General features: G+C 45.0%; 36 protein-coding genes and 5 non-coding genes across 47 annotated transcripts; 29 read left to right on the top strand and 12 right to left on the bottom strand.

Moving 5' to 3' along the window:
- Positions 1 to 2,730: 2,730 nt before the first annotated feature.
- On the top strand, positions 2,731 to 4,224 carry LOC131294252 (angiopoietin-related protein 7-like). The gene has a single exon (XM_058322296.1). It carries the CDS (start codon positions 2,731 to 2,733, stop codon positions 4,222 to 4,224), a length of 1,494 nt encoding a protein of 497 aa, XP_058178279.1.
- Positions 4,225 to 5,130: 906 nt separating this feature from the next.
- LOC131294250 (fibroleukin-like) lies at positions 5,131 to 6,552 on the top strand. Its single transcript, XM_058322295.1, has one exon. The coding sequence runs from the start codon at positions 5,131 to 5,133 to the stop codon at positions 6,550 to 6,552; it is 1,422 nt and encodes a 473-aa protein (XP_058178278.1).
- Positions 6,553 to 8,214: 1,662 nt separating this feature from the next.
- Positions 8,215 to 9,708, top strand: LOC131294249 (angiopoietin-related protein 7-like). The gene has a single exon (XM_058322294.1). The coding sequence runs from the start codon at positions 8,215 to 8,217 to the stop codon at positions 9,706 to 9,708; it is 1,494 nt and encodes a 497-aa protein (XP_058178277.1).
- A 906-nt stretch (positions 9,709 to 10,614) lies between these two features.
- LOC131294248 (fibroleukin-like) lies at positions 10,615 to 12,036 on the top strand. The gene has a single exon (XM_058322293.1). It carries the CDS (start codon positions 10,615 to 10,617, stop codon positions 12,034 to 12,036), a length of 1,422 nt encoding a protein of 473 aa, XP_058178276.1.
- A 1,662-nt stretch (positions 12,037 to 13,698) lies between these two features.
- Positions 13,699 to 15,105, top strand: LOC131294247 (angiopoietin-related protein 2-like). Its single transcript, XM_058322292.1, has one exon. It carries the CDS (start codon positions 13,699 to 13,701, stop codon positions 15,103 to 15,105), a length of 1,407 nt encoding a protein of 468 aa, XP_058178275.1.
- A 9,621-nt stretch (positions 15,106 to 24,726) lies between these two features.
- On the top strand, positions 24,727 to 34,232 carry LOC131289435 (guanine nucleotide-binding protein G(q) subunit alpha). 4 transcript variants are annotated; one of them, XM_058318696.1, is made up of 9 exons: positions 24,727 to 25,197; positions 28,669 to 28,853; positions 29,019 to 29,173; positions 29,629 to 29,757; positions 30,805 to 30,933; positions 31,776 to 31,905; positions 31,988 to 32,141; positions 32,794 to 32,901; positions 33,251 to 33,439. In XM_058318696.1, exons 1-9 carry the CDS (start codon positions 25,080 to 25,082, stop codon positions 33,331 to 33,333), a joined length of 1,191 nt encoding a protein of 396 aa, XP_058174679.1. In that variant the 5' UTR covers positions 24,727 to 25,079; the 3' UTR covers positions 33,334 to 33,439. The 4 variants fall into 4 exon arrangements, with proteins under 4 accessions (XP_058174679.1, XP_058174696.1, XP_058174688.1 ...); XM_058318713.1 differs by lacking the exons at positions 29,629 to 29,757; positions 33,251 to 33,439 and adding an exon at positions 33,844 to 34,232; XM_058318705.1 differs by lacking the exons at positions 30,805 to 30,933; positions 33,251 to 33,439 and adding an exon at positions 33,844 to 34,232.
- Positions 34,233 to 42,652: 8,420 nt separating this feature from the next.
- Positions 42,653 to 43,683, bottom strand: LOC131294972 (ribulose-phosphate 3-epimerase). The gene is made up of 2 exons (XM_058323030.1): positions 43,398 to 43,683; positions 42,653 to 43,326 (listed from the first exon to the last, which is right to left on the bottom strand). Exons 1-2 carry the CDS (start codon positions 43,584 to 43,586, stop codon positions 42,832 to 42,834), a joined length of 684 nt encoding a protein of 227 aa, XP_058179013.1. The 5' UTR covers positions 43,587 to 43,683; the 3' UTR covers positions 42,653 to 42,831.
- A 338-nt stretch (positions 43,684 to 44,021) lies between these two features.
- Positions 44,022 to 44,821, top strand: LOC131280968 (LDLR chaperone boca). The gene is given in 3 exon segments (XM_058310217.1): positions 44,022 to 44,233; positions 44,306 to 44,417; positions 44,420 to 44,821. Coding segments are annotated over 3 exon segments (543 nt in total). The 5' UTR covers positions 44,022 to 44,077; the 3' UTR covers positions 44,695 to 44,821.
- A 369-nt stretch (positions 44,822 to 45,190) lies between these two features.
- LOC131283041 (intermembrane lipid transfer protein Vps13) lies at positions 45,191 to 63,819 on the top strand. The gene is made up of 24 exons (XM_058312600.1): positions 45,191 to 45,963; positions 47,819 to 49,063; positions 49,173 to 49,431; positions 49,503 to 49,754; positions 49,836 to 50,608; positions 50,678 to 51,051; positions 51,151 to 51,469; positions 52,421 to 52,533; positions 52,605 to 53,381; positions 53,463 to 53,583; positions 54,433 to 54,486; positions 54,694 to 54,879; positions 54,958 to 56,534; positions 56,568 to 57,152; positions 57,476 to 57,808; positions 57,881 to 58,008; positions 58,099 to 58,186; positions 59,030 to 59,080; positions 59,708 to 59,773; positions 60,597 to 62,138; positions 62,208 to 62,740; positions 62,817 to 63,239; positions 63,325 to 63,463; positions 63,548 to 63,819. The coding sequence occupies exons 1-24, from the start codon at positions 45,864 to 45,866 to the stop codon at positions 63,761 to 63,763; spliced, it is 10,254 nt and encodes a 3,417-aa protein (XP_058168583.1). The 5' UTR covers positions 45,191 to 45,863; the 3' UTR covers positions 63,764 to 63,819.
- A 718-nt stretch (positions 63,820 to 64,537) lies between these two features.
- Trnam-cau (transfer RNA methionine (anticodon CAU)) lies at positions 64,538 to 64,609 on the bottom strand. Its single transcript has one exon. It is a non-coding gene; the product is annotated as a tRNA-Met (tRNA).
- Positions 64,610 to 65,364: 755 nt separating this feature from the next.
- On the bottom strand, positions 65,365 to 65,436 carry Trnam-cau (transfer RNA methionine (anticodon CAU)). Its single transcript has one exon. It is a non-coding gene; the product is annotated as a tRNA-Met (tRNA).
- A 51,476-nt stretch (positions 65,437 to 116,912) lies between these two features.
- LOC131282116 (terminal nucleotidyltransferase 5C) lies at positions 116,913 to 165,071 on the top strand. Of its 2 annotated transcripts, XM_058311514.1 has the most exons (3): positions 116,913 to 117,632; positions 162,554 to 162,820; positions 162,911 to 165,071. In XM_058311514.1, exons 1-3 carry the CDS (start codon positions 117,597 to 117,599, stop codon positions 164,480 to 164,482), a joined length of 1,875 nt encoding a protein of 624 aa, XP_058167497.1. In that variant the 5' UTR covers positions 116,913 to 117,596; the 3' UTR covers positions 164,483 to 165,071. The 2 variants fall into 2 exon arrangements, with proteins under 2 accessions (XP_058167497.1, XP_058167496.1); XM_058311513.1 differs by having other exon boundaries at positions 162,554 to 165,071.
- A 9,962-nt stretch (positions 165,072 to 175,033) lies between these two features.
- Trnam-cau (transfer RNA methionine (anticodon CAU)) lies at positions 175,034 to 175,106 on the bottom strand. The gene has a single exon. It is a non-coding gene; the product is annotated as a tRNA-Met (tRNA).
- A 450-nt stretch (positions 175,107 to 175,556) lies between these two features.
- Positions 175,557 to 175,628, top strand: Trnae-cuc (transfer RNA glutamic acid (anticodon CUC)). The gene has a single exon. It is a non-coding gene; the product is annotated as a tRNA-Glu (tRNA).
- Positions 175,629 to 176,398: 770 nt separating this feature from the next.
- On the top strand, positions 176,399 to 176,470 carry Trnae-cuc (transfer RNA glutamic acid (anticodon CUC)). Its single transcript has one exon. It is a non-coding gene; the product is annotated as a tRNA-Glu (tRNA).
- A 17,097-nt stretch (positions 176,471 to 193,567) lies between these two features.
- Positions 193,568 to 217,756, top strand: LOC131282652 (protein GDAP2 homolog). The gene is made up of 13 exons (XM_058312174.1): positions 193,568 to 193,868; positions 195,947 to 196,025; positions 196,409 to 196,647; positions 197,386 to 197,528; positions 197,662 to 197,794; positions 197,889 to 197,998; positions 198,068 to 198,307; positions 200,652 to 200,776; positions 202,055 to 202,152; positions 216,729 to 216,882; positions 217,041 to 217,180; positions 217,306 to 217,504; positions 217,578 to 217,756. Exons 2-13 carry the CDS (start codon positions 195,951 to 195,953, stop codon positions 217,632 to 217,634), a joined length of 1,713 nt encoding a protein of 570 aa, XP_058168157.1. The 5' UTR covers positions 193,568 to 193,868; positions 195,947 to 195,950; the 3' UTR covers positions 217,635 to 217,756.
- A 3,853-nt stretch (positions 217,757 to 221,609) lies between these two features.
- LOC131294246 (uncharacterized) lies at positions 221,610 to 231,766 on the top strand. The gene is made up of 10 exons (XM_058322291.1): positions 221,610 to 221,672; positions 221,817 to 221,900; positions 222,756 to 222,828; positions 224,162 to 224,577; positions 224,647 to 224,832; positions 224,908 to 228,745; positions 228,821 to 229,027; positions 229,828 to 230,971; positions 231,051 to 231,430; positions 231,507 to 231,766. The coding sequence occupies exons 1-10, from the start codon at positions 221,610 to 221,612 to the stop codon at positions 231,755 to 231,757; spliced, it is 6,642 nt and encodes a 2,213-aa protein (XP_058178274.1). The 3' UTR covers positions 231,758 to 231,766.
- Positions 231,767 to 232,238: 472 nt separating this feature from the next.
- On the top strand, positions 232,239 to 233,741 carry LOC131294245 (E3 ubiquitin-protein ligase MARCHF3-like). Its single transcript, XM_058322290.1, has 6 exons — positions 232,239 to 232,432; positions 232,511 to 232,645; positions 233,156 to 233,219; positions 233,297 to 233,446; positions 233,531 to 233,592; positions 233,669 to 233,741. Exons 1-6 carry the CDS (start codon positions 232,239 to 232,241, stop codon positions 233,739 to 233,741), a joined length of 678 nt encoding a protein of 225 aa, XP_058178273.1.
- A 1,752-nt stretch (positions 233,742 to 235,493) lies between these two features.
- Positions 235,494 to 236,109, top strand: LOC131291189 (ADP-ribosylation factor-like protein 2). The gene is made up of 2 exons (XM_058320384.1): positions 235,494 to 235,558; positions 235,616 to 236,109. The coding sequence occupies exons 1-2, from the start codon at positions 235,494 to 235,496 to the stop codon at positions 236,103 to 236,105; spliced, it is 555 nt and encodes a 184-aa protein (XP_058176367.1). The 3' UTR covers positions 236,106 to 236,109.
- Positions 236,110 to 236,178: 69 nt separating this feature from the next.
- On the bottom strand, positions 236,179 to 236,525 carry LOC131294244 (uncharacterized). Its single transcript, XM_058322289.1, has 2 exons — positions 236,392 to 236,525; positions 236,179 to 236,281 (listed from the first exon to the last, which is right to left on the bottom strand). Exons 1-2 carry the CDS (start codon positions 236,523 to 236,525, stop codon positions 236,179 to 236,181), a joined length of 237 nt encoding a protein of 78 aa, XP_058178272.1.
- Positions 236,526 to 237,425: 900 nt separating this feature from the next.
- LOC131294243 (uncharacterized) lies at positions 237,426 to 241,257 on the bottom strand. The gene is made up of 5 exons (XM_058322287.1): positions 241,018 to 241,257; positions 240,796 to 240,948; positions 240,331 to 240,731; positions 237,610 to 240,262; positions 237,426 to 237,494 (listed from the first exon to the last, which is right to left on the bottom strand). Exons 1-5 carry the CDS (start codon positions 241,186 to 241,188, stop codon positions 237,426 to 237,428), a joined length of 3,447 nt encoding a protein of 1,148 aa, XP_058178270.1. The 5' UTR covers positions 241,189 to 241,257.
- Positions 241,258 to 244,202: 2,945 nt separating this feature from the next.
- Positions 244,203 to 245,580, bottom strand: LOC131294854 (ubiquitin-like domain-containing CTD phosphatase 1). The gene is made up of 4 exons (XM_058322906.1): positions 245,371 to 245,580; positions 245,202 to 245,269; positions 244,872 to 245,124; positions 244,203 to 244,810 (listed from the first exon to the last, which is right to left on the bottom strand). The coding sequence occupies exons 1-4, from the start codon at positions 245,531 to 245,533 to the stop codon at positions 244,323 to 244,325; spliced, it is 972 nt and encodes a 323-aa protein (XP_058178889.1). The 5' UTR covers positions 245,534 to 245,580; the 3' UTR covers positions 244,203 to 244,322.
- A 214-nt stretch (positions 245,581 to 245,794) lies between these two features.
- LOC131294242 (uncharacterized) lies at positions 245,795 to 249,008 on the top strand. Its single transcript, XM_058322286.1, has 4 exons — positions 245,795 to 245,869; positions 245,948 to 246,865; positions 246,942 to 247,035; positions 248,917 to 249,008. The coding sequence occupies exons 1-4, from the start codon at positions 245,795 to 245,797 to the stop codon at positions 249,006 to 249,008; spliced, it is 1,179 nt and encodes a 392-aa protein (XP_058178269.1).
- Positions 249,009 to 250,728: 1,720 nt separating this feature from the next.
- On the top strand, positions 250,729 to 251,432 carry LOC131281103 (DNA repair protein Rad60). The gene is made up of 2 exons (XM_058310357.1): positions 250,729 to 251,009; positions 251,083 to 251,432. The coding sequence occupies exons 1-2, from the start codon at positions 250,811 to 250,813 to the stop codon at positions 251,373 to 251,375; spliced, it is 492 nt and encodes a 163-aa protein (XP_058166340.1). The 5' UTR covers positions 250,729 to 250,810; the 3' UTR covers positions 251,376 to 251,432.
- A 4,007-nt stretch (positions 251,433 to 255,439) lies between these two features.
- Positions 255,440 to 267,091, top strand: LOC131281248 (chaoptin). Its single transcript, XM_058310521.1, has 4 exons — positions 255,440 to 255,567; positions 255,902 to 256,046; positions 262,798 to 263,601; positions 263,933 to 267,091. The coding sequence occupies exons 1-4, from the start codon at positions 255,440 to 255,442 to the stop codon at positions 267,089 to 267,091; spliced, it is 4,236 nt and encodes a 1,411-aa protein (XP_058166504.1).
- A 1,057-nt stretch (positions 267,092 to 268,148) lies between these two features.
- On the bottom strand, positions 268,149 to 270,879 carry LOC131289483 (DENN domain-containing protein 2D-like). The gene is made up of 2 exons (XM_058318757.1): positions 268,999 to 270,879; positions 268,149 to 268,920 (listed from the first exon to the last, which is right to left on the bottom strand). Exons 1-2 carry the CDS (start codon positions 270,772 to 270,774, stop codon positions 268,618 to 268,620), a joined length of 2,079 nt encoding a protein of 692 aa, XP_058174740.1. The 5' UTR covers positions 270,775 to 270,879; the 3' UTR covers positions 268,149 to 268,617.
- Positions 270,880 to 271,284: 405 nt separating this feature from the next.
- LOC131282358 (threonylcarbamoyladenosine tRNA methylthiotransferase) lies at positions 271,285 to 273,729 on the top strand. The gene is made up of 3 exons (XM_058311796.1): positions 271,285 to 272,127; positions 272,190 to 272,839; positions 272,905 to 273,729. The coding sequence occupies exons 1-3, from the start codon at positions 271,344 to 271,346 to the stop codon at positions 273,121 to 273,123; spliced, it is 1,653 nt and encodes a 550-aa protein (XP_058167779.1). The 5' UTR covers positions 271,285 to 271,343; the 3' UTR covers positions 273,124 to 273,729.
- LOC131282359 (translation initiation factor eIF-2B subunit gamma) lies at positions 273,147 to 274,996 on the bottom strand. Its single transcript, XM_058311797.1, has 6 exons — positions 274,786 to 274,996; positions 274,564 to 274,711; positions 273,996 to 274,494; positions 273,765 to 273,926; positions 273,470 to 273,696; positions 273,147 to 273,401 (listed from the first exon to the last, which is right to left on the bottom strand). The coding sequence occupies exons 1-6, from the start codon at positions 274,940 to 274,942 to the stop codon at positions 273,242 to 273,244; spliced, it is 1,353 nt and encodes a 450-aa protein (XP_058167780.1). The 5' UTR covers positions 274,943 to 274,996; the 3' UTR covers positions 273,147 to 273,241.
- Positions 274,997 to 275,368: 372 nt separating this feature from the next.
- Positions 275,369 to 277,882, top strand: LOC131287738 (uridine-cytidine kinase-like 1). The gene is made up of 7 exons (XM_058316857.1): positions 275,369 to 275,468; positions 275,680 to 276,002; positions 276,089 to 276,366; positions 276,499 to 276,822; positions 276,901 to 277,296; positions 277,365 to 277,446; positions 277,513 to 277,882. Exons 1-7 carry the CDS (start codon positions 275,419 to 275,421, stop codon positions 277,755 to 277,757), a joined length of 1,698 nt encoding a protein of 565 aa, XP_058172840.1. The 5' UTR covers positions 275,369 to 275,418; the 3' UTR covers positions 277,758 to 277,882.
- Positions 277,883 to 280,113: 2,231 nt separating this feature from the next.
- Positions 280,114 to 284,646, top strand: LOC131283381 (calcium/calmodulin-dependent protein kinase type 1). Its single transcript, XM_058312767.1, has 2 exons — positions 280,114 to 280,268; positions 282,122 to 284,646. The coding sequence occupies exon 2, from the start codon at positions 282,897 to 282,899 to the stop codon at positions 284,112 to 284,114; it is 1,218 nt and encodes a 405-aa protein (XP_058168750.1). The 5' UTR covers positions 280,114 to 280,268; positions 282,122 to 282,896; the 3' UTR covers positions 284,115 to 284,646.
- A 9,107-nt stretch (positions 284,647 to 293,753) lies between these two features.
- On the bottom strand, positions 293,754 to 300,386 carry LOC131282461 (heterogeneous nuclear ribonucleoprotein U-like protein 1). Its single transcript, XM_058311936.1, has 10 exons — positions 299,905 to 300,386; positions 298,527 to 299,339; positions 297,609 to 298,447; positions 297,422 to 297,544; positions 297,231 to 297,359; positions 296,991 to 297,162; positions 296,433 to 296,916; positions 296,258 to 296,349; positions 295,549 to 295,652; positions 293,754 to 294,114 (listed from the first exon to the last, which is right to left on the bottom strand). The coding sequence occupies exons 1-10, from the start codon at positions 300,299 to 300,301 to the stop codon at positions 293,962 to 293,964; spliced, it is 3,306 nt and encodes a 1,101-aa protein (XP_058167919.1). The 5' UTR covers positions 300,302 to 300,386; the 3' UTR covers positions 293,754 to 293,961.
- A 294-nt stretch (positions 300,387 to 300,680) lies between these two features.
- On the top strand, positions 300,681 to 303,099 carry LOC131283332 (lysine--tRNA ligase-like). Of its 3 annotated transcripts, none has more exons than XM_058312774.1 (2): positions 300,681 to 301,033; positions 301,141 to 303,099. In XM_058312774.1, exons 1-2 carry the CDS (start codon positions 300,906 to 300,908, stop codon positions 302,855 to 302,857), a joined length of 1,845 nt encoding a protein of 614 aa, XP_058168757.1. In that variant the 5' UTR covers positions 300,681 to 300,905; the 3' UTR covers positions 302,858 to 303,099. The 3 variants fall into 3 exon arrangements, with proteins under 3 accessions (XP_058168757.1, XP_058168749.1, XP_058168765.1); XM_058312766.1 differs by having other exon boundaries at positions 300,681 to 301,042; XM_058312782.1 differs by having other exon boundaries at positions 300,692 to 300,732.
- A 405-nt stretch (positions 303,100 to 303,504) lies between these two features.
- LOC131287657 (zinc finger CCCH domain-containing protein 3) lies at positions 303,505 to 306,012 on the top strand. The gene is made up of 3 exons (XM_058316732.1): positions 303,505 to 304,361; positions 304,436 to 305,198; positions 305,308 to 306,012. The coding sequence occupies exons 1-3, from the start codon at positions 303,616 to 303,618 to the stop codon at positions 305,872 to 305,874; spliced, it is 2,076 nt and encodes a 691-aa protein (XP_058172715.1). The 5' UTR covers positions 303,505 to 303,615; the 3' UTR covers positions 305,875 to 306,012.
- A 326-nt stretch (positions 306,013 to 306,338) lies between these two features.
- On the top strand, positions 306,339 to 308,293 carry LOC131288009 (LETM1 domain-containing protein 1). The gene is made up of 4 exons (XM_058317109.1): positions 306,339 to 306,582; positions 306,652 to 307,026; positions 307,095 to 307,389; positions 307,459 to 308,293. The coding sequence occupies exons 1-4, from the start codon at positions 306,437 to 306,439 to the stop codon at positions 307,780 to 307,782; spliced, it is 1,140 nt and encodes a 379-aa protein (XP_058173092.1). The 5' UTR covers positions 306,339 to 306,436; the 3' UTR covers positions 307,783 to 308,293.
- A 9,898-nt stretch (positions 308,294 to 318,191) lies between these two features.
- Positions 318,192 to 360,197, top strand: LOC131281520 (uncharacterized). Its single transcript, XM_058310854.1, has 5 exons — positions 318,192 to 318,383; positions 341,492 to 341,653; positions 346,065 to 346,272; positions 358,360 to 358,555; positions 359,987 to 360,197. The coding sequence occupies exons 1-5, from the start codon at positions 318,192 to 318,194 to the stop codon at positions 360,195 to 360,197; spliced, it is 969 nt and encodes a 322-aa protein (XP_058166837.1).
- A 12-nt stretch (positions 360,198 to 360,209) lies between these two features.
- LOC131294241 (dachshund homolog 1-like) lies at positions 360,210 to 360,743 on the top strand. The gene is made up of 2 exons (XM_058322285.1): positions 360,210 to 360,563; positions 360,630 to 360,743. The coding sequence occupies exons 1-2, from the start codon at positions 360,210 to 360,212 to the stop codon at positions 360,741 to 360,743; spliced, it is 468 nt and encodes a 155-aa protein (XP_058178268.1).
- A 4,145-nt stretch (positions 360,744 to 364,888) lies between these two features.
- Positions 364,889 to 366,623, bottom strand: LOC131281058 (TBC1 domain family member 13). The gene is made up of 6 exons (XM_058310310.1): positions 366,602 to 366,623; positions 366,450 to 366,523; positions 366,263 to 366,388; positions 365,908 to 366,194; positions 365,182 to 365,705; positions 364,889 to 365,104 (listed from the first exon to the last, which is right to left on the bottom strand). Exons 1-6 carry the CDS (start codon positions 366,619 to 366,621, stop codon positions 364,990 to 364,992), a joined length of 1,146 nt encoding a protein of 381 aa, XP_058166293.1. The 5' UTR covers positions 366,622 to 366,623; the 3' UTR covers positions 364,889 to 364,989.
- Positions 366,624 to 368,556: 1,933 nt separating this feature from the next.
- Positions 368,557 to 378,620, top strand: LOC131294239 (neurofilament heavy polypeptide-like). Its single transcript, XM_058322284.1, has 4 exons — positions 368,557 to 368,590; positions 374,174 to 374,883; positions 375,165 to 376,819; positions 378,602 to 378,620. Exons 1-4 carry the CDS (start codon positions 368,557 to 368,559, stop codon positions 378,618 to 378,620), a joined length of 2,418 nt encoding a protein of 805 aa, XP_058178267.1.
- A 2,351-nt stretch (positions 378,621 to 380,971) lies between these two features.
- On the top strand, positions 380,972 to 389,471 carry LOC131283349 (microtubule-associated protein futsch-like). Its single transcript, XM_058312764.1, has 5 exons — positions 380,972 to 383,751; positions 383,937 to 386,304; positions 386,535 to 386,758; positions 386,998 to 387,231; positions 387,302 to 389,471. Exons 1-5 carry the CDS (start codon positions 380,972 to 380,974, stop codon positions 389,469 to 389,471), a joined length of 7,776 nt encoding a protein of 2,591 aa, XP_058168747.1.
- Positions 389,472 to 392,871: 3,400 nt separating this feature from the next.
- On the bottom strand, positions 392,872 to 403,139 carry LOC131294238 (semaphorin-1A). The gene is made up of 6 exons (XM_058322283.1): positions 402,866 to 403,139; positions 397,113 to 397,856; positions 395,998 to 397,041; positions 394,882 to 395,050; positions 394,538 to 394,787; positions 392,872 to 393,530 (listed from the first exon to the last, which is right to left on the bottom strand). Exons 1-6 carry the CDS (start codon positions 403,137 to 403,139, stop codon positions 393,501 to 393,503), a joined length of 2,511 nt encoding a protein of 836 aa, XP_058178266.1. The 3' UTR covers positions 392,872 to 393,500.
- An 80,975-nt stretch (positions 403,140 to 484,114) lies between these two features.
- LOC131290934 (pseudouridylate synthase 7 homolog) lies at positions 484,115 to 486,352 on the top strand. The gene is made up of 3 exons (XM_058320126.1): positions 484,115 to 484,302; positions 484,369 to 486,023; positions 486,093 to 486,352. The coding sequence occupies exons 1-3, from the start codon at positions 484,115 to 484,117 to the stop codon at positions 486,341 to 486,343; spliced, it is 2,094 nt and encodes a 697-aa protein (XP_058176109.1). The 3' UTR covers positions 486,344 to 486,352.
- The last annotated feature ends 16,366 nt before the right edge of the window (positions 486,353 to 502,718 follow it).

Raw genomic sequence — 502,718 nt, 5'->3', positions numbered from 1 at the left:
GTAAACATCTAGCGACACCTGGATTGTTGTCTTCCCGGCCCGGAGGAGGGTGTCATACTACATTAATATTTAACATTACACTAAAAGGCGCCCCGCACTGGGTTTTAACGCAAGCCTTTAACACCGTACGCGCAAGTCATCATCTAATTATCATGGAACGTGTAGGCAAATCGATCGATTGCATGCCGAAATGCAAACTAATGAATAACGTGTGCCTTTTCATTGCAAAAACTAGGAATGGAAGATACAAAATAATGATTCGCGAATCGAAAACTGGGCAACTAACGAGCGGTTATTTTGTGTAGTAGTACTCTGTTATCATCTCGTTATTTTATGTTATTAAATCGTTGTTTTTCGTTACTTTCTCCCAATCCTTTATGTATGCCTCCGGAACCCTGAACCCCCCTTTTTGAAGTGCATCTGCTAACAGAGTTATTTTTAGTTCACTGTCAAATCATATTTCACGAGAAACAAATATACCAGCTATATGAATACAGTCGATTTGTTCTTCGTATGTGGATACTGTGTCACATTTTGGCCTTTTTTCAGGATTTGTCTATTAATGGTAGCGAAGGGATAGGGACGCATTTCCATCGAAAGAAATAGATTCTAATGTTTGGTGAACGATACTGTTGGTCATGGATATGAATGGATAGTTGCTGAGCAATAAAGCTCATTTATGTACATGTTCACATCCATCGTGATCTGATTGTGCCAACGATAGGGATTGCCAAAACTATTGTTTTTTTTTTCTCAAGAACTTATAGAGGCCGACAGATACGGAAGATGTTTGGTAATGTTTTAGTAGAACACGATTGCATTCGAATTACTCCGATTATTCACAAATCACCCAAACGGTAGAATAATAGGAAATGTGTCAATATATATCCCGAATCATCCCGATTTAAGAACGCAATAACGATATTGTAGCAACGCCATTCGGATATGTGCATATTTTAATACAAAAGAAGTAGAAATTGCAAAATGAGAGGAAATTTTAATTGTAAATGATTGTTTTATATTAATAAAATTACATATTTCCAAAGTTTTCAATGTATATCGTTCAGGTGTTTCTTCTTGTACCCACGAGTAGACGGGTTTTCTTATTATTGAACAAATTATTTATTATACTTTTAAGTACATCGTAGCTGCTGGTGTTTTTCTTGGCTTTTTAAATTCTATGAAGATTAAATATTGCTTATCTTTACATTATGCTGATGACTGACAATTTATCCAAAATTTGATAACTCTTATCTATAAACATACTTGAATACACAAACTAACTAAACAAACGGTAATTTCATGCATTTTGCAAATTCGCCCGCGGTTGCATCCGGAGGATCGGAACTACAAGACAAGTTCGAACCTAGGTCTACCATCACTACTAGTGACTGACAGCGCGGGGTTTTGTAGCGGTTAATCAAGATTACTAAACACTAGACAGGTTGCGACAAATAGAACATTTTTACCGGTTGGAGATAAAAAAATGAAAGAAAAATTTGACAAACAAGTTGGAATGGTTTGTTTACGGTCGGGTTGGAATAACGAAGATTTTTTTTCAAAAATGCTATTTTCAATCAAAGAAGGCTTTAACCAGATTATTAAAGTTAGCGGAGGGACAGATTCACAGTTCCACGAGAGCAGGTATTAAGAGAACTCGAAATCTATTGAATATTATCTTTGAGTTGATTTAAATTTGTTGGTTCATACTAATAATTTCATCTTCTACAAAAAATGTTCCGTTTGTTACGGTAGTAACAACAAAAACCATGTCTTAGTCTTAGAATGACTGTGAATGTTGTGAATGACTAGAATGTTAATGTATAGTGCTCAGTGCCGTATCACCGACGAATACAGATATTTTCCCATTTTTCTAAACTCCGCCAATAGCTCCGTTGCTTCATTTTACATTTATTTTTCTGCACGTCTTTAAATGGGGCATTAGCGTACGACCTTTCTCGCGCAGCTTTGTGCTATCATTAATCTGAAGGTTGATCGACTCTTTTTTTTTTGCCCTCGATAATTTCCTTTACGAATGATCTGGCTATCCATGTCGCGGGAAGAGGCCACATGTAACTTATCTAGAACACCGTCTCATACAAGGTACTTCATGGGCATCAACTCACAAAGGCAGGTGTAGAGAGAGTTTACTATGGAGCATGTCCGTCATGAGGCCGAACTTACCATCGTTCAACATTGCAAACGCGATGAGTTCCTGATTTTTCCTATCGTAGTTTGCAATTGAGTACCGGTGTGCCTGTAGCCGGGCTAAATCCTCGATCAACTTCGTAAACGGTTTTTACTGGGGACGTACAAATGAATGAAGTTCATATCATTCTTCAAGATCAACTTAATGTACACATTGGGTCCTTCCTCCGATTCTACGATTTAGAGCAATGTTTCTCACATCTTACGCTTATTACAACCTGTACGGCCATGGTCCAAGCAAACCAAAAGAAGATTAAAAGAGTAGCATTTTCATGCCAGCCACTAAATAATCTCCATTGTTCCTGCAAACCACAACACCACCGTTATTTTGACAGACAAATTGTAAACAAGATATCCAAAATGGTTCCGAGCAAAACTGCTCTGTCGCAACCTGTCTAGTGTTTAGTAACCTTGCGGTTAATTGTGGATTGCAACAGTTCTAAGCAGAACAAAAAAGTTAACTACAATTGAGTTTACGAAGATTGAAGAGAACGAATCCCCTGGTTCGTTATTAGTTTCGTAATGGATTTGCTAATCGGTAAGCTAGACAAGCTGCAGGAAAAACTGCTGGACATCGAACGGAATCAAAGACCGAACGAAAGCTACCGGAACCTGGAGGCTGCAGAGTCTGGCAGTAAGACGAACGAAAACGACCTGCGTGCCAAGTTGGAGGAAATGGAACGAAGCAGTATGGTACGACACCACGATCTTGAAAGAAAGCTGGATAAGATGGAACGTGAAATGATGGCGAGCAAAATAGTTTACTTACAAGACAAACTGCAGGACATAGAGCAGATGCAGAAGACCAGCGAAAGCTTTCGTGCGGGGCCCGTAAAGAGTGCTGAGCCGAGCACCTATTCGAAGAAAAAGAATCTGCTGGACGGACTGGAACGCCGTATGACGGCAAAAGAGGCATTTCTGCAGAACAAGCTGGAAGAAATCGAGCTTGAGAACAAGACGAGAGATGAAAAGTTAAGATGTTTGGAAGAGAAATTACATGACATCGAGCAGAATCTCAAAAGGAGCATTAGCTATGCGCCATCCGAGGCTAGCACCAAGGCGATCGAGGATGACCTCTGCAACAAGTTGGACGACATGGAACAATGCATAACAGCAGATGAGAATGTAGTGCAGAGCAACCCAGAAGAAGTAGAGCAGTTGTCGACTGACTCAAATTTACAGAAGAGGCTGACCGAAGTGGAAAAGAGTATGAAAGCAAAGGAAGACACATTAAACGAAGCGGTACAGTTCTTTAAGGAAACGGAAAAGAAACTGACTACTCAGTTCAACAATCTGGATAAAACATTGGACGAAGAACTCGAAAACCTGCGTGATCAATGGTCGAAGGTTTCGGATCTACAAAAAGTTGTAAACAGTTTAGTTGATTCGAACAAATATTGCTTGGATATTACAATGAAACGTGGTGGAAAACACCGACTCGCATTTAACTTCAATCAGAGCGCACTGGTATACTGTGACCATACCAAATTTGGTGATGGTTGGCTTGTATTTCAACACCGATATAATGGTGAAGTGGACTTTTTCCGTGGATGGGCTGACTATCGGGAGGGTTTTGGAAACTTGGACGGTGAATTTTGGCTTGGATTGGAGCATCTTCATAAGCTCACCTCAGTTGGCAAGTATCAACTATTGGTGGAAATGGAAGACCATGCTGGAAAATACGGATATGCAAAGTACGATCAATTCAAAGTTCGAAGTGAAAATGACAGGTACAAACTGGAAGTTGGGTGTTACAGTGGGACTATAGAAGATTCAATGCAATACAGCAACGGTGGTAGTTTCTATACAAAAGATAAGCAGTCAAGTTGTTATTCGGCATATAATCCCGTCACACGACATGGGGCTTGGTGGGACAGCCCCTCTTATCAGACCTGCGTTAATCTCAACGGATCCTACCAATATCCCTCGGATAAATCGAAGGCGATGAGTTGGCATTGTCTCAATTATCGCGGTATGGCTTTTACTCGAATGATGATACGTAAGGTTAGTTTATAGAATTGTAAGGGAAAAAAGTTTGAATTTTGTAAAGAATAGAGTTGAATCTACGACAATGTAGTCTTGTTTCTATTTGGAAGTAGCAAAATAGATATCCGAGATGAAAAGCTCCTGAGCCGTTATAATGCCGTTCAGTTTGTTATCAAGTAATCAAGGATTGGTAAGTATAGATAATCGACGATTATCCAGGATTGGAAAAATCGGACTGGGTGTATAATCCATTGGCCGAGAATTGAAAATTTCACAATTTTATTGAACTTTTTTGAAACCGTTTGGCGTAAGTCCTATATGCACTGTGCGTGATTTCTTTCTTACTCCCACGCAGATTATCCATGTTTTCATCAACTGTCTTAACATGATCGTTAGTTTCGGTAGGATACTTGTGTGCAGTTTCAGAACCAACGGCTCAGTATAGCTAAAAAAAAGGTAAAATATATAATAAATACATTAAAGGCCAGTTTACCTACTAGTGATTTTCATTGCTTTTTATTGTCTATGAAATTTAAATATTACTTATCTTTGTAATATGCTGATGACTGACAGTTTAAGTTGAAGTTCGATAAATCTTATCTGTAAACTGTAGAATCAATTTAAAAATAACATCTTGAAACGAAACCCGGCAATGAAATCAAAATCGAGGATTCTCTTCACTATCCTTTGCATACTCAACGACACTAACGGTAATTTCGTGCATTTTACAAATTCAAAATCGTATCCGGCGAATCGGAACTACAAGACTGCAAGTTCTCGAACCTAGGCTACCATCACTACTAATAATTGACGACGCGGTTATAAAAGCGGTTATTCATGGAATTGAACAGTTCTAAGTAGGATAAAGAAGTTGAGTTTACAATCAGTCAACGTTGCTTGTAGAGAACGATCGCGAAGTTCACTATTGGTTTGGAAATGGATTTGCTAATCGGCAAGCTAGACATGCTTCAGCATAAACTGCTGGACATCGAACGGAATCAAAGACCGAACGAAAGCGACCACAACCTGGAGGCAGCGGAGTCTGGCAGTAAGACGAACGAAAAAGACATGCGTGCCAAGTTGGAGGAAATGGAACGAAGCACTATGGCACGACACAACGATCTGGAAAGAAAGTTGGATAAGATGGAGCGTGAAATGATGGCGAGCAAAATAGTTTACTTACAAGACAAACTGCAGGACATCGAGCAGAAGCTGAAGAGCAGCGAAAGTTTTCGTGAGGGGCACGTAAAGACCGCTGACCCGTGCACCTATTCGAAGGAGGAGAATCTGCTGGATGAACTGGAACGCCGTATGACGGCAAAAGAGACATTTCTCCAGAATAAGCTGGAAGAAATCGAGCTTGAGAACAAGGCGAGAGATGAAAAGTTGAGATGTTTGGAAGAGAAATTACATGACATCGAGCAGAATCTCAAAACGAGCATTAGCTATGCGCCATCCGAGGCTAGCACCAAGGCGATCGAGGATGACCTCTGCAACAAGTTAGACGACATGGAACATTACTTAACAGCAGATGAGGATGTCGACCTAGAAGAAATAGAGAAGTTGTCGACTGATACAAATCTACTAAAGAGGCTAGCCGAAGGGGAAAAGAGTACGAACGCCAAGAATGACACTTTAAATGAAGTGGTGCAGTTCTTTAAGGAAACGGAGAACAAACTGTATACTCAGCTTAACAGTCTGGACGAAAAACTCGAAAACCTGCGTGATAAATGGTCGAAGGTATCGGATCTATCGGAAGTTGTAAACAGTTCAGTAGATTCGAACAAATATTGCTCGGATATTGCAACGAAACGTGGTGGAAAACACCGACTCGCATTTCACCTCAATCAGCCGGCACTGGTGTACTGTGACCATACCGAATTTGGTGATGATTGGATTATATTTCAGTACCGTTGCAACGGTGAAGTGGAATTTTCCCGTGATTGGGCTGACTATCGGGAGGGTTTTGGAAACTTGGACGGTGAGTTTTGGCTTGGATTGGAGTATCTTCATAAACTCACCTCAGCTGGCAAGTATCAACTATTGGTGGAGATTAAAGATCATGCTGGAAAATACGTATATGCAAAGTACGATGCATTCAAAGTTCTAGGTGAAATGACCGAGTACGCACTGGATGTTGGGCGTTACAGCGGGACAGCAGGAAATTTTATGCTATGCAGCAATGGTCGCCCTTTCTACACTAACGATAAGCCTAACGTCTTTTATCCAAAAAATCACGGCAAATGTTATGGAGCCTGGTGGTCCACTCTTCATTATACGAACTGCGACTGTGAATCTTCTGGGATTGGGCCGGTGGCTTTTACTAGGATGATGCTACGTAAAATTCCTTCTCAGTGAATACTACGAGTACAAACTGGAAGCTGGGTGTTACAGCGGGACAGCAGGAGATTTTATGCTTAACAGTGACGGTTGCCGTTTCGACACTAAGGATAAACCTAACGTCTATTATTATCCAAATAATCCCTGCAAATGTTATGGAGCCTGGTGTCAGTTCTAGTTCGGTAGTGCATCAGAGCGGATGTTAGCAGTGCATAGTTTCCTGAAAGGGTTAGCGGAAAAGTAAGGTTACGGCACGACCGCGTGGTGACGCCGAGCTGGAGCTCAGGTCAGACAAATCCTAGCTGCCGCACATCTCGTGCCGTTTGAGACAATCAAGCGGACCACGAGTTCTTGTGTCCTGACAACGGAAGGAATTATCCCTCCCGTGGACGGCGGGTGGACATATGGCTATTATAGCCGGTCCTAAAGGACGAGCCCCTTCATAGGAGTTCGGACAGAGTTGGTACGCCTCTGATTACGTGTAAGGGAACAAATTGTTCGACTTAGCGTAGGAGGATATACCCCGACTCGCATATCGAAAGAAGAAGAAGAAGAAGAGCCTGGTGTGGTAGGCTGACCAATCACCAATATGTGAACTAAAACGGATCCTACTGTGAACCCTCATATATAGAGCCGATGGCTTTTACTATAATGATGCTACGTAAAACTGGTTAAAGAATTGAATGGTACAAGACAGAATTGTTAGTCACAAATTTCGGATTTTTCGTGCAAGACGTATCAGCAGAATAAAATTGGGTATGGCGTAAATCGCGTTATGTTTCCCTGTTTCAATTTTGGCAGTTGCATCATTTTGATCAGCGATATCACGGCTTCGAAATCCTTGTTATTCACTTCATTTGACCATAGGATACTTGAGGTCATCCAGATTGGTGGGACGGAAACAACGATACCTGTCAGTTTTCCGAGAAGATATCGACGCAAGCAGCCTTTTTTTCTCTATTTTCAAAGTGTTGTGTACCTCCTGAATGATACAGCCACGGTTAATGAATAGTATTACATTAGACCAGCGGTCTCCAAACTTTTTTTTGACGCGGGCCGCATTGGGTGGAATAACCGAAGCGTTAAGCCACATTTACCCAGGGATTATAGGGTCTCGCAGGCCGTAGTTTGGAGACCCCTGCATTAGACCATGGTTTCGACGATCCAAAATGACATCACCTATGTGTCGAGATGATGCGCGGAAACGAAACGACGCCGCTAGCCATTTTTTCGCTTTTTTACAAGGTGTTGTTTACTTTTTGTATGGAACAGCCTCGAGAAATCTGACAGTTTGTCGTTTCCGTACTCCCAATTTAAATACCCTCAAATCTTATATGTAAACTGAAGAATGAATTAACAAATAATGCCCCGATACAAAAACTGGCTATGAAATCAACATCGAGGATTCTCTTCACTATCCCTTGCAAACTTATCGACACTAACGGTAATTTCGTGCATTTTACAAATTCCAATTCGTACTCGTTCATCCAGCGGATCGGAACTACAAGACTGCAAGTTTCCGAACCTAGGTCTACCATCACTACTAGTGATTGACAGCGCGGGGTTTTGTAGCGGTTAATTGTGGATTGCAACAGTTCTAAGTAGAACAAAAAAGTTAACTACAATTGAGTTTACGAAGATTGAAGAAAACGAATCCCCTGGTTCATTATTAGTTTCGTAATGGATTTGCTAATCGGTAAGCTAGACAAGCTGCAGGAAAAACTGCTGGACATCGAACGGAATCAAAGACCGAACGAAAGCTACCGGAACCTGGAGGCTGCAGAGTCTGGCAGTAAGACGAACGAAAACGACCTGCGTGCCAAGTTGGAGGAAATGGAACGAAGCAGTATGGTACGACACCACGATCTTGAAAGAAAGCTGGATAAGATGGAACGTGAAATGATGGCGAGCAAAATAGTTTACTTACAAGACAAACTGCAGGACATAGAGCAGATGCAGAAGACCAGCGAAAGCTTTCGTGCGGGGCCCGTAAAGAGTGCTGAGCCGAGCACCTATTCGAAGAAAAAGAATCTGCTGGACGGACTGGAACGCCGTATGACGGCAAAAGAGGCATTTCTGCAGAACAAGCTGGAAGAAATCGAGCTTGAGAACAAGACGAGAGATGAAAAGTTAAGATGTTTGGAAGAGAAATTACATGACATCGAGCAGAATCTCAAAAGGAGCATTAGCTATGCGCCATCCGAGGCTAGCACCAAGGCGATCGAGGATGACCTCTGCAACAAGTTGGACGACATGGAACAATGCATAACAGCAGATGAGAATGTAGTGCAGAGCAACCCAGAAGAAGTAGAGCAGTTGTCGACTGACTCAAATTTACAGAAGAGGCTGACCGAAGTGGAAAAGAGTATGAAAGCAAAGGAAGACACATTAAACGAAGCGGTACAGTTCTTTAAGGAAACGGAAAAGAAACTGACTACTCAGTTCAACAATCTGGATAAAACATTGGACGAAGAACTCGAAAACCTGCGTGATCAATGGTCGAAGGTTTCGGATCTACAAAAAGTTGTAAACAGTTTAGTTGATTCGAACAAATATTGCTTGGATATTACAATGAAACGTGGTGGAAAACACCGACTCGCATTTAACTTCAATCAGAGCGCACTGGTATACTGTGACCATACCAAATTTGGTGATGGTTGGCTTGTATTTCAACACCGATATAATGGTGAAGTGGACTTTTTCCGTGGATGGGCTGACTATCGGGAGGGTTTTGGAAACTTGGACGGTGAATTTTGGCTTGGATTGGAGCATCTTCATAAGCTCACCTCAGTTGGCAAGTATCAACTATTGGTGGAAATGGAAGACCATGCTGGAAAATACGGATATGCAAAGTACGATCAATTCAAAGTTCGAAGTGAAAATGACAGGTACAAACTGGAAGTTGGGTGTTACAGTGGGACTATAGAAGATTCAATGCAATACAGCAACGGTGGTAGTTTCTATACAAAAGATAAGCAGTCAAGTTGTTATTCGGCATATAATCCCGTCACACGACATGGGGCTTGGTGGGACAGCCCCTCTTATCAGACCTGCGTTAATCTCAACGGATCCTACCAATATCCCTCGGATAAATCGAAGGCGATGAGTTGGCATTGTCTCAATTATCGCGGTATGGCTTTTACTCGAATGATGATACGTAAGGTTAGTTTATAGAATTGTAAGGGAAAAAAGTTTGAATTTTGTAAAGAATAGAGTTGAATCTACGACAATGTAGTCTTGTTTCTATTTGGAAGTAGCAAAATAGATATCCGAGATGAAAAGCTCCTGAGCCGTTATAATGCCGTTCAGTTGGTTATCAAGTAATCAAGGATTGGTAAGTATAGATAATCGACGATTATCCAGGATTGGAAAAATCGGACTGGGTGTATAATCCATTGGCCGAGAATTGAAAATTTCACAATTTTATTGAACTTTTTTGAAACCGTTTGGCGTAAGTCCTATATGCACTGTGCGTGATTTCTTTCTTACTCCCACGCAGATTATCCATGTTTTCATCAACTGTCTTAACATGATCGTTAGTTTCGGTAGGATACTTGTGTGCAGTTTCAGAACCAACGGCTCAGTATAGCTAAAAAAAAGGTAAAATATATAATAAATACATTAAAGGCCAGTTTACCTACTAGTGATTTTCATTGCTTTTTATTGTCTATGAAATTTAAATATTACTTATCTTTGTAATATGCTGATGACTGACAGTTTAAGTTGAAGTTCGATAAATCTTATCTGTAAACTGTAGAATCAATTTAAAAATAACATCTTGAAACGAAACCCGGCAATGAAATCAAAATCGAGGATTCTCTTCACTATCCTTTGCATACTCAACGACACTAACGGTAATTTCGTGCATTTTACAAATTCAAAATCGTATCCGGCGAATCGGAACTACAAGACTGCAAGTTCTCGAACCTAGGCTACCATCACTACTAATAATTGACGACGCGGTTATAAAAGCGGTTATTCATGGAATTGAACAGTTCTAAGTAGGATAAAGAAGTTGAGTTTACAATCAGTCAACGTTGCTTGTAGAGAACGATCGCGAAGTTCACTATTGGTTTGGAAATGGATTTGCTAATCGGCAAGCTAGACATGCTTCAGCATAAACTGCTGGACATCGAACGGAATCAAAGACCGAACGAAAGCGACCACAACCTGGAGGCAGCGGAGTCTGGCAGTAAGACGAACGAAAAAGACATGCGTGCCAAGTTGGAGGAAATGGAACGAAGCACTATGGCACGACACAACGATCTGGAAAGAAAGTTGGATAAGATGGAGCGTGAAATGATGGCGAGCAAAATAGTTTACTTACAAGACAAACTGCAGGACATCGAGCAGAAGCTGAAGAGCAGCGAAAGTTTTCGTGAGGGGCACGTAAAGACCGCTGACCCGTGCACCTATTCGAAGGAGGAGAATCTGCTGGATGAACTGGAACGCCGTATGACGGCAAAAGAGACATTTCTCCAGAATAAGCTGGAAGAAATCGAGCTTGAGAACAAGGCGAGAGATGAAAAGTTGAGATGTTTGGAAGAGAAATTACATGACATCGAGCAGAATCTCAAAACGAGCATTAGCTATGCGCCATCCGAGGCTAGCACCAAGGCGATCGAGGATGACCTCTGCAACAAGTTAGACGACATGGAACATTACTTAACAGCAGATGAGGATGTCGACCTAGAAGAAATAGAGAAGTTGTCGACTGATACAAATCTACTAAAGAGGCTAGCCGAAGGGGAAAAGAGTACGAACGCCAAGAATGACACTTTAAATGAAGTGGTGCAGTTCTTTAAGGAAACGGAGAACAAACTGTATACTCAGCTTAACAGTCTGGACGAAAAACTCGAAAACCTGCGTGATAAATGGTCGAAGGTATCGGATCTATCGGAAGTTGTAAACAGTTCAGTAGATTCGAACAAATATTGCTCGGATATTGCAACGAAACGTGGTGGAAAACACCGACTCGCATTTCACCTCAATCAGCCGGCACTGGTGTACTGTGACCATACCGAATTTGGTGATGATTGGATTATATTTCAGTACCGTTGCAACGGTGAAGTGGAATTTTCCCGTGATTGGGCTGACTATCGGGAGGGTTTTGGAAACTTGGACGGTGAGTTTTGGCTTGGATTGGAGTATCTTCATAAACTCACCTCAGCTGGCAAGTATCAACTATTGGTGGAGATTAAAGATCATGCTGGAAAATACGTATATGCAAAGTACGATGCATTCAAAGTTCTAGGTGAAATGACCGAGTACGCACTGGATGTTGGGCGTTACAGCGGGACAGCAGGAAATTTTATGCTATGCAGCAATGGTCGCCCTTTCTACACTAACGATAAGCCTAACGTCTTTTATCCAAAAAATCACGGCAAATGTTATGGAGCCTGGTGGTCCACTCTTCATTATACGAACTGCGACTGTGAATCTTCTGGGATTGGGCCGGTGGCTTTTACTAGGATGATGCTACGTAAAATTCCTTCTCAGTGAATACTACGAGTACAAACTGGAAGCTGGGTGTTACAGCGGGACAGCAGGAGATTTTATGCTTAACAGTGACGGTTGCCGTTTCGACACTAAGGATAAACCTAACGTCTATTATTATCCAAATAATCCCTGCAAATGTTATGGAGCCTGGTGTCAGTTCTAGTTCGGTAGTGCATCAGAGCGGATGTTAGCAGTGCATAGTTTCCTGAAAGGGTTAGCGGAAAAGTAAGGTTACGGCACGACCGCGTGGTGACGCCGAGCTGGAGCTCAGGTCAGACAAATCCTAGCTGCCGCACATCTCGTGCCGTTTGAGACAATCAAGCGGACCACGAGTTCTTGTGTCCTGACAACGGAAGGAATTATCCCTCCCGTGGACGGCGGGTGGACATATGGCTATTATAGCCGGTCCTAAAGGACGAGCCCCTTCATAGGAGTTCGGACAGAGTTGGTACGCCTCTGATTACGTGTAAGGGAACAAATTGTTCGACTTAGCGTAGGAGGATATACCCCGACTCGCATATCGAAAGAAGAAGAAGAAGAAGAGCCTGGTGTGGTAGGCTGACCAATCACCAATATGTGAACTAAAACGGATCCTACTGTGAACCCTCATATATAGAGCCGATGGCTTTTACTATAATGATGCTACGTAAAACTGGTTAAAGAATTGAATGGTACAAGACAGAATTGTTAGTCACAAATTTCGGATTTTTCGTGCAAGACGTATCAGCAGAATAAAATTGGGTATGGCGTAAATCGCGTTATGTTTCCCTGTTTCAATTTTGGCAGTTGCATCATTTTGATCAGCGATATCACGGCTTCGAAATCCTTGTTATTCACTTCATTTGACCATAGGATACTTGAGGTCATCCAGATTGGTGGGACGGAAACAACGATACCTGTCAGTTTTCCGAGAAGATATCGACGCAAGCAGCCTTTTTTTCTCTATTTTCAAAGTGTTGTGTACCTCCTGAATGATACAGCCACGGTTAATGAATAGTATTACATTAGACCAGCGGTCTCCAAACTTTTTTTTGACGCGGGCCGCATTGGGTGGAATAACCGAAGCGTTAAGCCACATTTACCCAGGGATTATAGGGTCTCGCAGGCCGTAGTTTGGAGACCCCTGCATTAGACCATGGTTTCGACGATCCAAAATGACATCACCTATGTGTCGAGATGATGCGCGGAAACGAAACGACGCCGCTAGCCATTTTTTCGCTTTTTTACAAGGTGTTGTTTACTTTTTGTATGGAACAGCCTCGAGAAATCTGACAGTTTGTCGTTTCCGTACTCCCAATTTAAATACCCTCAAATCTTATATGTAAACTGAAGAATGAATTAACAAATAATGCCCCGATACAAAAACTGGCTATGAAATCAACATCGAGGATTCTCTTCACTATCCCTTGCAAACTTATCGACACTAACGGTAATTTCGTGCATTTTACAAATTCCAATTCGTACTCGTTCATCCAGCGGATCGGAACTACAAGACTGCAAGTTTCCGAACCTAGGTCTACCATCACTACTAGTGATTGACAGCGCGGGGTTTTGTAGCGGTTAATTGTGGATTGCAACAGTTCTAAGTAGAACAAAAAAGTTAACTACAATTGAGTTTACGAAGATTGAAGAAAACGAATCCCCTGGTTCATTATTAGTTTCGTAATGGATTTGCTAATCGGTAAGCTAGACAAGCTGCAGGAAAAACTGCTGGACATCGAACGGAATCAAAGACCGAACGAAAGCTACCGGAACCTGGAGGCTGCAGAGTCTGGCAGTAAGACGAACGAAAACGACCTGCGTGCCAAGTTGGAGGAAATGGAACGAAGCAGTATGGTACGACACCACGATCTTGAAAGAAAGCTGGATAAGATGGAACGTGAAATGATGGCGAGCAAAATAGTTTACTTACAAGACAAACTGCAGGACATAGAGCAGATGCAGAAGACCAGCGAAAGCTTTCGTGCGGGGCCCGTAAAGAGTGCTGAGCCGAGCACCTATTCGAAGAAAAAGAATCTGCTGGACGGACTGGAACGCCGTATGACGGCAAAAGAGGCATTTCTGCAGAACAAGCTGGAAGAAATCGAGCTTGAGAACAAGACGAGAGATGAAAAGTTAAGATGTTTGGAAGAGAAATTACATGACATCGAGCAGAATCTCAAAAGGAGCATTAGCTATGCGCCATCCGAGGCTAGCACCAAGGCGATCGAGGATGACCTCTGCAACAAGTTGGACGACATGGAACAATGCATAACAGCAGATGAGAATGTAGTGCAGAGCAACCCAGAAGAAGTAGAGCAGTTGTCGACTGACTCAAATTTCCAAAAGAGGCAGAGCGAAGTGGAAAACAGTATGAAAGCAAAGGAAGACGCCTTAAAGGAAACGGAAAAGAAACTGACTGCTCAGTTCAACAGTCTGGATGAAAAATTGGAGGAAAACCTCGAAAAGCAGCGTGACCATTCTGCAGTGGTACCGAAAGTTGTAAACAGTCTAGTTGATTCGAACAAATATTGCTCGGATATTGCAACGAAACATGGTGGAAAACACCGAGTCGCATTTCAGTTCAATCAGCCTGCACTGGTATACTGTGACCATACCGAATTTGGTGATGGTTGGATTGTTTTCCAACACCGATACAACGGTCAAGTGAACTTTTTCCGTAATTGGGATGACTATCGGGATGGTTTTGGAAACTTGGACGGTGAATTTTGGCTTGGACTGCAGCATCTTCATAAGCTCACCTCTGGCGGAAAGTATCAACTATTGGTGGAGATGGAAGATCACGCTGGAAAGTACGTATATGCAAAATACGATGAATTCGCAGTTCTAAGTGAAAAAGACTGGTACAAACTGGAAGTTGGGTGTTACAGTGGGACAGCAGGAGATTTTATGCTAATCAGCAAAGGTTACCATTTTGATACTGAGGAAGAAGACCATATTTTGCTAAAAAATCCTGGCAACTGGTATGGAGGCTGGTGGAGTAAGCCAGCCGATTGTCAATATGTGAATTTCAACGGTTCAGAAATTGGGACGATGGCTTTTACTAGAATGATGCTACGTAAAACTGGTTAAAGAATTGAATGAAACGAAACAAAATGGTTTATCATAAATTTCGAATTTATCGTACAAGACATGTAGAATAAAATAGGGTATGGCGTAGATCGCATTATGTTTCCCTGTTTCAATTTTGTAGTTGAATCATTTTAGTAAGAGATATCACGGCTTCGAAACCCTTGTTACTCACTCCATTTGGCCCTAGGATAATATTGGTTTTGTAAATGTTGAATAAATTTACTAATAGTTATGCTCTAAGTGGGCTTAAGAACTCAGAAACCATAAATCTAGATCAGTTATGAACTTAGTTCCTTTGCTTGTAGAACAATTTATCAAAATCATCTCTATGCGCTTCAAAGCAGGGAGGAGAATGAGAGAAGAACTGCGAAAGTTTAGTGAAAGAGAGTGAGAGACGTGTAGCGTAGAAACAGCAGATTCAATGCAAAAGCAGCAACTAGTGGTGGGCATTTTGGTAAACGAACCTATCAAAACGATTTGGTATCAAGATCAATGGAAAAGAGGTCGCAGCATACCATATAACGAGCCAAAAACCGTGGGAAATTTTTTGAAAGTTTGTTGAAATTTTATTTACCTCTCACGATTAGCCAAGAAAGTGGATTCAACTGCAAATTTGGTGCCCGGTTGACAGAAATTGACATTGTTGCTGGTACTATGTAGTTCCAGCAAGAGTCCCAGCAATCTGCCATGGAAAAACTTGCTGGTACTACATGACAGCTGCAAAAAATTTGAATTTTTGTCAACCGGGTGTGTTTCACCTAAAAAGCAAGAAATTGAGGCTTTCGGAATATGTTCTGGAGGAAGACTACTCATGAGGTCGAGCAACACACTTAATTTCGCCAATCAGGGCAACCAAAAGAATCCGTATTCCATGACTTCACACAGCAGGGAAGTTTCTATCTGCGAGACCATGGACACTGAGATCTAGACTTTCCAGTTACCTTGATCTTGTTTTGTTACCCTTAGAACCGCCAACTCGAGTAATCTCTAAAATTTTATTTTGAAATAACTTTTCTAGTATCTTCACTGAACATTTTAAATCGATCCGACATCTCTTCATAAAAAACATGAAGTACAGAAAAATCAAATCTCCGTCACAAATTGTGTGGGCTAACCGGGGGGTAAGTTGGTTATACGGTTACGAGAGTATCTTTGGTTGTAAAGGTAAAGGTTTATAACTTTCGCTAAATATAGCGTAATTTTTTTGTGTTTCTGAAAGTAGTTTAAATGTTTATTGAATTGTTAATTGTTTTTGCTTCATTTAAGAACAAACGAAATTATTGCGATCCAAAAGGAATATATTGATTTCGGAGCTGGGTACATCGTTTATCTTCACAGGAGCGGAGCGAACCCAGTGGGTGCATCAACAGCAGAATCAGTAGTAGCCAGCAGCAGCAGAAGCAAGAAATAGCAGCAGAACAGCGCAGCAGAGAGTACGGAGCAGCGAAGAAAAAAGTCTTTTCTTTTCACGGGAAAAGAAAACGCTGTCGATTTCGGTCTGCATTCGCAAGCTCCAACCGGAGCCATAAAAAGTGCATCCGGTGCGACCAAAATCCGGAGCAGTTCGTGTTCGTGCAGTTCGTGCATTGTCAAAACGCCCTGCAGTGCAGGCAGCAAGCAGATCGACCGTCGGGGCCTGACGAACACCGCGTCATCTTAATGGCCGATTGAAGAACCGTGCGCGTATTCCCGTGGTGTGCGTCGGTGCGCTTAGTTGCGGCACAAAAAGAAGCAGAATAAAAAGGTTACCCCTCGGTCATTATTGCCATTAGGTTGCTGGTTTCGTCCGGTGTCCTCTGTCCGGTTGGTGGTCGGACGAAGTTAATTTTTCCGGTGTGGTACGTGTGCGTGTTCCGGTGTTACGATATATTTTTTTTTCCAACGCCACCCTTTCTCTTCCTTGCCTTTCGGTTGGTAGGAGGAAAAAGCAAGAGGGTTACTTTTTAGGGTAACGAATTATCCAGCGACACAAACTACGTGAAAAGCATCTCTGGTTCGCTCGCCGCCTTTGTAAATGGCATACCTCCCAATATTTGCAGCTTTTGGTTCAGCAGCGCACCGTTTCTCACGGACGGGCAGATATTCCACCCCGCGAGAAGAAGCGCTGGTGGTGGTGGTTGCCCGTTGCGCGACACCGTGAGATGAAAATTGTGTAAAAATCCAAGCAGTCGTCCCCCCTTTTCGTGGGAGAGAGCAATCGTCGTAGTAGTAGTCGCACAGCAGCAGCAGCAGCTCTTGTTTCTGCTCTGCGCGTCGGTGGTGTCAAATTAGAGCTCTCCTAAACACAAGTGCCCGTTTCAAAGGAATAGCAAAAGTACGGAAGTTAAATCAACGCAATTCGTTCTGCCGCCCGGGTTCCGTACCGTGTTATCTTGGTTTTTCGTGTGCAAATGTCGCGGATAAGCTGCGGCAGAGGTCGATGGGATCAGCTTGTCATTTCCTCCGATCTTGGTTTTCTTTTTGTACGTGAGATGAGATACGAAACGAGACGTGATGGGATGTAATGAGTCGAGAGACTGTGTGAAAGTGGTGACCGTGAGAAAAATAGTACTGTCATCGGAAGAAAAATGGTAGATTCGCACCTTTCGGCTCGACAGTACTTGATCAAGGGGATATAAAGATATAAAGTTTTAGTCCTCCAGCGAGATTCCGCAGTTAAAGAAACGTTCCACGATCATCCTTGATGCAAAGTGTATCGAGTGCACGAAAATGAGTCATTATCGATGATCGCACACTGCGCAGTGAAGTGAGAAGGTGAAGTGAGATATTCGCATTAAACAGGAGTGAGATGGTCGTGCCGGGACGATTTTGAGGAGCAAAAATTACACGATTCGAAAAAGGAGAATTTAGTGGCTACGAATAAGATTACATTCGAGCGCATTGCAATGGAATTCCCAAAATAAAACGACCATACGGAAAATTTCCTTCGATTTTGGTTAAATTGAATGTAAAAGAAACAAATAGTACCTGCGGAACGGTTTCGGTGCCAGAGCGCGAGTGCGCGGGGTTCAGCGGGTGGGAGAAACCGAATAAGATGAAAAATCTGCCTCGCCCGATATAAAATAAATCAATGATGTAAAACGCGCATATCGACCGCGTACGGCGAACAGGTCTGGATATTTAAAATGAGAGCGAGCGGACTCATCCTTGTCTCATCCGCTCATCGAGCAAGTGGTGTTTGTGTGTGAGTGTGTATGTGTGCATGGGTGAATGGTTGTTTGTGTGCCCCTGTGTCGTGTGTTTGCGATGGAAAAGGAAAATTTCATCGCAGACCGAGCCTTGTAATGTGAGAAGGGACGTCGTGCGAGCGTGTGTGTGTGTCCATCGTCCTCAGCGAAAATCCAGTCAAAGTATTTTCCAAGTCTTTTTCGGAAAGTATGAACTGGGATGAAAATGCTCAAAGGATCCTATGGTGATATCAATATAACTACAATACGACTGATGGAAATAGAACCACAATAAGACCGACGCATCAAACGCATTTAGAATCGACGTTTTGAACATGGTCTTTTACTTAATCAGCACTTTTATTTTACAATCATCAAATTGAGCCACAGCACACGATAGCGAAGGAAGAACATCGGTGACCAAAGCATCACTTTCGCAAACTTTATCCTACTGCGACTGAAACAATGGTACCTTTTGCAAACAGTTCAAATCAAGTCAAATGCCTGAATAGGTAGGTCCCTCCAGACTCTCTTCGTCAGGGGATTACATTTGGCCTACTGCGAGCAACAACTATTTTCCATGAAGCTGCACATCTATTAAGGTCACACTACTGGGTGCTATGAATAGTTTGTTGTATGATAAAACCGACCCGACCTACTATTCGGATGGTATTCATCATATCTCTCGGGGTTAAGCAGCATACAAAACTGGTCAGGATCGATCTGTCGAGATGTAGGAAGCCTTGCTAAATCTGTGAAGTTGCGAACGAGAGACAGGACAATTTGTGTTCAAAGATACATTTCTGCGTGCGATACATGTTTAAACTCTTTTCCGTTATTCGTATCTTGTTTGTTAATAGAAAATTTCTTCTTGCTTGGGCATGTACTGGCAAAACAAGAAGTTATTTTGGATACACATAATATTTCAATTAAACAACAGATGAGATCTTACACCCACAACTTTTTTTAATATCACATAATTCTTTATAGAATGGCATTCAAACTATTATCTACATACATTTTGTTCAATCGAAGTGTTTTTATGGTCGCCGATATTATATAATTGGCTGGTTATCATCTTATCAGAAATTTTCCTGCTAGTTCTTTGAAAGGAATTTAACCTGGAAGGGCTGTAATATAGAACTGTATAAACGTATGGGAAGGAAATAAAACGAATTATAAAAAATCATCAAAAAATAATCCAACAACTAACACAATTGTGACGCGGCTAGTATCTTCGTTTAGTTATACAACAGGAAATATACTGGAAACCGTATTGAAAATAAACATAAAGTGATGTGAGCATGTATCACGTCCTGCACCAAGGAAGGAATCGCTCCTGCTCGGTTAATCTTACCGCCCGTGACCGGTTTGTTATCAAAAGCTCTATGGAATCGCCAAAGACTCATCCAGAGTAAAACTTATCGCATGATAAGATATGACCATGCGAACGGTGTCACCCGCAGATCACCGCCACGATAAGATGCTGCCCTTTCAGACGATTACACCGTTGACTTTTTATTGAGGCAAGTCGGAGAATGAAGAAGCCCAAGGATTGGGACGGGGGAGCATACACTGTCCGACGGACATGGTTCATTGCTTTTACCCTAGCGTTGGATTAAGTATAAGGTACGATTGTTCGTATTCTTTCTCACTCAACTCCAACTCAATTTTCGTCACATACTAGGCGTTATACACATCCTTTAATAAAACAACCTTTGTGTGAAATATCGACACGATCTCAGTTTCATATGTGTGAACTATTATATCGTTCAAATTTTCACCGCAGTTTGGCTTGGTAATGTGTTTCCTTGACTAAGCTGCGCAAATTGGACTGAATCTCATTGATTGGTTGTGCTCTGAGGTCATCGGAGGTTTGCGGCTTGTTGGAACATTTTACACCATCGTCGCTGTGAGAAATAATTATGACCTCGGAAGTCGCTCATGCAAAATATTGTTCAAATTGCCCAGTTTGGGTCAACAACAGCGACGATTTCGATACCGTCAACTCCCAAGAAGTACCGATCGATCACACCTCCGGCCAAAAATGCATACAAAACAATGACCTTCTCGTTATGAATGGCCATCTGGACCTCGTGCCGATTGACCTGGACACACATTTGATAGTGATAGTTGATCTTAAGCTTGTAATCAACTTCTTAGGATGGCTATAAAATTTAGAATACTGATGGGGAGCCTCGCGGTAGTATCATAACTTCATTGGATTCAGAACTCAGGTAAACTTACGTACGGAAATTGGTTTTTCTTTGATTCGTGTTATCATCACAAATCCTGTCTTGCCAACGGTTGCAATTTGCAATACGCCGCCTCTTGACCCTCCTGTACTTACACTTACTTCAGGCTGCATAGGCTGCAACATAACACACAATTTGTGGTAATTAGGGTTACGAACAACAACCATAAACAACTATCTTTTAAAAATTTTAGTTTTTAATGTTTATGTTATTTTTTATAAACTTAATTCACATGAAGGACTCATTTCAGTAAGCGGATTCAATATCCACGTTCATATTTGTAGCATTTTCGTTGGTTTTTGCTTCCTTTCTTTACTTCATGCAGCCGATTAGTGGAGTGTTAAGAAATAGGTTTTAGTTTTCTTAGTTTCATCACATGATTAACTAACTTGAAAGATTATTTACAATTATTTACAAACACTCGTGTTGACTTTTTAACCCGCATTGTTGAGAGCCGGACTGATAAAGTCTCGACGGCCAGCTCGGCAGATTTTAGCATGACATTCTTTTTTTTTGAATTATTTCAAAATAGTGTTTATTTGTGGTGATTATAATCGATATAACTGTTTAAATCTGCCACCCTTAAGCATACTCCCAATTGTAACACTTACGAATGGTGGAAAAATTAATAGATTTGCAACAGTTTTACATACCGGTTTAGTTTATCGTGTCTTCTCAATGTCATGTAACAAATTAATGTGGTACCTCCCCGTTATGTCACGGTGATTGATGCGTTTCGATAAATTACCTTCCACTGGTCCCTCGGGAACAATTCGTTCGGGGGTTACGGGAACGTTGCTGAACCACCCCATCTTTAGGTCAGTGTTTTCTGCAATCCAACCTTCGCCCAACGTCGGTGCTTTTTTAAAGTTGGTTGCGCAAGGTTACGCTATCAAATCAATAAAGTGTGTGTGTGTATGTTTTAGGACACATCAGCCGTCGAATTGAAAACTCCGTTCATCGGCGCAACAAACGTCTTCGTGTACTTTTCGGTTGTAAACCAAGAGCTTTTGGTCGCGATGTGACGGTAACGTTGTGCGGAGGAGAGCGGGGAGCGCGAAGGGGTCTAATCCACTTTCGAAGGATTTCGACATTGGGACTGGCACTGGTGTGACACACACCGGTCCTGCTGGTCACGTGCAGCCCTGTCAAGAGTTGTACAAGAGTGCTGGCCAGGAAGCGCGCGTAATTAAATTAAATCATCATCATCTGGCGACCCTAGTATGTGGTCGCCGAGAGCCCTACGTCCTCCCGGTGCCTTGGTTGTGCCGTGTCGGCGCTACGTCCACACAAGCCGACCTCGTCGATATCCAGGCTAATTGTGAAGCAGGAACCAAAAACCAAAAAACAGAACAAAAAAAGAAAATCTAGTGAAAACGAGAACTCACGTGTCTGGCACACATGAAAGCATACGGCCAGAAGACTCAGCTGGGAAAAGGGGAACGCGGGGCAATATACACTGGTAGGGTAGATGCATTCATGTTTTAAGTCAAATTATTATTAACTTCAAAATATGTTACTTTTATAAACAAGTTCCATATATGGTTTGCTTTGTCAAGTTTTATAAAAATGCAAAGACTTTCTGTAAGCTTACATTGTTCAGATTTTCCCTCAATAAGTTAACGAGTTTGTTGAGCCAAATTTACAGATTCTCGTATTATTTCCCAGAAAAGAATGTGTTTTTGACATGTTTTTTAAAAGCATTTCTTTTTATTGTTTTGCTGATCTTTCAAACATTTTGCGGAATCGACTTATCCGTATGGTATCTGAATACAATACAATTGTGTATTGTAAGGAATACGTTTTTATAGTCCTTACAAATGTTTTTGAGACATCAAAATAAGACGCTGTCCAAAAATGTATGTGAATTAATATTTCATTTATTTTGGTAATCTAAACTGGTCTTTGAAATATCAGTCAAAGTCGTAGACTTTGCATTAGCACTTCTTGTGATTTACGCAGTGGATTTTATCCCCCAAACAGGGACATTTTGACCCATAATTGTTCATTGAACTTTGTTGATAAGTGTGTTCTTGATAGAAGTTAGGTAAAAAACAGTCCCGTGGACGATGGAGAATTTCGTTCACTTGTTTCGCTTTGGTGGTGCATATCACCTGACCTTCCCCTAAGGTAGTGTATCACCTCAGTTGCCGTCCCGCGTGCGAATGGGCTAGGAAGGAAGACCCACGAAGGCTCGTAAAACAATTCCTTTCGCGCGATGCTGACCTTCCTTCCCAGTGGAACATAGGACCACGGCACTTGGACAGTTCTAAAGGACAGTTTATCTAACGTGCGTTTTGTGGGTGTGTGGTGCCTTCAATCGATGCATTTCAATTTGCAGCAAAGGAGGCGATCCTATAAAAGGGCACGCCAACTCGCGACGACTTTCAGTACGCACTCGCCGCTTGGTGTCACCGCCGGATTGTGTTCGACGAAACTTAAAGTGTTCCTGTTGTTTTCCTTGGAAGGCTCCCTGGCCGAAGGTATCCTGTGTTTGTGCGTGGAACAAACGATCCACCCTGGTTGGAAAATACTATCAAATCAAATCGACTCATACCCCCATCCGTGTCATCCAAGTGATCTCTGAACGTTCGAAAAGCAAGCCAAGCTCGAGAGGAAACGTGCCATCGAACTTTATCGACTAGTAGTCAAACTTTATTTTACACCTCCTTTTTTCTCTCTTTCTCTTTCCCTCTCGTGTAGTAATCGTTGAATGTAGGCTATTGTAATATTTCTGCTGTGATTTTGCTGCAAAAATACTTAGCAATTGGAATAGAACCTGTGCGTGTGTGTGTGTGTGTGGATGTGTTTGTGTCGTCGTCGGTGTTTGGATATGTTCCCGTTCTCCTGTCGGTTAGATGTGTTCTGCCGTTAGAAGCGACCATTTGAATGTGTCCAGCCGAACATTGAACCAAGAAGCCGGACAGACCGAACCAGGCGTTCTAATTTTGGGAGTGTACGCGTGTTGAACCTGTGTATGATCCTGACTGTGCCGCTGACCCCGATTGCGACGATCCGCCAACCGCTGCCCCGATCGTCGGCAACGACGGTACGGTGCGAACCTCCATCCCCGGCACCAGCCGGCTTCCGATCCGGCGGTCAGCGCTAGGGGCAATACGCGCGCCTTGGCAGCGACGTCCTCTCCGGTGGAACTGGCCCACTCCGACCGTGGCCGGTGGCTGAACAGGAGCAGCAGCATCAGCAGCAGCAGCAGCTCGCAAGCGTCGTCCTCTTGGCCGCTCGGTGGCGCTCTGCTGGCCCAACAGCTGCGCGTCGGCGTCCGTCCTAGCCTCCTTCGTTTTTGTTTCCTTCTCTTTCCCCGTTCCGTTGGTTTGTCTGTTTTTTGACCCCTTTCGGTTGTTATTTCCGGTTCCCGGGCGTGCTATTGCTCGCCGTTGTCCTAGTGTTTCTCCGCTCGGTTTGCTTGCGTTTCCGTTCAACCCGTTTTCCTTTCTTCAGCAGTCGATTCAGTTTCTCTCTCTCTCTCAAAATTGCTTCCGATCGATTGATTAATTGATTAATATTTTTCTGTTCTACCGTTCATACCTCTGAACTCGATCTGTTCTTTCTTTTTTCTTTTTCTCTATCGATAGTTTTTTGTTGTTGGTTAAGTTCTTAAGTTGAGCTTTTGTTGTTGTTGGTTGGTTGATGGAAAACCGCCCCCCGACCGGCGCGCGACGTTCGATGGAACCAGTGTGCCAGTGTTAGAAAGACACACAAATCGCCGCGCTGATCATCCGGGATCCTGTGTGATCGATACACACACACCAACCACCTTCCACGCTGGCCGTGGCGCTGTGAGTGAGTCGAAGAGATATCATCCCTTGTGGTGTGTGTGTGTGTGTGTGTGTAGATGTGCGTCGCGTGATCCTCCTTCTGGGCAGAGGCAGCACAACGGCAGAGACTTCCATTTCATTTCCCGGCCACCCCGATTACGGTCACCGGATCGCGGTGTTGCGTGTGTCCTCTACCTGGGAAAAGGGCCGCGGGGAATTGTGATAATTGAATTAGTGCAATAGAAAGCAAAAGAAAAGTGTTCGTCGACGGGTCGGAGGAGAAACGAGAAAAGGACGAGCAATAAACAGTCAATGTCAACGTAGCACGTGGTGTGGTGTAACTCGGAAACAAAAAAAAAGCAAAGGACACACACCGGAATCGTATAGACAACCAACTAGCAGCGAATACAACAACAGGCCTGGGAATCTCCGGTGCAGCTGTGAACCGTATACCAAAGTGATCTTGTCCTGTTGCGTGTGCGCGAACGTTAGGGACACCTCGTCGTGTTCCGGTGGAAACTGCAGGTGGCGAGTAAGGGAAAAAACAAGAAAAAAAACCAACCCAACCACCGGCATTGTGCGTGTGTTTGTGTGTATGTAAGCCTGGGTTGCCGGGTCTGGGATTTGCATCCGGTTTTGGCCAGTGTGATCGGTTGCCACCACCTAGTAGTCGACGTCATCGGTGACGCCTCTAGCCGTCGACGCGGATCCGGATACGTACCAAGACTCCCAAACCCTTCCCCTTCGAACCCCCCCGCCCCCAGCACGGTCGCAGAATGGAGTGCTGCCTGTCGGAGGAAGCCAAAGAGCAGAAGCGCATCAATCAGGAGATTGAGCGGCAGCTGCGACGAGACAAACGGGATGCCAGGCGAGAGCTGAAGCTGCTACTGCTCGGTAAGTGTGCGGTGTACGAGTTTGAACGAACGAAACGCGTGAAAGCACGTTGAACCACCAGGCGCCTCCATCTGAATGCGTTCGGCGGATCCTTACGTTGAACGATTGAACCTTCACAAGTTTTCTATGCTTTCAGATGTTTATGAATGATTCCAATAACTTTTCTGCTTCTTTTTTAGTTAGTCTGTCTTGCACGACGCGAAAAGAGCGAATCGAATCCTTCAGTATACTCGTATTGCAAAGCGTTTGAAATCCGGACCGATTTCGAGCGCATTTCATGTTGGTGGACGATAGTATTGTCGGATCTTTGAAGAAGGAAAGAATCAAACCCAAAAGGCTTTTGCCTCACTTCGAAGAAATCGTTCATCATCATCATCGTCCTGTGAGAGAACGTCAGTGCGTTCTGGTGCGGGGTGACGACAGCACAAATGTTGTGACACTTTTCCAGCGTGCATCACGGTGTCCTGCCCGATAGCTTTTCCCGATTTTTCTCAACGGGTTTTCTCACTTATGTTTCTCTCTCTCTCGGCGAGCTCTGGAGGGATGCGGAGAAAATTTCCGTTTTTTTTCCACCTCCGACTGCGAACGTGAACGTGAGACTAAGCGAGATCATTGTGAGTGTGTGTATGTGTGTATAACCGAGACTCACCACTCACTTCCGTTCATTCATTGTGGGGAAGAATGTGAGGCGCATCCCTCCTCACATGGGGGGAAAGAAAAACGAAGGAAAACTCCCTACATCGAGGAGAGACATCGAAGGCACCGGGCCGTGCGGCAAGAAGGGGCAGTGGCTCCGTGGGGTATTAGAATCCACATTGCCATTGCCACACGTCGGGCGGGGTTTGGACGGAGGAAAACCCGACCAAAAGACTCGACGCCTGGAATGCGCATGTCCGCACTCGGGGTTTTACTTGAAGCGGAGCATATACATATTGCAATCTGTTGGCTCTCGATGCGGCCTTTACGCGGATATGGTGGTCTGCTGTCATTGATTCAAACAGTTTTCCCTTGGTTGACTGTGTGCGGTTGTTTGTTGGTGTGTGTGTGTGTTTGTATGTGTGCGCTGTGATCTTATTCACTCTCTGTTCAAACCCTCTCACCCCACACCACACGCAAACACTCTCCTTTCACTGCCGGAAGGTTTATTGCTCTGTTGTGCACCACTTTTCGGCAAAATGCCTCACAGTTTTAGCTTAGATGCAAAGGAAATTTTCTCCTATTTTGAAGAAATATGAATTTCCCACAAAAAAATCCCACTGTCTTTGTACACTACTGAATGCAACTTCCTCCGACCCGCTGGGGGGCAAGCATTGGAAAACAATCGTTTGCAGCTCGCTTATTGGAAAACTTTTTCCCCACGGGTGTGTGGTTCGCCTCTTGTTGTTTTTTTTTGCTCTATTGCCATCCTCAGAGGATCAACTTTCCACTGTGTGGCTGGAGTCTCTGTGCGCGCTCTTGTGTGTGTGTACCTGTGTATGCCCCGGTGTACCGAGATAGTCGAGCATGTAGAAACGGGAGGAAGGAATGCTTAATTAGTTCTACTGCCTGTACCACACCCAGCTCTCGGTAAGAGATCGTGAGCGGGAGAATGAAATAAAAATCGGAGCGAAGGGAGAGAGAAAGAGAGTGAGTGAAATTCAGGAAGGATTTTCCCGACGACGCAAGCCCCATTTGCCGCCTTTCACCCTAACCCCACCCCGGGTGGTGTTGTTTGCTGTTGTCAATATCCTGAATGACGGGTTTCATGAATGATTCTTTGACAGCGGCTTCTTTTTCCATCGCCGCCGGCAGGTGGTCATGAATGCGAGCGGCGGGGTAGGTAATAGTTGTTTCTTCGGGGGTTTCCGGATCAGTCTTATCTTGCACCGAATTGTTGGATACCTAACCCGGAAGTCCGACACTTTCTTAAATGGTGGTTCCCTTCAGGATAGATCACGTCCGATCGTTTCAATTATAAAGACTGTCACAATAAGAACAATCAGTTAAACATAAAAACGGATAAAACAACTGATATTGAAATCCGTTTGAATCGAACCAAGGAAATAAAATCACACTAGTTCAATCGTTCGGTGCAGAAAAAAAACAGCAATATAAGCGCAAACAGAACACCATCTCTCCTTCAGCTACAACCCATAAGAGAGTAAACAAATCATTAGCATATCAGCAGCAAAAATGCACGCTACGCTAATCGTTTCTCGATTTGCCCTTCTGGTCATTTCCACCTCCCCGCGGAACCCGCCGTACCAGACCCCCAACTCTCTGGCATATGTGTGCCATACCCTCCTCACCTTGATGCAAGTAACGTTGCGTTCTTCTCGCGAAAAGCCCTAGGCTAAAGTAGGCAAACTAACTTACCATTCAGCTAGCGATGATGGCCATTTTAGCGTATGAACATCTTCTTGGTGTTTTCTTTGTACTCATTTTTTTGCTCTTCTATTGCGAGTGTGTTTTGTGCTTGTGATTTCGTAAAAATCTTAACACGTATCTTGCACACACTTCCCATAGAAGATCGTGCCATTTGGTATGTCTTTTTTCTCTCTAGAATTTGAAGTGGTTCAGAAGGAGGATCATGCTTGCAGATCGTTGCAGGGTCATGCTGCTAGCGGATTTGTTAATTCACATGGACGGTTTTCAATTACTGACCTAATCGTGCTTCTATTACGAAAGCGCAGAAAATCACAAATAAATAGGAAACAAAACTACAAACAACGCAGTGCGACCCTTTTTGGCCAGTTTTGGCGATAATGCTAGTCTTCTTTCCTCAGTGTATTTAGCAGTACATAACAAATAAATCTCCGCAACAATCAAATGAAAAACGTATCCTCTTACATACTACAACAGATTTTCAATCCATACAATGTATACATTTGTTATGGAATCCTCCCCAATAATTGTAATAATAGTTTTTCCCCTCAGCGGTGATAATAATCGAATTAGTGTAAAGGAGTTCTTAAGAATACAAATACTCCAAAACTTTGAACTTGCTTCCACTGCATCCAGGATGTCGGGGAGTTCGAGTTCGCTTCGCCCTGGTTGGATTGTAGCTTCAAGCTTGATTGGTACAATGAGCGAAGCGAAGTATATTTGAAAAACAAGCAGTTCAAATTTTGTTCCCAACACTTTTAAACATATTTACTGCTTTGTACCGAAAGAGAGAACAGAATCCCGTACGAACCATAACATCGGATTATTGAATTCTCACCCAAACATGTGCAATATTTTGCATTTCACTTAATAGTGTTTTGATTCGGAATTCCTGAGCGATTTCTTGCTGATAAGATCATGATAGTAACAAATGGTATAAAGCGTAATGTGTCATAGGATCGCTCCAACGCGCCTCCTGGTGGTGATGATCAAAGCTTATCCGTTAGGGTGTCTGATAGGGAAATTGAAATATACGACGGATTGATTATTTTTTTTGAACCCACCATTGCAACGCTCTACATTTCTACTCTACTTTTCTACACACAGGTACTGGCGAATCGGGTAAATCAACATTCATCAAGCAGATGCGCATTATCCACGGTAGTGGTTACTCGGACGAGGACAAGCGGGGCTTCATCAAACTAGTATACCAAAACATTTTCATGGCAATGCAGTCGATGATACGGGCGATGGATCTGCTGAAAATTCTGTACAGTGATCCGGCGAATATCGTAAGTACATCCCAACCTCCTCACGGCCGGCGGATTCAACCAGCAGACCGAATCGAATCCGATTAACCGTGTGCTGCTGCTGCACCGCGTTGAACGGCAAGATGATGATGCAACAGCCTGTTGGCTAACAGTGTGCCTTTTTTTTTACTCTCTCTCTCATTGTAGGAACATGCCGAACTAATACGAAGCGTTGACTTCGAGACAGTGACCACATTCGAACCGCCATACGTTCAAGCAATCAAAGACTTATGGGCCGACGCGGGCATCCAGGAGTGTTACGACCGGAGGAGAGAGTATCAGCTAACAGATTCCGCCAAATAGTACGTGTTTGGTTCTACTCCACCCGTTCCGTCCATTACTACCCGTCCGCGTTTAGTTCTGTTCTGTTCTGTTCTGTTGAATTGTCGGCTCTTACTCTGGGAGCCGCTTGATTGAACATTCGCGAATTGCCCCGAATTTATGTATTCGTTCGGAGTGTTTTTAGTCACTTTTACATCGGGGGTTACAATCTGTAGACACTAAAATTGTTATGTCTTGTTTAGTTCGTCAAAAAAGACTACTTGTTTCTGATGCAAGGAGCAATTGAGGGAAGGATTTTGTGTTGTTAGTACCAATATTTAGATCATCTGTTCTTTTTGAGTTAGTTCGTTCAATGCTCTCTTTTTATTTTATGTTTCGTTCAATAATGTTCGGGCGAACAAACGACGACTGAAATTTGAAGTTGAAACATATACTGATCTCTGATTCGTCCCATCTGTCCCTTCCGTCGCCGTAGTTACCTTATGGAGATCGATCGTGTCGCGGCAACAAACTATCTTCCAACGGAGCAGGACATTCTGAGAGTGCGTGTGCCCACGACCGGCATTATCGAATACCCCTTCGATCTGGAAGAGATCCGGTTTAGGTAGAGTTACTACTAACGGACACACACCGTTGAAGCGAGGAGACCGCATGCATGCCATACGTATTGTGTCCTGTTGCATTGTTTCGTTTTTCTATTTTTGTCTAACCATATGCCTGTTATGTTCACTTTTTTTGCACTGTTCATTGTTACTATTCATTGTCATATGCATCCGTTTGGTGGAAAGCCCATTTGTGGTGGACTCAATTTGTTTTGCGAAACCAATTTTATACCTCTGTTTTTTGTTCGTTAACACCTAAACAATATTTATTCAAATTTTGTTTTGATGGTTTCTATCTATCTATTTGCCGCTTAATCTTTCATTTTACATGTTGGCTTATTGTGCCTGCGGGTAGAATGCATATGAAAAATACTAACAATTGTGTTTTTGCTAACGAATGAAATTTCCTTTGTTGTGTTGTTAATATGAAAAAAAAAAAAATGCATTCGTTGCCTGCATGTCGGATTTCACACTAAATCTAACGCTTTTTATAACCTTTTGTTTGGCATGAAGTAAACCATTGGGATGTATGTGCGCTGTAAGGAATAATGGAAACTATCATACCATCTTCAAGGGGTCAAAGAATAATTACTATTACATTATCTCACGTGCTTTAAACTGTGCTTAAGCTGAAATCAAGTCGAAAAACAAAAACTGTGGAGTGATATGGTCCATGTTGGAAATCAAATGTTTAGGATTTAGGAGCCAGTAATGGCAGGATAGAAAACAATCCAAAAGCGTTGATCAACGGTGTTCTTCCGTGTACGGATAGGTAGAGAATATTCCGTTCGGACAGATAATCTTTCCGGGTACAGAACAGATAAAAATATTGCAGAATAACGAACGAAACGTCACCTCGAAACTTTGACTATCCTCCTGCAGGGAAAACATGTGTTTGGGTAACTTGTAACGGGACAGAACTAACTCTCAGGGTCGCAAACTCTCTACACAACATCACTACATTCCGCCTCTATACACACACATACATACACGTATAATGGATATCATGGTTCGTTTCTTTTTCGACCTCCCGTTTATCTACCCTCTAGCTACTTGAGCGATATGGAGCGTATCGAAAAAGAAGATTTCCTCCCAACCGAACAAGACATTCTCAGAGCTAGGGCACCGACAACGGGCATTTTAGAGTATCCGTTCGATTTGGACAGCATCATCTTTAGGTATGGAGCTCGCAAAGGCGAGCAAAACCCCAAAAACAATTACCTTTTGTGACCCGCTAGTCACTGTTCGGTTTCGCTCGGTTCCGACAGTGTGTGTATGATCAGCTAATGTGACATTCCGTATTTGGTATAAACAAACAGGTGCAAGACCATCGACTAAACTAATTCATCATGTAAATTTTGTCCCCGCCTGTGCTTGTTGTTGTACTGCTACATCACACGGAACGATTGTTGGCAATGTGGGTTTTGATGCTCATTTCTCACCGTATGCCATCGATCCTGCGAAATATTATGTGGTATTAAAAGAAAATATATATATTACGAACGTTCTTTGGTGCTGTGTAAAGGTTCGGTTTGCTTCTACGAAAGGATTTTCCAGTAAAGCTTTCTCATCTGTCTGTTGTAAATAGTTCGTTCGCTTTCCCTAACCAATCATCCATTTACCATCCATCGGTACACTCATTCTTGGTTCATTGATATACTTTACGATCAGCAGGATCATAATTCGTACCCGAGTATACCTTAGATTGAATCATTACTTTACATCTAATCCGACGTCATCCAGAAACAGACTAACGTCTCCTTGTACAGTGCTTATTGCAGAGCAACGACCATACATTTGACCACTCATAATAGTTTGCTTTCATGGAATCGCTTCTCAAATGGTTTTCATAAATTAATCAGTAAATTTTGTTCGTGCGTGTTTACGTGTTTTGGCTTAATCTTGTATATCCGTGATTTAACAATAGGTTAATGCTGCTCCAAGTTAATGTTGTACAGTTAGAAAATGTGCTAATTTGGCTCCGTTTTTTCCCACCGCAACACACGGCTACACCCCACAGAATGGTCGACGTCGGAGGACAAAGATCTGAAAGAAGGAAATGGATCCACTGTTTCGAGAACGTCACATCGATCATCTTCTTGGTTGCACTGTCGGAGTACGATCAGATTCTGTTTGAATCTGAGAATGAGGTAAGCTTTCGTAGCTGCTACTTGTTGCATCTTAAAAAAAAACCCACCCATACTCACCGTCACATTTTACTTTCGCCAACAGAATCGAATGGAGGAATCGAAAGCTTTATTTAAGACCATTATCACGTACCCCTGGTTCCAACATTCGTCGGTGATTCTGTTCTTGAACAAAAAGGATTTGCTGGAGGAGAAGATTATGTATTCCCATTTAGTGGACTACTTCCCGGAGTACGATGGTAAGTGCGGTTCGACCGACCCGATCGCTATACTGAGGGAGATCGATGTCTAGAGTTTCTCTGGCGAACTTCTTCATTTAATAAGATTATTTAATTTTTTAACTAAATTTTCAACCACTCTTCGCATGACACGAAAAAAGGACCCAAGCTTGATGACGTTAAAGCGCGCGAGTTCATTTTGAAAGTTTATCTACGCGAAAATCCCGATCCGGACCGAATGTGCTACTCACATTTCACTTGCGCTACAGGTCAAGAAATTGTTTTAAATACAATCTTACAATGTAGAAGCTAGAGACACGATTGGGAGAAACAAAAATCGAACAGTAATTGCTAATCGCTGGTAACAATATTGCCTGATAATATCGTAGACTTGAGTGACTGTGGTAAAGTATCATGTTAAGCGTCGTCACGTACGTCCGTTGTACAATCATTACGAAACACTTAGGCGTGTGTGAAGTGCTGGGTCCAATTTGCGGGGAATATAATATTTTTCCATATTCCATTCATTTCATACATTACCGTTCGACGTGACACGTCAACTTATGTTGTGTAGGTTTTTGAAGCTATTGTATTTTCCTCCCCGTACGGTAGTACTTCGCTTATTCATCCATATTTCGTGTTGCTCGTGTCGTTTCTCACCCTTCACCTACAGGACCACAAAGAGATGCAATAGCTGCCAGAGAATTTATACTTCGCATGTTTGTAGACTTAAATCCTGACTCGGAGAAAATAATTTATTCACATTTCACGTGCGCAACAGGTAAGTGTATCCCAGTTCCTTTTGCACTCCAGTCTTTTCCTCGTCTGATCTTATACTCCCTAACGTTCAATTTAACCCGCCGCTTTCGTGAGTAGTCCCTTGGTTTCATCTTAGCAGCCTATTTCGGTTTCGATTCAGTTGAGTTCGAGTATGGATTGTGTATATTTTAGTATGTTGGTTTCTCTTTTTTTAATGTTCTGTTGGGTTTATTTACTGAATTGTTTCTGTTTCTTTCGGTTTATTTATAATGCCTACCAATGTTTATGCATAATTTGTGGATATCAACAACTACTGTTACTGTTACTGCGCGGCGTGCCGGTTAACCAATCTACTAAACGTCACCCAACAGATACGGAAAACATTAAGCTTGTGTTTTGCGCCGTTAAAGATACGATCATGCAAACTGCCTTGAAGGAATTTAACTTGGCCTAAGTAATACTACTACTAAACACGCCGGCCACGTTGTCACGACTAGCGAAATTGTCGATGGAATTTAGCGAATTATCACCGGCTTTTTCTCGACGGTTTTAGTTTAGAGTATCTTCTTCTGACATATAACACACAGACACATACACTTTATCGAGCTTATCGATGAAAAATTATGTCCTTTGCATTAAAACAAATCCTTAGCTAACCTTTAACCTTTCTATCACTATCTCTCCAACACACTCACACACATATGCCGCACTTATCGAGAAAAAAATAAAATAAATTAGCCTACTGACGCTGAATGAAAATTATTCGAATAAAGGAATCGATTTGTTGAACGTAACTTTGCTTCTGGTTTCATATGGTTTTCATTGCTTACTATGATTTTGATCTTGGATTTGATCTAGCGATCTTCTTTCTTTTCCACCTAATTCCCCTTTCCCATTTAGTAATGCTCCCACCGTCCTTGTCCAGCTATCGTAAATCGCTAACCCATTTTCGCTCTTCTCGCAGACACCGAGAACATCCGGTTCGTGTTCGCCGCCGTCAAGGACACGATACTGCAGTCCAACCTCAAGGAGTACAATCTGGTTTGAACACGGGGTTGCCGGTTGTGCTTGCCATTTTTTGACACGACTTTCGCTGTGTTTCGCTGCGGTGCCGCCGCCGCCGCCGTCACCGGGCCAGAAACAGCACAGCAACTGGTGGACCTCTTCGCTAGCGATGATCTCGTTACCGTCACAACTCGACGATGGGTGGCGCAGTGCCGTACTCCCATACTACCATCCCCATTACCACCACCACCACCAGCCACACTCCTTACCTAATGTGTCTCCCCGGCTCGGCTGTCCATTCAACACCATCCTATGCGCTGCTTCCTGATCATTGCTTTCGGCGGTACCATTTGCGCGTGGTCAGCATATGTGGCCAAACAGCACAAACTCTAGCAGCGAATAACCGAATCATCGTTACCAGCATGTGACCCCTCCCCCGGGAAAGAGATAAACAAAACAGAAATGCACGGCACCAGCAGCGGTGGCTGCAGCGAAAGGGAACAGCACGCGCAAAACAAGCAACACACACGTGCAGCAACAGAGTGTAGCGAGATAAGGTAGCGTGTAAGGAGAAGGAGGGAGTGCGCCGACGGCTTCTCGTCGTGGGTAAACCGTAACCCAGGCTTTTCCATCATCCCAGGACCATGATCATCGTCAACGTCGTCATCATAATCATTAGCAGCAGCATCACACCACGAAGTAGCAGCATTTGTCGAGACAGTTTTGGAGCACACGCATCCGCCTGGATCGATAATTTTATACTTGTGAACGCGCCGCAATTTCCATCCTTTACGTTCATCATAATACCTATATACCCTACCGCGCAGAGAACGTTTTATTTAATGAACCAGCTTCGACGTTTCGCTTCGTTGCTTATGTAAAGAGAGAAAAAAAGATTTGAGTAGCATAACTCGATCTACAAAGGAAATAGAGACAGAACAATGGGAACCTAGTGCTGGTATGCTATTAGAACGCGTGTCACTACGGACGAGGCAAATATGGCACAGGCTCAGAAGTCCCAGCAACAGAGGAAGCGAAAGATGGTTGCACATATTATACATTTTATCTGTTGAAACGCTGATTTATCCATCCCGAGCCCTCGTGTAATCGCAACGAATGTGGAGAACAAACCGCCTAATAATAATTGTAGCTGCTTTCGTTTTCAACCTTTCCCCGAACCCGAACTGCTCCATCTCGACAAGGGGGGAACAACGGGACGGCAGGGGAGGGTCGTGTAAGACACACGGAAAATTTTGTATTTGCTTTGTGTAGCGTGTATCTGTCTCCGGCAAGCCAAGTCAAGTTAGTTAGTTTACAATCTCAACCAACCTCTCTCGGTTAAGCTCCGTGTCATTTGTTTGTTTTTTTTGTCACTATCGTAGGTGTTACATAAGTATGTTTCCATTTCAATGCAATCGTTTCCTTATTTAAGTTTCACCACAAAATCCCACATCCATGTTAGTACGCCCGTGTTGGACTCTTTGAAAGCCATCTACTTGCCAATAAGTGAAGATGTATCGATGTTTTCTGTTTCCTTCCTTTAATGTATTAATCATTTTACCTTAACCCTGCGTACACGTGCACTCAAACAGATCCGTTTCTCGAACAGTTCCTGGGCAAAAAAGCAAAACCTTGTCGTTCACCTTGCGTGATTTTCGGAGTACGCCGAAACCGATGGGTTTGATATAACAAACAAATATATGTACTTGTATATTATTTGAAGAACGGTTTCATTCAGTGTATCCGTAAGGAAGTGGATTTTTGTTTGATTCTGTAAAGCATGGTTGGATTAAGTTAGTTGCAGAGGACACTACTGACGTTTCCCCGCTTCGCTTTCACTTCGATTCCGGCTCAGGAAAGCACCGATACGCTTCTGTAAGCTCGCCGTTGTACGAATTGAAACTGTGTATTCTTGTGTTTAGCAGTAGCCCTACAAAGAAGATACTTCACAAGGTATAACTCATTTTGTGGATTATTCTAGGTACGGTTGCAGGCGAAGGAAATTATATATGTATCCTTTTACTAGTTGGGTAACCAAGTATAACGAAAGGGAGAGAAAGCGAGAGAGCGAGAGAGATAGAACAAAAATTAGGGGGAAAGCAAGGGAACGAATGACAGAAAGAATGCGTGTAATGTTGTGCAGAGGATACGGGGAAAAGGCGCATTCCGACCAGTGCTTATAATCATAAACATGTCCGGGGTTGTAACATGAGCATCTGTAAAACTTACCTGCTATAAATCCATATTTATTCCCAATGTGTTACATAGAATTATACATAGTTATACTTAGTGTGTATCGTACGCGCCCAAGAATCAACGATGGTACGATTGCTTTGCAGCAGGGATAGTATCGGTCGTTTTTTTGTTGTTACCTTTATTGGCTTCTATCGGACCTACCGCTTGCCACCCAGTGCAAGTTACCAACTTCCGTCAGCACAATCGCGCACGTGATCGGTGTGGCGAGCGTTCTTGATGGAAATAAAATGCAGGAAACACCAAACGAAGTGAAGTGGGGTTTCTCTTCCGTTTTGCAACTTAAACTTTTTCCCCTCCGTCGTCGATGCATTTCCATTTCGGTTGCTTTAGTTTGTTGCATTTAGGTGTCGTATCGCGCGAAAATGGTTTTGATGTGCAAGCATACACACGTGCGCACAATAAGGTTAGCATTACTTGGACTGTGAAATAAAAAGGAAAAATTAAAAAGTAAGCAATCATTTCACCTACCAGCCGTGGAATGGTACGGGCGTAGGGACATGTAACGCAGGAGGAATTACTAGTGAATCACGCTTCGTTGTAGGACTTGGAAAAATGATTAATATAGCTGAGCAGGATGTCGGTTTCCTTCTACGCTGATCTGTGAAAGTATTGTCCAATCTCATTCATGTTTTGTTCGATGAAAATATGGTTCGATTTTGTTTTCTTTTACACGAATTTAGTTGGGAATTTATGATAAAATTTGACCCGCAATCCCGAACAGAAAATATAAAATGTAGGCAATACACGGGACACTCCTCGGTTGCACGCAAAATTCTTCTTCTTCTACTTCGATGTGATATTACACCGTAAACATGGCGCGTTTTGCGAAAATGCAACGGTCTGCTTAAGGTGGTTTTTGGCTAGAAAAACAAAAGAAATATTAAAATAACCTGCTGGCCAGATGTTCTGTGCAACCAGTCAATTGAAGCAGACCGCGGGCGCCTATCAGTGTGTCGAAGTCTACTAGTTCGCGTCAAAATTTATTTAAGTAAATGGTTATCCATGAAGTCCCGGTTGACGGAAATTAAAATTTTTTGCTGCTATCATGTAGTTCCAGCAAGAGTCCCAGCAATTTGTCATGGAAAAACTTGCTGTAACTACATGATAGCTGCAAAAAATTTGAATTTTTGTCAACCGGGGTGATTTTCACAAGCATGTTTGTTGGTTTCCCCATTCGTTTTTTTGTCAAAAACTCCAGTTGTGTTATAGTTTTTCACATTTCCGTGTATAATGGTAAATGTACAATGAACAGCTAAGTTTACTTGCGCATGGAATGAGGATGTAAAATGAACGATAGGCCGGCGGATAGGAACGAATAAAAAAGAGAATTCTTTCAGGAAAAACATCGTTCTGCTCGTCATGCTCGCCAACTAGATGGACTATTTTGAACCGAACGTTGAATGAACGCTGGCAGGTTAGAAAGACAAAGAGAAAAGGGTGATCGATCAATCGAGGAAAGTTGTTGGCAATAATCCGATTTTCGTATAACTAATCCACCTTTTTTAAATTATTTATCTTTACCCCACAAAAAAAAACCGGGGAAGAGTCATTAGTATTGCGAGTGAATGTTCCTACCGGGTTACAGTCAGTTTTAGGTGTGTGAATTACTCCTGTCCTCCTGCTAGCTTAGTCCAGACGGTGGCAAGCACTAACGTTCTTAGGTTTTATTTCTCTGCAAGTATTCTTTGTTCCACACTCGAATCAACAGCTAGCGACTTTCGGTTGTAAGAGATAACCGTTTACTGGTGGTTCGATAGCTGCAAACATTTGCCGAGCACATAATAAATAACCTCCAGACTACTTCATTAGGACCTGGAATTTACGTAAAATGCACCGGGCACCATTGGAATTGACGGAACGTCTGAACGGGAACTAATTAGGTGGTAAAATATGTTTATATTTTAATAAATATCTCCCGCCCGAGTGATACAAGCTTTTCGGTAAGCTTGGTTTAAATAGATGAAAATATGGATGAAGTCTGAATGAAACAAAACTCACAGACTCAACGGATGGGCACACGAAAGGCAGAAGGAGTTTTAAGGGCAACGTAAGTAAACGGAAATCAAATAGGCTTTAGATAGTTAGGTAAAGTAAATTTAGTTTATCTTTCCTCACATCCACACAAATGACCATGCCAATGAGAACAGTCTCCAGTTTGCTTTCTTTTTGTAAGAGGTTGCTTATTTGCAAACGTTGCTTTTGTTACTCGACCAGTTGCAATAGAGTATGCGCCTTGCATAATTGGTGTAATCCTGATCTGTGTTTTATTCGGCAAAAAGTATTCTAGTTTGAAACGTCCGCGGTACATCATACGTGGTTTTATTCTACAAAGCGTTAGTTTGGAAAAAAAACGGTCTGTTAAAATTATGGAAAGGTGCCAAGGAAAAGGAAGAACCTATAGGCTTAAGAGGGCAAAGGAAAATCTACAACAAACAAACTATTGGAAGTATAAATTCATCTGTCAGCGAGTCACTCGTGTGAAGCACGTACATTTTTGAGCAAGCCAGGGGTCACGTAAAATCGATGGTCTTTAGAAAAAAACGTAACTCCATTATGTTCCAGATGTTTTGAGGTGCCTTTTGGCCAGAACGCTGCTTTGCGTGTGATGCGCAAGGGGGCAGAAGTGTATCATATATTTACTTTTCCTTACGTAAGGAACAAGAAGGTGGTGGTTATGGGGGGAAAGTGAAAAACAAAAAAAAAACAACAACTACAAAATGCTTCGTTCTCTCCATACCTGCGTTTTAAGAATCTACCTATCTATATCCTATCTATCTAACGTTTTTTCTCTATACGACCCATTCATTATGTACTTCGTGCCATTTTCAACAAAATGTTTCATTATAACAAAAGTAAAAAAAAACGAAAAGAAACGAACGTTCTCTGCGGTTCTATACGTTTTTGTGTGCGGCATCTAGAGTCGATGCCGGGAGCGAGGAGTTTAAGCGGCCATGTAGGGGACAATTGTGTGATTATTTAAAAAAAAAGGAAACATGAAAAAGGATATACATTTTAAAGCGACCTGCCCATTTCCGGCGTGGCGGGAGAAAGGGGACAGAAAAGTTCTAGCTGGCGTAAAAATTGCATCTAAGAAGAACCAACACACAGAACAATACAAGCGGGTAAGCCGGCAGCAAAAAGAACAAAAAAAAAACAAAAACAGAAACCTGCATGAAAACACAAACGACAGAATGTGAAGTTATTAAATATAAAAGAATAAATGTTTAGTGAAAATCGGCAAATTCACAGTTGAAGATAAAAGGAGGGAAAACCTGACATAGAAATGTCACATCAATTGTGAATCGCCGGGGATTGTGGATTGCGCCAAGAGATCCTTTCGCGATCGTCTTTTAAAGACGCACGACCTGGTGCGATCGAATCCAGTGCCGCCTCTGATGTAATCATTTTTTTCCAACACCACACTCTCGTTACCGTCGGTCGTCAAGTCAATGAAATATAACGAACGCGAGGTCAAAAGCAAAAGAAATACTGCACATAAATTAAACACTTAAAGGAAAACAACACCCCGCAGCAGCGACAAGGAGCATCTTCTGAAGAAACTTACATATATCTCGAACAAAAACAAAAGAAACCAAAAGTAATATAACGTAGTAGAGCGGAAGGAGAACGCAAAACATAAGAGTAAGATAAGAGGAAAACAAGTAAATTGGAGTAGGAAAACCCCACTGAGGTGAACGTGGGACAGGAGAACTCGGATAATCCTTAGAAGTGAAAAGGAAGATGAAAAGGTATTTTTTTCGTTTTCATAATATCGGAAAAAAAGAAAACAATTCCAATCTACAAGAGAAGCACAAATTTCCTTCGTTGTGTGACCAAAGTTTTTAGACAGACAAACAAACAAAAAAAACTGGATTGCAATGTAGTGATGGTAAGCGTGCACTAACGAAACACTTCCTCGGGAACGCAAAATCGGTACCCTCCAAACAGGGTGGGGTGAGGTGCCTCCGTTGGTCCACTGTCATCCTTATTTGGAAGTACGATGCCGGTGGAACATTGGACGCCAAAACGACGACAAAAAATGAAGGGGACACAACCCGCCCGGTGGCACGAATCTACCCTTTGACCCCAGCAAGGCAGAGACTGTGACTGTGATGGTGTTTGCTCCCGTGAAAAGCACGCTACCAAGGGTTAAGCCTACGGACAACGGCAACATTCGAAAAGGGGAATGCGCTACAACGCCAGCAGATGTTGCTGCGTGGGAATCAATTCGCCCAATTGATTATCACGCGGTACGTTCGTCAGCTGATCAGACCCCTACTTGAACATCGGCGTGGCTCTTTCCGTTCGATACATTTGAAAGTGATACTAGTATACACGGCGAGCGGACAGCATTAGACACTTGAAGATCCCAACCACCTTGCTGCGGACATTGCGGTGGATTTTAATTTTTGCCCCGCGAAACCTTGATGAAAGGGAACCATTCTTATATCCCTTGTATTTTGAACCTTCTTTTAATATAAAAGCAAATATTTTCGTTTCTTTACGTCCAATTGCACGGTATAAGAGCTCGAGTTTTGTTAAAGTGATTCACATTTTTAGTATAGCGAATGTGGGGAATGTGAAATTGTTATTGATTTTATTTCACACATTTTGTTAACATTTTTTCTTATTTTACAAACAAGTGCAATTTATCGCCTCAACATAAAAGCAATACAACTACAGCAGCAATTGTTTTCGTGTTTTCATACTATGTTCCTATTGGACTTAGCAGACACAGAAGGGGGTTCAAAAATCTTGTAAAATGGTTCCCTTTCAGACGCCTGGGAGAATGTGCAAGCTACAGCTCTCCTCTTTTACAGTATTGTGTACCAGTTAAGGCTGCCGTCGGTCGGACGATAAAACGTTTGCCAAATCGTCACCAACCATCCCGACCCTAGCAATCAAGAAGGCAGGAAGTCTAACTTTACCTAGTAGTGACAAACAAATTCAGAGCGGAGGAGAGAACACCGCAAACAAGGGGGTTTATCGCGGAACAGATGATCGATCGATCCACATAGTCAATGGGAGGAAATAGATGCTGCGTAAGTAGGTTTTAAAGGTCGAAAGTAGAACGCGCACAAGCGGCAAAGAACGAAACTGGTGGATGGCCATTTCTCATTCCAAATGCCTAATGCCTAACACGAATACGATGATGGAAAAAAGAAAACTATTTAGCAAACGTGAAAATGCATCATGGCTAAAAATAGATTCTTCCGGTTCCGAAAGATAAAACACAAATCTCAAAAAGGTACTCCTTATCATATTCTAGTAAAAATAAAAAAAACGCAAACAAACACACACAGAAAACCATTTGCAGAGACGGTCAGTAAAGCGCGAACACCCATTCATAATAATCTATGGCATAAAATATACACACAAGAAAAGAAATTAAATGATACATTTATGTTTTTAATTAAATTTGAAAGGAACAGAATTACATGAGATCACCAAAAGAAAATAAAAGAAGAAGAAAAAAAATCATCGACACGGGGAAAAACAAGAATGTAGAAAGAATTGCCGCGACACCCCGACATGATAATGAGATGAAAAATCCACAACCGTACATGAGGATATACATCACACGAAAATCTCATCTCTGGATATGCCATACAACGCCGACGAGGGCGCAGATATGTAAAGAAAGCTAATCCAAGTAAGCCCCCCATTAGTGAGAGACAAGAGCGTACAAGTATGGTACAGCGTTTCTATTAGGTCATCATGCAATCAGAGTCGTCGGAACATAAGAAGATGAAGAAAAAGAAAAAGGTAAAAAATGCGCGAATGCTTTTGACAAAGATGGACGTACTCTGCAGTGCGGGGCAGCGACAACTACCTAGTGGCAAACATTTAATAAATATGTGTATCAAGTTTGTCATACCGTGGTGGTGTGGCGTAAGCTTGCGTGAATCAGTGAAGTCCTACGCATCTAGAAATCCGTAAAACTAAAACCATTAAAATTTGAAGTCGACACAGACGAGAGAAAATGGGTTGCAAGTGGCGGAAGCAAACAATGCAAACCGAACTACTTTACCGCGCCACTGCAGCGATGAACATTAGGCAAACGAAAAAAAAAAACAGAAAAGATACAAACATTACAGCGCGAGGTTGTTGCAACACCGCCAATCGATTACAACACACAGACACAGCTGACGACGAAACAATTGTGCTGCAGCGGTTTATGCAAATGATGCGCGAACGCGAAAAACCAATGTGTGTCGATAGAGAAAAACAAAAGATAGAGCAAAGGAAAGCGTCGGACGAAAGAGAGAGATTGTGAGAGCTGCAAGTGCAGAACAGAAACAGTAAATAAAAAAATAATTATAAATAATATAATAATATAATTGTGTAAACTAATGGCTGGAATTTATAAGAAACTAAATATATAATAAAAATAATAGAAAAATAATTAACGATCGGCGTTATGTTTATTGATCATCTATAGAATGTTCAGTAGAACCAATTGAAACGAAATGAGTATATTGAGTAGTCTGCATATAATGATGGAGAAAATTTTAGTTCATGTAAGTAATTTTATTTGTTAGTTGTAACCATTTTTTTCTCGTAAAAAATGTAGTCAACTTTCCAGTGAATTTTGAACTTTCGAGCATCTTTCGAGCAATTTCAAAAATTTAATTTTTTCTTGGATGAATCTGATGAGTAAAACAGATTCTTGAGCGGTTTCAAACCAGAATCAACAACATCCTTTCGAGATCGCTCCCTGGACGGAACTTCTCAGATCTCGAATAACTGCAGCCTGATCGTTAGCTTGAATTATCGCCGTTCCGGCCACGATCATATTGGCGCCAGCCTTCGCGCATTGCTCTATCGTAGCCAGCCCCACTCCTCCGTCCACCTCGATGTCCAGCGTGGGATAGTGCTCGCGTAACCATTGTACTTTTGGCATCATGTCGGCCATAAACTTTTGTCCACCGAAGCCGGGTTCCACGGTCATAACCAGCACCATGTCTGCGTCGGCTATGTACTGTTGAACCGCGTCTACTGCCGTGCCCGGTTTCAGCGCCAGCCCAACCTTCATGCCGGACTCACGCACCTTCCGGCAAATATCTGGCACGCGCTCCATGACCGGTTCGATGTGGAAAGTGTACTGCTGGACACCGGCATCGGCCATCGGTTCAATCCACTGTTGTGGGTTTTGGACCATCATGTGCGTCTCAAAGAAGGCATCCTAAAAGCGAATACGAAAACTGATAACACTCATGCCACGAGGAGTCCCACCGATGAGATTGGTTGATTTACCTTGATTTTGTTCCTCAAACACTTCACCACCGGATGGCCGAAGGTTAGATTCGGTACGAACGTACCGTCCATGACGTCCAAGTGAAGATAGTCCGCGCCATTGTCGAGCAAGCGTTGAGATTCCACGTGGAGCTGCGATAAGTCGGCATTAAGAATGGAAGGGCCAATGCGAGCACTTAGGGAGGACATTTTGTCGAGTTCGGTGCACCGGAACCAACTGTTGGGCTTTTACTGTCCTCTCTCCGCACAAAGGTCAAACGGCGTGTGTTTTCAACACATGATGGAGAATGGCTGGACCCCCTGGAGCAAACATAACGTGTTTGGAAAAAGTATTGTTCTCGTGCTAGAAATCAATGTGGTAATTGAGTATATAAAACGAAAAATAATACCAGCTGGCAAGTAGAATCTAGTTCGACAAAGATTTTCTACGGGTAGTTTTGTTTTATGGCTAAAAAGATTAAAAAATATCGTCTTATCAGAATGTTTGCCGGAAGTACAACCCTGGACACGCAATATATTTCCTGCCTCTTTCTAAACGGGCTAGCCCTGTTGGACGAAACGGGAGCACTCTATTTCTCTCTGTAGGCTTGTGGCAGTTGAGATACGTCAGCGTACTATTTTGACAACACGTCGGTCGCGTTTGTTGTGCAAGCAGTGGTCGCAAGGATTAAAACTCAAAAATGAATAAATTACTCATCTGTTTAATAATTTGTATGGTATTACAAAGTGTTGCTTTTGCCAAGAAGTTCAAAGACAAGGAGAAACCCGCATGGGCGAAGAAAGACATACGAGATTTCAACGATGCCGACATGGAGCGGCTTCTCGAGCAGTGGGAGGTTAGTTTGGAAGGACAATAACATTGATTGGTGCCGTTGTTTTAAGTGTTTTCTTTGAACCCTTGTTTGCAGGAAGATGACGAACCCCTCGAGCCGGATGAGTTGCCGGAGCATCTGAGACCCCCGCCATCGATCGATATGGCCAGTGTGGATCCTTCGAATCCCGAGGGTATACTAAAGCAGTCGAAAAAGGACGCACCCTTATGTCGTTTGTTTCGGTGAACGGAAATCCCACCCGGCAAGAGACGGAAGACATAACCAAACTATGGCAGACGAGCCTATGGAACAATCACATTCAGGCCGAACGTTACCTGATTGACGATAATAGGGCAATATTTATGTTTAAGGACGGCGCACAGGCGTGGGAAGCGAAGGACTTTTTGGTTGAACAGGAAAGATGCCTGCATGTATCGATCGAGAACAAGGAGTACATGGGCAAGCACAACAAGGACGAGCTGTAGGGCCAGTCAAGCAGTTGGAAACCGATATTAAGTTCTTCGGTTCTATGATTCTCTTTATTTTGCTTATTTCTGTAATACACCATGAACTATGTCGTCGAGAAAGACTGAAATAAACGAAGCATTCTGTTAACAAGACTTTCCAGTCATTTGGTGTACCGACGATATCTGCTAAACGTAGAATTGAGCAAAGCTGCACGGATGTTATTTCCATACAAACATTTCAAAACATTTCCTGAAAGGCGGCTTTTTTAGGCTTCCTGTTTCAATAAGTCATGCGCTGTGTTGGCGTTTTAAAATGTCAAAAACCACATGGGCGGCATGTTTGTTTACGTTAAAAATGCAATCAGCTGTTTGGCCGATGGCAATATCAACAAACATTCGTGTTGATTTCGGGCAACATCGCGTAGCAACGTTGACAGCGTCTGTCAGATAGAGAAAATTTTAGTAGTGCAAGAACGGTAGAAGTGCGCACTTGTGAATTCTAGTGTTCGGGGTAGGCACTGCGTTCAGTTTTACCACCGTGACCTCGGTACAATGTGATAAGAAAAGAAGAAAAAAGCACCTGGCAAGAAACTCTATCGTCGCCATCACGCCGTGCTGTGGCGTGTAGTGCGTGCGGCGATAAAAGTAATAACATTTTCGTGCTAGGAGAAAAACGCAACATTTACATTACAGTGCCATACGTTCGAAGGAAATGTGTTGAACATCGCCATCTATAGAATGCAGAAAAATGATGTCATCGCTTGTTGTGAGTGAGTTAACAAGCGGCTCTGGGAAAAAGGTGACAAATACTTGTTTGTGCTCTCGACAATCCCAGTGACCGTCGCAGTAGGCAAAGCTCGACGACTATTTCCTTTCCAATCACAAATCGAAACGGTCCAGTGATAACGTGGAGTCGAACGGCATGGGTGATATGGCCCAGTGATGACGGTGGAAGTTAATGTGTGCGTTGTTTTAAACATCATGGCATTGGGGAGGTCTGTTTGAAAACGATAGGCTACAATCGTACTCAGTAAGTCGTAGTGGATGAAAATAGAAAACATACCGAAAAACCGTGGCGTCTCTAGTATAATCAAAGCAAACGCAATACAGTTTGATAGTGACGACGGAACCGTCCGATCGGTGCGGTACAATCGCGCAGCAGCGGAGTCGACTGAGAAAGTGTAAAAATGGTGTTCGAAAGCATTGTCGCCGACGTGCTGAACCGATTCGTCGGCGAGTACGTCGAGAACTTGGACAAGAAGCAGCTGAAGATTGGCATTTGGGGCGGTAAGTAAATAACGCACACGTGAGGACACACACAACCACTAGGTTAGGTGCTCGGAAAGGACATTGTCCTTGAAACGAAAAACAGTCCAAAGCCCGTGTTTACATATGGCAAAAAGTTTGAACCCTGCAACGCGGCGACATGCTGCTGGTATCCTTTTGCGGCCACTTCTGGCACCGTTGATGCACGTTTGCGAAGTCTCGATCTCTGCAAACGCATGCATAGCAATGTCGTCATCTTTAGATGCTGATGATGTGATTACCATGCGGTAACGGCCGAAAGTGGGTTTGTCGAAAGTGGGGTTTTGTTTTTGTTTTATAAAAAATACGAAAAAATGGAAACACTTCGTTAAAGAAAGACTCGTTTGTGTCTCGCATAGTTTTTGTTTCAGTATCGATTTCCTTGCGGACAGAGGAAGATGATACATACACCAACTAGCTCGGTCGAATATGGGTTGGACGTGTACGGCTTCAGCGTAAATGAAAGTGATAGTTGAACCCGATGCTACTATGCACCCGTTGATTGGAAAATGCACATTCAGCTTGGGCGAAAGTCATCGTTTGTTTGGTCAAAATACATTTGCAGCCCATTAGTTTTAAAGCTCACATAAAGGCGTAAAATGCATACTTTCAACTTTCAACAACTAGATAGACATCTATTTAAGCAATTTCAGTTTAAATTGTCGCTCGTGGAAATTGTTATGGAGGTAGAGAACAAGCATTTACTAAGCCAGTGATTGATGGCCTGCTTTGCTGAAGGCCACGTTTGGTGTAAATATCGCATTTACATAAAACCACGATGACCATGTTTATTTAATGCTTATTGCGTGCTGCAGGTGCGTTGACGAAGCGATGAATGATGCGCAAACACTTTAGCTGTGGAGCGTTTAAGATACCACACCTATTTTAAAAACATTTTCAATATTTGATACATTATTTTGATTAAGAAATTCATTAGAATTTGATTTAAACCACGAGAAAATAAAGTACAATATATCATCCCAACATTCGAAATTTTAAAATTGTTTTATCAAAACAATAAATCGCTTAAGGTTTACTTCTTTCACAACATGTACGTAGAACGCCTTTTTTCCTAACTATTTTTTTCTAATTTAAATAGTGTTTTTCAAATGATACGAATGTTAGATGAATTAAAAAATTTAATCGCATCTAGCTTTGCAATATATTCATATCTTATCCACTCGTGATAAGTTTCCAAGAAGTATGGTACCTGTTCGAGCAATTTATCAATATGAAGCGGTAAGCCTCTTGCGGTCTAACTAACGTTAATACTTTGAACTTGATAAGTGTTCTCAAACTGATAAATGATTCTGAAGTGGCTAGCTAACACTACTGGTTTTATCTACTGATGGCCAAAACAGTGTTGCAATGTAAAACACATGTTTTATCAGTACAAAAGAAACAGATGATTATTACAACGAAAATCGATAACGGGGAAATAGTTTGTTGAAACCAATCTTTTTTCCCTTTTCAAAGCCCTTTTAGTTTACAAGAAACTGTTTTGTAACAACTTGCCGGTAAAATGGTAAACATTCGTTTTTTAATCATCGAAGTAAGCGCCACCCACCCATGCAGGAAACAGGCGAAGTAATAAATTCTTCCACCATGTGATTCAATCGTGTATAAATAGACGCACCGTCGTCAAATCCAAACTCCCGATGATGTGAGATATTTACATTTGAAAGTTTGAATGGGTAATGAACCTTAAATGATGGCTGGTTTTGGTGAATGGACAGGGGATTGTAGTTTGCGTTGATGAAGTCTTGGTAGTGGAATTCGTATAAAAAACATCATGCACATGTTTTGTCTTAATCTTTGCCTCCATCTGTTTTCCCAGGTGATGTTGTCCTCAACAATCTTATCTTGAAGCAAAGTGCGCTGAAAGAGCTCGACCTCCCGGTAACGACGCTTTATGGCCACCTCGGAAAGCTGGTGTTGAAAATACCGTGGAAAAATCTGTACAGCGCCCCGGTGGAAGCGATTGTAGATAAGCTGTACGTCCTGGCCGTTCCGAACACCGACGTTCGCTACAATGACGAAAAGGAGCAACGAAATGCGTTCGAGGCCAAGAAGCAGGAGTTGGTCCGTATCGAGCAGGCGAAGAAAAACGAGCAGGAGAAGGATAAACCGACCCCGGTGGCGGACAAGTCGTTTGCGGAGAAGCTGACGGCGCAGATCGTGAACAACGTGCAGATCAAAATATCCGACATCCACATCCGGTACGAGGACACCACGACCACGGGGCATCCGTTTGCGTTCGGTGTGACGCTGAGCGACCTAAGCGTGCATACGACCGATGAGAACTGGGTGCAAACGCTGGTGTCCGAGTCGGTGACGAAAATCTACAAGATGGCCCAGCTGGAGATGCTCTCGGTGTACATGAACTGCAATACGCAGCTGTTCCAGTACTCCGACCCGTCGATGTATCGTACCCTTTTCGAGGAATCGATTGCGTCGAAATCGCGCAAACCCGTCGACTATCACTACATATTCGGACCGATCAGTTCCGGGGCGTGCCTCGAGATGACACCCAATCCGGAGCTCGGCGAGGCACCATTTACCTCGCCCAAGATCAAGCTGAAGCTGTGCATGGAAACGCTGGCCATCGGCATAACGCGCGTACAGTTCCAGAATACGATGCAGCTGGTGGAGGCTTTCGGTAGGATGATGCGTGCCATGCCCTACAGGAAGTACCGTCCATACGGTATTGGCTACAAGGGCAACTTCAAGGAGTGGTGGCACTTTGCTTACACCTGCGTGCTGGAGACGGAGGTGCGCCGGCGACGCAAGAACTGGTCGTGGGAAACCATGCGACGCCATCGGCAAAACCTGCGAGACTACGAGGTGGCCTACCGGGCGCAGGTGACGGCGAAGAAGGTGACACCGGAGATGATAAGCCGCAGCGAGGAGTACGAGAAAATACTAGATCTGCACAATATCGTAGTGATTCGGCAGAAGGTGGCCCTGGAGGTGGAGAAAGAGGGTAAGCGGCAAGCCGAACAGCAGAAAGCAGCTGGATGGTTTAGCTCGTGGTGGGGTGGTGGAGCTAAAAAGGAGGATGATTCTACAGGGGCTGATATTAGTAAGTATTTTCCACCCGTTTTTAAACATTTCCATCGGTTACATTTGATTAACACTATCACTGATCACTGTACTAAATACATTTTATATGCATCCCATTTGGTCAACAGAAAAACAGTTCGAAGCAGCGATGACACCGGCCGAAAAGGCAAAATTGTTCCAAGCCATCGGATACCAGGAGAACGATATGCCTACCGAACTTCCCGAGCACTACATCGCTCAGATACTACAGTTTGAGCTCAATTCACTAGAAGTGTCGATTAAATCGGAGCTCTCGGACAAACAGACCGTTCTCGAACGAGTGATGCTGCTGGAGCTGAAGAATGTTATTTGCGGGGTAGAGCAACGTCCGTCAGCGGCAGCAATGAAGTAAGGGCTTGATGTATGCCACACCGAAGATGCTTTTTTTTAACGAGTTTTAATTTTATCTCGATCTTTAGGGCATCACTTGGCATGCAGGAGCTTACCATCTCCGGCCTCCGGCAAGGGGAGGTTCTGCCAATCATGGTAAAATCTCAACTGGAAGGCTCCAAGACGCTGCTCGACGTATCCTTCGAGACAAACCCGGAGGATAAGCTCTGTGATCAGCGCGTGGTGGTCACTTCCAGGCCTTTGGAGATCGTGTACGATGCGGAGACAATTATTCAACTGACAAAGGTGTTCCAAACTCCGCGCACGGCAACCATTTCACAGTGAGTAACGTGCAACCTTTAACAGTGCTGTAGGAATCATTGTTATGTTGTTCATGGTTAAATTTATCTCCTCAATCATAGGTTAACCGATGCTGCTGCAGAAAAATTGGTTAACATCAAGGAACGCTCGGCAACGGGATTGCAGTACGCCATCGCAAAACATCCCCGGCTGGAGCTCAACATCGATATCATGCCGAGCTATATAATCGTACCGCACGGGGGTATATTCTCCAACCGCGAATCGGTGCTGGTGCTCAGTCTCGGCAAACTGTTGGTCCAAACCGAACCGCGCCCCCTGAACCGAAAGGACGTGCAGACAATGCACGGCGAGGGTATCGCGCAGGAGGAAATCCTCTCGGAAATCATTCACCAGAGCTACGACAAGTTTGTGCTCGAAGTACGTGATGTGCAGGCGATCGTGGCCACGCTTGACGAGGATTGGCAGGGTTCGCTGCGATTGAACACTGTCACCGAGATGCACCTGCTCGAACCGACCTCGTTCCGTGTGTCGGCCCATCTGTGCGTGATCGACGATGATCCGCGGCTACCAAAGTGCAAGATATTCGGCGTGCTGCCATCGGTGAACATTTGCGTGACGGAGCAGCGCGTGCTGGAAGTGCTCTCGATCGTTTGCAGCATTCCGTTGCCGGAAAGTGAGGAGCAGCTGCAACCGGCACCGATCGCGAAGGATTCAAACGTGTTCAGCTCGAGCCTATCGCTGCTGAAGTATTTGGATGAGAAGCAGGCCAAACTGCCGAAAATCAACCGCTCACCGGAGGCGCTGAACCCGGCGGATGTTGTCGACGGTGATGTGGTGCAGTTTACCGATTTGGAGATTAAATTTGAACTCCACGGTAGGTTGCAATGGTACGTGAAAGAGTTTAGTTTTATTCTAACGATCGATTTATCCGTTCATTTCACAGAATGCTCTATAACGATATGCAAAATGAGCGGTGGTGGCACTGGTAGTAGCTCCTCGGACGTGTTTGCAACACCAACGGAAGACTTTTCCCAGTCACCCGTCGAGCAGGAGTTCCCGCACACGAAGAGCGTGGCGTTTAACATCCCGTGCCATGGGTCGGGCGTGAGCCAGCATAAAATTATCGCGTGCAAAGTGAAACACTTGGAATTGACAATGGCTCAGCGTACGTACGACCTAAAGGTAGCCTTGAAGCTGGGCGCCGTTACGCTGGATCAGTTCCGGTGGCGTAACGAGCAGGAACGAGTGCACCATGTTATTCAAACACCAAAGTACGATAACAACGACGACTACCTGTTCACTGTGAACTATAACAATGTAAGTTACTCATTTTGAAAATGGTTCGACGTTTCTTTTACGTCTTCACACAAATCATGACCCTCCCTAAATTAATGTGGCGTTGCTTTCTTCTTTCAGTGCAAAAAGAACAGTCCAGAGTTTGCCACAAAGTATGAATCGGTAGAGCAAGAAGTAGCAATTGGCTTCTCAACGCTACTGCTGCTGCTCCATGAAGACGGCCTAAACGAGCTGATCCAATTTGCCAACGATTTCCAAGTCCGCATGGAAACTATCACGAAAAAGCGCGAGTCAGACGCAGCCGTGCAGCAAGAAAAGGACCGCTTTGCCACGATTCACGAAGAGGAAAGTGCTGCCACGGCTCTCCTGAACGCGGCCCGCGAAAGACTGCCAACGATCCTGGAGGACGACAGTGTTGTGACGAGTTCCGCCAGCAAAGGTTCGTATTGGGGTTGGGCGTTATGAGTCCATATCGTTTTTTTTTAAACTGATAACTTCATGAATACTCGATCCAAGGAGTTTAAACTCACTTTCCAGTTTTATCGATTTACCACAAATTCTTTTTTCACTTTTCCGTGTGAAGTGTCCGGTGACTTTAGAAAATATAGTTTTCAAAAATCTCTTTGTCATTTTTTCTTAGACTTGAGCTCAACTTTCAGTAGCGGTTCGTAGAGTTATTTTATTTTGATTGCTTGATATGTTAAATTAATTAATATTTCTTTTATGGATAAAAACAATTTCCCTTTAACGATTCTGTTTTGTCATTATAAAGTAAACTAATTATTTCATAAACTAACGAGCATGGTATTTGGAACATCCTTGTGAAATCTGAAATCTGTGTTTCTTAATCTGAAAGCCCCTACCAGTGGGTCAATTGAAGCATGTGGGTTTCCAATTCTTTTTATTTTCTAATAAAATTTAGTTGATCGACTTGTTTTTTTGCCCTATGTTTTAGGAATATCGTAAGTGTATGCGTATTTTACGTAGTGATGTAGATAGCTTTATTTTCTGTGTTTCTTTTTTTTCTTTTCCATTTTTCTATACATTTTGGGTTTCTGTGGCCGCCGCGGAATACGATCTTCGCTGACGCCAATAACCCATTCCCGACGACGATGGTGGTGTGTGTTTGCCTGTGCGTGTGCTTGTCGTCCTTCCTGATTTTCGACGCCCAACGCCCAAATGCATGATGCCTCAACCTAATAACGTGTCCGTGTGTGTGTTTGTTTGTTTGATTGCGTGTGATTTGTGCAAATTTGTTGCTCCCTCAACTCAACTCCACACTGCCCGAAAATAATTGCACAAACATTTCACAAACGCAATGCTGGAAACTTACACAATACATTCACCCGATTGAAACAATAACGCTGGATTTGGACAATAATCACAGCAGTGTCTCGTAAACGTAAATCAATTGTAGATAGCATCAAGATCAGAGTGATGGCGAAATTGGAGGACGTTACAGTGGAGTTGCAGAATGACAAGCGATCCTTGGCGGTACTTGAGGTGAGTTCCCATAGAAAATTTATTGTGGATTCCAAATTCCGCTTGTCCTACTAATGATATTCTTTCTATAGGTGAAAAATCTCACAAGCAGCGTGATCATGAAAACTTCCTACACCGAAATTAAGCTTCGACTGCAGGATATCGTGTTGACGGATACGAATCCGGGCACTATCCACAGCAAGATACTGTCCATCATCGGTGATGACGCTCTGCACGTGCAGGTGATATTGTTCGATATCGACGCGACATCGGACTACAACTCGGACAACATGCGCATCGAGGTGGTGATGGGTTGCGCCCGGATCGTGTTTCTGAACTGGTTCGTCACCTCGGTGCTGGCGTTCCTGGACAACTTCCAGGCCGCTCAGCAGCGCATCAAGGATGCTAGTGCGGCCGCGGCCGAGGCGGCACGCAACAACGTTGTCGAGGCGTACACGCAAGCCACTCGGATGAAGCTCAACATCAAGGTGAAGGCTCCGATCATAATCATTCCGGTGGATTCGACTAGCCTGAAGGCGGTCGCGATGGACTTTGGGCACCTGAGCATCACCAACAACTTCCGCGACATCCCGACGGACCACCAGCACGGTCCGGCCGTGATCGATGAGATGAAGATCGAGCTGAAGGACATGAAGCTGGCGAAGGTGGAGGTATCGCACGCGGAGGATACGGGAGAGCCGTCGTTTTCACGGTACGGCTCGGACGACGTGAGCTACGGAGTGGTGCCGGATCAAGGGGCCGTCCTTAGCCCGACCAGCTTCACGCTGGTTATGAAGCGCAATCTCTCCTCGGGATGGTACCGGGACCATCCGGATATGGATATTTCTGGTCGTCTGAAAGCGGTTGAGGTAACGTACAATAAAAGGAGGGTTGTTTGTTTTCCATTACTGTTACTGATCTAATAAAAAACATTCTCCTCCATACCGTAGCTCAACTTTATCGCCACGGACTATAGCGTTATAATGCAGATTTTGTCCAAAAATATGACAGAAGGTCAGAATGAGTTCAAGAAACCGGTTAAAGCGGACAAATCACCCACGAGTCCACAAGGTGAGTTGCACAGTTCGTTAGTAAAGAGTTAATAAGAAGTTAATGTTTTTTTGCCATCTTCACGATTATTCTCAATCAATTGATTGAATCAATAATTCATATGCTTTAAGTTTCTATGTATTAATGATTGTACTGCTTATTCATTTCGTAGCTGTTTTTCATATTTTTTAAAATTCTGGATGTAGTAGATTATTGACATGGTTTATTGTCATTATTGAGGTCATTCCTAGATACATACGCTTTATTCGATGCAGCTTGTCACTATCTCATGTAAGACGTAAGGCATCTAGAATATGACGACGTGTGAAACGAAGCTAATAACGTCGTTTCAGTTCTTATTACATTTTTGTATGGTACTTCTACCAAAGCTGTCATTATCTTGGAATGCCCTCAATGAAATAGAAAAGTTACATCCTCGTTACATAGTTGCCAATATCTCAAACATGTAGTAAATTCATTTGTTTTTAACCAATAGGTCAGATTTACTGTTGAAAGAAGTGAAACATATTTACCAGAATTCTTAAACTGTAGAATGTTGTTTGTTTTTGGCGTATAAAAAAAAGTTCATCCAGTCTCAGTATAGTAATTGGCTTATTCATTATTTTATAGAAGTACTAATTTTCCTTTCTTTAATCATTTCTATCTTGTGTTTCTCGCTTGGAATGTTTTACTCGCTTTTGCTGCTTACATTCATATTGTCGTCCATATGTGGCGCGCAATTAACGCACTTACCGCACTGTGGTGCATCTCTGCTGCCTGCTCATCGCTGTTTGCGTGTATGTGAACAAATCTGCCAATGAATTGTTTTTCTTGGTTCCGCTTTCGTCGCCCCGTCCGTCGTAATTGTAGTGAGCTACCATAATCCCGGCACAACGACCGCTGAAATTAACCTTCCGTCCGATGGTAAGCTATGTTGTAGCGTTTATTACACATCTTCTGTGCAACAACAGTCTTGGCTGACGTTCAATTGGCTTGATGCATGTTAACTGGTATCGATTTGCCTTCGAAAGGATATTTTGTTTCGCTTCAAAATTTTCAGTAATACCAAACACGCTCCTATCTAGTTAAGCTTAGTTTTCTTGCAATAATGTCTTGAGTAATCCTCCGCAGCTAAATCCAACTGGACCGCAGTGGCGAAGAAAGCTACAGCCAAACCGTTCGGCGTTGACATGGGCCAGCTGAAGGCGACCGATAATAAAACCCAACTGGATAGGCCAGCGGAACAAGCCAAAGTGGTTGACACGTTCCTGAAGTTCAGCTTCCAAGTGGACAGTATCAATATCAAGCTATACACTGGTGAGTTGGCAAAGCTTGGTGACCCTTAAACGTATGTTGTTGTTTTCATGCGGCGTGTTCTGTCCTTTTTATTACCAGCCCCCGGCCAAGGATTGGCTGGCTTCGAGGTGTTTTACTTATCCCTCCAGGGCCGGAAGCTAACGGATGGTAGCTTAAATACGGCGATAATACTTTGCGATATTCGGCTTGACGATATACGCCCCAATCGGGAGAATATGCTTACCCGTCTGATGGAACGACGTTCCACTGATGCTTCGCTCGATGTGTCCCATTTGAAGGAGAGCGAGCAAGCTGAAGACTCACTGGCGGTTGCCCCCGTGCGCTCGATGATAAACATTACCTTCAACATGAAGGAGAACGACATGTTCGCCGATGTGAAGGTGTCCAGCTTCAATCTGATCCTGTCGGTGGACTTCCTGCTGAAGCTCCAACAATTTCTGCAACCGGAAGAGCTGGCCGAGCAGAAGGCGATGCAAGCGGTGGAAGCCGAGCAAACGGAACGGTTACGGCGTGCAAGCACCAGCGCGGCCGTCGCGAGTCAGCAGCAGCAAGAGGCGGGTCAGTTTACGGTGATCATTAAGATCGAGCAACCCGACATCATCCTGGTGGAGAAGATGGACGATATCAACTGTTATGCGTTGATCTTGAACAACGAAATCTCGTTGAACGTTCGTTTGATCGGTGAGCGGCAGATCATCAAGGGTGAACTAAAAGACCTATGCCTGTACTATGCCGAGTTCAATCCGGAGCGGCGCAACTCGACGAAACACTACGTGGTACGTCCGTGCTCGATCAGCCTCAACGGTTCCACGCCGGAGGGACTCGGTTTGCACCTGAGCATCAACTCGACGGAGATCGAATTGTCTGTCTCACCGGCCGTAATTGAGCTGATGAACAACGCGCTGCAAACGTTGACGGCCAAAGAGCAGTTGAAGTTGAGCGAAGCGGCGACCACCACCGACTACGAGCAGTTGTGGCACGTGAAGGAATTCGATCCGGAGCAGTACTGGTTTATCCAGCCGGAGCTAGCCGAGGATGCGCTTAGCCTGGAATCGATGCGTACGGTCGAGATCAAGGAGGAGAAGTGTATGATCGACATACCGTGCATTTCGCTAATCGTGGAGACGGGCCTCGGCACGAACACAATCCCGATGCTGTACATCAACACCAGTCTCGAGGGTTCGGTTACGAACTGGAGCTCGGACATGAAGATCACCAGTGCGCTGCGGCTAAGCATGTCGTACTACAACCAAGCACTCGCCCTCTGGGAGTACGTCATCGAGCCAAACGTGGTCGAGCAGGCAAATGGCGTCAGTACTAGCGTCCCATGGGAGCTGACGTTCGACATGGAGGTGGATCACCACGAGGATCGATCGCGGGAACCGACGACCCGCATACACATTGCTTCGCGCGACAGTCTAGAGATGACGGTGACAAAAACCTGCCTGGATGTGGTGCAAAACCTGGGAAAGGCGTTCTCGGAAGCCATCAAGCGGGACGGTATCGTGAAGTCGGAAATTCAGGCACCCTACCTCGTGCGCAACGACACCGGGCAAGATGTGAAGGTAAATTTCGTAACGAGCGATTTTCACATCCACCGAGCACATCTCGGCCCAGGCGTCGAGGATGATCTTATCGCGATCGAACATGCACCAGCACCAGCGTCGTCGTCGTCGACGTCGTTGCAGGACGAAACCGGGGAGCATCTGGTAAGCAGCTGCATTATCATGCCAAATGGGCAGTTGCAGCTCCAGCCCCAGCAATTGCGCTGCACTGAACGGACACCAATCCTGACCGTGGTGGACGACAAGGACAGTACCAGCAACAAGCGCCTCTTCGTGAAGGTGATTGTGGGTGACACGGACAAGGAGCTGACCCTGCCGGTGTACAAGTCGGACAAGCGCTACTTCCCGCTGTTCCGCAATGCTGGCCAGGAACCGTGGGGTATCATTTCGGAGGTGCGCATCGAGCACGGGTGTACGGTGCTGGTGTTGCGCAGTATCGTCCAGGTTTACAACCACTTCACCGTCCCGATCGACGTGTTCCAGTTCATCGACCACGAGAAGCATCACGTCGGGGAGGTGCGCGCGGGCGGTTGTTTGAACGTGCCGCTCTACTATCTGTACAACGACTCGAAGGAGCTGCACTTTTCCATGAAAGGATATCACTCGTCCGCGCAAGGTATTAGCTGGAAGGAATCTCCGAACAGTTTCGAGCTCATCAAGGCGCTGCAGTGTGATCCGATAAAAACGTTCGAACCGTTCTACATAAACGTAAGTGTTTGGTGATGGGCGAATGTTGTTCTAATTTTTGCGGTAAATTTAAACGAATTATTTCAAATGTTTGTGGCATAATATTCAGATAAATTTGACGGCGCTGAAAGGTATCAGAAAAGGGATTACTAGACGCAACGATGTCGAACTAAGCGAGCAATCGATTGGTCACCGTCATTTTATTTTGCGAAGAAGCTTATACAATAACCTTTCTAGTGCTCTCGAATTTGTCTCAATAATATGCCGCAAAGATGAGAAACAATTTGTTCAAATTTAGTGCAAGGTCACCCAGTAAACGAGCATAACCATATCTTTATTTGTAGGCCGTCCGCCAAAGGCAAGATGTGTTCTACGAGATCACCTCCAACCATACGATGATGAGCGCCTGTTACGAGATACATTTGCGGCCACCTTTCATGCTACGAAACGCGCTTCCCATTGGGTTAACGATTTCCGTTGCCGGTTGCTCGGTACGCCGCGAAATGGACACCGGGTTGGTGACGAGCAATGAAAGTCTCTCCAATGCATCGACCGTGGCCGGTGAAGACTATCTAGATTACGGAGAGAAACTACTTCGTCCCGGCGAGCTGTTGCATCTGCCGACGGTAAAAACATCCGCCCGTTCCACGACGGAAACGTCATACATTGTGGCAAGGGTGAGTAGTGACAATCAGAGTGGTCAGTAATTAAAAGTAGCTTACAACTCACAATTCCCTTCGATTCAACAGCTGATAGGATATCTAGATAAAGACTGGTCGTGCACAACGGACATTCCCGCCCAGCCGCCGGAGTTTGGAGTTTGGACGTTCAATGCTTACGATTCGGTGGAAGTGATGTCCCTACAGCTGGGTGTTAAGTAAGATTACTACATCAATTATGCACTCTTGGATCACTAGTACGAGACAGCTAATTGGCAGCTAATTATCTCTCCTTCCCTCTTTATCAGATATGAAAATCGCGTCGATGGGCTTACGTTGATCGTTTACTGCCCATTCTGGATGTTGAACAAAACCGGACTGATGCTCAGCTATCGGGTAAGAAATGTTTCCATGGCAATGCGGAATGTAGTTTATCCATTTTTCACGATGCACAGTGATCCACCATCATTTTTTTTTTAAACAGTTAAGAGTAAGCTAGGGTACATTATTATTTAAATTACATAAATTTTTTAATGATTTTATGAAGTATTGATGGCATCACTTTTGCACTTTTTGTGAGACAGATAAAACTAAATTAAATCAATTTCAAACGGGCACTAGGTTAATTTTCGTTAGTTACAAAATTCCTTTCTACTTTTCACCATTCCTTTCTCGTTCTTTCAACAGATGGTTGCTAGATTACCTTTAGAACTCTGAGACTCTATTCCTCTATTACTTTCTTTTCTATTTACTCTTTACTCTCTTGATGTCCATTGTCCATTGCACCTCTGTTATATTACTTTAAGATTTCACCCTCTTCTTGTTTCGTTATTGCTATTCACTCATTTATCCTTTTTACTCCAATCGATTCGGAACTTTTGTCAACTCGTGCGCCTGTGTGAATCTTTTTCCATTGTGTTGATTCTTGGTTAAAACGAAAATGTCCTTCTTCATGTCATCGTTTTTCTTTTCATATTTTACATGTGCGTTTACTTGTGCGTTTTGTCCCGTCGTGTGCCTCTGGGTTAAAATGTCTTGTGTTCTTCTTTCGCTCTTCGACTGTATCATCCTATACCTGGTGATTCGAAATCCACGCTGAAACACTGAAAAAAAAAATAAAACAAACAAAATAAATCATCTCCGGTCCTGCTGGATCACTTCCTTATCGAAATATTAAACGTAAAAAAAAACATTTGTATCGACGTACTTGTGTGTCGGTGCACTCGCGCGACGGAACAGAAATCCAGCAAAACGGAGAAGAAAGAACTAGCCGGTAAAACCACGTACAAGGTATCGCTATCCGCTTTAAACTATTAATTCGCTATTACGTTCCTTTTTCACGAACTTCTTCTCTCTCACCTCCAGCCTAACGGTTTCGGAAAGCTTCCTTCGCATACCAAACCCAATTATGTCCTAATGTATAATTTATGTCAAAGTTTTAACTTCGCTTTTTGGTGTCTTTTGGTGAACTGTTACCACTTTTCGTTGCCTAGTTTGAAATGGGTCGTTTTTTTTTTTGTAGTGTTCAAGGTGAAAACTCAAAAGAGGTTCAAAATGAAAACTCCTATTTAGCAATCGCGTTAGTAAACGCAATCCCAAACGTTACCATGTATAATGAAAGCGATCCATTTTCTTCCTATTTCAAACGTGTTCCAGGCTAGCGGTGTGTTTTGCTTCCATTTTGCTCGCTTAGTTTGAAGGTTTATTTTAGTTTTCATTTATTCTTTATTTATTCCACATTAGTCAATTTTTTCTCTTACAGTACAGGAATTTCGGTGTGGTTTTTTTTCTCGTATTCTTACTTTCTCACAGAAAAGGAACTTTGCTAAAGAAAAATCAACAAAACAATGTACAAACATAATTCATTATGGCCTGATTGATACACTTTTTAATTGCACTTGCCTATTCCGGTTTCAGCTCCCGTCCAAGTATATGTGTCCGCTGTTAATGAGGGTAGCAAAGCAATGTGTATCGAACAATAAAGTAGGTTTACCGTTTTACCTTCCGTTACAATGCCACACATAAGTATGCACAAAAACCGACATCGAACCTTTTCATCTGTAATAAATATTTCAATTGCATAAAGTGGTGTGAAACAAATATAGTTTGTTTCTTTTGGGCCTAAAAATTTATCATTTGCCATTGAAATCAAAAATATAGAAAAAAAACCCTAAAATACATACACACAAACGTTGGGATACTTACAAAAGTAATACAAAATTATAGCTAATAACCACTCAGTAAATTCGGTGTATATTGGTTCTATGGTTACAAGTTAGAATAAACGATTATTAAGATTAGATTGAAGTTAGCTCGAGACGTTTGCATTCTCTAAAATAGAAAATTATGGTTTAACCTGTTGAGTTTCTTTCAAAGTTTGAAACAATGTAGGGACTAAATTGGTGATGGCAAAATTATTTAATGTAACGTTGAAAACAGAAAAATATTTAACGTTTTCGGAGTGAAAATTCCATGGTTGCTTTACGACCCTATATAACGAATCCTGTTTGCATCAAAGCATGCTGTTCGCTGGTTCGCACCTTCTCGGTTTTATTTATATCTCTGTATTAGTTTAACCAATATATTCTTGTTGCTCGTTCCTCGTTGTGTTGTTTTTTTTTATGTTGTTTTAAATGTTCCACTACAACCCAATTGCAAATGGTATGCTAAGGGCTTTTTGTGTACTATGCGTTAATTGTCCCGTGCTGGAAAGGGGTTGCGGTTCTAAAGCGATACACTGTTTCTAATGCACTTTTGTTTTACTATTCTTCTTCCCCCTCTCCCTTCCCCGTCCTCGCATCATTAGGCTAATGATGAGAACACCAACATTCTCTACCATCCACCGGAGTACGAAGGTCCCATACTGTTCTCGTTCCGCGAGAAGGTGTTCTTTGGCAAGAAGAAGGCGGCCGTACGTGTCGACACCGGCGAATGGAGCGACAAGTTCTCGCTAGATGTGGCCGGCTCGAGCGGAGTGGTGCTCTGTCAGGCGAACAATATGACCTACCAGATCGGGGTGAACAACACGCTGACGCACAATTCGCTCACGAAGCAGATCGTCTTCATGCCGTACTTCGTGCTGATCAACCGGGCGAACTTTGATGTCGAGGTGCAGGAGCACTTGCGCCCGGGCGATCCGTGGACGACGGTGCGCGTCAATGACTGCGTGCCGCTGTGGCCGAAAACGGAGGAGAATCGAATGCTGAAGGTGAAAAGCTGCGATCGACCGGAGGTAACCGCTCCGTTCAAGTACACCGAGGTGCAGTGTACGCTGTTGCAGCTGCGCAATCGCTACGGGGGGATCAACGTGGACGTGCACGTGACCGAGGGTGCGATTTATATCACCTTCACCGGGTACTATCCGGGCGATGCGCCAGCGCTGCTGATGAACCACACGCAGGAACCGTTCGCGTTCCGGGAGAAGGGTGACGTCAACGGGAAGATCCTGATGCCGTCGCAGATGGCTCTGTACACCTGGATCGATCCGGCCGGTGAGCGTAAGATCGTGTGGGAAAGTGGCCCGAAAGCGCAACCGATCGAGAACGATCTGCGGAGGGATGGTATCAGCGAGTTCCAGTCACCTTCGGACAACACTATCTACTGGGTGTCGTTCCTTAATGGCACGCAGCGTGTGTTGCTGATCACGGACAATTGCAACATCGCGTACGGCGTCCACAGTGCCAGCCGGCTCGATCAGGTAACGCAGGAGGTGAAGCTGGAGGTGCATGGCGTCGGGCTTTCGTTGGTAAACAATCTGAAGCCCACCGACCTGATGTACATCGGTATCGCCAGCTCGGGCGTCATATGGGAGGAGCGCAAGCGGTCCGGTCGTTTCCGCCAGATGAAGATTCAGGAGACGCTCAATATGGAAGTCCAGTACCAGCAGTTCCTGCGCGACCAAGAGTTCGGTACGGGGGCCAACAAGCGCTACTGGCTCGAGGGCGATACACGCTACGAGATCGACTTCCTGGGTATGGTCCTACGCAAGTCGACAGAGCGTTCGATCAAGCGTACCTTCTACCCGGGACTGTGGGTGGAGATCAAGTCCTCCAGCCACCAGCTGCAGTTCCACGCGAAGGTGAACCGCATCCAGATCGACAACCAGCTGGTGGACTGCATTTTCCCGGTCGTGCTGGCACCGGTACCGCCACCGAAGAGTGTTGCCGCAACGACGGAGTTCAAACCGTTCGTGGAGATGAGCATGGTCCAGCGGATCATTCCGCACTCGAATGTGAAGCAGTTTAAGTACTTGCGCGTGCTGATGCAGGAGTTCCATGTGAAGGTAGACCTGCTGTTCGTGAACGCCATCTTCGAAATGATCAGCACCGAGATCACCGAAGCGGAAGCGGTAAGTTTGGGGCAAGTGTTCTCGAGTGGAAGTACTTTTTCTAAGAAGTCGACTCACTTCTCTTTGTAGAAACGACTCTTCGCCGAAGATCTGAAGCTGCAAACGCAACCACTACACGCACACGTTGCGATCCAGTCTCAGCAGGAGGTGAAGAACTTCTACGACAATCTGCACCTCGGTCCGCTCAAGATCCACGTCAGCTTCTCGATGGCCGGCTCGGAGTCGAAGGCACTGCCGGGCATCCTCTCGACGATCCTGCAGGGTGTCGGCGTCACGCTAACCGACATCAACGACGTCGTGTTTCGATTGGCGTTCTTCGAGCGCGAGTTCCAGTTCCTCACGCAACGGCAGCTCGTGTCGGAGTGTGTAGCGCACTACAGTGGCCAGGCGGTGAAGCAGCTGTACGTGCTGGTGCTCGGACTGGACGTGATCGGCAATCCGTACGGGCTGGTGGTCGGTTTCACCAAGGGCGTCGAGGATCTGTTCTACGAACCGTTCCAGGGTGCCATCCAAGGGCCGGGCGAGTTTGCCGAGGGGCTTGTGCTGGGTGTACGGTCCCTGTTCGGCCATACGGTTGGTGGTGCGGCCGGTGCAGTATCTAAGTAAGAACGCCCATTTGTACTCTTTGATATGCTGCTTGTGTTTACGACGTATTCAAACGACGTTCTATTATTCCAGAATTACCGGAGCAATGGGCAAGGGGCTTGCGGCCCTGACCTTCGACGATGACTTCCAGAAGAAGCGACGCGACGCGATGAACAAAAAACCCGCCAGCTTGCAGGAGGGCATCGCACGGAGCGGCAAGGGCCTAGTGATGGGCGTGTTCGACGGCGTTACGGGAGTGTTCACGAAGCCGATCAGCGGCGCCAAAGAGGAAGGTGTGGAAGGTTTCTTCAAGGGACTGGGCAAGGGAGCGGTCGGGTTGGTGGCTCGTCCGATTGCCGGCGTAACGGACTTCGCTAGCGGAAGCTTCGACGCGGTCAAGCGTGCCACGGAACTATCAGACGAAGCGATCCGGCTGAGGCCACCGCGTTACCTGCACAAGGACGGCATCGTTCGACCGTACAATCGCAAGGAAGCGGAGGGTAGTAAACTGCTGAGGTAAACGAACGTGGCTGCTTCTGCTGCAAAGATGACAAACATTTGCTTACGGTCGGGGCACTTTCGGCACTTTTGTTTTCGACAGGGAAATCGACAAGGGAAAGTTTGCGGCAACGGACGCGTACGCCTACTACGAAGTGATCATTGACAATAAGGATGTCGTCGTGCTGACGGACAGCCGGATTATCTACGCGACCAAGAGTGAAATGTTTGGTGGATGGCAGGTTGGTTTGGTTCATTGGGTGCTGTAATTTGTTCTCGCATCCACATTGGCTTAACCGATTTTCGTTTTCCCTACTTTTTTCCAGTCCGAGTGGACCCACAAGTGGACGGAAGTGCTCAGCATCTCCACGCTGAACGACGGCGTCGAGATTCTGCTGCGCAACCGAGATGGCAGAAGTTCGCTGAAGAAAATGTTCAGCTCGTCTGGATCGAGCAAGAAAGTCCTCCTGCTATCCGGGACCTCCAAGCGGGTTCGGTTGGCCGAAGAAATGCAACATCTACTGCGGAAAGTTACCGGTTAAATCGGATGCTGGGAACTCCCGCGGATCGAACGCTTTTCGCAATGGCTTCTGCTTAATACCGGGCACCTCGCTAATTAGACTGTTGACCGCCGCGAGGTTGAAATACGGCGTCATTTTTCGAAATTTGCATTCACGCGAAGTGATATTTTCACGCCTACCATCATATCCTGCTTTAGAAGTGAATGTTTTATATACAAAAACAGCGGACAACACAGCTCGGCAAGTTATTCTAACACTCTTGTTTCCGATGATCATTGTTAAATTTTGTCATATTTTAAACTAAACTAAAACTTAAAAAAACGAAGCAGCAATCTGAAGTACAAACACAAACTAAAAGCCGAAAAACTTCTCCGGGAAAGTTTTGCTTTACACACTATAGTAACATATTTGTTGCCTAACACTTTTGCGGCGCATGCAAGCCGGTGAAGTACAATGGAAGCTACTGGAACTGTACCGGTGTTTTGTAGCTTTCGGTTATTATTTTTCCTCCTCTTATACTTTTTTTTGCTACACCCGTGTTTGTGTTTTCCACTGACTATTAAAGGGAACCAAAACATATACAAATATTTTTCCTTGTAAAGAAATAAAAGAACTATTAACAATCGACTTATTCGATGAACTATAAAAAAGAAGTCCAAACACATGTTTCAATTTGTGGTTTATGCAAGTGATGTTTCACACGAAGGGAAGTGGGAATGAATAAAGACGTTTAACTTAAGAAAAAGAAAGTAAAAAACTGACGTAGTTTTGTTGTAAGAAAAAAAGTTTTTTCGATAGCAGAACGTAGTTTCGATCTACGGACCTCTGGGTTATGGGCCCAGCACGCTTCCACTGCGCCACTCTGCTTGACGGCGATGTGGGTAAATATGTTGCTATATAAACCGAAGACTACTATTGGCGTAAACGGTATCGTGCCATCATAGATTCATAACACAAAATTTCCCTAATTAATTATATGTTGGCACTAGATTGGTAGTTATTACATTTACGTTGCATTAGCAACATTATTGGAATTCGAATGCTTAGATCGGGTTAGCGGAATTTGAACCTCCGAAGCACAAGATGAGAGAGAGTAATCCCCGTCACAAATTTGCTCGTTGTTCCATTAACTTCAATATAAAGCAGTTTTTTTTTTTAATATTTTTTGTTGATTATGTTTGTGACAATGAATTTAAAAACTTTTTTTTTAACATCTATGCTTCATATTATTTACGCATATATGTTTTTTTCTATTTAAAAAAAAATATATTAATTGATTATTCGTCATATATAAAAGATGCTAGGTAAGACGTATCAGATAATAATTGAACTTTATAAATAGTTTTACAAATGGAAGTTTAACACTCATTTTGACTGGTCAGGTACTTTTTCACATTTATTTCTTAAGGTTCAATGATTCTATCACATGTTAATGCATGACTTTCACACAACCAATGGAACCTTTATTTTTATGTATTCAAAAATAAATTTTTCTTTTCAATATTCAACATAAATTGCGGTAAAGTTACAAGTGTCAAAATCGCGGTAGTTGTAGAGTTAAACAAAAATATGATTAATGACATGCTGCCATTTCAGCAGATCAAACAAAAAAAGTTTCGAGATAGCAGAACGTAGTTTCGATCTACGGACCTCTGGGTTATGGGCCCAGCACGCTTCCACTGCGCCACTCTGCTTGTCGAAGATACGGTTCTTAAAGCACAATATAAATTGAATGCACTTCAAGTCACTGACATGAGAGTGGAATACTTCATAACCGCATTCGTAGCAAAATGCTCACCTACATAATGGAGGTTGTACAATTTGTAGGGAATTTAGGATAGTTGACCGTCTATTCAAAATTTGTTTACCTGCGCATCGTTTTCGATAAAAGATTGCAGACATCCATTTCATAGGTTTGAGGAATCTGTTCCTAGGATGTAATTCAATTACAACAGATTCGGCCCCCCTATGATGGGTCATTTTTGGATTTTTCTTCAATAACCTGAAATTATCGTAAATCGTGAAAATGGTATTTTTATTTTTATTGGCTCATTTGACCATTCGCAACTGTCGAGAGAATTTAAACTGTCAATTAATGAACCTCCTGCAGACCGTTCGGGCAAAGATATGACATGATCGTGGCGTAAGTCACTTCGAGTTTGCATTGCAGTACATCGGAATGTTGGAGGTCGCAACATTGTACGTGTCTGTTATGCCAGAAATGTTGGGGAATTGAATTCACGAAAACAGAAGATGGCATAAATGCCCTAAGATAAGAAAAAAAAAAGTTTTATTTTAAGTATAATAGAGGTAACCCGAAGCCTTCGTATTTTTTGCATGATATTACGGAGTTTTATACCTTTGAAACTCTTTAATGTTGGTGTAAAAGAATTATATTTTTTAAGTTCCGAATTCGGTGACAAAGACTATTAACGTCAAAAATAATTTTCACAAAAAAAGTTTTGAACGAAGCTAGAACGAAACGAAACGTAAGGGTTAAGTTATTGTACAAATGATATGCCATGAAATATTTTAGTTCCCTACTAATCTAAGTTTATAAAGTAAGTCCTTCCGTTCTGTAATGTTTTCGCTGTTGGCCCGTAGAACGCGACATTCGCGACACAGAGAACAAAAACCAAAAGCAACCGTTATGTAATTGGAGCCCCAAGCTGCGCCAGCAACCGTCGGCAAGGACTGGCGCGCAACGATCGAGTGTCCCGGGCCGCAGCCCGATACGCGATCCTTTGCCGATTCCGGCCCAGATCTCGCGGATTCGAGCGTGAAGGTTTGGCCGTCGGTCGGCCGTTCGTGGGCTCCGACATTCCGGTTCTGCGCAGCCCCGGTCCCGGGCGGATCGGGTGGCCCGGGTGGGGTCAACAGGTGGGTCGGAGACCACCTGCGGTTAGAAGGGAGAAGGAGCTGGGTGGGGGTGCGCTGGGCGGGACCGTGATGGAAGTAAGGTATCAATTAAGGTGAGTGATTTCGTTCTTGTGATTTAATAGTCCCCAATCGTGCGAGGACTTCGGAACGCGATCGAAGGTGTTCCGATCGGGCGAACTAAACCAGTTCCAGCTGGAGCGCAGGGGGCTGGAAGGGCGGTCGGAGGACGGGCCGGACTGTTTCAGGGCTGGAGTGTTATTACAGCACCGAGCGTGGCGTTAGTTGGTGGCGTTCACTTTCGCTTTCGCTGCTCGAGGGAGCGCAACGACGGGGTTGCGGGAGAGGTTGTTGATGAGGAGGCGGCGGGTCCGGAATGGGATCGATCGAATGCCTGCCGCACTCGAAGGCGGCCCCTTTTTTGCAGCCCTCAGGTGCAATCCCCGTACGAAGATAAGAACGGAAACTGGCGCTCGACACACCGCGGCCTGTCGGTGTACGTGAAGTCGTGTGTTCAGGGACCGCGAGTCGCGGTTTGCCTGCTTAAACTTTGACGTACTGCGGTGGGATGTTCGGTAGGGTGAAAAAAACATAGAAGAACTTTGTTTCGCTACTGCAGGCAGCATGTAGAGCTAAATATAGATATTTAACAACAAATAATTTTGTACTGTTTCATCGAGTTTTAATGTAGAGTTAAACACCTTTCCGGACTTTTATCGGGGCTTTGCATTTAGGCACAGCTGAAATTTACTTTCTTTCTATTGCCTTTAAATATTTTAAACCATCAAGCAGAGGCAAATCATAGGGTAAACAAACTAAGCATCTTTTTGGGGCCCGAACTTCTTTTCATTAGTATCCAAACACGTTTTTTTTTTAATTTTTCTAATCAAATACTTGTTGACTTCTATAATTTACTTTTATTATTATGACTATTTCATTATTATGATCATTTTACTGCAAACTTTTCGTGTTACTTTTCGAGTTGATGAAAAAATCATATTTGAGAATAAATTGAAGAAGTGGGAAGCTCCTGGATTATAAAAATAAATCTTTCACACATTTTAAAACGTAGAAATACAACATTTTAAAACCTTTTAAAGTTTCATCAGCTTCAGAGACAAGGTTTTGTTTGCTTCTGAAACATCCGAAAAGCTCCCGAAAGTTCTGAAAAGCAGAAAGTGATATGAACAAAAATAAAAAAAAATTAAGGTGTATTGTCATTTTGTCTAATAACAAAAACTAATCATCATTGAAGTGGTGAAAATGTGACGTAGTGTATGTTTTTTTGGTCTCAACTTATAGCTGCTTGGGGCTCTTAGAACCCTCTCTGCCCACAAGGAAGATAAGGCTAATAGTTTAAAATAAGAGATTGACTTTATCTGATAGATTGATAAGAGAGTGAAGAGAGTGACTTGTGTTAATTTCTACATTTTTTGTTTGTTTTTGTCTGAGAAAGTTAAAGTTTAAAAATAATAAAAATTTCCGTTATTTATTCTACGGTTGATCAAAATCGTTGAATAGTTTAAGAAATAAGATGTTGACAATTCACAGTACATACTTATGAAAACTTATGTACTTATGTATGTTATCTTTAGGAACAGATCAAAAATAATATATTCGTTGAGTTTGAAAATTGAAAGATTTTCATTTTCGTTCTATAATTCATAAATTGAGATAGCAGTGACATTGACGGAAGCAATCGTAGTTGGCCGTTTTGAGCTTTCTATACAGGATCTCTTGTATGCAAAACTTTTATATGTAAACGCTGTTGATAATTTCACCTCTAAATTACACAATCCTTCTGTTCACTATTCAACGTTTCAAAAATTCTCCTTAGCCTAACGGCAAGCTGTCTGTAACACTATTTAGAACGAGTTTTAGAAACTTTTGAGTGCTTGCTATAGGAAGCGCTAGCACGGGGAGTGCAAGTTGCTAATACATTGTAAGGTTTGCATGATCTAGGACCCGGTACGATTTATTAGCATCAGTTCTACCGTCGACGACATTTGCAAACGCGCTTCAACCCATTTGTGGAAAAGGCCAGTGTAATAATGGTGATGTGCGCAACGGAATCGCCACGTTATGTTCGTGTTTCTTGGCGACTCGGCAACGCATTCATTTTCTTCCTCTGTTGACCTTTTCGCCGGCGAAATACACCCGTCATGACAACGAGCGATCCTGTTACTTAGCTCGGACTTACATTGAAGATTATATGCATTTGTTTTAAAATGCAAATCAATTTTCTAATCGGATTAAATTTATTTCAAGGGAGAGGTTAGTTTCTTGAAGGAAAAAAAAATTTAAGGGTTTTTCACAACAATCAATCCGCAGGAGAAAAAACTGTTTTGAATTATTTGAAATACTTGAACAAATGTTTCGGTTAATTGTTACCTCATATATATTATTATCTCAATGATCTAACAACAAGAATCTGTGATGTATTATGTTTTAAAATAAACTTAAAAAACTGTTTTGAATTATTTGAAATACCTGAACAAATGTTTCAGTTAATTGTTACCTCATATATATTATTATCTCAATGATCTAACAACAATAATCTGTGATGTATTATGTTTTAAAATTAATTAGTAATCTTCTTCTTCTTGGCGTAACGACCTCTTCTCTTGGTCATGCCTGCCCCCGTTAAGGACTTATTAGTAATATTATGTTTGAAAAGTGATTTGCAACATTTTGTACCTTTGTTGTACTTTTAAAAGATTGTAAACTACTCGCGGTCATTGCATCCGTTTCAACTACGTATTTCATTACTGCCAGATTCGATAAGTTCGATTGGAAAATAAAAACTGCACGCACGATTGTGCATGAACACAATTGCACATCGGTCCGGTTTTGACGGCGGAATTCACAAGATCGATTCGTTGCACTTTGGTCATTGATCGAATTGCAGTTGTCCGAATGCTTCTCGGTTCACTTCAACTGCGGTTCGTTCCGAATCCGTCGTCGGCCGTCCACCGAAAAGCCCCTGAAAGCCTTCCCCAGAGATGGGGAAAAACTCTGCGGCGCAAGAAACCAAACGGTGTGTGCAGAAACAAAACAAAACAAAACTAAAGAAAAAAAATCAAATAGTACTTTCTCAACAAGTATGCAAGATGACCTACAGCGAAACGCAGTGTGTTACGAAGTCCGAGTTCGCGCTCGTTCGTAAAAATGTATCAATTTCTAATTAATCACGGGCGGCCATGTTTGGAGCCTCCGTCCGTTCGTCCGAACTCTTTGCTCCTCCCGCCATCCGTAGCCTATATTCCTTCTTTCTCCGTTCGGCCATCTTTTGTATGTTTGCTTCACCTTTGTTTTCCCGCCTACGTTTTCCTCCTCTTTTTTCTTTTTTGGAGTACACTTTCGTTCTCTTATTTTGTCGGTAATTTCATTTCGTTTTGCACTAATGTGTGTCGGTTTGGTCGTGATGTTTCCTTTCAGCGGTGGTTTTCTTTCCTCATCACACGTTTCACGCATCTGCAAGCAACGCAGTGTACGGTGATGGCAGTTATCTTCTTTGTCGGACATTCGGGCATTTTCATGAGATTTCACTTTTGTTTGGCGTTAGGAAAATGTGCAAGAATGTCAAGGTATCCCCCAAGACGGCACACACACACGACACTTCACATCGATGTTAGTTTTTAATAAAGTGCTTGCATTTAAACAAACAAAAAGTATGTGATTAATGCTTCTTACGTTCTGCTCTTGCGTCCACCCTACCTACCAGACCTCCGCCTAACGATAGGAACTTCCTTCTTCGTGAGATAATGTTAAGTACAATCAACGGTCCAATTAATCACGGTGCAATTCGTTAAGCTTCACCGCCGTCCGGTCGCAAATGGGTGGAAAATGAAGCAGAAAAATAAGCTCCACTTAGGGAACGGCTCACCTTCCCCAACCCCTTTCATCTTCCTTATCTGCTTCCATTACCAACGACGTGTTAGCATGTGTGGAGAGAATTCGCATGCAGTTCGTCAATTCAGTGTTTTATGGGGATTTTTTTTTTATTATTGTGGCAATAATGTGCAAATCTGCTTTTACGAGGTGGAAAGGGTAACATGTTTGCTGGAGAGCATCTTTGGCGTACATTTGGCAAACCTTCATGTCGTACTGGGCAAACACTGGTTTTGTGGAAGTGTTAAGTAAAAAAACAGGTATACTCATGTCATCTTGTCAATGGAAAAGAAAAACAACCAGTTTATGAAGTATGTGAAAACTCACCTGCTTTTTGCTGACGTGAATTTTTTTATTTAGAATTCATTAGGTTTAAAATATGCAAATTAAATCAATATAAACTTTAACTGCTAGTAAATTTATCTACTTGCCCACAATTGTTCCTTAATCGACACTCTCCTTATAGTCCAACAATAATCTTATCAATTTAAATGTAATCTTCTATAATTTAAATTTCGTTCAGCAAAAACTATTCATAAATTTAATTATTTTGTATCATCCTCGTAAAAATGTCATTGTTCTTGAAGGTGGAATAGTATTTGAGAGAATAGTCATTATTTAAAAAATAAGTTGTTTTAATTTAAATTGTATCATTGTTTATTTCAACACACTAGTTCCGAAAGAGGGACACTCTGTTGTTACAACAATAATATTATTAGTTTAATGCAGTCTTTGCATGTATTAGCATCAATTGGTCTTTTTTATTAAGAAAAACAATTTTATTAAGTTATGTTTGTTTCATGTTTAACAAATTTGGTCACAATTCTTAGGTGCAAAATCTGATGAATTATCTGTACTTTCTGAAGCCTTCATTTTAAATTGAAATCAAATAAAAGCAAAAAGTTAAAAACGGGTCAAACATTTACCTAATGTATGTTAACTGTTTGAACAGTTTACTTCCACATCATTTGTCTTAAAAGCGCCTCCGGGATTTTGAAAAGAGGTTAGTGTTACAGATGCCCTTGATAATTACGTGATTTGCTTTGATTTAGAAAAAGATATTTTTTATATATTTCTAGCGAATAGAAATACTTCTTTCAAGCCGTGTATCGCTTGCAGTCGCAGTACCGTGTTTAAATCGAACAAAAGCCCAACTTTATCGAGCTGCTGTAGGTGTGAAATTCGCAAAAGAAGACCACATTGCGATGTGAACGAAGCCCCGAGAGTGCGATGCTGCTGTTGGAAAATGCTTCCGACAATCGGGTACAAGCAAGCAGGGCGGGAAAGTGCGGACCCGCGGACTCGGGGAAACTTCTGGCTTGCACAGATGCACTTTACCGGTGCTTGGCACGAGTTGCACGTGCGTGAATGGTGACGCGATCACCACCATGGTTAACCGTCCAACGTGGTCCGTGAATTTTTCGACGCATCGAAGCTTTTGAAGGATTAGGGGCGTCTCCTAAATATACAGGTTGAACATTGCCCAATGCATCGCAAATTGGTGAGCCCAAGCGCAACGGAACCACTTCTGGTAAAATTGCTGAAAGAATTCGCTTCATTTGCAACGCCGGAAGACTTAGAAGTGAGCAACCTGTGCTCTCAAACCCACACCAGGGCCGTCCAAAGGCGGGCAAGGAACGCAACGGAACCGAACATCACTGAACTGTTATAACAGTTTATTACAGCGCGGCCGCGACTTTGACACATGTTCGCTGGCAGTGGATGAAATGGAAATGTCAAGGCGTTCCGGAGCTTCCCGTTCGCCGCACTTTTACACTTTAGAACTTCGTCCGTTTAGTGTCCGAGCTTCACAGATCGGCGGCAGATGGCATTCACTTTTGTTTTGTTTTGTTTTAAAATGTTTCTGAAGATCTGTAATCGTGGCTTCTGTTTCGTATGTTCCGTAAGTTTATGCGTGTATTATCGTATCGTTGCGTTATTACCTACTGACATTCCGGTAACGTTAACGTTATTTATGAGGAAATAAATTAAATTCCGAAATCCAAACCAGCGTTCGAACAACTGCAGTGTTTTTTTCTGTTCGTTTATTTGTGAAACGTTTAGACTCTAGAGAGTAGTAAAAAAAAACCGAGACATAACAAAGCATATTTTACTGATGTGATCGCTATGTTATGCAATTTATATTCGAAATTTAGTCGGTCAAAATGAATAAATTGTGATAGCTTTTCGTGAAAGCTCAGCCAAAGCCAATCGATCGCTCATTAGAATACATCGATATTTCACAGCAATCCTAACCACAGCTGTATTGGAAGTCTCTTCCAATTTCGTCCCAATCAATGCACGAATGTCCTTAGTTAACTGATTTATTTATTTTTAGCATGCACCCATCCACCTGGATGACATTATAGAAGGTGTATCATAAATGCGGATTCGAACAGAATTTTTTTTAAAGGAAATTCAACTGAGGTTCTGCATTAAAATTGACTCCACAGAGCAAGAGAGAGCGAGAGAGGGAGAGAACTGGGGTAGGAATTCAGCAAGCAAACAACAGGTCCATACCGCAATCCGTGATGGGATCGTTAGCGTTGTCCGGATCGTTGTCGGAGGGGAGGGGGCCCGGTTTGGAGGGTGTGCATGCGGAAGAAGCCATTGGGCGTCTTGATCGTATTTTCTGGCTGGCTTATGTGCGTGGCCTTGACATTCAGGAGGGGCTCGAGTGCTTGACGAGTGGGTTAGGAAGGAAGACAATAAGAGGAAAACGAAAAAAAAAAAACAGGACAAATATATGACATTCGATAAAACCCGCTCCGGTACAGAATCGAAGCATAAGAGATGCATAAACACGGGCACACACCTGGTTGGGCGTTCGGAGTGCGTTGGTAGGAGTGCGCCGTATGACTAAGAAGAGGGAGCGATGGCGCATTTTCACCGTCGTGGAGCAGGGTTTCTTATGGTTTTTTTTTTATTCTAAACTTTAGCAACGGATGAGCCGGAAACCGGCTCTTACTGCGCTGCGTTGCGTTGTCAGAAGACGAGCAGGTAATATTTATGGGAGTCACACGGACTGATGGGGCGTGTTCTTGTACAGCACGTTCGGGGGATATCTGTTTTATTTTCGGAGAGATTATCAACTCGGATCGTCAACTAAATTGGATGACATTGAAGTTGAGTCGACTGGCTAAATTAGGAAAGTTGTTTTTCATTTTTTTATATCTTTAATTAATTAAAACCATATAATACTTCCAACATGTTAAACAGTTGGAATAAAAAAGAATCTTTGTAAGCTGCACACACAACTTCATTGAGATCCGGTTTAGAAATTTTTTTTCTGATTATTCTTATTGTTTATGCAAACATCGAAACAATTTGGATCGGGAAAGATATTCAAACATTGGAAAGAATAAATAGAAGTAAAACACCTTAAATGATTTGTTAATGCTTTCATTGCTTTCATATTTTATTTCTTATACTGCTTGATAATTTGGCTTTGTACATGCTTTTCTATTGAAATACGTGAGCTATTAAAATGTTCGCTGCCACGTCACCTATTTCCCGGGTGACAGTAATAACTTACAGAATTATACACTAATATAGTAGTGCATTTGTATAGCATACGACAATGCAAACTACAAAAATGTAGCCTCTGGGCAGTCTAGTCTTTGGTTGGAGAATGGGAATGGTTGGTTTGATAAATTTATTAACTACATTTGATGGTGATAAACATATGTACTAAAACAGCATGGAAGTCAATGCGCTAAGAATATGAATTCTACTAAAAAGGATACAGTTTTTTGAATTTCTTGTTGATGCCCAAAAAAAAATTAAAAGAAATATTTGTGATGAATATTTTTCTAAGTACATCAATCAATGAGAAGAAATACTTACTTGAGTTAGAACAGGGATTGGCACACGTTTTCCAAAAAGGGCCAGATGATTTAAGAGAAACCGAAGGCGCGGGCCGGATACTTTAAACGATGCTTTAATGTTTTCAAACCCTTTCTAATGGAGAGAGGAACTTTCTAAATCGCAAAGTTACATAAAAAGTGGGAAAAGATAAAGTATTTAAAATGTTATCGATAAACATATAACAGGAACACCTCGTTAAACAATTTTCATCTTCATTTTTGGGAAGAAAACAAACCTGGCGAATCCGATAAAAATTAGGATGGGTTTTTTGTATGAAGCACTAAAATATTCTTACGGGCCGGATAAAATCATTAGGCGGGCCGGATTTGGCCCGCGGGCCGCACTTTGCCGACCCCTGAGTTAGAATATCACAATGAGAGAACAGTAGCTGTTAAGATCTACTGAAACTTGTCATAACTACAAAATCTTCTATTTGTTTCACAATAGTTGATTCATTTCTGTTTGATCGACGCAAATAAAAAATAGTGACTTTCATACTTTGCTTCGTTAAATTTCTTCTTCCATCCCTGTTAATTGCAATTAAAGTAAATCCAACTAATCACTGATCCGATGGTGTTAAACACACCCAGGTAGGGAGAGGACTCACCGCCTACTACGGATCCTTATCTGCACGACGACGGGATTGTTTAGCCCACACCCACTCCACAGGACCTAACCAGTGAGCGTGGGCGAGTTCTTGCCAAGATCGTTGAACAACGTGGTGCTGCGCCATTAAAAACTGAACGGACAAGGATTATGACGGGAATAAACAAAGCACCCCTATAATCCCATCCCCGGGGACGAAGTGAGTGGCACGCCCGCTTTGTTACTTCCATTCACCATCGAAGGGGTTCGGTTTTTTTGTTTGTGTGTCTTCGTTGTGTGGTATCGCAAGTAGGCGAGGGAACCATCGCGGGATGGCGTCTTAAGGCTCGGACAAAAGGAACGCGAACCGTGGAATTCGCGGGCAGTAGAAGTAGTGGTAGTAGTAGTAGTAGTAGTAGTAGTAGTTGGTAGCTCGATTACCGGGCGGATTGGGTGGGGGAAGGTGTCGTTAAAGGCTTCTAACAAATACGTACAGTGAGGCGAACACATGTCTATGCAAGTGAGCGGTTGATGGTTGGATGCCTCACCCGCTCCTCGGCACCTGTTCCATTCGGCCATTCCATTGAACTGGCAAGACTGTTTTGTAACCACGACCACGATCACGCTACGCACTAAATTGATCACTTGATGGCACGTTTGCATGTGCCTGTGTGGCTCTGTGTGTGTCCTCCTTCTTGTGTGTATATTTATAAGTAATTTTTTCCATCCACTCTCCTAAGGCCACCGCGCGAATGCATTGGAGCAAACGTTGGCGGACGACCTTGCCGAAGGCAATTTTTCAACCTCATTTCGCGCTCCAACGTTGATTTAGATCCGTTCAGTTTTCTTTCTCGGTCTCGGCTTTGCGGGATTCTACCGAGCGAGCGAACGGGTGAGTTTGTTTGTTTGCCCGCACAGCATATTTTGGGGTTGTTTTGTGTTGTTTTCTTCTCGCGCTTGATCGTTGGCCAACGCCACCGAAAACGATCTGCGCTCAGCAGCGATCTTATTTTATGTCTCTACTAGGGCGCCAGGCGGCGTTTGACACGGTCGAGTGCTTTCCGTGCGGCGGTGATGTGGAAAATAATTGCTATTTTCATTCCGGCTGATCCGAGAAGCTTAAACAGAGAACAAAGCTTAACACCTGATCGCTAAAAAAGAACCGGAAGTTCGGGAGCTCAAGTTTTGTTGAGATGGGCGGATTTGATTTGTTCGTTCCTAGCTAATTGATGGCAATTCGAAGAGCTCGACATTAAACACTGTTTTTTTCCTTGTGTTTGATTTTTTATTAGAAACAACAGAGTAAAAGAAGGAGTAATAAGACTTAAATCTCCCTGCAGTAAACTAGCTGTAGAAAAAAGAGCAGAATTAGAAAGCGAAACACATCAGATAATAGTAATAATCATAAATAAGTAATAATATAAAGATAGACGGATAGATGTAAAGAGAAAAGAAGATAAAAATAATGATAAGACTATTGAACTCTTTTCATTTTGAACAATTTGTTATTATAGACTTGAACTACGTTTTCATTACTTTTGATGAGGAATTTTTATTTTTAAATAAAAAAACCCATTAAATGGATCACAGCAACTTGAAAGGAACTTAGAACATTATCTCGATCCGTGGTTATGTAACGTGGTTTTCTGCACTTGCAAACCAGTTTGCGGTCAAACGTAAGATCGGGTTGTTTATCAGGGTCAACGTTGTTGGTTGGAAAGTCCACTGTGGCGAGCGTGGGTTCCTAGTAATGGTCGACAGCATTCGGATAGCGCAAATTAAGGGCTGCGCTTTATGAACAAGATGTTTATGTACCAATGGAGTCGTTCGCTTTGAATGAAAGTTAACAAAAAAAGTTTTCAGAGTTTTATTTAAAAGATAGAGACCAAGAGGATTGTCTTGTTTCTGAATAAACAAAATGTGGTGTTAAACTGCAATACAAAATGTGAGTAAATTATACGATACTTTCGTTGCTGTTTGTGTGTGCTACCATTTAAATCTGTCTGTCTTCACATTAATTTTAAATTATTTTTTATAGCTGATTTTACGAATTGGTAATCTGATGTTAGTAAATTGGCTTAACAATCGTGTGGCCCTAATGGTAAATTGATTGCACAAAAGTGGAACAAAACATCAAATAAACATTTAACAACGACCTCAGCCGGCAGACGAATGCCACCGCAGAAACCACCAAGGTCCAGGAATATGCGGAAAAAATGCGCCTCCATTATGCTCGAACTGCTTCCAACTTCGCACGAACCAAATCTTCCATGCGGTTTTAAACAAGATTGGAGGCAAAGAAGCTCCAAGCGAAAGACGTTGTATGTCCTTCTCCGCGCCGGTGAAAGGATGAGCCAGCAGTCCTGGAGCGCCAAAGTGCCCACCGAAGGGCATCCAATATTGGACGGCGCTGAATTGCTGGCGAAAATGTCAATAGCAAATGCCGGGTGAAGTGCGAGTCTCGTTCGCAAAAATGAAGGGATGAACGGTGCACGAGAGGGCATCATTTTCAAGTGCAGTGGACTTGCAAGTGCACTTGCGGTGGATGCTAATGTAGAAGGATTATAATTTGATGATGAGGACGGGTTTTCGAATGCAAAAGCATCGTCTCATTCATTCCGATCTCCCGGTGCAGAACCCAAACATACAGACTTTTCTGTGCAGTAATTCGACGAGGTGCGAAGCAAATTTAGCAAGAAAGTGGTGTATCGCTATGACGCCAAGCTATTTGCAGCGCAAGGTTGTGTGACATTGCGTATGGTTTGCGCAGTACTGTAATTACTATTATGCATTACCCAGAAAGACGCATCCGCAGAAGTTATGTCAAGGCTGTGCTCAAGTGTGATTGTTTCTTTCTTTACGATCAAAGCCGAGGTCTTGTTGAATGTGCCTTTCATCCTTTCTTTTCTATTTCATTGCAATTTATTGTATTGTACTTGTTGTATGCCTCTCTGCTTTCTGGTTATCTTTCTCAAGATCTTGAAAGATTCGCTTTCTAGTTTTATTTCGTTTGAGCTCGTGAAACGTAATGCAACATACATTTCTTTTGTCTTTTCTTCTTTCGTCAAGTTTCCACTTGATTAAAGTTTATCGTAATTGGCATGATTAGAAAATTGGCATGATTATAGGATTGCTTCTGTAAAACAAGTATGTGTATTTAGTTGCCGGTCTGAGGTTTTCTTTCTACATGACGAAAATTTAGAGCACCTTTTGTTTTTTGTAGTCGTTTTCAGCATTTTACCAGTTTTTGTACATTTTTGTTCTATAAACCCCCTTTTTGTTTTTTAACTCTTTTTGTTTTTATGTTGTAATGTTTTTTTATTGTAATATTTTTATAAGCGTTCATTAATTTCTTTTTAACATTTCAAGACAGTTATAAGAAGAATGTTTGTTAGAAACTATATAAATCCATTTACTTACTGATTTCGTTTACCTTGGATGATTTTGTGCGTAACATATCTTATAGCGAATGGTAAATTATCTACCCGTAAAAAGCAGAAGTTTGAGAAATAAATTATTCTTCGCTTGGGGAAACGCATATTGGCACCTTTTCTCCAGTTGGTCATAGTTTGTACGAACCACCGTTTGGCACTTGGCCGCTTGCAATTGCTAATTCAAACGGTACGCCGTATCCCAAATCAATTCCACGGAAATGAATGAAAAGCGAACTGGCGTGTTAGGGGGTTTAATGCTGTTTGCTTCCCCTCGCGAGCCAAACGTTTTGTAATAGGATACTTTCACGATGCCACCTTGACGGTGACGAACCGAAGGCCTTTCGGTCGATCTGTCACTCAATCACACACACAGCCACACAAACGCACGCACTCTCGGTTGTACGTACGTCGGTTGCATACGGTATGGGGTGGCTAACATTGGGGATGCAGCGCACGCATCGGTAGGAGGGTGTTGCATCAGGCCGGTTCTCAAAGCTGAGCAGGCGGATGGGATGACGGATTTCCCGTTAGTTTTCCTGCTTTACAGTGACCATGGCGGTTAGTTTCATCCTTTCCCTGCCCTCCGCGCGTTGCCGTTTGCTCGGCTTCACTTTCGCTTTCCGCTTTTAAGCGAGCCTGTTCGGTTCTTACGGTGTCGGTTTTACTGAGAGCCGGCAGGACGTCGCTCATGGTAATGCACACCATGTGGTGCATCCCCGGTTTGACAGGGGTAGTTTTTCTGCTCACCCCCAGGTGGAGTGTCAAGTGTCGTGTTCGTGTTCGTGCCGTTCTGTGTGAACCGTGATTTATTTCGTTGTGCCCTGGAAACGCCACCTTTAGCGGGGGGTTGTTGGAGCAGGCTTCAGTTTAGACTGAAGTCAATCAAGTATTCATGCCAGGACCAGGGTCGTTTATCAACGTGCGAACCTGTGTACGCCGTACGTCGCCATGTGCAGTCGGGGATGCGCGTGAAGCTTTACGCAAATGACAAATGGTTCACTACAGAGTATCACTCATAAATGGATGCACGCAGCTGCAGATGCGCCTGGGAGTCAATGGCGGTTATGAATGGACGGATCATTATGGCGCGAAGTGCAGTTCAACGAATAGGAAAGGTAGCAACGCACGTCAACGACCAAAAAAGCAGGACCTCAATCGAAAATAGCTTTCCGTTACTTTGTCAAGTACTTTTTGGAGCTATTCACAGAAGCGGATCAATTCGTTCCGGGGCCCCAAGCGGTTGGATAAACGGGGCCCTCCAGACATTTCCGTTGCACTAAGTGTTTCTATACTTATGGCCAAAATTGGACTTATTTTTTACATCAGCTAGCAATACTTTATACATATTTTCAGGATATAATCTCCATGGTTTTTGGTAGGTATAATTCTACAAATCTTTTCGTTACTATGCATAACTTCGTCACATATCTTATAGTAAATATTAATTAAAACTATCTAAAATAAATAAATAAATTCAACAATATAATGTGATAGGTAACTTACATTTCCTTTCGCAAAATTGGCTTATTTTATGAAATCAGATATTAGATCTTCATTATCTGAAAATAATCACTCTGAATTAAGCAATCTGAACCAGTTTATAAAATTCCTTTCGTTCTGTTTCGTTTTCATCCTAAATCAGACAGACCTATTGAAAACTAATCATTTTATTATTTTTTTGCGATAAATGTCATGTTTTTCTTTTTTTTTTAAGTAAATGCAAATGTAGATTACTGTTCAGAGATGTTTTTTATGTGTGCTATGTCGCTCTCAAATTATCAAATTTTATCAATTTTGACAGCGATGACGAAAACAATTTAAAAGGGTAACAATGCAGACTTTTGCTGATGGACCGTGAATTGAGAGCATTTTAAGTCAAACGGACATTATTAAATGAGAAAGAACATTCCTGAAAACATATTCTGGCAAGGTTTAGGTGAAAATTAACAATGGTTAAGCAATATCAAAATACATCTGCACTAACTATGATCAAAGTATGTATACCACTGCGAGAATAAAAAAAATCCACTGCTAGAATAAAATAAAAGTTAATTCCAAAACGAATACAAACAGATTTTGGATAATCTTACAAAAAGCTCTAAACTGTAAATGATGAAGACATTTTGCGGTTGAATTATTTAAATGCTTGGTGATCATGACTCACCAATAAATTGCAATTCGTAATACTGATTGAAACACTTTGTCCTTAATTTAGTGATCAGTAAGTTTTGGTGGAGGATTGATGTTAAGTCTATACCATTTCGATCGGGAAAAGTGCTACAGAAGCTATCTTAAAACAGATGGAAGGGATGAAAATAACCGCCAATTAACGATCCAAAAATTACCCGGTTGGCCCCCGGGTAAAAATCGAAGGATCCAGTTACCAAGTGCTGCAAACATACTTTCGATGCAGTAACCACATCATGCCATCCCCGCAATCCAGTTTGACCTACATAATCGTCCCTTTACGCTGGCAGTGCTGAAATTTCTTTTACAAAATAAACCTTCCCATTCGCCATGCCACGCCGTAAGGCAATTGAGTCGGCGAAACTGCCAAGATAAAGACTAACTGTGTGCTGTGTGCAAAAATAAAACCGAATATGATTCAAAAACAAAGTGACAGAAACGCACTTCTTCGCATCGAACGAAGGGCTCCTTGGTCGGGGGTGCATACTGGTGGGCTGGTGGATGAGAAGGTTTGGCGTGGGAGGAGCGGGAGGAACGGAACCGACGGGCCCGTTAGCAACAGAAAAACCGCGGCGTCGATAAGCCCGCACCTCATGCGGTGGGGTCAGGCGGGTCCGCGACGCGATCAGCCCTTTTGCAGACGCCGTTCTATCTAGCAAGTCGGTTTTTATTTTGTTCGGTACGGCCTGGCCCGGCCCGAAAAACTACATTCACTTCAAGTTTGTGTTTTGGTTCTGTTTCTGGCCTCCTTCGATCGCCCTTGGCCAACCCTTTGCCGCTCTTCGGTCTCGTGGATCAGGTTGGACTGGGTTGCCAGGTTGGACAACCACTTCAAGTACCGTATAGGACGGATTGCAGTGCGCAGCTCGAGTTTTTGGTTCTAGACTGACTAACTAGGTTTGCGATCTGTAAATTTAGTTTGTCACAAATTCCATCTTCCCTTGTTGATCCATTAAATAGTATGTTTGGATTTGTTTAAGATTGCAGAATTTTTTTCATCTATGTTTGAACGCACAAACGTAAGTTAAAAATTTAAAACCATCATTATTTTCTCAATCTCTTCTCCATCGAGCATGTCGGAGCGTCAAGCTAGTTTATGATAAAAAAGCTGATGAAACAACATTGTTTTGATTACGCGTGCCAGAAAACTTTCACATACGATGGATTTTTGATTTTTTTTATCCGCTTGCTCAAATAAGTCTGTATCTTGGATAGACGACAAAAAAAAGTACTGGATCGTAGGCTTTATGAGTTTTTGTTATAACGGAAATGGGGTTGGCAGATTAAATCCATACTACTCGTAATAACAACAGAAGAGACAAAGAATTTAGCAAAAAATTATCCGTCAACGAGAAGAATAACTATTTGCTAAAAGTATGGTAAGAGTTCGTCAATTTTTAGAAATAGTATCATTAAAAATAAATTCCCGCATCAAAATATACCCGAAACCTAATTATTTGTGCGAGTAATATATGAGAAAATTTGTTCTAATAATTTTCCATTTGACCTGTACTCGGACTAGAGAGTTTGTAATTTAAACTTTAAGCCTTTTTATCCCAATAAGAGCATAACATTAAACGAGAAAGCCCGTGATAAGGCCTTATTGTAGGGAGGGAATGCTCTAAGAACAAAAAAGTCAGTTAGAGCATGTTGGCTCAAACAATACGGCAACTTCCGTTATAGCACAATAAATAAAATAAATAAATAAGCGTATAGCCTAGGACAATACTTTAAACGACATGTTGCTGAATCTGTTCTATGCAATAACACACATCTCACAAACAATTCGAAAATTAAACAGTTCAACAAAGTAATCTGAAATCGTTGTCGGTCTGAGCGTATTTTCGCGTAAACATTACTATAGTACAGTAGTAGACGAAGTAATGAATATATCATGCAGATGAATTTTGAATTTATGTTAATCTAGTGGAATTGTGTGCGCTCTTTATTCCGCAACATACGGTAGTTCGTCCACTTGCACCGGAAACGAGGGGTACGGGAACGGGTTAGGTTTGGCCGGGCATATCACCTGTCAACCGGAGAGCTTTCACCGAAACAACACACAGCTGTGTGGGAAGGGCGGTAGACAAACCGCACGAAAAAACACCCTGACCGACTGACCCTGACTTGCTCGGTGGCCTCCGGTGACGGGCGACTCCATCGTTGCATCAGGACTTTCAATACGATAATACGAATGTGCGTGCGTGTCTGTGCACCTCTCTTGCGGACAAAAAACGCACCGATTACTGCATCGCAGTTGCATTCACCGCGCACCCTGGGTCATATTGGGTGTTGCTCTCGCCCAACCGAATTCTAATGGGTTTCCCAGCTGTAAAAGACTGGACGTCTTATCAACGACTATCTCGAGCGATTTGTCGTTGCACCAGGTGTTTTCGTTATGCTTGGATTACGTTGCAAGCCACAGAAGAAGTTTTTGTTTGGTAATAGCTGATGGAAGGTTGTTTAATGACTTATAAATCGAGATGATGAGTCTAATCGAAGAAGTAAAGTTATGGAAAAAATCAACAAATAAAATACATACGAATAGCTCCGTCTGTGGCAATAATAAAATTGAGTAATAATATGTGAAACAAAGTAGTCTGTCGCAATACATGAAAGATCATCTTAAACTGCTCGTTTTTGTGGGATGTTAATTTCAAGACACAGATTAATCAACGATTTTCATGATCGTACCATAAAAGCGCAACCAACATCATATATATTGTAAAGTCACAATTAAGCATTAAGGAGAAGGTAAAACCTGAATTCGCAATATTTTGCGATTGCATTCGACTTGCAATCTTGAGTGAATAAATTGTTTCCCAAACGATATGCGAGATTACACGATGCGAAATCGAATGGCCAGAAGCTTCGCCTGTATCCAATTTCCATCGAGGTTGACATTTCCGCTGCCTCCCGTTCTCGGATTCGATCGAGCCGTTGGCAAACACGTTCGGGAGTGCTTTCAACACCAAGAATGACCCACAAGCTCCATCGACGGCCCTGCCGGAGGGTTGGATGTTGGAGAGGCCGATCGCTCCAAGAACGCTAGGCGAAAATGGCCACCATAGAGAAGCCCCAAGATGCTACCCAAGATACGGGCCAAACTGTAACGAAAAGTAAAAAAACCGACAAACCAGCCCAAACGCCCAAATAGCAGTGAAGGGTGGAGAAACCAGTTTTCTGCGTGGCTCGCGAACATATTGGGCCTGTTCTTGGGCTTTGCGGGACGCTCTGTTTTCTGCTTCTTTTATTTCGTACGCCCGCTCCCTTCTTGCTGGTGTTCCCCGATATCGCCGAGGCCGGTATAAGTTGACCTCGCGTAGCCAACGGGAGACGACGGGAGGGAAGTGCAGGGGGCGCAAAGGAAACGGAACGCCGCAGGGCACGGAAGGGTAGGTAGGAAATTCGGCGGCCAACCGTTCACTTTGCGATGACAATCCGGTTGAGGTTTCTGGGGCGTCTGATTTGGTATATTTTATTTTAATTAAGCTGCATGTTCAAGGGTGGTGCGGTTCGAAAATTAGCGTCGAAAAAGAGAAAAATATTTCACCGAAGATAGAAGCGCATATGGTTGGATTTGGAAAAAAAAAAATGGAAAAACACATTTATATTGAAAGCCCAATATATTATGTCGCCGAAAGAGAATGATCTAATTAAATACGAAGTGGTCATATTGTCGCATAATATTAAGAAAGTTATATAGAATGGAACCCATTAAGCAAAATGCTGATACACAATATTGATTGCAACGAACTCATGTTATTATATCTAAATTGCTCGAACAACGTAGTTATGTTCAACTCTGATATTAAGTTCTTTTTAATATACCATAACCATACATTAAAAGCTTAATGAATAATTTTATATCAAGGGCCTAATACTAAAACTAAGTAATTTAGTTTATTAAAAGTCTTTTGAACTGGAATTGGTGACATAAAAAAATCGCAGTTATATTTATTGTAGCTTGAACGCTCGAGCAAAGTATTTATGTCTTCTCTGGTATTAAATTTACATTTGAAATAAGTAAATAAGCAAGGGCATTAAATTTGAAATAAGTGACTCAAGCAATGAAGTCCCAAACTACAAATGACACAAACATTTCCAATGGTTACAGTAAATATATATAATTATTAACAAGAGATTTTTATTCGAAAATGGGTTTCTCAATTCCCAAATGTTTATCCCAGATGAATATTCTTTTGTTAGTAAAGAATGCTTTCTCAGTATAAGAACTACAATCTTTGGAAAAGATCTTAGGTTCATAATTCAATCAAATCTCAATGCATCATCAACTTCAACTCATCAATTTAAATATAAAGCTCTATAGAAACTGTAACTCTTTTGAAACTAATTTTCAACGCTCTGAGGATCGCATGTAAATTGCGAACGAACGAAGGTGATAGTTTAAATCACCTCGTCGACGACGGATCGCTAGCGTTGAGGACAGAAAACAACAAAAATACATGCTTAAAAGTGGTTCACATTGTCACTGTTAGGCGAGCGATTATTTTCCATGCCCTACGCCACGGTGCGCCCTGGTGGGAGGTATGGTGGTGCAGGGAGGTCGCGGTTGTCGAATGACCTGAAAAATCGAAAACAACTAATCACGCATCGGCACACATAAACCCACACACATACACACGTACGTACACGCGAGCCAGTCGTGTGAAGGTACAAAATTAATTAATTTATGGATGTGAAGAAAAAACAGACATTAAATAAAATTTGGAGCAATCGGGGCTCAAGAGGTGGATGGGTGGGGCCGGGGTGTTTTTGCCACCTTGAAGGAGCTGCCTTCGAGGCTCGGAGCGGCAGAATGGCTCACGATCGCCAGAGGGGTTGCAGCAGCGATCGCACGAAATGCACCCTCGGTGGATGCATCGGAGGACGGTGTTTTCACGTTCTGTGCGAAGCTGGCGGAAAGGAATGTGGCCACGTTTTCCGTTGGGCCACCCAGGAAACGGCCGGTCGTAAAGTTTTCACGCGTCCGCGCCCGAGGGCCGCGCTCGTCGCGTACGTTTTTCTTTCCGCGCACACTCCCCTGCGAGGAAAACCCGTGAAGGACGCGACGCTAAACACGGTTTCACACCGAATTGTCGCGCTGCCGAATTGAGGCAGGACCAAAGCAACGAAGAAGCGACGCATGAAGTTCAGTCACCCTTGCGACGATTCGACCTCAGCGAGGCGACTGCATCAGTTGAAAATCAAACGCGAAGAGAAAACGGCCGTTGGTGGGTCGTAAATTGAGGTGCTGACACATTTTGTGTGGACAACGAATTATGATGGAAAAAATTTACGGTTCCGGAAATACTCCTAATAGCACATGAACACTAAAAAATAAAACATATCGTTTTGAAAACAGAATAAAACATACCATAAGTTCAATGCGGTAACGGATAAAGAAGCAAAGAATTTTATTGTTTTTATGGTTTTATAATTGCAATTAAATTAACTACATTATTTGGTAAGGGCTGTGTTGTGTAAGGTACTGTTATTGAAAATGTCTTTGGCTGCCACAATCCTTTCGTCAAAAATAGTAAATTGTACTTGTTGCACCAAACTTTGCTGTAGGGGTACCTGGGGTAATATGCATCTCTAAGGGTAGGAAGGGCATCTCAAACTAGAAACCTGTTAGGGGACATTTGCCTTTTTGGATATAAAAATCATTAATTTTTCTATAGAGAGATATTAGATAGATTAGTATTTGGTTGATCAAAATGCACCTGTGCTGAGGAAAAATGCTCCATGGAAAAGGGGCAATACACTCCAAAATAAAGAGCAAAATGCATCCCTCGTTAAATAACCAATTTTGAATCAATTGAAAAGATAAAACAAAAATCCTTTGACTTGACCGAAAGTTAATAACATTCAAGGAATCTTTGCTTTTAGTAATCTTTATGTTGAATGGTAAAACATAGTTTTAGTTTGTTTACAAACTGATGGATTTTGCCCCGACCTCCGAGGTGCTTTATCTCTCCGTTCATAGTTGAATTCGTTTTAAATAAAAATACGAGTAAATCTGCATACTTACCGAGATTGTTAGACGCAGTTTGAAGCTCTGATTCTTAACGTTTTCATACTACATTTTATTCCATAGCGAAGTGGTCAGCAAACTCAAATCATAACATGTCCGAACAGGTGATTGTCTTGATCTGTTTTTCCACGTTTCGGTGAATATTACGTCAACCACCCGTACTTCCTTACAGTAGCGGAAAGAAGCAAAAAAGTCATTGCATATTCCTCAGATAACCCATTTTTATTATATTTCCGAGCAAAACGCATTGACTCATAAACAACCGCTACACCTTGAGGTTTTAGTTTTGCTAATTACGATGCAAAAGAAGGAAAGTGTTCATTTATTTATTTGCTTACATTCGAAGATTGCAAATCAGCTGTTTGACAAACAGGTTTGCACGCAAACAGGTAACCGTAAAGCATTTGATAATAAATGTTAATTAATGGAAATTCAGGAAATGTTTGCCATGTTTTTATCCGTTAGAACGGTATAATTTTATTTGAGAAAAAACCTGAAAAGGTAGTATAATGTAAGGCTAAGTTACAATAAAACACACATCAATCAATTTAAATTTTCAAACAAGAGATTATATACGGTATTTAAAAATACTGATTACATTATGACCTTTTTGCTCCTTTTCTGTCCCTGTGTTGAATGTTCTAATTTCTAAATCTTATTACCTAAACAAAAAAAAAACCCGGTACAAGTGGCGGTACACTGGAAAAGGTTGTTCCGAAAAGCGTTCTTTTTTATTTCGTTTACCAACTACATCGCCAGGCTGCGAATGCACTGTTGCAAACCTATCGGTCAAATTTAGTCATAATTATTTATTAAATAATAAACGATCGACACAGAAGTTGGGGGCAGCACGTGGGAGGAGGGGCCCTTTAGCGACGGATTTGGACGATCAGATGATTAGCGACACTTTCCGCGCAGAGCACGGGCCGCCGTTTGGTGTGATCGGCTAGATTATGTTGCGAAAATGCGAAACAACTCCTTTAGGTTCGGCTTTGGCGCGCACGCGGTCTCTTTGGTGGCACGAGCCCTTGCCCTGCCGTTTGCTGATCTTGGTGTCCGCCTCCAAGTTGCCTAAAGTGGATTATGTTTCTGTTGCATAAAGGCCGCACCGTTCGGCTGCACCGCTGACTTTGCCGGGCCCAGTCTTGGTCCAGGCCGTTCGTTCGTTCATTCAGCGGCCGCCGGTTTCGTTCGTTTCGTTCAGGTTCTCGGTGCCCTGGACCGTCTAATTGATTTGATTTATTGATACTTGCATCCAATCAAACGCGCGTTCGAAGAACTGAGGGCCCCCGAACATACACCATCTCACCGCGGCGGTTCGTTCAGGTAGAACCCTTATTCATGCTTTGAGCTACTCCGTAATTTACGTTCGCTGGCTTTGCCTTGTTGGCCCGACGGAGCTTGGAGTAAAGTCTACATGGCGCTTTCGGGACTCGAATCCAAGCACGAACACGCAGCGATATACAGTGTTACACCAAATGTCGCCTCACAAAGGTGGTCATTATCGTAGCTGAAGCGATGTCAACAATGTTGCAGCGAAGGAACGGATTTGCTTCGCCCGAGGCATCCGTTGCGGGAAGTGAAGGTCCGTAAGGGCACGCAGTTGGACGTTCGACAATTTCATCGGAAAGAGATCATAGCTTATTGTATTACCGATGGTATTATTCTTTTGATTTTAGCAACAGCAGCAACGAAATGAAATTTCATTTTTTAATTATGTTAATTAACTTTTCTTAATTATAGAAGAAGAAAACAAACGATTGCCTCTTTGAATGGAGTTGAGATAGGTTATTTTGACCTATTTAAAGAAGGAAAGAGAAATAATAGTGAGTCTAGGGAAAAATTGTCTAGAGTACAGCATTATAGTTAAACGAAGACAAAGAACGATGGGACTCGCGATGAGATTTGAATATAAATAATTGTTGGAGTTAATTTCCTTAACAATTTTAAAAAATATGTCGATAATTCATATGAAAGGAGTAAATATAGCATAATAAAATTCCAGCATTATATTAATCTACTCTCCAAACGAATTTCTGAAAACTACATGAACAGATTGAAAAACAAATAATTTTTGAAATTTTGTGTTTCGCCTTTTTCATAACCAAATCACCTGTTGGATGATCTTCTTGATGATGGCAGAACCTAGGTGAGCAGAAATAATTCTTCCTGTGAAGCGAACAAAACACACTTGCCCTTATTTGCGTTGGTTAATTGTTTGAAGATGTTGCTAATCTGATCGCAGCGTTTCGCAACGCACCCGCATGCTGCAAGACGTTGCATAATTATTATGTGCCGCTAATATGCACCCGATGTAAACGCTCGTAGGACGATGGAGATTGTTGCGAAAAATTAAGAAAAATAAGAAACACATAAAAACGGTGCCTATCACCGGCAAGGGGGGGGGGGGGAGGGCACGTCGGCGGTTAGTGAAGGCATCCGCGATGCACCCGGGAGATTGTTGTTGGCCGCCTTTTGTGAACCATCGTGGTACTGCTTGGGTTTTAGCGGCCCGCCGGGTGAAAGGCAGATTCACCGATCCGGACACCAAACCGCTCCGAAGACGCGTCCGCTCTCTGGCGGCTTTTGTCACGCGCCAGCTTTGTACACGGTGTTCCCGCGGAAGGGGAAAAGGTACATTCTTGAATTGGAGGGAGGCCCGGGGGAGAGTGGGGACGCACACGGACTCAGCCTAATTGGCCAAAGTGTTTGTGGTGGTTGCGGTACGCGTCGTCGTTGGTAAATTATGTTTACAAAATCAGACACCCTAATGGGTAGTGAATGGGATTTGATGCTCTGGACCTTGCGATAAACTGAATGGCAAAATCATTGGCGATAGAGAAGGTTGGCTGTTTTGGCGTTGTATGCAAAATCTCGCACGTACGTTTAAAGTGCATTCTATTTTTTTTTTGTTATTTCAACAAACATGGAAGGTGTAGGAAGCCTTTTTAGACCTCAATAGTAAATGTACAAAATTAATGTGCTAGTACGGAATAATAACTAAGAGTTTACAGGTTTATGCTTATTCTTTCTGCCGTGCATGAAATGTTTAAATAAACGTGAAAAAAGTCCCGTTAAAGTGACAGAACGACCGGGGGATTGGAAAAGGTACTTATATTACAACAATAACTGTTATCTCGAAAAATAACGAAATAGCTGTTTTTAGTAGATAGTTCAAATGGCAGCTATATTTCACATCAACCTTCAAACCTTCAAGCCTTCATCAAACCATCAAACCATCAACTAAAAAAAATACTATTCCAACCTCCTCTCTCAAAGTCTTCATTGCAACTAACTTATTTCTTGGCTGACCTATTCTATCTTATTTACTCAGCCTTCTTTGATAATATGTTTAAACTTTTCTGGCAGCGTTAACAATAACTATGAAAATGAGTGTTATGAGTATTAATCGGACGCAGAAATAGCTACAAATTAAATAAAAATAAACAACTAAATAAATGAAAACTATGTTTTGAAAGTAAGCAAAGTTAAATTGACTGCTATGGACGTCCTCAATAAAATCTCTATTCCCCAATAGCATCTCCCAATCTCAAAATTTTCGGGCTCTCAATGTGAGTTGTCAGTTGTTATAGTATTTGAATTATTGAAACCGGTTTTTAAAACTAAAAATTGGCCTAAACATCATCAGCCAATAGATAATTTTACACAGTGCAATTCAGTGCAAAGTTAAAGATTTTTAAAGCTTGAGAATGTTAAAATTATTTTAAAAGCAGTCAAGTGTTGTTGTGTGTTTTGAGGAAATGTTTCACATTTTTTAACTCATTTTTATTTGCTACTTTTTACGGTAAAAGTATGTCACAAGAGTCGAGTTTCGTCAATTTGTTGAGCTTCGTGATGCTATAAAAGTTAGTTTTAAAATAGTATCAATATATCCTCACTGGATACTATTCAAATGTTTCCGCATCATTTAGTTAGTGCCAAAACAGTAGCTGGATAGTTTTAGACTGTCAGATTTTGAATCTCGGAAGCTGTCATCAATTTGATGCGTTATTAGAAGTACTCCTGTGTTCAATCTTTATTGTGTTGACAGGAACGACGATAAAAAATTATCAATTTATTCCCTTTTTTACTGTTTTTATTTGTTATTTTCGCCATTTATTCAAACTCGATCAACTTTTTTTGGTTTCCTAAGCGAATGAGGGAAGCGTTTCCGAAGCTGCTTGTTTGATCAAGTTCCTCTGGTTGACCGCCAAACATCCGCTAAACCCTTGCTTACAACCCCCACCCCCGCGGCAAGGGTTTGCTCTGACGTAAGTGGAAACATTGAGAGCTTCCCCCGGAACTCCGGGCTCGGAAACACCGAACCGGCCAAAGCCGATTGTCGAGGCAGCACAAAGGCCTCGCTGTGTGGCTGACACAGAACGAGACGAGTAATTACTTCGCGGGCTTCCACTCGAGCCCGTTTGACGCAAAACCCCTGTTTGCCCCAAAACAAGCACGCCGGTGCACACCGAACGGAACCAGCTGCTGGAAGTGGCAGCTCGCGGGCCCAAATCCCGAAGACGTCACCGAAGCGCACGCAGGGGCACGTGATCGGGCGGTCACCACCGGGTGCTGACCTGGCTTTCCCTCCTCCCTTTAGCTTCCGTCCAGCGGCCATGTCAATTGCATTTGCAACGTTGCACATTTTTTCCCTGTTTTCGATACCATTTCGATGCCCCGTGCTAATGCTATTTTTGTAGTGCTTTGCATCCCGCTTTTTTGAGTTTCCATTAGGCGCATCCCCTTTGCTTTTACCACCGAAAAGCCACCCCGTCCGAGCGCACCGCGACCCCTTGTGGCGCCTGTTGTGGGTGGGGACGGGGGTTTTCCCCATTTGTTTTTAAAATCATTTTATCGCTCAAATACTTTTATTGATTACGCTCGACGTCAGCGACGGCACGAAAAACGTGGCGTGGCCTCCGGTGCACGCCCGTGTTATTAGGCAAATAAAAAGTGAACGCAAATCGAGCGGAAAATGGCCACATCGTAACGCCGCGAATTGAAACGTTGCAAGCGAGGCAATAATGCACCCCCACGTCCCTCGTGATCGTGCTTTCTTAGCCCCTTTCCCGCCCAGCCTCCGAGCCTCCCGTCCTAGCCCGAGCGGTGGGGGAGTTACGACCGGGGAGGGATAGTTTTGTTTTGCAATATTTTCGCTATCGGGTTATGACGGTTTCCCTTCAAACTCCCACCTCCAAACCAACCCGGCGGCGCCCGGACATTGTTGCCACCGGTTCAGGCCTTTGCGGTTGTCAGCTGGGACCTCTGCCGGTGACAGCAGGGACCGTTAGGTATGCCGCGGGTCTGCGGTTCGCATGCCACCTGATGCGTTCGCCGATATCTGTTCGCGATATCAGTCCCCGGATCGATCGATCGCCGGTCGACTGCTGATGCGTAACATCTCGACCGAACACCGGGTCGAGTTCTTATCGTCCGGATGGCGGGTTTTGCGGGAAGGTATGGCGCGGTACGGGTTCACATTCCGCGGTTTCCCGTAGGCACTCAAGGTCGAATAAAGATACATTCTCCTACTCTATCCATGTTGATATCATGTTGAATTGTGCGTTATAATAAACAACGCCAATCCTTGCAGAGAGACTGGAAGGAGGGGTTTGCTATTGTGTATTCAACAAAAAATTTAGCGTTTTAATGAAAACCTAGTCGACACTAGTGATATGCGAACTGAGCCTTGGTGAGTGAGTGAGTGAGTTTATTTCGCCTTTATGAGTGAATTGATTGAATTCATCAAGATTATTTATTTTGAAACATTTGTGATGTAACTGACTGAGAAAGATTTGACTCTCTCTCTGGATGCTTTGGCTCACAAATAATGCTCTGATGCTTTGTTCACGATGATTCCTGTAACGTAAAGAAGAATTTAATAATTGTGAGTGAACCTAATCATTCTGAGTGGATTAAAGAATCGACTCTCCAATCCAACAAACTTACTGTACTGATTCGTTATTCTTGTTGAAATGGTAATAAATATTAAAGCTTATATAATAAATAGATCGTCAACCAGATTCAACTGTAAGTTTTAAACTGACCAAATGCTTTACATTAAAAACAAGGAATAAATCTGGGAAAATAAACTGAACTATTCGTACCATTCTATGCCCAAATTTGTACTTTTTTCTTTATGGTTCCAATGAGAGTAGCCAAGGGTGTTGTAAGAAAATGAATGGATTTTATTTAGTTTCTTATTGTCCTTTTGAGTTATTTAAAAAAATAATATTTGTCTTTGTAAAACCATCGAAACAATTCTTTCTTTGCTCATACTTTAATACTTTTTGCTCAACCGTTTTTTCAATTTGCTAGTGTGGAACTTTGTTCCTTCAAGACAGTTCAGCCTAGCTCTGCACATTTTCCTGGTTTTTAGATTTGTTATGGCATTTCACAAAATGCATTCTTTCCGTTTGAGACTCCCTTGAAAACCTACATATCGCTTAAACCGCAGGGAGAAATCGCGCGGTGCATGTTAATTGACAAAATGGTTTCAATATTGACTTGCAACTTGGTATAAAAGAGTGGAACGCACCTTACCGCTCAAATTTCAGTATTATTGCAGTGTTATTGTGGCTAGTTTTTCCTTCCCTGCAAGGGAACGAGGGAACGACACGGTGCCACCGCATGCGGTTGCTTTGCGACTTGCCGCGACAGCATTCTTGCAGCAGCACCTTGCGCAAAACCTGCGGACGCCTAATGCACGCATGATTGAGCAGCGGCTGAAAATATTACTTTCGGCAGCCAGTTCGTCAGAGGTGTCTGTTAACCGTATGGCCGACGGCGGCCCGGCGAAGGCTACGAACGATTGTAATAAATCTATTAAATTTCATCAGCTGGAAAGGCTTGACTAACCGACGACCTACAAGGAGGGTGGGATGCAATGGAGGGGGTGGTGGGGGTGGGGGAGGGGACCGTTTTGGTGTTTCGGTGGCGTCGGGATGCGACGAACAGATGAAGCCCAAAGAGATCGGGCAAGAGAAAGGCCAGCTCTTCGAGGCCGAAACCGCTCGTTGGATCTCTTGTTTGAGTCGAATTTCGAGCGGAAGGCAGCGAGCTCTAGCGCGGATCGTGGAGGTCGCAGGTCAAACACATCAATAACCTGCCCGTAGAAGATGTTTTATCTATTAGCAAACTCGTGTTGGGCCGTTTTTTATTGCTAGTGATGCACAAGAGAAAATCAGAGTTGACACAAAAACGGTTATGTTGCCTGATCGATTGTTCACATAACAAGTCCATATTTGAAACTGTGTACCATTTTTATTAAAAAAAAAATAAACCGTTCTGAAATGATGGGGATAGGCTTGGCAGTATTATAGTTATTTGAAAAATCAGTATTACCGTGATAGATACAATTTATTTTGAGGAAATAATGGTTATTATGCAAAACAACTAGCTTCAAAACTGTATGCGTTCCAAAGTTTATGGAATGATAGAAACGAGAAAATGTCAAAATTTAGATCAAAAAAATTGTACTATAGTAATATACGCGTCGAGCACGGACTACGATCGAAAAATATACGTTCGAATCGAGTTGTCAAAGGTCACTCAAGTGAAAAAGCGCGGGAAAAATTTCACTCATCTCCCCTTAAATATGTTCATTTTACCTGCCATTTTGAATGTGGACGAAATGAACTCTTTGGGCAAATCCGTTCGTTCCCGTTTGTATGGGAAGAAATCCGCGAGGTTTTAAGCCGCGGATTCTCAACGAATTCGCACATTTGAGGGTTCTTATTAAAAAAAAGCGTTAATTGCTTTTCTGAGGATCCTATTTGTAATTTTTTATGAGTTTATCATCATTTTGTATAATTATTGAAATGATTACCAACGACTTCGTTTGAAAAGAAACAATCATCCACTTCACGGAAACACTTGAGCGCCTTAGGTATAAACGAAGCTAGAGGCTTCAAAGGAACCTTTGAACATGTAAGGTATAAACGCACAGAGTTCATTTTTCACCGACCGTCGAACGGATTTTATCCGATCGTAGTCCGTGCTGTACCCGATAACCTTTCGCCAATATCTAAAAATTCAAAAGTTCAGTTTTAACACGTTCCGCACGGCGTCACCCAAATATGGGTGACAGCAGTTCTAGTTCTAAAAAGTTTTTGACCCATAAATACATGAAAATGCAACATAAAAATCAATGTAATATTTTATATAATTTTTTTGGGAAGCTAAGTTTTTGCTTGGCCTTCGAAAACAATCAGTTTAACAAATATTATAAACAAAATTGTAATTTAAAAAATTGTACTAAAAAATGATCTAAAACGCTTGGCACGCAACGTGTTAAGTTTGAAATTGGGTATTTTCATATCATGGAACAAAATATTTTGAATTAGAATAAACACAACATGGAAATTAATAACGCACTTTTATAATTTAGGCGTTGATGATAAGCAAATGGATATTACTCCAATCATGTAATGTTAGAATTATCATTTTTTTTAATTGATATATAAAGCGTCAAGAATATTAGATGTTATCAAACAATTAAGCTGCCGCAAATTTGATAAAAGTTCTAGTTCCTTTAATGTTCGTTAAATCCGTTCGTAAAGATCAAAACATTAACACTAACCTGTTTGTACATTATAACATCTGCCACTGTTTCGGTGCACACTTTTCATAAATATGTATTTTTCTTTGACTGATGAATGGTTTCTATTATATCATCTGAATGAACTCCATCGTTTGAATAATCATTTTAGTGAGTATGCAAAACAAGCAAGTCGTTCACACTGTGTCTCTGTTTTTTTTTCCTTTTCGGTTTTTGATTGAGCGAAAACAAAACGAATTCATATACAGTTGGGACCGAGTTTAATCGGCACCAATCGGCCACTATCGTGGGAAAGATCGCGGCAAAGTGCTTACAGTTCGTACAACTGCCGATCATTATTAGTAGCGCATGCATCTTTGCCGAGTCGAGCGCCAATATGCTGAGCAATTGAGTCGTATCGTTTGCGGCCGATCTTTGTTTCAGATGCGTACCGGGCGCCATCCTGTGGCTTTCCAAGCGATCCACAGATCCTCTTCCAGGAGCATCCAGGGTAACGGCGGACAGTGGCGCACTTAATTATAGTAGCCCTAGGTGGTGATGATGAAAAATGATCGCTCGATCCGTATCGGCACAACCCGCGGGAGCAATAATTACGTTCGGGTGTTAATTACTGAAGGCAAAACACACCCATCCTATACCGGGTCTTGTACTCCAGCGTATGAACGAACGATGCCAGGCGATCTCAAAGGCGCGGGTTACGAAGACCGTTGAGGCTGGGAAAGGGTAGGGAAAAGATTTTTATTAATTACCAGCATAACAAATGTCTCCGATCGCCTGCCGAACAACTGCAAACACGCACGATATCTGCACGCTCACTGTAGATGCTTCGTACAACGTATCTTATGTGAAGGAAAACTTTTATTACACTGAGTCAGAGAAAAAGTTTACACGACTGGTTTTTTTTAAAATAGTTGCAAATTTTATCTTTTTTATTCATAAGAAAACTATTGATATAAAGAAGGGGCAAATAATATATTTTTTCGATATAAAAACAACATCGTGAATGCGACGTCACTGCTGGTCGAGATACTTTTCGTTACGCACTGTTATTCAGCCTTAGCGAACACTTGCCCTCCTGGGCGGAAAGCGTACACGCGGAGCTCGCATTGCCTGTTAATTCATTAGTTGTAACGACATGTCAGCCGCGGGAGCTAGGTGATCTCCCTCCGGTGCATTCCGCCGGCAGCATCTTCACCCCTGCGCCTTCCGGATCTTCCCTGATGGTGCCTTCTCTCGGTCGACCAGGCTCTGGCGAATATCAACACGAGATGGCAATGATAAGGGAAGAAACAAAAATCACCAGCTGAAGAATCGATAAGTTTTACTAATTAATCATTCGACAAGAAGCGAGGCCGGGGAGGCGGGCAACGATGTGAGCGACGGAGATAGGCTTTGATTAATTGTTCGGGTGGTAGCTCCTGCAGGGATGCGCTGGAAGATGCATGTACAGTTGCAATCTGATCCTCGGAGGTTATTAAAAATACCATTTTGCACAGATGATGCGTATCAGGGGTTTGTACAGTAGGTCTTTTGGAAACTGTAGGTATTTAAAATGCTTATTTTTTTTTTCTAGTTGAAATAAATGTTTTGAATAACTATACTTTTACTACTCTCAAACAGTTTGTTCACACATTTAAATTCTGAATCATTTATTCTTTTATCTAGTTAGGTTTTTAATAATAGCAACATTCACTTATTTATCAAACAACTGAGCCTTAAGCTCGCAAACTCTAACTGTATACTAATTTTTACAGGTAAATTACCTTTACAAATGCTACTGTAGTAGTCAGAGGGTGTTTCACAGTTAGCGATGCGTAAATATGTATATTACATTCGTTTAATATGTATATTTCGTGAATATGTTTATTAAATCGAGTTTAATATGCATAAATCAAAGTGGAGGTGTTTAAAAACATTTACACCAGTTATGCCACCCAAAATGATTACTAGATCAGTTTTCACTAAGTCAGATTTTAATACTAGAATACATTGCTTTGGAATCTTGCCCGCACGCTTTTTGGCGGTCTTTTTGACCGCGTTTTTAGCACGCTATAACTTCGTCGTTGTGAAAGATTTTTCAAATTCTTTAACTGTTACTTTTTAGTATATTTGTTGACTATCTTCTTTTTGATGTATCTTTTCATCATTCCGCTAGTTCGGTAGCTATAGTTTGTTAAAATGAGTGGTCAAATTGACCGCCAAAAGCATTCTAGGCGTGGTCAACTTGGTTTCCGGAACTGGTTGAACTGTAATATATTTTAAATAAGCTGTTAAATAAGCAGTGTTAAATAAGCTTCAATATAAACAATCTTGACAATATTATTCATTGTTTAATGTTGCTAAAGGATAGAATTTCAAAGGAAAACAAAAATTGAAAAAGCCTCAAGGAATAACGTATAAAAGTGCAGAAACCTCTCAGGACGATCAAGATCCGTTTGCATTTCCGTTAGCTTGAGCTTGAACCAATGATAGAGTCTTATGTTTACAAATTATGATATATCCAATAGTATGTGTGTCACCGTTTTCTCAAAATGTCAAGCATGCAATGTCATCTCAAACGAGATGGATGTTCGCACAACCGACGATCGACGACAGGCTCACGAATTGTTGATTATAGAAAGTTTTAAACGGAGCCAAATGCGAAACTTAGAGGACGTGTCGTGTTTGATTTTGTGGCACACTAGCATTATCACCGGCCGATTTTGTTTCCCAGTAGGTCAACATATTCACGGTTCGAGCGCGTCGTGATCGAAGCGTCGCAAACGGCATCATTCGTCTGATAATTTATTGCCTAATCAGTGTCATTGACGAATTATTTTCGCGCCTCTACTCAATTAGGAATCAATTTTCCCGACTACTGTCGGAAGATGAGGGCCAATGCTGAATCTGAACGGCACGGCTTCGTGACATTTTCCATCGGCAAACCCACGCGCTCGGGACCTGCATGACTCACATCCGTTACGGGGCGGTATTGTTATTTGGATTTGCTGCAAACCTGCTGGGATTCGTTCGCAGGGGTAACTGGCAATCGGCAGCCGATCAATGACGTATTTAGCAGATCAAACGGAAACGCCATTACGCTCTTATCGAGGACCGATAAACACCGATCCCACTCGACATGGTATCGATCGGCATTTTCGATGGCGTAGTAGCGTGCTCCACCGCGGGGGAAAGCAGAAGCCCAGGGAGGGAGTCTAACTACCCGGTGCGATGCTGACCCGTTTAATGAAAATCCTCCACAGTTTTCCGGCTCGAATAGACGCATGACGCTAGACACTCGCCTACGCGTACGCTCGCTTTCCATGGCAGACGCCACCCCGGGTTTTGGAGCCGACAGAAGGGCGTTAAATTACAGAGCACGATTTTCCGCCACGGTCAGTGACAAGCGCTTTTCTCATTTCCCACGCAGCGTTCGGCGTGTCCTGGCGGTAATAAATAGCATAACGAATATGGGCGACCAATTTTGCAGACGAATCAAATGAATACTAATTGCGTTGACGTAACGTTGGTTTACATTTTTGCGACTGTGAGGTGGAAAATGGCGTCGGGTGGAAAATTCATCGCAATTGAAATGTTGTCAAAATTAGCTTTGTAACCGCTTCACAAAACCCGTGGTACATGGGACCAACTCAAACGGAACTGTTGGAACTGATGGAATGTAAAACTGGATATGAAAATGCGCATTAATAAAAATACTTTTCAAAATCACTTATTCTCACGTTGGCGAGGGAGTTTGCGCGCTTCTTCACGACGCAAAAAAAAACCCTCGACGACCTTTGACCGAAGATATTATAGGGCCTCCAAGTGGGTGACGACGTACGCCGGGTAAGGCTTCAAACCCGGGGCACGGAGACATCCCCCTTCGTACTCGTCTGTAACTCGCGTCCCTAAATTGTATGTTCACATCTGCCCATCCGAGGCGATTCGGTTCGGGTTGAGGCTAAAAATAGCGCTCGGTGATTTTTCCTGCAACTCACAACTTTTTTGGGCTTTCCTCCTCCTTGTGGTTCTAGGCGGTGCGCAAAGTCTCGTTACTTGTGTGTCTTTCGGTTTGATTTTTTTTTCTCAACTTTCCACCCACGCACACACTGCGTCACGCTCGATGGAAATGTGGCCCCGGTGTCGGTGTGGTTGATAAGAGGAGCCGCATCCGGAACGAACAAACCCATTCGCGGCCCACGCGAACTTTGAAACACGGAACCCACAAGCGTGAACGGCGGGGCACGAGCACCCGAGGAAAGTGAGTGCCAAGGATGGCTTCATGGTGGTGTTGGAAAATGCATTCCCGAGCGGCTTTTTCAGCCAGAAAGCGATTACTTTCGCCCCACTCTGACGTCATAGTGATGCAGTCGTCTTTGGAAACGGGATCATGTGTTTAGGCGCTTCTTGTGATGTATGCAACATCTATGCCTTCCATTTTAATATGAATCTATAAGATTTCCGTTCTTCCAACCATCGAATGGGATCTCGCCCACCTAATGTACATAAATCAAGGGTGTCAAAGCCCCCAATGGAGGCGCATGGTGGATGAAAGACACGGTGAAGTGCTTCATCGTCCTCCAGCAGAATCGATTTGATGCTAACCGATGATCTTTGATTGCAATAATCTATCCACCAGCAGAACATTAAATAGTTTTCTTTAATGATGTCGCATTCGGATCCCCCTCTCTCCTCTCTCATCCGTGTCTACCCCACAAGCACCGCAGCTGGCAACGGGCACTGGACAAAAATAGCTCCGCATCGACTCCAGGCTCCACCGCATGTGTAAAAGTGGTCCGGTGTCGCGTTTCCGATGTATTTTTGTTTCCGGTGTGTCTACACAAAGCTTTTTCTTTGCTGGATGCATCGCCAGGGCGCATGAGCGGAACTTGCTGTTGCTAGCTCATTCATGAGAACTTCGCTGTCACCCATCCATTCCTCTCCCGCCCTGCTCCATCAAATCTGGTTAGTTTGCGTTATTAGATTTTAGTTTTTCGTTCATTGACTCTGGCAGAAAGGGAGAAAATGGACGCTTGAGGGATCCGGGAAATAGAGGAAAATCTTTGAAACTTCCAAATATCCCCCAGCCGTATTGGTTTGATTTCACGCCTGGTCATAATTTATGATATCCGCAACCGATAACATCACTCTTATCTTCAGCCTCCGTGTTAGCCGGCGAAACGGATCAACGTGGCAATGTTATTGTTGCCTCACCGGATGACGTCATTGGCCGGGTCGTATTTGCGGGGGAGCCACTAAAAGGGCGCGTGCATGTACGCGGAAACACACACACACGTAATACCTACGAAGCCGTGAGGATATAGATAACGCGTTGGGGAAGAGATTATTCCTGGTTCCGCCTTGAGGTTTCAGGGAAGGTTTCCGGCGGATGTGGAAGGCTGTGGTTGCCTTTTTGGCACTGGTGGTGGTGTGCAATCGTGGGTGTTGGTGTACGTGTGACATTGAAATAAATCCGCGCACGAAGGGAGCTCACCAGTTTGAGAGCTTGCTAGATTGATATGATGTAAGGGCGAGAAAGAGAGAGTCGGGTCATCCCGAGTTCCGGCACCGACCTAGGGTGGGAGAGAGACAAAGGGAGGCTTGGAGAGATTTCATTCATAAAAATATACCTTTCCCAACCAAGGATGGATGGGTTCGCGTCCTTTCAATCTGTTAGCTGTTTGTTTCCGATCTATCTTGTTGGAATATTATTGATTATTTAAATCCGGAGCCAAGTGGATGTTGCATCTTTCCGATCGCTTCGGAGGTAAGGCCCGACGGCGACTGATGGAAGGAAATTTCTAGAGGCAAGTGGAACTGTACCGAGGGGAAACTTGGAAACGTGTCCATCGACAATGGGACTCGATAGATAACGGCCCCCGCTCGGTCAGATGGGCGACGATTAGACCTCTTATCAGCTCAGACGGAAAGGTTGTTGTGCTTGGGGAAATTCAAAACACATGATTAGTCAGTACAGCTTGAAGCACGTGAAGAGCTTGTGGCTTTGGCATTAGCTGCATTAGCTGCATTGTGATGGAACCGTTGCACATGTTTTGGATCAATGCTGCTACTGCACTAAAACAGCATTTCGAGTTGCTGTAATCTAATCACATCTAATCGGTGTCAGGTGTAAACGTTAAGGCATGGTCTGAGGTCAGTTATTTTCAGCTGCCAGAGTACATGAACCTTCCCGGACAGGATGTATGCACAGAAATAAACAGTCTTCTCCAAGATTATATAAAAATCTCCACGTTTAATAAGATCGTAGATATCGTTTGCAGATTGCTAGCAAATTCCCTTGGATTTTGAGCAACTCTTGACGGAAACGTCCCCAAAATGTTTCTGTAAGTGTGACTCTACCTTCCAGTATATAAAATATCAGATTATTTTCTAGACGTCAAGAGGCATGACTTAGGCTGTGTTTGATTGAAGAGTACTTCATACCAGACGGTTAACTCTATAAATAACTTTTACTATTTGTCCCCAAAATTATGAGCACCCAAAAAAAAACACCACACGATTCCCGCGAGCACTCATTGAGAATGTGATATTGTTTAAAAGTTTCTAAAAGATGACAGCCAAGAGCATGATCCAAGTGGCTTGTTGCTGACGTTGATACGCGTGCTGTGGTGGCTTCCGCCAAGGCGTAGAAAATCCCCAAACCTCTTCTGCCAAAGACGCGCTTTCTAACACGCAATAAATGTGAACTCCGTTCAACCTTGCATCGGTCTCAAGATATGCGTCGCTGTGAGTGCGGCAGAAGCGCACGGCGTCGCAATATTACGACCTCGGTCCATCCTTGTGCTTTTGTGTATGTGTGTGCGTGTGTGGGTGCGTGTGCAGATGTTCGTTGGGGAGCAGTCTGGGTACCGCTGCTCCATATGGAGGAGCATCTTCGAGGCGCAGACTCCGAAAAGGATCTCACTCCGTGCGTGACGTCATCGATTGCGTGGGCTAACGTGTTGCTGGCATGCCGGGTGTATGCGATGCATGGGTCACCGAAACTTCTGGAGAACGGCAAACGAGCAATCTGGCCAGAGCATGTCCCATTCTGCTGCAGAAGATGTATGTACAACGGGAGCTCTAAGGCGTGTGTATCTACGTCTTATATGTATTGTATTTTTTTCTCACACAAAAATTGCTTTCTTCGCTCAAGTGTTGGATTGAATTGACATTTCCCAGAAGACTTCCCAAATCGATTGTTTACTACAAGACATCGTGAAATAATCTTTTAAATTTTACTCTTCCATACACACCACAACAAAACACTGAGGCAATAGCGTTAGTTGTCTTTGTTTTGCAGTCAAGTATTTGAATTTCATACTTGCCTACAACGTGCCCACTAGCAGCCAGTGAATGAGTCGAGGTATCGCACCGAGGGGAGCTATCGCCCATTTATTGGGATGGAAATAAATTCAAGCGATTATCTATATTTATGGTTGCGGAAGCGAGCGCACCGCCTCTGAAGCGATCGGCAGTAATGCATGCATCGAATGATCGAACGCGATCGTGTGCAGTAGTCGGTGGTCGCGCACCAACGCCCTAGCAACAGCGGCACAGTCGCATTGGCCGGCTGGATGCGTCCACCGCAGTGACAAAGAAGCTGTGCGAGACGATTGGCAGCGTAGAACCGGATCTGGCGATCTGCCGCAGTCTCCCGCCTATCAGGTACCCGAGGCTCGGGGCGACCGGCGGAAGGTGGCGTGAGGCGCGGTTTGATACGAAACCTCGCAGCTGTGAGTTCAGTGTGTTTAAGGCCTGTCTCATGCATGATGGTGCATTCGTGGTGTGATATCATTTTTGACCCTCCGCGCGGCTGTCAAGGATCGGCTATCGCCTGGATCAGTATGGTGATATGCATATGTGTGTATTTTGACACTGGGATGCAAATAAAGCGAAAAATCCTCGGAGATTTGTAGCTGAGATTTATGATTTCTTTACAGCCTTAATATGTCAACAAAAAAACAAAGGTTATGTCCTGTATAACCTTGCACGAGTTAACAAAACGACTGTTCGGTTTGGGTGTTAGAATCTGAGTGGGTTCATTAAGCAGTCGTCAATAGCAGTAATAGTGAAAAAACCCGTTAGAACGATTAAGTTGCTATTTCAGCAGAGTTGACGATTTTCAAACGGCCACCTCCGAAAATCGGATCCAAACTATGCTACAAATTACGCAGTCCATGCAAACAATTTCAGGGAAAATGTTTTGGATTGCTTCATTGGGGTCTGGAAAAATCCCTATGTCGCTTGTTGAAAAAGTACAATCTAAAATCCTTGAGCAGTGCTTTTACAAACCTACTACTGTTTAGAACTACTGTTTAGAATTTGGCAACTTGGATATGAGATCCGCACCGTTCACGGATAGACATGACCATAGCATACTAAAACCTGGAGAATTAAATCTTCCTACGTCCTTCAGACAGTTACCGGTGAACAAACCTAATCCATTTCCACAATGCGGCCCGTCTCCTCCATGGGTAAATGTGGCCTAACGCTACGGTTATTCCAACCAATGCGGCCCACGTTTAAAAAAGTTAAAAAAGGAGACCGCTGGTCTAAAGCTACCCTTCTGTCATTATCCTTCAAATCAGCAACGTTCTTCTTCTTGGCGTAACCACCTCTTGGCCATGCCTGCCCCTTAAAGGGCATACAAGACTTTTTCCCTTGGTGTACGTGAATAGTCACTCCTCTCGTACAATTCAAAAAATTTCTCCAAACTGCATGAAATCATTTCAGTTTCTTGTGCATGATTTTAATCTATTTTTCGCCTGGTTAACTCGCGTTTGATAGTTCAATCACTAGGGTTGAACTTACAGCTGCAATTGGATGGAGCTTGGCTCAGTCATTGTGTATACTAAAGTTCCGAATTGTTCAGATGTTCAATAGGTCGTAGATTTCTGATTGAGAATTGCTGCGGAAAGGGTGTCATCAGTTCTCATGTCTTTATTACTATCGATAACGATATTTTATAGTATTCTATCACTCTCTAATGAGATTGATTATGGAACAACTCCAAAGAGTTCTCTATCCTTCCTGGTCTCCCCGTAGATTGTGGTCATTCAGGTATTGAGCAATATAATATCATCGATCATACGGTTTATTGGGTCTCTAGGGTTCCCTCGAAACCTGGGTCCACCGAAGCGACGCAACCGTAACCGACTGTCCAAATGCATTAGTACCAGTGCACCTGCCCGTACGTCTTCTCCGAGGTACATCGTCCCGAGACCTTGCCCCGGCGGTGCTCCGTATCCGAAAAGAGCCCGCTCGAGGATCGACGACTATTAAGCTGGCTGGCTCCTGTCATGTATCATGGTGGCAGTCGCCGCGTTGTGTCGGCAATCGGCAGCCTCGTTTGCACACTGTCCTATAAATTAGCACCGACTCCGACGCTCCTTGTCGCAATCGACCATCAATCTAACCATCGATTATCGAAAGTCCTAGCGACGTGCAGCCGATGGCAGGCAATGCCATCGACCACTTCGATTATCATTCCGATGCATTCCCAGCGTCGTCGTCGTCGCTCGCGCGCGCGGGGGAGGTTGCCCAACATTTCGACGTCCTCCAGCGAATGTAGGTTCCGTCAGTCATGGCGCCCGACGGTTTCGATTGCATCCAGAGGATCGAACTGTCCCACGAAATCGAGCGCGTTGGGTTGACGCCGCACCTTCCGCTCGCCGCGGGGCTTTCCGTAGCTTTGGAAATCGATCTCGTTGAACTCCGTGCGGTATTCGGGTGCGCTTGTTTTGAGGTTGTCGCGAAATCGCACGGCTTCGGTAACAATCTGTCGGCACGACTGGAAATTGACAACACTGCGGTGGGCGAACATTGTAAACCAAAAGGACTTGTGTACATGTCTTATGTGGTTGAAAACCCCAACGAAACGTTTTTAGGACTTGTCGAAGATGGGAACCCCAATTAACCCCGGGTGTAGAACGAATTCTAAGAACCATTCAATATCTAACATCAATTTGACGATTGCTATGTACTAGCATCCCTTGCACAAGGTTTTTATTTTTCTGAGCCTCTTATTAGTACACAGAAACGTATATGTAATTGAAAAGGTATGAATACCTCAGGTTGGTCTGTTGATGTTTGCGGAAAGCCAAATTATTTTCCTATAATGTAAAATGAAATGAACTTTTTCAAAATCCCTACACCATTAAGAAAAGGATTTCATAACAGGCCTAGGGAGAACAAGGTTTGTGTGGAAGAGTTTGGCCTACGAAGATTTGATAGAGTCCACCAGTTTAGCCAAAAGTTTGCATGTCCTTATCCTTGTGGAGATTATCAACCGTAACCATGTTAAGTATTGTTTTCACTAAGAACTAAGCATTCGTTGAGTTCGTGGGTTTAAAACAATTATAGCAACTGCACATAACCTCTCTTCTTAGCAAAAGGATCTTTACAAGTGTAAACTCTGAATTTCTAAGAATGTGTAATAATGACAAAGTAAAATGACGACTTATTAAAATTTCTTTAAATGTAAGTGGATCAAATCAGATTGACAGAAGAGCAGATTTGATTTTCATAATTTTTAAATAGATCTCCAGTGTATCGATTGAAGGCCTAAACGAAGTTCAAAGTAACAAACTAAATAAACACCCAACCGAACTAAACATAATCGATAAATCTATATTATGGTAATATTGTGAAGGATTTCCCGTTCAATGACACGCTGTTGCACAGGAATTAGAATATATCACTATAACGGGCCTGTGTATGTTATATAACACTGTTAGGCAGCTGAAGGCAATGCTAAACAGTCTGGGAAAAAGTGAAACCCCGCCAGCCATCGCCCCTGCCGCACGTACACGTGCAGCCGCGCATGCTAATGTAATTCGAAGCGATACGATCATTAGCACCACTTAAGAATCGTTTCGTGTGCAGTAATCGGTCGACATGATACAAGATGGAAACAAGGTGATCAGCTGCCAAAGCGACGGGCTGCTGCTGCTGCTGCTGCTGCTCTAGCCGGTGCGGAATGCGCTGGAAACAGCTTTCAATTTTATCGACCTTCTTGGGCGGGTCTAGGGATTGGTTTCGACTGGGCTGGGGACAGTCGTTGTTGGGCTGCTGTGCTCCGTTTTTTATTTTTACACATTTTTGTTTGTTGTGCGCGCAACGCAACACGGCAGAACGTTTTTCAGCGACCCGTTTCAGCGCTAGATTGCGCGTGGACCCGATCGGACCGATTGGCGGCCGACTGCAACTATCACTTCGGTCCTTGAAAATAACTAACCACCCGATTATCCGCCACCCCCAGACCACCACAGAACCACCACACAACCACACACGGGGTGCCTCCTTTTTGGCGAGGAAGCTCACCTTCGCAGACGGACGTGGTTCCGATCCGTAAGACTCCAGTGGCGTGCATTCGTGGGAAGGGTGTGTGTGTGTTTTTTTTATCCTCCCCACCTCCCCCACGATAATGTTTGGGGTTTCGCCCAGCATCGTAGACAAACGGTGTACCGTAGGAAAAAGAACAAGCCCACAGACCCGCTATGTCTACAGGTTCTTTTTTTTCTCACATTGGGCCTATGCTCTGTCGTCTGTGAGGTAACGCGACCTTCACGTTTCAGAACAACCATTCTATTAGGTAAGAGAAAGAATTGGAGCGGACCTGAAGGAACTGAGCAGAACGAGCTCAAGCGGTCCTGAAGGATATTGTTTTTATAGGTTCTTGCCGCACTTGATTCTTGAAAAAGAAGAACGGTGCGTTGTAGAATTTTCGAATTCTTGTCATATCTCATATCTATGCACCATCTAAAACTTGACTGTAATTCAATACTTTGGCAAATCGAACACGAATCTTAAACCTAACGTATTGACTTGTCGTAGATTTGAGAGCCTTGAGCTATTAAAGAGTATTACGTCCAATGCTTTAACACCTTTTGGCAGGATCTCTTTAACACTTTGACTGCCAAGCGGTTTTAGAACATTTTTTTAGTACAATATTGTTTTATACAAAATAAAACATATATTTAAAATTGTTTTTCAACCAGTAACAAATAAACTAAGCTTTAATTATAATTTCTTACAACTACTACAGCATATTACTAGGAAAGGAAAGAAACTAACCGAGTTTTAACAAATGATAATTATTTTTCATGTTTACATTAAAGAAAAATCGTTATGGTTATTGGCGTCATCGATTTCTACGTTGGTGCACACACTTGTTGCTCGACTGCATACTAGCAAACAAAATTAGTTCTCGGGTCGCACTCTCGAGTTCTGCACGAACTCTCACGCTGAACGGAACGCTCATGGAAACCGTTTTCCAAAAGGACCTCCGGCAGAAACTGGCGTTGCCTCATAGAATTGGCAAAGGAAAGGACTCCACCAAATGTATGACGTGCTGCTTTTCCGGTGTTGCCTGGTCGAGCCTGGAAACGGATGGCTTTTGTGAGAGTACTGGGGAAAATGTTTTTCGCCCGGTAGGAGCCTGTAGGAAGTCGATGGTTCGTAGGGAAACCGGGTCAATGCCATTTTCCACTCTCCGATGACCTGGAAGGGAATTACATATGGCTAATTGGTGTTACCATATGTGATCCTAGCTGGGTGGCTGGTTCAAAGTATTTTACCATTAGGGCTATTTGATTGTTATCTTACGGTTTGGTGCTTGCCTTTGCTCATGTCAACCTCCTGAGCTATCAAGGAATCAAAGATCCTTCATCAGCATTTGATTAGTTTGGAAATCTAATAAGTTATCTGTTAAAAGCGTTAATGGCAACACTTTATTTAGCTCCAACCCGCCCAATTCAACGCCTTTCACGCCTTTTATCGTTACCATATGTTAGGTTTGCGGAAAGAGTTCGCACGGAAACTATGGTCAGAAAATAATGTTCGACGAAACACTGAACGTAAGCTCATCGTAGCTGACGTAGCAAGGGATTTGAAAATCGATTTCATTTTCCAGCTTTTCTCCGTTCCAATGGAAATTGGTATCCTCCTTCTTCACCGGTTCCGACACCGGGGTGTCAGTGTTCTGTCACGATTTGCTGTACCCTCTTCAAAACCGTGAGCTCCGAAAGGCCGGGAAACTTCGAGAAAAGCAGGAAGGAGGCTGCACGTTGGAGGAGACTTGGCGGAAGGTCACCGAAGGATGTTCGTCGCTCAGGTCCGATGCGGCACGGGTTTTCTTCGTTATTTTTCCCAATGTTTTGCAGGCTCACGCGAGTTCCGGGTGGCCGAACTTTTGCCGGAGCATGATTCCCAACCCATCTGGTCGGGGAGCCCTCTCGTCGACTCTCCGGCTTTCGTGAGCAATGGCAATTTTCAAATGGTCAATCCTACTCTCTTTCTCCCTCTGTTCTCTCTCTTTCAAATTATCTCGTTCCGTATATTTATTTTCTATCACCTTCTGTCGCTTGCTGGAGATCCGCTGGTTTACGTGGCGCTTGGTACGCGTTCTCGATCTTTCGCGGCCATTCTCGCGATTTGGCCAGAACTCGAGGCTCGAAACCATATGATTGGGCCGGAGTGGCCATCATAGGCGCGATTATCATCCGCTTGCTGCTGGGAACGCATCCACGCGTCCATCCTCCCGTCCATCCGATGGCCGCCGCGGACTCCAGGCTGGTTTATTTATTTCATTCTTCGGTAGAAAACTCGCGATCGCGCCGTTCGGGTCCGCGTGTCATCGCATCACTGCAAAGGGAGGGCGCTTAGGGAGCCCGTGCGTGGGTGCAGAAGGAGGGCGACGAAGGATGCGGTGGCCAAAGTAAGCGACAATGTGATACTGGCGCTGGAGTGTTTGTGTGTGTGTGGAGGGGGCGGCGTACGAAAACAACTTGTTGTATCGCGGAGTCGTGGCGGTGGACGGTTGCGAGGCACGAAATGCCATAATGTAATCTTCTCCGCGTTCCGCAACCACGACCAACGCAGCCTCCTTCTCGCCCTTCCCCCTGCCACATCACACAACCTTTTGCGGCTTTGAAAATGGTGTAAAGTGAACGGCACAAGTACACCACCAACGTACACTAGATAGGGGAAAGCAAGGCAATATGCATCGGTGGGGTGAAATGCATTTACAAAAATAGTACATGTTCATTATAGTATCCAATACATCCCATGTGGACTTAGCGGTTTTAAATTGAGATTCAACGGAATAAAAAACAGGATTAAACAAAATACGCTAGAAATCATGCAAGATTTCTTCACAATAGTTTAAGCTATAACAATGTGTTCAAATGAAACATTGCATTCAAGCAGACATTCATCAAGTTCCTAAATATGTTACTTAACGAATACTGAATAGAATTTCATTTATAATCCTATATTCTGGTTCTGGAGACAAACACGAAAACATCCTCATCAGGGGACAATATCCACCGGCTTATGTGGGGTACTGCTGTAAATGTTAAATTAAACACTGAAAATTTCCAAATTTACTCAGTATGACACCATACGTGCATAGTGAAAGATATGCAAGGTTAAATAATTTCTGCTAAGCAAATTTATATTTGAACTTAAAAGTATATTTTATTAAATTTAGTGACATATTTTACGTTGTAGTGGAATTCCAGATACGCAAAAATATTTATTTAATTATTAACGAGCATTCGCCATGCTTCACTATTCTGGCCATTTTGCCTCATAATTCAAATTACGCATGGTAAAAAGCGTCCTTAGTAATCATCATTTTAATAACAACCAGAGTTTTTTAGTGCCATTTTATTACGTTTTAGTTCCAGAAGAGAGGATAGACAATCGATATGTGACAATTTAGATTATTTTTCTTGAATGGATTGCTAGAAAGAAGAGTTGTCTCGCTTAAGGAGGGCATGTTGCCTCACATTACCTTACAGAGGAACGCGCGGGCCCTTCCCAAAGCACTCCCCTTGGCTTGGTAGCTCTCTCGCCCTGGCAGGTCTATGGTGCCGCGTGACTTCTGTGCTTCGAAGGCTTCGAAAGTGAACGTCATGGCGGAGTGCGCGACGACTTCGTTCCCTGTGCCAAGCAAAAGGGTATATCGATTGTGGCCGTCAGGCGTTGGGGAAAGAACGGGTCCGGCCGGGAATGGTTACACAAACGTACACTCCCCAAAAGACGAATCGGACATCGGATGTGCGAAGCGGATGAGGAAGACGCAGAAGCGCAGTTGTGGCCGGCTGTGTGTGCCGAATGAAATAATATCAAGAACGCGGCTCTCCTTCGTCCGGCCCGAATCCGTCTTCCTCGTACGACGCACACCACATGGATGACCCGCACACACTACACTGGACTGGATAGATGGAGAGATGCTGCGAGCGACCGGGTCGGGCGCTGTATGCGACTGTTGGCCACGCTGGACCATAAGAAGTCCAAACCGTTTTGTATATCGACACATCTTCACCAGCCTCTAGATTGCCACCGCGTGTGTGTGTGTGTGATTTTGCGTGTGGCGAACAACTGCAGTAGAAGAAAGCATCAATCTTCGCACTTTGGTGGAGGAACTTTTTCAGACATTCAATATCGCGTCGTACTAGGCTTATCATGAAGCCGAAAACGCAGAGAAGCAAACAGAAAGTACCTCATCAGGGTTGGGCACGGTTTTTGTGTAGCTGTTTCATCTCATTTCATTTATTTTGTTGATGCCTTGACTTTTCATTCGTGACTATCGAATTTTTTTAACTTACAGATATTGATCTACGATCACTAGTTATATTTGTTCAATGAGAATTATGATTGTATCAGTACATCTAAAGGTGGAAATTATTTCTGATCAAATTGATCTGATCAAGTTTTTGAGATAAATATTTCTGTACTCTTGAACGAACCAACGAGTAGTGTTTTAAATTACCTCGCCAATAACTTAAATATGTGAGTGTTTGTGACTTTGAGTACTGTTCTAAACTTTTCAGTACATGCTAAGGGCGATTTCATTTACAAATACATGTTATATACTTGAGGTCGGTGACATTTAACGGATTTCGATCAAACCTTTATTTCTTCTGTTAATATACGTTATCTTAGAGTAAAAGCATGCTTATTAAGTCAACAAACTCTATCCAACTTATGGACTTTATAAATATAGAACAAATAAAACACGTACCTAACGTCTAGTATAGTTCAAAAAAACGAGATTTTATGTTTTTTTTAACATTTTGTTATCAAAAGTTTGCATTTGGTGAATGACTATATATTTCCAGAAAATGTACCATTTATACTCACACTCCGGTAAACGATTGCAAGTAGGGTGATCAAGTTTTTTTATCATCTTTCTTGCACAAAGCAAAAACTCCCCCGAACATTGTCCACCGAAAACCCGTTATCATCTTTGCTTGGCATCACCATAATATATGCAGCATAGTCGGCGTCATGTCCGACTTTCCGCTCCGATCGGCGTTGTCCAAAAATTTAATTATGCACCGGAGGACTAGTTTTACCTTTTCCCTGTGGGTGTGTTTTTTATTCCTTTAGTTTTTATTTCGGTTTGGCGTTTGTCATCGGTGGTGGTGACTTCTTCTGCTGGCTCTGGGCCATTGACCTAGATGCGCTCCTCCTGCGAATACACGTATACATGCTGTGCTATTTTCTGCACCCGATTTCCTTTCGCCGGCTTTCCGGCGAGGAATCACAAAACAAGGAAGAATCGACAACATAAATGAACGTCTCAAAGTTTGGTTTTTGTGAAGAAAGGGTTTGCCGCAGCCGGTTGAACGTCGAAGAAGGACAGTAAAGCCTTCTTTCGGGCACAAACCTGCTTCCAAATTGGTTAAATGTTTGCTCAATCGAACGACAGGAAACGATTGGCCGAAATTGGGACCGCGCCGATGAGATCGAAACGACGAGGGTCAAGAGGAGCCATAAGAATCGAACGGTTTTATTCGAAACTGTCAAACACTTTAGTAGCTAGGTTAAGGTATCATTAAGTTTTAAAAATCACGCTAGCAGCTAGTAAGTAATCACTTACACACTTTCAAGGTTGTGCGCCGCAAGGGCCACAGCTGTTTCGGCTGTGTTTGTGCTGGACAAAACTGCAGCCGGTTACGAGTGAAAGGCGAAAATTCAAAATCGTTATCATTAACCGTTCAAGGGTTTCGAACGGAGCGACACATCCACCAGCTTTCCGCTCCCTTATCAACCTGCAGCCATGGTTTCGTTGGTTTCATGTTCATTAATTTTATTACTATCATTATCGCCCGCTGGTAGAAAAAAAAAAATTCCCTTTGCTACACAACGTCGACAAAACAAACACATTCGTAGGGGGTACCGGCAATCACAACCGCTTTAGTGCACGCCTTGGCCATACTGACAGCTGTGCGCGACGCTATCTGAAACGGTGCCATCAATTTTGACATTTGACTTTGGGATGAGTGTTTTTTTTTTACTTTACCGTTTACTCGAAGGCCCCCAAAGGAAGAGCCAGTTGTGAACCGAATAGTAACGCTCCTATCGATCGAGCCAGCGAAAGGTCAGACAAAACCGGAGGCTTTATCATACGAGAAGAAAATGGTTGTAAAAAGTTGACCGGTTTGTTTATAGATGCTTCCCCCTTTCTTTTCCGTTTTCCCCCTTCTCTAACAGCGGGTGATCCATCTATTAGAATGTAGAAGAAATCTCGGACTAAGCGGCCCCATCCCTTCAATTGCCATTGGATCGCCTGGCGGACAAGAATAACAACAACGCAAATCGCAGGCAGCATAAAGCGAACGAAACACGAAACGACGAAACGATCAACAACACACAGCGAAAAGCACTCAGAATCGTCTCACTGCGTTGCCTCGCGGGAAGAGATAATCCAGTTCCAGTGTGGTTTTCAAACCGCGCTTTCGAATCTCGGAGATCTTCTCCCCAGCATCCATCCCCCCCTACCGCAGGAAAGATGCTTCCAAGAACGCGTTTTGTTAGGCAGCATCAGCTGCAACCGGTTTCTGGTGGTAGTGTGTATGTTTTGGTGGGGGCCAACGTTGAGGGGGGCACGAGGGGACGACCGCGGTCAAACAAATCGCGCTGGGATCGATCGAATTTTACAGCGGAATAAATGGCTGTGCGATGGTTCTAGTTCTGCCAAGTTGTTTCGTTAAGTTGTTTATCATGCCGTTTGGAGGGCGCCGAAAAACAATTTTTTTTTGATAAACAACGTGAGGTCGAGAAGAAATTGGGCGATAAATGGGAGTCTTGATAGAAAGGATTGATGAGCAAAACGCCCAATGACCCATTTTATAAAGATTTTTACCATCAAAACGATATTTTGTCGCCCTTCAGTGGCACTTCACAAGTTCAGTTTAAGCTGAGTCGTCTAAAAATAAATCATAATCGATTCGTCGACTCGATTTGTTTTTCGGTTTTTGGAGCAATACCTAGATGGCGCATTATGGAACCTCAAATAAGAGTGAAACTCCCATTCGTTACACGGTTCGAAGATACAACAAAATTGAAAGTTTAGAACCTGCCTTAAGCCAGTGAACCGGATTTGGCCACCGCAGACTCGCAGTTCTGTGGCTTGTCTTTCATTCCTCCCCCAACGGTACAGCGTTAGAGCGATGGAGAGAGAAAAACCTAACAAAAAAAAAAAAAAGAAACAAGCGATAGAAAAGGTAGGGGCGTAATGGGGTAGAGCAGGATGGAGCCTTGTGGGGAGCAATAGCAAGCCCGTGGGAGGCACCGCGAGAACGCGAGAGTGTTTGATGAGCGTCTTGGATACACTGCGGCGTGGGGCTGTTGAGCTCCCCACGGTGCCGGTGCAGTGGGCGCGCGAGGTTGGAGATTCGCGCGATTTCACACGAAACGCAGCAGCCCGCGGCACTCAGCGGCACTGGAGCAGCAGGTGCGGCGACGGTGGGGCTTCGGACTTCGGCTCTAAAACCCGTGAGTGGCGTTGCTTGCTGGGCGATCGCAGCGGCGCTTGGGTCACGACGTCGGCCGCTCGTTCGCTTACCGTCAGTCAGTATTTAGTTGTTGTCGAGCGCAATTGGTTGTGTGTAGAGGGAGCCCGACAGTCGCGTTTCTATATCGACAAGTGTGAGGAGAGCTGAAGAAAAAGTGCTGAAGGAAAATCGACCATCTGAGAAAGAGTCATCCGCAGCATCCACCAGCATTCGCAGAGCAGCATATCTCGCAGCAGCAGCGTCCGCCGCAGAAGCAACCAGTGTGTATGCAAGTGGTGAAAATAGAGTGAAAGAGAAAGCAAGCCAAAGGGAGCGAAATAGCGTTCGAAGAGGTTTGAAGGCGGCTTGCGAGTAAGAGTGACCAAGATACAGAAAGGGAGAGAAGGAGTAGTACAGTGGAAAAGTGAAAATCATCAAAAAGGACATTTGGAAGTGATTTTCTCTGGTGCAGCTGAGTGGGAAATAGCAAAAAGCCCGAAAACCGCTTACCGCAGGAGCACGGAACAGCATTAAACGCACGGTACGCATCCAATTGACTGTGACTATTCCCCCAACTAGCCTTCCCCAAGCAACAAAAATTAAAGAAACGAAAAAACGAACCGAAAATCGAACGCACCAAAGTGGGCCGACGACAAGGATGAAATAATCTTCGTCAATTATGTGACCCGCATTGGGCCGTAGCATGAGCATAGAGGCAAAGAAACGCGAATTCCCCTTGGTGTGGTTGTCTGCTACGCACTTCAGTGTGATTGGGGGTGTGCAGCGTATAGCTATAACTTTTGCCATTTTTTCAATCCCGTCCCCCCAAATTTTCTCACCCAAAAGTAAATCATGTGTTTTTTTTTTTGTTTTGTTCGCATGTGGTATCTTTTCCAACGTAGTCGTGTCTTTCAAGCTGTTTCGTGATGTGGCATAACACGGAGGAGTTGAGGAGATAAGAAAAGTCATGAAGAGTGATGTCAGGAATGGTTGTGGCTAGCCAAACATTTAGCACCACTGGACCATATGTGAAAGACATTGTTTTTAGACATTGGTGGTAACTAATCCATTGGGTTCGGAATTAATGGTTGGAAAATCGTTGATCTATTTGCGTTTATCTGTTAAGATGAGATTTTAGTTCTTTTTAATTTTTTTTTCAATGATACCCTCCACCATTTTCGTTACATATGTTGGTGCTAGATGTGCTAAGGTTACCGGAAGCGGGTGGGTTTGGAAACTACGCATTTGTGATTGAAGAGAATTTCATCTTCGGTCTCAAAAAAAGCCACATTATTATATGAATTGATACTCTAAAACTCCCTTCTAAATGTTATAAATTTAGATCGGTTCAGGCACACAAATCGATGTTAGAAAAGTGGTAAGAAAATAAAGATTTATCTCCAACTACCGACAGTTTGTGGTGAGAATTAAAAGTAAAGAAACAATAGCAGCTTGCCAAAGAGGTGTAATGACCATAGACCTATGACTATGCTATAACCTGCCTACGTGCGTATGAGACCGACCGTCAATCCATCGGCACGACGCAGTACGTGACCCCGGCAAAAGGAAGAGGTCAACCTGACTGCAGATTGTACCGAACGGTGGCACTAGGCGTTACCGCAGCTCGCCCAACCAACAACCGAAAAAAAACAGAAACCATTATCGGGCTATCAGGCCGGTGCAACTGAACTCCCGAACGCGAACGGGACAGAGAAGGTAGTGTGGGTGCGTGTGGGTGCCAAAGGGGGAGATGAGAGGGAAGTGAAAAACAAGAAAAGAAAAAGAAAACACAATATCAAGAACATTTGCTGATACCGAGAAGGAAAAGCAGATTGCACCAATGTAGGAGTGACGGGAAAAGGGACTGCGAAACTGCAACTTTGACTCGAGCGTCATCCTGCAAAAACCGAACACAGGACGCGTGTGTGTAGTAGGCGTATCTGTTTGCAAGTGTTGCTTAGTAGCCGCAGCTGCAGAAGCAGTTGCATTAGTTTAGGTAGTGAGCAGCGCTGTGTGCAGAAAAAAAAGAGTGTTTCTTGTGCCCTTTTTTGTATTTCGACCGTTCGCTGGATCGATCGGCCATTGCTGGTGATTGTGCGGGGAGCCATCGCTGCAATCAGCATTTTGGGCTGCCTACTTTGTAGTTGGTAATCCATTTGCTGGCGCGGGGTCAACAGGGGTCAACGCCGCTAAGGGAATCGCAGAAAAACAGATACACGTACACCTGCATCGGCAGTGACGGTTGATTACGGTGTAAGGGAATACGGTTTTACGGCGATTGATCGATCCCAAAAAACCATTCCAGTCGAAGTGCATTAAAACACCGCTTGTTTCCATACCCTATCGCGTTCAAGATTATTGTGAGCTGTGATTGATACTTTTAGGCTTCAATACGCTTTACGATTTATGTATTTCGAAAGTTTCTTGCATAGTAGCGATAATAAAATAGCATAGGTCATAGTCAAAGTAACCTTTGGAACTAGTTGCTCAAATACGATGAACGATAAGAAAGCATTTGTCGCCTTACTTAGTTTACATCATAGTTTTCTGATAGTGTTAATTTTGGTTTCGTTACTAGTCCAATTTTATCTTGTTCACTTTTCTTGTGCCTATGATTCGACTACTTGGGTTTGTGTTATAGTTTGAATATTTTGTTGTTTCGTTCTTCGGCCAACATACTGTAGTTCCTTTAACCTTTCCTCCACAAAATTAACCATTCTTTGCGTTGCAGTTTCAGATCTCTGCCGAACGGTAAGAGAAGCATCCAGCAGCAAGCTGAACCCAGCGCCAGCTCTAACCTAATCGCTCCACCGGAAGTACTACGGTGCAGTCTGCCGAAAGCTCAACGAGTGAGACAAAAGTGTGACAAAGCGCGAGTTGCGAGTTCCTAAGTCTTGCGTTGAGGCAAGATTTATATAAAACCAAACAAGACAAAGAAAAGAAGAAGAAGAAGAAGAAGAAGAAGAAACAAAACTTCCATACCACGTGTTTAACATCCCGACAGCGTTAGGCAAGAAAGCTCGACCGAAACCGAGGGACAAAAAAAGGCGGTAGTGATTGAAAGAAAAGCAGGAAAACCGACGAATAAGTAAAACGGGAAAACTAATTTAGCCCCGGCGTGTGCCCCTGCGTGCGTGCAGTTTGCAGTATCGCGATCCGATCGAATCAGGTAGTGCAACGAAAGCAACAACTACTGCAGCAGCAACAGTGGTGATTCCTCCAGTATCGCTCCCGGGTGGTGTGAGGTTTCCCGGGCCTGTGCGGTGCAAGTACATCGGGAACGACCAGGAGGCGCCCACAAGAAAGCCCACGCTTGTTTGTGTAAAAAAAAGTAGAAGCGATACCATCACCATCACAAGCACGGTACGATAAGGCAAGGCAAGTGCTCTGTGCGTTTTCCGGTTGTGTGTGCGAACACCTTGTGCACCGAGCCGTGTACACTTAGCCCCTCGTAGTAGCCCTCCCTAGCGTGTGGTAGTAGTCGGCGGCGTCGTTGTCGTCGTCTTCTTCGTCGCGTGGTGCGTACGTACGTGTGCCATCAGGAGAGCGGCAGTAGTAGCAGCGCGGCATCCCTGCCCCATCCCGCCCCAACCCGGCGCATCTTACATTCTTCGTGTGGCGGATCGACGGAAAATTGGTTTTCATGATATCTGCTTGGATAAATCCTTATAATGAGAAGGTATGTAAGCGCCGTTACGGCACAATCTAGTTTGTAGCGATTTTCCTACTATCTAAATGGTACATGAGCTACTTATCTATGGTTTCAGAAGGGCTATGAAAACAATTGTGGATGTAGTGGCACACTTATCTAGAACATAATTCTAGACCATCTTTTATGGCATATTTCGTCACATCTGTTTTTTTTTTAAATAGTATTGTCACCGAAATATCGTAACAGTTATACTTTTGGGTGGCTCGGTTGCCTTGACAAAAATGGAAGTTATTTTACTTCCACGAGCTATTCTAATTCTATTTAATTGCAAAGCAGACGAAACGACTTCTTCAGTAATATGTGTCTAATATCAGTTTTGGCTCACTGGCGAACGTAGATAAATCAAATAAATTAGGTATAGAATAACTTTTCCAATTGAATGAGGCTTTATTAAGTCATAAAGTTCCAAGTATCTCTGTCTTCTAGAAAACATTGTACAGGATTTGTTCAAATTAATCTCTTCTAAAACAATGAAATGTTCTCCAATAGGATTGTTTGAGTTTGAGAAACAACAGTTTGGCCACAACAGTTTGCTATTCTACTAGTTCATCGAATTCCAATTCTAACTTTGGTTCATTCCAGGACGGATTAATATTCCTGGACGGATAGTATAACAACTCCTATCAATCCTGTTTAGCCCAAGTTGCTTATATTATTTTTATTCCTTAAGACCGACCCGTAAATATCGTTCCATTGTATTAAAAAACTAGACTATTACGTTATTTGTTGTCGTTTTCTCCTACATGCAAGAGATCTTTCATGTGCTTTTGAGATGAAGTTTTGACATTGAAAATGACAGCTGAAAACTTTCGCCCAATTCCACTCGGCAGTTCAATTTCCATCGCTGCGGAAAACTGTTATCAGTGGAAAAGAAAAGCGACCGTCCGTATTGATCCGTCCGTATTGATTGAGTGATAGCTCGGCGTTCGTGCGGTTTTTCGGCGAGTTTGCAACAGTTGCAAATTCCGTTTTCCCATCCGCAGCCAAACCGGCCGGACCCCGGGGTGACCGGCGAGGGGAAGAAAACGCTATATACACGTGCTCGTCCATCGTCGGTGCTGGCGTTTCGCGTTTTCCAGCCGCGAATGCGTGACCGCGTGCCCATACGCAACCGCCGACCGCCGTTTTCGTGTGCGCCGTGTTCCTGAGCGGAGCGAGAAACCGGGCGGGACGGGTAAGAAGCGGCCGACTGGACGGGCGGAAAACGCAACAGAGAAAACAAATACTGGTGCCTCTCCTGCACCGGCCCGGCACGGTATCACTCCATTCCGGCCGGCCATTGCTGAAATTCAGCCGGCTCAGTCAGCCATTAAAGATACACGGTATCCGCTGATAATAGCAGAAGGTGATAGCTTTCTCCACACGCCACCGGGGCCCCTTCTCCTAACCATTCCCATCTCCCCCGACATTCGGCGGACGTTACCTCTGTGTCTCCCGCGACGGCTGTGATTGTAGTTGGCGGCGCCCGGCTACGTGCAACAATTTTCAGCGAAAAAATCAGAAACACATATCCACCCACGAAGTCGGGGCCCGGTCGTGCCGGGATCTCGGGTTTCGTGCGCAGCGTGAAACCAATTTCACTGAAACACACAACGGAACGAAAAACGGATGTAAAATGAAACACACTACAAGCGAAACGCAGGTATTTCGAGGGGCATGCGTGCAAGTGTGTGCGTGTGTGTGTGCGGTGGCTACTCGATGATATTTGCCGCGTACCACCCCAAACCCCCCCACCCAGTGCGAGAGTGACGTGGCGAGTTGCGTAGTTTACGCGAAATTTTAAACAGCAAAAAAAAATGGCGACTAGTGCTTATCATTAGTGGGAGGGGCGTTATCATTCGGCCGGTTTGTGCGCCAGGTGGCACAAGTGGGTTGAGGTCAACTACCAGGGGTTTCTTTTGCTTTGCCACCCACCACCCACTGCTCATTTTCGCGTCAGCTCCACTCGTAATCTATTAGGCCGGTTAACAAGTGAACTAAGTGTGAAGAAGCGGTTGATAAGTTCTTACCTGACGACTTTTGGATCAGCACCGGTTCCAAAGTAACCGGATCTGGCGTTGTCATCGGTTCTGGTTAACTGCAACCTACTTCTGCGGCCAAGAACCTCGGGTTTGGTGAGGTACAAATATGCTCCATTGATAAAGGCAAACCGTAAAACCCGATGGAAAATCTAAACATATGTACGTAAGCGGGTACTTGACAATGGGGGTCACTCTTAAGGTACTCCGCGTGGTCGAAGCAAACACACTCCGGGCTTCGAGTGAGGTGAAAGCTAGCACTTCTGGGGAATGACGTCGATTCTTCGTCTCGATTCCAGATAAACAAACCAAAAAATGAAGAAATAACAAAATCTCCCAGCACCTTCTCGACAAACGCTTTTCAGGGGGAATGTGTATCAAACAAACACGTTGATGCCATGCCATAATGAAAGATTAAATAATAAACACCCAGTTTTACACCTTGAATGAAATTGTGGTTGGGGAAGAGAATAAATTTCACTGACGGTCGGTCGACGATGCAGAACGAGAAGACTGATGGCGCGCGTCCACTCATGTCTTGCCTTGGGACGCCGAGTTCGGTTCTATTATTACGCCCGTTTGGTAGTAGGGGCCCTATCACCCAGTGAAAGCTAGTCCGACACCGGTCCACCGGTTGATTTACAGTGCAGAATTGTGTCCTAGATATGTAGGTATGTCATCTGTGGAATTTTTGAAAGGAATCAATATTGACTTAAGTGGTGAATTCCTTAATAGTCCTAGGCCATTCTGTAGAAAGCGTTTTACATCCCCAGAATGACTGGTATTTAGACGGCATCTAGGCGATAACCTGATAAGTCATGTTCCTCCCATGCGAAGGGTTGTTCCCCGCAATCAAGCGATGATCTTCCGTACGGATCGATGCACTACCGCATGGTGGAGGAAGCGACACACCGCTCAGAGAGCTAGCGCAACGTGCCGTGACGTGGCGTGTATGTGCTGCATGTTCAATGGCTGGTGTTGGTGATGGCTCGAACTCGGTAGAGACATTTGTTCTAAAAAAAGAATCGTAAGACAAAAACATCACCCAATACCACCCTCGCCCTGATCGTACATACACCAGCATGGCGCAAGCCAAACACAAAGTCTAGGAGACAAAACGTAATATTCGATACAGGGAGGTGACTCCAGAGTTTTGGGCTAGTACTTTTCCACCTCGTACCCGTTATTGGAGAAAGAAACATTGCACTTAAGCTAAAGCTAAGCTAAGGAGAATGAATGCAATACTGTGAATGCGGTTACCAGCAATTGGCAACGGTCCTCATCTAGAGGACGAGATGATGCCGGCTTATGACGCTTGCCTTTCTCAGCTGATTAAAGTGGCTAGTGGCTTCCGGCCCCACAAAATCTTATGAATGAAGCTGCTTGGTTAGTTCAGCTAAATTTCTTGGAAATAAAACAAATCCATCCTGTTGTGAATACACGCAAACAGGACGTTTGTTTAAATTTGATATGTTTGTTTATTTTAAAAATGTTGTGTTTGTTTGAATTTGTTGTTGGCTCTTCCAACCCCTGAACCTATTGACCATTCTTCGAAAGCGCTTAAGGCGGTTTGGAAAACATACCTTCAGTGTATGTTCAGAGGTTCCAGCATATGCGTCCCTGATCCCAGAACCGTTTGCAGCAGCTCCCTTCTACGCACGTGGCAATGCCAGCCCGGGCGTGTAATAGTGCCCCAGTCTTGAATAACCCACCGTAACCTTGATCTTATTCGAGCAACCGCTTAATCGGTGGCGAATCGAAACACTTATGTGCGAGTGTGTGTGTATGTGTGTATCGGTCGGTATAGAAACGCCCCCCCCCCCCTCCCTCTATTTGGGATGGGAATAGAATGATTGTCGTTAATTAACATCAGTCCGCCTGGTAGCCATATTTGCATATGTGGTGTGTTGTATTCATCAGAACTGCCTGCTGATTGTTGTGTTTATTTATTTGTGTTTTTTTGTTTATTCTCCCCCGTTTTCTCGCTATGTTATTTCCTTCTGCCAGTGCGTTTCCAACGATGCAATTGTTATCGGTGATTTGATATGGTTTATTGGATGCTAGCAGGGATCCCATGAGGGAGGGAGTTTGAATGTGGTTAGGTTGAATGCTCCCACGCGGCCCTTTGGGTGGAGAGACCGGACCGTGTGCCTGATCGTGGTAGGCATTAATTAATTCTACCTCACCCGTCGTCGATGATAATGAATCGTCCGTTAAAGGGGGAGGCGACTTTGAATCGAGCGGGTGGGTGAAGTGATGAATTAAGCAAAAAACAACCCAACAAAAGAGAGCTACAAAAACATAGAATAAACACCGATCTTTTTTCGTTTATGTGTTAGGAGTTAGATAAACGTTAAGACATGCAGGTTTTTCATTGAAAATAAATACTTTTTTCCCATAATAATCAGAAAACTATTGAGGGCGTTGACTTCCACGCTGTTTGAGGACAGTTTTACAATCATTTTAGTTAAAATAGGGTTGTTAAATTGCAATAACTAAGAAGCATGCCTTTTTTTGTCTTAAACTATTACGTTTTGTTCACTTCACTTGCATTTGATATGTGTTTTCCGGCTGCACTCTTGTCAAATCAGCAAATTAAAACAAGCCAACTGGGCTGATCATTGGTGTCGTCGACGAACTCGCGTTTTACTTGTAAAACATAAAATGGGGAGACACAGGAAAAAAAAAACGCATCTAAAACAACCATGAACGGTGTGGGCAAAATTATGCAAGAAGGACTTCTGCACGCCGATCGGTAGGCAGTTAAGCATGCATATATGCAGCGCGGAATGTGGGTTTTCAACGCGGCGTTGCACGTTGCCCCGTTTCGCCCCCCTCGGTTTTCCTCCCCCGCTTCCCTCATTTCGTGCCGACGCTCCATTCTACGGCTGTACCGTCATGAAAACGCGCACGCCGCGTATGTGTGCGTGTGTGTGTATGCATGGTCAAGGAAAGTGAAATCATCGTCGGTTCCAAAATGACGAAAATGTGCCCGGAATCGATAAAAATGGCACCGAGTGCAGTGCGTGTTGCGCGCGCAGCCCGGCGCGTACGGCGTTTTTTTTCCTCCAGTTTTATTCAAATGTACAATTGAGTGACGTCGGTGGCCGAGGGAGGGGTGAGGTTGAGGCTGCACTGTTAAGCTTGCGTCAGCTCCGCACGCCAAAGAAGGCCGCCTGGCGCTGGAGAACGAATGCCAATGCTGCATACGGGGCTGCTCATTAGTCGTTAATTAAAGTGTCGAAGGTGTAGCAGCGAACGCGTACACACACACACACGGACCCTACGGCCACGATGCCATACCATTTATGATTGGCAACATCGGCCAATCGATGTTCGATGCTTTCTCCCCCGCACACCAGTGAAAGTGGTGCAGGTGCGTTCGTTATGCACCGACGCCTCTGTTGCGAGTGAACATGAATGGTAAGAATGTTTAAACCAAACACACACGGCTGGTATTGTGTAATCTCTCTTTTTAAATATTTAGATACGGATGTTAATTTATTTGTAAACGCAAAATGTTACACCATTTCAAACCCGGCTATAGATAAAATAGAAAAATAGGAACATGGCAGTTTATCAAGGGAGCTTAAAGTGTTTTATTTAGCACCAATTAGACAAGATACGGCAAACATTAGGGCTACGAAACAAAGTACGAAGTGCGAATGTGATGGATTCAATTGATTATTTTTTTAAAGAATATTTATCCTTTCTCATTTGTTGGCAAATTATATTAGTTTTGAAGTTGTAATTAAATGACATGATTAAATAATATGAAGTAACAAAATAAAACAAGTCAACAAGTTAAAAAATCAAAGAATTTTACTTCATCACAGATTGATTTTTATTTTGCTTAAAATCTCCAGTTCATATGTCGTTTATCTTCTTAGAATTTCTGTTTTGAATTCATTCCACACACACATGGTTTTACTTCATGTGTATAGTTGATGGTATTATTTTTACTTATTTATTTTTACGTTAGCGACTTCTGCAAAACTTATATTGAAGTTCATTTCTCTATAATTTTTCTGTTATAAAATTTATTTAGCTAACATTTTACGAAAAACAGTTAAAAAGCAGGCATCCCAAAGTATGCATTTTTGTCATTACTTTAGCGAACTATGACATAAGTCCTCTGCTATATTAATGTAAAGGGCTGGTGTTGATTGCTGTTGTCGTCTACGAAATGAGTGACGTGGCGGTCAACGTGTTTATCAGCTGTTCCTTCAGGGAACCAGGATTGAAAAGAATAAACAAATCGACCCAAATTAACGGACGTCTGGTTAAACTCCATGTTTAGGATGAAACTGACAGTCAAAACAGCATTGGGCATGCAATCTGTAGACAAGGAGTGCGGTTTCATGCCAGTAAATGTTTGGATTAAGTTCTAGAACACCACTTTTCCTGATTAATAACCTATTTGTGGGCAATTAATTGTTGAAAAAAGTGCACGAGCGAACATGTTTTTGCCAGAACAAACACCCCAAAAAAAGAGGCAGCAGGCACGTTCGCGAGGTCAGCGAGCAGTGATTAGACACTCCTCTAAGATGGCCCCGTATGGAGCGGTCGCTATCAGCAGCGTCGAGACGGAGCAGCGGCTTATCAGCCAGAGCCGACTTCTACCGCTCGGAGCACCTGACCGCAGCATTACCATAACCGAAAACAAGCGAAACGGTTCGATAACCGCGGGGCATCATCCGCCTCCGATAGTGGAGCGATAGTCCGCCTTTCGATGGTTTTCGTACGCTCCGGCTTATCAGTGGCAAAAACAACAAACCAAATCCCGCGACAAGCCAACGGCACGGGAGGAAGCAGCTGGGGGGGGGGGGGAAGAAAACAGAAAACAACTCGCGATGTTTCGCGGTTTCTGACCACCCTCGGCGGCCAGCCACCTTTCCGTGCGGCGTCCCCCCTTGCTTCACGTGCCGTGAGACGTCTGAAGACGTCGGCTTTTTTTCTCTCCTCCGTCTTCTCCAGCTGCTTTGTGTTGGAGCTGCTCGTACGCGTGTAATCCGTGCGATGGTGGGTGCTGATAAGCGATAAGAGGTGTCGGTGGACCACTCGGCGGTTTTACCTCTTTCTGCTGACGTTATCACATCGGACCCCTCTCGGTGGTCAGTCGGAGTACGAGCTGCATCGTGCACCAACTTTCATGGGGAAGCCGCGGATCACCGATCACACACAAAGACGCCGACCCGGGCCCACGTAGGACTTCATTTTCCCGATGAATGAATTTTATTTACCTCGCAGGGTGCTGGGTATTTTCCATCGAATTCCGGTGGCAGCGTGCGCCAATCGGGTCGCTCGTATCGTACACTCCATCTCCAAGGGCCAGGGCTCCGAGCGTCTTAACGGGCTTTATTGATAAGCACTCGAGGGCTCCCGGGATTGTGGGGCACAAAAACGGGTGATAATGAAATCCAGCCCACCTGCGGTCGAAGCAGATAGCAGCGAGCCCCGAAGGGATATTGACCTTAACTCGCCACTAGTTGGGCGGTTGGCGGCTCACGTTTGCAGGTGCACTGGTGACGAAAGGTGGGAGGGAGGGGTACAAGATTATCACTGCAAAACACTTGTTGCAAATTTATCTTCCACCGATAAGGATCGAAAGCACTTCCAACCAATTGGGTACTACGTTTAAGATGGGCTCATTTTTCCATTTGTTAGGAGTCACAACAAACACATCAACAAATGTAATACTTCTTCGTATACGTCTTAAAACCTCGTAAAAATCTACAGAACCACCATTTCCGCAGTACGAGTCGGCAGCTTTTCAATTGCTTTTGGTATTCGAGGGTCCAACTTCTTTTATATTCAATTTTTTCATTTTAGATATTTTTTAACTTGTTTACTACTAATTGTTACTTCAATTTATATGATCAAGGAGATCGCGGAACACAGTTTCTACTCTAAGTATTTAGTTCTATTACAATTTACTAATGCAAAACATGTTCTATTGATTTTGAGTAGATTAATTTCATTGTTTAATCAAATAATCTTGAGTGTTTTTCAATTGATAAACTCCTTCAATCGAACAACTGTGTGGAGCCAATGAAGGAAACAAATGATAGTTTTAAAATAGCTGGCTTTTATTTCTATCTTAGCTATCTTAAATGATAATCGAAGTAAGATCTACTGATTTAAAGTAGATTATTTTGATACTTCAATTATTTAAACTCGAGTGTTTTTTCAATTGGAAACTCCTCATTTTTTCCACTTGTGTTAACCCTTTCGGGGCGTACAATTGAATAATCTTAAGGAACCGTGCCTGCCTACGATTTTCTGGTATAACCGTCGCCCAAGTTGGCGCTTGGGTTTCCTTTTAAATTAGGCTAGAGTCTAGACCGACCAACTTTGTAAGCCTCGAGCCATAATCATAGCAAAACGAAAGCTTCAACCGTCCGTTAGATGACAATGTAAGAATTCTCACCCTATGTTCGTTCCCGAGCGAAGATTTATTTGCTCTAGACTTCCGAATTGAATGGCCATAAAAGGACAAACCTGGCAAGCGCCAGTTCCGAGTCCGCCATGCCGAGTGTTTCGGCATCGATTACCGGGACACGGACGCCACCGACGCCGCTTTCCGGCACCAAAAAAGCGGGGGTGGGGGGGGGGGGGAGGATGCAAAAAATCCGGCCGGTGTTTGTTTACATTTTTTGGCTACATTTAGCCCGTTCGTGGCCGAAAATAAACCCCCCCCCGGTGGGTATGGCGTAACCGGCGGGTTGAAATGCCGGTGCAACGCAACGCGGTAATGAGGGGGGCGCGATTGTAGACGGTGGCATTACGGGATGGCCATTCGCAACAAAGAGCGTCTTTGGCCGTTGTTACGCTCAGCCAAGTGTCGGGGGGAAAAAAACGAATGCAAATGGTGGCAACCAGTGTGGGAGAAATGAGTTTTTTGTCTATTCTGACCATGGCTGAACTAGTCCCGGGATGTGTTTCTCCTTAAGGACATTTTTAAGGCGCTCTGGGGAGTTGCATTTCGTCAAGGAAAGTTTAATGGCATTTCCTTGGAACAAGCCGGATTGTCTTGTGCCAGGACTCTACGCAATTGAGGATTATTTTTCATCATTTGCACCGGCACTTCCGCTGGCACCCACACACCCACCGTCCCAAGGATGCACCCGTTAGGCGATGGTCTGCTCCGAACGCGTAGGTGCAGTCGCGATGCAGGCATTTGTCGCCGGGTTTGTGTTATTGACGTGCCGCTGCCAAGTAGGAAAGGAATTCTGACGAAATATCCCAGCAGTCCCTTGGCTCGGATGCGAATGCATCGCGTTGAATCACCTTGCGCAAAGAGCCGGCTGAACCGTCTACGTACGTCTACCAGATCGATACGATCTCATCCGGGCCCGAGACGCGATGCCGTGCCTGCACTTGAGTTACGGGTGCGATTTCGGCTTCGCCAAGGATGGCGGTAGGAGCAAAACAAACCACCGACGAAAAATCGCAAGCGGGGTGGAAAGGATCACGATGCCGGTGAATGTTTTCCCGGCGCGTACCTTTAGTTCGCTTCCAAGCTTCGCTACTGTTGGCAGTTTAAAACAAAAACCCCAAACCAAAACCCAAGCGACAGGGTGGGATGCGGACAACGAAGGCACAACAGAGGAGGGGCAACATCGGTACAGAAGTGTGTATATATAAATATGCGCGTCGCTATTTTTAAGCATCAAACGGTGCACGACAACCCGGCGACGACGGCGGCGGTTGCCTTCGCTGTCAATGGGCGATGCATAGTTTGCTTGCTTTATTTTTCGTATTTTGCTAAGCCACCGCGCAAGAGGAGGGGGATGGGGAGCGGCACCGTTGGCACGATGGTCGGGACGACGGGACGCCTGGCAACAGCGGTTTGATAACACCGGCCCCTACCAACCAACTGTTGAATCGCGAGCAGGAAAATCGTTTTCGAACCGTTCGCTGCTTTTGAACAGTGTCGATCGTCAAAAGCCTCACGCGACTCGTAGCGAGCAGATTTGACATAATTCTTCGGATGACGACCATCCGATGCATCACCCCGACGGTGCATCAGTCCTATGACCTTCGACAAGCACGATCAAGGTACGATAGGTGTGATTAGCTGAAAGGGCGACCAGTCGAGTGAATTCCTTAAAACTTCGACAAAAGGTTTAGGTTATACACGCTAAGATATTTCTGATTAGAGTGTTAGTATTTCATTGATGTACTTATAAATTAACGAACTTTTATGTTTCATTGCGATTCTTATTTCATAACCATTTACATAATGCATTCTTGCGCTTTTATTATGCACATCACATTTTGATTTAAAATTCTTATGTTTACATTTTTGTTGATTTGATTTCTTTGGCTTCAAATTGTTTTTCAACATTTTTTTTATACCTCGTTAATGTTATAACAAACTTATGCTTATGAAAAACTAAATTCCAATCGATACAAATTTATAAAACAAATGAGATTTAATAGTTTCAGCTGAATTATGGATGTGCTCATTGATTGATGGTACAGCGTCGAAAACAATGAAGCTTTGCTACGCCCTCATTTGTTCTTTGTTTTTAGTTCTTCTGCATGTGTTTTAGGAATTTGATTCATTCATTATTCTATGCAGAAAGCAGTTTTGAATTCTCTTAAATTATCCAGTTGTTTTCAACTTATATAATTTATATTGCGGATTTAATGTCAAATTTAAATTTTATAGCTTTTCCGGTCCTTTTAGAATCGCGTTTTGTCCTTTTTTATAAAAGTTAAGAGAACTGAAATAGTTTTAAAGGGCTTTTTAAAAGTCGTTGAAAGTTAATAAGTTATTACGTGTGGTATCACCTTTAGCTAATGCAGGTGTAGGTTAACCACCTTTGCAGCTGCATGTCCGGTCGATGGAAAACCGATACCGAAAGCGGCGACAAGATGATGTTCCAATTTTCCTGATTGCTACTGGCGACTGGCCGGGAAACCGTTTCGCGTGCCACCACAAGGGTGCAAGATGATCATCCGGCCCTGCCGGCCATCGTCAAAACGTGGTTTAAAACGCCCTCTACCTCACCCCCGTTGCCGGCGTCGAGGGCCGGTCGTTCCGTTTGCCCGCAGGTCTGGTCGATTCGCCCGCGCTCCATATGTGACACCAGACATTTATAATTAAATTGGCGCCCGGCACAACAGCTACGGGGCCCGCTGCCCACCCCCCTCCGACCACGGACGCTGCTAAACGTGGCTGAAACGCGCGTGACGGATGTAAAAGGTTTTTCCGACCCCGAAACGCCGACGGCTCCAGGCTGGGCGAATGGGAAAGAGATATGGAAATTGAACCAGCTTGAAGGAAGAGAGTGGGGAGAGTGGGGGGGAGAGGGAGGGGGGGAATGTTGCGATCAATAGTGTACCAGCGTGTCACGAATGGGCCCGTTCGGGCCCTTCCATATGGATTGAGGCACCGGCTTGGCACCGATTTCTCTGGCAGCTTGCGTTTGATTTGACAACTCGAGCGAGAAGGGAACGGTTTGCTTGTGATTGCTCAATTGTGCGTGGGTTTGCAGCAGCATTTATGATGTATTATCCTTCTTTTCTTTTCTACTTAATTGACAGAGGTTGCGTTAACCTTCATCGGCTTCGATAAAAACCAATTAGCTGTTTGAAGTTATAACATTCTCTTCGGCAGCTGGATTTATCGATCGGAAGAAATGACCTGAATGAAGGCGCTAACGCTCTTCGCTGTCATTTCTGCAAGCCTTTCAACTTTGAAACCTTTCCCACCAGTAACATACAAAAAAAAAGAACACAAAAAAGACCAAATACATACGGCGCCAAGCCCGAGACAGCGCTTTACATCGTTTGCACTTGTTGCTTCGGTATCGCAACCACGGCGGCTCCATCCTGCCCAGACCAATCGTGTGTAGTGGGCCAGGAGATTTGGGTCAATAATGTTATCCCAACCGCCGAGCTGCCCCAGGATTGCATGCGCGAAAGTCATTAGAAAGCTTCGTTACGGAATTTCCATCGTGCTTTGTTGCAATGTTTTCCAACCCGGAAAATTTCGCCCATCGCAAAAGTGTTTGGTGCTTCAAGTTTTAGGCGTATATACAAAAGGGAGCGTTGTTGATTATAGCAAAGGAATCGTCCTGTAATGTAGAACCAATAGTGGGTAACATTTTCAACACGTCGAATGCTCTCTCATCCATTTTCCGGATGACAAGCAGTCCATTACACTAATGTAGTAGTAGTGATACGCTATAGAAATGTCTTAAAGTTATTCTTTGAAAAGTATTTCAGTTTTTGCTGAGTTTACGAAAATCAATGGTTGAATTTGGTTTATAACTAGTTTTTATGAAAATTGCTAAATGTACTAAACATTTGTACTAAAACAGCCTGACATTCGTCGCATTAACACACGACAATACTGACGGTTTTCGAAGTTCATGCGAAGACTAAGCTTCCCATAGAATTTGTTTTTAATGTTACCATAGCGTTTGTGTTGGCTTTTCATTTATTTATAGGGCAAACATATTTTAGAACTATTGACAGCTGGCTATAAAAAATGATAGCCATGACAGTTAACGTGTTATGGAGTTATTGTTAAGCAAATTAAAAGTTGTTAGAAATTGAACTCTAGATAATTGGAATCATTGTACAAATTTTCCTTTTTCGACCAAAGTTCCTCAAATAGTGTTTAACTTTCTCCTGCACTATGGCCATTTTCTTACTTTGTTACCTTACTTGACCTTTTCGCCTCGGATTTAGGGTATTTCACAACAAATGCACCAACGGCGAAGCTCTCCTCGAGATCGCTTCGGCGGTTCTCGCGTTTGTTCGGGACGAGCTCCACTCTCACGAAACCACTCATTGCTCGCATTTTCCGCCGCCACAGCATCGAGTGAGCGACACTCGAGGACGTCGGGAAATTTCTGTCCGCAAACGCAGCGACTCACAGTGATGATTTCGAGAAATGGGAAGCGTGCTCTTCGAGCTCACGAGCGTTTCGTTTTCCGTTTTGCTCCGAACGGTTTCTTTTGGACGATTCTGAACCCGACATTGAGAACGGCTGTGTGTGGGCGGCTGAGAAAATGGTGCACTCCGAGGAAAAACCGGATCGCAGGCGGCGGCGGCGAATGCGACCTCCAGCAAAAAGGAAAAGTGAAAACTTGTGCGCTGGGGGTTACTAATTTTCCTGGCGCTACCATATGGTACCGCGCGGTTCTGGTGTCGCTTCCGTATGGGTGCTTTGCCACTTCCGGTGAACGTTGGATGGCTCTATGTTGACAGTGAATGATGATGGGTGGCGTTGTGAATTAGAAAGCATAATATAAAACCAAAAAAATGTACATGAGCGAATTGTAAGTAACATTTCTTTTTTTTCTCCCATTTCTTTCCAGGTAAGCAAACGGTTTCTCATCTGTTAGGGATCTATAATCGGCTTGGCGATATGGGATGTAACACAAGAATTGGTAACTCGTATACAAAATTACCCTAAATTTAATGCTTCTCGAGCTGAACGCTAAGCTGCTCGTTTCCTCAACATAAATCTCTGACAAACTGTCCACGACGTTGCATCGTCAAATGGCCGTTCACAAAGGGAAGGGAGACGTGAGCCGAAAGAAACGAACATCGTACACAGATGTGTTTACCTTTTCTCAAACGGGTTCAAACGGAATGTGGTTTCGATTGAAGGATTATTTGATGGTAACGTGACTGCGCCACAATGGTGGGAGAAAGGAGGGTAGGACGGGGGGGAGAGGTTCGAGTGCCCACAACGCTTCACATCGAAGGCCGCTTGACTACTTTCACTTTTGCACCTGACGAAATCACGAAAACCACTCCGCCACCGACTCCTCCAGTTTCAGACACGGAGTTCGCTTTTCTGAGACGTTTTTCTTCGGGAGCTTGAAAGAAAGAGGTGAAGAAAACAAGAAACAAAAAGGGTAAGCGAGAGAGGAAGAGCGAGAGGGCGGAATGTTGATTGCGTTGTTGCAGCAGCTGCAGCATCGGCGGCGGCGGCGGCTATGGGGACATAACACGATCGTATTGCGCAATAACGCATCGGTCGGCGGCGGAACGGTGTTACTGTGGTGCCCCACTTGCGGTTGTTTTCTTCACTTGACCTTGACATTTCCGGTTTTCCGACGCTGGAAAAGGCTTGAGGGGGGAAGGGGAGGGTTCACGCCCACCGCACGACGCACACAGGTTTGCCCGTGCGAAAGAGGTTGTTGGCTTCCCTGTGCTCGCGTTTCATCCGACTTCTGATCGTGATGGGCGATGATGGATGTTTTCGGTCCAGAACCCCAACCCCGGCCGGATGTTAGCGAAGGCGCACAAGACTACAAGAGCGACAACCCACCATAACCACCACCATCACCACCACCAGCCCATCCCTTCAGCATGTTCGCAAACTCAGACAAAACCAACAAACCTACAGTCGATCTCGAAGCTCTGTCCCAAATCGTGAGATATGAAGTGTTGGGTTCGGGCAAACCATAGTTCACCGTGGGGCTGGGGAAGGGCCGGGTGGGTGAAGGTGTTTGTTTGCGAAAACAAGATACAAGTACCCACTCGAGAGATAAAATAAAAAAGATATACAGTTTCGGCGGTATTGCTGGACATTTGCTGGACAGAAAAATTCATCGAGACGCAGTATGTGGAGTAAACAATACCATGGTTTTCTTTAAACAGTATGAAGCTCAAAACGACGGTAAATTCATTTGCCAGCAAAAAAATAGAACAGTGAATTCTTTAACAAACAACGGAGATTCTAAATATTGAAAATACATTCAGAATAAAGAGAAGTAATATAGAAATAGAAGCCCATTATTACTTTTAGTCATTCTCCTGTATCATAGAAGTAATTAAAACACACTATTTGCAACCACAAAACGAGGATACGAGATAGGTTAGAACTTGAAAAAAGAGTCTAATAAGAAAAAACCGTAGGTGGATCTATGTTTAAACAAAACTACTTAAAGAGAAGTCAAAAGAAAAAAACAATATTAATACTTGGTGTTTGAAGTAAGAAAAACATTGAAACTAGCACTAGACGTGTAAAAACTGAATGAACGGAGCTGTTGTTTTTCTATGCTTTTCAATTCGTTTAGTCTGCAACATTTTCGTACGCAGAAAAATGCAGCATTAGTGAAGCGAACATAAGGTTTTTTCCTGATAAATGTTATTTTTATTTCACGCCGTGGAAAACGTGCTGGTTGTACACTAGTCTAATCACGCGGAACCGTTTTAAGCTTTGATTATCAAATGCTTTGTTGTATAAAAACTCGCGATACTAATTTGTTTTACAAACCATAATTAAATTCAAGATTAGAATTCTAATTAGAACCTAATAGGAAGTAGATTTATGTTAAATTCACCGGGGTTTAGTATGGCTGATAAGAGGTGTTCGAATGTGTCGAATAACATCAGACCATTCGGAGCGCGGAATCGGATAAAATCATGTAGGGTAAAGCTAGGGTTGATGTATAGCTTTCTCATTTTCTCGTCGCCATATCGCCGCCGAGAGTGGGCTGTTAAGCATATAAGACAAATAAAGCGTTCACCATGGCTTGAAACAAGTGTCACCATACACCGAAGGTAAACAGGACTCACCTGAGCAAATAAGCTCCGGTGGTGGTGTGCCTGCCCTGGAGGTACGACACCGAGGTGGGGGGCACACACCCACAGCTATAATAGTGACAGGATTTTGGATTGCTTTCCTGGCCAATGTCATCGATTTGGTTGACGTCCCTTATGTAGGGCAAATAACACAAGCGAACCGGTATCATCTCGTGCACGGAATTCCGTCAGTGTTGGTGTATTGATGAGTTTATAACGAAATGGTAGTAAAATGCTGCTGGCCCTTGTCGCAAACGGGGACATTTCCGCATTTCCCGCAGCATATTTGCTCTCCGGCAGCCCCACGTCCTAAGCCATCCCACCTACTCGGTCCGGTCCTTCGGTCCTTTATCATCGGTTGACCTTTCCGTAACCTTGGTTTCCGAGCGCTCGCTTGGAAGGACTTATAATTGAGCGCGTAACGAAGATTCCACCAGTGTCAGGCTTGCCTGTCCGATGCCTTTCAAACTCGTTGTCGGTCGGTTAAGGGAAGGACACACCGACTTCCCTCCAACCCCCGTGGAGGCAAGGATATTCGAAATGTCATCCGATTTGAACGGTGCTATAAAACTGATTGAACAACACACCGCCCTGCACCATCACCACCATCATAAATCAACCATACACAAATAGCTTCATTAGGGACGCGAGCTTCGAGGGCGGGTTTTTCACTGCCACACCACGAAACCTTCCGGCGAACCACGGGAAAAACCTGCCCTTTGCCGTGTGTGTCCGCTCGTTCGACCGACCGGTCTATTCGGTGGACGTGCACTTAAATGATTGTTTGCCCAACAGTAGGTTGGTACGATGCACGGAAATGTCGTCCTGGAGGGGGAGGGCGTAAATCTAATATTTTTCAAGAGACGAGTCGTGGGTGATTGATACGCCAATGGCATGATCGGTGACTTTGTTATCCCTTCCCCATTAGAAGAGGCGACGATTTCTGAGAACCGAACAATAACGACACGTGCGGAGAAAGTGCCCTTCGTAATTGGTGGTGTCGCATTGCAACATAGGAACATATTTTCCTCGAAACCTTTTTGTTCTGATGGAAAGCGATACCTGCTTAATATTGATCCCAAGACAGTGTCCGTCGGAGAGCAGCCCAGTCTTACGAATGGCGTCGTTCGATGTTCGGGATGGCCTAAAAAAACAGAAGGTGGGGCTGGAAATGTAGCAAGAAGGCGAACAACCGTTCTATTCATTAATTACCGCACCTTTTGCCCAGATAATGGCGCCCGATAACCGTCGTGTGCGCAGTTAGGGAAGAAAGTGAAAACAACGTGTCGCACATTAACCCTCACCGGTGCAGGGTACGGTTTGGAATTCACTCGTGAATAATTTAATTTAAATTTCGATAATTTATAGCACCATTTAACGCTTACAAACCTAAAACAATTCATTTTAATGAGGTTTCATTTCGTGACAAACTTTTTTTTGTTTGCTGTTTGTCAAATATATTTGTAAAAATATGTGAAGTCAAAAATGAGTCCCATTTTGAACGATTGCAACTCAACTCTAATTGTCAAAGGCCTTCCGAACTCTAAACATTTCACGTTGTCGTGGTAATTTGAGTTCAACAAATAATTAGCGGACAGTGACAATTGCTTTTGTTTGAAACGAGCTGAATATTATATATTTAAAAACTTATGAAAAATATCGTCCCTTTTGGAAAAAATGCTAAACTGTATTTTTCAACACAAAGTACAACGCAAAGCACGATTGACACCTAAGCCTAAATGGGTTTGCTAAGATTAAATCAAGATCAGTAAAATGCGTGGGAACATTTATGACAGTTAATTTGAACTTCGTTGCGATTTGAAAAGTTTGTGTAAAATAGAATATCAAGTATATTTTACTGACTGAACAAACAATTAAAGCGTTTGGTACATCTCCTGAAAGAAGGTTGCACCTGCGGAAGACCATCACACTTGATTTCCGACATACCATCGCGACCACCAAACTTCAAATTGCACCGAGGAGCACTTTCGACTACTCTGAATATTATTTTACGACACTATCCGTTAAGCCATGAGTCACAACTACACTACACTGTGATCCAGAATTTCCGGTAGTCTATATCGTATGAGATATTGTTGCGACAATAAGCCACATAATGCAAGAAATTTTCTAAACTCTTTTCAAACTAACTGTCAAAATAAAATAGCGAAGCAGAAAGTAGCTTTATAGCGACCTCTTTTTTACCGATCCTGGGTTAAATATTGTTGACTGGAAGTACTATAAGGGTTAATGTGCGTGCGAGCGGTACCGTACACGTAATATTTATTCAATTGATTTTGTACTATTGCATCAACATTTCGTTTTTCATCGTTACAATAATCACCATTGTGCGTATATTCTTAAGCAGTAAACAATATTTCTTAAAAAAAACATTCAAAAGATAAAATTGTTGCGCAGCGTTTTATCGTCAAACCGTCCAAACTGGAGCGGGTACATTTCGGTTTTCTTCTCGCGCCCCGTCACCGACCGACGGACAAGCCGATTGACATCGAATGCTGGGGCAATTATTACGCGGGCGCCATCGAACAAGAATTATCAATCAGCAGCGAACGCCTTCTGCTTCGAGTCAACCGCTTTTATCAATTAACTGCCAATAATTGGGAGTCATAGGGAGCGGGGGAACTTGCGTTGGGAGCGCAGGGGGTAGGGCAGCCCGTCGGGACGAGCGTGGCTGGGATGAGGAGATGGCGGCTGTGGCGCTTCCGGTCTCGTTTCGCTACCATCGAACTCGGTGTCGATTGTGCAATAGGATGCCGATGGCTCAAGGGGGAGACGGGAGGAAAGCGGCAGGTAGCAACGGCCGAGTGGAGAGCGAGGGCGTTGCATATCAGCATGCCATCAATAATGGGCGACGGTCGGTTGAGATCGTTGGCCATTGGGATGGTTTCTTTTCCATACTGATTGGGACGCGCAACGTCTTCTTCTCCCACGCGCGTGTGCGAAAAAGCTTGGGCTTGAAATGTCGCGTCGTTCGGCGAAGATACGATCTTGCGAGAGGAGGGGGAAATCAGCCAAAGACAGCACCGAAACGAAATGAAATGGCGTCATGCAGAAAATGCACCTACTTGAATTGTTTGCTAAACGAAAGGCAAATTTGCCATTTGGTCATTTTACCATCATTTTGTTATATTTAATGATTCATCAGACATGAATATTAAATTAATTTAAATTAAATCCTCTAGTCACCGATTATTAAATAAAGATAAATTTTCCCAGTTACAAAGAATCTCTTGATTTCGATTCATTCATTTTCATACAATAATCCAAACTGTTCCATTTTTTCTTTTGAACTGATTCACTCAGCAGGCCGAATTGATAAAAGTGTCATACAGGGTAGGGTTATGTAATAACAATTACCAAGTACGCATGTAAATTGACAAAGTTTTGCCCTTTTGGGAATAATACCACTCAATTTGTAAAATAAAACAAATGTAGGTTGATTAAATTACAATTATTTTCGTAAAATCTTGAAGCAGGGTGTTGTATCTTCAAAATTATACAAAATAATTGACAGTTTGATAAGAAGTGCCGAAAAAGATGACAGATGGGTTGTTATCTTATGACAAACGCAAACACTAATAAATCCCTAAAATCTTTAATGTTGATGAAAGTGAAAGATTTGTTTACATTCTTTTTATGTTATCAACACGCCTATTTGCATATTCTTTATTCGTCGACATCATATAGCGACTAAAAATTTATTTTCATTAAACAGTTATTGGAACAGTTTATCGAACAACGATTTACTACTCGATTTACTACTTGTGCTTTATACTATTTTCAATACAAATTTATTTAAATGAAACATTCTTTTACTTGTATCAAAACAACCAACTTAAATATAAGCATATAGCGTCCTAGTTAATCTTTTAAAGTTGGGTTTTCTGATGCAATCCTTGAGCTTTGAGGCATTGATGTCAATTCTTTGGTACCAAGCCGACTCCGTTGGTGAGCTTCGCATGCTCACAAACTTTTCGTGTCACCGGTAGAAACACACGTTGTCACACTTTGCACGGGCTTCCGCCAGCTACCGTGGAAACCTTTCCATCTCCGCTGATGGCTGATTCATTCCGCAAAGTTGGGCCGAACAATGGTGTAATGTTTTCTCAGCGAGCCAGAGTTGCTGGTACGGGCTCCACAGCCCAACCCATTCATCCCTCCCCCTCCCCTCCAAAGGGCAGAGCTTCCCAAGGCAAGGAAGGAACAATTCCGCCATAAATATCCCGCCCTAGCCCAAGCCCAAGCCCGTCGCTGCAGATGGCCGCCGTCTTCAAGGTGAGCTTTGACGTCGGTAGGGAAGCGGCGGTCCCTTTCGAACGCTGGGACGGATCGCTCGGAGTCATCGGAGCGTTCGGAGATCCGGCAACCCTTTCGGTGCCCGTGGTGGCTTTTTTCACCCCATCTTTGAACCTCACCCGGTGCACGAACGCCGCGAGAGCGTGCTGGTGCTGTGGTGTACGCGACACGATCACGATCGGAAGACGCCAAGGTTAGCCACTTCTGCTAAATCGCTCTAGCGGAAAGGAATGTCTGCCGATCACTTTTTCGTGCCGTACGGTGGCGTACTGTGTTCGCTTGCTTGCTTGCTTGCTTGCTTGGTGCATCCCCTACTCCCCCCCCCCCCCCCCCCCATGCCTTGCAGAACGCCCTGCACCGACCGAACGGAAAGTGTCCCACGACGACTAAGCTTCGAAACGTCAAAGCCGCGGGCCACTTTCTGGCATTTATCGTTCTTTGAGCTGAGCTGCCTTTTTTTTTTCTTTTGCTAATCACAAACCACCGAATGGTGGTCGAACCGGAAAGGTTAGGGCGCCCGCCAAAGGGAAGAGGGGCGATGTGTTTGTGACGAAGGTGCTGGATTATTACTGAACACGAACACATTTACCGTGCACGGTTTCTTTTCCAAACACGTGAGTGACGCTTTGCTTGCGTCGATGTTGCGTGCGGCTCTACAGATTCTTTGGCCGGAAATTTTTATGAATGCACACTCACACACACTCACACACATGCACACCTTCCGAACGTTCGGCGAACCTGTTTTCCACCCGTGTTTTGCCGCGTGCCACTGCGCTTCTGGAGGGATTAGAATACGAACCACCTGGCGTCTCCATCAGCCAAACACACACACACCCACACATAAACACTAACAGTACGAATGCATTGCACGCAACGTGTCATTTATGTGACACACTTTTAAATAAAAAAATAAATAAAAAAATGGTGTAGAAACATTGAAAGTTTATTATTTCAACTCGAACGTGTGCTCCAGAGTTATGTTACGGTTCGGTATTTCATTACAAAACCAGAACGAATCGCTTTACAGTAACCCCGGCTGTGGTTGGAGGGAAGAGGGGGAGGGGGGAGGGGATGAACGCATGTCTTGGTTTGTTTCATTGATTGACAAACTTTTTAGCGGACACCTTTGCCCTTTACCGCACGCAACCTGATTCGATTCGTGTGGTATTTCTTTTTTTTTTATTTAATTTTCCGCCTCAAACCGAACGTGGAACGTGCTACCCCCAGCATGTTTCGGTTTTGATTGTCAGCTCTCTGGTGTTGTAAATCTCCCCCCTCCCCCCCCTCGCCCGAAGCACCCATCAGTAACGCATTGAGTCGGTCCAGTTGTTTTATTTATATTATGGATCCGTTGCACAAACGCCGTACAGCGATTTCTAAAAGGTACGGAGTTGGTAAATAATTTCTGCCGCTGGTTGAATGGAATGGGTGGGGGAATTTAGCAAAAAAAAAATAAAACAGTTCACCACCAAAATGTAAACAAAGACCAACTAACCACCTCGTCTTTGCTCGTCGAAATCAATCGACCGTACCGAATCCGGCCCGTACACCCGACCCGGATTAGCTTTCAACGCTTCGATTTCCGCGCATCGGGTTGTCAAAAATTTGACCAAAACGTTAAAAAAATATTGGTAACCGTCGCATCGTACACAATCGGGCACTCGTTGGCGGATTGGCAAACTGGGCGCGGTTGATCTGCAATTTGCGGCACCGGAAACCGAGCCGTTGCAGCCTTATTCCATTTGAGGTGAATATAATGCAACGATGCGGCACAGGGATGTACCAAATGGGGCTGTTTGGGAAATGAAAGGTTGTGTATTTTTTTCAAGCAAGATAGGGTTTATTGCTTCATTAAAGTTTCAGAATAGACTTGGAAAAAACAATACATTATTTTTCCAGATTTTATACTTGCTATAAATCTATTTTCATATTAATTCGAATGCGACGATTGACGAAAACAGTTGTACACTTTACAATCAGTTGCATTGATTGGGAAAGTTAGTTGAATCATTAGAAACTAAATTATTTTTCTATCAATGCTTTTATGTAATCCATAATTCCTCCGTGGAGAACAAGAGTGGAACATCTTATCACATTCGATGCACCCTTGTACAAATTGATAAGACGATGGTTTATATCTACGGAAAGAACCGGAAGTAAGGCAATCAATCAATCAAATTGAACATGAAATATTTTGCAAGTTATGGCAACGGTGTAACATGTTAAAATGTTATTTGATACAGTTCAGAAAATAGCTTCTTTTCTGTAAATCAAATCAAAAATAATAAGTAAAACAGGAAACAACACGGATGAAAAAAATATGAAATATGTTTAAATCGGAAAACTAACCTCCCGGAAGGTTTCCCAACGGTACGCCACCGCTGGCTTTTGACACGCCGTGACCGATCGCCATCGCGGTCAGCTCTTTAAGCATCCAACCATTCCTCAATACCTTCTCCCTACCTCCCGGCCCTCTTGCAACTGGAAAGCAGCAATTTAGTACGTGTTTTTGATTTCGATTTTCTTTGTTTGGCGCTTTCATGGGAGGGCGCAACCGAATGGAACCACATTTGGCAATTTTTTAATCGTTTTTGGGCGCTTTTCTTGCGCAAGCTTTCAGTTTTGCCCGCGATCGATCGAAATGTGTGGCAGTAGGCAATGTCGGTGGGGTGGTATAGGGATGGTGGCCAAAGCAAAAAATGAACGGTACGAAAAACAGCAAGAAACCAAAAGCAACACCACCACGGCTTGGCGATGCGGACGCTCCAAAATAGGTGTATGTGTGCGCAGCCTGCGCGAGCAAAAACCTCCGGCGAACCAAATTGGACTACCTGTTGTTGTTATTCAATTTTTTTTCCTCTCTCTCTCCTTAAGGTTGTTACGAAAGTGTCGAAATCGTATGGAAATTGAACCAAAACACCACCTTTTTTCGCTTCACTTGCGTATTCAGTAAAATCGTAAAAAAGAAAAACTATCGGAAGGGTTACGAGGAGTGGCTCGTTGCACAGGGTCGCGGGTTTGTCTGTCGGAAAGGGGGTGCGGATGGTGGTTAGTAACACCTCCCAGCTCTTCGCGAAGAGCCACCATTAAATGTGCAAATTTGACCATTAACTCGAGCCGAACCGGTTGTTTCGATAAATGGCGCACGGGTGGGATTTATTTTAAAACCGTCGTTTTTTTTTGCCACTAACGATAGCTCATGTGGTGATGTATTTGATTTCGCAGTTCTGTGGAATTCGGGATCTATCCAAAATGCTACTTCAAATTTTGTCATTTCCTAGAACCATTAAATTACATTTCCATCCTTGAAGTTATTTAATAAATCAATACTTCAACTTTACCAGGTATCAAACACCTACATCACGGCGACATTTTAATCGGAAATCAACATTTGAATTCACAAATGACTCATTTATGTTTGCAACTGGTTTTTGACAGATGCATCAAATACATTTCAAGGCTTTTGGAAACGTAAAGTATTTTATGGCACTCTAAAACCAAAGTCAATCCGAATAAATCAAATCAAATGTTTAAATCAACTATAAATGCTTATACGCATAAACATTCACCAACACCAACATAGAGAGCTTGTGAACGTAACGTTCGGGGGGTGAATTAAATAACAATGTTTGTATAATTTTGCTCAAATAGTCAAGGGAATTTTGAAAGGTAGTCTATACATAAAATATGACAAAGAACACCACAACTGTAAAGTGAATAAACGAAAACTGTTCCACTGGTGAATAATTCAAACTGTTAAAACTATGCAATCGCTGCAATCCATCAAATTCGTTCGATAAATTTGAAAGGTTTCTATAATGCAGCGTGTCACGGACTAAAAATGCCATACAAAATGTGTACAGTTTCGATTGATATGTGATTGGCCGACACAAAGAACGTGCTTTTTGGATCTACGGTTGTAAGCACCCGAAAACTCCGTACTAAATGCATTTGTGAGGCTTTTCCGCCAATTTAGCGAACGTTTTCCGTTCGCAGGGACAAAAATGGAGCGCAGAACACTGGTGGGCAAACCGAAAACGAACCGGGTTCAACGTGCCCCGATCGATATTTGCCTTGAAAAATGGCGCATTGCCACCCGAAACGGAAGTGCGACCATTACAGGTCAGCTTGGTGGTGCGGATATGGGGGAAGTTGGGTGCGTTTCAAGTGCATGGGAGGGGGTAGGGGAGGGGCAGGGTAATTTACAGGTTGTTTTTTTTCAAGGGGCGAGTTCGAGCTACCCGTTCCCGCTTGGTCGTCGGCCGTCACTAATTGGAGCTCTTATTATCTTAATTGAAAATTGTGAAGCAACTGCGCAAGTACTCCATTTCTTTTCGGCACTTCTCTCTCTCCCCCTCCTCCTTCCCCTGTGAATGTCCTGCACCGCAATCCTTCAAAAGATGGCGAAGAATAAGTGCAATGCCGCTCGTCAACCTAGTAACAGCTGATGGGAGGCTGATGGTGATGATGATGATCTCAGCGCTCTCTTCGGGGTTGGGGGAAACAACGGTCAATCAGTGCAGTTTGCATTGTTGCTGCAGGTCAGTAGGCCTCTCTCTCTCCCTCTCTCTCTCTCACTGGCGCGGCGGGTGAATGCACCCGGCGACACGGGCCGCTCGGTAATGGAGGGCCACTTTTCGTTTCGGCCACGGAGAATGCACATTAACTCGGACTGGCCGGCCGGCGTTATGCAACGACCGCTGGCGCAAGGGGTTTGGATATTTTCAAGAAAACTTCACACAGCTTTCCACCGTCACCACGCTCTCGGCAGGCTTCGGTGTTGACGACATGGTCGCGCAAAAAAGTATCGTTAAAGCCATGATCTCCTGCACCATCTCGGGTAATGTCGCTCATTGTCCGGCACCAGCTCCAGTGCGCCAGTTTGCGTCGGAGCCAAAGCCATGTTGACATGCTTGATTACCCCTCCCCACCAACCCCCTGGTAACGGTCGTCCATTAACCGCTCCACCAATTGCCACGTGCGATTCCACTAAACGCGCATAAAATTCACACATCATCGCTATTATTCCACGCCGCATGGGGTTGGTTCGGGGGGGGGAGCTGGGAGGGGAGCAATTGGTGCCGGGAGATACGGAGCCGGGGTCCGGTTTCGGCGCAACGAGGAATGTCTCGCAAACAATCATTTTCCAGCGCAGCTTCGGGCGACATGACCATTGTGGTGCCATTTCGTTGATTGCATTCTTCGCGGATGGCATTAGGCGTTTCATCATTCGCGTTACTTGCCCTTTTCAAGTAGCGAACGATAATGTACCATAAGTTCGGTGCGTTGTTGAAAAAGTGGATCAGAAAGTGGAAAATCATTACTTTAAACGACGGCGCGAAACAAACGAGGGGCATTAAAAGAAATCATACATTTGTTAGATGCATTACATGGAAGAAGTCATTGCCGCAGTGGACATAAGCAAACACTAGAAATTACTGTTGAAGCAATATCTTGACAAACCATGCATTTGATTTAAACTTTTAAACAAATGGCAATTTGAAACAATTGGATTTAAAATGTTGTAAAATAAACATTGATAATACAAGTTTTAATTTGCCTGTTTATCGTAGCATCGTAACAAATTTCTTATTTTACACACAAAAACACTGAAGAACTTTTGGTATTTGCGGACGAGAATAATTTCCGACATGCAAATAAAAATAATGAAAAATTTGGAGCAAAACAACAAAACTTAACAAAATTCAGTTTTCAAAAAATTTTGGGGTATGTACTTCTTCTTGGCGTAACGACCTCTTGGTCATGCCTGCCCGTTAAGTAATTTTTAAGTAAACAAAATACCTAAGTAATTTTTTTATTATAAAAAAATCCATAAAAAACATCGATGTTTCAAATCAACCATAACAAAATAGAATATTAGCCAAAATATCAAATAAACTTCGAGACTTGCTCCTGATTTCATGACATGAACATTTTAAGTCTAATCTTGATGTGCTCTTCGGACAATGTACAACTCGTTATTCGAGAGTTTAGAAAAACGTGACAAGTTGTGCGGTTTTAAACAGCACTCGTTAAAAACCGGCTCCACTGCGGCATTTTCATTCATTCGTTGGAAACATAGAACAGCCAAACACTTCGCCGCCCGGGAACTGCATCTGTTGAATACGAACGCGAACGTGGCGACGACCGTGTGGGGTGTTTGCTGGCGTGGCAAAGTTGCCGCCGTTACGTAACGCCTCGACGTGCGCACAATACAGAAGCGGAGAATCAGCTGTTTTTCTCATCGGAGCACGCGGCATCATCGCCATTGTCGTTAACTGAGCGTCGTCTTCCAGCGTCGCCAAGCGTTGGCCCAAGGAATGGTGAACCACACGGCGGTCGGTGGATGTGAGGTTGAAAGACGGCGACGCTCGCCGGGAGTTTTCCCCCCCGACCCTGGGTTGCCCGGGCGCGTCACACTAGATTGGGAAAAGATCCATTAATCGAATTAATCATGATGATTTTTCAAATGCAATAAAGGGCAGAGTAAGGGACAAGTAGACGAAAGTGGCCGGGTGGTTTCGGTGGTCACGGTTTAGGGCTAGTGAGAGTGTGTGCGTGTGTGCTGAAATGGACTTGGTGCTGTGACCGCCCGCTGTTGGGCCTGGAGTCACTAATGCCACCCGGGGGTACGCCTTGGGACTCGCCCGAAGGGGCGAAGGGGCGAAGACATTCGCGGGAAGGGAACCGATTCCTCGACTCGGTTGCTAAGACGCTGCTCCCTGGCAGCCAGCTAATCTGCGGCTAATGGTGACCGTAATGTTTCGAATGGCTCAGTACGCGGTTTCGTTTTATTACGCTTCCAATCGGAGTTTCAAATGCTCTCCTCGATTGAGTTTAAGCCTATTTTTTCTTATTACATTTGTGAGGCGTGTTAACAGCAAGCTATCGCTTCTTTTTTTTAAATCTTAACATTTAATACAACTTTTCTATTTTTTGCTAAAAGTGTTTTACATACATTTTACTACTCTATTTTATTTTTTCGATTCAATTTTCTATAAAAAAAAAGTGTTAAAAAATTGGCTAATACTCGAAGAACTCATTCCAGAACTGGTGAGATTATAACAAACAATTTACAAAAAAAAAAAAATTTGCTAAATTTAGGTAACTTAATACCAAGCAAATAACCGATAGAAATAGCCAGGTAAAGTCTAAATGTAATTTAAGGTATTGGTAAGCTTTCAAAATTCACAGTTTTTTTTCGACTTGAGACTTTATAATAGAGACTTGAGGAAAACAAGCTATCTGTGAATAATTCTAGGTGAATCATCTCTTGACTCTTATAAAAAGCTATCAAATAAGTGCTGAGAACAGCAGTAAGTAAAAAAAATCTCATTCAATTACTACAGAAACGATAAACATTTAAAGGTCAATGTACGGTTCCTTTTCAGACTCCTGAGGGAACGAAAACATTAATGTAAACAGGAACATACTAATCCCAACAAACTCTAAAACTAATTGTCGGCAGCAAAGACTTATACGAGCATATTTGAAATTATTATTTAGGTAGTGAGTCATCCATTCACTCAACCGCAATCAAATTACCAATAGAAACAGTCATTAAATTATTAAACAAACGATAACCTTTCAAAAGTTATTTTACTCTTCCTTTTAAGGGACTTGAGGGAAAGAAAATCAAATAACAGTGAATAATTTACTAATTTTAAATATAATCGAGCACCAATGCGATAACATCTAAAATTATTTTCTTCCCCCGGTGACTTCACTTCAAATCGTGTGTAAATAAATTATTCACTTATTTATAAGTGGAAGCAACCATCTGTCGGGGAAAATAACATAACTCATTTCCATAAGCATCCACATGTCGGCCAATTCGCAGCTGGTGAACTTTGGGATTTTTGGCCTAGGTTTCGCCGACTGACACCGTACGGAGCTGACATTTAATCTAATGCCCACCCACGGAATCGCGTCAACCTGGTATCAGCAGCACACAAAAAAAAGCGAGGCTCACGTAATCACCAGCGCTCACGGTCAAAGGCGCTGGAAAACGGGACCGAAACAGGTTTCCGGTCCGGTATGGTGATCCGATCCGGTCCGGCGGGGCCGGCCGGCCCGTTTCACTGTCAAGTTTACCATAAGCCAAAAGCTCTCGGTGACCGGATGCGGGGCACTCCACGCCCGACCCCCCCTCCGGATCCCACAGGAACCGGTTTTTGTTTTATGCTTCGCCTGTTCCTATTCCTCATCCGGGGACTCCGGCTTTTGTAAGGAACCCGCGGCTGTGCGTACGTGGGAGGATACAATGTCCTGTGGCCGTGTGTGTGTGTACGTGCGTGGGCGAGGCTTGGCTTCAACGTCTGCAGAACCACCAACGCCAGCAGTGCGGTACTTGTTCTCCGTAGCAGTTTCTGTGCCGCGAACAGCTGGCCCGTTTCTCCGTTATTTAGTTTTACCTGCGATAAAAAGGCAAAACACTTGCGCAAGACCCGACCGACCCCCGAGAGGTGTTGGTGGTCGCGGTAATAAATTATGCGATTAATTCTCACTTTTACATCCCTCGCCCCGCCCTGGCCCTCGGGTTCAATGACCCGCGGGTGAGTAATGTGCCGGTGAGGAAGAAAATCCGCTCCGGACACACTTCCCTTCGCCCTCGGGTGGCTGAAACCAGTTTCTGAAACCGCTTGTCGCTTGGCGATCGGTTGAACGAACGGACGAACTCCCGAAAAACACCGTCCAAACAATCCAAAGTGAGCCCCCGGTGAGGCTAAAAATGGGCCCACCACCCATCCCCTGGTGCAGGCCTCGGAGCCAGGGGAAGCCCTCATCTGGAGCCTGGGACAAACGTAACCTGCCGGTTATGCAATCTCTCCCTCCCTCCGTCGATGAACGCTTGGATCAATGGCTTATGGCCCGCTGATCTTCAACAAATCGACTGCAAAATTTGTGCTGCAAGTGAGTTAGGAGCGTCCAATCGCAGATGCAACAGGGAGGGAAAGAGAAAGTAAAGGAGCAATTTTCATATCTTTGCATTAGGTAAGATCGTGTAACGAGGCTGAGCGGCCGACTCGGCCAAACTCCGAGGGCTTCGCGAGTTTAGGCTCGTTTTTCAAAGATGATTTTGGAGACGCCAGCCCGGAGGTGGATGGGAACTGATTGGATTATTTTACTACGGGACACTTAAGCAGCAGCAGGGTGGATGGAGGGAAAGGGAGAGAGAGGTTTATGGCAATTTTAAGCTGTTTTTATCCAACGTCTTTCATCAACGTCGTCCGCAACTGCGCTTAGCTTTTACTCTCGCTTATATCACATCGACGGAAGAGAATGTCTTCTGAAAGTGCATTCGACTGTGGTGTTGTTCGCTACCAACGACGACGAGCTTTAAACGAGGTAGGCGTAACCATTTTTAACACCTAGGAAAGTGTTGGTCCAACAAATGTTTAGATCATTTTAGCTTTCACAAATATTTGGTTGAATACTTCTATTAGAACTAGAGTTCTAGTGATAATGAAAGTAAATACTTGAAGTCGTTACGCCTTGACGATGACCTACTCGACGCAGTTTGACAAAACATGATACAAAAAGTAAACAAACAAAAAAATGGCTTACCGTAGCGAAAACTGGTCGACTTTAAAAACTCACGTCAAGTGTCTGGCTCAATTATTGGTCGAGCTTTTCGATATATTTTTCTTTGCGAGACGGCAACACTAAACACGGGAGTCGACGCGAGCTGTCAAAATCCTATACAAAAAGTAAACATCCAACCAAGATCCGCCGATACGTCGTTCAAATGTGGTGAAGTTCTCGACGCAGCAGGTCATGTTTTCACTGTTTTTCAATGTGTTGCTCAGCAATTGTACAGGATCTTGACAGCACGCCCCGAGCAACCAGCCTTTTTAGCGAATTGAAGGAACTGCGAGTGTCAGTTCAATATCGTTGCATTTGACAAAATGCGTTCCATACCTTTCAAACGCATTACTCCAGTGCAGTGATGCACCCTTCCCCTTTCCGCTTGTCAGTAACTACTGTCTTGTTGGACATAAGCTGATAAAGCCTTTCGTCGCGATCAGGAATGCGTCAATTCCGGCCCACGACGTCAATCCAGTGTCGCCATTTTTCTGCACTGGAACTGAAAAACATTGGATTATATGCTAGGGTTTGCGAAGTTAAACGAAAAAGCCTAATGAGAGGCCAGAAGCGCAGGTTGGAGCTCCGCTGCGAACACACAAACAAAGTTAAAAGAAACACCTTAACCAGATTACGAACGTTGGCTATCCTGCTCCTTCTGCGCTCACGTGCTGTCACACCAGGTGCCACCGGAAAAGTGGATGGCTGCGGAAAAACTCCCGAGCACTCCACTCCTACCCTGCTCGATAATTCCGCCAGCTGCCGTTGGCCACCCACTCAAAGCATTCCCTGCGGAACGTCGCTGGCAAGCAAAACGTGACCATCCGGAGGCCGCCCGATGCCGCCTATCCTCGCGGTAGTCTATCGATCAAGGAAGCGAAACCCATCGGCGTCGCGTACGAAAAGGAGAAGGCCCCATCGACATTGGGCCCGGTAGTGCGGTGTTCGATTTCCACCCGTTTCGTGCCCTATCGTTGCAACATTCCTGCGAAGGGAAATCGCTCCCAAGCCTCCCCCATCTGTGGAAGGAATGAGGAAGGCGGAGGAGGAAGGACGATAGTTACACGCTTTGGTCACGCAATTATATTAGCCCTGCGTCCGATACAGTACTCAGCAAGTGTGTAGGGCGCCTCGACAGATTGATTGAAAGACATAACCTAACTTGAAGGCTTTAGAACTACTCCACCGGTTCGTAGTCTCATTTTCACCAACACGCCTTTACTCCAAGCTGAAGCCATTCGGACTTTAGAAGCAATCTCATCTTTGCAGCAAAATGGCAAGCAAGACAAAGACAACCAACAAACTCTATAATATCATCTTCGTATGCTTTCGTTGGGATTTCCCACCAGCTTCCATTTGCATGTTGTTTGATTTCCTACAGTATCGCAGGCTTTTGTTGGTTTCTTCTTTCTTCGACTCAAATACAAAAAAAGGGGCATCAATATGACTTTGGGCTGCGATACAACTGGCAGAATTGGTAAAATAAAAACCAAAACAGGAAAACAAAAACACAGCACCTCCAAACCGAACCGTGATGCATGAATATTCTAACAGGATCGATTATATTACTCAAACAGGTTTTCGCCTCCAACCGAGGCTATCGTTTCGAGCACCTATTTGCATACGGTGTTTTGTTTTTCGAATGTTTTCTTTTTTTTTATCGCGAGATGCATCCATTTGGTTCCGGTAGGTTTAACTTGTTTGCTGGTCCGTTCTCGTCCTGTTTCTCTACGGTTGTTCCTCCTTGGCAGTTTTTTGTTTGTTTCTGTGCTTTTATCGTCTTTCATCTAACGTGGGTTGTAGCGCAGGCTACACAATGTTAGACTTTAATTAAACCTGTTCCAGATTATTGAAATTTGCTACGTTTAAATGTTTGTCCCATTTGTTTAAAATATCAAATGGAATGTAAATGCGCTGCAAATTACAATAGTAGAAAACGAAGCTAATGATTCTTGATTAAAACATGCTTGTTTGAAGGTTCATCACGACTATAATCGTGAACCATAGATGGTAAATAGTTTGAACTAAGTTTCAGTTTTATTGCTATTTTTCGGCACATTTTCAGATTGGTTTAATAAACAATTATTTCAGCAATTGATCTACTATTTTACCGTTTCGTTTATATATCCCCATATAAATTGATTCTTTTTAATGCTTCGTTTTCTAGTCCACGAGGCAATTATTTTTCTGCTACATTCAACATTCCGTTAAATTTTCACTAACGTCACTCGCTTCTAATTCCATTATCAGCGAGCTGCCGACAGAATTAACTCACTATGCAACCCGTTCACGGTTGTTTTGTAAATGTTCCGCAAAATGCAACAACCGAGTCGCACGCGCTGCCGATGCGTAAAACATAAACCATTCCGAATGCAAAGTGAGGCTTTCAAGCCAATTGGTAATTTGATTTTCCCCCATCCCATCGGAGGACATTCCGTGAAGGATGCGTGTCACAACGAAACACACACCAAAAAAAGCCACCACCTCCACCAGGTCATCCGTGAGGGTGATGGGTTAGAAAGTTTCGTACGCTGTGTGCGTGGCTGAACACTTCCAGTGCCAAGCGATTACGCTGTAATAAGCATTTGCAATTAGTTTCGCTTTTGATTTTCCGTTTTTTCCGCCATCGCTTTGCGCATTCATTTTGTATTTTTTCCTTTCCACTTTAATGTTTTCTCTTTCCCTCGCGGTAATTCACGTCAAGTTTGCACAATATGTGTGTTTGTCGATAGATTGTTTTGTGTGATGGTGTGCTTGTATGTATGCGCTGTAATGACCGTTAGATGTTATTGTTTGGCGCGCTACTAGCGTACCGTTCTTGTTGTTGTGGGTTATTGCTGGTTTTGCGGGGGGAGGGATGATGTTTTCACCCGCGGTGGAGCCACCAATGTTTGGCTGTCCATACACTTCCACGTGCATCGCTTCTAGTTCTTGCCCCCCAAAACTCTCCCTCCCTTCCGCAACGTCGCGCTGAATGTTTGTTTGTTTATTTTTTCCTCCGCTAATGTTTTACTTTTAACGCTCACGTTTTTGCTCATTCGCGCGAGTTTTGCATCGCAGGATTAGCATCGCCGGCGGAGGATCAGATAAACAGTCCGCACAGGTTTTATGCATGATAATGGAGGGGAGTTTGAGAAGGTGCCCTCGACGCCATTTGACGCACGATTCGGGGAGTTACAGGTCAGGGTGCGCAAAGGGCAGTTGGACCAGTGGGAGGGCCCAATTATCCACCCAGTTTGCAGTGACAGGTGATCATACACAAGCCTCGTCTCCGTGGCTTATCTTCCATCCCTTCGAATGTCCATGTCATACTTTGCAAGTGGAACCGGGGAAAAATAACTTTTATCGAACTTTCGTGGACGGAAATGGAATCAGCTTTCCGAAGCGGATCGAAAACTTCGAATCGAAAACTGACCGTTACGGAATGCGTTTACCTTCGCGAGCGAACAGATTGTTGGGTGATCGAAGCAAAACATAAACCACCAACCAACCAACTAAACAGCAACAGCGTTTCTCAACAACGCCTCAGTCAATCTCCTTCGCCACGGCCATATTGCCACGATGGAAAGTCGAGGGAGGGGGAGTTTTGTGCGGTGAAGCGTCATTTCGTCAAACAACTTCGACCGAAACAGCCACTTAGAGCTTCTATACCACAACGTACCGAGGGAGCTTTGGAAACGCCAAACGTACGCTCGAGAGTTGAATCAATAATTAGCTAATTGGATAATAATTGAGCGAGATCCGAAGGATGTTGGAACGGGCGGCGGGGTGTGGGGGGGGGGGGGGGGGAGGTCGTTCAACAACTGTTCAACCGCGTGGGCGTGTGTGTGTGTGTACCATGTGTACACAGAGTCACAGTGACGACTCAAAAGTTCGGTACCTGCAACTCCGCACTGTCGAAACCAATTACCTTCGCCTTCTGGAGTTTGTCTTCAGCCCTCGGGAATCGGGAGTTACCTGCTGAAATGGATGGAAAGCTACCTTGGGGAAGCTTATCAGATGCATCAGATGTTGCAGCAGCTATACATATGCACGGTGATTGACGTCTAGGTCGCACCAACAACAACGCCGCCGCTCCGAGTTCCATTCACGAAACGATCATTTATTTCCATCAGAAGAGATCAGCATCGGACGCGCCTTATTAAACGATTGATTGGGTTTTCCCGCACGCCCGGAGCCATGTGACCGTGGGCACTGAGGCCATTCAGCGAGCTCCACTACTTTGACATTGAATCGAACCACCATATACACCATCGTACTGCAGCGCTCCGTAGTTTCGCAGCAGCATCCTGCATCCATCCCGGAACTGCGCCTCGGTATGGCAGGACCGGTTAGTGTTACTGGCAGCATAACCGGACAAGAACGCAGTTCTCTTGCGTGCGGTTTTTATTGGTTCGCTGGCGATGGCATCATGGCAAACGGTGGAGAAGGGAGTTATTATGACTATTCTAAATGTTAACAGTTTTGCCGGTTTTCCAATCTGCATGCAAGCTCCGGTTCGTTCATTTGTTCGTTCGTTCTGCTGAGCGGATATCGGGCCGAGGATCAAGTTCACCAGGAACCGGGAAGCAAAATGCAATGGAACAATCATTCTGCAATCTACACTTTATTTGTGTTTTTTTTCTGTTTCACATGTTTTATCCTCTCACAACCGACGAGGGCTTACCTTTTGCAACAAATCTAAACTCGTTTTCCGAGCATGGACCATGGCTGTGGCCTTATTACTATTTCACAGCCGTGCGTAATTTGGTCTCATTATCGGATTAGCAACTTCCACCGGTTCCGTTGTAATCCACTGTGTAACAAATGCACCTATGTGTGGTTGTACATTACAAAAAATCTCCAACCTTTTGCGAATGAATTAACTCGAACTAACAACGTTAGTTATTAGGCCAACAAACCTAGGTTCCTAAAGGTTCCGTGGTCCAGCCCCTCGGTCTCGCTGGATATCGTGATGAACTCGCACTAGTTTACGTCGGATATGGTGCGTAGCGATACTGATTGAAGAGCCTGGCACAAAGCGATATCAGAGAAAATGGGGCAATTATTTTGGTTGAATATAAAAACTATGGTCCGTCAGCTTTCCCATATATATTCTTGATGATGAAGCTGTACATCACACTGTTTGTTTACCGTTAAGGCTGGGATTTTTCAGTGGCTTTGAGTAAGGTCTTTTACAGCAATTGATTTTCATGTGCAATCGGAAATTACCATCCTTTCCTTACCGGGCCCTGTTCTATGCTAAAATCCCACCAATGACGTCAAGGAGAGAACTTTGCCAACCACTGACAAAACAAACGCGCGGTGCATTGGCTTGCGCTAAACTATTTCCTGCTGCATGGTCACGCTTCTGGCCCCGTTTTGGACATTGGTTGGGTTTCAGTTCACGTGTTCTGGCACCGTTGGTGACAGTTTGTTGAAGATGTGTGCTGTGTGTGTGTGTGTGTGTGTGCGCCTCTGTACTTTCACCAGAACGACGCGCTTGCCAGGCGGGAACGTGAGTGGCCGGAAGAAGCGGTATGGAAGCGCATTTGCTTATGCCCGGCGTTGTCAATATTGATTTGCAAGGGGGAGGCGGGCATACCTGTTCGGCCGATACCAGAAGTGTCCGGTTGTGGCGATCCGTGCGTCCACGCAATTAGCGCATGCACTAGAACCTCGCGACGACAGAGGAAGTGATAATTTAATGGGAATTTTGCACCAACCCACTGCATCCACCATCCGGAATCACACTAGCACCCAGCAGTGACCTTCATCGGGTGACTCATGTAATTAAACTAACCGGCCGTGATTGAGCAGCGTGTGTGATTTTTCCGTATCAACCCTGGCGAGTGTGCGCTTTACTTCGGTCCGGTCAGAGAAACCATTTAGTGATTAGTCAGTATATTCAGAGTACCCCAAATTTATTTACAAACATGCCCATTTGGAGACGTCAAAATCCGTTTCTTCCTTCACCAAACCCCAACATCTGGCTGAAGTGCGTGCCATCTATAAATGTTTGATTCACCCCGTTCGAGAAGAAACAGAACCTTATCCTAATCTTGACGGAAATTCCCATCGATTTCCTGTCGAACTGGCCGCCCTCGCATGATGCTGATAAATATGTTTTTTTGGGCAGGTGATAAATGGCTCCGATACCCGGTATTGATTAACACCGGGCGAACATGACGTCCCATGTCGGTGTCCCGGTTCGGGTTGTGTTTTTACCTTTCTCATAATGGGGTATTTTTTTATTAAGATTACTTCTGTAAGATTGTCCCCTTCCCCCCTCGCCGTGCGGTGGAGGTATAATTATCGCCAACTAGCCTCTCATTACCTCGACATTATTAAATACGCTGTACACCCCTATGGGGCTGCGCTGTTGACAAATGGCAATCGGCAAACGATGACACCATCCAATGGAAGCTTTAACCAGCGGAGAGTAACTTAAAATAATTACAACGTGTTATCGCGACGTGGCGGGTAATGGAAGCTGAACAGACGGAACTGATTGCATTCTTGGCCGGGGAAGTAAGTGCAACTACCGCTTCGTACACCATTTCACTTTGGAAGGACTGTTTTTGCGCGATTGGCCTCCAACAGGATCCCTTATCAATCTGCCAACCTGCTGTCCACCGCGGCCGCGGGCATGTGCATGTTAGATAAACGACATTTCTTGTCCCGTGTCGTACAGTATCGCGAACTAAAAAACCGAAAAAATCAAAAACAGACCTGCGAAATATCATCGCAATCGCCCGCTCAGTGTACGGACAGCATGTTCCTTGGCCGATACCAAAAAGCCACCCCGATACCGTCCCGTGTGTTGTGTTGTGCTGTCTTGGTTCGACATCGTCATCGACTTTTTTTGGTTTGGATAGTCTGTCATCGGTGTGACAACATGATTGGAAGCCTAGGACCCGGGTGAAGAGGAACCTACAAGAAGAGGTTTGAACAGATGTAACGCGACCACTTTCCGATAGCAGATCTTGATGGTAATCACCTCAATCACACTATCGATCTTCAGTATGAAAAGGTTCAAGGTTACATTGTTTTGCTAAACTCGTTTCACTCTTTATGGCAGCATATTATGAAATTATGGATTTGATTGGAACTGGCTTGGTTTGTTATAGGTACTCGAGTGAAACGACACGGAGAGGTCTCCTTTTATATGCAATATGAATATCTTATGAGACATTCAAGAATCCCTGCCTGGGTCAATTATAGTACCACTTTGCGGAACTGAGAACTGAATTTCGACATCAGACCTACACCTCATTATCTCCACGACTCAATCTCAAACCTCTCCCTCCACTAAATCTCATCACTGGCAACACTTTCGTTGACCCATTAGGAGCGCACTTACGGTGTACAGCAATGGGTGTATGAGAAAAGCCCCTGGGGGAGAAACCAAGCAGAACCGCATTCCCAACGCGTGTACGCGGGGCTGGTGGTTCCCGAGACCCAAAGACCTTGAATGTTTGTGTGGCGTGGCCCGGTGATCTTGTTTTCCCTTGTGATTCCGTTCTGCACCACTGCAGCCGCACTGGCGTACCACCGCCGCCGGGAGGAAACGGAGAAGACATCAAGGCTGCCCGGCTTACGTTGTCAGGTCCGCCGGTCCGTGGATATGAGACGCTGGACAACTCCCCAGGCCCCTTCCCGGCTCCTCAACCGTCTAGCCAGGCGTGGCGGGCGGTGGGTTAATTTCGTTACTTCTCTGTTCCGTCCACTACACTCACACACACACTTATACACATACAACATCTCCCCATTCGCTTTTGGCCACACTTTCCATGGGAAGGCTTCTGTGCTTTCTGCGTCGGGGTGGCGGCGCCTTTTACGTCGCCTGAGGAACGCCGTACGTGTGAGCTTCCGACGAGCTCTGGCGTGACTTGCCCTTAAAGGCCGCTGGCCCTCTAGCGGCTACTGCACGAGATTTGCGCTCTCACTAATTAGGGCCTTTTTGTAGCAACGGCACGGAAATATCGAGGTCATACCGAGGAAGGCGCCCGTCGAATGATTCGTCGACGTCCATGGGCTGGGCTGTTTGGGATGTTGGGTTGCTACCGAAATCACACGAAAGACAAGCGGCTGGTACCATCTATAACGGCAGGCACGGAGTAATTCGATCTCCCTTTACCATGGATATGAGACCAGGGATTGATTACGCACGAGTGTGAGAAAGTGGTCTCGTTTACCGTAGGACTGTTGGAGACTTAAACTAGTCCCAGAATCTAAAGTTCCTACATTAGACTAGAATTTTGGAGTACAAGAAATATATGTTCCAGCGTCGTTCAAACACAAATACCTGCAATTCTGAGCCAAAGACAACATTTTGAAGTTGAGAGTAGCAAGGTATCCCAAAAGGAACTTCATAAGCTTAACACTTCACAGGTTCAGTTCAAATATTTCATATTTCCTACAATCTGAATAATAAAAAAACAGATAGTAGCGACAACACAGTGAGCACAAACGCGGGCACACAACAAACAAACAACACGGGCCCGGGCCTGCCCTTGGTCAACCTTGTCCGTCGATCATGGCGGGATTGATCGATCGCATTTACCTGCTACAATAATAATTGCATAATGTCCTCCAGCTTCCCCCCTCTATCACCGTCACCATTTCTGAGCTAACGCCACCGCAACTCGCGGAGATTGCGAATTCGACCCACCAGAGAGCCAGACTGGCTATTAATTTTCTTTCGCGCCCGTTGTCGAGTTCGAGCCGAGTCGAGGGTCCTAGTCCTGCTAGGCCTGCGCGCGAAAGCGATACGCTTCGATACGGCTCAAGGATCACACACACACACACACACACACACGTTGTAGGCCAGGTGTTCGGGCTTGCGCACTGGGACGAAATATAGGTTAGATTAGAACGCACCAACCCACACTCACACACACACACCTGCTTCGAAAAGAGGTCGGCCTTGGGGGCGGTTTTATTATATTTTTTATTATTAATTTTTCACCTGAATTCGTTCGACCCAGGTCGCCAGTCCGTGGACGCGCACGTGGTGGCATGTGGGCACGGCGTGAACATAACACTCCCCTCCCCCTTACCAACACCACCCGCTGAAACCAGAGTCCCTCTGGTGGGCTCCACTCAGGCAGGGCTTTTGCCAGCGGAACAGGTTTCCACCGTGCATTCGGTCGGAGGCTCCGGTCGCTCTGCACGTCACCCGAACCTTGACAACCTTCACGCGTTCGATTGGGTTTCTCCCACACCCACCCCGTGCTACTACTAGGTCACGCCAACATGGCGTCCAGCCGTGGCGTCTTTGGACGCACTCGCGTGCACAACCGGAAGCAACGCGGGGAAGGGAAGGGCTAAAAATAAACTGGCCACGGGACACGAAGCTACCCTATCCCGGGCCGACCCCTCGGCCAATTCCCGCCGGGGCGGGCGTTTTTGGGGGGCTCGATTCTAGTGCGGGATTATATAATCGAATCCGACTTAATAGCGCCAAACCCCCCCCATTGGTTACCGCACACACGAGCTGGGATCGATCGAACCGGATTCAATCACGACAACCCGAGAGGTTCAGAGGGCAGTTCTTTGGTCTGCGCGGTGCGGCGTTCATAACTGGTCCACCTCCCGGTGGCCTTTATTAGGGGGGGCTGGTATGGCGCGTAGGTCGTGGCTAATTACAGCACAGTCCGAGCTAGCCTTCAAATGGAATTACAAGACACGTCTCCGGCAGAAGGGTCGATTGTTTTTGTTGTGGATTTCAAACAAGCTCTACATGCCCCAACAACTATTGGGCTTCGTGGTACCAGGGTGACTGCAGACTTTAAATCTCGGAAGCTCGATGCCCCTGTTAGCATCTCTTCCTCGTTTGCGTATCGCTCTTAATCCATCTAACCTTCGCAACCGGATCTAGTTCTCGTTCGCCATCAACGGGCCCGACCTCCCCCGAGGTACCCGCGCACCCTTTTACCTGCCTCGGGGAAGTTCCTGCTTCATTCATCATCAGCGCGAGCGCTCTAAGCGTGCCACCGGTACTATGACACGCACGGCTCGACTTGACTCCACGCGGAGTTCCCATTTATTTGTTTGATGTCGTTTTTTTTTGTTTTGCCTTCCGGCGCGCTCCTGACATTGACCTAGTGTGTGCAAGATCTTGTCGCTGACGGACAGATGAGCCGCTCGCTTGGTTGAGGCAACGCAAGCCACCGCCAAAATTCAGCTCGGTCCTAATGGTTCGCGCCATCACGCAACAACAAAAAAAAACAGAAACACTCACCAAAACAACACTCGGTTGGTCACACCTTCAAGGTCTGCCAGTGCGAGCGCGCACTCATGCACGTCGCCGTGTGGCTGCGTTACACCATGGTGGTGGTGTGTGTGTGTCTGACATAAAAAGGATCAATAGACAACGGAACGGAAACGGTGTGAGGTGTCGTGCGTTGTTGATCTTGCCTTTGGGGCCCCTTGAGTGAATGGTGGTGATCAACGGTGGCCGATGTTTGAAGATCTGGCCGATCTGAATAGATGAGGCGATAGTGGTTCCCGCGAATGAATAACGTTCACCCTGAGACGCGATCACAAATTCATTCAATCTCGCGAGGGGGCCCCATTTGAAGCTGTCGCTTTAGAATCCTTGGAATATGAAAGGTATAGCCCTGTATTTTCGTGGAATCTGACGCAAACACCTGATGTGTGACGCCTTCAACTGAAATCTATAGTCTGTCGCACTAACTTTTGCGCTGTGGATTCGTTCTAAAGAGTCTTCTGGTTAACCTGGCGCTCCTTCTTGTGGCTCTGTTCAGCTTAAGCTGGAGCGTCCTGGAGGTCTGGCCGTTGCACCGTACACGCAATGCCGTCGAATATGGGTTGGAATCGAGCGAATTAAAATGCAAACGATATCACCGGTTGCACCGGGTCGAGGTGAATGAAGTGCGCACCCGCCCCCTTTTGCGGTACCGGAGAACCGGAGAAGCCGGGCTTCGACACCCGCGACCTAGGACTTGGGTTGGGCCTTAAGTATGCAGATGGTACGGTACGGACCGTAGCCACCGTCGACGCTACCATTCCAGTCAGGTCTGCTCGTTCGAGCAGGGCCTGAGGCGCTTTTGCATGAATTCCGATTGGAGTCGACCCTCAGGTTGTCGTTGAGGAGTGTGTTGAGGCTGGCATCGGGACCGGTGCAGTACTCTATAGTGCTGGTACTGCCAACCTTTTGCATTCGATATTATGTCAGCGCACTGTCAGCGATCGGGTGCACGGGTTTTTTGCTTCGAAGTTCGATGTGTGCGCTTGGTCATAGTCCGCTTGCGGTGCAGTATTACGTCCCTTGTGTTAGATTAATCGATTACGTTGTCTTTGGACTTGCTAGCAGGCTTGCAGAAAAGGTTGAGTACCTTAACGACACTCGTTTCTAACTCGCCATCGTGTGGTTATGTGCTTCAACTGAACCTGTTTCGCGTATGTGTTCGGTGCAGAAGCGACGAGGGAATTCCTTACAAGTTGCTCCACCACCACACCTTAGGCAGATCTACGGTGCGACGATCGACAAACAAATACTCCACCCTAGTGTTCCAATTTTAGACCTCGTCCCAATGCCTCTAGAACCAGCTCCAGACGTTGGTCTCCTACGTCACGCCACAACGCTCGAACAACGTCTGGGATCTTCGCCAATTCGTTAAAAAAAGGAAAAACAGGAAGGGCAAACAATCGGATCCGGTGTGTTTTGCACGACAGCAAGCAAAAACAAATGTCCAATTCGACGAAAAAGGACGCCAGCGGCTGATAAGAGCCCGATTAAAAACTGTGCAAATATTTGCCCTTCTGGAGTCTCGGCGTGTGTCCGTCCGAAAATTATTACCTTCAGTATTTTTTCTTGGAACTGCGGGCACCACCGCTCGGGATGATGTTGGTTGACATCCCCCTCGTGGTAACCCTTGTGCTGGTTAGAAGGCAATAACCGCGTCAAGATCATTTTGCGTGTGTGTACGTTGTTTTTCATCTCGCACCGAACGGTTCATTGAGGCTTGAGAATAAGGAGTTGAATTGGATGTCTGGCTCCAAACCGAGGTGTGATGTAAAATTTGCGTACGCGTTTCGTTTTTAGAACACTGGCGGCAAAACAAACATGAAACGGTGGTTAACATAGAAAGTCTCATTAGGACATCCACAAAATTCGTCATTTAATGTGCAATGAATTTTTTAAAAGAATTTCCAACTGTTCTTGAATAATGTCAAGAGAACAAAAACAAACGTATAGCAATGTGTTAAGGAGCTAATCAAAGAAACAAAACTGTCTAATTGATGAGTAATATGACGTCGGTAAACCGCCCAATCATGGTCCACTTCTTTTCGTTGCGAAACAAGTGGAAGTAGGTTGCTTCGAAATTAAAAATGACCAAGACGGGGTGCAAAACATGGGCCTTTCCTAGCTATTTTTTGCGGGAATGGGTTTTTTTGTAAATTGATTACCCATATGACCCGCGGTGTTGGTGTCGAATGGTAATCGCGTCTGTTTTAAGCCCCCGAAACGGCGTCGTCGTCTTGGGGTGAGGATGTCTGTTTTTGCAATTACAGTCTTAACCCCCCGCCCCCTCCCCCCGCAGATCCTATGTTTGACCCGGAATCTAGTGTCGGTAAGACGGCATCAAATCAAATCTCGCAAACAGTGGAGGTGAAACAAAAACCCAGGAAACAAAACTGGCAAATAAGCACCCCCACAAGGCGGGGTTGCAAATAACGAAGAGAGAGAGAGAGAGAGAGAGAGAGAGAGAGAGAGAAAAAAGGGTAAAAGGAACTTGGATAAACCTAAAAGAAAAAACCTACAACTATAAACCTAACAATGAAACAACGCGTATGCGATCACAACAATAACAGACAAAACCGGCAAGGGAGGGGGGGGGGGGAATGCGCCACGAGGTGCATCCACGTAGGGCAGCATGATGGAGATATGAGGGAGGGACAACACGGTAGAAAAACATGATCTGATGGCCACGGTGTGCTCACGAGACGCAATTATCGAGACGGGTGTGTTTTTGGGGGTGGTAGTACGGTGGAGGTGGAGGTGGTCTCGAAGAGTGGCGGAGTTGGCGGACACTGGCGGTGGAATGTAGAGGACACACACGCAGAAGAAACGGAAAGGATCGATGCAGGGAATGCGGGGCTAAGGGTTCATGCCGTGGTACGGGGCAAATGGTATGTTGTTTTGTTCTGCACCACCACACACACTGACGTTTGTCGTGCGTTTTAGGGGATTTTTGTCCCCTCCCCCCTCGCCGTCACACGAAAAGTCATACGAAAACCCAACGGGGACGGAGAGGGGCAACACGGTGCGAGACGAATACCGCGACGGCTAGTGTCGACGCGTCGACTTATGCGATCTGTGATCACTTGTGAGTTCCATCGGTGCGAGCTCGCAAGAAGCAAAAAGAACAACGCGAAACTTCAGTACGGAAAAAAAAATCGCCAACACAACCGTCCACACGAGCGCCCAAAGGTCGCGCACCGTATAGTAGTCAACCGGGTGGTAGTGTACAGAACGGGCACCCTCCCCGCAGCAGCGATACACACTACGCCACCGCGGGTCGCGAGTCGACTCTGTGCGATCCACAATATGTCTGCCGCTCGCGAGATATAGCGCTCGGCACAAATGTGACAGGCAAGTGCCGGCTGGTCCGCGATCTGTCGACTGTGTCGGCGCGATTCGACGCTGTTTACGTGGAGCTTGTGCGCGCGTGTGCGTGCGTGTGTGTGTGTGTGCGAGAGTGAATTGTATCCGTTCTCTGCACCGTGCTGTGGTCCCCGCGGGGTGTCTCCAACGAATAGTCGACATCGCGCCACGAGAGCTGCTTCAGTGTCGTGCTGAACGGCGCCGCGAGGAGAAGTGATCCGCGAGCTCTTAGTAGTCGAACGCTGTCGCGATCGGTCGCAGTCGCGAACGTCTTTAGTGTAGGTTCTTTTGTTTTTATTTGTCACGATTTTCCCTTTCGTTCGATAGAGACGACCCCCCCGATACTAGGTTCGAATTGTGCGAACACGCACCCCGCGTTTAAGCTGTCACGTGTGTGACTACTAACTACCACTACCGGGAACACTATAACCCAATTTAGTGACGTTAATCCGAGCTGGACTGTCGGAAAGCTAAGTGTGAACCTTTCGGAAGCGAGAAGCTGACTGTGAACTGCTGAAAAGTGTTTCGAAACAGTTAATCCAAAGTGAAACCAGTGAATCCATTGCACCCACTCGGTTGTGGTGCTAGTAGTGATATCGATCTCAAAAATACGGAAACATCCGCACACTCCAGCAGTATATCTGCACGTGTCTGCATCGATACCGATCGCCGTACCGGAAGTGCAGCTTGCACTTGCCGGTGAATAAAGATTGAAAAAAAACAACTCACTCACACACAGGTACTACACTTGCGATGAGCACGGTTTTAGATCAAACTAGGTTTGGGAAGCAGTGAAAATGGGGGAAAACGCGCTAAGAGGTGATGACAATTGTGCGACGTCGATTAGGCCCGCTAGAGGGGGGGCCTCTAAGCTGACTGGCGTAATTACGGCTGCGGCTTACATCGTGTGGTGCAACCCTTCAGCTGGACACGAGGTCGGAAGAGAGAGAGAGAGTGAGAGAGAGAGAGAAAGAGAGAGAGAGACTGGCGAAAAGGAAGTGAAATGGCGACGTATTAGTTTGAAGGCTAAAATTAGCGTAAGCGTGACGTAGATAAAAAGTGAATCGATAACAGTTGCGAGGGCGTCCGTGGATGGACCAGTGCCGACCGACCCGGTGGTGCTGGTGGTGTTGGTGGTGTTGGTGGTGGATAAGCAATTGAATTAGGCTCTGCGAGCCACACAGCCCGGTCGGTGTGAGCCTGCTCGTTTTTCGCTTTTCAATGTTTAAGTACCTTTTTTTCCGTACCGTCGGTGTGTAACCTTTGCATTACGCCAGCGTGGCACTGAGGCGGGTAACAGGCAGGCTGACACTTTTGCACTGCTTAGTATATATGACCAGTGTATGCGGGATTTTGCAACGTGCTGCATCTGAAAAGATGCTTACCTTCGAACGGCGATTGATATAGAACGCTGTACACCGATTGTCGCCAAATCTGTGGTATAGTTTTCTTAGTAGATCGTGTGTACTATTCTGACTCAAGGGTCTTACATCTTGAACGTTTTTGAACGCGGGGCTTATTGAGACGATTGCTTCGCTTACGTGATCATCTTAGTGATGAATGTATTCTTTCGAAGAACATAGTTTTCAATAACTATGTATATTTATTTCAAAGGCACGTTTTCGATCGTATGATTAACTGTGGGGTCCACAATTCTGGAAGATGTTGTGCGTCATAGCAGTGTTATAGTAAATTCGGGGATTTTCGATGTTCATTACAAACCTCAGACCAATCGTCACAGCACAGTTGTTAATCGAATCTTTCGACCTTTCTTTTAATCCCTTTCCCAACAGTGCGGAACTTTAAAAGTTCCCGACTCTTACTCCCACCGGATCATGGACAGCTATCATGTACAGAGCCAGCAGCAGCATAGCTATGGCAACGGAAACAACGGCCCGACCACGACGATCTACACCAGTGCCCATGGCTACCCGACCGCCACCTTCAACTACGCCACGATGAGCTACGCGCACTCGGAGGGTGGCTCCGTGTCGCCACCGCCGTCCCCGCGCTCCAACAGCTCCGTCTCGTCGGCCTACTCGTCCTCGTCCTCGACGACCGCCTCCCTGGCCGCCTCGTCCGGCTCATCCTCGTCCTCGTCCTCGTCGGCCTCGTCCTCGTCGTCGTGCATTTCGTCGGCCGGCTCGGAGAACGGCGCGTCGTACGAGAACCTGGATATCGCCGCCCAGCGCCTGGCGGTGCTGTCGTTCGAGCAGGTGATGAAGCTGAACGACGTCATGAACGAGCCGGTGTCGATACACGGCCGCGGCAACTTCCCGACGCTCGAGGTGAAGCTGAAGGATCTGGTGAACATCGTGCGCGAGAAGCTGGAAACCGAGGTGGCCGCCGGTGGCGCCGGGATGACGGTGAAGGACATCCGCCTGAACGGTGGCGCTGCTAGTCATGTGTTGGCGTCCGAGGCGCAGCCATACAACGATCTCGATCTGATCTTCGCCGTCGACTTCAGCACCAGCCGGAGCTACGATCGCGTCAAGTCGGCCGTCCTGTCCTCGCTGCTCGACCTGATGCCGGAGGGTGTGGTCAAGCGCAAGATCACGCAGTGCTCGCTGAAGGAGGCGTACGTCGGCAAGATGGTGAAGGTGAACAGCGACGGTGATCGCTGGAGTCTCATCTCGCTTGGCAACTCGCCGGGCCACAAGAACGTCGAGCTGAAGTTCGTCGACACGATGCGCCGCCAGTTCGAGTTCAGCGTCGATTCGTTCCAGATCGTGCTCGACTCGCTGCTGCTGTTCTACGACTGCGCCGAGATGCCGATGATCACCGAGAACTTCTACCCGACCGTGGTCGGCGAGTCGGTGTACGGCGACTTCCAGGAGGCGCTGTACCATCTGCAGAAGAAGCTGATCTCCACCCGGCAACCGGAGGAGATCCGGGGCGGCGGCCTGCTGAAGTACTGCAATCTGCTCGTGCGAAACTACATCCCGGTCGACACGCAGCGCATCAAGACCCTCGAGCGGTACATGTGCTCCCGGTTCTTCATCGACTTCCCCGACATCGTGCAGCAGCGCAGCAAGCTGGAGTCCTACCTGAAGAACCACTTCTTCGACGAGGGCGAGGAGCATCTCCAGTACCAGTACCTGATGCATTTATTCGACGTCGTCGAGCAGTCGACCGTGTGCCTGATGGGCCACGAGCGTCGCCAGACGCTCATGCTGATCGAGTCCCTTGCCATGGAGATCCTATACCGCGACCAGCAACAGCAACAGCAACAGCAGCAGCAGCAGCAACAGCAACACACGACCGGTCTCATCACTACGGCCCAGGTGGCCAACGGCAGTGCTACACCGACGGGGACCACGACACTGCAGCTGCAGACACAAATGTCCCATCTCTCGCTGTCCCCCCAGCAGCTCTCCCCCCAGTCGCCCTCGATGCTGGCCCATCACCACCAACATCCGCAGGCGCACTCGCCCAACACACACCACCACAACACCACTCACCATCAGTCGCAGCAGTCGCAGGCGTCGTCACAGTCACAGCAGTGTCAGCAGCAGCAGCAAGTACAATCGCAGGTGCAGCAGCAAACGCAACAGCAGCAGCAGCAGCAGCAGCAGCAATCCCAACAGCAGACGGCTACCATCACCCAAACGCAGGCCATCACCCTGACGCCGCAGCCGGGTCTGCTCTATGCCAACGGAATCTACTACGCCCCGATCATTCCCTACACCCAGTGCACCTGCAACAGCTGGATAGCGACGTGATTGGTGAGCACCCTGCCGGTGGGAGGCGCCGGTGGTACTAGTATCATCAGCATCGCAAGCCCCGACTCAACCCCGACCGGAGCCAACCCGAACTTTGCCGCCGACCCGTCGTCATCATCCCTGTCATCAACAACACCAACGCCACCGCCACCATCAACAACAACACCCTGCTGCAGCAACGCCGCAGTAGTGCAACAGTGTCCTTTCTTCTCCGTCACCAACACCACCACCACCACCACCACCACCACCACCAGTTCGACGTCATCGAGAGCCGGAGCGCCATCCGCAGTGTCTCCTGCTTCCGTCGAGTCGTTGGGAGTTGGAAAGTTCATACGACGATCTCATCCTCCCCCAGCAGCACCACCCTCTACAGCGTTACTACAGACGGTGGAACTTCTACAGGCGTCACCACCGGGCGGAGTTTCAACCGTGTGCGCCTACGCCCCGTCGGACTACTATTACTACTACACCTGTCCCGCTGAGGCTGAGTGCAACTTCGTTCCCTCGTCGATGCCGTCTTCCGAGCGATGATCGATAGCGTAAGTGTTATGCTGCGAATCAACACACATACACAAACACCCACACTAACATACGAACCGAGCCAACAACAAAAAAAAACACAAAACCCCTTGCGTTAGTATACAGCAAATATTTAGTACAAGCGTGTACTAAAACAAACAGAGAAAAAACCAACTCAACCAGTGCTCGTAGCGTTCTCGACTAATAAGGGTACAGTTAAATTGCGCGCACGAAACATAGCACAGCGGTGTGTAAACACGGTTTTAATATGCACGAAATGCGTGGCGCGTGCCAATGCATTGAGAACAGCTGATCGAGCTTCACTCGTTTAATGTTGTCGATCAAAAATCGATCAATGCATCCGCTAAAGGAAGGTATGTTTTACCGAAGAGAAACAAAAGAGACAAACAAGCATACAAACAAACAAACAAACAAACAAACAAACAAACAAACAAGATCAAGTGCAACGTCACTGTTATGCAAGCGAGAACAGGATGAGTACTAACAAGGATAAACAAAGCGTACTAACTACGAGTGCATACTAATAGCGTGGCGTTCACGATCGTAGACAGCGAACAAACTCAAGACTTGTTAAGAGAGTGGAACGGGAGAGCAAATAGGAAATTTTATTTTTCGTTGCGAAACGTGTCGAAATAAACATTTGTTGAAGTATTTGCCAAAGCGCAAGAGCATGTCTAGTATACCTTCCTGAGGTAAGAGAGTGTGCGGTGTGCAAAAACACAAACACGTCGCGTTATCACGGGAGGGGTTTTTAACCGTTCGCATTTTATTTGTAAGCACTTCAAAACGGCCCCCGTTTTGGGATTCACTCGTTTTCAAGATGTGTTGAAAGTGGAACACTTTTCCTTTTTAATTCAGACTTTCTGTTCGCTGACACGGCCTTCAAGGCCAATGTCATTTACCCATGTTTGTTGTATGTTCAATTTTCGAAACCGGATTTTCAGTTTTTGAAGATCGTTCATTTCTCTTTCGTCTTACTGCTAAACCGCTGTTCGCGGGGGCGCACGACGATCAGCTGTGATTTTTGCGACGGTGACGAAGAAAAACATGCGACAGACACATTGTCAGGCAATCAAACTCTTGGAACTTTGCATCCACTTAACGAAAACAAGCAATTTATCCCAGCAAAGGGGGGCGGCGATAAGGGAGGCACATGCTCGGGAACGTGTTCATTCGGTGTAATGGGGGAAAAAAAACGGGAAAACTAGTGGCGGTTGATTATTGGTTGTCTTTTTAAAACAAACAAACCCTCCCCCTCCAATCAACTTTTAGGCCATAGTTGTAGCAGTAGTTGACCCCTTCATGTCATGTGGAGTAAGACGGTTGGCGGCCAGAACGATCCTTAGATCCATGTGCCATTCCCTTTCTTCTAGCTCTCCTCCGTAGCAGCAAGTCGAGTAAAAATAAAAAAGACGCTATGTTGAGCGCTATAACTATCAAGCGTTGCGAAAAAAAAAGCTCACCACGTATCAAGAAGGGAATGTTCCCGAGTTCCGTCAACGCAATTGCATGTACTTAGAGAATGTTTTATCCGCCCCGATCAGAGCAAAACCGTGAAACGCTACGCGAGGTACTTGAACAAAAACGCAAACACGAAGAAATCAACTACCGAATTTTTAAACCGTTCCCGATGAATCTATTTAGCACACACAACCGTAAAGCTATCTTAAACGGAAATTAATTAAAAAAAACACACACGGAAAGGAAAACAAAACCTGTAAATAATTGTAAAACTTGTATCGAAGACTGTTGTTTAAGTAAGCACGCTAGGCAAGGCGAAGAATCAAAAAGGACACAGCACTAAGGGAGGGGGGGTGAAAAAAAGGGTGGCTCGATGAAGTAGAGGACGTTTGACAAACAAGAATGTTTGCAGTTCATGCTGCGTGAAGAGGAGGATGATTCATCGATAATGATGAAGAATGGTACATTTAAAGTTCAAACTATTATGAACCACCAGGATCTCAAAAAAATTATAAAAAAAAGAATAAACTACGGAAGAGAGAGAGAAAATGATCCACGTGCGTGGTTACCATTTCAAAGACGCTAACCGTGGATTTTGGACTTGCCGGTGGGGCAGGAAACTATTTACATACACATATATTTACCCGCTGGGGGGGCGAGCCACTCAGATCTATGCTAATGCGACGCGAACCGTCGTTCCCGATCTATATTTGACAGCAGCCCCGATCCTTTTGCCCCGAGAGGAGCGCAATTATAAAGAAAAGTAGGCGGTCGAATCGTCGGACGAAAAATTTACCAGAAGCACCGAGCACTAAGGGCGAAGCAGGCGAGCACGGAAAAGTGAAGAAATGTTAGCGAACACACGTGAATATACATACAAACTAGTAAGACAACATAACATCAGGACAAGCGAATGAAGAAAGAAAATCTAATTACTGAGACATGGCTGTGTTTATTCCTCCTCACAATTTGTTTTTAAGACACGCCACATGCCGGCGACCAATCGTCCGCTGCGGATGAGGCAAACTGAAGAAGAAAATGATATAAAGAGAGGGGGTGGGGGAATGAAGGTAAAACCTGATGCTGTCCTGTGAATGGGTCACCTGATTGGGTGGAGAAAAATGCATCCTTTAGCGGTGGGTGGCCGAAAAGGTTATCAATAGGGGAGTTAACAAACATAAAGCATCTTGTGAAACCGTAGGGAAACATGCACGTGTGTGAGTGTGTGTGTATGAAAGGGAAGAAAAAGGATTAAGAAAAACAAGATAGACTGCTGTGAAGTTGTTTGGTGATACGGCATCAGAAGGACACGACACTCACTGTTAATTCGTATGCTTTTAAACTGAATACCATTTTCCAATGTTGATCGACAGCCGATGGCAAGGGAGGCGCCGTGGTGACCCCCTCACACGGCGGCACATTGGGAGGGTATTGGGTGGGGAGGGGCGAGGGCGCAATGAGATTTCAGGCAATGTTTTGCAGGGTGAATGTTCGTATTTTATGACTTACGGGCAGCAGTGGAGCCCGCTTCGCGCAGATGCAAGTAGAATATATACGAAAGGGATTGTCCTGTGGCCTAATTTGCTAATCGTACTCGAGGAGAAAGCCGCAAAGCGAAACATGAGAAGAGCACTTGGGAAACGGAAGAAGAAATATACATTTTAATCGCTCGAGAAAGGACACGAAGAAGAGAGAAAAATAAAAAAAAACAAAACCCAGAAAAACGGTAAAAGACAACTTAACAAACGAAAATAGAGAACGCGAGTGGCGAAAGTCCAGCGAGCGGCAACACAAACGCAACTGATATTTGTGCTAAACCTCTCGGCCCCACGAGAAGTACTGGTCGACAAGTAGCAGCAGCAATTAGCAAACTCTTAAAACTTTCCCGTAGCCATCCCAAGTAACAGTTACAGAATGAGAACTACAGATTAAAAGTGATGAAGTGATCAAGCATGGTTAAGAAATCCACACAACAAAAGTAAAGCTATAAAAAAAGTCACATCATAATGTCAAACCATCCTACACGGACGGAAAGCATAAGCACTGCAAACAAAATAGAGCAAAACAAACAAGCCAACAAACCACACAAGAAAATAAAAAAAGAAAGTCCAATAAAAAACATACGTTGATTATGCAACATACGATTTAATCAATCATCTTCTACGGCGCCATAAACGATGCGCTAGTATAAATCAATGTCTTGCCAAATTAGGTAAACACGACACATTTGACGCACCGCTCAGTGTGGCCTCGGAAAACGCGGAAAATGATTTTTAATCACATTTTTCTCTGCTGGTAAGACTAGGTATTTTCGACGAAAACGGAGAGGGAAGGAAAAACCAAAAAACCAAAAAACAAATCACTGCAAAAAGCGAACCTGAATCGTCTTCTTGTCCACGTGCTTTTTCATGCGTGTGTTTATTTTTGATCGAGTTATGAAAATGAAATTCTGAACTGACAAACACACACACACACTGAATATGGCTCTGCCTGAACGTGCCGTCAATTTACCACAATTTGTTAAGTTGAAGAACCATGTTGTTTATTGCTGGTTTTTAAAACACAGTGACACGTGCGAAACACAAAACACTAATGCATACCGTTGGCCACCATCTCTCGGATCCATCTTTGTCCATCTGTGTGTCCCTTCGACCTCCAACTCTACTTCAATATTTTATGTGATGGAAAAAGGGGTTTACTAGGAGAAAACCCTTATGAAACTGGGTTGTGTTAGAAACGAACGCAAATCGTTAAAAATATTCAGAGCGGTCTAGTATGGATTACGGAGTGGTGTTGTGATAGTTCCCGACAGGAAACTATGCTGATGCTCCCTCCGAGCTTTTCGTCTTCTCGGGCGAATTTGTTTCACTTCGAATTGCGATAATCAAAACCCCAACGACCAATCGATGGTATCCCTCCAACGCGCACCAAACGCTGCGAGAACTTCAACCTAAATTACTGACTCAACAAGAAACATTTGCTTCGGAATGGCATGTTGGGTTGCCCTTTGGGCTCCATTTGCCAACATGCCGCGTTCGAATGCTTTGGTGGTGCCATGTTGTACGCAATGCAATCGAGGTCGCTTTTAAGACGACCATGTGTAAAACAAAACGGTAGAGAAAAAAAAAACAGGCGCGATGAAGAAATACTACGGCCATTAGATGGGCCAAGGGAAGGGGCTGCAGAAAATTAAAGCATGTGTCAGGCACACACACACACACGAACACACAAACACCACACATTTAGCATTCCTTTGGTTCTTTAGTTTGTAATGTCGGCCACCTTTCGAAGCAACGGCTCGGACGTTTGGATTGTTTGTAAGCAGTCCCAAAATCATCCCGCATAACGATGCGGGAACGTAAAAGAACCATACTAAGCAAAGAACGGACATGAAAAGAGCACTGATAAAGCCACACCGGCAAGCATGGCAGGAACACGAGACAAGGTGGAAAGTCTAGCGGGCAAGTTTCAGACCAGTTGAACAAAAGAAAAAGCTTGAGTAAAACACAAATACTGATCGATTCGAATTCGGATCCTACAAATTTACGTTTCTACCTACGGTGCCGATGAGGCAAACGTAGCAAGCGGGCGAAACACGTAGCAAGGAAACACACACAAAAAAACACAAAAATGAATTTAAACAAACAAACAAACAAACAACGCTCCCTTGAACGGGCAAAGACATTGATCGTGTCAGATTTCTGTCAGCAAGTTTAACCTAATGTGAAACAAAACAACATTTAAAAACGTAAAAAAAACCACAAAAAACATAATATATACATATTTACATATTGTGAAAAGCAAGAAAAAAAGTACATTCAAAAACTGTGTGAAAATGTGAAAAAAATACAAAAACTTGTGAAGTTATTACAAACTAGAACAGTTAGCTAAGTAGTAGTAACGTAAGGTGTATAGCATCCGTATTGCGATTTATAGGGCACGCGTTATGATTATATACATATATAGATTTTTTTTCTCTTTTTGTTGGATCGGATCGCGGAATCTGGTACGTTTTATGTTATTTTTGTTTTTTTTTTGTTTCCCTCGTCTCCAGTCCAGCCTTCTCCTATCTTCGATTTCTCCCCCTTCCGAGGTGGATCGATTGGGGGGCGCTAACTGAACGATAACGGCAAATGGAAAGGAAAAACACTGATAAACTGATCCCATTGGCGAAATGAGGATTAAGTAAACGATGTAAACACACAAAAACAAAGCCCAATATCCCACATACGAACCGATGAGAGAGAGAGAGAAAGAGAGATAGAGAGAGATATATAGAGAGAGAAAGATGGGGAGAGAGAGAGAGAGATAGAGAGAGAAAGAGAAAGGGGTTGCAAGGGGTGAACACACAAAAAAACATGCAAAACGTCTCTGTTTGAACTGTAAATTGTGAACGCGTGCTGTAAACGTAATATTGATGCAATATTGTATCGTATGTGTGACAGTTTCATTTCTCTTCCGATAGAGAACGACCGAATTCAGGATGCAGGATGCGAAAGGTGGATAACCGTTTGGAAAAGAGGACACTTGTGGGAAGGTGTTTGTAGGAGAGAAATATCGCTCCGACCAGATCGGTTTTGCTAGTGGTTACAAAAAAAGAAAAGATGCAAGATAAGCGATTTGTTGAATTGATTTTAGAATCTTTTTCAATGTAAGTTCCCGAGCGTACTCTACTACCCGATGCCTACTCACAAGAGCGAAATTTGTCGAACGTCTGTTTGAGACTAAGTGAAGGACACTAATAGGAAACGGTAAAAAATAAAGGACGGACGAAAAGCAAGAGCGAAGAGAAAATGTTTGAAGTAGTCAACAACACAAGTGGTTGCTGGACAGGACACCCTTGGGAAGGGGTGTTGGAAAGCGATAAAAAAAACAAGTGAACGAAAAGCGATAGGCATGAAAACGGAAGAGCATGAAGCATGTGTCATTATATAAAAATAATTTAATTTACTATTACTATTGAATAGAAATAAAGATTAGTTTTTTTTCTGAAAAATACAAATAAAAACGATAAACAAACACAATTTCGAGTGTACCTACAGTTTAATCTGCTTCTGGGTGCTGATGACAATTTTCGCAATGGATGACAAATATGAAGATGGTAGATAATGTTAGCTAATAAATTTTGGATTGTGAATAATGAATAAAATTGTGCATAATGAAAATATATTGATTTTTTTTTCAAAAATCGAAAAAGTATTTTTTCAGGCCTAAGGACATAAGAACTTTACATCAGAGCTGGAACGAAATTCGGTACAAATATGGTCTCTCGTATTGTGCACGAGCACTCCATTCTACGAAGATAATAGAGGTAATATCATTCTACAAAGATAAAGAAGTTTGGTCTTTAGTGAAGATGCACGTTACACCGGAAGTTGGTTCTTGAACGTTCCCACTCTGAGCCACAGGCAGAACAAAGCTCGCTACGCACCGACGCGTTAGAGCTGAGTGCATACTAACCCTTTGGTGCACAACGGATCCGGGATAATCGCGCTCCTTCGGTCCTCCCATAATCTATGGTTCGTGTGAAAATTATTAAGGAGTAAACATGGTACATGGTAAACCAGTTGAACATCAACTATGCAGCTATTTCTGCAACCTTTAAACCGCATGACACCTTAACAGAAGGGCAATTAGTATCTTCATTCAAACCTTATTATCGCTAAGTAACTAACAATTTGCGTATATTTGGGGAAATAAAAATGCAAATGCTACCCATTCGAGGTCTTGCAGAAAGACCTCAATCGTAATGCAACGAAACAACACGAGAACAAGGTAAGCACCGATGGTGGATTTTAAATTATTATAAAGCAATGCATTTAAAATCGACGGTAAAAAAACGTTCCACACTGAATTTCATAAAACCAAAACCTAAAACAATAATAAAGACACCCGGTAACATTTGCAGCATACCGTGACGCTTTTAAGCGACGCAATAGTTGATCGTTTTCATCGGAGACGCAAGAAAAGGTCAGAGCAGTGCTGCCAGTATGAGATCAAAACTTGTTCAAGAATTGGCTCGTCTAGAAGGAACCCAAAACAAACAAAAAAAAGAAATCTGAAAAAAATGGCAACAAATCCGGCCGGACACGCACCAGGGATTTTTGCTGGCAAACCTGTTCCCTTCTTAGTCTCCCCATATACAGACACATACACACACGCGTGCGATGGGGAGTGCGTACTTCGATGAAGTAGCGTTTTGAGTTTTTATTTGCCTCAGTGCTGCTCTCTCGCCACTTTTTAATCACCTTGAAATGGGCGACGGCATGGCAAGTATGCTGTTTTTCCTGTTTTGTTGTTTTTTTTACGAATTTTGCGGTGGCTCTTTTTGTTTTGTTTTGTTCGTTCCTGGCTCATATGTGCCACTTTGTTTTTCTTTTATTTTACTATATTTTTTTAATACTTTATTTGGCCCAATCTGCAGCATTTGCTTGGCAGTACTGTTTACGCGAACGAGATGAGAGTAGATGTTTTTGAGCATGGTTTCGTTGCCGTGGCGTCAGCGGGAATTGGCTGCATACTGTTACTTACCTTAAAGCTACAGTCGGGCAGTGATGTCGAACCTTTTCATACAGAGGTGAAAACAATAATTACTAACAAATGTTCAAAACAAGAACTTAAACGTTGAGTGGTGAATTACATTAGGCTTATCCGAAAGAATCATTCACAGCTCCCAGGATATTCCTTAATTATTATGGAGGTTGAACCTAAATTGTTGTTATGGAAGATCCAAATTTGCAATATATTAATAAAATTCATTAAATTGCAAAACCGAAGACAAACGGTTGCAACTTTCAGCGTATGTTAAGATTCAATCTTACTAGTTGCACTGGACTTAACATTTCTTTACACTATTCCTCAAAATACGACACGAAATATTCTAAGGTAAGGAAACAGTATAACTCCCTTATTTCAATTCATGTCAAATATTTAGTATGAAAAACTCCACAGTTAATAAAAAAAAAAATGTCAGAAAACTCCACAAAAACACGAGACAATAAGAAAAGAATTGATTTTCACGATAAAAGTAAATAAATTACATCGCATAGATTGTCTTCTGGAGCTGTCAAATCAACAATTTGAAGAGCAACGCAATCAAAAACTATTATTTGTCGTCCGTTCGGCATACGTGCCATCACCTTGCATTACAAACGTTTTGAAAACTTAACAACGTACGATTTTGTCCTTTTGAAATCATAGCCTCCTTTTTGTTCGGCACATTTGGCGAGATCCTGACAAAGTTCTGGTATCCATAAGTTTTCGCATACGCAATACGGCCAGGCCGTTCTTTCTGAAAAATAAATAAATAAGTCTTCGCATACGAGCTCAAATGAAAGGTAGAACCCCACTAAAGCGGCAAAGGTGGTATGCAAACCCCTGGATGGTATTTCAAGTCCTTGTTTTGTGTTACGAGGTCCAGGTTGTCCTTCCCTGAAATAGACCGACAAGCAACGGTCCGGAGTTCTCAGTTGAATTCTCGCGTTGTTTGATGTTCCTTTCGTTCACCCTTCTTCGTCAGTGATCGGGTAACATGGGCGCGGTTTTAAGGGTGGCTTAACTATTCGCCCTCGCATCCCCCCGTCCCAAACCCCCTTGCGCAAACCTTGTCTAGTCCTCTAGTTCGACGATCGGACGATCGGCACAAGAGGCAGGCGGTGTCCATCGTGCCGTCTAGAAGTGAAAGGCACAGGTCGGCTTTAGGGGTCCATTCCGGTCCGGGGCCGGGAGGCTCACCACATCGCAACATCACGCAAGCAGACAAAAGAGAACGGATCTCGCAACACTTCCTGCGCCTTCGACACCGTCCCCCTCGTCGAACCCAGGGGCTGGGTTCTTCGCGACCCTCGCAGACGGAGCCGGAGCTGGCCAGATGGGGTGTAAAATAAGGCAAGTGCAGGTCTCTCATCCGCTCTCATCGGCGGTGCAGTTGCAGTTGCAGTCACCAAGCCGTGGAGGAGTGCGCCTTCTTTGTGTGGCGCTTGCAGAATGTGGTGCACTCTTTTTGTCCTCTCCGTCGCCCTTACACGAGTCTTCTTGTAAAAGGAAGGGTTTGGCCGGGGCTCGTTTTTCCTACCGTCATCGCCAGGCGATGGTGAAATGTAGTCCAAATGCTCTGCAACGGCAACGGAACGGAAGACCTTGAGCGGCGGAAGACCGAGTTATCCGAGACGACGACGACGACGCCGGGCCAACCTTTGCAGAAAAGCGTACCCCATGCAGAACTGCTAAAGTTCACAGGAAGGCTATCGACAAAGGATCAATTGTTGACCGATCAGGACGTGAAGGCCAAAGGGGGAAACTTTTCTTAATCTTAAACAATACAAAAACGAGAAGTAAGAAAATAAACAGTGCTGTAAAAATGATGTAACAGAGTATCTCCAACGCACCTTCAGTAGACCGGAAAATGATCACCTTTTTTGTTGTAAATACTCAACGTATTTCTCATATAACGCCCAGGAATGATGGCTTCAAAACCGTAACACCGTTGGCATTGCTAATACAAACAACAGCGATCCCAGTTAAACGATCACTAAAATATGTATTTTCCCCTGCCCCGAGTGAGGATCGAACTCACGACCTTAAGATTATGAGACTTACGCGCTACCTACTGCGCTATCGAGGCTGTACCGAGCAAAGATCAATGCCTAAATTTACACTACATCACGATTTTCATTTCTTCCTACTCCATACATCCCAGCACACGTCAACGATGTGCAGCGAAGTTTAGTCTATTTCGACCCGGTTATAAATAGCCCCGTCTTTCTTTGAGCAAAACACTTCATGCACTCGCTGCAGTATGGGGAGATTGCAGCAAGAAGTATTTGTTACTCATTTGCCTGTACTGATAAGCTTTCTTTTTACTCCCTTTCTTTCTTACTAGAAATACAACTCTGTAGTGAATGTCGATTGTTTTCAAACATGTGTTTAATGAATAATCCATACAACACTGTACTTCGACTCTCCTCCCCTTCTATGTGTGATTTCGTCCGCATGTTTAGCTGTCAATACTAAGCTGGAATAAACAAACCCTACCAAGGATCCTTGACCATCAGTACTAGGATTACGATCAACATCCCGTATTGTCTAGTGGTTAGGATATCCGGCTCTCACCCGGAAGGCCCGGGTTCGATTCCCGGTACGGGAATATCAATTGACTATTTTATTGAAATAGAGCTTACTACGATTGAAAATTACGATACGATAGCAGTAAACTACTAAGACTTTAGAGATTGGATGGACCACTCTTGTGTCATTAAAATCTTTTCTGTTTCTACGCGGGATTCAATTGATTTTTGGTGTAAAAAAATATATAGGCTTCGGTTCCCATTTTAGTCCGTACTAAAATGATTTTGTTTTGTACTATAGCTGATAACTCAACATAAACATGTTCATTGTTTCCAAATGGCGTTGCTTATTCACCGTACACACATTATCAGAACTTTTGTCTGTGTTTCCATTTTTATTTTTTCTATTCTCATGTGCTTTTGTTACGAAACTTGTATGAAATCAGAATCTTGGATTATTTTCTAGTACTCCTTGTGAATTTTTATTGAAGATACTATTGTTAGTCAACTGTTTCAATTTAGCTTTGGATAAAATAGCGTTTAATTATCATTATTCCCTACATTTTAAGTTTATGAGTTTATTCTGTTTTATTATAGGCTGCATATTGCATTTTGATTACAGTTTTAAAAAAAAACACTCTATAAATTGTGTTGTAAGCAAGAACTATTATTGATAATCTGTTGATAAAATTAATAAAAAAAGTGATATCAAGGTACGATAGTGCAATTATTGTATGAACGAAGCTTCTGTCACTTATTCAGCGGAAAATACACCTAATTTTTTAAACTGTTATTCTTGCACAAACTATCAACGGGGTCCAATTAAAATAAATCACTCTGTAAATAAGTATCCCGTATTGTCTAGTGGTTAGGATATCCGGCTCTCACCCGGAAGGCCCGGGTTCGATTCCCGGTACGGGAAGACTCCCTTTTGTTTTTGATGTACATTAATTAGAGGAACAATGTGCATAATTAGCAGAATATCGTTACGTGATTAAATGCATGTAATACTTTGAACGTCCACGCTTGATTCGGCAGTACTTTGTTGGTTGTCATGTTCAATACAAGTTGTTCATAAAATTTATGAAACCAATGATTTTTGAGAACCAAGTCTAGGATTAAATTACACAAAGGTTTAATCAGAATAACTACTAAAGCTTTCTAGCCCACTTTGTTTCATTTCGCGAGAACAAACATTTCAAACAGCTGACTCTCAAAACTGTTAAGTTTTGGCAAAGAATGTGTCAAGATTGGTTGAATTATAATTATTTTGTTGATAATATTTACAGTTTCAATAGTATTCAACTGAAAGTGTATATTTTTATAGGCAAATTAATCATTTTTATTGATACAGTCCCATTAACTATTGCTGAATTTAGATTCTTCATCTTGATTGATTCTTCGATGTCTTTCAGACATGGATTTCGCTGCATGTCTCAACCCGATTATGTCCATCGGTGCACTTGTGGAGTTATGTTCGTTATTTTCAGGCGGCCATTGCAGAACTGCCGCCCAACTCAGCACCTCCAGCAAAATGGTCGCTCACCACGGAACGGTGACAGCAAGATGGTGCCTGATCCGCCCCATGACCGGCGAGGTCAACGATTCTCGCAATAGACACGGGGCCTGCTCATTGTTATGGTGGCTGTTACTTTATTTTTCTTTCCCACTTCTCGAATTCGTCACCTTCACTCATCTCATTTTGTATCTCTGCTTGCATAATTGACAGCCAACTCCGCAAAACATTCTCTTTCGCGCATCACGCTCCCTCCCGGCGGTCGCTAATTTGTCCATTGTTTCCAAGTGGTAACGACCCCAAACGGAACAACAGCGCGAAATTTTGGAGCACAGACCCCTCGGCAGTAAATCCCCGGAAAAAGGGCTACAGGATGAAACTGAAACCCCTAAGCCCCCGCCATATGGTTTTCGGTCGGCTTTATTTTTCTTTTACCATTTGGAGGTCGGAAAATGTTCAACCAAGTTCAAGTTCAATGCTTACCCAACCTCTACCTTTTGCGCCCAACTGCATTGTGCGTAAAGTGGCCGTTTGTTGACCGCCGTCACCATCCCAAAACCCACCCCGTCGACACTCAGGAAACAATGGAAATGAGTAAATTTAAATAATAAAATAACAGACCTTTACGGCAGAAATGACATCCGTACTGTCGCCCTTTCTTGCCACCGGATGATGGTGACTAGACCGTACAGCAAATGATTTGCAAGTATACTAAGCACCTGCCATAGCTCATGTGGAGCTTTTAACCGTACTCAACCCTATTTTCTGTTCAATATATTTTTCACTTCTCGCACCCCGTTGTACCTCGGTCATCAACCTGAAATTTTGAACTGTTTTATTCACTCGTGTAGGCCAAATTGTACTTCATCATTTCGAAAATCATTAAATGAACCCATTTTAGCCATGCCTAACTTCATCAGTATTTCACAAAGTCACAGTATTTACAGTCGCCTTCAATACCAGGAAGTATTCCGTTTAAAAATGATCTGGATTGGCAGTGGCGGATTAACAAACTAGGAGGCCCCACGCGGGAAATCAAACGGGGCCCCCTTTGATCAATCTTTAGGTTTTGATTTTTACAAATATTATATTTAAGTGATGCATCGCCCGCCTAGCCCTTGTAAGTTTTTTTTAATATTTTGTTCATTTATTCAAGATTGAGGTATGTATGCAGGATTTAATTACGTTATATTGTTACGTTTACTCAAAAATTTATGTGTTTTTTACAATTCGAGGAATAGTTAAGATTATCAAATTATTTTTAAAAGATTTATCGATTTACAAATAATGCAAACATAAAATTGAAACTATGGTAAAGGCAGGATGAAAATTCAGATATTAATATATTCAAATAAAAGAAACATAACTCGCTTGTAAATCCTAAAGTAAGTGTAAGTTCTAAATAATTTTTTTTCGACATTTCTTCCTGTCCATATTTATGATGTCTGTTGCATCAATATTATCTAACAATTCTCGTTCGACATAAAGTATCGCTAAACTATTCAATTTTGATTCACCTATCGAATTAAGCAAATAGTTTTTTTTCACCTTTTCAAGACAGAAAACGACCATTCTCCCGAGGAATTCGAAATTGGTATTGTTAATAGAATTTTTAGAATTACCTCAATGTTTGGAAAAATGCAGGTCATTTCTTGGCTCACACGGTATACATAATTTATATTATTTGAAGGAAGAAGCTCGTTTAATTTTTCTTGTACATTTTGGAAACCAACTACTACATTATTTTCTTTAATAAACAATAAAAATTGTTTGATTTATCCTCCCAATAATTTACATCAAATAATTTACATCGAAATTGCAGTTTTTGTTCTTTTGATAAATTCAAGTCAACAAATATTTTCAAACAGTTCAGTAGTTTGTTCGTATTTGTCTGCTCTTTGAGCTATTTGGGCAGTTACAATATCGCAAATGCTGTAGAAGGTATTGACTCTGAAATCATTCAGATTTTTGTTTGTTCCTTTTCGAATTCACTCATTCGAATCAAACAATAAGCTAGTTATTCTTGTAGCTTCCCTTTCGATTTCATCAAAATTATTTCTGAAATTATTTACAAAATGTGTGAAAGATCGAAGTAAAATTGACCATTTTTTTATTTCGCATTCTACGGATTGGTCGCATTCATTCATTGCAAAATTCTATTCCAGATTACATTGAATCCAGATGTTGAAATCTAACTTTGAAGATGCAAAATTCTATTCCAGAATTGATTGAATTGAATTCAGATGGTCATTGAATAAATTTCAAATTTAGATTTTTTTATTAACAATGATTTTGCCTCCTGAATTGCCCCCTGTTTTTCATTTTCGTCAGTAACTATGTTATTTAACGCTTCCTTGATTTGCTGAAATCCAGCTTTGAATGCTGCAATTATTTGTGTGATCCACATCGCCCTCGGGGCCCCCAGACAGGTCGGGGCCCCCCGCGGCCGCTTAGTCCGCTTACCGTTAGAGCCGCTGCTGTGGATTGGTTACTAAAATGTGTTCATGATTGTCCTCCATTCTAAATTGATATTTTATTTCTTTGAGCTGTGATGGATCTTACGATAGAGAAATGCGAGTCTAAAATGGTATGAGCCTGAAACAGCTCATTCCACAAAGATAAGAAATTCATATTTTTAATGAACCAAATTATCTACGAGTGTGCATTTCAATTATTTTGTTTCACGCATCAAAGTAAATCATACCAAAGAAAACGAATACATATTGTTTCTATCGAATTTCCTTTTAGATGGTCGGTTGGTTTATATAGTCGGATGTTTATTCTCTTTTATGCCATACTGAGTGTTACTTTTTTATCATACTATATTAATAGACCAACATAAGGTTTTCCAACGATCATCACACCACTCCATTGCATTTGTTTGTCTTTATTTTAAATCTTCCAGTACCAAACTGCAACCTTGCTATTTAATCATGTGGGTATAATTGTTTCCTGCTTTAAGCGCTACCTGTGCATTATCCAATAGAAATAGAAAAATTATCTCAAATTCATTAAAAATAATATCCAACTTATTCCTGAAATCAAAACTAATAAAAAACTATACTCATATTTAAGCCGACCAAAAATGCATTTCTCCTAATAGATTTCTTTTATTCTTTGATCGACCTCTCTAATGACTAGTCGCGTTTTAAATTACTTAGATCATCAAAAACGGTAGAAAAATTACTGGACATTTTTCAAAAGTCAACTGGCCGAGTTGATTCATGGAGTTGCATACAAGACGCCGGTTCCATGCAATTTCGATTGAATGAACTTGCGAGCTTGCAAAAGCTCGCAGGTTTCTCAAAGACGAATACACATTAAAAAGAAAACTGCATGATTCTATAAGATCACTATCAGCTCCTATTCAAACTAGATATTTGGCAAATTTTAAATTTGATCAGCAGTCTGTTATTTTTAGCTAAAAGTTATTTTGAATTCATGGTACGAATTTAAATAGCTAAACGTTTCAAACATGCGTGCTTGAGAGCTACACATCGATACATAAATGTAACCCCGAATTTGAAAGGTTCCGAAAGCTCCACTTTGCTTTCATCGTTTACTTAAAGGTTGGCTAGTGGACAGAACCGAATTCCATCTTGAACACCGGCTAGACGGAAGAGCTTATCCTCTCTGACTCTCTCGCTGGTACTCTTTGGATCTGAAGCCTGATCCATGCCAGCAACGTGGCGTGGGAGACCAACACACCATTCGGCCCAAAAGCTCCCCCTCCCTTGAAAAGGACACGCCAGAGGCCAGCGAGCATGCCCATGTGCGACCACATGCAAGCCTGCTCGCTCTCCGCAATCTCGCTCGGTTGGCTCTCCCGGGAGCGTTGGACGGCGTTTGCAGCGAGGCAGCAGATATCCTTCGGTGGAAAACAACGCAACACCGACTCCTCGAGTCGTTCAGTGGCCGTCGTGCGAAACGGAAGCCCAGCGCTAGTGAAGCAATCTCAGCAACCCCCGCAACGCAGCAGGACCGTGTGCGTGTGTGTGCGTGTGTGTGAGTGTGCATTTGTGCGTACGAGTGTAAGTGAGTGCCCCCTTTCTCCTGCCCCCTTTCCCAATCACCACGAACCGTTACGTACGGTCTGCCATTTAGCGCTTTTCGAGCCCGTTTTCGTTCGATTTTCCTATATCCCCGCCATGGAAACTCAAGCGTCGAGAGCATTCATGTTCTTTGCCTTTAGCGAATCCAATGTCTACTTTTCGGTAAAACCCTGAAAAAAACGTGCAAGCCGTGTGTTGGTGTGTGCGCGAGTCTGTGTGTAACGAATGGAATATTACGAGCTTTTCCCCTTTGGAGCTGGTGCTAGCTGCCAACATCGCTGACCATGCGTCTCCATTTCCCGCAAAAGTGATGTAAAACGGATGTGTGTGCTACCTCCGACTGGGAATCGAAATTTCCACATTCCTTTGTCAATAAACTAAACTTTTGAGAAAATTCTTCATCATGAAGAACCCCAGAAATTACTGAACCTTCCATTCAGGTCGTTTTCATCAAATTACTTTTAATTACTAACATAGCCAAATTCGTTTTGGGAAATGGGTTTTCTTTACTTCCCTCGTTCAAACAATGCCTACGTTGAATTTCACCATCAGTAGAAAAGAAAAACTGTGTGGGAAACGCCTGTGGAATATTCCAAAGCTGCCCAAAAACGGGTGTGTGTGTTTGCTAGTTTGGTGCTGAGATAAAAGGAAGAAGAAAAAAAAAACATACCAAGTGGGCTGTGGCCACAGTTTTCAGGCGAAACTCCCGAATCTCAGCCAACCGTTTCTAGGTGGAAAAACAAATGGTTCACGTAAAGTTAGCGGAAATTCACCTCACTGCGAACTGAGTGTGCCACGGTGTTTGTGACAATTGTTTTTCTACCGTGCATGTCTATGTGTGTGCGTGTGTGTGTGTGGAAGGGGAGAGGGTAATGGAGAAGGAACAAGCCTACCCGTCATGTGTCGATCGTTGACGGAGAAAAACGGCAAGAAAGTTGCTTAACAGTGTAAATTTCTTTCAAGGATTTGATCGTCAGAATTCGAAAATCGGACTTTACTCCCTCCAAGTCGAATGACAACGCGGTCTGGCTGTGTGTGTGTATGTATGTGTTTGTGTGTGTGAGAGTCTGTGTGTGTGTGCGATGTAAGAGTAGCAAAAGAGTTACATCAAGTGGCCTACATGCTAAGCAGCCCACTTTTACTATCCTGTGTGCATCTCTCTTTCTTTCTCTCACGTTCCTCCACCCCATGGCCCTCGCGAATGATCCATCAGTTTTCGCTCTTTTGTGTGACATTTATGCTCCTCGCAAAACAACATCATCATCGCCATCATCAGGATCGTTTTAGCAACACCAACCAACATTCCATCCCCTCCTCGTCGTGAGTACGCGCTTTGTTGGTTCGTTTTGTTTTTTTTTTTTTTTTTTATTGTTGAGAGGTTTTCCCACGCGGGAGTGAAAAGTGAAGACTCTTAAGGGTTTTTGGGAGAAGCCACCGGAGCCGCGGAGCTGGGAGAGTCCTGGAAGTTCGGAAAAAGTGCCTCCACGTTCGGGATAAGATGTGGAACCGCATGCTGAGGGGCACACCGAACCGGGAAACCGAACTTTCTGGGAGAGGACACGGAAAGAAATAGGCTCCGGGAGTCCCTTAAAGGCTGCTGAGTTGTAATTTCCCGGATGGAAAAAGTTCTCCACCATGGTCCATGGCCTCAATTAAAGTCTTTTCCGATAAGAGACGGACCATTAAAAGTCCAGGCAGTTTTAACACGTGCTGTACCAAAAATAATACTATCAACGGGAAGAGTCATGGATCTTTTTAACAAACGAAAAAGAGCATTAGAGAGAAGGTAGACAAAACGAGCTAATAATTCAGCTATTGCAGGTCACATTTCCTATTCATCAGCCTTTTGAAAACTAACCGTACCTTACACAGAACAAAATTTATAGAACCTAAAAGCTTTTCAGAACAGCTGTGATTTAAGAGTCGGAAATTGGAGCTAGAACAAAAACAACTCCAATGTATCTGAATTAAAGTGGATCCCTTTAATGTATCCCATATTTAAATTGGAATATAAATATCTTATCGACAACGTGCAAGATTCAGCACAAGGGATTCCCGTTTTTAGCCACTTTATGTGCCGAACGTGTGTCGTTCTTGCTGGCCAACGTTCAAAGCACACAACGAATCGATTAACTTCCCTTCCTACCGAGCAACAGATGCTTCGACTCGGCAAAAAGCCCACTCGGCCAAACGGCAGCACCCTGCTCAAGATCAAGAAAACCAGCGCGTCGTTAACTGGCAAAATCGAGCCAAGGGCCGGCCATACTCGGATGCCGCTCCGTCGAGCCTGTCCTCCAAAATTGTGCCCAAACCCAAAAATAAAGCTAATTGAGCGGCCTGCTTTGGCTCCGTTACGCAAGGCGCAGTGAAAAATCAATACCACATCATCAAAAGCAAACAACTATTTGATCTGAAGGGTACGATTGTGCGAATGAACATGAGGTCATTAGTTGGGAAACGTTTGAGGGGTGAAAACCTACGACGAGGGGAGAGGAATTGGTGTAATCGAGCTGGATCGGAATTCGTTGGACTTACCTTTTTTTTCGGAAGACGTCGCCTCCGAGGGCCATGAGCACTCTGCCGAACAATTATGAAGCCGTTCGGAAGGTAATCGATCGGAAGGCGGGTCGCTTAAAGACGCCCTGGGATAATCTTTCGCCACATTTTCGTCTCGACTTTGTTGAGTTTTTTTAGTTTAGTTTTTTTTATGTATAAGGTAAGAAGTCTTATAAGAACCGGTGCAAGTGCGAAACTTGCGAACAAAACCGCACATTAATTAACCAGTCTTATATTATTCGTAACGCTACACTTAGTGTGAAGGATTAAACAATTGTCAACATATATTCTAACCATGAATTCGATCCTCAATGTAAAAACGGAATAGCCTTACATAACAGCCTTAAAACAGTTTGTGGGAAATAATTCAGAATACCATACTTCGCATCACAACAATTACAGAAAAAGTAATTTCAAAGAAAGAATTACAATCCTAAGTTTTGCGCACAAATGAAAAATGAGAAAAGCAAATGGAATTTAAACAAAATATACTCATTAGTAAGAAAGAATATGTTCCCCAAAAATAGCTGTACCACTGGGTAGTCCCTGAAGGGTACCAGCAGTGTAATAAATAAGTTAGTTGCTGCCTTAAACCTCATCTCCCGAAGCACGTAATCGAAATTCGTCAGTGCGTCTCGAACATCCTACCGGGTACCCTTTCGGAGATGTTGGTTCTATTTCCGAATGCCATCAAAGACGTTAACGGTTAATTTGCCCACACAAGAAAAAGGGCTTACCACCCTCAAAGAGGGGCTGGGGAATAATATTCTGTTTCGGCTGAATGGCTAACATTTGGCAAATGACGTCGGTTTTGCTTTGTTCTTCTTTTTTCGGAGCCCTTTTTTCGGGTAGGAGGTATGAGTGTTGTTATGTTTGACGTAAATAAGGATCGATGAAGATTATTGCAATTTACCTCCACTTCGAGTGCGGTAATGGTTGTAGGTTTGCCCGACAACTAATTACAACCGACCACTACATTCTAAACCGGGCGTCCGAGCTGGAAATCCGGTGGAAAATTGAAATGTAAACACTAAAGACGTGTCAAAAGCTTGCCCAAGTCGCACAAAAAAAGGTCGAATAACGACGCCCCCGGACAGTGCGGGAATAATTGCTCGGAAGCGGTGGTCACCGGAAAAGCAGTGAGTCGCACGGACAACCAGTTCTGGCACAAACGGGCGGGACTTTTCCGAGTTTTCGAGACGAATGGCGACAGCATCCCCTTTACTTCGCACGCTGCCTACGCACGCTGCCAACTGTCAATAATAATGATGGGGATAGTACACGGGTGGATGGGAAAAGGGAGGACCAGGGTAAGCTGCGTGGGTGTGTGGGTGCGGAAAAAAACCCACACCCACACCATAGCGATCGCAAAGCAAGAGCGAGAGAGAGAGAGAGAGAGAGAGAGAAAGTGGAATCCAAGTTCGCTCACAACTTTTCCATTTGGAACCTTTTTTTACTGTTTTGTTTTCCAATTTACTTTCCTTCCGACGCTTTGTTTCGCGGTCTCTGTCCCCGCCATGCCAATGTGTGGTTCCTTGTGTCGTTGCCGGGAGCTTTTTTCCAGCGAAGGGAAAGCTGGTTGGTTTGTGTGCGAACGGAGTACGCCATCGGAAGGATGCGGAGGAGACACTTGCTTTGACAGCGTATGCCCCAGGAGTCGGTCGGCCTTTCGCCCTTCCCCGCTTCCATTTCATTCAACATGGTCTACATTCCTTTTTTCTGGACTTTTCCCCTTTACCAGTTGGGTTTGGGGAGGGGGAGGGATGTATTGTTGGAGGGGTGGGAATTGGAAAAACAGCCTAAAAGCAGTACCACCACGCTGCCGAACCGTTGCTCGTGAAAAGGTCACGTTCTCTTTGATCACAATTTTAGGGTCTTGTGTTTTATGTGCGTGTGTGTGTGTGTGTGTGTGTGTGTTGTAAAAGTTTGTTACAAAAATAGAAAGCACAAGGGATACTGTTGGGTTGCAGTGCTGTAAGCGAATTACTTGGATAAAATAGTATAAACCACTATTTTTGCCCATAACAAGAAAAACGAACGTTCATAAAAACGCAAGAGATATCGTTAAGTTAAAAGATGTTTAAAGTCGTGTTTGGGCTTAAAAATGAACAAAAAGGTTACGTTCAATTTAAATTACCCCTATTTAAAAGATAAAATAAAAGTTGACTTCAATAAAAGCTACATTTAGCATGTAAAACAACACAACTCAAATGTTCGAACTCGTCCCATAATCGTTATCAGGTAATGGTAAGGCAATAGTTTGGTTTTATCACTAAGCTAATAAGAAGCTTTAATAAAGTTGATCACAGTCTGTATGGCAACTGGGTAGAAAATCATGTTGTCAATAGTATGCAGCTTACTTTCGTTCTTCTTATTCTTCTTGGCGTAACGACCTCTTGGTCATGCCTGCCCGTTAAGGGCTCACGAGACTTGTTTCCGTGTTGTACGTGGATAGTCAGTCCTCTCGTATAGAGGAGGGTCCGGTCTCGGTTGGGATTCGAACCCACGCCGTCGAGGTGGTGAGCCTCGGCGCTCATGGGCCGATTTTCTAACCGGCGCTACCGCTCGGCTGTCGCGGACCCCTTACTTACTTTCGTTACGAATAGTTATTTTGTATTTATATAAACTTTATTTTTTTTTTTTCAAATATTAAATAGAGAACTAAACGATTTAGCTTAAATCGAACAGACTTCTGGTGCTCAAAGTTGTTGATAAATATTCAGAAACATCTCTTTAATTGATATGTCGATGCAATGTTAATCAGAAATGTGTTGGAACTATGTAACGTTGATACTAGCGGCTTTGAAGTTGTTCTTACTGACTTTTATCAAAATATAAATACACTACATTTCTATTAGATAAGTTTTGTAACAGAGCTAAAACAACTTTCTATCTTAAGTCAAATTTTTGTTGCTTTATCAATTAGTTCGAAATGCCACATTTATTACATTATGTGTGTATGTTAAATATGCGACGAAATAAAATGGTTCCCAAATCGGTATCCTCAGTCATTCCATTCCAACCTTGGCTTGTTGGTTGTAACGTTTGACGACGTCCTCAAATCAGCCTTTCATCAACCAGCAGCCATCATTTACGTCACCGACACAGTTTTACGCTCGTCCACTTGAAGATTGCGAGATGAATAACTGCCCGAGTGAGATATGGGTTGCAAATTGCTTCCTCGTCCTGCTCCTCCCGCTAGCCCCCCACTCCGGTGGCCTGATTTCGTCCGCGTTTCGGCCGCTGATGATTATCCTGAGGGCCGCCATTTAAAAAGGACTGCACGATGCTGGGTCCACTGGTCGTCGCCGGTTGTCGCAACGCTCCACTCCCCTAGCGTTTGAGGGAGGGCTGCAGGATGCTGGATTGCTCCAGACACTGTGGAGCCTCCGAAAAAACATACACGGACACGGAAATGCGGAAGCCTAAGGACACTGTGCCACGCTGCGGCTCGTTTCAGCAGAGTGTGTGTGTATCTGTTTGATGAAGCAGAACGACGCCAGGCGTGACCGTTTTTCTTCTCTACATTCCCCCACCCAACCGATTGGGCGGTTTAGATAGTTTTCCTAGCTTTCGTACGGGAAATTCTTCCCACTTGTAAACAATGTCATTCGGGTAATGCACCTTGCGCCATCTTTAAGCCCCCCGTTGGTGCGCGTTTCGGACGGAACATTGCTACCGGAAGGCCACCGCCATATTGGGGGGCCAACGGTTACCCAATATCTCATCCCTATCGGGCAAGCCAATCCGATCAATTCCAATTCACATTCTTCTTCCCAGCTCCCCGTAGCATGAAGCCAATTTCTGTACCAACGTTTTCGCTCGGAGATACAGCTTCGACCCGTTCGACGTACCGCTACCGACATAATTCAAGGATTTCGAGAATCCATCCAAAAGGTTAGTTGCTGGCTCGGGTCAGATAGGGCGAGATAGTCGAAAAGATTATTGTAAATTCAGATTGAAGCTTTCACAAACACACACACACACACACACATACACTAGGTGAAATGGAGTAACTTGGTACATTGTAAAATTCCACATGCTAACCACACTCGAAGCGAAAACGGAACCCGTTCTTTGTGGCCGAGTTTTATACGACATGAAAAATAATAAACAAGTTTGTAAAATTGTGTTCCATTCAATAGAAATAAATAACCAGATTGCTTTTTTTAAACATATTAGGATTTCCTCTTGAATTCAATAATTTCTCTATCAAACACACGGAGCATCGATACCAAAAAAGTTTGCCAGGACAGTTATATTTTCTTAACAAGAGCTTGAATTTGATTTTACCAATATATTTTAATAGAACATTTTCTGCTTATTTTGGTTGTAAATTTCAAAATGATAAAGATCGGTAAATTGGTTTCTACTTTTTTGGGGTTATGAATTTAGTTTTTTTTAATATGTCCTCCGGGCAGGCAGAAACCGAGTAGACAAATCTTGAATTTTATTGTAGTAGCTTACCAGCCTGTCTTTTATTTTTTAATTGTAAATGGTTAAAAACCCCTTTTTTATATAATGTCACCTCGGTTGATAAGTAATATAACTACAATAATGCACCAATACTTCTATTCCAACAAAGCTTGATATATTTATCATTATAAAATTAGAAACTCAAACCAACCGTTTTGTGCAGTTCATGAAAAAGACAAACTTTTCTTAAACAAATCAGAAAAACTTGATGGGTTAGTATTGTACCATTGAACGAAAATTGATATTCAAAATTAATTGTGCAATTGCAAAAGGGATAAAAAGCATGATTAACAAATAAATTTATCTTGATCGTAGCTTGAAGAATATAGGAAATAACATGATTAACTAGTATTATTTGTAAGATGAATCAATGTTACATTCTTTATCATATAACTAAAACCAGTTCGCGCCTTTATTCCAGTTTTCAATGGTTTTTTTGATAGAGGTGTGATTCAGGATTAGGCACCACGTTACTTGTTTTAACTAATTCAGCACATTTGGAGAAACAAACTAGTGTTTAAATGTATGTTAAACAATTTTATCAATTGCATCTAAACCCAATTCGCGAATATTAATAGTCGTTTCTGTTTGCCAACGTAACTATTTAATCTCTGCTCGTTTGCTCTAAAGTAACAGACAATGTTAACAAGCACCCTTAATCGGTCCCAAAATCCCCTGGTGCAGCACACGTTTTGCCACATGTGGTCGTTTGATAATGTTCCAACATTACACTCACAGCCGACAGCGAGACGAAGGCTACTTTCGCGCCGACGTTTTCCTGCCTTCTGTTTGGATAAACCGCTTATCATATTTTTGCATTCATTATCGCACGATGCACTCCCTCCGGTGCACTAGGTGATGGGCAGTGCACCACTTATCTCCGTGGTGTAGTAAGCCTTTTTTCACTCAGTAAAGTAGTTGCCGTACGCTCAAAACGACACGCGGTTCCCCTGTTCTTTGCTACGAGTGAATCCGGCATCGAGCGTGCAGTGCAAGGAAGGGAAATACGTCCAGTGCTTCACCATTGAACCTATTTGCATATGCATACCTTTTTTTCCTTCTAATATCATCCTTCAAAAGTCTGTATAAAAACTCTTCTGGAGTCGTCCTTGCTTGCAGCCGGGAAGGGAAACTAGCTAAACACGGCGTGAAAAGAGTGATAGCTTTCCGCAAAGCGTTGACATTCGTGAGACACCACCATGTACGCTGCACCGGAACCAACAGCGGTAAGTTTGTCGGTGCCGTGAACGCGGAAACTCAAATCGATAAGGCGAGGGAGGGCCTCGGATGCATCGCAGATTGCAGTGCCGGTAATTGCGGAGCAAATTGACAACCCTCGCCAGCCGCCCACACCACGAGCGAGTCTTGATTTTCAAGGACAAAATCGTGTGCCTTTCGAACATCCGTGGGTGGGTGGAAAAATACTTCCAGCTGTATAGCATAAATGAGGATTCGAGTTGTTCACTAAGTGCCTGGTTTACATAAATTTACAATGTTACAGTTATCGCAATGTGTCTGTTCAGCAAATATGTTTCATCAAACTTAGCGATCAAATAAGAATGGCTCGCTATCAAACTTGATGAACAATATAAGACCCTGCATAACACTATCAAAACAATGCCTCCCTTTGCAGAAGCATCCAATGCTCCTTACCGTTTCCAGCCTCCACTGTAGCACTAGTAGTGGTAGTACTCCAAGTAACGCTGGGCCACTCCGGATTCCTTTGTTTTGCCACTCCTCTGGATTCTCCTCTTGTATCGGATTTGATCGGACTGATCATGATTGGGCTATCAGAAAATGGGCTACCGCAAGTTTTTCCCCGCAGTGAAGTCCCAAACGCCGGCTCCTTGAACCGTTGACGAGAAGCCTCTTCGCAAATGACCTACTTTACATCGAACTAATCTTGACTCGTCCCGCTTTCCTTCATCTGAGATGGAGGAATTGCGGGAATTTCTTGATTCGTCGGTCCGAAAAGCGATAGGATGAAGGATAAATGAGAAGTGTACCTTCAGCGCCGGTTTACCAACAAAGCATTGACAGGTTTTTACTGGATGGGAAAAGATGTAACGGTATCTTTTGCAGTAATTTTAGAATGGAGATTGTTACATGAGGTTTTATTTTTTACTTCTCAACAATTTTGTACAACACCGACATCGTATAGTCAGTATAGCATCAATAATCGATTAAATTGGCGTTACGTAATCGGTTAGCGGTAGCAACATGTTCTAGATAAAGAGGGAATACTATGGGTAACTGTTTAAAATACCCCGCTATTCAATAATTAGGGGTAGGTGTACAAGAAAGCTCATTTTAATCCGTAGGTAATCCGTGAAACAATCATAAAGAGGTTTAAAATAATAAACCAAAGTAAAAGGAATCGACCACTTAAGCATGATTTTTCAAAGGGTTTTTCCCAAGCGTGAAAATTCTATTCAAGTTCATTTCTCTTTGTAGAATTTTACTGTGTTTTGCTTGATAGTTTAGCTCAATACTAGAACAACATTTCACGCATACGTGAATACAAAAGAACGATCGACATTTTTCTCAAACTTCACTTCACAAGGACAAAATATACCTCCTTTTTACAATAGTTTCTACTTATAAGAGTTTAAGCTCTAAAAAGCTGCAACATACCACAGCTTTTCAGAATGTTGTCTCATGCGTTTTGTTAACGACATTTGCGACGAGTAATCGCAAAATCGCTTCGGGGGAAGATTCTTCCCATGGTGAACGTTGCAGAAAATGCTAAGCATTCATCAAAACTGTTAGATGTAGCAGCGTCTTTGTGTGGTCGGTATGCTGGTATTTGATGGGCTAAAATAGCTTTAATGGGCTACGGTTTAATTAGACGCTTGCAAAACCGCACATTCCAAGTACACGGTTTTCGTCGGACCGGGAAAGGAAACGCGATCGATCCCGGCCGTGTCCTTAGTACACGCACAACAGCAGTGGTTAATGTTCTGTGAGTGCCTTTTTCCAGCGATGCCTTCCGATTTAGTGCTTTCATTAGGCACGCGAGCAGAGCCAGATTTTGCACGACGACAAATCGCTGGATTCCTCGGCTCACGCTCTGGTCCCATATCCTTCGTTAGCTGCTCGGCTAGTCCAGCAAAGATGGCAATGAACAATTTTAATATTATTATTATCGACCAAACGGACGCTGCTTGCTGAGGTCAACGCAGAGGTTACCCCCGCCAGGTACTTGAAAGGTGCCCCGAAGATGCCGGGGCCTTGAAGAACGTTAGCACAGTGGATTTTTACAAGATTTTCGGTCTGGTCGGTTCGGTCACGATGGAGAGCCAAGCTGCTTCAAAGCTGAAGAAAGCTTGATCGATTTCTTAGCCAACGAACTTTTCGGGTCAATTTCTGAGCTGTAAACTGGGACGACGTTGGGTTTCTTCTATTCATGCTTTAACTTCGATGAGCAGGGCTTTGAGTACGATGACGAAAACAACCAACTACGCATGAGATATTTTCTTAAAAGTTTGTTAGCAATTTAGTTTCTTTTATGCATAAACCTTAGGCATTTGCAACCAATGGCGAAATCCACCAGTTGATGTGCGATTTTTAGTTGGGTCTGCGCTAATAAACTGATCTTTAATTTTAGAACCGACTCTCGAATCGACGCGGCTTGTGTGATTGCCGGTTGTTGCTCTTTCGTGCCTTCCTCCGCTTGGACAAGACGAAACGTGAGCCATCACTTTCAATCAGCGAGCAGAAGACTATGAGACTGAAGTATCACGTACCTTCTGGTCAGCGCAATATGGTACACCGTGACGTCGGATATCAGTGAGTAGCATCGCGTAGCGGAAGGGTCGTAGAGCCTTGTGTCGCCTTGCGGCTTCCTTCAGCCCATCGAACACATGGCAATTTAATGGCACCTCTAATTTTAATAGCTTAGGCACCCTTTTATCAAAACACCACACCACACACTTCCATTCCCCACTTGTGTACACTGCGTTTCATATGGCTCACTTTCATTCTACAAACAGGTTGGTTTAACACAAGGTTAGAATATTTTCATCGATACTTTGATCAACAACCATCGGTCTGTAATGGATTCCCTCAAAAAGAGGACCCATGATATGAAACTGACTGGGCGTCTCCATTTTGCACAGAATCATAATTAAGCAACTTAAAACGCTTTTAAACCAAAACGGAAGTAGCTTAGGGCGCATATGCGATCACAAAGGGTTATTTTCTTGGAATTCCGTTAGAAATTCATTTTTGAAATAAGTTGATTACGCACACCATGTCACATGTGAATAAATATTACTCACATCCAGATAATTCAAACACAGATGATTAGCAGACAGCTATGGGGAACAAATAATTATTTGAGCGTTAAAAATCCGGGTTAAACAAGTCAATATATGCAAGTCAATATAACAAATCAATACATATGACTATGTTCGGGATTGATTATAAAAAGCAGTATAATTTCATGCAGAATTCATTTGAAGATTAATCAAGCAAGTTCACGCATTGTCCAATTGTTAAAAATAAGTAAACATTACAAATGTTTCCGCTTTCTTACCTAATCGGTTGGTTGTTAAAGCACCTGTAAACGATCTCTACACGTGGAAGTGTACCCCTGCAGGGCTCTGCTTCGAAATTGTCGAATGGGATCATAATATTTCATTTTATTCAAAATTGCAGCGGCATTAACATGTGTTCCAACATACCGTGAATAGGTTATAATTTCGTGATAAGTAAATTAAATATCCCCTCAGTTCAAGCGTAAAACAGGAAACACGTGCGACACTTTTTATCGCATACAACACTGTTTGTTCGAGCAGAGGTCATCGAAACGGTAAGCTTATGCCTATGACAGGTGGGAAATTATCTCGGAAATTGAAAAAGATGCTGAAATCTTACTTTGCACAAGATTGCGTGTCTTGAATAGACCATTCATTTAAGGGGTAAAGTGTCTTAATCGCTTTAAGAACTAAAAAGTTATTCACAATTTGCCATTTTCTAACCTAAGTTGTAAATCGTGGTTAACCGGTAAATATTACCGGTCCCTTGGTGCATATGAGTTGACTACCAACACAAACAACGGAGTACTGTGATTGGCTTGACGAACCGGGAACAACCGATTCACGAATCGGTTCAGCACGCCGTACGTACCGATAGGCGTTTGAATGGATATGTGTAACAATGTGAGTGTATTCGTGACGTTGATATTTTTCTAAGAAAAATGATAAATTGAAACATGTTTTCTTAAAGAATGTTATTTATCTCCAAAAAACCTTTCTTTCAAGGGGTCAAGTATGAAAATCGGTCGTAGGACCAACAAGTTATAAACGAATTGCCAATTTCAGCCCGGTCTCGTCAACCGGTTTCAATCGGTTATAGTGGCAAATGCTTACAACACATCAACCGAACGGTTCCGCCAGCAGTCTTCGATTGACTTCAGCACCGTGAAGGTGTGTCGTGCTTGAAAAGTTTACTCGCCGTGCCGTGCGCGGTCAACAGCTGTGTTTTGTGTGTAGTAATTTCGCGTTTTACGGTCCATCGTCTCCGAGGTACCGCTAAGGTGGACCGTTTTAGCGATTGTGTCGTTATTGACGCGGGCGTAGCTCGAAAAACAGGGTGACGTGTTTTGTGCATCTATCGCTGGTGAAAACCGTGTCATCGTTGTGCTATTCTTTGTGACAAAACCAGTATTGACACCGGATCAGCGAAAAGAAACTGCCGACCCGTTGGTGCTGTTTACGGTACGCGTGAGTTTAGGGGTCTAGGGTATAGCTGTGACGAGGACAAAATGTGTACATAGGTATAAAAGAACGTGGGTTTTGCAAGAACCGTTATCGCATTGCCGTGTCAAGGGTACCGAATAGATTTCCTATGGCGCCATCACGCCAGTGGGGCTTGCTTGATGGAATATGCAACGCGCTGGCGCACCTACATTAGTGCTGTAATGGATTCGTCATGATGTGCAGACGGCTTAATGTTCAACCGACCGTGCTGTGGGTCTTTGTTCATGATCCGTGTGTTCGTAGAATTGACGCAGCATACCCGTGCACTGAAGATGTCGAACACCCGAGGGGGTACAGAGGCAAAACGAACGTACACAACCGGCGGGAGGGACAGAAGTGCGGGACGCGTTCGATCAAACAGTTTGTCATGACGCAGAACCTCGCTGATGACATCGTCCATCGGCACGAAAAACAACCGGATGCAACTACAATCTCACCCACACTGATTCTTTTACCGATCGTGAAGGAAGTTCTGATTGCGTTGAATACAAATGCAATTGTTCAAACTAGACGCCTAGTGTTTATCGTTAGAAATCTGTTTACCATATTTCAACTCATGGCGCATTACTATTTGGACTACATTCATTTTTGTTTGCTTGAAAATGATCATATTTTTAATTATTTCTGCGGCTATAAATATCTTCTTTGAATTGATGTTAATATTTATAGGGACCAAAAGCCTGGACTTGCAAGGCCATCCGGTTATTAACGCTAAACAAACCTAGTTTACTGGTTCCTCTGTCTTTTTTTTTAACAATGCGAATATTTGCAAATTAGCAACCCATGAGGTGTCACTGGAACATGATTTGCGTCATCGGAACTCCGCTGCTGATCACATTCATATTGACGCACCAACATGCACATACACACACACACACGTCGCTTCCTTCCACTTGTAACTTATTAGCATGGTTTGCTGTAATCAAATATGTAGACCCCAAAAAGATCCTTTGGCTTAAAGCTCATCATCGTGCAAGAATTGTGAGTCTGCCGGGATGAGTGAGGGAGCAACACGTTGAGGAGGAGACTTCGCTGCAGAAAATGGAAACCTGTTTGGCTGGCTACAGCCCCAGCGTCCGCTTCACGGCTACATATCCCCATAACACCGCCTACGACGCCGTGCAAGTTTAGCAAATCCCACGCGGAGACTTTCAAGATTCATGCCGGTGCCGGGATTTCTACGAAGATTGCTCAAAATTCACCCTCCACAAACCATACATGACACGCAGCAGCATGTTCAACAGTCACACGTACGACGCATTCACGTTCACCTGAAGAAGGAAGCCACACCGGGGCAAGACCTGCTCTTCGTGGCATGGCGGGTTCGTGCGGACGGTGTAGAAGTGGCGGGCAATATTTCTCGCTCGATAAATATTTAATAAGACAACTTGGCCCACATCCGCGCGTTATTGTGGAAAGGAGGAAGGCAGCGGGGATGGACGAGAATCGCACGACTCGCGCATTTGCATCCAAACTCCTCCACCTTACCCCCAACTACCGGAATGCCACCGCGAACTGTTGCCACTGCGGGCTGCACCTAGGGATCGTCAAATACGCCCACGAGCTATCGGGACCAGTGGTGGTTTTGGTTCCTGTCTGCCGGCAAGCCACAAGGGCTCGGGGTTTAGGTTATTATCTATGGATGGGGCCCACGACTCCGCTTCTTGACTCTCGCTTCGTTCGGTAATGGTTCCGGATCGCTTCGGCTTGCTCTGCTTGCTTTACATTAGTATATATGCCTCCGGGATGGGAGGAACCACGTGTAATGGGCGTTCGCTTTAAGGCACAGTATTATCGAATCACGAAAATCACACCCCAATCCCCATATTTCCTGCTACTTGCGCCGAATGTCCCGCTGTATGACCGTTTTCTATTTGCTCTTTCATTTTTTTCTCATTTCATAAACTCGCCCTCTCATACGTGCCCCCCTCATCCGGTGGTGGTGGTATTCGAACACAACACAAAACAATCATTTGGGGACCATCCTTCCGCCGAACTTCGTTCTGACCTCCGCGGACCACACACGCGATGCGCAGAGCGATGAGACTAGTGTCCGATATCTACAATGAAAGCATTGAAACGTCACTAGGAGGAATCGCGAAGCATCTAACGCAAGTAAATATCATTCCCCATGTCCCTGTTGTTAACCTCTGGTACTGTTCATTCCCGCCCATCAGGGCCGTTGACTGGCGTGGCGTCATAAAGAGGGGCAAAGGGTAATGACCAAAAAGACGAGGCAGTCGAAGGCAGAGGGCTATGGTTGCTGTAGCCCTCCGCTGCCTATGAACAGTGCCCGGCAACGGCAAGCGTGACCCACGTTCCAAGCTTAAAGATATACCACCTGTATTCTACTGAGTAGGACTTCCTGCATTTCGCAGGTTTCTTCGTCCTCGTCCTTTGTTAATATTTTTGGCTTGTATTCTACTCTTTTGCTCACTCTTCCGTTTTCTTCTTCTTCTTCTTCTTCTTCTTCCACGGAATGCATTTGCTTCCCGTAGCCGCCACAACAGCAGCAGCACCGACGACTTCCGAACCATCCGCACTCACAGCAGCAGCAATTTGTCGCCTTAAGCACCCTGAAACGTTGGGGCGAACAGCCAGAAGACAGCCGCGACCACCAGTCACGTCCTCGGCCGACCGATTACAGCCAATTTGCGGCGAACTTTGAGGGAGGCCCGAAGCACCCGGTCAGCCCGTTCCCGTGCGATGCGCAGATCAACAATCGTTTCGTAATCTGGTGAGTAGTCGTAGGGTCGGAGGTCAGGACCGTACCGTATCGATTGCAACGGAACGAGAAGCATATACGGGGGAAGGAATAGGCAGGGATAGGTGCATTCGCTAGTTGCACCGGAATGGTGTCAGAGGTATAGGTTCGGTCGGTAATTCAGAAACGATTTTGACTACTCAACATCTAAACCTATGAGGAGGAGTAGGAGTGACTGAGAGACGGTGTCAATGTTACCGGTGCACGGTTGGTTTTGACAGTGGCCGTGAATTCAAAATAGACTAGGTTTTTTTCCAACAACAACAACTAAAAGACTAGTGGTTGTTCATGTTTTCGTGCTGAGCCCATATCGGGTAAATTGGAAGAACTATCCAACAAGATTGGCAGGTATCGATTTTTACCGCCCAAACCTTAGTATCTGTTGTAGTAGGCTATAACAAGTCAGCCCAATGAAATGTATGTCATAGTAGGCTAGTGCCATGTGCAAGAGGGTGCTTCCGTTTCACGCCGTTGGTCTATTTGGATACACAATAAAGAAACTCTGTACAAAAGCATCGCATCGTGTGTCCGGGGGCCAATTCTGCACTTGCTTCATCAATTGACTGGGGATAAACATTCCTAGAGACGACAAATATGGCAGAATCTATAATCATTGAGGGTAGCAACCACTTCTCTTTCCCATCTCTACCATACCAGCATCGGTACTCAACCATTAATTAATACGACATTCAATTTTCGTTCCGATTGCAGGGAGGGTGATATATCGCAGCTTAAAGTTGATGCGATTACCAACAGCACCGATGAAACGTTGACGGAAAAGAATCGTGTGTCGAAGAAAATTTTTGGTCGCGCCGGTGCCGCGCTTACCTCTGCTATTATTCACGACGTCAAAAGTAAGTATGGCTTCCCCCGGTGCCCTAGATAAAAGCCATTGGTTCAATTTAAATCCGCTTCCATTTCACGCCTGGCTCGAGTAATATAACCTTATTGCGTTTCATGTGTGACTCCCTACCGTTGTCTCCGCAGGATGTAAAACCGGTGAAGTTCGTGTTACGCCAGGGTTCTTCCTACCAGCAAAGTACATCATTCATACCGTTGGTCCGATTTACAGTGAAAAATATCGGACCGCGTCGGAAGCGACACTGCATGCTTGTTATCGGTAAGCTGTGTTTTCAAGAAATGTTGTGGCGACCGACGTTTTCCAAATGACTTGAATTTCTAACCGCAATCTTGGTTTCGCGTTTTAATTTCAGAAACGTATTGTACAAAGCAAGGGAGCTAGGATTAAGAACCGTTGCTCTATGTGATATTAGTTCGGTGCAGCGTAACTTCCCAGCCGACACCGCTGCTCATATAGCGCTGAGTAAGTATGGAAAAACGAGTGGCAAAGAAACTGTAAGACTCAACTACCTTTCCTTCTGTTTCGCCGTAGGGACAATTCGTCGTTTTTTGGAGCAATATCGTGCCGAGATTGTGATAGTTTGCCTTGAATCCAATGCACTCAGTATCTACGAGGTACTAGCGCCACTCTACTTTCCGCGCGATCAGCCCGAGGAGAGAAGTGCCCTGTGGCAGCTGCCGAAGGATATCGGAGGGCTGTATGGTGAACCGCAGCTAGCCGACCGCCAGATTAGAATCATTCACAACCCACAGCATTCCGTCATGATAGAAGGTGAGTATTTTAGGATAGGATCTTCTCCATCTTTGATCATCGAGTGTGTGTTTCTATTGCTGTGTGTTATTTACAATGTAAAAGTTTTCGAATGGATTCCATGGCGTGCAATGAATGAATAGTCACCAAGTTGCCACTACTTTAACTTAGCAACTAAAAATAGATCACCGTATAGCCAGAACTGAAGTGATGTGTCGCACACAACAAAACCAAGAAGATAGGGATGGAGGTCCCCCGTACGACTGCATCTACGTACGTTCAAGTAGTACACAAGTACAAAATACCAGCCCCGTAGTTGATCACTGGGTTGAGTAGAAAAACTGTCCCATTATTACCACCATTAGTTGAACATTCTTATCAGCTTCAATCGCACCAACACCGTTTGCCGTGAATGCTCATTTTCCTCACTGATAGCGCAAACAGGCGTTCGGCCGATAGACAGGACAGTGCACAGTGCCTCTACGCTACCGATACTTCGATATTGGATCGATGCAATACTTTGTTGTAGTCACAGCAGCGAGGAGGTTGAATCATTTACGTTCCGTTCAGCGCGCGTCCAGTGTATTTCTTGTGTGTGGTCAGTGCGGTGATAATCTGTGGAAACGATGAATCCGGAGGGCGAAGCGAAATCCAAACAAAGTAAATAACATGCACAAGTTGTCTTCCTTCTTATGGTTTAGTTCGTAAATTTGTTTCAATTTAATTTTTTTATTTTGCTGTGCAAAATTGTATGAGTTGATGGAATATTTTGTGAACAAGATCACGCTATTGCCATCATTAACATGGATGTGCTAATTCATGTCTGTTTTAGATCAACAAAGACTATGATTACCATCCGAATGATGTGCAAACAAACGTGCCTGAATGATCCGGTTCAGATAGCAGTGAACGGTCTTGTTGTCTGCCTGCCTGCCTGCCTAAGATTACCTTATTTGTTGAACCTTCTACGTGGGTGAATCAAGTTTCTCGTGGCTTCAGGTACATGCAATGTAGTTTCGATACGCCATTGGTATGGTCAAATGTGTCCCATTGTGCCTTACGACACATAATTATCATCGTAGTATGGAAGAAATAGGTCAGTCGAAGCATTGCTTTGAGTATCATTTGAATTTGTTTTATTATTTATGTGCTAAACAGAGTTAAATGTAATAATGCATTATTGAGTGCAAAATAATTACGTTCCATTTCCTACTGCTTCGGCATTCTATCCTTTACCGCAATGTGCTCTAAACAATGTTTTGGGCGGCAAACATTGAACTCAACGAATGGTGTAGGTAATCTCATTCATTACTTTAAAGTTCTAAACAATAGTTCAACCGCTGTTTTGGAATTTCTGTCTCAACTTTTTAAAGTTTTTAGTAATTTGTCTATTCTCATTAAATAACACTCGAGGTGTAAGAGTTTGTCATTAAAATGATGGGTTTAATTGATGAATATGGACCTCAGAATGGAAGACATCCGGGATGAAAACGAAACAAAATAACTTCGCGGAAGCCATTGTCCAAACCACCTGATAGAACGCCTTTTGTTATGCAATCGGCGCGACAAGCCATTCAAAAAAACTGAACGAGATTTGAGTCAATCCGTCAAATGAGAAAAAATTTCAACGAAATACAACTTATTTAACGTTTTACAATTCTATGTTTTCCGATGCTTTTTTAACTATTCTCAAAAAACGTATACAGATAACTTTGAATCGTGAAACGAATTTCTACCTCAGCTGCAAACTGCCAATCGTTTCCTACTGACAGTGACCGACCGGTTAGTTTCCTGATTGTCTCTTTTTTCATCCCCACACTTTAGATCTCATTCATTCGAGATCACTCTCTTGGATCGCGATGCTGCTCTCGGTTTCACACTTTTCGCGTGATGCTTTCAGTCATCTTCGCCGACATCCGCGGACCGTGCTCAGTTCAGTGTTTGCTCTCGCGCAGGGGCGTAAATCAGACGCATCAGAGCCTGTAGCTGGTCGGCCAACCCTGGCAGTAAGGAAGCCCCTTCCGGTGCTGGGCCGTGGTGACTGTGTATGATCGTACCGAGGTCGATTCCGTTGTTATCGTCGTAGCCTCGCCCTTGTTTCACGTTTATATAGTGCATGGGTCTACACTCCTTTGCCATCTGATGGTGGGAAAAGCAGCCTTATCTAGTTATACGACAGTGGCTTGAGAACAGTGGCAAACCAGCAGCTCCGCCGTGCTTTCACTGCAAGTTGAGAGAACGATCGTGTCGCAACATCAAGTGCCATCAAGATGATAAATAATTCATTTGAATTTTCTTGTAAATCCTTCTCCTCACTAAAGCACAACCATAAGCGTAATAAAAAATTATGTCCTTTTAATTTTAGCTGACGACGATTCCGACACCAGCCCACACGATTTGGAAATGGGATCCGACGTCGAGTACAGCAATATCAACCTGAGCCTAGCAGCTCAACTTTCCGGTGCCGCGCATTCATTCACGCAAATGCAGGTAAGAATTAATTGGTTCCATGATAAACTGCAGTCAGATGTTTAAAATTCTAAGTTTCGTTGCGCTGTCCCAAATTGCTGTAAAAATGAAATGTTTTTAATTTGATAAAAAAAAAATCTTATTCACAATAATCATTTAGTAATCTTGAGCAAATTTACATCTTCTTTGTTGCAAAGAGGGCATTTGAAAGTGCATCACGATGATTGTGTGACGTTAAAGTGCATAGGTATCGTGGCATATGTGTTTTTGCATTTTACTTGAGCTTGAGGTTCAAAAGATAAGAGGTTCTTGTTTGAAAGAAGGACAGTTAAACATTTGCTTTGCGAGTTCCTCCCGTAACGATGAAGACGTTGATCTTGCTGATGAAGCTGCGTAAAAACGGATTGTTTCATTATAGTGTACTAGAAGATGGTATTTTATTGTTGTCATATCATAATTTTTTAATTAAAAGTTCGTAACAGCTTTTTTCTTTTAAATCTAGTTTAAATTATTATTTAATGATCGTTTTGTGGTGGATATATTTATTGAATTGTGGCATTTATAGAAAATGTAAAACAGGATTTTAACCGCTATACAAAGATCTCAAACAACCAATAAGTGAATTCTAGATCAAAATTCGGCAAAGTTCTTCTTGTTCTTCTAGGGCTTACTAGACATTTTTGCTATGCGGCTTTCGTAGACCCCAATTTAAATTCTTTGAAGCAGGTCTGAAGGCTTTTTTACTAACGATTTACATGATCTTTTAAGTCTGCGCACTTCTGGTTTGCCCAAATGCTTGCATAAAACCAGTCAAAAATAACCAACGATAAATGTAAATTAATTATATGGCTTATTTAGACTTTTGTATAAGATAGAAAAAGCAATATTAATTCTGCTAATAAATTATGTAGTTCTAGAAAGTAACGTACATAATAGAAGCAAACGAAACGATACTTCGTTTCCCTTGTCAAATCCTTCCTTTGTAATACCGTTATTAACCAGGGGCAAATTGGATTTGCAGATATTTCAAAATTTTCATGTTTGAATTTAGCGTATTGTTCAACTTAGAGTAACGAACAAAACGTGGTGCAATTTACAGAACAAAAAGTAAACAAATCACCACTTTGTCACAAAACTTCTAGACCACACCAAAAAAACATGAAAGGTTCCGTTTTTGAGGAAGGATTTTTTCTGTCAATCGCAATTTGACAGTAAAATTCAATGCCAAAAAGGGTATAAGAGTGTTATTAGTGTGGTTATATTCGCACAATCTTACATGGGCTTCTTTGTTGATTCCAGGGCGACTTAGATCGACAGCGTCTTCTGGGTGATCGGCCCCGTATGGTCTACGAAAGTGTGCTAGATGACGGGCTGGAAGGATTAGAACACCAGGAAAGGTAAGTTGAAACTTAATTTCCCGTAGATCGCTCTTATGCCAAAAAGCTTTGTATACGCAGATGTATCTCCCACGCCGCTGTTTGATTGCTTTTGGTAGAAAGATGTTTAACATTTTCCAGCGTCTTGTTAAATGCCATCCAAAGTTTGCCGATCGTGGTATTTTCTGCTTCACTAGCAAAAACATTATATCGTACCACCCCCTTGTATTATCGTATGCTTGGTTGCTCGTATTGCAAAAAGTAAATCTAAATAGACTGTTATCTTGCTGGTACTCTAGCTGTGTTATCAAAAGAAGCAATCCAGTGCAAGTGATTAGCTTGCGTGCTACCATCACGACTTACCTATCCCTTAAAAGCTTTCCTCCGTATTCTCAAAGCTCTCGAAGCGTGGTAAAAGCTTTATTCTTTAGTTTTTCCATCCATATTGGCAATTTTTCTTTTGTGGAAAGCTTCACGTGCTGTGCTTCATCGTGTTGATCCTTGCGGAAGCTTCCATACTACATTTTTAATGAACCTCTTGTATTTTGATTATGCCACAAAATCTACGAGTTAATTGAGACGCGGTACTATCCACTCAGCAAGGTCATAGGGTGAATCTGTTCTTGCTCCATTAATAATAAATTGTAAGCATTGGAGCCATGTAACAGTTGAAAGTCGTACGGTGACATTTTTTCACGTGTAAAATCAGATAATTTTGGGCCAACAACCCCTTTTCATATTGAATTTCTCGCGCGAAGGATTGCTGTCTCAAGTAGTGATACGTTTGAAATCGTAACATAATTAACTTGCGAGAAAATAGTTTCTGTTGATGGTTTATGCTAATGAACTTCAATCGATGGTGACTATTTCAAACCTAATGAAGTTTTAATAAACCATACGCCTTAAAAAGTTTTCATAAAGGCAAGGCACCAACTCCTTTCGCAATGTGGTTTCTTGAAGTTTCGTGTTGTGTGAGAATCGAAAATAGAAGGTTTCTATCCACCGATGTCCTTGTTTACTAACTAGTGATTCTTACACTGGTTATGCTGTGTAAGTGCAGTCACAAACGAATCCTACCCTCGATCCTTGAGGAAAACCATTCGAAAGGATTTCCCTTTGTCTGGGTTAGTTGGACTTCAATTATGACTTGGATTTTTCCTTGCCCCCACTAGTTCATGCGTCACTGATTCCTAAAATACATCGACCAATGTTGATTTTTGTTGCACACGTCATCGAAGGTTCCATTAACACTTGTGCTATTCGGAAGTACTCCGTTATTTATAGAACCATTCAGGTGGCAGACTGTACGGTTGAATAAAGTTCCTACATGTAAGGTAGTCCTCGGTTTCTTTGTACGTGTGTAAGGCCAGCACGCTGACCAGAAAACACATTTGAAGACACAGGCTCTCGGCTGCCACCGGTTCTTTGTCCGTGAGGCTGACTAGGGACGCCTCATTGGCCACCAACGTACGCAGAACGGCTACGGCGTAGTTATTTGACCTTTTTTGTGACGGTTCATTTGAAATATTGCTCCACAGCGCAAGCAAGATAACAAATTTGCGTACCCGAAAAATGAGTGGTGTTTCATGAAGAGCGGTGATATTTCATCTCAACTGGCACCACCTCTTTATGTAAAGACAAATGGTGCAATGAAAAGAAAAGAAAAAAAAAGACACAAACAAACAATCATCTCTCCCACACTCCATTTTGCAAACAAACCCAACCTGCTACCATCCAGTCCAATCTCATTTTGATAAAATCACTGGCCCAAAGTCCCTGCAGCCCATGGTGTAATGTTCAATCCATGTTTAATCATAACACCACCGTATCATTTACACCCATCCGCAGTACCGGTGGGATATCATTCTGCAGTAGTTGCCTGATTGTCCCCGTCATAACCATAAAAGCTGCGTCACATTGCTCGCGTCGGATGTTAAAATACGCTGTTTTTTTAACTTAACGGTGACTTACTTTAAGAAAACATAGCGATAGCTGAAAGAGCTAAAACCAACGTCGTTTTATTATATACAAAGCACCTCACATTTGCAGCTTTGGTAACTTTTGTGTCTGTGCTACACCAGTTGAGTTGTTTTGTTCGATAATTTAGAGTAAAATTTAGTACTTTTCAAAGTCGAAAGCGTTTGTCTCTTCCACGTTCGTTTGCGGTAGCTTTTCTTATACTTTATAAAGATTCGTACTGGTACCCTAGAGAAACATATTTTTTTTAAAGGAACGCTCTGAAAATACTAACGCAAAATATGTTTGCTTCTATTCTATCCATTTCTCTCGACTCTGCCATACGTTCGAAACCATAAGTTCACCGTTACTGGTGGATTGCGAGTGAGTATTTGTCAACCAAAATTGTCCGCAACACAGTTTGATCAATTGAGTTGAGTGGTACAAGTTTACTTTAGAACAGTTGTTAAACATTGAATTTTCCGCTCTGACGAGTAGTTTGTCGACTTGTTAGCTCCATTCATAGCTCCATTCTTTCGATTACCTTCTTCGTAGTGATAGTCCTTTCGATTTGCGTATTTTGACATGTTTGGGAACTCGTATGTTTTTTACAGTAATAACAGCTGAATGCGCCGACTTGTGTGCGGTTTACTACACACGGTTTAGTTTATGTTTACGTTTTACATACAATTTATCCATCCATGGTTAACTCATCGGAGCATGTGCTGCTGCTTGCAACAATCAGGCGGAAAATAACACACGTTTCCTGCCCCCGTTTTCAAATGCTTTTATCTTCCTCTGAGTGCCTCACCACATAATTGAACGATTTTAAACCCCATTTTGCTTATGCTTTGTTTGTCGTGTCTTCTTCTCTCGATCTATTTGTTGTTTGTACTGTTTGTTTGTTTTTCTCTTTATACTAATTTAGCATTGAGTTGTTTCATTGAGGTTAATTTTTAACAAATCATGCCCCACCGAATACGCTTACATATAAACTTATTGGCTTACACAACATTTGCACATACTTTTTCGATCGCTTTTAATGACTTTTTATTTTAACGGCTACAGCAAAAATATGGCTTCTAAGCTAGAATGAAAAGACTACGATGAATGTTTTCCCCAACCGACTATAAGGAATCCGGCGGGGAGCCGTGATGGGGAGCGGGAAATTCATTAAATGTACAATTTTTCACCCGCTACGCAATCAATGGAACTATCTTGCTGACGTCATAGTTTCACATGACATCGTTTAATCGTGACCATGCTTCTTTGCGTCGCCCGGTGGATGAGGGAAGCGGTCTGACGATGGGGAATGAAGAGTGATTCAGGAAAGTGCGCCTAATCACTGGCCTGTACCGCACGCGCCTGGTTTTTCTTTCTGTTTGTTTTCCTGCTTTGACCATTGTGAGAAACCCTTTTCCTCCACGGCCGGTCACAGGTGAATGCACCTGAACGGAGCCCTGAGCAAGGCGAGAGGTGAATTTTCATTCAATTCCGTTCGAGACATCATACTCTCATGCTTCAATGATCTTTTCAGCTTGCGAGCTGAACGGTGGTCTCGTTATCCTCCGATGATATCATGTTTTGTGTGTGTGTATTTTCTTCATCTTGTTTCAGCTCCTTCTCTCCTTCAGGTGGCTTGACAAGATGATGCTCTCTCTCCCTGCTTACAGACCGGGATCGCTCATTTTATTTTCCTTCCGAGAAACCGCCAAGACAACACCGAACGTGAAAAAGAGAACCGCGTGTCTCGCGCGCGCGTGAAATCATCTGTTCGATGCGGGAGGAGGAGGTGGGAGAAGTAGTGACCACATGCTCGCGGCTCACACACTTACACGCGGTTCCGAGGTTGTCCGAGGCTCGGTTTGGCGCACCGTAGTCAGTCATCGAACGACACTCGGCGGGGTTCAACGGTTTTGGAAACCTTTTTTAACGAACGCGCTTTGGCTGTTTGTAGTCCGCGACTTTCAGTTTCATCATTATCATCATCCAACACCTCTCGGTCGGTGCGTTTGGTTCGGTTTTGTTGCCTTCCGTTGGTCAGAGTGCTTTAAACCACACTTGCACACACCACGAACCAGCCGAAAATAGCCAGATTAGTGCATCCGTGTTTTGCTGCATAGTTTGGGTTCGGTTTTGCGTGTGTTTTGCGACCGTAGCGTGGTGGTGTGTCGGTATCGTTGAAGGATTGCGTTATCATCCAGTCGCCGCAACCTGCTGGAACCGTGTCTGTGTCGCAAGGATACGAGTGAACTATTATATCACGGTGCGTGGAAAGTTCGCCCGTTCGATTTAGGCTGGCATCGCGTGCCTAGAACGATTACGTCGTACTTACGTCTTCCTTGCGGCGTACGGAACGCAAAAGGAGACCCCACCGTTTCCCCCGTGCTGATGTTGGGAAGAAAATTCTATTTTTAAACAAAACATTTTTCCTCCAAATCAGACTCTCTCCCTTCTCCTGTGGTGAGAAAAGCGTTGCCGAGAATCGATCAGCTTTCCCTTCCGGTGGCTCTCTTTCTCTCACAGACACTCTCTCTCTCTCTCTCTCTCACTTACCGTGTGAAGTTTTCCGCCAGAGAGCCTAACGGTTATTTTTCCGTACGACGCTTTTCCGGTGTTTGCATCGCGAACGGTGGCAGACACGGGCAACACGGCGGACCGTAACCGTAGGCCACACGGTTGCCCCATTCACGTTCGGTAATCGGTTTGGAAGAGAAGTGGATCGGTGAAATTAATTGGCATAGTTAGAAAGTGAAAAACAGTTTTCGCACAATCATCAGGCATCGGCAGAGCAGCGCCATTTCATTTGGGTTCGCTTCGGCCTCGAAATTAACGCCCCGAAGCAGCGACGCACAACCGCACATCGATCCGGATCTCCGCACTGTTTCGGTGTGCGTCTCGGTGGAGAAATTTGCCGTTGCCGTCTAACTCTTCTTCGGGTATTGATTTTAACGGAGTTGCCGGTCTTGCCCCAGTGTGCTAGTGGCTCGCGAAACGAATTTCTCAATCGCAAGGTGGAAATTGGTGTGAACGAAAGGGGCCCAAACAGACCGCCCTTGCCCCGTACAGAAGCATCGCTCGAATTACCAGTGTCAACTTCGCCTCGTTGTGTCGGCGGCAAATATAGTATCCTGCCGGTGGATGAGCGGTTAGGGTAGTGTCACGAGACAGCATAATCAACAGAGGGACCACTTTACACGGTTTTTTTTATTTCGTGTTTGCCATCACACTCATCGAAGCAGAACCGCCAGCAGCAGCCATGGCCCAAATGGTGACAATGGAATCGATCGATCTGAGCGATGCGACCATCAGCATACCGCCGGAAATCCAGGTGGACCAAATACACATCGAAACGCCGGAGGAGAGGTGAGGAATGGGCCGAAGGTGTGATGGCCGACAGAAATCAGATGGTGCTTGGTTCAATAATAAGCACAACCATCGTCCTATTCTTCGGCCATGGAAATGGAGAAAGCCGTCTGCCAAGAAGAGCGCAATACCCGGGTAGAAGAACTGACCGCGGATGTACTATGTACTCCAGTCTGGATATTTCCCGCACATGAGCGCTCTAAATATAGCCAAGGAGATACACCGATGCCGGTTTCACACATATCGGAAATGGTTCTGTTTTTAGCCCCACCAGGCCATGATGATTACAATGATGAGGAGGATGATGGTGATGGCATTGGTCCAAGTGTTTCGAACGACAATCGCTATGGGATTATTCCATTCCAATACAAGCCCCCCCCCCCCGAATGCATCCTTCCCGAGTGGATCAGATTCATTCAATCTCGGGCACACTTGGGCTTAAATGTTGAATGCCAGAATAATGAGAAATATTTTAATTTTAACGACATTTTATGAAAACCAACTTCGTTAGGCGAGCATATATAATGTTTTTTCGGTTTTATCTCAAGTGTTTCATTGATTAAACTTTGAAGATAAACCATTTGCTATGTTAAATATCTTCAAACTTGGTAAACAAGTATTGTATCTAGTACTAATCAAATTCAAGAGAGTACTTGAAAGTTGAGAATTTGCGTATATTTTTAAAATGATTGACGAATGTCGTAGCTCTTGTTGCTATAGACTAGCAATACTATACCCTCTAAAAGTCTACAGAAATTTTTGTCGCTTTTTTAAGTACATAGCTGCTGCCCTGTTCTTCAACACAGAAAGCTTTCGGTGGAAAAGAAAAATACCGCCAGTTGGTTCCTCAGCTTAACGGATGAGTCTGCGTCAGCGTCATAAAAATCAATATTTGCCCGTTCCGTTCGTTACAATTGTACTCGATTGTCTGTCCATCCCCCGCGCCCCCCCCCCCTCTCCCTACCTCCCCATCCCAAACGTCACTATTTTGTAGCCACCACCGGGCGCGGTGCAAGTAGGGGGGTGGCCAACACTTATTTACGCCTCGGCGCAATATTGCAGGAAGCAGCTATAAGTTAGTTCCTACATGCACGAGCTTTTAGCACGGCGAACGCGGACAAACATCCATTATGATATTGAATATCATCTGGCCACACAACGGTTGATGCCGCGAAGGGACGGTTTTGAAAAATACATGGGCCCTTTGCATGGGAAATCGACCAATCGGGTCGAAAAGGGAGCGAAACCACCCGGCCGCTCGCGGGACGCGGGTTGGAACCACTTTGGAAATGAAAACGGCGCGTTTACGTTGTCGTGAAAAGGAAAGTAATAAAAAACGGAACCATGGAATCGGACCGAACCGACCGCGCGGGGGTCCCGGTTGCAGTTGGAAAAAGAAAACGGGATGTTTGGGGTTTATTCAAAACGCGGGTGTAAAGTAATAAATAAACGCTCAAAGTCACCAAATGGCCATTGCATAGTCAGTGGAGAGGGAGGAATATCGGGCATTTTCTCGCACCGAGCCATTCGCTTACACGTGAAACTCGGACGCTGACGAAGCTACCATGAGGTAATTCGGTTAAAAGTTCCAATAGAGGTGGGAACAAAATTACATTAAATTTTCAAACCTCTCTCTCTTGCGCTGCATGAGTAAATTTTGTATGTACTTAACAACAAACAAACAAACAAACAAACAAACAAACAAACAAACGAACAGGTGCATCTTACATGTCTGTGTTTGGTTTGCAAAAGGAAGAGAAGATGCTTAAAAAATAATGCGATTCACAGTTTGCGAAAACAAAACGCACATCCCTGTGAGGGAAACGAGTGTTTCTAATTAGTTTACTTTTTGCTGCTGACGGTGTAAACAAGTGTACCATTTAAATGGTAATAAAAACCGATACATTTTACCCTTACGCTGTCGGGTAGGATGCGTATAAACAGATGCGCCTGCTCCGGACTGGACACTCTCGAGCAAGTTCAAACGCAACGCAACCACAGTGGCGTGGCAAACTAATGCTTTCCTAATTAGGCGACTAATGTTAAGTGCCTTGACGCGATGACAACAAATCAAGCGTGGTGCGGTGTCTTCTCAGCGCGCGAACCACCGCTTCCGTTCACCGTTCGCCTTTGCCATGTGGTGGGAGGGTTGCGCCGATAATGCTTATGTGAGCGCGTGGCCTCTGACCACGAGTCACGAGGTGTGGTTGAGTAAAAAACAAAAACAACTAACAGCCAGCTCACTGTTAATGCACGGCTGGCATATCCGACGGAACGAGGCAGATGTGGCTTGAGAGCAAATTTCTGGAACAGATTAACACTTCTCTCCGTTTTCCTATCATTTTAGTGAGCAAAAGCGACCATCATAAAACGTGCGAATTACCGGACGACAAAAGTCACCTTTCGAAATAATGTATTTTTCGTATGCTATTGCACAGTTTCATTGTTCAAAGCAGACAAACACAGCACACATAAGCAGTCGTCCAGCTGTTCGTGTTGTGTTGCGCACTGGCCACAGCAACAAGGATCGCGTCGTTTGTGTATGTTTGTAAAAGTCTGCCAAAAATGGGCACACACCAAATTGTGATCACGAGGCTGCGCGCTGGTGAGGCTCGTTAGATTGCCCATTAGGTGCTGTTCGCGCCAAGGTAGACGGTGCTAACCGTGCATCAGGAGATGGTGAGGGAAGGGAGAGGAGGGGTAGCGTCACTAGTGGCGTATCAACGCCACTTCGTTCCGCATGGAGGCCCACGGGACATAATACTGCAACGTGAGCAGAAACGTGATAGGCTTTGGCGAAATCTGCCGAATTAGAACGGGCGCTTGAGTCGCCCCACCGGACCGTGTCCCCATATGGTGGAAGAGGAGCGAAGGCTTTTACGTACGCTGCAAAGAGCAAAGTATTTTAAAGCTCCAAATCGAAAGCTATAGTTAAAAGCAACCGCGGGGGGTCCGCGACAGCCGAGCGGTAGCGCCGGTTAGAAAATCGGCCCATGAGCGCCGGGGCTCACCACCTCGACGGCGTGGGTTCGAATCCCAACCGAGACCGGACCTTCCCCTGTACGAGAGGACTGACTATCCACGTACAACAGGGAAACAAGTCTCGTAAGCCCTTAACGGACAGGCATGACCAACAAGGTCGTTACGCCAAGAAGAACAGTTAAAAGCAACGAACTTAACGCGGAACGTTCTAAATCCCGATTACTCAGTAGAATGTTGGTTAAGTATCATATAGATCGGGGCTATACAATATACACCGTTTTCGAGCCCAGGTAACCATCGTTCAACTGCTTCTGTATCACTGTTCAACAGTAAGTAAACATTTGATGTCCAACTGAAATACTGTTGCCGATCTGTGCATGATCCAAACGTAAATGAATAAAGTTCAATCGCAACGAAACATTTGATGCCTCCGATTTCAATGCACGTTTATATTGCCCGGATTCGTTTTTTGTCCTATTATCACTTTTTACAATCGTTGGAGTGGGAAATCTTATGGTAAATAATTAGCTGCGGAGTATAAAGAGCTTTTTTAATCGTTCAAGTGAGTTATTGACGAACATGGCAGACGAAAATAATGAAAAAATGCCATCCAGAAATCCACGAAAACTTACAACAACTGTAAAACGACTTCTTACGAAGATCAAGAATTTTTTACGCCGAATGCAGATTATCATAAAATTTTAATGTGCCTGAATTATAAATTATATTTATTTTTATTCTAATGGTCTTTGCAAATTAAATCAACAACACGAAGTTAAACCTTTATCATGTAAACGTATCAGCTTTATTACATCAAATGTTTCGTTGCATTTGTACTTTATTCATTTACGTTCGGATCATGCACAGATAGGCAACAGTATTTTACTTGGACGTCAAATGTTTACTTACGGTTGAACAGTGAAGCAGTTGAACGATGCTTACCTGGTCTCGAAAACGGTGTATCTAAAAATTGTTTTTATTCTATCACTAATTAAAACCGCAAGCGTACGCAATGTAATTAAAAAAAAACCCCAGGTGTTGATATATACTATGTTGTTGCTCTTTTGAGTATTTTGCTTATTATCCGAGACTACCACCGTACTGCGAGTAATCAAGAGTCCACTGTACCTGGTTTGAACACCCCTTTTCTATCCAAGGTGATTGTAACAATGTACGTGAACCATCTGCTGCAGATTTACGACTTATTTTAGCTTTAAATAACAGATAGTAATTATGTCGGAGACATACGGATATTGATCGATGGAACAACTTCGTAGGAGATTTATTCAACTCTCCTCGGACACTTTCGCCAGTCACGAGACGTTCCTTACCCGAACAACGCATGCACAAATCGATCGATGCTATCGTTCGACGTTGGCGAGCCGACCTTCCACGACCGACCAGCAGCAGCACCAGTCTCAAAGGCATCACAGCAACTCGGGTCGTGTGTAAATCAAAATGCGACGAGTGTATCGTTATTGGCCTTTCTCGCCCGAAGTGTTCCGTCACCCCGGAACCACCTCCCCGGTGGGGAGGTCGCGACTTCCGAGATGTGGAGCCCGCCATGTCCTTCGAGGGCTGGGACGAAGGACAACCGGTTGAAATTGGTTGCACAAAATCCTTCAAGGGAATGTAATGTGGCGTCCACTCTGGCGCTCGCAAAATAAAAGACACTTTTTTCAAAACGGGCTACCTGGAAATATGCAGCACTGGTGCAAGTGCAAGCGATCTGCAGTCATCGTAGAGAGTAGAGACCATCCTTATTGAATCTGCCCGCAGCATTAAGCAATACTTCATTAAACCAACCACGTTCCTCTCCCCTTCGGGAGGGGTGTATGCGGCCTAAGATGGCCTTCGCCTATCACCACCAGTTGCTGAACTCCTTATGAGTTCGCTTCTTCGCTTCAACGAAACCGTTTTTCATGGTCATTTAAGGAATGCATATGACAAGGGAGAGGGAGGAGGTGTGTCTTCAGTAAACCTTTCTGACCATGAGACCGTTTTTTCGTTTGTTTTCCTTTAATATTTTATAAGGCAGCATTTGTAGCTATATATAAATCGAGCAACAACTCCTCATCCGTGTTTAGCGTCTCCAAGTGGTTGTTTTTTTCCATTTTGGCAATATTTTTCTAGCATGCCTTTTCTAACTTTATTTGCTTTCCTTCGCTTCGAAAATAGGCACCGTTAACAAACCAGATGCCCACCTGTAATGCATAGTAGAGCGCGATTTCAGCAATGGGAACGCAAATTGCTCATTTTAGTAACTCCGTGTCTGTGTTTTTCTTATTTATTTTTGTTATTATATTCGTTAACCATTCTTTACTGAACTGACCACCATAGTTCTCCGCCTTCTAGCTACAACACTAGAAAGTAGTGGACGCATGCGAATTTTCAAAAAAAAAAAACAATCGAAGAAAACGAATGGAGAGTAGCTCCAGCATCGAACAGAAATGTTCCGCCCCACCCAACCCCACTCACCCACCCTCCGGCTCGTGATAAAACCCGGTCGCTGTAGTTCCGATGCACCAGCACTGAGACGATTTCTTCTCTCTTCTAGTACGACCACAGAAAACTATTGTCCGGAGATGATTGGCCACGTCCTAGCGACGCACGTCGGCAAACGGACCCGCATTCTGGACGGGTCCTTTACGTACGTGGAGCTGATGAAGCACTACCACTCGTCGCTGGATGAGAGCGAATGGCAGAAGGAAAATCTGTTAGTACCGAGTACTTCCCGATTGTTGCATTGCCTTAGCTTGAACATTCTGTTTGGTTCAGTTCCATTGGGGGCGTCTTAGCTCCAATGTGTTTTTGGTTTTTTTTTATTTTACATCATTATTGTGTTTTGAACACGATTTTATAGCTTCGTTTCGGAAATGTTTGATTTACTTAGTATGATTTGATTTTCTCTTAATTTATACCTTCATATACGGTGTTAATTTTTTTATTTAATTCTGAACTTCTTACCAAATAGGCTTCTCATAAAAGAAAATGTTTCCAACAAGCATAAAGAAAAAACATTAGTATTTCTCTATCCCAAAAGTGTTACAATGTTCATGTTATCAGTCCACAACATCCGTTATTTTTTCATGATCACGGGAATTCTTTTTATTTATCTGTTTTTTAACACCTCCATAATAATTGCCGCGGTAGCTTTAGCATGTTTACGTTTATTGATACGACGAAATGTCAAGCTGCCAAACTATCGGCCACACCGTGCTTAGTCATCGATACATTACGCATCACGTTTGGGGTAGGAAGAGAGGAACATGTTCTCTGATGGTAAATGATATTGTCGCACGTATTTAATTTGGATGATTCAGCTGGACTTTTAAAAGTTGAAGATTCTTTATCTTGGTGCTCAGTAATGATGCCAACGCGTAATGAAATCAAACACATTTATTGATCAAACATATTCATTCATTATACAAACAAGATTTTCTAAGCAAAACCAGCTAGCAGCAATTATCACAGATTTGCTGGAATGGAGAGAGCAAAGAAAAGATCGTTAAATGAAATGTTATGTTTTTTGCATTGATCGCAAATCTTTATCACCTTTATTTTGAATATTGTTTTTTTTTTTTATTATTTAGTCTCTTACTACTGTTAGATTATTATTATTTACGTAATTTGAAGCTTAATATCAATCAAATTTTAAATCAATGAAAACTATGTGCCACTGGTTGGCATAAATAGTTTATTTGTCGGTTCTTGTAAGATGTTTTCAATTGAATGTGCGTCATCATCGTTATTAGAAAATAATAAACTAGGTTAGACCAACAAGTAACACTTTTAAACATTTCATAGGGAAATCTCTATCTTTACCTTAGAAAACCATATTGCCTTTTGAGGGAACCTGTTTTTTATTTTTAAGCTTATGGCGTTTACTTTAAAAATATCATAAAACATGTTTTTGACTTTTTTTAAATACATATAATGCCTTCCTTTTGGGAAAAGAGGATAGCTGGATTTAGCGTGTTCAATTTTAGACCGTATGCATAAATGGAGAGATGGACGAAACCCAATCCTTTTCGTAGATTTGACTGGTACAAATTTCAGTCCTAAGTAAAGAAAAACAAGGAAAATCAGCAACAATGTTAATAAGTTTTGCTATATCGCATTTTGCATTCGACCCGGTGAATCTCCGGCCGTTCGTTCCGTTGTCCGAAACTCGGGTAATGATTTTAACCGTGCTCGTGTAGAAGGGCGCTGGGATCAAATAATCGAGTTAAACCAAACGAACCGGGCGAGAACTTCAGGGAAAAGGAGGGGGTTGTAAAAAGTACTAAACTAAATTTTCCCCCCATTTCCAACACTCAATCGGTGGGCAGAAATGAATCAGAGTCAACCTGTAAGGCTGGAGGGAACAAGGAACGTTTGGACCGGGCTTGGAGGGAAAAGGAAAACACATTCCCCAGCACATACTCACAACGCGCACACATCCGGGGGTCACTAGAAAACATGACGGGCGGCCGGATGTAGCCGGGACCCGGTAAATTATGGCCCACCGGAACGTCCGAAAGGTCGAATCGACTCTCCGCCGGATGTTCCACAATTTAGCGACCCTAGCAAGTTTCGCCATCGATCGGTTTTTCAAAGGATGGATCCTGCTCGAGCGGACGGTGCTTAAGTTCTGCTCCTCCTCCTCCTCCTCCTCCCCCCGCTACCATCCCGAGGCCATCCCGCTAGCCGGGAAAGCTCTGGCAAGAAGAGGCGGGGCGAACGAGGGCTAGCCTTTTTTCCGGTTCGTAACCTTCACCTTTGCGTATCAACAATGCACGGGAGCAGCGCCCGCCCGCGTCGTCACGTTCCTTCCTAATTATTTCACTACGTCGCCGCCACGCGCCAGTAAGTGGAGCGGCATTGGAATGTCGCCATCGTTCTCCAGCTTCTGCTATTTCGGTTCGACTCGGATTCCACATCCTTCGGTTTCACTCTATATCAACCTTTTTTTTGTTCTTGTTTTTTTTTTGTAAGTGATCTTGACAACTGCCCGGCGGGATGTGTAATCGTTTGAAAGGAAGCGAAGAATAAAACACGAACGTGGCGCCGCACACATACGCTCCAGGCGGGGCGACGCGAGAGAGTGCCTTATGAAGAATGAAAATTGCTGTGCCGCTACCCTTGGGAAGCACACAGCACTGTTTATGGAGAATTTTCATGCAATCGGCGACTGCTCAGGCGCTGCCGGCGTACAAATATGGTGATTAAATTGCACCACAACAAGGTTCCGGTTTTTTCTTTTCTTTTTTTTTGTGTCGGAGACATTTATTTTGCGGGCTTTCTTCTAGTGATTTTCCACCACCGTTCTCGTTCTCGTCGTCGGAATCATCATCGTCATCTCGGTGCGCTTTCAAGTAGGGCACAGCGCAGTTGATTAAATTAATCACAGACCAAACCCCGGTTTGGTTGGTTGGTTTTGCTTGGTCGACAACAAGAATAAATTTTTCTTCCCGAGAAATATTGTGGAACCCGATTGTGTCGGGTTGGCGCACTCGTCGCTAATTGGAATGATTCATCCCATGTTCTCCTCCTTCTCGGATTTGTTTTTGCCCTTATGATATCGTTTTGGATAATGCACCGACGCTTTAACGGTGTGGCGTAACACGACTTGTTGCCGGGGTTGTTGGTGATAATTTGATAGAACAATTGCTCTATTTACCTGTACTAATGCTTCAATAGTGTTTTTGCTCGTCCTTCTTGGCAAACTTAGTGTCGTGTATTTCGGCCGTCGTTTTTTCAGTTTTTTGGAAGGATATTTTATTTCTAGTACGAAAAAGGACAGTAATTCACTTTCAACATCGTGCACTTTTCCTTGTTACAACACTACAGCATATCGTTGAAAACAATATATCAAACTTCTGAATCGCGATATACTGATAAAATCCTTAAACAATTTTTAACATTCAAAACTACTTCTTATGTACATGAACTGGTTAGTTATTTCCTTTTAACTGGAAAAAGGAAAGTACTACGTTTTTTTAAATCAAAAATTTATTAAGTGCGTACGTCGATGAAGTTTGAGAATTTCTCTTTCTCACTCTGTTTGATGTAATAGGTGAATGGGCTTAAACAAAAAAGTTGTGAAAAAATATTAAAAAGGGAAGAACCTTCCCATGACAGTGTCATGGTGTATTCAGTCGCGGATTTTGATCTTAAATAAAAGAAACAAAATCCCTTGCTTACACTACACTACTCCTTTCTGTTAGGGTTCGGGCATGTGTCTTGTATTCTTTTTTAACCTAAGCTTAAACGTACCCCTGTTTTGTTTATTCATCCCATTCTCCCGACAGATATGAGCGGCTGCTTCGAAGGGCAAAGACGGAAGACCTGACGGAAGTGTCCGGCATCGGGTGCCTGTATCAGAGTGGCGTCGATAGGCTCGGCCGGCCGGTGGTGGTGTTCTGTGGCAAATGGTTCCCCGCACACAACATCGACCTGGAGAAGGTAGGGCGGGCTTGTTGATGGGCGTCGTCACGCAGGGAAATGGATTTTTCTTTTGCGTCCGACTTTGTGTGTGTGTGTGTGTGTGTTGTGCAATGACGTGAAAGAGGTCACCCATTAACAACGACTCACCTTTTTCACACTCTCTTTCTCTCCGTCAGGCCCTGCTTTACCTGATATACCTGCTGGATCCTATCGTCAAGGGCGACTATGTGATCGCCTATTTCCACACTCTCACCAGTTCGAACAACTACCCATCGCTACAGTGGCTGAAGGACGTTTACAGTATACTGCCCTACAAGTAAGTGAGCCTTCCAGCTGTGGTGAATTTCTACTCCACAATGAGTTGCCTTTTTCATCTCCCCCGCCCACGGGAGTGAGCCTTCCATCCAACGGGTTACGTAACGTATCGCCACCCCTTCGCAGGTACAAGAAGAACTTGAAAGCCTTCTACATCGTTCACCCCACGTTCTGGACCAAGATGATGACCTGGTGGTTCACAACGTTCATGGCGCCGGCAATCAAGACGAAGGTGCACTCGCTGCCCGGAGTGGAGCATCTGTATTCGGCGATTGCGAAGGACCAACTGGAAATTCCAGCCTACATCACCGAGTACGATATGGCGGTACGTCGTAGTGCGTCGAGTATATCTATTGCAGCGAATCCCTCTAACGTTTCCTTATTTTTTGTTTCTGCAGACGAACGGGATACATTACTTCCAACCCATCACCAACACGTCCTCACCGGCGTCCTAAGTATCGAGTGATGCATCCATCCTACCGACGAGCACTAAAACCCCCCGATTCTACTGTGGTTCCATTCTTCGCTGCAAACATCGCAAACACCCCTCCACTCCCCCGAACCAAAACACCGAGAGAGAGAGCTCTTTACGGTACCACCGCTTTTCCACCAGTGGCCACCAGATAGACTTTTCACCCGATCGAAACTCCTTAAACGATCGTCTCCAACGTCCAGATGAATTTGGCGTGTAGCAGAAAATGTACTCCTTCTGTCCTATTGCGTTACGGTTGGAAACCCTAAAAACAAAATAACTAGCGCTGTTACCAGCGGAACTGAATTGGAAATCTTTGCTTCCCCTTCTCCGTGGTTTGATGATGTGTGTGTCTCTGTGTGTGTGTGTGTTTTGTGTTTGAAGGAATTATAATGTAGTTATCGTTGAACAAATTCCTGAATGGTTGCGAATGCAACACTAGATTACACTGCGTTAAGTCTTGTTAAGTTACCGGAACCAAACTTCGTACACACAGAATGCACCGTCATGTTTAAATTATAATAATGATAAATAACGGTGGAAATGGTGAGGTGATGGTGGAATAATAAAAATCGCTGGTTTGCCGTTGGACAAGTTGTACACCAGTGGGAGGTAAATAGGTATTGGCAAGCCCCGAAGCATCGCACTGCTTTCTCCCATTCCTGAAATGCCCAAATGCATAGTATAGAGAAGCAAAAGTATCGATTAAAAAAGGGCGGCCCCGTAGCGATTGATTGCTAGCTCCCGAACCTCCCGGTTGAGAAGCCATTTTGCGAGTGAATATGGCCACAAAGAGTAGACAAGCGTAACTACAACCTTCAGTTTACGTTCGTAGGTGCCGTTGAATTGTTGTTATTGACGTCAAGCTGTGGCGTGAAGAGAAGGGCAGAGCAGCTTGTCGAGTGTTGATCGAATTTATTATCCTCATGTGTTTATCCTATCCATTTGTATCGGTAGCTTTCATTTTAATATGTTGAGGCGGAGAAGCGATTGAATACTAGCATTTTGAAGAAACAATCTGATTGGTTTACTCTCAAATTTTCTTACATTTTATTAGTAGTTGTTTTTTCTCTAACGGCCATCGGTTGTTGATGAACGTTTTTCGTTATCATACCCGCCAGTGTCTTTCGAAGAAAGTGTGCACACGCTCCTGCGAGAAGCTACTGTTTCGTTTTTTTTGCCACGTTTTTTCGTTCACCCTTTTAGTAGAGGCGTAGGGCAAGAACCACTAGTCCCACCTCCCCTCCCCCGTCCTTCATGTACACACATGCAGTGTTATACCGTTTTGCTTTGCTTACTTGCCAACGAGCGGTGCCAGCTACTAACTACTAATCTATTGTTACATAGATTTTGTCCTGGAGGCCATGTTATTTGGAACAAAAAGATTATTATATAATATTTGAGTAGAACTGTTAAAAATACGGGATTATCGTTCGCAAAAAAAGGGAAACGATTAGAGCTTTGGAATATAGATGATAAAAAGATAGATAAACAGAAAAAATGAAGAAGCGTGTGCTACACAGAAACATTAAAAGAAGCATTGCGCAAGAAATGGATGGAAAGTATTAAAAAACGAAAAGAAAAGAAAAAGATAAGTAATTTAGCAATAGATCAGTTGATACATATATATATATACATACATATATATAATCTTATGTATTGATTAGCATATATACAGATGTATGATTAACAAAAGTGAAAATATATAAAGTGCGCAAAACTTGCGAAAAGATTCAATAAATGAAGCTGTTATATCTGGATGACGAAACATGCGTTTGCAACTGGATGAGCAAACGCTTCGCAGAGAATCATAACCATGGTCGAGCTCCTCGAGCAGCGGCAAGGTCGAGGACAATTCTGTATCTAATCGTATGTGCAAGCGCAATTACATTTCGAAACAAGATGAACAAAGAAAGTGGTGAACACATATTGTTATACAGTGGAAGCAATATTAGACACATTCATTTTGTATAGCGCTGTGTTCTGTGAATTCGTCACACCGTAGATAAACTTTACTTATGCAAACGCACTTGTATAGGATATTGCCGTTTGTTTGACTGTTGAGTACTTCTTCAATCTGTAGCTGGAACGACCGTTCGAAGCGTTCGGTTGCGTACACGAAATAGTTTAAATAATTGTGATCCTCTAGCAGAGACGGTCTGCCATAAATGCCTTAACCAAATGAGTAGGACATTGATTTGCTTCTGTTTTTTTCGCCCCCCAAACATGCATTACATGGTTCTCACATGGGTCAACTGTAGAAAGGTAATATAAACAGATTTAAAACAAAACCAAAAAAAAACTGTAAGGCTTGAAAAGTTGCCTCTTGTTGAATGCAATACAACTTAAAAAACTGAATGGAAAAATCGCAAAAAAGCAATCTCCGTTTTTGAACATGGCACCATGCCCTTAATTAAGACTTGCGCACCATTCGATCATCATGAATGAAATTTCTTCGCAGCGTTGGCTTCGTCGTGTGTTCCTTTTATCATATATAGTCTCTCATAATGTATGTGCCAATGTTTCTTCTTCTTCTTCTTCTTGGTCATGATCTTCTAGGACGTTAGTAAAGGGAAGCCCGATTTGAACTGTGCATGGCAAAAAGTAATAATTTCAAAATCAACAAGCTCATACCTAGTCCCCGCTCGACGCCACCCCCTTTTCCATCATTATCAAGTGTGACACAGCGTCAGCACGATCATAACACCTTCTTCAGGGCTTGTAGAGAGAATAGTGTGTAAATGCTAGTCGGAAGAATAGTGACATAAAATGAAACGAAAAACTTTAAACAATTCAATCTGTTCTGATGGCAGAATGGCGAGATTTGGCTTACTATTAATTAGGTACAGGAAGGGTGTGGATCAAAACAAATGTTGCGAATAGTTACGAGCGAACAAAAAAAAAAAGAGAGAAAAAAGCAAAACCCTAAAGACAAATCAAACGCCAACATTATTACCAGTTAGAAAACCCGTTGGCGCTAGCAGGATGAAACATACTGAGCAAAGTGAACGAGAGAAAAGAAAAAAAAAAAGATACATTTCAACACAAATTTTAACCGCAAAGTTAAACCAAACAAACACCAATTAATTGTTTTGTAAGAAATGCAAATGCTCGAACGGGAACCGAACCGAATACAACAGAACAAGCACAGAAATTTACCGATTTCGTTTCGAACTTGTAATGCTTAATAATGTAAGCCAAGACATGAGCAGACCCGAGTCGTGGAACAAACATGTTGAACCAAAGCAGTTCTCCCTGTAGGGAGAGATGTAGATCGCAGCAACGTTTGTAAAGCAGAGCAAATGTAAGTGTAGCACACAGCCGTAGAAGCAGCCGCAGCATAGAATAGATAGTCCATGCGTTACAGGAGTTGTAAGGATTGGATTTGCCACAGAGTCTTAGAGGTTTGCCTCCCTCCAACTTGGCCACCGACGAACAAAAAAGTCTATATAAACACGTGGATGTGTAAGGTAACTTTGGAAGGACCCGCGAAGGCCCCCGTACAGGGGGCCAGTTGTACATAGGGCAAGTGTTGGTTTGCTGTTAAATGCGCGAACCACGGAAACACTAATCATGAGCGAAAAACTCCCACAACTGTTTGCAAACGTGTGCGCGGGGTTTGGTAGTGATTTTTGGTTTTTCTCCAGGGTCAGAAAGCTTTTCCTTCCGCTGCATGGCATGGCCGATTGCAAAACGATATTACAGAGAAGCATGAAAACGAAGCTCAAGTACGAAAAACGATAAACATTTAACATTAAAACCCTAGGGCAAGCAAGCAAGCAGAGCGCCGGATCGTTTAAATAGTTTAGCCGTTTGGGAAATGATTCAGATAAATTAAAATATTGGGTTGATCGGAATCGTTTGTGTCTCGTTTGAAGTACCGGAAGAAAATGTCCGAAAGTTTTTGCGCCCCTGCTGGGTAGCCAGATCTCGTTCGAGCTCGAATTCCTTAAACTGAATGAATGAGTCTGATTCTTTCCGCAAGGGATTCATGACTGAATTACAAGTCGTAACTGTAAAGGTAAGTGTAGTACATTGGTTGTATGAATCACGTTTTCGAGCACAGCGAAATTATTTATAACATACATTTTTATATCTCTAGCTATCGGAGATAATTTTGCAATAGGGGAACGAAACCGCTGATTAAATTTTCACCTTCTTTCAGATCGTGAAGAAGATGTACGAGTTCCGGGAGACGACCTACATTAACTTAAAGGTCGCATGTGACACCGTAGCACTAGTAAAATATGTAAGTAGTCATACTCTAAAGTAATTAATTTACACATTTCTTCTCACCAAAAAAGGTACAGTGATATTGAACGTCAAATATCGTCAAAAAAACGGTCCTAAACGTACTGTTTCACCCCAAGACACACGCTTATTGTACTAATAAAGACCGGCTGATAATTCCCCAATCCCTACCCTTCGAGGAGCACAACAGGAACAAGATATCGACCAAACGCATTCGCATCGTCACATCCTCTTCGCTGGTCGAGTAATGGCGATATGGCCGGGGACTACCGATCAAACGACGATTGCAGATTGTATTGCCCGTCCATCTGTTCGGTCTTTTTTCTAATACTTATTGCTATCTGATTTCAATTTATCTGATAACAAAATCAATTGACGAGATACCCTCTCGATATAGGCTATCGCACACCTAGTGTGTGGGGTGTCCATGAAGTTCCGCCTCGCTTTCGTCGGTTAGTCGCGAGTGAGCTGCTTCGCCGGATGGTCTTTGGCCCGGTAGTAACTGTGGAACGCCGGATAAAAGGCTCACCTTACGCCCACGAGCGACAGGAATACAGTGCAGGGAACGGTGGACGTGCCTGGTGTGGATTCGGTGGACAGTGCACGTGCAATGCGATCATGCAGTGAAATGATACAAAACAAATACAGTGTCCTCCAGTGGTGGCTCATCGTAGCCAGTACTGCGTGTTTAGTGTGTCCGGGGGCAAATGCTCAAGGTGAGAAACCATTTGTGGAACACAAAACATAGTTCTGTGCGGTAGTTCGGTGTGCGCTTGTTAGAAGTGACTCAAGAGTTGTAGTAAAGTGCCTCTGACACGGTCGAAATCGCGATTTCGACCGCACGATATCAAAGACTCCTCGAACTGGCCACCAGACACCGTCAGCTGGACAACAAAGGAGCGAAAGCGCCCCCCGGCCTGACGAACGTGCGAGATGTTATCGGAGCGGAAGATACAGTCATCGTCCATTTGTCGATTGGTTGTTAAAACAACCCATTAGGGCAGCGGACGCGGCGCAGTAGAAAGCGAATGCCGATTTTTTGATGGATTGAATTGCACAGCATCGACAGTCCGTCATCATCGGCATGCGCAAGAGGGCATCCAAAGCGCCAATGTCACATTCCCAAAAAAAAGGGGGAGCACCGTTTGAATCGCTCGCCCGTCAACTGTGTCAAACTCTATCTACCGGCGTTTATTATTTTCCTCCTCCGTTAGCGAATCTTGTTAAACTAATTGGAAAATTCTTTAATGTTGTTGTTTTTGGTGTGCGTTTTTAATCAGTTGTGCAATAGCCGTTTTGTCGATCTGTCTAGCACGTTTTGGAGAAGGAGAGGGGGGGGGAGACTAAGATGGACAGGAGTTCATTATCAGATTAACAGTAAACAAAAGATTGGGGTTTTTTGATTGCGTTATCTGGAGCAATATTGTTTTTGGAGATCTGGACCGCGCAATTGCGATAACTGTTAATGGCTTTCATGGAAATTCAATACTTTTTCTAATGCTTCCTTTTCTCCAACTCAACGCCAATTTGGGTATCGGTTACATTAGACAAATTAGTGTTTTTTACCATTTTGCAACCGCCTCGGAAAAGAAGAAATGTACATATGAAACAATGGCACCATATGATGCTAAAAGCTTTTCGTACCCCTTATCGCGAACAAAAACAGTTGCCATAAACCATGGTAAATGGACTGTACAAACGATATTTTGAGACAATATCTTCAACCATCACATGCTGACGCACGCCCCCGCATGAAACTGGTACAATATAAAGTTTACAGTTTAAAAGATACACCTCAAATTGTTGGTGATGTTTCATAAAAATTGATTGCAGACGTTTTAAATTTCCGTTTAAAGTTAATTTTTGTTCTAATTATCTTCTTTTTTAAATCTTCTGTCAATAAATAATGAACGAAACATGTGCACGCCTTATGATAGAAGTATTGGTTCAAATATTTCTCACGTGACAATATGAAAAACCACCAACAAAATCTGTTTTAAACTATGGTTTGGGAGTTTTTAAGGCATAGTTGATTTGTTCTAGAATTGCGCTATTCTTGAACAAGAATGTAAGATTTTGGAGATGCATGTAGAGACTTTGAGCCATTTAAATTGTTTCGCCTACTCTGAATATAATGAATTCTGAATCAACATCCCTGATCTTTCCTTTGTATATTTTTACAACAATGTTTACTTTGATTAACCGAGATATGTGAAACTCACATCCATCCTGCTTGACAACACACCAATTCAAATACAGACTGTAGTTCGCCAACGCTATCCTTCGCCGGTCAATTCGACATCGGACCGGAGATATCGACCACCGTCGGGGCCAACTACAAGCTTGCCGAGCATGACGTGACCAACGTGCGGTCCGTGAGCGTCCGCCCAACCGACACCGGCCTGCCGGTGTACATCGTGGCAAGGCTGGAGAACAACAAGCTGACGCTGACGACCAGCGACCAGTTCGCCAACTTCGAGAAGCTGGACGAAAAGCTGGTGTTTTTCAACGTGGTCGTCTTCAACTGCCAGTCCGGCACGGTGCGCGAAATGACCTACCGGCAGAATATCTTGGAGGAGAACAACTACGACCCACTGTTCAGCCGGGAGGTGTACGATATTAAAGTGCCGCTGCCGTTACCGAGAGACTTCAATCTAATCCAGTTTGTGGACGATGTAAAGCAGTCGAAATATCTTTCGTTGATAGTGAAATACATTTAAGAATATCTTGTTTTTTTCTCCTAGGGCAAAGGAATAGTAGCGAACGATTACGATATTACGAAGAACACGGTAACATTTTCCATCGATGAAAACGACTACTTTACCGTGAGTTCGTCCCGTGGATCTTCCCGCACGGAGTTCATTGGGAACCTTATAACGAAACAGACGTTAACCAAAATTCAGCCAATTTCCCTGCAAATCTATGCTGAGGTGAGTAGGAAAGGAATGGATCGACCATGTTTTCCAGTTTATTTATCGCAATATCACACACACACATACACACAGGATGAATGGAACCCACCAAGAAAATCCCAGGCGAGACTCACCATAAGCGGCGACCCAGTGATCGTATACATAACTCCCCCGGAGTTCGAACAAAGTCTGTACAAAATAAGCTACAAACTCGGGAACACATTCGAACCGATTCGCGTGAACCTAGTGGCGGGGTCGTACGACACCACGGTACAGTATCTGCTGTCCGGCGACGATAGCACATATTTCACCGTCACCCCGACGGCTGATCGTGGCAGCGCCACCCTAACCCTCCGATCTGGGACACAAGTCGATAAAACGAAAACGATTCTTAGTGTCACGGTTTCGGCGACACGCACCGGTACGGATAGTATCGGTCGGACGGCTCTGGTGGTGGATGTAGCAAGCGATCTGGCATTTGAACAGACGTTATACACAGGTAGCATCTCTACCGAGCGTGTCATTTCCCTCGATGCCGCCATCAGACTAATACCTTCCGCTGGCGTCGGTACTGTAACCGTCCAGTTGACCGGGGACGATGCAAAGTATTTTGCGGCAACGCTGACCAACAACCAGGTGTCCATCACCCGATCCGCACTGCTCACCGATGCGGTAGTGAAAGAGAAATATTTCTTCCTAGTCGGCATACAGGCGGAGAAAGCCTCCGTCGATGTTGGGGAGACACTTTTGGTGCTATCGGTTGCGAAAACGAACCTGCAGGTTCCACAGTTTGAGCAACCGGTGTACGAGGGTACCGTAACGGAAGCGGGAGTTGTGAGTGTGCCGACGGTAAAGATTTCCTCCGACAGCCTGGTTAGCGGCCTAACCTTCAGCTACACAGGTGACGTGGACCTATTCAGCATTACCGCGAGCCCCACTACCGGTACGATCAGTATCGTTCCAAATGGGATCACACCTGAAAAGCTGGCGGATAAAAGCTACCTACTGGTGACCGTTACCGGGAAGCTGGGAGACGTCGACGCAGCACACGCCGTAATCGTTATGAGGGTGGTTCGGGCAGCGATCGTGCTGCCAAAGTTCTCCAAACCCTATCTCGAGGGTCAGCTGTTGGAGAAAACGCTCGAACTGCGCGTACCGAACGTGGAGCTCGCGGTGACTTCATTTTCCACCAGCACCGAAATCAAGCTAACCGACGCACTAGGGTTTTTCGCCATCCAGGAGTTCTTTCCGCCCAATGTGTTCCAGGTGTTTCTGCGTGGAAATGTGACGAGCGAATCGTTGCGTGGAATTGATCGCATTCCGCTGACGGTGGAGGCTAAAAATCCCAACTCCGAAGCAGTCTACTGTGTCATCACCGTCGATGTTGTGCGGGTTACACCACCCGCCTTCGAACGGCTGATCTACGAAGGAGTGATCGACGATTCGAAACTACTTGTCGAGTCGATAACTGCGAAGCTCACGTCCGAAACGCTGGACGAAACGGTGCAGTACTCGTTGGACGGAACCGATGCTGCGTACTTCTTGCTCGATTCCACCACCACGGACGGTGTATCGGTAAAGCTGCGAGCTGCCTTAACGGACAGTGAGTTCGAGAGTCGTGATATGTTTCAGTTTAGCCTGAAGGCAACAAAACAACTCGCCGCCAGCGATGCGATCGTACCCGTTGTCGTCTACATTAAGCGACCACTGGTAAAAATTCCAAAGTTTGAAAAACCTCTCTACAAATCGCGGGTTAACAGCGAGCTGCAGCTGGTTCCATTCGAAACGATCGTGCTTGAGCCGGGTACGTACCTGAACACGGCAACCATTTCGATCCAAAATAGCAACTCGGACCTATTTGGGGTCACACTCCAGCAGCAGGGAGTAGTCACGATCCGACTGCTCAAGGAACTGGACCAAGCAACGGTAAATGGGCTCGATCGTTTCGAGTTTATACTGGAGTGTACTAATCCAGCCATGGCATCCGGGTTCGCCACCATCGTCATCGACATTGATCGCGCCGTAGATCCGGAGTTCACGCAGTTCTTCTACACCGGCGAGGTTCAACAGGGTGCCAAAGAGATCGTATTCGATCGCAATATAATGCTCAGGTCGGAAACGATCAGCACCGGCACTACGTATAACATACAAGGGGTGGACAGTGCACTGGTTCGCTATGTAGTATCATCGACCGATCAAACCCTTGGGTTCTTCCTTCGAGACGAAGTGACCGTCGAGCAGCTAAAGACCCGATCGGACCTTAGCTTCGCCGTGGTAGCCACCAACCCCAGGAGTAACAAGCCGGCCGTAACCTCATGCTCGGTTAAAATAAACCGCGAACCACAACCTTCCTTCACGCAATCATCGTTTCAGGGAAAAATTGTCGAAGGGCAAACACTGGTGAACTTTGGTGATGCACCGATCGCTTGGGAACCGGACACGGTAACAGCTGCGACGATCTTCACGATCGTATCCAGCTCACCGGCCGATTTTTTCGAGGTTGCAGTGACGGAAGACCTCAGAACGGCCACAGTCCGGTTGCGATCGGAAGTTCGATGGGATCAGGTTCGGTCACACCTGTACTTCAAACTCGTCCTACAGGCGGTCACACCCGGTGCACAAGCGGCTGAGTGTACGCTGTTGGTGGAGGTAGAAAACCAACCCACCATTACGCCGGCCTTTACGAAATCGATCTACCGCGGATCGCTTCAGCAGGGCACCAAGGAGGTGATCTTTTCGGCCGCGGAAACGATTACCGTCAAAGCGGACACTATGATGGAGACGTTTCAGTACGTGACCTCCTCCGAGGATGACGCAGCGCTGTTTGATGTGGCGCTGGTCGATGGAAACAAGCTGAAGGTATCGCTGAAAGAAGCCGTAGATGCGTCGAGCATCGAGGGGCGCGATCTTCTAAGCTTCAACATCAACATCAACAACCAGTACAGTGCCGTCGACACGGCGACGGTAGTGATCACCATAAAGCTGGATGATATCATCAGTCCGACCTTCGGTAAGCTGCTGTACTCGGGCGCTATCACCGAGGGCACCCAGGAGCTTCGGCTCGAAGAGACAATCCAGCTGAGTGTGGGTACATACACTGACAATACCGAAGTGGGTATCGGCGGCGCTGATGCTAAGTATTTCACCCTTACGCGCACGGGAGCCCGGATCGAGATGACGCTTGTCGGTTCCCTGGACTGGTCCGAATTGACTTCCACCGGACCCGGAGGATACCTTAGTGTGTACATCCAGGCAACCAATCCCGGTAGTGACACTGCAACCGCGTTTGTTCTGATCGACATCGAGCAAATCCAGCAGCCACAATTTGCACAGGCCGCGGTCCATGGCCACCTCGAGGGTGGATCGCTCGAGGTAATCTTCATCGATGGATCCGAGCTGAAGATTGTGTCCGGAAGTACAGAGCCAGGTTTGCAGTGGAATCTAGCAGGCGACGACTATTTACTGTTCGATGGATCGTTAAACGATGATCTGTTCAAGTTCAGATTGAAAGATACCGTCACAGCAGCACAATTAGGTTCAAGAACTTTGTTCCAGTTTAGTGTTACCCTGAAGAACCCCAACAGTGGCACCGTGGAAGCTAGTGTTATCGTAAACCGGAAGCTACCGACGCCCTTATTCACAAAGCCCGTTTACTATGGAGCGTTCGATGGAGATCTCCGCTTAAGCCTCGTCGATGTAGTAGAATTAACGGAGGGCAGCTTTACGTTCGGTACCTTAATCACTGCAGTTGAAACAAACGTGGACTTTTTAGCCGTCGAGCAAAGCGAACGACGTGTGGAGATGGCACTGACTCGCGCTCTAACGTTGGATGATTTCCGAGGGCTTCAGGTGGTGCATGTTGCACTAGAAGCCCGTATCAATGACGATGTAAAAGGCACCTGTTCGGTACTACTAACCGTTCCGGAGGGAAGTAAGTTCAAGTGGAATAGAATCAGAAACCTTTAGAGTGTCAATATTAGAGCCTGATTGTAATATTCTCCTACAGCACCGTGCGTTCCTCTGCCACCGATAGTGGATTGCACCAGTTGCTACAACTGTACAACAGGCGGTGTTGAGGACGATGTCCCCGTATTTCCATACGGAAACTTCCGGTACCAGCTTCGGCGAGATACCCGTGGCCCCATCGGGTCAGTGACGGCTACAGCAAAGGACCCATCGGCTATCGTAGAGCACCAATTGGAGATTACGGACGGTAGGTGTAACTTTCTGAGCTTGCCCGTAACTTTCTGAGGCCCTCACAAACTACACTTTTCTTGTGGGAAAGATGGCCTTTTAAATAGAATTACCTATTTTTAAATGTTAGGTATTGTGAGGCATTATGATCTCCTTAAGTGGAACACTTTTGTTTCCGGAAATCCATTCGAGAAAAATAATCAAAATCTTTACAGATCGGTCTTCTACTCTCTCTTCTACTGCCAAAAAATAATAAAACTTTTTGTCGCGTGAATGTTTAAAATTGTGGAGCAAAATGGCCAAAATAGTGGGGTCCTTCTTGTTTGGCGTATCGACCATCGTTGGTCATTTCTACCCTAAATGGGCTTACCAGACTTTTTCTCTTCGCGTACGTGGATAATCAGTCCTCTCGTACAAGGGGGGTTCCGGTCTCGGTTGGGTTTCGAACCTACGCCATCAAGAGAGCGCCTCTGAACTCGGAGGTATATTTTTTAACCGGTGCAACCACTAGGCTATCGTGAGCCTCTAGAAAATTATAGAGGAAAAATTGTATTTACTAAAATGTTCTAGCTATGTTTTCACTTTAAACTGACTCTTGAATACTCAGTTTTTATAATATGCATGTTTGAACAAGTTCTTTAAACTATTTACGGATTATTCATGGTAACCGTGGCACACATTGCTGTGGATAATCGGGGGTCTACTGTATTTCAGATGGTAAAGTAAATTCATCTACTACACGTTCAAGGCTTGGGTATTTAATAATTGTCCATACCTTTTTCAAATACATGCCTTATCTTTGTGTTGCTTGTTTTTCAGAATATCTCAAAACTTTTATTTCGATAACTCCCGAGGGAACACTGTCCTTGCTGCAGCCAATCGTACCAAACGTGTACAGCTTTCTCGTGCATGCGACGAACACCGTTGCTAGGAAACAGTCCTCAGCAAGCGTGCTCTTAAACGTTCTCAATGCGTACGAATGCACGGAGGGCGACAAACAGGTAACGGTGGATCAGTCCCTTTATGTGCAGCATCTCGACGAGGAGCGAGCACACACGACCATCTTCCCGACCCAGCTAGACACGGCCTGTACCTACGAGCTGCTGAGCGAGCATCCAACCGGCGTACTACAACCCTATTTCTACATCGACACCGAGACGAATTGGCTCGCTTCGCGAAGTTTCGATCGGGAGAATCGCGAACTATTTGGCGATATGATGGTGCCTCAATTCCGTCTCCAGTTGCAACTTCGGTGTGACACCGAGCGGCAACAAACGGCGACACGATCACTCGTTAAGCGGTCCCTCGTTGAGACGGAGTCGATCAACTATGCGCCAGACCTAACGGTCATCAGCATCATCGTGGACGATATTAACGATAACGATCCGGTGTTCGTGCAGCCACCGGATGCATCAGGTGGCACGATACATCTCGGCTACCCGGAGCCCTCGTTGGCCACCAGGTTGATGCTGGCACAGTTAACCCGAATACAGGCGACGGACGTTGACGAAGGGCTGAATGCCAAAATCCGGTACAGTTTGGTCGATTCGGCTGGACACTTTGTAGTCGATCCGGAGGAGGGCCTAGTTTACCCAACTAGCGACGCTTTGCGCGAAACAAACGAGGTGGAGATCGTGGCGATCGCGACAGATCGTGATGGTGCCAGCGATGGGCGTAGCACGAGACTTCCGATGGTCGTCCATCGGTTAGCGAGTGATCAAATTGCCATCGTCTCATACACGTTGATCGGAGGAACCACGTGGCAGGACTTGGTTGATCAAATCAACCGGCAGGATAACTTTAAGGTTCAACTATTGCACCAGGCGTACGTTCCTTCGAGTGAGCCTAGTCAAACCGAGAGGAGAAGTGCTCGACAAGCCCTGGAGTCCAGGAGGCCTTTGCGATTGGTGGTATACGCCTTTGACAATAACAACCAACCGATGGATACAGACTCTATTCGAAGGTATGGATCATCAAATCTTGAACATCTGCTATTGTTAACCTTTTTGAAATAACCACCTTTTCATTGTTTCCGATTGCAGCGGCATTCGGCGGGCAGTCCCAAGTATTGACGACACGGCAATAGTTTCTTTCGGTGAGGCCGTATGCTCCACGGATCCAAACTATTGTGCGGACGGTTTATCGGGTAGCAACGTCGGTCTGATTGCGTCCACCTCCGTACTAGGAGCGCTATTCGCAATCAGTCTGGCTATCGGCAGTGTGCTATACGTGCGCTACGTGCGTCCACTGTCGAAGAACGCAAACAGTGATCCATCCGACGTCGAACAGCTGGAAAATGATTTCGATCCCAGCCCCCCTTCGACGCCACCGGCGAAAAGGGAACAGGAACCAACCATCCTGGAGGAGGTTCAGGGACAAGATCGGAAAATATCGATCAACATTGCCGGTATAACCATGCAAGGTAACGAGCCTCGGCGCTACCAATAGGACTTCTTTTACGGGTCACTCATTACACGTTTTCCCATCCACCCATGCAGAATCCGTGGACGACCATGGCGAGCCACATCGGCTAGCGCGTACCTTGACCGACCGGCTAGAGGAAGAGGATGAGTACGGCGCATCGTCTAGTGACACTTTCGGATCAGCGATTCCTAGTTCGGAGCCGAAAAATGTGAAATTTAACGAGGTTGTCGAAAGGATAGAGGTTCAGGAACACCACAGCGACAACGAAGACAACGATGACGACGATGGTGGTGGCGATGATGCGATATATGAGGAACGATTATGAAAGGGGTTTCGGGAATGTTTCTTAAAACTTATGCAAAAATGTTTAAGTTGAAAAAGAAAACAAAAACCGGTCTTCTCAGTGAACGATAGATTTTAACAAATTGTCCTGTAACAAACTTTATTCATAAAATTATTTTTAATAAACTACTCTTGCTGGTTACTCTACTTATGGGTTCAACATGGGTAGAAAAAGACTGTAACATGACTCATTAAGAATTAACATCATAACTTGTGGAGATCGTGTACAAATCGTGCAGATAGTCATAAAGTGTCAGTACATTTGACCTCAGCCCATCAAGTAGCTGAACGCTACCTAGACTTTCGTTTCGGCATGCCCATCAAAGTAACCAAGCTCGTTGAAAAAATGCATTCATTTCAATCCCTCACATTATTTTTCCTCACAAAGCAATTTGAATAATCCCCAAAATTCAAAATCAAAATCGGATCGTAGGTAAGGTGGTAAAATAATTTGATTCCTAACGATGGATTTGAAATCATCTGAATACTCGGTTGAGGCTTGTGTTGTTGAAATGCCGGTAAATCCTACGCCAGATACAGCCGGGCAGAAATCTACGTTGGAATCTCAGGCAGAAAGCTTCACCAATTTCAACCAAACTCGACAAAACAGCGATTCGTTCATTTGTCGCATTTGCCAGGCCTCCACGGACGAGTTGAGGTGAGTATCGTTGGATACTACAGTTAGTTCAACACATTGAATTCATGCCATACTTTTCTCGCACCAAATCGACTAAAGCCTGATATCTCCCTGTCTGTGCAAGGGCTCGATGAAGTACGTACATTTGGGCTGCCTCGAACTGTGGTTAAATCGCTCGGGACTAACGCGGTGTGAACTCTGTCTTCACACGTTTCAAACGCATGAAACACTTCGGTTAGTATCTAATTCTTAGTACAGTTACGTTCACATCTACAGGCTTCGAAGTAAGGCTGGACTTAGCTTTCTCTGTAATCCTTTGTTTTATGTTCTTTCGTGTAGCTCTGGTCTTTTCAATCAGTACACATAAATTACATAATTATCCATAAGAACTATATTTACTATGACGATCACGTACACTTTAAAACACAGGTCCTTGCCTAAAACTTAACGGTAATTGACGATACATAAAACGGACGCCTCGCGCGGCTCGTCCGTGCCCGATGCTCTAGCGATCCCCAGCCGAAGGCAACTGGTCGACGGACGCTGCGCATTGACCCCGATGGATAGCAGGAACCCACATCAGCTGATAACGGCGAGTTATCAGTGAGTGGCCCAAAGCTTATCCATCGGGTCAGGTCCTATCACAACACTTTGTGCACGAAACATGAAGGATCATTGAAATCTGCAAGGTTTTTAGGTTCTGTGAGAAAATAAATTTACTCTACTACTTTTTTCGTTACGCAGATATGGATGCTGTGAGTCGTTGCTTGTGTGGTACCGAAACCAGGAGCACCGAAATTTGCTTATGGTAAATCAATGGAATGAAACATAATATGTTCCCAAACTATATATATATATGATTGTGTTCTTATCTTTGCCTTACAGTCCGATCTGGTGATTTATTCCATCTTATCGTTCGTCTGCTTGATGCTAACGCTGGTATGCTTGTTAGTACTTCGATTGCAAGAATCCGGGCATGAGCCATTTGGAGAGGAGCTTGCCAAAGCCGCTGTTATCTGTTTTCTTTCGTTGGTGGTAGGACGTCCTGTTAATCGACTGTTATTTTTTGGCCTTTTTACTATTTTTGGAACAAATTAATACTTCAACTGTTGTTTTTAGATAATCGCCTACTCGGCCAACGTCATTATTATTGCCAGAGATCATGTGCTACCCTGGTATCGGTATAGTAAAAATATTACTCCACGTGTCGCTACGCATCGATGAATGATTTTAATTTGTGCTCCTTTCTCCCAAAAGATGGTGGAAGTCGGCTAGAAATGTTCGGTTGTCGCGTTTTGAAATTGTTGACCATGGGATGGAGCTAGTATGAAAGGTTAAGTTTTTGGAGGTTCCCGAGTGAAGTCACTATTTATTTAGGGAAACCGCCGTTTTGTATGTCGCCACAAGTTCAAGTTTGATTGCTGTTTGAGGACCAAAATAAAATGAAGTTAGATCGAAGTAAAATCATTTTAGGTACTGGAGCTTAAACTTTTCACAATTTGCTCATCGTTCTCATACTTCTTTCCGAACCGGAGTTACCGGATTCATCCGGATTCGTCCGAACCGGATTCACCGGTGCACTGGATTTATCCAAACCGGATTCACCGGATTCATACAAGTGTAAATTTTAAAGTTGTTTAAATCTGATTCAGATTCATGAATCCGAATGAATCTCTGTCTTATAAGGGATTCATGAATCTTTCATCGAGAGATTGATGAATCCTGAAGACACAGCAACTGATGAAAAGTCACCAGCCAAAAATGGGTTGAGGGACCCGTTTTTTTGTTTTTTTTTGTCGCATTATCCACACCTATGAAAGAATCGGGGAGATTCGTGACAGATCCTTGAAAAATTCATGAAGATTCATTAACGTTTCGAAAGATTCATTAATCTTTGAAGATTTGAATCCGCAAAGATTCATGAATCCATCTGAATGAATCTTAGATGAAAGATTCACATGAATGAATCTCGCGAAAAGATTAATTAAGCACAACACTAGTAAATTTGTATCCTTGCAAAAATTATAGCATGACCGGGCCGCTACACGAACCGAAAACTCCAACCGAGAACTCAAAAACCGTATAAGTTTACGTCAAAATCTTCTCGGTTCGTGTAGCCGCGTTTTGTGGTACCAATTCTGTGAGCCACGCTACACGAGCCGCAAACTCAAAACTTTGCGGCGCAACGAGGTTTTTGTTTTTGATTTTTCAGTTAACTCAAAAATCTTCCTTCAAAGCAAACAAGATCTTATTTCAATTCACACAAAAAGTAAAAGATGGATAATCTGTTGAAGTGTGGCTAACTACCCTATCGCGGGTCATCGAGTTGAGTACCCAAAACTTGCAACAACGCAACAGGCGTATTGTGCGGAGGCAAGAAGATGGCAACCGTTTGCTGGACAATACTGTAGCAGAGCAAGCAAATGAAACTATAATTAACTTTCTTCGCATGAAGAAGGAAGATTTTGATGTTCTCAAGTTACATAAAAAGTGGTAGAATAAAATATTTTAATCTTTATCATTAAACTTTTTGAAACTTTTAGATTTTGGAATCAGTTGGTGGGCCGGACTTTGCGAACCCCTGATCTATAGTGAATTTATAATTGATATTCTAGCTATAAAATAACAAAATATTAACTAACCGTAACTACAAAAGAAACACGTAAATTTATCACCATATGTTCGTTTATTTTGTTTTTGAGATTTGTTATGTTTACATTTATTTCTTTTTCGTCTTCTTCTTCTGACGCATTTGAGTTTTCGGTTAGCTGCCAAAAACTTCTCGGGTGCAGTTTTCAGCTCACGGAGCTGAAAAGTTTTTGACGTAAACTTCTCGGTTGTTCCCCTCTTCTCGCCGAGAAGTTTTTGAGTTTTCGGGTCGTGTAGCGGGGCTCTGATACTGAATGGGTTGAAAAATGCTGTAGATTCGTTGAAACATGCCTGAAACCTTGTGCCAAATGTAGCTTGAACTCCACTTGATGTTATAAACGAGCAACGAACATTCTTCATAGGTTTGTCATTTTAAATGAAGTAAACAAAACATTTTGCCGGATTCAGTAGTGACTTGAAGTTGTAATTCAACATGGGTTTTCTGACCATTCTTAAGAAAATGAAACAGAAAGAAAAGGAAATGCGGATACTCTTGCTGTAAGGTCAAAGTGAAAAATTTATGAAAAACTATTTTAATCCCCCATTCTCTTACAGAGGACTCGATAATGCAGGCAAAACAACCATCCTGAAGCGATTCAACGGGGAGCCAATCGATCAGATATCTCCCACCCTCGGGTTTAATATCAAAACGCTGTACTATAACGATTACGTCCTCAATATGTGGGATGTAGGAGGCCAGAAATCACTACGATCCTACTGGCGTAACTACTTTGAGTGCACCGATGGGCTCATTTGGGTTGTCGATAGCACCGATCGGATGCGTATGGAATCATGCCGGGAGGAGCTCATGGTATTGCTGCAGGAAGAGCGACTAGCTGGTGCCACGCTTCTGGTAATGGCCAACAAGCAGGATCTACCGGGAGCGTTGACAGGAAATGAAATCAAGGACATTCTGGAGTTAGATAAGATCGAAACCCACCACTGGTCGATACAGAGCGTCAGTGCCGTAACCGGTGGTAAACTAGTGGAAGCCATCGACTGGCTGGTAGACGATATTTCCAAAAGAATTTTCACGCTAGACTAAAATGTAGCTAACCATATTTTAATCTCTATCTATAAGTTAACAATAACTTTATTGATATTCTGATTTCATAATACTACTCCGGCCTTGTTGCATTATTCCATATACGGTGCTTCGTTTTTGCGTTCTTTTTATCACTCGCGCTTAGCGGTGTCAGATGTGCCGAATCGACGATGTTCCTGCAAGAGACAATTGTTGTGCAAACAAATGTGCATTACACTCAAACTATCTTGAGACGTTGGGCTACGGCGATTCTTGTTGAACGAACGGAAAAGGTGAAAAAGCTTACTTGAAGTCTTCATAAGTTTTAGATGATAGCGCTGCTCGTAGCTTGGCATCGTTTCTCACGGTGTACAGGACATCCTCACGGATTTGTTCCAAACACCGTCTTTCGAGCTCCAATATATCATTACGGGTAATCATAGTCCACACACCACTAATGTTAGCCATGACAGAAAGTGTTAAACAGCAAAACTACATTATCGTTGCCAGTAGCAACCAACTGGGTTACTTTTGGCTATCATGGATATACATAATACTGCAGCCCATAACAATTTGTTCTTATACGACGTAAGTTGATTTATTCAAGATATATATTCACTCAATTACAATTATTTATACATCGACATGACGTGGAACATAGAAATTTAAAATAGTTGTTTTTTATTATATATGTTTGCTATATACAGATTAGATTTTTCAAATGTTAGTTCACTACTGAACTGTATTTGCCACACATCACTGCAGTGAGTTATTTGCGCAAAACACCCATACGAAATACTCTTCGACGTTTACCTCTGTCTTTCATGAAATGTTACACTTTTGCATGATCAGGTCTTAAGGTAGTGTACTTGCTACAGCTTAAATACTAACTCATTTACGATTTCAGCGTTTCTACGTTGGCATTTTCATGATCTTCAGAAGAAAACGTATTATGCGCCCCTACAACTTGTTCAACATCATTGGACGTGTACGTTTTCCCTTCCGTGGTTTGCTTTGTTGAGGTAACCATTTCAATGTCTTGCATTTCCTGTTCTGGCGCCGGTTTACCCAACTCTTCTACGGACAAAGTTGAAGTGCTTAATAGTCCCTCATTAGAGCACCCTGGTCGATCCGTATCTTTACAAACACGTTTATCCTTATTTGTGCCATCCTCTTCCTCATCCATCAAGCACCTACGGGATTCGGTTGAAGGTGTAGTATTCAACTTTCCCTCATAGGAGCAACCTTGTTGATCGATCTGATTGCAGAGTGCTTCATTCTTGTTTGTACAATCTTCTTGTTCCATCGAGCACCTAGAGGGTTCCGAGGGACTTAGAGTAGCTAACTTGCCTGCATCAGAACACGTAGTCTGTTGATACATGTCTTTAGAAAGAGTTGCTTGATGGGCTTCTTTTTCAGTGAAGAGATTAGAGGAGTCAGCGGAATTAGAAGTATTCAATTTTGGTTCATCGGAATCTACTGGCTTTTGTTCGGCTTTTTTATAAAGTGGTATTTTCGTATTCACCCCATCCTGTTTTTCCGACGACCTTTCAGAGGGTTCGATGACGGGTTCAACTGGTTCCATTACTACATCCTCTAAGCTGCATGCAGTATGTTCATCCACAACACCAGGTAGCGTTGAGTCGTGAACCTTTGAAGTTATACAATTTTCCGTTGAGTCTGGGAGCGTTGGTTCCATTGTGGTTACCTTGAGTGTTGGGTTGAGTCCTGTAGTAGAACCTACTTCAGCAGACACATCGCCACTCGTTTCCCCAGCCAAGGCTACCTGTTCTTGAACCGTTGTCACAGAGGCGATTCTCAGTTCAGTAAACACCCGCTGAGCAACGACGTTTTCCACCGTTGTGGACTTCGTACCGGATAAGGAAGATTCTAGCAGTGCAGTATCAGAGGCGGCCGAAGTGGCCTGAATTTCTTTATTCGGTTCGTTTTCTTCTGAAGCTTGCGTGGGAGTATACGCTGCCTTGTTGCCAGCAACTGGTCCATCGAAAGAATTTGAATCCGATGATTCCATTAAACGATCGTCTGGATCGATTGACGCAACCTGCGCTATAACTGGCAACGATAGCTTGTCCACATTTGGATCGGATTGTTCGCTGGGTAGTAATTCGGGTGCGTTCGCCATAGCTAAAGATTTCTGTTTCAGCAACGCAAATGGGTTTATCCTTTTACTCGACTTACGATTTGCTGAACCGGCTGAACCACTTGCGCTGCTGGAACCCACCGGCCGTTTATGGATGCCAGATCGAGCATGCTCTGCTTCGTTCACCACATTACCTGGTGTGGGCATTTGTTCATCACCGATACCATTGCTAGCTGCAGCGGGCCACATTGTCATGGCTCTCTCTTCATTGCGCTCACGTTTGATACGTATTCCGTCAAAAGCTATTTCTGGCTCATCATTGTCCTCGTCGGCATTTAGTTCATGCGAAGACCGATTCGGAATCGAGTGGTCAAGGTTGGAATGTACAGACAAGGAGTCGAGTGGCTCCTGCTTAACACAAACACCACCAAATGGTTCCTCCTGGGCTTGTGGTGCATCGTCCTTCTCGTGCTCCTGGTTGTGGTCGGGATACCCATCCGAATCAAGTCGTTCTTGTTTGATGATAACTTCTTCCGTCTCTTCGATAGGCGCAGGCCTCATGCGCATAGGGCGAATTTTGAAATGATTGGGTGCGTTTGCTTTTTTCGTAGGTTTCTTTTGCTGCTTCGATACGACTGTGCAACGCTCCGGCGGCTCGGTAGCATCTGGCGCTGGAGGTGTTTCGATAGGATCCGGTTCTTGTCCAACAACCGTTGCATTGAGTAAGCCTTTCTCTTTTTTTATCTTTATACGAAGTGCTTGATAGGAGGAGGAGCCATTCTGAGGGTTCTTTCGCACGCTCTGGCGAGGGGCGTCTACCGCTGCGTTCCGTACCGTGGCGCTATCCTCTTCGATATTTTCCTGTTTGATTGCAAGGCATGACATAGCCATTTCGTAGTCACCAGCATCTGCCTCCGATTCAGAATGATAAGCTATAGGCTCTTGTTTGACTTGCACTCTAGGCGACAAAGTTTCCGTGGCATCGCCGGTTGTTTCTTCCACCTGGGAATTACTGGGTACAGCCTCCCCTTGGTTGTCATTGGCGGAGCACGTTGTTTCGTCAATTTCTGGTCCACTATCATCCCTGTCCATATTTTCGTTAGTCTCGTTGTCATCGTATCCAGCAAAATCATCTTCTTCATTGGTGCCTTCTGCGTTGTCAACGTTACTTTCCACATCCTCATTGCCATCCATGTTCGTTGTTATGGTATTTGAGTCGTTTTGTTCGTTTACTTCCATTGGTGCGGCGAGTGCCTCCTGGGGGAGACTACTATTTTCACATACTTCGGGTTTGATATTTGCCATTGAAAGCATTACCATAGGCGGTTCAGCCCCCACAGTGGGGGTCGCGGATTTTTTCTCTGCCACAGAGGATGTTGCCAGATGCTTATTCTTTTTCTTTTTCCTCACATTCGAAATCGTAGCGATGGCCTCGTTCACCGACGTTAGCATTGAACTAATTTCGGCTAAATCTGAATTTTCATTCACCTCGGCTCCGGTGCGTAGAAGCGAGTTTATTCTATCGGCTTCCTGTTCAAAGGTTACTTTTGACCGTTTTCGACTCTCGCCTTCAGCATTCCCAGCATCCGGTGTCTGGCCAGATTGATTTCCATCGACGGAAGTATTTTCCAACTTCAACTCTGGAAGATCCAGTAATGGTGGAAACGGTAGCTCGGTGGATTCTTCTTTCATTTCCTCCAACATCCGGTTCTGCGCCACAGGACCCGGTGGACGGCCCCTTCTTCTCACTTCCTTACCCATCGCCGCTGTCGGAGAAACTAACGCACCTAGACCATCCGAAATAGGTGGTATTGGTTCTTCTTTAACCAGCAACGACGGATCCAGCGCAGGAAGACTTGCGATGCAGTAAGCCATGTAGTGACGGGTAAGCAGATTTTTTTTCAAGAAATATTTCCCACACTTGGGACAGTTGGAACGGGCTCGCAAGAAACAACCGTGCCATTCATAGAGATTCTGAGTTTTGAATACCTTGTTGCACAGCTTGCAGCGCAGGTCGGGAACAAGGGTGATTTTAGATTTTCTTCCCACCCGTGAACAAGCGTTCAGAAGTAAGTGCCTGCAAGGTGTAAATGAAGTAACATAATTTACTAGAACAATTTTAATACAGTGCTCCAAGATACTCACTTGTTTAAGGTGCCAGATTTCACAAACTTTCGCTTGCATCGGAAACAATAATATGGAGTCCGCGTCAGCTTGTGCCAAAGGTTATGGTCCTTGTACTCTGTAGCGGTATCGAATAATTCGCAGCACGTACCGCATCCATATTTCCGTATCAATGGAGTATGTTTCAGCACGAGATGTCGTTCCAAATCCGAACTAGTGTCGAACACATTGTTACAATACTGGCAAGCATGTTCTGTCTTGATCCGTTTTTCAGTGGACACACCAAGAAAGTCCTTCGTATCTACATCATCATTCTTACGGGCCCGCGTTTTTGCTCCTCTTTTCACATTTGTTTTGCTATCAGAAGACGTTACGGGTGGCTCAGATACGGTTGCCGGTACTTCTGTGGGTTCTGCTTTAATCTGCAACTAAAACAAAATGCCGTGAGCCGCATATGTATTCGAGCTGGCCCATGGTTATACTTACCAAAACACTAGTAGGCTCAACGATGGGTAAATTCAGAATGGTACGCGTTTGGATGTTGGTCGCGGCGCACATCGAGCGATATTCATAGAAATCGTTCACCTTATCGATACATAGTGTACAGATTTGCTGCGGCATTTGATCATTTTTGTAAACCTAAAAGCAGGGCAACATAAATTATACACTAGAGGAACCAGTACCAAACTGTAGTCGGATTTCGCATACCTTTAATCCTACACACTCTTCTATCTTTTTCACCAACGAAGTTTCATCGTCGTCTAAACAAATCACTTCATCTTCATCAATAATGGGTAGCTTGTCTGGATTGTCCACACCGCACAGTCGACAAATGTTCTGTATTTTTTGGTGGAGAATATTGATCGCAAACCGCTCCATTTTAGAAGACAACACAGATCCTTTGAGAATCGGAAATGAACTGCAAACGTGCCACTAAACACTGGTGATCATCTGAGTATTTTCATTGAAATTCACCTGCGAGTTAAAGGGAAATTGTATGTTTTTCAACCACTCGACGGTTCACCAAAGCTAGCTTTTCCAATCTAGTGTCGAGAATTCTTTTTAGCACCCAGTAGGTTCATGTCATTCCTCGTAGCGGAACGAGGCTTGCAATCTCTGGAAATGGTATGTGAATTTTCTTAACTTTTTCTGTGCACACTTGACCAGCCTCGTTTGTAATGCACCAACAATGCTTTCTAGTGATATAAATTCCTTTTCAAAAACCACGTTCGCGCTTCAAACGTAACACATCGTAAAGAATGATAATTATTGCATGTTGTCTTTTCTATGGCGTTTTTCACGATGGTAATGCAAGCAGACTACCAGCTTCACCATTTGGTCACGAAATACAGCACATTCGCTTTAAACTGGGTTCGGATCACAGTAGTTCCTCGTAATGACGTAAGTGGGAAAGCAAAATCCCAGCATACGTTGCAGGCATTGAACTCATTATACTGATTTTTTTGAGGGCTGGCATAAAAAAATGTATGGCAGTTTTGCGCTCTAACTGTATTGTTTTAACTCTAATGCATTTTGTCATTGTTGAGCCATACACAATCAATGATATTGCAGAGTTTGAACAGCAAGTTACACGATTGTAGCTGTCAATTTCAAAGGCCGTTTGACAGTAAGCGTCGAGTGAAAGCTGCGATCGTTTGAGACTCGACTTTGTTGTCTGGCAACACCGCACGGTGTCGAAAAATCGTATCGATTTCCAGCCGACCACATCATTTTGGAGTAATGTCAACACTTTCATTTGACAGCGGTCACATAATATTGGATGTAAACAACCGTCAAATGGATGGTAAACAAACTCCACAGGGCGCGTTATACCCTTATTAGACAAGGAATGTATCTGTCATATTTTTCCAGAAGTTATCTGCCAAACGCTATTGACAGATACATTCCTTCCTCAAAATCGGAATCAGGCATGACCGGTTCCGATTTTATTTCGACTGGCATTTATATGTCAAAGTGGCGATTTGTTTACTTTTTGCTTTGTTGTTTGCAACGGATTTTGTTCGTTACTCTAGGATGAACAATACGCTAAATTCAAACATGAAAATGATCAAATAACTGCAAAACCCATTTTGTGGAACTTTGCGTTATTACACGAGCGGTCATCATTTATATGTCAAACGCCCTGCCAGAGCCTACTTTGACAGTAAAAGGATGGAAAAATATGACAGATACATTCCTTGTCTAATAAGGGTATTACTGTACGTACGAATGTTCAAATCAGTTCCAGTTCGGCAGTGCATCAGAGCGGATGTTAGCAGTGCACAAGTTTCCTGAAAGGGTTAGCGGAAAAGTAAGGTTACGGCACGACCGCGTGGTCACCCCGAGCTGGAGCTCAGGTCAGAAAAATCCTAGCTGCCGCACATCTCGTTCTGTTTGAGTCAATCAAGCGGACCACGAGTTCTTGTGTCCTGACAACGGAAGGAATTATCCCTTCCGTGGCCGGCGGGTGGACATATGGCTATTATTAGCCGGTCCTAAAGGACGAGCCCCTTCATAGGAGTTCGGACAGAGTCGGTACGCCTCTGATTACGAGTAAGGGAACAAACGTTCGACTTAGCGTAGGAGGATATACCCCGACTCGCATAGCGAAAGAAGAAGAAGAAGAATGTTCAAATGCAGAACGAAAGAGAGGGCATAAACAGGCCAGTCACACGCGAAGGGACTGGTACAAACGCGCATGTCGTAAAGCGTTGTAAGCACCATGAATCGTACGGACGTCAAAGTGTTAATGGTCAATGAAAAACATCATTGCTAGATATGCTTAAGTTATTGTTATGAGATAACGATGCTATCTGTCATCTTTCTCGGCACATTTTGTCCCATGCAAAAAGTAAACAAGATCACAGTCCGCGTCGTTTTGTATCCGCGTTTCTCGCCGCGGTTAGTAATTTTTTTTACGATTTTTCATGTGTTGTTTTCTTTTTGCTTGGAGTTTTGACAGGTCGTGCCGAGAAAGTCGACGGTGCACGTTTTATCTCTTGGTTAACTCAAACATTATACGATATGCACATCACTATCAACATCTAAATAATGGAAGGAAAATGATCTTGGTTAGCAACAAACACTTTTCTTCGTTTAATCAATTTTGCTAATCTAACTAAATGTGTTACAACAGGAATTTTTTTTTTCAATAATCTTACTGTTGGAATCCATCACTAGTTTTGGAAGAGGACGCTTTCAAACAAGTACTTTTTTAGCATCTCAGGAGACAAAGCAGTAGAACATGATATTTCTCATGCACCCTAGAACTATTATTGTGAAATATTTGCCTGTCTTTTTGCTTATACTTGGTACAATGCGTTTACCAGCAAACGAGTGTAGGATGAACGAGTTAATGTTGTACCAGCAATGTTTGACGTCATTGACCTTTATTTATATCTCTGATGTACGATTTAATCATATGCATTCGAAGAATCGAGCCTTTGGTGGTGTAAATTTATGAACCATTCTCATGTATAGTCGTTGGTATTATTGGTTGGTAGGTCGAAATGCTTTAAAATAATATGTACTGTAGAGCAAAGTAGAGTGCAGAGAATAATTCTGAACAAGCTGGGCCGCCTCTTTTACTTATTTTTCTTTCCCGTTCCTTTTCTCCATGAACCAAGATCCGTATATTTCCTATCATTCCCCATCACTATTCCGTACGTAAACAAAAAAACTTATGTCATTTATGTGACGTTTAATTTTCGAAAAATTGTACTACTTCCGAAAATATCTATTTTTAAATATTTTAAGTAACTGTCGCATGTAATGAAAATGATATAAAAGAATATCGAGTCTCTGGAGTAATGATTCAGAGTAAACGATAAGTATCTAAAGAATAGTAATATTATGCATGCACTTACTATCTCCATTCAAACCGTTAAATAGGGTCATTTTGATTCAATTACAAGTGGAAGTTTGCATTTATTAGATCGCTATGAACCAACGCCTTTTCGGCTTGCTTATAGATTCTTATAGACTGGTAATATAACTACTATCTTGTTCATATTTTAATCAGCACTCTTCTTGGACAAATACTCTTCCCACTTTTTGTGATTCAGAGTATCAAAATCATCACAGTGTTCGGCAATGGCTCTTAGATATTTAGCCAGCTTTGGAAGCTCCTTATCCTTGTGCCGATTTACATGCGCCTCGGAGAACGGTTTAATGCGCAAGCCTGACTTCGGATTCATGAGAAAGTTTCGACGCAAATCGTCAAACATTATAGTGTTTTTCGACGAGTATTGGCTATACTTGCCCCAAATTACGCCCAATGGTTTCACCTCAATGACACCTCGCAGCGGACATAATACTGTTATCATGGCAGCATCGTCCAACATAAACACCAGCTTGTAGTCGCGGGATTCGTCGGTTACACCGAGTAGTTTCATTTTTTCCACTATCCATCTCATTGAGGTTGCAGACCATATTGCAATGTCGTAGTGCTCATAAGCGGCCGTTAAAAATTCGTGCAAATAAGGTCTCATCAGCTCAGCTCCTGTAACGTTCAGAAGTACAGGTAAGTTTATCATCGAGTTCTTCACACTTTAGTAGCTTACCATTTTCCGCAACGGAACGATGATCAAATATCGTGTAATCGATATCCAGCACGAGCAATCTTTTGCCTTCACGAGGTGGATTAAGCTCCTTGATGGTATAATCTTTAATTCGCTTATTTATCTTGGCCAGATAGACTTCCTTGTTTTCCAACGGCACATTATCTTCGTCTTCATTGTCCAGATCGTTCACGACACGGCCAATGTCCGTTGGTCTTGAAGAAGCCTCTATGATATCTGCCTCAAGGGATCCAACCTATTAAAATAAACATTTTACAAATTTCACAATGTTTTGCTCCATGTTGGCACTGAAAAACTTCCGGCGGGTCTTACCATCATTACTTTGAAGTTTGCTTTCAGCTCCAAAGCTCCAAGCCTGATATCGTCGGTGACCGGCTTTCCTGTAAGAATTGCCATTCATGCGAATATAATGTTACAGCCCATCATAACATTCACCACGAGTCAATTGCAGGTTTTTGGCATTGTGTTGCTTCCTACGTACCTTTGTGCTTCAGATTTAGCAGCTTTTGTCGCTCGGGGCGAACCTGTGTTTTTTTGCAAATCTCATGCTTGAGCACCGCAACCGTATCATGCTCGGTAAGATCTTCAATCGGATACTCTTTTCCACTCCATTTTATGATAAATGTGACTTCCTTCGTATCCATTTTTGAGCGTAGAACGTTCCAGTGAGGTGGTTGTTTCTTTTCTGTAGTTTCCTCGAACTTACTGACAGCAATGCAGCCGGTTTTGTGTGTGAATGTGTGTGTAGCTGACGGTCTTTCATGCTCGGCTTTAAAAACACGTCTTTCGAAAAGTCAAAATAAACAACAAAAAATGTTTTAAATTTAGGCCATAAACACAGTTTAGTTTATTTTTATGTACGTCCCGAAGCTATACTGTATGTTCACGCATTTTAACGAAAAAGTATGGAGCTGTTTTTGTCGAAGAATCCGCTCTTGGTACAAGTAAAGCCATTCCGTTTTGTAGGATTCTATAAACAGGTAAACTGAGATCTGATGCTTGAACTATTTACATGCGCATGTTTAGATAAAGTAGCTACCAATGTTCTTTATTTGCAGATTTTCAAGTTGGAACTCCACTTTCCACAATTTCCAAACACCGAGAACCATCGTACCAGGATATTTCGCGGAAGCTCCGAGATAAACGCTTGTTCAAATCTTTCATCGATCGTCGAAGTAGATGCTTTTGTCGTAGCACTTTTCGAATCATTGGATCAACTTTTATCCAAACATAACTCCATTGCTAACTCTCCCACGCAACAAGAATCAGTCTGTTTGTCGAACGTGGCATTGCAAATATTATCGATACAACAAGATTACGGTTTGAATGTTTCATTTGATAAGAACCTTACGCGAATAGAAATTACTGGGTTCGATGCTGCTAACACGCACTCTCTCGCCCTTCAACGCACAGTAGAGGAGCAGTTTAAAGTGATAAACTATACGCTTCCTGAACTGGCCGTTACGGAAATTTTTAAACGACAAACTACCATCCACCGCCATGTGCAAGTGTTTATGGATATGCTTGATCAACTGGAGGAATTTTACAACAACCTTAACACGATCGATGAGCTTTGCTACGTCGTACTCCCTATGCGCATCGATACAAAGACAACGTATAGGGTGTTCAAGTACAATCAGAAGGTATTTTTAAAAATATCCCTTCATCCTCTACAGCCAGAAGCTGTGGACTTAGTATTTATTGGTCCCACGAAGCAAGTTGCAGATCTTCGGGAAATATATAACGAAAAGCAAGACGAGTGGGACCCGGAGTGCAATGTCTATACAAACCTGCTGCGCATCTTCGACATTATTGCTTTTCCTATGCGACCTACCGATCAAGTAGACGATGGCACGAATAACGAAGAAAACTGTGGCATCTGCATGGGCTATCGGGATGACCAAAATCGCATTCCCATCATATCGTGTGACAATGATAAATGTTCATCTATATTTCATATAGACTGTTTGAAAGAGGTAAGAAGCTGAATGTTAGGTTTTGTTAAGGTCATAGCTTTTGTGTATAATTCTAGTTTAAATTAATTCGTTTCAGTGGTTTTCGACGCAGCGAGAAAGTAAACAGTTTTTTACCATTTCCATTGGTCACTGCCCGTACTGCAAGCATAAGATTTCATCTAGTTTTGAAGGCATGATTACTCTGTCCGCTTGAAAATAAAAAATAATAAGTTAACACAGGTTTGGCATGAATTTTATTCTCAAATACCTTTCGTTCGTTTAGTGTTGCTTTTATAACGTCTTCTCAGACTTTACTATGCGATAAACCGTGGTTGGGGTAACCTTCACTCCAAACACTTCGCTTATTTTGCTGGCCAGCTTTGTAGGTTAAGGTGCGATCCGCTACATGCCACTGTTTCACACTCTCTGCTAGCTCTGGAGTTAGTTTTTTCATACATGGTACATGTCGTTTTGTTGCATGTGAGAACCCAGTTTGCTTGTATTTTTGAATGATGCCAGACACCGTCGTGCGTTTTAAATTGAAAATTTCAGCAATTTCCTTTATCATGTATCCACTTTCGTATGCCCGCACAATTTAGGTTTTTCTTCCACGTTTTCTGCAGTAGGAAGTCGATCGCCAAGAAAAGGCTTTGTAGCTGCATCGTCACCCTCCGTGGTACACGCTTGTGCTCCTCCGTTCACACAAGCCTCACTCCTAGACAACATTGGGACTTCTGTAGGCTCTGTTTTCTTCTGAAATCAAAAACGATTTTTCATAACAGTCGAATTGCTATTGAATGCTCAAACCTTTCGTACCGCTCGCTTAGGTTTACTTTTACGATGCCATCGAGGCTTCATTACCCGGCAAATTGTGATTGGGGCAACCTTTACACCAAACACTTCGTTTACTTTGCTGGCCAGCTTCTTGTAGGTTAAGGTGCGATCCGCTGTATGCCACTGTTTAACACTCTCCGCTTGCTCTGGAGTTAGTTTTTTCGTACATGGTATACGTCTTTCTGTTGCATGAGAGATCCCTGTTCGCTTGTATTTTTGAACGATACCACCAACGGTCGAGCGCTTAAAATTGAAAATTTCAGCAATTTCCTTTATCATATAACCACTTTCGAATGCCCGCACAATTAGCTCTCTATCACCATTTGAGGTTACGAGATGAGTTCGAGCTTTAGGTTTTTCTTTCACGTTTTCTGCAGTAGAAAGTCGATCGCCAAGAAAATGCTTTGTAGCAGCATCATCATCCTCCTTGGTACACGCTTGTGCTCCTCCATTCACACAAGTTTCACTCCCAGACAACATCGGGACTTCTGTGGGCTCTGTTTTCTTCTAAAACCAAAGACGGTTTATCATGATAGTGGAATTAAAATTTAAAAATAACACGTTTCGTACCTTTCGCTCAGTCTTTTTTTTATAATGCTTTCGAGGCTCGATTATCCTGCGAACTGTTGTTGAGGTAACCTTTACACCAAACACTTCGCTTATTTTGCTGGCCAGCTTCCTTTCGGATAAAGTGCGATCCGCTATACGCCACTGTTTGACAGTCTCCGCTTGCTCTGGAGTTAGTTTTCTCAAAGATCGTGGTACTGTTGCATGGGTGATCCCAGTTTTTATGTATTTTTGAATAATACCACCAACGGTCGTGCGCTTAAAATTGAACATTTCGGCAATTTTCTTTATCATGTGCCCATTTTCATATGCACGCACAATTCGCTCTCTATCGTCATTTGAGGTGGCGCGACGAGATCGAGTATCAGGGTTTTCTTCCATGTTGTTTGCAGTGGAGAGTCGATCGCAAAAATAATCATGCGTATCTGTATCTGTATCATCCTCCGTGGTACACGCTTGTGCTCCTTCGTTCACACATTCTTCACTCCCAGACAATACCGTGACTTCGGTGGGTTCATTTTTCATCTGAAATTAAAAACGAGTTAACATGGAGCATGCTTCTGAATCGTCAAATGGTTTTTACCAAAATTCTGGCAGCGTCTTCGGGTGCTGAGTTCAGAATAGCACGCATTTGGATGTTGGTAGCTGCACACACTGCGCGATATTCGTAGAAATCATTCAGCTTGTCGATGCATTGCAAGCAGATTTCCTTTGGCATTTGATCATTTTTGCAAACCTAAAACAGTGGAGTAAAATGATTTAAAGAAATATACTACCAGAACCGGTCGTAAATAAACTGTCGAAAGATTATCCTTACCAGTATCCCTACACATTCTTCTATTTTTTTCCACAAGGGGGCAACATCTCCATACAATTCTTCGTCTTCTTCCAAGATGGGTATCTTATCTGGAGTTTCTGCACCACATAAACGGCAACTATTCAGTAATTTTTGTAGTTGATTGCTCATTGCAAGCCGTTCCACCGTAGGTAAATCGCATTTGACCCCTTGAATAACTCTGAACTATTTACTGATGTATTGAAGTTGTAAAGTAAACAAAACAATTCTGTCGTGACCTTACCTAGTTGTACTCCATATTCCTTGACGAATTGTTTACCACGCTTGAACGTTAACTGTCAACTTTACATACGCCATTCAAGCGCATTGAACAACAGAAAACATTGCAACAGCAAGTACGAACACGAAAGAACAAATTAAGCAAAAGAATGTCCGGCGGAAACGATATTTTTGGGAATCTTGATGATTTCTTAGAAAGTGAGAGTTCAGTTGATCAATGTGTAAACCTTTTTAAGTCCTATGTTTGAACATCTCCTTCCAGATTTCGATGACAACTGTCTTGAAACGAGTAAACTATCGGATGTCGAAAACGATTTTGATCGTTCCGCCAGAGAAGGGGAATCTTCTAGGGGCAAAGCAACCATGGGAGAAGCAAAAGGAAATGGTCAAAAGAAAAAGAAGGACAAGACTAAAAAAGTTCCCAAACAACGCGCAACTGTTAACAGAATGTCTGCATCTGTCCGTCCGAGTGCTGCATCTGTTCCGCCCGTTACTGTGGCTGACTCTCGAAGTGCGGCGTCTGTTCCGGCGAGTGATGCCCTAATATCATCGGCTGTGCCTGCCACATCGAATGCCATATCTACACCTTTCGTTGCTCCAAGCATACCAATTACGACAGCTCCTCCCTCTGCTCCAGCTCCTATAAATGGAACCAATGGAATAAGTTTACTAGGTATGTATTGTAATCAAGGATCGTTTATTATGTGTTTGAACGACTATGATGCTTCTACTTCTAGCTGAAATGCAAGAATTGGCGGGAATGTATGCTTATTGCTATTTAAATCCCGATCCTATGGTGGCAATGCATTTAAAAAATGACCGTAAGTATATTCTATCACAATACTGAGGTTAATTTATTATATTCATATATTTTCTTGTTTATGTGAAGGTCTTTACGCTCCAACGAAACGCAGTTACACGTCCTTGGCCAATAATTTCCATCAAAAATTACCCGTAACCTATACTGAAATAGCGAAGTTTAGGAAACGATTGGAACAAGTCCATGCAAAGCTTGCACAAATATGTAGCTTAATTCAAGTATTCATATCGATACGTGCACAAACCTCAAGACGAAGTACTCCTGCGGCCCGTCGTCGTTCCAGACGATTAGTAAATACGGTACAGAACTCGACCGTTGATTCATCGGTTGTGGTACGTATAGACTTTGTTAGATATTTAAATATTGATATTTATCTTTACGTTGTCATATTATTTTGTAGATAACACTAGATGACGATGGCCCGTTCAATGCACCAGTACCAACGTCGACAACGAGCGGACAGGACATTCCTGTTATTGATGTGGATGCGCTTCCAAATGTGGTACGTATATAATCCAATTTCCGCTTTTTCCAATCACTTCAATTTTGTGTGAGTGTTTTTTTTTCTTTTGCTTAATCCCAGATAACATTAGATTCTGAAGACGAAACCCCACCCCTAGAGTCGTTACGTGACGAGGCCGACAACTCTTTTGAGTCAGAAAACTATGAAATGAGGATAAAAATCAAGTGGGTAAATCGCATTGAGATGTTCACTCTTCGCAAGCATCAGAAATTTGGCGATTTAATCGAAAAACTAGCTACGAAAGAAAAAGCGGATACTAAATCCATTTTGCTGAACTTGAATGACCGCATCATATACGCCGACGATACACCAGACTCTATCGGCTACAAGACATTCCAATTTATTTGTAAGTCCTCGTCAAAAACACGTACACTTGTTTTGAGTACTGATATATTTTGTACTCTTTACCTCCAACCCAGCTGGACGCGTTCTACGTGATAATGCTCCCATAATGACGAAGACAGCAGCGTCTTCCAACGTGAACAGTATTTCACTGAAGGTGCAACTCGCCAACCGGAAAGCGCCGCTTCGTCTGCAAATGGATAAAAATCAAACCATGATCGTGCTGGTAATCAAATGTGCCGAAGAATTGAAATGTAAGCCCGAGGATATAAAGCTTTATTTTGACGGCGATCTGGTGGATAACGGCAGCAAACCCGAAGATCTAGAGCTGGAAGGAGATGAACTTCTAGATATACGTTTGGTGCGCTAAAGGCGGGGTTTTTGTTTTATTATATAAGGTTTGTTTACTAAACTATAATACTATTATTTTAAATCTTTTTTATTATCTCAAACTCGATGACATGTTCCACAAGTTCACAAATATCAGTTTCAGCTTCGACTGACTCAAAATAGATGTATGTAATGTTGGATGTACAGGTCCTTCATGCAATTTTGACCGAACATTTTAGGGGTTAAAGGTGAGCTACGGGCAAATTGTTTGGGTGGTTTGGGATGATTAATAACTTTCAATATTATGAAATAATAATTGATCTACATGCCTATGACTATCCATGTACGCAAAGGGAATAGTCTAGTAAGCCCTCAATGGGCTGGGAAATTACCTAAGCCGATGGTTAAGCCAAAGAAGAAGGCGATATTGTTCGTAATAATTTTAACTTGCTATTAATTAGTTGAAAATATAAATTCCAAAAAAGGGTTTTGAAGATGTTTATCACATGCGAATTCGTTGATAAAAAGCTACGTGGAATACATCCCATTGGGATATAAGCCATAATCCATCACCAATGTATTCTCACTCACTGACGTCTTTTTTTATTTAATCTTGTACAAATGATTTTTTGCTAAAATCTACCAAAAAAGCCGTTTAGACATTAAACTAGATTCTCTTGTGAGTGAAATGGTCAAACAAGGCAGCGAACATGCCTTTCCGATGTTAATTCCGCACTGATCTTACAATACTATCCAACATAGCTGACCGTGTTTCCAGCATCGTTACTCATACCTTCCTTGGTGTGCGTCTTGAGAGCGCCGGAGAGCTGTTTCGCGATCACAGCTTGATGACGGGTTCGAAGATGATCATGGCATACATCTTAAGAGAGCTTTTCCTTCGCGCTGAGCGCAACACGGTTTGACCACGATCGGCGCTTGTGCGAAGGCGTCTCGCGCGTGTGGACTCTCCGGCTGCAGCCCTAGCATCGTCGACTTCAGTTCGCTTCTTGCCGTAAATGTAACTGGCACGCAGGGAAGGATCGTTCGCGAGTGTACAGTGCGTGTTCCGTGTCCGTATGTTGTGCTGTAGATTCGGTCTAACGGCCACCATCATCTTACGGTAATTGTGATCTTCGTGTGCGCCAAGCGCGCTGTGTGTCCAGTGCGCCCACATCGGTACCACTTTTCGCGCGGACCGCCGTCATCTAACGGGTTCTGGTAGAAGGAATTCTGGGTGCCCTAGTAAAAAAGCCCTGGTGCCAGCTCCTCACCAACCTCCGGGAGGTGTACCAGTAGTTCGGTGTGCCGCGAGTTGAGCTGTTTTGTGTCCGACATTCTTCATTAATCGTGTGTTCAAATGTAAGCAAGTACAGTGATCATGAGCTTATATGGGATATTGGGGATCGAAAGAGGTGTAGAAATAGTGCAACGAAGTCAAAATACGTCCTAATTCTGAAAGTGAAATTTCAAAAATAGTTTATTAGAGTGGAGATGTCTCTCTAAAAAAGCTGCCAGCAAAAGCAAAAATCCCTTAAATTATTAGGCACGTTACAAATCAAGACGCGTACATGAAAAGAAAGCAGAGTCTTAAAGGAAGACACATTGGAATTGAGGGACGATTTGATGTTTCGTATGGTTGTGGAGGCTTCTTCGCAGACACCCTACCGAACACATCATCATCATCAACTCCGTACGCGCTTACCATTGATCTCGCATTCCAATCGAAATCCATGCCAAGATACGGCATCTCATCAGCATCATCACCATCATCATGATCATCATCGTCGTCATCGTCCGTTCGGTCCGTCGAAGCCCCTTTCGTTATCGAATTCTTCGTATAACCAGTTTACCACTTTCGAATTTTTCATGCATAGCATGCACACACCATCTCCCGGCACACAAGGGATCCGGAGACTACGCCATGGGGCGCGGATCATGTGTGTCTGTTTTTTCTTTCTTCTGCTTCATCTTATGCTTCTCTGCAGTTTTTTTTTCTTTCTCCCGTAACTTTATTTTCATTTTACTTTTGAGGTCAACACTAACACCAGGCCAGCGGTCGTAAAGGGATTTTCGAAGCCTCCGTTGGCTCTGGTTCCCGCACAGTTTTCCCCGTTTCCCGTCTCTATCGTTCGCGCGTGTGTGTGTGTGTGCGTTTTTAGGGGCCTGTGTTGCTCGCGAGAGAAGCTGCAAGGGTGATGCTGGTGCACAGGGCCCGGTTTGTTAGCTCGTTTTGTGCGGTGTCGCGGGTTTTGATCGACGCATTTCTCCCCGAAACAGGTGGTACGAGTACGAGCGAGCGCTCGCCTAATCCGCGGCCCGCGCCCTGTCGTACCGCAGCGGTGCGACGGACCGCTTCGACGAATCTCGCGAGAGAAAACGAAAGACTTCAACGGGCAGGTAGGCGACGAACCTGTCCGTGGGCTTGTGTAACGCGTCTCAAGTTTATTAGCTTTGTTGCCTTTCTTTGGCATTTTTTTTTTTATTACTGCCCTTACACCACGTCGAGCTGTTTGCGGCATGAACCGGTATGGCAGATAAAATTTACGCCCCGACGAATTTTGTGCGGGCCCCTCGGTGCCTATATGGTCACGCACAAACCCATTGGAATAATCTGTCAAAATGTTTGTTTAACCGAGAAATGGCAGGATGGTGCGACAATGGCGCAATTTTCATCGGCTGCTATGTTTGATTTGTATAATCCTTCAGTGAGCGTGCGGTTTACGTTAGCATAATTAGAGGCACCGAATACCCCCGAAAGTCGACACTCTTCACGTCTAACGCATTCCAAGGATTGTCGGGTGAGAGGGGATCTTTAAAGGAAAATTCAAACCCGCCGTCCAATTATTATAAGCGTGCAGTCGCGCGGGCGCGAGCATGAAAACGACCGCCCCGGCACGCCCATTGAATTATCAGAGCGCGTGATCATCGGAAATCTGCATCTCGATCCGCGCCGGAGCCGCGTCGGTGAAAATCGGTTTTACTTCATTTGATTTCTCTTCGCTTTACTTCGCGCTTTTGTTTTCTCCACGTTGAAGTTGAACGTTTTCTTTGCCATTGTCGATCGCGAAACCCATTCACCGCCCGCGCACTCTCGCACACAAGGCCGGCCGTCGATCGACATCTCTTAGCGTTCTGCAAAACCTCAACGGCGAATGAATTGGTGTCGGGCCGCTCTGGTCGACCTTGAATCCGATTGAATGTTGCCACATTTGTTTGCACTCTATCGGCTTTGCAAACACACGCTAATGAAACCTGCTTGCCACAGGAAACCAATCGATTTCTGCTGTTTGAGTAGGTCCCAGCAGGGTGGTTTCAAGCATCCTGGTGGCATGGCTCGAGAAATTTTTGTCGGCTCTGTTATGCGGCATTCTCAAATGTGGTGGGTTTTGTTTTGTCCGACCCTGCTCACAGCATTTAATGGAATGTGAAGTAACAAAATGATGTTCTTTATCCAAATTTGTCAAAGAATGAGCAAGTGAGATAATGATACGTTACACAATCGCCTTGTATGTTGCCTATAATACCGCTTCTTTAAGATTCAAATAAACAGACGTTTATTTACCCGAAACTCACACATAGTTTGAACTAGTTGATTTTCAATCTCTTCCTATTTTTGAAAGATTATAATTGCACTAGGACAAAACCAAAGTGGCATTATGTTTTAAAACATGAAGAGTTGTTTCATAAAACCAAGCAATATGTTTTTTTATAAATGTTTAATGCGGAAATGATGTTCTTCCTTGAATTACTCGTTTTTCCACCACGAAGATGAAATCTTGCATGCCTATCACTGAGCGATTAACCCTGTTTGTTTTATTGCACAACAACCTTTGAGTTGCTTTCACACCTACTCAAGAGGGTCGTAAATCAAAAACAAATTACTTTTAGCATTTTTTTATATACACTCCAAGGGATAAATAAAACTAATCAGATACGATCTGATGGATATACTTTTTTTCGCTCGTTTTCTGTACCTCTTCCATCGAATACACGTGAAACTTTCCACCTCAATCCGACCTGCAGTAAACCAATCGATGCCTTTCTCCCACTATTAGGTGTCTTTGACAAGGCCAGGAGCAGCAGCACCCAACCCAGCGCCTAAATATGACACCAATTACAATTGCCAATAATCCGTTCAAGACGCTGCTCCTACTCGCGTGTGCACTAAGCACCGTTTCGTGTGCGTGGCGCGCGTGCACCGACCTGGACGCGCTGCTCAAGATACCATGCCGGTAAGTGTTCCAAATTTAAGACCATCAAGCCCGGGCGACCAAAGCAAGCGAACCCCCGGCCATTCCGTCATGCCCTGGCGTGGCCCTTCCGTCCTTCATCCGACCATCGATCGATCCACCCTAGTTTGTTGGCCTAAAATTTCACACCATTTCGTTTCGTCTCGAGACGAGGGCCACCGAAGGCTGGGCATGGCGGAAAGTCATTTTTAAACTATTGGGATCAATACGGGGGTTTTCACGGCCAAATCCGTTGGAACGTTTCGTGCGCCGTTTCCTCACTTGTTTTGTTTCTTTCTTCCTTTACCACCCGGTTTTCCTCACCTCTCTCCAATAGATGCAACATCGAAACCGCCGGTAATAACAGCCAGCATGTGTACGTGAACGTAAACTGCGACCGGACGACGCTAACGGCCCCGTTTCCGAATGGCATCCCGATCATTTCGTTTTCCCAGCGCAGCAGTGGCCACCAAACGTTACCGGTAGGTGTTCGGGAGAGACTGCGGAGATGTTTTTTTTTGTTGAGGATTTCTATTTAAAAAGGGTGGTTTCACTAAATCGATCAAGAATCAAGAATGCGGCAATAATTCTTCAAGCGTGGCTGTTATTTTATACGGGATATTTTATGTGAGACGTTCTCCTAAGTTTTCCCGATCGAACAAACAGAGAAAGTCTCATAAAAAAAAGAATAATGTAGAAATACGTGTTAAACATTTTTTTGGTATTGGCACTAGAAATGCCGGATCAGTTAATGTGTTATATTATTTTTACTGGTGCGGTTCCTTTCAACTGCAATCAATTGGTACAAACTTGGTGAATGCATTAAAGTAATTTTTTTAAATTAAAGCTACAAATAGATACAATAAAATATCCTCTGCTACTGATAGTTGTGTGGCGATCTAACCAGCGTTGTCGAAACGCGACTTAAGGAAACCACACGCGCCATCTGTGGGAAAACGTGATAACCACAGCGAACACTATAAAAGCGCAATGCACATTGCCCACTCTCTCTCTCTCGTGTCCGTTCTTCGCGTTCGAAACGTTCCTCGTAACCTGTACAAATTAACAAATAAAAAAGGAGGTTTTATTCAAATCGCCAAACGTTTAACCACTAAACCTCCACACTGGTGACCCCGACGTGATCGGCGAGATCACGCACCACAGGTTAAAAAGTAGTGTTGTAAAAGTGAAGTGCAAGAACTCCGGAACGTTCTCAGTGCACAGAAGCCGCGATATCGACCACGTGAAGTTCCAGGAATCGCTCGCTACCGGCTAACACTTCGCAGAACGAACGGTTGCTACCAGCAGACTTCCACGAAGCAACGCTCGCCAACGGCTGAGGTTTCCGTAAAAAAACGACTCTACTGGCTCACCATTCTACGAACGAACCAGCGTGCTCCTCCACGAATTATCCGCTAGCTGACCAACGGAAACCACCAACGGAAACTGATTACGGATAACGGTTCTAGTTTTACACGTAAGCCAGTAAAATGTTGACACGCAGCACTATTAAGCCCAATCCGAACGCCTCGCCGCCTGCTGACCTAGACCACACTAGCGATCCCGACACAAGAGCAGAGTCGCCAACAGGAATAGGGGAACCATCATCCGTGCCACCTGCCAACCCAGAAAACGCCCACCTCGATAATTACCATGTACGCCTACCGCCCCCGGAGATGGATACTCGCGATCTACAGTCCTTCTTTTGGGTGCTCGAGCATTGGTTTGCGGCGACCGGCATTACATCACGCATGGACCAACGCCGATTCCATATTGTAATGGCCCAACTACCAGCGAAGATCCTTCCGGAAGTGCGACCGCTGTTAGAACACCCGCCAAACCAGGAGCGCTACGACTTCGTCAAAAGAACACTGATTGCTCACTTCGAAGAATCGCAACGGAGTCGTATGCATCGGCTTCTATCCAGTATGGAGCTGGGGGATAGGAAGCCCTCACAGCTGCTGACGGAGATGCAAAGGACCGCCACGAACGCCATGTCCGAAGCAATGCTCCTCGACCTCTGGATTGGTAGGTTGCCTCCAAACGTTCAAGCCGCCGTAATTGCCGCCCGTGGAGATGCAAGAGACCAGGCACGCGTGGCCGACGCGGTCATGGACTGTTTGGTTAGCTCAGCAAACCACGGAAGTCGCTACCCCGTATCTGCGGTTCACCAACACGACGATCGGCACATTGAACGTGAACTTGCGGATCTTCGTCATCAGGTCCAAAAACTTACGGCAGCCCTACAACGAGAACCTCCCCGTAAAAAGGATTCCCAATCACGCGCACGAACTCCATCGCGCGGATCGCCATCACCTGTGTCAAAGGAGTGCTACTACCATCGCCGTTTTGGAGCTGGGGCCCGGCGTTGCCAGCCGCCTTGTAGTTTCAAAAGCCCGGTGAACACCAACTCTGACACAGCAAACAGGTAGACTCCGTGGCTAACGAGAGAAACCGACTCATCGTCGTGGATCGTCGTACTCATCGACCCTACCTGATCGACACGGGCGCTGACGTTTCCGTCCTACCCCGAACATGCATACCACAAGAAACCAAGCCTTCTCTGATGCGCCTCTACGCCGCCAACGGTACCCCAATCACCGTCTATGGACAGACGCTGCACGAACTGGACCTCAGCCTGCGGCGTCCCTTCCTGTGGAACTTCGTCATTGCAGACGTTGGTTCTGCCATCCTGGGAGCGGACTTCTTGCGCCACCACGACCTCATGGTGGATCTGCGAGGGGGGTGTTTGATTGACAACAAAACGAAACTACGTGCTCCAGGAAATACAGATCAGACTAGCGTGGAAACCATCCGCACGTTTGACGTCACGTCCAGCATTTCTGACCTACTTCGTAAGTACCCGCAACTAACCTCTCCAGACCCTCTTGGTACCACACAACACACGGGAGTATCGCATCGGATTGAGACCACCGGCAAACCTGTTTCCGCTAGAGCCCGCCGACTTGCTCCGGACAAGTATGAGGCTGCTAGAGGAGAGTTTGAGGCCCTTATGCGACTCGGCATCTGTCGCCCGTCTAATAGCTGTTGGGCCAGCCCTCTCCACATGGTCCGGAAGGCGGACGGTACCTGGCGTCCCTGCGGTGATTATCGCGCACTAAACGCACAGACCGTCCCCGATCGCTATCCACTTCCGTACCTGCAAGATTTCACGATTCACCCACGAGGTAAGTCTATATTTTCAAAAATAGACTTACACAAAGCATACCATCAGATCCCGTTACACCCGGAAGATGTCCCAAAAACGGCCTTAATCACACCATTCGGCCTGTTCGAGTTTATCACAATGCCGTTTGGATTACGAAACGCTGCCCAAACATTCCAACGATTGATCCATGGTGTGATGAGAGGCCTAGACTTTTCATTCCCTTACGTGGATGATATTATAGTCGCTTCTTCATCAACCGAGGAACACGAACATCATTTGCAGCAGGTTTTTGATCGACTCCAGGAGCATCAACTAAAAATCAACCTGGCCAAGTGTGAATTTACCAAACCCGAAATAAACTTCTTGGGACATCGTGTAACAACTAAGGGGATCCTACCACTGCCTGAAAAGGTAGACGCCATCCGCGCATTTCCACGCCCGGAAACGGTCATGGGCTTGAAACGTTTTCTAGCCATGATAAATTTCTACAGACGTTTCATCCCTCACGCGTTGGAAAAACAAGGGCCACTGATAGCAATGACACCTGGAAATAAAAAGCGCGATAAGACGCCACCAGCTGGACCCCCGAAACTATCGTAGCTTTCGAAGAATGCAAGTCTCAACTGGCTGAAGCAACTCTCTTGGCGCATCCAGACCGCGACGCTGAACTTTCTCTGTGGACGGACGCCTCCGATTTTGCAGCGGGAGCAGCTTTACATCAAATGATCGACGGAGAGATGCAGCCCTTGGGCTTCTTCTCCAAGAAATTCAAGGCTGCGCAGCAAAAATATTCAACTTACGATCGTGAGTTGACCGCCATGTTCCTCGCTGTCCGCCACTTCCGTCATCTCCTAGAAGGGCGAAGTTTCCACATCGTTACCGACCACAAGCCACTAGTGTACGCGTTCCAGCAGGCGTTGGACAAGGCCTCGCCTAGGCAGGCGCGCCAACTGGATTTTCTCGCGCAGTTTACGTCCGACATACGGCATGTGAAGGGACAGGACAACGTGACGGCCGACCTCCTGTCTCGGATAGAAGGCATTCAGTCTGCGACCAGCATAGACTTTGAGGAGTTGGCCGAGGACCAGACACAAGATCCGGAGCTGGCAGACATTATCAGCGGGAAGACTCGAACGGACCTAGTCTTACAAGAAATCGCAATACCCGGCAGCACACGCAAGCTGTTCTGCGATTGTCCGACTGGTATTGTTCGACCATACGTCACCAAACGGTTCCGGCAACCTTTGCTACACTCCATACACGGTATGAGCCACCCCGGCGTAAAGGCGACAACAAGGTTGACCACGGAACGATTTGTTTGGTTAAACATCCGTCAGGACTGTGCAAAGTTCGTTCGAAACTGCCTCCAGTGCCAAGCCAGCAAGGTGCAGCGGCACACGAAGAGCCCACTACAGCGTTACACCCCACCGGAGAACCGTTTCGCCCACATCAACATGGACATCGTTGGCCCGTTCCCGGTGAGCAACGGCAACCGTTATTGCCTTACGGTCATTGACCGATTCACGCGCTGGCCAGAGGCGTTCCCGATTCCGGACATCACCGCGTCGACAGTAGCCTCAGCATTACTGAGCGGTTGGATAGCCCGTTTCGGAGTGCCAGCCTACATCACGACGGACCAAGGGAGGCAGTTCGAGTCAACATTGTTTGCTGAACTGACCAAGGCACTGGGAATCAAACATCTCAGGACCACGGCATACCATCCACAGGCGAACGGCCTCATCGAGCGGTGGCACCGGACACTGAAGGCAGCCATCTGCGCCAAAGGCAGCATACATTGGGCCGAGCACCTGCCTATCATCCTTCTGGGCCTACGGACAACGGCGAAAGAGGACCTACAGGCATCCCCGGCGGAACTAGTGTACGGGACGACGCTAAAAATCCCAGCACAGTTTTTTAATTGTCCACCACAGACGACACCCCCGGAGACATCAGACTTCGCTCGATCCTTCACAGAAGCCATGGCCCATCTACAAGCACCATCCACAGCATGGCACTCCGGTACAAACACGTTCGTGCATTCTGACCTGAAGACATGTACCCATGTTTTTATACGGAACGACACCATACGACCGGCTTTGACACCGCCATATCAAGGTCCCTATTTGGTCATCAAGCGCGGCGAAAAAACTTTCCTCGTGTCGATCAATGGTAAAACCTCCACCGTTTCCATTGACCGCCTCAAACCGTGTTACCGCCCCGCAACAACCTCAGAGGAACTGCCAGCAACAGGTACTGGAACACCAGCTACTTCATCCAGAGCCCCAGCCAACTTGGCCAACGGAACATCTCCGACGACAACCACCGGTTGCGCGAAACCAGCGGCGACGACGGACCAGTCGCAGCGCAACTTATCGCCACCTTCTACAGATTTCTCGACCGGAGTTACACGATCCCAACGTAGAGTTTTCATCCCAACGCGTTATCGGTAACTCCCATCTAGAGGGGGAGTACTGTGGCGATCTAACCAGCGTTGTCGAAACGCGACTTAACCTTCAGATCTACAACCGCCTACCCGGGTAAGTTTTGCCCTTTTATTTTGCAATCACTTCGAATTGAACAGTTATATCGACTCGAAATTCCTGGAATGCCTCAAGCAACATGTTCTCTATCATTCTGCCGAAAACCGACCTTTTATTTTTATTCTAAGTATTTTTTTACACCATTTTTCTATTTATACCCCTTAAATCTACAACCGCCTACCCGGGTAAGTCATACGTTTTGTACGAGAGTTTATATTTTTCTGTACCAAGACAAACCACCAGTAGGTGAAAGGAGGTGCCTCTCGGGTTTTTCTTTTTATATTTATATTGAAAACAATCCAAATTTATCTAAGACACACTATGAAAGACTGTTTTACTCCTCGAACTCCTCGAACAATTAGTAATCAGATAAACTCGAAGACGATGTACAAATATGCAAATTATGCTACATTTTGGACCACACAGCGGCAACGAAAGCATTCTAGGTGAACTTTTATAATTTTCTACACAAAATAATAATTTATTAATTGCAAGAAAATCATGATGCAACGGGTTGAATTAAATACAAAAGAAACTGTTATCGTTTGAAACAAAACGATCGAATTTATGTATATGAGCTAAGTTTTAAAATGTTAAGGCTTAAATATTAGTTGTAACAATGTATAATGAAGAATTTTCTCCAGATATGCCACTGAATTTACTGAGGAACATGAACATTTCCAAAACGTAAAATTTAATAGAAAAATATTTCTACATCTTTGAAATTTCAATTTATAAGCAAAAATGTTGAAGGCACCAAGAAGTTACTTCACCAGAAACTTAATAAGTATAAACAAACACAATAACTTATTGAAAATGTATGGTTTACAGAGTTGGCGATTGTAGATCCATGGGATAAAATATATTTGAATGAAAAAATTACTTACTTATCGAATTTTTAATATTATTATTTGAATGGGATGTGTTAGAAAACATTCTTAAGTATCATTACTGAAAATTTCAACTCACTACGGCATCTAGAACAAAAGATATTAGCTTTGAAGCACAGCAAAATGCAAACCCCCATACAAAACGTATGGCCTACCCGGGTAGGCGGTCGTATGTTAACGTAGGTATTTTTGGTCGTAGACCTGAAGGTTAAGGAAACCACACGCGCCATCTGTGGGAAAACGTGATAACCACAGCGAACACTATAAAAGCGCAATGCGCATTGCCCACTCTCTCTCTCTCGTGTCCGTTCTTCGCGTTCGAAACGTTCCTCGTAACCTGTACAAATTAACAAATAAAAAAGGAGGTTTTATTCAAATCGCCAAACGTTTAACCACTAAACCTCCACAGTTGTAATGTTTCATGTTATAATACTGAAGATATTTTTCAGTTTCTTTAGAAAATGTTCAAAATGATTAAAAGTTTATTTTCATCATGCATTTTTGGATTTGTTTTTTCAATGAGGAATATTTGTTTGTACATTAGAGGCATGAATGTTTTTTTCTAAGTCAATTTGTTTAAATTCCTTCACTAATGTTACATGTAATATTTACCAATAAATTGTTCATCTGGCAGGATCTGTCCATTCTGAATACGTCGGTGCGAAAGCTTGACTTTTCCAACAATGCCCTCCGGTCGTTCGGCACCAAAGCCCTATTTGCCAGCGTGGCCCAAGACTTGACGGAGCTACGGCTGGCCAACAATCTGCTCGGCGACAGCCTGAATCCCATCCTGTCCACCGATGTTCTGCAAGCGCTCGGTTCGCTCAAACTGCTCGATCTGTCCGGCAACCACATCATCGCCCTGGAGGAGAGCATCTTCGATGGTAACCGGCGGCTGGTGGAGCTGTACCTTGACCAGAACAAGATTGCCACCGTACCGGTGGCCGCCCTTAAGGAGCTGCCCGGCCTGAAGCTGCTGTCGCTACGTAGCAATCGCATCGACGCGCTTGAACCGGACGCGTTTAACTTCACCAATAAACTGGAGAGGCTGGATCTGCGCAACAACCGTATCCGGAGCATCAAATCGAAGGCGTTTGCCAGCCTGGCCAACATGAAGGAGGTCCTGCTGGCGGGCAATCAGCTCAGCCACCTAGACGAGCGGGCCCTGGTTGGCATGGACATGCTGCAAAAGCTCGATCTGTCCGACAATCTGTTGCCCGAGTTTCCGTCGGAGGCGCTCGGATCGGTCGTGTCGCTGAAGGTGCTTAACATTTCGCTCAACAACATCGCCAAGCTGGAGTTCAACCATCTGGCGCAGCTGAGAAATCTGCAAATTCTAGATATCAGCCGCAACACGATCGCCACCATTTTGCCAGGAACGTTCCGGGAGCAGTTGCTACTGAAGTATTTGGACCTGAGTTTAAATTCCTTGCGAACGGTAAGTTTCCAGCAATCCTTAACATCTTGTGAACTCGATTCGACATGCTAAACTAATATCCTAGTATTTATTTTTGATTTTTCTGTTTGAAATTTTGCTCTATACCTACGCCTTTTTATATCATCGGAACGGATTTCAGATACGAATTGGATAAATATCCAATGCTTCTGTCTCAAAGTTTTTATTTAACAGAGCATATCCGCGCTCTTACGTTGGTTAGAAATATGTAGTATGTTGGTTTTCTAATTTGGATGTTGTTGAACGAAAAATATTCAAACATAATTCGAAAAACAATCTTCTACAATAGCATTTTCTCTATTTCTATTCAAAGATTGAAGATGACGCATTCGAGGGATTGGATAACTTACAGACGCTCATTCTTCGCGACAACAACATTCTACTCATTCCAGGCAGTGCGCTCGGTCGCCTGCCGAAGTTGTCGAACTTGTACTTGGACTTCAACCGGGTGGCGGCACTCTCGTCGAGCATTCTGAAATCGATCAAGCCGGAGAACATCCGTTATCTTTCGCTTTCACGCAACGTGATCCGCGAGCTGCCAGGGGACAGCTTTGCCGCGTTCCGCAAGCTCATCTATCTCGACATCTCCGGGAACAGTCTGGGTGTGATCAGTGAGGACACGTTCAAGGGTCTCGAGGGAACACTGCTGGAGATCAAGCTGTCGTACAATCGGATCGCCTCACTGCGCAAGATAGCGCTGCCCAAGCTGCGCCGGTTGGATCTGAGCTCGAACAATATCGACGATCTAGCGATCGACTCGTTCCACAGCCTGACCAGTCTGCTGTATCTGAACGTGAGCGGAAATGAGCACATCGGACAGGTTACGCGCACTATGATCTACCCGCTGACCAAGCTGCAGGTGATCGACGTGAGCCACTGCGGACTGAAGACGCTACAGGCCGATCTGTTCCACAACAATTCCGACCTGCGCATCGCGATGCTGAACCATAACCAGCTGAAAGTGATCGAGGAGGGTACCTTCCTGAATCTGAACAACCTGTTCGAGCTGTCACTTGCAGGGAATGGACTGGAGCACCTGAAGCCCCGATCATTCGTCAATACGGTCAACCTGCGCACGCTTAACCTCCGCCAGAACGCGCTGCATGAGATGCGGGCCGATATGTTTACTACCGAAACGGCTCTAGAGGTGCTGGACGTTTCGCACAACGCCTTGAAGAGCTTCACCGTGAACACACTAAAGATTCATCCACGATTGCGCAAGATTCTCCTGGCGCACAATCGACTGGAAGTGTTCCCGCCTGAGCTGATCGCCGGCCTCGACCATCTGGAGGTTATCGATCTGTCCGGTAACCGCCTGTCCACCATCCAGCAGCTCGACTTTGGTCGGCTGGTGAACCTACGCGAACTGTATCTGCGAGAGAATGTGATCGATTCCGTGGCGGACATGGCGTTCCATAACTCCTCGCAGCTGCAAGTCCTCGATCTAGCGGCCAACAAGCTCGAGCGGCTCTCGGAACGTTCGTTCGAGGGTACGCTTCGATTGGACACGCTCGATCTCAGCGATAACAAGCTAACGTCACTCCCGGACCACGTGCTGGCAAAGAGTCGCGTACATCGTCTCGAACGGATCACGCTGGCGGGCAATAAACTTATGGGAGTACCAGTGGCCGCCTTTGGCGATCAGCACGAATCTCTGCAAACACTGGACCTGAGTCGCAACGCAATTCGCGAGGTCCCGCGAGCAAGTCACATGCTGATGATCAATGCGAAGAATGTCGACTTCTCGTACAATCCACTGTCGCCGGAAGCGATCGCGACGGTGTTGGGGCAGCCCAAAACGGTGCGCGCTCTCAATCTGGCCGGTACGGGCGTTCGTGAGCTTCCAATCCTGGAAACACCGTACCTACGGAGCCTTAACCTATCCCATAACAACATCTCCGCCGTTAGCTCGAAAGCGTTCGAGAAGGTGACGCTCCTGGAACAGCTTGATCTCTCGCACAACGCGATCGCCGATGCTGATGGACTGCGGGATATTTGGCCAAAACTGGGTCTGCTCGGGTATCTGGACCTTTCGAGCAACCCGATCCGGACGATCACCGCCACAACCTTCGAAAGACTGGATGGCCTAACGGAGCTGTACATTCGCGACTTACCCGAGATTACGCGTCTTGAGAAGAACGCCTTCAAGCCGCTGAAGGACCTTGGCGTCCTCGAGGCTTATCAGTTCGCCAAGTTGGGTTACATCGATGTGCAGGGAATAGTGAAGGAGCTTCCGGTGTTGGCTGCAGTTGACATCGAAACAAAGGACGCCAACCTCGAGTCGGACCAGCTGCAGGTGATTCACCATCCGAAACTGCACACCCTCGGTCTTCACGGGTACGCTCTGCAAAGCATCTCATCGGGGGCATTTGCCGGGTTGCGTAACAAGTATCTGACGGTGAGGCTGCACAACACCTCACTGACGGCGCTTCCTCCGGCTCTACTGCTTCCACTGCCACGTTCGGCTCACATCGACTTTAGTGTCGCCGGGTCGAAGGTAAATACGTTGACCCAACCATTCCTGGGTTCACTGGATGACCGAAAAAACACCATCAAGATCGATGGGCTAGCGACGAACCCGGTAAGGTGCGACTGCCAGGCACGTGCCTTCCGGCGCTGGATTCTAGCGGCGAAGGTAAACGATGTGCGGTGCGCCAGTCCACCAGCGGTGGCGGGCAAGCTGCTAACCGAAGTCGGCGATATTGAACTCGTGTGCGAGGGTAAGGGTTCGACGACGCGAACGACGATGGCATCATCGTCCACAGCGACCACCGGTAGCCGGACAACACCCACGATTAGCTTCTACAACTACACCTCGGAGGTGCAGATGACAAAGACGGCCGCCACCACCGAGCATGACATCATCTGGAGCATGCCGCCACTGTCCTCTTCGTCGTCGTCCTCGACGACAACGCGAACGAAAGGTTCGAAATCGAAGATCGCGTCCGCCGCGTTGCCCCCACTGAAGAAGATGCCATCGGCGAATGACGACACACTGATCATTGGCATTGTCGGTGGTGTCGTGGTGTTCATCTTCTTGCTCATCATCTGCATCTGCATCTGCCGGCTGAAGATGAACAACGATAGCTACCAGCATCATCACCATCAGCACCACCGTGGGCCACCGATGGCAATGGGTGTCCCCGGTACGCTCCAGGTGAACTATACCGGCGGCAAGAAGGGACAGCAGGCGGCGGCCGCGGCAGCAGCAGCGGCAGCCATGTACCCCACGCTCGGACCCCAGTACGCCCAGAGCTACGCCACGCTCCCGTACAAACCGAACGGGTCGCCGACGCAAGCCCGACCCAGCTACTCGACCATCGGGCGAATACCGTACCAGTACCAGAACCACTCGCTCATGTCCAGCCAGTCGGCACACCACCATCACCAGCAGTCGTCCGGTCCGGGAACGCTCACACATTCTTCTCACAATCCGTACATTGTGTACCAGGACGATAAGGTTTACCGATAGGGAGCACTAAGCTTCAAAGTGCTTGGAAACTGGCCATCAGGGAGACGAGCTGCTTCCTCGGGCTGTGTATGCCGGGGAAGTGGTCCTCCTCCTGGGTGCGTTGTCCGTTTCACTTGTAAAAGTGTGTTTGCCTGTGTTGAATGAGTGGGTTTTTTGCATGATCGTTAAGTGTGAGTGGTTTTAATTGTAACTCTACAAAACTATTATAATTGTTCATGTTTTTGCCTTGCCGCTTCTGGTGGCGTGTGAGGGCGAGTAAAGCGAAACGGTTTGAAAAGGGAAGTAGTACCTAAGGGTCGAACGTGAAACGGAATTGAAAGACTATCCTTTCTTCTCCATGCACTGTTTCAAGAGAGATATGGAACCTAAGTTTACAATATCTTTGAACAGCGTTTTGGATAAACCATACCTTCCCTGACAAATTCTTATAATGATTAGTTTTAACATGTTACTTGCCTCAGTTTCCTTTAATTCGGCGTTTGTCAATTCAGCCCGCCCCATGGCATAACTCTGCCGTAAGAAAATGCTCAAAATAATGTAATGAAGAGAAAATGACGATTCATAGTTGGTGCTACACTTAATGCATCGTGCATGGTTAGTATGTTGATCACAGACGTGTGGCATGGATGAAGGTGTCCGATTATGTAGAGAAACATTTTGGAAGAAAAGTACTTTTGTAAGTAAACCATAAATCTGCGAAATAAATAAAAATATATAGAAAGTATGCCAATCCAACGTAGTTTGAAATACAAATCCGGCCTCTAAATAGATGACAATAGACTTCCAAAGGATATGGATTAAGAAAATAACACGGTTTTGGTAAAAAAATTCATTTTTTCGAATTTCGTATTTTATTTCATTGTATTTATTTTTTAATACCCCGAATGATCCACATTTTTGCACCGAATAATCTATTTGTCCATTTAAATGATATATCCTGAAACGTGGCCTATCTTCGGTTTTTCGCGAACAATAATGCGAACAATTTGTTGGAACTGTATTTTAAAATGTGAGCCTGTTTCGCAAGTGATCTATTATAAATAGTATCAACGCAGATTTTCTGCATTATGCTAATGGACGCAAGTTTTCTGAAATTCAAAGACAGTCGGAACTCTGCTTTCAATTATTCAAAATTAAAGATTGCTTTATATTAAGCTTTTCTAATTCTCTTTTCAACCAAATTTAAAACATCAAACAAATTGTCAAATTTATATTAAACCATGTAGGGCTTAGTATTCGATTAGTTTAAAAAATAGTGTTATTGTTTTCTCGTATTTCTGTCATGCTTTTTACACCTTGGTTTATTAGTTTTGTGTATGGTTTCATTAAGATAGCACTATTGTAGCTATTAAGTAAACTTCTGCTCAGAACTTGTTGGCTCGTGGACGTCATGCACCATTTCTAAGACATTAAAAATTGCTTTCTATGGCCAAAGGCGGTTCTAAATGCTAGAATATCTCTTGTATACCAACTATGGCAGTCCTCTTTAATTTCGTCGATTGTCGAGAGCACTTTATGTTTTTGTTTTAGGATTTTTTCATTAAATTCTTCACCTTCGCCATAAAAGTTTTTCCTTTGCGTTCGATTAGTTTGGAGTTCGCGATAATCTCGTCGAAGCTAGCCGTATGCCAGTACTTGTTTTGCGATTTTTCGGTAATCTTTGAATTAAAGAGACTATAGTCAAAGCTGCCCGCTGAATGGGAAGTATTCTTTAGAAGTTTTGAGGCATGCCAGTTTTCCAGAAAATCGGCAAACATTACCGTTTCCAGGAAGCAGTTGAGAAAAAGTTTTGTTTCTTGGTTGTCGAAACCATTCAAGAATTGGGATTTCTGTAACAGAATAAATATGAATAGAAAACGTTATTAAAATTAATTTCTTATATGTAATCACAAAGAGCCAAAACTTACCTCATAAGAATAAGTGTCCAGATTGGAAAATAACTCAACAAAAAAGCGAATAAATGCGCCACCGATCAGCACACTCGCGAGCCCTTTAGAATCCTCAAACGCTTTGACGAGCCCCAGGGACACCCGGAGCGGTTTTTTCAGTTCACTCGGAAGTATGGAAAATTGCTCCTTTTTCGTAGTGCGAACCGTTCGCTTATCGAGATTCACGTAGCAGGCTTCGCCACTTTTCCACACCTGTTCCGGGACGGGCTGTAAGGTACCGGCTAACATTGGCACTGGTGCTTCTAACATCTGTTGCAGATGGTCCGGAATGATCGTTATCAGAATATGCTGCCATTGGAATGGATAGAGTATTAACAGTAGTCCCTGCACGCACGACGCCAGCAGAGATAGATGTTCGCTAAATAATATCACCATTTTCTCGAGGAGTAAGCTTTCGAACACCTCGATCAAACCATCTGGTCCGAGGCACTTGAAAATATCATACAGTTCGGTTTTCTCTAACCGCAAATCTTTGGGACGGCTTATAGTCAGCGTGAAGGGCAGGAAGGCTTTTTGTCGGAGTAGCGAGTGAGTATCGATGCAGGTTGGCAGGGTGAGCGATATTTTTTCTCCGGCCAGCGGTAGTTTTTGGTTATAGAACTGTTCCATAAGCTGTTCCGGTACCCTACCGTTCCCGTGCTGACTTTCGATGCATTGCAACAGCTTGTAAAACACTGTCGGCTCGTTGTACTTCGTCACAAAGCAGTAGGTCAATGGGATGCAAAACTCGGACGATTCCGGAAGAACGCGCCGGCAGAAACCGTACAACCGCTGGGGGTAGTCGGTGATGATTATACAGTATTCCTGATCACTCCCTCTAATTAGCGCGCCATTGTCGGGATACACAAACACTTCGATCAGTTTGTGCAGGGACTTCTGTGGCGGATATTTACTTTTTACATACGGTTTGTTCTGCATAATGTCGTACCCAACAACGATACAGTAGTTGTATAAACTTTGCGCGGCAGGAATCACAGCATTTTCGACAGTACAGAGCTTATTGTAACGCTCGATCAATCCTTTGGTATCGGGTGTCTTGTCTTGCACATCATCCGTCGCATCCCGTTTTTCTACCACTTCATAGGCACGGATCGTGCCGTACTGCTGGGTGTAGCAGTTTAGTTCCGCACACCGTGACAATCTACGAATTCGTTTGCGATGCTCTTCACTAACGGGTTGCTTCAGGGAAATCTGTTCCCGCGTAGATGACTCACGTACTAGCCCATTCTCTGGTTCTTGGAAGGCAACTTCGATGAACATATTCACGTCTTCATAATGCTCGGAATCATGCTCTCCATACAATGTGTCACGCGTTCTTTTCTCCTGGATTACGATTCTCGGTGGCTTCTCTGGCGGTGGACCCTCCGGAAGCGGTTTGTTCAGGGCTTCACGGATGCTTTCGGAATGGATAAGCTGCAGGTTGGAAGCGTTCGTCAGTGGAACATTATCGCCATTCATCGTCCCAGTCTGTGAGGTGCTTCGGCGGAAGGCTTGCGAACGTTTTATTCCTCTTCGGACGTCCAGTTCACGTGGTGGTGGAACACTGAACCGTTGATCTCCTCGTTCAAAACCCGTCCGCTTGGCAGGAGATTTATGCATGGAGTGGAGCTGCGGTGAAGTAATAACCTGTTGCTTTTGCGATGTTATGAGTGTTTCGAATTTTTCCGTAATCTTTTGCACCCTGCTATTTCCTCCATCCTGCGCGCCGATCGATTCAGCTGATTGATTAGACATACTGCGTAATACATAGCACACTTTAGTTTAGTAATGTTAGTTTCCGAATAGTTATCACGAACTTCATGATAAAATTATGCGCATTCTGAAGGAACGCTGAAAAATTGTACCGTTTTCATGACAGCATCTTCATGGAAGACTGCAGAGAAATAAAAACAACTGGGTGAAAGTGAGATGACCAGCGTCTGGTGGCTCTGCTTTTCTCACTCGCACTTTGCTTATCAGGTGCTCTCTATTTTGATTTAAATTAAAACGTATTCGAAATATCTGAATGGTGTGAAAAGCTTTTATTTTCATTTTGTCATTTTATTTTGCGTAATTATCTGGTTGAATGTTGCGCAATACACAATGAAACAATAGAAGGTTGAAACAGGTGATTTATTTGAGGGTATAGTTACCTTGTTTTATTTCATTTCTGGAATGTACAAATCTTGATACAAATGTCACAAGTTGACGTTGACAAGTTACCAAAGAATTAGAGAAATAAACACACGCGGCATACGAGCCAAGAGAAAATCAGTATCCATTAGAATAATCTCCAAAATTTATCTAATACTAGCCAAATCGTAATGGACGAAGGGTGCGAGGATTTTTTGGGAGATATCGAAGATCTTATTTCGGCCGACGATCCATCACCGAAGGAGCGTTATGCCAACAAAAAGGACATCACCATTCGAGCGAAACGCGCCAAAGTGATTCGTGCAACTCCAAAAGATGTTACCGTAGAAAAGCCGCTACTAGACAGCGTTATCCCGGAGACACAGCATATCTACATGAAAACGTGGGGATGCGCGCACAATACATCCGATACCGAGTATATGGCCGGCCAGCTGGCCCAGTATGGGTATAATCTAACGAAGGATAAGGATGCCGCAGATTTGTGGGTGCTTAACAGCTGTACCGTAAAGAATCCTTCGGAGGACACGTTTCGCAATGAAATCGAAGCGGCGCACCAGGCGGGCAAGCATGTGGTCGTGGCAGGATGCGTACCGCAAGCAGCACCGAAATCGGACTATTTGAAAGGCCTGAGCGTAGTCGGTGTCCAGCAAATCGATCGTGTAGCGGAGGTTGTGGAGGAAACGTTGAAAGGACATTCAGTACGTTTGCTACAGGCAAAGAAGGTGAATGGACGAAAGGTTGCTGGACCGAAACTGTCGCTGCCAAAGGTTCGCAAAAATCCCCTCATTGAGGTGATCCCCATCAATTCGGGATGTCTAAATGCCTGCACATATTGCAAGACAAAGTTTGCCCGTGCCGATTTGGTAAGCTATCCCGTGGAAGAGATAGTCGATCGCGCGGTTCAGGTGTTTAAAGAAGGCGTATGTGAAGTATGGCTCACTTCCGAAGACACAGGTATTTCTTGCAATCTAAAACCCTTAATACCCTATCGGTTAACCGTTCATTCAATCCTATAGGAACCTATGGACGAGACATTGGTTCGTCATTGCCAGAGTTGCTGTGGAAGCTGGTAGATGTGATTCCAGAAGGATGCATGATGCGCCTTGGTATGACCAACCCACCGTACATCCTGGAGCATCTGGAAGAGATGGCAAAGGTTCTCTCCCATCCACGAGTGTACAGTTTTTTGCACATTCCTGTGCAAAGTGGGTCCGATACGATCCTCGGTGAAATGAAGCGCGAGTACTGCGTGAAGGATTTCGAACGTGTGGTTGATTTTTTGCGCCAGAAGGTCCCCGGTATAACCATCGCGACCGATATCATATGCGGATTTCCTGGTGAAACGGAAACTGATTTTGAAGATACCGTAACACTGTGCAGAAAATACGAGTTTCCGAGTCTTTTCATTAACCAGTTTTTCCCGCGCCCCGGAACACCGGCGGCGAAAATGGAACGTGTACCGGCAAATATTGTAAAGACTCGCACCAAAAGGTTGACGGAGTTGTTCCACTCGTATGAACCGTATCAAAAGTACACACCGGACTCGAAACAAACGGTACTGGTCACCGAAGTTTCCCACGACCAAAAGCACTACGTAGGGCACAATAAGTTCTACGAGCAAGTTCTTTTACCGATGCATAAGAATTTGCTGGGAAAGCAGGTTGAGGTAGGTGGATAATTAATCTTGTTTTCTTCGTGTTTCTTAATTAACACAAAGTCCTTTTCTTGTAGGTTGCCATAACAGGATGTACCAAATTCAGTATGTTCGGTAAAATCGTGCAAGCAGAACAGGAATGGGTGAATTGTAGCAAACCGATCGCTAATAGTATCTCGACCAACCAACTATCCGTAGCTGAGGATTCGAAGTATCGCTCGATATTTGCCTTCTTCGTTTTTTCGTGCAGCTTGGCGATAATTTCCAAATACATGTTCATGTATTTCGATATCTAGTTACACGGAACACGTGAGAAGATTAAATTTTATGGTTTGTAAATAAGAAAAGAACTTATAAAAAAAGGATTTTTAACCTTTTACTTTACGGTCGTTAAACGTGTTTATAATCTAAAGTCTAATCAATTGTCATAAAACCATCGGCATTAGATAGATACACATTTTCCTTCTTTGTGTTGGCACCGACGATAAAGTGTGGACCGACCAGACAATTCTTCAGAACCGATCCACTCTTCACTACCGCCTTTTCTCCGATGATGCAATTGTCGATGATTACACTGCGGAGAAAATCAATGAAATCATATGAAACCATATGCACAGAAATAGAAAACATGAGTTGTGTTACCTCTCTTCCACCGTGACGCCATCCATTAGAACGCTATTATTGATACGAGTTTTCGGTTGGATCGAACAACCGTTCGCAACTACGTTCGTGTTGAGTGAGGTTTTTTCACTGATTGTAGTCATGTCGCCAACCGCACATTTCGAAATCTGTGTCGATTTAATCGAACTCGTTTGCGAGACCAGTTCTCGCTCGGTCAAACCAGTCAAGGCAGGAAAGCGTTCGAAGATCTGTTAACAATATTGAAGAATACATTCAAATAAAGGAACCATATTTCGATGAAGAATACCGTGTATACCTTCAAATTACAGGAAAGAAATGAACGAACGTTATTAACTCTCAGTCCAAAGGTGTTTGCGTCAGCAAAATGTGCATAGCACCGGATGGGATGGGATAATTTTTGCTTGTTGTAATTTGAAGCCTTATGGATTTTCGTATCAAGCTCAGTGTGTACCGCAAACTGTAAAGGAGAAATAGTATGCTTTGTAATGTATACTGACATTTTAGGTAGAAACAAATAAAAAAATACCTTAAAAATTTCATCCGTTTTTCCATTCACATTGAACTCGGATACTCCTTCTCCTTCCGGAATGGCGGGCGGCTGCAGCATCTGCTTCTTTATAATATGCGGTAACAGCTCTCCTTTTACCGCAGATAGTGAATCACTCACGGTGAGGTATTCTACAACCCATTTTTTCATTATGTAAATGTGGGCATCAAGAAGACTGGAGGAAATGGTCATTTCTGGATTTTCTCGAAGCAAATGACCGGGTAATTTCACCGTTTCCTCAAAATCACTTGCGGAAGCCATGAACAGCACTTTGCTGGTTGCCTGGTCATACCCGATCAGATCTTTCTCGGCTTTGTACTTCGATTTCGGTCCTGGAATAGTTACATCTTGATCCTGACCACCTTCTACAAACAAAAGCTGTATTGAAGCATCCCGTTCGCGGAACTTGGATAACAAGTGATACAGATTAGCTTCCACCACGGTGTCACAGGACAATACCACCACATCAGCCTTGAGTCTGAAAGGATATCGTGGAAAAGGGTATCAATAAGCTGGTTCAGTGGAAACGAAAAACAGGCGAACTTACTTATCAGAAACAAGCCTCAAAGAATCAGCTGTTCCGCACTCCGAGTCCGTTGGGATGCAGTAGTAATCAAGCTTAAGTTTTAACTGCAACCGATCCATTCGTTGCTGTATTTCGGACTTTTCCGACTCTTGCACTATCACTAGCACCTCTATTGAAAAGGAAATGGATATATTAAGTAACAGTCGTTAGAATTTTTCTCATCGAAACCAAACTTTTCCTTACCGTTGAAGCCATGTCGTTGAAGAAGCTGCAATGGGTACCAAATCATTGGATATGGCCCGATCGGCAGCAGACATTTGGGTCGACCTTCCAAGATTTCCGGCAGCCTGGTTCCCTTTCCTGCTGCCAGTACAACCGCTTGAAATTCCTGTTGTCCCATTGTTTGAGGAGCACACGAAAGAAATTCTAAAAGATAGAAAGTGATGATCCGCGTGTATTTTTATCCTAGGGATAGTCGCGTTTTGCAGTCGTGTTATGACAAGCCGATAATTGCAAAATGCCACAAGGTTGATAGACGCTGGTATCACACGATTGTTGTGTTCTCTAAAATACGTTAAAATACGGTTATTTGGGATAGCATTCAAGCATAAAATGATAGAAACATTGCAATAGAATAACACCCTTGTAGCTGTTTTTATGGAGAAAGGAAAAGGTGAGGTACAAACGGTTTTGAAACGAACTTCCCCTTTTATCTACAGTGTAGTAATCTTTGTCGAAAGAGCCGGTTGCACAGCTGACGAGAGCAGATTTAGAACGACCATTATAAACATACGCCACACGGCAGGTATTTTTCCTGATGTCAAATCGTGCCGTACACAGAATTGAATCTGCACGCTAGTTTGTGAAAAGAGAAATATGTCGGTCAATCAGCTTAATGCACCACCAAGTTCTGCATCATCCGACAGGTAATTTATCGATAACAAAGTGGGTCAACGATTCGCACTGGTGGCGTTATCTTGCCGGTGCTTTGTTTGTACCGAAACGGAGAAACCCGAAACAAGCGAAATACGCATTACCGTGCGTGCCGTACGTGTGTGCTTGTGCTTGATGCTGTGCTAATTGAGGATACGGTGTTAAAAACCTTCCGCGTTGCCACATTATTGTCTCTTTTCACAGTGACGCAAGTGAACCGAAGGAGTGCGAAGTCCTCGATTTCAACACTGGTGTACATTCGAGCGACAGTGGATATGATGCAGAGATCCCCCCGGACTGCTGCCCGGCCTCGCCGGCCACGGTGCCATCGAAAACGACACGTTCGAATTCGTTCGCCTCGCAGCTTCGCTCTCCGAAACCACGTCGTCAACGGACCACTTCCGTTAATCAGAATACCATCAATTCGAACGAAGCTATCATTCGCTCGAACAATCGTACGATCTATACGGCGGGTCGGCCACCCTGGTACAACTGCGCTGGTCAGCAGGTGGAACCGTTCGTAATAGGTAGCCCACGAGCAAAACCGGTTCAAAACAATTAACTAATGATAGTTGTTTTTTTTCTTCTTTCCACATTACTACCACCTGCAAAGGAATTTGTGGCGGAAGTGCATCGGGTAAAACTACCGTTGCACAGAAGATCATAGAAAGCTTGGACGTACCATGGGTTACTCTGTTGTCGATGGATTGCTTCTACAAGATACTTAACGATAAACAGCATGAACAGGCAAATCGCAATGAGTACAACTTTGATCATCCGGATGCCTTTGATTTGGAGTTGATGAAAGATGTCTTGCAAAGGCTCAAGGAAGGTCGAAAGGTTGAGGTGCCTGTGTACAATTTTGTCTCGCACTCCAGAGAACAGCATACGGTAAGCAAAAAAAAAACGCATTGTTAGGGGTTTGCAATAGTTAAAACTACACACTATTTTAATATCGAAGTACGGGAGATGCATGGGTGTTTCAGTTTATTTTATTAAATAACTAAATTTGTAATTTTGCAGAAAACCATGTACGGCGCAAATGTTATCATTTTCGAGGGCATTCTAACGTTCCATAGCAAGGAAATTCTCAAGATGCTCGATATGAAAGTTTTTGTCGATACTGACGCAGACATCCGACTGGCGCGACGCCTTAAGCGAGACATCCAGCAGCGTGGACGTGATTTGGAAGGTGTACTTAAACAATATTCGACCATGGTGAAGCCGGCATACAGTTGCTATATTGCCCCCACAATGGCACATGCTGACATTATAGTGCCACGCGGTTCTAGCAACATTGTTGCAATTCAGCTTATCGTACAGCACGTACACACACAGCTGCAGTTGGTAAGTGTGTCTTTTACTGGCAATGCCGGGACGTGCTCGTTGCAATTAAATACCCTCTATTTCATCTTTTTTTTAAAGCGTGGGTTTAAACTAAGAGAGGCGTTGGCTCATTCGTACATTGGGCAACCGATGCCGGATTCGCTGAAACTGCTCCCAACCACCCCGCAGGTCAAAGGACTTCACACGTTTATTCGCAATGCAAACACAGCACGTGATGAGTTCATATTCTATTCGAAGCGCTTGATTCGGTTGGTACTAGAGTATGCACTCAGCTTACTGCCGTTCCGAGCGGTCGAAGTCGAGACACCGCAGAACGTACCGTACAAGGGTAAACGTTTGGCTTGTCAAAAGATTTGCGGCGTATCGATCCTGCGTGCCGGAGAAACCATGGAGCAGGCTGTAAGTGATGTCTGCAAGCACATCCGCATCGGAAAGATTTTAATTCAAACGAATCAACTTACTGGAGAGCCAGAGGTAAGACCGCAACTAAAAGTAAAAGGCAACGACCAATCAATGGCCTTCATTCTTACTGTTCTTTTCAGCTGTACTACTTAAGGCTTCCAAAGGACATAAAAGATTACCGTGTTGTACTTATGGACGCCACCGTTGCTACGGGAGCGGCAGGTAGGTTTTTTGCTGTTTCCGTTATTTTCTAATAACGTTAATTCAAATCTAAATTAATCTTTGCAGCAATCATGGCCATTCGGGTGCTATTGGATCACGATGTTCCCGAGGAGAACATACTTCTGGTGTCGTTGCTAATGGCGGAAATTGGTGTCCACTCGATAGCGTACGCTTTTCCAAAAGTTCAGATCGTTACGTCCGCCCTTGATCCGGAGATCAATGAAAAGTTTTACGTCATCCCCGGCATAGGCAACTTTGGCGATCGTTACTTTGGTACTGAACCGACCGACCCGAACTTGCTGTATGAGTAACCCGGAACAGAGGGTGGTGCAGTCAGAAAGTGAGTGTTGCGAAATAGGCAATAAACTTTTCTCTTCTGCGCAATTTCTGTTATGCTTAAAACTAAATTTGACATGTTCCGATACATAGGACAACTAATATCTCTTTGAATACTTAATTTTACTTGCCTTTATTTTATCTTACTGGTTTATTAGAACAATGTAGCATTAGGTTATGTGAATTAAAATAATTAGGTTTCCATCATTATTGCTGTTTCGCAATCTTTGTTTCCAACACTATCACTGTTAAAATTCTCTACAAAGATGTTGGAGCGACGTCTTGTATAATAAAGACTTCCAGTTCCGACGGTTTGCCGAATATTGTATTGTATTTGATAATGTTGTGCACGAGCGGCAAGCGCCTCGTAAAGAAAATCATGGCGGAAGTAAGATGTATTGCTGCACGAGAAAATTTTGATTGATTGAATAAAATACCATTGAAGATAAAGATAAATAGATAATTCTCCAAATGAGAAGAAGCTGGTGGAAGGGAAAGTAAAAACTACTTTTTTAAATTTATCGTTTTCCTCGCTTCCGTTCGTGTGGAGGCTAAAACGTGTATTTAACTAGTGCATCCTTTTGACAGGATAGCGACACGAACAAACCGACAGTCTGTACAGCGATAGTGGTGGCCATATATGTAAAGATTATGAATTGATTGATTTAACGTACTAGGTTCGGATCCCTTGGATTGGAATAGAGTCCTTTCAAAAATGATTGTATTCCCGCTAGGCAATTTCGAGCAAATCGTCCTCAAAAACGTCCTCCATGACACAAACATCGAGCAGTTTTGTATGGTGAGGAGGACAAGGAGGACGATTGCTCGAAAAACGTCCTCCTTTTGTTTCGTCCCCATACAAAAATGGAGGACGTTTGTTCGCGCGGAGGACGTTTTGAGGACGATATTTCGAGCTGCCTAGCGGGTTTTACAATGCAAATGAGGCATGGTATATTATAAAAGTGTTTCTTATAAACTCTTTGACGTCCGTACAATTCACGGTGTCGCAACGCTTTACGACCAGCGCGTTTGCACTAGTTCCTCCGTATCTGACCGCCCTGTTTGATCAGTTTTTTTCAATTTTTATTAGAATTTACATACGAACAGCAACGCGCCCTGTGAAATTTGTTTACTTTCCATTTGATATTTATTTACATCCAGTAGTCTGTGGAGCGTGTTAGGAGACAGCGTTGGCAGCTCACCAAAATGATGTGATCGGATGCAAACTAATACGAAGCTATTACATTTATGCGTGTATCCGGACGTCAGAGTGTTGAAATTCGGCCTTCCTTTGTATGTTTCCAGAAACTCTTTTCGCAGTGTCACTTAGTTTGATTCTCCATGTTCATGTTCTTTCTACCAAATTAGGAAGCAACCCAACGAGCCGTTGACAACTTATTCAGCTAGGTCCGGCTTTATGTTTATTGTTCGATTAACCTCCGTATGTTGTTCTGTCTGTTGTTAATAAGTTATACTGTTTTAAGTTAGTTTTAAGTTAACATTTTCAATAGTTTTCGGTAGTTTTCGTGCGTTATCAGTTTCATAACCGGCTATAATCTCAATGGTCTTTCAATTGGTACGTGCATAACTCCTTGATAGAGTCTTATTGGATGGGTCATTGAGCTACTCAGTCACTGGGTGCTTCACAGTTCCTTTGCTCGCTAGAACGCCCCGTTTAAGCTGGGTGCAGATCGATACGCTCTACACTATGCGTTGACATTGTGCGCTGTGTGGAAGTGCTTCGACTCAAAACATTTCCGTCGCTAGTTGATAACAGGCTTCACGTTTGTCACGCTGTGATCTTCTGTCCGCGACGATTCTCGTTCTCGCCCGTTCCCCGTGCCCGTGTGGCGACGACGCTGGCTGTGTAGTCTGTGCAGCAGTGAGAAAGGAATTCCTACCCAATTTCTTCTGCCTCCCACCTCAGTGACTGCAAGGCGAAGTGCTGCGCGCTATCCAAATGAAAGTTGTCTAGCTGCTTAGTCCTACTCGGGTACCCGTTCCTTGAGCAGACATTCGTTTATTTCTTTCATTTTTTTTAACTTCGTGGAAAGCATGCAAAAGATTGTTTCGTTCCGTGTGTCCCAGATTTGCTGCTAAAGTGTCGCAGCATTATCAGATTCTCCCGCACGGTGAGCTAGCAACTTTTCACTCCTCCGCAAACCAGTAAAAGATCATAGCTGGACGAAGCAAGGCAACAAAAAAAACAACAAACAAGAATTCGCAAAATAGTGGACCCGTGTGTGCGTGTGTGCGTGTGTGTATATTTTTTTGTCGTACCCGTTCTGTCCTCCGTTCACTTGGTCCAGCGCTGTGGTGTGGTGGAAAGTGGGCAGCATAGAATATGCGAAACAAGATTACCGTGTGAGCCCAGCCAAAGAGGAGGTGCGTTTCGGTGCGGGTTGTTTTCGCCCGCCCGCGAAGGAACCGAGTCGGTTCCCAATCGTGTACGCGAGTACGTGGAAACATTCGACGGGCACTACTAGGTACGTCCGCAGTCGTATTTCCTTTTGGGGGAAGAGAAGAGAAAAGAAGTCCGGGGGATCAGTGCAACAGTGTCGTTGGTGCGATGGAGGGTGATAAAATTAATGAATTTTTATTGGACAATGTTCCAACACGGGCGGAAGATTTCAAGATATATCGGCAATGGGTTGATACAACATATTTATGCTCACATACACATCTATGCTCCACGTACTGCCAGAGGAGTGTTTATTTGGTGTGGGCACACGTGCATATGTCCGTCCGTCCGTCCGTCCGTCCGTCCGTCCGTTCGTCCATCGGTCTCGGATTGCCGTCTGCGCGCACATATTAAAACCCCGGAGCTGTTGAAGCTGTGAAAGTAGAGAATGCGGAATTTTTTAAAAACAAATTATCGATTATCGTCTACGACCTGCAAAGCCGTTCCGCCCTACCTTCCTTCCTTTCTTGCTTGGGGAGTAGATTGTAGAACGCACGAAACACGAATAAGAAAAAGAAACACAAAACAGCCACACAGGTATTCTTCGATGCTGGAAAGGTCTTGGATTGTCTCGCGTGAAAGTACGGTTTGTAGGGGTTGGGAGTGGAAGACGGGAAAATTTGACCTTATGGCAAATTGAAAGTTATAGTACGGATTGTTTCTGTTGGAGGTAGCTTTTTCTTTCGCGAAACTTTGGCTTGCCAACCGACGAGACGACGGAAGCAATACACTGTGACATTGCGTACCGAATCGGGACCAGCTGCTGGTTCCATTGGAAGGGGGGAGCCACCAGAGGGGTGGGGAGATCTAAACGCCAGGGGATTCCGCTGAACATTCATACACGCGCTTGACCCTTTGAAGTCCATTTCAGCGTCGATAGCGTTCGCGTTTCCAACATGACGTCCTCTCTCCCCCCACCACTCTGTTGTGCCCCGCGAATGACGTCAGAGCACATTCGGTTCATCAAGCGAGCAGCAAACTAATTCCCCACGCGAAGTAGCCTCCAAACCCCAAAATTAATTGTTTTTATTTTTTATTTTCTTACCCCCCTATGCCTTGACACAGGGATGCTGCTTGTGAAACCTTCCAATTGCACTGATCACGTACCGTGTAGCGCAAACGGCGTGAGCCTGTGTGTGCGTTAGTAGTGTACGCGCCGGCCTCGACCACCAACCGTGACAATATGGTTGCGAAATGGATGGAGTAGTACGGGGGAGGGAGCAGTGGAGAAGGGAGAGCGTAGTAGCAACCGTTGTCATCCGTCTAGTAGTCAGTCTGTTGGTCATGGCACACTTTGAACTCGTCTTCCATGAGACGGCTCCACCGAGAGACACGACAAGAAACTTCCAACAGCCAGATACGGAACAGTAGGCACGTGCTTTTACTTGCCGTAACATCCAAACCCAGTCGGGTGGCGCCATCTGAATGTCTGAAACATGGCAAGAAAAATACAAATAAACGCACACACACACACATTGCTTCCTAGGGAACAACTTTTCCGGGAAAGTAAAAGTCACGCTTATCACGCGGAAACATGTGTTCGGCGCCGGGAAAACATTACCACACGCTTCCATCACCAACACGGGATGGGCGCAGTCCCCGGGTGATTAAGTGGTACCCTTTTGGGTATATTTATAAAACGAAACGAAGAAGCCCACAGTAATGCCCTTCAACCTGTTGAATTTATTGTTTCATTCGATTTATTTGCGGCGCTCACCCCGCGTGACGTGAAATCGATCCCGGATTTGACGAGGCAGGCTGAGGGGTTTCGTTTCATTTCATGTCGGTTTTCGCTTCAGAACTGTTCTCTTCCTTCACCAGCGTAATCAGGTCATTTTTCTGATACGGATTTTTCATTTTTTTTCTTCTCTATTACAGAATCCTGCTGGACGGACGGGGCATAATCAGCAGTAGTGACATGTCGTTGTTATTGTTGTGCCTGTTGCGTTAGAGTTTCCCTTTCTCGCTTTCTCACTCTCTGTCTGTGCAGTGTGTCTCGCCCAGTGTCCCACTCTTCCTGTTGTGTGTGCTTTGGTGCGCGCGTGTTTATTGCTGTCCTGTAGCTCCGGCGCACACGTAAAACGGTAGTATACGTTCCAGCTACCCGAGATAAGACCACTAAGCAAGGCTCATATTTTCATAAACAATATATATGCTGACCGTGTAAGACATCATAGCAGGCTAAGGGGAGGAGGAAGGCTACATGATTGCCAGTGAAGAGTAAAAGAGTTCCAATTCTTTTGATTCGTTTCTTTGGTTTGTCCTTTATCGTTGCTGAAACCGAGCTGTGTGGCAACGGCTCTGCGTTCTGTGAAGCCTGGACACGGTGTATCGCTACCTCGATGCGGCCATCATAAACCGTGTGTACTGCCTGCAAAACCGGTCGGAGTTAGTAGAGTAGCGATAGTAGTGTTGTAGTACTGGTAGGAACAATCGGACCACGGTACAACGCCCAACCGAGCGGTCCCAGTGGCGTTTTGAAGGACAGTTTGTGGCATAAAATATCCCTAGGAGCGGTGAAAAGCGTACGGACGATAGGGCGGGCGAGAGGATTGCAAAGAAACGGTGCCAAAGCATCAAAGGATAGGCATAATTTAGTTGCCTTGAGAGAAGAAGGGTGTAGTACTCGTAAGGACACGAATTGGGCGCCAGTATGCCTCTGTTCGGCAAAAAGGATTCCGGCAAAAAGGTGCGCAAGGACGTGAAGGATGGGTGTGAAAAGCTGCCGAGCATCGACGACAAGTACGTCATCAAGGAGCTGCTCGGGACGGGCGCATTCTCGGAGGTGCGGCTGTGCGAGCACAAGGAGTCCGGTCAACAGTACGCGGTGAAGATCATCGACAAGAAGGCGCTCAAGGGCAAAGAAGATTCGCTCGAGAACGAGATACGCGTGCTGAAGCGCTTCAGTGCCGTACGGAGCGATGGGAGCGGTGTGCACAGCACCGGGCCGCCCCTCGTTGGTGGGCCCCGCTTCGCCCATCCGAACATCGTGCAGCTGCTCGAAACATTCGAGGACAAATCGAAGGTCTACCTTATCATGGAGCTGGTGACTGGCGGTGAGCTGTTCGATCGGATCGTCGAGAAGGGCTCGTACACGGAGCGGGATGCATCGAACCTGATCCGGCAGGTGCTGGAGGCGGTCGACTATATGCACGAGCAGGGCGTCGTGCACCGGGACCTCAAGCCGGAGAATCTGCTCTACTACAGCCCGGCGGAGGACAGCAAGATCATGATCAGCGACTTCGGCCTATCGAAGATGGAGGACTCGGGCTTCATGGCGACGGCGTGCGGTACACCCGGGTACGTCGCACCGGAGGTGCTCGCCCAGAAGCCGTACGGCAAGGCGGTGGACGTGTGGAGTATAGGTGTCATCTCGTACATCCTGCTGTGCGGCTACCCGCCGTTCTACGACGAGAACGACGCCAACCTGTTCGCCCAGATACTGAAGGGCGAGTTCGAGTTTGACTCGCCGTACTGGGACGAGATCAGCGACTCGGCCAAGGATTTCATCCGGCAGCTGATGTGCGTGAACGTGGAGCGACGGTTTAGCTGCAAGCAGGCACTGGCGCATCCGTGGATTTCGGGCAACGCGGCCAGCAGCAAGAACATTCATGGTACCGTTTCCGAGCAGCTTAAGAAGAATTTCGCCAAATCGCGCTGGAAACAGGCCTACCATGCGGCCACCGTCATACGTCAGATGCAACGAATGGCCCTCAGCAGCGGGGGCAGCGGCACTGGGGGTAGTGCATATGGGCGTAGTGCGTCGCGGATAAGCAACGCACCCTCCGCCGACGGTGGAACGGGCACCAACGCCGAGCACGAACATCAGCAACCAGGGCAAACAGATACTACTGCCTCTAGCAGTAAATAAAAACAGAAAAAGACGCATGCAACTAGCCCCCATATCCCATTGGCCCACAACAAAAGTTCAACGTGGGGAGAGGAATGGGAGTGTATGAGCGTACCGAGCGAGCGCCGGTCGGTTCCGTTTATGCTAATTTTATGGCACATTCTGACGAAGCAGCAGTTCCTCCTACTGTATTGGTTTGTAACTAACTTTATATTTTGTTAGATGTTTGCAGTACTCCTAACTTTATTTTTACCTCTCGGAATGTTTTACAGTGCCCCTATGCACTGACTGGTACGTAACCACTGACACATTGTAGCCTACGGTGGTACTTCAATCGTCAACCTATGCTTTGCTTGGAAAAGGAAATAATGTCGGATAATACGCCCTCGAAATGCACTATTGTGTTCGACACAACTTGAGCAGTCCGTGTTCTTCTGTTTGTGAGAGTGGAAAACAAAAACGCTTCCGCTCAAACGACTCTTGGAGTCTTTGCAGACCACCGACCCCTCCCGGGACTGTAGCAGTTCCGTTCTGCGATGGCAAGGGCAAAGTTTTGTACCACCGGTTGAAAACACACTGAATGAGCGATAAATCCATCTGTTTTAACTTTTAACCCCGAGGCGTGTTGAACTTAAAACAACTAAACCAAACGCACTCCGAGCGTCTGATTTTGTGCCGAAAACAAAAACAAAAAGCAAACACAACACACATTAATCAATCGTGCATTTAGGTGTTAATTTTTAAGGGCGCCTTATACTCTCTCGGCAGCTCAAGGTTTGCTGCAGCAGCTAGTTTTGCTTGCCAATTTGAGCGGTTTTGATGTTAATCGGTTAGGTTTCGTTACCATGACAACAACAACAACCACACAAACATGCTCCTGATCAACACCAGATTTACATGCTTCATTATCGTTAGGTTTACAGCAGGCGGGTCTAATTGTTACGATGGTGCGTTCAGCCGGCATTGTGGCCAGACCCTGAAGCACATGACTTGGATGGAACATTTAGCAACAAAACGGGGCAGCTACTATTCGTTCCTTTGTCCATATCAGTGGCATTCGGGAAGAGTTTTGAGCTAAGTCTTCTAGAGCTCCCTCGGTATAGTTTACGTTTGTGAGTCCGTGACTGGACATTTATGAATCATTGATATTTGCGGGAACAGACGGAAATTTCACATTCACTACTCTAACTAGAGTTAATTTAGATTGTACTTTTATCATTTATTTGTTCCGATGTTTCTCGACTTTTTCTCACTCTCTCTCTCTCTCGTATATAGATTGTTAATCTCAAAAGAGTTATTACGATTACTTAACGATTGTTGACAGGTCAGGAAAGTTATGTTTAATGCTAGCGTAATTCCATCGGGTTGGTCGGGTGGTTGAAGATTAATCTTAAATATTTGAAGGCTGCGTAGTGCATCTGAAAAGCTTTTAAAACGATGTTTTATTGCGTGTGTAAAAGCTCGTCGATTTTACTAGTACATCGTGTTGTGCGCGCAACGCACAATTTACGTACGAGAAACAAGAAGAACATGAATTCCCTCCGGCACGTGGCGCAACTTACCATTTTTGAGGTGTTGGACAAACTGAACACTTAATAATAACGCATCCATATCACTGACATGACGTAACGTTTAAATCTCTCTGTACTCTGTTACTTTTGCGTAATTTACTTAACTACCTGTGTTATTTAACCTGGTTAACGTTTTTTTTTAAACTTTATTTCTCTTTTTACAAGAAAACAAACATCCTTTCTCCCTTATCCAACGTTATGCTTATCAGGCGACGTCACATCAAACGAGTTTGTTAGAAACAAGTTAGAAAGACTCATTTGTGAAGCGATGAGTCCACGTTGTGAATCAACGGCTAGAATAAATATTGTTAATGTAGCTTTTGGTGATTCCTACGTGATAAACAAACACAAACCAATATGAAGGCGCAACACAACAAAACAAACTAATGTAGACAAACTCCCAAGCAAAAGGCGTATCCTTTCGCGGCCGCAGAAAAAAAGAACCCCCGAAGGAGCAATATTTTAAACAAAATAAAAATTTAAACCAGAAAACCCGACAAGCATCACCCGCGCCCGTCATCTTGATGTACGTTAACTAATATTTTTAAAGACAGCCAGAGTCAGCAAGCTATACTGCTTATCCGCGCCCAGCTAATAGTTATGCGGTGGTGTAAGGGACGAAGCAAGTACGAGAAACAATCGTTCATCGTCTGAGGCAAAACTGTACAACAACATCATTAGAATATGGAGGTAAATTTCTTATGGTAGAAAAATAAACCTGTTCAATAGACAGCGCTATGCATATAGGAACGTAAAATAAACTAAAACTACTGTCATTTGATATTGAAAAGATGCGGTGATTGATTGTGTAAGCTCGAAGAACAGCAGCACGGCTTAGGCAAAGCATAAAACGCTGATCCGCATTTAAGTGGGAAAACAGAGAGCTGCGTTAAAAAATGGAAAACTAAAGCAAATAATACAACCTTATCATAACCAAGCGATAGAAAGGAGTGCCCGGACGGAAAATGTACAGTGAAAGGGCCAATGCGGTACGGGAAAAGTATGGGCCACCGAGTGTAGTAAAGCGGTGTCGATTGTGCGAAAGGATGCAAAGAAGTAAAGGAAGCTTTTCGTGTATAGTTTTTACTTTCCTCACGCGGCCCACGTTGGCGTGCCACAGGGCGTAGAGTAGTAAAGCACAGAAGACAACAGCACTTGAAACGAAAGGTGGTACTGGGCATCCAGCGGTTACTAACATTCCAGTTGCGATACGTTTGCCAATACTAATACGTAACGCCATCCAGCATAATTCTGTTCGTTTTGTTTGCATTCCCTGTCTTATTCTTCCTTTTCGATATCCTTTCACATCACTCAACTAGACCATAGCTAGGGAAAAGCGGAAAAGGGTTCCGCTCTAGCAGCGTTCATCCTTTAGTAGCTAAGCAATGCGAACGATAGAGCAAAATGGTATAGCAGATGAAAAAACAAGTAACAAAACGTTTTGTGTTGCTGCACGCATTCAGTTCCTACAGCATAAGCACTATGCTTTCCGTTTTCCATGGCCACACACACGGTGTCATGATGTTGTTGTTGGTAATATTATCTATGCTGTTGCAGTCGATGTTGTTTCATCCGTGGGTTCGTCCACCAAACATCTAATATTAAACAAAACAAAAACGTAACAACACGATCACACATATGCACACACAGACAAAATATCAGACATTGGTTTAAAATGCGGAAATGGGAAGAGAAACACGTGAGGCTGCGGTACTAGAAAAAGTAGAAACAATGAACGAGAGCTAGGAAAAGGAGAGAACAAAAACAAAACAAGAAAACGTAAGAAAATTACGCGGTACAAAAAAAACGAAGTAGCAAAAAAACACGGTAATAGACGTGTAAAGAGAAGTAAAACAAACATAAGCAAATTTGAATCTCTACTACAAAATCTCGATGGTGTTCTCGGTCGATATCAACGGTGGGTTTTTTTTGCAGCATTGTGTCATATTTTAGAGCCGTTTCTCTTGCCAGATTCGGTATTTGTTATGTGTTGTACATGCACAGAAGGTATGTCCATGTTTGTGCGCGTGTGTGTGTGTGTGTGTGTGTGTATGTGTGCATGCAAGTGTGTGCGTGTGTGTGTGTGTGTGAACGTGACAAAGTTGTACTATTAAACGATCCGTCACTTTACGTCATCCATCGTCCAAACGCGAGTAATTGTTGATTTGTTTGAAGTTGAAAAAAAAACAATAAAGGAACATAGCAAAAACACAACAAAAATAACAAACAAAAAATAATCATTTAAACAAAAAGATACACATTGTAAAGATCGAAAGTTGGAAAGAAAATCGCAACGGCGCAAGCTGTATATTTAAAGATGAAAAAGGCGAAAGACGATAGCGAAACTTACCAGCGTGTCCGTAACAAAGTTGGATAAAAAAGGGCGACAGAAATAGTGGATCTAAGCATTTTTAATACCATAAACCAACCACCGTCGAAATAAACAGGAACGTCGATCAGAAAGTGGTCGCAAGTAAAGCGGAAGAATTTGTTTTTCACTTGTACGTTTTAACAAGCAGATATATTGGTAAAGTCTGGCCAGTCCGCCGAATGAATGCTGGGAATGGTGGTTAATTTTGTGTATTGGAAAAATATTAAAAAAAAAACCAGGAAATATCTCTTTTGCACACATGAACGGAAAGGCAATTTGAAGCGAAATGCATAGCAGACGAACAAGAAGGAAGCACACAAACAAAGCGGTGTAATAGGGAAACAAGAGTAAATAAGTTCATTGGAAAAAAAAACAAAAACAAGAAATAGCTGTTTGAAAACATGAAATTGCATGATATATGACATGTAAGCGGAGCGATCAAGCGATAGAACGTTCAACTAATACAATAATTTTATTATGTGGTCTATGAATGTGATCTATATTATAAAAAAGTAAGAAAAAAGAAAAAGTAACAGCAACTTAGTGCTAGATAAGTAGGTGTTAATATTAAGAGCGATAATTAAAAGAAGGGTAAAACAGATATGCGGTATGCAACAAGTACTTGTAAACACAACACAGCGGATACTTAAATGTTGTTCCTCTGCTTCTAATGGAGGGCTGCTATTACTTGGAGATAAAAAAAAAATGCTAGGAAAAATAGAATACGAGAATGGGAGAGCCTGACAGTGGTTGGCAAAACTATCTAACGCGTGCAGAAGGCAGAGAAGGTTTACAGTTTGTGGAAGCATTATACAAAAGGGCGAACTTATCGTTTAGGCCACTCTATCATTCATCATTTGACTGGGTTTACAATTTTCAGACGCTCAGCAACATGTCATGGTTAAAACAAACGGCGAAAACGGGGTAACCTATAGTAAAAGCTACAAAACATATACATATATATATACATATTAACGAAAAATTTAAGCTGACTACAAGCAACAAAAAAAAAATCAACAACAAAACATATTAAAATAATCTGGTTATACGAGATGCTGCTTGCTGAATGGCATTTAATAATCTCAATAAATTCGTTCATTGTGTAACTGAAACCAAGAAATTTGAGTTTTCTTTCTTCGACGTTGTATGCTGCATTTCAATTTCTGATTGTACGTGTTATATATTTCTTGTTTCATTTAATTTGTTCGTTCTCGAAACAAAAATATGTTTTAGCTGATATGTTTTGGCTCTTTCTACATTGCGGAGCGGATTTTTCTCCATTTGTGGATTGAAATATTTGTGTATGAATCAATTTCCCATACTATCTACTAACCCATCTCTAACGATCGCATTATCCTTCTCGCCACGATAAACCAACCCGTTTGGAAATGGAAAATGTCGCTATGTGGGGAAATTTTACAGCACATCAAGAATCATTTCAAAATCCTGCAACACATCATTGATATACAATATGTATTACATACATCAGATTCCATCAGTAAAAACGCGCAAGTATGGCTGAACTTTATAACTCGTACCAACATAGTTCCCGTAGGTGCTGAAAAAGTTTTCACAAAATATTGTCCACCGTCAGTGTTAAAGCATTGACTGGCTTTGTCCGTAAAGCAAACGGAAAGACCGGTTTATTTCGAACTCCGGCCAAAATATTCCCGCCAATGTTTAGATATGTGGCATCGTTTGTATTTGGTGGGAGAAGGTGTTAACAAACATTATATGTGAAAATTGGCAACTTTTAGTTAGCGAATTAAGCATGTACAGGTAGGTACAAAACGCCCATCCGAAAAGAGGGCATCCGACTACCGCCGAGGAAACGGTTAACGCCGAAAACGTTAAATAAAAGCCATCATAATTCGTTTTGCATGGTGAACGGCCAGCGCGTGAAAGATTCGTTATTCTATTTTCGTCCAACGACCTACACATATGTGGCTTATGATAACATTTACTTGGAGGTCACTGGGAGGTGTTACTTTGGGGCTCTTTAATAAGAGAAGAAGATTTTATTGGGTTAGGTTTAGAAACATATGGTAAAGGCAAGAAGGTTAGGGAACAGATAACCGACTGATGAAAATAACCTGATAAATGAATTGTGCATATGATCTGGTCATAGTGTCTGCAAGGGTAGATGGCACGGTTTGGAAAGACTTCGCCGAAAACCGGATTGAAGAACAAAAAAAAAAAAATACTATGATTTAGTGAAAATTTATTGCGAAGAATATGCTATTCAGGATAAAATTTTAATTTGAAAAAAAAAAATTTTGTAGATATGACACAATTAACACACAAAATCAGACACTACTCCAAACTTAATCAAAGGTATAAAATAACTTCATTTTATTTATTGTATGAAATGAACATCCCAAAACTAAAGATGTGAATTAGAAAAATAATTAAACGATCGACAAATCGCGAGATCGATAAAATAATAAATGCGGTGTGATAGATGTAGCATGAGGTTATTGGGAGCTATTTTTAATGCCGGTACTTTAAAATAAACATTGGGTGCTCTTACTTACACTTGCACGGGATGTTAAAGTACACGGTGTTCAAAATAAACTACTCTGTAACATACACGCGGATGATTTCACCAGCGAAAATCTGGTAGATTGTATTTTGATAGTATGATGCACGCCAAAAGTCACGATCACCGTCGATCGTTATGGTGGGAAAGTTTGGAATATTGTTTGCACGAATATGGACCATAAAATTATTACCATAACGTCAGGGGCACCTAGAATGCAAACGTGCATCTCATCTGCAGCACAAACCACGATCAGTTAGCATCAATTTAGTCCTGAAATCACCGAAATTGAGTATTTCGTCCGTCGGACACTGCTGAGCAACTACACGAAGGTAGGTATGGACAGGTTCGTTTATTTGTACCTTAAGTTTATTTACGAATTAGCGACATTTTTGTGTACCTATGTTAAACCTGCAAAATCAATCTACTATCTCTCTACTTGCTCGCAACCGTTACACGCCGTTCACCGTCCGGTCAATCTATACGGTTATTACTTATACGCATTGTTACTTAATATTTGTTTGTCATTTTTCCTTTGAATTATGGTTACGTTACGAAAGAAATTTTTCCCTGGTAGTATTTTACACGTGCTGTGTGTTTTCGTTTTAGATTCTCCATTTAATTGTCGGCATTTTTTTTACCACGAGAGTGCTGCTTAATGTAGAGTCCTAATTTGTTCTCTTTTGGGACCAAGGTATTCTTTAGGGGATCAAAAGCTAACATACGGCTATCATTTGCTAAGAGACTATTGAAATGAATGAACATAAAAAAACCCAGAATACCTTTCACTACACAGCAGGAAACTAAAACAGGAGTGATCAAGTAGAGCGGAGCCATTTTTCAGCCACATCCATACATTAACACAACCGCTTGATACAGCACATTCGACTGGTTTTGATTTTCATAAATAGAGAAATTGATGGTCTAAAATCTGTCTCCTCAGCCAATTTTGCCCATTTAAAGTCGTTGCAATAATAAGTACGAAGATCTTGGCAAACAATAAAATCCTTCTAACCTCTAAAGGAGGTAAATGTAAAGAGTGGGAATGGAATTCATGAGTGTGAACGAGAAGTTTAAAATGAACGATGGTACGAGGAATCTTTATGCCTGCTCCAGCAGTGCTGCCCATTATCCTTGATTGTACGGACACGTGGGTCCATGCGCAAACCCTGTTCGATCCTAACGGAACTAGCATTCAGTCAGCAATAGTACGCCATTATCATTGGTTTGTATTGTGGTTCGAACCGAAATTTAGTTTTAATTTAACTCATAACACTAATACCACGTTGTCATTTTGGTGTCTAATACTTGTTCCAGATGGCTTCGCGGCGCACCGGGTCAAACAGAAAAAATAAACCCACCGATTGTTGCAGGATGATTCTTGTTCTGAGCTCGCTTCATTCCTTAACAGCTAGCAGAAAAACTATACAGTCGGTTTTGTACGTTTTATTATGAAAAAGAGAAAAGCGAAACATTCTTATTTACTAGAAACGATTCGCTCCAATACAGTGGTGGCGAAAACTGCGTAAGAAAATGTCGAACCAGCTGAAGGTGCTGATGGAATTCGAAAAGTGCTCGAAGCACGAGCGTTAGCAACTTAAGTTCAGCATACGTTTATTCCATTTACAATCGCTCTATTAACCTCAATTACAAGCTAACTAGGGATGAACAGATGTCAAATAAAGATGAAACTTAAAGAAAGATGCTACACTACACTAACCGGATCCTACAATACCCTTTCCAACGGATGCTGTGGGTAGTAGGGTGGCTGAAGTATTGTATACTTATGTTCGCTTCGCCCTGTATCATGCTTTCGGGCACAGCTTTTACTATGACGATTTGAAATAACGCACACCATGTACTTAATCAAAGAATAATCCTACCTCCAACAGAACAAGCTCAGTAGTGCTCTGCTTTTCGTGCTCTATTCAGGCTTCTTTTCCTCAGGATTGATTTGTTTTTGTTTTGTTCGTTGGTATTTTGATGGTTTGATTTCACACCAGCTTCATTCGTAGGTATATTGTATACTTTCATATATTTTATCGTGTGCTTGTGTAGAGCGAAGTGTATATGAAACGCAAAAACGCAAATGCGAAAACCAGAAACGTTGTATCCTTGGTTTACAAAAGGCGCAAAGTAACCTTTGAAAAAGACAGAATGCTGTCAAACTTCCAGTTTTGCAAAAATGTTTCGCACCTGGAATTGAGTGCGAACGTTAGTTGTTTGCGATTGTTTATAATATTTGTAAAAGATTTCGGCGAACACATTACTTCTCTGATGTTTGTTTACAGTTAAACGCGCATCCAACAACACTGATTGTGATTTCATTAGCATCGGTTCACAAATATTAAAGAGTACATGAAACGAACAAAAAAAAAATGACAACAAACTTAACATTTGCGCGTTTATTTGAACAGCTTAGCTTCCATAAAGCGCAAAGCAACCATTGCAAACGGTAAAATGCTGTCAGTTGGTCAGCCAACTGCCAAAATGTGCGCAAATTTGTTTTTCAGTCGGCGAGCGGATGGAAAATAGTTGTTTGTGGTGATGTAAAATGGTTGTTGATGAGATTTCGGTAAACAGATTACCTCTCTGCTGTGTTTTTTTTATAGTTAAACACTCAAATCAACATTGAATGCGCTTTCATTTAGATCGGCTCACGAATAGTAACGCCCACACGAAACGAAAAAAAATGACAGCAAAACTGTCATTTTCGCGTGTATTTTAAGTCTTTTGCACCTCGTGTAAACTAAGCATTTACGCTTCATGTAAACCTGGCTTTACATAACGCTTATTTTGGGGGTCGGCAAGCTTAAATCACGCATGAAGCTGTGGGTTCAAATATCGAGTCTGGCACCACCGGTGGACCACGGATCTTCGAATAGGTCACAGGAACTCCCCACTGATAGAGGTCAAATTCCACAAGGGATAAACGAAGAAGTAGAAATCGTTTTTGCGAAAACCATCTCAAACGCAGCAGCTATTTGATTATTTGTTTGTTTTCGATTGAAAGAAGATATTAATCAATGGTTGCTGGTAATTGATTTAAAATGATGTTAGGCTGTGCGATTCTTCATGCGCCATATAGAACTGTGGTATCTTCGATTGACATTAATGTGAATCTCACGCATTTACACTATTCTCCAAACAAAGAAGCACTGATTGCTGAGTCGTTTTTAACTTTTTTGACGAGTTTGCGTTTCGTGTAAACATCGCTTTTGTATTTTTACGGTGTTTTTCAAAAATTGTTTGCTTAAATGGAAAACTTACTTACAGCTACATTGATTTACACGGATTTAAATATTAATTCAGGTTCAGTTGTCATTAAAAAAAAACGCATGCAGACGATCTCTGCAAGAAAAACTCCCACACTTAAGACTTCCTAAATCAGACATTGCCGCCACCAGCGCCCGAACCCTTTGAATGATAATTGCCACCGTACGAAGACGACGACTGGTTGCCATACTGATTCCACGAGGACGCGGCAGCGGATGCATCGGCGCTGCCTCCGTTCGGGCCAAGTAAGTTATTCAGATTGGACTATCGGAGAAAAAGAGAAACGAGAAAGAGGGCGAAAATAGGAAAAAGATGAAAGAATGATTGAATGAGCGACGGAATGAGACGCGCATTTGCTGGTTATAAAATGCTATCGCGCAATCCAGAAAGTAATCGTTAAAAAATAGATTAATACGTTCGTACGTAGCTCTCTATAATTTACGTTGAAGTGAACAACACATGCCACAAGCGCACAATTTGTCAAGCCTAGACTCCCTTACGCGACGCGAAAAAGAAAATACCGTTAGTATGCAAGAATCAGGACGCTCCAAGGGAAAAAAAGGAAAGATTATTAATGATTGAATGATATTAATCGAACGTAAAACCACACTACTGCATTACCATTTAGTTTAGATAGAAAAAATAATCTAAATTATGAATTGGACAGGATTGATTTAAATGAAGAAGCACAACGTGATCCTTACCTTCCACTGTCACGGTGGACAAGAAGAAAGTTGGAGTCATGTTGGTCGGGAAGAAGTAACGAACTGTCCGTCTATGCCTATGTGCGAATGCTGACTCTCTTCATGAACAAACGGATCGAACGGAAGTAAGATGACGTTGAAGAGATGAGTAACTGACAATAATGATGGTGATGATGAAGATGACGATCATGGTGAGGTTCCAGATGTTGTTTGGATACTTTTTTTTAACGGGAATCTTTATGGTAGTGGGTGATCCGTCCCGTAGCGTGTTCTTAACTTTTTCTATATTCGCTAGTTTGCATTTGGTTCTATCTCTCGTTTTATGACTGTGTTGCCTTAATCCCTTCGATTGCACATTTGTAGTTAAATTTATGTTTCCTTTCTCTTTCAAATATTTAAGAAAAATAGAATTAGAAAGATTATGTGCTGCACTGTTCTGTGCATCGTCTAAAATCGAACTTGCAGATGCTGTAGTATTTATGATCGTAACACACTCGCTAGTAACATAAGTAACACTTTGTCATTTATCCTTTTACATCCATTCGCGCGAGGAAGAGGAAAAGAGGATTGCGCTCGGGTGATGCGTTCTTCTGCTCAGTCTGTCATTCAGAGTGCGGCCCGTGTGTTACACTATAGCTAGTGGGTCCCCGGAAAGGTAGGGGGACATGCACTTGGCATGCTAACGACTTCCTTCGGTGTCCTCTTTAATGATCCTAAATGTAACAGCGACATAGAATATGGACATTGTATTACACGCGCGGTTAGGCGACTAGCAAGAGGCGACATTTGCGGTGCGTTGATCGTGCTCGTGAGCGGTTTGGGCACACATTTTCGCAGTGTTTATCGAATTGGGGCTTAGATCCGTGAGCAAATATATCAATAAATTACGTTGCGGAATGATAGGCGAAATGTGTAACCAAACGTCAATCGATTCTCAATCGTGCAGAGGGTTTTATGCATATTTTGCGCGTCTTTGCGTCGTTCGATCACTTACCTGCCACCACATGTACCACGAGTCGTCGTTGCCGGACTTTGGATAGTTATTCCACTGTTGTGACTGGCCGCCCTGTGCATTCCACCCCGATCCGTTGTTGTATCCTGCAGGGAAAGGAATGAAAACAATATCGTATAATGGAGGCAACTGTGCTCGCTAAGCTTTATGTCGTTATTGTTTGATAATTATTTATATTGAAAACATAAAAAAAACATTTCAAATAACAATAATTTTACGTGGGAACTAAGTGACAGTACCCAACAAGAAAAACACATCAATGAACAGATAGCTTTGGAGGGATTATTGGAAAATACCGTATTTTATCGAGTATAGTGCGCACTTTTTTTCAAATAAAAGGTTTATGAAATACTATCTGCGCACTATATTCGGAAGTTACCCAAGCAGCAAGTAACCAAAACGAACTCCTCAATACTTTTGTTTTGGCTTAGGTGCGCACTATACTCGTATGCGCACTATACTCGATAAAATACGGTAGATGAAATTCTAATCAAACTTGCGCCATCTATGTGTGAGATACGGAACTTTAAAACGCGTGCGATAGAACGTATCACATACACAACAAATAAAAACACTTATCTGAGTGTTAAAACTAGTTAGCATTGTAACTATTTTTCAGCATATAATCCTAAGCCAATTTTACGTATATAATCAATAAATTTTAAAAATTATGTTATATTATGGAACTCACCTCGACGATCACGTCGACGCGGATCGTAGCGATTGTTAGCATGATCTTGCTGATGATATCCCCGATTGCCGTATCCACGATCGTTATAATATCTGCAAGCGTAGAAAGAAAGGAGAGCAATAAAATGATAAACATAAAACAATAAATCAACCAGTAAATCGTTCTCGATTCCTACCCTCCACTGTTGCGGTTCCACGAGTCGTAACGGTTGACCCCACTTCCTCCACCGTAATTACCGCCACGGTGGTGATGATCGTCCCGCCGCCCGTATCCATTACCACCTCCGCTGCGGTAGTCTCCGCCACGGTGGTGTCCATACTGCTGGTGGGAGCCGTCGTTCGACTTGTGTCCTCCGTAGCGATTATACCCGCCGGGTCCACCACCGTATCGATTCTTTCCATACTGCTGTTGCTGCTGCTGTGCTCCGCCCTGGCCGGGACGATTGTGGTTCCAACGCGACGTGTAGTTGTTGTTCGCGTTGGCGTTGTTGTTATGCTTCTGCCGATTCGACTGATTTGCACGGTTTCGTCGCGGCGGCAACAGCTTACGACCTTCTTCGTTCAGCTTTTTCAACGCCTCCTGCGCCTCTGCCTCCGGCAGCTCGGGGAACAGCAGCTCGGTGTACCAGTTTTGTACGCTTGATGGCACGAAAATGTTAGCTACAAAGATTGTTTGCGCAAGAAACGACAAAGTTATAACTAGTAATACTTTCCGATTGTATTTGCAGACTTACCCTTCATTGTGTTGAGGGTCGTGTCAGGTACTTCCTTCCCATACTTGGCTACCTTCTGCTCATACCGACGTTTGTACTCTTCGACGCTCGGAACTACTGCCACCGCACGGCGCGTCTTGAACCCACCAAATCCTTTCAATCGTCGCTTCTGCTCCGACGCAAAAACGTTCGTCTAAAATGGGATAAAAAAAATGCAATTTTATAACACCATCATAAGACTCATCTGTTCGAACATCTTACCTGATCGATGATAAAATTTCGCCGACGTTTGCAAGCAAGTTCTATCAACCTGGTCATGTTACGGGACAACTGATTGACGATCTTTTCCCACTGGGGCGTATTGGATGGTTCTCTAGGTTTGGCATCAACCTGAAACACAAACCATGCGTTTACGCGTGTTATATTGGTGAGACGTTTCGCTCAACACATACCTTCATGTTTTCCAGTAAACCATCCACACTCAGCAAGGTAAATGCATTAGCTGCATTTTCTTTGAGGTACTGAGTGACCCAATGTGTTTTGCCACTTCCCGGTAGTCCAATCATCATGATAAGCTAAAGTTGAGAATATAGAGTAAGAAACAAAAAAGGCTAAAATGGGTAGGAAACATCTACGCACCTCACAATCCTCCCTAGTCAGCGGGCTTTTCAGCCCTTCCAGGACTAGTTCGCTGTTTGCTTCAACTAAACAGTTTAGGAATTTGTATTCCGAGTCGAAGGGAACACCTTCGGTCACTGCTGGTTCTGTCATGGTGGTGTCTGCTTCCTGGCTCTCTTCTTCCGGCTTGGTTTCTTCGACCTTTTCATCTTCCTTTTTCTCCGTCGCATCTTCCACCTTATCTTCAACCTTGGTCTCTTCTTCTTTGGGGGCAGTCGTGCTGGGCTTTTCTTCTGTTTTCTTTTGTTCTGTGGACACCGGGAAACCTTCCGGAACTGTGCCAAAGTTTACTTTGAATGCAAGGTTCTTTGCATAAATGTGTGGAAACAGAGGCTTGCTGTCCAGGCTTTCCTTTGCGAACTGAAAAGCCTCTCCCTGGCGGACGCGGTTCACCGTAAACTCCATTCGGCACGGAGTTGAATCAAGGTCCAAGTACACGCCCACTACGTCGTTCTTGCCGTAAGCCACACCGTACTGCTCAAAGTTGCCACCGACCACTTTCTTCCCGGAGCTTGCGTAAGCGTATGAAAGATCAGACTCGCCGAGCTGCAATGCCCGCTCGACCGACGTCGACCATCCTATTCGGATCTCTGGGGTCGGAGTTTCGCCTTCCGGAATCAGCGGAGATCGAGTAGACGGTTGCAGTTCATCCCCTACCGATACTTCGTATAGCACTTTTCCACCGAGCACACCACGGGTTGCGCGAACTCCCGCCCATACCAATCCGAATATACCATCCGAAAGCGGTTTTGCGGACAGCAAATCCTTTTCGTCAATGGCAAGGTTCAGATCCGAATCATCTGTAAAGAAAATAAGCAGAATAGAATTCTCGTAACAGGTCTCGTAACATGTTGCTCACACGTAACCATGCCTACTTACACCAGCTCAAGGTAAATAGATTGCCGGCTTCCGGTGCCAACTGTGGTTCACTTTCTTCCGAAACAAACTCAACCATCGTATTTTGTGCCTGCTGTCCCGAAGGCTGCTTCTTTTCAGTCGTGTTGGACGATTCAACCTTCGCCTTTTCCTCCACAGTGGTTGGTGGGGTAGCTTTATTGTCAGCTTCACTTTCTACCTCCGGTTTGGGTTCTTCTTCGGTCTTGGCCGTACCTGCGTCATTGTTCGTTTCCAAATCCTGGCTAGCTGAAGCAGCTTCCTCCACGGGTGCAGCACTTTCGGCCAAATCTGTTTGTTGTGTATCTGGTTTTTCCTCAAAACTCGCATTATTTGGCTCGCTTCCCAATAGTTCCGATTCGGCGAGTGAATCGTTATCGTCAATATCCATAACCGGTCCATCGAGAAGATCAGACTGCTCTTCTTCCAACAGCGGGTCAAGTTCGGTTAAGGTTTTGGGTGGATGAGCGTCTTCCACAGGAGCAGCAACAGATGCATTCTCCTCGACGGGAACAGTCGGAGTAACCTCGGGTGTTACCTCAGCGGCCGTCAGCCGTTCCTCCGTCAAGACTGCTGCAGGCGGCTCCGGTTCCTCCTGTACCGATGCTAGGCACGGAACCTCACTCGTTAGCCGTTGCGGGGACGGGGATTTCGTCATTGAACGCGATCGACCCCGTTTACGCGCGCTACCCATTAACGATGCGTGTGGATTTTCCCCAGAATTGTTCGTGGGAGACGGCGACCGTGTCATCGATCGTCTAGTACTGCGACGTCGAACTGGAGTGTCCACTCTCTTGGCTAAAAAAGAAGTGATAAGATAAAACCAACATTAACTATTGGCAAACTTTCTATTGGATAAGGAAAATGAGAGTTTTCGAAAAGAAAATTTCGCTTAACCTTCATGCAACAATGAGTGTAGGTTCGTGCATAACATACTACAAAACAATCATTGAGTTCATTGCTCCAGCAAAAGCGTTGTTTACAACTTGTCCAACTTCGCTTCTTGGCGCGACGAAATTCGTACACGCTTGTTATCGTTGGTTGCCAACAAACATGCACACACTTTCATATCAACCGGTTCGATGACCGTCCGCGGGTCCTCAAATCGGTTAAAACCGTTTTGGTCTTCGAGGCACGCACACACGCACGAAGCATGGGACGCGCAAGCGGGAATCGTACCTACTTTTCAGGCGCTTTCTCTCTCTCTTTCTACCCTTCTTTCTACCAACTTTTTCCCTTCACAAACAAAATGGCGCGCTCTTCGCGGAACTCGTCGATTACACACCATAAAAACTACAAATTGCACCGCAATACTTGGTTTTATCGATGCACAAACGAATAAACTGATATGAATTCCACTCACTTGGCATTGAAAGATCCTCAATAGCCTGGTCTTGAGGTTGTGCCTGTAACTCAGTAGCCATTGCATTTTGCTGTTGCTGCTGCTGCTGCTGCTGCTGTTGCTGTTGGAGTAGTAAAAGCTGTTCCTGCTGCTGTTGGAAAAGCAGCTGCTGCTGCTGTTGTTGCAATTGTAGTTGCTGTTGAGCTTGCAACTGCTGTTGCTGTTGAAGCAAATATTGCTGTTGCACCTGAAGATGATGTTGATCACCCACTAGGGCGAGGTTGGAGGCGGCGTTGCTTTCGCGTTCTATTGCCTCCTTCAACCGATCGACTAGAACAGCCTTGACACCTTTCGTGTCGAGGTTTCTCGCCGCCAGCTCCGCCTTAAGCTCAGCCACCTTAAGTTTGGATATATCCATTGTTTTTTAGCAACGCACAATTGCTGGCTTGCTATTTTGAAGACACTGCCGAAAACCACCGCGCTGAAAACTGCCTGTAACTGTGTCACCAACACGCGACGCACTGAAAACTGACAACTAATCTCGATATTTCATCGAAAGCTAGCTGCACTTAAGGTATCTACAATGTAAGGTGTATTTTATTCACCTTGAGGTGGACAGAAATCAAAGATCGTCGAATCGTGCGAAACAAGTTTGAAAAAAACCATCTACCATGCGATATAAACGGAGTTGGACAGACTGTCAAAAGCATTGTCACACAAACCGACCAATCTTCGCGTGTTTCTCAACGTTCGCTGCGGAATTGTGTTACGTGCTACCGAGGAAGGCCGACGTAAATAATAGTGAATAATGGCTGATGCAATTCCGTGCGAAGAAAAGTTATCGAAAAAGTAAGGCTTTTACCAATCCGCCCAAGCGGCCTGCTCTACGAATTGCCCATCTTGGGGACGGTGTTGTGACTTCTGACACGGCGACCGGCGAATGGTGTATTTTGGTTGCGTGTCATGTGCTTTTCATGTGGACTGTGGCAGATTTGTATAAATAATAGTTCTATGCCAAAGTAATGATGTTGGCGCTCCGTACGATACAAAGAATTTCATGTATACACGCCCTAGTGCCATTTTCACCCCGGTCGCCAGTGTTTCGAACCGTATTCGCCACGTCTGACTCTGTAAGATGGAAATCGAAGCGGCAAAAAATGTATTGGTCATCTTCTCGATTGCTAGTTCTTAGAAACTACCCTTTGAATTGCGTAGTAAAGATGATACAATCGACACGTGTTTGCTTGTCTGTTTCAGTGAATTGAAGAGGCGTTTGAAGGCGGAGGCGAAGGAAAAGGAAAAACAGGAGAAGAAGGCACAACAGCCACCGCAGCCGGCCGATGCTTCCCGTAAGAAGGTTCCTGCCAAGGAAGATGAGGAGGAAATTTCTCCAAACGAGTACTTCAAGCTGCGGAGCGGTGCCGTGGCAGAGTTGAAGAAAGTGCCTGGATCGCATCCGTATCCGCACAAGTTCAACGTGACGATGTCGATTGGAGATTTCATTGAAAAGTACAACAACCTAAAGGAAGGCGAAACGTTGGCCGATGTGAACGTGAGCGTGGCGGGACGTGTACATGCGATTCGCGAATCCGGCGTCAAGCTTATATTCTTTGATCTGCGCGGCGAAGGCTTGAAGCTGCAGGTGATGGCAAATGCCAAGATGTACGAAAGCGAGCAGCTGTTTTTCGAAGATATGGCCAAGCTACGACGAGGCGATATTATCGGTGTTGCTGGTGTGCCCGGAAAGACGCAGAAAGGTGAACTGTCGGTAATGCCGAAACGGATTACCCTGCTGGCGCCTTGCTTGCATATGTTGCCGCACTTGCATTACGGGTTGAAGGACAAGGAGACCCGGTTCCGCCAGCGGTACCTCGATCTGATGTTAAACAACAATGTGAGAAGCATCTTCATAACTCGCGCAAAGATTATTAGCTACGTGCGACGGTTTTTCGATCAGCTCGGGTTCCTCGAGGTAGAAACGCCTATGATGAACATGATAGCGGGTGGTGCTACCGCTAAACCGTTTGTGACGCATCACAACGATTTGAATATGGATTTGTTTTTGCGCATTGCGCCGGAGCTGTATCTTAAGATGCTAACGGTAGGTGGGCTCGATCGCGTCTACGAGATTGGTCGTCAGTTCCGCAACGAGGGAATTGATCTGACGCACAACCCGGAGTTTACAACGTGCGAGTTCTATATGGCGTACGCGGATTACAATGACATTATTGACATCACTCAAAAGCTGCTCTCGGGCATGGTGTACGCGATCCACGGTTCGTACAAGATCAAGTACCATCCGGATGGTCCCGAGGGCAAGGAGTTTGAAATCGACTTTACGCCACCGTTCAAACGTGTCTCTATGATCAGCTCTCTGGAGGAAATTTTGAAGGTAAAATTCCCGGCGGCAGATAAGTTGCATACCCCTGAAGCTGCCAAGTTCTTGGATGCCCTGTGTGTGAAGCACGAGGTTGATTGCTCGCCACCGCGCACAGCGGCCCGTTTGCTCGATAAACTGGTCGGAGAGTTCCTGGAGGAAAACTGCATTAACCCGACATTCATTTGCGATCATCCGCAAATCATGAGCCCGCTGGCAAAGTATCATCGCAGCCTGACGGGACTTACCGAGCGTTTCGAGTTATTCGTCATGAAAAAGGAGGTTTGCAATGCGTACACCGAGTTGAACGATCCGGCCGTGCAGCGTGAGCGGTTCGAGCAGCAGGCGGCCGACAAAGCAGCCGGAGATGACGAGGCGCAGCTAGTGGATGAAAATTTCTGTACCGCGCTTGAGTACGGGCTTCCACCTACCGGCGGCTGGGGTATGGGCATCGATCGCTTAACGATGTTCCTTACGGATTCGAACAACATCAAGGAAGTACTGTTGTTCCCGGCCATGAAGCCGGACGATCCCAACCGAAATCGTCAAAATCCAGAGCAGGCTGCTGCTGCAGGCGATGAAGGAAATGCAAATTAAAAGAACGTGCTGTTGTCGCTTTTTTCACTCATTTCAATATATTCAGCCGATTTGCTTCAATAGCCGTACCATCCAAACAGTGCAGTTGTGTCTGATTTTCGACAGGACGATCGCATTTATATTTTCGCGTGTTTATGAAATCGAATACTTACTTATTTGGTAATTAAATTATTCAAACAATAGTTTTGCGTTACCATTGTATCATTCAATTGAAGTTGAATAAACACAATGATGGGCTACAATTTTTGACTACAATATGTTAATGAATGCATCGCTGTATAATAATCATTTAACGTTTGTGAACCGTTCAGATTTTTATTCTATATGGATACAAATGATTCGAATACATCAGATACATATTCTTCATGTTATGTTAGATACGGTCCTCGTTACCCAAAGTAACGTGGCGTAAATATTTCTTTTTCAGTGTTTGCAAAATGGATCAAATATTACAGAAATTCATTATCATTCTCGAGCATTATTGCTAATCAGAAATAAATTCAAATTTGAAGCGTTTGAATCAAGATTACTTAAGTGAAGCTAACCTGGTGTAAGCACAGCTTCATTGAACAACCTTATGCAACCTGAATCGACTGATGTCACTTTGACACTTAGAGACATTTTAAAATCGTGTAGAAAAAGAAGCGTGTAATTACGTAGTTGTGTGTGCATAGCTTTTATTTTTGGGTTGTACAGCTTTTAAGATAAATTTTTATTATCTGTGATAGTGTAATAGTATATTACAAGAAGAAGGCTCGATGCAGCAGCCAAATAACGTACAATCCATACCCACCGCAAAGGAAGCATCAGCAGCTACTCCAGCAACAATGGGACAGCCATCGAAAATATTTATCAATCCCAAGTTTGCAAAAGCGCATATTAATCCCATGTTTCTGGCCTCACATGGGACGCTTATGCGTGTGGATGCTGATCATCAAGTACAAAATCCGCCACAACAGGCGGCGATACATGTTAATCCTGCCTTTCTGCAGAAGCTACGGACTCAACAGGTAACAACAGCTGCTACAGTCACATCTGCGGCACCTCCGGCAATGGTTACATCAGCCAACTCATACCGAATTGCGGACCAAACTTCCGAGCCCGTGAGGAAACCTCCGCCGTTCTCTGGGTCGGTAAATCCCATCATCAAAAATACTCGAAGAAAACTTATTCGAGCAACAACTGCCAGCGGTGTGAAGGTTACTGCGATGCACAATCCAAACGATGCCAAACGAACCGTGATTGGCACGGCAAATAGCCAGCTTGCGCCGTTAGTAAAAATTGGGAAGAATAAACTCATTCGTAGCAGTGTCCCTTCAACCATCGGAATGGAGAATGTGAAGCCGAAGGTGCTACCGGAAAGGAAAAGTCTTCGTATCGATCGGAGGATCCCGTCAAGGTCACCCATGGAGAAACCTTCTTTCGTGAAGCGCTACGCCCTGTCGAGAATAAATGGCATCAATCCGATGAAGGTGGTTATTGCTGATCGAAAGTTGTTGAAATTGTATGTATTATCATCTACCGTTTTTCGCAAACCGTTATGTATGTGGTAACAAATGTTGATTTCCAATCTTACAGAAAGCGCAACAGCATGCCAGTAAAAAAAGTAGAAAAAGCTATTGCTAACAAAAGCACCGTCGCTTATGCGTCCAAAAACAAGCGACTAGTATTGGTCAATATCAACGGGGTGTTGTATCGGTCTTCTAACAACAAGCTACAGAAATCTCTCCCAGCCGTGAGCCAACCGGCGACTGCTTCTTCGTACAATCATCCGGCCAAAACCAAAGAACACTTCCTCATCATCCGTGGTACACGCTTCGCACTGGATCGGACGGGAATGAAATTACGGACCATTCGCGATGCCGCAGCGGCCCTGCATGCCCCGGAACCGCGCATGAATCGTATCGACATCGGCGGGCTAACGTACAAAGCACGCAAGGATGGAACGTTCATTCGGACTGACAATCATAAAACACGAACCCATCTCAGTACAGCCAAACAGCGAAGCATTCAGGTGCTGGCGAGCAAGTTAAAGAAGTGCAACGAACCGTGCCATATTTATCGTCGCCTGGGGAAATGCTTAGCGCACAATCGTGGCAAGTGTCCCAAGTTGCACGATCCCAAACACGTGAGCATCTGCCAGAAGTTTTTGCGCGGAGAATGCATCCTGGATGGGTGCCTTTTGTCGCACAATGTTTCCCTGGAAAAGATGCCCGTTTGTACGTTTTTCCTCGAGGGTCGCTGCATGCGTGATGTATGTCCGTACCTGCACAAAAAAGTGAGCGAGAAGGAGCGTATATGCGATGCTTTTTTGAATGGGTTTTGTGCATTGGCGGACAAGGTAATGGGTTTCATTGAAAATCTTCATAAAGTACATCTATTTCAGGCAGTTAACTAATTTTTTCTCTTATCCCGTTCGCTATTTCAACGAACGATTTTTTCGTTGTCAGTGTCCGAATCGACACATATTCCAATGTCCCGAGTTTGAGCGTAATGGAAAATGCGATCGCATAAAATGTCCCTACCCACACGGTCGGAAAGAGATGAAAAAGAAACCCGTAGCTGGGTCCAGCTCACCAGTAGCTGTGGAAACAACGGCGCATCCGGAGACCGTCACACTACCCGCATTGCCTGTGCGGTATTACCAGGACGATGGGACTTCGAGAACGTCGTCAAAGGTAAACCAGCCAGAAAAATCGGGTGAGTTGAGTGCTAGTGAAAGAATGCAGTTGAAGCGAATGCTTGGTGAAGTGGAAAAAATGAAACAACGACACGCTCACGAAGAAGTGGACCAGGTGCAGCTTGGAAGCGGAATCCAGGACGATGAGAAAAGCGTAAGTATAGAAGGTGAGCCAGATGATGATGGTGGCGATCGGAAAACAGGATGCGGTTGGCAAGCGGATGATGCAGTACCGGAGGATGAAAATGCCGGAGGCAGCGATGAGGAAGAAGATACACGGCCTCCAGTGTTGCGCCGCAAAGCACTCGGTACTCTGCCGTCGTTTATTCCTATCTGATCGCTGCCTCTGTATGTCGGGTCGTCGCATCGTTTGAAGATCGTTTGAAATTGAATGAAAAAATAATGAAAAGAGAAAAATAGCATATTGACGATGTTTAAAGAGTTTTTAGATAATAAAATAAACTGAGTTATACACTACTTGTGGCGAATTACATTTTCCTTGAAATTGTCTGCATCTGAAACATAAAAAGCTTAGCTACATCAACACCATCTTGAAACTTTAATTTGCCTCATCTTGGGTTGGTTAATATTAGAATCAACTAATTAAATGTATTAATTCACCTTTTAACCTAATAGAAAACTTATTGCACAGAATAGCTACACCGGAATGAAAAAATATTCATGCAGGATTGTATTTTTTTAAACGGTTTGTTTACAAAACTACTACACGTTGACGTTTGTCTCTTGACATTAGCCAATATGATGTAAACATTGGACGGCCTGTCGTGGTTCTTCCGTATCATCAGTCGATCAGATGCGTGTGGTCCAATAAGTGGAAAGAATATGATGTAATATAGACAAATCGCGAGTGTTTCAGTTCTTTTCCTTTCCGTGTAACCATGTCGCTGACATTGTTACGAACGCTGTGTCGTCACCAACCGCTGCTACAGCAGCGTCAGCCCGTGTCCTTCGTGAGCAGTTGCGCCGGGTTTGCGATACGATTCCAAAGTACCGGCTCCGGTGGGGGCACCTCGAAAGACGGAAGGTAAAGGTGTTAATTTTGAAAAGCCCGATTCGCTGCTGCTGCTAATGTTATCTATTTTTTTCGGCCTAGCAACGACAAACAGTCCACGAAGGAACGACTGGCGGTGAAATACAGTCGGGAAAATGTCAAGCGTAACGTACAGGGCTACGTCTTTTCACGGTTCTTCGACTACGTTAAGAACTATGATAAAGTGCTGGAGAAAAAGTTTCCCTCGGCGATGCACGTGTACCGCGTGTTTCTGGTCGGGGTGCGAGATTTCTTCAACGACATGAAAAAGCTAGTCAAGATCACCAAAATCGTCTACTCGCACGACAACGATCTTCGGTGCCTGACCCGGAAGGAAATCGAGCTGTACTACCAGATGCCACGGGACATGAAGAAAGTGGCACCGGTATTGCTCATATCGGCACTTCCTTTCGCAAACTATGTGATATTTCCTCTAGCGTAAGTATAATGATGCCCTGCCTATGTTGGCGAATTGGGAAAGTAATTTATCGATTTTGCTGTTGTAGCTATATGTATCCTCGCGTACTACTGACGTCACACTTCTGGTCGATTCAGCAGAAGGTCGAATTCGTTCAAATCGATTTACGAAACCGATTGGTATACAATAGACGCGTGTTTCGTTGCATGCAGTCGAAACTGGACGCACTGAAGAAAAATGATGATCCGTCGTACAAAAAGTTTAGGTACATCCTGGGTTTGCTCGGAAGCGGTCTTCACCCGACGGCCGAAGAAATACTGGACATTAAAGAAGTCTTCCAGCGACCACCATTTCATCTGAACAGTTTGGCCTCATCGCATCTGGTGGGTGAACACTTTGTTGATTACACTTGTTCGGTTTATCGCTAATATACCGGTTTTTCATCCCAATAGAAATATCTATGTCGGTTGCACGATGTTCGAGCGGGCATTTTACGACGGTTCCGTTTGAGCGAGCGTGCTTACATCGTGCATCACATGGACATGGCCATCAAGCGGGAGGGAGGAGTGCACAATATGCCGATAGAATCGCTTAAGCACGCCTGCTTCCTGAGGGGCCTGAATGCGACCAATCTGAGTGCTGAAAGTATGATAGAATGGTTACAGGAGTGGGTGAAAGTGTCGCTGGTCGTGAACGAGGACTCCATCAGTTTGCTGCTACATTTACCGATTTTGCTAACTTATAATCACCCCAACAATTGGATCTTGATCCACTGAGCGTTTCGAAGTATTCGATGAAATGTTTTGATGGCTTACTCGAAAGTTTAAAATCAGGCTCGAAAGCGAAAGCAGCTGTTCTAAGTTCTAATAACAAGAGCCAAATGATGTACCAAACCTTGATATCCTTGATACCTTGATAAAATATCAAAGATTTATAAAATTTACAGTGTGTTCACTATTTCCGTAGATAGGTACAGCTAGTGAGAAGGGTTTAAAACACATTTTACCACTTTTATTCGCCCGATGATTAAACGTCAATGAATACGACACACTGAACATGTAACAATTATCATATTTATCTACGGAAATATTTCACTCGCTGTGGGTGTATAAATCGTTTCTGATGGAACTGCCTCAAAAACCATACCTGTTAACATCTCCTTTGCTTCAAATAAGACTATTGTTAACGTGTTTTCATGACCTCTAGAAATGGTGTTTCGTTACACAAGGCAGCGGATATTTCCAATATATTAATGATCCAACTTATAATACTTTTCCAAATACACATATCCATGGTATGGATAGATTGCCGATATGCGCTAGGAACCTTTTTAATGCGATAAGCAGAATCCGAAAGAAAATTTAACGATGTCCAGATTTTTTTATAGATAGATAGATGATCCCACTGTGCAGATTGTAGGTAGATGTTGAGAGATGATGATGGGATACGCGGGAAAAATCTTGCCATCTCAAAAGAGGGGGCTGGGAAAGGAAGTGCCCATAACTTAGTACGAAAAGCGTTTACTATGAGAAAGAGAAAACTTTGCATGCGTGTGCGTTAGCGTGGTATGAAGAGTCCTTTCCAAATGCCATATGCGTGTGTAGTGGGAATCGTAGTAAATCTCCTAGACAATTAATCTCTAAAACAAAAACAGTTCGCTGGGATGCAGTAGTTTATTTGAACCCAGTAGTGAACCAAAGTTAAGTTTAAAGTATATTAGAATCCTTATAGGATAGAATTATAATGAAACACAACTTATTTAATTTTTAACTTATAAATGGACAAATTTCGAAGCATATCGCTTATCCTATTGGCGCTAAGAACCGTGACCAAGCTGTCATTTCTCCGCAGCAGGCATCGCTTTCTCGATGCTCTTGCGCTATCTCTCACCAGGATGAACTTTTCATTCGAGATTTTCCCAGAGCGGCAAACGAAAGGATGCGCCCCTTGCAATCCACTAGATACCCGTGATAGTACAACCAGCTTTCTGCACGCAACGAGTGGCCGTTCGGGCTCTGTTGTTTGCGAGATTAAACTCCACACCAAACGTTTCCCGTGGAGAACGAAAGGCGCGCGCGAGCGGAGGAGACTGAGAGAGAGCGAGCGAAACCCAATCGCGCCAACATCCCGTGACACATCCCGTTTGGGATATCTATTGCTCGCACGTTGCGGGTTTTTCGTGGAAAACTCGCGAGTCTCGCGGCCCTAGGTCTCGGGGCTCAGTCGCAATCGAGTGTTTGTGTCGCACGGAGTTCGTTGCGGTGAATCGTGGTGCGCGCACGTGGAACGTTTCGGGTACGCGGTTTGGTTTTTGCCAGGAGCTGCAGGCAAAAAAGTGTCAGTGGAAAAGCGGAGTTGACTGGGGAACGGGTTTGACCAGCCGTTGGTGATTGTTGCATCTACCTCCAGCTCCTATCCTTCCAGCTAGACGATACTAAGAGATGTTGTAGCGGAAAAGGACCGAATCAGCTCCAAATGTGACTTGGAAGAGGAAAAGCTTACCCATCCCTGGTCAATGTCTTTACCCTCCGCTGCGCCCGTGAGTGAGTGCAGATGTACGCGATGTGGAATCAAGTGTGAGGTGGAGCATCTCCGTACGGTAGGCTTTTTCTTCCTTCTCCCTCGCTGAAGGTACAACTAGAAATAGGCACGCGCCCGTTCTTTTCCCGCCCGAAATAGGCCCGCCATTATCATGTACCCCTGTCGCGCGCCTACAAACACGTCCTGGCTTGTGAATAACACCTGGGAAACACCGCGAGAAGGACCATTCAGTCTGCGGTATGGGGGGGGATTGTTTCTAACACTGAAAAGGCACACCTGGGAAGTGGATACCGCAATTGGCACGCATCGATGGAGAGCACCGTGTTGTTGGTGACCAACAAAAGTGATTTTAATCCCACCACGAAAGCGATTCCAAATCGGCGCTCAATGAACTAGGAAATTGCCCACTCCGACGGCATCCAGGGGACGCTGAAACACTCACACACACACACACACACACATAAACACACGAAACACTTTCATGCGCCCAGCTGATGGGATGTAGATCCTCCGCCGGATTGCCTACTGGCTACAAGGGAAATGGTTCTATTTTCATGGAAAACCGGAAGGGGCCACCGTTGCCACAACACCAACGCCCTTCTTCTAACTCCCTCTCGGGGTTTGTTTTGTTGATAGGTCACGCGATGTAGGTAATTTCTGGGTGTCGTTCCTGGCTCGGAGCGGGGGGTAAAAATAGTTTCATTCACTTTCGACCAACTGGTGGTGGTTTGGAACGTTTGGCACGGTGATGGAGTGTTGATGGCCGCTAGTACCCGAAGCGGGTGCCCGAAAAATGGTCGAATAATAGAATTACAGAGCGGAAACTAATTTAAATTGACCGGTCAGGCTGGCTTCCTGGGTGATAAAAGTGCAAACGAAGGAAAAACGGGCGCTCGCTGCAAGGATAAACAAGGATTGGGGGAAACAGGTTGAACGTCCCCTGATGGGACATTAATTCGATCAACGTATCGTCGTTTCCTGCCACGGGTGTCGGTTTCGTTGGGTTTGTTGAGTGGACGAAAATTTAATTTGGTATCGCTCACAACGCGCCTTCGTCGATGAGTGTCCCTACACCCTCAGACCCATATGTTTGCTCCCAAATCCAGATAGGAGCTAGCATTGTAAGTAATCCCGACGGCAAGGGCAAATAAAACCCCTGCGAAAGGAACGAATCAAAAGTGCATTCATTGGCAACGCTCCATGCGCGTTCCGATTGAACGATTTTGAGCCCAAATGGACACCTGCACACACACCTGGTCTCTCTCGCGCACACACACACGCGTCCAGAAGCCTCCCTCACCCCTCCTCCCCAACTCTTTCCGGGAAGCTGATGGGAAATGGTTCAATTTAGACTTTAATTAGACTCGATCGATCGGTGATGCCATGGAGAGTTCTTCATTGGTTTGGCTTTTTCTCAGGGAATCGCTTTTTATTTGAAGGCCAACCCCTGGGTGGAAAACGGAAGCAAACACAAAAACCTGCCGCCGTCATAAGGTCTGATGCCTTCGATGTCGTGGGGAGCAATTGCGAGCTCCCACCGAGTGGTACGACGATGTACATTCGATCGTAAAGTTGATCACAACCTGTACTAACCCTCCGTTCCCCGATGTCGAATCATATCGTAAAAATAGCAGCAAATTTGTTTGTTGATGGATAAAACAAAAATCAAGCTAAAAAGAGAGAGAGGGAGAGAGAGAGAGAGGAGAGACAGTTGGCCTAAAGGGAAGCAAAACGAACAAAGCCTAACGATTTTAGCTGTGCCAGTGTGTCTTTCCTTTTGCATCGGGAAACAGGATCCATCTACAATCAGCTGCGCGGGAGAGGTAAATAAGCGAACGCAACAGCTTACACTTGATTTTCCTCCTCACTTTGCACGACGTCCCCTATGTAAATATTGGTCCGGGACGGGATGGTCTAGCATCGGAAGAACCGAGTCAAGGCCAGCCAACGGCAATCTATTTACCTATTTGACGTTTGCAGTCAAGTACAGGTGCGCCTATGTGTTTTTCTGTACGTAGATGTGTGTATGTACGCGTGTGTTTGTGTGTATTTCAGGGTGGTTGGACCTGAGCCGTATCGTGTCGTTTATATTTCCGTTTGAATTTCCTGCCAGTGCATCTCGTGTGCATTTGATGCTGCGCTCGGGTGCAACATTGTGCACATTGCCTCTAGCATGAGCGTTGCGGTGTAGGCCTATTTTCCACCCCACTGGATCTAAGAGAAACTGTTCCCACATTTTACACCGGCCTCTCCAATTCGTTCGCTATTTGTTTTCCCATTCCAGCAAAAATGCCCTTGAAGCTAGTTTTTATTTTTTTAAATGAAAATCCATTGGCGTCCTGATAATGGCGTTCATTTTTTAGAAACACTGTAGGAAAATAATTCAAAACGGTTTGAACTTACTAACAATGTTGTCGCAAACCAGTTTACCAAGAAAAAAATGCTCCCAGAAAATGCCGAAAAGTGTACCAGCACCTGCTCCGTTAGCTGACATTTTCAGATTATTTCTCGCCCGTCGATTGCCGAAGGGTCAGCAAAAGTCACTCCATTAGCATCGGCACCGGTTTTGGAGATAAATTAGCGGAAGCGATCAGCCCTGGCAGTGTGTGGCCCGTTCCGGTGGTGGTAATGGTGAAGCGGAAGCGAAAATGATGCCCCGAGAATAAGCGTCACGATGAGATCGATGTTTATTTCTGCTATGGCCTTATAATTACCCAACGAAACCGCCACGGCGAGTTACTGGCAGGAAAATTAATTTTCGAACAATTGCGTTGGGTTTTAATTGTGCCAGCAATATATGGTTTTAATTGGGAAAATAGTTAACGAAGTAGGATATACAGAGAAGGAAATGGTGTGAAAGGCAGCAGCTTAACCGAGCATAGTGATGGAGTGAAGTAATATATTTCGTATCATATATTATTTTAATGATTGGTAAATTAAATTTCTTTTATCATACCCGTTAATTAACTTGCTCGGGAGCTTTCTATTTTAAGACTGTCCTACACGGAGCACAATCATATGCAAATTACGTGTTTCATTGCTATTTACCCGTAACAAACTTGTTCTGTTGCCCAAAGAAGAAAGAATTACCACCGTTAGACTATGACCTCCCCATCATATCAGCTATAAAAGGTTGTGTGCAGTAAAATCAGCCGAGCAAGTACATGATGTGAAAATATAATTAACAAAGTGAATAGTTCTATTTAATGCGTTCTGTGTACCATATAGTACTTGTAGTAAAGTACTTTTAGTAACTTAATTGGTTAAAGCTCCGGTTAAAATTATTAGATCAATTTATTGACCCTGTTTCCTTTGGTTTCCTTTGCCACTTATTCAAAAAGAATAGGAAGCTCGTCTAGATATGGTGGAGGCGCCTGGTTGTTTTGTGGTCTCTAATGGAGGCGCCTGGTGCTTCGTGGAAATGATCGAATTTGAACATTTAAACAATGATATCGAATCTTGATAACATTTTAATTGTAACAGAAATCCCTTCCAATGTCTATGCTTTATAGTTGTAAAATAATCTGTTTTCCTTATAAGACATTCCGAACAGCTCTAAAGGTCCGCTTTTAGCATTACCCAGTCGGGAACGGGAACAACATTCCTCACAAGAAAGCAGAAATCCGCAGCCAGTTGCCGTATGGGGCCGTTTGACCGTTTGCCATGCTTTTGCTGTGTCGCTTCAATGTTTATACCGTGCTTGAAATAAATGCGTCCATTTCATTGCTCGCAGGATGCGCACAACGAGAAACAAATGGCATCGCTATGTAGATGCGGTGATGCGACAACGGAAACAAAAATCCTCAGTTAAAAAAAAAAAACGGCAAATGTGTGCATGGAAAACATTCCAGGCGCACAAGCGCAATTGATGATCATCCCAGAGGAGATGGAGATAAATTTTAATGTACATTCGTCGAGTGGTTTTGCTTGGATGAATAAACACAGTGGATGCTTTGTTTTGTGAATTTAAAATGAATGCTTTTGACCCATGCTGGGGAGTGTTGGGAAAGAAAGCCAGAGACTGTAGTGGAAGTTGTAGTTTATGGTCGTTTATAAGGCTTATGGTAATATTTTCTATAGTACTACCGTTGCTTGATGCCGTGGGCTCCTCTGGTTTTCCTGATTTAAAGAAAAGCTGCGATTCCATTTTAAAATAACTCTGTCGCATTGGCGTAAAAGAATTTGTTAAAAATATGCAACCTGTTCCACAAGAAAAAGAAAACAAAGATAAACAATTCTGATGATTTTCATATTACTTTCTCTCTTTCTCTCCCTCTCTTTGTCTGTGTATACTTTCAGTGGCGCGAAAAGAAAAACTCGTTAACAATAACGCCGTGAAGTGAAGCTGAACAGAACGAAGCGTGTATATATTTGGCTGGCGGTATAAATTCAGTTGATTTTTCCTTCTCCCCAATCCTCCATGGCGCCTCGGTTCCCCTCAGAGTGGTCTTCCATGTGCGCACGGAACGTTTTCGCTTCCTTTCGGGTTTCAGTTTGAAAAGCGAGGAAAGTAAAATAAGAAAAAAAAAACCAAAATTTCATCGACAGCTTCCACCCCCTGGAGGGAAATCGAAAAATAAACCCGATCATCGACAATCCGTTCGAAGGAACGCGAACGATGGAGCAACGCGGACGGTGGCCACGGTGCGTCTCGGTCGGTCTGTCGCTTCGATCGAAATGAATCGGAAATCAAAACCAATCCTCTCCCGTTGTCATCCTCCGCCATTTCCCTCTCCCACCGAGTGTTTCCTCGTTCGTTGTTGACGCGAATCAGCGGGGCTGGGAACGGGACAGTTCGAGGGCCGTGAATTTATCTCGCGGTGTTGGCCACCCGCCAGCGAACAGATGGTCCAGTGAAACAAGCAAGTTTCAAATTTCCCTGTATTTTCCGCCCACCTCCAGGCGGTAAATGAAAATTGAAGACAAGATAAAAGCAAATATCCACTCTAAAATTACAGTTAGCCGTAACGATGGCATTAGATAGCAATAGCGAGAAGTGAGCGAGCGATGGGAGGGCGAAAGTGAGATGGACTGTGCTGACGCGTCAGGTTCCCCTTTACAGCGTAGAAATTTCCCCTTAACCGCTATGCTGTTGCTAAGGGAAACCAAATACCGTATGCGTAAAAATGTTTGCACCACCGTGTACCCCCATTTACCGTATGCGTAATAATGTTTGCACCATCGTAGTAAAATAGTTTCCGTTTTCTCTGGGCATACAAAAGGAAATGAAACGTTTTCGTGATTTTGGGGACAATTTCGAATCGAACATTGCATTTACTCTTGGGAAAGGTGGCAACGAGATGAAAATAACCAACGCAGAATAAAATTATTAATAAAACTACTTCCATAAGGTTGGGCCCTGTTACCGGGCCGTGTAACGGGGTCCTGTAAACGGGCCGTATTACCGGGCCCTGAAAACGGGCCGTGTTACCAGGCCATGTAACGGTGTCCTGTAAATTGGCCGGGTTACCTGGCTCTGTAAACGGGTCCTGTTGACGGGCCGTGTCACCGGGCCATGTAAATGGATTCTGCAACCGTGTCATGTAAACGGGTCCTGTAAATGGGTCCTGTAAACGGGCCCTGTAAATGGGTCCTGTAAACGGGCCCTGTAATCGAGTCCTGTAATTGGGTCCTGTAACCGGGACCTGTCATTGGGCAATGTAAACGGGTCCAGTAAATTAGTCGTGTTGCCGGGCCCTGTTACCGGGCCCTCTGTAAACGGGTCGTGTAACCGGGCCGTGTCACCGCGCCATGTAGCGTCCTGCAACCGTGTCCTGGAAACGGGCCGTGTTATCGTGCCATGTAAACGGGTCATGTAAACGGGTCCTGTAAACGGGTCCTATGAATGGGCAATGTAACCGGGCCCTGTAAACGGGCCCTGTTACCGGGCACTGTAACCGGGTCCTGTAACTGGGTCCTGTTACTGGGTCCTGTAACTGGGCCGTGTAACCGGGCCGTTTTACCTAGTCGCCTCTCAAATTACTGTTACACCATGCCATGAGCTTAGATAGCAATAGCATTGAAAGCGAGTGAAGGGAGCGCGAAAGTGAGATGCAGACAATTTCGACAATTTCTACCTTGAGCTTAGATAGCAATAGCGAAGATGCCGAGCGAAGCGAGCGCCAAAGTAAGATGCACAATTTCTACGCGTCGAAATTTCCCCTAAGCGTCGAAATTTCCCCTTAACCGCTGTGCTGTTGCTAAGGGAAACCAAATACCGTATGCGTGATAATGTTTGCACCACCGTGTATACCATACCGTATGCGTAATAATGTTTGCACCATCGTAGTAAAATAGTTCCCGTTTTCTCTGGGTATACAAAACGAAAAGAAACGTTTTCGTGATTTTGGGGACAATTTCGAATCGAACATTGCATCTACTCTTGGGAAAGGTGGTTCTTCAACGTGATGAAAATAACCAACGCAGAATAAAAATAACCAACGCAAAATAAAACTACATCCATAAGGTTGGGCCCAGTAAACGGGCCTTTTACCAGGCCCTGCAAACGGGCCACGTAAGCGGGTCCTGTTAACGGGTCGTGACACTGGGCTATGTAAACGGGTCCTGTAAATGGGCAATTTAACCGGGCTCTGTAAACGGGCCGTGTTACCGCCGTTTACCGAGCCCTGTAAACGGGCCGTGTTACCGGGCCATGTAAACGGGTCCTGTAAATTGTTCGTGTTACCGGGCCCTGTAACCGGAACCAGTCAACGGGCCGTGTTACCGGGCCCTGTAAACAGGCCGTGCTACCGGGCTCTGTAAACGAGCTGTGTTACTGGGCCCTGTAAAAGGGCCGTCTTACCGCCGTTTACCGGGCCCTGTAAATTGGCCGTGTTACAGGGCTCTGTAAACGGGCCGTGTTACCGGGCCCTGTAAACGGGCCGTGTTACCGGGCACTGTGACCGGGTCCAGTCAACGGGTCCTATAAACGGGTCCTGTAAACGGGCCCTGTAAACGTGCACTGTAACCTGGCCCTGTAAACAGGCCGTGTTACCGGGCCCTGTAAACGGGCCGTGTTACCAGGACCTGCCAACGGGCCCTGGAACCGGGACCTGTAACTGGGCCGTGTAACCGGGCCGTTTTACCTAGTCCACTCTAAAATTACTGTTACACCATGCCATGAGCTTAGATAGCAATAGCATTGAAAGCGAGTGAAGGGAGCGCGAAAGTGAGATGCAGACAATTTCGACAATTTCTACCTTGAGCTTAGATAGCAATAGCGAAGATGCCGAGCGAAGCGAGCGCCAAAGTAAGATGCACAATTTCTACGCGTCGAAATTTCCCCTAAGCGTCGAAATTTCCCCTTAACCGCTGTGCTGTTGCTAAGGGAAACCAAATACCGTATGCGTGATAATGTTTGCACCACCGTGTATACCATATACCGTATGCGTAATAATGTTTGCACCATCGTAGTAAAATAGTTCCCGTTTTCTCTGGGCATACAAAACGAAATGAAACGTTTTCGTGATTTTGGGGACAATTTCGAATCGAACATTGCATCTACTCTTGGGAAAGGTGGTTCTTCAACTTGATGAAAATAACCAACGCAGAATAAAAATAACCAACGCAAAATAAAACTACATCCATAAGGTTGGGCCCAGTAAACGGGCCTTTTACCGGGCCCTGCAAACGGGCCACGTAAGCGAGTCCTGTTAACGGGTCGTGACACTGGGCTATGTAAACGGGTCCTGTAAATGGGCAATTTAACCGGGCTCTGTAAACGGGCCGTGTTACCGCCGTTTACCGAGCCCTGTAAACGGGCCGTGTTACCGGGCCATGTAAACGGGTCCTGTAAATTGTTCGTGTTACCGGGCCCTGTAACCGGAACCAGTCAACGGGCCGTGTTACCGGGCCCTGTAAACAGGCCGTGCTACCGGGCTCTGTAAACGAGCTGTGTTACTGGGCCCTGTAAAAGGGCCGTCTTACCGCCGTTTACCGGGCCCTGTAAATTCGCCGTGTTACAGGGCTCTGTAAACGGGCCGTGTTACCGGGCCCTGTAAACGGGCCGTGTTACCGGGCACTGTGACCGGGTCCAGTCAACGGGTCTTATAAACGGGTCCTGTAAACGTGCACTGTAACCTGGCCCTGTAACCTGGCCCTGTAAACGGGCCGTGTTACCGGGACCTGTCAACGGGCCCTGGAACCGGGACCTGTAACTGGGCCGTGTAAACGGGTTCTGCAAGTGGGCCGTGTAACCGGGCCGTTTTACCTAGTATTGCACAAAAATCATTCAATCACGAGCGATCGTAGATTAGCGTTTTATTGTGGTGGGGAGTGTTTGCGTGTGTGTGTTTTTGTTTCGTGATTGGGGAAAAGTGTGTAAGCACTTGGCGTGAGGCCTCGGTTGTGAGTCCGGCTCGGGGACGGGCACTAGTATGAGTACGGCCATCGTTGGCTCGTCCAAAGGTGAAGGCGCGAAACAAGTGGCATCGGTGGTGGAAGTGTGCGGGTGCGACGAATCGATCGGAAAACTGCTCGGGTGACACGCCGTCGAGGTGTGCGTTTAAAATAGAAATAGTTTCCCCAGTTCCCATCGTCCACTGTCCACGAGGGGGAGTGAGTTTGTGCAAACTACGATAAACGGTGCGTGTTTCTGGCGTGTAGTTGGGAAATAAATTCACCTCCGGGGAAAACTGGACGCACGATGGCGGTGAACGTGCTGGACGAGGATCACTTCGCGATCAGCGCGATCGTGACGGTTGTGATGCAGGTCGTCTTCTTTCTGATCGCCGCCATCTTTCAGCTTGACAAGCTGACCGACTTTGCTGGGGGCGTCAACTTTATCATCATTGCCTTACTGACGTTCTTTCTCGGGCAGATCGACCGAACACTCAAGGTAGGTTCAACGGAAAAACGTATATTAAACTAAAATTATAAAAGATGTGTTGACGATGATATCATGTTTACCTTTTAGAATATTTGAAAAGCTCGGTTGGTAGAGCACAATTTTATATAAATATTGTTATTATGCAACTATTATAAATTTTGTTTCTGTGGAGCTTTACAGTAATTTTAGAAATATCCAAAAAACTGCATAAAAATCATGAAAAGAGGATCTGCCAAATCAGCATAAAAAGCAAGATTACGACATTCATTTTAAATGCACAATACGTAAACACTTCACGATTTCAAAAAAAAAAATCATTTTATGTTTACAATAGAAAAGAAAGAAGAAAATTAGTGTTTTAGTCAGCTTAAGGGCTATTAAAAATGCTCAGGTCAAACATAGCCTTGTATTATTTTGACAAAAATTGTGGGCAATTAAAACGTTAAAACGTATATTGCACGACGTTTTCTTCATATTACAATTTTTCTTCACTGAAAACGAGTTTAAGTATACAGAAAATAATGTTTTCTACTAAACCTGAACGGGGAAAATTATAAGCAAAGAACCCGATTTAGCAAATCTGGTATTGAACCACATGAATCTCCTTATACGAATATTGCTTCCAGCACAAACACTTCGATCGACTTGGGAGCCTTCGAAACGTAGCATATATTCCACTGGGACATATTTATGTGTGAACTTTTGCAACTATTGCACTCCTCTGTTCGAAAATATTGTTTGCAACGACGATGATGATATTTATTGCTCGAAAATTCCGGACTTTTATCACCGAAACCGAACGGATTCAAAGTGGGGCAGGTGTTTCGAATGTATGTCGTTGAAATGCTTTTCCACTTTTTTTTCTCCCTTCCACAGCAGTTATGCTAGACCCCAAAGGAAAGGCACAAAGATGAAGGGTACCAGAAGCGAGTGCTTCTTTCGACTTCCTGGCAAGCGGTTCGATTTTCGGTGCCTTTTCCAAACACGTATCCTGGAATGCAACCCAATGTATGCACTGGCATCCTTTTGAAGCGTAAGGCATCCGCCCGCCTGTTCGTGCAAAGCTCAACAATTTTCACCCCCAAAACGGGTCTGTCGAAGTGTGTTCAATGTACCAACCGAAAGGGAGCTTCGGAACCCAAAACCGTAAACCGTTTTAGAGGAAATAGGAACTCGAAAACGTCGCGATAGCGCCACGTGAGGAAAGCGCTGGAGCCGGGGTTAGTTTCGTTCAGTTCGTTCGTGCTCTGTTTTCCTCTTCTTATCGCTGTTGTTGGTCGTAATCCAAGTTGTAAAAACTCAATTTATACAAAGTGCATCATGCACCGCCGCCAACATGGCAATGACACGAAAATCGATATGCACTCTCTTTTGCGACGGCGGAGTTGGCGATGCACACTCTCGAAGGAATCGCCATACGAGGATCCGACAGACCGCAACGGATAATCCACCAATTTAGCACCATCAACTGCTTTGCATGCAAAGCTTTTATGAGCGCCACGAAACTCAGCAACCTCACCATCGAAGCGGTGGTATGACGTTTGGTTACACTTTTGCAAGTTGTTATTTTCTAGCTTTCTCTTTTTCGACTTGTTCGACACGGAACGTCGTGACTGGTGCTAGATATGATTGCTTTATCACTTCCGCGCAACAAGCCACCTATTTGTGGACGGCATAATGTTAGGTTGAAACGTAGCAATATAACAGCGAAATATTATAGGGTATACAGTAGCGTTCGGATTTGCCATTTATATGACTTATGCCTGGGTTCGCTAGGGAGTTTAATAACAAAGGATAGAGTCATATAGAAAATAATAAGTTTATTCAATCAATATGAAAACTATACTTAAGAGTAGGTCTATGAAAATTTAAATGGATATTATGAAATTTATATAGATTTCTGTGGATTTTTTTATATCAAAATTCAGCATACGATACGTAAAAGTTGTTTTACAAACGCGGTACTTCGTATTCGTTGTTCGGAGAACACTTGCTTTGAAGAGCTCAAAGAGGTTTGCCAAACCATTTTTCGTCAATTTTGAAGGTACTCTTGTAGCTCTATCCAAAATGAAATGTTATTCTGGGCAACTCATAGTTGTATAGGAAACATATCGCGATGGTTTCAATTATAATAATGAAATTCATCATTTATTTATTTATTTTGATCAATTGCAGCTATACTAAATGCTATGCTTGATTGCAACAAAACTTCAATAAACTAAAATGCTATATATTTGAAACTAAATCATATTATTTCTTATAGTAATGACTAGCTTATTTGCCTAAACTTAATACACCAAGCACAACTCTATAATTACAGCCAATCTCAATAGAGTGGAAATACAACTATTTCCTACCACGGGCATGTTGTCGTACTTAATGTATTTATTGCAGATGTATTCAAAATAATACAAGCCGAATATATTTTTGTAAGGGGCACAATTCGTTAGTTTCCACCAAACTAAACTCATCCATGTCACCCTGAAGATTTAATTTGATTTTTGGCAACTTACCGTCCGCTTTTCCCCACTCTACACCTCGCCCCATGCGGGTGTGGCATGCAAAAAACCCGTGAATAAATTCCCACAGCGACAGCCGTGCTTCAACTTTTCACACTTAAAACGGGGTAGTTTGAGGTTTTTCCTCCACCCATCTCGGTTCACCTTTCTTTTTTTCGAACCTACTTGCGGTTGGCTGCGGCTGTTTGAAATTCTGCAACTGCTTTCCTGCTGCTGGATGCTGTTCGCTCGGGCGTCGCTAAGATTTACTCGACACAACGAGCGAAGACAAAAATCGTTTCATCTTTTGCCCTCTTTTACTCGTTTTTGTCCTGTGTTTTACCGTTGGTTTGGTGGTTGAAATGAGAATGAACAAAATAGAAAAAAGAAAGAAATCAAATTTGCCTCCACACAAAGGTAATGAATTACCCCGACAGTAGGAGCAGAAAATATACATAAATAAAATATTCACACTGGGGAAAAAAACAACGTATTCCGAAGCGGAGAACAGGAGGTAATGGTACACTAGCGGAAGCTTGTTGATTTGCGACTCATGCCGAGTTGGGGGTAAAGTTTGTTGAGAGAAACTTACCGTCAGAATGTGGACCAAATTGGAACCCAAAAAAGGGCGAAGAAAAACTATGGCCAACGGAGGGTTTTTATACATTCGTTGGATGCAACACTGCATTCAGCATTCGCGAGCACATTTATTTTCCATCCTTCCTGTCCGGTGATGGTTACGGATGGCTTCTGGGCCGCAGTGTGCTGACTCTCCGGACTGTTGGTTCCGTTGTCCGTGGTCAACGCGCGAAACGGTTCACGGTCGTAAGGTTAGTTACAGCTGATGAACGGATAGCCGCAGTACGGTTCCGTCGGAGGATTCGCACAAACTTTGCAGCAAAATGGAAACTGCTGTTCTTGCGCCTGAACCGAGAGTAAGAGCAAACGCTTGCCACAGATCGCCAGAGTACTCAGGCGGATCCTATTTGCTTGTCTAGATGTCCTTCTAAACATGACCCGGTCGGTGGATCGTTCGCCTTCGCGAAGAACCAGAAAAAATAAAAGCCCGGGCTTGGTGTTTGCACTTTCTACCCAACGCACACCTCTTCAGTGATTCTATTTAAGCCCACCATGTGAAGGAAAACGAAGGACACGGGTAGGTTGCACCGATGAGCAGAGAAAATCTTATTTGAATGGAACCGCAACGCGCCACGCTTCTTGATGTGCGCTCCGAAAATCACCGACCAAATAAAAGCGTCTGAATAATTCATGAGATTAGAGGGGATACGGCGTGCGGCTGTGGGGAGGGGTACAATAAGTTTCGTGAGAACTTGGGCAACTCACGATACAACCGTACTAGCGTGAACTTCCGGGACCGGAAACTATTTGTTCACCGAATTCACGAGCCGTTTGGTTTTTCCCGGGTCTTTTTTCTGGTTTGCTTTTTTTTTTGTTTTTGGAGTAAACTAAGCCCGATACGGGGAAGGGAACATCGAAGCGAAAATATAACGCACCACGCTCGCCAGAACCGAAACGGGGCCTGGCTCCCGACCAACACACGAAACGCCCGCTTCAATTTAGGTCAGAGTGGGCGGGAGTTGGTGTGGAAAACTCTCCCATCTTTTTGACTTTCCCCGGCGTTCGGGGGCGGGTTGGTGTGTTTGGAGTTTCCTTGGGTGCGATTTTTGTGCCTTTGCTGCTTCCTTTCGGCTCGCCGAAGGAAACACTTCCGGTACATTTTTGATGTCTGACTGGCGTCGGAAAGGCGGGTACCGACTATATGGGTTTATGGGATGTAAGGGTGGGAAGAGGGAAAGGCAGTTCGAACAATTTCAAGGGTACTTTTTGTATTATTAAAGACCATCTACGAGAACGAAGCGAATTTCATTAGAAGACTTCTATTATTCAGAAGATTTAATTTTCTCTTGAAATTTAAAATAATGCAATGAAGTACAATTGCTAGAGAATGTGTTCACCGGCTCCGATTCACTTACTTCGATGCGGAGAGTAAATTACATTTCAGAAGAAGCAAACATACAATTCGCAGAGTGTGTAAAATTCATTTCCTACTGGCAGTAAAAAGTAACGTGAAAAATACATTCGGGAATGCCATTTGGACCATGAATGCTTTCCTTCTCCTGAGATGTAAACCCTTAAAGGGGGAAAAACGTCTGACGAATAGCTAAATGCAATAATTGAGACTCCGTAACACCAAATATGAAAAATTATAAAACGTAATTAAGTAATTAATAAAATTTATTGCAGGAATCAGTTTTGTTAATAATATTTTCACACATACCGTGAATATTTGCTCACATTCGTTGAATATTTTTTCCATTAAAATCATCTACAATATTCAAATAGAATGATGTATTTTTTCACAAAAATAAAGCAGTATCGTTAAAAACTATTATTAATAGAAACAACTCTTTTGAACATTTTTTCTTCCAATGGATCACCTTAAGGAGTTGATTTTGAATCTGTGAATATGTTTTCAATGTGGTAAAGATCTCTAGGGGTTTGTTTTCCCGTAATTGATATTTATTTCCAAATTCGAGAAGTAAACTACGCGTTAGAAAGTGTCCTTGAAAAGAAAAGGATCATCAATTTGTATACCATTCTTTCTCACCAAATTGCGTAGTTTGGCTCTCTTTTTGTTCGTCAAAAAGCGGTAGTTGGAGCCTACGACGTCTTCCGGTCTCCGAATGACTTTGTCCTCTTCTTTTTCAGCCATAAACGGCCATCGGAGGGGGTCGTTTTGTGCACCGTTTTCACGCGCTTGCCTAAACGTCTTCCCCGGCCGACGGTAATCCCATAATCAGCAACACTTTCCTCCGCCACCTCGGTGGAAAGTTGAAATTTGTGTTCCTGTCCGAGGAGGCGGCCAGCCAGCAGCAGCCGGTACCGTTTCGACAGCGCCGTTGTGTCGCAGGAGGCTGCCAGGGTGGGTTATTGTGTGCTGTTAAAATCTTCGGACGAAACGGCCGGCCATGCTAGCGGCTTCGTTCTCCCCAGCCGATTCATCTGCAATGCAGTCAAACCCCGTCCATGTGAGGGGAAACGGTGGGTGCCATGGGGGAAACGGTGGGTGCCATGGACGTGGGGGTGAGGGGGAGCGTAGCACGGAAGTTTCGGTAACAAACGTTCGGTACATGCGCCCCGGTTCGAATGCAATCAGGTACTACGAGAAAGAAAGGGTTAAAGCGCTTTAAAATCGATTAAGTCTGGTGCAAGAAACATGTGTTCGGGGGGAGTTTTGTGCGTGTTTGGGTGGAGATGGAATGGTAGAAGGACGTTGGTCGATGTTGGACTCGTTTGTAAAACACAATTTTTAATCCCGGCTTGATCAGTGCGATGAAAACCGAATTTACTGCAAAGAAAGTAACCTTATCGTGCCGATTGAAACAAAGAAGTTGTTTTTTTGTTTCCATAAGTGTCTCTCGATCTTCCTTCAGATCGAATGTTTTCACGCACAAAGCCAGCGATGCGCGAAGAAATACGCCTCGAATTTCGAAACAACTGGTTTCCCAATTTCCATCCCAACGAAAACCATATGTAAATCAACTTTGGAATCTAATATTCACAAAACTTTGACGACTACTAATCGTCGAAATTTTCACTTCGATGCATCCCGAAGCCAGGGCAAAGCTCTAGTGAACACTCGCTTTCCTCGAGGAGTTCTGCCGAGAGTTCATTAACAGTCATCAAAGTTTTCGGTGTGAGGAAAGGAGAAAAGTGGCATTGCCGTGGGTTTCTCATAGAAAGGTAGAAAACTAGAGGAAACCAACCCCCCACCCGTCCACACTGCTCCACCGAAGTCGACCAGAGCAGGAAAGCATTGACAATTTTATATCCGCCGGGTGCCAACCGTAAACACCTTCAGGGATCTCGCTCGTTTCCATCGAATTCGGATCACTATTTCGGCGTGGAATGCCATTAGAGATGGATGCCTGGGTTTCCGTCACGTCGGCACGGCGATACGTGTTCGTGGAAAATTGAGAAAATTGGAACAAGATTGCGCGGAATGTCACAAAACGGGAATGATTATTTCGACGACACGACGGGTGAAATGGAAGCGAATCATTAAGCGCAACCGATGGCTTCATTTATTAATTTTAGTATGGCGTGTGAAATCTTCTGACAAAGTTGGTCACATTTTTGTATTGGTTGAAAAACTTAGTGCTATACTTTAGGGATCTACAGGAGAAATGTATTACACACATTTTGTAGCTCATGCCATGAAGTACGTTGATTTACATATTATTTATGTTTTCCAGATTCTTGATTTCCATAGACAACAATAGGTTTTACTCAACTTAAAAATTATCTAGGTATTTATCTGAAGCATTTTTGTTTCTACGTGAAACTAAAAACTGTGACCTTGTATCTGATTTCCACCTAGGCTATTGTGTCGTGTGTTCCCTCCATCCTGGCATCATCCATCTACATTTCTAGCTTAGACAATGTCGGTAAATATAGCATCGAATAAAATCCCACACGAACGCTTGCCGGTTCTTCGAAAAGGCTGTGGCCCTTGCCCATGACCCGGAACGCCTTTTCGAGATAAGGAGGAAATAAATAGGCTTAAAAATCACCTCCGAACCATGGCGTCGGCATTTTTGGAAGCCTCGCGACGAGCAAAGCAAAGCGAGAGGAGTGAGAGGAAGAGAAAAAGAAGAGCGACGATTTTGACTTCTCGGAATGAAGCCATGAATTCCAGGGTATCGCTCGTTTTCTATCGGGCTTTAACTAGTAGCGCCAAACCGAGAAGAAATATGCCACCAACCGCCAAGAGATGAAGTTTTCAAAAAAATGGGAGAAAAAACGTCACCACCTCCGTTACGTTCGTTTCAGGGTTTGTGAGATGGGTTCTCCGTTCCATCCCCTCCCCTATTAAACATCGATATGTCAGTCACGTTCGCGTTCAACACGGGGGCTCGAAGGGCTCAGGTACTCTGGTAGATTTTGAACGTGAAAAAAGCGATCCAAGGAAGCGCGACTTCGGGAGTAAAATACGACGCTCCAAGGAAAGTTATCGCAAGTATTTTCTACTCGATTCGTCATTGGAATGCCGGGCCCTGGTGTGGAGCGGGGGAAAATGGTGGATGGGGTAGTAATAGTTGTATTTGCGCCGGCAATAGTGCAGGTGAAGGCGCTATAAATATTACAGCATCCAATAGATTGATTTTGTGCTCCCGTGGTGCTTCACGGCGTTTGCAATATTTTCACAAAGCAATGAAAAAAAAAAACACACACACAAATAAATGGGAAAACCCTCCAGAATTTTTGCGGAGACATTGTTGTTAAACGAGGGACGAAATGACCGAAGGGTAGGTGGGCCAGATGCGAGAACTTCAGAGTCCTCTTCACTCCATTCGAGAGATCATTCTAGTGTTGAAGTTTGTTGGGTTTTTCTTTTCCTTTATTCGGCTCGGACGGAGAAAACCAAACACCGGAAATAAAAATCAACTTGTTTGTTTATTTGTGTGTTGTAGCCGAAAAACTGTTCGAAACTGTCGTGTCACATCTCGGTGCCCCCAATGTTGTATCTCCCAAGGGTACCTGGGAAACATGTGGGAAATCATTGCTTACAGGCGAGTGTAATCAACAAATGGCGGCAAACGTTGGAACGTAGAAGAACGAAAATAAAAAAAAGCACTTTACGGGCGAAGGTGATATGATTGATGTGACATTTGAAACATTTGAAGGTCGTTTGCTGACTCCATCATAAAGTCGGTAAAGTAGTGGAGGGTTTAAAGTGTTTTAACGGAGGCAGAAAAAGTTCTAACACGCAACACGTCAACGGGGGAGGAAAAACGGACAACCTCTTTGACCGCAACCGTCATAAACATGCGAGTGCAGGAAACGCGACAGTTGCAACCCTTTGCCTTACCAAAGGGCAACCAGTTGACCGTTTCGAGGATCCCCGGCGCGGTTATAAATAGTGGTAAAAACATCCTGTAAATAAACTACAGTTAAACATTACGCCGAAGGCTACCGAAGACTATTGGACTTGAATGCAACTGGCCGGGCTGCTAAAAGGCTGCACTTGCTTCGTTCGTTTCCGGTTATGAACGGAGGCTTTCCGTGCTGGGCCCGAGGTTGACCTCGTGTGTGTCGCCGGTGTTCCGTACTTGTTGACCCCGTTCGAACTGAGGCACAGTGGGCCTGTCTGCGAACAACTGTTATTCTCTGTAAAAACTTATAGTAAACTAAAATCAGACGAATGCATACAATTTATCCTTTGATGCGCAGACTTTACAAGTATAGTGTCCTAGAGACGGTCGTTGTTTTCAAATCATATTATAATCATACCTCGATTATTACGGCAACGTCTGTCATATCATAATAAATAAATATTATTATTTAGAATAATGTTGCTTCCTTGGCTGAGTTGTCGAGTTGTTCCCGATTGAACGCTTTTTTTTCACCTGTAAAACATGACTTGAATAATGCACTAATTATATTTAAGTGAACTAAGATTTCCGCCGATCCTTGCTTCTCTTCAAAAATGGTAATCTTACAACTAAGCTCGATTTAGTACTTTTTCGATAATGTTTGTGACTGCTTGGACTTCTGTTTCCGTACTTTACAAGAGAATTATTTAAGGCTTTGATATTGTTTAATGTTGAACGTTGTTACGGAAGAATGTCATTTTTTCAAAGATAAATTGATATTGTTTTTGAAATGTTTCATTTAGATTTAGATTTTATTAAGTCGATGCAAACTTTTGGTAGGGAGGCTATTTAATTTGAAATAGTATCTTCAGATATATTCTATCTCACTGAAGTAAACCAGAAATCAGATAGTTTTAGTAAGCTGATGAACATTTTTGATTGAGAGGTTAACAATTGTTCTAATATACTGTTTCTCTGAAGTAAACCTAACAGAGCAGACATTCTTGAAATAGTATTAAGTTGTTACCCACACGATAACCTGCGTCGTAAATAATTTTATTTTCAATTAAATTCGAGTTTCCGAAAGTGAATGATCTTCAACAACCCGATCTAAATGCTAATGCTTAACTATAAATGTGTTTATTTGTTTGTATGATTAACGTTAGCCATTTCATGTCCTATAAATATTCCTACGATGGCTGTTTTTAAATTTTCACTATAAAGTTAACTTCATTGGGGGAAAAATATACACTTTCTCAACTAAATTAATAGAAAAGTTTTCAAAAATGCCATCAAGGAAGATAACGGTAACCTCCCAAATGCACCAACTAAGCCCCACTGTGCGCTGATGACATGTTTTTCAAAGTATCCAAGAGAGAATGGTTTTTATAAGCCCTAGCTGAAGACAACGAGCTAACGGGGTCAGTGGAAGCAGCTTATTGCACTGTCAAAGATGGAAGCTAGAAAAGTCTAGAACCATCCAGGATGCCCTTGATGCCTCCCTTGATGACTAGAATGCTTCCGGTGGAGGAGAACTTGAAATGGCCACCACATAAACTTGAATCAACCATTTTGAAACAAAAAAAGCAAAACAAGGAATATAAAATGTTCAGAGGTAAATAATAAAAAGCAGCGTTCACATTTGCACGTATGATGCATCGAGCACATCACCTCCGACATCGCCACCAGGACACCTACCATCCCAAAAACCTTGAAGAGGTGCTCGAGCCGGAATTTGAACCACTCTGCTATCGTCCCAGCTACGTTTGCCAGCAGCTCGTACCCGTGGTCTAGTATGGGAAAACTCGAACAACACAACACAATAGTTGGTATTGAATTTCTGTACTCACCTCTCCCCCGTACCACTATCCAGGGAGCATGATTTAGGTTACCGGTATTAGGGCCGTTGTTGAGACAAGAACAACACCGGTAACGAGCGCACGGCCGGTCGGTCGCTCCGTTTAGAGCTCGAGCCGAGGGCTTAAGGGATTGTGTGTGTGTGTGTGTTGCAAACACACTAGCTTCTCATCATCAATCATCGTGCCTGATCGCACCGGGCAGATTCGTACTGATGGCAACACGGGGCTGCTCATCTGGCTGGCTCATAAATGCGCAGATATAAGAGTGCTACAGTTCACCGCTCCTTAGGTAACTGCTTCGATCCGTTTTCCTTTCCATTTGCACCCCCAGGGGGGATGTGGAAAGCTTCACCTGACTTCGCAACAATCTGAAACACTTTTCGCACGGGAGCGTGGAGGACACAAGAAATCAACCACTCACGCTGTTGGATGGAGTTGAATTTCCACGTGTTTATAAGTGAATCCCTTCGTTTTGGAGGGAGACAAAAATGGCTGAAGGAAGCGAGGAGGATGATGATGATGATGATTCGCTCAAAATGCTCCAAAAACCGGAGCCGAGGCTCTGTGGCTGCTGGCGCACTTCGGCTCCTCGTGCGAGCATATGTGTGGTTTATGTGCGATGATAAATTGCACACTCAACTTTGTAGTTTTCTGCAAGCTCACCGAAGCAGCTCGATGGCTGGATCGGTGAAGAGCTGTCCAAAGACGGCAGGGAATGGACGTTAATTTGCGCCTGCTGGTAGACGAACCCTGGGAAAAGCATTGGGCTTCTATTGGATTACACAAAGGACAGAGAGATCTCTCTATTGGAAGGGAGATTGTTTGCTTTTCTTTGAAAATCGGTTGTTTGCTAATATGGGCGGAATCCTTTCGATGTTTTGTGTGTGTAAAGATGCCTCCTTCGCTTCGCTTCACCACCACGGAACTGCTGTATCACCCCGAAAAAAAAAGAAATGGGGACCACTTACTCTGTATTGTTTGTCCGAATACAGCTCGGGATAAACTTTACAGAATCGTAAAGGGTAGAAGGCGCACAGAGGCGGAAGGCAGTAACACGGTTTGGGAAATTCAACTTTCCCTATCCAGAGTAAGCTGACGTAAGGCTGCATGGTTTAAATGGTTAGCTACAGAATGTACCCTTTGCATATCGGAGTTTGCACGTAGACGGATTGCGTGTTTGCTACGCTTGCATTTCTACCTCTTCCCGTATTCCTGGTAAATACAATCAAAATCGAGTTTCATCCCAATTAAGATTGGATGATATTTGCATTCCGTTTTATGCACAGTTTATTTTTAACGAGAACTGCTTTCCGCATTAAGAATGCGACGGCTGCCGGACGGGTTCAGTTACACGACTCGATTTGGCTTCTTCCCACGTGCTACTCGCTTGACGTATGATTGGTTTAAAATTGAATAAGCGCTTCCATTACTCACTTCGTAACCGAATCCGATTACTTTCCCGTAGATCGGACAATGAGTTGTGCTGGCGTCGGAGCACTTTGCGCAAAATCAATAATCCATCTCAAATAGATTCGCAACACGAATATGATTTCAATCGGAAAATTGTTTCGTGGCTTCGAGTAGTCTTGTGTTTTTCCTGTTTTTCCGATCCATGCTTATCCATCCGCGAATGCACGGTTTCACGTTGCTGAACACAAGTTTGGTAAAAATGAAATCAAATCGAAATTTGAAATCAGTGTGTACGTAATCGATCTAGATTTCGATATTACCATTTAATTATTTAGGGCAATCACAAACATCTTAGATTTGACAATTTTAAATATTGAATGAGGGCGGAAAAAATCGTTATAATCCTATCGGATTGTTTTTCGTAAAATGTACGAAAAGCAATGCAAAACACATTTCTGGTGATTTTCAGAAAACAATAATAATGTCAAATATGTTTTATTTTTAAATCGCCCCATAATGAACACTTTAAATGACATCATGAATTATAAAAATTGTCATTTATACGTCATTGAACGGAACCTTGATGTTATATTTTTTCTTTAGTTCAACAGTGTCATTTCTGTGTTCTTTTTTTCAAAGACAAAAAAGCCCAGCAAATAGCGTTGATTTAAAAGGACAACTTATGTAATGAGTTCTTCTTCTTGGCGTAACGACCTCTTGGTCATGCCTGCCCGTTAAGGGCTTACGAGACTTGTTTCCCTATTGTACGTGGATAGTCAGTCCTCTCGTACAGGGGGGGGTCCGGTCTCGGTTGGGATTCGAACCCACGCCGTCGAGGTGGTGAGCCCCGGCGCTCATGGGCCGATTTTCTAACCGGCGCTACCGCTCGGCTGTCGCGGACCCCCAAATGAGTTCTATTCTGAGCATTATTCCTAGTACTAATATTAGGGGTATTCAATCGAAGCTTCATATTTTATTTTTGTTTAGCCCCTCAGCACTATTTCTATGTTGTTTTTTAATTACCAAAAAGGTCCAACAAGAAGTGTTGATTCCAAAGAATGGCAAAACAAAAGGCAAGAACGAGCCAATGCACCCAGTTATATCTTAGTCCGTGTTGGTTCAGTGTTTTTGTCGACTTGTAGTGTAGTTTGCATTTACGAATGAATTTCTCGTTCCGTCTGATTGTGATACCGAGAAGCAAGTTTCGTCAGCTGACGCGCAGCAACTTGTGCTGCATGCAAATGAAGATAACTTTCCCGAGGACACCGTCGGCTCAGTAAGCTTCCAGCGAAAACTACATAAACGCACAGACAGACATTCGCGCAAACTGACACACTCATACTCACACAGCGCACTAAGCCGTGGCGCAACAGATGAAACTGACAGACGGCGTGAGTGGTGACGATGTACCTCGCATACAATCGGGAAACTTCGCTTCACCCGAAAAAGGCACGCCACCGCGTGTCAATAGAAAGTTTTCCACGCGGGTTTGTGAAAATGCCCTCTCCCCCCCCCCCCCCGCCCCTACGTCTCGCCCGTCCACCCACCCGGGCGGAAGTTTGCTAAGATACCGTCATCGTGTCGTGCCGTGCGATTGTTTTCCTCGTCAAACCGTCTACCGTCGAAGTTGTTGAAAGCGGCTGCTTGGGAGGGGAGGAGTTGGAGGAGGCAGGGTTCTAGTACTGCTTCCATTTCGGACCAAGCACCAAGCGGGATGGCCAACGAAATGGCAAACCATTGGCAAACGAGATAATAATGCTCGAGGAAACAGGTGCCCGGGTTCGTTTGTTTGCTTGATGAGCAGCCAACCTGCCAGGTGAGATAGGCAGCCCATTGTGTCTTTGGGTGTGTGTGTGTGTTTGTGTATGTGCTTTTCGATTGTCCTTTTTCATGGTGGTATAATAAACTCGAACCGTGCACGTCATGGCACCGTTCGGCAAAACAATCGCGGGTGGCGGGTGACGGACGGCCATGAACGTGCGAAACGGGTGTTTTCTTCAAAAGTCCAACCAAAAGCACGCGAAACTCGGGAGCGGAAACATAGTAGGGGCGGGGGAGGGGATTGTTGACTACTAATCAGCATACACACTCACACAGCTGGTCGAGGAAGCAACATATTGCGAGAACGAAAGCAGCAGATAAGCAATTCTGACAATCCGGACAACACTCCACGACAGGAAATCGTACAAAATGGAGCTCACGCTTTGGTGTGCTGGTTCCTTTGGTCACGTAGTCGATTTTTCTTTTCCGCCAACTCTTTAGAGATCGTAAACTTTCAATCGGTCTTGCAGTTGTTTTGCTTTGGAAAGGGTACTCTTCGTAACGATGCGCGAGAGAAGATGGTAAAAAGTGTACGAAGTTGGGAAAACATAATTTTCCCACAAAAGTTAAAGGAAGGAAAGGAAGGTTCTATTATGCACGGACTGAGCGAAAATATTTCTTGATTTTGAGGTAATCTAAATCTTTAAAATGTTAATTCCACTATGCATGGACAATAAACTTATAATTGGGTAAAACTTTTGAATATCTAGATAAACAGGGTTTACCTGTTTTCTTTGTTCATTTTCCATTTTAAATGATTTAAAGTATAAAATTCTTGGTTATGGTTGGTGCGTAGAGCCTCATTTTCCCCTAAAAATATCCAATGAAGATCGTCTCTGTTCTAGCATGTCGTGGCTTTAGCACAGATCTCGTTCGTACGCCGTGGCAAACCGGTAGCTTAATTATGGAAATATATGGGCTGATTCTTTTTTTTTGTTTTCACTTAATTCAAAACGGAACGACACCGAACCAACCTGTTATGGGGTGAAAAATGAATTAAATTGTGATTAATTCTTTTTTGCTTGTTGAAGCTCGGTGGAAAAGCCTGGATACCGGATGTGGCGCACGTTGTTTTTAATTAAATTTTCCTGATGCTTATCGATGTCGGTGTCAACCAGATGTGTTGTTAGTTATTCGAAGTGGTGGGATTTTTTTTTCAATCGTTTTAAGCAGATGCTATCAACCAGTGGTGGAGGAGGGGTGGGAAAATGAACAAAGTGTACAAGGAGATAACTTTCATGTAGAACGGATCTCAGGTTTATTCTGTTTTTTGCACCAGAACAGTACACTCCGCTTACTTAGCGTAGAACAAATCCCCGAACGAGCGAGATCCAATGAGTTGTCCACAGGGTAGAACTTAATTTTTCTCGCTTCTGAATGGTCCGCACGTATTCGAGAAGGGGTATGAAGAAAATGGGGAAAGAAACCCCCCCTTCGCGGGTGCTCCCGTAAATTGTCGTCCTGGGCGTCCGAAGGTCTCCCGGAGCAAACAACATACAATGGACTCCTTGAACGGTTTCGGTGCGAACACCCTGTGGAGTGGTTTTCCGCGCAAAAAAGCCGAGCAAAGGTGGCTAAGGATTTTCCTTTGTTTAAGCTCGACCGACTTGGTGGACAGTCCCGGCGACGGTGGTTCACGATTGTTTTTCTTTTCTCACGACGCGCCACGAGACGTGCAAAGGCTTACCAGTTCGCGAGCGGAAAAAAAGGCAGCGGCCCTCGAGATACAATTTTCCACCCGAAAGTTCCCTCCCGAAAGCCCGAAACGAGCTCGCTAACGCTGACTAATGCACTCGAGTACGAAGTGAACGTGGGGACAGTTTGGAGAGCGTGCCCTGATTGCTTGTTGAATGTGATGAACCGGTTTAAAGTTTTTCAACAGCAATGCAAGGGCGAATGCCACCGCTCGGGGAGGTGGGTAGGGTGTGGCAGGTTGCTCACACGGTGGTGAACATGATTGCAATTTGAGGCAAACCTCGTTTGCGAACTTTTCCGAGTGGAAACTTCGCTCAGGACGAACGACATTCGAAGCGAACGATGTGGATTCAATTAGTTTTGATAGGTATTCGTACGCAGGTATTCTCTAGCACGGTACCGGGGGTGCAGACGACGTGTGCGCGTTCTTCGGGTCCGAAGAACGCGCAGACGAAGTGCGCGGGTTAGCGAAACTCCTCCCCGAAAAAAACTCCTGCAGCGAGAGTGAGCAGCAATATACTGCTTTCCTTTGCAACCGTACAGAAAGCAACGTAAAATCTGAGCTGCACTCCGGATTTTAGGATGTTTACGCACACAATCTTAAAAACGCCTTACATCCCTAGATGCGCAGCTTTGGGTTTTCTCTAGTGGCTTAGCCATGGAGAAATTTTAATTATTTTGGTAGCTGTTATTTCTTGTAGAGCTAACAGACCAATGAAAAACATTTTAAGAAAAGGGCATTTGAAAGCGTTATCGAAAAACATAAGCACTGTCATGAGTTCATTGCAGTAAAATAAAAATAATTGGGCTCATAACATTATGGTTGGAGGACAATACCGAGAGGTTGAGCCCTTCAGACATTCGTGCAACCAATCTTCTCAAATGCCCTTTTTTCATATCACTTTCAGAGGACTTTTTGTATGAGCCCGAAACGGCTGGCCTACATTACTGCAACTACAAGTTGGATCGCCTCAGCTTTTCATGTATATTACTTAGATGATAGTGGGTACAAAAATGAATAAATTTTGAAGTTGATATAGATACACAGATAAAAGTATTCATTAGAATACCAATCAAACAGGTTTTCCGATACAGGAATCGTATGGTCGGTAACTGTAAATCAATATAAATGTGTTTTATTCCTTAGTTCTATTGTTTTCTCGTTAAAGAACGGAATTTATAAGTTTATTACGAATGTTTGTTTTGGTTATCCTACATCGCAAGATAGCGCTATTTTTACCAATTATATCGTTCTGTATGACCTTGCGGCTGATACAAAATTGAGGCATTTTGCTCTAGCGTTAGTCTAGTTTGGTGTGAGCCGTTTCGTACTCACACAAAAAGTCCTCTGAAGGTCATGTCAAAATAGGGCAGACTTGCAACTTGAGACCCACGGGAGTACGAGAGGCCATTCAAAAGTTTGCATACACCGTCAGATAACAACAGCAACCAGCAACTTTAGCGCCAAAAAAGAAACAATTGTAATACTCATTCCTTTCCGGGTCCTCCAACAGTAACAGAAAATCTTGCCTGCAGCGGAAGTGAGAGTTCAGAAAACCCGAACATTTTCTTATCCTGTCGCTCTTCTGGTAGCCAATGGAAAAGACGAAGGTTACCGAAACCGGCCCGAAAGGTTCCGAACAATTTTTTTCACTACCACTGCTTTGATTTGTGTACGTATACGAAACACCGAACTCATTGCGTCCCCCTTTTTCATATAATCATTTTTGTTCTTCCTTCTCTCTCGAAACTGTTTCCGGGGGTGCAGACGACGTGTGCGCGTTCTTCGGGGCCGAAGAACGCGGAGACGACGTGCGCGTGTTAGCAAAACTCCTCCCCGAAAGAAACTCCTACAGCGAGAGTGAGCGGCACTATACTACTTTCCTTTGCAATCGTACAGGAAGCTACGTAAAATCTAAGCTGCACTCCGGATTTCAGGATGCTTACGCACACAATCTTAAAAACGCCTTACATCCCTAGATGCGCAGCTTTGGGTTTTCTTTAGTGGGTTGGCCATGAAGGAATTTTAATTATTTTGGTAGCTATTATCTCTTGTAGAGCCAATAGACCAATGAAAAACATTTTATGAAAAGGGCATTTGAAAGCGTTATCGAAAAACATAAGCGCTGTCATGAGTTCATTGCAATAAAATAAAAATCATTGGGCTTATGACATTATGGTTGCAGGACAATAGATCATGTGGTAACCGAGAGGTTGAGCCCTTCAGACAATCGTGTAACCAATCTTCTCAAATGCCCTGTTTTCATATCACTTTCAGAGGACTTTTTTTGAGCCCGGAACGGCTGACCTACATTACTGGAACTACAGGATGGATCGCCACAGCTTTTCATGTATATTACGTAGGTGGTAGGGAGTACCAAAATGAATAAATTTTGAAGTTGATATAGATACACAGATAAAAGTTTTCCTTAAAATTCCAATCAAACAGGTTTTCTGATACAGGAATCGTATGATAGGTAACTGTTGATCAATATAAATGTGTTTCCCTGTTTCTATTGTTTTTTCGTTAAAGAACGGAATTTAAACGTTTATAAGGAATGTTTGTTTTGGTTATCCTAAATTGCAAGATAGCGCTATTTTTACCAGTTATATGGTTCTGTATGACCTTGCGGCTGATACAAAGTTCAGGCATTTTACTCTAGCGTTGGTCTAGTTTGGTGTGACCCATTTCGTACTCATACGAAAAGTCCTCTGAAGGTCATATCAAAGTAGGGCAGACTTGCAACTTGAGACCCACAGGAGTACGAGAGGCCATTCAATAGTTTGCATACACCGTCAGATTAGAACAGCAATCAGAAAGCTTAGCGCCCAACTAGGGGCTCTAGTATTTGGTGACAAATTAAAAGAAACAATTGTAATACTCATTCCTTTCCGGGTTCTCCAACAGTAACAGAAAATTCTGCCTGCAGCGGAAGTGAGAGTTCAGAAAACCCGAACATTTTCTTATCCTGTCGCTCTTCTGCTAGGCAATGGATAACACGAAGGTTGCCGAAACCGGCCCGAAAGGTTCCGAGCAATTCTTTTCACTACCACTGCTTTGATTTGTGTACGTACACGAAACGCCGAACTCAATGCGTCTCCCTTTTTCATATAATCATTTTTTGTTCTTCCTTCTCTCTCGAAACTGTTTCATCGGCATTTTTCTCAGTACTTCGTGTTTTTTGCATGTGCCGAACATACATCGGAGGAAGATGGAAGAACAAAAATTATCATAGGATAAAGAGAGAAGTAACGATTTCGGCATTTCGTGTACGTACACAAATCAAAGCAGTGGTAGTGAAAAAAATTGCTCGGAACCTTTCGGGCCGGTTTCGGCAACCTTCGTGTTATCCATTGCCTACCAGAAGAGCGACAGGATAAGAAAATGTTCGGGTTTTCGGAGCTCCCATTCCTGCTGCAGGCAGTTTTTTCTGTTACTGTTGGGGGAGCCGGAAAGGAAAGAGTATTACAATTGTTTCTTATGATGTGTCGCTAAATTATGGGTCTCCTAGTGTATCCCTTCCTTAGAAAGTTCCTTAGAAAGATACTGTAGTCGGCCTTTCGTACACCAAGGGGTCTTAATTCGAAGTCCGACTTGGCAGTTGGTACGCGGTGTGTTGGAATCGCTGTGTTATAGCACCGCGGCTATTTTTTCTATATTTTGCTGCTATGAGTATATACGAGCGCCTGTTCTCGTTAGCTCTTTAAAATGTCCTATCTACAAAACGTCTGTTCTAAGGTCTGAAACAGTTTTGGACAAACATAATAAAATGACAAAAAATTTACATTTCTTGAACCCCTACGCAGTGTTGCTTATAATACTCAGAAGGGAGCATTGATCATAGAACCTCGGCTGCGCGAGTCATAATGGAACTGCAGTTGTCCGTCACTGAGAACATCGGTCAGAGGTTACCGGATCAAGCAGCTTCCTTCTAACAACAGTCGAAGCTCAGCGTGCAGCATTGCCAGGCTCGGCTTGAATTTGCTCACTTATGTGTAGCCCATTGGCGAAATGTGCTGTTCAGTGATGAACTCAAGGTATGACATATGTGAGGAAGCTCCGGAATAAGCTATATGACCCAAGATTCGAGCTACCCATCCTTCGGCACAGTTTGTATATCCTGATCTGGGACTGCTTCACGGGTTAGGGTGTAGGACCTTTACCTTTAGCTAAGCGGTTTTGACGAAATTTGATGAGATATGCACGATGCAGCCGTGCAAAGGGATATTCAGATGCTCAAAAATGAGCAATGGATGTCGTGTACAACTTGTGTCCGACATTGTAGTTCTTCATGAGAAAACAGCAACCAAAATGATTAAATTTCCTTCATGGTAAAACAATTAAAGAAAAACCAAAGATGCGCATCTAGGGATGTACGTTACTTGTAAAGTAGTATGCGTAAACATACCAAATTTACCTTGCTTCCTGTACGGTTGCAAAGGAAAGCAGTATATTGCTGCTCGTTCTCGCTGCAAGAGTTTTTTTTCGGATTTTGCCGAAGCTAATCCGCACACTTCGTCTGCGCGTTAGCCGCGCCCGAAGAACGCGCAGACGACGTGTGCACACCCCTTTTCATCGGCATTTTTCTCAGTACTTCGTTCTTTTTGCATGTGCCGAACATACATCGGAGGAAGATGGAAGAACAAAAATTGCCATAGGATAAAGAGAGAAGTAACGATTTCGGCATTTCGTGTACGTACACAAATCAAAGCAGTGGTAGTGAAAAAAATTGCTCGGAACCTTTCGCGCCGGTTTCGGCAACCTTCGTGTTATTCATTGCCTACCAGAAGAGCGACAGGATAAGAAAATGTTCGGGTTTTCGGAGTTCCCATTCCCGCTGCTGCCAGTTTTTTTCTGTTACTGTTGGAGGAGCAGGAAAGGAAAGAGTATTATAATTGTTTCTCATGATATGTCGCTAAATTATGGGTCTCCTAGTATGTCCCTTTCTTAGAAAGTTCGTTAAAAAGATACCGTAGTCGGCCTTTCGTACTCCAAGGGGTCTTAATTCGAAGTGCGACTTTGCAGTTGGCACGTGATCTGTTGGAACCGTTGTGTTATAGCACCGCGGCTATTATTTTGCTGCTATGAGTTTAGAAGAGCGCCTATTTTCGTTAGCTCTTTAAAATGTCCTAGCTACAAAACGTTTGTTCTTAAGACTGCAACAGTTTTAGACAAAAGATTTACATGACATAAAATTTATATTTCTTGAATCCCTACGCAGTGTTGCTTATAATACTCAGAAGACAGCATTGATCATAGAACGGAACCATATTCCTCAGCTGCGCGAGTCATAATGGAACTGCAGTTGTCCGTCACTGAGAACATCGGTCAGAGGTTACCGAATCAAGCAGCTTCCTTCTAGCAACAGTCGAAGCTCAGCGTGCAGCATTGCCAGGCTCGGCTTGAATTTGCTCACTAAGGTGTAGTCCATTAGCGAAATGTGCTGTTCAGTGATGAACTCAAGGTATGACATATGTGAGACAGCTCCGGAACAAGCTATATGACCTACGATTTGAGCTACCCGTCGGCACAGTTTGTATATCATGATCTAGGACTGCTTTACGGGTTAGAGTGTAGGACCTTTACCTTTACCTTTAGCTAAGCGGCTTTGACGAAATTTAATGAAATATGCACTATAAGCCGTGCAATGGGAAATACAGAGGCTCAAAAATGAGAAATGGATGTGGTGTACAACTTGTGTCCGACATTGTAGTTCTTCATGAGAAAACAGCAACCAAAATGATTAAATTTCCTTCATGGTCAAACAATTAAAGAAAAACCAAAGATGCGCATCTAGGGATGTACGTTACTTATAAGGTAGTATGCGTAAATATTCCAAATTTACCTTGCCTCCTGTACGGTTGCAAAGGAAAGCAGTATATTGCTGCTCACTCTCGCTGCAGTAGTTTTTTTCGCATTTTGCCGAAGCTAATCCGCACACCTCGTCTGCGCGTTAGCCGCGCCCGAAGAACGCGCAGACGACGTGTGCACACCCCTGTAGATGTGTTGAACCTGGTTAATGGGAGCGTTTTATTGGGATGTCCGACAGAGAGGGATTAGTTCATCCAACTCTTAAGTTCTTCTGTTTCAGAGATCGTTTCGCTCGTATAAAACATTTGACATTTGATTGTATTTCAATTAAACTCTTCTCACTTGGTCTATCTTAAATTATAAGTTAAGACGTAATTTAAAAAGTAATAGAGCTCGTCAAACAGGATAGTTTGTAATCATATGTAATCGTTTGTAAATAGATAAATTTTCACATGAAATTGTCTAAATATATTAAAACAAAATTGTTGCTTGACTGATACATTTCACAATGCATGAAATTTTTTTTTTAAATCAGATTATTGCCAAACCTAAAAATCGATGAGTTTCCATTAAAAAGAATAATAAAGTTTTTCTAAATCTATTCGAAAAAGGAAATCACACATATCTAGCGATGTCGGTATGAAACGAGTTACAATAAGGATACAAAGGTTGTTCAATATGATATAATGATATAATGCTGCAAGACGTTTTGGTGGCACGTGATGTTGAGAGTTCTAATATATGTGCGCTAAACCCTACCATCTAATATCTTAATCTGAAGTACTCATGGCCAAATCCCGGTGTGTCGTATCCTATAAAATATAAATTTAATAAATTTCGCTTCTCAAAGAACCCCATACCGGGGCTTAGGGCAGCAGTATCGTAGACTTCCGTTTCATTTAATGGCGTATATAAATATTCAACGTGACTCGATCCATCCGTTGGCGACGTTGTTCCCGTCCCGGTATGGTGCAAAAATCTAAAATAATCTTCGAACGAGATCAACCTTCTTCGAGCAGATTCCGAGAGACTAGAATGCACTCCAATCGAATCGTTTTAAGTAGAATTTATTGACATCACCCAACACCTTCCGCCAGCGTCGAGCGGCGCTGTCGTGTTTGGCTCGGTTTGGGTGGCTTACCATCCTCGCCGCAGACACTCCACAAGGAAAACAAACAAACACACACACACACAAACGCGCAGAAGCCCGCCACCATTTATGTCCTAAACGAGCACATCGAGTACAGCGGACTAATATTTTACCATCGATTACCATAATTGTGTACCCGATGCCTGTATGAGTGTACGACGGAAAAAGGATTTCGACTTCAGAAAAAGCAGAGCCTTAGGGAGATAGTGACAGAAGGAAAGGAAGAAAAGAGTGAGAAAGAGAAGAAACCATAAACACACGGGATGCTTTCAAGGGTGAGAAAAGTTCTTTAAACAACAAACGCTCGTCTCGGCGCGTTGCTTTCGGAAGGATGGCTGCTTCCGGTGTCTTCAGATGACTCTCCAGAGTATGCCGCCGATGGCAGAGATGAAAGAAAATAAAGAGACAACTCTCAGCTTCGCTTACCGAGACATCACACGAGCGGCAAAAATCGTATACAATATTCGATCGATCCGAAGGCCAGGCTTTTATCCGATATCATCAAACGCATTTTCTACGTGATGTTTCGGTTTCGCTTCTTATTTTCGAACCTTTGGGGTTGTCCACAAAGTCCGCTGGCGTAAAACCCGGTCGGCCACGGGCCTCCCACACCCGGATGGCTTTATTAAATGCAGCAATAGTGCCTCCACGACCAGATGGAGGCGTTTGGTTTTAACGATGGCTTCCTAATGGGACACATTAAACGGCTCATTATGCTCAGTCCGAGGGCATTCGATAAGGTTGCGTGGCGAGATATTAAATGGTTTCGGCTTAGGGAACGCAGTGGGAGGTTAGGATCTGCCCTTCCGGAACGTCCACTGGCCCCGTTTGCTGGAACTCCCCTGATTTGGCGAACGCTTCATTAAATCTTTCCAGCGAAGATGCAGGGCGAAGCGAAGAAAAAGTAATGCACCCGAAAAACCAATCGGCCACGATTTCATTTTTCCGGTTGTTTCTTTTTTTCTCTCGTTACAGGCCTACGATAGCCGGCAGCTGATGGTGACCGTGTTCGTGTGCCTGTGGGGTGCCCGCCTTTCCGGCTATCTGCTCTATCGGATCGTGAAAATCGGACGCGACAAGCAGTTCGAGGACAATCGGCGCAATGTGATCCGATTCGCCGTCTTCTGGACGTTCCAGGTGAGTGCCTCGGTCGGTGTCTTCGTACCACTAACGAATGTATGTGTGTGTGTGTGTGTGTTTTTTTTTCTCATTTTACTTCATTCTTCACCCCTCCTCGTCTCGCCGAATGGAACGCTCAACCTTCTTGTGCGTCAATGCAAGGACGAAAACTGACAGTACACGACGTTGCAGGAGGGTTTACGAATCAATGAACCGTTTTATGTGACATTCATTGTGTCGATAAGAGACGGGAGCGGTTTTCCCCACCGCCTCGTCCTTCCTTCCTCGCGTCAACCGTGCAATCGGATCCAATTTGTAAATGGTACCGTTAGTCGCTGTTTGCACATTGTACTAAGAAAGCGATAAATGCTGCCCCGACACCCCGTTGGCCGACCCCGAACGGACACGGCCATACTGCCGAAAGTCAAACACACACACACACCACCATCGGCGACTGGCGCTGAAACAGTTGGACAAGTGGAGCGGACGGGCGATTCCTAATGGACAGCAGTTGATGTTCTTTAATAGCATTACGATTGTGGCAGGACAGGGAAGTATCTGCCGAACAGTAGGTACATATTTTAAAGCGTAATGTTGCCTAGTGCCACGTTCGTGTAGCGAAATATGGTCGGCTGGACCGTTTGCACAGTGCGGCCCATCTAACGGCAATCTAATTATCCATAAAATGATCAAATTAATTCTTCGCTTTGACCGTAAAGGCCAACCAAGAGATTCGTCCAGTTCAAAGTGGCGTGTGTTTACGTGTGAGTGAGTGTGTGTTCCCAACTTCCGCTTGCTAACTGGATGGGGTCAATTAATGTTTTCATAAGTTGTCTATGCAAAAGTATGCTAATGAGGTTTGATGTTTGGCTTCCACGGTTCGATAGATCTCCTCGATGCGAGTTGAAATTAATTGAATTTTGCTTTTCGATCGATATTGGTCATGCATATTGGAAGAGTAATAATTTGATTCCAAAACGTTGTCTGAGGAACATTTCATGACCCTTAATATTTAGGGCGTACTGCACTATGTTTTAACTAGAGAAATCATTAAAGGTATCAAAAGCGAGCTGAATCAGTTTGCATTTCGAAGTTAGTCATTAATGGCCTTATCACACTGGTCACCAATGGTGGCATGGAAAAAGCACTGGATTGTCAAACGACCATCGAAAACGAATGACATTGGAATGGCTGGGGGTCCGTTGGTGAATGAGCTTACCCGTATCACCGAGCTGTCATTGTGTGGAGTTTGGTGTATCTGGCATGTTAAGCTTGATTTGAAAGTGATTCATGTTTTTTAGTTTTATTAATAATCAATGATAAGCATAATAAGATTATAAAATTTCGGTATTTTAATCTTAAACTGCCGAAAACCGCATGAACCGAAAGTGAATTATATAAACTTCCACTCCCAGGTGGCCTGCCTTATCACACTACCAAGAGGCACCATTATGTCAAACTGGATGCCAAAACCAAATTTTGACAGTTCGGTGGCTTTGCAAAGCCACCATTGGTGACCAGTGTGATAAGGACATAAAACTGTGAAGAATTCTAATACCACATCTTTATGATTGCCTTGATCTTATGATGAACTGTCAGCAACGCGCATTTATATGAATCTTCAGCGTATAAACCTAGGTTTTGCATTTATATTGACCTAGTTTTACAACAACTCGATGTTGTTAAAATGTAGAATCTAGCAGAATCATACAAACAACATATTTGGAAAATGCAACTTGACAGAGATGTTTGTTCGAACATTAAAAATAAAACGCAATTTTCCGCCATTCATCTTTGATTCAAATGAATGATGAACACGTTTTTTTGACTATGGTTTTCTATGATCTTCGTGTTCTATTTACCCTGCACAACCATTTATAATATATTTAAAAATGTAAACTCGCAAAATTATTGATCAAAACCAGACAGTTTTGTTTCACATAGGAAACATAAAACGGGTACATCCTTTTGATGTTCCTTTCTCGGGGAACGATTTTAGTGATCAAAGACTGGTTTGTTTAGAAAATTGCACCCCTAAATGAACAAATCCATCCCAAAACTTTCACCTGACGGGTAGTCGATATTGAACCGGCAAACACACTCCGTCCTCCCACGGTACCATCTCCTGTTTACCTCTCTTTCTTCCGGACACCTGCCGAGCGATAAATTATTTCGCTCTGGTCGCGATTGTTTCCATTCCCTAATTTAGCTGATTTGTAGTCTCCGGTGTTGGCAACTGTTGTTCGGGCGATCAGACAAACGTACATGCGCTGGGCCATTTCTGAGGCTGAAATATGAACCATCGGCAAAGTATTAAGTTTCATGCAAATGAACCAGAACAACCAAGCAGCAAAACATGATACTCTGAGAAACAGGATTACGGTAGGACGGGACGAGTTGCTTCATCGGAATCTAGTACTTCTCTTGCCGGCGTTTGCGCTGGAATGTTACTGATTGAAAGATAACGAGCTTCCAAGAGGAAGAAAGGTGCGAAAAGCAGCCGGCACACTGTTCGGTCACGCAAACATAACTCCCCGTGCCGCCAGTGGGAGTGAAGGGCTCAAAGTGCCAGTGCATAAATAATGTTCCACCCGCCCCCGAAAGAGCGAGTAATTACCGCTGGAAAATCCAGACCGAACGTGCGTGCATCCCCGGCGCACGTGTTCGATATAGACATAGGCACTACTATGCCTTCACGGACACACCGAGTATGGAAACAGTATGGTAAAAGTCATAACCCAAGCGAAACTTTCCTCCAAATGCACTGCAACCCCTTTTGCGTTTCCCTACCGGATGCAGTTCATGCCGGGCTGTAATTCACCGGGTTTTCACTGCCTAGGCTCGGAACGGGTCGGAAAAACGCGACCAGTCGCTGCTGGTGAGCGGAAAGTCTAATGCATTTTGCGTCGATGGGGATCCCTTATCCCTTGATGTTTTCCATTAGCGGGTACATTAAACTTTAATGAAAATAAATAGCACTGACCCGCATCGATGCCACCCACGGATAAGGGCTTTGATAGATTTCCTTCGGCTTGGAAGAGTTTTAAATGTGGCGTAATTAAACGCGTTCATGGACTTTTGCTGCAAAATTGCATTTTATGGTGCAATCAAATCATGAACAGGTGCATGAGCAAATTGTAATAAAAGCTCGAAATTATTTCGTTTCATACTAATATCGTAGTCCGGCAATTAATTTCAAATGACAAAATAACACTAAAATTTTGCTCAGACAACAACGACAACGAATTTTCACAGGATTTTGGGAGACACGTTGAACTTTTCTCGGGGACTTTTTTGTTTACCATGTTATTGAATATCATTCACAAAATTATCTGAAAAGGATCATATTTTAACATATTATTTTTATTAGTATTATGATTATGATTTTTACTTAACAATACAAAAAGTTGACGTTTTTCCACGCCAAAAATATTCATAGAATCAGCTTACCTGTTCATATTGTTATCCTTGTATTGTAGCTACTGTTGCATATATTACGGCGTATAGAATATTTTATGGAAACATGGCAGCTACCTTTTCATACCATGCAATATGTTCAAAAAATCACCTTATAAAAGACCCCAAACTTTGTCGTGCACCCAATTCGCTGGCGGCCTCGTACAACCGAGCAACAAATAAAGTAATTATCTGTGCAACGTTGAGGAGGACTTTTTTCTTCCAATTCCATCAGCTAATCGATCAAAGTGGCACGCAACGGAGAAACTTTTCCTCGATATAATAAAAAAATGCACTTATATCAGGTGTATATGTGTGTGTGTGTGTGTGTATGTGTTTCCACAAGCAGCAGGAAAGAGAGAAAAGAAAATTAACAATAACAGCGCCAGAAAACTTTCACTTCGCTTTCCGATAATGCCTCCCGCACGTGCTAGGAATAATTATGCCCTAATGTCCGTTTGGGGCTAAACACAGTGTCGTTTAAATGCAAAAAGAAACTTTTCCTCCAATCACCGGGGACCGGACTGGGGGGAAGTTTTGCACGCAAGAATCAAAACTTTGCCGACCATGTCAATTCCAACTGTAGCAAGGGAAGAGGGCGGTGAGGAAGACGCAATTCCGCTTGGTTTATGTTGGCGAAGAATGCATAAACAAAAACTGAACCAACGGGAAGTGGCAAGCGATAGGTCCGGCAAGCGGGAATGGTGGCAAAAACCGAAAGCGAAAAACAAAACTCATCCAAATTATTAGATTTTCACATTAAAGCGTAAAGTACCCGGTTTTTGTTGATGCTCCCTTCTTTTTCTTGCCATTTCTGATCGTAACGGCCGCAAAAACAGAATCCTTACTCTAATTAATAATCTCCTCCATCGTGCGTTTGGGTTTCGCTTTCATTTTGTCCATTCGTCACGCCTCCACTGCTGCCTCGTTTCTCATGTCAATGTTTTGTACCTTCCGCTTTCTTTCTCGGCAGGCCGTCTGGGTGTTCGTCGTGTCGCTGCCAGTCATCATCATCAACTCACCGCGGCACTCGTTCCCGAAGGCGCCCAAGACGATGACGACGCTCGATTCGGCCGGCACGGGCATGTTCGTCACGGGTTTGCTAGCGGAAACGTACGCCGACCTGCAGAAGTTCTCCTTCCGCCAGGACCCGATCAACCAGGGCAAGTTCTGCAACGATGGTAAGTGACGAGCAAAAGCCCTCCCCCTACCGCACATACTTTGGCCACCTCCGTTGACTCCGGTGATGAGAAGGATTTAAATTTAATCGTGCACGTGCGCACACACACTCGCTTTCCCATGGCCCAAGATCAGCGCCTTTTTTTTCTTCCTATCACTCCTTCCTTGAAACTCACCTTGAAAAGTTCAAAAGCGGACTCATCCGACCGCCTAAATCGGCCCGGTACCTTCCCCGTATCGTATCCGGCGGATCGGGAGGGACCTTCATTACCGCGCCATCAACTTGGCGACCCGAAAGTCCGGGACCCGGAGAAGATAGTGCACCGAACGAAACACTTACTTCGCCACTCGGGTGTAACCTTCGGTTTAATGTTTCCTCACGGCCTTCATTAGGCGTTCATCGCTTTCCCTTTTTCGCCCGCGGAAGGTCGGTGAGAGTTTAGTAGTCAGCCTGTGCTCGCCCTTTCCGCCTTCCTATTTCGAGCCATTAATCTTCCGTCGTTACCGTAAACTCGACTCCCGCTCCGCGCCAGCTCGAGGGTGGCCGTCATTGGAGACGCGATAGCACCAGCGGTACATGGATGAGACACTGTTTGAGACCGTTTGCGGCATTATGAGCGTGTTATGGCGTTGACAAATTTATGCTCACCATTCACCACCGCTGCTCACAGCTTTCGTGTTGGATAGACGGGGAAGGAAAAAATGCTTAAGACCGAGGAAAATGAGAGCCCCAAACCTAAAACCCGGGGTCATTAGAGATCTTCTGGTGTCGTGCACGTTGCTCACATCGACGAAGCTGTATGATGAGGAGCACTTTTCTTACATTCTTTACGCTTCCTTCCTTAACGCGACGCTGCCCTATCTGCCGGTCGTGAAGGAATGTGAAGACTCGGCTCGGGCCGGAAACCGCTCGCTGGCACGTGACCACCAACGTTGGGACGTTGGTTGTCTACATTTGACTGGATGCGCCCTATGATGTACTTTTCATTGTCCTTAACCCTTCGAAGCACAATAGAAATGTTTGAGTAAATACTAAACTAGTGGATACCTCTTTAGTTTTGTGTCGTAATTTTTGTTTTTATAGTTTCTAAATAGAGAAACATATTAGACATATGTAGTATGCGTTCTTGAGTTTGTGCGAATATTTGTGTTTTATTTTTGGTACGAGAATTCAGAGTTTTTCTTTTAGATTTTTTACATGCTTCCCTTCTTATGGATATTTAGTGAAACGTGTAAAAATATCTTGAATTTCGAGAATATCAATTTATACGATTTACTAAAGTTCTTTTCAATTTTATATAAACTTGTATTCGTATGATTGCTTTGATTGCAACCATGATTGTTTTCTTTGTTTTCATTTTCCTGATTAATTGTACTTATGCATAGTTGATACTTTCGATCTAGGAGTATTTGTTGGTCTACTATATCTTGTCTATTCAACTTGTTTTTTTTTTAATTTTTTTGAACGTTTCTTTTTTCTTAGTTCTTAGTTTCCCATTTTTTTCACTTAGTAGTACTTTTCAACAAAAATAAGCTTACGCAGACAAAAATAATTGTTCTTTGATTATTTCTGGTCGGTGGAATCGAAGTAATTTTTTTTGTTTGAAAACTTATCTTTTCATGTACTTATGAAAAATATAAAATAATATGTTTCTTACGTCGATAAGGAGTCTGTAATTTAATCAAAAACGAAAGTTATTTCGCATGCCGTGTCCATCTCTCAGCCCTCCAAGGGTTAATATACTTTTCACTCAGTTAAGCTTCGGTGACCGACCGGCTCTTTTGCATAGCCTCGAGTGCTTTTGAACTCGCGATAAAGGAACTATCGCCAATTTTTCTTGTCCAATTTTCCCACGAAATAAACCCCGAACAACCTACGCGCACCGCCATTCGAGGCGCGATGGTTAATTGGTTTTTGTGTTCTCTCTTTTGTTTTGTATTTTAATTTTTCATCACATTATTCATCGCTCGCACGAAAGATGGCACCTACCGAAAATGGTTGCTCTTGCCCTGTTCTGACGGAAAGCCGGAGTGTCCGATGTCCTTGGGGAAAGGGGGGTCCCAGGGGTGGGTACTTTATTTTATTATTGAGTCTCGTCCCCGTTCGGAGTGTTTTTTCGCTTCCATTTTGTCTGCCACTCACTTCATTGCCCGCCCAAACGGATGGGCACGAAGAGTGCGGTTACGTGCGTGAATTTTAATACCCACCGAAACCGATGGTTGGTCCCAAACGTTCGGGAGGGAAACAAAACCGCTGATGAGCGCTTGCACTTCCGAAGAAGGAGTAAAAAGAAAAAAAAACCAAACACGAACCCGCTTACGAATGCAGCGCCGCGTGCGTCCCATTACCTCGGTGATGGATAAATGTGACCAATTTGCCAAATGAGATCACTTCTGTCGAACGGGACACCCGACGCCCGCCGATTGGTAACTTTATTGGCCACCACGAAAGGGGTTTTATTTTGCAATTTAACGCGTGATATTTCATGCGAAACCGCGCTGGAACGGATCGGAAGTTGCTGGAAGAGATGCGAGCGGTTATCATGCTCTTGTCTGTGGAGTCATAAAGTGGTTGAAGTATCCCCATCAAAGGGTATTGAGTGGGGAATTTTATTTGTTTTCTTTTATTTCCATATGGTTATGAAAAGACATACTTTTTATATTGAGACGTAATTCCACAATCTGGGAAATAAGCTTTCGGTGGGAAATAAGCTACTCATGATTTTGTAGACACCATGATTTCAGCTCTCATACAGCCCCTTATACCATCATCCATTATCCGAAAGATCATACCCCTTAATCGGGGGGTGAATTTGCATCAGCTTACTTTCCGCTGCCATTCGTCAAACCAGTCTGCAGCAAGGCTTACATGCTCAGCAGAGCTGCTGGGAAATTGTTTGCGAACTACATAATAGGATGCGCCACATTGGACTTGCTCAAAGTAATACCTCGGTCTGGTTCGGCAGAAGCATACACCCACCTGTGCGTCTAGAAGGTGAACGCATAAATCCCTGGGTTTATCTTCCTTCTTTTCTTCTAAGAGCCGGCCGTTGGAGGCACCGGAATGCGGGCGTTCTCGGAACAACAAACCCATCTCTCGGTCGCTGCCCGAAAACTTCCAGCCCAAGCGGATCAGCCTCGCCGGGGACAGTCGCCGATGGGTAGCGTTGGGTGGGTGGGTGGGTGGTGGACCCCACGCAAACATCGTTCCGAAAATATTAGAACCGTAATACGTCAATGCTAAATTTACGTACGAATCGTACGTCGATTTTTCTTTTTTTTACCTTATGCGTACCCGTGAAGATACCGCTTTCTGAGGTTTTTCCAAACCCTTTTCCCCGCCCTACCGTCCGCCCCGCTCAACTTCCTCCGGTGGATCAATATTTACCATTCGCTAGCATCTCTCGCATACTAATCGGATTACCGAAACCGGAATGGGCGGTGACGAAGGTGGAGAGAGGGGGAAGAGTTTTCCATCCTCCCCCCCCCTCCCTCTCCGGTTGGTCGGAAGTGAGCGAGGTTTTCTCGAAATGATTCGTCTGCTCAGGCTGTATCAGCTGGGTTTTCTTACCGGTTCGGCTTTTGTTTCTCTCATCCGGTGATTTTGATGCCTTGAAATGTTGTCACTGCACGAACGAACGAAGTACACAATTTGGAGTCGAGAAAAATGTATATATAAACAACACATTTTTCCCAACCGAAAATGTTCAGGACAAAATGTAAATACGAGCTCGCAGTTTGTTGATCAAATTTAGATATATAATAAATGATCTTCCTGCTAGAATAACGTTTGACGTATGGAATTCCCATCGAAATGGAAAAGGAAGTTTATTCGAGTTGAAAATTGAACCTAAACTTGATTATTGATATGAAATTTGAATATTTCTTCGGCTTCATGCTATTTCTAGCGTATAGGAACAGGATGACAGCTATCGATAGATTATGAAGAAGATGGCGGGGTAGAGTATTTTCCAACACGCTTATCCCATTTTCAAAACGGAAACATCCGAGACCATCTCACCGAGATTGTGTTTCCCGAGCGCGATAAATCAACAAATCAATCCTCATCAAAGCTTATCATGGATGGATGGAAAGTGTCGCTTACCGAAGGGAGCGAGCAACGTTGACACTCAATGTACCGTAATGATAGTGAGTGAACCCCACCACATTCATTCACCATATGAATCGACAAACTACCATTCCTGCCACTAACCCATTAGCGGGAGAAACTTCAAACCCCAAAGCCGCACACCTCAAAGGGTTGACACTAACGAGCGGTGCAGATTTTAAACGATTATGCTGTCAGTCAGGGTCAAGAGAAAATCTTCCGATTCGTGCGCCCGAGACTCGGTGTCGTTTAGCGTCGATGGGAAGATACCCGATGGGATTGGCACCGATCACCCATCGAGAGGGTGGGATTTGTAAGCGAATAATTGGTCCGACGCTGTGCGCGTTATCTTGATGACCTTCTCGTGGGAAATACTCTCACATTACGCAAGCAACGCTTTAACGGCACAGTTTAATTTCTTTCATAGAGTAGAAGTGGCGCAGCTTTAAAGATTAAAAGAACAATTCAATGGCATGTGAATATGATGGATATATGCGAACACAGAAAATAAATTCTAGTTTCTTTTTTTCTGCTTCCATATCACGCAACTAATGGAAAAATTATGTACTTTAAATGAATTTAAATTTTCTCACCAAGCAACCTTCTTACTAAAAGCTTCGGTTCGGTTATGTTGCTTATTAGCTCATACCCTTTCTTGGAAGAGGAAATAGTTTATTTCCTGAGGCTAATGGATTTATTTGGAACTGAAATAGAAAACAGACGGAAATGGAATGTCATACGGAAAACCTTGGCGCCTACGACTGCATTCTTATTACGATAATGGCAACAATGTTGCATGTCTCTGTGTGGTTATAGTGGAATCAAACCTCTTTTGTCGGACGAGGGTAAATAAATGCTGAATGAAATGACTTCTACTCGGTGTCACAATAGAGTATGAAACTTAAATATGATACTAAGTTTAAAAGAATGTAATGTCGAGACTGGCAGATTGTCATATTATCACGTTCAAATTTTGCTAGAGATATTCTTTTAGCTATCATAAAATGAATGTTTTAAGATTAGGATAGACGACAAAGAGTTTTTCATCGCCACTAACATTATTAGCGATTCCATCTTGCACACAGCATTTACATCCGATACGACAACGGAAATAATGTGTTACACATGGAAATGGAAAATTTGCAACAACGACCGTACCCCCGACGGACGTGAAAATGGGAAACCTATTCCGTATGTCATGCCAATCGATCAGGCCACGAAAGCCGATAAATGGGAGAAAATTGCCACCCGGCCAGCGTTCTATGATCTCGTCCAAAAAACAACCGGGCACACCTGGCCAGCGCGCTATGTTGTCCTCGTCCGTTCGCCTAATCGGATCACGTCCTTCCGTTGTTGGCCTTGCCCGGAATCGCCAATTGCAGAGCCCATTTGAGGTGCTTATTGAGGCACGAAATTTCGTCCGGATGAATGTCCGGCACGGTGGCATCGTGCCAAGTTGTGTGGTTTATGCTGTGTGCAGCTCGCCTATTCCACGGAAAGATGGACCCGGTTCCTATCCTCTTTTGGCATTCTTTATTATTTTGTGTTCGTTTTTGTTTTCATCCATTTTCGTTGATTCCCGGAGGTTGAAGAAGGTTGAAACCATTGCAAGTTCCCTTTTTTTCCATCGTCTCCCGGAGTTCCGACGACAATGACCGACGGCGAGTGATAAATGGTTCGTTGGAGGCGGAAGCTTGGGTGGCTGGAGGAGGCTGGCAGTCTGTTTACTTTTGCCATTTGTGTCCAACGCAAACACCATCATTCAGGCCACGGCTGATGGCCATTAGATTGCAAGCGATCAAATTCCCTCCCAGCATGTTTTGATGCTTTTCAAAATGTACACATAAACTCCTTCTTCCAAGCGCCGTCCGTTCCACGTGTAGATACAAAAAGCTAGTGTGTTTCCTCCCGAAATATCGTTGCGTTGGCTTTTGTACACGTTCCCACTCCGGGGTCCGGGGGAAGGAAGTTTGCTGTAAAATTTGTCTCTGTCGAGCAGCCAAATATTGATAGTTGTCAAATGTACCTAGTTGGAGATTTTTATCCGTACGCGTGTTTGATTTACGAGTCCAGTGCCAGAAGGACTCCGAACAACACACTCGAAAAGGAGGAAGGAGAAAGATTGACGATATATTTGCTGCTCTCGTTGCTTTAGGGGTACCATTTTCCGGGGATTCTCTTCCAGCGCTCGACGATGTTGTGGCACCGTGCACCGTAGATGGAAATAAATCGTTTAAATGCACCGAGCATCCCAAGTGGCCGGCTACCACCATGTCGTATGCCAGCTGCATAGCGTTGCAAATGTTCTTCTGCCTCTGTTTTCGAGCATGGTGGAAAGATACAACATGGATGCATGGTACGTTTGTAGCATCCATTGCATTCCATTGTATCGTCTTATTGGATGAAGAGGAGATCTGAGTCTTACCTAGGGTTTCGTTAAAGATTTCTTAATAGACATTCTTCAAGAAAATATTTTGTTTACATTGTTTTACGCTTAAGAATGCAATCAAAAGTGGTATATATGTGTGCCAAGATGTATGTACCTTTTCGGGGTTCGCTTTTTATTTTTATAATGCGATCGGTGAATATAAGGAGTTTTGTTAAGCGTGGAAGCTTAATACATGTTCTCTAAATTGATCTGCAACTTATTTTCCATAAAACAAGTGATATCAATATTAGATGTAGATATTGATGTAAATGATGGATCACTTATTCATAAAAAGCAGCAACAACCCATAATGAGGGAACGTGCCACTACTAAATGGTAGTATTTAGCTCAATTTGATAGGTATGCTGTACAGTTTGATTGCCATCTCCGTTTACCTTCCCCAATGCGCTGACGTAATTAAGATCCCACGCTCTCGATTACATATCGTGTATCAAATTTGTGGCCATGCGTCATACGACACCGGTGAAAGCCATTTTATTATTGCACACACCGATGCCGTGAGGGGAGCAATCATTAGCTCGAGTAAACACACGTAAATGCTTTCATGAGCAGAGCTAGACCACAACCGAGAGCCGATGCCGCACCGTCACTATCCCACCGCTCGCCCCCCGTCCTCCGGATGAAGCTCGATGCCGTGTGCATAATTATTTCATTAATCATGTACCCCAATTGGCCTCCTTCGTCAGCTGTGCCATGTGACCGTGATAGGACGTGGAACGAGAGAAAGAAAGAGTGAGTGAGAGGGCGAATGGAGCGTATCAAACGTATCATCCGATACCAAATGGCGATAATCCAACTAAATTGGCACTTTCCCGTTGCCACTTGTGTGTCTGCACGTGTATACCGGTGTTTTGCCGTGTCGGTTGGGTTCGATGGTGTTCTCCCACCCAACGGTTCCACTTATGGAACGTTGGGTGCACGTGCTGCCTGCACGATAGTTCGACGGCAGTAGTGAAACCAATCACGGGACGCTGGTACAGAGCGGATGGCATGGAAAGACGGAATGGTGTAGCTAATACTAGGAGTGACATAGGGAATGAGCGACTACATCCGCTTGTGGGTAAACCAATTCCTCCAACAACCGGGCGTTTCCACCGAGTCGATGGGGTACTGGGCGCCTCCACCTGGTCCATCAGGTACTGGGCGCCTCCATCGGTTCCATCAGCTACTGGGCGCCTCCATCGGTTCCATCAGGTACTGGGCGCCTCCATCGGTTCCATCAGCTACTGGGCGCCTCCACCAGAATCACGACCTACTGGGCGTCTCCATTAGTAACCACAAATCCGACTGGAACGAGTAGTATTGCTACGACTTGCACGCAACACGGCGAGTTCTGGTCGTCAAGGTAGAGTCGTGGTTGTCAATCGGCTGCGTACGATTTTAACGCTAACGGTGAAAGACCAATGTCATCATCCCTAAACCGTACGAGGGTAATCCCGGGAGGCTCGAACGGGATCATCCAACGCATTCTCCATATCCCGATGAAAATACATGATGTCAAGTGTCACGAACCGATGCGCTGACTTCTCGCAACCGACAATTTCGTCGCGTGTGTCATGGTCGATCTGCATCGAATAAATCATTCACTTGCAGAAGGGGTTCCGGGTTCGGGCTTACAACGATGGTGCGGTTGGTTTCCTGTCGACGAACAATCCACACTAACCGGACGAGGGTCAGCCTGGGGGGGAGGGATTGGGTGCGGTTTTTGCGGTGCGAACAATGTCGCCACCAATTCGACCCCGGGGAGACTACAATGTTCGCAAACGAAAGGCCTACGCTGTTCCGACCTCGTTGAGGTCGACAAAAGTTCGGTCGACTCAAATATCGGCAGCTTCCTTTTGCGACCACTCGTTCACTGGGTGAAAGAAATCTGTCAAGGGCAAGGAAAAATGGCCGGCCGGACCGGCTGAAGGCCATAGACACAAAAAGACGATAGCACAACCACAAATCGAACCACACTCGAGAATGGGTAAGAAAAACAAAACAGTCTTGCTCGTCAAGGTTGGAACGGAAACGAGCTTTCCATTGTGTCGGAGAATTGTAGATTGTTGGCTTCGGGCGGTCCCCGAAGCCCCCTAAATCTGGCCGCTACTGGTTCATGCATTCTCGAACGAGGCCAAGAACTTGAACCTCCGAATGATGGTACGAAAATAAATCAAAATTCAATCTCCTTTTTCACAGCAGGCCGAACTCGCAATGGCGAGAAGGCTGGGCGCAGGGAAAACATCCCTCGGCAGGATGGAGTTTGGTTAGCTACGGATGAATTATTTTCTCGTCCGAGGTGCCGATGGATGGTTCGTATCGATTGACGGAAATAGGAGGGGGATGAGCATTGAAATATTTGGATAAAGACATGGCGAAAATGTTTGAATCGGGCACAAATTGAAAATGACTGCAGATCTTCACAAGGATCTTCTTATGCAGCTGGAAATTCATTTGGTTAAATGACTGGTTTTCTTATATTACCTTTGAAAGAGAATATTCCTCAACGGAAGCATGACGTTCTTCAGTGTTTCTATGAGCAGGGGCTGTAATACAAAAAAGCATATAATCAACATAGTTTATTTAAATCTAATTTGACCCTTTTGGAAGGATGAAAAATTGGTTAATTTACATCTCTTCTCACTGGTTGCCTTTTTAATAACAAATGCATTCATCCCTTCCAACGAGAAAGTAATTACTTGACAGTAGCGAGCATTCTGCAACAAATCGCATTCGTTTTTGTATAAAAGCTTCGCACGAACGAACCGCTCACTCCAAAGTGATTTTTAATTATTTTGCAAGTGCCTAATTTTCCACTCCACGGCCCAACCTTTGCACGCTTCGGCAACCTTTTGCTAGCGGGTTTCTGCACTTTACGTCTTGGTTACCGACCGATCCCGTGCCCGTTTCCTCCGCCTTTCTTCGTAATTTCGTCGAGTCGAGCATAATTTAATGAAAGTTGCGGACAGTGAGCAGATCCCCCAGTGGAAGCTGGAAGACGCACGCTGTTTGCGTGCGCTTGGAGACGTCTGGAGATTCCCCGGCGTACCCGACATTCTTCCGCTTTTCGTTCATTCCCACGCTTCCACCACGGGGTACCAGAAGGGTTACATGGCAAAGGATAGAAGTCACGCAAACAGATTATGAGTCCGAACCGTAAAAGGAAACGAATGCTGAAAGCAGAAATTGCACGAAATGATCTGCTCGGTGAGCATAATAACAATCCACCGCAGTGCCCACATCCGGCCGGGGTTTTGCATCTGGGAGAAGGAAAAAGGGTTTTCCCGTGGGGACAGAACCACACACGACCTACCCCCGCCGGAGCGTCGCGAGTGCGAGAAACTCGGGCTCGACACGTGGAACCTTTCTGATCCGTCCCAGGATGTCTGAACGGCACAATTCATCCACGACACACACACACAAACAAACTCAGTAACAACCGGTGGGAAAAAGTGTCACACCCGAATCGGCCGGCCGGGAAACGGCAGGCTGGCTGCGTGTCACTGACACGGGAAAATTTTATACTCTACCAAAAGGATTCTCCCTATTCGCTGGCTGGGAATGTGGGAAAATTGTAGGAAAATACACAGTGTGGTATCCCGATAGGATCCGAGCGGGGACGGCAGAGTTGTGTAATGATATCATTATGAGCCCGGCGCACGGTGCACTCGAGCATTATTCCACTTGTGGGAAACGTTTCGTCGTTGTGCTGTAGATGCGTCACCTCCAGATGGTTGGTAGGTTGATTTCGAGACCCTTTTTCGTGCCACTCCAGGCTTGTGGAAGGATTGGGCGCAACGGATCGTCAATTGAAACCGGGAAATTTGATGCCCAGTCCGTAAAGGCGCAACGATGTTTTGAAATAACACACGGTTTCAATGTTTTTAAATAATTAAGCATTGAAAACATTGCGCATTTGAATGTGAATGAAGGTATATTTTTTCTGCTTGATTAATAAAAAATGTTCCTACGTTGGACTCACAAAATAGGAAGAATTCACAGGAGCTTATTAACCCATTCACAGTTTCGGGCAAGCGGATGGAATTTGTACTGCAGTTTTTTGTCGCACGTTTTGTTTCTACTTTCGTTGCGCGTCGTTTATTTCGAGTCTACCTGCTTAGTAAACACGTTCTAACATGTTTGTTAACTTTTGGTCATAAAATGAACACTAATCGATGCAATTGAACCAAATTTTCGCTTATTTTCGGGAAATTATTGCTAATAACTATAACAAATAACACACAAGCAAACTGACCATTATTTAATCAATAAAATCCCAACAAAACTAGGAAAATTTAATTTTTTCTTCGGTTCTAGACCAAAAACTACACAAAAATGTAAAAAACAGTGTGACAATTTTTTTAGCCAAATTCTCAACATGGCAGGACTGTGGAGGGGTTAAATATGAATGTAAAAATTCAACTAATACAAACACATTGTGTCATCATTATTATGTTTTGGAAGAAAATAATTGTTTGAGAGTTTGTCTTTCATTTTGTGAGATAGATTAGTATTTTCCTTGCAGAGACTCGAAATATTAAATGCTTTGCTAGACAAGGTTGTTTTTTTCAAACGCATTAAAAAAAAACAGTGGTAAAATTTTTCCACAAGTGTGACAATCTTTCCCGATTTTTGTTTTACTCTCCTCAAATCTTGGCTTTAATTTTGTCTCGTTTTCATAATCCTAATATGCTGATAGAATAACAGGTGATTTCAGTAAAATAAGATGAAAACTCACTCGTTAAATAAACAAATGTAAATTTTGGTACGAGCATCCTAATTTATGGTTGGGTATTAATTTTATTTTATATTTTTTTAAATGCCTTTTTCATAAAAGGAATAAAATCTGTCTTTTGAATGTCATTTCAACTATTAAGAATATGCTATGAATTAGCTTCATACTTTAAAAAATTGTCACTCATCCACTCAGATAATTAAGTGCTGGAGCTCTACATGGTCAAAAAAGGAACAAACAGTCAAGATTATGGTCATAATTCCTTGCAATAAACGAAAAGGCGGTGAAGCATCATCATAAAAGGACTCTTGAGTTTTATTTTTGATGAAAATTTAACAAAGTTGAATTGCGCGTCTCCCTCCCGAGGTAACGAACGGAGCCGAAACCGAAAAGTCTCTCGAGACGAACACTTGACGCGTGAGATGATTATTAAATTGGACGCCACTTTCTCGCCTATGCCCTTGGGTTATGTTTTTCGAACCTTTTTCCTGCCTTTTTGTTCATTCGCTTCGGCGTCGGAAATCATCTGGCAGAACCGTTCGATGGAAGTTTATGTGACTGTAATCGAATGACCGGTGATTTAAATTTTGTTACTCACACCAATCAACGCCGATGAGCTGTTTAAAGTTGACCCTTTAGTGGCTGGAATTGCTTGAATTGGCTTGAATTTCTCATGAATTTCTTCTCCCGCTGCCCGGCATCGAGGTGGCCCTTTTTTCTCGTTCTTGCCAGTTTTTGCCTTGCGGTTTTTCCTTGCTGTTGCCTTTAGGGTGTAACCTTATCTTCTATCCTCCTTTCTCTCATTTTCTCCACAGGCCTTTGGCGTATGTCGCGCCATCCGAACTACTTCGGCGAGATCGTTATCTGGTGGGGCATCTTCGTTATCTCGCTGAACGTCATCGAGGGCATCGAATGGGTCGCTATCCTGTCGCCGATCTTCACGACCCTCATCATCCTCTTCCTGTCCGGCATTCCGGTTCGGGAGCGATCGGCGGACGAGAAGTACCGGGAGTAAGTTTTTCAGAGGCGAAGTTTGAAAACCCATCATATAAAACCGCACACACGCCAGTCGAAACCCGATGAACCGACACTGTAGAGACAAAAACCCACACATAGGAACTAATCGGAAATGGGGAGAAACTAGGCGGTTTTGATAAGCGGCGGATGGGGTTCGATCCCGGCCGGGTACAAGGAAACGTGCCGGCATAAATATCATGTCGGCGTCCGGACGGAACGAAAGGGAAAATGGATGGCCTTTGGCGCCCTGCTGTCTGAGGATTTAATTTAACCTTCATTTCCCGGGGGCGGGCGCTTTCCCGGGCGGCACAGTAATAGGCAACGTTAGGGCGGCCTTGGATCCGATGACAGATTGACAATGACGGGCGATTTATGTTTTTCCTGTCACAAACTTTAACCCTCGCGAAGAGGTTTTTTTTTGTTACATCAGCGCAGAGAAGGATTCGTTAGATTAAGCGACCGTTAAGTGGCACGACACGGACCAAACATAGAAAACTTAAGCACGCAATGTTCTTGGTAATATAACATGGACGATAGGATTTTATTTATTTTGACTAATGCAAAATGACACGATGCCACCAAGTCTGTGAGCTTCAAGTAGCATCGCATAAACTCGACATAGTTGATTAATTTTGCAAAAACATGGACGTAGTTTTTAACGAAATATTTTTTTTGGAAACCTCCTTCTGTCGTGCTGAACTTTGGTTCTCACATCGACCTTCATTCGAACCTGTTCACTCCGGCTAAAGAAAGCAGATAAAATAATCCAATTATCGAAATCAAAAATGGGTTGTTTTCAAGTAATAGGGTCGTTTTCCCAGCTCCATTCAAAGGAACATTCCTTCTGTGCACTGCCAAACCGACTGTTTTGGTGCTAAAATGCTTCCAGAAAGAACCAAACAGCTTCTACGGGACGTAAACAAGCGGCGAAAAGCGCGAAAAGGTAAGGTACAATGTTAATGGTTGAAGCCCACTTTTCGATACGAAGAAGAACACCAGTTTTTGGATATTTCCCAATAAGCAGGAAAGGATAAAAACAGAGAAAGAGAGCGAGAGAGTGAAAGTTCTCGTTCGCGTGCGTAGCGCCAATCGAACGTTAACTGCTTTTTTCATGCTCCTTTGATGCTTTTCATGCTGCAGCCTGGTCACGCTAATCATACACACACACACGCGCGTACAAGCACACAAAGCGCCCAGGTTTTCGGTCACGTGGGAAACAACGAACGGAACGGGTCGTTAGACGAAATGGAAAACAATCGTACCGGGGGTTGTGAACTAAATGAACGGTTTAAGATTGACCCGATTAGCGTTGTTAATTAAATGTGACCGTTTGCTAGACCGCCGACGTCATGTAGAATAGAAAATGGCGCGAAGAAAAACACGGTTTGATTTATTGAATGTTTGTTTTCGTTCTGCTCCTGCCAGCGACTTGGAGTACCGGAAGTACAAGGCGTGCACGTCCCCGCTCATTCCGATCCCGCCCGCCATCTACGCCGAGGTGCCGCGGGCTCTCAAGTTCATCCTGTGCTGCGAGTTCCCGCTGTACGACTCGCTGGACAAGCGCCGCAAGGAGGATGGCCCGTTCGCGATGACGACCTCCATCTCGGTGGCACACTCGCACTCGACCCACACCTAGCAATCGGGTGGGATGGCCGCATCCGGCCACTACTACCACACGTACGTCGGGACGGGCGGGGTCGGCGGAGGAGGAGGAGCAGGAGGACCGGGAGGTGCTGTGATGGTGACCTCGGGAGCCTCGGGAGGCGCCACGTCCAAGGATCGCAACTCGATCGGACGCGTCGCCAGCTACTCCTCGAGTCAGAAGAGTGCCGGTAGTGTGGGGGGCGGTGTGGGGGTTGGTGCCTCCGGTGGTTGCAAGGAAAAGTCCTCGCAGCAGCAACAACAACAGCAGCAACAGTACTACTACCACCGTACCGCCAGCAGTAATAGCGACTGCGAGGACTCGATCGTGCCGGAGCGGATCACGTGCATCTCCGGGGCGGCACATCCGGCGCAGCAGCACCAGCAGCATCACCACTTCCACCACCACCATCACCACACGCACCAGCAGCAGCACTATCAGCAGTATCACCATCTGCCGCAGCAGCACCTGGAGAACCTGATCGGCGACGCCGGAACCGGTTTCGTGTCCGGCTCGGCCCAGATAACGACCATCTTGTGATCGTCCCGCAGCGGGGAGGAAGTCGCTTGCAGCCCGCACGGGACCGTCGAGGCCACTTCTGCCGCTTCCGAGGCTGCCTTGTTGTAGAACGGGACGCTTCCGCTCTCGTTCGGAATGTACATACTTTTTGGTGGAGTTTTTCGCCCCGCAGGTGCTGTGGCGAATCGCTTGGTTGGTAACGAAGGCAACTTCATCGGACAATCGGTTCAACAAGAGTACGTGCCGAGGATAAAAGTGGCAAATGGTTTTAATTTTTCCTTTTTTCCTGACTGTAAGATACAACTTTTGTTTTGGTTCGTTGAATCGACGCTCGTCTTGGTTACCACATGTTACGGTTTCTACTTATGACTATGAGTTAATGTTTCTTCATTTGAATTGACGCTGATTACAGTTAGCTTAGTCTTTATTTTTCCTGTGTTTATTTAAAATTATTTTCTTTATTTGAATTAAAAATCCCTATCGAAGCACTCGAAACGAATGTTAAAAATCGCTTCTGAAGTGCATTTCATTTTATTGGTTGACCTAATTTATTACATTTTAATGTTTGAATTAGTTGGTAAGAATTATTTGAAATAAAGCCGTTTTAAATAAAACTACTTTTCCCGTTTTCGAGCGTGCTCTTGTCGAATAGGAAATGAACGTTTGTGTTGCTCACTGGACACACGCTGGTTAAGTATTGCATTAAGTAGTTTTACATTAGAAAAAAAAAACCGAGTGGCCAACAGCACGTTGCTGTACAGAAATGTTGGCAAGTAATGTTAGTTGAAAATTCAAAATTCCAACTTTTCCAGTTCCTGTTCAGCGCATAATCGGTTCCATCTAGCCGTTTGAGTCGTAGCGTGCAAAACCTGTTTCAATCTTGCTTGCTATTTATAAGTCTAGATTAAGATTTAGTACACAATTATATATAAACATACACACTACATGTTTCAAACGGAAAGCAATTTGCTTCGTTAACAAAGCAAAGCCAATCGTATATATCTTATTTTGCGAAAGAAATCCGGCAAGATTTCTACAAAATTAAATATTTGATAAAACAGAGACACGTGGGCAGGAGGACTTCCAATGCGTAAAAGACAACAACAAGCAATCAACACGGCGTCGGTGTGGCATTCTCAACACCGTACTTCCGTTTCCGCACAAGTGCTTCACTTCCGTGGACCGAACTATTGTTCCTCTGCGCTGGAAGGTTGGTTTTTCGCAGTTAATGCAAACCCATTACTGCCATTCCGACAGTTCGTTTGAAATCAGCCACAGAACACTCATTCGAAAATCAGCAAACCCCTTCCGTGTACTGATCATGTGTTATTGTTGTTTTGTTTTTTGTATATTACAACATGATTCAGTACTGCAAGCGACCTCACAATTATCGCTTATTCTTCCAATTCCATCTACCCTTTTTTCTCCGGCTTTGGTTTGAAATGCTGCTCGTTAGCCGAAACGAAACGCAACAACAAGCAGTCGAAAGCACCAAAGTTTAGAAATCCTTTTCCGAAATTGCAATCAAAATCGTGGCACGAAAACGAGTGTTCCGCGGGTCAGGACATGCTTCGGTACATTCGAGTTGGCCGCTTGAAAGAGAAATTGAAAACATCAACATAAATCAACCCTAAACGGAATTAGTGTAAATGGAAAATAATACCGCTCAGAACAACACAGAAAGTGCTTAGCGAATCAAAGTGAGATTTTGAAAATAAACAAACATATTAAAACCATTTAAATATATCTGAACCACTATCCAATGTCAGATGTTGAAGGTACCGTTAAAATAAAACTGAACACATAAGGAAGTATACATCCAACAGGGCAAGGAAGTGGAAAAGAGAGAACGAGAATTTGCAAAAACAAAATTGAGCTCGTAGCATTAGGCATTAATCACACACTTTACCGTTAATACCAAATTGAAACACAGAGAAAGAGAAAAACCAGAAAAATTATAAAGTAGTTGAAAAGTGCTACATTTTTCACCGCTCGGGACGACAATTCTCTATTTAACCCATATCTATTTAATCCTTCGAACCCGATTTTTAGAAACATGTTTAACCAAAATCGAGCATTCCACGTTCCACCGGATTGAGGAAGTGAGCAGTGTTATTTATCTAACTCTTTTTCTACTACTGTCAACTTTTATCTATCCTATCCAACACATTTCCTCAACTATTTTACTCAACCGCTACACTAACCAAATGTACTACTTCGATCCGATATCAAGCCGGGAGTAAATGACCAGCAGGTAGATAAGATTGGTATAGACAAATACGATCGAAAAACAAGTAAATTATATAACAAACAAAATCACACAGAAAAACACCCTTTTACCATGTAATCCTTATCGAATTTTGGTGGTGTTCAGAAAATAATACAAAAGTAACACTCGTAGTGATTATCAAGAGACTAGTGGCTCGCCTGTAGTGAGAGTCGTTTCGTACTCTCTTTCGCACTTTTACCCTATCAAAACCGATTGTGTAATGGCATGAAAGGAATAAAAAAAAATCAAGAATATAACAATTTACCACCTGTTCGACCTTATAATCTTTGCTCAACCTTCCCGTTCAATGTCTTTGTAAGGAGTTTTAATTTTACATCGCACAAAACACCCGGGTAGCTCGCGTAAAAAGTTAATAGAAATCAGAACAAAAGGTATACATTCACGAAGGACCTCCGCTATTCATCAATACGAAAATGTCAATTTTTATCCCACTTATCAGAAGAATAGTAAAGCAAATGTTTAACGTCGAACGAATACCAAAAAAACCGTAAAACCACTCTCAGCATATAACCGCGAAGCACAAACATCCCACCCATTAGTCTATGAATACGAAATTTATTCGTGAAGAAATGAAGCAAAAAAAACACGGTAAAGTAGCGACCAGCAAACAAGAAAAGAAGAAACACGAACACATTCATCATGAGGTTTCGAGCGATTCGAAAACGTCTCAACCATTTAACCGCAGTTCAAACGGATCAAACTCAACAACAACAAAACAAAAGTATTAAACTCGAGACAAAACAAGTTAACCAAGTTTACTAAAACTTTAAACAGTGTGTTAAGCTAGCTACAAGCCTGACCGTTCTCGTGCAAAGTAGGTAGAAATGTAGCATCTCTGGAATGTTGAATGTTATGAAGAAATTTGTGCGGGAAAAGCGATACAATCGTACAGTTTGATAGCGTAATGGTGGTTGAAAAGAAAGGATATAATTTTATCGAAGGATTGTAGCTGTCTGCAACGGAGGGAAAGAATCCAAGCGAAGTATGGGAACGTGGTGAATACAGAAGTTGATTATTGTTCAAAGAATCTACAGTGATGGAAAGTTTTACCCTTCCAACGTTCAATGGAAAAGAACGGTATAGGAAATGCTAAACAATAGGACAAACTTACTGCAGAATGGTTGGATTTAATCGATAAAATATTGAATCGTAGACAAGATCAACAAGAAAAATAATTTATAGTATCTAAGTGAGAGCATATATACAAAATAGGAGGTACGATATATTTTTAGCAAATACAGATAGGGGAAACAAGCAGCCTGTACTAATCTAATGAAATGGCTGCCGCTTAATTTAACTCTACGGAAAACATGCACATCCAAAACGAACAACAAATAGAAAACTGTAACGCGAGAGTGGAGTGTTATGGCAAGGTGAATGGTGGAAAAATAAACATTAAAAAAAGGTAAGGAAGTGAACTCATTTAAGCAAAATACTAATCAGAGAAACGACACGCAGAACAGAACAAAGATTCCAGAATAATTAAAAATTAGTGCGCAACAAAATGCATGAAAAACAAAACATTAAAAGACTTACTACTTATTAGTATAGTGTTGCAATATTATAATTATAAAAACCAAACGATTATTGAATCTTTCAAAAAGAAATATGAACGCTAGCACTAGCAGGAGCAAAGAATTATGTACCTATCCGTGCGTAGAGCACGGAACCAAAACGTAATAAAAGGTGCGCGAACAGAAAATATAAGGAAAGTATAACCTACGGCCACTGGTATCAGGACCAGCCGAAAGTAAACTATTGCTGAACGAAGAGGACAATGTGGTGTCGTCATTTTGTTTCAAGATCATCCGAAAGCGACATATTTTCCTATAGCTAGCGGGTTGTCATCATGCTCATTCTAACTTTCTCTTCCGACTTGTGGTGAATACGGAAAATTCGCCCATTTTTATTGGAGCGATTTGAGTGTATGTGTAAAAAAATCTTATCAAAAAGTAATTCGTGTACGCGTTGAAACCGTTATTCAAGGCTCGTCGCCTTCCTTAGTACGAGATTAATGTCCATGAGAGGAAAGTTCTGGAGCAGCTTGACGTTGTTCGCGAAGTCGTTTTCGAGAATCTGATCTCGAAGTAGGCTGTTAAAGAAGAAACATCGAATCGTTGAGATAGAACGAAACACAAGGTGGATGGAAAAGACTCGTCGCCTACTTACAGTATCATCGCGCAGCAAATTTTGATCAGAAAATTGTACCGCTTGTCATCAGCAAACACCGAGTCCCAGATGCGCAGCACGTCCGGTAGTGGAAATTCTTGCGATAGCAGCAACGTCAGCCAGCGGAAGCTGTAGTACTGTGGGTAGAGTTCCTGATCCCGCAGTTTCTCCCACACCTCCACGTCCTGCTCGTGCAGCAGATTCGACAGTTTCGCCATCATCCCTTTGATGCCGCCCTCGGACTCGTCGAGCGTTTTGATGAAAAAATCCCTGATTTCGCCCATCAGCGCCGTGAAGCAGAAGAAGCAGTCCGCCTCGGCGTACCGGCGATACTCGAGGTGCGGATCGGAAGCGAACACGTAATATATGGGACCGATGATTTCGTTCATGCCCTGCACATAGCCTTGGCCTGGATTAAGCTTGGCGTACAGGAACAGTACCCGTTCTACCACCTCCCAGTGTGCCTCCTGTCCGGCGTCCATTGCTTCATAGTTTTCTGTGGCGCGTTTTGTGATGAGATTTATCTAAAAGAGAAATGTCAGGCGTTAGGTAGTCGGCTTTCAAGCGTCCTGCAAACCACACCACAATCTGACCTACTTGCTTTTTGCACGATGGGATAAGGTAAGTAAGAATGCTCGGTTATGTTAGTGTTATTGCTTGCGGGAAGTATTAATTGTATTAATTTTTCGGGAGTCAAGAAATGCATCCACCATTCGCTCATCCTACCTTCGTCATACCGATGCCTTTTCTTTCGACATTTGCCGAGCTGAGTGTCGTCGGTGCGACCCGTACATGCAGCTTGCGCTCTCGTTCGTTAACGAACTCGCACGGAAATTCGGTTGCCTGCTGGAAGAAGGAAATATCCGGACACAAACGACGCACGTCCTTATCGATCTGCAGTAGCACTTCGTTGTCTTTGAAAAAGGTACTCCAGTTGCTTTCCGGTCCGTCACTCAGCGGATGATCGATACACTCGGGACCGTCCTGCTCTCCAGGGGAAATAACCATTTCCTCTGAAGTCGAAAATAGCACCGATTATGCTTCTTAAAGTAACGTGAGCCGCACGGACGACGATACTCACTAACAAACTGTTTGTACAATTCTCGCTGTTTCGCTAACTTTGTAGGCCAGCTCCCTTTCCGTGGTCCGAGATAACCCAAAAGTAGTTTCCAGGCAAGGGCACGGAATCCATTACAGTCCGGAACGCCTACGAATTAGAAGGACAGTGTTATCACATATCATACCTTCGATGGGCGTCGTTTTCTGACCATTGAAACAAAAGCTCCTAAGCGCCTTAAGGTCGATTTCTTCCTGCTCCAAGATGCTCTCTAGATCGGCCACACTGCAAAGATGCACCACGGATCAATTAGATCTAATTGATCGCACCCCCTCCAATTGAAGCCGGCAGCAGAATTCTTACCGAATTTTGTACAGAGACATTTTATCACACACCGACACTCACCGCGCACTGAGTGTGTTCTGCTTCGATGATTCAGATTGTGCCTTACGCAGTTCAAATCAACGAAGTATAAATGCACGACTGATAGTCACGGATGCGTTATCACACAAGAATGCATCGTGTAAATCATAAAAGCCACGGATGTCTATGCGCGTCGATTTGTTTACAATCTATGCAAAGCATAGATGTTCCGTTTCAACTTTGTTTTCATTTGCTTTTGACAGCTACTGTCAGCTGAGCAGTGAGATTGCTGTCAGATGAGAAGTGAGATTGCTGTCAGATGGCAAGTGAGAAAATAGTGAGGAAAACTTTCTTCTTTATCATTCAAATCGATTTATGAAAATAGTTAACATAAACATGTTTCATTGGTGAAAAAATTAGTTCCAATTTAATGTGGAGAAATTAGATCAGTTCTTCTTATAGACTTTTGTTAAATCGGCCGAGTGATTTTTTGTATTCCTGCAGACACAATTCGTAAGATTAAAGGGACACCCATAGCAATTTTGTTGATTCTTGCACTCGGATCATATTATGCCCTCATAACTTAAAACTACTCAATTTAACATGATCTCCCCGGCAAGAATCTAAAGTTCTCTATTTCCCGAACACGGATGCTGTATTGCTTTCTTATCTTTCTCTTCTGTTCTCTCCTTCTCTTGAAAATCCTCTTCCAACTTATCCACAGTACAAAAAAGTCGGATGTGAGCATACGATTTTCCTACTCGTGCAAGGAAGAAAAAATCCCTTCTACCGAAGCGGCCAGCCAAGATCGCGTCGGTGGATCGTACGGTCGTCCGATTCGGCTCACTCCGTTTCTTCAGGCGTAAAGATTTACACCTATTTCGAACGCGGTGTTCGACGGGCGGTGCGCGATCGGGATTAGTTTTCTATTCGTTTGCCTCACTCCGGCGGTTACTGTTTTGTAAACCGTTTTTTCGTACCTTTGCGTATATTTTGGTCCTCTTTAATTCGCTACTATTTTTCCTGTTTGCTTCGTCGCATCCATTCTACAGCTACCAGCAAGAACACTGCGATCGCGCGTCTATAGCGAGCGAGAGTCTCCATCGGAACGGCACAAACAACCGACAATTCGTGTATCCGTTTGGATCCCGCTCACGCATGGCACGCGCACGCACGGTCGTGAAAGCCGCAAGCGCATATCAAACCCCTCAGTTGCGATTGCGATGCCCGGCCGATCGCGTAAACGCTGGGAACTAGTTGTGTTCGGTGGAAATCGGAAAACCCGCGCTCCGGTTTGGTAAAGGAAAACTCCAAACCGCGTTATCCCCGCTGGCTTGGGGCAGTCAACGACGTTAAGTGTCCACGGCCGAATTCTTCGCCGATAAGAATTTCCTCGCGTCTGTGTGACATTGGAAAAGTGGATAACGAAAGCGATCGACCGAAAAATCCACAATCGGTGACTGTGACCAGTGATTGATCTTCCCAGCGGTGTGTCCGAACACCAGTAGCCGGAACGCAGAAGGGAAAGAAAAGCCGTGATTTTAAAAGTCGGAAAAAATGTTGAGCCGATGCGTCAGCGTGTGAGTTTCCGCTATAAATAAGTACATGATACTACGAGTGGTGCAAAAAGTGGGCAGCGTAAAGTCAAGAAGGAAAAATATATAAGTATTAAATAGAGCAAGAAAGTTCGGAAGTTGAGCGAAGGAGGAACGCGCGACACGCAGCCAACCTTCTGGCCGGTGTGCGGTGTGTCGGTGTGGCGTCGACTCCACATTGACAAAACGGTCGCCAAATATTGGCCGTATGCTGCGCAAACGTGTAAAAAGGTCAGTGTGAGAACAAGTAGAAGTGAGGTTAATTTGGGAAACCCAGATCGTGCACTGCGTCCGATGGGACACTGGCCCGAGGAGGCGTAGAAGTGTGTGTAGCTTGTAATTGTTGAAAACAAAATAAACATGGAGACCAGCAAACCTACGGACTCGAAAGGAGGTAAGTGTACAGCGATGTAAAAGACACGATCCTTGCATTGTTTGGCGATCCCCTGAGAAACAATCCTGATTATTTTCGCACGAACTCCTCAATGTCTTATGAATAAGCGAGAATCCTAGTCAAACTATTTTGGAACAACGTGCCTGTTATGGTACTTCCGCTCGATGACCTTAATCCTTTTTACCTTCTCCAACAATCCTCTACCAACATAACCAAGATTTCATCAAGCTGTGGTCTCTTCAACAACCAAGTCCCTGGCCCAATTTTTGCTAGAAGTGGCACCTGTTGTTGCTGGTAAATATGATTCTGGCCGGTGTGTTTTGGTCGCTACCTTAGTGAAATCTCTGCTCGATCGCTCCATGCCGTTGGCGATCGTATCGTGTCACATTATTAATAAGTTTGACCGGCTGCACCTCGCACCAACGACGGTTTGACATGCATACCTTACCGTTGGACCACACCGACGCGAGGTGTTCTTGCGCACATACTCGACTCCCCCCGTGCGAGCACACACACAGAATCGGAGTCGCAGTCTACAGCCAGCCTCTCAGCTGTGTGTCTTCGGCCACCACTCAAGAAGATCGTCTCAGGAGCCGGTGTCATCTCAACCGTGCACGTTACACAATTTTTCGAAGGCTATATTTATCCGGTCCAACCTGAGCCCGCTCACGGGAAAGTGAGGTTAAATCGAGCAACCAGTTTGGCCGATGAAAGGGGTCGGTTGAAGGAGGGAGCAGTTAATAGAGCAGCAACATTGCTGAACTGGTACCGAGCGATCGATTCGAAAATGTGAAATATATTCTACCAGGTGTAGGTGGACCGAAGAACTAAGGCGCAGTTGCATACGCCACTTATGCTCGCTGGTGTCTTTCTTTCCACTCCAGTGTTTCTTCTGTCGAAGAAAAACCCAGCAGCTCGAAGAATCAGCATCGAGATGGTGATTTACAATCGCTGCCTCTTGTGTTCTACACACAAATCACTGCATCCGAGCTGCGACGGGATGGGAAAAAGTAAAATAAAACGACCTAATGGCCTCGGTTCCACCATTGCGGCACATTCTGATCAGGGACATTCCTTCTAAATATAGCCCCCGTACTGATGGGAATTCGAAATAGCGGCTACAATGAGAAATTTGGAGACTTTACGATAGAATTTACGAACTACGTGGTTTCCGTTGCAGTGAAGTAACATTTCTTTCCCAACGGATTTCAAGCCTCAAGTCCGGTTTAGGTAGTTAGTAACTTGTGACAGCAGAAGGGTACGTCTGTTTCGATGCTTTCGATAGCCTTACAACTGTTTAACTCCGTTCCACTGACCGTCCGATTCCCATCACACCACCGAAAACCCTCTGAGCGTCTTTCAAAACATCATCCACCCCATGACGGGGGCAATAGAAGGTTTTTGTTTCTCCCTGTCAATAAATAATGGCTGCATCAACATATGGACCCCCAGAAACCAGAACGATCGTGTCGACGGGACATTCATTTTTCGTACTCATGAAAATAAACCAAACCCGACACATCTGGCCGAATCGATCCCGATCTCGGTCGACTGAAGACCGTGAAAAACGTGAAGCGACTCAGGCCAAAAATTTATCAACATCTCGCGCTCCCGTTGGTCGCTCCCCAAGGCTTACCCCAAATGATTGGGGCCTGGGTCTCCGACGCCGCGATGTCACGACATGTCGGAGTGATTTATGCGGAGTTCTTGGGGCGGATACCGGCGAGAATCGAGCAGCTAAACGATTCGTCCCCCGATGGTTCTGAAGGGAATATGGGACACAGTCACACCAAGATCACTTTCGAAAGACTTGCAATGACCTTGACCTTAAGGACGATTTCTTTGTTGGGTGGATGCATTCATCGTTTGGAAATAATTCGATAAGTATTCAAAGATCCGGCAGATTAATAGAGTTATTTTTGGAATATGCTCCAACTGAACAGTTTGTTTTAAGCTTTACATCTATCGATGATAGATTAAGCCAAATGTCGGAACGAAAGGGCGAATTAACATAAATTTTAAATATTTAAAGTAGTAAATAAAGAAGTGATATGCACAATAACAAAACACACTTATAGAGTAAAAAATCAATATACTAGGGGAGAAAGAAGCATTTTCAGAACAATTATTTTAGATTTTTATTATTGCTCGGGTATTTTAATATGTTACCCTTTCCAACATTCCAACAGTTACAATCGAAGATGCGCATAGCATCTGTCTTCCGTTGGGAAGACTTTTTATGGATGGGTGACGACAGGGAAGATCATTCAAACGAAGCATCGGATAAACATCGTTCCATTGTGCGCTGCCAAACAAATGGTGTACTTATGGAAATTATTGGACACAAATCTGTCGATAACTCATTGGCCAAGCCTCTTCCCCGGGGTCCCGGGAGTTGTGTCTGATGTTTATGGTTCCAGTTGGCCGATTCCAGCCCATGCTGGGTTAGCGTTGCGCTTGAACGCACGCCCCGTTTCCAAATGGAGACGCCATCATCCAATGTCAGCTGAAGGAGGATCGACTGTTCTCGCCGGAAAAACACTTTTCAGTCTCCTTGAAAACTTTCGCCGGTAAAAGTGCGTTTTCGGTGCGTGGAGTTTGATATAGATTCTAGCGGGCGAAAATCTTAACATGCGTAACGTGCTAATAACGATAGTGACGATTCGTTACCGGCCTAAAACAACGACAACGTTGTAAGGGAAGATTTTCGGATAGCATCAGTACGTTGCGAATCTGTTAAAAATAATCGAAAGCCTTCCGTAAGGGGCTCGATGTCAAAAACGCACTGTGTGCCTAAAGATACTAGTGTGCGCACAACCCACCCCGCCGGATGATGCAAATGGTGCGTTCAAGGACAGTAAGTAAACGACTGCCGATCTGTGGTTTGCGGAATCACGGAAGTCGGGACAGCGCTTTTAACGGCTACGGAAAGGAATGGCTGGTGGGAAAGGGAAGCACCACGGGAACATAAAATGGGAACCATTCTAAGAATAAAATATATACAACCGATTTGGCAACCGACCTTACTACTCTCCATCGGTTCACCGTGGAGCGGGAGGAGCATCGCGATGACGCTTGCCACTAACGGATGTAACGGGCGTTACGTAAGGCGCCACGTCATACGAACCGTTCGCTCGATCACTGTTCGGTTTCCGGAAGGGCTTAGTATATTTTGTTTCGTTCTGTTTGTGGCCCGAAGTCCCTTCCTTTTGACTCCTGCCGAAATATCGGCAATGGAAACCGATCGTCAGTCGATCGACGAGTGCCGTTCCGGTAACGTTACGTGCGGGCGCCTGATCATTTTACGACAACGATTATCGAACATTTTTTTCGAAAACAATTGCAAACAAAATTTACCACTAGGCAACACTTTTCGATTGTGCGTCACATCGATCGGACAATGTAATTAGCGCGTGTGTTCGTCAGTGGATGGATTTTTGCCGCTTCTCGCACACCGATTCACCAACCGCTACTACAACGTATCGTTTCAAGGCGTTACCTGTCCAAAAATATCAACGACACGACACGGCCGTCCGCCATGTCGTAGTGTACTACTCTGTCTGTTCCGAGTTGGTCTTTTTTTTCTCCCCGCTCGACAATATCCGTTCAAACACTGACACCCACGAACCACCACCCATTCACGCATACCGGCGAAGGTTTATCATTATGTAAATATTTAGCGCCGCAGTCGGAAAGCTGCAGCGACCGGCACCACTCAGCAGTGTTAAGAAATTGCTGATCAAAAACTCACACACGACCTCGAAATCTAAACGCCCGGTGCCACAAGGGACAGATCGTGTGTGTTATTTACTGTACGGGCAAAAAAACAGAGGTTGATTGGGTGGTGCATTTTTAGTGGAAAAGTTTTCAAGTGATTGCATCAATTGAGAACCAATTAGGAAAAACCACCGGTGGGAAATCAAACACAATTTCAACAGAAAAACCACGTGGCGCTAACGGTGGAAAGGGGAAAACCGACAGTTCGAAAGTGTCACCCGGCGAGACGCGAGAAGTGGAGATGAAATGATCGTTCTGTTCTTCGCCGTGATGGCAAAATATGGTAAAGTTTTCCGAAGTGCATGCGCATGAGCTCAGGTGTAGTGTAGTTTCCCTCCAGAGTTCGCACGGTCCAGCGCTTTCCAGCGCCCTTTTGGCTCCGGAGCGGGCACGAACTATCATCTCTCCACCGGTCATCGTAGGCGAATGCAATTTGGGAGAGTTGGTACGATTGCGTTTCTCTGTTTATATCAGAGCACCGGCGAGATGCGTACCGGATCCGGTTATTCTTTTCCATCCCAGAATGCAAGAGATTTCTGCGACTCCCAGTTTTCCCAGCCAGCTTCGCAAAGTGCATCGAGCCGCCGTCTCGCGTGGACGGAAGGCGGACGGAGTGTTTATTCCGCACCGAAATGAGCCCAAACGCCATCAAGCAGCGGATTGTACATGCATTTCGCAAATGTAAAAGCATCTCAATGTCTCGTAGTAGTTCGGTAGTGTTGTAAACAATGATGATTTCCCCGTGTGCGGCGAGTGTTATGTTTTGCTAGCTATCAATCATCGGCCTCGGGTAGTGGTTATTGGTGGGGTGTGAGGAAAACATGTTTCCCTGTCGTAGTATAGTGGCCAAACCTGCATTGCCATACATTTCCATCAGCACGACGGCCATAATGTTTTAATTTTTTTTTGTGTTTTCAACCATTTGCTGGAAATGTTTAAATCATCCCCCGACGTTCGTACGGGCTCGTTGTAAAGCGTGCGGTGTTAATTTGATTATCACTTGAATGTGCGGCTACAGGCAATAGTTTACTGGTGTTGAGTGAAATATAGGGCAAATGTAGTGCGCGGTAAAAATTTATGAGCGCGAAAAAACATACCCACGAATAATTTACCTATTCCAGGGGTCGGCAGGCACTGGCTCTCCGTGGGAGAAAATCATGCCAGCGGAGATATTTTTCTCACAAGGAGCGGAAGTTCTTTAGAATGTCGAAGAACATTAGCATGGATTTACATATTTTTTTGTGTTAAAAAAATTTATAAAAAAAAATCCTTTACATAGGCTCGGTTTGAAAGCCCATTGTTGATCAAAATTCATCCAATTATTTATTGATGAAAATAATTGAAATTAATATCAACTAAATTTTTAAAACGGGTTTGAAATTTTTAGATCAAAGATGCGCTTAGTAGAGACTACTTTTGTGTAATTTTGGTATTTTCAGTCAGAGTTTGGCTACTCCTGACCTACACCAATTTCATTCCTAATCATTCAGTTCCCCGCCTCGACGCATTTTGTAGGGCAGAATCATTATTATCGATATTTTACAACTGCCCGTTACAAAACCAAATATATGGCTCATTTCTCAGTATTTTCACTTTCATAAAACCGTAGTTATCGTGCCGCGTAGTTGTAGCGAATTGCAATTTTCTCGCCCATTCTCACCAATTCTCGCGCCCATCGTAAACGTGTTAAGCACGTTTTCAACACCTTCCCATCTGCAATGCCAATTAGCATTCATTATTCTCCATCGGTAGCCGATACACTAATGATGTGTGCTTGTTTAATTTTCTTTTCTCTTGGCCGTTTAGTGTCCCTGCGAAGCCCCGGAGAGCCGGAACAGACCGCCCTCGAGGAGCAGCGGGCGGGGATCGTGAGCGAGCTGACGGCCGTTTCGGTGGCCGTCGCCGCGGCCGCCTCCACCAAGTCGACCAGCGACCGGAACTCGTTCGCGGGCAACTTGGAGAGTACGGTCAAGGAGAAGAACATCCCCGTACAGAAGAAGCTTTCCGAGGAGGAGGCGGAGGAGGAAGAGGAGGAAGTCGACGAAGAGGAAGAGGTAGAGGAGGAGGTAGAGGAGGAGGAAGAGGTGGAGGAAGAGCAAGAGGTGGAGGAGGAATCTGTGGAAGAGAAGGGAAAAGTGGCCGACGCGCAGAAACCAAGCAAGCCGCACGAAACGTCAAAACCGCTGACAGTTGAAGCGGCTACGCTGGAGGTGGAAAAAGAATCTCCAAAATCATCCGAAGACGTCGAACAGGAGGTGCAACAGGACAGCGAAGCCGTCCCTAGCCAAACCACCGAGACAGAAGTGATCAAAGAAGAGGTAAAGGAAAATCTCGCCGCAGAAGAAACAGAGTCACCGAAGGAGTCGAAGGGGACGAACGACAGATCGGAGGACGACCGACCGAACTCGCCCAGCAACGCCAGCGAGTTCACGGTCGATTCGAAGGATCATGGCGATAAGCCTTTGGTGCCCCCGCAGACGTACCTCTGGGAGGAGGTTAAGAAGTCCAAGGAACAGGTAAGTCAAGATGTAAGGTATCGGCCAATTTGTGGGGTGTTACTTTTGCTCGAGCTGATCATCGAAATTGTTGCGCCATGCTGTTTACTGTGCCATTTCGCCTCAATGCCAAACTTAACCGCTACTCACTCGCCGATAACTCCGAACTTTTGAAAAACTTTAGACCGCAATGCTTTAGGTATCTTTGGGTATAATGGAATCATATTATCGACGGCACTAATTCTCTTCTCCCTTTCTTTGGTTGTGTTGTTCGAATCCGTTTCTATTATCTCAATATGCAGGGCGGTTATCCGTGGACTCACCTGTACAAAGGAGATCCGGAGGAAGAAACTACCGGAGGACAGGCCGAGCGTACCGACTCTCCTGCGTCGAGCCGTCGACGTAAGGTTGAAGAGCAGACCGTAGAAGACGAATCTCAGGAGACGAAGAAGGCCAAGGTTCAGAATGGCGAACAGCAGTCGGCAGCGACGGCTACCAATGGACACTGTGTCGAACCGGAGCCGGCGGCATCACCATCGGAAGCAGCCGGGACAAGCGAACCGAAGGTGGAATCACCCCGTCGAAGCAGGAAGCGTGCGGCATCGCACGAACCGGAAACTAGCGGACGGCACTCCATGAAGGACGAGATCAAGCACTTCCTCGACGAGCATCCGAAGATTCGCAGCTTTAGCAACAGTCTCACGCGCCAGGGCAAGAAGACGCGCACGTTTGTCAGTAGGTCGCTGGAGCGGGCCAAATCGATGGCGGACCGACAGTTGGATAAGGCGCGCGTGCAGATGAACACCTTGCGGCGCAAGAAGGCGGCATCGGAACCGCGTGGCCTTCCGGACCAAAAAATCCTGAACCTTAGGGAGTCGCCCCGGTTTAACAACCGAGAGATTCCGGCCTACGTCGTCCGACAGCCGAGCGATGAGGTGATTGACGCGGTCGGTGAGGAGCCGATAGCGAAGGTTACCGTGGAAACGGAAGTGGCCAAGAGTACCGTCGTTGTGCCGGATGAAATTATTGAGCTGCCGAAGGTGGTTGACGAACAAGAACAGCAACAAAAGCAACCGGCTCCGGAGGAGGTTGAAGAGCCTATGATGGTGGTGGAAGTGGTGGCACCAACGAAAGCTACCCCTCCTGAGGAGCAGGACGATCGGTATGAGGTCATTGAGCCACCGAAGGAGGAAAAGCCCGTCCCCGTCGAGGAACCTCCGATAAAGCCTGTCAAGGCCAAGCCACCTCAGAAAGCCCCGCGGAAGAAAAAGGAACACCACTACGAGGACATTGAGGATTACCTGCCGCAGGAAGCTGCCAGCCCGGAGTCCGCTTCCAACGCAGCGGATCAAGCTGCGGACACGAAACTCAAGCGCCAGGATCATATCCGCGAGGGTATCGATCCGATCCTGGGGGAAATGTTGGGTAACGAGAAGATCAAGATCTCGCTGCAGCTACAGGACGAGAACTTTGTCGACGACATGTTCGGCCGACGACGCAAGCACCTCGACGAGATCCTCCAGCAGTCGTCCGAAGATGAGCGGGATAGGGAGGTCATTCAACCTGCGATAGCCAGCAAAGGCCTGCTGGCTCCACTCTCATCCATCGACTCGACCTCGTCGGATGAGGAAGCACGCCGGACGCATCTGTCGCCGCTCGCCGAGGAGAGCGACACCGGTAGCATGGATGGCAGTGTGGCATCGCCTACACGGAAGCAGGACTCGCTGAAGGAAACGCCCGAGTTGCCGCCGGTCGCGGAGTGTAGCAAGGAGCTCGAGCTGACTCCCGCCGAGGAACATCTGCGCATGGAGCAGGGAACTTCCCAGGTGGTCGCAACCGGAGATCTGGAGAAACCGAAGGTGGAGGGCACTGAAGCTGGTGCAACGCTGCAGGAGGCAGTCCCGGTGGTCACAACAACGGAGCAACCCAAGGTTGACACTCGCTGGTCAAAAATGAGGTACGTAAAGAGTTGCTTCCGCTTGCGCCATCCTAGCCTAAAACCTAGCGTGTGCTGCTGTAGACCGCCCGAACATCCTTAATGTTTGCCTTTTCCAACTAATGTATATCGTCAGATATCCTACCCAAGCCAGTGTCCAGGGTAGTGTCTTTTTGAGAAATGTACGTCATAGTCGTAAGATGTCTCCCAGGAAGCATAGATTTCGCCTCCTCAGCGATGTCGTGCAAGCTCCTGAGCAATTAGGCGGTTTACGTCAGCGCCCATTTTCGCACCGTCTTGTTAACCATCCACCGGGACCGAGGAGCTTAGGTGCGCGTCCTATTCTCTTCCACCGTTCGGCAACAAGTTCGCTAATAATAGGTGTGCCAAAGTATCCCCAAACAGTAGACCAGAGCGGCGATGATCTATTTTCGTGGTTGAGCGAAAAACAAACACACACACACACACACGTCGCGACTCGACGATCGTCGGGGAGGGCAACGGGGTTTTCGCAAACCCCGAGGAAATCCACTTAATGGACTCGAGAGTGAGAGGACGTCGGGTACGTCGATGAAAGTTTGCCAAATACCTATGCCCCGAATTGCGGTGTTGCGCGTCCCGCTTTGGAAGCCATCCGTGCTACCATGAGCATGAATGGGAACCGGCGCATTAGAATGCAGTAGTGGGAAATTTGAGAATCATTTTGACGAACCGTTGACACTTGCCAGAGTGGGTTTTGTTTCCCTCGCTGCTGCCTTGTTCCCTTTGCCTTCTTTATCCCGGGAACGGGCCTGCCCGTCAGGCATAGTCTTTGACTGACTTTGGGCATGAGTCATTCCGGTGCAGCCGGGCATCGTTGCCAACTAACACATTTGCTCGGTTTGGCACAAAAATGAATTTGGGTGCAGTTCTCCTTCTCTTACCGAAGTTTGCGACACAACGATGGCAAACGGATGTTTGCCTGGCATTGAAGGATTAATGGTTGTCAAACGGAAGTAACGAACGGACGAGTAAGCACGCCCTCGTTTTACATGTTACAACCTCAAAGAGACGAGGCAATTTTTCTATGTGTGGTGATGATGGATCAGCACTACAGATCATTTGTTGCAGTCACTTTTTGCTTTGGTGTTTATCAGTCATTTTTTTATATTGACACGGAACAGGGATGCTCGGATTGTGCAGGGGATCTAGAGTTCATTGTTTTTGAACTCTTTGATAAGAAAATGGTAAAAGGAAATTTTCTTCCGTCAACACATTTTTATTTTTACTATTCTTGTTTGTCAACCAAAGTCTTGATTAGAAGTTAAACTATCTCTACTAATTAATTCGTCTCGACTTTGTCACGATGTATCATCTTTTTTCTGCAATAGTGTACCTGTGCGTATTTTACCTGTATTATCTGTGCCTCTTTTTACGATTAGTAAATTAGTTTGTTAAGTCACGCTAAGTCGCGCCTAGTTATACATAAAAATTAAGTTCAGGATAATGATTCCATTTATTTGCATTAGTTAGAAGCTGTTGTACAAGAAGTTTTATGTTTTTCTCAATCCCTTTGATTTCTTGCCTATTTTATTGAAAACTTCTGATAACTTATAATTTAAATGAGAGCCACAACTTCCATATCTGGTATTACGAGATTCTTACAATTTGATCTATCGTAGAACCAATAGTATATAGCTGCTTGATGTAAACATATTAATTACAACAAAAAAAAAAATTTACTATTAGTTGAATTGTTGCACAAATTTCAGAATATGTTTGTAAATTATAATTGAAACTCTTAATCTCTTATCCTTTTTTAAGATCAAACTGGCTAATCTAGTGAATTAAATCAAGGTAGTTAAATGTACTAATGAAATGGATATTACTATGAATTGTTAGTGTAAAAAAAATGTTGAAGCTATTTTTTATAAAGAAACATGAAGTCAACCTTCACCTTGCTTTTTAGCGTTCGTTCATCTTACCAACTCTTACAAGTACCAAACATTCCGAAACACTACGTCCGGTCGACGTTACTTTTCCCTTCAAGAAATTAGTGTTATTTACTACTCGACACCTGTTTTTTTTATTATTCACTGTGGTATGGATTTAAAAAATTAACAAATCATCCCCCAAAGGAGAACACAACCGTTATTCTCTGCATTTCATTGAGATATTATTTGGTTGTGGTCGTGGCCAATTTCTCACTGTCCTTTCGAGAGCTCGTTGTGAGATCGTGCAATTGTTTGCTCGTTGTTTTGCAGAACACCAGAGTTTTGGTTTTACCTTCACTATTCTCGTTCGAACACTCTCCGCACCGTGCTTTACGTAGGGGAACTCTCACTTGTTATATATTCTCATCTTGAAAACCACATCTACCGTGACCACCCGTGGTGTTGTTGTTGCCCACTGGTCCCCTCTGGTGGCCACTCGGCGCTCGATGGACAACGCCACACATCTTAAATTTAGCTGCACGTTCGCCAAACACGACGGGGGAGGGGCAGTGGGAAAAGCTAAATGGGAAAACCAACACGAACCAGCGCATGAAAGGGAAGCCGCCAAACCGACGACGACGACGACGATCGCCGTTCGGTGAGCGGGAGTTTTCTCATTCGGAATGTGCGATGGGGGTTAAAATTTGTGCCGCCTGCCAAGGCGCAAGACCCGGCCCCAGAACGGCCAGTGTCGAACGGAAAATGTTGGCGTTCACAACAACGACGGGGCCGCTGCTACGCTGCTACTGAACCCATCAACACAGCATCCGAGCACCGAATTCGAACGATCTTTTTTTGATTTCGCGCCCCGCGTTTATTAGTTTTATTGCTTTTCCCGGTCGTGTTCTTTGCACTTCCTGTTCGCTGCATCCGCTCCATCGTCTTCCGGTTACGGTTTGCCTGGTTCAAATTGTACGAGTGTTTTGTGCAACATTCTTGACGCGTACAGTGTCCAAGTTCTAAGTGAAGTTGATCGTGGTGATCATATTTACATCGGGCGATTATTTTGTTCAACTCATTGTGATCGCTCTGAAGCAAATTTACTTGCGGCAGGTGTTGACCATCAGGTCACGATCCGCTAGAAGAGTGTGTCGCATAATGTGTGCATGTCCTCCATCGTTGCATTTTTAAAACGGCATATTTCTCTCAGAAACCGTGTACATCAAGTGTTTTCCCCCCGGGTGAACGCGCTCGTAGGTGGTTGATCGGAAATTTTTCCGACCCGTTTTGGAAGGCACGAGATTGAGGGATAAATATTTCAGCACATCCTCTTGCGATCGCGAGTGCAAAGTACGCTCCCGCTTTGGATACGTTCCCCTTGGCAGCGATCCGTTTGGCCTGCTGTAAAAGACGACGACGTTTGACGTGGTGTAACCTAGTGTCCCGGTGTGAGCTCGAGGGAATACAGTGTTTTTCGTTTAATTTTTTCCGCCATTACCTACTTGAAGGCAATGGCCAAGGAATTAAAGGCAGTTACAAATAAAAAATAAACTATCCTCGTGAGGAGAAGCGCAAAGAAAAACAGCGTAACATCAACCAAATCTACCGGGGCACGGATCGTGAAAGTGACACAAAGACTGTGCGTGTGTGTGTGTGTGTGGGTTTGTGGTTGAATGTTCGTGTTTTTTTAGTAGCGCTCAGTGCGATCTGTGGTTCGGCTCCTAGAGTAGAGAGCTGCCCTCAACGATCCAAAAATAAGTCCCCAGTAGAACCCTGTCCGGTTGACAAGTCGCCCCGATTGGCGACGGGGGGATTTTCTTCAAGCTGGGCACGAAAATAGCGGTCGACCTGCGCCAGCGACACCGACCGCCAGTTGAGTTTTTAAGGTTTCCACCGCAAAGGGATCACAGAAAGGGGTTCTTTTTGTGAAAAACCCCCGTTTTATGAAGGCCCTGTTGGGACCCAAAGGGTTAAAAGAGAACCAGGAAGATTGATCTTCAAGGATCTTCACAAAGTCTGGTGAGGTGTTGTTGTTTCTGAGAGGAAAAAAAGGTCGTTAAAAATGTGGCAATGTAAAGGACAACTGAAGGGCTGATTGTTAATGTAAGGAAGTTGGATGTATCTGCTTAATCTAGCCTTCAACACGCAAGAACTGTTCCTATTCCCTGCATAAGCACGTGCAGGTACGTGAGTGAATAGTGTAACCAGTGTCACATAGTGCTAGGATAGTGAACCGGGATACCGACACCGGGCACCAAAAATGTCCCTCCAGGCACTCAATGGACAACCCGTGCAGCGGCGATCGTCGCTGCTGCAGCGTTACCAACCGAAGGCGGGTTCCCAGGATCCGCTGCATCGGTCCACCGTCGATGACACTTCCAGTCCGACCATCGCGAAGTCCACGAGCCAGCGAAGCCTGCAGAGCTCGTCGTTGCTGCAGCGCTACCAACCGAAACCGCTGGGAAGTCAGGCCGGCCAGTCCGGGAATCGGTCGGAGGCCGCCAGTTTCTACGACGCACCGAAAACGACCTCCAGCCAGCGTAGCCTCGATCAGTCGAAGCTGATGCGGCGCTACTTTAACCAGCCGAACTCGGTGGAGGACGCACCAACCGGGGAGCCGGCGAACGATCTTCGGCAGCAGGAGCAGCAACATCAGCAACAGCGCTACAGTAGCCAGAAGAGTTTGGAGAACTCCAAGCTGATGCAGCGTTACAATCCGATCAACAACTCGCAGGAGTTTACCGGACTCTCGGGGCGGGAGAGTACGCCCGTGGCCCGGTTTAACCGTGGCGGAAGTCTCGAGCCGGAGCGTGTCCAGCGATCCTCGTTGCTGTCGAAGTACACACCACGCTTCGGGAAGTCACTCGATCGCCATCAGGCGTTGGAAATGGCTGGCCATGGTATGGCGGGTTACAGTAGTCAGCAGAACCTGCGCACTCCAACCCACCGGGGGCCGCCGGAAACGTCGCAGAGTTTGGCCACGTCCCGCAGTGAGATTGCCGACTACGGGGCGGACCATTACGATCAGTACCAGAACATTCGGAGTCGATCGTCGAGCTTATCTCGGGGAGGTGTCGGTTCGGCGCGGAAGGGTATGCAGAGAGGTTCGCAGAGACATCTGCCACTCGAGCCGGAACCGAGCGAACCGGTTACGCCCGAAACGTTACCGGTCGTTACAGCGACGGCCGAGCCGGTGATGGGTAACATTGCTTCCGCCCTGCCGATGCCAATGTTGAGTGTTATACCACCGACACCAGCGGCGCTAGAAGTCGTTAAGCCTTCGTTCGCCGCTCCACAGAGTGCGGCCCCTGTTCAGCAGGTACCGCCAGCGGCTACGAAACCTGTTACCCCTTCGCCGAGTATGACGACCACCGTTGGCGTAACGCCAACACCTCCGGCTAAGCCGGCCCGCAAAGATCTGCCCCCGAAGGCGGCACCGGCCCCAACAGCGAACATCGTGAGTATAGCCATTCCCTCCATCACCGCGACACTCGCCGCACCATCTGTCAAGCAATCCGTATCATCCGAGCCACCATCCGCACCGAAAGAACCCTCACCACCATTGTTCAGCACCCGCGATCGCATGGACCATTACGGAAGCGCTTCGAATCCGGAGCCTTCCCACGAAGCCCCCACTCATCAGCGACCGACGAAAGCGTTAGCGCGGACACCGACCACGACCCTTCAGCTGCCGCTGAGCGACATGAGTAGCCGGCGCAGCATGACCGACCTACAGCGATTGGACTATGGTGACACTGCGGCGCCCGGCACGACGACCGACTTTGCCGACGTGTCCGAGTTTGCCGATCGTGCCGAATTGCAACGCATCGCGGCCCAGAAACCCCATCCGGTGAAGCACACGCTGGCGAGTGCGTTCGAGCAGCTGGCCGCCTTCACCATCCCGAACGCCATCGAGCCCCTGGACGACGAAGAACGGATCGAGGCGATGCCCCCGAACCGGAAGCTGAAGCGCCGCGACTACACCTACCATCCGTCGTTCGTGCCGAAACAACCGGTGGTGCCGTCGGAGCAAACGTTATCCACTCCGGGCGGCCCCACCGTCGACTCGCGGGTCAGCACGGGCAGCAGTGCGGCGGAAGAGAAGCGCCAGAAGGCGGCCGAAGAGAAGCGCCGGCGTGAAGAGGAACGCCACCAGAAGGAGGAGGAGAAGCGTCGAAAGGACGCGGATAAACGGGCCCACGACGAGGAGGACAAGCGCCGCAAGGACCAGGAAAAGCACGCACGGGACGAGGAAGAACGACGCCGACGGGAGGACGACCGGAAGCACAAGGACGAGGAAAAGCGGGCCCGCGAGGAGGAAAAGCGTCGACTTGAGGAGGAGAAGCGCCGGGAAAAGGAGGAGAAAAAGCGGGTGAAAGAGGAGAAGAAAAAGGCGGTGGCGGCACTGAAAGCATCCATCACCGGGGCGAAGACCGATGCGCCACCGATGGAAGAGTCTAAAGCTCCCGAGGAGGAGATGATAGACCTCGCAAGCCACCTGGACCACTACAGTGTGGCGACTACGAAGCAGACTCAGCAGCAGCAGCAGCAACAGCGAGGTCATTCGCTTGGAAGGCCACGCTCGGGCGGTACTCCTTATGGAAGTCAGGGAGCCTTGGGCTCGTCGACACTCGGCGGTCGTGCGTCGCTTTCGAACAGCCATCAGAGTTTGGACCGGAACGGATCTACCGCTTCGGTGCGGCAGTCGAAGCTTCTTCTGCAACGGTATGGACCGAAGTCGGGCTCACAGGAAGTGATCAGCAGTGGGACAGGGTCGGCAGCACCGAAGGAGTTCCACCGTAGCCAGGGTAGCCTGGACTATCGTCGGCCGATGCGACCGGGCTCGCTGCTGGATAAGTACACACCGCGACCGCTGAGTGCGTCGACCGCGACCGGAGGACAACCTCAGGCAGGCTCGAGCGCCGTTGGATCGACGAGCCAGCGCAGTCTGGAGAGTTCCTCACTACTGCAGCGCTATAAACCGAAGGGTTCCGTCCCGGCTAGAACGGCCGTCCCGGGATACGATCAGTATGACCATCGGTAAGAACTCTTGGGAAAAGGGAGACCGGGGGGAGGGTATGCAATCCTTGGGGGGTGTTTCTGGGAAGGGGAAAATGGTCTACAGCATGTACTAACTACCCGCTTGCTTTGCAACTTAGGACTAAACGTGTTGGCGGCTTGTATGGAACTGTTCTTTAAAACCCCTTTCTGATGATTCTTTACAGTGATCACGAGTACGAGCCCATTGGAGAGCCAACGGTCGATGCCAGCAAGGTAACCCCCGCCAAGGACGCACTGTTGACCGCGTCCAAGGATAAGGATGGACAGGAGCGCAAACTATCGAGCGCTTCGTTCCTGCGCGTTCCGGGCGACGAAGGCGACACGATCAGCATGGAGGAGTTGCAAAAGTCGATCGAGGATCGGTACTTTAACCTCCCGACCGACACGGAGGCTCCGGCGGGCGAAACCACCGATGCGGCGGCTGCCGCCGAGCCCGGCCAGGGTGAGAAAACGAACAAGGTGAAGGCGGCCATGGCGAGGGCGCAAAGCAGCGGCAAGCAGGCGATGGCGAAGGCCCAGGAAAGTGGCAAACAAGCCATGGCGAAGGCACAGGAAAGTGGAAAGACTCTGCAGAAGAAGCTGATGCTGCAGACCGACCGGCTCAAGACGAAGATGTCCAACATTAAGCTGAAGAAGGACAAGGATCAGCCGGCACCGCTGGCAAGTCCCGAGGTGGTCACAACGCCCGAACTCGAGAAGCTCGACTTTACGCTTGCCGTGCCGAAGGACGAACAGGAACAGGAGCAACAGGCGGAGCTGCAGGAGAGTGCCATTGTAGCCGAAGGTCAAGAGACGGCGGTGCAGGAAGCGGCTACCACCACCGAGGAAGAGCCAGCGAAGGGTGGTCGGAAGCTCGGTGACAAGCTAAAGAACATCCACATGCCGAAAATCCAGAAGCCGGACTTCAAGCGTCCCGAGTTCACGAAGATCTCCAAACCGAAGATGCCGAAGCTGAAGGCACCGGATATGCCCAAGTTCCTCACGGAGAAGCCCGACTTCAGCAAGATGAAATCTGACTTTGCCAAGATGAAGCTGACGCGCAGCAAGTCGATGAAGGAAGCCTCACCATCGGCGGCCACCAGTGCCGCCTCACCGTCGGACGTGTCGGTAGTTGGCGATGCTCCAGCGTCGGCTCCCACCAAGCTGAACTACACCGACTTCAGCACCTACCCGCGGCTTTTCGATAAGTTCAAGCGCCAAAAGTCGACACCGACCAGCGGACAGGCTAGCGTTCGGGCCGGAACGCCGCCACCACTGGAGTTCACGAAGACGACGAAGACGACACGCACGAAGGGGCCATCGTTCATATCGCGCTGGGCTTCCGATAAGTCGGAGGATACGGAGAGCAACCGGTTCCTGCAGTACACCGGCAGCGAGTTGGATGATCGCGAAACTTCCGTTGAGCGCCGGATGCGCCAGGAGCTCGAACGGGCCGAGTTCGAGGGGCCGGAGCTAGCGATTACGGAGGAACAGAAGCAACTGGAGGAGTACGATAAGGAGAACCGGGAGATTCATCTCGCCTCTGCCGCACGCCACGAGGAGTTCCTCAAGCGGAAGCCTCCGATGGAGCGTCAAGAGTCCGATCTGGCCTCGGAGGAGGAGAAACAGTTCTGGGCCAGCTCGCTTGGGCAGAAGATTCGCCAGAACATCGACATGAACAGTAACGATTTGGACTTCCTCGACGAGGAGGAACGTCTGCTGGTGGCCAAGGAGAACTTGACGATCGACGAGGAGGCGCACGAACAGGCACGGATGCTGCTGAAGCTCAGCAAGGAACGCTCGGAGAAGGAGTTTGAGCGTCGTTCGTCCACGCCCTACACCGACAAGGAGTGCCAGTCGTCGGGAAGCTCGAGTGCCCGCCGCCGCAAGGGCGTCTTGGAGGAGATCGACGACGATGAGTTCTTCCTGCGCCAGAAGGGTATCTCAAAGGATGACATTCAGATGGGCGAGTACATCAGTTCGGCCATCAAGGAAGGTCTCAGCCATCCCAAGAACGCACTGGCTGACATGGGACGGTACGACTACTACGACGAGGATCAGGACCGGGACGGCTTGAGGCGCTACTACCAGCCCAGCTTCGAGTCGGACGACATCTCGAACCGGCAGGTCGACTCGACCGACTTCTATCGCACCTTCCCACCGGATCGTCCGAGCCGGAAGGGAAAGAAATCGACTCGCGACGAAGACGACCGGGCCGTTCCGGAGGATCAGGACTACGAACCGGAGGACGAAGAGGACGATCTGGCGTACTACGACCGTCAGCGGACTGCCAAGTACGGTAGCGAGCAGCCACAGTTGCTTCAGTCGGCCACCGCCCGCTACATGGACGACGAAGATCTGGAGGACGAAGCTAGCTCCCTGCGCCGGGAAGCCATGCTGGCCGGTTCGGTCGTTCCACCGACTCCACCGACGCGCCGTCGTAAGAAGCGCTTCCGTGATGTGACACCTTCGGACGTGAACGGTACCGCACCGTTCGACACCAACACCGGAAAGTCCATCTCCAATACCTTCATCGCGGGGCCACATGTCACGGTAACCATCCTTTCGCCTGTGTTTCGCTAAGCTAACCCGTGTCTCCTCAACCAACTTCCACATTTCACGCCCAGGACAGAAACTTTTGCTGTGGGGCACGTAACAGGGTCATGTCCCCTTTTGAGAGAGGCTCTTCTAAACCGATCCTATCGTTGTACTAATTTGATTTCATTTTCTTCCTTTCCATACCATTACGCGGTTGTTCTCGGATATCCCTTATCTTCCCACAGTCTATGACCGTTAACCGCGCGGAGGTCCCACTAGCGAAGGAGGAAAGTTTTGGTACACTGCCAGCACCGACCCCGAGACGTTCACGTTCTCGGTCGCAAATTTCGAAAGCGCTCGACGACGACGATCGTGTGTCCCGTGGCGCCGAGTCGCTCATCGTGGGTATCATCGATAGAGCGCCGACCCAGAGGGAGTCGTATCGGTATGAGGTTTCCGAAAGCAACGGGTGAGTTTTTTCGTTCATCGGCATGTAGTCTATGGTCCAATAGTATTTGAAATTATGATTCTCCTAAACATGTCATTACATTAGCAAGTAAATAAAAGTGGCACTTGCGAAACATTTCACGTTGCCATGGTATTTTTTCTCAGCAAGCCTTTGACAGTTAGCGTTCCAATTATTCATGTGGATAACTTGGATGGATATACCAGAAATGCCAGATAATAAGTACTCTACATACCTCACAGATACGCCACTGTTCGCAAGGAAGCTCCACCACGTCCACCGGCACCGACCATTCGCCGCAGGAAGTCGACCCGCTCCCTGGACGCTCAGCCACAGCCAACGAGGGCTTTCAATACGCTACCGAACTACCATCACTCAGTGTCACCGGTCCGTCCGCAGCGCAACTATAGCACGATTAACCCGAACCGTCCGCCACGCAGGAAGTCCGTCACAAGTTTGACCGGTGAGCAGCAGCAGCAGCTGTAAGTATTGCAGAGTGTGCTGTTGGACGGAAACGTTATCCTTATCGATCCCTTGTGTTTTCAGAAAACCATCCCGTCTGAGCAGAGATGATGTACGCGGGCGTGATTATGAGGATGTGGCCCCACCGGTCGGACCGAAACCTCCGACGGTCCACTCGGGCGATGTCGCGAACAAGATGAAGGACAGACCACTGCCACCGCCACCGCGTCCCACAAGGAAACCTCGCCGACCGGATGGTAGCGATCACCAGGATCTGGACGGTGGTGCCGAGCGGCTGGTGCCGATGGGTGTCGAGGAGGTCGAAATTGCCATCCAAACCGACCCGGTGTCGGAGGACTTACGGCTGGACGCGGAGATAGCGGCTGTGACGGCGCGTGCCGATCGTGCACAGGATGGGGACATACTGGAGGGCGCCCTCAGTAGGTTCCGCGATGGAAATGCTAAGGCCCTCTCGGATCGCCCGAAATCGTCACGCTCCGGAAGCCGACCGGAAACGCCCGCATCGATTCTGATTGAGCGCAAGGTGTCGACACCTTCGCTGACACACGAGTCGGTCGTGGAGGCCTCGCTGACCGTGCAACCGCTGGAGGAGTTTGACGACGATCAGTACATTGCCGAGCTGGTGAAGAAGTACGTATCGGAGGAGCGGAAGCCGGAACCGACGCACAAGAGTGACACCTTCGAGCGGCGCTTCCGCAAGAGCACGAACAGTCTCACGCGGGAGGACGAGATCCGCCCGCAGGAGGTAGGAACGGCACTGCGAGCGCCAACGTTCCGCTCGAGCCGCACGTCGGTCGATGGGCGGCTGTCGGCCACCACGCCGGAACCACTGCGAAACGTTGAGATCGCACCAAACGTGATCGAGGAGATCGTCGAGCGGCTGCGAACGACCGAGCAGCATCACATCGATGAACTGCAGAAGTTGCACCAGGAGCAACTGGAGGGTCTGCGTCGGCAGCACGAAGAGCAGAAGCGTCTGCAGGAGCAGAAACTCGAAGAACAACAGAGGCAACTGCTGCAGCAGCAAAACCAGCAGCTACTCGAAACGCAGCAGCTGAAGGAACAGATCCTCCAGCAGCAGGAGCACCAGAAGATGCTGCTCGCACAGCAACAAAACCAGCAGCAGCAGCTTCTGGTAGCGCAACAGCAGCAACAACTCCTCATGGAGCAGCAGGAGAAGGAACGTGAGCTCCAACGCGAAAAGGAACGCGAGCTGCTGAAAGAGCGCGAGCAGGAGCTGGAGCGAGCTCGGGAGCGTGAGCGGGAGTTGCATCTGTCGAGGGAGCTGGAGCTGCAGAGAGCTCGCGAGGTAGAACAGCAGCGTGCCCGTGACCTCGAGCAGCAGAGGATACGCGAGATGGAGCTGCAGAGGGCTCGCGAAATGGAACATCAGCGCCTGAGGGAGCTGGAGATCCAGCGAGCGATTGAGGCGGAACAGGCACGCCAGAGGGAAATGGAACTGCAGCAGAAGGCCGCAGTGGCTGCAGCTGCTGCAGCAGCCGCCGCAACAGCAACCGCTACGAACGCCAGTGTAACGCCATCGGTAGCGGTTGTCTCCACCGAAACACACGTCGCCGCAGGAGAAGAACCAACGTCTCAGGAAGAGAAACCAGTGGAAGCCACTGAAGGTGCTGTGGCCTCGATGGACGTTGTAGATGGAACATGTATCGCTCCTCCCTCGGTAACGGTGGCGCCCTTGGCCTCGGAACAACCACCGGTGAGACCTCCTCTACCATCGATGGCACCACCTCCGCCCTTCGTGTACCATCCAGACTATCTGTCATACGGGCTGCCGTCAACGTCCGCCGCCGGCTCTGCCTACCTCACGCGACCCAATCCGTCAGACGATGATCCCAGCATGACACCGCTGGCCCCGCAACGTCGCCGCCGGCACCATCGTTCGAAGCGCGAGTCCACCTCGGAGGAGGACTTCCAGCGTGACCAGCATCGCCGCCACCGACACGGTACCCGTTCGCCCGAACCCTCCATCCCGTCGCTCGGCGGGCAGCTGATGCGGGCCTGCGGCTCATCGCTCGCCCAGACCGGCGAAGATCTGATGGCGATGCTGCGCGCCAGCAGCAAGGACGAGAACAAACGTGATCTACACATTGCCATCCTCATCCTGATCGTGATCGTGGCGGGCCTGATGGCGCTTGGCATGAGCGGGGAGAAGGCCGTTCACCATCACCACTGGGACTACTTTAGTCCACCGGGCCACGGTAGCAGTGCGTGAAGTGGCAATGTTTGTTAATCATTGGTTAATTTCGAAGAGCACACAAGAAGAATAGGAGAAAGATAGCTACTTACGACTGCTGTCAGTGGTATCACCATAGTAACCAGCCACGATGCACGCGCACATCACACCACGCACACTAGGGGTGTTTTTGTTTATACTTTTGTGTTCGGTTGTTTTTAGTAGTAGCTTAAACTACTTAAGCTTTAACTTTGTCATTCTACTACTCGGAATATATAGAGGAATGCTGCATTTGACACTGATACATCCGAAGCACACATTTACGCACCATCCATACACAACAACAAACGCACTCTGAAACAATTGTCCAAACGCACACCTCCCCCACAAGTTTAGTACTATTTCTCACGAGTCAACACGAATCAGATGATCTTACCAGGGTAGAGATCCTTCATTACTGTAGTTACGATTATTGTCCATTCGATAAAAGATCAAGTTATTTATTCAAGCACCGGTCACTTTTTTCTTCTCGCACGTCAAGTCCTTTTGCGACTAGAAGCCATTTGTTCTGCGATCGCTTAAGCCTATTTGTTTGCGTGTCGCTTTTCGTTGATATCTGCAAGTTTGTACAGCTGTTTTTTTTTATTATTTTACAATCTTTCCTCCTGAAGTCATCCGTGCCCGGTGACGCCTTTCGAAAGAGGCTCCGGAAACGGCGCTTCCGGACTACAGCTGCGATACCAAATATGACAATTTATGTTAACTTACTACTTCGAAACCCGCTTTAGATGTTGGGGATTGCCAAACAGACAGCTCTGTTTTATGCCCGCCAAATGAAACTTTACCCGTTCTTTTCCGTTTGATGTGTTAAGTTTACTATTTTCTGTTTGTTCCTTTTGTACATCCGTTTTCTGTTTCCCATTTTTTCTTTTTGTTTTGTATCGATTCGATGGGTCGCCGGGAGGTTTTCGGTGTTTGGCCATCTTGTGAAGAGGCCATTTCGCAAAACCCGCCGACTCAGCGAGCAAGCGAGAGTTTGTGTCTAGTCATAGTTAATACTGTCATTTAGTGTTACTACACAAAAAAAAAACTTATTGTTGATAAACATGGAATGGATATCGAATCGACCGGAATCGGAAATGGTTCGGAAGCAAAATATGCTTCCGGCAATGGTTCAATGCGATCCACTGACTAACGAAAGATCGTTCTGCCCGTCGTTGCAGGAAAAACTTTTCAGTTTGTGTCTGTTGTTTTGATCGTTTCATTTCGACGTACGTTTCTGTTAGCGACTTTTGAAAACAGAACTATTGAACAAATTTCGAGTGGAGTAAGGAATAATTTTAAAAGGAAATATATAGTTGCATTATGAGATCTTATTCAAGGTTAAATGAAAAAATGTTACATACGTTTTCTTTCACCGTGCATCCGAAAGTTGGAACCAAAGGGGGGGTATTTTTTATTCATTTTTTATTCAGATCATCGAATATTTACAATACGGCTCTCATCATCTGTGTGTTTGTTCCACGGGATCGTCTATGTATGTACTCTCGCTTATAAACCTTACCACTATCGCTAGGCATTAATGTATTACGTTACTTCTCCGTCGGTCACGATCGACCCTCGCGTTAAACTCTTTACTCGTCCTCCTTTTTCTCAGGCACAAACTTTTCATCATCACTGTCACTGTCGGTAGTCGTAATTTTATCGGTCCTGGAATCCTCTTGAACTTAAACTTGATAAGAATAAAATTAAAAGTGTACCATTCAATCGTAACACATGGGATTGTACACACACATTCAACATTTACAACACCGGTGGACCGCTTCGCGAAAAGCCGGGTCACAAAAATGATTAAAAATATGCTATCCTCCTCGTAGGGCTCTAAAACTATACGAAGCTGCATGCTGATAAAAATATGATTGCATCCTTATCGAGACCTCACCGTGCGTCGGATTTCTCCTTCCTTGCATCATGTCATACGCAGATAAAATCCGTACTACTTACACACTAAACAAGCTAAAGTATAACAAACAGACATGTGCTGTTGACAGCAAGGAGAGATAGAGAGAAAAAAACGTCTAGGCTCGAAAAAAATAATTAAAATACTCATTTGTATCACATTGTTTCGCCTGTTCCGACCGCTTGTTCCTGCGTTAAGCTTAACCTAGTCCGCGCTAATGCACTATTCCAGCGCGTCCGCGGCCGACGGGATATGGGCAAACCTAAAAACTATCCATCGGGGGCACTATTAAAATCGTTTTGTAGAGCTTTGCCAGTGGTTTACAGTGTGGATGCGTTTGTTCGATGGTTTCAGGTAAAAATAAAATAAAATAAGGTGGGACAGTGTAAAACCGAACGATCGATCGTGGGTAATAAAATTAAAACAACAAACAATTATCTAACCGTTACACTCTATGATATACGGGGTTGGAGATTCGGGCGGAGAGTATTGTAATTGCTTGTTCGTTACCCTTTTACCCCGCATTTCGACGGTGAGAGATTCTTGAGCAAAAGTTAAACTAAAACGGAGCTATTATAAACGGGCTTGATGCTGTGTGGAATATGTCGACAAAATTGCGCTATGCAAATCACGTACGCCACTGTGCCGATATGCGATATCTTTTTTCATTCCTTTCGATCAGCGCAAGGCATCGTAAAGAATCGTTCTAATTTACCTATACCTACTGTCAGCTTCACCTAGTGTTTTCTTAATCGATCCCAATTGTAATTGTAATAGCTACATAAACATAAACTCTATCCATTTCGCACTAACGTTAATGAATGTCATTAATGTAATGAAAAATCGAAGATCCAAGTGCGCTGCGCCTCCAATCAGACGTAATGTCTTCGATTAGAGCAGGCGACGGATGGTGGTTTGTTCAACGAAAGAGCATTGCCGCATACATACACACACTTAAAACACATACACTCTACCATTCTTGCACACATGCTGTTTTTTTTTTGTTCCTTTCTCCTATTCTCCATCACCGCACACTGACTGAGACTGACGGGGCCCGGCCTCGAATGGTTCAGTTTTGTGCAAACGGTGATGGTATATTTGTCCTAAAACCGATTTTCCATGTTTTCCATCATCCCTTAAAAACAATTGGCCTACTTTGCCTTCTTCGACGATTATCCTGTTTGATTTTTTTCCCCAACTTGTTTCAATAGCTAAACCTACGTACGAGCTCGGCTCGATTTTAGATTGGAACGCATACGATCAATTGATGGGAAGGGAGAGCTAGGCAATAAGAGACAAATTAAAATACCATAATAACTGCAACAGAGCGTTGGGAGTGTGCATTAGACGCTGCTCTTCCGATTTCTATAAATGTACAAAATAAAAACCATGCTTTACGCAGCCACGCAAAACAGGATAGGGATGTTCCCGGAGGTCGGTCCTTGTTGTTTCGACTATACTTGTTCGTTTTTTTTGTTTCGAAAGCTTCATCATTGATTCACAAGGCATTTCGGCTTTGTATAGGCGGTGAGTCTCGAAGCGCACCGCGTTTTGGAAGAGCACTTTCGGGATTGCTTTCGAGGGTTTGTTGTTTTGTTCCGTTTTGAAAGGCATCTTAGTTTCCGGACTGGGGACACCCATTAAGATTTATGTTTTCTTTTCCTTTTTTTAGTGTTTGTGCTAGGCACACAGTCTCACTCTCGTGTCGATAATATGTCGTAAACGCTTAAAATGATGTATCTCTAAACGCTCGTAGCACACGTACTCTCTTAAACGCTTATGTAATCCTCGGTTTTGTCGACCACTACACTACCGTTCCGCACACATTCTGGGACATCTCGGTAAACTCGCTCGACACTGTACACACTAAGGACTCTGGCCGGTCAGGCTGTGGTGGTGGAGAGGATTATCTTCTCAACATCGCAGGTGTTTAGGCAATGGCAAACAATGACCCGTACCGTATAACACAACACCAAACATGCACCACACACACACATACTCATCGATCATTCGAACATGAAATTGGCACACAGTGTGCCAATCGGAACTACCCAAGTCCGGATTCCCAATCTGTTGGCAGTTTGCTCGTGCCTTGCTTGTGCCACCCTCTACGGTTTAAACGTCTTCAAGTGGCGCGTCTGTTTGTGGGTGAAGGGAATGGAGAGAAAAAGAAAGAAAAAAAAAGGTTGTGGGAATTGTGTTCTGCAAACGACATCCGTTTTACATCCGATCGTTGATCAACCGTCGGCTCTCAGCAACTGAATAAGAAGTTGTTTTGCCGAGCACAGGCAAACCCTTAACCCCGTTTTTTATAGCAGAATTTACCGTGAGTTGCGAAGCCACGAGGGTCAAGAGCTTTTCCTTTCCATAAAATGAGTAGTTAGCAATTTGATCCCGACAGAAAATTGATTGTAAATAATGAAAGAACCGCTGTTAGGATACAATTCAGTACGACTAAAATAGAGAAAAGATTGATTTGTCAGTCACATGATTGCACTCGGCGCATGCACAGAAATAGATGAACCCCACAGAAATGTTATAAGATTTATAGGAAAGTTTACGAGAGGCATCTTCATGCAGAGAGGTACAGAATTCGAATAGGAGTTTGTTGATCCATTCCGTCCACCATGGCCACAACGAGACGTTTAGAAAAAGCACAAGTCCGAAAAATATGGAGTCTTGCTCCAAACGGCATTTGAAAATGAGATAAATTTTGTTTTCTGGTTTGTTTTTGTCAGTCCTAAAATAATTTTTCAAAATTATCACATTCGTAAGCCATACAAATATCATTGATCGATGAGCTTTATCTTGCTTTAACTGGTGTTGTGTGCCACGATAGGTAATCGGCGTGTACGCATGTTGTATATAGTTTTTGCTTAGCAAGTAAACCATCCGACCATTGGTTAAAACATAAACGCACCCAACATAACAGAGATAATATACCAACCACCACAAAAGCGCCAGATCCGGTAGGGTAGCGTGTACGGTAGCCTCCGGCGTCCCGATAGAAAAAGGAAGAGTAGGAACGGTGCACCGGAGGAGTGAAGGCGGAAGGTGCCCGAACGGTGATCGAAACGGCGCCAACCGATTACTGGTAGAGGTAGTGTTTAGTAGCGCATAGCGATCATATGTACGTCTTCTTCACCTTCTGCAGCGTGCCCATGCCCTTGCTGATGTCCTTCTCGAGGTTTTCCGTCGAGTTTTTGCACTCCACGCTGCGATCCTTGTAGTCGAAGTCGATGTTGTCCTTGCAGTTATTCTGATGGTGCTGCTGCAGCTGCTGCACGATCGCCTGCTGCTGCGTGTGGTACTGGTTCGTGGTGTTCATGAGCAGATTCACGTCTTTGCCACTCGTTCGGTTTTGCGACAGCATCGTGAGGCTTTTGCCGCTGTGCCTGTAAACGGTGTAAACAATTGTGTCAATTTCCATACCCATGTGTTCCATCATGCTGATCCAAACAGTAACCATCACCATCAGGTTTTACTTACCAGTTCAGTTGGTTGCGGTGCTCTCCACCAGATAGCGATTTATTGAACATTCCCCTGCGGGAAGCGGCACAACCGATCACTATTCCGAAAAACAACACGAATATACCGCCGATAGCGACCATCACCCAGTTGAACGACGCCAGATTGATCTTTTCGTTCACGAATGTATCTGCAAAGGACGCGGATGGAGAGAAGAAAATAGATCGTGTTAAAAATCAAATAAAATAAAAACCACATAAGTTAATGGGTAAATTTAAACAATTAAATTTGTATTTCATAAAAACTAAATGCCGATAAACATGCATCGACCCCAATTACGCCACCAGAGAACTGCTTATTCTACGGCGTGATCAAATTGCATCGAATGCAAGTGACACAACATTAAACAAAAAAATGGGTCACTTGAAAAAAAAAAAAACCTTCCTCGCGGGTCCACATTTTCAACGGTTTGTTCATTAGCATTTTTTGTCTGGTAGTTTACGCAAAAAAAAAAAACAAATCTAACGGTCACAAACAACACACCAGCAGCTCGACATGTAAAGGCTAAAGCGAACCCACTTGCAAGTACTGAGGTTGGGGTGTTTACTTCATTTTACTTTAAGTCGACCAAACCGAGCACACACCTCCACTCCACGAGTTGATGTAGCGGACCACGACGCCGTGCTGCCTTGCCAAAACAAACCCACGCGAACGAAAAAACTAAAAACTAAACGTAAAACCCGGTTCGGAAAAGTGAAAACACACCCGTGATACTCGGGGCAAATGTTTTTTCCATTCATAAGACACGCGACGATCGCAGCGAAGGGAAAAGGTAAGCACAGGCCACTCCTTACGGTTGACACATTTGCGTACATACGGAGGGCACAAATAATAATAAAGAAAAAACGAGTTCGCAAAACAAGACCACACAATCGGACCGTTCGTCTCGCGTTTGTGCATAATTTGGGAGTGTTTCGGTGTGTGGCAACTTTCTCTCCAAAAAAAAACAAGACGATACCACACCCTCTTGCGGCGAAGAACGGGACGCTCGAGTGATCAATCACATTCAACATCAGCGTGTTTTGACAGATTACTCTCCAAAACGAAAGTGGCTGCTGACGTAAGGAAAATACTTACCAGGCTTAGGATGATATTGGATGACCCGGTTCTGCTGGTCGTTCTCGCCCGACGACATCGAGATTTCATTATCGATGTCGTCCGGCCCGATGGACGACACCGTACCGTGGTTGTGTACGATATAGACGCTGCGCTGATCGTACGGTTTGTCCGGTTTCTCCACCACTGTCCCGGATCCCTCAACGGGCGTGTACACGTCGTTATCGTCATACGTTTTCCTCGTCGGTTCCTGTTGATCGTACTTGCGACAAATTTCTCCAATCCGCTCCCCATCCAATCGCTGGTAGAACCGATCGATCGAGGCACCCGACGCGTGCACGGCCTCGATCGTCTTGCAGTCCCGGTTCGTGTCGTCCCACGCGCAGTACGGATCCTGCAGCTCCAGGCACTTGCGGCACGCTTTGTAGCCATTGTCGTTGCACGTGTGCAGCGGGAGCGAGATGATCTTGCCACTGCTGATGACGATCAGCTTCGAGTGGCGCTTCGAGATCGTCAGCTCGTTGATCTTGGTGCCCGGTGGGAACGCCTGCGTCTCGCTGATCACCACCGTGCGCACATCGTCCGAGCTGTTCGCCGACAGGATGTTCACGAACTTGACCACCTTGCCGTCGTTCGTGCCGACGAACACCACATCGTACCGGTGGCCATCGAGCGCCTTCACCTGCGGGTCGACGGCAATCGCCGATAGACGATAGTATAGGCTGACGCGCGTGAACACGGGCCGCGAGTGGAGCGAACGGACCGAGTTGTCCATCAGGTTGTTCGTCTTGACGAAGTTGACCGACGCCTTCGGGAGCGTCCGGCTGTCGTCGACGCACTTGCCGGGCCGCGGTTCCGGTACGGCGCTCGGTGGTACCTGCAGCCAGTTCGAGTGGATATCGCGCTGCGCCTTGAACGGACCCTCGAACGCGTCCATGATGTCCTGCACGGAGAATGCGCACACGGCCGACCCGCCGATGGCATTTTCCTGCGTGGTCATGATGGCGTAGATGATCTTGTTGCGATCCCCTCCGTACAGTCCTTGTATCGTTTTCGTTGTAGCCTCTGTTGGGAAGAGAACATACCGATTCGTTAACATCTCCACACTAAAAACTACGTGCTTTTCCGATACTTACGTAGCTCGTCGAAGTAGAAGGGATATTCGCCGGGGATGGAGCAATTGAGGCGCGCCTTCAGGAATGACGTCCACCGATCCTGGAACGGGTACGGTCCACCCTTGTCGTTTTTGCAGACCCGCGCCACCCGGGAATACACCGCCTTGCCGCAGTTCATGTACTCGATCGCCACCTCCCGGTAGAAGAACATCACGTACCCGTTGTGCTCGATCGCACTGACGAACGCCGGTTGGTTCAGCTGCTTGCTGTCGAACTGCTCCGTCCGTTGCGGCTCGCGGTAGATCAGCGGATCAGCACCGGAGAAGTCGGCCACCGTCGCCGCGTACAGCTGCCCATCGGTGAACACGTACGTGCTGTTGTGCTGCGGGTTGTACGGGCAGCGGCCCTGCGCCTCTAGCTCGTTGTTGTCGTACACAAGCGTCCCGTTTCCGGGCAGCACGTTGTAGTACCGGCAGAGGGGCTTGAAGGAGTTCGTACCGCAAACCATCCGGCGGTTCGGAGCGACCGGGGCGTACACTCGGATGTAGTTCTGGCAGTCCTGCTCGTGCTTGCCCTTGAGCGTGCACAGCTCCCGGTGGGCGTCGGACGAGGGCCAACTGATACGCTGCCCCGGCACCTCCACTAACCGCTCGATGCTGATGTTGTACATCGCATTTCGGGCGCCAATGAGCAGCGTGTTTTCGTCCTGGTCCAGCAACTTAAAGTGGTCGGTGCTATTACCGAAAAAGGATGGTACGGTGGCATCTACAAAACAAAACAAAACAAAAACAAACGTCATCAGAAGTCAGCTCATAACAACAAACAAAGCCCCGGTGCTTATAATTCGGTAATTTATCGTGGTGATAAAATGAAACTGCAATACGAGCGCAGCATGCAATTTCCGGTCAATTCATCTGGCACTCCCCATACCCATGAAGGACACCCATTGTCATGATCCCAAAATCGGTCCCCTGTGGCGTCAAAAACGATTAGTCGGATTAAACCAGCCCGCCACACAAAATGTGGTTTGGTGTCAAATTTTTGCGGCACAATCCAAGGAGACCGAGGCCACATGTCACCTATTGAACCACTAAAGTAGGATAACGTACGACTGGCTAGAGATCGATTTATCGGAGAACAGTTTTAGCGAACCAAAGCCGATGAGCGAGGTGTTTTGTGGGCCATCGTCGAAATGAACTCCTCCCGAACGAAAATGGCACCCCAGCACAAAGAGGTACATTCATATAAAAGCTCCACGAACATTAATATTCATCGAATCAGGTTTTTTAATGGTGCTTCCAAAAGGCAAAGTGCCTCGCCGGAGAACAAGACGATCTTGCCCGGCCGGCCACAGAGTGATTAGTATTCCAAATCACTTCTTATGGCCATCGGGTGGTTCGTGGTTTTGCTTTGCGTACCAAAATGCTTCACTACGATGCTGAAAAACAAAAATAAAATACAACCCGTCCTATCGTCATCGGGGCAGGAGCATGTCAACCGGCGCAAGAAGCGAGATAGGAAAAAGGCAGAAAACTAACCAACGAAAACGACCCACCAACCGGCAACTTGGTAAACTTGGTGGCATGTTTGTCACACGAACGAATATCAATATGGAAATGGCTAGAAGATAGAGGCACGATATTTCGGCACTGGTGGAACGAACAGCAGCGCCGATGGATGACATTTAACAAACAAGCCGATGGAAACCACCCGAGAGGCCCTCGAAAAAGCCGGCCACAGGATGAAGATGAGATATTGCGCTCGTTGCCGGAATTTATGCGCCGTCCGGCTTCCCATCGTCTTGTCGAACAGTCTGTGTGTAACTGCCGTTGTGATGCGAATCGATTCGCTGCTAGAAACGTGGTTATATTAGGGCCACATCGTACACCGATTCGAAGGAGTTGTCCATGGACACCTCGACCCGATCTAACGCTTACATGCCGTGCCACGGTGGAGAAAGTAGAAAGGTGCGCTGCCACAGGGAACACAACCACTCGAAAGAGGCGCGACTTGGGGAGGCTTGTCCCGTATGCTAAGCAATCGAAAGCACCACACACCAGGCTAAGACACCAGGCAGGCCGGCTGGTCTCCCGTTGAGTCGTCACGTGACCCACTTTTTACGGTGGCGACATCGCCAACAAAACTCCTCGCGTTACGATTGATCTTGAAAAGGGAGGATGGCGTACTTTCCACCAACACCTTTTCGTTCAGCATATTCCCGCCCGGTAGTGGTCCCGATTACCTCTGCGATCCCGTTCCCTTTTTCATTGCTCTACTACATTATCAGAAGTCCCGGAATGCTCGGCATCCCACGAAGCGGCGCGTGTAGTTCTGGGAGTGTTTGCAGTCCAATGAGATAACCTGCTGTTCGTCTTAAAAACACCGTTCTTGAGTCCATTAGCAGGCGACCGGCAATATAGAGCAGTTACACACACCGAACACACATCCGACCGTTTGCTTGCGCTGCTAATGAGGCCGTCACGATGAAAGCAGGCAGTTTTTATTGCATTCTCAAGCGGAGTCGAGAACGATTCGGAACGACGACGTTGCTGCAGCAATAAAATTGCATCACATCTGCCATGAAGATGGGTGATGATGATGATGATAAATGGTGCTAACATATCATCATTGCACACTAGATTAGCCCCAACTCGTGGGAGATGATTTCATTGTACACATTTTTTATCCGGTCTTAGGAGGTTCCGTTTTTCGTCATGTCTCACAAACCTCAGGGAAGTGTTCGGAATAAGTGTCTTCAACTACAATGTCAGAGGTTTCGCGAATGCATGCTGTTACGCCTTACAACCTGCGGGAAGCACGGAACCTACAACGGCATAAAGTGCGCAATAAAAGCTTTATCAAACAATCGAACCTCTACACTAGTTTGTCTAGCCATTGGCACACAGCTTTTGCACATTCACCATCCGTCGTACGATCGGGTGAGAAATCGAAGCTAAGCGCCAATTTCCTGTCGCTAGATATCACACCATACTGGCCCTCCCGTCGTGCGAAATACTCCAACCGATGAGGAGACCATAGTTTGGCGGGATGTGTGTTTACTCTTCACACCTGTCACCGTGAACCCTATAACGTGCGATAAGTCAACAGCAGCGACATTTGACGGCTTTCACAGGCCGTTGAGTACATACGCAAACATTGGCTATCGTCCGGTCCTCCGATCCACCCGGTGAAGTGGTGACGATCATTCATTCGTGGTTCGTGCGAAATCCCCAGCCCGTTCCACACGACCCGGCGCCCTTCATGCACCACAGTTCTATTGCATCCAAAACGTGTGCGGCCAATCGTGGTCTGATGGGATTATGAAAGAAAGTTCAAGTGCCGATGGCGTATGTAAACAACTGCCGGTGCGCGATCGAGAGGAGTTCGTGGATTCTGGGCGCCATCTTTCAATAGTAACACACCCGTATCTCTTTTGGCGCTAGTGGCAACTGTCTAAATCGGGTGCGATTCAGCGATTGTGTCATTGTTAGAGTAGGTAGCCGGCCGGTCCATTCTCTTCAAGAACACCACTGCGAGCTGCGGTAGTAGTTGGGAGTTGCACAATGCCTCTCATCGAAACAAACACACACCCGCGTGTGCGTACTGGCTCGAGAAGGGATTTGGCCAAAGAGTGTTGGCTTGCGGGTTTGCGATCTCACATTTTACGACTCAATGGGACATAAACACTTTAGCTCGCTGATCCTTCACGCGGATGCTCTCCTATTTGGGCTACAATGTTTTCTATTTGACGTTGTTTTTTTCTGTTTTCTGGCCCTACAGCAGTAAAACGCGGCCCGAGAGGAAACTGTACACCAGCAACGTGTCAGGATAAGTGCGAGAACCAAACACTCCTACGGTCGCCACTTGTCGAACAAACAAATGAGCATAAAATCGGCGTACCAGCGGGTCGGGTTTTTGCCGGGCGAGTTTGGCGCCCGCCCGTCCTGTCGTACGGAAAAAAGGGTTAAAGCTATTCCATCGCCATCCTCTGCTTCTACGTGAGCCGGTGTCATAACATTCAACATCCAAGAGGCAAGTTTTACGCTACGCACATCATCGGATGGGGATTGCTCAACCGACGCGGGGAACACGCAAGATGAGACATTCCCGATCGACCGAGCGATGTTGTTTTGAACCGAGAAGTGCACGAACATCTCTGCGCTCCTACTTTGTATTGATGTTTTGACAGATTGTTATGGTTTTGTTTCTATAATGGATCAAACTTTAGTGTCCACCTGACTGCCTGGTCTGGTTCAGACGCCTTCCCATCCTAAGTCCAACAGTCCTACATTCGTCGAGACTAATTAAAATTCAAACGTATTCCTCCTGCTGCCTTTGTTTCTCCTTATCCCCGATCGGCGGCTCGAGCTCGTGGTGAGGAAGGGATAAATTTAAAGCGCTTTTTTATGTCATATTCCTAAAGGCCCAAACACACCCATCTATCCATCAAACATCGCTTACTCGAAAGCGCCGAGCCGGAGAACCAACCAAGTCCGACACAAGGGTAAATATTTACGAATCTTTGCCAGGGATTTGATTTCTTTTTCTCTCCTTACACCAGTCCCCAATCGAAGGTAAACAATGGAGAAGAAAGTAGTTCCATAACAGTATTCCTCCAAAACACCCGATTCCATTCGGGGGGTCAACGCCGTGAGCGCACGCAGGCGGCCATGACACATCATGGCGAAAAATCGTCGCGTTGACAGTGACTCGCGCCATCGGGGACCATCATCACGGTCGGGCGCGGGCTGTGCAGGGTCATTAACATGGACAAACAACGGTAAATCGAATATTGCATTACATTACACGCCGGTTTCATATGGTAACAGTCTGGGGCTCGGGGTGCCCAAGAGTCAATGCTTGGGACATGGTCATGGGCACCACAAGATCACCATTATCGAAAGCCGCGGCTTTTTTGTCCCACAACACGCGAGAAACCAACACACAAACACACGGAAAAAGCAATTCCCCAGCAAAAAGAGAGTTGAAAGGAAGGAAAAAAATACCGAAAACAATCGCGCTGACATGATTTGAAATTGTCACGTAAGCGAAATTATCCCGTGCACAAATTACCGTTGATATCGACGTTTAAATCACACAAAACATAACCCTGGGCCATAATTTAGGTTCCGTTTGGTTTGGAAGGGAGTATAGGAATCCTCCAGGGAAGCCCCTTCCCAGGGTGGTACACAACGTACATAAATCCCTCCCGCCCAGACTACGGCCAGTTCTCATGAAATTAAAACATTATAATAAGTATTTCCCGAAAACAAACCCCGACGACCGATGGGGATCTTTCTCCCCCATTACAAAATACTTTGAACATAAGCCCCTAAACTATCCCTCTGCCCGTAGCTTGTATTTCTTTACTCTGACCCTTCGTTCGTTGAGACGCCCCAAATGCTCGGAGAATTAAAAAAAAAAAAACCTACACCTCCTACACACGCGACTTCTTCGACGACACCGTTGACGAAGTTTTAAACTAACAGTTCCCTTTACCCTCTGCCAAACGGTAAATCGTGTCATTTAATACCATTTCTTTGGGGGGACGGCGATGTGTTATACCGCATTCGGTAATTCGCCTTGACGCCAATTAATTAAAATTATTGGAAACCTCACAAAAGACGACCCTTCAACGCCCTGTTATTGAATTGATGGCATCCAATAGACAACTCCTACGCGTGTTTTATTTTTTTGTTCCTCCTCATTAGAAAGATACTATTACCGACCAGCATGTGACGTGAGGTAATAAATTGACATCGTGTCCAACTTACCGTATAGGATGCGTATCTTGCTCTGGCCATCTGGCACCCAACTGTCAACGCGAACGATGCACTGACTGATGAGGACCGTCAACAGGGCAAACACTAGCGCCGGGCTGCCGCCGGTGCTGGTGCTGCTGCTGCTCATCAGGTGCATCGTCATCTGTTTGCTTCGGTACGCCATTCTGTTGTTTCCACTGTTTCTCGTCGGTCTGCTGCTGCTGCTGCTGGTGCTGGGCGAATCTTCTTCGCTTCTACTGCTGCACTTGTGTATCGTAGCGGACATCTAGGGACTCTAGGGTTGCACTTGTGCTGCTTCACCACTGACACACACACACGGAACGGTGGTCCTGGTACAAAAGATCGTGCTTCCTCGTCTGGGAAGACGGAGGACCCGCGTAAGGGGCTTGGTACCCGCCGACACGCCTTGCTTGGTCGGGTTGCTTTGCTTCCTGAACCGCTTGTGGCTAGCGAGTACTTCCTCCCGAGGGTGATTTCACATTCATTGCTTACGGCTTCGCTAGCCCGGGGTTGAGGTTGGCGTGTTGTGACTCCAATAACTCGAATGACTCTTTCTCTTCCACCGAGTGGTTTGTGGTTACAACACTGTCCGCATGTCTCCGATGTTGGTCGCGATCATTAATTAATAATATGCTGAGCCAAGGGGGGGGTTGGGGAAGGGAGAGGCGAATGTTACCGATGGTGCTGCAGACACTCCATCGCTCTGCCAATACACACTACTCTGATGGAAGGTAACCTGAAACGGAAAGCAACAATTTACAAAAAAAAAACAGAAACGATTAGAAGGTGGCGTTAACCTGTCAGCTCAATTTAGAGTCTGCGAGATCTTGGTACTGCTAAATGGTGGCATTTGTTCATTGTATTTTATTCACCTAAAGAATGTGTCTATGATGTCGGTCCTCTTGGACTGGGTCCACTCTTGAGGTAGTGATTTGAGGCACTCAATCGCTCGTAGACGAAGACAAACCGGCGGTAGGGCAAACCTTAACAAGCTCCACAAACAAGAAACAATTTGCCTCACAAAGGCACGCATTGTAGAGCAACTCCAAAAGGCGTGTGTGTTGGATCCATACTACACCGACTAAAACATACTGGATCTAATGGAAGTGAACAATAGCGGTGCCACCATGACAGGTCTACTTTGAGCACGCTGATTGCGATACAAATCAGCGTAACACGGAGCGCTCATGACAAATATTCCCAAGCCCGACTTCAACCCGGCAATCTCGCACAGGGTTTGTAGTTCGGCACAGGTAGAGGTCGGTTGGTGGTTCGGGTGACTCGTACGATTTGTCCCGTACATGGTAACGACCGCCATGGGGTGGGCCGGTCGGTTGCGATTTACCGATTTCTTGGAAACACTGCTCCCTCCATCCGTCAACAGCGACACCAGCGCCCTCTGACAGTAAGCCGATTAGTGTGTACGCGCGCGCGCGCTGGAATGCTGGAACGCAAGTAGCCGGTGTTGTCAGCTTTCGATCGCCAGCGATCGTAAACTACCGGCAACTACCGAACCCCGGTACAATTGAAACAGGTTTTTGGAAGGTAAAACAGGGGCACAGCATCTAGAGTAGGTCCACAATGGGTTTTGTGTAAGGAAAACCTTCAAACGTATCCAGTATGAAGTGTTGATAAAAAAGAGACCACCTGACCACAATGGTACCAGGCAGCGATCACCTAATTTACCGCCGAGAGGGTTCTGTGCGGGAACCTAAATATGGAAGACCTCAATCAAGTGACTCCATTTCACTGCTTCCTTTCGAGAGCGCACCTCAAATCAAGCGCAGAAGATGATCCATACCTATGGAGCGATCTCATGAGCGTATCATTAGACACTCTCCATTTCGGAGGAAGTGGTACTAAAATTGGTACTTCTTGTTCAATTCCTACTGCATTAGTGCGCGTCCGCCGTCCATCCGGAAGAAAACATGCTCTTGGCATTAATTACGTGCGGAAAGTCGACCTGGAACTTCTGCCGATGCATCAATTTCGCAAAAAACAAATGCTACACCACATCCGAGAGGAGAAAGTACTAAACTTAGTCCACGCCGGCCATCCACCCATCATCAGCATAATATATGCAGCCCCGTATTGTGTGCTCTCTTCCTCTCTTCCGGGTGACCCAAAGTGGGCCACATCGCGTCGGACGTGGCTTCGATGTGGGTCACCATGTCTCCGGTCTCGGTACTTCCTAGGTGTGCACCGGACGACGGATGGACGCTGTTTCTGTGTCACGTGTACCCCCCGCCCCTCGATAGACATGGAGAACTACAAAAACCACGGTCACCTTAGGTCCACAGAACTTACGCCATTGGAAGGTGTTGTAAGTATTTTTAATCGATAACCAATCACTTCTGACCTTTCGACGGACGTAAACCTTTGTGAACCGATACCGTCGCTGGTGGTGGTTCCTTTCTTCCTGACATTTGAGCGCAACGAGCTTTGACTCCGGTAGGGTTTCCTTTCGGCATTCTACTTTGTTTACAACCCGTTCGGGTTATGAATTCGATAGTCTTGACTTTGAAAGTGCCCACGCTCACGTGGAACATCCAACGGGTACACCACCCTAAAGCCCTAAAGGTATCGCCCTTTTACGAAATCCTGCGCTCGGGTGCACTTGAAAAGGAAAGAAAAACCCACCTCCCGACACATGGTACTCGTCACGTGTCGTTCGGCATGTTGACCGTGAACCATGGGCTCCAGAGGGCGTCCCTAAGAAAACCGACATACACACACACCCACAGCGTGATGCACCGTGAGGAGTTCGGGAGGCTAGACAAACAACGGCACTTGTCGCAGCCAGAGCCGCAAGAGTGTGTACAGGCATCATAAGGCACCGGCTTTTGAATGGAGCGTCGGCCCGATACCCTTAACCTCAAAACTAAACCCTTAAGTGTTCCCACTTCACACGATGGTGGCTGCATCATCGATGATATTCGATATCCGAGGCACTTAAAATAAAATGGTATGAAACCAATCCATGTGGCCTGAATGATGACATAGTGCAAGCGTAGAGTTCACACTTTTTCTGCAGACCCGTCGCCAACGCACGACCTTTGGCTTTTCATCACAAGAAGCTAAATAAGTAATTAAACACCGACCGGGTAGTGGGTCTCCGGGTTGGAGGACGAAATTAAATTATTCATGAAGAACTTTCTCCAGCACCCGAACAGGTCACACTGTTCCAGTAGCCTTCGTACAATACGTAAGCACGATCTAAACGACCATGTCCTTCTAATGACCCAAGTGGTCTGGAAAAAGGAAGTGAAAACACATTTCCTTCATGCTAGACAACATGCTGCTAACATCATCGAAGAACTAGAAGGTAAAAAAAATTGTCTCCGTTTTTTATCGTTTTACTCCGTGTTAGTTCCATGTTTTCCTTCGATGTTTTCTTTTTACTCCGGTTCCTACAACTCAAGTTCTTCCGTTTTTCCACGACACACCGAACCCCTGCGGCTCTGAAAGCGTGGTAAGCGCCGTTAAAAGGGGTGCATTTTAATTAGAATGTTTAATTTGATATTAGCATACGTTACATCCAGGATTACCCAGGGGTTCCTCGGAGGGAAAAAACGGGCCAGCTAATGTGGGCATGTGGGAACTGAATTTTCCCCCTTTAAGGAACGGAAGCGAACCCAGTATGAAGACTAGGAAAAAACTCCCAGAAACAATATCCATCTTGTTCTTCTTTGTAGTCGCATGATTATACGTAGGCCAATTGAGTGTCAGGAACCTCTAGCTTTAGTCCCCTCGCTACTTCTGGACGGTTTGGATATATGTACGTGTATTTTTTTTATTAAGCTCTATGTAAATTTGATATCGTACGAGGGAACCCCTTCGGTGTGAATCCCTTTATAACCAACCTGACAGCAGAATGACCCGCTCAATCTCTCATCCTCATCCTTACCCTACGCAAAGGATTGATGGCACGTACTAACGGGTTGTGGCACAACAAAAAACACCAACGCTACGCAAAATGGACGACGGACGTCAAGAAAAGCAAGTGCGTAATTTAAATTTATGCCCTACATGTTATGACAGCACCTCTTGCCTGCAGCAAGAGCACTTGGTGCAGCCCATTCCAACCCACTGTTTGTGGTGCATCCATCCCTTGGCCAGGCCGATTCATTGCACTGGTAATTTATCACCATGAGCAACGAAATAAAAGAGGTTAGACGCGGGACTCGCGTGCAGCACGTGCTCGCTGAATTGATATCAATATGGCGAATGGCAATATTTCGTTCCAACCTTGAACAGTTACGGCTCGTTTTAATTCCGGCTCTTTTCTAGGATGTCCCATTTGCGGTACATTGTTGCGAATTCCTTTTCTCGATCAAAAATAATTTGGAGAGGAAACATGAACGAAACATTATTGCGCATCTTTTATGTGTTGTAATGAGTAGCGTCGTTAGTTTTTCGCATAATAAAACGAATTTTAGGTAAAATAAATTGAGTACAGCAACTTAACAAGTTAACATTTTATTTTATGATTTAATTTATTGCATCTGCGCGTTTCATTGAATAGTTTATTAATTTTTGTTTCAAACAAATTGTTCCCCTGTTTCACACCAATTTGTCTTTTCACTGCGCAGTGATCTTCTGATATGAAGGTTTAATTTTATTCTTATGATTGCGTCTATTGTACGTTTTACACGTTTCATTCTTATGATGAAAAAATAAATGGTATTCAAAAAAATAGTCTTTTCTCACATCAACTAATATTTTCAATGCGCCATTTAAGCCGACCGTTGTAAATGTCAATCTTCGTGTTAGCGTCGCTTCTTATTTAAATTTCCAAACAACGCTGCACATGGAAGACGAAGCCTATCGAGTTTATTGCCTCTGAAAATAAAATGCAAACGCAGGGAATGAAGCGATGCAGCACGAACTCGAGAGCCCGTTTCCCGTACGTAACCCGTAACCGGCAGTTACAAGGAACACATTTAATGAGCACTTTTCTTCACGGTTCACCAAACCCTTTAATCATCTTGCGCGAGGTGAGAGAAATCTATTAAACAAAAGTATTCCCCGCCGACCCGGGTGGTGCGCATATGTATGTATATATATATTTTGGGATATTCGCCTACCCGACCCGGTTTGACCCGGGGGAGGGTAGCTAAAAATGGCTTTTAGAGGCTTTAAAACAACGGCCACCGTTTTACAACCTGCCACCACAACTCAGTGCATAGCTCGTTCGCCTTAATGAGAGCCTTTTCCCTGACGAGCGGCGAGCTTACACAGTCAAATAGAAGTGGATGCAGGGGACGAAGTAGATAAAAAAAATGCTCCTACTCAAAGCACGCAACATTTGACGGTTAAATTATTGTTTCTTACAAAACGCTACACACGGGAAAGAAAGAAAAAAACGCACCTCCGGCCACCAACCGGCACAAATAAACCATTTCCCAAGGTGGCGGAGGGACGGTCGCAGCTTAGCTTTCACCGTTAGATCCGCGTTTCGGTAGGGGAAAACATATCATCGTTTTATCGGTTCCCTGCCTCACATTGGCGCATCGGAGCTTTTTTGTTTGATAATTTGTTCAGTTCGGTACGTTTCGGTGAATAATATATCGTTAACGGTGGCAATGGATACCGCCGCGGCCACTCTTCGCGGCGAGCGAAAGGAGTTTCCATCATCGGAAAACCCACCCACCGCCCGTGGCATTTGTCTAATGAGCCGATGGAGAGGAAAGGAAATTTGCCCTGTAGCGTAATGTAAATGTTAGCATGTCGTTGTTTTACCTGCAAGCGGAAAAAAAACCACGAGAGAAGGTTCAATGGAACCTCAACATGCGACGGAGAAAAGCTCGTGTTTAAATATTCATTAAGTAAACGTTCGAAAGGTAAAATGTTGTTTCGGAGCGGTATTATTGCAAACGATTGCATTCAATGATTTTGCTCGGTGTTTTCTAGCTCTCTCTATCTCTCTCTCTCTCTCCGGTTCGAACATTAACTCGCACGACAATGGTCCATTTAGTGGATTGAATAAAATAAGATTATATCATAACTTTCCCAAATGACTCATTCAATCTTTGATGATCGTTTCGTGCACCTTTGGCAAGGTTTCGGAGTGACGTCATCGAAAATGGTTTACCCACATAAAAACTATGTTTAATTGAAATCTTCTTTTCCTCGAAAATTTGCGTTCCAGGAAAAAAAACATAAAATAATCCTCTTCTATTGAAATAGAAAATATATAAGCGATCGTCATCAATTCATCCCTCCAAATTCAAGGAAACTTATGATCTTCCCTACCTCAACACAAAAAAATCCTTCGCTTGTGAACTGATTTATGATGATGATGATGGCGGTGATTACGCGAAGGGCGAACGTGTCGAGAATCCGATTCACGCCCATTTAGCACCGTTTGATGGTTTCCGCCTGTTTCCGGATGGTGATTGAATTCCAAATACCCGCCTCAGAAGCAAAAAAGCACGGCAACAAATTGAGGAATCCCCGGTCTCAAAAAAAAAAATAAAATAACAACTCGGCCAGCCGGAATCTAAAACGTCATCAAGCGTCGAAAAATCCCACGACCGTCGTCAAAATCAGGCCACAGAACGGATATGCAAAAATCCCGTCCCGTCCCGCGCAACGTAATGTTTGCCGAAAAATTCGTACGCCATTTGCAACCGGCGGGTCGTGGTTTGGTCGATAACGGGAGTCGTTCGGCGTGCAAATCGGAACCATGACGGGGTCCGAAAATAGGTTCAGCCGCGTCTGGTAACCTTTACCGAATTTTTCCGAACACGGGCGGACCACCCGCGCGCGTGCTTGCAAAAGACATGCGGGGGGAGAGATCTTCCGCCAACGGAAAACCGGTGTGGGAAAAGGAAAAACACACCACCACCACACCAGCGCTCCAGCTTCCGATTACGCTTCCGAGTGAACGGAAAATGAGTGAACGGTTTTGGGGGCGAGACACTCACTCTAGACGATGACATAGTTGGCCGGGAGTCAAATATTTTTACGACCATGATTTGTGTGAGGAAACACAACGAGAGGGAGGGGAGAAGATGGTAGAGGAGAAGATGGATTCCTATCCCAACAGTTCTCATCATACTCCGTACCAAACGGTTTCCCACCGGTGGCCGAATGGAAATCCCTCATTCATACATCCATTTCCACCGAGCGCTGAGAAGCCGACATAATGCCAACATAAAAGCAGCATATTTCCATTCAAACTCCAACGATGGCGAGGGGGTAAGTGAAGGCAGAGGGAGGTGGGGATAGTAAACGGTAGTTCAACGTAGGCACAAACACCTGTCGGCGTAAGTGGAGACGACAACGAGCGTTAAAATATGATCATTTTCCGAGCGAACAAAAGCGTAAAGCGTCTGAAGGGAGACGAGACGCATCGGCATTGTGCATTCATTGTGCGCACGAGGGATGCAAGGGTGGTTGGGGAGGGTGGATTCGGTGACCAATAAACACCTCTCCCTTCGTTCTTCCCCTTGATCTCGTTTCCCTAGAAGGTCCCACGAGGTAATTATAGGCAAATTAGACAACGTGCGCTTCCCTTTGATGCGCGCTAGCCATCATCATTTCCTTGACTGTTTCTATTGTTTGTTGGTTGCGCTTCCAAGCCGATAATCCACCCCTCTTACATGCCCAAATCCGAGCATTATCTATTCCCCCCAAAGGCTGGTTTTCGACTTTTCCATAAGCGGATGTTGTTTTTCGGTACATATCGGTGGCGCCAGTTTCTTTGCCGTCCGAAACAAAAACCGACCCGCCGTTCGGGTTTCCTTTTGATGAACCCAACACGACGACATTTCGACATCCAAAGCTTGACGTTATGGTTCGGGGTTGACACGGTTTCGCGCTGGCGGTTATAAAATCATCCAATTTACGGCCCGGAGCACGTCGCCGGCCGGACAAATGTCAACTCCGCAAAGGCAAGAAGAAAACCTTCGCCACGCGTTGGAAAGGTAAAACCAAAAACACCTTTAACTTACTACCGGACAACCATTGCATTGTTTTTGTTTTTTTAACGCTTTAGGCTGGTGTCATTGCTTTACCGCACGATGTTTTGTCGGACGACATGTCCGCCAATTTTTCTGTAATTTTTTAAATTCTAAGAAGATTAAATGAATTTTATTATTTTTCTTAGATGAAAGGCACAACTCCGAGTTTATAAAGTCCAACATTGTTGACAGATAAAATCGGATGCGTCCATCCGATAAAATCAAATGATTTTGATTTTGTCGTGCGGAGAAATCGTGCGAACCTTGCAGCTGTCAAATCCCATACATTTTCGTCTGTCAAAAGATCGTGCGGTAAAGCACTGACACCAGCCTTAGACGCTTTGCATTCGCACCCACCACATTGCTTTACGGCATTCGGTGTTTTATGGCGGCTTTCCATTGACAATTTTGTCCAGATTAGCCTTTTGCTTTCAATCGGTAGGTACCTCAAATGTAGCGAAACTTGTTCCAATGTGTACTGGGCCAAGCATCTGGAAATATTTTGCATAGTACGCCGAACAAAATAAATACACAATTTCGACAAGCTGGTTGGTGAGATAGGGGGAAAAGCTTTAATAATTACAGGTGCGAGCTACTTTCAAAGCGAACTATTTACACGCTGCTTTACAACAGATGGCCGCACAAGTAAAACCAAAGCCAGACAACTTTAAAAAAAAGAAGTAAAACTTGGATTTGAATTTATTTTGAACATAAAGATGATAAATGAAAAATTTTATGAGTCTTTTAGAACTGAAGTTCATTTCAATTACACGTACAATACCAGATGCCTTAATTGCTTGATTATGACATGCGATTTGATGATAACAAATCTTTAATCGTTCAATAAACTGTTTAAAAACACCATACATGATCGCTGGATTGAACCAAGACTTATAAACACAATCTTTCCATAAAATGGGTTACTTTATACCGAATTTGCACATGTTCTTTAAGATAGTTAAACAATTAGGTTCACTCGTTAAAGTAAAAAAAAAGAATGCAATTTTTTGCCCCGCTGGTGCTTTTTTGAACACTTTCCCCTAAACTTAAGTAACTTACGCAGCGTCGATCGGATGAGAAGGGAAGGTGGGATCGAGGTACAACGAGAGAATTGATTCGAAATGGGCCTCACAGAAGGTAAACAAAACCGAAACAACATTATTTATTTACATCGGTGCTGCTCGATGTTTGGAGGCGGTGGTTGAAGGCGGACAGGGTTCTCGGGTGTGGCACCGAAGGCAACGGTCAGCATTAACCCCAAACCGATGGGAGGAGGTGCTTCAGCGGGGGAAACGCACGGTGTGTGCATTAAAATGATGGGGCTTCTTCGAGGGACGTGCCGCGAACGTCGATGTCGACAGGTGATTTACATCGAAATAAGCGTCGGCCCCGGGCCAAGAAGGGTAACCGCCATCCCTCGGGGGTCTCCTCCTCCGTGTCCCATCCCACCCTTCGTTCGATGATCGATCGAGAAAGGTTGCTCCCTCTTCCCGTCTCCCCGCGCGCTGCAGCCAACCCAATCAAACATCGTTCCATAATGCTTAGGGAAATGCGATTTAAAGCGAAAAACAAAAACGAAAATAAAGGTTCGGACAATGTCGCCCATCATAAGGAACATCATCATCGTGATCGTCATCATCATTCGCGTGGAGTCGACGCAGGTGTCGCGCACCACTTGATCGCCGGCTGTGATCTAACCTCATTTACATAATCCACCCCTTCTTGCCGGGGGTTTTGGTTCGTGTTGCGCATTCGAGCAGCATTCCCGGGTGCAGGGATTTTCGTATCCATAATTAAATAATAAAACAAACGGCTTACTAGCTTGGGCTCGGGCCCAACCTCTTCCCTGCGTGCAACACACGAACCTGGAAAACCATACGGCAAAAATGCATCATACACGCAACAGGCGATTTGAATTTTGTCACACAAATCGGACCCACAGCGGGGAGGAAAAAGAAACAACAACGACACAAGAACGCACAGGTTCATTACCGAACCGTAACTGCGCCAACTTTATGTGTGCGTCCGTTGGGGAGTGTTTTATGGCGCAGCGAAATGGAGGTTAGGCTTTTATGCCTCGGTTGTTGCGCGTCCGCACTTTGATTTTGTCCGCGGATTTTCTGCCATTTTGCCCGTTTTTTTTTTGCGTTCTTTGGGGCTGTGGTTCGCCATTTTGCACGTTTTCAAAGTCACCGCCACCCACCCAAGAACAATGGCGGCGGTGGTGACAATGTGGTTCGTGTTTGGAGGTTAGACTGTCATCCACCCATGGATTATTTCGCCTAAGCTCGAACCGGTGCACGGTACCGAAGCCACTTTGCACTTTTGCACGGGGTCAGCCTTTAAACTCTTGAGTGCACGAGAATTTTTTCATTGGAGCAATTCGAAATACCTTTTTGTCTTTATTTCTTTCCAATATTCTATCTCCTTTCCCGAGTGTCAGTGAACAATAGTATGTAAAAAACTTTTTTAAAAAAAACTGCAGTAAAAAAAAGTATTTCCAATAAAATCTCCAATAGTAATGTCGAATGAATTTAAACATGAAAAAAAGGATTTGGTTTAAGAAACAATTTCAACCAAAGAGTACAAAAATTACCCCAAATAAAACAGTTGTCAATAAAATGTATCAAACAACTGTGACACGTGTTTTTACATCAAAAACACAACATCAAAATCAGTTTTCATTTGTTTTTTCATCATATTGTCTATGTTTTGACATGCTGAATTTGTTTAACACAATTTAGTGCACTTTTTACTATTTTAAGGTTGGTTTTTTTCGGTTTTACCAAATCAGCAGCACAAAAGAGTGTAATTAGAAACAAAAAATCTATATCCATATTTTGAACGTCCGTTTTTTTGTCGCCTACGATAAATCTGTCCTTTCGAAGGTTAATTTGTCACCGCACCAGAGCAATGGCGTGTTTTTCGTTTCATTTTTCTTTTTCTGGCCTACCTGGCGTGTTTCGAGCCAATTATCTTCGCTGGAGCCAGGCGGGAAGGTGACACACTGCAGCTAACACGCACCCTCTGGAACGCCCAGCTTGAAACGCGAAAAAAAACCCACGATGGACCTTTGTTTTGCATACAACAATAACGCACCAATGCCCGACGACGCGGCCATCAACCACCGATGCCAGCGGTCATCAATGGAGTTGAGCGAAAAACGAGCACACGCCCGAAAAACAAAAAAAACCATTACAACCACCTTCATTTAGCGCGATCGCTAATGAATGGCAAAAAGGGTCGAAGGAACGGATTTTTGAAAGCTTTTCAGTAAACCACGTTCCAAGTGTGTTTGGTGTTTGTGACAGTTGTTTGTTTTGCACTCGGAAAACGTTCGATCAGGAAACGAAACAGGAAACGAGTCGCGATCGTTGGTGTTGGCGTGGTTGGGGTTTTTGTTGGTTTCGAGCACACAAAAGTGCTGTTGTTGGTAACTGTTTAACACTTTCAACCCTTTTAAGCCCGAATCTGCAAGGCACACGGCGCGAGCAACATCAGTTTTCAAACACAGTAATCCATCTCTAACGGGGGAGCCTTACAAAATGAGTTTTGCCTTTTCTTTACCACATTCTAGGGATCGGAAAAGGGGACACACCTCTTACGCAAGAAAAATAAACCTTACAGCATTGATATTAAATCGGGCCAGAACGAACGGATTTTGAGAGAGAAAAAACCTAATATTACACCGAAAATCATCAAATCATACGGGCATGGTTCGCGCTCACGGTTTGACCCACTGATCGTGGTTTGTTTAATGGATCTGGTGCCGCCTCTCGCCTCCTTTCGGTGGAGGAAAACTATCAACAACAACAACAAAAAAAAGGAAAATACAACCAAAGGTGGTACCGTTCTTCGCGCTTCCACGCAGAGTTCATTGCATTATCGAAGTGCAGCGCACATGATGAAACAAGCGCAAGAAAATCCTCCATCAACTCGAAACCGATCAAGCTTGGCGAGGTTTCGCAATATTTCCAACCCGACGATCAACATCATCATCATCATCATCATCATCATTTCCATCACGATTAACCGTAATAATCTGATAATTGGCACAGAATATCTGGCACTCTGGCGGGTAAGCAACCGAAAACCGGTAAGCCACGTTTTCGGAGTCTTAAGATTCGTTGGAGCCTACTGTTTGAGGAACGCCCGCGTAAGCGAGCGTGATTTTCCACGACCGAGAAGAAAATGCTGCCCTCCGGACGCAAGCAACATTAAACAAAGCGCGGGAAATTAAATCATATTACCAACACTTTACTTTGTCTCACCCTTTCTATCACTCACGTTTTGCGTATCAGTTTTTGGAAATGCGTGAAAGAAAGGAACACAAATTAGATCGCCGTCCATTTCCTCCCCTCCTCCACTCGAAAACGTGAACTCTCTTCCCTCCGAGGGATCAAATTGAGAGGAGGCAAATTAGGTCATTCGGTTTCGATTGGTAAATCACAGCATGCCGTCGTCATCGTCGTCCGACACTCTACACCTCGCCGTCCGTTCTCATATGAAGGGAAGAAAAACTTGCTGCATTGTGTACACTTGTGTGCATGTCTGTGTTTGTGTGTGTGCGGAACCGTCGTAACTTACCTCTCACAATCTGCCAGCAGCTCCGTGGGCCACAATCGATTTTCCACAAGGGGTTCTGTCCAAGCGCTTTTCCAGCCACCGCCGGTTGTTATGTCTGTAAAGGGAAACGAGAAGACGAATCGAACATGAAACACCAGCGGTTGAGGAGGAGCAGTGTGGTTCGGGTTTCTTTTTGCTGCTGCTGTTTACGTTCTCAGTGGCGAGTGGGAAAAAAAACACAGGAAGCAAACACAAATCCAAAGCGTCCGCAATTAAAGAGTCGCTTTATTTATTCGCTTCAACCGCTGGGAGAAGAACCGTTTTCTAAACACGAGCAGAGAACCCTCCGGGCTGGACGCAGCACCAGCAGCTGGACTAGAAGCAGCAAAAGGCAAAACACGGGAACTAAATGGAGGAAAATGAAGGTAAAGGCCCTCCCGCCGATGCACCGGTGTTGCAGCAGCGCGTAAGGCAGGTGGCACAAGGTGTCCCACGAGAAAAGGTGTAGAACCCGTAAAAGAACAGTGCTTTCGGAGGACGATCTCGGCGAGGAGGAACATCAGCCAAGCCGTAGGCAAACGATGTGCGCACGCGCCATGCATTTCCAACGACACTCCAGCCAACTTTCCGGAGCGCATATGTCAACGGCCCGGAAAAGGATGGAGGTCGTGCCTCCGGAGGGACGTCAACACGCGGGTTCTTGCGCAAACGACTTATCTTCCCGACGACGCTGGTGACGACGCCACGGTGGATGTGTGTATTTACGTTGCAGCTGCTTGCAGAACACAACACCACAAGATAATACGGGAAACCATATGTCTTTACGTTCTCCACCGACGAGCGGGAAAAAGGAAAACGAAGACGAAGGGAAACGGCGTTTGCGCAAAAATTATGATCCTCTTCATCCTCTACTCGAAAAAAGAAAAAATAAAACACTTTCCCTTCCCAAAAGCGGAACCAAAGCGACACCGAAACCAAAACATAACCTCGAAAGCGTGCAATCAAAATGCAACCCTCATGGCAGACAACAGTGACACAAGATGGATGATTATCTGGATGGGTCGCGGACACACGCCACCGTTTCCCCTTCCCCGCACACGCTGCCGGTAGTGCCGTATCGTAAATAAATAAATGAGCGCAGCGTAATTTGATACGTTTGTCGCGTGCGTATACTTAAGCGCACGTTACGCATTCGTCCTGTGTGCATCTGCATCATATGCGCAGAATACAGCCATTTCCGGGACGGAGGGCGATGCCCGTGATCGGTGGCAGAGGGCAGGGAGGAGTTTGCCAGAATTTAATTTAAGGAGGGAGCCATTTTTGTTTCCGACTCATCATCCTATTCCCCTGATACTTGTTTTGCTTTCGGCAGAAGCGATTTTTGAAAGCTGATCAATCATTTTCGATCCATCGGAGTCTGCTGCTGGTTTTTACGGGAATTCGGGTATTCAGTTACGACCTCTTAGACATCACATTGAGACTTATTGATGTCCGTTTGATACGAAGACAACTCACTGATCCAAACTAATAATAATTTCAAATTTATCTGACAGCGCAATAGAGGTATAAAATGCACCATTAATTTACTTTTAATTAACGGAACACGCAGTGAACGAGCAATGTAACGACACAAACATTAATTCGCCCCATTAACATCCCATCACTTCGGCCAAACCCTAACGGGGGAGACTTGTTTAATCGCACTCACTAACACCGCCCCCTACCCGACTCCAATCCGAGGGCGAACCGGTCTCTCTCTCTCTCTCTGCGTAACGTTCACGAATGGTTCCACGCCAAATCGCCTTTTAACCGGCCACACTTCGATTCAATTCAACGCGCACCACACAACTGTCACAACCTGATTATCGGTCGCTGGCACGGAAGTGAACGACGGATAAGTCTACGTTTTACGCGGCAGTAAAAATTATAAATATGGTCGTAAAAACCTGCGTCGCTTCTCGCCAAACCCCAAAGAGTGTTGTGGAGGAAGGATGGTTTGTAGAGTGTAATATAAAAAAAAGCCCACCATAGGGCGCAATAAAGCGCAATCTACTTCAAGAACTTCAACGTTCTGATCTCGTGAGAACACGCACAGGAGAAACTAACCAAATTCCAACCAGAACGAGCAAGAATATTAAACTGCAGCTACGGACGTTCGGTTCGGGAAGGGATTAAAACGTCATGAACTCATGAACAAAATTGTAAAGATCAGTCGTCCGTTGAGAGAGGGAACTCGGCTTCCTGAATATCTCGGACTTAAAACTTCCAAATGTCAGCCTACGCTTTGTATGCCGCAAGAAGGAGGGCGGATGGATTTTTGGTTTTCCGTTCCATTTGGATGCGAAATACTGATTGACTCATTAATGCCGCCACATATAATTCACAGCCGGCATGGGGTTCCACCGTCATACTCGTTTAATAATGCCAATCACGTTAGAAACCACAAAGCAAATATAGATGCTAGAAGCGAGATCCGGAGGTGTACAGATACACTCACACGTCTGTGCTCTACTAAATTGGCCACTTTGCGGCTCGGTAAGGGACGCACTGGACCGAAACTTAAGCCCTCCCGTGGTTGGTGATGGAATCTCTCTTCCAGTGAAGAGAAAGAAACAGCTGGTGTGACATTCCTAAGACGCACCCTTCCATGGCGTGTACGCGGAATTTGAAAGAAACACAAGCAGCTTACGCGCAAAGAGGGCCAAAATTAATTGAAGAAATTGGAGCGCGTCAAATGTGCGGAAAAACGTGTCGCGCCCAAATCACTTTCCAACTCCGTACCATCAACCCGTCACGCCTGCTCCAAAGCGACGACCTGCAGGAGAGGCGAAGTTGTTGTAGAGTCGTCACCGTAATTCAATTAATTCCGTGTAACATTGTGATTGCGGACCAGTGAAGCAGGGAAAAGCCGCAGTCCCGAATTTGGTGGACGACCGCGAATTTAACAAAGACCCTTGCTTCCCTTACCCCCTCTCTGGCGACCGTGAGTGGCGAGCCTCGACCGAACAATTGTTCTAATTTTCTTCCATTTCCTCCCAGGGACGCTTTTTTTTTCTCTCGAGCCAACGGACAACTTTACACCCTTCTGCACAATCCGGTCACCATCGGGCGTGAGTTTCGTTCCAATCGGTTTTCGGGGTCACACAGAATGCTCACGGTTACATCAAAGAAGTGTGTACCTTGCCTTCCTTAACACTGGTTGCCTGTGTTCACTCCGCGTTTGACTGTGCCCGCGCGTATCCCGGAAAGACTGTGCGTGGGATTGGACACTGTGAGCTCAATTGGATTAAGCGAGCATTAACGCATTGCCAACCTCGGGCAACGTTCGTGCGTGCCGATTTCGTTCCTTCCCCAATTATCCTATTGAAGTAGAAAGCACACTTGGCAGCGTGCGTGATGATCACTCCGTAACGCCTGTCACTTAGCCCAGAACTTCGTTGAGTTTATCATACCTCAACTCGCACCTAAGGACAACGCCGCCTTTAGGACAAAGGGTCCCTTGCGTCGCTTTGCTTCCTGTTCGTTTATCAGAAGCCACACGTAAGCGGGCTTTATTTAACACACCAAACACCAAATGTTGTCGAAGGTCGGCGACAGCGTACCTCTCTGTATCTCGGACGACAACTGCCCACTTTGGGGTACGGTTAGATAAGGTCACTTTTACTCGTCGAACGTGTTCACGAACACTGAATGATATTCTTGTCCACTGCACACGGGACTATATGCTAAGATTTGGAAACTTTAAAGACGCACTGGAAGCGGCACGATCACTTCTATTGTCAATTGTCCAACGCGTACTGACGTTCGACGTAAACAACGCCAGCTGCAAAAGCCTGTTGCGCGTGAAACCTCCTGCACTACCAGCAGCCAACCAAGTACGGGCGTGCAAAGGCGACTCGCAGGCCGCAGTAAAAACACACAAACAGGGTGGTGCACAAATTGCACCGTGCACTTGGGTTAGGAACGCACACAGCTCAGCCGTACTACTTCCACTGCACAACAAACTACAGAGGTGGGTGGGTTTCGTTAGAAACTTACTCTTTCCTACCGGCGGGAAAGAGCTGGTAGAACCTCTAAGAATTAGCTGAGTCTAAACTCTGCCACCGGCACTTGTCCACCGGAGAGACCACAGCATCCACTGGGATTGTACAGAACTCGCCTGCCAATCGCCACCACCATCGCCAGACTACATGGCGATTCGTCGGGGAGTATATGTGCGGTGGTGCTATGTGTGGGATAAAGTCCGAAGGCGATTGAATATAAATCTGCACGCCTTACGCCTTCAATCATTTTACTTATCGCACCGGAGTTGAACAGCGATGCTCTGGGGTTGGCGCGCGGTGGCGGAGGGACGATGAGTTGTTATTTCCTTCCCAACCTAACAACAATCTAAGACGCACGGATAGCTAGATCGAGGATCAATTTGACTCATTTGTCGCTGCTGTTCGAACGGTACTCAACGGTGGAACTGTGTCGTGAGTAGTTTATGTGCGTTGCCTTGAACTCCTCCGGCAGGCCAGCCATATATCCTCCGGTTGTAATTTTATACAACACAAACCTCTCATACAAGACCCTAACATCTCTCGAAGCCCGGGTGTTATCAGGGTCGCGAACAGCGATGGCTGTAAAATGCTGATTTCTACCTCAACATTGAATTGATTTGTCATACATCTTCGTTGGAGGGGCTTAACAAAATGGCCAAAAACATGTAATCTGCCAAACCGAATCTGCCTCTCCTGTCGTATAGCGATTATGACGGTAAATAACGGGGTTCCGAATAAAATATGCTAAATAATTCGCATCCTCCCCATTTCCCTGCCCAATTCGGACCGCCCTCCATTCTCCATGGGAACCCATCGTCCTCGGGAGGCGGTGGAAGACAACGCCACCATTGAAAATCCGTGCAGATTACCTCGGATTGGGAGATTTATAGAAGCTTTCAGATTCTAGCGTTTTTCCTCCTCCGTTTGCAGCGCTCATTAATCAAGCGATTTATCGGAGATTCAGCACCTGCGGTGTCTCGGTGGTGCTGGTATATCGTTTCTTATCCTCCCCTATTCATTTCCATCATTTCTCTAGCCAAACCTCGTGTTTTGCGGGTGTGTATTGCCATTAGAACCCTGGCGCGGGTCACTTTCAACCAGTTCCACAAAGCCACCGAGACTCGACGGTGCTCCAAGTCCAAGTCCCGCTGCACACTGGTACATATTTACCTATGCTAAACACTCGACATTAGAGATCGCTTGTCAACAAATTATATCTCACCTCGAAACGGCAAAGAAAAACAAAACGAAACCTCGCACCAACCTGCCCGAAGCGTAACAAGGGTAACTGGTTTCGCTTGAGTCGAGCCACGGTAGGTTTTCTCCGCCGTTGACTCTATATAATACCGCTGGATAAATGCGTCCGCGTGATTAAATCTTGGACATTAACTGCACCTCACAACTGAATCCCTTGCGGTTGTGTAGCACACGCTCCGCAAGCACTTCACCATAAATTACCACACACAGAGAATGTGTACCTTCTTCTGGCACGTAGGTACTCTTAGGTACCAGGCGAGAGCCGTCGACAAAAAGGGCACACCGGAGCACCTGCCACACACATCACCTGTCTTCTGGTTGCTGGGCACTGTTGCAAATTCTACATTCCGTGCTGTCAAGTGGTTTTTCACTATACTGCGCAACTATACAACGATCAAGTAGTAGTATGTACCCGGCCACCTTTTGCCTCTAATCAAGTGCCGCGAGATGCCGCACAATCAACCAATAAGCGATGCAATTATTCACCGATTGGCCACCCTGAACGAGCCACGGATTTCCAATGGCAGAGGAATGGAGTGAAAAATATAAAACACACACGTGCCGCCACAACAGCACTCCACTCACACCAATCGATCGGCTGCGACTGACTGAGAACGGGCCGAACGAGACATTTTGTCACCATGGCTAGCCGTTGTGTTCGCGCGGCCTTAGGTGAGACCTGCCCGGTGCTACCTCTGCCTAATCAGCACACCATGATCGATGAGGCTTACAGCGAAAACAAATGCCTGTGCTCCATCCATCCAGCGTCTCAATGGACGGTCTGAATGGACGTGATGTAACCCCTCCCGGGTCCCCAGATTGATCTACCCTGTGCCCGATTCGTATCAGTAATTAGTAGCAGCCCGCGTGTACACCACAATCTCCTACACTTCTGAACCTGAAAGTAATCGGTCCGCCGTATATTACACGCCATTGTGCCACGGGAGTGTACATTCCCACTTCCTACTAGCTTCTACTCTACGACTGGAACTAGCTAGTGACGCATCAACCGAATCAATTTGCTCCCACAGCCCACGAGGACTTATAAATCCCTGTATGCTGCCCTGATTGACATGCGCGGTTGTGCAAAATTCATCATCGAACAAACCATTCCATTTGTGGGATCCTGCGGGGATCCGACACCTTCGTCGTGCGAAGAGTTGGCGATAGCCACCGTGGCGACATGTCCCAGTGTGCCGCAGCAAACCCACGACCCAGCGACGCTGGAGACACCGTGTCTGGCCGACAAAAGCCGGACGCAGCCCAACTGCGCAAAATCTGTCAGCTCTCGATCGACAAAAGACAAAAGATCAACCTGTCGTCTAATAAAATCAGTCCCTCGCGTCATGCATACTCCCCCGAGAGCCTGCCCTTCCCTCTCTCTAGAAAGGTACCTCGCCGGGAAGGTTCTAAGTTGTTAAAGCGCTGCGGAACGGGTTGACCGGATTGCGGTTGAACTCTCCCGGGCTTGTATGAATAATTTATTGGGGACGAAACCCCGAGCCAAGGTCCGGTTTGGCCAGTTTTGGCTCCCAAGAGAACACAACACCGCCTTCAGGAGGAGTTTCATTCGCTGAAGTTTCTGATCACAGGCATGAGAAGAAGCTGAAGTACCTGGGTCACAAAAATAAAAACTCCCAGAAAACCTGATCCAACTTCTCATGCGGGCTCGGCCTGTAGGATCGAGCACACAATAGTTTGCACCGCCGAATTTATGATGGATTAATTGGGACCTCAGAGCGGCTATGATGTGGTCGTGTGGCTTAAGCAACGTTACACTCAAATACGTCACAGTTTCGCATTTTGAAGAACGGAAGTTTTTCAACCAGTTTCTCGCCTTTGAACTTCCTACATTTTGTTGGGGGGGAAACTGGCAAACTCCAACTCCAACGTGTAGTCTACACCGAGAAGGGTAATATATGGATCTGCGCGTAGAGTCTCAAACGTGCCGCAATATAGCACCGTCACCCTGAGAGCTTCAAACGAGCGAACGCACGCACTACCTCTGCGCCACCTTCAGAGAACCGTCACCCATTGCCGGAGGTGTTTTGATTGATTGATGTGGTCGCGTCATTTTGATTATTTACCGCAACCGGTTTCTTTCACTTCCCCGCCTCGAAAGATCGAAAAGTCTTTTTTGTTTCCCAAAGAACGCGACCGAACGCCGATGCTGTTGTTGTGCCAGTGTGGCATTGCTTTCGTTTTCGTCGCCATCGTCGTTTACTTTACGACATTAGCTCCCTCAGCTAACCCGCTTCAAACAACGGCACGAGAACACGACTGTCATAACACAACAAAAGCCTTCCCTTCCCCGCGCGAAACCTGCCGATTTTATTGAACTTGTGAAGAAATATATTCCTCCTAGCCCCAAAAACCAGATATCTCGTTGCAGGCATAAACCGTTCGACAACGACCGATTTCAATCAGCAATTAACCTTCGCACAGGTGACGTGACGCTGTGCTAGGAGCTGGTGTGAAAAGATCCCTCCTCCCGCTTCAGGTGGGCCTCATTATGGCCTGAGTCTCTCTATCGACATGGGTGTATATGAATACCCCAGATAGTATCAGCTTCAACGAGACGTGCGCTTCAAATCTACAACCAGCATATTTCGATTGAGGTTCGATGAGGCATCCTGCATTCAAACCTCCAAGATGTATTGGAACAGATACACCGACGGCGACGACGTGTCTGGCGCAGACTCCAACGTCAAGAATGGAAGGGTTGGACGTTCACTAAGGTACCAACGTGACCTCCATATTTGACCAATTCGACTGTACCGGACGATGCTGCCGATGCGTGCGTGAAGGGAGAAAAAAAAAAAGATGACCTCCGGTGGTTTGGAATGTGGATCCGAAGAGAGACCCTCACCCCGAACACCGCTCCAAGACAACTGGTTATCCTTTTTTTTTGTTGCTACCAGGGACACCTGTTGTTGCTTAATCTCCCCGCAATCTACTACCCTCTGCTGAAGGTCGAACTCGCACATTACGACCTATTATAAAGGGTTCCATCATCGTCCGACCAAGAGGGGGCCCTTTGGAGCCGCTCGGTAAACTTCCTGTCACCAATAAACACCCCACACTCGCTGCAAGCGTAGGTCAAGACGTTTAACATCTCATTGAGCAGAGTACGACCCGGCCACAGGAAGCGGTATTTAAAAACCAATTAACATCCGCCAACGGGTCCACACGAGGTACTCGAATGCACGGGTGGTGAATAATTTCTGTCGAGAATGCATAAATCTCCAGCATGCCAACTCACATGAGGGGTTACTGCGCAGGTTCCTACCCGACGGGTGCTAATTGTTGACTCGAAATGCGCAGGCACGATTGTTTCTAGATTAGACATCAATCACCAGCTCCGAAAAGCCTTCGCGTGCATTCCGAATGGATTCTTCCAACAGAGGACTCCTCCGCTAACCATTCGCCTTGAATAATAAAAAAACACACACACACACGCACGCACGCTCTGGCATGGGATCGATTCGAATTCCGAACTGAACTACCAGCGACTATTGATGGTAGATTTATCAGGGGACGAAACCGGAGAACCTCCAAAACATCACAAATCTGCCCAATCAACGACGTTTTGTTCCGTTGTCTAAAATCTTAAACACTGAAAAGTTGTCGATCGAGAAGTTGGACAACCGGTTCCCACCGGGGGTTTCGCGCTTTCGACCACTCTAAACCCCGATGGGAGCGCGGGTCGGGCCAGGGACGGGTTGGTTGGAGTGTCGACGTGGTGGACTAAAAGCCTAGAATTGAGCGATTTTTGCGCGGCTTTTCTATGATGATCGCTCCACTTTCCAGACCGAACATCGCACTGGACCGGTTTCGAGATATGAAAGGTATGGCGAGCCTACTGACGCTTGATACAATTCCTATAATTAAGATAAATTGTCCGGGAAGTGGATGCTGGCTAGGATTAGTTTGATGTTTCCATTTTTTTTATATACACAAGACGGTGTCCGTCCTTTGCAAAACAAGTTAAGCAACAGAACAAGCGAGAGAGAGAGAGCGAAAGAAATTGAGTCAATGGGGGTCGAACGATCCCACCTTCCCTCGATGAAGTGTCGAACACGGTTCGAACTCGGAATGTCAAACCAAAGCGGCCATCAACATCGAGCCGAGACGACCCGCCGCTGTCGACCCGATTAATGTTTGGTGATAAATATTTATGAGACATGGCATGAAGAAGCAAACAAAACATACAAAAAAAAAAGAAATAAATACGCCAAGATGATGTTTTCTCCGCAATCTTGCGCTCTTTCTCGAATAAAGTCATTCAGCGCGATTGATTACGGGGGGCACGCGCGCGCGCTCGTCCGATCGAGGAGTGGCCGGCCGGCCCGGTCGGGGAACTTCACCTCGCGAACCAACAAGCGTAACCGAGATGAGGAAGAAAACTGAAATGAGCTGCCCAGCCCTCGATAGGATGACAAACTTGCGATGATCGCGAACCAATCGCACATGATGAACATAACTTTGATTAACCCTTGAAGGTAGATGGTAATTTTATACGCGTTTTATGTATAATTTTATTTCGTTAAGGCAACTGGAACAAAGCAATACTTGCTTCAAGAGGTTGGATCACCGCAGCTTTTCATTTCTCTTTATCTTGATGTTGTTGAGTCCAAAAATAAACCTATTTTGAGGATAGAATCGTCAGTAAATGTGCGTTATATCATGGTTCAACTAATTTGTTGCTAAAGAATTGACTTCAAACGTTGATTACGAATGTCTGTTTTGGTTATTATGGATTCCAAGATGGCGTTATGATAACTTTTTAAATCGTTTTATATATAGAAGTAGGTTGAATCATACCTAGAAGTTTAAGACTTTAAGAAGTTTGTTTAAATCCATGCACAAGAAGCGAATTTATAACTAGGACTTAGCTCAGATGCTTTAGAGATTGTTATTTCAATAATGACTACGTTAGCTAGCACCGAATGATGGTGGCCAACATCGGTGGCATCAGTTATAATGTCATTTTCTTAAAACTTACTCACAGAAAACCCTAAATTGTGACTGTGCTGTATTATATTAACAAAGAAAGAACCTATATTGTTTCAAAAACTTGTTTTAAATTATGTTTTTACATCCCACACCTTCAAGGGTGTAAAAGCGTGCTTTGTTGGACCAAAGCAAGAAAAAATATACAACCCACGGATGAGGGGACATTTTTCTTTAAGGTTTTTTCCACCCTGACGGCCCTGCCATTAGATTTCTGCGACATATTTCTTCTTGCGGTACGTTAGGAACGTGCGTCTATGTGGGGACTCTGATGTTCACGATGGGTGCGGATCGTGTTATGCTTTTCCCTGCACTGCACACACACATGCCGATCCAACGCTTGAAGTGATCGTTGTGCGCAGCATTTCTGCTCTTTTTTCCGTTGTTTTCGCGCACCGAGCGTAACAACGAGCGAACCGAACGCCATCGATCAGCGCTCACTTCTCGCGCGCTGATCTGTCACTTCCGGTCCGGCGACTCTGGCAGACAGCGAGACGACGACGACGACGACGACGACGGCGACTGCTAGTACGGTGTTGTGGTTGCTCTAGCCGAGGTCACATTGTTCATTGAGAACTGGTGCCCCCTATGTTTGAGGTATGTGTGTTTTGATACATTTGCTTCCTTATCCCGCGAGCGACTGAGCGACTCATTAGAGGCGGCTTTGTAAACATTCGGAGTGGATGGGTTCTGACAGGAAAACAAATGCACTAAAAATCGTGATCCAAACCAAGGCCAACAAACAGTGATCGTGAAAACGGAATACGCAGTGCGCAACCTGAAAGGATAGGAAAACGATTCTGATACACCGTCCTTCGGTTGATCAAAACCGACATTTAATCAACTATTGCGTCCGAAATGGAATGTTTCTCACGCACAAAACCCTATCAATTTCTCGTGCATTCACTGTGTGTCATTTTCTAGGACACTGCAGTAATGGCTGCTGCCAATGCGCTCCTCAATCAAACAACCCATCGATGGCGGCACAATCTTGAAAGGGACTCGAGAGTCCCTGAACCCTTCGGCGGCGAGTGACGGGCCCCCGAGTCTAGCCTCGAGGAATCCAGGAGTAGAGTAGAGACCGGAAAAGCATATGTGAGGAGTATATTTTCGTACCGTAGGTGTTCCAAAAATACACATGCCACCCATCCGTCGCGAAATGCAACGCGCCCGATTCCAACTTCGCTCGTCCCGAAACAGCTCTGATGGATCCCGGACCCGGTGTTAAATAAATTAAAATCCTGCAGCACACATGTGTTTTTTCCCCGGCACTCATCACAGCGACCGCCGTTTTGGTTGTTGCTCGTGTGTCGAGCTGTCTGCCTGTTTGCTTACTTGCCATTTAGTTTTGTTTTTGTGTTTTGCTTCCTTGAGCATAACCGTATGGGATTCGTTTTCGGGGTTTGATAGATTGAACAAACCTCGTAAACGAAATACGGGGGAAAAAAACATCATGGGGAACAACACACCGAACACGCACAGCTTGGAACGGACGATAAACATACATTCGGAGAGCTTGGCACAACTTCCAACACGCAAAACAAACCCGATCCAACTGCGAATGCCATCAACTCCAAGTGGCGTGGACCAAAACTACGCCATTCATCCCCAATCCAGTTGACGATACCTATCAGCGTCTTTTTGGTGCCGCTTCCTAAAACACATGTGTGACACTAGAGCACACACAAGCACACTCAGGAACCGGTTGGGATAATAATATGGTCGAACCAATGTCGGAAACAATATACCCCGAGATATCTCACCCTTAAAAACTCGCAAAAGGGGAATCTGGTATTAAGTTTCCAGGCAGCTCAACTAGCCGCACGGCTAGTGTTGTCAGCGAACCCCTAGGACTCCAGCGTGTTCGGTAGCGAAGCGATGGACAGTCGGGTCGGTAGCTGTTCCCTAAATTACCTATCAGTTTACGTCGCATAAATGCACCCGTATCTTCGACCTCTGGATTTTCCCTAAGAGTTCCTAGCTTCCGAGTTGGCATCTGTGTCAAGTGGTTGTTTTCCCACATGACCATATGTGAGCAGTGCTGATTTCCTCTAGGTCAAGGGAAAGGTTGGAAGAAAGTGCATCTGCCGTTGTAGTTCGTGTCATAGCGGACACATTTCCGACAACGAAACCTTCGACGCTTATAGACACTAACCTATCTTTTCTTTCTTTACCGATGTTTCCGACATTGAAACATGTTCGCAGAAAAAAAAGGACTGATGTGTGATGTACGAAATACATTACCTAGATATTATAGCCATTTGAAATGTCCACACCACAGCCTCCATCAACGCCGGATGTTCTTATTTCCCTTCGTTGTCGACAGAGGACGAAGTAACGGGTGAAGACAACTTGCATGCAAATTGCATCCGCTTGACCGCAGATCGTTTAGCGGCGCATCGCTTTGCCATTTCGTTCGAGCTCATCCCACCACGATGACAAACACGTATACACAAACACCGACCCCTCAGGCCGACAATTACGCAAATGTCACCTTGCGGCAGCAGGAGCCCCAGAAACCTATGCGAGGATCGCACGCGCAAAAGGTCAACGCCGGAATGGAACGGAGCAGGGACACCCAGTAGCGCGGGGAAGAAGCAAAAACCCGCACAGTCCGCGGTTTTTCCGCCGGCGGAAAGCCAAGACCGGCCAAGAATTCTCGTGCAGTTTGTTGACGTTCGGCGGTGCAAAATAAAGCGATCTTGACAGCGGAAAGAAGCCAGGCGCTCATTGACGTCCCCTTATGGAGGACACGGTGCGAGCGGCGAAGGCCAGAGCAAAGTAAGGCAGTTCACACGCAAGCGGCAACTCACAATCATTTTCACCGTGGGACACACCCCAAAAGGAAAAATAATATATACATGGATAACCTCTCCGTGTGCTCGGATTGATCATGACGCTGCTCGTCGATCAAGTCACTGAAGTGGCTCAAAACAAAAATTAAAAACAAAACACACACGCACACACACACACATGCCCCGGAGGAGGGATACGCCCGGGCAAACCCGTTTGCCGAAAGGAATTTCGCGCAGCGAAGAAGTAATTAACCAATCGAGCGCCTCTGACGTCCGCGAGTGCAGAAATTAAAACCCCATCGAACCACTTCTTTCTTGCGCCAACTCAAACCAGAAGGGAAAGATCATGTGAAGAAAAACTCATGTTCGCTACCGAAAGCCGTGAAATACATCTTTGCGAAATGAATTAGCGAAGGAAGCGGGGAGTATGGATACGATGTATCGAGCTGCGCAACCAACGCGAGGCCGTAAAGGAAGAAAACAAACTCTCTCGATCGACTGCCGCCAAAGGAATAGTTGGAGCAAATTCCGCATAGTTGCCCGCCATACCGAGGGACAGGTTCACCAGGGGAAGCCCACGGAAATGGGGTCAACTAACGCGCTTAGATTATCCCTTCACCGAGCGGCGGGAAAAAAGAGGGAGTTGATCCAGCAACGGAAGACTGCAGTAAAGCTTAACGGTTTCAGCATTAGACAGCAGCTTTCCAAAAAGGATTGTCAGCTAGGTGGAAATACCCCGCCCCCCGGGAAAGGATGTGAATGATTTTCAATCGTTTAATTCAACTATCAGGTCACTGTTTACAAAGAAGTTTTGCTTCATAAATACAACCGATGCCATTAAACTTTATCTCCAGAGCAGATGGTGTTGTTTTTAAGGCTCCAGCTTCTATCTCTAACGCATCTGAATTTGTCTCTAACTCATCAGCTTTTGTCTCTTGCCGAAAGCATGAAAATAAAAAGAGTAACTGCGGTTTTTCTAGGTAATTATTTCGTACAATAATAACAATTAATCAAATTAATATGTTTGGACATTTCAAAATCCTCACAAAAGCGGTGAATTCGAGGATATAAATTAAATATTTATAGCATAATCTGATCTGACCAAGTTTATTATTTTAGTGAATAACGTCAATATACTATTTTTATAGCATATATTATTGTAGATTCCAATGTATAGAACCTCGATCTACTGCTTTTTAATATAAAAGCAACATTTAAAGTTTTAAGAAATTTGGTGGATACGTTTTATAGTACGTCGCAGACCTACTTTATGAAAACCATAACCACAATTTTAATAACCATAATTTATGGTTTACGTAAAACAACTGACCCCATCCAGGTTGAAGAAAGGAATACCCCACCGTTTCGTCATTATTCAGTTCCCACGAAAACCGTTACCATAATTGCGATCGATCCTGATTTCCTGTTTATATCTTCCGGTTTGCCCCTGTGGCCGGTGATACGTCTTTCCCCCCTCGGGAGATTCCCAAAACCGGTGCGCAAACGTGCAATTATCTGTGTAGTATTAATTTACATAAATGCGCGTAGCGTACATTACTCCAACGGCCGATAGTAGCAGCCCATTGATCAATCGCTTCGTCCGCTCCTTTCTCCAACATCCGATTCCGTAGGGGAAATTAAAGGAACCCCGTGAGGAGCAAGTAGGCAACCGCGGTGTCCAGTTCTTACTCAGACACACACACACGAGCGGAGGGAAAGTTGAAGATACATAAATTAAACGCTTATATGGGGGAGAGCTTGACATCGTGGGTCTCTCCCCCCCCCCCCCCCCCCCCCCCAGATTCCGCAGAGATTGTTTACCAACATGGGAGCGGGTGCCCTCTTTCTCTCTACATCTTCCAAACTTGTCGGTGGTCTTGCAGTGCTGGTGCTGGGTTGTTTGCAGCCATGATTGCAGCAGCCATTGGCGCAGTGTAATTGCACCTTGCACAAAAACCGACGCTGATTTCTCGTTGCATTTTTTTCATCGCTGCGCGTCGCACGAATACCGGTACTTACTCGTCCCTCCCCTGCGGTTCCTTGCATCATAGGAACCCCTGGACTGACAGGGGAAGTTATGAATTGGCCAAAAGGAAGCACCCCCTCCCCCTGGCTTGCCCTAAAGACCTGAAAGAAGCTGGTTGGTATGTTGTTCGGCGGAAAATAAGACGACAGTTTCTTGTTGCGCTTGTCGCGAGAGACTGCATCCTCCGTTTGGCCGTCCGTTGGCGCGAAGGAAGTGTTCGCTGACATACTTTCCCAGCGTCCATTCTCATCCTCTGCCAGTCCCCTTTTGTCTTTACTTTCCCTCCATTCCCGGCTCTCCATCCGGGCGCTCGTGTGAAAGTTGTTGATTGATAAAATCGAGTCCCACCATGCGAGGGCCATCCAGTGCCAATCACCAAACACTCCGTTTGTCTCCGCACGGTGTTCTCGGCCCGAGGGCATACGAGCTCACGGGCTGATAGGAGGAGATTGTAGGTATTTTTTGGCTTTCGCTCGGAACGCACGTAAACGGAAAGCAGGTTTTTATGCTGCCAAAAATGGAGCCACAAAAGGCACAAACCAGATCCCGTGCCTTCGACAACTCCATCAATCCTCCGAAAACCCCGAGAGGAGGAGAATCAATCAGAAGCATGTTACATGCGCCCAACTCCACTCATAACTACCCACCCCAGGGGGCGGGTTTATGCCTGCATCTACCAGGACATGGTCGGGTCCTCAAACGAAGGAGTTCGTATGAAATGGGCAAAACGCTGGCGCACCCTTTTACCGTTCGATGGACGCCGATTATGCAACTCTTGATCGGCTTTTTAAGCCGCATCAACTATGCCCAGGCCAACAGGTGGTTTGTTGCACGCTGCAAAGGCGCCTACATACACCTCCAGTATCTTCAAGCACTCCAAAGATATGTTAATGCCAATTTGCAACTTGTATCTACGAAAAACTAGTCTTTGGCCTGCGCCAGTGCAGAGAACTACAGCTCCATCATCCGGACGTAACGTTGGTCCGTCGGGGTTTGCTTGACTTCACCGAGAAGATTCAAACACGAATCATTACTTTGCACCTTTTTCCCGTGAACCAGTTATTTTCATTTACTGCTTCGTGTCGTTTCGGGCGGTGGATCATGTTGGTCTAACGGACTCCGGGACAGAGTAAACAGTCCACGCACCGGTTCGTCGCGACGTCGTGGGTAAACTCGACTCGCTGGGGGTTAAACACAAATTTACCACCAGGGTACCAGGGAACCCGGGACTATGAAAGCCTCCCCGTGTGGGCCGATCGGAGGGACTTTGCGATCGCATGACGTGTGAGAAGTTCTGAGCCAGACAAAAACACCGCTATACGGTTTGACGTGAACATCAAACAAGCGGACCATGCAGTAAACCTACCTACACGTTCAACAGCTATTCTAGGTCTTTTGAACAAGCAATAGGTGGACCACGTGCGGGAAAAACTCCGTCCGGCGATCGTTGCATCTTTCCTGCGTGTCCAAAGTTCGCCTGATTTGCCTTCTTTCGCCTTTATCAACATCCCATCCAATCCGTTCCAACCCATTACCATGCGTGATCGAGCGGCTTTGACAGTTTTTCCAAGCGGAAAACCTAGCTCGATTGCGTCTTCCCTTCGTCACTCCAGGTCACAACAGGAAACGGGAAGAGAGATACACCTTTTTTATCTCATTTCCATGGATTACTTGATACGACTTGATAGGTCGGGGTAAGTTGTTTGCGTACGTCGAATGAAGGAGAAGAAGAGTATAAAACGAGTGTCACATCTAGTCAGATAAATCGTGGAAAACCGGTACCACCCGGTGAGTTATCGCGCTATCCCCGCTGGGTGATGATCATTTTCCGCAACACACAGACATACACATACAAAAACCGCATGCAGCAACCGGAAAAAGGCAGCGCTACGACGGTTTCACGTAATACACGATAATTATGTAAAGTCGTTGGTTCCGTTCGAAAATCAGCGGCAGGTTCGTATGACACCGTTCCACAAACAGCTCCAAACAACCGAACCTGTTCGCGTGTGTAACGGTGCCCCGGCGGTGGGCCGACGATTGTAGGACATGAGGTTTGGCGGGAATGCTTATGCCCTTTCGGTTGTAAAGATAAACCTTCAAGCGGGTTGGCGCCATATGTAGCACAAGATAAAACCGCAGCAAAGGAACAGAACGATGTGGAGCTGTTTAACACATTGCCTTTGGGCGGATTGGTCATCTGCATATGGAGGAATCAACATCTGTTAGCATGATGGTGAAGCTCCAGAAGTGAACCACCTGAAAGCAATTTTCCAGAACGGAATAATTGGCCAGATCAATGGCAACAGAACTCGACAACACACATGGAAGTTCGAACTGATGGGCGCCGCAGGAATAACAAAAAACGACAAGCCTCACCCGACAATAAGCAGTTGGCCATCAACCGTATGACATTTTGCAATGTGTTTCGCACAAAGTTCGTCCCAATCAGCAGCGCAAACGAATGTTTGTGGTTGTTTGTAAATTTAAACAAAACTGCCAATAAATTAAACCGAGATTATTAAAGGCAACAAACCCAAGCGCAAACACTCCCGCTGGGAACGAGAAGAAGGTAAATAGCTCGCTTGAAGCTTGATCGCCATGTCATAATCTCATGTGGTGCCCTCCGCGGTGGACAAACGCAAAAGACAGGCGCATATACACACACACCGTATACAACCGCAACGACGACGTACGTAAATCTGTTTAAATTACATTCCAACAAGGTTTTATGTTTTTATTCAATGAACAAAAATGCTTCTACCAAACCAAACCGGCCCCGCTAAGATGGCGGGCAAGCAGGCTGGGAAGGGAGTAGAGGGTTGGAATAAAGCATGAAAAATGAAAAATAAAAGATATGCCACCTCGGACGCCGAAATTCCCAGCTGACATTCGCCTTGACAGATGCGATGCGCGGTCGGATGCCGAAGTTGGTGGGAAATAGAGGCAACCAAATTAGAGGCCGATGCTGTACCAGGTTTTGGTTACGGCTTGTTACTCTCGGCGGGGTTTGGCTTTTCCCGCGTACACACACACACACACACACTCACACAATAGTGGCACAACGCACGCGTAGACGCAGCATGGGGGCGCGCGGTTGCTTACTTAGCAATTAATCATGGCCAAATATGCTGGCTGGTTTCTTGGGGTTTGATGTCTGCTCCTGTGCATTTTGTGTCGCCTTGATGTCCGAGTCTCACACATAAATATTGTCCCAAGCCCGAGAGTTGTCGGTTTCAATATCGTAACGTTTGCAGAATGTACCTCCGTGCGGTATGCAAAAAAAAAGCCACACGATGTCCTTTCTCGTGGACATCTCCTTCAAGCACTCGGCGCAACTGAGTGTCCAATTTTGGAGCACGCGAAATCTTAGCCCGCAGGAACCCGCCGGTTCGAGTATTTACCAAACCACTACTAGCCTTTCAACCACCAGCATTCTTCCAAAATAAATGCTACCTGACCGCAAACAGACCTTCTCTTAAGCTTCACCATTACACGATCTGCTCGATCGTTCACTGATCGAGTAAATACTTTTGCAATATCCTCTCGTTCAACGGTGGGTTTTGTTTTCTATAATCATTCAGCAACTATTGGTGGATGTTTAAAAGCGTAGAGTGCGTAGTTTAGGAACTGCACAGAAAAAACAACCACCCTTCTCTTCAAACACCAATCGAACGAATGTAAAACACCACCAAACGTTTGTCCCTGAGAAATCCGAACCGCCATTGTTCGGACGCAACCCCAGCGAGTGACCACCGGCGGTGCACAAGATGGCCGGCACCCAACCTTTCCGTCAATCGATGTCAATAATGGCGGCACCGGTGAATGTGATGATGGCGTTGATGGCCATCGATCGACAAATCCGTAGCCGTGTGTCAAGTGCGCCTCGACGCCATTTTGGTGTTCTTCACAGAGGAACAACACCGAAGAACTTGACATATTGGGATGATCTGACGCGGACCTCCTTTTATGACAGCAGCAGCGCACCCTCTGCTTGTTGCTCCCCGGAGCTGCGGTCACGCCACCACATGGCGACGGCTTTTAATGAAGAGATCTTCGGCTATCACAAACTACCTCAAATTAAAAACCGAACCGTAGCGAAAAGCTCCACTCATAAAATAGAGTGTGAACTGTTGTTGTTCACCCCAATCCAATCAAATCCCCCCAAAAAAAACACCGTCCCAGACCGTCGAGAATAGTCATCGTCGTTAAATGAAAACCTACGCGCAAGCTCGTCCGATAGCAGCGATGCCGAAAACGAACGAACGAAACCTATCTAAAGCTTCCACTTCCGCCATCGACATACCAACCGGGAGCTGGAGGAAATAGCGAGGCAAACGGGGAACAAAAGACGCGTCTCCTACAGTTTGCGACCAAAACTCTGCATAATACACTCTTCCTCCTCCCCCCCATCCCTTCCATGGCAGGAAAAGTGCTCCCGGTTCGGGTTTTACACCCATTATAAAGCAATTATCGGGTCCACATTTACTTACACCGTCCGGCGGCTCCGGGACGACGCAAAAGATACGCTAATCTTGCGCTGGATGAAAATCTCTTCCGTCCGCGTCCCCGGGAAGCACATTCAGAAAACCGCGGGCGGGAAGAGATGAATCATGCGACTTTGAAGGAAGCGATGGACCGCTTCTTTTCCGAAATGGACCGATGGAGAAACGATCCGATTGCCACGGATTCTGTCCTCCCGCGCTTCCACCAAGTCCATGAAATCGGGCAGTTTATGATGATTTGTTAAAAGTTTCACCGAACAACTGGCGGCGGATGCCGTAGGAACCCGAGCGAGATGAGAAACGAACAGTCATTCCCGAGCCAACTCACACAAGACCGTTGGAGATTAAAATCATCCAAAATTGCCTTCCGATTTTCACCGAGGCGGGAGCGTTTTTCGAACGAACTTTGAATGAATCGTCGCCGCACGCTGTAGGCCCAAGCGATGGACAGAGTCTTATTAGCTCCTATTCTATGTTCCTATTCACCCGCGCCCTCGGTACTAATTACCGGGGCGCAATTTAGTCCCACCATTGGAACCCGCAACGTCATAATGGACGCGCGCGCGCGCGTACTGAAATTAGAATATGAAAGCTTTTTAGCTGGACGGACCCCACCATTCCAAGGCGTTTAGACCGAAGCGTTTTTTTTGTCTAGCCCGCTGAATCTCCGGCTTGCTGCCCAATGATGAGCCATGAAATTACGCAAGATTGATCTTAAAACTACTTTAACTAGCCTAGCCACCCTTCGTCGCCAGCGAACTCCATTTAGGACAATGGCTAATGGGTGCCTTTTATTACACCAGAATACACCGGACATCACTCCCAGCCGTCGACCCGGTGGTCGGTCAACTTGGTTGGTTAGATCTTGGCTTCGTTCTTGACCCATCCCGGATCTCCTCATGCCTCAAACTTGCCTGGCGAAGTTTTGGAAGTTAACGCGGGGTCGAGGAAACAATTAACGTAAACGCGAGCGTGTGCCAAAGCCAGAGCATCTTCCAAAATTTACCAACACCGCGATGACGTTCCAACTGCCTCAAATTAACCCCCAAAATGCAAATGCGAGATTCCATCACAGCTCGCAAAACAACTAGTAACAACACAATCAACGTTGTACATCTACGTCAAACCGGAACAGATAAACATTTTGCTCCGGTTGTGAAGGTTATGGGTCGGTATGTACTAAAACCTGGTCGAACGCGGGAGAAACGTACCATTATGCTTCAACAACTACAATGGTTTATTGTTGTTTTATCTGCCAGCGCTTCCTCCTGTACTTTCTTCCCAATTTCGAGTGAAGTTGGGAAGGCGTCCAGGTCGCATAACGGCCACTTACCAATTAACCGGGATCGGACTCTGGCCAACCTTCTCCCTCTCATTCACGCACGCGCCCGGAGTTCTGCTGGGTACCCGGCTATCAAGCCGGCGCTTTCAACCTCCGAAAACATCACTCAACAATCGCCAGAAATACTCTACAGCCGTTCGGCGGCCGTAAATAAGGTCATCGCTTGGTACTCCGGCCGGATAAAAACTAGAAGTCCGTTACGTTTCGTTGCTGAATGGGCCATTGGCACGCGGGAACTCACCTGTAAGTGAAGGGAGAAAAAAGAGCAGGGGGGAAAAGTTAAACACCGATAAAAGATAGGTTAATTTTAGCACGGGATAAAGGATTTAGTACCGCAAAACCACCACAGAAACTGCGCCACAATGGATGCCGGTCGAGCTCTAAGACAAATTGACCGCCGCCGTCGATTAATTAGCAATCCGATCCGAAAGAAAAATAAACCCCAAATGTCGGCATTAGAGTCGAGGATAGCAGGCGTATTTATTGAAACGTTTATCGAAACGTAGCACCTCCACTAATGATCGCTGCTCTGATTGGCTTCTACGGTAATCTTCCGTGAACCAGGAACCAGGCGGCGGTTGTATGAGATAACAACACGTAAAAGGAAACATCTATCTTCCGTTATCGAACCGAAACGGGGTTTTTCGGACCTACCTGAGAACCTACGGAATAGGTTGAAAAATTCTTAATCCTTTCCGGAGTAGCTCGCGCGGCCAAAAGTTGCTTCTTTTTAGTGTTGTTTTCTCCTTACCCCAAGCAACCAAATAGTATTACAGAGAACCGAACTGTCGAAACACGTGGCTGCCAATTTCCCCCGGTTCGACCAACCAGGACATGACACCTCGACCAACGCAACGGGATGCCACGATCGGATTGTGGGTCAAACCCAACACACACCGGCGGGGCGAAGATAATGAAGGGCGGGCGAGGGATTTGATGCGCACAACACGACGGAGGTCCCTCTGTTGCGTCGTGCGCAGATAATACGTTAATTTATTGCCCATTTTATGGCGGTATTAACGCGCTTGGGGGTCGCCGATCGCCATCCCGGTTGCTCGCCCTCCATCTGGTTGCGCTCCTAGCCGCAGAGAATGTGTGTGGACAAGCAGGCTCTACGATACGAATCGACCACCACAACAATCCTGCAGGCTGCAGCCCCCTGCAAGGAGTCCAACAACGTCCAAGTCATCCTCCGATGGCAAGTTTTTCGTGCGTATCTAACGTATCTTCATCGGAACCCCGTTTCGAGAGGACCAGCTGCCATCTTCTGCGTCGTCTTAGGGGTCAACGCATGTATGCCGGTTGTTTTAGCCAAGTCGCAACGCATCGACTATCGACCGATCACTGCCCAACACGATATTGCGCTGAATCGTCGTGTGTCTCCAGTCAAGATATAGATACGTTCAAACCTACTCCTAACGCTTGTTCCTCATCAAGCAGCAAAGATGCTTAATTTTGGATAAGAAGGAATTAGCAAAACTAGTCTTGGAAGATAGAAGAGCTGAACAAAATTAGTTCCAACTTCTCAACTATAGGCTGTTTTGAAGTTCTTTCAAAAGTATTTGCGCTCGCGCAAGTTAGAAGAATGCCATATTATTTAAAAGAACTCTATCAGTAAGTTCTACGCAAAACAAACTGTGACACTTCTGCTAGCCTCAATTCAGCTGTCGATGTCGCAATGAGCTCAAAAAAGTACCCTCCAAATTCAAAGCGTAACTCCATGAAACGAAACAAACTCGTTGACACCAAATCAAAGTAGTTACAAAACTTGTCCCCAAACGTTTTTAACAAGAGAAATTTAATGATTTAATAAGCAAAACACCTCACTCCATCCCTCCATCCTGCCTCCGATAGGCACGAACGGTCTTCGGTAATTTGTTCTGCCATTTAGTCCGCTGCCCGAACTGGGACGCAACACGCTTATGGTGAGTACTACACTTCGACCTCCGGCACATCGCCGAAATGTCCAATTATCGGGCTCTTCGCATCGTCGCTGACATCACTTTCTACTTCTAGCGGACAACAATTGTCCGCGTCCCCTGTCCTGGACTTGGACAACTAATGTTGCGTACTTCGTTTCGCTTCTTTTTTTTAAAGTCTTTATTACACTTCTTGCGATCGAATAGTGATTGCAAACGCAGGCAACACATACAATTAATGTCAAATGTGTCAAATAATAATAAAACGGTTACCCCCCTGCCGTCTCTAGCGGTTACGGTTTCTCTCCCGGACTTTGGACGAGGCAAGCGTCCGGGCCTACGATGGCTAGGATCCAAACACTCCACCTTAGTTCACCCGGGTCCAAGTGACGTTTGACTCGCGAACGCGTCGAATGATTACCCCCAATTGAAACATCACCTCATGGGATGGAGGGAGAGTTTGGTACGTCTTGACGGTACCTTCCCAGAACGGAGGAGAGCTGACAACGGAGCGGGTCTTCAACCCTCACGCTCGACCGTACCCAACATTGTCGCCATTATGCTTCAGTTGACATCGTTTGCCGGCCATTATGTGAGTGATTGAAATTTGTTAACGAAAATTACGCTCCTCACGCACGTCTTCAGCGCGGACCAAGCGATCTCTGCGTGCGTGCGTGATAAGAAAGAAAGAAAGAAAGAAAAATACTTTCTCTTCCCGAAATCTGAGTCCGGATTTTCAATCAACTTCGTATCCTGAAGTCTAAAAAACGGCACTTGATATCCCCGAAACCGCCGCTCTCAGCGGTTCGATCCGATGGTGTCGTATTTTATTACTTTTGCTCTCCCCACCCGCTCTTAATCGCGAAGTAATGGCACCATAAACACACTGATTATCGCGTGCTATATGGGCGCCCGTGACAGCGGCCGGGGGCGATAAATTCACCGATCGCGAGATTAAGATGCCGAAGTCGCGAGACGCGTTGTTGTTGCCCAATCCATGGTGCATCCTCCAATAAGCGTGTCAGCGCCTCCGTTCGGACGAGAGTCGATCGGAAGATGAGCAGCACGCACCGGGGTTCACGACACCGTGGTTGATGGTTATGATGCTGTTTTCCATCGGCATGAAAATGTCAACGAGCTGTTGAACCGTGTCTTGCGCATATGAGCTGCAGGTTGGTTGCGGGTGTTGAGGTCCAGGAAGGGGTGATGTGTGCGTGTGTGCATAAATTATGCAACCAGCCTCTGCGCGAGAGGCGTTTGTTGTTTTGCCACACCACATTTTTTTGTGTGTGGATGACTGAGTGAGGTCTGACGGCCTCAGCTGATCGTGCGGCGCCACATTACACATTCTACAGCTGATCCCTCGCGACAACCAACCAGCTCCGGGAAATCCGTTTCCCACTCTCTCTCTCTCTCCATCTCTCTTTTCTCTCGTTTCTAATTATGTCCCAGTTGTAGTCTTGCATAACAGCGGGCAAAGGGGTTGTGAGACCCCAAATAGACAAACGAAACAGACGGGCGTATTATTTATAACCACTCAAAAGACCCGGACTGGACCCTCGACCGTTCGGCGACTAACCACAAGCTGACCCTCTCTGCTCAACGTAGGGCAGACACTATATGCGTTCACCAAGTCCAGAGCTGTATCATAAGCTCGCATTTTGTGTGTATGCTTTCGACACGGACAAGAAAGGAAGCAAATTCAAGCCTCTCTCCGCGAACCCCCAAATTGAACGATTATCCTCGCGCGGGATTTAAAACCATTGAAGTCTGAGTGGTCGATACTCCCGCAATCACCGGTGGGACAAAACAGGGAAGAACGCCATTTCCCATCAACAAAAACCCCGTGACGAAGGGAAACCCCTGCGAAGGGCACGGTGTAGTTCAGCGTCGACCCGATCGTCGAAGATCGCCGGCTCGAAATTGGGTGCCAATGGCAACGGAACGGTCTACTCGTTGCACAATGGTACGTGAAGTGGACATTTAGCTTGATATTTCATGAAAAACCATGATTTTATACATGGTATAAGTATCATACCTTATGCAAAGGGAAAAGTTTTAGGCTAAGTCCGAATATGGTCAAATATACGGAAATATAGGCATTCGAACTGTCAAAGATATATCCAATCATTTCTACAATTTAACTACAAATACATTGGTAAACTTCGTTGACTGCAAATAATTCTTAAAAAATAAATTGAGACAAATTTATTTTGAAAGCCATCAAATCCCTTCACGTGAACCACTGTGCGATGGTCCCGACGCCCCACAGCATATCGGATCAATGAAAAGGTGGTTATGTTTCAACATACGGGGGGTGCCCTAACCGCATCGCCCCATTGGATTAGGCTGTCTCCTAAGGGTCTTTATGTTACGCGCCCATGTAAGTGAGTCTCGTTTTTCGTTTGTTTTCCATTCCATACTGATGCCATGTTTTCACCTTCAGCGCTGGCACTTAAAAGTGTTTGTTCATTATCGGCTGTGTCAAATGGCGCGAACATACAGGCGGTCCCCGCGTGTTTTACGGTCCATTGATGCATGCGAGAGACGTTGGGAATTGAGCTGTTACAAAACTAGGAAAAGAAAACGAGTACACACACCTCCATCAATTGCACGCATCAACACCTCCTCGTGCGACCGGCGCGTATCGATCTCGTATTGCGTATCGGGTTTTTGCTCTCACAGGGCATAGCAATAGGCCCCGACAATTCATGGCAATTTAATGGCGGAAAAATCATGAGGCAAACACAGACACCGTAGGTTTAATTAAACCTACAACGAATGACAGCCGTGATGGTCCGAATTTCTTTCCACTCGAACGAGGACGCGTCATGTGAAGTTTCCGTGAGTCACCGGAAAATGGAAGGACCAAAAGGTATGCGATATCCTGCGGAGGTGCATCCAAACAACACTTCCCAGCGGGGACGTGCTCTGGTCATCGATCTACAAACAAAGTGTTGCCGTAAATTGTTCGATTTTGTTCGTACTTCCTTGAACCAAATGTCTTCCTCTTCGGTCAAGTCCCTCCCCTCTGTCCATTGTTGAGTGCGTGCCAAACCCGTGCAGCAGGTCAGCAGGTCGTCCACGAGGATGAAACGCAGCAAAACTAAAATAACCAAACGGCGCAAGAAAAACGACCCCATCGGCATCCGGAACGCAGGCGAATAATGCACAAACCACCCCTCTCCACACCCCGCTTCCGAGTGCAATGTGAACGACCGGAAAAGTGCACTCCATTCAATTGTGTCAAAGAGGTGACCGTCCTCCCCTTAGGTCTGTCTTTCGTCTTCGCATCGTAAAGAATGACTTGACTCCGCCTAGCCGAAAGGAAATCCCTTCCCCCTCCCAGCAGGTTGTTGGTGTTGAATGAATGGTTTGTGGGTTGGAGTTTCCGTGCAAAAATGTAGCAATTTACCGTTTTCGGTTCGGGGCAACAATGATACGCCACTTTTCATTTTCGCAAAGCGTCACGCGAGCTGGCGGGGAACGTCACGAGCTGAGCTCGCGAGCTCTCCAACATCCGATCGATCATCGGACACTTGAGGAAAGTGTTCCAGCTGAAATGGAAACGACGATGAGGTGGAAAATTGCTCCCGTTACCATCGGCGAGACGATCGGATTGACCAATCGACCACGCGCGCGCGGAATGAGGAGGGGAAGGTAATGGAGAAATTAAATTTATTCCATTGACCCGCTCGCCTTCTTTTTCCATCCCGTTCTTGGTGAGTTGTAGGGATTTCCCTTTTTTATTTACTTTTCCTGTGGAGTTTCAAGACGCCAACATGGCGCGCGCCTTCCGTGAGGAGCGTGTAGAATGTCGTTACGTGACCCCCTCCGGTGGCGTGTGTGTTTTTCCACCAACTCGCATCTTCCCCGGCCCCGTTTGCTGCCCGGACAATAATAAAATAGCAAGAAAAACAAAAGAGAGGAAAATTCTGCAATAAAGTCAAACCGTTGGCAGAAAAACAACGCAGCGGTAGGAAATAAATAAAGCCCAAAGCTTTCAACAAATCGCCTGACTCGGGACGAGGCAGGGAAGCCACCGACCGAGGGAAAACAAATAAACAACGAAAAAACGGTGGGCTCCCCCTGACCAAGCATGAAAACGCGCCAGGAAAAACCCTCGCCACAGTGGTGCGGAAAATCGAATGGCAAAATCAGTCTGCTCCACTAGGAATGTTTTTCATTTTCTATTTGATTGTGCCCTCGGCTGGCGCAGGTCGTGGTCCGCTAACGACTTGTTTCGCTGTCATTCGACACAGCAAAAGGGGAAAAAGCGAGACCCCTCCGAGGCGACCCCGCCAGGGAGTTCGTGACCGGGAGTTGCTTTCGGGCGAACCGGGAAGGAAAGCGCCAACTCCACACGTTCTTCTCCACGCTCGCACACTGCTGTTGTGACCTGATTGTAATTGTTTCGCCAGTTTCTGCTGCAGTAATATTTCTCGCTGGGGTTCCCTTCTAACTTTGACCGCAGACGAACGCCAAAACGACTGGTCAACGCGCCAGGGCTATGGCCGGACGCCTTTTACGAGCCACGAAAAAGACACGACACATGGTAGAATCGGACGTACGGACAAACGGATCGGCCCGGACAAGACATGGTGGTTTTTAAGGGGTCCGCCATTTCCCAACCATTTGATACACACAATTTCACTCCCACTCACCCGCTTTTGCCGTTGCATACATTCATTTTCCATTAAAGGCTTTTTTCCCCTAGATATTGGCCATATTTTCACCACAATCGCCACTTGCAATCCGATGACTCATACGACATGAGCACACATTTAAGGGAGAACGAGGCGCTACGCACCAGTAACCAACAATAGTTTCGTGTCGTATGCAATTCAGCTTTTTAAATATGATTAGAGAACTTGATTTTACAAAATTTTTCCATATCTTATTTTACCAAACACAGTTAAGTACATTTCTTTATTATTATTTTTTTTTATAGATCGAGTTTGGGTCGATCTTGTCAAATTTTTATTCAAGCAAATAAAAATGTTTCTATTAATAGGTAAGCCAAGCCCGTCAAAAGTATATCTAAAGACATAAAAATACAAAGCGATAGCTTTTACAAATCTAACAAATACGTTCTACATTATCACAAGATCCGGTAGTAACGAGTTGAAAGTTAAGAAAATGTATCGAAAATAAGTATTTTAAACTGAGTTCTCTTTAGAAGTCTCTTAAATGTAAAGTTGATTAAAAACACGAGAAAAGAATAAAAAATCAATTGAAACACATAAACAAATGAACACAATAAATGGTAAAAAGAAACAGATTCCTAACTAATATATAAGGAACATCAAACAACTAATTAAAAATGATCAATGCAAATATCTCTCAGGGAATTCGTATTCCCCCTAATTCTCCTACGCTTACAACAAGACGAAAACAAACTCACACCAAAAGAAACTCAAGACATTTCTCTTCTCCTCTGCCTATCGTATCCCCGTGTTCCCCCTGCTGGTGACCTGTCGAACCAGGCGAGAAATTGGCGAGCATTAGAAATCGTTCCTCGATCGCACCTTCGCGAGTGCTGAGAAACGCGATCAATTCGATACATTTTCCAGCTCGCTTGTTTCGCCCGGCCCGAAACACGTCATCCGTTCGACAGCTGCATGGGCCCATTGTTTTAGCTTACCGATCTCGACCAACCACCACTAGGCGGCAATAAACCGGCCCCCAAGAAAAGCCTTTTAACGCCAAACCCGAATGACATTTGCAACGGCATCTTGTGGGACGACGCCGTTGTGTGCCCGGAAGCGATTCTATGCTTTCCCGCCGGGTGCTTTCACTTTTCGCAACCGGCTCGAAATGTGATCTCGGTGTGGAGGAAAACCCCAACCACCCTCCCTCGGTGTGGTTCCCTCCTTGGCTCCGAAAACGAAAAACAGAGGTGATTTTCCACACCGGTGCGGAAACGGTACTAATGGCCGCCCGAAGAAAGCCCCTTTTTCTCACGCGGCAAACTGCCCGATGTTGCATTTCTTTTCTTAAAGATCTACTTCTGTTTCGGGGGAGACTGGTGCTCGATGGACTTTTGTTATGGAAAACACATACACACACACACACCTGCATGTGGTTGGTCTGTGGTAAACGGACCGCAGCCGAAAAGCTTCGCCCGAGCTTGGTGGAAAAGTTGGAAACGCAGCGAAAAAGGTAACGCAAAGCAAGCAAAGTGCAGCGGCGAAGAAAAGGTAACCTTCGGAAGACGCTTGGCAAGCGCGCAAAAAAATGCCTGAAATGTTTCTCCTTTTAACTTTATTTGTTACCCTTTTGTGCCGACGCGAGTGCACTGGCGCGACGACGTGTCATTACGCGAGGGTTATGTCGGACGAAATTAGTCTACCTTTTATGCTAACGCCGGTGTGGCTGTTTTTTTTTCGCCCCGTTTGACTCCAATTGAGGAGTTGCACTTTGTGTGAGCTGTGTTTCGGCTTGTTTTTTTATTCCTTCCCTCCGAGCCACAGAATCCACCGACGCAAGGGCTCCGGAGAGGCACCATTTATCGGCAATGATCGACCGCCCGGTTGGAGGTAACGTCAATTTTGTGTGTGAGTATTTGCCATTTGCCTCTCTTTATGTGGTGCGGGCCCAGCAATTGAAAATTAAGCCATTTGGAAATGTATAACACACCGAGGGCGGGTGCCTCCGTCCCTGGGCGCTCCGTGGATGGGGTAATTTTTTCCCCCGGTTCGGATAAACCTTCCGAGTGGTGTGCTGTGACCATGAATCTCAAACCGTTACGCCATCCAAAAGGCCCGAATGGAACACTGTGATTAACTATGCTAAGTACCCAATAGTTAGCGCACCCGAGGGGGGGTTTGGGTACCCACGCGATTTTGGAGCCATAAAAATTGGAGCAAAAACGGCCCCAATTTCGCTGCATGCCACGAACCCTTATGGTTTAACACCGGAGTCAGTCGGTTTCTCTCTCTCTCTCAGCGAAGGGCACCAAAACCCTTGACCTCGCATACGTATTTGACATATTCACCGAACACCGGGACCTTTTCGAGCCCGATGCGATTATAAGGCACCCTCGGATTGGAATGCAAATTGCTGCACCACACGATCTCTTAGAGCCGCTCGTAACAGTACTACCAACCCTGGTGCGCGTAGGGGGCACGCCTCATACACTGATTTGCGAAAAAATTAGTACTCTGCACTCTGCAACCCACCAGCTTTATGGTACAGAATAAGAGCGAACCTTAACACCGCTTTTCCTGCCTTTGTTTACGCCCTGTAATTATCAATGCCTGGCACAATGCTCCAACACCGGACATCGTCATCCAAACCAAGCGACACACACACACACACACACACTTACACACTTATGCGACCGTTCTCATTTGGATCAATTTTCTTGGGCGCAAAATTTAAATTGCACAAATTTAAATCGTTCTGCGCCAGTGTCGCACGTTGGCTCCACACACACACACACTCCGCAGAGCAAACGGGGACTTCTTTCTTACGTCATCGCGTTTGCAACACAATGCGCCACATCCTCATTACCGGGCAACAGGACGGTGGCACATCATCCACAGCGCGTGACACTAAATATCACATTTTATGCGGAATGATAACAGACATTTAATCGTCGCGGCCAACGGCAGACGCAACTGTCACTTTTCTCCACTTGAGACCCGGCCCAATCTACGCGACATAAAAAGCGACTGATACAGCGGGTTGCACCGCGGACCAAGACCGCGTATCAACTCCTACACGGTAAAGTTGATCGCCCTAGAATGGCGACCGGGTTGGCCTGTGTCGCAGAAAGAACATCAGAAGGAAATGGACATCGGATGATGATGATCGCGCGCCAGATGACCATTCCGGGCGGAGGTAATCTTGAGCAACTATTATGCACTTGCGGACGCCATATTAGAACTCGAGATCGAGCTATTAGAAGATACTCCATGCCCAAAACCAAGAAAAAAGAAGGTCCACCACGGCCTCCGGTGTCGCAAACATTCTTGTGCGCTTCGCTTCGGATTGGTTTAATAAATGTTGCCAATTTGGTGCTGCTGCGGTGGCAAATATGTAATTTAATTTTTTCACCCTCGTTTGGAGTAGTTTCTTGCGCGCGAATGTCAGCGAAGGCAGCATAGAATTAATGTTGGCGGCTGTCGCCATCGCTTAGTCCTCCGCTTCAGCTTCGACTGGACTCGTGACAGTTCCATTTTTTATGCTCCGGCTAACTCGACTCCGGAGTAGGAATTCCGAACTCCGCAAGAGCGCCTAGTTCTAGCCGCTTCTCATTGGAGTCAATTACCGTGTGGAGTACACATCCACCTGTATGTAACTCCCCCCTCTCTGCTTGGAATGCAACTTTCCTTTCGCACAGGTCACACTAATTTCGAAACCATTGTGGTAGAATAAAATCTAACTCTCCGTTCGGTCGTATGCAAAAACAGATCGCCCGGCAATCGTCGATCTTGATCGTGTACATATATGGTTGAGTTCGGTTGGCAAGCGTGCAACAGGTTCCCGGGGCAACACCACCTCCTCGGCGGTGTTCCTTCACGGTGAGTTAGTGTAGCCGTCCCAAACATCGGGATATCGTTTGGGTTCGCGCAAAACTGGTTATTTGTGGATCTCGACGACTTCAGGTTCCAAGTGGTTCGCACTTGTTGCGCCGCAATATCTCCCGGGGCGGGCAGCAGCATATCATCCCCATCATCAGCAGCATCGTCGTCGTCCGGCTCATTGTGAAAGTGAACTAATTTTCAATGAGGCGAACAAAATCTGCGGCGCACGACAACGATCGTACGAGCGATCGCTATCTCTTCCCCTTGCGCAAGGAGTCTCACCAAACCTCCTCTGACACGAGCTGAAACCAGAGGAACCCGACTCGGCGATAACGTGCGGTGCTGGGCGATCTATCTAGCTCATGTGCCCCCATCGTCGCAGTAAATAAATGAAGCTAATTCTCGGCGCATTTATCAACCACCTTCGCGAGAATTTAACTTCGCCGCTCGCGCTCGGAAGGATCTGGTTCCAGAGCTCCACTTTTAGTGCACAAATGAGATATAGCTTTTTATTGTTTAAATTGCAAACTCACATTCCTTTCCTGATGGCTTGAAGACTCCGTTGCTCAACGTGCCGGTGCTCTGTGTCGCCTCACCGATGCCTAACCCAGACAAGCCTTAATAGGTTCACCAATTGCGTCTGCTGGACATAGCCTCAAACCACACACGGTCCCCTATAGACGATCGTCGCGAAACCCACAGTGCACACCGATGTACGGACGTCATTTAGCAAGCGTGCTGCTTTTTAGTACCGACCAAATGAAGTACAAATAAAAACCATGCTTTAGCGCTGGTTGGGCGAGCCGTTTGGGTCGCAAAAATAAACCCAGCAACTCATGTCGGTCACCTCCAGCATCAACAAATCGAGTGCGTCATCAGAGGTTGTGCGCGGAATTAATTCCCCACCTAAGGGAGCAGGTACCCATTTTTAGGCTAATTATCGACGCCTCGTGAAACCAGTCCGCAAGAGGCTAGTCGTGCGCTCCATAGCAGAAAACTGCTGCTGGTTTGCTTTGCTAGGAGAGAAGTTCCTCATAGGCTAAGAGACCGACTTCTTGAGGAGGGAGGATCGCGGAGGAGGGAGTGCGGAAATTTATGTTTTCCATGTCGTTCGCGTTAACGAACAAATAAATTCTTCAACGACCGCGTGCGCTACATAACTACGATCGTGTACGATCGCATGTTGTTGACAAGAGTAGCTTGTGCGGAAGATGTGTTTAGAGCACCAACAGGTACATCGCGGCGTAGCACAAGCCCGACGATGTCTATCGTCGGAAGAAGATGTTAGCTGATTGTTGATTGTTATGGTGCTAGAAAACAATCTTCGGTGGGATCACAAGAAGGGCCGACGACATGCATGAAGGGCTTTGGAAAAGGTGTAGGCATCCGCAGGGAAATGAGATGGTCCAGTTATGCCTTAGGCAACAAAGACATTAAAATACTCAACTATGTTAAAGAAAATCTCTTTAAAATGTCCAATGTTCTGTAGACTCATGAATTATTCTAGGTGGAAAAATCATATTCCCTTCCATCAACTTTAATGACAGGGAGCGCGGCTCTCCGTTCCGTAGTCACGATATCCTTTCGCCATATCCGGTCCGACGACAGCCTACAATTATTATCTACTCGATTACATTCTATCCTATCAACATCGGCTAACTATCGTGATGCCAGCGGTGCATACTTGCATCTTGTCTAGGTGCACTCTCTTATTTCCATCACCGAGGGCTTCATCATCAGCATCGCTTTTAATTGGTTTTCAGGATCACTGAGCGTTCTCAGAGTGATCTCGGGCGTCGTCCACCAAGCGAGCTCATCAATCAACTTCCGGCCGCCTCGCCCAAGGGACCAGCGGTCAGAGTCTAATAGTACCGATGTACGTTGGCTATTTTATAGCCCCTCCTTGCAACTCCTCTCCCCGATCCTCCAGGAACATCTTAGATCCCACGAGTTGATGATGGGCTTGCGGTTTGCTAACAATCGGCTGAATTGAACCAACATTGTCCGCACACAAAAGAGAGCCGGCAATGAACTCCCTTCGTTCCAAACCCGTTCGGAAAAGGCTACCCTTTGCTAGCGGTGCAGCACAACATCTTCGCCAGACATCTGAAGCCGCCGTCCGGGGCGCGTAGAAAGTGCAACCACATTTTACTTTCTAACCCAGCCGGCGTGCATAAAATCATACGATGTTGTTGGCGTGCATACACGGGTTCCTTTCTGCACCGTCTTCTCCTCCAGGGTTGATTCTGGGCTGCGAAACGAACGGTTTTACGACTTCCGGCCGCCATCAGATGGCAACTGAGCAACCGGGTGAGCGACATGCAATCGCCAAGTGCGTAAATAATACGGTCTTGTCTAGTTTTTCCAGGCCCAGGGAAGGGAAAAGGTTACCCGGTAGAAAGCAAACCCTGTGCACCATCAAGATACCTGGTGCCAGTTCGCAGAAGGCCGAGATTTGACTTCCGCCGGAATAGAAGATAGTACATGGCCGTCGTACATCTAGTTAGACACGTTTCGCAAATGGATCAACACCGGAAAGAGATTAGCACACCTGATAGGTCGAACTCCGGAACGCTTCCACATACCAGAGATTGGATCGAAGGTCAAAGCTTCTAGCACAACCGGATGGGCACGTTTTGCTGTTTCACCGTGTGACCGATGTATCACCATAGCACCATATAGGGCCCTTTTCACCCCCCTAGGAGGGTGGGTGCACACGCCTGGGAAAGCTCGGGAAAATCCACCCGAAGCCTAATCGCGTTTGATTTACAACCCGTAAACACAAAACAAAACTGTGTGCGACATAGAAGCCTACACACGAGCAAGGGAACGATTACAAGTCGGCGCATCGCCTCCTCCACGTGTGTTCTTCCCTCCATTCCATGACACGCCTGAACGCGCACGCTGTTGTTGGTCGGAAAAGTTCTTCCCACAGCAATGAAAAAGGAGCACCCGAAAACGCTGGTCGAAAATGAAATCGAGAATCGTTTCCGAAAATGCCAAGACAGTATCGCCGATAAAAGGAAAACAGGAAAGAATTTTAATTTCCGTTCCGAATGCCGCAGCTCTTGAAGGCCTAACAGCCGTAGCGCAAGATCAACGAGGTTCAGGTATGGGGTACCTTCACCTTCGGTAGCCAGAATCACGGGAAAGTTTTGTTTCCCTTCTGCGGGCGAACCAGACCTACCAGGTAGGTCCGTACGGAATCGATTCCCTGCACACTTCCCACGGGTCCACGCACCCTTGCTGCTCGATGGTGTAACGAAAGTTCATTGAATGTAGTCTTCCCTTGGCTGGAATGTCGCCCTTAATTAGCCAGAACAACCGGATTGAGGAGGTGAGAGGGAGACCGATCGACCAGTGGACCTCTTCAGTCCCTATCATTATCAGCTACCTTCAAGGTGAGACGGTGCAAAATAGAATCGCCGATCGGCACGTACTCTAAGGCCAAGGGTGCGATTGTACGCTATCACGCAGCTACCTGTTACGCTGGCGACTCCACAGACTTCATCTTTACGACCTTCGGGTAGGCAAGGATCACAATTGTCGGATCATGTCAATGTTTACGATTGCAGGATTTTACAACTCCGGGATCTCTATGGACGGAAGATCCTGTTCCCAACCTTGCCGTGTCCAATCTCCTTCTCGTATCCTGGGAATATTTCATCGCATATTAGTCACACGCACTAAGCGCTCAACCGGCATGTTGAGTCACGTACACATTTATCGATCTCGGAAGGGACTACCCCAACGCGACACTGCTGTGGTGATTCAGTGGAAGGTTTTACCCTCTGCAAAGACATAACCCCCTAGGAGCTACAACTATCAAAATCCCACAGAGGTCCACTGACGGTGATTCATCGGAAGTTTGATGGAAACGAAATCACGACGCTTGCCTGCAATCTGATGGATGTTTCTCGGTCATCAGCTTTAAGCCTTTAAGTACATCGTGACATTCTTGACGGTGGTGAACTACATTTGAGTTTTCTTCCACTTTTTCCCCCGTTGTCACGCTTAGCTCCCTACGCCATTTTGCAAAAGGCAGAATACAATTGAAGTTATTTTGGACCTAAAGCGTAGCCCCGTTCCGTTCCGAAAAATTATCGACTTCCGTTTTTTTTATTTCATTTTGCCTTTGATTGACCTCGAATAGAAACTCGGGATGGAAAATGTGGTAATAACCTCAATCTATCTTCCTGCGACAAAAGATTTGTGGCAAACCGTGCGGTGTCTTCTTCCGTGTCGCCTAAGACGTCTCTGCACAGCGACAGCGAGGTGGCAAATTGCGATGATCCCAAAACCTAATCCCACAGAGACCACACCGGTTCATCATACAGCCTACCAGTCAAGGGCATCAGAGATCGGAGGGAGGTTTCGAGATCCACCAAACCTTCTCTCACATGCATTCACGTTGGCCTTCAACTCCCGAAATGAGGTTCCACGCCCGGCCCGCGCGAGCTACGCTTGGGTTTGATTTAATTTAATTAGGAGAAAATGAGCGAATCATCGACGGTTGAGACCTGCTGTGTAAGATGAGGCTAGCCCTGAAGGCTGCCCAAGCCGACGACCAGACCCCAAAGGTTGCGTGACAACTACACACGCGTCGGGGCGGCCGCCGCCGACGATGAATGGGGCGCTGAGTGGTACGAAGGTCTGTGCATCACACCGAGCACTTCCGTTGACGGTGGCGGTGGTGACGTCGACTAGATTGATTGCATTGGTTGCGGTGAGGTGCTGATGGCCGATGATTGCCCGGACAAATGCCCGCTTTATCTCACTCATCAGCCCTCGATCCGAAAAAATGCCGGATGCTATTAGCTACGGGTGCGATCGCTTTGACACGATAGTATTAGACAGGTACCACTCCGCGCGCCGCTCGAAATTGAATCTACATTTTTGTAGAGGTTGTAACATCGATTCACCTGGAAAAGACTTCGAGCACGATGGCTTATAGGATATGACGCAAACGGGGAATGCAACACCGAATCGGAAAACCGGTATCGCTCATTATGAATATTGCTCCACTCCGGTGGTGTGTAAAAACCCCAAATTGATGAGAAACGGAAAGACACACAATACCATCACGACAAGATAAGATGGGGCAATGGCAGAGGACACACAAACAAAATACTGGCGCATACGGAATGAGCCCAAGACGCCGATAAAACCTACGGCACCCAGCCGCCGTTTGATGTTTGTATCAGAAAAATAGTCCCCTTCCAAACGAAAAGAACGCCGAACAGTCTTGCAGGCGCCAGCGAAGTAATTGAATATCTTTTTGCCGCAAATACCGTTCCTTCTGCTTGCGCGCGAAGTTGCGTAATCAATTATCGGCGAGCGATGGCGGGAAAGGCAAATAGCATGACACCAGCACGTGAGACGTACACACTTTTGGTCCCCGAGCGAAGAATTGTCAGGTTCTCCGGTGGCGTGTGTCCATGTGCCCATTTTTCGACGACTTTTGGCGGACGCAAAGAAAAACACACCGAAAAAGAGCGCGTCGCAATCGATTCGGAAGAGGCGAAAGATGGCTTTATGCAAATCGCCATCGCCAACATCGTACCACTTGGCATGATAATGGCTGGCCACAGGGAAGGGACAATACAACCGACAGCGGGTGGAGAGTCACACGGGTTGGTGGTGCTCACTTTATGCGCACACAGACACACGAGGAAAAAACCCATCGCCTTCGCTCATTAGCATAACCCGATCTAAGCCAGGCAAATCAACACAAACAAGTCTCGTCAAACAAACAATCGGAAAAGCACGAGAGATGGAGGAGCTGAGGGGGGATAGGACGTGGATTCGTGGAAGAAATGCGTGAATCACTTTTCAATCTTCACGCCATGCCCAAGTAAGGAGAGACGCGCTCCGTTGGGTGCTTGCGAAAAATTACACGAGCTTTTACCCGACTCCGGGATGGAAATACTCCTCCTCACCTTCGCCCCGCAAGCGAATGCCCCAATTCGACACGGTAAGATTTAGATTACGGTTATTTTATTAGTTCCTTATGAGTGGTGTCTGCCTTCCAAAACCGATTGCGCACGTCCGAGGGCACGTGTTGTGGCTGGCGGAATCAATTATTTCCACCCGAATCGACCCAAACGGCTTCGCCCGAACTTCTGAAGAGTTAAAAAAAAAGTGGGAGTTAATCAAATTTTGGTGAAGCGTGCGCGGAAATTATCATGATCCATCAGCTCCAGGTTTCCCGAACGATCCCCCAGGGAAGGGCAAGGGTGAGTGGGTCTTCTCCTATGAACAACTCATCTTTATTCATCTTTGAAGCAAATTACCGAAGCAATCGTAAGGGAGTCCGAACCTTTTTTTTTTTGCTTCTTCGGTCGGTACGAGTGAGATGATTAAAAGCTCACGCGAAAAAAGCCTTTTCCATTCGTTTTGGGTTCTTTTTTTTTACTTCTCTACTTTGTACCTTCCACTTCTAATCCCGCACGCGTTAATCTTTCGCAAAAGGTGTAATTAATTTAAACCTCCATCAAACGAAACGGATCAATGATGGTCGTGATGTGGTTTCTGGACAAACAGAGCAAAAGCGAAAAAGGAAGCAGAAGGCAGTACAAACACCCCGCTTTCCCGGCTTCCAAACGCTTGGGACTGGGTATCTGCACGAGAATGGACATCGGCGTACGAACCTGTTCCTGCGCCACTGAACACGGCCCACGATCAGCACTCGCGACTCGACTACGGTTTCAAGCACAAAATAGTAGAGAGAAGCTGACCGTTCCAAAACCCACATTGCGACACTCCTCCTACCAATCGAGGGGGGCCTTTTTTCCTCGGATAACACACAACACTTCGCCCAAAGGCGCACACTACCGGGCGGTGGTAGGCGACACATATGAGGAGGTTGCCACCGATCGAGGGTTGAATTAATTTTCTTCAATGAAAACGACCGATCTAACACCCGTGAATGAATGGAGCGTAGCGGAGGAAGATGATGATGATGACGACGATCATCATCGCCTATAATGGAACTAATCGTGCGTGCGTGAAAACTTGAATGAAACACAGCGACGCCATCGGCATCGAAGAGACTTGACAGGCGTACGCAACAATCCACACATCGGGGTGTTCACTATCGGATGCGATAAGTAAATTTGTTAAAGTTTCATCACACTCATCAAGGCTACCCGTCACCTCGTGGGTTTTGACCGAGGTGTCAAAAACTACACTTACACTCAAAGAAGCGAGTGGAGTTGGGAGAGGAATGTCGGTCGAATTAATTAATAACAGTATTTCGCGCAACGAACCTTCGACATCTAAAAGACACAAACAAAACTTCCAAGTCAGTAGAGTTAGCCAACAACTCAGCTCCAAACCTTACGGCCACCAATGGTGTGCTCTAGACGGTGAGTCAGTGCCCCTAACTAGTAACTCGCGTCGTCTCTAAGTACCCCCTTCAGGAAGTCTCGGCAACTTCACATCTGATCCAACAATCCATAAGTGGAATCCCACTGGAATACGGAATGCAATGTTTGACCCTACGGCGGCGGCTGATCGTTCTCATATGCACATAAATAAACCTTCGGTCCTTCACTCCCTAACGGTAGTTTGAGGCGACTCCGATCTAAAGCCTGCACCCGGCCTGCGCCGACGCATCAAAACAGCCTTCGACGATGATCCGAACCGGGAAGTTGAGGCCGATAATGATAGGGTGCCTGCGTTGACATGCCCTTTGCGTTGTGCCGCGATGGTGTGTTTATCATATTCGTTCATAGCAGGCACCCAGGAGAGGTAGGCGAAGATGCGCTCTGCCTTCGTACACTTGTCTGCATCTGCGTTTTTTGTTTTTTGTACCGTTTCTTTGTGTTTCGGGGTCAAGTATAAATAAACAGCTGCCATTGCCTGCAAATCTTAACAGCTAGCTTGACGACGCGAACAGCGTTAGGGTGCGTTCATCTCGTATAACGGCTCGGAAAGGAATCCCAATTGCTTATCCACACAAACGCTCATTCGGATGAGGATCGGTACCCGTACATTGCGCCGCCCTATGCCCAGAATGGTGACAGTTGAAGATAATCGGTATCAGACGCCACCACACTGCAAGGGACAATGAAGATAAAGAGTCATCGCTTGGTTCTATCAGCATCCACAGCGTCTTACACTTCCACTACTTGATAGTGATCTCTCCCTCAACAAGTCGCAGCTCTCCTACAAGGCTACCGAATTGTTTCTCGACCTTTCGTGCCCTTTCCGCCTCCGACACGGTCCTTTCATCCCTTTCGGCAATCATCAAGGCGTTCTCCGGACCGACGAAATCATTTCTGGGTCGATGTTTATTGGGACAAGAGTCTTCCGGTACGACCACCAACCAACCGACGGGGCGGCAATCGTAATCGTGATTTGTACCGCACTTCCGGTTGTGATTTGGAAAATTCGTTTCTCCCTTCCTTGTTGTTTCGCTTTGCGCCCGACACTTACGTGCATGCGTATAGAGCAGAGCGGGTGTCATAAGTGGACGAAGGGCTGCGTAAATTGGCACCAACTGTGCATCATCCAAACAAACCATAACCTCTAACCATCCCTACTTTGGAAGCAGGAATTGTAGACCAATGAGTTCAATCCAGAACCGGCCTTGTTCAAGAGTTTGGTTTAGTTCTTATTGGTTTCGAAATCGGAATCAATTGAAGGAACTTGATGATGATGCTGCAAGTTGTACAAAATATCCCTTTGAGGTTGGCATATCTGCTTTGTTTACAGAATTCATTGTCCAGACTAAAAGTACATGTTTTTGGTTATCCTGTTGCGTACTGAAAGAAATGAAAGAAAATGCCTTAGTCTGCTCTTGGTTTTCCAACGAACTGTTTTAGCTGTAACTTCTACATACCCTTTTCCGCAAATTTGTTTAGATTTGCGTAGGTGGGCAAGCATTTTGTGTACTTCACAAAACGGGCACTTCTTTTGCTAATTTTAATTTCTTCCTGTGCGATCTGAGGCGGAGAAGAACATAAATTCAGCCGCATGACGCAGAAGAGAGCACTGAGAATTCGCTCTTGCTGCGATCCGCCTTGCTTAGTGTCGATAGCATCTTTTCCATGTGTTTAAATTGTTCCCGATATTTTCGTTTTTCGACAGTTTTTTATTCCCCGTGCGTACAACAAACAACCCACATGCCGTTTGATGCTGTAATGTATGATGGTCATATCTCGCGGAACCGTCTGATTCACAGTCTTTTACCCGGTTTAATTAGGTGTTGAAAATATGCCATCAACACGATGTAAGCGATTTGCATGTGAGTAGCATTATTTTAGAAAGTTTTTTATACCAATATTTGGTCCGGAAACATTCAACAGTTTGTGGTATTTAAAAACCCTTACAAGTTTTGTAAAGCCTTTTCCTTATGTTTGAGTGTTAATGTTTACACAACCTTCACTATAGCCACACCAAAACACAGGTTTGCGAATTTAATAATAGTGATTCGCACCAACTTACGTAGGCTGCAATTTTTCACCAGCTGAACACGTCGTTTCCTACAGAAACAGACATCCGACATCTTCCACCAATCTTCGACGGACTGCTGTCCATCGTCGCATCACTGTTTATCGGGACGGGAAGAGAAAACGACTCCGGCTCGATCACTCGAGTAGTTTTTCTTGCCGAAAAGCGATTGCTTCCGCTGACCCGACGCTCGCAAACGGGGTGGAAACTGTGGAAAACGCAGCTGAAGTACCCACACCGAGGTCTGCAATTGAGGTCTGCCAGCGTTTTGGAGACGATGGGGTATCCCATTGACTTTTTGTTTACAATCTAGCCCGCCAACCCGGGCCACTTGAACCCTTCCGCGTGGAATTTCCGCTGCAGCGCCGCTTTTCACCGACGTCAAGTGGTCCATCGTTGTGGTTGCATATACACGCACGCCCACTCTGGAGCGTCTTCTTCCGCACCCCAAAAATAAAAGGGCGATTGCACAACCAATCGGTTTTTTTTTTTCGGCGAACCCCGCGAATGATCTGTTCTTCGAGGAAGGAGCGTACCCGGAGTAAATCAAATCGAAGCTACGCTCCGATCATTAATTAAACGCTTGGTACACGAAAGAACCGAAACGGTGAGCGAAAACCCTGATTCCGATACTCAACAACAGCACACGTAATCCTTTATAAATGCACCCCCAGCGTCACGGGAACTGCACGTTTGGGAACGCATTGCGGATTTAATTCGAGCGTTACATCATATCCTCAAGCGGTTTTCCCGAACGCTCGACGATCGGACGTCGACAGGTCCGCACGTCTTAAATGACCCTACAATCTGACGAATTAATTCTCTCTTGCTCACCTTTGGCTGCTGTTGGCGCCCCGCTGGGCTTTACATTTCCCTCCAGCATGCAACGTTTAGCCACACTTCCCGTCCAAAATCGCCCGCAAGCACAATCCATGTTCATACGGTGGCTATATATAAATGTTCACTTATGTAAAAACCACCGAAAACACGTCTATTAACATGCACACTCATTTCGATTTGGACAAAATCACACTTACCAGTCGAAAGCAGGGGTGTCTTTTTTGAGTTCAAAACTTCCCAACGGCAAGATGTCGATGACTGCCGGCTAACTTCCAAAGGCTACTGAGCCGCACCATTTATTTGGTAATGGAACGTGCATTCAAGCAACATTAGGCAACGATTACTTCGATTTGATTACAACCTCTGCTCGTTTGCGCCACACACTCGATGTGAAGATTGAGCTGTTTAAAAAAAAATATCGTTCAAAGCAATTTCAGCTACCGAAATGTTTTATCAAACGTGGAGTAATTAGAAAAAGGCCCTAAAGCGCCAAACCGGAAACAATTTCTGTTTTCTTTCAGCTTCAGCTAATCAGTTTCTGCTGCACTTGAAAGTGAAACTCGTTGCCCAATTATGGCTCACTTTGCGCGAAAATGGATCCACCATCGGTATCGGTAGCTTCCCGCACGTACGATATTTTCCATGCGAGGGAAAGTGAGTTGTCTCAAACAGGGCATCCACCCCCTACGTGTGCGATGGCTTTTGCGATGGCGCCAGCAATTGTTTTTTTTCTCCGTCTCGAAATTAATAGTGTCTCGAACGCGCCTCAAATCATCTGCCTACCACCTGTTATGGTTCTTGAACCTGTCTCGTCTCGGTTCTACGATAGATTCGGGTATGGCAATTGTCACATTAAAATACGCCACCGCAATCGATTCCGACGCAGATTTGGAGAACAAGTCGATGTGAGCTTTCCCATCATATCCGCAGACGACGGATCCGTACTTGGCCATAGGGTGTTCCCACGCGCGCGTCGCAAATCAACTACCTTCGTCTTCTGCTTATAGACCCCCGGTCGGTTGTAAACCGCGTTGGACCTTGGGGAGATGTCGTGCCTTACCTGCGAAGAAAGAGAGTGAGAAGAGAAGAAATAAAAATAGAAATTAGTACCGATGGATGAAAAAGGAGGACCGTCCATATGTCCGACAGCCCCGGGGGTGATAGACTTGGTTTCGCTTCATCACGACATACGCAAGGGTCCCCGGAGTGGACCGCGTTCGTCACCGTTCGTGGGTGTTGCGATCGCCCCACTCCTCTTTTCAACAACAAGAGGAAACATACCCAAAGGAAAAGGATTCGAAAACCCCTCGTGACTGGAGCAGCATGATCGAAAGGCACGTTGCATTTCTGAGTCATCAACACGCGATTGCTTACTCATTTCGATTCGCTACCGAACCGTGCCGAGGCGCAGCTTCCTGCGCTGTCCAATTCCACGCCAAAACGCGTTACGCAAAACAAAAGAGCGAAAATACCCAATTTGACATGCTGTCCAGTATTAAAAACAAAGACGAAAGAAATGCTTAGAGGCACAACAGACAGAGACCGCTGAAAAAGAACACACAGATTAAATCCGATCAGCAGCAAGCAAGCACATTGCCAGAATCTTGCTCGCAATCCAGCCAAAAAACAAACGAGCATTGAATCTACATTAGTCATACCAAAGGTAACAAAAAAAAAACGAAAAGCTCACCCTCAGTCTTCAAGACAATCACCGTGTGCTCCGTCCGTCGATCGATGTCGTGGAGGGCTCGTGCAGGAAGCAGCAGCAAAAAAAAACGAAACAATACGCGAAGGAAAGCGAAATTAAAAATCGTGATCACGCATAACCTCAAAAAATTGCGCCCTCCAGAGATAGAGCGGAGAGCGATCCGGTCGATCGAACTCAACGAAAACTGGAAGCACGACAACCGCCGCCACCGATGATGAAGTCGATCGGTTTGACGAAACACGAAAAACTCGTCTGGCGCGAGAGAACGCTGCATCACCCTTCCCTTACCCTTGAGGCAATTTTGGTGCTTTCTGTTTTATTTTTTTTTCGTAAGCCAAAGATCCAGAAGATCCAGTTCTCGATAATTGTTATGCAAGGAGAGAACGCACCGAACGCGGGCAAACCGCGAGTCGCCAGAGGCCCGTGCCGACATTCGATCGATCGACGATCATGATGATCTACATTTAGATGTCGGTGCAGAAACTCATCTAATAAAAACAGTCTCCATGGCCAACGAATCTTTGAGTAACTGATGCCTCTGCCAATCACGGAAGGTAGACCGAAGGTTGCTTCAAAGGCCCTGCTGAAATGTTCTACCCGGCGGGACTATCATTAAGCGGCAAGCCTACCGTATCTTATACGACGGAAATCGACGGCAATCCATGAAATCCAACATACAAATTGCCTGATCATAGGCACCCTACAGGAGAAAAACACATACCTACGCATTATTTGTCTTGAGAGCGTATTATTCTAGTGCTGCGGCATGCCTTCTAGCTCCAGATCTCCAGACTTGGGGCAGAGATTCCATTCTCCAAAACAAACCAATGCCGACTGGACCAATTCTTCAGTTTTTTGGTATTCGCTGGAGACTGGAGGGTGTAGTGATTGATCCATGGCCATCGGAGTTGTGGCCGTCTCGAATCGGTGGTTAGTGACTTCCTGTGTAACGAACATTTCGTTCGATCAAGTACGGGCCTCAACCGAATGTACAATCCGTGACCGCAGATTTCCTCTTAAGAGAGAGGACTTGACTTGGAGAACCTGGCTTGGTAACCAAGTTCGGTAACCGGACACTCGCCCGGAACGTTGTCAACCTCCCCGTGGGATCCCCGGGAACCCTTATCGGAGTTTTTGGTTCTGGACTCGCGGTTTTTCGCTTCCAACCCGGGTCTGCAGTGGGTCTCTTCGGGCCGTTGCACTCCCGTCAGAGGAGGAGGAAACCGGTAACCGCAGCAAGAGTCAATGCGTGCTCAGAACACCGGAACGGGTTTTGTATAACGCCGAATGCATCTTGCCGTTGCAACCCTTCGTTCGCACGCCTCGGAAGCCATTTTTTCACAAGCACACTTTCGGGTCTTCTGCTTCCATTCTCCCCGCAGGGCCATCCTGTTGATTCGGTTAGGCTGATATGATACGCATGAGAGCGTGGCCCGGATATGACTGCGAGAGTTGGTCCGGGACTATAAAACAAAAAATGTACTCCTCATTTCACCCGAATCTCTCACCTTAACTTCTCGCTTTTGAAGGAAACCAGACGATGAGGGATGGTCATCTACTGTCATGTATATTTTACCATAACTTTTACTTCCTCCCCCTGGGTGCAAGCCGTTTGGTTCGGTCAGTGAACCATCTTTCGTACACTTGCCACACCAGCGTTGTCTAATTGAAATGTTCTTGATTCTTAACCGGAATGGAAAAAAATGAACGAAAGCTGCGTGAAAAACTTCACTCATTTCAAATCTTCCCCCTATTGCAGATGGCACGGGACCGGAAACGGAACAATAATTTTTCATAGGCCAACAGCAGGCAACCCTTGATCTTCTCTGTCGCTGGTTATTGTCGATCGACTCATTAGAAAAACCTGTACTCCGAAAGAGGCATGAGCACACATGAGCCACTCGTTAAATGTGTCATTAAAAATAAAGCTTAAAGGGAACATTTGAAACCGGCGTTGGGACCGTCCTATTACTTAGGAATTAACGTTTAATTGAAGACTTGTCTAAGTACGGCATGAGCCGTTAACGCGCGATCCGTGGCGGGGTGTTGATTCTCTTTGCGAGCTAATGACTTTTAATTCTTTGTGGAATGGAGTAACATCGGAAAACTCATTTTTTTAACCCTGCTGAGACACTTATCCAGTGGTTTGAACTGTAAAAGAGTTATTATTGTCTTTTTTCTGTACAATAAGCGACCAGAAATGAAATCGAGGAGAAGAAGCAGCCCGAATTTTTTGACTCCCAAAGTTCATTAGTCGATATCACCTCTGGAAACACAATGAACTCCACCTTAAGCTCTAGCAAGAGCCGGAAGATTATGGAAGAAATTTCCCAGCACCCTGAACGGGTGGTTGTTCGGGAGGTTTACACCCGTTTCTTGACCCGCAACACCCACTAGAGCTCACCCCTTTCGCACAAACTTCACGGACCTCCCGATGGACGATCGTATTTTAGGGGCTTTGCCCTTCCCCGGTGCAGTTTCTGGTGCAGTTGTGTTCTTTCCCTCTTCTGCTCGGTCCATCTTTCGGGCCAAAAACTTCACTAATTCTCAGATTTACGATCACCCTAACACACATATACAAACCCGTACTGTTAGGTTGGTCTTACACTACATCCCGTGGTGCGTTCTTTCGGCTCGTGCATAATGCATTAATGCAAAGAACGGGTTTCCTCGGGGGCAGCCGAAACCCGTTCTTTTTCCTCCCGAGAAACCATCAAGCAGCAAAAACAACCTCTCTCCCCTAATGGAGCAGGGAGGTGCACCCGAAATACAAACCAGCACGCGGTCCCTCCGCCCGCAATAAGTTTTCGTTGAAATTCGATTTCGTAACGAACCGTGAAACACTCGCCGGCCATTGTGTGATGACGTCGCGTATGGAAGTTGGGTTGCATCGAGTCCGCCAGCGATGGGGAGCCGAAAATAGATCCCGAGGTCGAACGGAATTTAATTTGCTACCAGCCAGAGATTCTGGATCTCAAGCTTCTGGTTGGCAACGGAACGCACTTCTAACGGAGAGACGGACTCACGCTGAATCACGCGAGGAGATGCATCTGCTGCGCTGGAACTTGCTGAACGCTGGACAAAAGTGCAGCCCGGTCTCGGCAAGATCAAAACGAACGAACTCCGATACAAGCGCTAAGTGTGGCGAGTGAGAGATTTTATGCTTATCAAAACATATTCAACCCAATCCCAGCCTCTGGGCGGCGTCGACGCCGTCCAAATTTCCCGCACTGCACACCAAGCTCGTGTAGCCTGGAAGCAACACGATCGTCTGCAAGCGGTTGCCACTTGCCACTCGTGTGTGCATGGACCTGGAAACAGAAGCACCATCAGACGGGGCGTTTGGCAAATACGACAGACCATTTCCGAGCCGGACGGAACCGAACAGTCACTCGAGGCTGATTGGGAATAAAATATCAAATTTCTGATGACTCGCTTTTCGACCCATCCCGAACAAGGGTCCTCCACCCTTGTGTCTTGAGACGACATCGTGTCTGTAAAGTGAGCTGCTGAGCCAACCGATAGCACAGCCGCATATCGGAGGATTTGCCTAGGCTTAGGCTCTCCTTCTCTCTACTGCGAGCCTGCCTGTTACTCTAGGCAAGAATTTCAAATATCTCAATGGGGGTTAAAAATTCCAACGCTAGCGAATAAAGAACCGGACCACGGATTGTGGCCCTTGCGGAGCCCGGTGCGAACCTTCGGGCCCGAAACGGTTGCTCTGACCCGCACTGATTTATTGACGTAGGAATGGAACTTTAAAAATTCATTCGACAAAGCGCCTCTAGGTATTGGAGAGCCCTAGTCAGGGGGTATGTTAAGTCCTGCCTACTACCGATACAGATTTATGCACCAGCTTATCCGGCACATAAATTAAGGCACAAGAGAGAGAGACAGAGAGGAACATAGGGTTGCCGACATATTTTAGAAGCAAATCAGAGGAAGAATTATGTCAAAATCCTACCAAAGCCTAGGGATCGTAAAATCCGAAATGTCATAGCGTCCCGTGTAGAGGACGATTGCGGCATTTCGAACATCTTTCGCTCGGGCGGTTAAAACGGGTTCGCAGGGGAGAGCACAGAACACTTGTCAAATTCTGACTCTAGCTCCCCAAGCTGAAGATAATTGATGACAGCTGGTAAACCGTTTGCATCGATTGCTTGACTCCTTAGTCAGACTCTTCAATTAATCGCCGAACCATCGTCCAACGGTGCGCGCCATCGTTCTCCAAACGCGGCGCATTATCGGTAATTATTGAGATGTTTTTTTTTACTCCCCGTTCCGCACAACACTCCCCAACACTTCATCGTCGTGCCAATACATACACGCCTCCCTAGCGCCTCGTCAACTACTCGTTATCCAGCTGTATGCCTCAAACAAAACATGAAACGCACCGTAACGTGTCTAGCGATCGGCGCAAGACCTTCGAGGGTCTTCGACGCGGGTGAATTATGAACCGGGGTGATCATCACCCGGTACCGTTGATTTTTATTATTTTTACCCTCTTTTTTCTTCGCTCGCCACGCATTTAACTGCCAAGTGTTAAAGCGTCCGTTCGCGTGGATTGTGCTTTTGCGAAAGCATCTTCATTACATATCGGCGCGCCTATAGTTAGCCAGCCATTTAGAGGGACACAAGAGTACGAAATGCGGAGAAATCGGTAGAAATAACATTCATGATACAGTAGTCGTGGGTCGTAAAATCAAACTTTAACATCATCTTGTACTTCGCGGATGTTGCTTTGCTTCTTGCCCCAAGACGTAACCGGTCAATCATGCGCTGTTGTTACATTGGATGAAAGTAACAAAAAAGGCTTTTACCACCAGGCGAGATTTTTGCAGAACTCGTCGAGTGCACTTGAGGCAACAGAAAGATTATGCCCATTCGAGGTACTCACAAAGAGAGGCAGAGAAGAAGCGTCTAATTTGGTAAAGAAAAGCGAAGCGCGGGCTTGCTCGCAAAAGGTCTTCTGAACCCCGCCCGGAATGGCCAATTGAGGTCAGCTGCAATTTGGCGAACCTGATGGAGGACTTCGCAATTGCATGGCGGTACAAACGATTTCTTTCCCTCAGTTCCAACCCCTCAACGGCTATAAAAGGTGTAAATCGTTAGGACATATTGAAAACAACCCAAAAAATGTTTGCGTCCAGCACAACAAACCAGCGCCGTGCAAACGTCCCGAAGAGAAAATCTAGCGAATCCGAGCGGTAACGAAAATGTGCCTCCTACGTGGGACAATGATTGCAATTACTAAGCCGGAGAATTGGACAATACTTTCTTTTTACTTTTTTGGACGTTTTTTTAAACCGATGTCCTTTTCCTTCTAAAATTTACCTGAGATTTGTTTCCTTTTTTTTCGACAAAGAAACAAAAATTGAAAAGACCAGGTGTTTCTTCATGCAGGTACAACAAAAAAACCGTGAAAGAAACTGTCCGAAGGAAGGTGTTTTGAAATAAAATTATATTAAAGAGCAAACGAAACCTTTATCCAAAGTGTTTTATTCAATGCAACAACTGAACTTAAGCATGAGCTAAAAAGGCTTGCGATCGAATTGTGTGTTTTTTTTACTAGATAAAATAACAATAAAACATTTCAAATTTAAGCCATAATAAAAGATAAGTTCAGAGCTCGCACGTTCACTTGATCAAGTGGTACAATATAACCTGTGGCAAAATGTTGTCGAAACCAATGTTCACGGCAAATGCGTTTCCTAAATGAATTAGTTCTAACAGAGACTCGTTTATTTGTAGTTACCTAATATTTTTTTCATTCGCCCGTACGTTCCGCATCCTATGGTTTCAACATACGACAGCAGTGAATTTAAAAAAAAACCCACTTGAAAAATTAGGAAGAAATAAAAAAAGTTTCCCAATGTTCCTCCTACCATTCCCACTGAACAGTGTTTAATTCTTAACACCGCCGGTTGGAAAGACCGTGAAGTAAAAACGAATCGAGCATAAAAGGCGAGCATCAAGCGCAGCATTAAAGTTCAACGGGGGACGACACAGCACAAGGGGAATCGGGGAGGGTGGTGAAGAGAGGCTGGGACACTTGGTGATGATGGTGCGGTTCAGGAGAAACCTTACCTAATACAACGCCAATACGATCCCGAGATTTCGAACTCCCGGGTTGGAGCAGCTTTCTGGACGCGAAGCGTTACCAAGCGTTACACGATCGCGAGATCGCTTTGTGGTCCGCGTTACAGGGGTGACTTAGGGGATGGTTTGCGTTGTGTGTGTGTGTGTATGTTTGTACGAAAAAAAGAGGGACAGACAGAGTCCCGCGAGAGCAAAACAAAACTTGCAGAACCGGTTTTAAAATCTGTCTTCTACTTGGTGGCGCGTCATTCTTTTCCGCGACGTCTTACGTTTCCCCGTTTCGTGACCACTTGCTGCGGCGTGCAAACACACGTACACACAGCTACTAAGACCCCGCTGAGACAGGCTTTAGCCCTCCACGATATGAAATCACCAACACACACACACGTCGGGAAGACGTTGGGCTTGCCAGCTTGTTTACGACGCCCGGGATCTTACAGTTTCCGTACGCTTGGGTCAAAGAAAACATACAAAAAAAAAACACACACACACAAACGAGAGTAGATCACTCTATACAAACACACACACACATACATCAACATATCATGATGCATTAAAAAGCCCACACGAAGCCTAAAAACGAGCATAGGCCAACATACGCCAGCAAACTGTACCTTTATATGTCTTCTCCTTTTCTTGATCAGTTCGTTTCCTTCTCCTTTTCGAGTTTATTCCTCTTTTCCTTTTCTTTGCCCGCTTCGAGGCTTTGTTGTCCTGGTCCGTGTTTCGTTTCATCCCTACACACCCTCGCCCTGCCACCTTTCCCTGTCCTTTTTACGTTTCATTTTCTCCTTCTTCGAGGCAAAGCATAGCTTCTGGGCAGCGACGAAGACGACGACGACGACGACCGCGAGTTCTACACATTTTACGTTTCTTTTCTTCGCCATCTTCGCCCGCCTAATCGTGGACCGATCTACGGTCGCGGCACGAAAGAGACAGAGCCAATTTTCCACGGCCAACGGCCAGGGGTCAACCGGCTACCGGGAGCACCGGGCGTCCCTTGCAAGGGTGACCCGAAAAACGAGGGTTTTGTTATCTTTCGTTTAATATCCGTAAATCATAAGCGACACATCTTCAAAACCAAACACTCGAACGCCGGGGAAAACTAATGTGCATCCATCGAAAGCCGTTCCTTCTCTTTCGCTCCGCTCCGAACCCATCCCAATGGCGGGTCATCTTGAGAACAGAGAAAATCTTGACAAATCTGGTTCCTTTCCGATGGAACGTTTCCCCGTTCTAGTACCACGAAGTCGTAGGCGACAGACACTTAATGAAATTGTCGCCACAAAGGATTGGAGGGTTGGCGGGTTGGCAGATGACGACAACACACGATCAAGATGGCTGCAGCACTGGGTTCGGCGAAAGAGAGCGTGCCCTCCTCTCAGGCTAGACACCGAAGGGGTTCGCACTGGAACGTCCCGAAACGACAGTACCTACCTTGTTGTCCCCTGTAATAGCATTACAAGGATCCTCGAGGGCAGGATGCTAGTCAATTTTCGAAAATGTCATTAATTAAAGTGAGGTTGTGTGTACCCCGAGAGGTTATGCTCGACAAAGTTCTGGAGAAATCCACCGATCGTTCGTGCACCGGAAAAGGCTCATCCATCCTCCGAAGCCGGACGGAAGCTGATTGACTTAAGAGAAGGAAACGAATCAATGGCCAACGCGAGTTCTCTAAGGATCCGAGTGTTGCTGTTTACGTTGAAGCCAGGAAAAAAGAGTTTCCCAACCTGATGTACCACTTCCTGCCCGTTGCTGAAGAACCGAAGCCCAACCGAGAGCTAACCACAAAGTCGTCCCAAGCGCGGCTAGGCGCGGCTCCCTTCCCCCGGGAGCATAAAATATCGATCATTTCGTGTGCGATAAAGGAAAATCATAATAATGGCCATGTTCCTCTGGTCGTGATTATATCTGCTCATCCTTCGGTGGTCCGGAGTTGCTCGGATTAAGATCCCCTTGCCACGGAAACATTTAAGCCACTCTCACACACACACACACCCTTCGAAAGGAAGTGTACTGATCGGAGGCGGGTGTAAAAGGAAGGTGGTGCTTGAAGATTTGGATTAAGATTTTAATTTTACGCTCGACCAGAGACGATCAGATCGCCTCAGGTCTTCACTTGCGTGATCATCCGGCTGAGCGACGGCGAAAGGCTCGTTCGATCAACGTGTGGCTACTGCATAAATGAAGCCTTTAGTTTTTACCGGGTTTATTAGAGGTAATTATGGACGCTTCCAAGGAGAAGGAAAAAAACGCTTAAAACAATTAACCATTATAGCCAACGAACGGGCGTAAGTTGGAGTCTGCTTTAGGTGCGATTAGAAAGTATGGACGAAAGACTTACCTTCGCTACGATCGTACCCAGTGCGAACCAATATAGATCCCTTGTACAGGGAGGAGTTGCTTTGGAAGCGAAAAACATGCGAGTTTGCCGATTTTCCGATTACTCCGAACAAATTGACCCGGCGGCTAAGAAAGTAGGCTCCCAACAAAGAGCAGAGTCTCCAAGTGAAGTAAAAAGCATTTCTCCCACGCGTGGGCAGCGTAGGTCCCCAACGGGAACATAAACAGTGGGCCAATCGAATCGATCCCGTCGATGTACGGTAGAGGTTTTCCCTCCCACTTGATTTTTGTGTTTTATATTTTTTTGCTTCCATCCCATTATGATCCATTTTCATAACCTCAGTTCGGGTTTGCTCCAGATTGGGAGCGGAACGCTGACAACACTGCGCCATTCCTACAACAAACCAAAGTGAACGGCTAAAGGCGCACCGAGGAAGGAGTTCCTCTTTCTTATGCGCGAACGACAAACCGCGACTACCTCCCTCTTCTATAGTGGTAGACACACACACACACGAATATAAAAAAAAAACTATAATCTGGATCAATAAATTTAAAATCAAAATTGCCCTCCATTTTGTTGTACCACGCCGCTACTAAAAGGCGCAAGCCGATGCCGTGGGGAGGCCAAGTGCACAGTGATTCATCCGAAGGCTACGGTGGACGATTTTAAAAAGGATCATGATACAATTTAAAACACAAAAAAGTCGTATGATTATTGCGAGTCAAAACTAATACTCATTTCCTTACTTTTAAAAAGTTGAAAAATGTACACCTTTTTCTATAATAGTAGAATCAAAAAATCCGTAAAATCTGATGTAGTAGAAGAAGACTTCTGAAAAACCATACTTTTTTGAATGTATACCAATTTCAAAAACCAAATGTCCACACTCAAAAACCACTGTGGCGCATGTGCATACAGTCACCGAAACTGGTTCTGCTTCGGATGTAGTCCGATGAACAAAAACCCCTTAACTCTTGGTCCCGAGAAGTAGGCTACAAAGTCATGTCTTTCGGGTGCCCCAGCATGGCTTATGAGTAACTTCCAACGTCGATCAATCGAAAACCCCCAAAGGGTGACAACAGCCATATCCAAAACGGTGGACGGTTGAGTCCACAGTGAGCTACAGGAAAAGTGCGCTGGTGTACTTGACATGAGGTTGATCTAAAACCGTTCGCGCGGAGATCTGGCCTATAACCGATGTGCGCACTAATCGGGTGGTGCTTGGGTATAATATTTCACGCCTTTCAATTCAATAATCACGACGCCCAACCACCGCTGTTCCCCCACCAGATTTACCACCTTACCCCGGGGTAGCCCTTCGAAACCTTGCCCTGAATCTCCGACCAACGTGAGTAAGCAGAGGAAGAGGAAAAAGGTTCCAAATTAATTTCCCAGAGCACCGACCGGTGCGAGAAGGGAAAGATGTCTACTGCCGCGCACAAGGTTAGCATACGCAGGCAGGCAGGCTAACCCCTTCTACTTTGGAATCAATCAAACCGAGGCCAGCGTGCAGCCGAGCCTTAGCCGCGGCGGAGAGGAAAAGGAAACGGAAGCCTAGGTGGAACGCAAAAAGAACGTGATTCCAAGGTGCCACCATTTATCACACATGTGAGCAAATAAAATTAGAGCAAAACTGAAACCCAATTTACATTCCTACCAGCCCACTGCCGACCGGTTGTTGATCGTTCCAGGTTCTGGTTCCTTCCGGTCGCCGTGATTAATTCGCGCTATTCAAGGGTATTAAACGGCCCATTACGAGCACCATTCGATTTCCGGGCTGCAACATGAGCCCGTAGGATCGGCCCGATTGATTGCTTTCGGAAATGGGGTTGTGCGCTGTGGCCAGCCGTGACATAACCATTATCGCCGATTGAGCTGGGCGGCATGAATCACCACCAGCAAGTTGAGTTCTAGGGCCATACATTTGTCTTCACTGACTTGTCACAAATTGTGCAGGCTCAGCAGATTCCGAGTAGTGGAAACTTCCCCACAATTTTAAAAGGCACTGGAACCCTACGAACACCACAAGGCATTGTGTTTAAAGATGCAAGGAATCTTACCGTGGAATGAAACGATAAAAATACTGATCAGCATGACGAACGTGCTCGTTAGAGATCGTGTATGGAATACACATTTGAAGTGAGTAATGAGAATAATGGCTGGTGAACAACAAATCACAAATGACAACAAACAACTTGCTGAAAAGGATTACAAACAAAGTTCTTCACCTTTACGGATCCATAATGTCGTTTGAGTTGCGAAATGCGCCTTAGGATGGTACCATACCTGAAAATAAAAATTAAAGAAACAATCATTAATAACAATCCAGAATTAAACCTTTTTTAGACAATAATTATTTGCAGTGTAATTTTTTAACGTCATCGTTTTTATTGTCGGCAAGAGCAATTCCTTTTGCATCCATTACACAATGTAATGATTTGCCACGTTCGGTCGTAGAGGCAAAAAGGGATGATTGTTGCAACACAACCACTTTGCCCGTTCGTGATCGAAACATGATCGCGATGCAAATCCTCCTGAGTCATCGGAGGCGCTTCGAGCCGCGAAAACCTTAACTAATCACAATTAAATTCTCATTAATCGGCGGAAAAGGGAGAAAAAACAGACAATGGTGCTATGGTGCTATCGATACCGCGAAAGTACATCATTGCACGTTAGCACGTTCCACGGCGGTTGCAGTTCGCTTCGATCGTAGTTTTGCTAGAGTCGTTTTTCAAACAGTACAGCACAGAAGACAGTCAAGTGCGGGACGCAATGTTTTGCTGCAAAAGTTTTCACAAACCATCATATAAATTTAGAAGTTAAGAAAAGTGGCGAAACAAACTCGGAGCTCACAGTTCCTGCGTTGCTGTACGTCGACAAAGTTTTGCAACGATGGCGTCATATGACACCTCGGATCGACGTACTTCACGCTGACAGGGATTATTATTAAAAGCTTTTTTTTTTGGCACGCCATACTCTTCATCGATTGGTGGATTGCTGATAAATTTTTGGCTGCATTGACTCCATTAGCTTCATTGGTTTGTTCTTTGGTTTTTTCTTTTTTATTCCCCTCCCCTCTCCTCCCTCTCTTGACAACACAATCTCAGGTTTGTTTGGAAACCGCCCGCGGCGTCTTGGGATCGGGGTAGTTCAAGGATCGCGACGGCGCACCGAAAGGCAACAGCAGAAAAGAAACGTCCACGCAATGCTAGGAGTTGCTTTCGCGAGCAGCATCGCGAGGGTGCAGCACCGCAGTGTTCACCACCGGAGTCAACTGTGGCCGCCTCGGGCCGCAACCTTCTTCATGCAAACATTTTGCAACGCAGAAATGGGATAACCGGAACGATCAGAACACAGGAAAAAAGGCACCGGAACGAAATAACAGCCCGTTCGAAACCCTGTTTCGCTTTCAGTTCTTATGCTTAAAAAGCGTGTACTTACACACACAAACTCGCATACGTTTACCTCACGTTCTTTATTCTTAGGTTATGAAACTCCTTCAACCTCAAAACATAACCCTTAAAGGGGGAAATCCTGTGTAAACTCTTTCATCGTTTTATGTACCTAACCTCTAAAATTGTTGATTTTGGAGTAAGCTCTACACTATTTCACTTGTTATCTTTTTATTTATAATATTTTTTTTTATTTTTTTTTGTTTTATTTTCGAGTTCTTAAACAGTTCGTCAAAAAGCGTTTAATTTGTACAACTCCAACATCGCATGCAGTTAAGGGTTAAAGGCCCCCAGCAGGAAACCGAACCGAACGGAAACGATATCACCCGGCGGGTCCAGAAGAGCCCTGCGGTGGCCACTATAGGAGTTAAGAGCGACGACCACTCACGATTCGCCGGCGACCAAAAAAAAAAAACACCAGAAAAGTGAACGGTAACGACGCTGTGGAAGAGGCAAAAACCAAACAAACGAACCGGCACAAGTGTCCGTGCGGGATCCGGAGCCCGCCAAACCGGTTCGCGAATCGGGTGGCACTCTTTTCTGGTGGGCTTTTGCCGCTCCCCGCTTTGTCTTACCATTCCTTGCCACTCGATCTGCCTCTGTTAATCCTTTATCTTCCGTGCGCTATCGTGTTGTTTTCGGTCGCTCGAAAGATTCTATTCCACTTGGCGATTTCGGTTTGGATAACCTTCTCGATATTGAGCGGCAGCGATCGGGTAGATATATCTCTGCTTCAACTGCAGCTGTGCACGGCTGCCAACAAAGGGCAACGATAGAAGATCTCGTTCAATCTTCCGCATCTACTTCACTTCCTTGAATCGCGACCGACGACTTCTTCGTCAGGATCTTACCGGTTTTCGGTACTCCCTCCATCTTGCGGTTTCGCGTGACGCCAGCCATTATTTCACCTACACGTCCCGCACCCAGACCCCGACGTTACCTCCCAGCCCCTCCATTCTCGATCGATAAAACAGAAAGCATTAGCATAAGAGTGCACGATCGGCTGTAAAGGTGGCCGTTTTAGAGCCTCCCCAGTCGGGTTGAGTTTTCCCAATGGGACGATGAACACCGACAACGAATGGGAAACGCATGTAACCCACCAATCGGGAGATCGTTCAGCCAAGCCGCACTCGTTGTGGTTTTTCACTTTAAAATTAATTGTCGTTTGGCAGAGAGAAGAAAAGTGAGCACTAAAAAGGGTGGAAGTATTCTGCCGGGGACGGGGAAACCTTCAACACACTTGACTTAATTGTCACGCTTACGATTAGATAAAATCGCCCCGAGTGTCCCTAATGAGTGGCATCAGCTTCACTTCCGCAAAACCACTCTCCTGTCGACGCTGCCATAAACCGTTGTGGCAGGGAATAGAGTCGAGTTTTTACGGCGTAAGAGGTACACAAATCGGTCCATTTTCGCCAATGATTTGCTGCGGTGCGTCATAGTTAGTATTTTAAAGCGAAAGAATTACGTTTTAAGACACAACATACAGATTATGAGGTTATGGAATCAACTGATGTCGCAACCGAACGGGGACGAGTGCGATAAGGAATTCTGGAACAAGGAACCAATGTTTGGTACCGGCGAATTCGGTTATTGACAATCGCTACTATCTGTCGATTGGTGGTGATTTTATTTTTTCCGATTTCGCTACGTTCCCCTCCCTCCCGGGAGAAGGTTCAAAAATAGTATGACCTTATTTTCTGGGGTTGTTGCGTTGTTTGCCCCGAAGCGACAAAGTGCTATCGATTCAGCAATCGGTCGCAGGATTATGCTCGAAAAATACGACAGGCTGGGATTTGGCGTCTAGTTTGAGTGTGGGTTCGAACAAAACGTTACATGGTCGGGAAAGAAATAAAATTAAAATGAAAGACCAAAAAGTCAGGGATAATTAATTTTACCTCCAGCATCCAATCCAGTGCTTCTCAAGCCGACAGAAACCTTGAAAAAGCACAACCCCATCGTAAAACCACCAGGGAAAGAAAGGGGCCAATAGAAAGAAGAAACCCATCAAAAACCACGCACGAAAGCAGTACGAACAACAAAACCCAAAAACATACACACATGACGGGGCGGTGGACTTTTCGCAAATTTACACGGCGCAAAACCGGCGGCGAAACGCGAAAACCACGAGAGAAAAAAAAACAAACAGGGAGGGAACATGGTGAGAAGGGCGACGAGAGAGTGGGAAAGGAAAGGAAACCACACTACACACTTTTGTTTACCCAAAACCCGGTTTTAGCGTAAACAGTGACGCAGATGACGTAAGTTCGATGCACCACCGAACCGAACGGACAGGGAAAAGCGAACAACCAGAATCGCTGTACAACCAGCGCACCCTCCCGCGCTCCATCCGAATGCGGACCGGAGGTTTTCGTTAACCTGTTGCACACCCAAGCGTAATCCATAAGGTTTTACCGCTCTTAAGGCACGTTTCCCCGAGGTAAATGCATTAATCTTGGTGTATCCCCCTTCCCACCGTCTCCACCCCACACGCACCCACGAAAGCATATGCAGCGGCCGAGGTTACTGCAACGAAAAGACCGACCACATTACATATGACCGGGTTGGCGTATGTGAGAAAAGCCTGCTTAAAACCCGGTTCAACCATTCCGGTTTGCTTACTATCTTTTTTTTTTTGAAAGGTGTTTTTCTTTCCATTTTTTGAAACTCTTTCGCAAACCAACGAACGGATGAAACTTGGCCAATTATTTGCCAAATAAACTAACAGCTTTTACGTTAATCGGAGAATTAATGTTCGCAAATAGTGCGCGCTGTTGTTTTTGGATAAAACTTGTTTTTCTTATCAATAGTTAGTTATTTTCCTTTTAACCCCTTCACAGTCTCAGTGTTTTTTTGAGATTGTTTGTGATTTAGATCGATATTGTGTTAAATGTTGTTCAACTTTATCGATCAGTATCGCATCAATGAGTTAAAATATACAAACATGTAATGACGTGTTTTTGAAGCAAGTCACACAACGAAAATAAAAACAAAACAGGCGACAAAAACTAGCAAAACTGTGAAGGGGTTAAACAAAAAAGTTAATTTATTTTACTTTTTTTCAGTTTTTTCGACTGGTTTTGGAACTGTGGTAATGTAATTTGATAACGTTTGCACATAGAAAACGACTATCAGTTTTAACTTTGATTGCTCACATTAAACTACAAACTGTACAATAATCAATAAATCAGTATATTAAATCTAGTTATGATGATTGGAAAACATTTAGAAAAGTTGCTTAATTAGTGAGAAGAAATTTGAATGTTCTTCCTATGTGAAAAACAAAAACTTATAATGTTTAATTTTTAAAAATTGGTCCGAAGAATTCCCGCCCAACACTTTGAGCTTTGTGCAGGATTGATTCAGATGTGTTTACCCTTCCTTTTGGCTTGACCGCAGCGTCCGGTTCTGATGGCACAACAACCCGGTTGCATTTTCCAGCACCGAAAAGGGAAAAATAGCCACAGACCGAAGCGGATGCACCATGCACCAACGTGTGACTGGTAGAAAAGCACGGACATTTCGAGAAGTGTAAACATGCTAGCACTGCCCATAGTAATTGTGGCCGCTTTGTGTGTGTGTGCGTTAGCAAACGGTAAACATTGACACAAATGCCCATCGCCCGAGTGCACGAGAAAATGCTCCAAAACCACGCAGCACCATTCGAGACAATGTTGTCGACGGGAGTAGCTGTGAAAATTTGGCCGAGTGAATTGGAAAATGGTCCACCGGTCGCCAGTCGCCCCGATTCCCGTCGACCCCGTTGTTCAATGTGGGCATCGAAGGGAAAATAATAAAACCACTATTTTTAAACAAATGCACTCTGGCTTCATTAGCGCACGGTCGGTCGAAAAACAATATTCAGCCATCGTGCATTCGGGTGCAACTTTTACTGCAGCCCCGAAAACGTCCAACGGGGAGGAGACGGAGGTTGTTCTTGCGCGCTAATGCGTGTTTGTTGAGCACAAACAATGGGGTGCATTTGTTGCCAGTTCGTACCGCGTACGGTGGAAAATTTGGGCGATCGGAAAACCGTTTAGAAAATCGGATCCTTCCCTCTTGATGGCCTGTCGGGAAAGAATTTAATCTATTGAGTTCCAATGTCTGCTTGCGCGATTTCGCTTGTGTTGGTGAAAAACAGTCCCGTTCATTTATCAAAGCCCAGGAGAGACGTACGTTAAAGAAAAGCCATCAAAAGCGTCATAAGCGAGGGCTTATGGTTTTTGGGTTTGGGAAAACTAACAAAACCGAGCTTATCTCACGCTTCCGGTGACGATTTCATAAACTCACACACATACACACATCGCACGAATGCAGCCAAAAGTGCATCACACGCATAATCGGTAAATGAAAGGTCGACGATGACGACGACAACCACGAGAGGGACGTGTACCAATGAGTATTACGCGAAAAAGGTAAACAGAGGAAGCGAGCGTTCAAAGGGAAGGTAGCTTAAACTAATACATCTTCCCTCGCACCGTCCGTTGCAGGGGAAAAACACACAAGGCTCACCACGGGGGACGTGCGGGTTGCAGCAGTCCTTTGGAAGATCTTCTATCCCCTCCCCGGGAGACGCAAACGCTGCGACGTGAGGTTGCATCGCCGTGCGTGCGTTTTATGTTTATGTCAAACGTCGACAAAGTACAAGAAAGCAGAAAACAACAAGAAAAAAAACAGAACGAGGAAAAATAAGAAAAAATGATGTCAGAAGTGAAATGAAAAATGGAGTGTGTGAGGACCTGGTACCTTTTTTGGCGTTTCCCATCCTCAACACGGGACAGGACATTGAGGGAAATTTAGGAAGCGTCTTTACACCTGGCATGCTCTATTCCTGAGTTATCCCAATTATTTAACCTTTCCTATGAAGCGCAACAGGTAGAAAGTCCTGAAAGGGGAAGGACTTTGAGTCTTCAAAACGTGCTCGGTACGAGAATTAAACGCTTCTCACCAACACCAACCGAGGTGATGTTTGTTGTTCCTAGGGTTTGGCCCTCTAAGGCCTATTAGCGGTCCAGCTGGACGAAATTGAAACGTGATCGGTCTAATCAGACCCTAGATTAGGCTAGACTTCCATAGTCCAGGTGAACGGTACGCACATGTGAAAACGCCCGCAACCATCGGGCACGTCCATGTTTGCGCGGTCCAAGTGGAGGGAAGGGAGGCTCTGTTTGGCCTCCGCCTAATGGCCCCGATTGCGACGCTGGGGCGTGACGCGGACACACGTCCGAACACAAACTCTGCCCGCCGAACGACAGTGTGTCGTGATTTCTGCCTTGTATGTTTAATGTTCGCTGGCTCGAGCCGGTGTCATGTTTGGTGTGTTTTGTCAGTTCCAAACCGACGGTGTCGTTCTATTTTTCATTTCCCATTCCCAATGCACATTTTTTGTTCAGATCTACCCTCATCAGCACGCCAGAACAAACACCAGAAAGACCTGCCACCAGCGTACGCGACAAAGAACCTCTGGCTGCGCAAACTCCCTGGAGTAAGGCTGGACTGGGCTGGCAGAACCGAGCGATAGGACATTCGCTGCCTCGCTGAACGGTAGCGGTCGAGAAGTGGCTGTCCTTCGACGCCGACACGAACAACCACGGGCTACACGAGGTACTACCAACTACCAAGGACTGCCGGGACATTTCACGGCACATTCAAACCGCAAAACAGGTTAATCCAGACATTGGGACTAGGCTGAAATGGAGTGGAAGAGACGCTCCTAGCGGTGACATTTAGCAACGCAACTGTTGGACGTTGACGTTGGGCCAAAACAATGTTATCAGAAACGACAACCGCCAGTTGCTGAAAGCCGGACGATTTATGTTATCGTGCATTCATTTCATTTATATTCCACAACGTTGCCGATCGGAATATCCATTGGTATGAGGTTTTTCTCCCTCCTCCTAATATAAATTTCAAATCAGAAACGCGCCTATATCTTAGAAGCCTACGAGTTCCCACAGGCAGCTCGAGAAGAGACGCTGCCACCACGACGTTCGATCCGGAAGAAGACGTGCCTTTCAATTCTTCCTCCTCCCACCAATGGGACCGCGTTGGCGAGTTCCCTATCCACGGGCGAGCTGGCGTTCTCTAGCATCATTTTCTAGAGCCGCAAGCAGCTATTATACTTCCATCTAGCGAGCGAGCTTAAACAAGCCATCGGGATCGCCGGTAGCCCTCAGGACGCGGCCTCTATCTCTATCGACAAGACAGCGGCCATTGTTTTTATCTTCCATTCCGACATTTCAAAGCAGCTTGTTTTGGCTCCCGCCCGCTAACTGCGCAACTGGAATCGAAATATACATTACCCTCCGATCGGCTGATCGGTCCCTCGCATCGAAGCCGTCACAATAAATCGTCAATAACGGCAGGGAACGCAACTCCTAAAGAGGCCAAATAGCGTCACAGTCCGCGGCTCGGTGGTTCTCTTCATCGGGAGGAAACATGTTAGGTTAGGTTAGGTCCAGAAGAAAGGTAGAAACAGGAATATACCGATGACATTTCCTCTTAAAGGAGCTATTTTTCCCGTTGAAGGTACACACGGATTTCCATGGACATCACAAGAAACTCTACCATAGCTTCCTCCCCAACCAGAAGTCCCGGACCGGTTGACGATCGAATGAGACATTACGGAGTATCTCTGGAGGGGCGAAGAAAGATGAAAACGTCATGCTCCGGACCTCCAGAAATTGAATTGAGAAAAGTCCACCGTCGATCGTTGACGAAAGTCCAAAACTGTCCAACAGCGTCCAGAGACGGTGGCCCTTGAAGAAACTCGTCCCCCCGACGGTATCCACGTCACGATGATGCTCATGACTGTATCCCCTCACGGGTCTCCACCGTTCGTCCAGTTTCCCGACCCCGGGGACTACTCTTTTATAATAATTTATATCGTTTTTTATTTCTATAATCATCGTGTTTCCTCTGATTTAATGCAGGAGATAATTGCTAACGAAGGGACGAAAGGTCCGTGCGTGGTACGCACCGCTGGAGGAGAAAGAAAGCAACATCACCCAGCAGCAAGCACACACAAACACAAACACAAGCGAAGAGGAAGGGAAAACTTGAGGAATAACGTGTGCTACCCTATGCCAACCCTCCGACCCGGGCCCGATGGAGGAAGGAAGGGTTAAGGCGAGTCGTTTGAGAACTTGCTTTGCCTTTTGTTCTTCCCTTCTGACCCGTTTCGGATGGAGCTGTTTTCTTCTCCACTCTGCCCATTCCGCCAAGAGGCTCTTTAAATAGCTGCTGCTGCTACCAGCATAATATTGGAGTTTGGAGCTTTTGGCCACCTTCCTTAGTTCGATGTTTACCCAACGATCGTTTGAATTTAGCTGAACTTGGACGGAGGCTGCCGGTTTTCTCGAGGGAAAACTTGGGACTTGGAAGATTCAAACCCTATCAGCCGGATCGGTGGACCCCCCGGCGGAGAGTACGAGTGAACAAAGGCACAAGGTGGCCGCCTCCGCACAAAGACCGACGTCACAAACGTACGTCCATCATCAGGCGGGATGAAGATTCAAGCGAAGTATCAAAGCCCATTCTTCTTGATTAGCACCTCAGGCCTCCGAGGGACCTCACCTCAAGAAACCCAGCCAGCGTGAACTCATGACTCAAGTCATCGGGTACGCGGGAAAGCAGAGAGAGAGTGAGATTGCGGTCGGTAAAGACGCGAACTAGGAGCAGGCACAAGATGGCGTCGGCCACCAAGAGCCGCTGGTGGCATCGCTAGCGGTGGTCGGTTAAGGCGAAACCGAAGCCCGTTTCAGCAAAAGAGCTAGCCGAGTTGTAGGTTCTCCACCACGCTACTCCATCCTCCCGTTCCGGTTAGATCGAATCCCGAACGGTGGAGCTACCCGCAGATCGAAGATGTCATGGCGCGGGTCGCTCTGCCAGAGAACGGCACCAGCAGCACTGCAGTACGGTGTCCGGCAACTTCACGGACCGGTTTAGCAGCATGTCACGTAGCTAAATGTTCCCGAGCAGCTCACGGTTTTTCGATTCGATCGCAACGAGCTTCTTGAAGCGATTCGCACCGAAGAAACCCGTTCTCTTTTAGCGCTAACCTTATCGAAGCCACACTTTGAAACCCGACGATCGGGGGGGCTTCCTTCTTCGGTGGGCACATTGGATGGATCTCATGGAATGATTCTCCGAGCTTCATGTACTCATTGTGCCCGCGATTGTCAACGACTCGTCCTGTACGTGCCGACCGTAAAGACGATCCTCCAAGATCCGTGCCCTCCAAAAGCCTTCCCATTGCGGCGATTGCGATTAAACCTCTGCACACGTTCGCGATGCCTTTTAGAAAAGTTTCTCCTAGGCTCTTACCACACCCCTTGTTCCTCCCGGTGGTCCTTCTTCCCCGAAGTCCGCCCTCTCCGTGTTTTTGCGTCAGCGAAAAGCCTCTTCTTTCGAGCGTGGTGGCGTCGCGCAGAACGCTTTTCTTTCGCGCCGATGGCAGTTCTAACGGGAGTTTCTCATTCGCTTGTCAAGATGTAAGCCCTTCCCATGTGTTTGTGTGCACGGCAATGCCGGAATCAAAATCGCTGGAACACTTTCGGTCACTATCGAACCGATGGATCGTACACTCTACTCCCCCAGACACGTACGTTTGATCTGGGCCGTGGATAAATGGGAAATCGGCAGACGCGGGCTGCTGGCAAACGGTGACGGCAGTAAATGTAGCCGCACCTACGCAACTTCACGTTGATGTCGCGAGGCGTCGCGAATGCCACATGCAAGCGCCAGGCCACAAGATGCATAGATACTGAAGAAGAAGGGGATCCGCATACGGTGACACCGCCAGACACGGGGAAAGGAAAAGAAAATTGCTTGGCAGTGTTTGGGGAGGGACGAAGTAAAGGTTTGGTACGTGTATGCTGCAGTTGTGTGTTTTTTTTTGTCTTGTGCCCATCTTCCCGACATTTCTTATTTCCCAGATCCCGCAGATTCGGCGTCGTGAAGATGCTGCCGACATTTAATCGAAACGCTCCGAGGAGCCATAGATCACGATCGCGTGTGGATGATGCAGTGAGTCCCCCGGACGTTAGGGGTTGGGAAGATACTGGGGTAAAGACTTTTCTTAATCGACGATGCCATTTCACATTAAGACGCGCGACAACCCGATTCCCGAACACGAAGGTGGTAAGGAGGGGTTCGTTCATGATTACAACCCGGCAGTTTCTTGTGATCCCCTCACCACGTTCTTTCTCCCCCTCGGACAATCCTGGTTGGAAAATTGCATCGAAGGCACCTCTAACTCTTCGTCCCTCCCCTACTCACTCCTCCCACCAGGACCGACGAATACGGTGAAAATTACTTTTCGGCAGATCGGCGCTCGTCGAGACGATCTCCACGGAGACCGCGGGCGCGTGAGATAAAAATACTTCAACACTTCCCACCGCCTCCCCCCCATGCGCTCCGCTTGCATGCCCCCGGCCACCTACTCGTCCCGGCCGCGCAATATTTTGCGCGCGCGCCAGACAAACCCGTCGCGGGCGCAGCACCCAAACAAAATCGCACGCGAAAATCAACTCGTCTGCGTGTCGGTTCGTTTCTGTTTTCCCTGTTTTCCCCGAGTGAAATGGTTGAATGAGCTCCGGTGCGGATCGGGCACGAGCGGCTTGCACCTTTTGGACGAGTGAAAATATTACACCGACCAGAATGGTGGTAGTGAACATTTGTGTTATTTTAACTCTTTTTCTACCCCACCGCACGGCGGTAGTCCTCCTTTCGTTTCTGTTTTCGTATTTACATTTAATGGAGTGTCGGAATTAAAATTTGTGCACCAAAGAATTTAAATTTTTTCACATGAAACATGCCTGAAGAATATTTTCGGTTCCAGCATTGATTTTTTTTGAACGATTACTAATTTATACAAAACAAATGGAATCTTGAAATAAAAGAGACTAATTAAAAAATGTTGGAAAATAAAATGAAGGACCGCCAATTCTTTGTATACGTCCATAAAAACCTTAAGCATTATACCATCGAAACGTTATTTTTGATAAGTGTTAGTTATAAAAATACCCTAGTTTGGTTATTTTTTATTTACGATATAAATTTATTTACGAAAAATGTTAATTAATTTCTTAGAAAATCGTGCCTTGATTCGCTCTGACAATGTTGGCTTAGTGTTTTTACGATTGTTCCATACCTACAACCGGTCCCGCGTTTCAGTGCTCAATGTTACATCTACGACGTTGTGTTGAATCGATCTAAAATCGATCGTTTGATTGATTCCTTTCCGCTGTCCGATTCCATGCCACCCAATGCCCTTTATCGGGTTTCTTTTCCAGGTATTTTTCCTTGTCATTCGCTGGACATTTCAAGCTTGCATGAACATACAAACAGCAAACGACGATGACAACCGTGCTGGAAACCGGTTGTGTGGTGATGACGATGATGATTGGAAAACACACATTAATGCCACACACCAGCCAGCGATTGTAAGTAATTAAATGCTACAAAATGAGACAAGGAATCCCGAAGCCTTGCTTCTATTCTAGGTAGCTTGCGTCTTCCTGCCTCGTGCATTGCTCATTGAATGTTCTCTTTTACAACAGCTCAACCTTAGGCAGCCTAACGTTTCTCGGTTCTCGATTCGATGATCATCTATCGATCGGCTTGAATTGTTTATTGGCTCCTAGATTGACCTTGATCCGAGTGCGATCGGTGTGCAAGCGACCGCGGGTGGGTTAATTAATGGCACGGCCAGATCACGCACGCCACCGTTCCTGTCCATCTCCGGGACGCCCGTGTTCCTCCCCCATTCGTGTCACGATTTAAGTAAGTGTATGAATCACACTGGTTTAACTGTTTTCCAAGGAATCAATCTGAGTGGAATGGAATCTCTAATTACACGCAATTGAATGTCGAAACGTATTACTCACTGCAGTACTGACTGCATGTTCGCAGATTTTATTTCTAGACGCTATTTTATAGATAAAATTGTAAAAAAGAATGAGTTTACAGTACATAAAAAAATGACCCACCTCAAAATAGATCAATCACTATGGCAGAGTCTGACCTTTGATTGGTTTTTCAAAGCATCGTTATCTATACTTAACTCACGATGTGAGTTTCCCCCACAATTTGGAACGCTTATGCTCACAAAGTGTTATCGCGTGCATGATCAACACTTTCGACTAGGGCTACACGGTATCGAAAGTGAATCGGTACGGGGAACATACGCTGAAATTGAAGCCTGAATTGTGGTTTAATTTAAAAGTACCAGCATCTTCCCGGACCGATCCTCCAAAGAAAAGGGAAAAAAACAATTTAACCGCCATTATACAGCGTGGTGCGCCGGAAACGATACACCGGTAACGTACGACGCTCGGTTTTGGTTGCTCCAGAAAATTGAAATCAAATATAGTCCACGGAAAAGCATAATTTTCGTGCCTGAACGGATGCAAATAATCGGCGGCTTCCTCCGGCCTTCGGGGTGGGTTAAGCCGGAGGAAATCTAAGTTTTCCACCCATCGAACGGCTCTCTCGGGGCGATTTAATTTGAGATGAGATGGTGAAATAAGTGATGGGCATTATTATCTTACCTACCTTTTGAAAAGACAGTACAATGTTAGCCGCAGGATAAGTATCCTTCACACTCGATTTATGCTGCTTGCCAGGATACCAGATTCAGCAGTTGGGAGATCTGCGTCAGGTCGATGTTTGGTAACAAAACGTAGCACCTCACAATCCGCAGAACAAGCGCGTTTTCCTTTTTCCCACTTTTCGGAGCCCACCGTTACCGCTTTTGTTCACTACCGTTGACGTTTGTATTCTTGTGGGATGCAATTTTTGGAAAAGTGCATCCAATAAAACGCAATTTTCGGTTATAACCCAAGTGCAACGCACACCAATTTAACCAAACAAACGCGCGGCTCGAATTTCCCACTCACTTATGCACGTATTTTTAGCAAACTCAGCACAAACAAGCTCACTGTGACGGGGAGTACTGGTGGTAAAATGCACGATCTCAAAAATACACACCAAGGGTTATCTTTACGGTGCACTTTTATTTATCTTTCGCTTGTTCCGTTGAACTTGTGCGGCAAGCAGTTGTAAGAAAGGCAGATGAAGGCACTGTTTCATGCAGTATGATGCTTTTCTTCTCACGTTTTTCGTTAACTTGGAAAAAAGACGACGAATTGGGATCGATGATTTTCAGATTTCAGATTTCTTGCTTGATCGGTTTCTTTTTGTTTCACAAATCTTCACTGAACGACACCGTTTGCTACTCCAGGAGTGTAATTTTCTAATTTCACTCCGCTCTTTTCTTCTCACCCACACACACGCACAGCAACACAAAACAAGCTCGGCCGCGCGTGTGCCTTCTATTTTGTTGTCGATCGTTAGAAGGATAGAGGAGTAAGCGAGGTCAAACGACAAACGATCTTACATACACCGGTCCAACGAGCTTGATCTCCTTGCGCGGGTTGGAATTGTGTTTCGTTTCCTACACAAAATACCTGCTTTCTAGTTGGGGTTCTGATTGATTCACAGTTGCTGCAGTTACACTGCCTCTAAGCTTAACATTTGATCGGTAATACAACTGCTGTTGGCGGACACGCCAATTGTATTTGTTGAATATACAATTTGTTCACTTTTATGCGTCGTATCGTATAGGCCCAGAATTAAATGCGAAGAAACTTCAAAACACACCTTTACTGGTTCCACTGCTAAAACAATGGTGATAACCGCGAAAACAATCGCACAAACAACTCGTAAACTATTGCCGTTGTAACGAACGCAAGCACAGCACCTACGCTGCTCGACTGCTTACTCGGTACTAAAATGCAAGAGTTTCAAACTCACCAAACACGCGTTTTTCTTACTCTTTCTAGTATAGCTTCCATCTCACTTCCATCTCTCTTCTTTCATTCTCTGTTTCTTTTCTGTATCTTCTTTCTCTCTTCAACAACGCCAAACAAGTATCCCGGTGAAAAAACATTGAAAATGGCCGCCGCGAACGAAATAGAAGTGAAATTATTCACGATATTCGTTGAAGACCATGCGCATGGTGCAGAGTAAATCTTTATTTTTTCAAATTTATATTCAGAGCATTCTTATTCACTGAACACGAACCTGGATCAATGTACTAAAATGTTTTACATAAAAAAGGGAAAAGAATTTCAAATATTAAAAGTCAAGGTTATTATAACGAGGTACTGTGCTACACAGATGATTGGATTTTGGATTTTTTCCAATTTGGAGAAATGTCAGTTCAGTCAAAACAAATGCAACGTGCTACTACCGGCATCTGATTGTTTTATTGTGGTTGCTGAAAAGTGTAAACGAGTATTATTTTAACTAGCGTTGAACACAAATTACTCTTTATTTTCCTTGCACACTTTTTGATCATTTGTATTTTTCGCAATGAATCGAGGAAGATTCAATCACGGTAAAAGAAGATCAGGTCCTTTCAATAAAGGCGCCCCGTATGGAGGGAGAGATCGCCAGCCAAAAACTCATACGGTTCGAACGTCGTACATTTCGGAAAAAGATATTCACTGTACGGAGTACGTGTCCAAGTTGGAAGGTTTTCAGGGTGTTCTGAAGTCGAGGTTAGTTATTCTATCTGTAACTCAATTTGCTGTTTCCTAATCACTGTTGAAATTTCGCTTCATTAGATTTTCCGATTTCCATGTCAATGAAATTGACGCTGATGGCGTAGAGACCCTTTTGACGGTAACAGCATTACCCAAGCCTCCCTCTCCGGAAGTTGATGTGGCAACTGGTGATAATGATCGTCCAATCGACCCAAACGAACAGCTGATACGGTTGATCACATCGGAAAATCTGCAGCGCATCCAGGAAATAGTGGACGGGAAAGGCGAGCCCTCTCTAGAGGTCGATGTGACCGAACTTTCCAAGCAGGATCGTACGACAATACACACTAGAGTAAAGGCCCTTTTTGGCAGCGCTGTTGTTGGGTCGACGGTAACACGTGACGACCGCAAGTGGATCCGATTTGCCAAATACGATAAGGCTACGGTACGCGATCGGCGTGAAAAGTGGTTGTGGCCGCATCCGTACACATACTTTATGATGTACAAGGAAAATCTCGACACCATTCAGGCAACGCTGCAGCTTTCACAGAAGCTCCACTGTGCTCCGTCCGTGCTGACGTACGCCGGTACGAAGGATCGCCGGGCCAAAACTACCCAGTGGATGTGCATCAAAACACGAGAACCGTCGAAGATCGCCGCAGCCGCTCGGGGTCTACCGAACATCAGCGTGGGAAATTTCACATTCAAACCAACCACCCTCAAGCTTGGCATGCTGCAGGGAAACCGGTTCCGTATCGCCCTGCGTCAAGTAACGGCAGAGGACCAAATTATCAACGCATCGATGGAGCATTTGCGCGACAAAGGTTTCATCAACTACTACGGTTTGCAACGGTTTGGTAATTGCGCATCCGTGCCGACCTATCGCGTGGGAATCGAGCTGCTAAAGGGAAGCTGGAAGGAAGCTTGCGATCTAATATTGCAACCGAGAGAAGATGAACCTCACTACATGCAAAAAATGCGCTCCGTATGGCAACAAACTCAAAACGCTGAGGAAGCACTGAAAACGTTGCACTCAACGAATAAATCGGTTGAGGCGCAGCTTTTGCATTGGCTTGCGAACCACGGAAACAAGGACTACATTGGTGCGATCGAACATCTGCCTAGAAATGTGCGATTGCTTTACATGCACGCGTATCAGAGTTTGATTTGGAATCGTGTGGCTTCACGACGGATACGTGAGTACGGGTTTGAACCTCGGGAAGGCGATTTAGTGTATCTCGACAAAACCGTTGAGGCTACCGCCCAACAAGAGGCCTCTGCCGTTGCAGTGGACGAAGATTTAAATAATCTAGAGGTGTACGAAGCACAGCCGAGCGAAGACGATCAACCATTGAATGAGGAAGAGGAGAACGGATCTAGCGATCCCTCGCCGTTCAAGAGCCTGGTTCGACCTCTCTCAGCAGACGACATAGCTTCCGGAAGGTACACCATGTTCGATATTATTCTTCCGCTGCCCGGGCACGACATTACTTATCCGGACAACGAGTGTGCCCGCTGGTATGAAGAAGCGCTCGGTGAAGAATCGTTATCATCGGAGAAATTAAAACGAAAGTCTAAAAAACATTCACTCACTGGGGCATACCGAAAGCTATTCGTTCGTCCGGAGCGCATGGATTGGAAAATCGTACACTATGAAAAGCCGACGGACACGCTCATCCTTTCGGACGTGGAGAAAATGAAGAATGTTCCCGAGCCACCGTTTGCATCGTGGGCAGGTTAGAGTGTAGGGCATGTAGAACACAGTTGCACATCTGTTAACATAACGTTTATTTTGCATCCCTCAGAAAAGGAACATTCACTTAAGGCCGTGATTATGGACTTCCGCCTACCAACATCTACATATGCCACCATGGCGTTGCGAGAAATCCTGAAGGCTGACACTTCCGCCAGTAACCAGCGTACGTTGGATAAGTCGGGACAGGAAAACACCGCCGAGTCGTTCGTGGCTACCGAGCTGGATGCAAAGAAGGAATCAAGCGATGTTAAACCGGATGACGAACCGGTGTGCAAAATGGCAAAAATATTCCCAGAATAAATTATTTTCTGTACCTAGAAATATTTCATATGGCTACTGCAGCCTGTTTACCTTGATGGTACCGATTACAAAGATTAACCAATTTAGAAACGCCAGGTGTTGTTAATACACAGTGTAGCGGGCCGAGTTTCGGAGGGAGTCGTGTAGTCGTGTGGAGGACGTCTTTCTGCAGAACTTCCTTTATTCCCTACGCTAAACTAACTGATTTGGCGGTGCGCTCCAAGGTCCATCGGGGCCTTTGATCATACCGCCCAACTTAAGGCTAGTTCGGTTGGGTTCACTCCCTCCTGTGTCCAACCGTCTTACTCTAACAGGCCACAGGGCAATGCGCGCGTGGAACTCGACACCGATCAACGGGGATCGATGGGCTGCGCTGTTGCTAACGCCCGGTTCCCCGCGTACACTGACCCGTGGCCGAAATGCGATGTATGCAAGATTGCATCGCTTCAACAGATAAGATTTTTCCTTAAAATAACAATCCAGTAGATTTTCTGATACAGGAATCATATGGTTGGTAGGATTTGATCAGTACAAATGTGTTTTAAATCCAGGTTCAACTGTTTTCTGTTATAGAAATGAATTCAAACGTTCGTTACAAACCCGCGGGCCTCGACTCGGGGTCCACACTACAGCGCGACGTCCCGTCACGAAATGCGACGTCGCGTGACAGGCGGCCGAACTCCATACAAAAAAATGTCGCACAAAACACGCTAGTGTAGAAACAGCGAAAAACGCGACGTCGCGCTAGCTCTTGTCAAATGTCACTCGGGGTCCACATTACAGCGCGACGTCGCCCGACAGGCGGCCAAACTCCATACAAAAAATCTGTCGCACAAATCGCGCTAGTGTAGAAACAGCGAAAAACGCGACGTCGCGCTAGCTCTTGTCAAATGTCAATTCGAAACGAAAACAAACCGACAGCTGGACAAAACGTAAACAAACCGTATCACAAACGCGAACAAAACGAGCAATATTCTTCACGAAACATCGGATTTTTCGTTGTACTACTTATTTTTAGACTTCACAAATGTAATTCAGTTATCAAACTCCGTTTAAATTGATATTTTTACCAAAGTTTTTTCGGGTGCCGAAACGTAAACAAACTGCTCTTCAACAAGTAGGAGATGATGTGGAAATATATACTTCCTACGGCGGGCCAAAATATCGTCGTTGTTTGTTTAAGTTTGTTTTCTCAGTGAATTTCAAATATAGAAGCGCCAAACTCACTCAAGGTGTATAAAATACGTAGCTAAGCAAATATCATGCATTACTACCTCAAAATTCAATAAAAAATTTTAGCCGAGTTTGCGCCCAAATGTGATACATATTTCCACATACTCTCCTACCTCTGTCGCGCTTGGCTTGCGCGATTGTTCTGCCGAAACTGGGCTACTTTTGAAACTTCTTCTTCTTCTTCTTACTCGGGGTCCACACTACTGCGCGACGTCCCGTCTAGTGGTGGGTAAATTCGACAAAAAATCGGAACCGCTTCCGAATGACTCCACCAATATCGGAAGCGGCTCCATAAGGTAGGTGCAATACTCCGAGCTCGGAACCGTCCGGAGCCGTCCGGAGTCATCCGGAGTCATCCGGAGCCGCTAGTCGGCAGCCGGAACCGACCGGAGCCGGAGCCGTCCGGAGCCGTCCGGAGCCGTCCGGAGCCGTCCGGAACCGTCCGGAACCGTCCGGAACCGTCCGGAGCCGGAGCCGTCCGGAGTCGTTTGGAGCCGTCGGCTCCGGACGGCTCCGGCTCCGGTCGGTTCCGGCTGCCGACTAGCGGCTCCGGATGACTCCGGATGACTCCGGACGGCTCCGGACGGCTCTGGACGGAATCGTGGGTTTTACTAAGCCGGAATCGGAGCCGGTTTAAAGATGCTCGGAAGCGGTTCCGGGCGGTGGGTGCGGTTCCGAGAACCCATCACTAGTCCCGTCACGAATCGCGACGTCGCCTGACATGGGGCCGAACTCCATACAAAAAATCTGTCGCACAAATCGCGCTAGTGTAGAAACAGCGAAAAACGCGACATCGTGCTAGCTCTTGTCAAATGTCAATTCGAAACGTAAACAAACCGACAGCTGGACAAAACGTAAACAAACCGAATCACAAACGCGAGCAAAACGAGCAATATTCTTCACGAAACATCGGATTTTTCGTTGCACTACTTATTTTTAGGCTTCACAAATGTAATTCAGTTATCAAACTCCGTTTTAATTGATATTTTTACCAAAGTTTTTTCGGGTGCCGAAACGTAAACAAACTGCTCTTCAACAAGTAGGAGATGACGGAGAAATATATACTTCCTACGGCGGGCCAAAATATCGTCGTTGTTTGTTTAAGTTTGTTTTCTCAGTGAATTTCAAATGTGGAAGCGCCAAACTCACTCAGGGTGCATAAAATACGTAGCTAAGCAAATATCATGCATTACTACCTAAAAATTCAATAAAAAATTTTTGCCGAGTTTGCGCCCCAATGTGATACATATTTCCACATACTCTCCTACCTCTGTCGCGCTTGGCTTGCGCGATTGTTCTGCCGAAACTGGGCTACTTTTGAAACGGGACGTCGCGCTGTAGTGTGGACCTCGAGTTACGCTATGCGAGTCGGGGCCCAAGTAACATTTCCAAGACCTATTAGACTTCAACAAGTTTTATCAATGTTTTAACATGGGTGTACCAAGTCCAATTGGTTTTATAGAGGTTTCTCAGCAGGCAAAATAGTTTAAATAATTTTGGCATCCTTAAAACCTTTTGAGGATAGCTATAAAACCGCTCATTAAGTCTAAAATCTTAGTAGACTTGAAGAGTCTGTAAATACGCTGTTAAGTCCTTCTTAAAACCTTCTCTTAAAATCAATCAGTGATTTTTGGTCTAGAAAAGGTTTTAAGGGTTGGATTTGACAACGTTCTGTAGAGTGGGCCCTCTTACACTTAAAACGGGTTTATGAAGGTTTTATCACAACCTTTAAGATATTTTACTCTTCAGATGAGACTTAATGATGAGCATGAACAACAACGTTAGAACCATGATAAAACTTAAAATGTTACTTGGGGGTATATCCTCCTACGCTAAGTCGAACGTTTGTTCCCTTAACCTGTGGTCACAGCTTTCCGCAACCGCATGCGGTTGCGTTTTTGAGCTGTCAAACGAGCACAGCTTTTTGCCAAAAATATTACTTTAATGTTTGAATATACCACTTATATGAGCATACAATCTCATTAAAGTCTACTAGGAACAATATTTACTGTTGACATATAAAAACGCAAGATTCTACGGCAAGAATCAAACTCGTTTGATTTTTTAGTACAGAAACCGCAAGGTCTTGCGTCTGCGGTGACAGCCCATGACAGCTCCTATCTCTCCCATGGGAAAAAACGCAACCGCATGCGGTTGCGGAAAGCTGTGACCAGGGGTTTACTCGTAATCAGAGGCGTACCGACTCTGTCCGAACTCCTATGAACGGGCTCGTCCTTTAGGACCGGCTATAAAAGCCATATGTCCACCCGCTGTCCACGGGAGGGATAATTCCTTCCGTTTGTCAGGACACAAGAACTCGTGGTCCGCTTGATTGACTCAAACAGCACGAGATGTGCGGCAGCTAGGATTTGTCTGACCTGAGCTCCAGCTCGGCGTGACCACGCGGTCGTGCCGCAAGCTAACCTTACGTTTCCGCTAACCCTTTCAGGAAACTTGTGCACTGCTAACCTCCGCTCTGATTCACTACCGAACTTCTTCTTCTTCTTCACTTCGGCGAGGATTTACTCCAGTACGGCTATTGAATCCAGCTTCCTGGGCCTTCGCAAGCTAACCTGGAGACATAGACCTCTTTTGTTTAAGGACTGGCTACTAAAGGCCACATGTCCTGATTTTCTGTGTTGTTCTGAATTTCGTTGATTCTGATTTTCTGTAGGCGTCACATTTTGACTGCCACCATGCGGCCAGGAGCACTGCTAGCCAACCACGCTAGTGCGCAGTCAAAATGCGGCTGTTCACCCGCCGTAACGAAAGGAATATTTCCTTCCGTTTGTCAGATCGCACGAAACTCGTGATCCACTTGATTACTCAAACAGCACGAGATGTGCGTCGGCTAGGATTTCTCTGACTTGAGCCCCAGCTCGGCGACACCACGCGGCCGTGCCTAAGATAACCTTACTTTTCAGCTAACCCTTTCAGGAACCTCGTGCACTGCTAACCATCCGCTCTGATGCGACGCCGAACTGGAACTGCACTACCGAACTGGAACTCGTTCGGGGTGATTCGGTTTGTTTACGTTTTGTCCAGCTGTCGCCCAAGGGGATTTTTGAAATATTTCCGGCGCCTGGTCCGACCCGTTTTCGCGTCGAAAACGGGTCGATCCAGGGCACGATACGCAGTAAATTTCGACCCGATTTGACAGCGATGTTGACGGGCTGTCAGATTCAAATTTGATGGTGGGTTCAAATTCAAAATAGTGGGTTCGAAAAAAATTATCCATCTAGGTTCAAAAATAATATCCTCTCTAGGTCTGTTTTACCCTCCTCATTCCGCTATCTTTCCTCTTCCCTCTCCTAGCCTCTACCTGTAATGCACACTTGATTCGATATTCTTTCTTTTTTTTTTTTTACTGTCGCGGTCGTGGTTAACAGTGGTCGTGATAACATTGGTGGTAGCTGTTGAAGAGAAATTTTTATTGTTTGGTTAGTGAGGATTGAACACTTATCGTTATACATACCATACGATGCGCAGACCGGTTGATCCATCGGCGATGTTGGAAAGTGTCTTGTTGATTGTCTGTTTTATTTTACGTAACGATGGATAAATTTTCTCAAAATTACACGCGTGGAATAAAGTAGGCAGTATAAAATCATGAAACCAGAAGTTGGTAGTTGAAAAATTTGACGAAGTTTATGCAGTTTAATAATGTGCTTGATTTTTTCATTGTGCTGTGTTTTAGGTTTTAACACTTAATTGACGGTGACTGCAGCATGTTTTGGTCAGAAATCACCCGCCAATAAAGTGTTTAGAGAAAAAGTATTCATGCTACAACATCCACCGGGACAATCCATGAGAAACCCACCGAAACAACTGAAAACGGGCTCAGGACATTTCATCATCACTGTGTACCTTTTCAAATTCCCCCAGCATCGACAAATAACGGTATTTATTGAAATCATGTTACAAAGATATAACTTTTTATTTGTGCCATTTATAAGACAACTACTGTGTATCATTTATTTTTCACAACCATTATATATCATACCAGCATATCAGCCATCGATTTCTGGCAAGTGAATCAGAGAACAACTCTTCTTGCATTAATTGCATGAGTTTTGTCGTCTGCAAGGCTTGCTTTACATTAAGTTTGGTCCCATTTTATCTTTCCCAGTGTTTCGTTTCGCCAGCCCACCAGCAGTCGCTTCATGATGCTAAGATCGATAAGATGCAAACGATCCGCTACCACGACATCCTGGACTATGTAAAAAGTTTAAATCTTAAAGAGGTGTCATCGTTCTTTGGTGTTCTGGATAGGCGCCTTGCCTGAATCCTCCATCAGTTCGTTGTGTTGTTTGTGTCCCAGACGCTGCCGTATTGACCAACGACGGTACATTTCTGGCAACTGTTATAACGAGCATGTCCTACTACACCTGTGAAAATTAAATGAAAGAACAGTTAAATACATGTGAAATTGTCTGCTGATAAGTTTTGCAGTCAACCTGTTATGAATGCTCTTGCTGCTCTTGTGTCTGCAATAATAGCCCTTAGATTCCCGTTGATGTTTACTCCATATTCCATTAATAAATAGCGTTGAAACCCCATTTCATCCACATAAGCTCCATCTCGATCTTCAACTAGCATTTCTGCTTCCGCAGGTATATTGTCAGCTACAGCTTCAATATCTGCTGTAGACTGCTGCGTTTTGAACATTTTTTTGGACATTGTCGGATCGACGATAGAAAACAGCACGGTATAATCCCAAATGAAGCCCCCCCGTCGCCGCATCGTCGTCATTTTTTCCACGTGTGCGCCTGAAAGTATGCAATAGGTGGCACATCAATTCAGTTTGAATATTTGAACAGTTGAATTTCCGTTAGAAGCTGTAATGACTTGAAATAATCGGTTAAACTGAGCAAGATGGAGATCATAAACCAATGAGTTGAACTGAAGAAATGAGTTTGAAACGGCGGCGCGCCCGCAGCGAGCGCAGCGAGCGGACTGCGCTAGGTCTACCGAAAAAGGGAGTTTGTTATAAATTTGTGAAATAAGGGGGGCCCGTGGGCCCCCCTCATACCACACCCCTAGGTTGATTACGTAGCTGAATTTTCATAACCTCATGCAAGTAATGCATGAGGGAGTTCATGCTGTACATCCTTTTCAGTATAATCAAAATCTTTAATTTAACGAGAATTCAATTCAAACGGTTCACACAACGGCATTTGTTTCACCAATTGCATACCTTTAAGGTACATCCGCTCACAAATGGTGTAGCCACGACGGCGATTTCGGCAGGGGGGGCTTCATTTGGGATTTTACCAACAGCACTCATCCGCAAACGTTTTAATGCGGGTTTCAGACATATTTTCAAGGGATTTTTACAACATACTGCACGACCGTTTGTTTCAAAACATAAACAATTCCTCAACGGACTGTTGCTCACACACACAAGTCTATGCTGTTGGCAAAATAACGCGAGAGAAAAGGACGGAACGACAGAGCAGACAGCATTTGGATTGTCATCAGGAAGTGAGGGGTATGTCAAACGGTGGCGAAGTGGTTGCGGGGTAGCTATCCCGTCGTGGAGGGGTTTTTTTGTATGGAACTTTCATGGGTTCGGGTCTTCTTCTTCTTCTTTCGCTATGCGAGTCGGGGTATATCCTCCTACGCTAAGTCGAACGTTTGTTCCCTTACTCGTAATCAGAGGCGTACCGACTCTGTCCGAACTCCTATGAAGGGGCTCGTCCTTTAGGACCGGCTAATAATAGCCATATGTCCACCCGCCGGCCACGGGAGGGATAATTCCTTCCGTTGTCAGGACACAAGAACTCGTGGTCCGCTTGATTGACTCAAACAGAACGAGATGTGCGGCAGCTAGGATTTTTCTGACCTGAGCTCCAGCTCGGGGTGACCACGCGGTCGTGCCGTAACCTTACTTTTCCGCTAACCCTTTCAGGAAACTTGTGCACTGCTAACATCCGCTCTGATGCACTACCGAACTGGAACTGATGGGTTCGGGTCTTCTTCTTCTTCTTCTTCTTCTTCACTTCGTCGAGGATTTACTCCAGTACGGCTATTGAATCCAGCTTCCTGGGCCTTCGCAAGCTAACCTTGAGACATAGACCTCTTTAGGTTAAGGACTGGCAACTAAAGGCCATATGTCCTGATTTTCTGTGGTTTTAGATTTTCTGTAGGCGTCGCCTTTTGACTGCCACCATGCGGCCAGGAGCACTGCTAGCCAACCACGCTAGTGCGCAGTCAAAATGCGGCTGTTCACCCGCCGTAACGAAAGGAATATTTCCTTCCGTTTGTCAGATCGCACGAAACTCGTGATCCGCTTGATTACTCAAACAGCACGAGATGTGCGTCGGCTAGGATTTCTCTGACTTGAGCTCCAGCTCGGCGACACCACGCGGCCGTGCCTAAGATAACCTTACTTTTCAGCTAACCCTTTCAGGAACCTCGTGCACTGCTAACCATCCGCTCTGATGCGACGCCGAACTGGAACTGATGGGTTCGGGTCGAAACGTCAATTTGGCGCTCCTTCCCAAGGGGATTTTTGAAATATTTCCGGCGCCTGGTCCGACCCGTTTTCGCGTCGAAAATGGGTCGGTCCAGGGCACGATGCGCAGTAAATTTCGACCCGATTTGACAGCGATGTTGACGGGCTGTCAGATTCAAATTTGATGGTGGGTTCAAATTCAAAATAGTGGGTTCGAAAAAAATTATCAATCTAGGTTCAAAAATAATATCCTCTCTAGGTCTGTTTTCCCTCCTCATTCCGCTATCTTTCCTCTTCCCTCTCCTAGCCTCTACCTGTAATGCACACTTGATTCCCCAGGTAACCACGAGCTGTCATCTTTGGAACATTCAATGTTTATACCATGTGCGAGAGCGAGTACGCACGACTCAAGGAAGCAATCCCATTGTGCCTCCCTTTCCACTGCATCACAAAAATTTGTAAACAAAATCGGAAGCAACGTTTCAAGCTTCCAGCACTTCGTAAATTTTAATTTTATTAAAAGTGGTGTCCATAGCTAGTGAAAATGGCATACGAAAACAATTTTCTAGGGCAGCTTCAGCGTTCTGGTAGTTTGTACTAAGGGAATGCCAAAAGATTTGATCAGGAAAGACAACGTTCTTGTGGAACGGACCGTTAGTGTTTGTGCTTGTGCTGCTCCAAATGTGAATGCGAAATTAAATATACGATTACTTATTTTAGAAGTTCCTAGTACTAGTGTGGGTCAGCTAGAGATTGGTTCAGAAGAAGAAACCCGTTCTGGAGACGATCAGAGTCAAGACGAAGTCTCAAGAATCGATGGTGTACTGGATAACGTGAGCAGAGTAGGAAAATTTGGTGGAAGTACTTCGAAGTAAGGCAACACGACGATGGAGGAATGTATAAGGTTTTTGGCAGTTGTTCAAAATCTGTCTCATTCGATTGTGAACAAATGTTGAATATTTTTCGACAGAATCAGCTGCCGAAGGACGCTAGTACTCTTTTGAAAACTAATAGGACCGTCGCGAACATTTTAGCAGTGCGGTGGTCGATATTGGTACAAAGGCATCCTGTGAAGTTTGTCCAAACGATTCAGGTAAGATGCTTGAAATACTAGTCGAATGCGCTAATACAAGTATCGTGATGTTGAATTATTATTTATTTCTAGCAATGTGACTTTACCTGCTGCGATATCTCTAAATTTATCTATCGATGGGTTGCCACTACACAGACGCCGCCCGGACATTTGGTCAATTATTATGAGCATCCATGAGCAAGTGACTCGGTGGCAATCTTCAGCGGCTCGACGAAGCCGCTAAGGGTCGAAGAGTTTCTAAGACATCATCGAAATGCAACATGAGATAATAGTTCGTGGAATTATAGCTGCTGCTCCGGCACGAGCATTTATTAAAGGTAAGACTTTCTTTCTCTCTAATCGTTATTTTACTCATCTTTGTTACGTCGTTTTTCAGCTGTGACAAACTTCAATGGGAAACATGGAAGTTGTTAGTGTACTACCGAATATAATCCGAATTCGCACACATTAGTTTTTAAAGGGATGCCAGGGAAATAAGAGGGCTTGCGTCCATCCAAGTAGATGATGAGGGTCACTATTTATTTGTATGTTTATCTCATACATTGGCGGAGTAAGTTTAAGAAATGATCAATCTATCGAAAGAATAATATAGACATGTAACATATCTGTGCATCCAACATACACAAAATATTGATTTTTCGTTCCATTCGTTCAACACCGAAATAATTTTACTATAAAAGAGATGTCGATTATTTGTATACATAAACACTAGAGAAACAAATGAACAAAATGGAAATCACAAAACCTATCTTTAAAAAACTAATATCACATGATGAAACTTTTTCAACAGGTGATGACTGACCATGGAATAACGAAAAGCACCATTCAGTACGAAAAGTAGCCAAATCAATGAAACACACAATGAAAACGGTGTTCCACAAAGTGATACGCCGACATAAATCTCCACGGAAATACCCATAGCAAGCAACCAAATGTTGGTCCACAAGACGCACCTGGAAAACCTTGATAAAAAAGAAAGACTTAATCGTTTTTTGGCAGCACATACTGAATCAAAGCAAAAGCCGTGCATCAGCATACAGATACATACAGATACATTGTGGCTACTTTTACAGCCGACTGGTGCTTTTCGTTGTGCCAAGAAATAAGTCATCACCTGTTGAAAATGTTTGTTGATAGATATTGTCAATTAAGCTACCAATCGTCGAAGCGGAGCGTGGCTCATGGTGAGCCGACTACAACATACCTCTTCTTGTCCGAAGCAGTTCGAGCCTCAGAAGCAGCAAACACCAACACAAGTGAGTATATCAACAATACTAGTTATAAAACGATTGGGAACAAACGATCCATATTCCCCTCTAATAGGTTGTACAATAATAGATGCACCTTAATGACAAGCGAGACCGGTGGAAATACAGTGGCTGATCCCAAAGAGTGGGAGATGCAAGATCGTCAAGTGAAACTACAAACTATTTTAAAATCACCGTTTTTTTTATTTCTATCGCTATACTTTTTCACCGGGTTTGACCGTCGGTAAAAATGGCCGCCTCCATGAGTTGTCAAAACTCAAACGGCTGGGTTACACTTCCTAATGTAGCGGTTTATTGGAAGGTGGAAAAACGTTCTAAAGATCAGACAGAATGTTCCAAAGATGCTTGTCAATTGTTAGTTGGGTCGATATTCTTTCGTTTTTTTACTGTCGCGGTCGTGGTTAACACAGTGGTAGTGATTACATTGGTGGTAGCTATTGAAGAGAAATTTTTATTGTTTGGTTAGTGAGGATTGAACACTTATCGTTATACATACCATACGATGCGCAGACCGGTCGATCTATCGGCGATGTTGGAAAGTGTCTTGTTGATTGTCTGTTTTATTTTACGTAACGATGGATACATTTTCTCAAAATTGCACTCGCGCGAAATAAGGTGCGTAGTATAAAATCATGAGACTGGAGGTTGGAGTTGAAAAATTCGACGAAGTTTGTGCAGTTTAATAATGTGTTTGATTTTTCTATTGTGCAGTTTTTTTAGATTTTAACACTCAATTGACGGTGACTGCAGCATGTTTTGGTCAGAAAGCACACGCCAATAAAGTGTTAAGTGTGGAAGCATTCATGCTACGACATCCACTGGGACAATCAATGTGAAACCCACCGAAACAACTGAAAACCGGCTCAGGACATTCCATCGTCACTGTGTACCTTTTCAAATTCCACCAGCATTGACAAATCGCGGTAATTATTGAAATCATGTTACAAAGATATAACTTTATATTTGTGCCATTTTTAAGACAAATACTGTGTATGATTTATTTTTAGAAGGAGCTTTCAAACACAACCTTCACAACCATTAATATCATACCAGCATCTAAGCCATCGATTTCTGGCAAGTGAATCAGAGAACAACTCTTTTTTCATTAGTTGCATGAGTTTTGTCGTCTGCAAGGCTTGCGGTATTACTTTACATTGACTTTGGTCCCATTTTCTCTTTCCCAGTGTTTCGTTTCGCCAGCCCACCAGCAGTCGCTTCATGATGCTAAGATCGATAAGATGCAAACGATCCGCTACCACGACATCCTAGACTATGTAAAAAAAATAAATCTTAAAGAGGTGTAATCGTTCTTTGGTGTTCTGGATAGGCGCCTTGCCTGAATCCTCCATCAGTTTGTTGTGTCCCAGAAAATACAATGGTGCGAGCAACGCTGCCGTAGTGACCTACGACAGTACATTTCTGGCAACTGCCATAATCAACATGTCCTACTACACCTGTGAAAATTAAATGAAAGAACAATTAAATACATGTGAAATTGTCTGGTGATAAGTTTTGTAGTCAACCTGTTATGAATGCTCTTGCTGGAGCGTCTGCAATAATAGCCCTTAGATTCCCGTTGATGTTTACTCCACATTCCATTAATAAATAGCGTTGAAACCCCATTTCATCCACATAAGCTCCATCTCGATCTTCAACTAGAATTTCTGCTTCCTCGGGTATATTGTCAGCTACAGCTTCAATATTTGCTGTAGATTGCTGCGTTTTGAACATTTTTTGGACATTGTCGGATCGATGATAGAAAACAGCATTCTTTCGCAAATGTTTTAATTCGGTTTTAAGCACATTTTCAAGGGATTTCTTGTACAAAATAGACACCAAGTTCTTACAACATACTGGACGAGCGGTTATTTTAAAATGTAAACAATTCCTCAACGGGCTGTTGCTCACACACACATACACAAGTCTATGCTGTTGGCAAAATAACGCGAGAGAAAAGGACGGAACGATAGAGCAGACAGCATTTGGATTGTCATTAGGCAGTGAGGGGTATGTCAAATGGTGGCGGAGTGGTTGCGGGGTAGCTCTCCCGTCGTAGAGGGTTTTTTTTGTATGGAACTTTCATGGGTTCGGGTCGAAACGTCAATTTGGCGCTCCTTGGGTTGGGCGGTTTGTTTTTGTTTCGAATTGACATTTGACAAGTGCTTTCGCGCCGCGATGGCGTTCGCTGTTTTTTTTTTTTGTGTTTTTCGCTGTTTTTTTTTTTTTTTTTTCAACAACAACACCATTTGCATTTAATTGTGAAAAGTATTCCGAACCGGCTTCGTTTTGGGTGTTTTAGTGTTGCGTTAGTCAAAATGGTTCGGTTTACAATTCTTGTAACAGTGTTTTTCTACCTACCGTCATCGGAAGCGATCAAATGTACGGAGGAGATACTTACGAACGTGCCTACAGAAACAAACCGCTTTTGCGTCTTTCGTGGTGTCACCTGGCGCCCTGGAGTCGCGGAACCGGTGTTCGAGCAACCCATCGGAAAAAGGGTCGCCTTCGTGGACTCGAATCTCACCAGCATCCCGAATAGCTTCTACGCTCAGGCTCTAGGTTTGGAAATTTTGGTGGTCAACAGTGTGCATCTAACACAGTTGACGATCAAAAATGGAATGAAGGAGGTGTACGCGGAAGACAACAGCATTGGGCTCTTGCTTGTTGATGGAGTTGATGGTGGAAAATCGTTGAAGGGGTTGTATTTAAGTAAAAACTCCAATTTCAAAGATCTAGCTAGCCTATCCGCTTTAGTTGCCTTGGAAAAGTTGGACTTGAGTGAAACGGGCATTGCCTCAAGCTTTGAACCGATCGACTTGGGTGATTTCGGGCATATGCCTAATCTGACAGTGCTGAACCTCGCCAACGACCAGATACACTACATTGAAAATGATCAAGCTGTCGTACTGCCAAACCTGAAGAAGCTGTACTTACAAGGCAATCCAATTATTGCGGCAATCTTCGACATGTCTATATTCAGAAGCTTTCCGAATCTGGAGGAACTTAACATGTACAACACATTGATGAATGAACTATCCGTGAGTCCCAATATTCGAGATGATTTACCAGCACTGAGAAAGTTCAACATTGGAGCAATGGATTTAGCTTGTCAATTTATGAGGGCGTTGCTAGACGAACTGAAAGACAAGGAAATTGAGATCCTTGGTACATCTACTACAACTTCGACGCAGTGTAATATAGGACGCCAAGTGATGGATGGATTATGTTGCAAAAATGACGGTTGGGCGCCACCGCCACCACCAACACCGTCAACAAGGACACAAAAACAGGAAGACAAACCTACCTCACGTACTAAAGCAACACCACCTGGACCGGATTCACCAAAAACTGTACCACCGGACTCGAAAACCGTCGAAGAAGGCGGTTCGTCAACGGTGGTCATTGTATTGGTCATCTTTGCGATCATCTTGCTTATCGGGGTCGGTGTTGTTGTTGCCATATTCCTCAAACGTAGGAATGAAGCAACCCACAAGCCAGTACCGAGCCAAGAGTCCAACAACAATATCTAAGTTTCGTCGCCACTGGCCTACGCTATCCGTTCATTTTACTGCCCTTCCTCTACCGTGCAGCACGGATGTAGAGTTGTATAAAACCGTCAAACTAAGAGGTTAGTATTTTTTTTTTATTTGAAATTTGTGCAGGTTAATAATGTGCTTGATTTTTTCTTTGTGGTGTTTTTTTTAGATTTTAAGAGTGGAAGCATTCAGGCTACGGCTTCCACGGGACAATCCATGAGAAACCCATCAAAGCGATCGGAGTCAAATACAAGTGGGCTACATCCGGAACTTGTCACGAAACTCGTATATTATTTCACTAATATAGTGGTAGGTTATGTCCACACGCTCCGTTTTGCCACTTACGTTTACCTGCACAGCTCAAAACGTTGCAGGTAAAACGTTGCGTGTGGACAGCAGAACTGCACAGTTTTGAGTTTGGCGCGAGAACTGCAATATCCCAGCAAAATTGATTTGAAAGCTGCGCAAACTTCATGACTGGTACGAAAATGTCGATGGCTGTGAACGCTTGCTCCATTAAACAAGGTCCACACGTTCCGTTTTGCACAACGTTTTACCTGCACAGTTCAAAACAATACAACTCAGGACTAAGTAAAAATACAAATAAGGCTGTACCGTATGGACGCAACGTATTCATTCCGTCCCAAAACTACGCAAACGATGTGCAAAACGGATGTATGTTTTTGTAAACGACGTGTGTGGTCCGGGCTTTACGATATTCTTCAAAGACTGAGCAAAAATACAAATTATACTGTACCGTCTGGATACTCAAAATTGTCGTCTTAAAATTGTTTGCGTCCTAAAACTGCGCAAATTTAAAACTATGTGCAATGGGCTTAACGAAAGCGTCACAGAAGATATTACTACTGTAGTATTTTTTTATTAGTAAATTAAGGCATGCGGATAAAAGAACCAAGATCATATAAAGAGGATTCCTCTAACTATTTACTAAAGTTTCTGTTTTTACTGCTGTAGCATACGCTATGCACAATCTTAACCAGACACACTTTTATTGCTCAATGCCAATCTATTCATACTTGAAACAGCGATTTGCGCGATCGAAGTCAATAACCTAACCATGATTGAAAAACAGCAAAATATCCAATCAGCATTTATAGAACCGACAAACAACTTTTGTGAACTAGGTCAGCCTGAGTACCAACACTTATCCATCTACCTGTAAACTAGCCCTAAGAAATCGTATAAATAAATCGATACCGAATAGACCAGAGGACGTTCTGCGGAAACTGACTGGACGTGGTCGTAATGCCCGTCGAGTGCCGAGTTAACTAAAAGATCAGTGACGATGACAAACCCTCTGCTTGGAACAGTCCGCGACCGCGGAAAATGTTAAATTTTTTATGGTGGTGGAATAAATTATTACTTATCTGTATTCTTTTCGTTGTCCGGGGGCGTTGCATAGGTCCGTTACCGTTGAATCCGTTCCGTATATTGTTGATTCGTCTTTCCGTAGTCCTTGTTACTGGGGCCGGGTGACTGCCCCTGCGACCCAGTGGCTGCTTTGGTTGCGCCTGGTTGCCCCCCAGGCGTTCAAGCAGTCCGGCAACCCGGACTGCTCACCCCCCTTCTGCCTTAGCCATGCATCCCCATCCTCCCAAGGGGGTGGGATTGTACCCGTTTACCCAAGCTCGGATAAGCGGGGCTACATGTACACGGTCTGTATGGCTTGGACATACCAGAATAGGAGTTGGGTAGGAGAGCCTATGTAGCCTTCAGGAGGCGTCGGATCCTACCCCATTCACAGACCGTCCCCATATTACGGTGTTGAATACCGCCTACAAAATATTCTCCCTCGTTCTTCAAGAGCGACTTGACCCATACGCTGAAGAGATAGTAGGAAACTATCAGAGGGGATTCCGAAGAGGGAGATCAACCACTGATCAGATCTTCACCATGCGGCAAGTCTTGGAGAAGATGGCAGAGTACCAACAAAACACTTTCCATCTCTTCATTGACTTTAAAGCCGCATATGATAGCATAGCCAGGGTAAAACTGTATCAAGCCATGAGCTCATTTGGAATCCCGGCTAAATTAATCAGATTTGTAAGAATGACCATGACCAACGTCACTTGTCAGGTGAAGGTGGATGGAAAACTCTCAAGTTCCTTTGCTACCACCAAGGGACTGCGCCAAGGGGATGGGCTTGCCTGCATACTCTTCAACCTAGCGCTAGAGAGGGCCATCCGAGACTCGGAGGTGGAAACTTCGGGGACCATCTTCTATAAGTCAATCCAGATCCTGGCATACGCTGATAATATTGATATTATTGGTAGAAGGCTCTCCTATGTAGCAGAAGCATACCAAAGGATCGAGCAAGCGGCGAATAACCTCGGGCTGCAGATAAACGAGGGGAAAACCAAGATGATGGTGGCACCATCAGCGGCCCTGCCAACAATTGCCGAAAGCCTACGCGGGGGTGACGTACAAGTAGGTGAACGCACTTTTGAAGTCGTCCAAAATTTCACCTATCTTGGGTCAAAGGTCAGCACCGACAACAACATTGAAGATGAAATTCGCGCTAGGGTGCTGGCAGCCAACCGGTCATATTACAGTCTGAGAAATCTCTTCCACTCACGATACCTGTCAAGACAGTCGAAGCTGGGACTATACCGAACATTCATAGTACCAGTGCTCACATACGCCTCCGAGACATGGACTCTGTCCAAATCTGACGAAACCCTCTTAGCCGTGTTCGAGAGGAAGATGCTCAGGAGGATTTTTGGCCCCGTATGTGAGGAGGGACAATGGAGGAGCCGCTATAACGACG

Source organism: Anopheles ziemanni, chromosome 2 (genome assembly GCF_943734765.1).
Source record: "Anopheles ziemanni chromosome 2, idAnoZiCoDA_A2_x.2, whole genome shotgun sequence".
Taxonomy (NCBI): Eukaryota; Metazoa; Arthropoda; class Insecta; order Diptera; family Culicidae; genus Anopheles; species Anopheles ziemanni.
The sequence above is the reverse complement of the archived record's forward strand: the minus strand, read 5'-3'. Positions and strand labels throughout refer to the sequence as shown.

What these genes read in the sequence shown, in the direction of transcription:
- LOC131281520 (XM_058310854.1), top strand. Translation starts at nt 318,192, where the DNA reads ATGGCGGTGAACGTGCTGGACGAGGATCACTTCGCGATCAGCGCGATC. An exon ending in CCGTCTTCTGGACGTTCCAG is followed by an intron (nt 341,654 to 346,064) that starts GTGAGTGCCTCG and finishes CTTTCTCGGCAG; the next exon opens with GCCGTCTGGGTGTTCGTCGT. An exon ending in GCGGACGAGAAGTACCGGGA is followed by an intron (nt 358,556 to 359,986) that starts GTAAGTTTTTCA and finishes TGCTCCTGCCAG; the next exon opens with CGACTTGGAGTACCGGAAGT.
- LOC131294854 (XM_058322906.1), bottom strand. Translation starts at nt 245,533, where the DNA reads ATGGATACGAAGGAAGTCACATTTATCATAAAATGGAGTGGAAAAGAG. An exon ending in GCTAAATCTGAAGCACAAAG is followed by an intron (nt 245,270 to 245,370) that starts GTACGTAGGAAG and finishes CAATTCTTACAG; the next exon opens with GAAAGCCGGTCACCGACGAT. An exon ending in TCGTTCCGTTGCGGAAAATG is followed by an intron (nt 244,811 to 244,871) that starts GTAAGCTACTAA and finishes TGAACGTTACAG; the next exon opens with GAGCTGAGCTGATGAGACCT.
- LOC131282461 (XM_058311936.1), bottom strand. Translation starts at nt 300,301, where the DNA reads ATGGATATATCCAAACTTAAGGTGGCTGAGCTTAAGGCGGAGCTGGCG. An exon ending in TGACTAGGGAGGATTGTGAG is followed by an intron (nt 297,545 to 297,608) that starts GTGCGTAGATGT and finishes TCTCAACTTTAG; the next exon opens with CTTATCATGATGATTGGACT. An exon ending in GTTTACTGGAAAACATGAAG is followed by an intron (nt 297,360 to 297,421) that starts GTATGTGTTGAG and finishes TTTGTGTTTCAG; the next exon opens with GTTGATGCCAAACCTAGAGA.
- LOC131294238 (XM_058322283.1), bottom strand. Translation starts at nt 403,139, where the DNA reads ATGTCCGCTACGATACACAAGTGCAGCAGTAGAAGCGAAGAAGATTCG. An exon ending in CAAGATACGCATCCTATACG is followed by an intron (nt 397,857 to 402,865) that starts GTAAGTTGGACA and finishes TTTGTTTTGTAG; the next exon opens with ATGCCACCGTACCATCCTTT. An exon ending in GCATGGGCACGCTGCAGAAG is followed by an intron (nt 393,531 to 394,537) that starts GTGAAGAAGACG and finishes ACCCACAAACAG; the next exon opens with ACGCGCCACTTGAAGACGTT.
- LOC131282652 (XM_058312174.1), top strand. Translation starts at nt 195,951, where the DNA reads ATGAGACTAGTGTCCGATATCTACAATGAAAGCATTGAAACGTCACTA. An exon ending in AACAATCGTTTCGTAATCTG is followed by an intron (nt 196,648 to 197,385) that starts GTGAGTAGTCGT and finishes TTCCGATTGCAG; the next exon opens with GGAGGGTGATATATCGCAGC. An exon ending in GCATTCCGTCATGATAGAAG is followed by an intron (nt 198,308 to 200,651) that starts GTGAGTATTTTA and finishes TTTTAATTTTAG; the next exon opens with CTGACGACGATTCCGACACC.
- LOC131291189 (XM_058320384.1), top strand. Translation starts at nt 235,494, where the DNA reads ATGGGTTTTCTGACCATTCTTAAGAAAATGAAACAGAAAGAAAAGGAA. An exon ending in GAAATGCGGATACTCTTGCT is followed by an intron (nt 235,559 to 235,615) that starts GTAAGGTCAAAG and finishes ATTCTCTTACAG; the next exon opens with AGGACTCGATAATGCAGGCA.
- LOC131294239 (XM_058322284.1), top strand. Translation starts at nt 368,557, where the DNA reads ATGGAGACCAGCAAACCTACGGACTCGAAAGGAG. An exon ending in ACCTACGGACTCGAAAGGAG is followed by an intron (nt 368,591 to 374,173) that starts GTAAGTGTACAG and finishes TTGGCCGTTTAG; the next exon opens with TGTCCCTGCGAAGCCCCGGA. An exon ending in TTAAGAAGTCCAAGGAACAG is followed by an intron (nt 374,884 to 375,164) that starts GTAAGTCAAGAT and finishes CTCAATATGCAG; the next exon opens with GGCGGTTATCCGTGGACTCA.
- LOC131294252 (XM_058322296.1), top strand. Translation starts at nt 2,731, where the DNA reads ATGGATTTGCTAATCGGTAAGCTAGACAAGCTGCAGGAAAAACTGCTG.
- LOC131294250 (XM_058322295.1), top strand. Translation starts at nt 5,131, where the DNA reads ATGGATTTGCTAATCGGCAAGCTAGACATGCTTCAGCATAAACTGCTG.
- LOC131287738 (XM_058316857.1), top strand. Translation starts at nt 275,419, where the DNA reads ATGTCGGTCAATCAGCTTAATGCACCACCAAGTTCTGCATCATCCGAC. An exon ending in TACACACACAGCTGCAGTTG is followed by an intron (nt 276,823 to 276,900) that starts GTAAGTGTGTCT and finishes TTTTTTTTAAAG; the next exon opens with CGTGGGTTTAAACTAAGAGA. An exon ending in AACTTACTGGAGAGCCAGAG is followed by an intron (nt 277,297 to 277,364) that starts GTAAGACCGCAA and finishes TGTTCTTTTCAG; the next exon opens with CTGTACTACTTAAGGCTTCC.
- LOC131283349 (XM_058312764.1), top strand. Translation starts at nt 380,972, where the DNA reads ATGTCCCTCCAGGCACTCAATGGACAACCCGTGCAGCGGCGATCGTCG. An exon ending in GAGGTTTCCGAAAGCAACGG is followed by an intron (nt 386,759 to 386,997) that starts GTGAGTTTTTTC and finishes CATACCTCACAG; the next exon opens with ATACGCCACTGTTCGCAAGG. An exon ending in TTGACCGGTGAGCAGCAGCA is followed by an intron (nt 387,232 to 387,301) that starts GCAGCTGTAAGT and finishes TTGTGTTTTCAG; the next exon opens with AAAACCATCCCGTCTGAGCA.
- LOC131281058 (XM_058310310.1), bottom strand. Translation starts at nt 366,621, where the DNA reads ATGTCTCTGTACAAAATTCG. An exon ending in ATGTCTCTGTACAAAATTCG is followed by an intron (nt 366,524 to 366,601) that starts GTAAGAATTCTG and finishes GCATCTTTGCAG; the next exon opens with TGTGGCCGATCTAGAGAGCA. An exon ending in ATTTGCTGCGCGATGATACT is followed by an intron (nt 365,105 to 365,181) that starts GTAAGTAGGCGA and finishes CTTCTTTAACAG; the next exon opens with CCTACTTCGAGATCAGATTC.
- LOC131288009 (XM_058317109.1), top strand. Translation starts at nt 306,437, where the DNA reads ATGTCGCTGACATTGTTACGAACGCTGTGTCGTCACCAACCGCTGCTA. An exon ending in GGCACCTCGAAAGACGGAAG is followed by an intron (nt 306,583 to 306,651) that starts GTAAAGGTGTTA and finishes TTTTCGGCCTAG; the next exon opens with CAACGACAAACAGTCCACGA. An exon ending in TATGTGATATTTCCTCTAGC is followed by an intron (nt 307,027 to 307,094) that starts GTAAGTATAATG and finishes TTGCTGTTGTAG; the next exon opens with CTATATGTATCCTCGCGTAC.
- LOC131294244 (XM_058322289.1), bottom strand. Translation starts at nt 236,525, where the DNA reads ATGATTACCCGTAATGATATATTGGAGCTCGAAAGACGGTGTTTGGAA. An exon ending in AAAACTTATGAAGACTTCAA is followed by an intron (nt 236,282 to 236,391) that starts GTAAGCTTTTTC and finishes TGTCTCTTGCAG; the next exon opens with GAACATCGTCGATTCGGCAC.
- LOC131282116 (XM_058311513.1), top strand. Translation starts at nt 117,597, where the DNA reads ATGATATCTGCTTGGATAAATCCTTATAATGAGAAG. An exon ending in TAAATCCTTATAATGAGAAG is followed by an intron (nt 117,633 to 162,553) that starts GTATGTAAGCGC and finishes CTTTCCCAACAG; the next exon opens with TGCGGAACTTTAAAAGTTCC.
- LOC131281248 (XM_058310521.1), top strand. Translation starts at nt 255,440, where the DNA reads ATGACACCAATTACAATTGCCAATAATCCGTTCAAGACGCTGCTCCTA. An exon ending in GTGGCCACCAAACGTTACCG is followed by an intron (nt 256,047 to 262,797) that starts GTAGGTGTTCGG and finishes TTCATCTGGCAG; the next exon opens with GATCTGTCCATTCTGAATAC. An exon ending in GTTTAAATTCCTTGCGAACG is followed by an intron (nt 263,602 to 263,932) that starts GTAAGTTTCCAG and finishes TTCTATTCAAAG; the next exon opens with ATTGAAGATGACGCATTCGA.
- LOC131294242 (XM_058322286.1), top strand. Translation starts at nt 245,795, where the DNA reads ATGGAGCTGTTTTTGTCGAAGAATCCGCTCTTGGTACAAGTAAAGCCA. An exon ending in TTGTAGGATTCTATAAACAG is followed by an intron (nt 245,870 to 245,947) that starts GTAAACTGAGAT and finishes CTTTATTTGCAG; the next exon opens with ATTTTCAAGTTGGAACTCCA. An exon ending in ATATAGACTGTTTGAAAGAG is followed by an intron (nt 246,866 to 246,941) that starts GTAAGAAGCTGA and finishes AATTCGTTTCAG; the next exon opens with TGGTTTTCGACGCAGCGAGA.
- LOC131283041 (XM_058312600.1), top strand. Translation starts at nt 45,864, where the DNA reads ATGGTGTTCGAAAGCATTGTCGCCGACGTGCTGAACCGATTCGTCGGC. An exon ending in TTCTACAGGGGCTGATATTA is followed by an intron (nt 49,064 to 49,172) that starts GTAAGTATTTTC and finishes TTTGGTCAACAG; the next exon opens with AAAAACAGTTCGAAGCAGCG. An exon ending in CGCACGGCAACCATTTCACA is followed by an intron (nt 49,755 to 49,835) that starts GTGAGTAACGTG and finishes CCTCAATCATAG; the next exon opens with GTTAACCGATGCTGCTGCAG.
- LOC131294249 (XM_058322294.1), top strand. Translation starts at nt 8,215, where the DNA reads ATGGATTTGCTAATCGGTAAGCTAGACAAGCTGCAGGAAAAACTGCTG.
- LOC131294245 (XM_058322290.1), top strand. Translation starts at nt 232,239, where the DNA reads ATGGATTTGAAATCATCTGAATACTCGGTTGAGGCTTGTGTTGTTGAA. An exon ending in AGCACCGAAATTTGCTTATG is followed by an intron (nt 233,220 to 233,296) that starts GTAAATCAATGG and finishes TTTGCCTTACAG; the next exon opens with TCCGATCTGGTGATTTATTC. An exon ending in CATGTGCTACCCTGGTATCG is followed by an intron (nt 233,593 to 233,668) that starts GTATAGTAAAAA and finishes TTCTCCCAAAAG; the next exon opens with ATGGTGGAAGTCGGCTAGAA.
- LOC131289435 (XM_058318696.1), top strand. Translation starts at nt 25,080, where the DNA reads ATGGAGTGCTGCCTGTCGGAGGAAGCCAAAGAGCAGAAGCGCATCAAT. An exon ending in CTAACAGATTCCGCCAAATA is followed by an intron (nt 29,174 to 29,628) that starts GTACGTGTTTGG and finishes CCGTCGCCGTAG; the next exon opens with TTACCTTATGGAGATCGATC. An exon ending in CTGGAAGAGATCCGGTTTAG is followed by an intron (nt 29,758 to 30,804) that starts GTAGAGTTACTA and finishes TCTACCCTCTAG; the next exon opens with CTACTTGAGCGATATGGAGC.
- LOC131294241 (XM_058322285.1), top strand. Translation starts at nt 360,210, where the DNA reads ATGGCCGCATCCGGCCACTACTACCACACGTACGTCGGGACGGGCGGG. An exon ending in TCACGTGCATCTCCGGGGCG is followed by an intron (nt 360,564 to 360,629) that starts GCACATCCGGCG and finishes CACACGCACCAG; the next exon opens with CAGCAGCACTATCAGCAGTA.
- LOC131287657 (XM_058316732.1), top strand. Translation starts at nt 303,616, where the DNA reads ATGCAGCAGCCAAATAACGTACAATCCATACCCACCGCAAAGGAAGCA. An exon ending in GATCGAAAGTTGTTGAAATT is followed by an intron (nt 304,362 to 304,435) that starts GTATGTATTATC and finishes CCAATCTTACAG; the next exon opens with AAAGCGCAACAGCATGCCAG. An exon ending in TTTGTGCATTGGCGGACAAG is followed by an intron (nt 305,199 to 305,307) that starts GTAATGGGTTTC and finishes TTTCGTTGTCAG; the next exon opens with TGTCCGAATCGACACATATT.
- LOC131282359 (XM_058311797.1), bottom strand. Translation starts at nt 274,942, where the DNA reads ATGGGACAACAGGAATTTCAAGCGGTTGTACTGGCAGCAGGAAAGGGA. An exon ending in TCAACGACATGGCTTCAACG is followed by an intron (nt 274,712 to 274,785) that starts GTAAGGAAAAGT and finishes CCTTTTCAATAG; the next exon opens with AGGTGCTAGTGATAGTGCAA. An exon ending in AAACGGATGAAATTTTTAAG is followed by an intron (nt 273,927 to 273,995) that starts GTATTTTTTTAT and finishes TCTCCTTTACAG; the next exon opens with TTTGCGGTACACACTGAGCT.
- LOC131294243 (XM_058322287.1), bottom strand. Translation starts at nt 241,188, where the DNA reads ATGGAGCGGTTTGCGATCAATATTCTCCACCAAAAAATACAGAACATT. An exon ending in TTGAGCCTACTAGTGTTTTG is followed by an intron (nt 240,732 to 240,795) that starts GTAAGTATAACC and finishes TTTTAGTTGCAG; the next exon opens with ATTAAAGCAGAACCCACAGA. An exon ending in AAATCTGGCACCTTAAACAA is followed by an intron (nt 240,263 to 240,330) that starts GTGAGTATCTTG and finishes TACACCTTGCAG; the next exon opens with GCACTTACTTCTGAACGCTT.
- LOC131282358 (XM_058311796.1), top strand. Translation starts at nt 271,344, where the DNA reads ATGGACGAAGGGTGCGAGGATTTTTTGGGAGATATCGAAGATCTTATT. An exon ending in GCTCACTTCCGAAGACACAG is followed by an intron (nt 272,128 to 272,189) that starts GTATTTCTTGCA and finishes TCAATCCTATAG; the next exon opens with GAACCTATGGACGAGACATT. An exon ending in TGCTGGGAAAGCAGGTTGAG is followed by an intron (nt 272,840 to 272,904) that starts GTAGGTGGATAA and finishes CTTTTCTTGTAG; the next exon opens with GTTGCCATAACAGGATGTAC.
- LOC131294246 (XM_058322291.1), top strand. Translation starts at nt 221,610, where the DNA reads ATGAATGAGTCTGATTCTTTCCGCAAGGGATTCATGACTGAATTACAA. An exon ending in TAATCCAGTTTGTGGACGAT is followed by an intron (nt 224,578 to 224,646) that starts GTAAAGCAGTCG and finishes TTTTTCTCCTAG; the next exon opens with GGCAAAGGAATAGTAGCGAA. An exon ending in TGCCGGTATAACCATGCAAG is followed by an intron (nt 231,431 to 231,506) that starts GTAACGAGCCTC and finishes CCACCCATGCAG; the next exon opens with AATCCGTGGACGACCATGGC.
- LOC131283381 (XM_058312767.1), top strand. Translation starts at nt 282,897, where the DNA reads ATGCCTCTGTTCGGCAAAAAGGATTCCGGCAAAAAGGTGCGCAAGGAC.
- LOC131289483 (XM_058318757.1), bottom strand. Translation starts at nt 270,774, where the DNA reads ATGTCTAATCAATCAGCTGAATCGATCGGCGCGCAGGATGGAGGAAAT. An exon ending in TGGACACTTATTCTTATGAG is followed by an intron (nt 268,921 to 268,998) that starts GTAAGTTTTGGC and finishes ATTCTGTTACAG; the next exon opens with AAATCCCAATTCTTGAATGG.
- LOC131283332 (XM_058312766.1), top strand. Translation starts at nt 300,906, where the DNA reads ATGATGTTGGCGCTCCGTACGATACAAAGAATTTCATGTATACACGCC. An exon ending in AAATCGAAGCGGCAAAAAAT is followed by an intron (nt 301,043 to 301,140) that starts GTATTGGTCATC and finishes TGTCTGTTTCAG; the next exon opens with TGAATTGAAGAGGCGTTTGA.
- LOC131290934 (XM_058320126.1), top strand. Translation starts at nt 484,115, where the DNA reads ATGAATCGAGGAAGATTCAATCACGGTAAAAGAAGATCAGGTCCTTTC. An exon ending in CAGGGTGTTCTGAAGTCGAG is followed by an intron (nt 484,303 to 484,368) that starts GTTAGTTATTCT and finishes TCGCTTCATTAG; the next exon opens with ATTTTCCGATTTCCATGTCA. An exon ending in ACCGTTTGCATCGTGGGCAG is followed by an intron (nt 486,024 to 486,092) that starts GTTAGAGTGTAG and finishes TGCATCCCTCAG; the next exon opens with AAAAGGAACATTCACTTAAG.
- LOC131281103 (XM_058310357.1), top strand. Translation starts at nt 250,811, where the DNA reads ATGAGGATAAAAATCAAGTGGGTAAATCGCATTGAGATGTTCACTCTT. An exon ending in CAAGACATTCCAATTTATTT is followed by an intron (nt 251,010 to 251,082) that starts GTAAGTCCTCGT and finishes CCTCCAACCCAG; the next exon opens with CTGGACGCGTTCTACGTGAT.
- LOC131294248 (XM_058322293.1), top strand. Translation starts at nt 10,615, where the DNA reads ATGGATTTGCTAATCGGCAAGCTAGACATGCTTCAGCATAAACTGCTG.
- LOC131294972 (XM_058323030.1), bottom strand. Translation starts at nt 43,586, where the DNA reads ATGTCCTCCCTAAGTGCTCGCATTGGCCCTTCCATTCTTAATGCCGAC. An exon ending in GTTTGAGGAACAAAATCAAG is followed by an intron (nt 43,327 to 43,397) that starts GTAAATCAACCA and finishes ATTCGCTTTTAG; the next exon opens with GATGCCTTCTTTGAGACGCA.
- LOC131294247 (XM_058322292.1), top strand. Translation starts at nt 13,699, where the DNA reads ATGGATTTGCTAATCGGTAAGCTAGACAAGCTGCAGGAAAAACTGCTG.